Here is a 576,716-nt window from a genome sequence, read left to right as displayed (position 1 = left end):
GTGAAATTATGCGATTACCAAAAACATCAGCAAGCAGTGGCATTGAAACGCGAGCTGTATGCGCGGTTGCACCATCTTGTTGAAAATAACCGTTCAGTATTTCAGTCAACACAAGTTCTCCTATGAATGGGTACAGAATATCACTGCAGTATCGTTGTGCGTTTATTGTTTCGTTGAAAAATATGGGACCCACAATCCGACGTCTAGAAATTGCAATCCAAACTCCTGTTTTCACAGAATGAAGTGATTCCTCATGAATACACAATGGATTTGCAGTACTCCACATACGAGAATTTTGCGAGTTCATGTACCCGGATAAATGAAACCACGCCTCATCAGTGAAAAACGTTTCATTAAGAATGTCCCTTCCATTTTGTTGAACGAAATTTTGGAACCATTGACAATAATGCAGTCTCTTGCCATGATCAGAATTTTTCAGTTCTTGCACGACTGTCACTTCGTATAGAAAAAGTTCTAATTTTTTCCTTACGGCTGTATGGGCCGTTCCGACACTAACATCGATTTCCTGGGCGAATTTTCTTACTGGCTTGTTCCGACTCATGGACATTTTATCGGAAATATCGAGTAGTTTATCCTCAGACAAAATGCTAGGACGACCACTTCTCGGTGCATCTGTGGCTTAACCCGTACTTCTAAATTTGTTAGTCAAATCTCGCACACTATCGCGATGTGGGAGTGTTGTCTCCGGGAAAACTGAATTAAATTTTTGAAGAACTGAAACTGTGTATTTACCGCCAGCGTTGAACAATTGTTCGACTAAAAACACACGTTGTTCAATGGTTAGCATTTTAACAGTGACAAAAACGAACAAAGGAACTAAACTTGAACGTTCACGTCAACACATAACGACACACACCAACGATACTACTGACGCTGGCTGAGGTAAACGAAACAGTGGGATGTTGGGAAGTAGCCCAGGCAGGCGAACAATCATACGGCACGCGCGGCTAACTACCATACGGCACTGCGAAGAGATTTTTTGATCACCCTGTAGAAACAAACAGGTGAAGATACAGGAATTAATCAACTGAAGAGCGTATTTCTTCTTTTTTTTCATGCAGATGTATCAAAACATTATCGTTGCCAAAAAATAACTCGGTAATTTACCTTTGGCGTTGTGTATATCCCATTCAGTTTACATTTAGCTTACATTATAAAAAGATAAGAACGGAAAAATAATATGATTCAACACTGTAGATAACTTATTTTATCGAAAAAAATCAGAATGTGTTCTGATAACACAGAATCAGTCTGCTCACCTCATCACTGCAAAAAATGAGAGAAGCTGGAAAATAAACGATTTAAACTATCTAGGTGCCATGTCGGAAAACTGATTGATCCTAAATGCCAGTAAGAAATTTATTGTTTCAAGTGTCATTAATAATGAGACATTACGTTGTACTGGTATTTAGACAATACAAGCATAGGAATACAGCTGTTTGTTTTAACTAGTACAGATGTAAAAGCATTAACAATTTTTTCCATCTTTTAAATTTTTTGCAATAGAATAAAAAATTAAATTCAAGAAAAGAATCTCTCAGTTTTGACTCCAGTTTCTTACTTGCACCGTTTCATTCTAGGGATCAGATATTGCAAAGTTTACTGGAACGTCCTGTTCTGGAAGAAATGGTAATGTCGTCACGAAGGCTTTATGTTTTGCAATAGATAAACATGACTGGTTTTTCGGATGAAATATGGCATGGTATAAGTCAGCCAACGTCTTTCTTCTTTTGAATAAATTGACAATTTCCCGTTCTTATGTTTCAGAGTAAGAATTTTAATAGGTTTTTTGAGAGAGTGTGTATGAGACATCTCAATTATACTGCTTTTGGAGACGCTACGCACCACCATTTACAACAATGTTTCAGCAGCATCTTTAAAATCAAAGTAAAGAATTCAGTCCAATGGAATTACCTGGAATGGTTTCACAGCTTTAGATGACTCTACAATCTTGTATAAATCTACCGTAATAAAGGCCTTGCTTAACCTCTCTTTCGTTCTCTGAAATTGCAAAATCTCTGTCGCAGCTTAACAAGCTGTGCTCATTCACCAAAAACTTGTGTTATACACTGAAGAGCCAAAGAAACTGGTAGACCCGCCCAATATCGTGTAGGGCCCCCGCGCGCACACGGAAGTGCCGCAACACGACGTGGCATGAACTCGACTAATGTCTGAAGTAGTACTGGAGGGAACTGACGCAATGAATCCTACAGGACTGTCCATAAATACGTAAGAGTACGAGGGGTGCAGATCTCTTCTGAACAATACGTTGCAAGGCATCCCAGATATGCTCAATAATGTTCATGTCTGGGAGTTTGGTGGCCAGCCGAAGTGTTGAAACTCAGAAGAGTGTTCCTGGAGCCACTCCGTAGCAATTCTGGACGTGTGGGGTGTCGCAATGTTCTGCTGGAATTGCTCCAGTCCTTCGGAATGCACAATGGACATGAATGGATGCAGGTGATCAGACAGGATGCTTACGTACATGTCACCTGTCAAGAGTCATATCTAGACGTATCAGGGCCCTGTATCAGTCCTACTGCACACGCCCCATACCATTACAGAGCCTCCACCAGATTGAACAGCCCCTGCTGACACGCAGGGTCCATGGATTCATGAGGTTGTCTCCAAACCCATATACGTCCATCCGATCGATACAGTTTGAAACGAGACTCGTCCGGCCATGCAACATGTTTCCATTCTTCAACAGAGTATTGTCGGTGTTGACGGGCTCAGGTGAGGCGTAATGCTTTGTGTCGTGCAGTCATCAAGGGTACACGAGTGGGCCTTCGGCTCTGAAAGCCCATATCGATGATGGTTCGTTGAATGGTTCGCACGTTGCCACTTGTTGATGGCCCAGTACTGAAATCTGCAGCAATTTGCGGAAGAGTTGCACTTCTGTCAAGTTGAACGATTCTGGTCAGTCGTCGTTGGTCCCGTTCTTGCAGAATCTTTTTCCGGCCACAACGATGTCGGAGATTTGATGTTTTACCGGATTCGTGATATTCACGGTACACTCCTGAAACGGTCGTACAGGAAAATCTCCACTACCTCGGAGATGCTGTGTCCCATCACTCGTGCGCCGACTATAACACCACATTCAAACTCACTTAAATCTTGATAAACTGCCATTGTAGCAGCAGTGACCGATCTAACAACTGCGCCGAACTCTTGTTGTCTTACACTCCTGGAAATTGAAATAAGAACACCGTGAATTCATTGTCCCAGGAAGGGGAAACTTTATTGACACATTCCTGGGGTCAGATACATCACATGATCACACTGACAGAACCACAGGCACATAGACACAGGCAACAGAGCATGCACAATGTCGACACTAGTATAGTGGCTCTGAGCACTATGGGACTCAACATCTTAGGTCATAAGTCCCCTAGAACTTAGAACTACTTAAACCTAACTAACCTAAGGACATCACACACACCCATGCACGAGGCAGGATTCGAACCTGCGACCGTAGCAGTCCCGCGGTTCCGGACTGCAGCGCCAGAACCGCTAGACCACCGCGACCGGCGCTAGTATAGTGTATATCCACCTTTCGCAGCAATGCAGGCTGCTATTCTCCCATGGAGACGATCGTAGAGATGCTGGATGTAGTCCTGTGGAACGGCTTGCCATGCCATTTCCACCTGGCACCTCAGTTGGACCAGCGTTCGTGCTGGACGTGCAGACCGCGTGAGACGACGCTTCATCCAGTCCCAAACATGCTCAATGGGGGACAGATCCGGAGATCTTGCTGGCCAGGGTAGTTGACTTACACCTTCTAGAGCACGTTGGGTGGCACGGGATACATGCGGACGTGCACTGTCCTGTTGGAACAGCAAGTTCCCTTGCCGGTCTAGGAATGGTAGAACGATGGGTTCGATGACGGTTTGGATGTACCGTGCACTATTCAGTGTCCCCTCGACGATCACCAGTGGTGTACGGCCAGTGTAGGAGATCGCTCCCCACACCATGATGCCGGGTGTTGGCCCTGTGTGCCTCGGTCGTATGCAGTCCTGATTGTGGCGCTCACCTGCACGGCGCCAAACACGCATACGACCATCATTGGCACCAAGGCAGAAGCGACTCTCATCGCTGAAGACGACACGTCTCCATTCGTCCCTCCATTCACGCTTGTCGCGACACCACTGGAGGCGGGCTGCACGATGTTGGGGCGTGAGCGGAAGACGGCCTAACGGTGTGCGGGACCGTAGCCCAGCTTCATGGAGACGGTTGCGAATGGTCCTCGCCGATACCCCAGGAGCAACAGTGTCCCTAATTTGCTGGGAAGTGGCGGTGCGCTCCCCTACGGCACTGCGTAGGATCCTACGGTCTTGGCGTGCATCCGTGCGTCGCTGCGGTCCGGTCCCAGGTCGACGGGCACGTGCACCTTCCGCCGACCACTGGCGACAACATCGGTGTACTGTGGAGACCTCACGCCCCACGTGTTGAGCATTTCGGCGGTACGTCCACCCGGCCTCCCGCATGCCCACTATACGCCCTCGCTCAAAGTCCGTCAACTGCACATACGGTTCACGTCCACGCTGTCGCGGCATGCTACCAGTGTTAAAGACTGCGATGGAGCTCCGTATGCCACGGCAAACTGGCTGACACTGACGGCGGCGGTGCACAAATGCTGCGCAGCTAGCGCCATTCGACGGCCAACACCGCGGTTCCTGGTGTGTCCGCTGTGCCGTGCGTGTGATCATTGCTTGTACAGCCCTCTCGCAGTGTCCGGAGCAAGTATGGTGGGTCTGACACACCGTTGTCAATGTGTTCTTTTTTCCATTTCCAGGAGTGTATATGGGCGTCGCCGACTGCAGCGCCATATTCTGCCTGTTAACATATCTCTGTATTTGAATGCGCATGCCAGTACCTTAAAAATCCCTAGGAAATTTACATTTACCAGTATGAGATCATAACTGCAGTCCCACATTAGCACCTGACTGCAATAAAAATGTTGCTGCGACTCGGCATCTCTAACTAAACAACTGAACACCAAAACCTTAATTCAAGCAGTTAATGATATTCGTAACTTCAGACAACGATTTAAAAACTGCACGCTATGCATACTGACTTAAAATAAATCGAGTACACTTTCATATCAGTTCACTCTGTAAAGTAAGCCATAAATTAGCGAATTAACACGAAAAAAGGACTACTATTTTACAATTAATTTTTAGTTACTTCTGTTTTTAAAAAAATGTCAGCAGGTGGGTTGTGTAAAGTATCCGGACAGCCCTATGTAGTGCGGAATTGGCCAGTAGAGGTCACGAGAAATGGACCCGCCAGGATAAAAGGAGGCAGAATGTATTGTGTTGCCAGTAGAGAACCGTAACAGCAGAACAGGTCAGTCGGGAGAGCTCAACGGTTCGAACATGCGCTGGTCACTGGATGTCACCTGACAAGGGAGCCTCCCCATCGCATCCCCCTCAGATTTAGTTATAAGTTGACACAGTGGACAGGCCTTGAAAAACCGAACACAGATAAATCGAGAAAGCAGGAAGAAGTTGTGTGGAACAATGAAAAAAAAAAGGAAAATAAACAAACTGAGTAGTCCATACGCAAGATACACAACATCATGAAGACCATGAGCCGCGGAGCGCCGTGGTCCCGTGGTTAGCGTGAGCAGCTGCGGAACGAGAGGTCCTTGATTCAAATCTACTCTCCACTGAAAAGTTTAACTTTTTATTTTCAGACAATTATCAAAGTTCAGCCACTCACACATAATCAACTTCGCTCTCCAAAATTCCAGGACATGTTCAGATTTGCTTGGACATATGCAGGATTTGACGGTCTACACATGGAAAAATTTGGAAACGTTAAAAACATATGTTTTGACAGAGCACAAGGAAAACTGTGCGGCTGTGAAACTGTTGCATTCATTTGTTGCAGTTTATGTGACAAACTTTTATGTTTTCATCACTTTTTTGGGAGTGATTATCACATCCACAAGAAAACCTAAATCGGGCAAGGTAGAAGAATGTTTTTACCCATTCGCCAAGTGTACAAGTTAGGTGGGTCGACAACATATTCCTGTCATGTGACGCACATGCCGTCACCAGTGTCGTATAGATTATATCAGACGTGTTTTCCTGTGGAGGAATCGGTTGACCTATGACCTGGCGATCAAATTTTTTCGGTTCCCATTGGAGAGGCACGTCCTGTCGTTTACTAATCACACGGTTTTGCGGTACGGTCACAAAACACAGACACTAAACTTATTACAATGAACAGAGACGTCAATGAACGAACGGACAGATCATAACTTTGCGAAAATAAACATTTCGTTCTAGAGAAGAATTGAACCAAGGGCCTCTCGTTCCGCAGCTGCTCACGCTAACCACGGAACCACAGCGATCATGAGCTCAGGCAAACCTTGATGTTGCCTATATTACGCATGGACTATCCAGTTTGTATATTTTGCTTATTTTTTTCATAGTTCCACACAACTTCTTCCTGTTTTCTCGATTGATCTGTGTTCAGTTTTTCAAGGCCTATCCACTGTGCCAACTTATAACTAAATCTGATTGGGGTGCGATGGGGAGGTTCCCTTGTGAGTAATAAATCCATCAGGGACATTCCATCAGGCTACCGAAGTGGACTGTTGGTGATATAACTGTAATGTGGAAACGCGAAGGAACAACCACAGCGAAATCAAGACAAGACATGATTCATGTACAGACGGACACGTATTGTAAGAGGTTCACCAACCTCCTGGAGCAACTGTAATCTGGATGTATTGCTCACTTGCTAGAACAATTCACAGGCGCTGCCTGAGACATAAAATATCTTTGCCCCTGTTAAAAGAGAGCTGCAATAGAGTCGCAGGTCAGAGCAGTCTCTGCGGCAGTTGCAGTCGCTCGCTGCTACAGCGTAGTTGTAGTCTGTCGCTGGTACAGAGCAGTTTATAGTTAGTAGTTCTTAAAGTCACAGTGCAGAACAAATTGTAAAATTTTATATATGGAACTGAATAATAATTGTCATCGGCCGCAGAGCTAAATGATACCATGGAATGAGATGATGGTGAACTAATGAATAATTGTTAATATAATGAAAAATCAACAGTGTAATTAAGTCAGCCATCTATTGTAAGGTAAATTTTATTATTTTTATTGGCATGCGCGTAGTTAAGTCACTTGTCTGAGATGTTAATATGAATTTGTTTCGATCTTTTCTTTTGTGATTCGTCAGCACAAGTTGACACATATTGCAATTTTGTCATATGATGACATGTTGGAGACCGTGGCTGTTTTTGAAGACAAATGTTGATGGTGTTAGGACAGCAACCAGCCACAAATTTACTTTGAGTTCCTTTATTCAAAGGAAACCGTTACCGGTTTCGAATCGTTGCGATTCATCATCAGACGGTTTACACGCTTTCTTTCTGACATTTGGTGTGTTTTTATAGATTAATTGTCCTAAAATAAAAACACACCAAATGTCAGAAAGAAAGCGTGTAAACCGTCTGATGATGAATCGCAACGATTCGAAACCGGTAACGGTTTCCTTTGAATAAAGGAACTCAAAGTAAATTTGTGGCTGGTTGCTGTCCTAACACCATCAACATTTGACACATATTTCTAATATCTTCAGTTTTCCCGTGTAATGGATTGTAGATCTTTATCAATAACGTAAAAAATTTTCAGATTATAATTGTTTCTACCAGGCAAAAAAGGTGTAATCTTGCCGTATAAATAAAAAATATATAAAATGATGTCTAACCTTCCTTAACAGAAAATAAAAATAAAAATTAATAAATAATTAAAATTAAAAAAATAATTAAATTTGGATAGATAAATTCTGACTATGAAAACTGATAAATCTTAGCTGATGAAAAACTGATAAATTTTGACGTAAGCAGCGCTACGCCATGGCCCTATGAAATCAATCTGAATCTGTCCGTGAGAAATAAACTGAAAAATTCTTACCTCGTGATGGTGTCGTCGGTTGACGCTGTCTTATATGTGCTCATAAATAGCACAGCTTACTGCAATGCTGGCCTATCTACTAATACTGAGTAACATTTGTCTGAGATCTGAATTACGAGAAAAACTGACTTTACTTAGTGGCACAGCTGCACAGCTGGTCGTCTCATTACTAAAGAACGCATGACTATGATCTATCAAAAATTCTGGAATATTTTTATTTAGATAAATGACTGGATCGGGACTGGCAATGACTTAAGGGGAAATTATACTTTTATAGTTGACTGATAAAAACAAATATATTCTGAAAATTTTTGACATTTTTGATAAAGATTTACAATCCATTACACGGGAAAATTGAATATATTACAAATCTGGGTCAACTGATGCTGAGGAATCACAAAAGAAAAGATCGAAACAAATTCATATTAACATCTCAGACAAGTGACTTGACTACGCGCATGCCAATAAAAATAATAAAATTTACCTTACAATAGATGGTTGACTTAATTACACTGTTGATTTTTCATTATATTAACAATTATTCATTTCTTCACCATCATCTCATTCCATGGTATCATTTAGCTCTGCGGCTGATACCAATTATTATTCAGTTCCATATAACAAAAATTTACAATTTGTTCTGCACTGTGACTTTAAGAACTACTAACTATAAACTGCGTTGTACCAGCGACAGACTACAACTACACTGTAGCAACGAGCGACTGCAACTGCTGCAGAGACTGCTCTGACCTGCGACTCTATTGCAGCTCTCTTTTAACAGGGGCAAAGATATTTTATGTCTCAGGCAGCGCCTGTGAATTGTTCTAGCAAGTGAGCAATACATCGAGATTACACTTGCTCCAGCAGGGTGGTGAACCCCTTACAGTATCATCGAACATTGCAGAGGGTGACAAAAATAATAATAATAATAATAAACAGCAAGAAATTAGCGGAAGGAATCACTCGTGAGTTCCAAGAGTTACCAAGACTCCCAATGACTGTGCGTAGGGAGCTAAAAAGATTGGGGTACATTAGTCGGGCAGCTCCTCATGATCCACATTTTTCTGCAGTCAGCGCGAAGCGACGCTCGAGGAGGTGCAAAGAGCTACTTCACTGGACAACAGATAACTAGAAACGAATGATTTGGAGTGTTGGTCACGCTATACCCTGTCGCTATCCGATGGGTTTGGGTTTGGCGAATACTTGGAGAACGTTACCTTCCATCATGCATAGTACCAAAAGTGAAATATGGATCTTCAGAAAACGCTAAGTGCGGATGTATACCAATACATTTTACAATATTTTGTACTGTGTTCAGTAGAGGAATGAAGAAGAAATGAAGAAGATAGATGTAGAAGATGGATACAATAAAGTAATAAAGACAATGTACAGAGGACTCAATTGTGGAATTAGAACACCACTGGAGAACTCTGAATGCTTCGAAATAAGACAAGGACTTAAGCAAGGAAGTATTCTATCCCCTGCACTTTTTAATGTTGTGATGGAGGGAATGAATAGGGCAATTAAAGATATAATAAATGAAAAAGACAAAAAGATGATTTTTGCAGATGATATGGTACTATGGGGTTATAAAGAGGTAGATGCACAGTTACAACTTGATGTGTGGAAGGAAATAATGAAAAGATATGGATTAAAAAGAAATAGCGATAAGAGTGAAGTAATGGTATTTGGAAGAGAGAAAGGGATCAATGGAAATATTACCTTGAATGGAGAACCCCTCAAAGTGGTTGAAAGCTTCACTTATTTAGGGTGTGAAATATCTAAGGATGGAAGAATAACCAACGAAATTAATAGGAGATTACAGAAGGGAGGCAATTTCTACCAAACAATAAAACACCTGATTTGGAATAAGGAAGTTTCAGAAAAAGCAAAACTCCTTATGTATAAGAATTATTACTTCCCTATTGTCACCTATGGTGGAGAAACATGGACAATGACAGAAAGGGACTGGAGCAGACTGCAATGAAATTTCTCACGGCAGTTAAGGGAAAAACAAGAATGGACAGAGTAAGGAATGTAGAGATTAGAAAGGACCTTAAACAAGAAAGTATGAGAGAAGAAATTGAAAATAAGAGATTAAGATGGTATGGGCATGTTAAGAGGATGCATGGGCAGAGGCTCCCCAAAATTATGGAGGAACTAAAGATGGATGGAAAAAGACCTAGAGGGCGCCCAAAAACATGGTGGAAAATGAGAGTGAGAATATCTTTGGAAAGGAGAGGTGTGACCTGGCAGCAAGTGGAGGAAGAGCAGTGGTGGGAGGACCAAGCCAAATAGAGAGGACTTGTCAGCACCCAGACCCAGCAGTAGCTGGAGCGGTATCCGGATATAGATAGACAGTAGAGGAACAGTTCGGAGACGACGACTGTCTGTATCAGCATCACAATGGAGCCTGTCATGTAGCAGAATGTCTGAGACAATGGTTTGAGGACAGTAACACTGCTCAATGGACTTGTCTACCCAGAGTCTCATCCTGAACCCAATGGAACAGCTTTTGGATGAGTTTGAACGTCGATTTCGCTCCTGGCCGCAGCATCCAACATCACTACCTTTTATGATTTCGGCTGTTAAGGTTGAATGGGCTGCCATTCATCTGCAGACATTCGGACACCCCATTGAAAGTACTCCCAGAAGTCATAAAGGCGAAGGGTGGACATACTCCATTTTAAGGTCCACAAATAGGTGTCTTGATAGTTTCTATCAGACAGTGTAACGCCTCTTTTTCCACCACTGAATCCAACTTAGTTTTCCGGGCATTCCATTCCGCAAAATAGCATGTCATTCTCAATGGAGAGAAGTCTTCCGAAGTAAGAGTGATTTCAGGTGTACCGCAGGGGAGTGTCGTAGGACCCTTGCTACTCACAATATACAGGGTTATTACAAATGATTGAAGCGATTTCACAGCTCTACAATAACTTTATTATTTGAGATATTTTCACAATGCTTTGCACACACATACAAAAACTCAAAAAGTTTTTTTAGGCATTCACAAATGTTCGATATGTGCCCCTTTAGTGATTCGTCAGACATCAAGCCGATAATCAAGTTCCTCCCACACTCGGCGCAGCATGTACCCATCAATGAGTTCGAAAGCATCGTTGATGCGAGCTCGCAGTTCTGGCACGTTTCTTGGTAGAGGAGATTTAAACACTGAATCTTTCACGTAACCCCACAGAAAGAAATCGCATGGGGTTAAGTCGGGAGAGCGTGGAGGCCATGACATGAATTGCTGATCATGTTCTCCACCACGACCGATCCACCGGTTTTCCAATCTCTTGTTTAAGAAATGCCGAACATCATGATGGAAGTACGGTGGAGCACCATCCTGTTGAAAGATGAAGTCGGCGCTGTCGGTCTCCAGTTGTGGCATGAGCCAATTTTCCAGCATGTCCAGATACATGTGTCCTGTAACATTTTTTTTCGCAGAAGAAAAAGGGGCCATAAACTTTAAACCGTGAGATCGCACAAAACACGTTAACTTTTGGTGAATTGCGAATTTGTTGCACGAATGCGTGAGGATTCTCTACTGCCCAGATTCACACATTGTGTCTGTTCACTTCACCATTAAGAAAAAATGTTGCTTCATCACTGAAAACAAGTTTCGCACTGACCGCATCCTCTTCCATGAGCTGTTGCAACCCCGCCGAAAATTCAAAGCGTTTGACTTTGTCATCGGGTGTCAGGGCTTGTAGCAATTGTAAACGGTAAGGCTTCTGCTTTAGCCTTTTCCGTAAGATTTTCCAAACCGTCGGCTGTGGTACGTTTAGCTTCCTGCTTGCTTTATTCGTCGACTTCCGCGGGATACGCGTGAAACTTGCCCGCACGCGTTTAACCGTTTCTTCGCTCACTGCAGGCCGACCCGTTGATTTCCCCTTACAGAGGCATCCAGAAGCTTTAAACTGCGCATACCATCGCCGAATGGAGTTAGCAATTGGTGGATCTTTGTTGAACTTCGTCCTGAAGTGTCGTTGCACTGTTATGACTGACTGATGTGAGTGCATTTCAAGCACGATATACGCTTTCTCGGCTCCTGTCGCCATTTTGTCTCACTGCGCTCTCGAGCGCTCTGGCGGCAGAAACCTGAAGTGCGGCTTCAGCCGAACAAAACTTTATGAGTTTTTCTACGTATCTGTAGTGTGTCGTGACCATATGTCAATGAATGGAGCTACAGTGAATTTATGAAATCGCTTCAATCATTTGTAATAGCCCTGTATATAAATGACCTTGTGGATAACATCGGAAGTTCACTGAGGCTTTTTGCGGATGATGCTGAAGTATATCGAGAGATGGTAACAATGGAAAATTGAACTGAAATGCAGGAGGATCTGACGCATGGTGCAGAGAATGGCAATTGGATCTCAATGTAGACAAGTGTAATGTGCTGCGAGTACATAGAAAGAAAGATCCTTTATCGTTTAGCTACAATAAAGCAGGTCAGCAATTGGAAGCAGTTAATTCCATAAATTATCTGGGAGTAGGCATTAGGAGTGATTTAAAATGGAATGACCACATCAAATTAATCGTCGGTAAAGCAGATGCCAGACTGAGATTCATTGGAAGAATCCTAAGGAAATGCAATCCGAAAACAAAGGAAATAGGTTTCAGTACACTTGTTCGCCCACTGCTTGAATACTGCTCACCGGTGTGGGATCCGTACCAGATAGGGTTGATAGAAGAGATAGAGAAGACCCAATGGAGAGCAGCGCGCTTCGTTACAGGATCATTTAGTAATCGCGAAAGCGTTACGGAGATGATAGATAAACTCCAGTGGAAGACTCTGCAAGAGAGACGCTCAGTAGCTCGGTACGGGCTTTTGTTGAAGTTTCGAGAACATAACTTCACCGAGAAGTCAAGCAGTATATTGCTCCCTCCTACGTACATCTCGCAAAGAGACCATGAGGATAAAATCAGAGAGATTAGAGCCCACACAGAGGCATACCGACAATCTTTCTTTCCACGAACAATACGAGACTGAAATAGAAGGGAGAACCGATAGAGGTACTCAAGGTACCCTCCGCTACACACCGTCAGGTGGCTTGCGGAGTATGGATGTAGATGTAGAAAATGTGATTCTGAGTGGCGGCTCGGATCTTCTTGCCAGTAGACATGCAACGCTTTGTTTGTTTCACAAAATATTAATTAGAGGCTCTTTTTCCCAGTTATCGCCTTCCTCCCATTACTCAGCAACAGGTTCATTACCTTCCACTGAGCCACGTAATGTAATACTTCAGGAGAGGGGGGATAAAACATGTATGTAATGGGACAGTTACAAAATTGTACGGCATTGTTTGCAAAAAATACAGCCAGTGCTATCATACTTTGCGGTAACTCTCTGCTTTCACAAAGAATATTCATTGCCCAAAAAATTCAGTCAGAACGATCTACAATGTCGTTGTTAAACTGTCTCGAAATTAAAGTTCTGCCACGACTGTAGATACATCCCTTAATGGGATATGTAGTTAACAACATGGACTAATTGTAAAGCAACTGCCGCGTTCACTTCGTGGACACTAGGTACAAAAACGATCTGCAGTCGTTGCTTTATCAATCATACAGAAACGTGTGCACTACTTCATAGGCTTCTGAAAGATTTAAGCGAGATACCTCGGATTTCCGAATCTAAGTTGAAAAGCTTCGTTGTCATAAAAACCTTTCTTACTATACGGGTTTCCTCGCTGTACTTTACAGTCTTGTACACTAACATTTTGTGTATTTTGTAATCCATTCGAGTTGTTTTATTTTTGTTTTTATACGTATTTTATTGTTTATAAATTTTCTTATAAGGTTTCTCCCATCCGGTGAATTAAATTGCAGTTAATAAATAAAGTCAGATAAAGTAAGCTGCTAAGAGATGGAGTTAGAAGAGAAGTACTCCGAATAAAAATTATTTGTAAAAAATTATGAAAGATAAGCAAAGAACGGGAAGCTATACACCATCTGAAGTGACCAAACTTTCCAGCTAAAACATACATTTCTCGTAAACCTGAGGTCATCAGGACTAACTGTATTTTTCTGTTTGTACGAGGTCGGCCGTCACGTGCAGAGGTGGCGCAAAATGGAAATGAGCGTTTGGCGTCATTGGCCGGGAGGCCCCTTGCGGGGCAGGTCCGGCCGGCCTCCTTGGTGCAGGTCTTATTACATTCGGTGCCACATTGGGTGACCTGCGCACCGGATGGGGATGAAATGATGATGAAGACAGCACAACACCCAGTCCCTGAGCGGAGAAAATCCCCTACCCAGCCGGGAATCGAACCCAGGCCCGCAGGACGGCAAACCATCACGCTGACCACTCTTTTTTCTTTTTCTTTTTTAATCTCATTTTGTTCGACATTGTTCGTTGCATTTGTTCGGAGCAGACGTCTCATGACACCCGTTGAGATCGATTAACTCAGTTTTTTTATTACAGAGGGCAGCTAACCCTCTGACCGAACACGCTGAGCTACCGTGCCGGCGCCACTCAGGTATCGGGGCGGACAGAGTTGGGTTGATTTGCGTATAAATTACTACGAACGTCAGAGTGAACGGAAGCCAAGATAGACACGGAGGCAACCGCCGGCCGGAGTGGCCGAGCGGTTCTAGGTGCTACAGTCTCTAACCGCGCGACCGCTACGGTCAGGTTCGAATCCTGCCTCGAGCATGGATGTGTGTGATGTCGTTAGGTTAGTTAGGTTTAAGTAGTTCTACGTTATTTTGCAGCTATGTCAACTGGGCTGAAAAATGTGTAATGCTATGACTCCCTTTTCACACACACACACACACACACACACACACACACACACACAGACACACAAAATCACAGACGCCTCAGAAAGATTCAGAACAACCGACAGGAACACCTTCAACTGTTCCACTGTCAGCCATCTTGTTCTTACACCTTCAACTGTTCCACTATCCACCATGTTTGTTTTTACAGCTGGTAAACAGTGAATCAATGACAGTGACAGTGACAGTGGCAACTCAATATATAGTGTTTGAGAGTGATGAAGATGAAGAAAAAGAAAATGTAAGGGAAACATTACGTAAACAGATACACACACACACACACACACACACACACACACACACACACACAGACACACACACACAAAATCAAATAATTTCAGGCACAGAAATAACAGTTGTTCAAATCGTCATTTTGGCTTAAACAATTTTTACTACTTTAAGGTATAAGTGGTTGCAGAGGACAAACTCTGGAACAAAACAGCCACTGTAGAAACACAACACATCAGAAAAACCACTCCATGTGGTAGAAATGTATGAACTCATAATTTATGTGTTTTTTCAAATATCTGTAATTAAGATTTAAAAACTAATAGTTACATGTATACAAACAGTAAAGAACATTGTTTATCTATAACAGACGAAAAATAAAAGCCCACTGAAGATGCTGCAACTGCAGTGAAACATGTTTGGGTTATAAAAACAAAAATTGTGTTTTGCTAAAGGCGGACCCTATCCAAAAACATACGTATTCTATGACTGCATTTGCGCTTTGGTGCACCCCATACAATTCATGAAGGTCCCAATTCTTCGAGTGGACGTTTTTGTGACGTTGAAATGTACACCTACCTTCCCCCTCTTGTAGCGTAGAGACTTATCATTTCTCTTTTCAGCAGATGCGTTTGGGTCCACAGATGAAGTACGGTTGAACACACCCACAGTACAGAAAATGCACTTTGTTGAGTCTTCCACAGTCGGTCTGCAGTTGTAAAACTGAATGAGACCTCACCAAACCGTAACGAGTTTTCTTCTGTCAAATAGTTCAAATGGCTCTGAGCACTATGGGACTTAACATCTGAGGTCATCAGTCCCCTAGACTTAGAACTACTTAAACCTAACTAACCTAAGGACATCACACACATCCACGCCCGAGGAAGGATTCGAACCTGCGACTGTAGCAGCAGCGCGGTTCCGGACTGAAGCGCCTAGAACCGCTCGGCGGCATCGTCCGGCTTTCTTCTGTCACAAATAGTAAACCACTGCTAACATTTAAGTTAAGCAAGCAGGAGTAGGTGTCTTTGGGGGGTTTGGGGAAGGATGCTGGGCAGCCATGTTTACTTTGTGCTAGGAGCTGACACTGGAATCTGTGCACAAGTGTCCAGGAACAGTCCTTTTCAGCCGCTCGATAAGGGTTGCTTGAGGAAGCTACAGACTAAAAAAACCCAAGAAACCAAACTTATACAGTGATCAGTAAAACCATAGTAGTTCCCATCGCACTTGGCAATGCCTAATGTATGGTTTAGCACAACCACAGACAATCATATTTAGAAAAGTGTAGGGATTCTTTAATGAATAAAATGCCGGTACCCAGATTTCAAGTGTTAGTAAGTGCATTAGACAAGTTCTATTTTTTGCAACTCTGATTAAAAAACAATTGAAAAATACGCTCCAAGAAAAAAAAAGTAAGAGGCACCGCGAAGGAATTAGCCGAATGGGGCCGAAATCTGTACATGTGTTTTACATGTACAGACAAACAAATGATTACGATTTCAGAAAAATTGGATGATTAATTCAAGAGAAAGAGCTTCAGAAACTGAGCAAGTCAATAACGCATTGTTCCTTCTTGACGGTCGTCGGTGCTCAGTTCGAAACTGGACTCATCACTGATATGAAGACAATTCTACTCCAGTCAGGGAGATTCCAGGCCTCGATGACCAATGAAGACGTGTCTGGAAACGCCCAGACAACGGTGGGATACCAACCTGACCGTCACCCGCCATATGGTCCGACAATCAGGAGTGATGTTCAGGGGTGCTGTTTCTTTTCTTAGCAGGACCGCTTTTCTTATCATCCGCGGCACTCTTACAGCATAGCGGTACGTCGACGATATTCTATGCCTCATTTTGTTGCCGTTCATGGCAAGACATCCTCGGCTTCATTTCAGCAAGATTATGCCCGCCCGTACATGCCGAGAGCCTTGAGCCTAGGTCAGCAAGGTCGCCGAATATTTCCCTAAATGAGAACATTTGGAGCATTTTGAGCAGTTCCCTCCAACCAGATAGGGATTTTGACGATCTGTTGCGCCAGTAGGGAAGAATTTGGCTTTATTTCCCTCAGGAGAACATTCAACAACATTATCAATCAATTCAAGCCAAATAAATGCTTGCATAAGGGCCAGAAGTGGACCAGTTCGTATTCGTTCAAATAGTTCAAATGGCTCTGAGCACTATGGGACTTAAAATCTGAGGGTCATCAGTCCCCTAGAACTTAGAACTACTTAAACTTAACTAACCTAATGACATCACGCATATCCATGTCCGAGGCAGGATTCAAACCTGCGACCGTAGCGATCGCGCGACTCCCGACTCAAGCGCCTAGAACCGCTCGGCCGCATCGGCCGGCCAATTCGTTATTGATTTGCTTAATTTGTGAAGCTCTTTCTCTTGAATTAATCATTGAATTTTTCCTGAAACTGTAATCATTTGGCCGGCCGGGGTGGTGGAGCGGTTCTAGGCGCTACAGTCTGGAACCGCGAGACCGCTACGGTAGCTGGTTCGAATCCTGCCTCGGGCATGGATGTGTGTGATGTCCTTAGGTTAGTTAGGTTTAAGTAGTTCTAAGTTCTAGGGGACTGATGACCTCAGAAGTTAAGTCCCATAGTGCTCAGAGCCATTTTTTTAATCATTTGATTATCTGTACGTGTACAGTATAGCTATCAGTTTTCGTCCCATTCGGATAATTCCTTCGTGGTGCGTCGATTTTTTTTCTTAGTATGTATATTTGTTGATACTATAAGAACAAGCATATTAAAATGGATCTATATGTGACCAGACGTACTGGTTGATTATTTAGCTATTGCGTGGCTGAAGGCGGCATTCATACACAAAATAATCACAGTCACGAGTATTTAGATCCTAAATGGTAAGGTTAATTTGCTTAATTTCTGATCTGAATCCTCTTAAAGTCGCTATATAGTATTATCGACCAGGGACGATAGCGTCTGAACTCACTCTCCATGCAAATGAACAGTTTCAAAGACTGGGAGCTGCCCTATATAATCCGCTTGATGTCTTTCCAATGCTGCTGGTTAAAGCTATCTGGATTGGTGAGTTATTTACCAAGTTTCCAGAACGGTGGAAATTACTGACTTGTTCTAGATATCGACATGCTGATCACTGAACCAGATTTTTGTGTAAGTGGTAAAAGAAGATGTCTTCGGCTAAGTACAATGTCACAAAGCATGATATAATTATATCTGCTTAAGATGTGGCGTAGGCTAATTGCAGAATAGGTCTCTGTTCTTACAATAAGTGGAACTGGTTACAGTCCTCATCACAGCTATGAAACGTCCCCTTAGAAAAATTTATGAATTACTGTACTGATAAACCCCTTACGTTGTTTGATTTTCAAACAGCTGAGCAAAACTGAACGTACTCAGACATTTCACTCTTTACTTATTCTGATCATCGCTAAACTGACATACAATATTTCTAGCGCAACGTAATCTGACTTTCAATAATTCCTACTAAAGAATGGCCCTGACTAAGAATAACCTATACCTTTCATGAATCACTTACCTCACAAAAAATCTTCGTTACTCGAACTACAGCAATACAGCGAGCGCCACTACTGCCAGCTAAATAAAAGATTCTAACTACTGAAGGCACTAACTACTGATAGGCATAGTTAGCAACTGAAAGATTTTGGTAGAGAACAAACAATGTATTTACCTTAATATATATATATATATATATATATATATATATATATATATATATATATATATATATATATATATATCAGTTCATGATATCCAGTATTACAAATTTACTCTTTCTGGCGGACACACGTCCAGATCATCCGCTCTCAAAACTCCGCCATCTCTCCCCCCACATCCAACACTGCTGGCGGCTCACCTCCAACTGCGCAACGCTACGCGCTGTTAACATCCAACTGCCCAACACCAGAATATTTCAACAATGCAAACCAGTCACAGACTGCCCACAGCGCAGTCAGTGATTTTCATACAGAGCGCTACGTGGCGTTACCAACATAAAAACCTAAAACAGCCTACTTACACATGACATAATTTTATCTGCTTAAGATGTGGCGTAGGCTAGCTCTCTGTTCTTACAATAAGCGGAACTGGTTACAGTCCTCATCACAGCAGGAATCGAGGCTTAATTTTCATTCTCCATGGGTTTGCAGTCCCAGCTAAGGTGGTCGTTCCGAAAAACGTATTCCTGTATATCCAGTCCCGTAGTTGTGTTGGTTTGAAGCCGTTATTACAACGTCTAACTTCAAGGCCTTCGACAGCTACCTAAATGAACCTCCAATACGCATAGTTAGTAAATTGTGGCATTATTGGAACCAACTGCAAACTGGCAACCATTCTTTCTTGCGTGAATAAGCGAACATTCTCGTATTTAGCACCCTCAGAGAGCAATTGTTAAAAGCACTAGTGTGGTCCTTCCCACGGACGAGGATGCTGGCAAACACGGATACCTCCCCACTTACCCACGGATGCTGCAAACCTGTTTTAATAATTACCTCCGTTTCGTCGGCAGTTCCTAGTACTGTTTGTGCGCAACGGCCTACACGTACATGAAACCGTGTAACTTTTTCCTCGTTGGTCTCTAAGAACGCTGAAGACATAACAAAAAATAAATTCACGTTGCTCTTGAGATCGACACCTTCGCGGACAAATGTAGGTAGCGGCTATTTCTTTCATATTAAAGACATTCAGAAGTAGGATTTTTTAAACCAAAATATAAATATAATGAAAGTATGTACAGAAGGAAATACCTCGGAGGGAGCAAACTGACGTCGAAGGAAGACATCATGGCCGAAACAAAGTTGCTTTGAAGGGATCTTTTTTGTAACGTCAGTTAATTAGTTTATTAGTTACGTAGAGCGTATGAACGACCTTTTCTATCGAATCGATATCGAACCAGTCAGTTTACAGGATATGTTTTCATTATTAGCGTTAAAAGTAATGAACATATTATTAGTTTTAGTCCTACTCATGTAGCTACTTTTTATAAACGTTACAAAAATATATAAGCTAGAAATATAAAAGTTATATAAGTTAGAAAACATAAACAAAAAATACTGAGCAAAGCTATGAGTAAAACGAGACTTAAACTGGGTATTATCAAGGAAGAAACGTGTCCATACAGGATTCACAGACTTCCAGTGTTATACATATGGACTGTACACGTTTAACCCTTTTAGTAAAGTTTTTGCATGTGATTACGTGTCGCCTCTTGAACATTAGACATCTCCTTTGACGTTTGTGTGAGCGACGTGAGACTGAATGCATATTTGTGACTGTTGGTTATCTTCATACAATATCAAATTACTCGCTGCTATTTATTATTGCTTTCAAAAAATTGGTAAAAGTAACAGTATTGTCGTTGAAATTATTATTGTAATTATTATTTTCATTGTTATTACTGTTATGTTATTGTTTACGATTATCCGTTATTGCGTCACATCACGTCCTAGTATCACACTGAATAATGTCGTATGCCGTCTACTAAAGCGCAAGGCGCAACCTCGTAAAGATTAGGCCCACTGAGCGATGCCGGATGCTCCGAAAATCCCATTTACTGTGTCTCCATGAATAACGATGATATTAAAAGTTCCGGTTATTTACATTTCAGGTTAATTCTGTGTCCATCCTTGTCGAAAACTTCAATCATGGAGTCGTAGCATGACACATGCTGTTTCAAGGCTTTGAGCAATCGTTTTTCAGTGAACAACAAAGTAAGATAAGAAAGTCTGGTTTGCTACTGTGTATTTAGAAGATAAGTTTTGATTCTGTTGAACGCCGAAAATGATCTTTCTGTCGAAGTACTGGTTGCATGAATGGTTAAAATTAATTTAATTAGTTCCTTCACTGAGTTCCTTCACTGAGACGACAGGAAGTGAGATTGACTTCGTCTAAGCACTGGTTGGTTCCGGAATTGTTCTAAAGAACATATCACAGATAGTTACGTCCTTAGTCGAGGGATATCAAAATGTCCACTGAAGGACTCATTCAAGAAGTTAAATGCACGCTCGGGGAAGGTATCTGTTTATTGGCTATACTTTTAATAATTCATATGTGAAATAAACTCTAAACTACTCAAGTCAGCATAAGTGTCATTAAGTGAGGCGAGGCAGTATCAACAGTTTCACAAAACAAAGCACGGCACGACGTTTATGCTCAGTCACGCCACTCCATTGCTTCTTTCTTGGAGGCTCACTATCGATTTCTTCTGGCTCGGTTTTAGATCACACTTCTTCAAATGTGCAGTGAAGTTCCTGTAAATTGGCCTTAAACTCACCAAGTCTCGTCAAGTAAGAGTCGACATCAAAGAGTTTAGTTTGCAGTATTCTGAAAAGAGCTGCTGAATTTGGAACTATACACGAAGAAAGATTAAGCAAGAAACTGAAACTAAATTGCTTGGCTGTCAAGTAAAAGCCTTTGGTACGTGCTCATGTTTCGCCATCCTACGCACAAGGATCATCTTTCATATACCTGAAAAGCCCTTCTAGTTCAGTCTTACAGCTCGCCACTAGCTCGATTAATCTGCTGTTATACAACCATCTGTTGCTGGATACTGAAGGAAAATGTCGTTTGACTGTTTCATCCAAAGCGATGGATCTCTTAGACGATTTGGAGGAAAAGGGGGTTAAACCAGAAATTGTCTGAAAAAATATTTTGCACTCCCGTATATGTTCAACAGACTGTTTCAGTACTAATGTCAGTTTATGAGGAAAGCAGTATACGAAGAGAGATGAGTGATACTTGCCTTTCACAAGCTTTTTTACACCATAACGTTGCCCAACCATGACACCGCAGCCGTCATATGCCTGAGCTACCAGTTTTCTATCACAATCAAATGCACTTATGCAGCCAAACAGATTTTCAACGAAACTAGCAGCTCACAATATGTCTATTTTTATTCTCTTGTTCGTTATGCTTCAGAAGATTTAATACGAAAGCATTGTTCAAACAAAAATCTATTCTTGTACTGCCTAATTTATGAGTGTCCACGCAGATGAAATACGGTCCTTGGAATTATCCTGGCGTTTCCTTAAGTTGTTGAAATTGTCCACAACAGATCGGAAGAAAACAAAACACATGGCCAGCAGTACAATTTTTGGATGCCTGTACAGCCACATAAACAACTGCAAAAGGAGTACCTAGATTCTTGAAAATGTCGTGACATGCAGGGCGATTCAGAAGGAATATCACGTAATTTATGAGGTGATTCCACATGTGAAAATAAACCTAAAAAGTCCTATAAACATGTGTCCCATTTTCGATGATTACGGAAGTGGAGCGGCTTGAAGACTACGCACATCCATGGATGATTATGAAGACAAGTGTGAATATTAATTACCGAAATGCCGTGTAGACGCTGTGTTGGACGGATTAATGGTGGAACAGATGACTGATCCATCCTACGAGAGGTGTTCAAAAAGTCCTCCACCCATCTCAATGCTCTTGTCAATTTGTTGAAGGGTGTGTTCTATTGCACATTGAATATCATCTCGGAGGGTTTTAATGCGGGCAAAAGCGCCCGTGATGCGAGTGACAAGTTCTTCACGTGTACTTACCTTCGCAGCCTACACATCTCCCTTCAACCAGCCCCATAAACATAAGTCTACTAGGGTTAGGTCAGTTGAACTGGCAGGCCAGTTAACTGGTCCGCCACAACCAATCCACCGTTGAGGAAATGTGTTATTCAAATACTTGTCTGGTACAGTGAATCGGTGATCCATCATGTTGCAGGTGCTTTTGTCGTCGTTGCTGTAATGTAAGTCCTGCCAAAAATGCAGATAGGTCTCCTATCAGGAAATGTGCATATGCTGTGGCTGTCATGCAATTTGGCAGAAAGACAGGCCGTATCACCAGGTCATCAGTCATATCACACTGGACGTTCACTGAGAACCTAATTTGGATCTTTGTTTCCTATTACCGAGTGGTTAGCACACTGGACTCGCATCTGGGGGGATGACGATTCAAACCTGTGTCCGGTCGTCAGGACATAGGTATCCTGTGATTTCCATAAATCACTTAAGGTAAATGGCAGGATGGTTCCTTTGAAAGACCATGGCCGCATTCCTTCTCCGTCCTTCCGTAATCCGAGCTTATGCCCCGTCTCTAATGACCTTGTTGTCGACGTGACGTTAAACACTAATTTCTTCCTCCTTCGTTACCCTAGTGTCATCTGGGCTCTCCAGCCCGCATGTATGAGAACTGCAGGTGTTCACAATACCACTTCATAATATTATGAAGGACTGGCTAGTAAGCAGATATACACAATTACCCAAGTTATGTTTTCCCAAACTTGTTAGTCTTCAGTACAGAACTTCTCTCTCAGCTGTAGACAAAGGAACCAGATGTATATTACCATCATTTTTCTATCTTATAGTGTAGCTCCGTAAAACTGTTAGTCAGGAATTAACTTTTATTGTTAGCCTCAGATAGCATAAAGGTAACCTGTATCAAAAAGCAAATGAATTCTTATTGATCACATAAGTGGGGCAGAGCTAAGAGAGAACGAGACCAGGCTGCACTGTTGCTAGATTTAAAACGACATCATTCATAACATCACCAAGCAACGTTACCAGATTTCCCCCTACTCTTTCCCCTCTCCTACGACACACAATGGAAATTGTCCTATTGTATAACATAGTGAGAAATTAAAAACCTGACAGTAAATTTTAAAAATGGTGAGAAATTCAAAGTAGTCCAATTTTGCTAAGTGCAAAATGGCAGGAAATTCAAAAATATAATATGGCAGATCTATCCCAACTGTTCTAAGAGTAAAACCAGATGTTGGAAACCTGAGGCCAGCCTCTTCGATGTTAGAATCCAAGCTGGTGTTATAAGGTGGTGAATTTGGCTGTATGAAGCCAGCCTCTATGACATCAGAATTCAAGATGGTGATAATGGTTGACAGACCTGGGCACATGACGGCAGCATCTACGTTATCAAAATCCAAAATGGCCACCCTGAACAAAAAATGGCTCAAATGGCTCTGAGCACTATGAGACTTAACATCTATGGTCATCAGTCCCCTAGAACTTAGAACTACTTAAACCTAACTAACCTAAGGACATCACACAACACCCAGTCATCACCAGGCAGAGAAAATCCCTGACCCCGCCGGGAATCGAAACTGGTCCAACCTGAACATACAAGGTCAGCCTGCACAATTGCCAAGTTACTTTTTCTAAGTACAGAATTCAAAATGGCGCATCTGGGGATACAGGACCAGCCTGCATGGTCGTTACATCACTTATGCTAAGGTTATGATCCAAGATGGCCACTTGTGAATATCAGAGTTGGCTGCTGCATTTTCCCTTGATGTCACTGTGAAACCGAGCTGTTTGTCTTAAGTATAAAATTCAAGAGCTCATTTTAAAATGACGATAATGCAATTTTCCTAGGTTCAAAATGGCAGCCAAACAATTTCCCCACCTCTATGACATTACAGTTCACTGACAGCTTGTCTGTTTAAACAATTGTCCCCCCCCCCCCCCCCCCCCCACTGCACATGCCAATTTGCCAATTGCGAGAGTCCAGTTGCCACAAGTTTAAGATGGTGACACGTTAGACATCTGCTGTGTGTGTGTGTGTGTGTGTGTGTGATAATACACTACTGGAAATTGAAATAAGAACACCGTGAATTCATTGTCCCAGGAAGGGGAAACTTTATTGACACATTCCTGGGGTCAGATACATCACATGATCACACTGACAGAACCACAGGCACATAGACACAGGCAACAGAGCATGCACAATGTCGGCACTAGTACAGTGTATATCCACCTTTCGCAGTAATGCAGGCTGCTATTCTCCCATGGAGACGATCGTAGAGATGCTGGATGTAGTCCTGTGGAACGGCTTGCCATGCCATTTCCACCTGGCGCCTCAGTTGGACCAGCGTTCGTGCTGGACGTGCAGACCGCGTGAGACGACGCTTCATCCAGTCCCAAACATGCTCAATGGGGGACAGATCCGGAGATCTTGCTGGCCAGGGTAGTTGACTTACACCTTTTAGAGCACGTTGGGTGGCACGGGATACATGCGGACGTGCATTGTCCTGTTGGAACAGCAAGTTCCCTTGCCGGTCTAGGAATGGTAGAACGATGGGTTCGACGACGGTTTGGATGTACCGTGCACTATTCAGTGTCCCCTCGACGATCACCAGTGGTGTACGGCCAGTGTAGGAGATCGCTCCCCACACCATGATGCCGGGTGTTGGCCCTGTGTGCCTCGGTCGTATGCAGTCCTGATTGTGGCGCTCACCTGCACGGCGCCAAACACGCATACGACCATCATTGGCACCAAGGCAGAAGCGACTCTCATCGCTGAAGACGACACGTCTCCATTCGTCCCTCCATTCACGCCTGTCGCGACACCACTGGAGGCGGGCTGCACGATGTTGGGGCGTGAGCGGAAGACGGCCTAACGGTGTGCGGGACCGTAGCCCAGCTTCATGGAGACGGTTGCGAATGGTCCTCGCCGATACCCCAGGAGCAACAGTGTCCCTAATTTGCTGGGAAGTGGCGGTGCGGTCCCCTACGGCACTGCGTAGGATCCTACGGTCTTGGCGTGCATCCGTGCGTCGCTGCGGTCCGGTCCCAGGTCGACGGGCACGTGCACCTTCCGCCGACCACTGGCGACAACATCGATGTACTGTGGAGACCTCACGCCCCACGTGTTGAGCGATTCGGCGGTACGTCCATCCGGCCTCCCGCATGCCCACTATACGCCCTCGCTCAAAGTCCGTCAACTGCTCATACGGTTCACGTCCACGCTGTCGCGGCATGCTACCAGTGTTAAAGACTGCGATGGAGCTCCGTATGCCACGGCAAACTGGCTGACACTGACGGCGGCGGTGCACAAATGCTGCGCAGCTAACGCCATTCGACGGCCAACACCGCGGTTCCTGGTGTGTCCGCTGTGCCGTGCGTGTGATCATTGCTTGTACAGCCCTCTCGCAGTGTCCGGAGCAAGTATGGTGGGTCTGACACACCGGTGTCAATGTGTTCTTTTTTCCATTTCCAGGAGTGTATTTTCTATGTGCCAGTAATGCATTTATGACACTTCACCACCATAATTTGTGAACGTGGTTTCATCAGAGAAACACTTTATAAGGTGTCCAGAGTGAATCGCACATAGCCCATTCACAGAAATTAACTCTCCAATTGAAATCTTTTCCATGCAGCGCCTGTGTCGGAGACAGGTGGTACAGATGAAACCTGTGACCATGTACTATACACCACACAGATATAAGGCTGATATGAGTACCATTGACTGAATCTATGCGTTGTAAGCTGGCACAGAATCGTGGTGTATTGCAGCTAAAACAAACTCCTCCACCTCCTCACTTTTTGTTGGTCTTCGTCTATTACTGCTGTGCCTTCTCAAAAAGTACTTGTATCCCAAAGTTGTTGTTGAACAGCACATAAGAATGTAATGGCTGCTGGAGTTCTTCCACCAGTATATCTCACAGCACATACCATGGCTGCTTCATTGGCATTGTGTTGGCATTTGCCGAGCATCAGCAACATGCCTACATTCTTGCTGGATGTCTATACCATGTTTACCTGATTTCATTATCCGCAGTACACTGAACCCCGTTTGTGGTCTGAACCAATGTGTATACGGCGGTGTAAGGTGATGGTTGGCATTTTAACCGAGCATGGCACCTAGCAGCACACTGAGGAAGCTCGTCGCTCCGTGACACTGGTGACGTCACATGCCCGTCTGCAGATCGGTTTGAGGGTTGCAATGCATTGTGCATTCAGGAAGGTAGGCACACATTGAAAAACGTCACTTAAATCAACATTCCGCCAGCAGAGCAGCCATCTGTGCACAGCCAAATATTATGTACAGCATATTGCATCCCACCCTAACACTATGAAGGCTTTTAGCTCCCAAACAAAACATGCTATAAATGTGACTTAACTGATTTCTACACAGATGGTTTAAATACATAAGCTACATGACAGAAAAAACTAATGTTCTGTTCATTGCTGTAACTCTCCGGAACATAACTCAATAAAATGTTTTCATAGCCCTATAGAAAGAGTAAAATTTCTTATGTGAACCCATCTCAATAAATATTTCTATTGCATATCATTTGTAAGTTACAGAGGCATACACTTTATTTGAAACACACCGTACATGTCCCTTAAGACGCCCTAACACGCTAGTACTTTTTGTAGCTACAATCCCAGTAAAATTTGAAGGGTGTGCATTGACATTTCCGTTCGTTAATGTTTTTTGCAATGAAAATTTTCAGAAAAAGCTGGAAAGTGGAAAAATGTGACGTTAATTACAATATATTCTGCCATGTGCTTATAATACGATAGCTGTTTTCCCCTCGCTTTATTTTCAAGTGGAATAGTACCAAAATCAACGAATATTGCACAGAAATCAATTAATTTTGTATCTAGTTCAGCGGATTTTGCGTCAAATCTGCTCCTCTACTGCCAAACCTGTAAATGCAGAACCAAACGTACTTACTCACGCGGTTTTATTCTGCAAATAACACATTATGCAACGACATCACAGAACATTTACATCTAAGGGTTCACACATCACTGTGTTTTTACATTGCACATGGTGCACCATACATTTAAATAGGATTTCTAAAACGTTTCTGATGAATGCAGGTGTGGTTCCTTCAACAAGGGCACGTATGTGGGAAATCTTTTGCTGGCCAAGGTTTCAGACGGTCATAGTAGCTAGTGTTGTGAGAGGAGGGGTGAAATGGCCATGCGTGTTGTCTTGGAGAAATGTTGCAAATCTGCTAGCTTGTGGAACATTGAAACACGTCCAACTGTAGTTACACTTTGAAATATTTCTGAACCTATAGTTGCTCAAGAGTGTGCGCACTGCAAGGTCAGAACACAATGCTTGGAGCAGTTTTTACAATTTTGCTTTATATACTGATGTATGTAGAAATTTATCAGAATTCTACCGTAACATGGGGCATTTTGTTACAATTTTTCTGTTACATGGAGCATTGTTTCCGCAATTTTATTGTAAAAGGAGGCATTTTGTTACAGTTTTGCTGCAACATAAGGCATTTTGTTATAATTTTTGTTGTAAAAACATCTACATGTACATGTATACTCCGCTATCCACCAAACGGTGTGTGGCGGAGGGTACAGTTCGCGCCAGAGTCATATTTACCCCCATCTGTTCCACTCGCGGATCGCGCGAGGGAAAAACGACTGTCTGAACGCCTCAGTACGAGTTCTAATTTCCCGTATCTTTGAATGGCGATCATTACGGGATTTGAAAGTTGGTGGTAATAGTATATGCTCTACATCCTCGGCGAAGACAGGATTTCGGAATTTAGTGGGTAGCCCCTTCCGTTTAGCGCGCCGTCTATCTGCAAGTGTGTCCCACTTCAAACTTTCTATGAGATTTTGTAACGCTCTCGCGATGGCTAAATGTACCAGTGACAAATCTTACCGCTCTTCTTTGGACCTTCTCAATCTCTTGAATCAGACCCAACTGGTAAGGGTCCCATACGGACGAACAATACTCTAAGACTGGACGAACTAACGTATTGTAAGCTATTTCCTTTGTTGAAGGACTGCATCGCTTCAGGATTCTACAAATAAACCTCAATCTAGATTTTTGCCTTATCCGTTACTTCTGTAATCTGATCATTCCATTTGAGACCATTTAGAATAGTCACACCCAGATACTTGACGGATGTTACCGCTTCCAAAGACTGGGCATTTATTTTGCACTCACACATTAATGGTGATTTTCGCCTTGTTACACGCAGTAGGTTACACTTACTAATATTGAGAGATAACTGCCAGTCATTACGCCACACATTTATTTTCTGCGAATCCTCATTGATTTGCTCATAACTTTCGTGTGATACTACTCTCCTGCAGACTACAGCATCATCGGCAAACAGTCTAATGCAGCTGTCGATACCATCAACCAGATCGTTTATGTAAATCGTAAAAAGCAGCGGACCTATTACGCTGCCCTGGGGCACACCTGAAGTTACGCTTGTTCCTGTTGAAGTCACCCCGTTCAGGACGACATACTGCTCCCTGTCTGTTAGAATACTTTCTATCCAACCGCATGTCATCGGATAGAGTGCTTGTTCTGCAACGTTCGCAGAAGAGCTTTTGTGAAGTTTGAAAGGTAGGAGGCGAGGTACTGGCAGAATTGAAGCTGTGAGGGCGGGTCGTGAGTCGTGCTTGGGTAGAGCACTTGCCCGCGCTAGGCAAAGGTCCCGAGTTCGAGTCTCGGTCCGGCACACAGTTTTAATCTGCCAGGAAGTTTCTTAAGACTTAAACTGACTGTTGAAAACATGTAGTTCAGCTTCAGATTGTCAAGGCTGTTTACTGTTTACTCGCAAAAGTCTAGGAACATTTGGAACTAAGTTATCTTTACAACAGATGATATTTTTGCGAATAGGGAATGGATCATGCTCCACGAAAGTAAAGATTTGCAAAAGCGAGATTAGAGTTTAACGTCCTGTTGACAAATCTAAACAAGAGACAACATATTAGTGCAACTGCAGTCTCGCTGGGTCTAAGACCACATGAGTATGGAATGCAAGCGGCACGGCTTATCAGAAATCAAATATAAGCGTGTGTCACCATATAATGCTGTCTACAACTTGATAAGATAAAGAAACTCACGGCAGTGTTTGAATACAGTGTCAGGCAACTTTCCTGAGAAATAAGTCCTGACAACCTTTGCGACTGTCAGAGACACCCAGTACGTAAGTAGTGCAACAAATAAACAATAAATGGAAATTGCAGTTAAGACTCTGGACTCGTATTCGAGAGGAAATCCCCCTCCAGCCATTTAGGTTTAGCTTTATAGTGATTTCTTTAAATCGTTTAAGGGGGACATGTGAGAAAATACACGCATACGTACAGGCTGATGTAACTTTTACTGTTTGATAGGTTTTTCACTTTTTTGACAAATAATTTAATAAGGACGTTGCTGGAAACTTTTGGAACACATACTATCACGTGGGGAATATTCTCTCAAAGATTACTTTACTTATGACTTTCAAAATGTAATCTTACTAATTAGTATCAATCTTAGAGCCCGCGCAACATTTTTTTTTAAATTTATGTGTGTGATACATAGCAGTTTTTCTTCCACAAAAATTTAAACAAATTTCACAGAATTGCACTTTAAAAAAATTTATACCACAGGAAGTTGTGTTATAGTATGTACAAAGTCTGTAGCAAATTTCACCTTTTCAACTGCAACGCTCAGCAGGAAATGTTCCTTACACTCTGAAAAATGAAAGTCGCAGGAAATGCAGAAAACAAATTCTATCAGCATTTATGCCAGGAACAAGTACCTTAGCGTTGGCTGAACCCATACATTTGGTCCTTTTGGTCTTCGTGTAACTCTTTTCTTGTAGTCAGATCCTCCTGGTGTCACCTTTTGGCAATATGCTTCTCTGACATTTCAAAAGGCAATACGCGCATAATCAATCTTCCTCAGTAGGTTTTTGGTGAAGCAGCCTGCATCAAATCCTAGTTTCATAAGGATCCTGATTCTTCCAGTGTTACCATCATTGAACACCAGACAAGAGTCGTATGAGAAAATTTTAGAAGTAGTAGATGAACAGCTTGTTGCCTTTGGGCATCTGTTCTAAATGAGGTTATTTAAGCTTTCGTTCGGGTTTTGTGCTGTACCATGTGTGAATTTCTTAGATAAAATCGTAATTAATCGCATCGTAAATGGGCTGAAAGCCTTCTGTACTCTACAGATATTTTCTCTGGTGGCAGCAAATAATAAAATATTCCAGAATGAGATTTTCACTCTGCAGTGAGTGTGCGCTGATATGAAACTTCCTGGCAGATTAAAACTGTGTGCTGGACCTAGACTCGAACTCGGGACCTTTGCCTTTCGCGGGCAAGTGCTCTACCATCTTTTTTTGTTTTTAATCTCATTTCGTTCGCTTTCGTCCGTTGCATCTGCTCGGGGCGGACGTCGTAAGACACCCGTTTCTAAGTTTGTCGTTGATCGGTTAGCTCAGTTTTTTTTATTACAGAAGGCAGGTAACCCTCCGATCGAACACGTTGAGCTACCGTGCCGGCATCATCTGAGCTACCCAAGCACGACTGACGACCCGTCCTCACAGCTACAATTCTGCCAGTACCTCGTCTCCTACCTTCCAAACTTCTGCTCTACTGCGAACCTTGCACAACTAACGCTCCTGGAAGAAAGGCTATTGCGGAGACATAGCTTAGCCACAGCCTGGGGGTGGTTTCCAGAATGAGATTTTCAGTCTGCAGCGGAGTGTGTACTGATATGAAACTCCCTGGCAGATTAAAACTGTGGTCCGCACCGAATTCGATTCTCGGTCCGGCACACAGTTTTAATCTGCCAGGAAGTTTCAATAAAATATTGCAAACAAAGACCAAGTGGTGTAGAAAAGCGGGCATGGCACTGATATTGGTTGAAATCGCATGGCTTTTATATAATTTGTGGCATAATTAAGCTCTGAAAGTTGGATACAATATTTCTAACATTCTACAGGAGTGTTGTTTTTGTGGTCTTCAGTCCTGAGACTGGTTTGATGCAGCTCTCCATGCTACTCTATCCTGTGCAAGCTTCTTCATCTCCCAGTACCCACTGCAACCTACATCCTTTTCAATCTGCTTAGTGTATTCATCTCTTGGTCTCCCTCTACGATTTTTACCCTCCACGCTGCCCTCCAGTACTAAATTGGTGATCCCTTGATGCCTCAGAACATGTCCTACCAATCGATCCCTTCTTCTAGTCAAGTTGTTACACAAACTTCTCTTCTGCACAATCCTATTCAATACCTCCTCATTAGTTATGTGATCTACCCATCTAATCTTCAGCATTCTTCTGTAGCACCTCATTTCGAAAGCTTCTATTCTCTTCTTGTTCAAACTATTAATCGTCCATGTTTCACTTCCATACATAGCTAGACTCCATACAAATACTTTCAGAAATGACTTCCTGACACTTAAATCTATATTCGATGTTCACAAATTTCTCTTCTTCAGAAACGGTTTCCTTGCCATTGCCAGTCTACATTTTATATCCTCTCTACTCCGACCATCGTCAATTATTTTGCTCCCCAAATAGCAAAACTCCTTTACTACTTTAAGTGTCTCATTTCCTAATCTAATTCCCTCAGCATCACCCGACTTAATTAGACTACATTCCATTATCCTCGTTTTGATTCTGTTGATGTTCATCTTATATTCTCCTTTCAAGACGCTATCCATTCCGTTCAACTGCTCTTCTAAGTCCTTTGCGGTCTCTGACTGAATTACAATGTCATCGTCAAACCTCAAAGTTTTTATTACTTCTCCATGGATTTTAATACCTACTCCGAATTTTTCCGTTGTTTCCTTCATTGCTTGCTCAATATAAAGATTGAATAACATCGGGGATAGACTACAACCCTGTCTCACTCCCTTCCCAACCACTGCTTCCCTTTCATGTCCCTCGACTCTTATAACTGCCATCTGGTTTCTGTACAAATTGTAAATAGCTTTTCGCTCCCTGTATTTTACCCCTGCAACCTTCAGAATTTGAAAGAGAGTATTCCAGTCAACATTGTCAAACGCTTTTTCTAAGTCTACAAATGCTAGAAACGTAGGTTTGCCTTTCCTTAATCTAGCTTCAAAGACAAGTCGTAAGGTCAGTATTGCCTCACGTGTTCTAATATTTCTACGGAATCCAAACTGATCTTCCCCGAGGTCGGCTTCTACTAGTTTTTCCATTCGTCTGTAAAGAATTCGCGTTAGTATTTTGCAGCTGTGGCTTATTAAACTGATTGTTCGGTAATTTTCACATCTGTCAACACCAGCTTTCTTTGGGATTGGAATTATTATATTCTTCATGAAGTCTGAGGGTATTTCGCCTGTCTCATACATCTTGCTCACCTGATGGTAGAGTTTTGTCAGGACTGGCTCTCCCAAGGCCGTCAGTAGTTCTAATGGAATGTTGTCTACTCCCGGGGCCTTGTTTCGACTCAGATCTTTCAGTGCTCTGTCAAACTCTTCACGCAGTATCATATCTCCCATTTCATCTTCATCTACATCCTCTTCCATTTCGATAATATTGTCCTCAAGTACATCGCCCTTGTATAGACCCTCTATATACTCCTTCCATCTTTCTGCTTTCCCTTCTTTGCTTAGAACTGGGTTTCCATCTGAGCTCTTGATATTCATACAAGTGGTTCTCTTTGCTCCAAAGGTCACTTTAATTTTCCTATAGGCAGTATCTATCTTACCCCTAGTGAGATAAGCCTCTACATCCTTACATTTGTCCTGTAGCCATCCCTGCTTAGCCATTTTTCACTTCCTGTCGATTTCATTTTTGAGACGTTTGTATTTCTTTTTGCCTGCTTCATTTACTGCATTTTTATATTTTATCCTTTCATCAATTAAATTCAATATTTCTTCTGTTACCCAAGGATTTCTAGTAGCCCTCATCTTTTTACCTACTTGATCCTCTGCTGCCTTCACTACTTCATCCCTCAGAGTTACCCATTCGTCTTCTACTGCATTTCTTTCCCCAATTATTGTCAATTGTTGCCTTATGTTCTCCCTGAAACTCTGTACAACCTCTGGTTTAGTCAGTTTATCCAGGTCCCATCTCCTTAAATCCACCTTTTTGCAGTTTCTCCAGTTTTAATCTACAGTTCATAACCAATAGATTGTGGTCAGAGTCCACATCCGCCCCTGGAATTTAAAAACTGGTTCCTAAATCTCTGTCTTACCATTACATAATCTATCTGAAACCTGTCAGTATCTCCAGGCTTCTTCCATGTATACAGCCTTCTTTTATGACTCTTGAACCAAGTGTTAGCTACGATTAAGTTGTGCTCTGTGAAAAATTCTACCAGGCGGCTTCCTCTTTCATTTCATAGCCCCAATCCATTTTCACCTACTACGTTTCCTTCTCTCCCTTTTCCTACTACCGAATTCCAGTCACCCATCACTATTAAATTTTCGTTTCCCTTCACTATCTGAATAATTTCTTTGATTTCATCATACATTTCTTCAATTTCTTCGTCATCCGCAGAGCTAGTTGGCATATAAACCTGTACTACTGTAGTAGGCGTGGGCTTCGTGTCTATCTTGGCCACAATAATGCGTTCACTATGCTGTTTGTAGTAGCTTACCCGCACTCCTATTTTCCTATTCATTATTAAAGCTACTCCTGCATTACCCCTATTTGGTTTTGTATTTATGATCCTGTATTCGCCTGACCAAAAGTCTTGTTCCTCCTGCCACCGAACTTCACTAATTCCAACTATATCTAACTTTAACCAGCCATTTCCCTTTTTAAATTTCCTAACCTACCTGCCCGATTAAGGGATCTGACATTCCACGCTTCGATCCGTAGAACGCCAGTTTTCTTTCTCCTGATAACGACGTCCTCTTGAGTAGTCCCCGCCCGGAGATCTGAATGGGGGACTATTTTACCTCCGGAATATTTTAGCCAAGAGGACGACATCATCATTTAACCATACAGTAAAGCTGCATGCCCTCGGGAGAAATTACGGCTGTAGTTTCACCTTGCTTTCGGCCGTTCGCAGTACCAGCACAGCAAGGCCGTTTTGGTTAGTGTTACAAGGCCAGAACAGTCAATCATCCAGACTGTTGCCCCTGCAACTACTGAAAAGGCTGCTGCCCCTCTTCAGGAACCACGTGTTTGCCTGGCCTCTCAACAGATACCCCTCCGTTGTGGTTGCACCTACGTACGGTACGGCTATCTGTATCGCTGAGGCACGCAAGCCTGCCCACCAACGGCAAGGTCCATTGTTCACGGGGGGTCCACAGGAGTATCGGTGGTAAAATAAAGAATTTCAACACATTTAACAAATTTTAGATACATCCCCCCTTAGGCGAATGTAGGACGCTTCCTATTAAAAGGATGATTGCTTCTCTTCTTGTCCTTCTTTTGATTTTCCTTACTATTAATATGTACTAAAATACTTTCCAGCCGTGCGGTTAAAGGCACTACAGTCTGGAACCGCGTGACCGCTACGGTCGCAGTTTCGAATCCTGCCTCGGGCATGGATGTGTGTGATGTCCTTAGGTTAGTTAGGTTTAAGTAGTTCTAAGTTCTAGGGGACTGATGACCACAGTAGTTAAGTCCCATAGTGTCAGAGCCATTTGAACCAATACTTTCCAAAAGACATCTATAATCGTTTAATAATCTGTACGCTTACACATAACTGAGTGAAACAGACCTGCAAGGATAAACTCCACTGTCTCCGACACTCGCAGAAACGCGAAGGCTTGTTTACTTTTGCTTACCTTCTGTTTATTATTTCGTATGCTGTTATACACGGTGTCTCTGGCTAGAGGTATACAAACACATTTGTTTATATTTCAGTACCTATTAAGATTTGTAACTATATTCGTCCAACATTATAAACAGAAGCTCATTTCGGTACATTTCATTGTGGGCACAGTTAGTAGCTCGTCAGATATCGAAATGGTATTTCACTTCTCGCCGTAGTATTCTCGCCAGTATTGCTTCAGAAGCAATACTGGTGCTGTAGCCTCTACTTTGACGTAGGTCTACCTGATATATCCTCATGTACTGAAATCCAGTGAGTCAGGTCGGGAGGCCAATGGGACTCCCCTCATCACCCCTCCCTTCCGATCCAACGCTCAGGAAACGTATCAAGGAGAAATGTTGTAACATCCTCTTCACCATCCTGCTGGAAAATGAAGCCGGGTGGCACATGTGGAACTGCACAGTTCGCCAACATGTGGAGATAGGTGCGCACCATCACCGGCGTCCATGCACCATGCGACTCATGGTGAGGATCACACCTTAGAGAATGTGTCAGGCGATTGCATATTTACCCAACAACCTAAAATGTCGAGGTCTTTCGATACAAGGATTTGTTTGTGTATACTTCTAGCCTGGACACCTTGTATTTTGTTGCGACTGTATTCTCACAAAGAATATGCTTAGCCCAGAAAACGACGATCAGAATGACATGGGGTCCCACCTGGCGAAATTTGTGCAGGCCGTTGTTCAGTTATCTCAGAATTCTATCCCTGCCATCCACTCCACCATGGGATTTGATGTTAGCAATATTGACTCATTCAGAAGTAACTGGAACATTCATTGAGGAAACAATAGACGGAAAAACGATTTGCTCTTGGATGACAATTCCGTAACTATTATACAGAAAGAAGTGCACCATTCAGCATGTTTCATTTTCAGTAGGCTTCTAGCAGAATAGAATAAAAGATTGCGTGATGAACCTCAAGTATTCAAATCTAAGTTGAAAGATTTTGTGGCATACCTCTTCTGTTCTGTACATGTGTTCCTTGTAATAGTGTAAAAATTTTTCTGAATGTGTTATTTATTCGTGTACTCTCTCACAGATTTTTTTTTCATATGGTATCAGTTTTTTTCTGAAAAATATTCTAATCGATTTCTGCAAATAGTGTCCTGATTTGTTGCACGATTAAATCCCTTTGCTTCCTGTGGTCCTATGGAACCTGATAGAAAAATAAGGTAAAACTAGCAACGACTGTGCATCTGTTATTGTACTACAACTTATAATAAATATATACAGGAACAAACGCCAAGAAAGCTAACTAACTCACGGTCAGCAAAACGAAGTTTTTGTGTCGTTACTGTCGCTACTTCACAAGCAAGTCCTCTCTGCTACCCACCTTCTCCGCACTATATAATAAAAGAAAACATACAAAACAGTGTGCATAACCACTGAAGAAACATAACCGAAATGACACTGATTGCCGCGAGCAGAGCTTTCGTCTTTATCAATAATACTAAAAGTAGCTCACTAAAAAATCGTCATCGTCTTCACTATCTCATCGCAGCAAAATCTAAGAAATCTGCTACATTCAGGGCCGGTTTTAGGCCGCCGTTTGGGCCGCCTAGCTGAAAGGGACGCCAGAGACGCAACTGTTAAGATTTCAATACAGGACGTGTGACAATCAGCAGTGGCCGCTTGCCGCGTCCCTGGCGTCCAAGTGCAAGATTTGTATAACGTACATGTAGAAAATTGCACGGGTGAGAAGGTACGAGGCAAAAGCGGCGAGAGGCGGAGGAGAGGGAGGGGGGTTGAGATGGTTGGCAAATGATACAGCACTGGCCATTAAAATTGCTACACCAAGAAGAAATGCAGATGATAAACGGGTATTCATTGGACAAATATATTATACTAGAACTGACATGTGATTACATTTTCACGCAATTTGGGTGCATAGATCCTGAGAAATCTGTAACCAGAACAACCACCTCTGGCCATAATAACGGCCTTGATACACCTGGGCATTGAGTCAAACGTGTACGTGTACGTGTGCAGGTACAGCTGCCCATGCAGCTTCAACACGATACCACAGTTCATCAAGAATAGTGACTGGTGTATTGTGACGAGCCAGTTGCTTGGCCACCATTGACCAGACGTTTTCAATTGGTGAGAGATTTGGTGAATGTGCTGGCCAGGGCAGCAGTCGAACATTTTCTGTATCCAGAAAGGCCCGTACAGGACCTGCAACATGCGGTCGTGCATTATCCTGCTGAAATGTAGGGTTTCGTAGGGATCGAATGAAGGGTAGAGCCACGGGTCGTAACACATCTGAAATGTAACGTCCACTGTTCAAAGTGCTGTCAATGCGAACAAGAGGTGACCGAGACGTGTAACCAATGGCACCCCGCACCGTCACGCCGGGTGATACGCCAGTATGGCGATGACGAATACACGCTTCCGATGTGCGTTCACCGCAATGTTGCCAAACGAGGATGCGACCATCATGATGCTGTAAACAGAACCTGGATTCGTCCGCAAAAATGACGTTTTGCCATTCGTGCACCCAGGTTCGTCGTTGAGTACACCATCGCGGGCGCTCCTGTCTGTGATGCAGCGTCAAGGGTAACCGCAGCCACGGTCTCCGAGCTGATAGTCCATGCTGCTGCAAAGGTCGTCGAACTGTTCGTGTAGATGATTGTTGTCTTGCAAACGTCCCCATCTATTGACTCAGGGATCGAGACGTGGCTGCACGATCCGTTACAGCCATGCGGATAAGATGCCTGTCATCTCGACTGCTAGTGATACGAGGCCGTTGGGATCCAGCACGGCGTTCCGTATTACCCTCCTGAACCCACCGATTTTATATTCTGCTAACAGTCATTGGATCTCGACCAACGCGAGCAGCAATGTCGCGATACGATAAACCGCAATCGCGATAGGCTACAATCCGACCTTTATCAAAGTCGGAAACGTGATGGTTCGCATTTCTCCTCCTTACACGAGGCATCACAACAACGTTTCACCAGGTAACGTTGGTCAACTGCTGTTTGTGTATGAGAAATCGGTTGGAAGCTTTCCTCGTGTCAGCAGGTTGTAGGTGTGGTCACCGGCGCCAACCTTGTGTGAATGCTCTGAAAAGATAATCATTTGCATATCACAGCATCTTCTTCCTGTCGGTTAAATTTAGCGTCTGTAGCACGTCATCTTCGCGGCGTAGCAATTTTAATGGCCAGTAGTGTATCTCACTTGTGTGGAAAAATGTTGTTGAACCGGCCCTGGCTAAAGTACTCCTTGATATTTGTGTTCAGTTATAAGATACGAAGTAGCCATTAAAAATCTGACGGTAGAATGCTTTTAGAACTACGGTAGAGGACTGCTCACTTTCTTACTAGTTCCAAATTTCACTCGGACGCTGCAAATTTCTCTGTTAGCAGTTCAGACACAACATGAGATACGAGGCGGAGAGCAATGTACGATTATCATTCCGGAAAGTAACTGATATCTGACAACTCGTCCAAGTACCATTTTATTTATCAGCGCTCACCTCGTTATCTTCTCATAGCCTCATGGTATGTTGCTGTGATTTCCCTCAGTGCGGCCTGCGAAAAATTTTGGACAGGAGTCAGGCAATGGTATTGTCCGAACGCAAGCGCCAGTATTGTTGAGCAAAAGAGCCTAACTTGCCAGTCAAAATTTATTCTTGAGACAACATTTAATAGGTTCATAGAAATAAATATGTTCAAATGTGAGCCGGCCGCAGTGGCCGTGCGGTTAAAGGCGCTGCAATCTGGAACCGCAAGACCGCTACGGTCGCAGGTTCGAATCCTGCCTCGGGCGTGGATGTTTGTGATGTCCTTAGGTTAGTTAGGTTTAACTAGTTCTAAGTTCTAGGGGACTAATGACCTCAGCAGTTGAGTCCCATAGTGCTCAGAGCCATTTGAACCATTTTTTTTTCAAATGTGTGTGAGTTCTTAAGGGACCAAAATTCAGAGGTCATCGGTCCCTAGACTTACACACTACTGAAACTGTCTTAAACAAACCTATGCTAAGAACAACACACACACCCATGCCCGAGGGAGAACTCGAACTTCCGGCGCGAGAGTCATAGAAATAAGTGTACAAAATTTCATAATTGCAGCCTTCATAGATTCTAAGAAAAAGCTACATAAACTTCAGAAAACATAATTTCAGGAAATGCAATTAAAGTTCAACCAAACGCTTTTTTTTCTTATGTCACTCGTTTCTACTTTCTTTCCTCTACCAGATCTTCAACTGACTTTTCAGCTGCAGAGAGGCGCTGTAAATCTATTTTTCTCAAGATATCTAGAGTGAAATTTCGTATTTTAAAACCCATTCTCTCTAATACCTTCATCCTCTCTACGTTCTCATAACTAAATACAAGAACTGCATCATAAGTTCCAATTCTGACACCTCTAGGAGGTGAAAATGTTGCAAAACAAGAATTATTTCTTCATAAACAAAGCAAATGCTTTGTTATTGTTTGTAAGACACGATACAGTCACAGATGATCTATAAAAGCAAACAGTATATTTCACAGCCTTCTTGATGTATCCTGTGCAAGTTTGCTTGAAAGTAACCCCACAGAATAATAGTTTACTGAGCTAGTACTGAAGTGTTGCATCATGAAGTGGGCGTGGCAGGAAAGAAGCGTCACACATTTATTTTTCAGGTGCTTCGCATGCAATTTCATCTCTGAAACTTTGGGAAGACATGGAAAAGAGCTACCGTGGTACAACAACCGAGTTAGAAAACTGCTACGGAAGCAAAGGGAACTTCACAGCAAATATAAACATAGCCAAAACCTTGCAGACAAACAAAAATTGCACGAAGCGAAATGTAGTGTGAGGAGGGCTATGCGAGAGGTGTTCAATAAATTCGAAAGGGAAGTTCTATATTCTAACTAGGCAGAAAATCCTAAGAAATATTGGTCTTATGTCAAAGCGGTGGGTCGATCAAAACAAAATGTCCAGACACTCTGTGACCAAAATGGTACTGAAACAGAGGATGACAGACTAAAGGCCGAATTACTACATGTCTTTTTCGAAAGCTGTTTCACAGAGGAAGACTGCAATGTAGTTCCTTCTCTAGATTGTCGCACAGATGACAAAATGGTAGATATCGAAATAGATGACAGAGGGATAGAAAAACAATTAAAAAGAGGAAAGGCCGCTGGACCTGATGGGATACCAGTTCGATTTTACACAGAGTACGCGAAGGAACTTGTCCCCCTTCTTGCAGCGGTGTACCGTAGGTCTCTAGAAGAGCGTAGCGTTCCAAGGTCATCCTCGTTTTCAAGAAGGGACGTCGAACAGATGTGCAGAACTATAGACCTATATCTCTAACGTCGATCAGTTGTAGAATTTTGGAACACGTATTATGTTCGAGTATAATGACTTTTCTGGGGACTAGAAATCTACTCTGTAGGAGTCAGCATGGTTTTCGAAAAAGGCGATCGTGTGAAACCCAGGTCGCGCTATTCGTCCACGAGGCTCAGAGGGCCATAGACACGGGTTCCCAGGTAGATGCTGTGTTTCTTGACTTCCGCAAGGCGTTTGATACAGTTCCCCTCAGTCGTTTAATGAACAAAGTAAGAGCATATGGACTATCAGACCAGTTGTGTGATTGGATTGAAGAGTTCCTAGATAACAGAACGCAGCATGTCATTCTCAATGGAGAGAAGTATTCCGAAGTAAGAGTTGGCCCGCCGGTGTGGCCGTGCGGTTCTAAGCGCATCAGTTTGGAACCGCGTGACCGCTACGGTCGCAGGTTCGAATCCTGCCTCGGGCATGGATGTGTGTGATGTCCATAGGTTAGTTAGGTTTAAGTAGTTCTAAGTTCTAGGGGACTGATGACCTCAGTAGTTAAGTCCCATAGTGCTCAGATCCATTTGAAGTAAGAGTTATTTCAGGTGTGCCGCAGGGGAGTGTCGCAGGACCGTTGCTATTCACAATATACATAAATGACCTTGTGGATAACATCGGAAGTTCACTGAGGCTTTTTGCGGAGGATACTTTAGTATATCGAGAGGTTGTAACAATGGAAAATTGTACTGAAATGCGGAAGGATCAGCAACGAATTGACGCATGGTGCACGGAATGGCAACTGAATCTCAATGTAGACAAGTGTAATGTGCCTTGAACACATAGAAAGAAAGATCCTTTATCATTTAGCTACAAAATAGCAGGTCAGCAACTGGAAGCAGTTAATTCCGTAAATTATCTGGGAGTAGGCATTAGGAGTGATTTAAAATGGAATAATCATATAAAGTTGATCGTCGGTAAAGCAGATGCCTGACTGAGATTCATTGGAAGGAAATGCAGTCCGAAAACAAAGGAAGTAGGTTACAGTACACTCGTTCGCCCACTGTTTGAATACTGCTCACCGGTGTGGGATCCGTACAAGATAGGGTTAATAGAAGAGATAGAGAAGATCCAACGGAGTGCAGCGCGCTTCGTTACAGGATCATTTAGTAATCGCGAAAGCGTTACGGAGATGATAGATAAACTCCAGTGGAAGGCTCTGCAGGAGAGACGCTCAGTAGCTCAGTACGGGCTTTTGTTGAAGTTTCGAGAACATACCTTCATCGAGGAGTCAAGCAGTATATTGCTCCCTCCTACATATATCTCGCGAAGAGACCACGAGGATAAAATCAGAGAGATTAGAGCCCACACAGAGGCATACCGACGATCTTTGTTTCCACGAACAATACGAGACTGGAATAGAAGGGAGAACCAATAGAGGTACTCATGGTACTCTCCGCCACACACCGTCAGGTGGCTTGCGGAGTGTGGATGTAGATGTAGATCTCATTGCTCGTGAGTTAAGGTAATAAATAAAAAAATTAATTGAAAATTGAAATTTTCGGTCAATTTCATGAACGTCCCCCTTAGCGCAGGTGTTGGAAAACAGATTTGGCAGTTTCTACAAGGAAAATGACGCATTTCTTGGCAGACGGAGAGGCCTAGTTTTACTCGGGCTGAAGGCTAGCTGCGGCAAGTTGAGGCGGTCAGCGTGTCCCTGGGAGACTGAGCAGTCCAGCTCTTCACTTCCTCATAGCCGCTGACGTCATGTTGTCGATAGGCGGTCGCTGGGTGCGTGCGAACTGCGAAAGGCCGCACGGGCTCCAGCACGGATTCTCCTGCCAACCTTCTGCGGAAATGTGGGGCTCTGTGCTCAGCAAGGGCGGCGGCTACTAGGACGTTCAGAACGTCAAGGAAAAAGATTGCTTGGTGTTAATCGGAATATTAGCTGTGCAGCAGGACCTGCGACGAAGGAGTGTTCTGGAAAAACGTCCCTTAAGTTTTACTGGAGTTGTAAAGATCCATGAACTTAGGAAACAGCCTATTATAATCGAAATGCTGTAGAGTAATCGACCACAATGAGCTGCAAATCTGGTTCGAAAAAGCAAAAAAAGGGATCCCAACACTATAGTGAATGAAACCTTCCGCACTACGCGACACTGGATCAATTACTTGAAGCCACGAGCATATCCCGAGTGAGAAACCACCATATTATTAAAAAAACTGTTAAATTTTATGTTGTGCATATCATGGAAAAAGTAAACCATGGCAGGTAATTGACATCCCAACAAGACTCAAACACACACAACGTATATGCAGTTATTCAACATGCTGCCAACGCAAACACACGGTGTGTCACTCAGTACCTCCAGGGAGACTAAACAACAACGGCTAAAGCAAAGAGCATTTTACAGAAGAATGTAACAGTTGTGATAAAAGTGATCTTTTCTATCAAAGCTGCTGTAACTCCAATAGTTAATAGTACTGACTTGTTTTCTTTGTGTCGGTTGCCTGTTACCGTACTGTACCATTTCATTCTAAATGTGAGTTTTGTCTAGCATTCTACTGCACCATTTATATAACTCATTCATGTTACATTGTTAACATTTATCAGACGGAAACTTTCGTATTTACGTAAATATTTCTTACTTTGTAAAACTGTCGAAACATCTGTACCATGTACAGTGCTTGGATACGTAAAGAAAGGCAAGATCTCACTAACAAAGAAAAATATTTTTTTTCATGCCCATCAATAAATTCCTGTCTTTTATGTTCTCAACTGTTTATTCCCGTTTAGTGCCCGCGTGCTGTACTACGTTTGCTTTGTTCTTCGTCAGTTAACGACAGCGAACTAAAGGAATAGTTTCCTTCGTCCGTAGTTCACATTTTAGCAACCTATGTCCCCTTAACTCCATGTGAAACACGTTTACTTGTTCTCTTATTTTCTAAGCCTGTCGACCTCCTTTGTACTTGTTTTTGCATATTCACGTACGTTACTGACGCTTTTCTCCCACGTATCTGTTTTAATTTCCTTCGAATATGCTAGACCAATACTTTTCTTTAGAAGAACTGTTTTATTAGCTCCTTGCTCATTTTACAGAAAGCGTAGCGTATACGCTTTACAGTAGGGCTACTCGAGGCAAGTTGCATTATTATTGTGTTGCTGTTATAATTAATTCTTCGTAAGATAAAGATCTTCTCCGACAGGTGCATCTTTAGGTCTAAAAAGTATTTCTGTTTTGCAGATCACATGCTGTGTCTATCAAATTTAGCAATGAAAATGTCTAGCAGTAGCGTAAAATATACGACGTAATTTATGGAAAGGTTCTTCCTTGTGAACGAGTGCTTTGAACAAGACGTAAGGCGCTAATAATCACTCTCACTGCAGCAATACTTAAAGAATAGAAGTTCTGAACGTGTTTACGTTAGAAAACATTCAAAAAACTTCGAAGAAGGCGAACCATTGTAGGTGTTTTAATTCTGCAAGCACGAAAGTAGAAGGTATACTGTCACTCCGGTACTGGTAATTTTGTTGCCACTCTGGCAGAACTTCTGACTGATTTTTCTCTGTCTTTCTCCATGACGATGAACAACAAAGGAATTTACCCTCTGCAGTGTTGTCAGAAGTGTTACAGTTTTGTTACAAATCCAGCTATTACGTACTTCATTCCTATTTCGCCGCTGCAGGAGTACATACAGATTACAGTAGTACATTCGCCATCACTTTTCATCAGATTCGATTTTTCTACCGCAACCGACATCTAGCGGTGCAATCCAGAACTGTTTTCAGGCGCACGGCTCCGCGAAGTATCCGCAAGGAATTGAAGTCACTCCACAAAAGCAATCGATTGAGGTGGCCTTCAGCCTGAGCCTGACAGTTTCTTTTAATGATTCTAGAATGTACTTGCTAAATAGATCGCCAATCGTTTGGCCTTTACTTTGAATTTTTATTAATTTCCGTAAAAGAATGTACGGCAGTCCTTTTTCCAGCTTGCTTCGTAGAAAAGCTCGAAGCACGTCTGTCTATCGCATATACAGATGTATGCACAGGCCAATGACGTCACTGTACTGGTAAAACACTACACTCCACAGCTTTCCAAAATAGGTGTCCCGTAACCTCGGGGTGTAACGAGAGTAGTAAATTCAGAATGTAAAACAAATGAAAAACTTATGATAAAATAATGCAAGACATTCTTCTCTACGTTCAGTGTAACCGTAGATCACGCACCGGTATGTAACGAGTGATTAGTATGTTGAATTCCACTATTTGGTGCATGTAGCTGCCACTAGATGTCTCGCTTCTACTGCTGTACCCTAGCGCTCTCGGTTTATGTCTTAACAAGCTCTGCGAGCGGTGGTAGTAGGAGATGGTACACTTTTCCTTCAGTCTTCTTCGTGACATGTGTCATTATTTTACTCCTTTCAGAGTGATATAATTTACAAAAGTCATCAGAAATTGATAAATTTATTGTCACATAGGGACATTTTGCAATATATGAAATATCAGATGCAGAGCAACAGTCAAGCAATGTGTATGAAATTTCAATACTACAGAACAAGTGCCGCCAACTCAGCTTACTTAGAGCTAACCCCGGCTTCTTTTTAGTACCATATAGCTTGAAATCGTGTGATTTAGCTGGGGTCCGGAAGTATGACTTTTTTCACAGTCATTTGGCTGTTTTCCTGGCATTAAAAACATGTTGATTAAATGACAATTATTTACATTGAACTAAGATCAAAACTCACTTCATTATTCCCTGGAAATATATTATTGGATTGTATTAAAAAGAACAACAAAACATATGTTGTTTCTTTCGCCTGCGCTACCACTAATAGTCTGTTCTTACGTATTTAGTAGTACTACCGATAGCAGAAGGAGCTACGTACTTAATATTTGTATCCCATACTTCTGTTGACCTCTATATATGTACACTCCTAACGGAAACATGGAAATGGACGTACATTACATTTGCAACCTGTACCTCAGTTGAACTACGCGAAGAGGCAATAAGACGACACATATACAATTTGTACCCCGTACTTCACTATGGAGTAGTTTTTTCCTCGCCTTTGATGCTAATAGTATCGACTGAAAGCTATAGTTTTGATCACAGCAGTGACAATAGTTTCCCACTCTTTAGTTGAGCTCTGTAGCTATACACAACATTTGTATACTGCTCTCCAGTTGACATAGGGTGACCAGACGTCCGGGTGACCAGACGTCCGGATTAATCCGGACATGTCCTCTTTTTTAGCTCTTTGTCCGGGATCCGGGCGAATTTTTACAGTGTCCGGATTTTTCGCAAAGTTGAGCGCAATACAGTTACATTTACAATTCGTCCAGTTCTATTGCTCTTTTCTTAAATACTGTAACTGTAGGCACAGCCTTCGTGATAAACACGCACGAAGGCGGTGTTAGTGGATGGCACCATGACCGTCGATGTTATCGTTGATCGACCTATAAGCGAATGAGAATATCGGTAATTTCCAAGAAAGATTGCCTATCGAAGTCGCGGTGCCCAAACGATACATATCGAGCGTGCGATCGTAAATCGATCATGCTACTCTGGTGGCGGGTGATTGTCGTTTTTATCTGTTTTCCGTCGTTCCCTTAGTTGCTGTAAATTACATACCTCCGCGAATTATTTGTGAGTTCCTAGGAAATCCCAGACGGTTTATATCGTTAGTGAGTGGTATGTCTGGTGTTCTTGACGTTCATTCGGCGGATTCTCTCCATGGAAAAATCCAATTCCATGTTTATCCAGCGTAGAAAATTCTTCAAATTTTTGTCGCAAATATGGAGTACTACCGAACGACGAAAGAAGGGACTGTGTAGTCTGTGGTGGTGCAAAGTGTGTAAAACTTCGTAAGAACAGTTTCGAAGCTGAAATACCGTTTACAGTTTCATTGCTGACAATGCAGAAAACGAATGAGTATCACGAAGAATACGTGGTTTCACTCTTCCAAATTATCCATCCAGACCGCCGCAACGGACTTTCACATGATGACAACACCGACGACGAATAAGGTATGTCGTTTCCTTTGCAATTACAACTGTTTTTGCAACGCTCTTCCTTTGTCGTTGCTGTAGCGACCACCCTAAACATACTCATAACGCCCGCCACCGGAGCCGCATGATCGATTTACGATCGCACGTTCGATATGTATCGTTTGGACCCAGTGACTTCGATAGGCAATCATTCATAGAAATTACATCGATTATTTAAAATTTTTGTTTCGTATCTTCGCTTTGCATTGGCTTGGCTTCCTGTAGTGCACTTGTGATTTGTGAGTGTAATTTTTAACCGAGTGTGTTATGTAAAGTATTTAGCTATGCCCAAACGAAAGTGTACATTTTCGTATGCCCTTTCCTGCAAATATCGGGCTTTCAAGAAAGGGAGAAATGAATTTGAAGTGGAATGTAAGATATGTGGAGCTGGAATAAAGGTAAGAATAAAGGTAAGAAATAACTCGACAGATTAACTGTCTTGGTTTTATTTCATTGTTTCATAGTCATTCAATTTATTTGTATATGGAAGGTTAAAGTGTAGTTTACATGTCGTCAGCTGCTGCTGGAATTGTAGATGTTTGTAGTGGTGCGTTGAATGAAGAGAGGTGAATGGTCTTACGTTTTTCGATTTGTAAACAGTTCGTGTTGTTGACATAATAAAACAATTGACGCCACACTGTCACCACAATCAATCTTTTTAATTTTTTTATATTGCTCAGTTAACCACCACCTGACCATCAGAAACAATTGACAACTAGTTTTAATTCCCAGCAGAAACACGCAATATTATTGGCTGCCTGAACGCTATAAAACGAAATGCATGTTGCTTTGTCATTGAAGTGTTAAATTTCTGGCACCGGTGGCCAAGATCTTGAACATCACATTGCCACTCAGAAGCATAAAAAAACCTTTAGGCTTATTTCAACAACAACAATATACTTCTGCTATATGCCACGGAGTTCTTGCTAGAGAAGGAGCATTAGGTTTCCATAATGTTAGGCATCATTTTGGCCACAGATCAATGGACTCTACGCCAAAATTAAATGAAGCAATTTATTTTGACTCAGATGTTGGTAAAAAGATTTTCTCAGGCAGAACAAAAGCCCAAAGTATTGTAAATAATGTGATGGCTCTGCATGCCTTGACTGTAACAATGGAAGATTTTAGTGGCATATCTTGTTTTGGTGTCTCTACTGATGGAAGTAACCATGGAAATATACAAATGTTTCCAATTGTTATACAATATTTTGACTACAAAGAGGGTGGTTTAGAAACAAAAGTAATCGAATGTAAATAAGTTATACACAACTGCAACCAGTCACTTTTTTTGAATAATAATGCTTTATTACACGAACCGGTTTTCGAACCTTTTCAGGTTCATCTTCAGATGGTTCATGTAATAAAGCACCATTATTCAAAAAAGTGACTGCTTGCAGCTGTGTATAACTTATTTACATTCAATATACAGTCACAGTTCTAAAATATCCATAATGGATAAGCATAATAAAAAGTAATCGAGCTAAAATCTACTCCAAATGAAACATCTGAGACAGTTGCAGAGTACATTAGAGAAACTTTACAGCATTTGGGTATTGTTAGTAAGCGTGTGTCATTTACTTGTGATAATGCAAACACAAACTTTGGTGGTATTAACCGCAAGGAAGGCAATAATATATACAGCAGATTAAAGACATCTCTGAAAAATGAGCATTTAATTGGAGTGGGATGTCCAGCTCACATTTTACACAATACAATTCAGCATGGAGCTGATTGTCTTTCTATTAATTTAGAATGTATTGTTGTAAAAATACATAATTATTTTTCTATTTACACAGTTAGAATAGAACAGTTGCGATCTTTCTGTGATTTTGTTGAAGTTAATTACCAACAAGTCCTGTCTCATGTGAAGACTAGGTGGCTGTCTCTTTTTCCATCCATTGAAAGGGTACTGGAAATGTATGCTGCTCTTAAAGCTTACTTTCTCTCTGAAAGCAAACCACCAAAGGTTTTGTTTCAATTTTTTGAGAACAGGTTGAGTGAAGCTTACTTATGGTATTTGGATTCATTGATGTCTTTGTTCATTACAAGTATTCTGGAATTAGAAAAGGAGGACAACTCTGTGGTTGATGTCATTGAAATTTTAGAGTCAGTATGTAAGATGCTTGAAAACCGATTAAGTGAAAAATTCAATTGCCTTAAGGTCAAGCATATCCTGAAAATTGCAACAGAGGAAAGCTTCGAGAAAGAAGTCAAACTTTTTATGAAGGAAGCTATTTTACTTTATCAAGCATGCCATGAATATTTGAAACGGTGGGTCTGTATGTATGAGGACTTCTCATGTTTTAGATGGATGTCACTTAAAAATGATTTTTGCTACAATGATGTTGAGAAAATCCTTGTGTATTTGCAGGAGAAATGTAAGGCCTTTGAAATTGGAGATGCAAAATGTTTTGATCAGATCTGCAATTTCAGGCAATTTCTAAAAAGGAATATTGATGATCCAGAATTTAGGACTTTATCTTGTAGTAAAAAATGGGCAAAGTTTTTTTGTGACAGTAAGTCAGTTGACTGTTACTCAAGGTTGCTGAAACTTACTGAATACTTTTTCAGTATTTCAGGGCATAATGCTAATGCCGAAAAAATATTTTCTCTAAATACCACACAGTCAACTGATGAGAGGAAAAAATTAAACCTTGAATCAGTGAAAGGTCTGTTGATGGTCCAATGTAATTTAAAAGAATTTTCATGTCATTTTACAATCATCTGGTAAGTAAGCCTAAACTTCTGCAAAAATTGGTTCCTCCGAGAAGTATCAAGAATTGTTAAGAAATGTATATATGTTATATCTATAAATAATAAACTCATTCATTAAAACTGAACATATGTTTGATGAGGAATACTGCAGATGAGGATACCACCCGTCAGCTTTGGACAAGTCACCTGAAAGTAGCCAATCAGGAGTGCCGTTTAGGCAGCCACATTTGTTTAATCTTAAAACTACGTGTATTCAAGTTCTAAGGCCTCCAATTTTTTTTCTTGGGGCTGGAAAGAGATAGAAACATGCGCATTGTTTTAAAATGAGGCCGCGTTCATTGTCAATACGTCCCAGAGATGGCAGCACCGTATGGCAGATGGAATTTTACCGCCAGCGGCGAGAATGAGAACTGTTTTAAATACTTAAAATGGCGACGTTTTCCTTACTTGAACAGCGTGCAATCATTCGTTTTCTGAATTTGCGTGGCGTGAAACCAATTGAAATTCATCGGCAGTTGAAGGAGACATGTGGTGATGCAGTTATGGACAAAACAAACTTGGGCTCGCACAAGCCGGTCTGACGACATGATCGAGAAAGTGGAGAGAATTGTTTTGGGGGATCGCCGAATGACTGTTGAACAGATCGCCTCCAGAGTTGGCATTTCTGTGGGTTCTGTGCACACAATCCTGCATGACGACCTGAAAATGCGAAAAGTGTCATCCAGGTGGGTGCCAGGAATGCTGATGAATGACCACACGTCTGCCCGTGTGGCATGTTGCCAAGCAATGTTGACGCACAATGACAGCATGATGGGACTTTCTTTTCGTCGGTTGTGACAATGGATGAGACGTGGATGCCATTTTTCAATCCAGAAACAAAGCGCCAGTCAGCTCAATGGAAGCACACAGATTCACCGCCACCAAAAAAATTTCGGGTAACCGCCAGTGCTGAAAAAATGATGGTGTCCATGTTCTGGGACAGCGAGGGCGTAATCCTTAACCATTGCGATCCAAAGGGCACTACGCTAACAGGTGCATCCTACGAAAATGTTTTGAAGAACAAATTCCTTCCTGCACTGCAACAAAAACGTCCGGGAAGGGCTGCGCGTGTGCTGTTTCACCAAGACAACGCACCCGCACATCGAGCTAACGTTACGCAACAGTTTCTTCGTGATAACGACTTTGAAGTGATTCCTCATGCTCCCTACTCACCTGACCTGGCTCCTAGTGACCTTTGGCTTTTTCCAACAATGAAAGAAATTCTCCGTGGCCGCACATTCACCAGCCGTGCTGCTATTGCCTCAGCGATTTTCCAGTGGTCAAAACAGACTCCTAAAGAAGCCTTCGCCGCTGCCATGGAATCATGGCGTCAGCGCTGTGAAAAATGTGTACGTCTGCAGGGCGATTACGTCGAGAAGTAACGCCAGTTTCATCGATTTCGGGTGAGTAGTTAATTAGGAAAAAAATCGGAGGCCTTAGAACTTCAATGCACCTCGTAAATATAAAAACAATTGATGCCACACTGTCACCTCAATCAGTGTTTTTAATTTAAAATAAAAAAAAATATTGCTCTGGGAATCACCACCTGACCTTCAGTAACAATTAACTACTAGTTTATCAGTAATTCCCAGCAGTCACGTGACTTGTCCAAAGCTGATGAGTGGTGTCCTCATCTGCAGTTGACTCGTTTGATGTGTCCTCTTTTTTCTTCCTTTGTCCTCCTTTTTGAAGCTGTTTGCCCTCTTTTTTAAACAATTGCATCTGGTCACCCTAAGTTGACACATATAGGTAAATCTCATTAATGCTGCATATGTCGGTATTTTCGACTAGGTAGTGTCAGTGTAAAGGTCAACTGAAGGACGGGATACAAATTTTAGTTGTGTCGGGCGTTTCGCCTTTAATGTTGCTAGTACAGATTCGAAAAAGTCATACTGGGAAACGAAAGAAGGACGACAGCTCCGAAATTTCTATTCCGTACTGGAGTACACGAAAACATACGTAATGATGTAATTCAACAATGAAATACGTCAAAACAGTCAAATGCAGTAAAAGAAAAAAAATGGAAAACTGAACTTACCACACGGGAACTTCTTAAAAGAACCAAACCTCGCCTAGAAAGACATCAACAAAAATCACATAGCCACATACACAAGAAACAAAACACTACAAAAACACACACACACACTCGTGCACAGACACACACATTCACACCCCCACCCCCCATCCTAATGTGAAATTAGCTAACATATTTCGGACTATGCATCTGACCAAGACGTTTACAAAACTTCTAAACGGGCAATATGTTTGGGGAATACTACGCCCCCATGAATAATTGTCTAAGTGACTTTGAAGTGGGGGGGAAATCCAGCGTTCCCCCTTCCCTACAAGAGACTTCACAGCTGACCAATAACCCTCTATGCCATTTGTGCAAGCCCCGAGCCCCTTGTGATTAACTACGAGATGCTGATAACCCCTTTCCCCTAAATCCCTATATGAAGAAAAACCATCTGAAATTACAATGTAACACTCTGCAACGTGATCTTCAATTAAGCTGACCAAAAGTTCCTTCCTTCGATTGGGTACTACTTTAAACACTGCATCGTCACACTCTTGACCTGAAACTACAGCACCCCCAACCAATAATCACACCAGATGTCCCCCCCCCCCCTCCGTTGTACTTCCTTTTGCCAAAATCAGAATGGGACTCGTCAATTTCGACCATAACACCCCCCCCCCCCCCCAACGGCCCCCTATATTTCATGTATTCCCCACAAACTACCCTGCAAAAGAGTACCAATCCACAACTGTACACTTACTCACATGACATTCAAGGACACACAGCCACACAGGATATCTCAAACACCAACAGTACGTGATTTTCATAATGTCTCTCAAGGCGAGCTTAGATTTTTCGAACCACGTCCCTCATCAACGGATCGATCTTTGGTGCAGCGCCATACAAATAAGTCGTGAGTACGGCGATGAGATATACTTGACAGGCTCATATGTTCGCCGCACTCACGACATCGAGCATACTCGGCAACGAGACCACACGTTTGTAAAAAACAAATCGTGGCCAACATGTCTACGTCCATAGCCTCTCTCAAATCATCCAGGTTCATCGGAACAGATAAACCCATACCTACAAACGAAAAGATACTAAAAATTGTACTACAATACGAAACCAATAGTCCAGATTACCTCAATATCACTAAGAATGAAATTAAGAACCGAATGAATTGCAAACAACAAATTATTTAAACAAATGCACACGAAGAATATTTTGAGCAATGTGTGGCGACCTCTTTTAAAATCACATTCAATTATTTTAGTGTAAAATGATAGCGCTTATCTGGAATACAGAACTGTTTTTTTATCTCTAGCTGAAAGTGAAGACATTATTATCTATGAGTAATGTGTGATGTGATTGATCAAAGCACATGGGTTGTGTCCCCTGCTATACGCTTATCATAGAAATAAAATCTCAGATTATTATATCTGCATTCGAAGTACTACAGCATCCAGAAATCATTTCTCTAATGAGATGCAAAGGCCACATCTAAACCTTTATTCTTTTGTGGTTTCCTCGCCAGATATTACAGCCATTAAACTGAAATGCCGTACATGCATATAAGTTGCAAAATCTAGTGGGACAGTGTTTGTCTCAAGTTTTTTTATACTGTATTACATACATTACGTGAGTAAGTCTGAGTAAATTATTTTTCAAAAACTTGATTCTGAAGTAAAAACAATTGTATGAAAATAATGTCAGTGTTGATTACATTTTGCCTTACCTGTGTGTAAATTGGATCAAATTGTTCTTCATATCGTTCGAGTTATCTAGTGCAATAGAACTACGCAATAATACACTTTTTTATTTCAGCTTTTTTCATAGACACATTTAATTTATTTTAGAGAGTTGGCGACACTGTACAGAACACAATCTGTTTATTAAGCGCCATAATGCACCAGCAAGAACACAATAGTGAGGCTGTATAATGAAGAGTTAGGAATGGGATTCACATGCTGTGGTGATGAAGGATGTTCTCTGGTGGAGAGTATGACATCGGGAAGAAAACTAAAATGCAAGCAGGTGGTACTGAATAAATTTCTGTGCCATAAACATAAACATTTAGAAGAAAAAAGTTTCAACTATTTGAAAGAAATTCTGAGACAGAAAAGTCAGCAGAATTCTTTGTTCACTAAGAAATTTAAGAGCTCTGGTAAAGCTCAAGAAGATGGTTATCTTGTTGCTGAGATTGCTGCAAAAAAAAAAAAAAAAAAAAAAAAAAAAAAAAAAAAAAAAAAAAAAAAAAACAACTACCTGATGTGCAGTTCAGTGTCTGTATAGAAAGTAATCATTCTAGCTTACTGTGCTACAGTGAAAACAATGTTTGACACTTAGTATGAATGTAATGGGAAAAAAATTCGCTTGGCTGATAATACAGTTGGAAAACATATTCAGGATATATCTGAAAACATTGAAACAAATTTAATGTTTGCAATTCAGTTCGATGAATCCATCAATGTAAGTGGCCTCTCTCAGGTTGTTTCTTTCACGTGTTGTTTCTTGATGAAGGAAACACAGTTGAGCAGTATCTCTGTTGTAAGGAAATTTCCTTTATTGCCAAAGGTAAAGACTTTTTATAGTAATAAATGGATACACGGAGACAATTGATTGTGAAAGAACTGTGACGGCTTATGCACAGATGGTGCCCTTTCAATGACAGGTTCCATTAAAGAATTAATCATAATGGTGTAGTTATTTGTGCAAGAAAACGAAACAGAGTTTGTGGATGAATTTGAAGGCGAGCTCTGGAGCACAAAGCTAGTTTGCCTTTCTCATTTATTTCATACAATCAGGAATACAAATGATAGTCGAAAGGAGAATGGTGCAAATCTCCTTATCTTCACATACAAAATTTCAACCTTTGAGATAAAATCGAGGTATGGTTGGAAAAAACAAAAGACAACAATTTTGAAATATTTCCATTGACATCCAAATGTGCAGTTAGTTACAAAATGCAGCCACTGATTCACGACCATTTAGTGAAATTGGAAGAGAGTTGGACAGATATTCTCAACACTAGATACAAAGCACTATGACTTAATAAGAAATCGTTTTGCTCTTTTCAGCACTTGTGAACCTGAACATGCTGAAGAGGAAGAACTGGCAGTCTTGAAGAACAACTCACTTGAAAACTTAGGTATTTATGCAACTTCAGGGTTTATATTGAGCAAGATTACCCACACCTAAGTAAAAGAGCATTCATTGCTTTTCTGCAGTTTTCTACAACGTTCGTGTGACAGTTCGTTTTCTATTATAACTAATATAAAAACAGTGAAATCAGACCTAGTAATAGAAAGATTAGCAGTGCTCATCAAGCCGACATGAGTCATTGAATTCTTAACGGTATTGAAAAGTTTTTTATCTGTGTAAAAAGGTATTTAATGTGCTGTACAATGATCAGTCAGAACATTATGACCACGAACCTAATAATCGGCATGTCCATCTTCAGCATGAATGACAGTGGCGACGCGTCCTTTCATGGAAGAAATGAGGCCATGGGAACTGCCACCACATCAGCACGTACAAGTCATGTAATTCCCGTTAATTCCGGGGAGGGAGGTGATGAACGCTGACGCACATTCAGTAACATTCCAGATATGTTTGTTCGGGTTCAGATCTGTCGTGCTGAGGGGGCAGCACATCAAACTGGAACTCACCACTGTGTTCCTCGAACCACTCCATCACACTCTCAGCCTTGTGACATGGCGCAATATCGTGCTGAAAACTGACATTTCCATCAAGAAACATAATCGTCGTGGAGGGGGGGGGGGATGTGGTCTCCAGCCACTGTACTCCTTGGCTGTCGTGGTGCCTTGCACAAGTTCCATTGGGCCCATGGATCCTGACATGTATGTTTCCCAGAGCATAATTGAGCCACTGCCAGCTTGTTTCCATCCCACAGTACAGGTGTCAAGGAAATGTTTTCTTGGAAGACAACGGATTCACGCCCTTCCATTGGCATAATGAAGACGGTATTGGGACTCATCACACGATGGAACTATCTGCCACTGCAACAACGTCCAGTGCCGATGATCATCTGCCCATTTCAGTCGTAGTTACCGATGTCGCAGTGTTAACATTGGCGCACGTATGGGTCATCAGCTGCAGAGGCTCGGCGTTAAGAGTGTTCGATGCACTGTGTGTTCAGACACACTTGCACTCTGCACAGCATTAAAGTCTGATGTTAGTTCTGCCACAGATTGCTGCCTGTCCTGTTTTACCATTCTGTCTAGCCTAGCCTACAGCTTCCAACATCTGTAATGAGGGGTGGCTGCCCAACCCGATGATGTCTGGACGTGGTTTCACTTTGGTTTCACCACATGTTGAAACACTCACCACACCATTCCTCAAACACCAGACAAGTCGTGCAGTTTCTGAAAGCTCGTGCCGAGCCTCTGGGCCATCACAATCTGCCCTCAGTCATTCTCAGATAGATACGCACCTTCCCCATTCTACACACAGACAGCACGCTCACTGATACTACATGAACCATATGTGTGTGTGTCTGACTAGCAGTCATTTCTCACCAGGTGATGATAGTATCACCTGGACAGGTTCTTATCGATAGTAAGTTGGTGGTCATAATGTTCTGGCTAATCAGTGGATAATTATACTGTACTTTAAGTGAAATATAAAAATTAATACAATATTTCTTTAAAATATCATTTGCTAGAATAGGGCCCCTTTTATTAATGATAGTGAAAGGACATCCTGTGAAACTGTATGTATTAGAAGGGTATCACCATGAGAACAAGTTTGGAAAACTCAGCACTACAGTGTACATGTAGAGTTGAACTAAATGAAAGCTCAACCTCAGACCATGAAGGTCAGTGATATTCACTCTTCAATGCAACAAATTTTTCTCAACCAAGGACGACTTCGTGGGAACTTTATACAAGTCAGCATTTTTGCTGTTCAGGAAATATTTCACTTCGAAAATCATCTCTTTGTCACTTGAATCTGTTATTGGGCGCAAGTAAACTATACCATTCCATGAAGGGGAGCAAGTACATAAATTTGCAAGTATAACTTGTTACATTGACGCTATATACACAACCAATGGGTGCTAAAATTATTATACAGAGTGAGGACGTTAAAACTTTGGAGTCATACAGAAATTTATTCAGATAACATACAGAATAGGTTGACATGTAATTTTGTAGCAAACAACCTCAAGTTTCATTTATGTAGTGCATCAGTAAGCTATTCCACCACCTGGAGGGCCAGTGTAGTGCAGAGTTAAAACGGCTACTTTCACTGGTATGGAGTGTGCCCACTCTATGTTTTGATTCCATGAAATGAGCTCTGCAAAAACTGTTCAGCGTAAATGTGGCACCGAATACGCTAAAGAACCTCCAAGCAGGCCTGCAATTTAGTCTTGGCGCAAGAACTTTGCTGATACAGGTTATTCACTGCGACACGATAAATCACCAGATCGCCCATGTGTTGATGATTATGTCGAGCAGATTAGAGAGAGCTTTGCCCACAGTACACAAAAATTAACGCACCATGTATCTAGTGAGACTGGCATTCCACAAAAGACAATTGGGGAGTACTGTGTAGACGTTACCCTTGAAACCGTACAGATTCACAATGGCACAGTTCATTAATGATGCAGATAAGGTTGCTCGTGGGTAATTCTGTGCAGAAATGTTGCATCGAGAACCGATAGAGGTACTCAAGGTACCCTCCGCCACACACCGTCACGTTGCTTGTGGAGTATGGATGTAGATGTAGAGGTAGATGTAGATCACATAGAGGACGACGAGACATCTTCAGCGATGAGTCAACATTTCATGTCAGTGGCATGGTGGACACCCAGAACAGCAGAATATGAGGCAGCGAAAATCCACATGAAACCCTGGACCTCGTTCGTGACAACCCCGAAGTTAATGTGTTTTGTTCCCTCAGCAGATTGAAAGTGTATGCCCCTTTCTTCTTCACGAAGAAACTGTCGCTGGTATTCTGTATCTCGATATGCTCGAAAACTTTTTAATTCCACAGATCGATGAAAATGACCAAGATGGGATGGTTTACTACCAGCAAGACGATGCACCACCTCATTTCTACACGCAGGTTCTAGGTTTCCTCGATAATCACTTCCCATATCGGTAGACTGGCCGTGAAGGGGCCAGTTGCGTGACCATCTCGCTCCCCAAACTTTACACTACTGTTTTCTTTCTCTGGGGTTTCATTAAACATTGTGTGTATGTTCCTCCCCGACCAAACAGTTTAGCCGACCTAAAAATCCAATCTATGCTGAGGTTGCACAAGTTACGCCTGATTTGCTGCAAAGAGTGTGGGAAGAATTGATTACTGGTGGGATGTTTGCCGCAACACAGATGGTATTACATCATTACACACACACACACACACACACACACACACACACACACTCACTCACACTCACACAAACACATACACGCACACACGCACACACACACACTCTCATATACACATGCATACATGTATATATATGTGTGTGTGTTGTATGAATATGTACATATGTATGTATGTTTGTGTACATGTAGATATATACGTGTGTGTGTGTGTGTGTGTCTGTCTGTGTGTATGTATGCATATGAATGTGTATAAGAAGTCTGTTCAAAAAATTCCGGAGCGTTCGTAATATCGCGGCAATCGCATGTCAGAGCGAAATGCAGTTGGCATCCCTGCACACGCCTGTGTTTCATGTGGAAGTTTCGTTGTTGTAAGTCTGTTAGTAATTGTTCAGTGCTGTACTGAGGAGAACATTGTGTCGCACAGTTTACGAATGTATCTGCATTAAATTTTGCGTGAAACTCGATAAAACCTTTACAGAGGCACACCAAACGATGCATGAAGCCTACAGTGATGAGTGCTTAAGCTGCACTCGGTGTTTCAAATAGTTCACATGGTTTAAAAATGGGTTCACATGGTTTAAAAATGGGCGGAAGGAAGTTAAAAGGTGTCTCTCTTCAGGACGCACTTCGACGTCTACCGACGACACTTATGTTAGAAACGTCAACGAAATTGTGCATGTCAATCGAAGACTGGGTGTCCGAGAGATTACAGAAAAATGTAATATTTCAGTTGTATCATGTCATGAAATCCTGATACAGGATCTTGGAATGCACCGTATTACAGTCAAGTTTGTTCCATGGCTCACAAGCCAAGACCAGGAAGACCTTCGTCTCACAGATATTTTTGACTGTGCAAATGAGAATGACATGTTACTTAAGACAATCATAACTAGTGGTAAGACTTGGGTCTACGGTTATAATGTTGAGGCCAAGATTCATTCTTCACAGTTGGTCGGGAAAGGTTCTCCAAGACTAAAAAGTGCTCGTCAGGTCAAATGTCAAACCCATGCTGATAGTTGTCATTGACTTTGAAGGATTCGTGCCACAGGGACAAACTGTTAATCAACGGTACTATTGGGACGTGTTGCGACACCTGAGAGGAAATGTGAGAAGGATACAAACTCAAAAGTGCATCACGATAACTCACCCGCACAGTCAACGATATTGGTCCATGACTATCGCACAAAAAACGAAATCACTGTGTTGCCACATCATTCCTACTCTCCATACCTAGGCCCTGCGGATTTTACTTACAAAGTTGAAAATGCCCACTGGAAGGATAGACGAGATAAAAGAAAATTCGCAGATGGCGCTTCGCTCGATCCAGCGAAGGGCGTACCCAGACTGCTTCCGGAAATGGAAACGGCGTTGGGGGTGGGGTATCAATTGTGGAGCAGAGTTCATCGAAGGAGACAATACATAGTAAGTAAAAAGTAAGGGCAGGAAAATTTTGTGGACAGAGTTCCGGAATTTTTTGCATAGGCATCGTATATACAACCTCTGACAATAAAATTCGGTGAATGAAGTCAGAACGGTCGATCAGGCAACACTGACGACTCACAACGCTGCACCTGCGTAGCGGCCGGTATTGACAACCTGCCCCCACCGTAGTTCAGTTGAACATTGTGTGTGTTCCATGTCAGATCTGTTGGACAAAGTGCTTGTTTAATGTTTTGATTCTGAACTGAGAACAGGACAACGAACGAGCAAAGGATCAATTTCAAGTTCTGTTTTAAGCTTGGCAAGACACCAAAAGAAACGCATGCAATGCTGGCACGTGTTTATGGGGATCAAGCACTGTCTATGAACTGTGTGTACGAGTGGTTTGTCCGTTTTCGAGGAGGCCGGAAAAGTGTTTCTGACCATTCCCGTAGTGCTCGACCGGCGACGCCGTCAGTGACGACAACATTGAGAAAGTGAAGACAGTAATGACGAACGACCGTCGATTAACAGTGCGCATGACAGCGGATGAACTGTAGATGAACCGCGAATCCGTGTAACAAATCCTTACCCAGGAGTAGGGAAGAGGAAAACGTGTTGACGTCTTGTGCCACATCACTTGACTGACAATCAGAAGCAGGCACTTCAGAGGCTTCATAGGATTTTGTTGAAACGGTGGATGCAACACCCAATTTCTTGAACCTTCTTGTCACTGACCATGAAAGCTGGTGCCTCAGGTACGACCCTGAAACGAAACGGCAAAGTATGGAATGGTGACCTCCGATACCATCTCGTTGGAAAAAGATCAGAGCCGAAAAATCACGCATCAAAACGATGCTCATCACCTTTTCCGACAGCCAAGGCATTATCCACAAGGAATTTCTACCTGAGGGAACGACGTTGAACGTTGCACAGTATATTGAAATTTTGACCCGTTTCATGAAACGTCTACACAGGATATGACCACAGTATGTACAACTAGGTTCCTCGTGTTTTGTTCACGACAACGCTCGCCCACACACAGCCAGTATCGTCAAACAGTTCCTGGCAAAAAATGGGGTGGTGCAACTTGAATATCCACCATACTCGCCGGACCTCAATCCTCCAGACTTATTCCTATTCCCTCGACTCAAACTCGCTTTGAAAGGAAGGACATTTCACGATATTCCTGATATCCAATGAAACGTGACACAACTTTTGAACACCATCCCAAAGGAAGACTTCGTGCAAAGTTTTCAGGACATATATTGCAGAGCTCAGCGGTGCATAGTTATGGCAGGTGACTATTTTAAAGGACAGTAAAGTAACTGTAGTTCACAGTTCGTCTATATTAATGTTACAGGACCATTCACTGAACTTTATTGTCAGAGGCTGTATTATGTATGTATATATATGTTTTATGTATGCATATGTATATATATTTGTATATATGTATAAACATAAAACGTTTTTGAAGATTATTATAAATTTATTGTAATATTTAATCTTTATTCAGAGAATGTCCAATAATTACATTGACACACACACACACACACACACACACACACACACACACACACGCATGCAAATGCACACATATACACACAATTTCAACATGGTACTGAGACTGTGATCTGTGATGATGTACAAGAAAACAGAACACGAGGATCAAGTGTATTCTCTAAATGGTGATTATTAAAATAAATTTCCAGCAGTCTTCTAAAAAGTAAGAGAAATGAATGATAACCTACACAACTCTCTAATAGCCCATAAAGGCACATTGCCATGACCAAATGAATACACAGTTAGCGAGCTTTGTCGTCACTGTGACATCGCTCCATGTCCAGTTTTCGTTAACGGAGTGCACGTTTTCTCATATTGGAAGTGGAATAAACAAGAATGCAACAACCATTTTGTTTACATTGAATGTGCTTAGTACAGTTTTCATCTGAGCTTTCTCCAGACATCACTCTTACCCCAGCAGAGCACATTTGCAATTGTATACACTGCATCTCTTAATTTTCGTCTTACAACATCCACAGTCTCACAAAGCACAGTTTCATTAGAGGCCATGTGATTCAGACAGTAGGTCATTTCGCGCTATTAGTACTACTTTACAACTGCATGATCATACACTTACCTTCTGTACTAAGTCACGACTATGCTTCAGTATGAGGGAGCGAGTTGAAGAGTTGGAAGCGGCTGCAGTGCCACCATTCTCAAACGCATATTTGCTGAACTATAGCAAGAAGGAAGGAAGGAAGCCGACATAGCGCTGACATGAAAGTGGCACCTTGATTTTTAATGTACGCAAACCTCAACATTAGAATCATACTCACTCCGTTTCTTATCTCTAGTGTGAGCAATCACTGAATGCAGCAGGTGGTGAGCTTTGTCGTTTTCATTACCTCTTGCAAGAGGTTGTGAATTGATAAGTGACTAATTTCATTTTTCCGCATTATTGACTCAGTTGCGGTATGCCTGTCTTCAAGTATCAGGGAATCCATACTCTTGCCGTTCTTGGTTCTTCACAGAGAGATTGTCTGCCACTTTGATCTTTGTCATTGAGACTTAATTCACTGTAAGCCACTGCTTCACCTAATCACTGTGTCATATGATGATGCATTGTTGCCACCAACTCAGATATTTCTATAAAGCTAGCTCTTATGACTATAAAGCCACTCGGTTTTACTATAAGCCAGCAGTTATTTGTGTATATGCAATTGTTATCGATATAAAATCACATGTTTTCGCTAAAAATGTTTAGAAATTATCAAAAAGTACCAAAAGAAACAAAAAGTATCGAGAAATATCGGAAGGGTCGAAATCTATTGGGAGTATTGTAGGAACGGAAGATGCTAGATTCACCTCGGTAACACTTGTCTGTGATGTCACTATGACGTGTTCACTCCCAGTTCGACTGTAGGGGACGTCTACCGACTTTTGTGGTCGTATCAAATTGTAAGAAGTTGGGGAAGCCATATTTGACAGGCTTGAAACTACAACATATGTCCTATGAATATAGGGTGATTCAAATACTGAGGATGTCTCACAAATTCATTGCTGCTGGAGCAATTTGTTATAATTAATTATAAGGTAAAAACATAATGGCAGTTGAAGTGTTCATGATATTTAAATGTAAAACCGAGTTGCAAGGCTCTACAGTGGCATAGTGGATACAGTATTGGTGTGTGAAAGGGAACCTAACTGTTGCGATGATTTATGTTCTGTTACATCTAAAGTTCTTTTTTATCCTCTTTGTTTTTTAAAAAGATTGTAAGACCTTACTAATTCAAGGAAAGTATGCTCTGTAATATTTGGTGTTATGTACATACAGCAGCATTCTCTCCCAGGAGTGAGCTGTAATTGTCAATAATTTATAAATTATGCACGAAACATGTAGATGCTGGCAAATGTTCGAAATGAATAGATCATATGGTAAAACAAAGTAAGTGCTACTCAAAATAAAAAGCATAGAAAGACTTACATATTGGAAAAAAATTTAAAACCTAACTAAGACTCAGCTGTCTCTGAAGTATAAAAGGAAAGTTACAATCTAGTTATTTTTGGATACCATACTCTGGAAACCAGCTTAAGGTGCATGGTAGAGGGTATGTCCCATTATTAGAGTTTCTTCCTGTTCCATTCACATATAGTGTGTGGGAAGAAGGTTTGTTTGAATGAATTTGTGCATATAGTAATTATTCTAATCTTATTCCCATGATCCCCATGTGAGTGATATGTAGGGGGTTGTAGTATATTCCTAGAGTAATCATTTCAAGCCAGTTTTGAAACTTCGTTAATAGACTTTCTCATTATAGTTTACATCTATCTTCAAGAGTTCTTTCAATATTTCTGTGATACTCTTCCATGGATTAAACATACCTGTGGCTGTTTGTGCTGCCCTTCTCTATGTATTCAATATCCCCTATTAGTCCTATGTGGTACGGGTTCCAAACACTGAGCAATATTCTAGAACCAGTGGCATGAGTGATTTGTTAACGATCTCCTTTGTAGACTGATTGCACTTCCCCACTACTCTACCAATAAACAGAAGTCTACCATCTACGTTACCCATGACTGAACCTATATGACCATTCCTTTTCATATCCCTACAAAGTGTTACACCTGGGTATTTGTATGAGTTGGCCAATTCCAACGTTCTCTCGTTGATATTATAGTCATAGGATACTACGTTTTTTATTTCAGAAGTGCAAAATTTTACATTTCTGAACATTTAGAGCAAGTTGCAAATCTCTGTAACATGTTGAAATCTTATCAAAATCTGACTGAATATTTATGAAGCTTCTTTCAAATAGTACTTCATTACAGATAACTGTGTCATCTGGAAGAAGTTGATTTTACAATTAATATTGTCTTCAAGGTCATTAATACATAACATGAACAACAGGGGTCCCAACACACTTCCTGCAGCATATCTACATCTGACAATGACTCCCTGTCCAAGATAACATGTTGTGTCCTCTCTACCAAAGAGTCCTCAGTTCAGTCACAAGTTTCACTTGGTTCCCCATATGATCATACTATTGAAAATAAATGTAGGTGCAGTACTGAGCCAAATGCTTTTTGGAAATCAAGAAATACTGCATCTACCCAGTTGCCTTGATCCAAATCTTTCACTATGTCATGTGAGAAAAGTGCATGATGGGTTTCACATGATTAATGTTTTCGAAATCCATGCTGGTTGGCATTGAGGAGGTCATTTCGTTCATGATACATCATTATCTTTGAGCTCAGGACATTTTCTAAGATTCACATCAAATGGATGTCAATTATATTGGATAGTAGTTTTGTGGTCACTTCTACTACCGTTCTTGTAGACAGGTATGACCTGTGCCTTTTTCCAAGAACTGGGAACGGTTTTCTGTTTGAGGGATTTACTATAGATTATAGTTAGAAGTGGGGATAACTCACCCACAAATTCAGTATAGAATCTGACAGAGATTCCATTGGGGCCTGGAGCTTTGTTCAATTTTAACGATTTCAGCTGTTTCTCAACACCACTGACACTAAAAGTTATTTCCTTCATCTTTTCAGTGGTACAATGATTAAATTGGGGCAATTCTCCTGTGTTTTTCTTTGTAAAGGGACATTTTATGGAGTTAAGCATTTAAATTTGTGCTTTGCTACCCTCAAGTTCAGTTCCTGCTTCATTCCCTAGGGATTAGACACTAACTTTGGGGTCACTAACAGCCTTTACATATGACCAGAATTTCATTCCATGTAAAAATATCATAGACATATGCAGACATCTGGTATTCTCAAACAGGTACAGGAGTGTACTTGCAGCTGTTTTTCTTCTGTTGTTTCAGTTGCTTTCAAAAGCGCAAGGGAAGAAGTTCATTTTTGTCTCAGTGAATGGTAATTTTTTGCACGAATTCGAATATACTTCATCAACAACTGCACTGCTTATTGTTAAGTACTTTTCGTAATACCTGATTGTGGTATGAAAATAACGAGTATGAAATTGCCAGATACTTAATTTCAAAGGAAGGACAGGCAAGAGTAGCTTACAAAATTGCAATCAATGCACCAATTAAAGATATGATTTGCTGTTTTAATTTGTAAGCAAGAATGGCTATCAGAGTCACAATGATATTCTATATTTAAAATCTTTTTACATTTTCAAGAGAGTGTTATGGTAATAGGGCCTATGACATTTATTATTCTGGTGTGCAAGGCACATACAGTTTCATGTGGAAGTAAACAAGATTACGTTATTTATATGGTTCTCAAATGAATAAACAGATCAGTTAAAACGAAATCAATTAACAGGTCAAATCGAATAAGATGATGGAACATGTGACTCATTCACTAGTACACAGCCAATAAATACATATCAGTTTTTTAATACTAATGAGGCATATGTAATGATTGGGTATTTGCAGACCACTTCACAAAAACACATTAATTCTTGGAAATAATTAGGTATTGAAAACATCAACCAGCCACATTGTTTCAAACTGGCAAACTGCTGTTACAAAAACGTTCCGAATGTAGTGACATGTATCAGCATGAACTATAACTGAAATCATGAGACTGTACGCTCACCGTGGTGATACATCTCTGTAAACGCAAGATGGATGACATTTTGCCACGCCAAGTGGCCGCACAGTTAGAGACACCATGACACGGACTGCGCGGCCTCTACCAATGGAGTTTCGAGTCCTCCCTCCGGCATGGGTGCGTGTGTGTTGTTCTTAGCATAAGTTAGTTTAAGTAATTTGTAAGTCTAGGGACCGATGACCTCAGCAGTTTGGTCCCTTAGGAATTAACACACATTTGAACATTTGATGACATTTCCGCGGAATGCGCACTATGCTGACTATACATGAGTGTATGCCTTATAAAAACGAATTAGGCACTTCCAAAAAGTTATTGACGTTGTTACTGGAAGCGATGACATCATTTTCATCAAGAGATTTTACGTGCAAACATTCATGACTCTCTTCAGCTTCAAAACGTAATTATAAAGGACATTACTAGCAGCAGACTCGATAAGACCACGAAAGTCGATAGACTTCCCCGACGGCCGAGGCTGCGCATGTACACATCATAGTGATGTCATGGAGACTTAACGTCTCCCTACAAGAACATGTCATATATCTCTAAGACATGGCATAGTATCAAAAGAATGTTGTATCAGAAAGTATCAGAGGAATTGAAAAATATCAGCAGTATTGAAATTACCCTCAGAAAATATTGAAAACTGGGAAAGTACCGAAATAGAATATCAAAAGAATTGGGAGTAGTTATAAATGAAGTTTAGCATCTCACTCTAGATTTTAAACGCTATTTATTTCTTATTCAATGTACAACTGTAGAACCTTTCGTCCTTAAACGTCGTAGTTAATTTTGTCACAAACGCCCAAAATTCATCTGTTGCATGAAGTTACACAGCTCACAGGTAGCAAACTGTTCTTGCAAATGCGATTAAGTCCAAACAGCGAAATATGATGCGCTTGGAGATTGCACTAACAATTCTTCAAATGTAGATCTGCAGACTTTAGCGTGTTTCGACTTGCTGACGATGCAGGAATGTAGGTTTTATAAAAACGAAGTAGGCACCAGCAGAAAGTTGTTGATGTTGTTACTGGTAACTATGATATCATTGGCCGGCCGAGGTGGTCGAGCGGTTCTAAGCGCTACAGTCTGAAGCCGCGCGACCGCTACGGTCGCAGGTTCGAATCCTGCCTTGGGCATGGATGGGTTTCATGTCCTTAGGTTAGTTAGATTTAAGTAGTTCTAAGTTCTACGATACTGATGACCTCAGAAGTCCCATAGTGCTCAGAGACATTTGAACCATTATGATATCATTGTCATCGAGGGATTTTTTGTCATCGAGGGATTTTGCGTGCAAACATAAAACTATCTTCAACTTCAAAATGCAATTATGAAGGACATTACTAGCAGTAGTCTCAGTACTTTTATTTTCGGTTCCAGAGTGTTCATTTATCTTAAGAGAATTTTCTTTCTCTACCTCTCACAACTGCACAATTAACCACAAAATAGCACAGGCTTAATGGAATAATATGACATCTCAATCTGTAAACTGTTGGTGAAGACGAGGAGCTGCTACTGATAATTCAGTAGTCTAAGTACTAGTATTTATATGTTTTAGGATATAATTATATAAAAAAGGGCGAAACATCTGTAAAGTAGGCTCTGGCTCTGAGCACTATGGGTCTGTAAAGTAGGATAAAGTCAGTGATGATAATAATAAAACTCTTCAATGGATTTGTTTCGATTCTGCTTTTAATAGTTGAATGTGCACTGGTGTAATAAGTAATCATGGTGGATTTAAGGATCCTAAACAGACACTTGCCTTCCAGCTTTCGTCAAGAGAATATGTGAGTTCAGTAAAATGACCACTTCACGTGTCATTAAGTTCTATTGCCCAAGTCGGGTGAAGCAAGAATGTACCTATACGATTGTGATGATCTCAATACACAGTATTAAAAAAAATGTAACAGATTGATTTAAAAATGGAAACTTTCCAATTTCGACAACTCTGACTGGGTGTCAATAGAAATTTTGAAACTTTGCTTTGATGTAAATATGAATAAGGGATTTATTGCAGGAATGCATCGAAAATTACCAGCGATTGCTATGATAAAAGTAGATTATTGCTTCAAATTGTCAATTATAGCTCGTTTGTAGGCAACAAACGACTTTGTGAGCTACGTCTCTAATTATGATCCTCAATCAGGTGTATTAAGCTTGACACACATTTAACTTTTTAGCAATCTGATGCTCGTAGAAATAATTAAGAAAATCAATGGAACTACAACTTTAATTTATCTGGTACTTGGTACATGGTATTCTGAGGGTCAGTGGATGGTTGCAGGAGAGAAAAAAGAATATGAAGGAAAAGTGTTCAAAGTGATTCCATTGTATATCATACATCACAATCACAAGAAACACAAAGCCTTGTTAATACTGCCTGTTGAAACATGGAACTTTGCCACTCCTGTTACATAATAAATAATTTGAGATTAGTACACAGTAACAATAATGCTCACCATCATCTGACTGAAGTAACATTCGCGCACACAAAGTTGACACTCAGCGCGCTAGTTGATGGGAACGACTGTAAATGGGAAATGCCTTCACGGTCGCTCCCATCAGTCACCGCGCCACGTGTCGACTTTGTGCGTATGGTACAGAAATAGTGTTTTTGGTATTTTCATTCTAAAGAGAAACTGGCTTCCCATTTAATTGGCTGTTTACAAACCAAAACAGTCAACAGTATCATTGCTTAAGTGGGAAATGCTACATAAAATTTGTCTACTTTATCAAGAAATTAAAGCTACAATTTATAATAAATGTAGGTAATGAAGGCTTGCTACAGTCAAGTACTGTTGACAAAATTCGTAAGCGTAAACTATATAATATGGCTTTCTATGTGCACTGTAGATATAGTGAGGAATGTTCAGAGTTTCAACCACATCAAGGTTGTGACTGTATGGAATGGTTCTGTAAACAGTTTTACTTGATTGCCGAGTGCGAAAAAAAACTATTTATTTTGAAATAAAGAGATAACTATTGGCCTCATAGAGGAATTAGTGTCTGAAGCAGTAGAAATTTGCCACATCTGATACGTAACACAGAGTTATTTGCCATTTTACTAGCAGATTTTGAAGAGCTGCACATGTAAGATGTAATTTAAATTACAGATCGAATTTCACCATGCCAGAAGTGTTTCACAATCTGACAAAACATGATGCTCATTTTATAGCAATGAACCTTTACGAACAAGTTGTACTAAGTAAGCAGAATCAATCCAGGCGAACATGGAGGAGAATAAAACATTTACCAAAAGTCTTTGAGTATAATATCATTATCACTTAAAATTTTGGTTTATTGCCATTCTTTTTTTGTACCTGATACCATTCTGGTTGCAAAATGCGCCATATACGGATGAAAGGACCAGATGGGAACTATATTTGTGGCCACTGAAGAACATGTGGACGCTGTTCCCCTCATATTTATTACGGCAGTGTATAGGACTATACTGGTTTCATGGCGCAAAATGATTACAGAGCAGCACACATACATTAGACATGACGAAACTCGGTCTACTAGTCCCCTGCAACGTTCACCACAAGTTTCCAATGATAGGCGAGACAGTGAATACCATCTACCACACCATTTGTTCAACCACATATGGATCGGGTTATCTTTTGCTGTACAGCATTGGCAATATCCTCTCGTGTCAAAAACTGCCTACCATGCGGTGGTTCATTTACCTTTTGTATGAGATCAAAGCCACAGGGCGAAAGGTCAGGAGAGAATGGTGGGTGTCCAATTCTTCCCATCCCCAGCATAGCAGTTGCTGCAATAAAATCACTGCTTTGTATGGTTTGCTGCAGTATGATTGCACTATCCACAAGATCTGGATATTTCTCCTAAATGTCACATCATACCTGTTGCACAAGTAAGTTTCATTATTACTCTGTGCTCACTATTCTGCTAGATGGAATGGAGTATTCCACAATGACACCCCTGATATCATATGTGAGATCATCATCATTGTCATAGGAGAAGAATTCTGTTGGAACTTTTGCCGCCTTGTCAATCTGGCATGCCACTCTTCTGGAGACTGACATTTGAGTTCTGACTCGTATGCCCTGGCCCCGAATTGATCAGTGGCTATTATTTATAACTGAAGGTGGTTACTGTGATGTTGTAAACATGCTGGGTGGTCTGCTATATTGGATATTGCATCCACCATTGAACTTCTGTCAGTTTATGCAGTACCCCAGGCGATGTGATTTTACACAGCTGCAGCTCTGTCTGCAATATCCTGTGGATGGTGCGTTTCTCAGTGTAATTTACCCTCTCTAAATCCAGTGGCATCCATTGTCCGTCTTCCTCCAGGTGCTGTTCGATGATGGAACATTCCACTTTGGTACCTAAACTAACAGATCGTTCTGAGTATTGCTGATCACCTGTTGCCACATGTCCTTGCAGAAAGTTTCTAGCTCACCAGGCTATTGTACAGTATGGAAAGGCATTATTCTCAAAGGCTTCCACCAATTCACTGTGACATTCTCTAGCATTTTGCCCTCAGAGACCGGCTATTTTGTCAGTACACACTATGACTGCATAACTTCCTTGTGACCAATAGCAATTTGTGGCCCGTTCACATATCTGCAAGAAAAACATTGTTGCAATGACTTTTGCCACAACGCTTGTGTTTCTTCAACTTTTGGACATGATTATTAGAAAAACGTGTCACATATTTAAAGTCTGATGAGCTGAAAATTACAAGAAAGTATTTACCCAACAGCAAACAGTTTAATTTCTTGAGCTAGGAAGGTGTGTTTCCATATGAATGTGTAACTGACAACTGCGGTTCATTGAATGAACAGTTTCTGTCTGGCGTGTTTCAAAGCTTACTGGCAAGTGAAACAACTATCAATGAATTTAAATACCAAAGAGATTACAAGCTGCGCTGTTTATTTAAAAGCAAGACTTTAGGAGATTATTCCGCCTTTCATGCTCCAGTTGTGTTCTTTTAATTGTCGCAGTGTGTGGCTTTTTGTGTGTGCTACTTTTAAACAGTTTCAACAGTTTTTTATCTCCATTTTACGGTCACCCCGTTTTTTGTCTATTGCCTTCCATGATGATCCCCCTTTTTTATATCTATGTTCACCATATTCTCTCCTTTGTTCTTTTTAAATGTTTGTTCTATGTCTTTCGGCTCAAGAGCAGCGCATATGCTGCTGCCAGCCCGCCCCGATGGGGAAAAAGAAGAAGAAGAAAAAAAAACCAACTTATATTCGAAAACTGATTTCTTGCTGTTGGCAGATGTCTGCAAAAATTTCCTTGCACTCTATTTCAGAATGTACAAAATGAATCCAACCTATTATGTGACTTAGTGTGAGGTGCTTTTCTGATGTCTATTACGGCAGATTATTATTATTATTATGTACAAAATGAATCCAAACTATTATGTGACTTGGTGTGAGGTGCTTTTCTGATGTCTATTAGTGTGAGGTGCTTTTCTGATGTCTATTACGGCAGCTTATTATTATTATTATTATTATTATTATATTGCATTTTGTTAGTTGTTGATTGATCGTTGCGGACGTCGTATGACATCCGTTAAAATTCATTTTGTTGATCCTTCCACTCAGTTTTTTTTTATTACAGAGGCCAACCATCTCTCTGAACACGCTGAGCTACCGTGCCAGCTATTATGGAAATAGACTAGTTACAATTTGTAGCATGTGATGTGGTAGCTGAATAATGATGCAACACCTACCACACTCTAGTACTACATGGCTGTCTGCAAAAGTGGTGGACAGTTTTGATTTAATGAGTGTGGGAGATGATTCAGACATAAGTTACACATTAGAAATAGGTTACACATTAGAAGCAGACATTGAGTCCAATAATTATACATGAAGTTCACTCTGATCTACCATTATACTGAGAGGAAATGGTACCATCAGCATTTGCTACATAAATTTAAAGCACTGTCTAAGTAACAATCTCATTCTAAGCAGAATCCACTGGATATTATTCTCTGAAGATCTTAGGATAAAAGGATATATCAATTTAGAGAAACATATTAATGTAAAAAACGATTTTGAAACTTTTTTGTCAGTCTTATGAATAACAGTGTTTTTGGCAAAACTATGTAGCATGTGCCAAAATGAGTGCTGTAAGGCTAGTAACATGTTGTGAAGATAGATATAGCGAAAATAGGAATGACTGCTACCCACCACATAGAGAAGTATTGAGGGACATGTAAAAAGCAGACTAAGTCACAGGACAAAATTGGTCCTCAGGTGTAGAAAAACACACAAAAACACACACAATCATACAAGCACAAGTCACACATACATAGCAACTGTTATCTGATTAAATACTGTACGTTTATAACTTATTTCTACAATTAAAAGTGTGAATATTTTTTTTTCTTCCAGGAGATACTATGAGAGTGAATAGTAGCAGTTTTGCAGTAGGTAGGCTGTCATAGACGCTTTAAAGTTTTGTAGTTCAGGAAGAGATTTTATATGTCTTGGTGTCTATTGTATAGTTTTGGTCCTGAATGAGATACACCTTTTTAGCATAATGCAGTGTTATAGTACTAACATGTATGTCACTGTCTGACATGGTTCTGTAATCACTGACACTTTTGTTTTGAGGAAAACAGCTTTCTTCACTCAGTATACTATTTTTGACATATATAACTGTTTCCCATGTATAAATGTAGGGAAGGGATAAGATCTTTAGATCTTCAAAGAAAGGTTTGCTTGGTTTTCTGCTGTTTGCTTGTTTCATTATTCTTATAATTGCCTTTTGTTTCCTGAAAACTGTTTTGGTCTGGTGTACATGTCCCCAGAAAAGATACCATTTTTCATTATTGAATGTACACAATCAAAGTATACAGCCCTAACTGCGCATGGAATAGTATTGTTGCAAAGAATCCTTACTACATAGCTCATTTTTGCTAGTTTTGAATTTAAAGATGTGATATGAGAGCTCCATTTAAGATTTTCCTGGATATGAATCTCAATTATTTCAGTGACAGCACTAATGTTTTGGTTATGTATGTATATTATTGTTTGTGCTGCATTTTTATTTTGATCTGTTTGGAAATTCATGAGTACTGTTTTTTGGGGATTTAATATTAGCCCATTTCTGGTAAAACCATGCTGACACTTATTTTGTAGTTTCTTTCACAGATGTAGTAAGATCGTCTACTTTATTTCCTTCAGTCAATAGACTGGCATCATCTCCAAACAGTACTAGTTCTCTTTTTTTTTTTTTTTTTTTTGCTTTTTTTAAAAGGGCCTAGAATAGAGCCCTGTGGAACACCAAACATAGTCCACATGGTTTTGAAAGATGTACCTGGAGCTCATTTCCTTCCATCCACGTACTTTCAGTGCTTGACTAGAATATTTCAAATATGATTTAATCCACTCGTATGGCCTCTTACGTAACACTGTTCTAGCTTTCTCAGGAGCACAGAATGATCAGTCACAACAAAACGTTTTGTTAGGTCAAAGAATAAACCTGATATATTTCTATGGTTGTCCTCTGCATTTAAGATATGATTTACTAGGTTGAAAGTGGCTGTTTAAGTTGACTGCTGTGGTCTGAAGTGATGTTGACATCCAGAAATAGTATTATTCTTGTTGAAGAATGTTGTGAGTAGTGAAAGGTTTTCTAAAAGTAGTGACCTTGAATAGAGCCCTGTGGAACACCATGACATAGTCCACATGGTTCTGAAAGGTGTACCTGGAGTTAATTTCCTTCCATGTATGTAATTTCAGTTGCAATCAGAGGGATAGTCCAGTCTGTCAGAAGTGACACAGGCCTGTAGTTACCGTAATTTGCTATGAGAAGACACCATTTGATAAAGATGAATTGCATATGTCTAATATAGGAGGGAGTATATTGTCTTACTGTTATTTTTATGATGTAATCCAGAATATCATCTGTACCAGCTGAATAATTACTCTTCAGTGAATTAATAGTATTTAGGAGTTCAGCTGTGCCTGCTGAACTGAGGAACATGGATACATTATTTATTTCAATAGATGAAAGTTCTTTCAATATTTGATTACCAAATGTTCTGTCTGCTAATTTTCCAGCAACAGTTGCACAATTAGAACAGAAGTTGTTTGCCACTGCTGTAGGATCAGTGAAATTTTTCCATTGTGCAATATCACTGTATTTTTGTGAGCTGTCTTCTTCCCCGTAAGATCCTGTGCAGCCTTCCTCATGGACTTAGTTTTATTGGATAACTTCATAATGTATTTGCCATTTTCCATAGTTTTAGCCTCTTCTATGACACATTTCAAAAATAACTTGTATTTTTTGTACTAACTAAGAAATTCTGGTCTGTTGTCAGCTTTTGAGAGCAGAAAATGTTCCCACTTCCTTTTACAAGATACTATAATGCCTGATGTAATCCAGTTTTTTTAATCTGTCTGTGCTTCTGGAAATCACTTTTCTTTTTGGAAAAGCTGTATCAATGTTAATATTGAAAATGTTCAAAAAATTTGCCACCTTATTATTCGTAATAGAGGTATCATATACTTCTCTCTAAGATTGTTCACTGTTTAGATACTGGAAGTGTTCCGTAATTTTCTGACTATAACTACTTTTATGGGTAATATTTTGCACACTGATTGAAATGTGATTTACATGTATGATCAATAATTGCAAAGATGATCACTGTAGCTGATACCAAAGGTTTCTTTTGTTATATGTGTTGGAGGGCCTACATCAGACACAGATTGTAGGCTTTAATAATACTTAAGAACTTTTCTCTGAGGACTATGGCTCAGAAAATGAGTATTAAAATCTCCACACAATACCACTGTTTTTCCAATTATCTTGAATTTGCACAAAGCACGATTTAGGTATTTTGAGGAAAAAAAAAAAAAATAAAGAAAGAACCGCCTATATTGCTTCAGATCTGTACACACATACAACAATGGTTGTTTCAGACACTAACTCAACAGCTGAGATTTCAAAGTCTCTTTCACAACCTAGTTTGCATACAGAGTCTATAACGTTATAATCTACATTTTCAGACAATGTTATGAAAAGGATAGATTGCTGCTCACCATATAGTGGAGACATTGAGTCACAGACAGGCACAACATAAAGACTGCTAAACAAATAAGCTTTCTGCCAAAAGGTCCTCTTTTGAATTGGACACAATGCACATAGACATTTATGCAAATGCAACTCACACACACATGAACACCAGACTACGAGCAGTGACGCATGATCAAAGAAGCAATGTTGATGGTGTGTGTAAGGTGAAGGCTAGGATGGGGAGTGGGAGGGATAGCAGGGTTGGGGTGAGGGACAGTAAAGTGCTACTTGTGGTAGCAATCAGGGATGAGGTGAGGAGAGCCTAGGGCAACTAGGTGCAGTCAGGTGGAGGTTAGATACAGTGTGCATGTGTGTGTGTGTGTGTGTGTGTGGGGGGGGGGGGAAAGCATAGTTGCAGGGAGCAGTAAAAGGAGAGAAGTGAAAAGACTGTGGATACGATGATGAAATAGAAGGCTGTGTATTTCTGGAGTCGCAACAGGAAAATGTACCAGTTCCACCTGCTTTTATTTCTTCATTTGTTGTCCTCGGTGTCAACCTATTGGCTGAAATATGGGCTTGTAATTTGGTCACTGACTACTGTAAATAATGTAGATGACAGATGCACAGTTGTGTTTCACTGTCTCTCACTTTCACTTTTCACAAACCCCCCCCCCATATAGACATTTATTGGCCAGTGCACTACTACATCTACGAGCAGTAAAACCTAATCACAAAGTTGACAGTGCTTGAAGAATAACCATTGTTTAACATTTATTCCACAGTTAATTTGAAGCATTTTTGGTGTTCTAATCAGCACGGGTTAGTCGTCTGAAACTCAGCCATGGACTCACTGTCTCGTGACTAAAAATCAGGCCCTTATATATCATCACAATAATATGTACTGAAACTACACATTGTTCAAAGTTAAATGTACAGAAATTACAATTAAAACTTAACTCATTAAATTAACTGAATACATCAAAAAATTGGTTCTTTTTAACAGTTTCTTCTACTACAAAGGTAAAGCCAAATTATTTGTCTAAATAATGAAATTAACAAACGTAAGTATGCAAACAATACTTTTGACAAAGCTGGAAATTACTTTGGAATTAATTAAGGGCTGGTTTTGCTAACATGTTTTCAAATAGAACCAAATATATACTTAAAGAGTGCTATTGTTTCATCTCCCAAATGTTTAGAATTGGTACAGAACTTATATTTGTTTGTAAGTCAACAATAGAATTTAAGTTATGGATTTCAACATATTATGAACGATACTAACTACAAATAGTCAAAATAAATTAGAAGATCAATTACATACACAAAATTAAACACAAAATTAGATCTTGTGTAAAATTCTTTTAAAACTGAGGGCGAGCCTTTCTCTTATATGAAAATGCAGATTATATTCACGTATGGTAATGGTAAATAATTAAAAATAACAAAACAAATTTAAGGAGGCAGGTGGCAAAACAAAGGGGAATTAAAATTATCCCAGCTTGCTTCGTCACTAAAGGTGATAGGTGAGTGAAGGACAATGATTAATAAAGTTTGATCCTGGGAGGAATATGAGCACATAGGTTATATTTCAGGGAGGGTTTCCACGTGGGCAATTCAGAAAAGCTGGTGTTGGTAGGAAGGAACTAGATGGCACAGGTTGCAAAGCAGTCATTGAAATAAAGAACACTGTATTGGGCAGCAAGCTCAGGAAATGGGTGGTCCACCAGTTTCTTGGCCATAGTTTGTCGGTGGTCAGTCATGCGGACAGATAGCTTGTTGGTTGTCACAAACATGTAGAATGGAGCACAGTGGTCGCAGCTTAGCTTTTAGCTCACATGACTGGTTTTGACAGATAACCCTGCCTTTGATGGGATAGGTAATTCTTGTGGTTGGACTGGAGTAGGAGGTGGTGGGAGGGTCTATGGCACAGCTTTTGCACCTAGGTCTATTAATGGAGTATGAGCCATGAGGCAAGGGATTGGGAGTAGTGGTCGAGTGGGGGTGGATGAGGATATTGTATAGGTTTGCTGGGCAGCAGAATACCACTGTGGGAAGAGTGGGCAGGATAGTTGGTAGGATACTCCTCATTTCAGGGCATGACGAGAGGTAATCGAAACCCTGATGGAGAATGTGGTTCAGTTGCTACAGTCCTGGTTGGTACTGAGACATGAGGGGAATGCTCCTCTGTGGCCAGGCAATGGGACAGGAGGTGGTGGGTAGCTAGACATGGGGGATTACGATGTTTTCATCCATTGCCCATGGTGTGGGCTATGTACAGCCATTAACTTTGAGTATGGCTCACTAACATCAATAGTAGGTGGCTATACACCATCGCTCTTTAGCCCAACAACACAACATAATGATGTACTAAAGCCTTATATTAGCAGTAAGACATTAGTGAATAAATTAATAAAAGATGTACTGACGTGGGATCAGTTGGTCGAAATTGTGAAGGACAATAATGCTGATAGAAACAGATTGATTTTATGTTTTATATAAACCCTTTTTACTTATATTTTAGAGAAGCGCAACATACACAAATTGTGGCACAAACAAATAACTCACTGAATAACTGAACAATGCCTATCATGAGTGCAAATTTTGATATGCAGATGTGCTGCATGTGTTAAATCACAATATACAAATCCCAGTACATGAAAATAACATTTGCAGCATACATACCACCTGTAGCATTACTAGCTCCAAATTAAATACCTCACCAACACTCCAGATGCAAGACGACAGATGAAAGATCACAAGTACTGCCCCACACATTTATTTAAGGGATTGGTTGCATGACCATTCCTCCATTCAATGCAGATACTTTCATCCTGACCAGCATTCATAATTTTAATAACAATTTTGTAATTGATGTATCTTTACCTAAACATACTATTAATAATTTGATAATCAAGTCTTTGAATGGGCTAATGACCAAAATGATTTTACACGAAATAAATGCCCACGTTAGTCTTTGTAGTACTGAAGATTAGAATATGTTATCACTTCCACTTTTTTCACATATACACACACCCACAGTAGTTTCTGTACTTGCACAATTTGGCGCAACTGGATTCTTGTGTCAGAGGCAGTCCACACTCATCAGTATACAGACAAGCAGTGCTGTGCCACCCATCACCAGTCCCAATGCCTGAGTGCTCAATAATTTTTACCCATCACTCCCCAGTGATCAGGCTATAGAAATCCTTCCCTGGTTCACCATGTATTCACTGTGTTTCGATCTCAAGTGAGCCTTATCAAGACAACAATATAAATGCTTAAATATATATTAAAACAGCTGGATGTTCCAGCACTACATTACACCATATTCAAGTCCCCTGACTGAAGTGTAGGAAGAACCTCACATCTATTCCAGTCAAAATCAGCACCAGCATTTGGTGACTGGTATCCATAGATTTTTGACCCAATGATCCCTTCAATCATCACTTGCCAACAACTTCTATGACTGTTTTGTATCTCTGAGCTCTCCATGATATTATCTTCCAAGATAATGCAAGACTACATGTTGTCCCCACTGACCTGACCTACCTAGATTCAGAGGGCAGTCAACTGTTTCCTTGGCCACTATGTTCTCCACATCTATAACCCACTAAAAAAATCTGACCATGGGTTACCAAGAGATTGAAACATCATGCCACCACTTGCCAGCTACTACAAAATTGATGAACTCTGGCACAGAACTGAAGCAGCATGAAGTAGTGTATTTGTAACTACCATCCACGCTCAGCTCAAGTTGATGCCCAGGTGAGCTACAGCAGTTGTTGCTGCCTGTGTGGCTGTACTGTACACTAAAGCTCACATCCTGTATACTAAAAATCACCTATAATTTACACGTGTATTCTTCCTATTATGCTGCATATGTAAAACCAAGAAAGGTGCAGTGGTTAGCACTCTGGATTTCCATTTGGAAGGACAATGCTTCAAATCCCAGTCCGGCCATCAAGATTTAGGTTTCCCATGATTTCCATAAATGGCTCCAATAAAAAGTGGAATGATTTCTTTGAAAAAGGCACAGCCTGTTTTCTTCCAAATCCTTTAATAATCTAAGCTCCTACTCCATCTCTTATTCCTGTGCTTTTGACAGGACGATAAGCTGTAATTGTCCTTCTTCTGCTTTTTTGTACATGTAAAATAAGTACAGTTTTGCTAAATGCTACCCTTCTTGATCTTGCAATTTTAATGGCCAGCAGTGCAATTCTGTGAATGTTCTGGAATCACAAGAACATAAAAAGATCCTGAAAATAATGTAAACTTTGTCAAAATACATTTTTGAACTTGGTACCTGAAAACAGATTCAAAAGACTGCAATTAAAATTTTGTTATGCGTTACAATTTAGAAATTTAGTATTATCAGTTTCAGTAATGTTTGATATGAGACCTGAATTTCTCCTAGTGTATACAATGTTCAAATAACTTGGTTTGCATAAGCCAGGTGTCTACCATATTCCTTGCAGTTGTGGCATGTTGTATATTGATCAGACTATCAGGCCTCTGGAGGACCATTGTACTGAGCATAAGCATCACATATGCTTACAACAGATGAGCAAATCTGCCATGGCAGAACGTTGTCTTGGCAATGGCCATTCTGTGGAATATAATTATGGCAAATTGAAAAAGAGAGAGTGGGAGGGAGAGACAGAATTCCATGCAGAATTTAAACATCTCTATTTATCATGTTGTTGTTGTTGTTGTGGTCTTCAGTCCTGAGACTGGTTTGATGCAGCTCTCCATGCTTCTCTATTCTGTGCAAGCTCCTTCATCTCCCAGTACCTACTACAGCCTACATCCTTCTGAATCTGCTTAGTGTATCCATCTCTTGGTCTCCCTCTACGATTTTTACCCTCCACGCTGCCCTCCAATGCTAAATTTGTGATCCCTTGATGCCTCAGAACATGGCCTACCAACCGATCCCTTCTTCTAGTCAAGTTGTGCCACAAACTTCTCTTCTCCCCAATCCTATTCAATACCTCCTTATTAGTTATGTGATCTACCCACCTAATCAACATTCTTCAGTAGCACCACATTTTGAAAGCTTCTATTCTCTTCTTGTCCAAACTATTTATTATCCATGTTTCACTTCCACTATTTATCATGTTGCTTGCTAATTTAATTTCAACAGTTTCCTTAATAACACTATCCCAAAAACTGGAAGTGCATGCCAGAATATATATACTTGCATATAGTTATAATAGAGGGAAACATTCCACGTAGGAAAAATATATCTAAAAACAAAGATGATGTGACTTACCAAATGAAAATTCTGGCAGGTCGACAGACACAAAAACGAACACAAACATACACACAAAATTCAAGCTTTCGCAACAAACTGTTGCCTCATCAGGAAAGAGGGAAGGAGAGGGAAAGACGAAAGGATGTGGGTTTTAAGGGAGAGGGTAAGGAGGCATTCCAGTCCCAGGAGCAGAAAGACTTACCTTAGGGGAAAAAAGGACGGGTATACACTCACACACACACACATATCCATCCACACATATACAGACACAAGCAGACGTCTGCTTGTGTCTGTATATGTGTGGATGGATATGTGTGTGTGTGTGCGCGAGTGTATACCCGTCCTTTTTTCCCCTAAGGTAAGTCTTTCTGCTCCTGGGACTGGAATGCCTCCTTACCCTCTCCCTTAAAACCCACATCCTTTCGTCCTTCCCTCTCCTTCCCTCTTTCCTGATGAGGCAACAGTTTGTTGCGAAAGCTTGAATTTTGTGTGTATGTTTGTGTTCGTTTTTGTGTCTGTCGACCTGCCAGCACTTTCATTTGGTAAGTCACATCATCTTTTTTTTTAGATATATACTTGCATATATATATACATGCATATGATAAACCCCTTCCTTCAAAATATCTCTCCTTCATACCTCCTCTATGTTACCACAGATGACATGTCACTGATCTCACTTGTACTAAGATTGCAGTACATGCGAGGTGCCTATTTGCTTACACCACCCTGAGTGGAATGCAAAATAAATGTTCACCAACCAGCAGTCTTCTATAGTTGTCCCTTGCACAGAAAATAGCACATAGGTCATAAATCTGTTATCTTGGGGCTGTAAGAAATTCTTAGCGAGGAACTGTTGTTTTAGAAATAATTAAATTTCCAATCAGTTTGTTTATATTGGATGCCAGTCACTTTTTGTTGGAAAACATGAGAAAGTGTACAATTACGTTCTACTTTAGAGTCTCAAATAATTTTTGTTCTTCAACAAATTAATGAACTCAGTATTTCCATAATTACAGCTCTCACATTTACAAACTAGACATTGCTAATAAAGTCTTGACATCAACTGCAGCAGACAACATGTCTGTCCTCTGAGGCTGCTGAACCAGCTCTGATCTTACAGTGGAACCACTTGGCCTGCCATCCAAGCCAGGCGCAATTCGAAGATCACCGAAGTGCTTCATGTGCCTTTTTGTTTAGCAGTTGTTTATTATTCTGCTGGTTATTAATACTTGTGAACTAATAGAATGGTAGCACACTATTGAGTGATGCTTCAGTTTGAAATGCAAGTGAAGGTGCTGTTTAGTTTGTCTAATATTAATAACAGGAGATTTGGTGCACAACTTCCAAATGCAGCAGCCAATCACATAGAAGAACCCCAATCTAGGTGGTCTTTCCCATGATACCCATACTGAATAAACCATCTGCATTGGTACCTCACACCACATTATGCCATCTTGCCACTTCTGTCTTCTCAACTGCTCTAAGAAGAGCTTTTTGTACCTGAATATGATGGCTGAAAAGCCAGAAATGTTACATAATGACACAGAGATTCTGGCATGCACTTCCAGCTTTTGGGATAGTGTTATTAAGGAAACTGTTGAAATTAAATTAGCAAGCAACATCATAAATAGAGATGTTTAAATTCTGCATGAAATCCATCTCTCCCCTGTCAAAAAACAGAGGGACAGAGTTAATGTTACCTCACCCGTTGATTATTAATTTCACTATTGATAACTTCTGACATGAGTCTTATTTGGTTTATGTTGGTGCTAGTGTTTATAATGTGTGTGACTGTTATCTTTCCAGAGTTTCTCTGAAAATTGACGGTTTAAATTTCCTTGCACAGTGCTTAGTTTCTGCAGTTATGCCTTGAAAATGGCAAGGTGCACTCCTGTTGAAATAACAGCAGTTGTTGATGATATCACCTGGCTGCATTCCCATAGGTTATTTGGAAATGTTCAATTTATTGTAAAACACATTCATAAACTATTGAATTGGAGAAGGCTAGAGTTGGAGAGAGACCACTCCAGTCACCACAGCTAATGGAGTATCTCAGTGTGTCAACTGACTAGAAAATATTCAACTCTTGTACTGATTAACATTGTGAGAGTTGAATTCAGAATGGGCGAATGTAGCAAGATTTTAACTAGTACAGGAACTTAGCTTTTCAAATGGCACCATATCAATGGTATACCACGATTGTCTTCATTTAAGGAACTGAAGTGGGCAACAATGTGTTGATGACAGGACTCAGTGGTGACTGTTACATATTGTAGTTGCAGGTAGGTGGGCCACAGAGCAATGAAAACCACTCACTGAGTCAGTGATGGGTAGTAAAAAATGTTAAACACCCCCATTATTTCCAGCCTCCTCCTTACTAGGAGACATTAAACTCCGTGTGCTGTAACGGTGTAAAGTCAGCATTGGGATGCCAGTCGGGAATGACAGGGAAGAGAAGGCTGTGAGAAGAGGTCAGCCAATTGCACACTGACTGACCGACCTCCCTCCAGGATGACAATGCTGCAGCAGCGACCCCTAGGTGAAGACAACATAAGCACCACACCTGACTGGTGGCAGCACTTCAATAGCAACTTCAATGTTAGCCACTTCATTAGCTGACACATTACAGCCTCTTCATTAGCTATCTCTGTATAGCACAGTTAGAGATCAGCAAGCACTGCAATTTGGCTGACAGACTATTGTTAGTAGCAGTCACTAGGACCAGAAGTGTTACTAGTGTTTGTCCACTCTGAAGAAGACTGATTATTTTGTGTGTCACCATTTGCTTGCGACACATCTGTGTAGTTGCACTTGTGAATGATCCTGTATGAAGAACTACAAGAATTCTCAGAACAAAGTTAAGTAATTGTTGTGATAAAACTCATTAATATGAGTCCTTTGATTGTTTGTCTAGTGAACTGAGTATACAGGATTCGTAGACACAACATGTGCAATGCTCACTGAGCATCACATATCACAGAGATTAGAATGAACATAGAAACTCCACAATTTGATGGAAGAAGCATGGAGAAAGGACCCATAAACTAACAGGTCATGTCATGATATACACAGCCTCAAAAATGAGAATTGAAGTACCCAGAAGACATGTACAAACCAACAGGCATGTAAATGATTAGAGCAGCAATACTCTTGTGACAAGTGGAATGGCCACCAGAATGCATTAGCATTGTTCACTTTCAGCATTGTTACCAGGCCTGGTAGGGTATATAAGGGCCATGAACAGTCAGATGTTGGGTGATCACTGTTAGGGACAAGGAGATGGCACATTCTTGTGTGAAATGGTGTTATGGGCACCTGAAAGAGTTTGAAAGGGACCTTATTTTGAGTCTCCATTTGCTTGGCTAGTTGAATTGTATAATATCCAGATTTGTGCATCATTTGCACATGACAATGGCTTGTTGTTGGACCTCATGGGAATGTGAAGGCAGACATATTTATTGTCAAGATTGCTGCCAACCATGCCTGACCCCCACAAGAGAGGACTGCCATATCATGCACTAAGCTCATTGTAACCATTTCACACCTTGGCCTACCATCCAAGAAAAGTAATGGACTCCCTGCAACATTCTGTGTCATCCCACAACATTGATCAGAGACTAGTGGCATCTGGATTAGGAAATTACCCTCTCACATGTCGGCTGCTATTAAGACAACACAAATGGCTGTGTTTGGAGTGGTGCAGTGACCAGGGTGCATGGACTTTTGTGTTAGCAGAAGAGCCAACACCGTGTTACGAATGGAGACCAAAATGCACGCGTTTTAGCTCACGCAGGCTGGCGTGTGGAGGGAAGAACTATACTGACGTGAGGTCTGGAACATGACAAGGAATGAGAATTCAGAAAGCGGACATAATTAGTTTGATACTTAAATTTAATCCATTAAAGATGAACTTCGCTCTTGACAGTACATGATTCACAATATTATCTGTTCAGAATACATTCTTGAAGCTAGTTCTTATAGTAACTGAATATGGTGCCTTGCTAAGTCATAGCAAATGATGTAGCTGAAGGCTATGCCAAACTGTTGTCTCTGCAAATGAGAGCGTATGTAGACAGTGAACCAACACTAGCAAAGTCGGCTGTACAACTGGAGCAAGTGCTAGGGAGTCTCTCTAGACTAGACCTGCCGTGTGACGGCACTCGGTCTGCAATCACTGATAGTGGCGACACTCGGGTCCGACGTATACTAACGGACTGCGACCAATTTAAAGGCTACCACCTAGCAAGTGTGGTGTCTGGCGGTGACACCACATGGACTACTAATGAATGGTGTCACATTATATTCAACAATGAACTGTGGATCTGCACTGCCCTGGATGACCATTGTCAGTGACTATGGTGGTGACCAGTGGAGAAATCCCATTCTTACAATATTTCTGAGAGGCACAGTGATGTTACTTCTGGTATAATGGTGTGGGGAGCCATTGGGTTTGATTCCAGGTCATGGCTGGTAGCAGTTTAGGGAACTTTGACAACACAACTGTATGTTACAGACATTCTGCATCCTCTTGTGTTATTACTCATGCAACAGTATTGTGGTGCCATTTTTCACCAGAACAATAGTCATCCACACATGAGATGTGTCTGTATTAACCATCTGTGTGATGTTGAGGTACTCTTGTAGCCAGCAAGATCCCTAGACCTATCCCACATAGAATATGGCATGCGTGGATGTGTGGAAGCAGCTCGGACGTCAACTAACTCCTAGTACCAGTATCTGGGATGTCAAGGATCAGTCACAGTAGTTGTGGGCTGGCTTGCCTCAGGAGAGGATACAATGGATTTATGATGCCTTCCCAATCAAATCAGTGCAAGCATCCAGGCCAGAAGGGCCACAATGTCATAATGATTCATAGGTTTATACTGCCAAGTTCCTTATAAATTTGACTTGATTATGTAATCTCTGGAGTAACAACACATGCTGTCTCAACCTGTGAAGTTTTGTTTGTTTCCTTCTTCCATTTTGGGTGCTTCACTTTTTTTTATACTGGTTAAATGTGGTCAACTGGAACCTCAATGACAAGTATGCCTGACCTCCAGTTTCCCTTCAGCCTAACATAGGGCAACTGTCACATCCATATGCACCACAAATCTCGATATTGCAAATTTGACCAACCAGTCAAGTGGAGACCTACAATGAGGCCCCTTTAACACCCTGTCAGGTGCTAATAATGCTGTCTCTCATGAGTACATGGCATTTTGGTGTCTTCCACAGGATTGTGCACAGCTGGTACCAACAATATTGTAAGAAAAAAGGCACAAAATTGTTTAGCAAGCTTGAAAAATTCTTAGAAATTAATAAATCTCAGAACACAATGCTACCTCATTGATATGTCCTAATACACAACAAGGAGATATGAAAAATGAACATTAAAATGAAACACGTGTGCTCTGTTTGGAAAATGCAAACTAGTGGATATAGGTAAACTGGAGACATGCTTACATATCAGACATGGAATGCATTTAATTTTCAAAGACAAAATATTGTGTGTAATGAGGTAAGCAAATTTATCACACAAAAAAATGAAGTAAACAAAATTCACAATCACAAAAGTAATAGTGATGCTTCTTTACAGTAAAGTATAGCAAGTTAACCCATGGCAGGTGGTTGTGTTACACTGAGAAATAAAGCTAAACGAACTTATGAAAATGTTTGGTATATAATGAACAAAGAAGAGCTGTTAGGGCATATATCTAAATGAAATTAAGCCGCATTTCTTCATAGTGAGTGAATTGGATTGTAAGGAAGATGAATCATATGGAAACAGGGTAAACAAATACAAGCTCATAAAGTCATTCTGTAGAAAGGCACATAAAGGTGATGAGACTAAATTACAATAGTTTTTAACAAAATAAACTACTCCAAAAGAGTATGGAAGTTCCTTGACTAACCTTAAAGCTCAGAAAAATACATATCAAATAAGCAACTCCAGTTTTGTTAGTAAAACACCTGGGAAATAATGTATAAAGATTGTTGAAATCAGCAATATTGTGAACACAACAGCCTAACATTAAAAAAAATAATGAAATAATAAGTGATCCAAAATAAATGTGTCAGAAACTTTTATTACAGTTCATTACAAGTGGCACAAGTTAAGTACAGGTCTGAGCACTCAGTTTCAATGTTAAAAACACTAGCCAGTTTTTTTCATCCATGACATTACTGAGAGGAACTTCCCAGCAATCGTCTCAAAACTTCAAGCTTAAGTGTCTTGTAACTGGAATTTCATTCCATCTAAGCTGCTAAAGGAATACAGAAGGGAATTAATGAATCCATTGAAACATCTAATAAATACCTCCCTCTGCCATGAAGAATTGCCTGACCTCTTGAAACCCATTGAAATTGTACAAGTGTATAAGAAGGGAATAAATATGGATGCAAAAGCTATAGCCCAATATTATTAATGTCAGAACTTGGAAAACTGCTAGAGAAAGTAATATTAAATCCAGCTGAAGCATATTTCATCAAAAATAATATCTTAAACAATCTACAGCAAGGGTTGTGGAAAAGGAAAATTTACCACAGTAGCAGCAGAAACTTTTCTACATGAAATATTAAGCTATATGGAAGACATATCCTCTGTCTGCTGTTGTAGTGATATGCAAACTGCTGCCAACAGTAATAGTATCAGTTACAATATTCTGTCAACTTATCTTGTCATGGCAGAAATCTATCCAGCATGCTCCGTGAGAAAAATCGCGACATAGCAGTGACTAGTGTAGTGAAATTGGGAGCGGGATGTAAAAATGATGTAGACATTAACTCTCAGACGAAATTAATGCAAGAAAATTACTTTATCGTCTGTATAATGGGTTCAAACTATGTGGCAAAAAATGAAGCAGAGGTTTGCGTGAAAACGCTGCAGAATTTTTTACAAGCTAATAAATGCAGAAACACAGTAGTTGCCACACTTCCTCATAGGCATGATCTGATTTATAGTTAGTGTGTAAACAAAGAAATTCGGAAAACAAACATTAAAATAAGGAAACTGTGTTCTCAATACGCTAAGTGCAATGTACTGGATATAAGAAAGCTACATCGAAATCTGCACACGAAGCATGCAATGCATTTGAACTATGAAGGGAAAAGGTTTGTTTGTGATTGTGTTACTGAAATAATTAAAGAAAGACTTGTAAGGGATAGAACAATCTATCAGCTTCCTGAACATCCTTCCAACAACAGTGAGGAAAACAAAATAAACAAGAAAGAAGAACGAAAATACAACACTGCTGACGTTCCTAATTTAATGCTGTAAATATGATTCCCAATTACCAAATCATGAATACGCCAGAACTATAAATTTATCACCGTAATGTGCAATCCCTGCATAACAAGATCGATGAAATTAACATACTACTAACACATGAACTTAATGATATCTCAGTATTATGCATTTCTGAGCACTGGCTTAACCCAGAATTAATCCAGAATACAAAAATAAACAAATTTGTCTTGGCTGCTTACTACTGCAGGAAAAACAGCAAGCAGGAACGGGTAGCAATTTACACAAAGGATAATGTAGATTTTATTACACTACCTGACTTAACTAGGGCAAATGTTGAAAAAGATTATGAAATTGCAGCTATAAAAATTACTCAGTTCAACCTGGTTATTGCTACAATTTACCGATCACCATCCGGGAATTTTGAACTTTTCTTAAACAAACTGGAGTAATTGCTGAATAAAGTAAATAAAATGGATTGTGAATTGATAATCTGTGGTGACTTCAATATTGACTTCCTCACGAATAGTGGAAATAGGGAGTCCTACAATTTAAAGGCTGAAGTAAAAGCAGCTACTCGAGTATCAGAAACTTGCCAAACAGCTCTTGATCAGTTTCTAGTCAAGAAGAGTTTACACAACACCTCACTAAAAATTTTCAATGCAGGTTTTAGTGATCATCTTGCTCAAATATTAAGCGTAAAAGTACAAGGCAGTATTATTAACAACATGTCTTTCAGAACAGCATATCGAAGTTATAATCAGCATAATGTAAACTACTTCAACAACTTATTACAGAAAGAAAAATGGCTAGGGGTGTACAAAATGAATGATATAAATGAAAAATTCAACACTTTCACTGATGCATTAACCCATTTCTTTGAACTTGCATTCCCACTGAAAACATTAACCATACAGGGTGTAGTCGTAGATATTCCTAATTACTATAATCACACTATTTCACTCCCATTTACGGAGCTTGTTAGCACTTGATGTTAGGTTGGCACCATTAAAATGCATTGTGGTAATCGCTGCTGCTTGCTGGATCGCGGCTGTGTCTCGATGCTGATGCTGGCTCTAAATCTGGTTGTCTAGGGTTAAAAACATGAGGTCCCGTGTTTTTTTATGTGCTTTTGATGATAAAGAACGAGCGAAACCAACAAATATGTAAACTTCAAATATTTATTACTTTGGTGGCCATCTTAATTCCACTGTCCACCAAAGACCATGACACAACACAAAGTAGTACTTCCTTTACATGTTCTTTGCATTGTTTATCCACCTCAAACAATAACACACAAACACACTTTACCAAAGTGACATTCCGACTGCGCCCCCGACCTTTTTTTTTTTTTTTTTTTTTTTTTTTTCCCCCTTTATTGAATTTCAATTCCCCCCGAAGGGGGCGGGCTGGCAGCAGCTTAGGACGCCGCTCTGCAGCCTACAGATTTTCTGACAAAGAGCAGGAGAATAAATAATAATAAAAAACAGGCGATAAAATCGGGGACTTAGTGAGTAACAAGGTGAAAAGAAAACGGGGAAATTAAAACAAACAACAGAGGGATGATGAAGCGAATAAAAATACATACAGAGCAGACAGGGAAAACAATAGACAATTAAAAAAACACGGCGACAGTCTGGATTCTGTTCGCAAAGGATATAAAATTCACACCCAGCGACAGCATGGTTTCTGTTCGCAACACGGGAAAGACAAACAACACTGAATAGTCACTAGAACACTGCACGAAAAAGTCGGCAAAGGTGACACCACAGTCGAGAGCAGGTGGGGGGAAACTGGACAGAAGATGGGAAAACAAAAAGGGGGGAAAGGAGAGTAAAAGCGAAGGTGGGGGAACCGGGAAAGGAGCTGATGGAGGATGAGGACCCATAAGAGGGGTGGGGGGCAGACGTGACAGGGAGGGGGGTAGGCAGAGGAGGGGAATACAAAAGGACTGGGGGGGGGGAAGGGAGGTAGGGAGAGGTGTAGTGGGGAGGAAACAGGACGGAAGGGGGGGGGGGAAGAGGGAGCCCAGGGAAAGGGCAGAGGAAAGGAGGGGGAGGGACCCCCGACCCTTCTTGCTGCTGGTATTTATAACATTGTCAAAGAACTACTAAAAAAAGATATAGTTTATAAGTCACATGTACATCTGTTATCATAATTTGTGCAGAAAAGATATTAATTTAAATTGAGTGACATAATTTAACATGTTATTAAAATGACAGACAGATTTGTTGATTTGACAGAATAATTCTTTGTTACAAAAAGGCCGTTTTTTAGAAGTTTGTCAATTGAGTTCTCTAATTTGCATAAATAAGTAAATAACATGAATTATTAAGAATTACATTGGTTTTCGTCTAAAATAGGATTGATTACATGAATACTGAGTGAAAACACTCCTAGTGAACAAATAGGTTTCACTGGGTGATTTTTATTTAAGGAGATCCAAAATACCTAAGTTGGCCACTATTTTTCGTACTTCATATTAATTATTTAAGATGAACTTAGTGTTTTTACATGATGACATTTGCTGTATCAGTGATCAAGTGATATTAACTTTTGTGTGGGTCAGTTATTCAGTATAATTTAATGGGTTGACTGTTTATGGAGACATGTTATGCAATCATCGCTAACATACACAATAACTTTTCTATAATCATAAATACTCGTTAAACTGGTTGAATTTCGAGGGTATCGCATATTTCGGTAAAGTAAGGCCTTTAATAGGTTCCGTTACAGGGGGAACTCTAGAACAAACAGCTGGAACACAAAGGGAATAAGGGTTTCATGCCAGCAGAAAAGACTACTTCATGAAATATGTAACTCAACAAATTCCTCACCTGTAGTACGCGCATACTATAAAAAATACTCCAAAATATTAAGAAAAGTAATAAAAGCAACAAAAATAATGCATAATGATGAAATCATTTACAATTCAGCTAATAAATCAAAGGCTATGTGGAGTGTTATAAAAAAAAAAGAATGTGGAGAATACAGACAACCTTGTAAAAAATACAACACTATCACATAAAAATTAAAAAGTAACAAACCCCTTAGAAGTAGCCAACACATTTAATAACTTTTTCACAGGTGTTGCTGATAATACGTTACAATCAAACTCTAAGAGCACCCAGGCAAATGAATATAAAATAAGTGCATGTAGGGGAGCAATGTACGAGGTGCATTCCAGTTCTAAGGCCTCCGATTTTTTTTCTAATTAACAACTCACCCAAAATCGATGAAACTGGCGTTACTTCTCGACGTAATCGCCCTGTAGACGTACACATTTTTCACAGCGCTGACGCCATGATTCCATGGCAGCGGCGAAGGCTTCTTTAGGAGTTTGTTTTGACCACTGGAAGATCGCTGAGGCAATAGCAGCACAGCTGGTGAATGTGCGGGCACGGAGAGTGTCTTTCATTGTTGGAAAAAGCCAAAAGTCACTAGGAGCCAGGTCAGATGAGTAGGGAGCATGAGGAATCACTTCAAAGTTGTTATCACGAAGAAACTGTTGCGTAACGTTAGCTCAATGTGCGGGTGCGTTGTCTTGGTGAAACAGCACACGCGCAGCCCTTCCTGGACGTTTTTGTTGCAGTGCAGGAAGGAATTTGTTCTTCAAAACATTTTCGTAGGATGCACCTGTTACCGTAGTGCCCTTTGGAACGCAATGGGTAAGGATTACGCCCTCGCTGTCCCAGAACATGGACACCATCATTTTTTCAGCGCTGGCGGTTACCCGAAATTTTTTTGGTGGCGGTGAATCTGTGTGCTTCCATTGAGCTGACTGGCGCTTTGTTTCTGGATTGAAAAATGACATCCACGTCTCATCCATTGTCACAACCGACGAAAAGAAAGTCCCATTCATGCTGTCATTGTGCGTCAACATTGCTTGGCAACATGCCACACGGGCAGCCATGTAGTCGTCCGCCAGCATTCGTGGCACCCACCTGGATGACACTTTTCGCATTTTCAGGTCGTCATGCAGGATTGTGTGCACAGAACCCACAGAAATGCCAACTCTGGAGGTGATCTGTTCAACAGTCATTCGGCGATCCCCCAAAACAATTCTCTCCACTTTCTCGATCATGTCGTCAGACCGGCTTTTGCGAGCCGGAGGTTGTTTCAGTTTGTTTGTCACCACATGTATCCTTCAACTGTCAATGAATTTCAATTGGTTTAATATCACGCAAATTCAGAAAATGAATGATTGCACGCTGTTCAAGTAAGGAAAACGTCGCCATTTTAAGTATTTAAAACAGTTCTCATTCTCGCCGCTGGTGGTAAAATTCCATCTGCCATATGGTGCTGCCATCTCTGGGACGTATTGACAATGAATGCGGCCTCATTTTAAAACAATGCGTATGTTTCTATCTATTTCCAGTCCGGAGAAAAAAAATCGGGGGCCTTAGAACTTGAATGCACCTTGTACATCAGTTCTGTTTGACAAGATGAAGTAACTAAAGCAATAAAAGGGCTAAAAAATTCCAGATCGGCAGGTATTGATGGTATACCTGCAACAATATTAAATAAGAGCGCATCAAACCTAATTGAAGTACTCACACACTTATGCGACTGCTCACTTCAGACAGGCACTTTCCCCGATGTGTTGAAAACATCAAAAGTTATTCCTATATATAAAAAAGGGGATAAAGACAATGTAAATAACTACAGACCCATCACAATTTCCTCCTGCATCTCTAAAGTACTGGAAAAAGTTATGTCTGAGAAACTTATGAAATTTATAAATAAAAACAGCATCCTATGTAATGAACAATATGGATTCAGAAATAAGAAGTCAACGACAACTGCTGTCTATGAGTGCATCAATTCCATTCTAAACCTGATGGACAAAAAACAGGAAACAATAGGAGTCTTTATTGACTTGTCAAAAGCTTTTGACATGGCTAGAAAGATATGGTATTCGAGGTCTGTCCAACAAGTGGATCAGTTCCTTCCTGACTAATCGTATGCAGGCAGTGTGCATCAAGCACACAAATATTGAACTAAAAACGGTATCTAATCACTTATCTGACTATAAACAAATTAAATGTGGTGTACCCCAAGGATCAGTATTGGGACCCGTTCTGTTTCTTCTGTACACAAATGATCTAAGCTTAAATGTTGATGCACACAAAACAATCATATTTGCAGATGACACCATGATTCTACTAAAAGGAGATGATGATGAACAGTTACAGCAGACAGTAAACACAGTCATGAAACAACTTAGCAGCTGGGCACAGAGTAATCAGCTTGTAATAAACAGTAAGAAAACCATTGCTCTAAAATTCCACAATGTTCCTAACAAGGACATGTTTATCCCATCAGTCTCTATCAATGACGAACCAGTTGGTAACAATTCTGAAACCAAATTCTTAGGACTTTGGCTGCAGAGTAACATCAGGTGGAATAAGCATATTGAATATCTCAACGCAGAACTGAGCAAAACATGTTACTTTCTTTGTTCATTAAAATCATGCTGTAGTGAGAAAACAGTATTGAATGCATATCATGCGTACTTTCATTCTCTTCTTAGTTATGGGGTCACCTTCTGGGGAAACTCTAAAACAGCTAATAGCACTTCTACAAAAAACGGCCATTAGAATCTTGTTTGGGTGCAAGCCTAGAGACTCTTGTAAACCCCTGTTTAAGAAATCTGGTATTCCTCCATTACCATGTGTATACATTATGGAAACCCTTTTGTTCTTTAAATGAAATGTAATAGATAAGGACCGGAGACTGCAAAAAAACTGTGATATACATGAGCACTTTACCAGACAAAACAGAAACTTACATATGACTCAAATCAGCACAGCACTGTGCCAAAAAGGTACTTTTCACATGGGAGTTAAGCTTTATAACAAACTTCCTGAAAACATACAAGCTACCACAGTGGTCAATACATTTGGAAAATCTCTAAAGTCATATTTACAGCATCACTGCTTTTACTCCATTGAAGAATATTTAAATTTATGAAATGTGTTATATAAATACTTACGTGTGAAGTGTATTATTGTAACCTTAGATATGTATGCCTTGAAATGACTTTCAGCCTGTACATTTATAACTTAACTTGTCCAATGTCTTATGCATAAGCTGCTATGTCGACAACAGGACCAATAAAAAATACAATACAATACAATCTTACAGCAAATACGCTACTTGTAAACAAAGAGAATGCAATGGCAATGCAATTCCTGCTTAGCTATAATTAAATATAAATGTTAATCCATTTACACCTCCAATGGCAATTAGTTGCACAAAAAACCCTTATGTTTGTTTAATATATGGATGATCATCTGTTGTAGAAGGATCATACAGATCATATTTGTGAAAAAGTCAGTACCATACAAATATGTATTTACTGAAAAGGGTCTCAGCCTTCCTGAACCATGACACCTCAAGGTAAATTTATTTTGGTTTGGTACATCTACATCTTCAGTATAGTGCTGAGATCTGAGGTGGGGTACCAGGAGCCTATACAGAAAGGCTTTCTAGATTGCAGAAAAAGGCAGCAAATGAGAGAAATTTACAGAAAATATAAAATACTTACCATCTTCTCTATGTACATCCTGCAGGCAATTGGGTTTGTGAAACTAAATCCAGAACATGATGTAATGAACAGCAGTATACATAACTACAAGTCATAGGGAAGGGAAAACGTTGACAGAATTACAAGTAATAAAAAAAGGTTGCAAGATACACTCCATGTACAACAGGAACAAAATTTTACAGCACACTACCATCTGATATTAACATTATTAATTTAAACACCTTAAGGAATAAACTAAAGTTTTTATTAATAGAGAAATGCTGTTATTCCATAGAAGTTTTCAATTGTCATGTCTCCTTGTAAAACTGATAGTGTATACAGCCATAAATTTGTTTTTGTAGCAAAACACTGATAATTTTTGATCTTCATTTTTTATACCAGTGTATGCATTTATCTTTCTCTGGTCAGAAGTACAAGCAGTAAAATCTTGTACTTTTATATATTAAACTAAACTCCATGTGAACAGGCCTTGAAGGCCCAATGGTACCAACTGACCCGTCATCCTCAGCTGACAGTCCTTACTGGATTCAGATGTGGAGAGGCATATGGTCAGCACACATCTCTTCAAGCTCTTGTCAGTTTTCATGACTTGGAGCCATTACTTCGCAGTCAAGTAGCTCCTCAATTGGCTCACTAAGACTGAGTGCACCCTGCCTGCCAACAGCCCTCAGCAGACAGAACGGACCCATCCGAGTGCTAGCCCCGCTCGACAGCATTTAACTTCAGTGAGCTGATGAGAGCTGATGTTGTCACTGTGGCAAGGTCATTACTTTAATGTATCTGTGAAATAAATGTTTGACAATGTCTGAAAACTGACTGCTGTATGGACAGCAATTGACTAAATAAAAATAAATAATAAATAAAAATAAATCACTCAATTTCTGATGCTGCTCATGTCCCTACATACCTTACCAGGTGTGGTAACAACACTAAACACAAACAATACTAGTACACTCTGGTGGCCATCCTACGTGTCACAGAGAATTAAACTCTAATCATTTACATACCCACAGATGGTGTGTTTGTGCACAAAATTACTTTGACATCCGAGCATGTCTTCTAGGAGCTTCACTTTTTTTGTCAGGCGGTGTACATGTATAGAAGAGTTTTTCAGCTCATGTATCAATGAAATTACTTTACTGACTAAATAAATATTATTTGGGATAACCTGCAATAAAGTAGACATTACAAAAGGTGCCATCAAAAAATTTAGGAAGTGCTGTTCTAATGAAAATGTATTAATTTTACTTTCACTTTTCATTGACTCATCTTTTGAGGAAGCCCACCCAGCAGCAGACCATTTCAGAATGAACAATGAAATAAGGGATGGTTTGTGTAATGCGTAATTTGAGACAAAATAACTTGTACAGACAGGAATTCTGGAGACTTTATATGTGATTCTACCTTCAATGTAAAATTTCAGTCTTATGTCCTATGTTAAGAACTACCCATTGATATCTGTTGTGTATATCTTACAAAAAAAGACACAAAAATATTGAGTACTTTAACAATGAAGGGAGGAAGGAAAGAAGATTAGGATTTTACACCCTGTTGGAAATGATTTCATTAGAGGCAGAGAGAAAACTCATACTTTTCTCTTTTATTTTTTGAAAAGAAAAAAGGATGGGGAAGGAAATTGGCCATGCCCTTTCAAAGGAACTATCCCAACATTCTCCTGGAGTAATTTAGGGAAATTACAAAAGACTTGAATCTGGAGGACCAGATGCAGATTTGAATTTCTGTCCTGAATGTGAGTCCAGTGTGCTAACAACTGTCACTTTGCTCAGTAATAAGAGCTTCTTCTTTCTTTTTCTTTTACTTTTTGCTGAGTTTAGTAATGTGTTGCAGGAATAGCCCTTTTCATCATCCACCAGAAACCACTTAACATGTTGGCACCTCTTTTGCTTAGTACCATTGCTTCTTCAGTGTATCATCACTGTAAAAGTACATATTGTTCTCATTACTAACATCACCACATTTTATTGGGAACAAGTCAGGTGTGACTGAAGAAAGTGTATTTTAGTAACGTGATACATTGTAACATTCCATCCAAGGACATGTGATTGTCTACAAATTCTTGAATTTTCCTAGAAAATCATGTGAATCATCCTTAAGGCATTTCTATGTTCTGCTCTCTTTGTTCCTTAGAACTAATTTTAACTGAATATGTCTTTTCTATGATTTTCAGACCAACAAACATACTTGCTTCCTTCGCAATCTTGCCATCATGAGATTGAAGTGGATGGGTGCAAGACAAAAACATAACCATATTTGGTGAGGAAGCAAGCACTAGTGACATCCCAACCAGCAACAAGTTATATAATGGTGAGGCCACGGTGACATGGCAGTCATTTGCTACTTGACATTGGCTGAGGAGAGCTCAGTCAAAAGCTCATGGGATTTTAACCCTTGATGCAGCTGGAAACCTGAAAAGCTTTTATTAATACTTGCTTCCAGTTTTTGAACCTGAATTTGGGAAACTTTTGATGTTAGTTAATTCATAGCTGTTTAAATTTAAAGCATTTACAAAATCTTCATAAGTCACAATTTTATATCTAATATCAGAAGCAGAACTGTGCTTCACACTATTAGTGTTTTATCCATAACCTATTTCATTCCAGAAGTTAATAACAGTTTCCCCAGTTAATATTTTTGTGAATAGTATTTCTCCCTAACATTACTATCCTTCTTGCATAGGAAACAACAGTTCTGGCTCTAGCCAGATTGGGCTCATAATACTACGGCAATAACTAACTTGCGATGGATATCTTACACAGTCTACTCCTACAATTATGTGTATCTTATACTGATTGCCACCCACAAAGGAGTTGATCCACATGTTGATGGAAATTATGGACTAGCCAGTCTAACATCAGGATCAGTAAGATGATGGAAAGGCTAACAGCTAACCTACAATATGCAACATACAACACAACACCATGGCTTAGGGAAACACATCATGGATTTACAGAAACACATTCTTCTGACTCACATCTTGTAGGATTTGCCCAGGACAAAGCAAACACATTATAAGGAAAAATGGGTGGGGTAGAGAGGGGCAGCTAGAGTGCATCACTCTAGGTTTTATCAGAGTCATTTGACTGCTGCTCACAGTATGGCTTCAGTTGCCTGAGACTGCAGTCATGTGTGTGTGGGCTGCATTTGCTTGAGAGAGAGCAAGAGAGAGAGAGAGAGAGAGAGAGAGAGAGAGAGAGAGAGAGAGAGAGTGTGTGTGTGTGTGTGTGTGTGTGTGTGTCATTTATTTTTGACAAAGGCCTTATTGGCTGAAAGCTTTATTTTTGACAGTATATTTGTTTTATGTTTTTCAATACCTCCCTCACGTCACATGGCGTATGCTCTGCCTACTTATATTGAAAAAAACGTGTGTACAGGGTTTACATCAGACTGGATTAAAAAGCGTTCACATATGAAACTTCAATAAACAGAGCTACATGCAATGAAAAAATGAACTAGTAAGGTGATGTACATAGATATACGAAGATACAATTCCTAATTTTTACAGTACAAGATATGAAAATGTATTACTGGATATTTAATGGCATTGTCCCATTTCAAAACTGTGAAAGGACCTACTCATTTAGAATCATGGCATATATGTATCAAATTCTAAAGCACAAATCTATTACAAAACATAATTATATTGTTGTATGAAGAAAATACAAAAATGCAGTAAATGAAGCAGACAAAAAGGAAGACAAACGTCTCAAAAATGAGATCGACAGGAAGTGCAAAATGGCTAAGCAGCGATGGCTAGAGGACAAATGTAAGGATGTAGAAGCATATATCATGAGGGGTAAGATAGATACTGCCTACAGGAAAATTAGAGAGACCTTTGGAGAAAAGAGAACCACTTGCATGAATATCAAGAGCTCAGATGGAAACCCAGTTCTAAGCAACAAAGGGAAACAGAAAGGTGGAAGGAGTGTATAGAGGGTCTATACATGTTCTTGAGGACAATATTATGGAAATGGAAGAGGATGCAGATGAAGATGAAATGGGAGATATGATACTGTGTGAAGAGTTTGACAGAGCACTGAAAGACCTAAGTCAAAACAAGGCCCCGGGAGTAGACAACATTCCATTAGAACTACTGATAGCCTTGGGAGAGCCAGCCCTGACAAAACTCTGCCATCTGGTGAGCAAGATGTATGAGACAGGTGAAATACCCTCAGACTTCAAAAAGAATATAATAATACCAATCCCAAAGAAAGTAGGGGTTGACAGATGTGAAAATTGCCGAACTATCAGTTTAATAAGACACAACTGCAAAATACTAACACAAATTCTTTACAAATAACTGGAAAAACTGGTAGAAGCTGACTTCGGTGAAGATCAGTTTGGATTCTGTAGAAATGTTGGAACACATGCGGCAATACTGACCCTACAACTTAACTTAGAAAATAGATTAAGGAAAGGCAAACCTACATTTCTAGCATTTGTAGACTTAGAGAAAGCTTTTGATAATATTGACTGGAATGCTCTCTTTCAAATTCTGAAGGTGGCTGGGGTAAAATACAGGGAGCAAAAGGCTATATACAATTTATACAGAAACCAGATGGCTGTTATAAGAGTCGAGGGGCATGAAAGGGAAGCAACAGTTGGGAAGGGAGTGAGACAGGATTGTAGCCTATCCCCAGTGGTATTCAATCTGTGTATTGAGCAAGCAGTAAAGGAAACAAAAGAAATTTGGAGTAGGAATTAAAATCCATGGAGAAGAAATAAAAACTTTGAGGTTCACTGATGACATTGTACTTCTGTCAAAGACAGCAAAGGAGCTGGAAGAGCAGCTGAACGGAATGGACAGTGTCTTGAAAGGTGGATATAAGATGAACATCAACAAGAGCAAAATGAGGATAATGGAATGTAGTCGAATGCTAAGGGAATTAGATTAGGAAATCAGACACTTAAAGTAGTAAATGAGTTTTGCTATTTGGGGAGCAAAATAACTGATGATGGTCGAAGTAGACAGGGAATAAAATGTAGACTGACAATGGGAAGATAAGCGTTTCTGAAGAAGAGAAATTTGTTAACATCGAGTATAGATTTTAAGTGTCAGGAAATCGTTTCTGAAAGTATTTGTATGGAATGTAGCCATGTATGGAAGTGAAACATGGGCAATAAGTAGTTTAGACAAGAAGAGAATAGAAGCTTTCGAAATATGGTGCTACAGAAGAATGATGAATGCTGAATGCTGAATGGGTAGATCACATAACTAATGGGGAGGTATTGAACAGAATTGGGGAGAAGACAAATTTGTGGCTCAACTTGACTAGAAGAAGGAATCGCTTGGTAGGACATATTCTGAGGCATCAAGGGATCAGCAGTTTAGTATTGGAGTGCAGCGTGGAGGGTAAAAATCGTAGAGGGAGACCAAGAGATGAATACTCTAAACAGATTCAGAAGGGTGTAAGTTGCAGTAAGTACTGGGAGATGAAGAAGCTTGCACAGGATAGAGTAGCATGGAGAGCTGCATCAAAGCAGTCTATGGACCGAAGACCACAAAAACAACAGTACTTGATATTTTAATAATTTGCTTTGCTTACTAGCAGCTCCTCTTATTTTTACATGTACAATGGACATTCCACAAAATTCTTACTATACTGGATTTTGTCTCTAAATTGTTCAGATATACCACAAATCAGGCTACCTGTATCAATCAGATAGTTACCTTTCCACTGATCAATCTTAATTTTAATGTAAGGACACTCAAAATCTAAATCATCTTCTCTGTAGTCAGACACTTCATGCAAAAGATCATTCTCAATATCATCAAATGCTACATGCACACTATATTCACAGATTTTTACCAACTCTACTGGTACTGTAGCATTACTTTGGTTACTCATGTTGTCAAGTAAAGAATCAACACAATGACTGGATTCCATGGCACAACTAACATTACTCACTACAGAAGGACCACAAAATACATTACTGGCAAGATTCCACTTCCTGCTTAGAACCTCTTTCACTTGATACCACCAATTTGGATACAAATTCTGACAAAGAATGGATAACTTATTCCGAATGCACATTTATCTATGTTATTATCAATCTGGTCCCAAACAAACTTCAGAAAGCTTTCCTCTTTAGTCTTTGGCTCACAGATAACTCCTCTTTACTGTTTGAATCACCACTCTGCATGACATTAATGAAAAACTGTTTTGACCGGACTGGTATTCCATGACTCTCACTTACGGCATCATATACATCACTTACCTTACCTGTATTGTCAACATCATTCACAAATAACTCTGAAACTTCATTATTTTTGAACTCCACAAATACTTGATACTCAACATCATCATATTCCTCCAAAATTACTTTATCAGCAACATCACTAACAATACAAGTTTCATTTCCATTACCAACCTCAGTTATTTCACAGCTCTCATTCACATCTAAACCAAATCCTGTACAGTCATAACTTGCGTTACATAAATCAATAACACTGTTTTCCAACCAAGAGCAGAAATCATTAGTACATACTACACCAAAATTCTCACTACACTCACATTCTGGGTTGTGAAAGCACCTACATAGTATCCCAAAATTTTTGATCAAAATATAAATGAGAAATCTGATATTTCTTCTGTTCAATTTCAGACACCTGTGCCATATCATTAACACTGTAATTATTGTCTAATTGCAATGTAACTTGGGGGTCATGTGCTTGTTGTGTTTCCTTTCCCCAAAACTGTGGACCTTCATTGAGGCAAACTGCCATTTCATGGGTAGTTACTCTTATGATTGTTTCTTCTATTAAAATGCCCATGATTATCCCTATTATTCCTATCCTGCTGATGTTCAAAACTTCTCTTTCTATTGACACTTTGATCCTGCTAGAAGTTACTGTTATCTATGTTTCCGTAATTACTCCAATTGTGATTGTGTCACTCTGATTACTATGGTACATACTTCTTTCTACTGCCCTATTCAGCCTGTCAACATACTGTAAAAATTGTTCAAGACAGTCTTCAGGTCCGTGTATTAAATCTCACTGCAATCTTTCTGGTAATCTTCTTTGAAGTGCATCAATCAAGGTCATTTCATCAAATGGTTTGTCAAGATGTGTCAATTTTTTAAGCTGGTTCTTACAAAACTCTTTCAGAGTACCATTCCTATTCTTGTAATTAGGAATATTCAAAATTTCACTTTTGATTCTCCCCTGTTCACCTTCTGACCAAAATTTATTTAAAAAACTTTTTTCAAAATTTTGATATGTAACCCACTGACTTAAATTTAAATTTACCCATGACAGGGCTTAGCCTTCAAGACATCTTTTAACAAATTTAATTTTTTGATTGTCATTCATGACTGATACAAAACTATCTCTACAGTGGTGCAGAAAATCCAATAAATGTAAATTATCTGGTGGAAAAGTTTTGATAGGAGTGTTGGACCATGCAATACCATTGTTTGTACACAGACTTTGGTTCTCATAAATTCCCTGAACTGCTACAATTTTTTGTTCTAAAACAGTTAGATTAGTCTGCATATTGTTTTCAACATTAAAATTTTTTTGGTTTAAACTGGTGATATTTTGTTCCATTTTTTCCTCTATGGCCTTCTGTTCAACTCTGATGTCATCAACATTGTTTGATTGCTTCGCTGACTCGACTACCAACTCATTTTTCAAAGCAATAAATTTATTTCCTAAAACATCAGCTTTTCCGTTCACACGTTTTAGCCCCTCTGACAACCCATTTTTTAGCTCTGAGACTTGATTACTAAGTTGGTCCATTTGATCTTATACTTTGTCTAATTTACTATTGTTATCTGTCTTCAATCCTCTATTTTTGCCAAAATTAACTGCAGAATATCAGTTTTTACTGTTTGTTTGCTGACAACAATTTCACTTGGCTCAGATGTGTCCTGACTGGATCCTACAGCTTTCATTTCTACCTCACTACTACCATTGACTCTATTCATTTTGTTAACAAGCACACAAGTCCACAAACAAATTAACTTCACAAATAGTTTGTACTTATCTTTCCTTTTTGATGTCCATGGTTATAGTTGTAAGGACCTCTTTCATTCAATCTGGTCTGTCATTGTTGATAGATCGGTACTGTTGGTATGATTTGCTTTGTTGGGCAGCCCTCGGTCTTCTTTCCTTGTGTGACCAGAAACCCATTCATACATAAACTGCAAATGACACAAATCACCCTCCCTTCTGCAACAGACAAAACTTCATTATTAGTCAATTGATTCCAGCTGAGCCCCTGTTTGTAATCTACCCCTCCCTCCTTTGTTGTCACAACTGTCTTTATGGTTAAGTCTTTCCATAAGATTCGAGAGTAGTAAGATTTACAATGAACTTTTTACTTATCTTCTTTTCTCATGCAGTTGACTCCAGTTCTTCATGTCTAGGGGGCTGATTCTTGAAGCTGAAAATTTCACATTTTAGATTCTCATGTTCCAATTGATGTAAATCTGATAAATTTGAAGAATACCTGTGCAGCTTTTTGGTTTTTCTAATGTTTATTTGTATCACATTTTGCTACATCACACTGTCTTTTGAATTTTCACATTACAAAATCCAGAATTAGATTGTTAATCTAAAATACAAAAACATGTTGGATCACATCAGATGCATGCCAACTACTGTTTCACTCTGCTGTAATAACAATCTTCCAAAGGGTTTACAATTTTTCTTGACAAATGAATTTCTATTGGATTATTATTTTATAAATGAATCCAGAAATAGACATTATAAACAGTACTAGATTGCGTAATTAATAACAGAAATTTTAAGTGTGCCAAATATTCCATAATTTCAAATGTTTCTAAAAAAAATATTTTAACTGTACATATAGAGCTAGTACATATCAATTGTAACAATGAAAATAAATTAATACAAGTTCATAGTTTTTAGCTTGAAATATAGCGTATTGTGTATAAAATTATATGAAATTTTTCTGAAAAACAGCTGAGATAATACTGACTTATCTAAAATTCCAAAAATATTTCTGGTTTTGTCTGCTTCTGTTGAGGAAATGTAATGCTAGAGGAGGATGTCCCTTTACAACTGCAATTGGATTAGGGCAGATTTCCTTTTGAAGGTAAAGGGAGAAGGCACTGGTACAGTTACCCAAGAGAGATCTTAAATACCTGACCTGAGACACTACAGTGTTTCAGGAAAAGACTGACAGTGATTGTACTGAGGGATTAAATGATAGTCAATGATTGTGTACAGGATGAATCACCTAAAACAAGCACCACACATATTGCAGAAATGGAAAGTGCTATTGATGTGCAATTTTCACAGAATGGGTTGGCATTCAGAGGCCCATATTGTTAGTCAAACAACAACTAGTAATAACACATAGAAGGTGTATTTTTTGTGCAAACACACACTTTTTAAAATGGAGCAATGCCTACTGACATTAACAAACTAAAAGTAGTGTGAATTTTTCTTTGCTGAGAACAATGTTACAGGAAGATCATACTTCGATATGCTTGAGAACTTTCTTTTCCCACAGTTGGAGACTGATTCGAATGACTTCATTTACTAACAGAATGTGGCCTCCACAGTGGCACCTGGAAATGTGGGAGTTTTTAAATCAAAGGATTACTGAATGATGGATCATTCACACTGGATCAAATGATATAGCATCACATTACTGGCCTCCAAGGTCGCCAGACCTGACTGTATGTGATTATTTCTTGTAGGGGCCTATAAAAGTTTCTGTTCATGTGCCACCATTACCAACAACAATGAGTGAACTGAGACTTTGCATAACAGCGTCTGTGGAAGCTATAACTAAAGACACGTTCACTGCAGTGTGGGAACAATTTGAATACCACATTGACATATGCCGTGCATCTCAAGGGGTCATACTGAACACCTATGAAAAGATACGAAAAAAAAAGCTTTTTGAGTTTCTCTTTCATCAAAAAGCAAAATTCATTGTGTATGTTTATTAATTTCAAAAACTACAGATGTGCCAAATTGGATGATTTTTTGATACACCCTGTATATCTGAACCATTATTACAATCAGATTTCTGTGTAAAAATTTTGTTAATGTAAGCTTTATCATTTGTTTACATTTGTTACAGATATTTTTGAATAGAAACTACATTTCATCATAATTTTATTATACTTCATTATTATTTAGTTCCAAGTACTTCAATTTCATGAATTCAGTCAACTAATTTCAATAGAAGCTTTCGAAATGTGGTGCTACAGAAGAATGCTGAAGATTAGATGGGTAGATCACATAACTAATGAGGAGATATTGAATAGAATTGGGGAGAAGAGGAGTTTGTGGCACAACTTGACAAGAAGAAGGGACCGGTTGGTAGGACATGTTCTGAGGCATCAAGGGATCACTAAATTAGCATTGGAGGGCAGCATGGAGGGTAAAAATCGTAGAGGGAGACCAAGAGATGAATACACTAAACAGATTCAGGATGTAGGCTGCAGTACATACTGGGAGATGAAGAAGCTTGAACAGGATAGAGTAGCACGGAGAGCTGCATCAGACCAGTCTCAGGACTGAAGACAACAACAACAACAATTTCAATACAATGTGTGCTCCTTAAAAAAGTTATGTAAGCCCACATATACATCAAGAGTTAGTATTAGATGTTAATATATGATCTGCATCACACACACTCTTGTTGATGTGTCATCCCCTTCTGTTACTTTTAAAATGTTCTCATAAAATCAACTGTTCACCATAAGAAGATAACTGTGTTACACCTGAAGCATATCTATACATATATCTGAGAAGAATCATGACAATATTATGAAAAGGATAGGTTGCTACTCACCATATACAGGAGATGTTGGTTGAGTCTCAGACAGGCACAACAAAAAGACTGCTAAACATGTGAGCTTTTGGCCAGAAGGCCTTCTTCTAAAGCAGACAGCACACACCTATTCACTCAGTCAAGTATGACACTCACTCACTCACACACACACACACACACACACACACACACACACACACAAACAACCACTATCTCTGGCTCTTGGTGTGATCATGGTGGTGGGGGAAAGGAGGAAGCTTGGTGGGGAGGTGGACAGATAGTGGGAGATAGTAAAGTGCTGCTTGTTGGAGCATGCATGCATTATGGGGACAGGGTAGGGCAGGTAGGTGCTCTCAGGAGATTAGTTTGAGGATTGAGGGGGAGGGCAGGAAAGGTGAGAAGTCGAAGAGCAGAAAAAAGTGCTTGGGTACACTGGTGGATAGAAGGCTGTGTAGTGCTAGAGTGGGTGTAGGGAATTGGTAGGTTGGTGAAGGACAGTAACTAACAAAAATTGTGGCCAGAGGGTTTGTGAAAACAAAGGACATATTACAGGGAGAGTTTCCATCTGTGCAATTCAGAAAAAGTGGTATTGGTAAGAAGGATCCAGATGGTGCAGGCTGTGAAGAAATCACTGAAGTGAAGAATGTTGATTTGTAATGAAGTAAGAGAAATTTTATTTATGAATGTAAATTGTACCGCAAATTACAATATGTACATTTTTTTGCTTTTCAGCATAGTCACCATGAACATTTAAACATTTGTCTAGTCGTGGCAGCAGCTTTTGTATCCCAGCATCAAAAAACTCTGCACCTGACAGTTAAACCAGTTAGTAACAGTAGCTTTCAATATCTCATCATTTTCCAAGCGCTTTACAACAAGAAATTCCTTTAGTTTTGGAAACAGGTGAAAGTCTGATGGTGTTAAGTCAGTGCCATATGGTGGATGATCCAGTAATACGACAACATGAGACCGAGCAATGTCATGAAGCAGAATGCCATCACCAGAGAGCAGTCCCTGCCTGCAATTTTGAATAGTGTGCCTAAGCTTTAATAATGTTTCACATTATCTCTCAGGTTTTATTGTCATTCCTCTTGGCAAAAAGTCTAACAGAAGAATGCCTTTCTGGTCCCAAAAAACCATGATCATGTTTTTTCCATGTTGAAGGTTATTGTTTGAATTTTAATGGTTTCATTAGGCAGTGTGAAATACTACTGATCTTGAAACTTGTGGAAATTTCTGATGTACCTCATCAATAGTGGAGTGCCTGTTTTGGTGAATTGCCTCATCAACTTTTGGTGCCAAGTCTTCAGTCGTGACAGTAGACCATCCAAATCATTCTTCATCATCAATATTTGTTCTTCCTCTCTTCCATCGAACAACCCCCAACATGTACACATGGTTCCATCATTCATTACACCTACACCATAAATTTCAACAAGCTGCTGGTCAATTTCAGCAGGACAAACTTGTTTTGCATTTAAGAACAGAATAACCAAGCGCACTTCACAGTTGGTGGGATTACTGATTGACATGGTGGCAAATGAAGCAGTGTAACCATACAACCAACACCAGCAGTGACATGAAATGTAATGGTGGTATAATAAGAGACTGACCAAGAGTGGCTGACTATAAATGGACATTATGTGACAAGACGCAAGGACACAATGCACTATAGGATCTTACTTTAAAAATGACCCTTGTAGAACACAGCATAGTGGTTGCAGCTTAGCTTGTAGATCACAAGACTGCTTTCACAGGTTGCCTTGCCTTTGATGGGACAGGTGATGCTTGTGACCAGACTGGGGTAGTTGGTGGTGGGAGTATATATGGGATAGGTCTTGTATCTAGGTCTAATAAAGGAATATGAGCTATGAGGCAAGGGTTGGGAGCAAGGGTGGAGTGAGGATGGGGAAAATATAGTGTAGGTTTGGTGGGTGATGGAGTACCACTGTGGAGGCAGCATGAGGGATAGTGGGTAGGACATTTCTCAATTCAGGGCACAACAATAGGTAGTCAAAAACCTGACAGAGAATGAGATTCAGTTGCTTCAGTCCTGGGTAGTACTCAGTCATGAGGGGAATGCTGCTCTGTTACCAGATGGTGGGAGTCTGGGAGATGGTAGGTGACTGGAGAGACAAGACATGAGAGATCTGTTTATGTACAAGGCTGAGAGGGTAAGCTGGCAGGAGTGGCTGAGTGGTTCTAGGCAATTCAGTCTGGAACCGCGTGACCGCTATGGTCGCAGGTTCGAATCCTGCCTCGGGCATGGATGTGTGTGATGTCCTTAGGTTAGTTAGGTTAAGTAGTTCTAAGTTCTAGGGGACTGATGACCTCAGAGGTTAAGTCCCATAGTGCTCAGAGCCATTTGAACCATTTGACAGGGTAATTTCAACCTGTGATGGTCAGTGGGGCCTCTGGTATGTTTGGAAAGGGACTACTCATCACTACAGATGTGACATCCACAGGTGGCTAGACTGTATGGAAGGGTCTTCTTTGTGTGGAATAGATGGCAGCTGTAAAGGGGAGGTATTGCTGGTGGTTGGCAGGTTTGATATGGACAGAGGTACTGATGTGGAGGTCAACATTGAGGAAAGTGGCTTATTGGTTTGAAGAGGACCAGATGAAGCTAATGGGGGACAAGGTGTTGAGGCTCTGGAGGAATGGGGATAGGTTGTCCTCAGCCTCAATCCACATCATGAAGATGACATCAATGAATGTAAACCATGTGAGGGTTTGGGATTGTGGGTGGTTAGGAAGGATTTCTCTAGAAGGCCCATGAGTAGGTTGGCATAGGATGGTGTCATGTGGGTGCCCATTGCTGTTCCACAGATCTGTTTGTAGGTGATATCTTCAAAAGTAAAGTAACTGTGGGTGATGGTACAGTTGGTCATGGTGACCAGGAAGGAGGTTGTAGGTTTTGAGTCAGTTGGGCAGTGGGATAGGTAGTATTTAATAGCGGCAAGGGCATGGGTATTAAGGATGGTAGTGTAAAGGGATGAGGCATTAATAGTGATGAGCAGGGCACTCTGTGGTAAAATAACAGGAACTGTAGAGACACAGTGGAGGAAATAGTTGGTTTCTTTTATATAAGATGTCCTCCCTGCCTTAGCCTCCTCCTTACTGTCACCACCCAGACTGCTTCTCTGATCATGTGGAGCTGCTCGCAGTCCAACCTCAGAGGCCAGAGACATGTTTAGCAATATTTTTGTTGTGCCTGTCTGGGACTCAACATCTCCTCTACATGGTGAGTGCAGTCTATTCTTTTCATGATACTGTCATTATTCCATCCTGGATTTTCCACTGTTTGATTTTGCCTAACAGTTTTTCTTCCATCCTGCAACCCACTACTGTTTTCCTTTGTTACTATTTCTTAAGGCATTACCTCACTCAGTGTCTGTTCTTTTCATTCTCTTCTTTGTTTCCTATGTTTTACCTGTCTTCTTCCAAACTGCACCACACACTCTGACTTACAAGCCACACTGTATTACCTGTCTCATCTGTGCAAAGTACATGACTACATGACCATACTGATTGTTGGTGTAGGACCTCATGTCCCACATTATTCCCACTGATGTAATAAATTGTAGAACCATGAGTTGATCACTCTTCCTGTCTCAATATCACGTATTTTCACATTTTATTTTCTATCTCCTCCTGTGTCACACACACTCTTGCACCTCATCCCTCCAACCCTCTACATCCTACCCCATCACACTTTGTCCTCTCTTATTCCAGTGTGCACATACTGACCTCATCTAGTCCAGTCACATCTACTGTCCTCCTTCTTCATACATATTCACCCATCAACCTGCAGCCCACTTTATCATCTTTTTATTTATTCTCTTTGATCTAATTGTGTTGTAACGTCAATTTCAGTTTGTTTTCACTTTTTACTATCGGCTATCCTACCTCTGGTTTTATTTTGTTTCCCCAGGCTTCATTTGTCTCCTCCTTTTTGCGAGATTTTTCTCTCATATTTTTATGTAATTTATGTATTTTTACACCTTTTTATTCTCCACCATGGATCCCTATTCTTTCATCTGCACTGACATGGAAGATTTTCCTCATTCCTAGCCAGAATCCACTCCAACATACTGTTCCTGTGTTGCCAGGCTCATGGAATCCCCCCAAATGGCATTACGATCAAATTACCCATCTCCAGCTGCAACCCCTCCTTCTACAATGACTTCTATCTGTTCAGATTCCACCGGCCCTTAGCCCGCACCAAGCTGGTCCTGCAAAACCATATAAGTTAAGCCCAAACCTCCTTCCAGAACCTCCTCTCCATCCATGAAATTACCCTGCACCTAATATCTCATTTTGAAATTCTTTACCTCCAGAAACTAGAGCAGTGTGTGTAATGTCAACTCAAAGAACTCTCCAACCAGTTTGCCTCCTGCATCCACTATCCATCATCTCTAAACAGCCTCCAGACCTCCCCCACAGCCACTCAAAACTGACAAACCCTGCCTCACAGACCTACTACTTCTACTGCATCCTTAGGAACTCCCTCCTGCCACCATGTAAAATCCAGAATCTAAACAGACCCAAAACATGGTCATGAACCTCTCCTCCAAAAGCCCTAGTCCCACAGAAGTAACAGTCCTTTGCAAAGGCCTTACTTTCTGCCCCACTTCCAAATTCAGTCATGATAGACTTGTTAAAGACCTTTTATTGTTCTTCCAGTCCCTACAGTGGAAACACTTCTATGTCACAAACCCTACCAATAATACTCAACATAAAACCAATGTTCAACCCTGGATGGCACAGTTTGCTCCTTCATCTCTCCATCCAACTCCAGTCCATCCCCACTGCACCCAAATCACCCCTGCTGACATTCTAGACTGTCTTAACATCAAACCTTGCCTCATAATTGTTCCCCAAATTGCTCAACATAGAAGCTAACCTTACAGCTGCAGGAAGCACGACAATCCACGATGTAAAAACTGATCCTGACATTATAATTCTACATGTTAACAAATGCACACCTACTGTCGTGTTTAACTACATGGATTACCTGACAAAAGGACTCCACCAGCTGTCAGATTCATCCACGAACAAACCTCTGAGACAGTGGCCCCATTCCAAAAATCCAACAGGATGTTTAGTCTCCTCAAATCCTTATGCTCTTCTCCCCAGAACCTCTCCCCTAAGTCTCTCTCTCTCTCTCTCTCTCTCTCTCTCTCTCTCTCTCTCTCTCTCTCTCTCCTCACATCTATCACTTTCCACACTCTTATCTTCTGCATGCTTCCAAAAGTTCATGAGCCCCACTGAGAGAATCTCTGCCTTTATAGACCAACACCTTCAGCCTATTACTCATAACCTACCCTCCTGTGTAAAAAACACCAAGCATTTCTCCATCGACTCTCCACAGTTCATGTTACTTTACCACTTGGTGCCCTGCTCATCACTATTAATGCCTCATCTCTTTACACTAACATTATTAAAGCCCAAAGCGTTGTCACTACTGAACAGTACTTTTCCTGCTACCCAACTGGCTCCAAACCTACAACCTCCTTCCTGGTCACCATGACCAACTGTATTCTCACCCACAGTTACTTCACTTTTGAAGGCAAATCTGTGGAACAGCAATGGGCACCCACATGACACAACCCTATGCCGACCTATTCATGGGCCATGTAAGGGATTCCTTCCTAACCACCCACAATCCCGAACCTTCACCTGGTTCACACTCACTGATGATATCTTTGCAATGTGGATTGAGGCTGAGGAGACCCTATCCCAATTCCTCCAGATCCTGAACACCTTCTCTCCCATTAGCTTCACCTGGTCCTCCTCAACCAAAGCCACCTTTCTTAATGTTGACCTCCACCTTAAAGATGTCTACATGAGTACTTCTGTCAATATCAAACTTGCTAACCACCAGCAAACCTCCACTTTGACAGCTGCCAACCATTCCATACAAAGAAGACCCTTCCATACAGTGGAACCACCTATGGCCGTCACATCTGTAGTGACACGTAGCCCATTTCCAAATATACCAGGGGTCTCTTATGTCTTTCATTGAATATTTTATGTGAAGAATCTGCGTGGGATAAATTTTGTAAATTTAATAGCCAGTACAACTCAACTAGTGGGTCACATAGGTAAATAGATGTTGTCAATGATACAGAACTAACAGTAATGAATTTGATTGTCTGTTAGAATTTGATTAATTTTATCTGAAATGTGTCATTTTCATATAGAAATTTGTTAGAATAAGAATCCACAATCTTCAATAAAAAAAAATGGAATTACGTTTTGGCATACTTGAACAGCCTGACTATCTTAAATGTGTGGTTTTCATATAGAATTTTATATTATAACTTAGTATTAGCATTAAGTGAGGAACTTACTGATGGAAAGAAAGGACTGAGATTCAGGAGGATCAAAAAGAAATGGGAAGTAAGATTTAAGCTAGAAGGTAGATGGCCTTTATATTAAATGAAAGGACATGTGGGTCAATATCTGTATCCAGAGAAGCATACTGGAATGCACTTTTCTATGCCACTGGCACAAAGTGGTTATAGGTGTGTGTTAAGTCATCAGGGGATTCACATTCTTTGTCAATTTTGTAGAGTGATGCTTACAAGGACCCAAGTTGATCAATGTATTTCTTGATGTTTTGTTTTCTGTATTATGATCCTCCTCTACTACTACAGCATACACTTTAATTAAATTTCCTTCTACTATTCTTAACTAACATCTTACTTAAATGTGATGAAACTGGTTATGCAGAATCACCTATGACATATTACTTCAGATATGAAAAATATCTTGGTAATAACACCTATGTTACACAAAATCTTTTGTTAGTAACTATACAGTCCAGCCATGGTCCATTCACAGATTACAGATGGCAGCACTAGCAATGGATGGTATATGAAGCATATTGGGGTGGGGACATGGAAAACAGTGGAGTCATTGTCATAATGCGGTAATGGAGCGATGTATCTGACATCGAAAAGGGCATAATCATTGGCTCTTGGGCCAAGTGTGGAAAGATTTACTAAATGCCTAAGTTTGTAAACTGTTCATGGTTGGCAGAATGAGACTATCTGCAACTAGTACCGAGGCAACTGCGATGCGACAAGGATGACAGGGATGAATGATGGCTGCAGAGATTTGTTTGGTTGAATATACATGCAACTGTTGAACAGCTGACCACCCACATGGACCAAGGGGCTATTGACAGTGTCTCCTAAATGATTGTTCAGTGAACATTACTGTATATGGGCCTCCACAGCAGGCACCTGATTCATGCACTTATGCTGACTGCTGTTCATTGACAACAAAGGCTACAATTTGCATGCCAGTACTGCAAATACACATCCACTTAGCACCAAGAGGTGGCCTTTTGAAATGAATCACATTTTGTGCTCCATCAAATGTCTGAAAGCAAGCACCCTGCAACAATTGTCAATAGGAACTGGTTTGGAGGGCAACCTCTGGGTAATCTCATCATTGTGGAAGGCTCAATGGATCAACACAAGTATACATCTATCCTTGGTGACCATATTCACATGTTCAAACAGTTTGTGTTTCCTTGGCAGAATGGCATGTATCGACAGGACACTGCAACATGTCGCACAGCTCGCAGTGTACATGCTTGGTTTGAAGAGCTCCAGGTAGGGTTTATCACACTACCCTGGTCACCGAACTCCCAAGATTTAAACACAATTGAGATTCCATGGGACCACTTTGATTGGGCTGTTTGCACCATGAATCCCCAGTCAAGAAATCTAGCACAGCTGGCCATGGCATTGGAGTTGGTATGGCTCCACATGCCCGTCAGTACCTTATAAAACATCATTGACTCCCTTCCTGCAAATCTTGCAGTGGTCTGCACTGCTAAAGGTTGTTATTCAGGCTGTTAACAAGTTACCACATTAATGAGATGTAGAGTGTAGTATGTTGCTACTACTTGAAAAAGTAAGGCAAGTACCATACAGTTGGCACTGGGATAGTATTCTTTCATGTAGAATTGACTAGCAATAAGATTTTGTTCTCTCAACTGCCTTATAACATTGACTGAACTACAAAAGAATCATTTGAAACATTAGCTTCCATTTGAAATTTTGGAAAGTATGTGTCATTATTTGTTACCACTTTTAAAGGATTCTGATGTAATTACTTGTATCCCCTCTGACAGAATTATATATCATTACTGGTGTCCACCTAATTGCAAGAGAATTATACATCATTCTCTATAACTACTTGAGGTAATTTAACGTCATTGTCTATAATTTTTTGGTATGCACCTTTGAGGAAACTAGAGATGGGCAGACTCATTCATCCTTGGGAACTAGTTCACTGGAGATAGCTCTTTTTTGGGAACCATTCATTCTTACTCGTTTACTATTCATATGTGCATGGTATATGGTTGTTACGAAAAATTGAAAATTAGTAGCATAGGTGACTGAAGATGTAGGGTGCCAAGACGGGGCACTTGCCTCCCCTCTGGAGTAGAGTTTTTATTCATTACAGAATTCTCACACACCTGTAGAAGTAATTTTCATAATTGTGCAAAACCTCTCATTTAGCCAACTGTAGTGTTATGTGGCTGATCACAGTGAAGTAATATAAGGTGTTGCACAAAAAACTAGCCCCGAGTACAGATTGCTTGCCAATTACACATGATTTGTTGACTGCTATGAGCAGAATAGATAAACATGTAATAATTAGGCAGTAAAGAAATAACAGATAAACTAATGCAAACAACAACTTTGAAACAGTAGATGACGATTTGTGGGTGACAGCTAGCAGTCTAGTGCTTGGGGCCAATTTTTCGTGCACCACCCTGTACCACTGAAATAATTTGTAGAAGTTATCATATTGTCTTTACAAAATGTGAAACCAGACACTCGATTATGGAGCGTAGGCTTCCATAACAATGAAAATGGTGTTTTACCTTGGATAAAAAAAAAAGACTAAAAATGGCCACTTGTGTGTGCCGTGCCGACTTCCTTTGCATGTGTAATAACAAAAAAACTTGCCTTTTTGTATGTATGTATTCTGCTGTTTATCCAAATAGTGAAGTAAGCTGATATGCTGTTTTGCTACCCGAAAAGATGTATGTATTACACACCATGCAATTTTTATGTAATTTACATGATTATAAAATACATTTTAATTACTAGTCATGAATGCTGAATAGAATACAAAATGAATCAGAAGTCCAGAGTTTTAAAAAAGATTTGAAACAGATCTAGAATGGGCATGTGCATTGTATGAAATGAACAAAAACTTGATACTGAACTAACTAGGAGCATTCAGCAGTGGAACTGCGGCGAGTGGCTGTGCGAAGAAGTACGAGTCTGGCCGAGGAATACCGAGACTGAGACAGATGGGAACAGGACTGAGGCAGGAATGAGACTGGCTGACCTGCTGTTGCAGGAATGAGACCGATTGTTTCCCATTCCCAGGAGCTACAAGTAGAAAGCCATGACTGAAGTGAACTATGGAAGACCATTCCTTAGAATTTGTTCCTCACTCCTTCCCTTCATCTTGATGAACCGTTCCTTTGGACCCATTAGTTTGCAAATGACCCATCTCTAGAGGAAACAGAAGGTTAACAGTACCCTCTGCTTATTGACTCACTCAATGGATAACACATGGGGCACATTCCATTGCAATGTGCATTAAAAGGAGATTTTCTTGACCTTATTTATGCCACCTGAAGAGATTTCCATGTTGTTACTTGTATCCTCTTTTTGAGGGATTTTCTTGTCGTTGCCTCTATCTCTTTAAGAGGATTTCGTGTTGTTACCTATATCTTTCCTTTAAGAGAATTACATGTTGTTACCTGCATCACCCTCTTGAAGGAATTAACAGTACAGGTCATTACATGTATCTGTATATCCATCGACAACCCCCACACCCCACCTCCCTCTCCCCACCCCTTTCAGTGATTTTCATGTCTGTACCTATATCCCCTTGAGAGAATTTTGCATTATTAACCATGTCCCTCCTGGGAGTGGATTACCTGCCATTATTTATACTCCCTTAAAAGGATTATCTGGGGTTATTTATACCTCGAGTGCAAAGTTTCTGGTGCCCTCTGCCTACAAACTTATTCAATAATGCAACAAATGCAGCACATCAGTGGTTATTTACTCTTCAGCAGATACCTTTCTTGGTATAATTTATGCATTAAAACTTTTGTGCAGTTATGCGTTCTACATTTGTTTACCTTATCAGGCAATTTTATGTTTTCCTACAAAAATATGTCTTCCATAGAGCGAGTGTAATTTGATTTATCATCACATGTTTTGTACATCAATAAACACAATGCAGTAGAATGAAAAGGTTAAAAAAAACCATGTCAGCAATAATAGGAACAAACTAACAAAGAGCTTTAAGTAATATGTGATGGGATAATGAGAACAAGAATTATCTTTGACATATATTTCATACTTTTTCCCTATACACTATTAAGGGGTAGAAAAATTCAACAACATGTTAAACAAGTTGTAAACTCTACATATATGTCTACATCTATACTCTACAAACCATCATGAGGTGCATGGCAGAGGATATGTCCCACTGTACCAGTTGTTAGGGTTTCTTCATGTTGCACTCACATATGGAGCACAGAAAGAATGATTGTTTGAATGCCTCTGTGTAAGCAGTAATTATTTTAATCTTATCCTCATGATCTCTATGTGAGCAATACATATGGTGTTGTACTTTATTCCTAGAGTAATCATTTAAAGCTGGTTCTTTTGTAACTTTGTTAATAGATTTTCTCAGGATGGTTTACATCCATCTTCAAGAGACTTCCTGTTCAGTTCCTTCAGTATCTCTGTGACACTATCCCATGGATTAAACAAACCTGTGATTATTTGTGTTGCCCTTCTCTGTATACTTTCAATATCCCTCGTCAGTCCTATCTGGTATGGGTCCCACACACTTGAGCAGTAATCTAGAACTGGTCACCCGAGTGGTCTGTAAGCAATCTCCAGTGTATACTGATTGCATTTCCCCAGTATTCCACGAATAAACCAATGTCTACCACCTGATTTACCCATGATTGAACCTATGTGATCATTCCACTTCAATCCCCACAAAGAGTTACACCCAGGTATTTGTATGAATTGACTGATTCCAACAGTGACTCATTGATATTATGGTCTTGTATGCTATGTTTTTTGTTTCATGAAGTGCACAATTTTACATTTATGAACATTTAGAGCAAGTTTCCAGTCTTTGCACCACACTGCAATCTTATCAAGATCTGACTGGATATTTATGTAGCTTCTTTCAGGTAGTACTTCATTATAGATAAATGCATCATCTGCAAAAATCCTGATTTTATTATTAATATTATCTGCAGGTCATTAATACACAACATGGACAGCAAAGGTCCCAACACACTTCCCTGTGGCACACCTGAAGTTACTTGTACATCTGATTACGACTCTCCAGCCAAGATAATATGCTGTGTCCTCCCTATCAAAAAGTCCTCAATCCAGTCACAAATTTCACATGATGCCCCATATGATCATACTTTTGACAATAAGTGTAGGTGTGATACTGATTCAAATGCTTTTCAGAAATCAAGAAATACAGCAGCTATCTGGTTGCCTTGAACCAAAGCTTTCAGTAAGTCATGTGAGAAACATGCGAGTTGGGTTTCACATGATAGATGTTCTTGAAATCGTTACTGGTTGGCATTGAGGAGGTCGTTCTGTTTAAGACACCTCATTATGATTGAGCTCAGAATATGTTCTAAGATTCTACAACAAATCAATGTCAAGGATATTGGATGGTAGTTTCGTGGCTCACTTCTACTTCCCTTCTTGTAGATGAGTGTGACCTATGGTTTCCTCCAACTATTGGGCACAATTTTTTGTTTGAGAGATTTATGATACATTGTAATTAGAAGACGGGCTAACTCAGCTGAAAATTCAGTATAGAATCTGACATCGATCCCTTTGGGGCCTGGAGCTTTGTTCAATTTTAATGATTTCTGCTGTTTCTCAACACCACTGACACTAATACTTATTTCATTCATATTTTCTGTGGTACGAGGATTAAATTGGGGCAATTCTCCTGGGTTTTCCTTTGTAAAGGAATATTTGAAAATGGAGTTAAGCATTTCAGCTTTTGCTTTTCCACCCTCAGTTTCAGTTCCTGTCTCATTCACTAGGGACTGGACACTACTTTGGTGCCACTAATAGACTTTACATATGATCAGAAGTTCTTTGGATTCTGTGGAAGATCACTTACTCATGGAAAGGATCATGTGTAGCTCTCTTGAAAGCCAGTTGAATTTAATTCAGTATCTTTATATTTATAGCCCTACTCTTGGTTTTGCACCTATTATGCAGCAATCTCTGTTTCTTTAAAAGTTTCTTTACCTGACTGTATACCATAAAGGTTCCCTTCCATTATGAACTGTTCTGCTAGGTACATATCTGTCCAGTGCAGAGTCAACTATTCTTTTGAATTTGAGCCCCTGCTGCAAGTTTCAAGTTCCTCATTGAGATATGGCACTACTGATTTTTTATCTGGTTTGCTGAACATGTGTATCTTTCTCCTTGGTTTAGTTGTCCTTTTTACTTTGGTAATCATGGTTGCCACAACTACACCATGGTCACTGATATGAGTTTTGATGTGGACATCCTCAAAGAGGTCAGGTCTATTTGTTGCCATTAAATCCTATATACACTCCTGGAAATGGAAAAAAGAACACATTGACACCGGTGTGTCAGACCCACCATACTTGCTCCGGACACTGCGAGAGGGCTGTACAAGCAATGATCACACGCACGGCACAGCGGACACACCAGGAACTGTGGTGTTGGCCGTCGAATGGCGCTAGCTGCGCAGCATTTGTGCACCGCCGCCGTCAGTGTCAGCCAGTTTGCCGTGGCATATGGAGCTCCATCGCAGTCTTTAACACTGGTAGCATGCCGCGACAGCGTGGACGTGAACTGTATGTGCAGTTGACGGACTTTGAGCGAGGGCGTATAGTGGGCATGCGGGAGGCCGGGTGGACGTACCGCCGAATTGCTCAACACGTGGGTGTGAGGTCTCCACAGTACATCGATGTTGTCGCCAGTGGTCGGTGGAAGGTGCACGTGCCCGTCGACCTGGGACCGGACCGCAGCAACGCACGGATGCACGCCAAGACCGTAGGATCCTACGCAGTGCCGTAGGGGACCGCACCGCCACTTCCCAGCAAATTAGGGACACTGTTGCTCCTGGGGTATCAGCGAGGACCATTCGCAACCGTCTCCATGAAGCTGGGCTACGGTCCCGCACACCGTTAGGCCGTCTTCCGCTCACGCCCCAACATCATGCAGCCCGCCTCCAGTGGTGTCGCGACAGGCGTGAATGGAGGGACGAATGGAGACGTGCCGTCTTCAGCGATGAGAGTCGCTTCTGCCTTGGTGCCAATGATGGTCGTATGCGTGTTTGGTGCCGTGCAGGTGAGCGCCACAATCAGGACTGCATACGACCGAGGCACACAGGGCCAACACCCGGCATCATGGTGTGGGGAGCGATCTCCTACACTGGCCGTACACCACTGGTGATCGTCGAGGGGACACTGAATAGTGCACGGTACATCCAAACCGTCATCGAACCCATCGTTCTACCATTCCTAGACCGGCAAGGGAACTTGCTGTTCCAACAGGACAATGCACGTCCGCATGTATCCCGTGCCACCCAACGTGCTCTAGAAGGTGTAAGTCAACTACCCTGGCCAGCAAGATCTCCGGATCTGTCCCCCATTGAGCATGTTTGGGACTGGATGAAGCGTCGTCTCACGCAGTCTGCATGTCCAGCACGAACGCTGGTCCAACTGAGGCGCCAGGTGGAAATGGCATGGCAAGCCGTTCCACAGGACTACATCCAGCATCTCTACGATCGTCTCCATGGGAGAATAGCAGCCTGCATTGCTGCGAAAGGTGGATATACACTGCACTAGTGCCGACATTGTGCATGCTCTGTTGCCTGTGTCTATGTGCCTGTGGTTCTGTCAGTGTGATCATGTGATGTATCTGACCCCAGGAATGTGTCAATAAAGTTTCCCCTTCCTGGGACAATGAATTCACGGTGTTCTTATTTCAATTTCCAGGAGTGTATTTCCACCAGGAGTGAGGTACCTAACTATCTGTTCTAGGTAATTTTCAGAAAAGGCATTTAGTAAAGTTTCACATGACGTCTTATCATGCCCACCTCTCACAAAACTGTAATTTTCCCAATTAATTGTTGGATGATTAAAGTCTCCACTTATGGTTTCAGTATGATTGGGGAACTTACTTAAAGTGAAGCAAGGTTTTCTCTAAACCTCTTGGTTACATCAGGTGATGAGTCTGGTGGGCAATAGAATGATCTAATTATTGTTTTATGCCAACCCCTGATACTGAGTCTTGCCCAAACAGTCTCACACACAGCTTAAATTTCTATTTTGGTGGATTTGAGTTTCATGTCTACTGCAACAAATACACCACCTCCATTTTCCATTTGCCTATCCTTTTGATATACACTTAAATTTTCCCCCAAAATCTCAGTTTGAAGTTTCACCCAGCTTTCTGGACCTAGTATTATATGAGCTTCATTGTTTTTTGTGAGCGCTTCAAACTCTGGCTTTTTGTTGTGAGTAGTTCAGCAGTTTACCATTAGGATTTTAATTCTCTCACCTATGGGAGGCATTTTTTTTTCGACATTACACTAATACTTCTTGGTTTCCTACAGCTATCATTATCTGGATTGGATGGAGAGTCACCTAAACTAAAAAAACTCTTCTATGCACCCCACACACAGTTAGTAGCAGCCCCTGAGGTGTAGTGCACACCTGGCCTATTTTGGGGGATCCTACAGTTCTCAGCCCTATGGGTCTAGTCCAGGAAGACACATCCTAGCTTGTCAGGAAACTTTCGAAGTCTCTGGTTCAGTCCTTCCACTCAACTCAGAACCATAGGGCCATGACCTGTTCTGGGGACAATGCTGCAAATTGTGAGCTTTGTTGAAACTCCACACAAAAGGTTGGCCTTCTCAACTTTCTATGCCAGTTATTGGAAAGAGCCAAGAAAGAATTTGGAACCCAGATGACAGGCATCATTTGTCCTAATGTGCACCAAAATCTGCAGTTGGTTGCACCCTGTTCCCTCAATAGCTGCTGGAACAGCCTCCTCAACATATTAAATGAGGACCCCAGGCATACACATTGAGTTCACTTGGTGCCCTTTCCTGTCCCTTGCTAGCATCTCCCTAAGGAGTACCATCATTCACTGTATGTATGAACTGCTGATGATTAATAGACCCCAACCCTTTTTCGTTTGTCTCCTCCTAACACTGGACAAAACAGGTTTCCCCAAAACAGGCAAAGTTAGTCCCACTAGCTCAGTTTCAGTTTCAGTGAAAGACAGCACCTCAAAATTGTTGGTTATGGAGTCAGTACAACACGCTGCATCCTCCCTCAACCTCATCCACCCTATACAGGACACCTAGATCTACCACTGACATGCCACTCACAGTTAAGTGGTTGGATAATAACAGATCCCGTACTTTCTGCAACAGAGACAATATTGACAAAAGAGGATAGTACCTGAGGCATCTCTAGTACAGGTATCAAAGGTACACAACTCTCAGGAGCTCTTCCAACATACTGATTCACAGAAGCTGGCAATAGTTAGGGCAGCAACTGCTTATGAATGTCAGTCAACTCATCCCATGCTTGAGAACACCATTCACAGGGGGCTGCATTTTGTCTGGTGCAATGTATTTTAAGGCAGTGAAAAAATAACTTTAAATTAAACCCATTGATCATCTTTTAATCTAATTCTTGGCAATGGTGTCAGTGATTTTGCAGATGATATATGCTTTTGTTAATTAAGCACAAAGAGATTTTATTTTATCTGTATTGGGCAGTCATTCTTTCATGGGGTTAAATAACATTTTACCAATAAAAATATAAGGTAGTGTCTGAAAAGTAAACATTTGAAATGTGATGCAGTACATTTCTTGTTTTTCACATGGATATGACAAGCATGCCCTGAAAGCACAAGGTCTTGAGACCTCTTTTTGGGCCCTCTTGGGATGAAGCTGTTGGTACCTGATCTGTAATATAAACAAACATTACTATCCTCTAGCTCACCAGTAATGTATCCGCAAGGGACAGAACTTGTGGTAGAGGGTGGAAAGGCTATCTATCCATCTTTGGGGCTGTCATCTTTGTGCCTTAGGTCTCGACATCATTGTGTCTCTTATTTTCCTCTTTTTGATGTCACTTCTATCCTCTCCTCTTTCCACACTTAGTAGCCCTCTTCATGAGGCCCTTCTATTCTCTCTCAGTTTCATTTACAATTTATTTACTTATTTATTTATTTTTTCCAAATCAGGCAGGATTGCAAGTTTGCTAAGAGAAAATTGTACCTGGTAACACATGATTACAGCATTACACAGCACTTAATGTTATTTTTTCCCCTCAGTATCAAATGACTAATTAGTATCACAATTTGCTGTGAAATGCAGTGCATTGTCAGTTTAATGATGCTAGTGATGTCACATTGATGAGGGGCAGATGAGAAAAGGTCCTACTAATGTACTTCATGACATACTAACATTAGTATTATATCAAATATAATTTTGTGCTTTACTAACAACTACAATCAACACCATTTTTGGTAACCTAATATTTTTTTATAATGAATACCTCTTTGGTACTAAATACAGTACTAACAGAAAAAGATGCCTGTAAATCAGTTCAAATAATTACTGACTAAGTTTGTGTAAAGGAGTACTTTAGAACATAGACCAGAGGTAAACCCTATGAATTTTTAAACATTATGCTGTACTCTAATATATGTGCTATGGAAGAAAATGGGGTAGGAGCACCAAGGAAGGAGGACCTACACCTGTGCTGAGGGAAGGTTAATGTAATACATGTGGGACACTATTCTGTGAAACAAATGTATGACTGTGTAGGAGATACTTTTGAAAGCAAGGTGATGTTGTTAATAGTATCCACAAAGGGTAGAATACTATGTATTTTGAGACTCCAGTGTTATATAAAAGGGGTAACTTAACAGAGTTGTAATAGATTACTCAAAATAATTAAGAAATAATTATTGAAATTAAATAAAGTGTTCACGTTTGTTTGCTTCAAATAATGAAGATTTAGAAGAAAAAGAATATATAAAAAATTGAATAGATAAAAAATCTACTCACCAATCAACAGCAGAACACACACATAAAAGAAGGCTGTAATTGGAAAGCTTTTGGAGCCAGTGGCTCCTTCTTCAGGCAGAAGGGTTGAAAGTGAATAAAGAAGGGCAAAGGAAAAGGACTGGAGAGGTCTAGGAAAAGGGGTAGATTTCGGGAAAGTCACCCAGAACTGCAGGTCAGGGGAGAATTCCATATGGGATGTGAAGGGAAGACTGACTATTGGGGACTGCATCAGATGAGATTGTGTGTATAAGTGTTGAATGTAGAGGAACTTGTGTTAAGAACACATTGTGTGTGTATAAACAATATACTTACTTGCAAATGAAACTGTATGCCTGTTGTCTTGTTGTACTAAGAGAAGTAGTGTGATGGCTAGGACAGAGAAGCAGAAAACCTTGGGTGTGCTGATAAGTAATGCCCCAAAATTTTTTATGTGGAAATCCTTAAAGTTTTTTTAAATAAAACAAATGTAATTAACATTCTACATCTTTATTCTTCATGTTCCCATATTTATTTCTCAACATAGTCACCTGCTGATGAATATATAGGGTGATTCAAAAAGGATACCACAACCTTGAAAATCTGTATTTCATTACGAAACTTGATGGAACAGTTAAAGAGGGAATAACATATTAAAATAGTTAGTAACAGAATCGCTACAGCCTGCTATGCTCTTAGAATTCTGACTGCAGTGTGTGATATGACATGTGTCAGATCTGTATATTTTTCTTATATCCACTCTGTTATTATCTATGGAATAATATTTTGGGGAGTCAACAGTAAAAATATTCAAATAGTTTTCAAATTACAGAAAAGAGCAATTCGTATAATAACCAAGAGTGGCAGTAGGGCTCACTGCCTTGAACATTTCCAAAAGCTGGAAATCCTAACTGTCCCCTGTGAATACATTTTTCAATATATATATATATATATATATATATATATATATATATATATATATATATATATATATATATATATGGTTATAATAGAAGGAAACATTCCACGTAGGAAAAATATACCTAAAAACAAAGATGATGTGACTTACCAAATGAAAGTGCTGGCAGGTCGACAGACACACAAACGAACACAAACATACACACAAAATTCAAGCTTTCGCAACAAACTGTTGCCTCATCAGGAAAGAGGGAAGGAGAGGGAAAGACGAAAGGATGTGGGTTTTAAGGGAGAGGGTAAGGAGTCATTCCAGTCCCGGGAGTGGAAAGACTTACCTTAGGGGGAAAAAAGGACGGGTATACACTCGCACACACACACATATCCATCCACACATATACAGACACAAGCAGACATATTTAAAGACAAAGAGTTTGGGCAGAGATGTCAGTCGAGGCAGAAGTGCAGAGGCAAAGATGTTGTTGAATGACAGGTGAGGTATGAGTGGCGGCAACTTGAAATTAGCGGAGATTGAGGCCTGGTGGATAACGGGAAGAGAGGATATATTGAAGAGCAAGTTCCCATCTGGAAGTATCACTTTGCCACGAAGAAAAATGATCCTAATCCTACCCCTAATGATCCAACTCCCCAAGACACTATCCAAATTCAACCCTGCCTGGAACAGTTCCGTCCTCCGTCACAGCGGGACCCACCTTCTCTTCCTCAAAATCACCCTCTCCAAACCTTCCAGGAATTTCTGACTTTCAGCCTTGCCTCTCAATCCTTCTTAAAAAACCTTAATCCTACTCCCAACATCACCACTGCTGAAGCCCAGGCTATCCGTGATCTGAAGGCTGACCGGTCCATCGTCATTCTTCCGGCGGACAAGGGTTCCACGACCGTGGTACTTGATCGTCGGGAGTATGTGGCTGAGGGATTGCGTCAGCTTTCAGACAACACCACATACAAAGTTTGCCAAGGTAATCCCATTCCTGATGTCCAGGCAGAGCTTCAAGGAATCCTCAGAACCTTAGGCCCCCTACAAAACCTTTCACCTGACTCCATCAACCTCCTGACCCCACCGACACCCCGCACCCCTACCTTCTACCTTCTTCCTAAAATTCACAAACCCAATCATCCCGGCCGCCCCATTGTAGCTGGTTACCAAGCCCCCACAGAACGTATCTCTGCCTACGTAGATCAACACCTTCAACCCATTACATGCAGTCTCCCATCCTTCATCAAAGACACCAACCACTTTCTCGAACGCCTGGAATCCTTACCCAATCCGTTACCCCCAGAAACCATCCTTGTAACCATTGATGCCACTTCCTTATACACAAATATCCCGCACGTCCAGGGCCTCGCTGCGATGGAGCACTTCCTTTCACGCCGATCACCTGCCACCCTACCTAAAACCTCTTTCCTCATTACCTTAGCCAGCTTCACCCTGACCCACAACTTATCCCACTTTTGAAGACCAGACATACCAACAGTTAAAGGGAACAGCCATGGGTACCAGGATGGCCCCCTCATACGCCAACCTATTCATGGGTTGCTTAGAGGAAGCCTTCTTGGTTACTCAGGCCTGCCAACCCAACGTTTGGTACAGATTTATTGATGACATCTTCATGATCTGGACTCACAGTGAAGAAGAACTCCAGAATTTCCTCTCCAACCTCAACTCCTTTGGTTCCATCAGATTCACCTGGTCCTACTCCAAATCCCATGCCACTTTCCTTGATGTTGACCTTCACTTGTCCAATGGCCAGCTTCACACGTCCGTCCACATCAAACCCACCAACAAGCAACAGTACCTCCATTACGACAGCTGCCACCCATTCCACATCAAACGGTCCCTTCCCTACAGCCTAGGTCTTCGTGGCAAACGAATCTGCTCCAGTCCAGAATCCCTGAAGCATTACACCAACAACCTGACAACAGCTTTCGCATCCCGCAACTACCCTCCCGACCTGGTACAGAAGCAAATAACCAGAGCCACTTCCTCATCCTCTCAAACCCAGAACCTCCCACAGAAGAACCACAAAAGTGCCCCACTTGTGACAGGATACTTTCCGGGACTGGATCAGATTCTGAATGTGGCTCTCCAGCAGGGATACGACTTCCTCAAATCCTGCCCTGAAATGAGATCCATCCTTCATGAAATCCTCCCCACTCCACCAAGAGTGTCTTTCCGCCATCCACCTAACCTTCGTAACCTCTTAGTTCATCCCTATGAAATCCCCAAACCACCTTCCCTTCCCTCTGGCTCCTACCCTTGTAACCGCCCCCGGTGTAAAACCTGTCCCATGCACCCTCCCACCACCACCTACTCCAGTCCTGTAACCCGGAAGGTGTACACAATCAAAGGCAGAGCCACGTGTGAAAGCACCCACGTGATCTACCAACTGACCTGCCTACACTGTGATGCATTCTATGTGGGAATGACCAGCAACAAACTGTCCATTCGCATGAATGGACACAGGCAGACAGTGTTTGTTGGTAATGAGGATCACCCTGTGGCTAAACATGCCTTGGTGCATGGCCAGCACATCTTGGCGCAGTGTTACACCGTCCGGGTTATCTGTATACTTCCCACTAACACCAGCCTATCCGAACTCCGGAGATGGGAACTTGCTCTTCAATATATCCTCTCTTCCCGTTATCCACCAGGCCTCAATCTCCGCTAATTTCAAGTTGCCGCCACTCATACCTCACCTGTCATTCAACAACATCTTTGCCTCTGCACTTCTGCCTCGACTGACATCTCTGCCCAAACTCTTTGTCTTTAAATATGTCTGCTTGTGTCTGTATATGTGTGGATGGATATGTGTGTGTGTGCGAGTGTATACCCGTCCTTTTTTCCCCCTAAGGTAAGTCTTTCCGCTCCCGGGACTGGAATGACTCCTTACCCTCTCCCTTAAAACCCACATCCTTTCGTCTTTCCCTCTCCTTCCCTCTTTCCTGATGAGGCAACAGTTTGTTGCGAAAGCTTGAATTTTGTGTGTATGTTTGTGTTTGTTTGTGTGTCTGTCGACCTGCCAGCACTTTCATTTGGTAAGTCACATCATCTTTGTTTTTAGGTATATTTTTCCTACGTGGAATGTTTCCTTCTATTATAACCATATATATATATATATATATATATATATATATATATATATATATATATATATATATATATATATATATATATTGACTGCTATGTTATAAATTCTTTAGTACACAGCTATGAAACTAGAAACCAATACAATCTGCGTCTAGAGAGGAAAAATATAGTTAAAACTCAGCAGAGCTTGTTGTACAATGCTGTTAAATTATATAATAAACTACCCCAAAATATAAAAGATATTGACACAATTGGACAGTTCAAAACAAAATTTTAAAAAATTTTATTAAATAAAAGTTATTACGCAGTAACGGACTATATGAATTAAAACATGTAGTGTAATTAAAGTAGCCTGCATTGTAATACATGAGGAAATAATTATAATATGAAATCCAGAATTGTACAGTACTATAAGAAAATTACATGAGGATATAAAACTAATGTAAGATACTTTAAAAATGTGTGTAAATATTAATTTTATGTGTATAAATTGTAGGTATATTGTATTGTATATGATTTTGATGACGAAATCCACACAATGTAAATTGTTACATGGATTAATAAAGAAATCAGTGAAATTAATCAATATGAAGAGTACTTAACAAAGCTTTTTGCAGTAGAAAATGAGTTCATAAATGTTCAATACTACCCCCTCCAAACATTCAAGTGATATCAACCTGATACTCACCCATTCCACACTCTCTGTAGCATCTCTGGCATGACAGTTTGGACAGCTGCAGTTATTCCTTCTTTCAGTTCTTCAATATTAGCTGGTAGCAGTGGTTGAAGCACCATGTTGTTAACACATCCCCATAGAAAAACATTTCAGGGGTTGAGGTCAGGGCTTCTTGGAGGCCAGTGATGGAGGGTGCTGACATGAGCTGCCTGGTGATTGATCCATTGTTGTGAATACCTTACGTTCAAACAGGCACAAACATGTAAGTGCCAATGGGGTGGTGCCCCATCCTACTGGAATTTGAAATGATGTGCTTCTTTTTTGAACTGTGGGAATAGCCAGTTCTGCAACATTTCTAGATAGGTTTGCCCAATTACAGTTGCATCTCCAAAAATAAAAGGACCAAAAAATTTATTGGGTGAAGTGCCACAGAAAATGATCTCCTTAGGTGAATCATGTTCGTGCTGAATTGTTTCCTGTGGATTCTCAGTGGCCCATATATGGAAATTGTGCTAACTGACTTTCACTGCTGTGTGAAATATTGCTTCATTGTTAAACACTAGCTTCAAAATGAACCTGTCATCTGCTTCCATTTGCTTAAAGACAAACTTGCAGAACTCAATTCTTTTTACCTTATCAGCTTCGGAAAGGTCTTGAACCAATTGCAGATGAAAAGGTTTCATTACTAACCTTTACCTTATGACTCTCCAAATGATCGGTTGCAGAATTTGCAGCTCTCTGCTAGCTCAGAGGGTCAATTTTTTTTGGACTGCAAGCAAATGTTTCCTGTAAGTGGCCAACATTTTCTTCACTCAAGTGTGGCCATCCAAAACTTTTCCATTTGCACAAACACCTCTTCTTTGTGAATGTTTTGTACTAATGTATGATACATCACCTATTAGGAAGCCGAACACCATACTTGGTTTGAAATTCTTGCTGAACAACTGTTGTTCATTCTCTTCTGTCATATTTGATAACACAAAACCTTTTTGTTGTGTAGTTGCCATCATTACATGGACTAAAGAAATGAAGGTTACTTGGGCAACAGCACTCCTAGTGCGCAAATGAGCAACCAAATGAAACTTCAGAGCTTGCTTCAAGTGACGACAGACAGAGCAGAGCTCTCCTATCCTTCTCTGCAGAACTCTCGATTTTCAAAGTTGTGATATTATTGAGGAGGATTACTGGGTTGGTTGCACCAATAATCACACCCATATAGCCATAGTTCATTTATTAACCTTAACACATACAAGGATCACAAAGAACTGAACTGAACATGGCGGAACAGCCAAAGATAATTCTTAGAGTCCAAAGATGAATGCATATTGATGTTGGCGTCATTTCATCGGCGCTACATAGCCGCCCCCCCCCCCCCCCCCCAGTACGGAGTACTCTTGAGAGGCCGGAGGGGAGGGGGGGGTGACTATGGCTTCAGCAGTGGTGGTCCGCGGGAGCCGGACCGTGGACAGCTCAACAGCATCATCGGGGAGCTGTGTGGGTAGATGTCATGAAGGAAGGTTCAGCCACCAAACCTGGAAGTCGCTGAAGCAAGCCGGGAGTCATACTGGGCACCCTGGTCGTGCGGCGACAGGTAGGCCGGTGGTTTGCAGGTGGAACGGAGTGACGACAACGATGTCTCCGGTTGGCGTGGCGAACACACGAAGCATGTCCAGGTCAACGTCGGGCAGGAGGGGAACACATTTCACCAGGTGGCAGGGAATGGCGGAGATTGTGTCGTGTGCACTGGATGAAGAGAAACACGTCGTGTGCACTGGATGAAGAGAAACACACGACGAACAGTGTATAATCGTGCAGTATTATTGAAATGTCATGGATTATGTCCGGGGGGACAGGCAAAAACACCTTGAGCGAGGGCACGTTCAAGACAGGGGGGCGTGAGAAACCTTGACAGGGCAAGGCAGGTGATGGGTCGAAGGGACCGGCGAAGGGCCCGGCGGCGAGGGCGTGATCGTAGGTAAGCTTGACGTGGGGAGCATATGGTAACTCGACGGGGTGTGTGAGACCGGAGTAGAGGGCGAGGTCGGAGGAGAGCTCAACGATTGGAACTGGAAGTCTCCCGACGGAGTGTGAGAGACCGGTGTAGAGGGCGAGGTCTAGTGGTGTACATGTTCCACTTTTAACCCTCCCATGCTTGCCCGGTGGCCAGGCGGGCAGGCCGCCGCGCGTTGTCAACAGAACGGGCAGGCTGCTTCACTCCTAGCCAAGCCAAGCAGAACCCAATCCGGGCAGGCTGCGGGAAACTTGCTTGCCTGCCCATATTACTGCTGAGCTGTGCTACGCAGCCGTTTAGTCTGCGCGCATCATTCTCGTATTATGAACGTTAATTAAAAGTTTTTATTTTACCTGAGCACCAAAAGACAAACCCCATTTGAGGTCAAAAAATATTGGGTTTTACTTGTACATTCTTCCTTTACGCGTATATTTCGAGCTTATTATCTATATAAATGAAAATGAATTGCCAAATGTGTTGATAAGTGTAAAACTCGAGAATAGCTGGACCAGTTCGGCTAATTTTTTTTTTTTTTTTTGCTGTGTTCGTAATTCTCAGGACAAGGTTTTTATGAAATAAAATTTTTGGAAAATCGACCGAAAAATTGGAAAACTTGAGAAAAACTGAAAGTGTGTTTTCATTGTGTCCGTATGTTTGCATTGCATACAATCTTGATGAAATTTTGCACACTATACCTTGAAACCAAGAGGAAGGTCACAGTCTACATAAAATTTCATAGGGTGAATGGCAGAGGTTATCATTATGTTGATGGCGTCGAAGGTGAAAGTTCGAAATGTGTCTCTCCACAAAAACGTAAATTTTGCGACAAAAAAGAAATCGTGTGAAAACTGCAAGGGCGAAATTACGAAGCTAACGGAATTCGACAAATTGTACGTTTTTATTGCGATCTTGATGAAATTTGGCACACTTGATATTCAAAGCAGGATGAAGGGCGCTGTCTGCTTAAAATTCTGAATGGTGCATGGCGGAGGGTACTTTACTTACACACTTCTAGACCAACCTACAGTTTTATTCTGATCTTGAAGAAATTTTGCACACTTGACCATCAAGAGGAACATCACTGTGTACATAATATTTGGGACAGTGCATGGAATAGAGTACCTTACAAGAGATTTTGACATCGTTTGCGGGTTACCATGAAAGCTTGCTCATGTACGCATGTTTCCATGGATAACGTTTTTGAATATTTCCATGTGCATCTTGTGTATGTATATATACATACATTTTTTTAAACAAAATGTCTATGATCTTTTTGAAATCTGAGAGATGTCTGACACATTCACAGTCATCGTGTTTGACAATTCGTGCACAGCAAATGTCGTTTAACAGTTGCAAACCATTTTTGGTTGAGCGAACGTGTTATATCGGCTGCAAAAAACCTTGATGTTAACGAAATGAATTTTCAGATTCAAAATATACCTGGCGAATTGATGACATACAAGACGGTTTATTCCGTTACTAACCAAGATGATGTAGTCAACTATCCTACGGAATTTTTAAATTCGCTGGATTTGCCCGGATTATAGCCTCCCAATCTGGAAGTCGGATCGGCAATCATTATGTTGATGGCGTCGAAGGTGAAAGTTCGAAATGTGTCTCTCCACAAAAACGTAAATTTTGCGACAAAAAAGAAATCGTGTGAAAACTGCAAGGGCGAAATTACGAAGCTAAATGAACGAATTAGTAACCTACAGTTCGTAATCAATGCCCTGAAAATGGATATTACTAAAATTCAAGAAAGAAAAACCGAAGTGAAACGCCACGTTTTCTGCAAGATAGTTCGATAGTTTCCGAAAAGTGGACAAAGGTGAAGTGCACCGGCCGCAAACAAAAAGTACAAGGTCAAGAGAATTGTGAAATAAATGGAAGCTTCGTGCACGACAACGTATTTCAAGTACTTTCCACAACAGATTGTGGAAGTGCAGTGTTTAGTGATAGTGCTCATGAACCATGTGAAAAGGAAAAGGATCTTGTAAATAAGCCAGAACAAAAGAATTCGTTGACGCAGAAAAATAAGAAATCCGACGTAAATTTAGTAAACAAACATCTGCCGACCTTATGTAGTTCCGATGAATTATCGGCTTGTGTGAAAAAGAAAGAGGAAATAAACAGCGCAGTTAGGCCTACATCTTGTAGCTCCAAAACAATTACAAAAATCGAAATATATTCGGACAGCCGAGGGCGAAACATAGCTACTGACTTAAGTAATAAAAGCAATGTGAACTTAACTTCCATGGTGAAACCAGGTGCGAAATTCTGCACAGCAACTGCAATAAGCCACGAAAAAATTCCCACATTAAGCAACAAAGACTTTGCCGTTTTCCTGGCGGGAACAAACGACGTCGCAAGAAACGAAAAGCAAGATCTGTTGTTTTCACTAAAAAGGCGACTGTATGAGCTAAGATGTGCTAACGTCATTGTATTTTGAGTACCACATCGTCATGACCTAGCGGAATGGTCCTGCGCTAACAAAGAAGTGGAAAGTGCAAATAGTGAGATGAAACAGATATGCAGACGATTTGAAAATGTGACTTTCATTGATATAAGCAAACTAGGAAGGAGATTCCATACTAGACATGGTTTCCACTTAAATAGATTAGGAAAAAATTTCGTAATTGCAAAAATAATAGAAATAGTAAATGCCAAAACGAAAGTAAGTTGTGAGACTTCAAACGTAATTCCCCTCAAGGACAAGACCCACAAACTTCTCTGTGAACCTGAAAATGAAGCATCACCACTACAAGACAAGTGTGATGTTCTGACATCGTAAGAAAACTCCCCAAGTGCTAGCAGTTCACAAGGAAGCATATCAATAACAACAGAACCAACACCTGAAGTATCAGAAACAGCTACCCCATCATCAACAACAAGAACAGAAATGACAGCATCAATGACAGCGGGAGCTACACCACCAGCAGCAGGAAGCAACTCACCATATCCCAGTGAACGACCTACAAGGTGCAGAAAACCTGTCCTTTTGGAGGATTTTTGGTACCTCGCCAGGGCAAGGAACGGAGTATGACACCACAAAATGTAAATACAAATGTAACCAGTTCTCATCCTCATCACCTGCAGATTCTAAGCTTAAACATTCAGTGTCTTAGAAATAAATTCCCCTGTCGAGGACACCTTCAACATAATTTGTTTACGCACCAGAAAGCAAAACTATCAATGTTGCATATAAAAAAGTATTACAATAAATGCTACTTAGCAATAAACTTTGACACTGCTTCACTGATCACCACAAAAGTTGACGGATATATATGATTTTTCATAGATAGGCGAAGAGGAGATGAACTGAGGTGGCGGAGTCCAACAGAGAGAGGACGAGGAGAAGGATAGAGGGTGGGACTGATGGGCCAAGGGATGGGGAGGGGGGGGGGAAGGTGAACAGAGAGATAGTGGGAGAGGAATAAATGGATAGAGAGAAAATAGGGGAGGGAAGATGGACTACGAGAGTATGGAATAAATAAATGCCCAGACAACGCCGGGTTTTCAGCTAGTTGTCAAATATAAAAGGATTTTTTCGAGACTTCACAATCTCTTAATACTGGATATTCTCAATTCGAACCACCATCAGATCACATCTCAAACAGGTTTGTGTAGCAAGCAGAACAATCACTGAAAATGGAGCTCCTTTGTACACTAAAAGCTACAGATAACCACCTTGGGGCGTAGATAACGGGGAGGGGGAGGGGGTAGGGATTCCCCCCCCCCCCCCGAGCCCATGAACATAGTGTTTTTTTTTTGTTTTAGTGGAACGCAATGCAGTCTGTGTTGCAGTTTTCAACACTGAAACGGATGGATATTTGTTCTAAAGAAGTGAACCTCCACCCCCCCAAAAAGAAGATTGGTCCCATCCCCAGAAGAATAAATTATCTACGCCCCTGATAACCACTGTACTGCAATGAGAACCAAATTAAGATTTTGGAAGTCTAGATTCTTTAACTTTAGTATGTTTCAGCCAAGTCTGACACCAGTTATACACATATTTAACTACTTTTCCAGAATGTATTTTACTGGTTCTGTGAATTCATTCGAAGTTGGCAAAATCATTCTAAATTGCCAAAATGCATTTTAACAAAATCGAAGCACTTGTTTCGTATCCAGTTCGTCTAATAACTATAGTACTGGGAATATAATGGCGACTCTGAGCCATTTTTCGCGGCGTCTACGTTTGCTCTGCTGACCTTGTAGTCTAGGTCTGCGTCATGAGGGAGCATAGTTCGGACCCTCATGATGCAGACGTAGACAACGAGCGTTTACTTGCATGATTCAAACCTAAACGACGATTGTAGACCCTCATAACACAGACCCAAACGACGAGTTTGAACCCTCATGACGCAGACGTAGACGCTGTGGAGAGTGACTGAGAGTTTCCATTATATTCCTACTACAACACATTCGTGGAAAAGAACGCTCTTCGTTTTAAAAGCATTTGTAGTGTCTAGGTCTTCAGCATCTTGACCCTGCTTGTGGGATTCCCCTTAATATATAAATACAGGAATAAAATTACATTTCGCAATGTTTGTGGAACTCAACAAAATAAATTGTAATTTAAGCTCATAATGTGTATTGTCTTAATCCACAAATGAATATTTTATTTTGCAGAACAAGTTTCAATATAAAATATTTACAAATTTTCCTTCAGTTCCCCTGAAAGTATTATTTAGGCCAAACCAGATACTCCTAAGAATATTTGGCTACTTTTGCAAACACAAGTAACAGAAAATGGTATACAAACAATAATAAATGTCACTTGGGAGGACTGAAATCAAAAAGTTTAGTGTAAAATAAAAAAGAAGTGTATGCATTACAAAATTTCTATCTCAGAAACTGAAGCCCAGAAAGCACAAGAAACGAAACTGCACTCTTAATTAGTAAATTTGCTCTCAAACTCATAGTTTCCTAATCAAAATATCCACGGGTATGCTGCCGGTCTATAGTGTCCAACGGGCACAATATTTCGGCGATCAAACATGTCGCCATCATCAGGTGAACTGACGGACTGAGCTCCTGTGAACGTGCCGGCACGGAGATCCGTACGCTATGGCTGCTCAGAGGGAACTGGGTTCGGTCGCGGCGGCGGCCGATTTAAATACCCTCCGCCCGCGGCGCGCTCCCTCCGCCGTCCGCGCCCAGCGCCACGGTCGCGCGGTGGAACAGATTGCGACGGCGTCTGAGATGACGTCGGTGTGATGGCTCTGTCCGCCGTGGTCGTCACAACTATACGTCTGCTCGATTTACTCTTGATTAACCCGATCGCTGGTTCCCAAGCCTTGCTAAGATTATAGCCACAGTCCCGGTTTATGAGGTCGTCATTGGTGCGAATTTCGATGGCCTCTCTAACAACGCTGTCCCAGTATCTCGACGTCTGTACCAGAATCCTCGTGCGGTCATACTCCATGGCGTGATTTTCCGACAAACAATGTTCAGCGACCGCCGACTTGCTCGGATACATCAGTCGAGTGTGCCTCTGGTGTTCACGGCATCGATCCTCGACGGTACGCATCGTCTGACCAATATACGACTTGCCACATTGACACGGAATCTGGTACACGCCGGCCTTCCTCAAACCGAGGTCATCTTTGGCGCTCCCCACTAGTGCACGAGTTTTATTTGGAGGACAAAACACAGTTCCGACCCGGTGTTTCTTCAGAATGCGGGCGATTTTCCCCGAGAGTGCGCCTGTGTATGGAATAAATGCAGTGCCTACCTCCTCCCTCGTGACTTCATCCATCTCAACAGGTTGTGCTGCAGTGGTTGGGCGGAGAGCACGTTGAATCTGCCACTCTGAGTACCCATTTTTTCGAAATACAGTTCTCAGATGTTCCAATTCCTGGGGTAGACTCTCTGCGTCGGAGATAGTGCGCGCCCTATGTACTAGAGTTTTAAGTACCCCATTCCTCTGTGAAGGGTGGTGGCAGCTGTCTGCATGCAAATACAGATCAGTGTGCGTAGCCTTCCGATACACCCCATGACCTAGGGTGCCGTCAGCCCTTCTCTTGACCAAGACGTCAAGGAAAGGTTAGGAGGGAGGAGGTAGGCACTGCATTTATTCCATACACAGGCGCACTCTCGGGGAAAATCGCCCGCATTCTGAAGAAACACCGGGTCGGAACTGTGTTTTGTCCTCCAAATAAAACTCGTACACTAGTGGGGAGCGCCAAAGATGACCTCGGTTTGAGGAAGGCCGGCGTGTACCAGATTCCGTGTCAATGTGGCAAGTCGTATATTGGTCAGACGATGCGTACCGTCGAGGATCGATGCCGTGAACACCAGAGGCACACTCGACTGATGTATCCGAGCAAGTCGGCGGTCGCTGAACATTGTTTGTCGGAAAATCACGCCATGGAGTATGACCGCACGAGGATTCTGGTACAGACGTCGAGATACTGGGACAGCGTTGTTAGAGAGGCCATCGAAATTCGCACCAATGACGACCTCATAAACCGGGACTGTGGCTATAATCTTAGCAAAGCTTGGGAACCAGCGATCGGGTTAATCAAGAGTAAATCGAGCAGACGTATAGTTGTGACGACCACGGCGGACAGAGCCATCACACCGACGTCATCTCAGACGCCGTCGCAATCTGTTCCACCGCGCGACCGTGGCGCTGGGCGCGGACGGCGGAGGGAGCGCGCCGCGGGCGGAGGGTATTTAAATCGGCCGCCGCCGCGACCGAACCCAGTTCCCTCTGAGCAGCCATAGCGTACGGATCTCCGTGCCGGCACGTTCACAGGAGCTCAGTCCGTCAGTTCACCTGATGATGGCGACATGTTTGATCGCCGAAATATTGTGCCCGTTGGACACTATAGACCGGCAGCATACCCGTGGATATTTTGATTATCAAATACGCCGGGAGAAACTCAAGAATCACATCATAGTTTCCTGTTTAATGTTCTACTTTATTCTTAATGTGTCTGCTGATTAGTGTTTGAATTAATTATGACGAGATTGTTAAGTCTGTCTGCATTAAGACGTGATCGTTTTTTCGCTAATTAGGTTTCCAGCGCAACTAAAAATTCTCTCACTAGAGGCACTAGTGGCTGGTATATTTAATATTTTTCTTGCCACACACGCAAATCGAGGAAGTCGTTGGGAGTTATTTTTCCACCACTGTAGAATATCTCCCTCGTTCACACAGTGTTCTTGGAAGTATCTGCTGACTTCATCATGTAGGAGAGGAGGCTCTTCTGCCCAGTCCTCAAATTTCGCCATTTTGTACGGTCCTGGATTTGTTTCTTGGGTGCTGTGTTTGGGCATTTGTATTGAAACTATACAGGTTCCAAGTAGTATTTGCAGAATAATGTGAAGATGGTACTACACATAGTTGAAATTATAATAGTTTTTAGATAATGTTATCATTTATCGTCCAGTAAAGTCACCAGAAGATCAAAACTAACTGCAGGACGATTTAAATAAGATATATATTTTTGGTGTGAAAATAGGCAGTTGGCAATAAATAATGAAAAGAGCGATGTTATCCGTGTGTGTACTAAACTAAGTCCATTAAACTTCGTTTACAAGATCAACCAGTCAAATCTAAAGGCTGTAGATTCTACTTAATACCTCTGATTACAATTACGACCTACTTAAATAGGAATGGACACACAGAAAAAGTTGTAGGCGTTAAATGGCAAAACACTCTTTTGGAACATTGCTACGCAGTTGGAGAGCCTTTTCTGGTACGATTGATGGAGAAGGTCGAAAGAGTCTAAAGAAGGGCAGCTCGTTTGGTATTATCGTGAAACAGGGGAAAGAGTTTCGCGGAAATTATACAGGAGTTGGGGTGGGAACCATTACAACAATGGTGTTTTTAGACGTGGTGCTATCTATATATGAAATTTCGATCACCAACTTACACCTCCGAATTCGAAGATATATTGTTGAGTCCCATCTACACTGGAAGAAATGATCATCAGAATAAAATACAAAAAAACAGCGCTCAGACGGAGAGATGTAGGTGTTTTATCCCGCGCGAAATTCGAGAATAGGAGACAAATAAGTTGAAAGTGGTTCGATGAACCCCTAACCAAGCATTTGCGTGTGACTTGCAGAGTACCCATGGACATGTAAATGAAGAATATATGCATTATCTTAGGAGCTGACCTTCAGCACACATCTGTCGTGCTACTTGGTAAACATCAATTTTTTTCATCATCGGGAAACTTTCTTAATGTGCGGTAGTTAGGCACCATAAACGTTGCAATTTTATGCAACATACTAACGCACATTTTCTCTTGTAGGAAGGCACCGGCGGCTTGTTTCAAAGGTTTCATGTCCTGAAAATACATTTTATCAACATACATATTTCACAAGTGGTTCTATAATATTCAAATGGAATAAAATTACAAACATCTTCATCGTTATCCCGTACAGTACAGTGAGCTTTTAAGGCATAAAACCACGGTAGGAGTAAATGTAGGGTTGGCTCCTTGTCACCCTCTAGAAAGTTCAACTGTGGCTTCTTTAAACGGCTCAAGAAATGCTATAAGCTGGCCAGTTATATGGTGGTCATAACCCAGCATCTTATCAGAGGCACCTTCGTTATGTAAGACAGCCTTCACTGATTCAATCTGAGAATGGACTGATACAAGCATGTCAAAATAACTATTCCATCGAGTTGAAACCCACTGCTTTAAAGATGAGTTCAGTCTTATACAGAGACCTCTTCTCTTGAAGTAGGAAACCGTAGCCCGCACTGTATTAAGAATGGCTAACATATTTGGAACATTTTCTTTCAAAAACTGTTCGCTCAGAACATGTTTCAAGACTGTGTTTATACTATGAGCCATGGATGGAATACGCTGATATATTTCAAGAGCTTTGGCAATGTTACTGCCCTGGTCTGTGACAAACGTAATTTTGGCAATGTCTTCACGAGAAACACCCATAGTTTCTAAGCAATCTTCCAACTCGTTTCGAATATTCGAGCCAGTTTTTGGGCAGTCAGGAAATGCATAGCACATCAGTACATATTTATTCAAACGCCAGTCTGAATTTATGTAATGCATTGTCACGGACATGTAATGCACCCCTTTGTAATTGTCTGTCCATAGATCAATTGTACTGGCACATATACCAGAACGCATCACATGCACTATATCTGGGAGCATTTTGCTGCGCACTTTATCAGCTAAGGTTTGAACTTTCCTACCTACTGTCACTCGGGAAGCCATAATATTTTTAATATCAACTGAGCCATATTTTTGAACCTATGTCGATCAGTGTCTGCCCTAAATTAGGAAATCCTTCTCCCTCTATACTGCTAAATGGTCTAAGGTCCTTAGCACACATTTCGACGCACTTTTTGGCCACTACATCTTTGTCGTCTTTCAAGATCTGCTTGTCAAATTTCCACACATGTCGTAACATACTCGAAGTTCCTGAATAAGTACTTAAGAGCTTTTTACGTAGTTTGCATTGAGACACACCTACCGATTTATTTGAAGCAGCCTCATAAACACACGAAAACTTTTCCCATGCGGCACTTGTGCTCTGTTTCGTTACCAGCATGTATTCGCCAGTTGTCAATTCTTTTTCAATCTCACTAAAGTTCGACCTATGCATTGTGCTGCCCCCACCATTGCGATAAATGAACTGCGGGCTAACTACCTGGCTACTCTAGTCACGGTAGCTTGACAGCGCAACCTTTTGTCAGGCGCAGCAAGATGAGCGGGTCCCGTGAAGCTTGGCAGGCCTGCGGGAACCCAGGTAGCCCGGGCTTGCGGGGGCCCAAGTTGGCCGCATTACCCACTATGCCTCAGTACATGCGCACCCTTGTGTTTACGTCACGGCAGGCTGACCTGCATGAATGGTTGCAGAGGAGCTAGGGGCAAGAAGGTCTAGTATGATAAAAAAAATATATATTAGGTTAAATATATTTCAATTCTTTCAATTTAAATCTGTGTTTCATACTAGAATGTCATGTTCCCAGTTTGGCACAGCTTTGCCACAGGAGACACGAAAGCGGTCGAAGACGTCCGTCTTCTGGTCGGCTCCTGATCGTTATCAGAAGGAGGCTAGTTTTTGATTACGCAAAGACTTCTATTATTTGGAAAAGAACAACCCGGATTTCTTTACGTAATTAGTATGAATTTTATAGTTACCTAAGGGACCTTTAACAATGAACAGTAAAAAAAAATTGCATTTGCAAATGAAATCATAAATAAATGGGGCAGCTATGAGTTGTATAGAAGACAAGGGGCGGCCTTCTGTAAACGACCAGGATGCCGCAGTATTCTCTGCTGTAGTAAAGGCCGTTTGACATTTATAAAAATAATATGGCATGGAGGTTAAAAAAAGTATAAAGGAAAAGAACAGAATAAGAAATCTGGTAAACACTAAATATATTCAAACCATTCTCACTAGCAAATTAGGGCTTATATTTATACAATATAACTTACATAAATACTTTTCTAACTGTATGGTGCGATCAGATTTCAGCCCGCCCTGTGCTGTCCCCTTGGTTTACGTTTTGTTCACAAATTACAGTCATTACTTTTCTTGCACTGTTCAACACCTTCATAACAATAACTTGCCGATTTACACTTTCGAACATAAATTACTTGGATTTTATTAATTAATAATGTTGTCTGCACGCTGGCAAGACCGTTCACTTTTCTAGCTTAAAGTCGACCTTCTTTTACGTTTTCACATTACAAGCAGGAGTACATTAAAATCTGAAGATCTACAAAAGCTGTTTTTTTTTTTTTTTTTTTACTGTCATCTTTTATTTAGATCGAAGTGGAACGTCAGTTCAGCTTCTGTTAAAATGTATCTTTGACTGCGCAATCGATGTGTTAGCGTCCGCGCTAGATGCGCGTCTTTACAGTCACGTAAATTATATAAAACAAATGTCTTTCAAAGAATAGGTCTCATCTCATAGGTTGATCATTTAATACACAGATAGGTGAACGCCTTTCCAAGGGTACTCACAGCTTTAATACTACGAAAAAATGGTTCAAATGGCTCTGAGCACTATGGGACTCAACATCTTAGGTCATAAGTCCCCTAGAACTTGGAACTACTTAAACCTAACTAACCTAAGGACATCACACACACCCATGCCCGAGGCAGGATTCGAACCTGCGACCGTAGCAGTCCCGCGGTTCCGGACTGCAGCGCCAGAACCGCTAGACCACCGCGGCCGGCTGTCATACTACGGAAATCCCAATAATATTACACAGGCTGCACGGGGAATTTGTACACGTCTAGCGAGATCGGAGGAGAGCTCAACGATTGGAGCTGGAAGTCACTCGATCGAGTGTGTAAGTCCGACGTGGAGGGAGTGGTCGGAGCGTCGTGAGCCACGACAGTGAGTGGCGTGGTCGTGGCCTGAAGGGAGGTAGAAGAAGGCTCGACATGAGCAGGCTTAAGTCTGTTGAGAGAGACTGTAACAGCTGAATCTTTCATTTGGATGTCATAGGTGTTGGCTGAGCGCCGGAGAACTCGGTACGGGCCGGTATATGGAGGTTGGAGGGGAGCACGGACAGTGTCGTCTCAGAGCATGACGTGCTCGCAATTGTCCAGAGATTTCGGGACGTGAACCTTAGGGCGGGAATGGCTGGCAGGCGGAGGGATATGGAGGTTGATGAAGTGGCGTCTGACGCGGTCCACGAAGGAAGGTAAGTCAGACTGAGGGAGAGAAGTGGAAGGGCTCACAAGTTCGCCAGGAAGAACAATGTTCTGGCCGTATACGAACTCGGCTATTGTGCCTTCGAGGTCTTCCTTATACAGGGTGTTACAAAAAGGTACGGCCAAACTTTCAGGAAACATTCCTCACACACAAAGAAAGAAAATATGTTATGTGGACATGGGTCCCGAAACGCTTACTTTCCGTGTTAGAGCTCATTTTATTACTTCTCTTCAAATCACATTAATCATGGAATGGAAACACACAGCAACAGAACATTTGCACTGAAATGAGGATTGACACATTGTTGGATGAACCATTCGCAGAAGTGTACCCGTGGAGGCCAATCAGCTGCTGATAGTGCCTGCACACGCTGTACATGGTACGAAACACAACTGGTTCTCCCGTAGCACTCTCCATACAGTGACGTGGTCAACGTTACCTTGTACAGCAGCAACTTCTCTGACGCTGACATTAGGGTTATCGTCAACTGCACGAAGAATTGCCTCGTCCATTGCAGGTGTCCTCGTCGTTCTAGGTCTTCCCCAGTCGCGAGTCATAGGTTGGAATGTTCCGTGCTCCCTAAGACGCCGATCAATTGCTTCGAACGTCTTCCTGTCAGGACACCTTCGTTCTGGAAATCTGTCTCGATACAAACGTACCGCGGCACAGCTATTGCCCCGTGCTAATCCATACATCAAATGGGCATCTGCCAACTCCGCATTTGTAAACATTGTACTGACTGCAAAACCACATTCGTGATGAACACTAACCTGTTGATGCTACGTACTGATGTGCTTGATGCTACTACAGTAGAGCAATGAGTCGCATGTCAACACAAGCACCGAAGTCAACATTACCTTCCTTCAATCGGGCCAACTGGTGGTGAATCGAAGAAGTACAGTACATACTGACGAAACTAAACTGAGCTCTAACATGGAAATTAAGCGTTTCCGGACACATATCCACATAACATCTTTTCTTTATTTGTGTGTGAGGAATGTTTCCTGAAAGTTTGGCCGTACCTTTTTGTAACACCCTGTAGATTGCACGAATGCCGAGTTGCAGAAGGGGAAGGGCCTCCGTCCATAGAGAGTCATGGCATTGAAGAGCCGCCTTGAAAGTGCGGTGCCAGCTCTCAACTAGCCCGTTACTTTGCGGGTGATATGCTGTGGTATGGATGCGCCGGATGCCGCAAATGTTACAAATTTCGTTGAACAGGGCCGACTCAAATTGTCTGCCCTGGTCAGGACATCCAAAACGCGATACCCATGACTCGACGAAAGCTCGAGCAACAGTTTCTGCCGTGATATTGGGGAGGGGGACAGCCTCTACCCAGTGAGTTGTTCGGTCGATAGACGAGAGAACATAACAAAAGCCGTTAGAGGGGGCGTGAGGGCCGACAATGTCAATATGAATATGCTGGAAAAGCCCAGGAGGGATCTAAAAGGCGCTGAGAGGGGGGTGAAGTGTGCTTGTGTACTTTGCAGTGTTGGCACGCGACGCAGGAGCGTGCCCATTGCTGGCAGTCCTTGTTGACATTTCTCCACACAGAGCACTCCGCTACGAGTTGGGCAGACGTATGAACACCGGGGTGGGCTAAATTATGCAATGCATTGAAGACAGCTTGATGGAGCGTGGTTGGGATGAGGGGGCATAACATGCCCGTATTGTCGTCACACCAGATCTCACCAGAAATGCCAGGGAAGGTGGTGCAGACGAAGTGTAGTGAAGAAGTGGAGTCTGAAATCAGGTTTTGTGTTTCCTCGTCAGTGGGTTGGAGGTTAGGCAGTTCAGAGAGGTCTAACAGCGAACGGACGGCGTCGACTCGTGAAAGGAAATCAGCAACTATATTGTCAGCACCCTTTATGTGTCTGACATCGCTGGTGAGCTGAGATATGAAGTCCATGTATCTGAAATGGCGAGGAGGCGGGTCAGCTGGCGGGTTTGTAATGGCCGCAGCCAGGGGTTTGTGGTCCGTTAAAACATAGAAAGGGCATCCCTCAACATCGGTCTTAAAATGCTTGATCGCTTAGTAGACCGCGAGCAACTCCCTGTCAAATGCGGAATATTTCTGTTGTGCATTGGTGAGCTTGCGCGAGAAGAACTGCAGAGGCGAAGTTCGGCCGTCGATTGTCTGGCTAAGGACAACGCCGATGGCAGTATCGCTCGCATCTGTGATGATGAAAAGCTGTGCATTGGGATGAGGATGCGCGATGGTGCAGGCCTCGGCAAGAAGATTTTTGAGGGCAGAGGGCAGAGGCAGTCATAGCAGGGGTCCATGGAATGGGCCAAGATCCAGAAGTGTTGGAGCCTGAATCTCCACAGCCCGAGGTAGATGTCAGCGATAATAATTAACCGTCCCCAGAAAGCGCCAGAGCTCTTTCAATGACGAAGGTCTGGATAGGTTTAGTATTGTTTGTACTTTCTAGGGGGCGGTGAAATGCCGTCGGCAGAGACCCAAAAACCAAGAAAAGTGACAGCGGGTTGATGTAGCTGCAATTTGTCCTGGTTGGTCTCGATGCCTGCTGCCGCGAGAGTGTTCATAACAGTTTGCACATGTCGAATGTTGTCCTCGACGGAGGAGTTGAACACAAGAATGTCATCAAGATATGCAAAGCAGAATATTAGGTCGAATAGCACTTCGTTGATGAAGCGTTGCCAGGTCTGGGTTGCATTTTTCAGACTGAAGGGCATGAATTGAAACTGAAATAACCCGATCGGGGTGGTGATTGCTGTCTTCTCGATATCTTCAGGTGCCATGGGGATCTGGTGGTAGGCCCGTTTGCTATCAATGACAGAGAACGTGGTCGCACCTGTCAGGGAACTTGTACAGTCAGCAATGTTGGGTATGGGGTAGGTGTCCAGAATTGTTCGTACATTTAGTCGACGGTAGTCTCCGCACATGCACCACGACCCGTCTTTCTTGGGTGTCATATGTATGGGCGTAGACCAGCTACTGGCAGAGGGTTCAATGACGCTGGAGCTCAGTAGATCAGAAATCTGCTTTTCAAGGTCAGAGAGGCGCTCGGGACAAAGTCGACGTGGTTTACTGGAGATCGGGGGACCTGGCGTGAGGCGAAGCTTGTGAACCGTGCTGTTGGTGACGACGGAAATGTTGCCGGCGGCACGAGAGGCGGTTTGTTTACAATGTGTGGCGGGTGGGGCAGGCGAGGTCGTGATGTTCGGAGCCACTCGGCGGATCCGACGGGAGCTGAGGCGGTGAAGTGTTCCAGGAGTCAACGTGACAAGCAGTGGCACCGTGGTTGGGTGAGGTCAGTAGAGCTCGTGAGCCGTTAGTGAGTCCATTGTCCGAGGGCGCGGCCTGTGGCAGCACGGTCGCGGGTGAAACACTTGGCATGAGTGCACTGTTTGTGTCGTCAGTGGCAGTTGCACGGCGGTTTGCAGGAGCCGAAGTTGCATAGTTTGAGGTGCTGTCCATGAGGGCAGGGTAGGAGCCATCAGTTCGGAAACACGCGACACTCGTCGTGCATGCACACGTGTGTCTGGCTGAGTGTCAAACGCTGCTGTGTTAGGAGGGTGTGGCCCTGGGAACTGTCAGTACACGTTATGGCAGTCTTGATAGCGCAGTTGCGAGGGGTAGCGGGAGGTAAACACATGGAGGCTCGATTGCTGGGATTGCAAGCAGATTCGGCGCACTTACTGACCATGCTTTGTCCTTGCTGTAGTGTCTGTAATTCCTTTGCTGCATCGGATAGCTGGAGCTGTGTTTCGTGGAGCCAGAGGGAGAGCTCGAAGTTTTCCCTGCATAGGCGAGTGGCGTGTGCAAGCTCGACACGGCACTTGGGCGTGGTTTCTTGTAATGCCGTCGACAGAGACGAGCTGTATGGATGAGATGAGCTCGGACTGATGTGTCACGGGGGGGAGGGGGGGGGGTTGCTCGACGATCGACGGAGCACAGGGGCAGTGAGTCTTGGGTGGATGATGAAACATGGTGTTTTGCACTAGGTCCGTTGATAGTTTGTGGTGTCGCGAGTCAATGCCTAGTACAGGTTCGTCAATTTCGCACACTAAAAAAGTCTACTCGAGTTTGCAGTTTGTGGAGAGTGAGACGACGTGGGAAGTTGAAACCGAGCATTGTAGTTTAGTTGAATTCACAGCTTGCAGTGGAATATGATGAGGGCGGATGTTCGACAACGCTAAGGATGTAGGCAGCAGCGAAACTTAGGCGCCTGTGTCCACTAGGAAAAGGTATCCCGACGAAATGTCTTTAATGCAAAGTCGTCCACAATTATCTGGTCGTTTCCGGACAGAATGGAGGACTGGTGGGTGCCTGTCATGTTGTGTGCAGGAGGCGGCACCGGACCTACCTGCGATTGGCGTTTGGGAATTATAAGGGTGGTCTGCAGTTCCCTGCCGCCTCACCCAACCGTGTGTGGAAGTAACAGTACAGGTAGCGTGGTTGCATTTCCTGCGGATAGTTCGTTGCCAGTGGTGGTGGTCGAGGTTCGGTGGCCGCAGCAGGTTCGGTTGCAGGAGGGGGCGTGACCGTGGGCAGAGCCGGGTGCGTCCCAGTACCTTGTTTACTGCTTCTCAGAGCGTGCCGAACGGTTGGCACAGTACGGCCCCGGGCCGCGTCCGGCTGCAGGGTGATGAGTCTGAACCTGAGACTTATCAGGTAGGCAGTGGCTGGCAAAATAGAGCAATGATGCATCGTGTAGCTTGTCAGCAATTGTCATTCTTTGCTCGACAGGTTCAGGAGACCTTTGAGCCAGAGCAAAGCGGATGTGAGGAGATAGTTTATCTGACCAGATGGCGAGGAGAGCTGTGTCAGAGAATAGATCGGCGCTGACCAGGGCACGTAGCCGTCTCCATAGCTGGGAAGGTTTGTCATTGCCTAGTTGCTCAACATGGAGCACTTGCGGTATTGCTGCCTCAGTTGAGCGTGCAAGCCGACGTAGAACTGTCTTTTTGGCTAGAGTGTACCGGGTAGATGTGTCCGGGGCGTCGACCTGGTCAGCAATCAAGTCCTCCTGGTCGTGCAGGTGGATGACGAGGCATAGAAACCTGGCTGACTTGTCGAGTTTGTAATGGCTGAACACTTCGTCCACAATTTTGAACCAGGTTGTTGCTCTGTCGAGATTAAATGGTGGCAGCGTCGGTAAGCATTGTAGAATGTTCAGAAGAACAGGTTGAGTTCATTGGGGCACTGCCTGAATCGAGCTGTTGTTGCTGTAGTATTCCAGGAGAGTGTGACTCCAGGGGATGTGGCAATGATGGCTGTTCGGGTGGCAGCGTGAAGGTGACATGTTGTGGTTGAGCGCGATCCATTGCGATGCGGAAGGCCGACATGAGTGAGACACCATAATGTGTTGATTTCGGTTATGGAAGCTTAACACGTTGCGGGTGTGTTCGGATTGACACGTCGAGGAAGACTGATGCAGATGAGGCACCGAGATGTGCTAAGAACGGTAGTGGAAGCTTGACTGGAGCCGGCGCGGGGGCCACAGGTGAGAAAAAGTTCAAAGTTTGAGAATGCATGTTAGTCCGTGGAAAGCTCGACATATGATCAGAGCCGGGGCCACCTGTGTTGCAGGGAGGCTGTGGAGGTGCGGGCTGTCCAGAAGCACAGTGTGGGAAATGATGTCGAACGTGGGACGGAATGTGTGAATCTTCACTGTTAATAGTCACTCCACTCAAAACGGTGTGTGGATAAGGTGAATGTTGTGGCACAAAACACTGAGGGGTAGCAGTGGGAGGTCAGGCACAGATATCAAGTTATTGTTCCTGTTGCAGGCCGAGGTATCGAAGTAGGAAGGCATGTGCTGATGCTGAACTGAGGCAGGCGCGGGCTTGGTCGGATGCTGAGGAGGTAGACCTGTGAACGAAGCAGTTCCGGCCACGTGGCAGGTATCTGTGTGGTACTGCACAGATTGCGACATGGCAAATCGTTGTCCTGGTGGTAGTAGGTTGTCTGATGAACCATTTGCAGAAATCGGCGTTGGTCCTGCACTGCACGGAGATCCATAAGAGGTAACTTCACAGTCGATGAGGGAGGGCACATGTGGCAGGAACAAAGGTGTTTGATAGCCGGAGTCATGCACACTCCTAACCTCACTTATTGTTGCAGGCTCGAAAACGTCGGGTGGAATCATCAAGTGAGAGGCAGCGTGTTGCAGTCCTGGCGGGTGTACATCACCCATACCATGATGCATGTTGATCACAAAATCCGGCGTTAGGTGCTCAGCTGAAGTCATTGTTCTAATGCTGTGTCGATGTAATAAATGCGAAAATAACCGACGCAGAGGTCGCAGACACAGTAAAACGGCAAAAACGAAAGACGTTACAACTCGGGGTCACCAGTTCATTTATTAACCTTAACACATACAAGGATCACAAAGAACTGAACTGAACATGGCGGAACAGCCAAAGATAGTGCTTAGAGTCCAAAGATAAATGCATATCGATGTTAGTGTCGATTTCATTAGCGCCACATTCTATTTGAATCAGCCTGCATTTTTTCCAGTGAGAGAACAGTTTGTTGATGTTGTCACTGTAGATTGTTTGACTTTGTCACAATTGGGCATCTGCTTGCACTGCTTCATCACTATCAAAGTGAACCCCCCAAAAGTGCTCTTTAAGTTTTGGAAACAGAAGAAAATCAGATAGGGCCAAGTTGGGAGTGAATGGAGGATGATTTATGACAGTGAATACAAGGTCTTGGGCTGTTGCAGATGTCACAGCACACGAATGAGTTCTGGAATCATCACGCTGAAGGACAGGCTGATCCATTAGTGGATGAACTCTTAGAATTTGAAACAGGATTAAAGCACTCTATTTCTCATGCACCAGCATAGTTACATTACATTCTACCATGTTACATGCAAAATTTGGAGCACTCTAGCAGCAGAGAGCTGCAAATATGTAGACATGAAGCATACAGATGTACATGTAAATAAAATTTGTTATATTTCAGAAACTTTCAGGGTTTTCACATAAAAAATTTGGAGGCATTACTTTTCAGCATGCCCTCATATATTATTAAAATGAAAATTGTGACTTTTATAAAGTGGTGATAGGTAGAGATTTATGTATAAGGTATTGACTGCACTTATGAAAGTTACTTGTTTACAGGACTTAACAGGTGACTAAATTATAACAAATTAATCTGTCACAACATCATTTAGCTAAGTGGTGGAATATATGATGATACGTATCAATCTTGAAGTGTGATGTGTAGCCCTACATTTATCTTTCCCACAAACTCTCAAAGAATAACATGATATAATAAATTATTATAGGTGTATAGAAGTGTGTATTATAGGTGTATAGAAGAATGGGTAGCTTTGAGGGATGAAGTAGTGAAGGCAGCAGAGGATCAAGTAGGTAAAAAGACGAGGGCTAGTAGAAATCCTTGGATAACAGAAGAAATATTGAATTTAATTGATGAAAGGAGAAAAAATAAAAATGCAGTAAATGAAGCAGGCAAAAAGGAATACAAACGTCTCAAAAATGAGATCGACAGGAAGTGCAAAATGGCTAAGCAGGGATGGCTAGAGGACAAATGTAAGGATGTAGAGGCGTATCTCACTAGGGGTCAGATAGATACTGCCTACAGGAAAATTAAAGAGACTTTTGGAGATAAGAGAACCACTTGTATGAACATCAAGAGCTCAGATGGAAACCCAGTTCTAAGCAAAGAAGGGAAAGCAGAAAGGTGGAAGGAGTATATAGAGGGTCTATACAAGGGCGATGCACTTGAGGACAATATTATGGAAATGGAAGAGGATGTAGATGAAGATGAAATGGGAGATACGATACTGCGTGAAGAGTTTGACAGAGCACTGAAAGCCCTGAGTCGAAACAAGGCCCCCGGAGTAGACAACATTCCTTTGGAACTACTGACGGCCTTGGGAGAGCCAGTCCTGACAAAACTCTACCATCTGGTGAGCAAGATGTATGAAACAGACTTCAAGAAGAATATAATAATTCCAATCCCAAAGAAAGCAGGTGTTGACAGATGTGAAAATTACCGAACAATCAGTTTAATAAGCCACAGCTGCAAAATACTAACACGAATTCTTTACAGACGAATGGAAAAACTAGTAGAAGCCGACCTCGGGGAAGATCAGTTTGGATTCCGTAGAAATACCTGAACACGTGAGGCAATACTGACCTTACGACTTATCTTAGAAGAAAGATTAAGGAAAGGCAAACCTACGTTTCTAGCATTTGTAGACTTAGAGAAAGCTTTTGACAATGTTGACTGGAATACTCTCTTTCAAATTCTAAAGGTTGCAGGGGTAAAATACAGGGAGCGAAAGGCTATTTACAATTTGTACAGAAACCAGATGGCAGTTATAAGAGTCGAGGGACATGAAAGGGAAGCAGTGGTTGGGAAGGGAGTGAGACAGGGTTGTAGCCTCTCCCCGATGTTATTCAATCTGTATATTGAGCAAGCAGTAAAGGAAACAAAAGAAAAATTCGGGGTAGGTATTAAAATCCATGGAGAAGAAATAAAAACTTTGAGGTTCGCCGATGACATTGTAATTCTTTCAGAGACAGCAAAGGACTTGGAAGAGCAGTTGAACGGAATGGATGGTGTCTTGAAGGGAGGATATAAGATGAACATCAACAAAAACAAAACGAGAATAATGGAATGTAGTCGAATTAAGTCGGGCGATGTTGAGGGTATTAGATTAGGAAATGAGACACTTAAAGTAGTAAAGGAGTTTTGCTATTTGGGGAGCAAAATAACTGATGATGGTCGAAGTAGAGAGGATATAAAATGTAGACTGGCAATGGCAAGGAAAGCGTTTCTGAAGAAGAGAAATTTGTTAACATCAAGTATAGATTTAAGTGTCAGGAAGTCATTTCTGAAAGTATTTGTATGGAGTGTAGCCATGTATGGAAGTGAAACATGGACGATAAATAATTTAGACAAGAAGAGAATAGAAGCTTTCGAAATGTGGTGCTACAGAAGAATGCTGAAGATTAGATGGGTAGATCACATAACTAATGAGGAAGTATTGAATAGGATTGGGGAGAAGAGAGGTTTGTGGCACAACTTGACCAGAAGAAGGGATCGGTTGGTAGGACATGTTCTGAGGCATCAAGGGATCACCAATTTAGTATTGGAGGGCAGCGTGGAGGGTAAAAATCGTAGGGGGAGACCAAGAGATGAATACACTAAGCAGATTCAGAAGGATGTAGGTTGCAGTAGGTACTGGGAGATGAAGAAGCTTGCACAGGATAGAGTAGCATGGAGAGCTGCATCAAACCAGTCTCAGGACTGAAGACCACAACAACAACAACATAGAAGGGCACAAATATTGTGCAATTTTATTGTTTATTTTTCATGTGGGGAGTCATATTGATAGCCGATGCATGTCTTCTAGGTAGAATAGCAATCGTAGTAACTTCATGAGAGGAAGTACGTATTTAAGTGTTTGTGCACACTCCACGTACCCAGGTTGAAGCAGCACATTGGTCCTAGAATAAAAGCAATAGCTGAACACCACTAGGATGAACTTGGTGGGAGAGGGGAAGGAAATGGAACAAAAGATTGTATTATAATATGATTCCGAACTGTCAAGCTGGCATTTACTCTCACATTCTAAGTTACTATTTTATTGTTGATGTTCTTGTAGAGTCAACTGTTCATCATTATAAGACAACTGTATTACAATTGTAGAATATATGGCACATTTACTGGAAAAGAGTCTTATTTACTTATGAAAACAAATATTCTGCAGAATATTTATCTTCCAGCAATGACTAAAAAATTCAAGAAAGAAGTCAATAAATTAACACAGTCATGGTTAAGAGTAAAGGCAAGCTAAATAGTATTTAGCATTAAAATCTTAAGACAAAATCCAAACTTTGAGGGTCAAACAAATCCGTGACCATACATGGGGTCCTTTTTTTGTATATGTTCAAATATCCTCTGTTAGTTCTACATGGTATGGGTCCCACACACCTGAGAAAACTGTAGGATAGGTCACATGAATATTTTGTAAACAATCTCTCTTGTGGACTGAGCTAACTAAGTGGAAGTCTGTCATTCCCTTTGCCTATGACTGAGCCTATATGACATACTGTTCCGTATCTGTAGAAACTGTTACACCTAGGTAAATGTATGAGTTTACTGAAACTAATTGCAATTAATTAAAATATTGTCACCGTGGGATACTATGTTATTAGTTTTGTGAAGTTCACAATTTTACATTTCTGAACATTTAAAACTCACTGCCAATTTTTGTACCACTTTGAAATCTTACCAAGATCTGACTGCATATTTACACACCTTTTTCAGACAATATTTCATTATAAATAACTGCCTCATTAATTTAAAGTTTGAGTTTGCTATTAATATTGTCTGCCAGCTCACCAATATACAACATGAATAGTAAGGATCCCAATACACTTCCCCAGTTCATGCCTAAAGTTATTTCTACTTCTATCAAGATATAACTGCATATTTACACATCTTTTTTTCCAGCCAATACTTCATTATAGATAAGTATCTCATTTGGGTAAAGTTTGAGTTTACTATTAATATTGTCTGCTAAGTCATTAACATACAGCATGAATAGTAATGATCCTAACACACTTCCCTGGGGCATGCCTAAAGTTATTTCTACTTCTGCCGATGGCTTTTCCTCAAAGGTGTGTCCTTCCTACCAAGAATTAGTTAAATGCATTTTGGAAATCAAGAAATATTCAAGCTACCTGAGTGCCTTGTCAATAACTCTAAGGATGCCATGTAAGAAAAGCATGAGTTGGGTTTCACATGACCAATGTTTTCAGAGTCCAAGATGGTTAGCATGGAAAAAGTCCTCCTCGTTGAGATAAGTCATTGTACAGGGTTATTCAAAAAGAATACCACAACTTTAGGAATTTAAAACTCTGCAACGACAAAAGGCAGAGCTAAGCACTGTCTGTCAGCTAATTAAGGGAGCTATAAATTTTCATTTAGTTGTACATTTGTTCGCTTGAGGCGCTGTTGACTAGGCGTCAGCGTCAGTTGATGCTAAGATGGCGACCGCTCAACAGAAAGCTTTTTGTGTTATTGAGTACGGCAGAAGTGAATCGACGACAGTTGTTCAGCATGCATTTTGAACGAAGTATGGTGTTAAACCTCCTGATAGGTGGTGTATTAAACGTTGGTATAAACAGTTTACAGAGAATGGGTGTTTGTGCAAAGGGAAAAGTTCTGGACGGCCGAGAACGAGTGATGAAAATGTAGCACGCATCCAGCAAGCATTTGTTCGCAGCCCAGGAAAATCAACTCGCAGAGCTAGCAGAGAGCTGCAAATTCCACAATCAACTGGCTGGCGCCACCTCATTGGCACTTTTCTGTCCGTAACTACCTGAACGTCAACTACCCGAGGTGATGGATCGGCCGCCAGGCAGCCAGTGACAGAGCACTTCATCACTGGCCTCCAAGAAGCCCTGATCTTACCCCCTGCAATTTTTTCTTATGGGGGTATGTTAAGGATATGGTGTTTCAGCCACCTCTCCCAGCCACCATTGATGATTTGAAACGAGAAATAACAGCAGCTATCCAAACTGTTACGCCTGATATGCTACAGAGAGTGTGGAACGAGTTGGAGTATCGGGTTGATATTGCTCGAGTGTCTGGAGGGGGCTATATTGAACATCTCTGAACTTGTTTTTGAGTGAAAAAAAAACCTTTTTAAATACTCTTTGTAATGATGTATAACAGAAGGTTATATTATGTTTCTTTCATTAAATACACATTTTTAAAGTTGTGGTATTCTTTTTGAATCACCCTGTATTTAATCTTAGAATATGCTCTAAGATTCTACAGGAGGTGGATATTAAGGATATTGGACAGTAGATTGGTGAATCACTTCTACTATAATCCTTGCAGAAGAGTCCTACCTGTGCTTTCTTCCACCTATTGGGTATAGTTTTTTTATTCAAGGTTTCTACAGTAGGTTATTGTTAAAGCAGGGGCTGATTCAGCTGCCTGCAAATGCTTTACAGAAATTGATTGGTTCTGGAACCTCGCTTAATTTTAGTGATTTCAACTGTGTCTCAAGGCCACTCACACTAATATCTATTACCTCATCTTTGCAATGATGCAAGAATTAAATGTGGGCAATACTCCTGGGCTTACTTTTGCAAATTTAAAAATTGGTATCATACATGAGTGTCTTTGGTTACTCTAACATCATTCACGTACAACCAGATTTTTTTATTTTTTTTTTATTTTGTGAGAGATATTTCCATAATATTCTGCTATAGTAATTGTTGAAGGCTTCATGTGTTCTTCCAAATTTGAGAAACAGTTCCTCTGTTCCTCAAAGCTTCAATATCTTACTGAGATTGCAAGTATACTGGCCTGTTGTAGATAATTCCTTGGTAGTGATTTTCTTGTCATTCTTTCCTGAAACTGGTTGGTTTAGCAAACTGATTGTTAAATAAATGATACAACACCATGGAGATAAACTTGAAATATTTCCACATTTATTACTCTCAAAAATCACTATGGTGATCAGCTTCTTCCATTGAATTTACATGTATTTCATATAACATAGGCCAGCAGCTACACTTAACAAATTTTGACAGTGGCAACATACTTCATGAACAGTTTCAATAATAAACGTAGTACACATGTGCATATAGTAGACGTCCATAAACTGCAATTTATATGATGACTATCAATTATTAGTTACTTGCAGTGTGAGTCACAAAAATATTTTTACATAGATGTTCACAAGATGATAGCTAAGTGAGGTCTTTAACACAGAGGTGTAGATGAAGTGACTGCAACTCACAGACTGACTGGCGTCATTGACCAGTGATTCTACTTACAGAAGATTGTTTGAAGAATTATTGATTTTGGCTTACTAAATTTTGATTTGTAATGGGAAAAATTTCTTTATTTTTCTTTTGTAGTCCTTAAAGACCTGTTAATGCAATAAATAATGATGATGATGAATGGGAAAAAGATCAAAATATGGAGGATATTGAAATGCAATGAGCCAAGAAGTAAATTTGTTGATCTAAGAATTAGATGACTATATATACCTTCATGGGGGTTCCCCCTTTCCCACCAAATTTGAATGATTTTGATAATTTTCTAGATTGAATGGTTGACAAACTAACGTGTTTCCTTGTACAAGTGGGTGTATCTGTAGACAGAAAAATTAGGGCTACAAAACTAGGTAACTGTATTTTGAAAATATGCAATAGTTAAAAATGGAAGATTCTGGGAAATGAAAACTTTAATTACAAATAATTTTTTTAATATGTAAGATGATTAAAAATGAAATATTTACTAAAAGAAAAGGAACTTAAGGGGTTTCTTATGAGGTATGTCATTACATTCAGAGTTACTTATTGGCTCACTCTAAATTCCATCTCCAAGTGGTTTCTTGATACCGGTATCTTAAATTATGAATATTTTCTCATGGAATTGTTTCCAAATGAGGTAATTAGAGTGTTATCAGCAGTAATCAAGAAATGATGTATTGAGTGATAAATCTTTGTGAATTTCAGGTTAATTAAGAAGGTAATTGTTACCTATATTCATCAAATATGTATCGTTCAGGAAACAAGATAAAATGAAGAAAGAAATTATTGTTATTGGGAGTGGAATCGTTCAGGAAACAAGATAAAATGAAGAAAGAAATTATTGTTATTGGGAGTGGAATAACAGCAAGTGGATGGCTCTAACTTTCTCTGGTACAATATATAACAGTAATGCATCTTTATCTAATTTACTGAACAAATAACAAAAGTTGCCATCCTGTACTTTCCATTTACTGACTGTACAAATATTTCTACTTTTTAGTAGCCCTTTTTACATTAGTAATCATTGTTACCACAACTGCCTCATGGTCACTGATACCAGTGGACACACTGGTATTTGAAAGTGCACACTAAGCAAGATATTCTACTGATGGACAAATGCAGCACTAGTCCTAAAAACTTCAACTTAATGTAAATAATTTATATGAGTGATGCAGTTCCTTGCTTCATCATACATTTTTCTGGATGACTCATTCTGAAAAGGAATATTTCTATCTTGCACGTTTTACATCACATTCACAAAATTACTGTATTATATATTCCTTAGTGTGGCTTATATGTATGCCAGTATGTCCAGATCATTCTTTTCTAGATGGTCCTTGCTCCAGCAGTAACTGTACCATGCTGATAGCATTAGTCAATATAGAGCCAACATTACACTAACTTATCATCTACGTCTACATCTACATCATACTCTGCAAGCCGCCTAAAATGTATGGTGAAGGGTACTTTTTGTACCACTAACTGAGCCCTCTGAACATGTTCCACTCGTGAATAGCGCATGGGAAGAATGATTGTTGGTAAGCCTCTGTTTTGGATCTAATTTCTAGCATTATTTTCTCCTCATTGTCATTATGCAAGACATATGTAGTGGGAAGTAATATATTGTCCAACCCTTCCCAGAAAGTACTCTCTCATTATTTCAATGGTGCACATCAACTCTCTTGCAATTTCAGCCAATGAAGTTTGTTGAGCGTCTTCATAATGCTCCTGTGCTGACTAAATGACCCCTTGATGAAACTTGCTGCTCTTCATTGGATATCCTCTATCTCTTCTATCAGTCCTATCTGGTAGGGATCGAAGATAGATGAACAGTACTCAAGAATGGGTCAAACAAGCGCCTTATAAGGCACTTCCTTCGTGGATGAGTTGCATTTCATTAAGATTCTTCCTACGAATCATGAGTCTTGCATTTGGTTTTCTGACTATTTGTTTTATATGGTCACTCCACTTGAGGTCGCTCCAGATAATTACTCCTAGATATTTTATGCCAGTGGGTTGCCATCAATAGTGTAGCTATAAAGTAGTGGATTTCCTTTCCCATGTGTTTTATTTATTTACACGTCAAGTTCCATAGGACCAAATTGAGGACCAAATCTCCAAGGTCATGGAATGTGTCAGTACATGAAATTACAACATAAAAGTAATAACAGATAAAAATAAATGTTCATGAACCTGAAAAAAGTCAATCCATAAGTTTAAGTAAATGCAATCAACAATACAATAAGAGTCAGCTTAATTTTTCAAGAAAGTCCTCGACAGAATAGAAGGAGTGACCCGTGAGGAAACTCTTCAGTTTCCATTTGAAAGAGTGTGGATTACTGCTAAGATTTTTGAATTCGAGTGGTGGCTTATTGAAAATGGATGCAGCATTATACTGCACACCTTTTTGCATAAGAGTTCAGGAAGACCAATCCAAATGCAGGTTTGATTTCTGCCAAGTATTAACTGAGTGAAAACTGCTTATTCTTGGGAATAAGCTAATATTGTTAACAAGAAATGACAGTAAGGAATATATATATTGAGTGGCCAATGTCAAAATACCCAGACTCGCGAACAAGGGTCAACAAGAGGTTCAGGAACTTAAATCACTTATTGCCCGAACCATCCATTTCTGAGCCAAAAATATGCTTTTAAAATGGGAAGAGTTACCCCAAAATATAATACCATATGACATAAGCAAATGAAAATAAGCAAGTAGACTAATTTTCATGTTGAATGATCACTCACTTCTGGTCCCGAACATGGGCTTTCCATGACCACTTGCCATCTCTCTGAACACCTAGAAATTTGAACTGTTCAGATTCAATAATCATATGTCCATTCTGTGAAATTAAAACGTCAGGTTTTGTTGAATTGTGTGTTAGAAACTGTAGAAACTGAATCTTACTGTGATTTAACATTAGTTTATTTTCTACAAGCCATGAACGTAGGTCATGTACTGCTCTATTTGAAACCAAGCCAATGTTGCACACAACATCCTTTACTACCAAGCTAGTGTCATAGGCAAACAGAAATATTTTAGAGTTAGCCCTAATACTAGAGGGCGTATCATTTATATAAAAAAAGGAACAGGAGAGGCCCCAACACCGATCCCTGGGACACCCCTCCCACTTGACAGTACCCCACATAGACCCCACATCACAGCCATTATCAACATTGTGAATAATGACCTTTTGCTGCCTGTTGCTAAAGTAAGAGGTGAACCAATTGTGAGCTACTCCCTGTATTCTGTAATGGTCCAACTACTGGAGCAATATTTTGTGATTAACACAATCAAATGCCTTAGTTAAATAAAAAAATATGCCAAGTGTTCGAAACCTTTTGTTTAGCACATCCAGTACCTCACAGAGAAAAGAGAATATAGCATTTTCAGTTGTTAAAAAACTTCTAAAGCCAAACTGTACATTTGATAGCAAATCGTGTGGTAGAAAATGATCAATTATCCTTACTTACACAGCCTTTTCAATAACTTTTGCAAACATTGATGGCATAGAAATAGGTCTAAAATTATCTACATTATACCTTTTTCCTTTTTATAGAGCAGCTTTACTGCTGAGTACTTAAATCGCTCAAGAAACTGACCATTCCTAAAGGAAAAAGTACAAATATGGCTAAATACAGGGCTAACATGTGCAGCACAGTACTTTAATATTCTGCTAGACACTCCATCATAACCATAAGAGACCTTAATCTTCAGTGATTTAATTATTGACTCAATGTCCCTCTGGCCTGCATCACAGAGGAGTATTTCAGACATCAGTCTTGGAAAGGCATTTGCCAAGAAAGTTATATGATTTTCTTTAGAAACTAAATTTTTATTTAATTCACCAGCAATGCTCAGAAAATGATTGTTAAATAGTGTACATATATCTGATTTATCAGTAACAGAAATATTTTTACTGCAAACTGACTATATTGCCGATCATCTGCTACTGACCAGACACTTCCTTCACAACTGACCATATGGTTTTAAATTTATCCTGTGAATTAGCTATCCTATTTGCATACCACATACTCTTTGCCTTCCTAATAACATTTTAAGCACCCTACTGTCCTGCTTGTAATGGGCTACTGCAGGTTGATTGTGACTACTTCTAACATTTTGATATAATTCCCACTTTGTTCTACAAGGTATCCTTATCCTACTAGTCAGCCCCCCGGGCTGCCTATTACTGCTAATATCCCATTAAGAATGTTCTAATGGAATGCAACTCTCAAAGAGCATGAGAAATGTGTTAAGGAAAGCATTGTATTTATCATCTATGTTATCGGCACTATAAACATCCTGCCACTCTTGTTCCTTCACAAGGTTTAAAAAACTCTCTGTTGCTGTTGGATTAACTTTCCTATATAGTTTGTAATTAAATATGACATTGGTTTGAGTACAAAAGCCTTTCAGTGTTAAAATAAGTGCATTATGGCGTGAAAGGCCATTCACTCTTTTACTAACAGAATGACCATCTAATAATGAAGAATGAATAAAAATATTGTAAATGGCTTTGCTGCTGTTCCCCTGCACCCCAGCTGCAAAAAACACAGTCTGCATCAGATCATGTGAATTTAGGAGATCTACCAACATCCATTTTCTTGCACCATCATATACAAAATTTATATTGAAGTCACCACATATAACTAGTTTCAGGTTCTTCCTACGAAGTGAATCAAGAACCCTCTCCAGCTTGGGCAGAAATGCTCTGAAGTCAGAGTTGGGGGACCTATAAAGAACAAAAATTAGAAGTTTAGTTTCACTAAATTCAACTGCCCCTGCACAACATTCAGATATCTGTTCAGTACAGTGTCGTGATACATCTATGGACTCAAATGGAATACTGTTTTTTACATACATAGCAGCTCCCCCACCTGGCAAGGAACTCCTTGAGAAACAGCTAGCTAATCTGTATCCTGGTAAAAGAAGCCTCTGAATTGTCAATTTATTTAAGTGGTGCTCTGATATACCAGTAATTTCAGAGACAACATCTATAAGCAGTCCGCTAACTTTATCTCTAATACCTCTTATATTTTGATGAAATATGCTAATTCCTTCTCTACTTGGAAACATTACATCCTCAGAAGGTGAGCTCTTAGATAGAGGGACTTCCTTTAAGCAGGTGTACCTATAAGCTGACTTCAATCTAAAAAAGGTGGCTCTAACACCATCTACTACAGGAATTTTTCCATGAGTGACCCCACCACCACCACCACCACCCACTACACTGTCACCTATAAGCTTTGCCAGCCTCCCCTTCCCATACCTATTGAGGTGCAGGCCATGCCTAGTGAAACCCGATCTACTGATAGGCCCAACTGGCACCTCTGAGATGTGACCCATGCTCTCTGCCATCAGTGCCCTCCCCAGCCCCACATTAACGCTGCATTAAGGTGAGGCCGATCATGATGCTGAAACAGTTGCCGAAATGCACATTAGTGCCACCAGTTTGAGTAGCTATCTTTACCAGGTGACAACCTACATCATATTCCCCATCCCTATCAAGACTGTTCCCTGCTTCACCCATTATCACTACCTGATCCTCCTTCATAAAGACTTCACAATGCTGGTGACCTGGTACTCGCTCCCCAACACTTCCTGCAAATGCTGGCCGACACCTCTACTGTGAGAACTACCTAGCAGCAGAACCTTATTCTTTCTACTAGACTTTGCAACTAACCTAGGCCTCCTAATTGCTGAGGACTGCTTCATGTTCCCTACATCTACAGCTACAAGAGGCTCCTCTCCACTCAACTCTGACCGTTGGTCAAATCTATTGCATATACACAAAGTAAAACTGTCTGAATACCTCTTCTCCTCTTCCTAGCTGCCTTCTTGCCAACTGCCAGTTCCCATTCCCCACCACCCTTCACCCTCCTCACCCTACCTAGTTCCTCCTTTGTGCATTGTAACTGCACCTGAAGGGCACATATCTGCTCCTCTATCAACTTATTTCTACTACAGATTCTGCATTCTCAGGAGAGGATCTCACTAAAATGACCACCGGCTTCCCCACTGCATTCCCACCAATGAAAATACCTTGAACAGATCCCACACTTCTCACAAACCTATGACAGAGCCCACACTTCTCACTCATGGTAAAATTTTACAGTTACTGAAAAAACTATACATCTACATTACCAAAGTCAGTTACACCAGTAGAACTATTTATAGAACTAACAATAATGGTCTTGAAATTCTCTGCCAACTAAGAAAGCAACTACTTGTATTAATACTACTACACCACTGCTAATACCAATACCAACAAAACTTCACAAAATTATTAGATAAAACAAAAAAATTCAAACGGCCACTGGAACACTAAACAATGTTAAACACTGAATGTAAATTTTACTGAAATATTTCACTAGAAACAATAAGAAACATCAGTTGAAAACTAAAGCACAAAATTTACTAAACGACTTCAATGCACTGAAAAAACTAAAAAACACAGTGAGGGAACGATTCCAAAAGTTCATTAAATCGTTATTTCACCACAAACAGCACAAAACACCACTGAAAACTATCAAATTTAATAACTGTATAACAGTGCATAAATAAGTTTGTCAGTACTTAGCTTTATAAACCGCTACAGCTGTGGTGCACACCGCAAAGTGTAAACACACTACGCAATATGTTACATTTATGGTCTTTAGGATAACTTGAGAGTAGCAGTCTGTAGTGTGTATGCATTATTGGATATCTGACATGCTAAATGAAACAGGGCTTCAAAATGGTACTCTAATTTCTGTGGAAAGAAAGAAAAAGAAAATACATTTCTGGTAATTCTTTCATTCAATCCTACTCTATATTCCAGAGAAACCATAACATGAGAGAACATTTAGGCTTGTGATGCTCTGACCCTTGTCTTTTTCTCTGTATCTCTGGACTCTGAGGCTATATCTAGGTCATAATCATTAAGGTCAATGATCTGGTGCACATAGGTAATTTTTATTTGTTTAAAAGTACACAGTATTGAGTTTTATAAAAGTTAAAGAGTGGTACTTTAATTGGTCACTGTTAATAGGCTGCAGTCATGTTCAGCTATTGCTTTGGTAATGTTTTGAATGGCTAAGTTTATATCAATCTTTTATTATGATCACACTGTACACGCTTTGATAGCTCTTTCTCAGAATTCAGAAGACCTCTCCCAACAGGACTTTGTATTCCTTTTTATAGTATTTTGTGAGACTCTAAATTCTGTTATGGTAGTGAAACTCCATTCTTACAGAGTGCCATTATTATCAAACCATTTTGCTCTGGTTATTCCCGTACACGCTTTATGGTCTTCACAATGAAAGGCCCTTACAACAATACAGATCATGCTATCAGGATACTATTTCTCTGGCAGATCTTCATGTGAGAGTCAAATGTGGCTTTCCATGTAGAGAATACTTAGTGAAAACTTAACTAATGGGTAAAGCAAATAGCAGCAGGCTTCGATATACTGGATGTCTCAAACCTTTTGGGTCAAATTGAAACAGGTGGTAATCGGTACACAACCAATTGTACTGAGATGGGTAACCAAAGGATGGAAATGCATATTTATTATGTGATGGACATATACCACATGACAACAATGTAGCTTATAGTAATTGTTCAAAGTGGTGACTGCCGGTCTCAGTGCGTGTGTTGCAACAGCGCATACAGTTCTGCTGCACTCTTGCAAAGATCCCAGGTCTGTTGTACACTGGAACAGGTAGCGAGTGATAAACAGTGTAAACCATTGACCACCAAACAAATATACTGTACACAACTTAGCTCATAGCATGTGTGTCATGTGACAACTGCATGAACCACACCGGCGCATGAATTTCTGCTGTATGGATATCACTATCCCTGGCATCAGTTCTCCATTGCATCACATAGCTTGTGATGTCGTCTGTAGTGAGATGTGTTACTGTGTACATTGCATGATGCATAGACAAAGATGAAATGTTGCTCATTATGAGAGTTAACAGACATGCATTTAATGTATGGTGCACCAGAATGTGGTCGATAATTCAGCAAAAATGTTCAGAGACTGTGTGGCTACCAACTTATGAGAGACAAGGTCATTCACACCACAGATAGCTTACCAAGGTTCCTGTCAAAGAGATGTACAAACACCAGACTTCGAGGAGATTGTGTGGCCAACCACCCAGCAGTAAGCATCTGTCAACTTGCTTGGGAAATGTACACTTCAAAGGATACATTGTGGAGAGCACTGGTGGAAACAGGTATTACACCCCTGTCATAAAGAACTTGTGCAAATAGCTGAACCAATGGGCTGTGAGCCATGAATTCACGTCTGCCAATGGATTATCCATCACAACGCTGTAGTGTTTAACTTTGTACAGTTTGTATTGTTGACAGATGAGGTCTCATTCACCTGTGATGGTGTTTTCAACAGCCGCAACAACCATGACTGAAGTCAGGACAATCCCCACAATACCCTCATTGATGGCCACTAGCAATGATTCTATGTCAATGTATGGGTGGGCTTTGTGCAAGATCACTTATCACCTCATAGGACCCTATTTGTTGCCTTCCCACTTGACTGGTCCATGTTGTGTGGTGTTCCTGCTAGATCTTCTGCCACAGTTCTTGGAGACTGTACCCTTTGTTTTTCATGAAAGAGTGTTGTTTCAACTGACATTACACCAGCCCAAATTGATGTTAATGCCTGTGAACACCTGAACAACATGTATCCTCATTGTTGGATTGGGAGCAGAGATCCTGTCTCATGGCCAGCATGATCGTTGGATCTCACATTTTTGGACTTTTTCCTCTGGCGTTACATCAAGGAATTGGTGTATGAAACCCCATAGAAGTGAATGAAGACCTGATTGTTAAGGTCCAAGCTGCCTGTCTCCTGGTACAAAAGACACTACTCTTCAAGAGAATGCAGCAAAACTTCATGTGCCATTGGCATGTGTGCTTTGAGACTTGCAAGTCATCACTTTGAACAATTACTATGAGCTACATTGTTGTTATGTGGTGCACTCCATGCATGTCCATAACACAACAAATATGCATTTCCAAACACTACTTCCCCTATCTTAATATAATCAGTTGTGTACCCATTATCACCTGCTTAAATTTGACCCAAAAGATTTGGTACACTCAGTATTTGTGGATACTGAAACTTTTCTACAGAGTGTTTCTGTAAGAACATGCAAAAATTTGACAATATATAGAGGATGCTCCACTGAACAATTTGAGGTAGATAACATGGGGTCAGAGAAGCCAGCTTAAGGAGATAATAGGAATAAAATCACGTTACTGTGTACTTTTTTATTTACGTTAGTTATAGTTAACTGCAAATACCATTATTGACACAATGAACATACCATTTATACCATATCTTATGAAATGTGCTGAAACTGATGGTCATCAACCTCAATGCAAGCATGACACTGGCAAACATGATTCTGATGCACCCTGACAAATATCCCTGGTGTGTTTCAAAGCATGTCTCAAGCAGCTACAATTCTAGCAAGTAATTCCAGCTCTGTATCCACTGGAGTCACACACACAAGTGACTTCAGATATATCCATAGGAAGTAATCAAGGCGATTCAAGTCAGGTGACTTTGCAGGCTATGGAATAGGACCTCCCCTTCCAATCCAGCAACCAGGAAATACAGCACTGAGATGGTTGCGGACATTGACATTGCAGTGAAGTGGTCTCATGAACAGCCAAGGGTATGTTTTCCAACACTCAGGTAGAAATCTTTGCATGAACCTCAAGTACAGGTGACCATTCAGATGGCCAGGTAGAAGATATGGCCCAATGAGACTGTTGCCTACAATGCCAGCCCAGATATTCACAGCAAAACATACTTGATGGTGTGACTCTACTACAGCATGAGGGTCTTCCTCATCCCATGGGTTTTCCTCATCCCACACATGGCTATTACTGCTGTTCAGAATACCATCATGATCAAATGAGGCCAAGTCAGTAAACAGCACAATCTGGAGGAAATCAGGTCAATCAACCCCCTTGTTGTAGCAACCATTGACACAATGTTACCGTCATTGCAAAGTCAGTCACAAGCATCGCATGAACTCGTTGTGGGTGATATGGGTGTAGTTATTGCTTGTGCCGTACTCGCCACATGCTAGCATGTGCTGTGCCCATTTCACATGCAGTATGATGAGTACATGCAGTATGATGTCTGCTCCAACTCGTTCCAGCACCTGCTATTCAAAATTGGGTATGCAAGTGGTCCTCATGTTGCAAGTTCCCACTTTTCTTCTTTTCTGTTAACCAGTCTCCTGCATTCGCTGATCAAGAGAAATAAACACTCTTCATGATGGACAATGCCTGTTAGCAAATTATTCCTTGCACAACCTTTCAGCAGTGGGAGCACTGCAATGTACTACCCGATACACAAGGAGCATGTCAGTGAGTTCTAGAAACTGTACCAATATTGTTCCATCTTATTGTACTGCAAGTCTCTGAATAGCACTGAGTAATGAATGGGTCTGTCATAGATTCATAGCACATTCTGCTATGGGACAATGTAAATACAGCACAACAGAGCCAAAATATGGAGAAGTAAACAAAACCTGCATCATGACTTCCTAATAATCAGGCTTGTCCTCCTTGTTTCCTTGCAGGAAATAAAGAATGTACTTGTAAATAAACAGGACAGCATGTGTAAACTTGTACATGTGTTAGTTGTAAATAAGCTGGAAAACAGTAATGGTAGACAGAGCAGTTGACAAATTTACTTCCACATCACCTTAAGCGAGCTTCTCCAATTCCAGGTTCCCTACCTCAAAATGTTCAGTGGAGCATTCTCCATCTCCTGCTGCATTTTTGCATGCTCTTATGGAAACAACTTGTAGAAAATATTTTTATGAAGTACTTGTGAGGACTATACTGCTTAAGTGTGTGGGATCAATATGAAAACACACTGACAAGGAACACTAAGTGTGTACAACTACCGGCTGTACACTAGTTATAGCTTTGACTGATCTGCAGGAGAGTGTAATGGAAATGCAGAAAAATATCAGTGAGCAGGTACTAACAGAAAGGTACTGAATATACTTTGAAAAAGTCTTCATTGTCTTCTTCTTCTTTTTCTTCAGCCTTGTCTTGTCCTGTTCCACTACAGTGTCAATGGGTTGAAGCAATGTTAGTAAAGGTAAGAAGTTAAATAGGAATTGGAGTCAGTGATGGTGGCCCAGGATGGTAACTAGGCCACATACTGTAGTCAGCCAGCCACCAATCAGTGACCTCAAGCTGTGTGGACTTCTACTACTAATGCATCACACCCATCTGTGTAACAAAATAAGGCTGCTCACTTTTGGATAAACTGCAGCTCAGCCCTCTGCCAACTATGACAGCAAGTCATCACTCCCACATAATTCGGTATGACACACTAATGCCACACCTCCTACAAAGTCAGTGAGTTCCACAACTCCTACAAAGTCAGTGAGTTGTAGTAGTATTTAAGCTCACCTGAACCATTCAATCAGCATTTCGCCAGTGTGTGTCAATAGGAGCTGTCACTGTAATCTGCTGGTGCCAGGTCACAAATGAGGAACCTCTGCCTTTCTGCCCCGCCTGGGCAGCCAACAAAGCCAGCTGCTCAGTGCTGCCCAAAGCCATGAGCGGTGTTTGACCACTGCTGTCAGCTCAGTGCCAGCATACCAGATACACCAACTCAGTATCGCCTCCTGAGAAGCACTTGTTCACCATACTCTGCTACTACACCAGACAATTACATGAAGAAGAAAATGTACTGCAATGTCTGTATGAGTTGGGAGTTACAGGGTGGAGTCCAAACTGTATAAATGAGTAAATATGTTATAGAGAAGTTATTGTATCCTCACCAGGATCTTCTTCTGCTTCACAAGTCCATCCCATCTTTGGCAGAGAACCATGCCCAAATGCAGTGAACCCTTCACATTTCCCATAACATTAGTGACAGTTGGTGGTTGGATGCCCTTTCTGACAACACACCTTTTCCTCTGGGACAGAATTCATGAACCCCATCTGTCTGTGTCTAGAGTCAAGCACAGCTTCAAGTGCGAGATTGTTTTCTAAATGGTTGTCATCATGGTGTCTGAAGCAGGGATGTGGTAACCAGCCTTGTATTTATATAGCTGGAAGTGGGAATCTACCCAGATACCACATCCAGGCTGTCCAACACACTGACCCGCACCGTTAATGCACAGGGCAAATCCAGCCTTGGGCTGGTGCACCCCCCCAAACCCTGGAAGAAGTGAATTAACGCCCTCAGCCATCTGGGTGGTTCTGGAAAAAGTACTTGGAAAATTCTGAGAATGGAATGAAAACTACAAATACACTCTTGGAAATGGAAAAAAGAACACATTGACACCAGTGTGTCAGACCCACCATACTTGCTCCAGACACTGCGAGAGGGCTGTACAAGCAATGATCACACGCACGGCACAGCGGACACACCAGGAACCGCGGTGTTGGCCGTCGAATGGCGCTAGCTGCGCAGCATTTGTGCACCGCCGCCGTCAGTGTCAGCCAGTTTGCCGTGGCATACGAAACTCCATCGCAGTCTTTAACACTGGTAGCATGCCGCGACAGCGTGGACGTGAACCGTATGTGCAATTGACGGACTTTGAGCGAGGGCGTATAGTGGGCATGCGGGAGGCCGGGTGGACGTACCGCCAAATTGCTCAACACGTGGGGCGTGAGGTCTCCACAGTACATCGATGTTGTCGCCAGTGGTCGGCGGAAGGTGCACATGCCCGTCGACCTGGGACCGGACCGCAGCGACGCACGGATGCACGCCAAGACCGTAGGATCCTACGCAGTGCCGTAGGGGACCGCACCACCACTTCCCAGCAAATTAGGGACACTGTTGCTCCTGGGGTATCGGCGAGGACCATTCGCAACCGTCTCCATGAAGCTGGGCTACGGTCCCGCACACCATTAGGCCGTCTTCCGCTCACGCCCCAACATCGTGCAGCCCGCCTCCAGTGGTGTCGCGACAGGCGTGAATGGAGGGATGAATGGAGACGTGTCGTCTTCAGCGATGAGAGTCGCTTCTGCCTTGGTGCCAATGATGGTCGTATGCGTGTTTGGCGCCGTGCAGGTGAGCGCCACAATCAGGACTGCATACGACCGAGGCACACAGGGCCAACACCCGGCATCATGGTGTGGGGAGCGATCTCCTACACTGGCCGTACACCACTGGTGATCGTCGAGGGGACACTGCATAGTGCACGGTACATCCAAACCGTCATCGAACCCATCGTTCTACCATTCCTAGACCGGCAAGGGAACTTGCTGTTCCAACAGGACAATGCACGTCCGCATGTATCCCGTGCCACCCAACGTGCTCTAGAAGGTGTAAGTCAACTACCCTGGCCAGCAATATCTCCGGATCTGTCCCCCATTGAGCATGTTTGGGACTGGATGAAGCGTCGTCTCACGTGGTCTGCACGTCCAGCACAAACACTGGTCCAACTGAGGCGCCAGGTGGAAATGGCATGGCAAGCCGTTCCACAGGACTACATCCAGCATCTCTACGATCGTCTCCATGGGAGAATAGCAGCCTGCATTGCTGCGAAAGGTGGATATACACTGTACTAGTGCCGACATTGTGCATGCTCTGTTGCCTGTGTCTATGTGCCTGTGGTTCTGTCAGTGTGATCATGTGATGTATCTGACCCCAGGAATGTGTCAATAAAGTTTCCCCTTCCTGGGACAATGAATTCACGGTGTTCTTATTTCAATTTCCAGGAGTGTATTTGTCAGCCTCCTAGGTTTGGTGCTATAGAGTCCATGAAGAGTATTAGCAGGATACACAGACATATGCAAGCAATTATTCTTTCCACAATACATCTGAGAAAGGAATGGGAAATATTCTAACATATGGCGTACTAAAAAATAATCTGTGCTGGACATTGCACAGTTATTCACAAAGTGAATATGTAAAAGCATATGATAAAGCAGTTAAGAAATTTGCACCAAACAGCAAGAATTAAACCATGTGGCTTGTGTGAAGTGTTGGGCATATACATTTTAAAACTTGGAGCTCGTTTTCTATGTTCAAATATTGTACAGTGTAAGAGATGTTTGAGATGTATAAGTGATGTGACATAACTAAAAAAGTATCAAAGAGCTTTAAAAAAGTGAAACAGAACACACTTTTGTTACAAATCATGCTCAGCTGGGATTGAGCCCATTATGAGCACAAGAAATATTGTATTACATCAAGTAAATAAATCATATTAATAAAAAAATATAGGGACACAGAATTTTACTTATTTATTTGGTTTTGATGTATCAGACAAATGTTTTTGTTTGTTGATTAATGATAAAACATGAGATTTGTAATGACAGATGCAACACTTTCATACAGCAGTTTTCTCCAATCTGGATACATGCAGTCTACTTTGTATCTACATTTTGTCCTGGTTCTCAGAATGAGGACAGTTGGCAGCCAATTATTCACATGTCAGTATTTGTTAAGACGGTTCACTGATGGGTGTTCAGACTCAAAGCATGCTTATTGCAGTTATAAAATCAGCATCACAAGGTATGTTTTGAAGTTCTTTGTTTGCAATTTGAGCCAGTTCCTTTTCAACAACATCTGCCACTTTATCCTGAGAATGTTTTGTAAGCCATGTTGCTATACGTGACAGGAGCCAATTAAAAGGACCTAAGCCTGTCAGCTTCAAATTTATTCCCTCCAGACGTTGTATATCCAGTTCCTGTAGGACCACGTCACAGCCTTTTGGATCATCATCTCTTTTACTAAATGATATATTTAGCAGTACCTGAAAAAAAGAAACATAACTGTCATAAACAGTTACTTCAAATTCTTACCAGCTGCTTTTCTACAAGATACACATGTTCTGATTTTTGTTTGTAATAGAGATTTTATTAACTGTTTTATTGCAAAAGATGCATATTGGTTAACCATTTTCTTTCTGAAATGAGTGTAAGAAGAAAAAATCCTACTATTATGAATTAACCATATTTTAATTTCATGTTTACAGATATGCACGGCATATATGCAGTACAACTGACTTAAATGTCTATTTCTTAAAAATACTACAACATAGAAGTCTGTATTAACAATGTTAGCAACAGTTTACAAGTTTGTTATTTCTACTACATTAGATAGGTGTGTTTTTACTTCAGTTACACCAAATAAGAAAAGTTATGTAATATTTGCATACACAGAGATGTATTTAGCAATAACTGTGTACCTTTTATGGGTATGATGTGAATTTGTATTATTCATTCATTCATTGTGTTTTTAGGGTTCCATCATAAAGGAGAACCTTTAGGGATGTGAATTGAGCCAAGAATATATTTAATAAGTGAAGTAGTTGTTACTAATGTTAAGCTCATATAAATTGCTTGTGCTTACCTGAACTAACTAATCTTAAGCTAATAAAAGTTAACAGAAAAGCCCCCATTTTGAAAAAAAAATACAATATTATGAAAAGGATAGATCGCTACTCACCATATAGAGGAGAGCTTGAGCCACAGACAACCGCAACAAAAAGACTGTTATACATATGAGATCCCAGCCAATAGGCCTTCTTCTAATGTAGAAAATGCACACACATTCATGCAAGCACAATTCACACACACCTGACTACTGTCCCTGGTCACTGAGGCCACAGCAAAAATGATCTGCTAGCACCATGAGTAGACATTAATAACAGCCATACACTAAATGAAACATTCTAGGTACAATTTCTTGGGGTCCAGATGGATAACAATTTAAAACAAAATCAACACTTACAGAAACTAATTAAGAAACTAGAGTGTACACTGTACCTGAAACAAAAGTAAATATAATATCTACAAAGCAGAAATGAATAGCAAGAATATTGTGTAAAGTAGATAATAGCACATTCCGGAGAAACCTTGTTAAGGATCTTGGAATCCTTATGATATTTTTCAGTACATTTACTGATTAATGATTTTTTTCATTGACAATAAAAATCATTTTCAACTGAACTGCAATGTATTCGACTGCACTACAAAGCATGAAAATATTTTTCATGTACACTTTGGCTTCTTGTCTAAGATTCAGAGTGGTGTTATGTACTTCAGTACAAAGCTATTCAACAAGTTTCTGTCTATTTTTTTTCTTTTTTTTTTGGTCATCAGTCTTCTGACTGGTTTGATGCAGCCCAGCAGCCCACCACAAATTCCTCTCCTGTGGTAACCTCTTTATCTCAGAGTAGCACTTGCAACCTACACCCTCAATCATTTGTTGAATGTTCTCCAATCTCTGTCCTCCTCTACAGTTTTTGTCCTTGACAGTTCCCTCTAGTACCATGGAAGTCATCCCCACAGGTCTTAATAGATGTCCTATCATCCTGTCTCTTCTCCTTATCAGTGTTTTCCACATGTTCTGGATGTTCTCCGATTCTGTGCAGAAACTCCTCATTCCTTACCTTATCAGTCCACCTAATTTTCAACATTCATCTGTAGCATCACATCTCAAACGCTTTGATACTCTTCTGTTCCAGTTTTCCTACAGTCCATGTTTCACTACCATAAAATGCTGTACTCCAGAGGTACATTCTCAGAAATTTCTTCCTCGAATTAAGGCTGATATTTGATATTAGTAGACTTCTCTTGGCCACGAATTCCCTTTTCACCATTGCTAGTCTGCTTTTGATGTCCTTCTTGCTCCATCCACCATTGGCTATTTTACTGCCTAGGTAGCAAAATTCCCTAACTTCAGCTACTTCATAACCATCAATCCTGATGTTAAGATTCTCGCTGTTCTCATTTCTGTTACTTCTCATTACCATCATCTTTCTTCAATTTACTCCCAATCCATACTCTGTACTCATTAGACTGTTAATTCCGTTCAGCAGATCGTATAATTCTTCTTCACTTTCACTCAAGTTAGCAATGCCATCAGTGAATTGTATCACTGATATTCTTTCACCTTGAATTTTAATTCCACTCCTGAACCTCTCTTTTATTTCCATCATTGCTTCCTTGATGTACAGATTGAACAGTAGGCGTGAAAGGCTACATTTTTGTCTTACACCCTTTTTAATACCAGCACTTTGTTCTTGGTCATCCACTTTATTACTTCCTCTCAGCTGTTGTACATATTGTATATGACTCATCTCTCCCTACAGCTTACCCCTACTTTTTTCAGAATTTTGAACATCTTGCACCATTTTACATTATCAAACGCTTTTTCCAGGTTGACAAATCCTATGAACGTGGCTTGATTTTTCTTTAGTCTTGCTTCCATTATTAACCACAATGTCAGAATTGCCTCTCTAGTTCTTTACATTTCTTAAAGCCAAACTGATCGTCATCTAGCACATCCTCAATTTTCTTTTCCATTCTTCTTTTTATTATTCATGTAAGCAACTTGGATGCATGAGCTGTTAAGCTGATTCTGCAGTAATTCTCACACTTGTTGGCTCTTGCTGTCTTCAGAACCGTGTGGATGATGTTTCTCCAAAACTATGTTGGTGTATTGTGAGTCTCATACATTGGAATGTTTATCCATCCCTCTGCCTCTCTAAGTGCAACTGAGGGGGTGGAAATATTTTTCAAAACAGCAGCTTTCTTTCTAATTTATATGATCCAGTTTCTCAGACATTAGCATGAATAGCATTAAGCAGTATACTGATAGTTTATTATTAATACTGTATACAGATTAAGCTTCTGTGGTTTGCTTATCTTTTGTTAATGAATATCTTGAAGCAGTCCATGCCCTTGAATGTTGCTGTACATGATTGCAACTGTGGAACACAATGAATGAATGAATGCATGAATGAATGTTGTTTATTTGTTTAGTGATTTTGTGCATTATTTCATCTGTGGAAATCATTGAACTGTTATGCCAGATGATTAAATGGTGAATTTTGACATCAAAGATTTGGCAGATTTGGCAACTCACAGAATGTGGCACAGGTGTAACAATAGAACAATCCTGTTTCTGTACTCAGCATGAAGCTTTACATTTGTCAAAGCTCTGTGTGTGGTCTGTTTGTCATCCTGTGATAATGTCAGATTTTGTGATTCATTACCTCATTCATCACTTGTCTGCTTCTCTTTGTTCCATGTCTTTTGAACATACTTCACTGTGTCTGCAGTACTATAATAATAATAATAATAATAATAATAATAATATTCAAGAGGACCAATCATTTACAACTTTCCAAACATCATAATTTGGCAATAGTTCACCCTCCATTGTCTATGAGGGATGCTGATCTTTCATGTAGTGATTGTAGGTGATGACAATACACAACAGTCAACTGTTTTCTGCAGTACTTTACACATGGCATTTCAGGCAGAAACAGAATGGACCATCATCACATAAATATATGCTCTATCTTCAGTGTTTTCCAAGATACAGCTGTTTGCATGTATAATAGAATGAAAATAGTGCAACTGAGAGTAAATTAATAGTTTTTCAAATGTTGTTTTTTTTCTTGATTTCCATCTAAAATATTACTGAAAAACTCTAAAACAATTTTTAGCAATTTTACAGTTTAAGTAGACAGAAGAGTTTCCAGTGGCTTTAAACAGTATCTTTATATGCTTAGTGGCTTGTGCATGCAACACATAATAAATGATTTATGTATGACGATAGTATCTGTTCCCGAAAGAACAGTTACCACAAATGACCATGAAGCTTTGCTAGAAATGAGATGATAAATGGACACCCTGGCTGTAAACAGGTGTTGATGTACTTCATTGGGGACATGTTGAAAATGTGTGCTCCGACTGGGACTCGAACCTGGGATCTCCTGCTTACATGGCAGATGCTCTATCCATCTGAGCCACCAAGGGCACAGAGGATAGTGTGCCTGCAGGGACTTATCCCTTGCACGCGCCCCCTGAGACCCACATTCCCAACATGTCCACACCACTACATTCATAGTGTGCCTGATAGATGTTTGCCCATCATACTCATTACTTGTGGAAGATTAATCTACCAAGTCCCGTATTAGTTCAGGCATAGTGTGTGCATTTGCACAAGAAGGTCAGTGGCTGGCAAGCCATATTTTAACTATATATGACGGTAGTATCTGTTCCTGAAAGAACAGTTACCGTAGATGACCATGCAGCTTTGCTAGAAATGAAATGATAATTAAATGGACACCATAGCTGCAAACAGGTGTTGATGTACTTCGCTGGGGACATGTTGAAAATGTCTGCCCCGACCGGGACTCGAACCCGGGATCTCCTGCTTACATGGCAGACGCTCTATCCATCTGAGCCACTGAGGGCACAGAGGATGAAAATGATGATGATTAGGACAACACCACACCCAGTCCCTGAGAGGAGAAAATCTCCGACCCAGCCGGGAATCGAACCAGGGCCCTTAGGATTGACATTCTGTCGCGCTGGCCACTCAGCTACCGGGGGCGGACGTTTGAAGTGATGAACCAATGTTTCATTGCCTGTGATGATGTTGAACAGAAAATTGACATGATCAGCCTCGTAATACTTAAGCAATTCTACACAGGTGGTCCTTCATTGTTCTTTATGTCTTCTGTTAGATGGTGGGGAACCCAACGGGCACACATCTTTGAGTACCACAACTGGTGGACGAGTGTTTTAGCACTATCAACAGAGACATCCAGTTGAGCAACAAAATGTTTGATCGTGATCTGTTGATCACCTTGAATGTGAGTGTCCACATGTTCCAGTATTGCAGGAGTCATAGCCGTGTGCAGCTGGCCGGCTCATGGGAGATCAAACAGGTTTGCGTGACCTTGTTGCAGTGATGAAAGACCTCTCAACCAACAATTCAACATGCTTTTGATCACTGCCAGGTCTCTGTAGACATTCTGCAAGTGCTCATGACTATCTGTGATGCTCTGGTTTTCTGCAAAAAGAAACTCAGAAACTCAGTGACAGCTCTCTGCTTGAAGCACACCTTCGTTACAGATGCCATTTTGAAGGCTACATATATTGTCACCACCTATTTGAACTTCATTAAATTGTAGTGACTGAAGCGATGTCCCACAATGAAATCCGCATTACGTCAACCGAAATTGGCCAAGAAAAAAGAGTGTTGCATTCCTCATTGAATGTCCCATGTACAATTCTGATGGGGTACGTTATTGGTAAGTTATTGGCGTTGCTTTGTAAGCAAATAATGAAGCGACAGTTGTTTATTGAACTAATCTCGATTGTTATCTCCTGAGCAACATGAAAAACACAACAAGGCTGTGAGGCAATAATATGTTTTCCCACTCTTGTAATACTTGTTCCCTCTTCAATCACACGTGTTTATAGGATCTTTCTGCAATTATCTTAATTAGTTTTCCGGAGTAATCACATCGTTAAGCACTGAGGATGTTGTTAAAGCTGTTGCTTTGTTGGAAGATGATCTCAGCATGTATTACTTTATTTATTTTATTTATCTCTTGTTCCAGTGATCCATGTTGTGACACTATCACAGGATATGGAACATGTCAATTTTACAAGCTTTTGGCCAGAATTTATGGTAATACATAAAACAAAACAAAAACAGTAAACAGTAACTTAGACCCCACTACAAAAATACATTTTAGAGATAGATAGAGATTACAAAACAAAAACAGTAAACAGTAACTTAGGTCCCACTACAAAAAATAAATTTTAGAGATCAATAAAGATTACAAAATAATAAGTGTTACAATTTACAATACAAGAAATGTTAAACACTGTAGTTCAGGAACTCTTCTATTGTATAAAATGATTCTTGCAATATGAACCGCCTTAAGGTTGTTTTGAAGAAGAGATCATCATCTACCAAACACTTATTTCTTGAAGGGAGGGCATTAAAAATCTTACAGCCACTGAAATGGACTCCTTTCTGTACCATACTTAGATTTGGCTGTTCATAGTTGATATCATGTTTCCTTCTAGTATTGCGACTGTGATATGCACTATTCAGCTTAAAGATGGATTTTTCTTTCCTTATAAAGCACATCAAAGAGAATATATATTGCGCAGTGGATGTAAGTATTTCGCTTCTTAAAAAGATTCCTGCATGTGGCTCTGGGATGGACTCCACACATGATCTTTATGGCTCTTTTTTGTACACACAGTACTCTTTTAGCCAGTGGCTGATTTCCCCAAAATATAATTCCAAATGCCATAATTGCATGAAAGTAACCCTAATACACTGACTTCATGGTTTCCATATTTCTATATGAAGAAACAATGTGCAATGCGTATGTTGCTGAACTTAGTCTTTTGCATAGTCTCAGGATGTGGTTTGACCAATTCAGTTTGCTATCAATATGCAAGCCTAGGTATTTTGAGGAATCAACCCTGGTTATTGTCTGCTCACCTATTTTTACTACTATTTCCTCATCTTTGGATGTTGTGTGGAACTGAATGTAGTTCGTTTTACAGTAATTTAAAGAAAGACCATTAATGTTAAACCAGTTCACCATTTCATTTAAAACCTCATTTGCTGTTACCTCAAGTTAATCTACTGAATTATCAATAAGTAGTGTAGTGTCATAAGTGAAAATGGTGAATCTACAATATTCGGTATAGAGAGAGAGATCATTTACAAATATAATAAAAAGTAGGGGGCCCAGAACTGAGCCCTGCGGCACTCCACATGTGATGGTACCCCATTCTGAAGATAATGGGACACCATCTTGACTGTCTACTACAACTTTTTGTTTCCTGTTTGTCAGATAATTACACCTTCCACCATTTCCAGAACCGCAAAAAGATACAGTGAAACTGGAGGTCATGCAAGGAAGCCAGGATCAGGCCCAGGAGGAGCAACCTCGGCAAGAGATGGTCACTTCTTACACCTTCAAATTCTCTGCAACCGTCGCACCACTGCTGTTGAAGCACAAAGTCGGCTATGCCATATTCGAGGGCTCAGTGTTGGTAAAGAACCGTTTGAAGGAGACTGGAAGGAGCTAATCTTCAGTCCAGAAGACCTGCTACAGGCTCAGAACTCGCCAGAGAGCTGACTACGTTCGTCAAGGGGCTATCGCGGTTGGAGATTGCAACGACGAGAGCAAGTGTTATTCACCAATGAGTCGCAATTTGGCCTGCGATGACCCGACGGTAGAGAAATGTTTTGTAGAAGGCCTGGGAAAGGTATTGTCTTCGCACATTCTCTTCCAGGACACTTTTTCGTGGCGATTCTCTGATGGTGTGGGCAGGAATCAGTATGAATGCAAGGATGGATTTGATCTATGTGGAGTTTGGGGGACTTATTGAATATCGGTATTTGGAGGAATTCCTTTTGCAGCATGTTGCACCTTTCGCTCCATTTATTGGTGATGATTTTACACCAGTGTACGTCAATATGTTGCAATAATTGTAGAAGAGTTCTTGGATGAAGAGAAGATTCATGCTATGGCTTAGCCTGCTCAGAGCCTTGATTTGAATCCTATTTAGCATGCATTGGAACAGCTAGGAAGAAGGGGCCCATCGGCACTATTCAGATATCACACAGGACCTAGGGGAAGAAACCCTGAAAAAATGAGAAACTTTTCCTTAAGAGGTCATCGCAGCATTAATCAGGAGCATACTTGAAATTCTGGATGCTGTGATTGGTGCAAGAAGAGGTAGTACATCTTTTGAAGACGCGAAGAGAGGCCCATGAAGTGTGAAGTGTTGAATCCATTCGTGTTACTTCCACACCTCTAGCTTTATTTGTTTATATTAGGCTTTTTTTCGTTGTTAGACATCTAGATGTATATGTACCACAATATTTTATCATAAAATATCAGATTAGTGTCATAAAAATGACCAGAATTTAAAACAGAGTATTGAAAATATATTTTGCTTCAGACGTGGAAATGATACATTTTTCACACCGGTCAGAGTATGTCTCTTGATAAGCCACAAAAATATCACGTTTTTAGCATTAGGAATTTTTGCAACAAACTTTTCCAGTTTGAATATGTGAGTCTATTCTTGGATCATAAAAATGTTTAGGCCATAGCTAAAATACTTTATGATAAAATATCTAGAAAAAGAAAACACGTAATAAATTTACTATAGAGGTATGTTCTAAAGCTAGTAATAATAGTCACACTTTGACTTTTTTCTATGTCGTTGATAAGTTCTTCAGTAGAGGAAAATACTGTGTGTCAGTTCCATAAGCCCCAATAAACAACATGCTGCATATACAAAAATAATTCATATATTTTATTTTGAATATGATCTAATTATGTCAATGTAACTAACTAGCTGGTCAGTTTCGCATTCGAAAAGAAGAAAAATCCGTTTCGAAGTGCAGCACCCACAACTAAAAGTCTATTATGAATTCACGTATTTCAATATGAAGGAATCATTATACACCACTTCGTAAATTTGCATGGGAGAGTAATCTTCACCACTTCCCTCAACTGCTTGTGGATGATTAGATTAAGATTAGATACTTTGTTTTGCCCATAACAAACAATTTTTTTTGAACTACTGCAACTGCACCAATAACGATTTAAATACTGATGTACTGCGCCAGTTTGGTTTCCTCATGCGTAGCACGTCAGGTTTCAGGATTTTATTCTCATTTTTAAGTGGTTTGGGAAGTTACATTAGTACTGTACGTGAAGTGTGCATGCGTGTTATTCTGCTTCTCTTGCACTGCAGTCGCTTTCTAATTATCTTTAGCTATTGTGCCGCCTCCATTGCACAGAAATTCACACACCAGCACAATCAGTCGAATTGTTTCATCGATCTCAGATCATTCAAGTAGCATTTGCGTGTGACTGATGTTAGCAAGAGAGCCCCGCTATTAAATCTCAAACCTCACATTAATCCCATCATCAGTTTTTGTTTAATTATTATTTCTTAGTATACTTATTATACCCAGCAAAAGACTCTGGTTCTGTCTGTCATGCAAGAACATCTACCCTACCAGTTTTTGATACACTGGGATCCTCTGTCCGGTTTTGGGAATGTCGAATTCACACACTCGAAATGTGACGTTTGTTTGGAAATTGGAATGTTCCACGCGGGTAAAGATAGACTTTACCTGTAATAACTCAAAACATGTGATGTCCTAAGGTGACCTTGACAGAAGTCAACGCTTCCCAGGAGTAGAACGATGAATTCCCTGCAAGGACAGCAGCGAGAGCGAAACGTGTAATTTCTGGGTGCAGTTTGTTCCGGCAGGGTGACAGTAATTAGCAGATCGGAGAGCGCTCGTGTGGCACGTGATCACAGGCTTGCGGCCTGCACGCAGCAGCCAGAATGCTACGCCACTAGCTGAGGCCTGAGTAAAAGCAAGGCTGCGCTCAGGTTCGCTCTAGGAAGAACACACGACGATGCTCACCATGAATCTTTTCGTGGTCATTAACCCTAGCAAAACCAACGTAGTTTCCATAACGCATCCTAAGCGATGGTGGTGGAGGTGGGGGGTACTTCATGCTCACCACAAGGAAATTAAAAAAAAAAACCTTATTAAGAACGTCGTTTTTAAATGGGTACTGATGTATATGTAGGGTCCTGAAAATATGTTTTAGCGCAATCTTAGCAGTACCAACGCAAATTCTGTAATGTGAACATAGAGAGGAGGGGTAACTTTTGGCCACTAAAAAAAATTAAAAAAAGAGAGATTTCGTTAATTGCCATTGAGTTTTATTCACAACATACTGAACCTGAAAATATAAAATTTGACATTTCTTGCGAAAAGTCACATTTGCTGCTACACTTTAAATTTTTGGGTTACGTTTTATCGAAAAATTCAAAACAATTACGGAGTCTGGTATAAGAAATCATTAAAAACAAAAAAGTATAAGTAATGGCTAGATTACAATATTTTCAGAACGTGGGCATAAAGTAAACACGATACTTCGCTTCGCTAAGTTAATTACGAAACATCCGACAAGTATTTAGGTAAGTTTAATTCAAAGCATGTTAATTCGATAAACAGCACGTTTTGTCGTCACATGATTTTAAATGCAATGAGGAGGTAAGAATGGATGCTCTCGAATGTTGTTCTCTTCCTATAAACGTTTTTGGGCGACAGACAGTGACCAAGTAGTTAGAATATTCCTACAACCCTCTGAATGATGCTGACATTTCAACAGTAAGATCCTACGTCGCCTCCGCGAGAAACAAAGCCATATTATTGTTCCGCATCTACATATATTGTTGTAGAAACTGCTCAGACAGGAAGAAGACGTTCAACAGATTTTCTCCAAACTGTAAGATTCCACCAGACACCAGCATTTAGAGAAACTTCTCCGTACTGACTCCTACTCAGCAGATTATCTGTATACGGGTCGAACTCCACAAACAAAATTACGGAGGTTTTTCGCGAATATTTTCTGTTACTTTGATACAAGGGACCTGTGGTATCTGATGACTCATGATACACTGAAGCGCCAAAGAAACTGGTATAGGCATGCATGTTCAAATACAAAGATATGTAAACTTGCAGAATACGGCGCCGCTGCGGTAGGCAACGTCTACATAAGACAACAGGTGTGTGGTGCAGTTGTTAAATCGGTTACTGCTGCTATCATGGCAGGCTATCAAGATTTAATTGAATCTGAACGTGGTGTTATAGTTGGCGCACGAGCGATGGGCCACAGCATCTCTGAGGTAGCGAGGAAGTGAGGTTTTACCGGACGACCATTTCACGAGAGTACCGTGAATATCAGGAATCCGGTAAAACATCAAATCTCTGACATCGCTGCGGGCGGAAAAACATCCTGCAAGACCGCGACCAACGACGACTGCAGAGAATCGTTAAACATGACAGAAGTGCAACCCTTCCACAAACTGCTGCAGATTTCAATGCTGGGCGATCAAACAGTGTCAGCGTGCGAACCATTCAACGAAACATCATTGATATGGGCTTTCGGAACTGAAGGCCCACTCGTGTATACTTGATGACTGCACGACACAAAGCCTTACGCCTCGCCTGGGCCCGTCAACACTGACATTGGACTGTTGATGACTGGAAACATGTTGCATGGTCGGACGAGTCTCGTTTCAAATCGTATTAAGCTGATGGGCGTGTACGGGTATTGAGACAACTTCACGAATCAATGGACCCTGGACGTCAGCAGGGGACTCTTCAAGTTGGTGGAGGCTCTGTAATTGCGTGGGATGTATGCAGCTGGAGTGATATGGGACACCTGATACATCTATATACGACTCTGATTGGTGACTCGTACTTAAGCATTCTGTCTGAACATCTGCATCCATTCATGTCCATTGTGCATTCCGACGCACTTGGGCAATTCCAGCAGGATAATGGGTCACCCCACTCGTTCAGAATTCCAGGAACACTCTTCTGAGTTTAAACACTTCCGCTTGCCACAAAACTCTCCAGACATGAGCATTATTGATCGTATCTGGGCTGCCTTGCAACTTGCTGTTCAGAAGAGATCTCATCCCCCTCGTACTCTTACGGATTTATGGACAGCCCTGCTGGATTCATGGTGTCAGTTCCCTCCAGCACTACTCCAGACATTAGTCGAGTCCATGCCACGTCGTGTTGTGGCACTTCAGCGTGTTCGCAGGGGCCCTACACGATATAAAGCAGGCGTACCAGTTTCTTTGGCTCTTGAGTGTAGAGTAGTAATGTATTCGATTTTTTAACGCAGTTACCCTTGTTTCTTCACACCAGTGGAAAAGCCTACAGCATGTAACCACCAGACCGTACAACACAACACAAACAGTAGTGCAAGAATCTTCGGAGGATGCAAAAGTACTGCCAGATTATTACCGTCACTGTTGGAACACCACAGCGGTTGTCGTGCCGCTCTTTCATTGCATTCCGTGAAACCATACATGAGAAGCACATCAGCCAACTCTTACTTATCCGTAACTCTGTGTACCACTTACGACTGCTGGCAGCAAGAGGATCAAATAAAATCTATCCTTTTAATACGATATCTGATAAAAGTATCTGCACACTGCTACATAATGCGACCATTAAATGTCACGACACGTCAGTATAAAAAGAGGCGGAGAGGAGCTGCCTGAGTCGACTACTGGTGATGTGATTTGTGCGGTGGGAACCCGAACGAACAACTACAGCTTAACCAAGATCAGGCGGACCTACTGTACTGACGGACAAGAAACCTTCGAGCATTGCGGAGGGTAGTCGTGAAAAATCTCATGAAATCAGCGTAAGGAATCATTTGTGGTTTCTAAATTGCAACCAGCGTTCTGGTTAGCAAAAAAAGGCGGTGTGTAGGGAGGAAAAAGAATGGAGTACAATGGTCGAGCAAGTCCTCCTAAGCCACGCATCTCAGAAGTCAGTGCTAAGCAATGTTTTAGGCGGTGTGAAGAGGGACGTCACTGGCTGTGGGTGACTGGGAACGAGTCATCTGGAATGATGAATCACGCTATACCCTGTGGAAATCCCATGAAATGGTTTGGGTTTGGTGAATTCCTGGAGAACGTTACTGCCATCATGTGTAGTGGCAACAGTGAAGTACAGAGGAGGTGGTATTATGGTATGGGGGTGTTTTACGTGGTCCTTTGATCTTATAACTGCAGTCTGGTTTCTGTACAAGTTGTAGATGTACTTTTGCTCTCTGCATTTTAAACTGGCTGCCTCCGCAACTTCAAAGAGTGTATTCACATCAACATTGTCAACAACTTCCTCTAAATCTACAAATGCTAAAAGTGTACATCTGCCTTTCTCCAGCATAACTACTAAGATATGTCTCAGGGCCAGTGTTGCCTCGCAACTGCCCTCATTTCTCCAGAACCCAAATTGAACTTTCGCAAGGTCGACTGCCACAAGTTTTTCCATTCTTGTGTACATCATCTGTGTCAGTGTTTTGCAACCATGACTTATTAAATTGATGGTTCAGTAATATTCACACCTGTCAGCACTTGCCTTTTCAGAAATGGAATTTTTACGTTCTTCTTCAAGTCTGAGGGCATTTCGCCTGTCTGATATAATAGGGGGTACCCAAAACGGAATAATTTTTTTAAATCTATATATTTTCAAATTGTTTACAAACCAACCTTATGCCCTTCAAAATACTCTTCATTACAAGTAATACATTTGTCCCACTGGTGCTTCCACTGTTTGAAACATATTTTGTAGCCATCTTTAGAAATGGCCGACAGCTCCTCCCTCGTTTTTTCTTAACTTCCTCAGTGTTGTCAAATCGGTGTCCGTTCATGCCTCTTGCAATGGTGGAAATAAGAAAAAGTCGCACGGAGCCAGGTCAGGCGAGTAAGGTGCGTGGGGCGGCGGAACCATGTCATTTTTAGCCAAAAACTGTCTAACACACATGGCTCTATGTGCAGATGCATTGTCTTGATAGAAGAACCAGTCTCCTGTTTAACCAAGTTGGATCTTTTTTGGCAAAGAATGTGGCATAATCTTCTTAAAACTTCTGACAGTTGATCAGTTGTCTCAAAATTTCACAGCTGGATGTTCTTCACTTTTTTTTGTCATCATAAAAATTGAAACAAGAACAAAACAGCACTAACAAAAACAATCACTGCAGATGAGCACAACAAGCCAGGACGACAACACAGACAGCACTGAGCTGGCAATGAGTTGCACTATACACGCCTAGCGGCAAAAATGCGTACTACACAACCTCCGCCCACGGCAATGTTATTCTGATTTTCTTTTGGGTATCCTCTCGTACCTTGCGTGGTAGGTGGAGTTGTTTTGTGATGGCTCTAACTATGATCTCAACAAACAAAACAATTAATCTCAGTTAGTTAATTAGTTACCTAATTACATGTTCCATAGATCATTTAAACCATTCTTTTATCGAAATGATGTGGAATGAGCCAGTTTACAGAATATGTATAAATGATTACAGTTAACATTAACGAACACGTTATCATTTTATTCCTACTCATGCAACTACACTTGAAAACATGAATTCTCTTTTTGTTCTTTTTACTGGCTACCATTTTTAAGTAGAAATTCGTCAATTGAATACAGGTTGTCCAGCAGAAATGATTTTAAATTAGATTAAAACTTGCCTCGCTAAGTGTCACACATTTTAAGTGACTTGGCAAATTATGAAAAATTTTTATTTCTACGTATTGAACTTAAGTGTCACCACTGACAGCTGACAGCTTTAACAATGGGTAATATTTTCTTCTCATTTGTGATGCATTATTAATGACGTATTTCTATAGCGAAAATGTGTATTGTGACGGCATAGTTAAAATGCCTAGTCCTTGACGGGGTACCTATATGATGTCTGTGGGTGAACATCACATATTATTCTTACTGCTCGCTTTTGTGCCATCAGTAGTTTCTTTGTAAGTGATGAAGTGATGAGTTACCCCAGAAAATTATTCCATACTAGATTACTGGGTGGAAATATGCAAAATGTGTCAAGAAGGTGATACATTTGTTTCCAAGACTAGCAATGACTTAATTGTTTGAGAAGCTCAGTAATATGCTTCTTCCAGTTCAAGTTTTCATCAATATGTACACCCAAAAATTTGCACATTCTACCCTACTTACTGACTAATGCTAACGTGCCACATCAATTGTTGGTATGACTATTTGCTGTACAGAAGTGGAGGTAATGTGTTTTTTTCAAATTTTAGGAAGTACCTGTTTTCAGAGATTGACTTAATAATTGTTTTGAAAATATTATTTACCAACTGTTCTGTTGCTTTCTGTCTAATGGGATTTATTATAACACTAGTAACGTCTGCAAAAAGTACCTATTTTGCTTGTTGGATGGTAAGTGGAAGATCGTTGACATATATAAGGTATAGAAGTGGATCCTAAGTTGAACCCTGTGGGACCCCCTTTGTGAATTTTCCTCAATCATTAAAATTTTCCACCTTTCCAACATTGTGTGAATAATTCACACAACCTTCTTTGTCAAGTATGACTCAAACCAGCTGTGTGTAAAACCATCAAGTCTATAAAACTTCAGTTTTTATAACAAGAGAAACGCCCCATCGCACCCCTTCAAATTTAGTGGTAAGATTGCCCAATGGATAGCCTGTCAAAAAGTGAACACAAATCAAGCATGAAAACATGAAGAAGGTGTACTGAACTGTGAAAAGAGAAGCAAAATGGAAACAGTCAACGGCCCAAGCTCACGATGTGCAACATCGAGCGGATTTGAATAGTGACGTCATCTTTGTTATGTGGTCACGGTGTTGGACTGCGAAGGGGGAGATCTGTTTGCAAATCTCCATCGTGCCCCATTTTTTTCACAAAATTATGAACTGTCCCTCCGATCATTGACGTGTCTGTTCGCCGTATTCAAGTTCGTGTCTGTGTCGTGGTGTAATGTCCATTTGCAATAACGAGCTGTAAGGAAGGGAGCTAGAGACGTTCGTACCTCCTAGTTGTTCTAGACAAGTACCATATGTTATGACTCTTGCATTCCATTTTGGTAGTTTTGACTCTTGAATTCCTTTGTTTATAACATAGTTCACACTCGTTTATTTGTTGGTTTGATTTGTGTGAGAGGTCTATGTGGCATCTCGCCTGCTCTCGCTATTCATTATATTCACTTGTGACGGTACTATATTCTTACCAAGTGACTCATATTCTATAACCAATGTATAGTATGACAATTGCGTAGACTACAGAGGGAGAACAGACACGTCAATGATCAGACGGAAAGTTTATAATTCAGTGGAAAAAAAATGGGGCACGAGCGAGATTTGAACACGGATCTCCCGCTTTGCCGTCCAACACCGTGGCCACACAATCATGACGACGTGATTCTTGTGAATCGCTCGTTGTTGCGCATCGTGAGCTTGGACCGTTCACTGTTTCACTTTTGTTTCTTTTTTCACAGTTCAGTACATATTGTTCCTGTTTTCATGCTTGAGCTGAGTTCAGTTTTTGACGAGTTACCCATTTGGCCATTTTACCACTAAATCTAAGTGGGGTGCGATGAGAAGTTTCCCTTGCAAAAGAGTATCATGATCTACACAGTCGAAGACCATGGAGAGATCACAGAAGATACCAGCTGGCGATATATTGTTATTTATGGCTTGTACTGTTTGATGAGTGAATGTACAAATAGCGTTCACAAGTAAGCCGCCGGTGTGTCGTGCACTAGAGAGGCTGTGAAAGTGAGGTGTGCAGAGCGCGGGTACTCACTGCGTTCTCGTCGATGTCGGCGAGCAGGCGGCCGGACACGGTGGGCAGGGCGCGCACGTCGGCCACGTACCTCTCGAAGCCCACCGTCAGCTCCTCCAGGCCCAGGCTGGTCGCCACTGACACCGAGCGCAGGTCCCACGGCTCGCCGTCTGTCCAGACACAACCAATTCCTTCATCACCAACCACTGCACCAAACACGCAACGTGTTCCGAAGCTTGGCAAGTTAAAGCTGTGTGCTGGATCGGGAATCGAACCCGGAACCTTACCGTCGGCACAAAGCTCTCACTGAACGAGCTTGCCAGGCAAGACTCACGACCCGCCCCCACAGCTTCACTCCTCCCAGCATATCCTATCCTTAATAATTCCTTTGTTTCCATGTGCCACCTGAGTTTGTACACTACTGGCCGTTAAAATTGCTACACCACGAAGATGACGTGCTACAGACGTAAAATTTAACCGACAGGAAGAAGATGCTGTGAATGCAAGTGATTAGCTTCTCAGAGCATTCACACAAGGTTGGCGACGGTGGCGACACCTACAACGTGCTGACATGAGGGAAGTTTCCAACCGATTTCTCATACATAAACAGCAGTTGACCGACGTTGCCTGGTGAAACGTTGTTGTGATGCCTCGTGTAAGGAGGAGAAATGCGTACGATCACGTTTCCCACTTTGATAGAGGTCGGATTGTAGCCTATCGCGATTGTGGTTTATCGTATCGCGACATTGCTGCTCGCGTAGGTCAAGATCCAATGATTGTTAGCAGAATATAGAATCGGTGGGTTCAGGAGGGTAATACAGAACGCCGTGCCGGATCCCAACGGCCTCATATCACTAGCAGTCGAGATGACAGGCATCTTATCCGCATGGCTGTAACGGATCGTGCAACCACGTCTCGATCCCTGAGTCAACAGATGGGGACGTTTGCAAGACAACTACCACATGCACGAACAGTTCGACGACGTTTGCAGCCGCACGGACTATCAGCTCGGAGACCGTGACTGCTGTTACCCTTGACGCTGCATCACGGACAGGAGCGCCTGTTATGGTGTACTCGACGACGAAACAGGGTGCACGAATGGCAAAACGTCATTTTTTCTGCTGAATCCAAGTTCTGATTACAGCATCATGATGGTCGCATCCGTGTCTGGCGACATCGCGGTGAACGCACGTTGGAAGCATGTATTCGTCATTGCCATACTGGAGTATCACCCGGCGTGATGGTATGGGGTGCCATTGGTAACACGTCTCGGTCACCTCTTGTTCGCATTGACGGCACTTTGAACAGTGGACGTCACATTTCAGACGTGTTACGACCCGTGGCTCTACCCTTCATTCGATCCCTGCGAAACCCTACATTTCAGCTAGATAATGCACGACCGCATATTGCAGGTCCTGTACGGGCCTTTCTGGATACAGAAAATGTTCGACTGCTGCCCTGGCCAGCACATTCCCCAGATCTCTCACCAATTGAAAACGTCTGGTAAATGGTGGCCGAGCAACTGGCTCGTCACAATACGCCAGTCACTACTCTTGATGAACTGTGTTATCATGTTGAAGCTGCATGGGCAGCTGTACCTGTACACGCCATACAAGCTCTGTTTGACTCAATGCCCAGGCGTATCAAGGCCGTTATTATGGCCAGAGGTGGTTGTTCTGGGTACTGATTTCTCAGGATCTATGCACCCAAATTGCGCCTGCAACATGTAAGTTCTAGTATAATATATTTGTCCAAGGAATACCCGTTTATCATCTGCATTTCTTCTTGGTGTAGCAATTTTAATGGCCAGTATTGTATAATCTGACGCATTCGCAAATTGTACACAGGTTGGATCACACACCTTCAAAACCCAGCTGTACCATTATAATATGCTGACGTCACTTTACTCAGACCTCGCCCTTCTTCCTCCCGTTGTTTTTCCATCACCCCGTGTCCCATATGGGCTCCGGGTGGGGTATCAGTGGTACAGCCAACCCACTCTTTATCCAGTTGAAAATAATAATTAAATGAGACGAAAGAAGAAGAAACAGAAAGGTGATTCATTACAATGAATTTAAAACGTTTTAGATGTGAAAATTAAATGGAAGTTTCTATGTACAGGGTGTTCCACAATTCATGTTACACACTTCTAGAGGTTGTAGAGGGAACTTGGTAGAGTCGAGTTTTACATAAGAACCCGTGTGTGGGAACATCATCCAACAACGTTACAGATCGTCAAAGTTATGGGCGCCGGCGCCTGTAAACGTACATATAGAGCACTCCGTCTTCAGGCCACAAGTGGCCCAACGGGACCATCCGATCGCCGTGTTATCCTCAGATGAGGATGCGGATAGGAGGGGCGTGTGGTCAGCACGAGGCTCTCCCGGTCGTTATGATGGTTTTCTTTGATCGGAGCCGCTACTATTCGGTCGAGTAGCTCCTCAATTGGCATCACGAGGCTGAGTGCACTCCGAAAAATGGCAACAGCGCATAGCGGCCCGGATGGTCACCCATCCAAGTGTCGGCCACGCCCGACAGCGCTTAACTGCGGAGACGGGAACCGATGTATCCACTGCGGCAATGCCGTTGCCGTACGTATACAGGGTGGACATAAATAAAACCAACAAACTGCAGGGGCCGATTCCCGACTGGTAATGGAGGGACAGAGGTCCTATGAACATGTTTACAGAAACGCATCGTCGCTACCGTAGATGGCACTGACGAATGAACGCTCCTCTGACCACGTGTCCTGTGTTCCTCGTGCGTAGCACGCTGTGTGATTGATGCAGCGTGCTGTAAGCAGCAGGTCAGGTACTCATGTTAGGAACAAGCAGAGATGGTCGGTCAAGCAGACGGAAGCGGTCAACGAAGAGCACGGCTATACCAAAACAAGTATTCTCACAGACAGCAACCACATCACACATTTCAAGCCATTTTTGGGCGTCTGTGTGAGCATGGAGGCTTCCGGAGAGACGAACGTGCAGGGAGACGGCGCACTGTGCATTCACCAGATTTGGAGGACCGGTTTCTACAGGGTATCGAGACGAACCCTAGTACGAACTCCAGGCAAGTGGCCCGCCAACGTTGTGTAAGCCGAAGTGCGGCATTCTACGATGCGACGTGTGAACGCGTGCACTGCATCCCATGGAGGCCACGTTGAACTTCTGTTGTGACATTGATGCAAATCAGCTCTGTACTGTGTTCTGGGACGATTTGTTGTCATTGCGCCCACACCGTCCATTTCTGGACAAATTTTCGTAAGATCTTTTTTCCTCCGTTTCCAGTCAGAAATCCGTTCTTGCAGTTCGATTTTATAAATGTTCATCCTGCGCACAGGGTCATTCCGTGATGATGTTACAAACTTCCAACGATGGTGTTGAAGGACGACTGTATCAATCTGAGGTAAGCGTCCCTGGTTCGGAAACGAACGAGGCGAAAGTCACAAGGGAAAAGTCATTTTGATACCTCTAACAGCTGAATACATTCAGCGGTACTGTTGTTACTAAAAGTGTGGAATGCAACTTTCAGGGGAGGTAGAATGGCCCAAAACAAGAACAAATATCCAGTAAACGTGTGCTCTAAAATGCATACCTTAGTAGCTATGATCACTTGTTCAGCTTCGCTAAAGTGAAACAAATCTCATTTATTAAAAAGTGCTCATAGTACAGAGCCCATGTCTTCTAGACATTTTTTCTTGTTTTGGTCCATACTACCACCCCTGAAAGTCGCCTACCCTACAGTTTTAGCAACAGCAGTACCGGTACAAATGTTCTCATGTCAGAGGTATCGGAACGGTTTTCGCTTATAATTTTCGACTCGTTCATTTGCGATACAGGGACTCGTACCTCAAATTGATACATTTACTCTTTTACATCATCCCTGGAAGTCTGTGACGTCGTCGTCGAATCACCCCGTACATACACTACTGGCCATTAAAATTGCTACACCAAGAAGAAATGCAGATGATAAACGGGTATTCATTGGACAAATATATTATATTAGAACTGACATGTGATTACATTTTCACGCAATTTGGGTGCATAGATCCTGAGGAATCAGTACCCAGAACAACCACCCCTGGCCGTAATAACTGCCCTGATACACCTGGCCATTGAGTCAAACAGAGCTTGGATGGCGTGTACAGGTACAGCTGCCCATGCAGCTTCAACAAGGTACCACAGTCCATCAAACCACCGATTCCATATTCTGCTAACAGTCATTGGATCACGACCAACGCGAGCAGCAATGTCGCGATTCGATAAACCGCAATCGCGATAGGCTACAATCCGACCTTTATCAAAATCGGAAACGTGATGTTACGCATTTCTCCTGCTTACACGAGGCATCACAACAACGTTTCACCAGGCAACGCCGGTCAACTGCTGTTTGTGTATGAGAAATCGGTTGGGAACTTTTCTCATGTCAGCACGTTGTAGGTGTCGCCACCGGCGCCAACCTTGTGTGAATGCTCTGAAAAGCTAATCATTTGCATATCAGAGCGTCTTCTTCCTGTCGGTTAAATTTCGCGTCTGTAGCACGTTATCTTCATGGTGTAGCAATTTTAATGGCCAGTAGTGTACATACATTTACAGGCGCCGGAGCCTTTGACTTTGTAGCGTTGGATGACGTTTCCGGATATGGGTTCCAATTCAAAATGTTATGTATCCACTCCCCACTTCAAGTCCTCGAAATTTGCAACGGGAACTTCCGAGTACCTTGTATCTACAGTGTGTCCATAATTAACGTTTCAGTTTCAATATGTTGTAGAAAGAGAACCACCGCTGAGAATGACATCAAATTTGAACAGCGTATTATTGATGCAATGAGAAACGTCATGGAACAAAAAAAAAAAAAAAAACGAAAATTTGACCTGACCAATAGTTGGGGCTGTAAGCGTCTGAATATGCACACCAACAAGTCGCGCTTGGCACACGGCTGTTCCTCAGTTTGCGTCCGAGGGTCCTACCATGACTATCCACATGAAGGATAGCGCGCTGCTGGTAAAGCTCTTTTACAAGAACGGCGACTGTACGCCAGGAGCCCTGCAGAAGTTCTGGACACTCAAGGGCATGAAAAAAGTCTGTTTGCTAAGGATATGGAGCAAATGATTGCAAAATTCGAAAAGAGAGATTCTTTTGAAGTGCAGTGTGACAGAAGGAGGAAATCAGTTGATCCGACGTCTATCGAAGGTATGGCCACAGCATTGCAAGAGGGGTGCAGTGGTGGTGTGCAAACATACAGCGCACGGGGAATTGTCCGAACGCTTGGCACGCTTGCGAGCACAATGCATAAACTGCTACGAAGCATTTAGCATTGCTATTCATACAAAACCACCCATGTTCAGGAGTTGCTTCCTTGCCCGTACTGAAGTGGACAATGAATGGCCATGGACATTCTGTGGACAGACGAAGCACATTTTCATCCCCAATATCCATACGCAGAACTGGAGAATACGGGCAACGGAAAATCCGCACGCACATCAACCAGTACTACTTCACTTTGTAAAGGTGATCTTGCGATGCGGGTTGATGACATCGTCTATCATAGGACCGTGTTTTTTCTAGGAGATGAGTTGTGCGGGTCATGTTACCTGTACCGTCACCTGTAAACGCTATGAGAGTGTTTTTCGCACCAACGTCATTACAAACCTTCAACATTTTTCCGTTTCCCCACGTCACCTGATCTTAGTTGGGTTGGGTTGTTTGGGGAAGGAGACCAGACAGCAAGGTCATCAGTCTCATCGGATTAGGTAAGGATGGGGAAGGAAGTCGGCCGTGCCCTTTTAAAGGAACCATCCCGGCATTTGCCTGGAGCGATTTAGGGAAATCACGGAAAACCTAAATCAGGGTGGCCGGAGGAGGGGTTGAACCGTCGTCCTCCTGATCTTAGTCCATGTGACTTCTGGCTGTGGGGTTATCTGGAAGATGTTGTGTTCAGTGCTTCATTATGAACGTAGCTGAGCTGAAGGCATTCATTGCGCAACGCATTCTGAAAGTGACGCCTGAGACACTCCGTTCTGTTGTGGAAAATTCTGTTTCTCGATTTCAGCTTGTGGAAGAAAACGGTGGGCAGCACATTGAACCTGTCTTGCGCCTGTCTCATGACAACTAGAAACCGATGTCATTTTACATTTTATGCGGCTTTTGGCCTGAGGGCAATTAAAAATAGAGTTTGCAGTGGTGGATGGGCTTGCCTAGTATTGTGTGCAACTCAAACCTTAGCCGTCGTATTGCGGTTTATTGTCATTTTAAGCCGACCCCATACACGTTAAGATGCATGCAGCTCTATCTATCGGTACGATTTTCATTAAATTTTTCATGGTACCATAACGTTTCCCCATGCGTCAATAATATGCTGCTCAAATTTGACGGCATTCTGAGCAGATTATATATATTGGTCTTTTTCGTATCCGAACTTTACACACAGAGAAGAGAGATAACAGTACGCAATATTAATTATGTTTGATATTTTACAAACTTTGCTTTTTTATGTGCTTGGCCAAGCCATCTTTGTCCGTTATGTTAATTATGACCGCGCTCTTGCAGATTCACCTTTTATCTTATATATATGGGACTTGATATTTGAGATCAGCACCCGAAGACGTCGATGGTTAGTGCTGGACGACTATCTTTTCAATTTACGGACTCTTTCTTTGCCAAGCCAAGACACTCAAGAAGCTTACAAATAAGTAGTGACACAAAATAAAACATACATGGGTTAATAATAATTATATTCTGAAATAGAAACATAGTTTAAAAATACACTTACATCATGTGATTACGAGTGCCGGTGATTGCAACTCGTGAATAAAATATTGAAATAATATAATGTTAATGGCGGTGTGTCACACACGTCCGATCTGTACAGGACCTATCAAACAAAAAGTAACCTACACTTTCGTCATCTGACGATCGTAATTCTTCCTCTGTTTTCCAGCGGCTACAGGCAATGCTTGGACAGCCGTGGATTTCATCTGTGGTTTTTTAATATATCTTTATTTTTCAACTTATAACTACGACTTTTTCCTAAATAACCGCTCAACGTGCAAATGTGCCTTTAAACAGTGCTTCTCTTTCTGCAGCGTTTTGAAACTGGATCTTTCATTTTGAGCACACAATAAATTGTTTTGTCTTATTGCATTTATATGTTCTTGCCTTTGAGTTTAACCAGATATACAACATGAATAATAAAATGTACGCTCCTGTGGATTACCACTTTCTTCCTCCGCCCCTTTCAGCTGTTCACTGTTTTATGAGTTATGGTGAGGTGGATGGGAATAACTGTTTCGACAGAAGTTGGTAGAAGACGTATGACGTCGAACCTACTTTTTTTTGTTTCTGGTACCTATCAACCATAGCTTTAAATCGTGTGTGCAAAGAGTATCTTCATCGAATGTATCAACAAATGCGAGCCATTTAAAATTTAGTTAGATTGCAATAACATTACAGTGAACTCTAAATCCGTTTGTTATGTCTGCTCTCGTTTACGATTGTGCACATGCGCTGAACACAGTGCACATTCACTATAGTCGACATAATCGTCTTGGGAGATCCAGCAACTGTATAGATATTTAAGATCATTCTCATGTATTCTTCCGTCTCAGTTAGTTAGGTTGCCTGTTTCGATCACTCTGGATTATCTTCAGATCTAAGTAGTTGCGTCAGTAACCTGTCTTTTCTACTCAGAATCACAGTACTCTGAAATGTGTTTCTGAGTAGGCAAGACGGGTTGCTGACGCTACTACTTAAATCTGAAGACAATCATGAGTGAGCGAAACATGTAATCTAATTTAAAATGTGCAACTGAGACGGAACAATAAGTGGAAATTATCTTAAATACACTGCACCTGTTGTCTGCGAATTATAGTTGACTAGGTTGGCTCCGCTGTAAAATCTGTCAGCACTGACGGAGACCATTCAACTTTTGTCGAAACATCTACAACCATGGGCCTCCGTGCCGTGACACATCCTACAGTGGACAATTAATACTATGCACATTGTAATGATTACTACACTCATGCTCAAACTAAGGATAATTGCAGATCGTGGTGCCACACAACGTGGCACTACACAAAACTGGCGCTAGTAGCATAGGCACATAGGGAACACACACGACCCAGATCTGTAAGTCCACGGTATTGGTGATAAGTTGAGAAAACCGTTCCGAAACACATGTGCTGCAAAACGCCACTGTTTCCTGCGCATGTACTCCGACATCAATATGGGATATGATCACCATGCACACGTACACAGGCCGCGCAACGGGTTGGCCTACTGTGGATGAGGTGGTCGAGCAGCTGCTGGGGTATAGCCTCCCATTCTTGCACCAGCGCCTGTCGGAGCTCCTGAAGTGTCGCAGGGATTTGAAGATGTGCAGCGATACGTCGACCGAGAGCATATCAGACGTGTTAGATGGAACATGCAGACCACTCCATTCCCCTGATATCTTCTGTTTCAAGGTACTCCTCCACGATGGCAGCTCGGTAGGACCTTCTGTTATCATCCATCAGGAGAAAGGTGGGACCCACTACACCCCTGAAAAGGCGGACATACTGGTGCAAAATGACGTCCAGATATACCTGACCTGTTACAGTTCCTCTGTCAAAGACATGCAGGGGTGTACTTGCACCAATCATAATCCCACCCCACACCATCAAGCCACGACCTCCATACAGGTCCCTTTCAAGGACATTAAGGGGTTGGCATCTGGTTCCTAGTTCACTCCAGATTAAAACTCGGTGAGAATCACTGTTCAGAGTATACCTGGACTCGTTCGTGAACATAACCTGGGACCACCGTTCCAATGACAATGTACTGTGTACTTGACACCAGTCTTTACGGGCTTTCCTGTGACCAAGAGTCAGTGGAATGCACCTTGCAGGTCTCAGGGCGAATGAACTATGTCTGTTCAGTCGTCTGTAGACTGTTCCAGTGGCTGCGGTGAGGTTCCGAGCAAGGCTGCCTGCAGTACTCCGTGGCCGTCTGCGGGCACTAATAGTGAGATATCGGTCTTCTTGTGGTGTTGTACACTGTGGACGTCCCGCACTGTAGCGTCTGGACACGTTTCCTGTCTGCTGGAATCGTTGCTATAATCGTGAGATCACATTTTGTGGCACACTGAGGGCCCCGCTGATGACCTCGATGTTGAGCGCCCATAAACCCCAACACACACACACACGGAGGGCCCATGCTACGACCTGCTGTGTTTGACCAACCTCCAGTCGCCCTAGTATTCTACCCCTCGTAACGTCATCAATATGTGTTCTTTGAGCCATTTTTAACACACAGTCACCATTGGCACGTCTGAAAATGTCTGCACACTTATTCGCTGCACCAACACACCTCTGCGTATGTGGACTGGTACCAGCGCCAGTGTGCGAAGACCGCAGGTCAAATGCACTGCATGGTCACAGCCCGAGGTGATTTAAACCCACAAACCGCCCACCAGAGCGTTGTTTCACCATGTATCAGCATTATCTTTAATTTATGAGCATGAGTGTATGTTGTTGTTGTGGTCTTCAGTCCTGAGACTGGTTTGATGCAGCTCTCCATGCTACTCTATCCTGCGCAAGCTTCTTCATTTTCCCAGTACCTACTGCAACCTACATCCTTCTGAACCTGCTTAGTGTATTCATCTCTTGGTCTCCCTCTACGATTTTTACCCTCCACGCTGCCCTCAAATACTAAATTGGTGATCCCTTGATGCCTCAGAACATGTCCTACCAACCGATCCCTTCTTCTAGTCAAGTTGTGCCACAAACTTCTCTTCTCCCCAATCTTATTCAATACCTCCTCATTAGTTATGTGATATACCCGTCAAATCTTCAGCATTCTTCTGTAGCACCACATTTCGAAAGCTTCTATTCTCTTCTTGTCCAAACTATTTATCGTCCATGTTTCACTTCCATACATGGCTAAACTCCATACAAATACTTTCAGAAACGACTTTCTGACACTTAAATCTATACTCGATGTTAACAAATTTCTCTTCTTCAGAAACGCATTCCTTGCCATTGCCAGTTTACATTTTATATCCTCTCTACTTCGACCATCATCAGTTATTTTGCTCCCCAAATAGCAAAACTTATTTACTACTTTAAGTGTCTCATTTGTTAATCTAATTCCCTCAGCATCACCCGAATTAATTCGACTACATTCCATTATCCTCGTTTTGCTTTTGTTGATGTTCATCTTACATCCTCCTTTCAAGACACTGTCCATTCCTTTCAAGTGCTCTTCCAAGTCCTTTGCTGTCTCTGACAGAATTACAATGTCATCGGCGAACCTCAAAGTTTTTATTTCTTCTCCATGGACTTTAATACCTACTCCGAATTTTTCTTTTGTTTCCTTCACTGCTTGCTCAATATACAGATTGAATAACATCGGGGAGAGGCTACAACCCTGTCTCACTCCCTTCCCAATCACTGCTGCCCTTTCGTGTCCCTCGACTCTTATAACTGCCATTTGGTTTCCATACAAATTGTAAATAGCCCTTCGCTCCCTGTATTTTACCCCTGCCACCTTTAGAATTTGAAAGAGAGTATTCCAGTCAACATTGTCAAAAGCTTTCTCTATGTCTACAAATGTTAGGTTTGCCATTCCTTAATATAGCTTCTTAGATAAGTCGTAGGGTCGGTATTGCCTCACGTGTTCCAACATTTCTACGGAATCCAAACTGATCTTCACCGAGGTCGGCTTCTACCAGTTTTTCCATTCGTCTGTAAAGAATTCGCGTTAGTATTTTGCAGCCGTGACTTATTAAACTGACAGTTTGGTAATTTTCACATATGCCAACACCTGCTTTCTTTGGAATTGGAATTATTGTATTCCTCTTGAAGTCTGAGGGTATTTCGCCTGTCTCATATATCTTGCTCACCAGATGGTAGGGTTTTGTCAGGACTGGCTCTCCCAAGGCTGTCAACAGTTCTAATGGAATGTGGTCTACTCCTGGGGCCTTGTTGCGACTCAGGTCTTACAGTGCTCTATCACGCAGTATCATATCTCCCACTGCATCTTCATCTACGTCCTCTTCCATTTCCATAACATTGTCTTGAGTGTATATTACTTTTATTTTCGTTTCTAATAGAAAATTGGCAAAATGAATACCCGAGCGATGCCGGGTTTGTCAGGTAGCAGATAAATAAAAATGTGAGTGTATGGAGAAGGTAAGGAGACTGAGCTGCTCACCTGGGGGCCGCCGCCCGCGGTCCAGACGCACGTCTCCGACGCGGTGGACTGTGGTGAGGCGGCGCACCCAGCCGTCGTCGCCGCGGAAGAAGCCGCGCAGCGTGCCCACCCCCAGCGAACGCGAGAACGTCCGCTCCAGCGGCGGGATGCTCACCTGCCGGACAGCCGACACCTCGTTACGTCACCAGTACTCTGCTGCCTAAACAGTACTAGAGTGCAGCGACTTCACAAAGCCATGAGATAGCAATATGCAAACACACAGATGGCGTTACCATCGCGTACACTGATATGTCTGCGTAAGCAGAAGAAACTAAAGATCAAAGTCCGAAAACAATTTATTGGACTGCTCCATTAACCAAAACAAATTCTCCAAGTATAACACCAACACAAAACAGTGAACGTCTTCGAATCACAACTACATACAAGAATAAGATTGAAAACAACTGAAATAATTTCCTCCTAGTCTCCGCAGACACTTCTCCGATATACCAAGCCTAATCCAGAGATCAGCAAGAAGATCCAAGCCGGGCTGCCGGGCCGGCAGCTATCCAAGTCTGCTGGCGGTCGATGAACTGCCGATGTGCGGCCGAGCGCCGGCCTTTATAGCGTTTCGGCGGATGAGTACCTCGGAATTTTTTTTTTCCTTTATTGAATTTCAAATAGTGCGCTGCTCTACAGCCTACAGACTTTTTTAAAAACGTAAGAAGAAAAGAAACAAGAAAAACAGGCGATAAAACGGTGACTTAAAGTGTAAAATGGCGGAAAATTGTGGAAAGTTAAAATAGAAAGCAAAGGGGTTGGCAATGTTAAAAATACACAGGTATCAGACAAGTAACATAGTAGACACACAATTAAAAAAACATGGCGACAGTCTGGTTTCTGTTCGCAAGAGATAAAAAAAAAATCACACCCAGCGACAGTATGATGGCCGTTCACAACAGTTCCCCAAAACACACACAACACGGAACACTCACTGTAAAATACTCACTGTAAAACACTGCACGAAAATGTTGGCACAAAGATGACACCCCCTAGCCAAGGGCAGATGGGGGGGGGGACCTGGAGGAGGGGGAAAACAAGGAGGGAGGAGAGGAAAAAACGAAAAGGGGGGGGGCAACCAAAGGAGGGAGAGGACTCACAAGGGGAGAAAGGGGCAGGGCAGACGCGAGAGGGAATGGGAAAAGGCAGAGGTGGGAAATGCAAAAGGACTCGAGAGAGAGAAGGGGGGCAGAGAGAGGGCAGGTGGGGAAAAAAGAGGATGGAAGGGGGGGAGAGGGAGCCCGGGAAAAGGACAGAGGAAAGGAGGGGGAGTGCCTCGGAACTATTTTCCGTCACGTGGTTTGACATGTGAAATTAGTTCCGGGATCTGCAGCGACCTCTTCCTTATGTTTATGTGGGCTGGTAGTGGCCCCTAGTGGCCGCTGGTGTCTTTGCTGCGGTGTTGTTGTTGTCGTTGTTGCTGTGGCCGTTCATCAATATTGCCTGTCGGTTATGTAGTGCTTCGGAGTGCCAGCGACACGGGCAACCCGCGGCTGCAAGCTGTCAGTTTGGTTGCTGATACTCTAGGCGCCGTGATGCCTGGTGGAGAAGGCCACAGCATACACGAAGTATAGAAGGGCAGTCCGTTGGTGGAGCTGTCATCATTTGTACCCAGCTGATTCATGTGAAAAGCTGCCCGATGTGGTTACAGCCGCACGACGGGAACTCAGACTTTGAACGTGAAGGTGGATTCGTCCGTGAACATAACTGTAGGAATCAGCATGGGTTTCGTAAAAGACGAACGTGTGAAACCCACATCGCGCTATTCGTCCACGAGACTCAGAGGGCCATAGACACGGGTTCACAGGTAGATGTCGTGTTTCTTGACATCCGCAAGGCGTTCGATACAGTTCCCCACAGTTGTTTAATGAACAAAGTAAGAGCATATGGACTATCAGACCAATTGTGTGATTGGATTGAAGAGTTCCTAGATAACAGAACGCAGCATATCATTCTCAATGGAGAGAAGTCTTCCGAAGTAAGAGTGATTTCAGGTGTGCCGCAGGGGAGTGTCGTAGGACCGTTGCTATTCACAATATATATAAATGACCTTGTGGAAAACTTCGGAAGTTCACTGAGGCTTTTTGCGGATGATGCTGTAGTATATCGAGAGGTTGTAACAATGGAAAATTGTACTGAAATGCAGGAGGAGCTGCAGCGAATTGACGCATGGTGCAGGGAATGGCAACTGAATCTCAATGTAGACAAGTGTAATGTGCTGTGAATACATAGAAAGAAAGATCCCTTATCATTTAGCTACAATATAGCAGGTCGGCAACTGGAAGCAGTTAATTCCATAAATTATCTGGGAGTAGGCATTACATCTACATCTACATCCATACTCCGCAAGCCACCTGACGGTGTGTGGCGGAGGGTACCTTGAGTACCTCTATCGGTTCTCCCTTCTATTCCAGTCTCGTATTGTTCGTGGAAAGAAGGATTGTCGGTATGCCTCTGTGTGGGCTCTAATCTCTCTGATTTTATCCTCATGGTCTCTTCGCGAGATATACGTAGGAGGGAGCAATATACTGCTTGACTCTTCGGTGAAGGTATGTTCTCGAAACTTTGACAAAAGCCCGTACCGAGCTACTGAGCGTCTCTCCTGCAGAGTCTTCCACTGGAGTTTATCTATCATCTCCGTAACGCTTTCGCGATTACTAAATGATCCTGTAACGAAGCGCGCTGCTCTCCGTTGGATCTTCTCTATGTCTTGTATCTACCCTATCTGGTACGGATCCCACACTGCTGAGCAGTATTCAAGCAGTGGGCGAACAAGCGTACTGTAACCTACTTCCTTTGTTTTCGGATTGCATTTCCTTAGGATTCTTCCAATGAATCTCAGTCTGGCATCTGCTTTACCGACAATCACCATTATATGATCATTCCATTTTAAATCACTCCTAATGCGTACTCCCAGATAATTTATGGTATTAACTGCTTCCAGTTGCTGACCTGCTATTTTGTTGCTAAATGATAAAGGATCCATCTTTCTGTGTATTCGCAGCACATTACACTTGTCTACATTGAGATTCAGTTGCCATTCCCTGCACCATGCGTCAATTCGCTGCAGATCCTCCTGCATTTCAGTACAATTTTCCATTGTTACAACCTCTCGATACACCACAGCATCATCTGCAAAAAGCCTCAGTGAACTTCCGATGTCATCCACCAGGTCATTTACGTATATTGTGAATAGCAACGGTCCTATGACACTCCCCTGCGGCACACCTGAAATTACTCTTACTTCGGAAGACTTCTCTCCATTGAGAATAACATGCTGCGTCCTGTTATCTAGGAATTCCTCAATCCAATCACACAATTGGTCTGATAGTCCATATGCTCTTACTTTGTTCAATAAACGACTGTGGGGAACTGTATCGAACGCCTTGCGGAAGTCAAGAAACACGGCATCTACCTGTGAACCCGTGTTTATGGCCCTCTGAGTCTCGTGGACGAATAGCGTGAGCTGGGTTTCACATGACCGTCTTTTTCGAAACCCATGCTGATTCCTACAGAGTAGATTTCTAGTCTCCAGAAAAGTCATTATACTCGAACACAATACGTGTTCCAAAATTCTACAACTGATCGACGTTAGAGATATAGGTCTATAGTTCTGCACATCTGTTCGACGTCCCTTCTTGAAAACGGGGATGACCTGTGCCCTTTTCCAATCCTTTGGAACGCTACGCTCTTCTAGAGACCTACAGTACACCGCTGCAAGAAGGGGGGCAAGTTCCTTCGCGTACTCTGTGTAAAATTGAACTGGTATCCCATCAGGTCCAGAGGCCTTTCCTCTTTTGAGCGATTTTAATTGTTTCTCTATCCCTCTGTCGTCTATTTCGATATCTACCATTTTGTCATCTGTGCGACAATCTAGAGAAGGAACTACAGTGCAGTCTTCCTCTGTGAAACATTAGGAGTGTTTTAAAATGGATTGACCATATAAAATTCATCGTCGGTAAAGCAGATGCCAGACTGAGATTCATTGGAAGAATCCTAAGGAAATGCAATCCGAAAACAAAGGAAGTAGGTTACAGTACACTTGTTCGCCCACTGCTAGAATACTGCTCACCAGTGTGGGTTCCGTACCAGATAGGGTTCATAGAAGAGATAGAGAAGATCCAAAAGAGAGCAGCACGCTGCATTACAGGATCATTTAGTAATCGCGAAAGCGTTACGGAGATGATAGATAAACTCCAGTGGAAGACTCTGCAGGAGAGACGCTCAGTCGCTCGGTACGGGCTTATGTTGAAGTTTCGAGAACATACCTTCACCGAGGAGTCAAGCAGTATATTGCTCCCTCCTACGTACATCTCGCGAAGAGACCATGAGGATAAAATCAGAGAGATGAGAGCCCACACAGAGGCATACCGATAATCTTTCTTTCCACGAACAATACGAGACTGGACTAGAAGGGAGAACCGATAGAGGTACTCAAGGTACCCTCCGCCACACACCGTCAGGTGGCTTGCGGAGTATGGATGTAGATGTAGATGTAGATGGTAGTTCTTGCCAGATGCATGGGACGTTCCGTTTTGGAAATCGTTACGGAATTCAGTATCCCGAGATCCACAGTGCCAAGAATGTGCCGAGAATACCGTATTTCAGACGTTACCTCTCAGCACGAACGCCACAGTGGCCGACGGCCTTCACTTAACGACCGAGAGCAGCGGCGTTTGTGTAGAGTTGTCGGTGCTAACAGACAAGCAACACTGCGTGAAATAACAGCAGAAATCAATGTAGGACGATCATATGCATTAGGACAGTGCAGTGAAATATGGCGCTAATGGGCTATGACAGCAGACACCCGACGCGCCTGCACGAGATTGCCTGCAGCGCCTCTCCTGGGCTCATGACCATGTCGGTTGGACCATAGATGAATGGAAAACCTTGGCGTTGGCAGATGAGTCTCGATTTTAGTTGCTAAGAGCTCACGGTAGGGTTCGAGTCTGGCACAGACATCATGAAGCCATGGGCCCAAGTTGTCAACAAGGCAAGCCACTGTGCAAGCTGGTGGTGGCTCCATAATGGTTTGGCGTGTGTTTACATGGAATGGACTGCGTCCTGTAGTCCAGCTGAACCGATCATTGACTGGAAATGGTTATGTGCGGCTACTTAGAGACCATCTGCAGCCAGTCATCGACTTCATGTTCCGAAATAACTATGGAATTGTCGCCTGGCCATAATTTTCCGCGTTAGTTTGGAGAACAATTTGAGTGGATGATTTTGTCACCCAGATCGACTGAGGTCAGTTCGTGCACGAACTCAGGCACAAGCAAAACTTTCGCAGTTATGGACAACTATAGATGAAGCATGGTTCAGTATTTCTGCAAGGGACTTCCAACGACTTGCTGAGTCCACGCCACGTCGGGTTGTTGCACTATGCCTGTCAAAAAGAGGTCCGACATGATATTTGGAGGTATCCCATGACTTTTCTCATCGCGGTGTATAGAGGGAGTAGCACGTCTGCGGATACCAAGACTCGAGCGAGTGTGAGCCAATACCGTTAACCTCACTTGGGCGAAATCGGACGGTGGGATCCCTGGCAACAGAGCAATCGACTGCTTAACTAAGAGACCTGCAATGTCAGGGCCTACCAACTGAACTGCAACCCCGATTTCAGAATGCCGACGTGAGCTAAACAGAGGCATAATAACAGACTGGCCATGGGAATGGGAGAAAACAACAAGACACAAAAGTCAAGAAACAAGGATTAACTCACCCATTGGCTCCCTATTCCACAAAATCCCAAACACTTTCAACATCTAGGCACCTCGCTTCTGCAATATACGATTAAAATTTCACCACGGGTATTCTTTAAACGTTTACACAGGCTGCAAATTATCTTATATCCAGATTAGATTAGTTTTTTGTTCCATAGATCCGTGCTGAGGAGATCCTCGTGGATGTGGAACATGTCAATTTTCTTTAAAGCTGAAATAACAATACTAATAGTATAAGTATATACAATACATCATTTTTTATAGCTGAAATAACAATACTAATAGTATGAGTATATACAGTACGTCACTTGTTTCTATTAAAAAATTCGTCAATGGTGTAGAAGGAGTTGGCCACTAGTAAGTCTTTCAGGCTCCTTTTAAACTGATCTTTATTTGTAACTAATTTTTTTATGTTTGCTGGCAAATTATTGAAGATGAGTGTTCCTGAGTAATGGACCACTTTTTGAACTAAAGTAAGCGCTTTTAAGTCCTTGTGCAGATCATTTTTGTTCCTGGTATTGTATGTATGAACTGAGCTGTTTGTTGGAAAAAGAGATACGGCAATGACAGCCAGATCTTACGAGTTAATAACGGGGGAAGGCTTCACGAGGCAGGCAGGCAGTATTGAGCACCAGAGCACGACAACAGGGTTACATAGAATGTCAAATGCTTCAAGTCACATAGAAGGAAATGTTTTCAGCTGGTGACGCCATAAAGACGCCAACTGCGCTTGAAAAGCCACACTGTTAACTGTAAATATCATTTCGGAGAGGGTGTAAGAGAGGAATAAGGGGCAGAGCCTCTGGAAGAGCCACATATACGTCAAGAAGAGCCTATAGCAGGTTCATCGCACGAATTTACAACAGACGCCTCCCTCCATCCACTCATTTTCTGAAAAGCAGTTCACAATTAGAACCAATGAGATGGCGAAGACTCTTCATAGTTAAGTCAAGTAATGGACTGGCGGTGGCGAAGGCAAAATCGATTAAAACTCAGATGCAGATGCTCCGAAGGCAGAGCCACGGCAGTTGGAGCAGAAAGAGGTAGAGGATAGATAGGACAGGCAGGCCCTAGTGGAACTGGAGAGAGAGAGCAGAAACAGCCCAAGTTAGTAGCCAAGCAGGACTGAGCAGAATTATCTGTAGTGCTTCGGAACAGCGGATGAAGCTCTGTCTGGATAGCAGAGGACTCCTGCGTGTCTTGTGTGTGCATACAGTTAAAACGGATAGGTTCTTTTAACAGATGGAACGTGCTTGGTTACCGCCACCGTCTTTCGTGGATACAGTTCATTTAGATCAAATGTATACTAGGTTGAGGCTATTTTCTAAATAAAATCATAAGTTGTAAAACATTCATAGTGTTTGTCATTCAGTACTAATTCCAATCCTTACCTTTTGCAATAAGGTAATTTTAAAAACATTGTCAGGTCAAGACTCCCTCTCACTTAGACCAACCGACTGTTTCTCCTTCTCCTCAAACCCTGTCACGTTTGGGAGGCGACAGAAAAAGTTTAACTGGTGCCTGGTGTCGGGTAGAAAAACAAAACATTAAATAGGGTGTACTAAGGCTTCTGTAATGATTGTGGCATATAGCAGAAAGATCTCGCAGCTTTCAGCCAGATAGAAATTCACAGTACGACAACAGAGTGTGACTTGGAGTCAAAGCAGGATACAGGGCAATGTAGGGCGACGACAGAGCGAAGTTCCGATAGCCGCCACGGGCGACGCCATCCCCGGGCGAACCGCAAGGAGCAGCGCATCCAGGGATATCAGACCAAGTGTCGAACTTCTGCAGGTCCTACTGGATTTCGCTACGATTTTCTAGTGTTGTGACTTCTCTACATATAACAGCATCATCCACAAACAGCCTCGTAGAGCATCCGTCGTTATCAACTACTTACACTACTGCCCATTAAAATTGCTACAACACGAAGATGACGTGCTACAGACGTGAAATTTAACCGACAGGAAGAAGATGCTGTGATATGCAAATGATTAGCTTTTCAGAGCATTCATACAAGGTTGGCGCCGGTGGTGATGATGATGATGTTTGGTTTGTGGGGCGCTCAACTGCGTGGTTATCAGCGCCCGTACAATTTCCCAACCTTTGCTCAGTCCAATTTCGCCACTTTCTTGGATGATGATGAAATGATGAGGACAACACAAACACCCAGTCATCTCGAGGCAGGTGAAAATCCCTGACCCCGCCGGGAATCGAACCCGGGACCCCGGGCTCGGGAAGCGAGAACGCTACCGCGAGACCACGAGCGGCGGACAAGGCGCCGGTGGTGACACCTACAACGTGCTGACATCAGGAAAGTTTCCAACCGATTTCTCATACACAAACAGCAGTTGACCGGCGTTGCCTGGTAAAACGTTTTTGTGATGCCTCGTGTAAGTAGGAGAAATGCGTACCATCACGTTTCCGAATTTGATAAAGGTCGGATTGTAGCCTATCGCGATTGCGGTTTATCGTATCGCGACATTGCTGCTCGCGTTGGTCGAGATCAAATGACTGTTAGCAGAATATGGAATCGGTGGGTTCAGGAGGGTAATACGGAACGCCGTGCTGGATCCCAAAGGCCTTGTATCACTAGCAGTCGAGATGACAGGCATCTTATCCGCATGGCTGTAACGGATCGTGCAGCTACGTCTCGATCCCTGAGTCAACAGATGGGGACGTTTGCAAAACAACAACCATCTCCACGAACAGTCCGACGACGTTTGCAGCAGCATGGGTTATCAGCTCGGAGACTATGGCTGCGGTTACCTTTGACGCTGCATCACAGACGGGAGCGCTTGCGATGGTATACTCAGCGACGAACCTGGGTGCACGAATGGCAAAACGTCATTTTTTCGGATGAATCCAGGTTCTGTTTACAGCATCATGATGGTCGCATCCGTGTTTGGCGACATCGCGGTGAACGCACATTGGAAGTGTATATTCGTCATCGCCATACTGGCGTATCACCCGGCGTGACGGTATGGGGTGCCATTGGTTACACGTCTCGGTCACCTCTTGTTCGCATTGACGGCACTTTGAACAGTGGACGTTACATTTCAGACGTGTTACGACCCGTGGCTCTACCCTTCATTCGATCCCTGCGAAACCCTACATTTCAGCAGAATAATGCACGAACGCATGTTGCAGGTCCTATACGGGCTTTTTTGGATACACAAAATGTTCGACTGCTGCCGTGGCCAGCACATTCTCCAGATCTCTCACCAACTGTAAACGTCTGGTCAATGGTGGCCGAGCAACTGGCTCGTCACAATACGCCAGTCACTACTCTTGATGAACTGTGGTATCGTGTTGAAGCTGCATGGGCAGCTGTACCTGTACGCGCCATACAAGCTCAGTTTGACTCAATGCCTAGCCGCATCAAGGCCATTATTGCCGCCAGAGGTGGTTGTTCTGGGTACTGATTTCTCAGGATCTGTGCACCCAAACTGCGTGAAAATGTAATCACATGTCAGTTCTAGTATAATATATTTGTCCAATGAATACCTGTTTATCATCTGAATTTCTTCTTGGTGTAGCAATTTTAATGGCCAGTAGTGTATTCATATTGTGAACAGTAACGATCATCTGACGCTCCCTTGGAACAGGCCCGTAGTTACTTTTACATTAAAAATTTTTTCTCTGTTAAAAATGACATTGTGAGTTCTATTTGAAAGTATGTCTTCAATTTAATCACTAAGCTGGTCTGATATTCTGTGCGCTCGCATTTTGTTCTTTAGGCGAGGATGCGGGATTTCATCAAACACCTTCCAGAAGTCAAGGAAGAAGGCATAAATATGGTCTCCAGTATCTACTGCCTTCGGAGTCTCGTGGACGGACCGAACGATCCGTGCTTCATACGATCGCTGTTTTCGGAGCCCATGTTGATTCAAATAGAGGAGATTTTTGGCCTCCAGAAATGTCATAATACAGAAGCATAAAACATCTTCCAAAATTCTACAACTGACGGACGTAGTTTTGGGCCTCTGTTCGACGACCCTTCTTGAGAGTGGGAATAACACACGTATTTTTCCAATCATTTGGATCTCTTCGTTACTGCACTGACTTACGACATACTGCAGTTAGAAGCGCAGCAAATTATTTCTCACTTTCTGTGTAGAATCATAAGTGTATCTCAATAGCTCCATCGCGTTTATTCTGTTGAGCAATTATAGTTCATTTTCTATACCAGGAAACCAAACGCAAATGTGTGTAATTATAGCCCAGCACCCAATTTGATGGGCTATGTCTCTTGGGCTAGAGCTATTTACTTGTTCAGTACCGGCAGGCACCGTCCATTGTACAAAAAGACATATCATGTCTGGGAACCGACAAAGACAACCTATGGTGCGTTTCTTTGAAATCTTGTAACAAATTACAAGGGCGGAATAAAATTAGCGACAAACTGGGAGGAGATAAGAACTTCAAGCAAACACTAACTGCTTCCACTATTGGCGGAATAAGCTGTTACATCTGATCAATGGCACAAAAACAGACGAAAACTGGTGGTCATAAACGTAAGTAATTGTGGTCGTGTTGGCTCTCGCTTTATATCATCATCGCATAAGATAGTCACAACTACTATGCAAGTTTTGCGAACGCTGCCACGTATTAGCGTACGAATCACACTGCAGTTAGTAGACGATTATTAAGTGTATTGGTAATGTATCCACAAAAGGAACGAACATGTGTCTTGTGGACAGAAATGTTTAGGAGGAGAGGTGTGGCTGGCAGATGAGCTCGTAAGCGAAAAAGTTTCTTTGCTCTTGGCTTAACCACAGTTGGGAGAAGAGTTGAGTAATGGCTTCCTAGTGGCTGACATCATCACGTTTCCTCAGATCAGTCTTATTCCACTAGAGCGGACCAGTCGGCCTTGATGTTGCACACAGTGCCGTAGGTCTATCGCTCCTTGCACATTGTTCACTACTGATTCAGACGTCATTTCGCTGTCCTCAAAGAGGAAAGGTACTGTTCACTGTCCCATCTGCGATCTTGGTTATTAAGAAACGAAGTGCTTACACATTGGACTATTGCATGGGAGGAAATTTTCCGTGTGCTTATTAGTGAGACTATGCTGTCAATGGCCTGAGTTAATGTATTAAAAATACTGAAAACACAAATCAGGATCCCGTCTCCAGCCATCCTGATTTAGGTTTTCCGTGATTTCCCTAAATCTTTTCAGGCAAATGCCGGGATGGTTCCTTTGAAAGGGCACGGCCGATTTCCTTCCCAATCCTTCCCTAACCCGAGCTTGCGCTCCGTCTCTAATGACCTCGTTGTCGACGGGACGTTAAACACTAATCACCACCACCACAAATCAGGTTGACCGAACGGTTAATTAACAAGCTTCCTCCAGAATAATAATTCAGTGCATTAATCACTGTTGCGCGTCTCTGACCCTACACTTGATATGACAGTGTCACTATCAGGCTACATCCTTGATTAAAAATGGGGAGAAGGGTGAAAGAACCATTATGAATGGTCATAAAAACTACAGAATCAACCTCGGTCGTTACTGAAGTGATATACCAGGTGCTTACAAGTAAGCTACGTACATCGCAGGACGTTGATACATCGTAGGTATGTTCATTAATCGGAGCGTTCGAGGAGTATGCTGAAAAAATAATAGTTCCACTTTCTGCCACCCAGTGAAAATATGACGCTGTAAGCAATCAGAATACGAAATGTTTCTTGTTTTGAAGTCAGTATGTTGTTTGTCACATGTCCATGTGTGTTGATTTCTTTCGTGAAGTGACTGTTGGTGTAAAACGTTGTAAAGGTTGAAGTTCTGTATACGAAACGCAATGGCTATTGAGAAGGAAGCCCGTGCACTGTTGATAAAGTTGTTTTATTATAACGGCAGGAATATCAGCGGTGCATTGCGTGAATATCTCCGACAGAAACAGTTGCAAAGAAACCAATTGTCAATAAATGGGCTAAACAATACGATCAAGAAAACTGAAGAAACATGTGAATTATGTGGTGCAGCAGGGAGATGGAGGCCGCCCATTACCACGTCAGTTACTGACGAAACTGCTGTAGCTATAGCCTACCATGCAGCAGATTTCTCAAATTCTGTAGTCAGTGCTCGAGCTGTGTAACGGGAATTGTCTCTCCTCTGGACAACAATTAAAGAATTTTTTGCGGCGCATTTTACACTAGTGTCCCTACAAGATTCAGATTGTGCACGACATGACGTCCCAAGATAGGCTACAACGCCATGACTTTGCCGTTCGTTTTTTGGCACGCGTGGAAATGAATACATGTGGGCGGGATATATTCTTTGGACAAACGAGGCACATTTTACACTGCACGATGTCGTGAATGCACAGAACTGTCGCATATGGGTTTTCACTGCGCCACATGTTCGGGCCTGTTAGATGTACAATGATATCTGCACTTTATAAGGACCTCCTTGTGCAATATGTGATTCCAGCTTTGCAAGAACGCAACTGTGCCGACACCACTATTTTCATGCAAGATGGGGCGACACCACATGTTGCTTACCAATAGAAAAATTTGCTTCGAGAAATCTCTAGGCAATTTCAAGAAGTGTGTCCTTCCAGATCCCCTGATATAAATCCAGTAGATTTTTGGTTGTGAGGGGTCTCTGAAAGATGGTATCTGTCAGTGGTGTATTCGGGCTCTTCCTGATCTGAAGGATAGCATACGACAACATATCACTCTTATTGCATCGGATATGCTGCGAGCAACTGTCGACAGTGCTCTGTTATGAATGCAGCATGTTGCTGAGTCGGGAGATCATACTGAACACATTGCTGTAACTTGTGACTATCTCCTAATAAACGTGCCAGAACCATCGCTATCGTATGTTTGATCGTTCCTCCCCTTTTCCTGCAGCCGCACCACATTCCGACTGCTTACAGCACCATTTTTTCACCTGATGGCACTTAGTAGAACTGTTATCTCTTTCGGCATAACCCACCGACTAATGAACGTACCTGAGATGTTTTCGCATCCTGCGACGTATATAGCCCGCAGTGCAGCACTCGCAACACCGTCTGTTTGATTATAATCGCCGCCGGAGTGGCCGTGCGGTTCTAGGCGCACCAGTCTGGAACCGCGTGACCGCTACGGTCGCAGGTTCGAATCCTACCTCGGGCATGGATGTGTGTGATGTCCTTAGGTTAGTTAGGTTTAAGTAGTTCTAAGTTCTAGGGGACTGATGACTACAGCAGTTAAGTCCCATAGTGCTCAGAGCCATTTGAACCATTTTTTTTTAATTATAACCACCGGTATCAGTATGCTGATGTTTTCTCGTCCTGTTTACACTCCAGACATATCCTTCAGAAATATGATGACTAAACTTCTCTTCAAGTACAGTGTCAACGAAACTCTGTTACATTACTCGTACATTGCGCAGTTAGTACAGCCTGAAACAGTTGCGTATGGCAATGCGGAAATAAAACATGGAAATGTATTTGTGACTAAGGAAGCTCAACACTACGATACTTCGCAAAATTCTATGAGAATATAACGCCCAAACTCGTTGTTCGATGGAAAAACAATACTAAATGTCAACAAATTGTGTGTCAACATACGCTGATAGTCTCTAAGAACAGAGACAGTTTTAGCTGAGGAAGTTATAATTCGTGCGTATTTGGGTAAAATGAATGATGTCAAAACAGTAGAACAGGTTTTCCAGAAATCGCACTTAGTCAAGGAGTTTTCTTTGTTACGTGGAACTGATATCCATTCGTTGATAATGGAGATACCCGAAGCGTCAAAATGTGTTTCGCCAGAGATGAAACTCACCTCCGGAGCCGAGTACAGTAGCACACTGCATTATACGACGTAGATGCACCCAGCTCAAACTTCGGGGTTGAAGAAATTTTCATCATTGTTGGATGCTTGCATTGTTTCCAACTCTCATTGGTTGAGTATGGGACTGAGTTTGACTTTGGTGACGAGGAACATCGATTGGACCTAAAGGGAATTCATGTACGCATTCTTTAGATTTAACTTAGAGCAAATAGATAGCATTGCAGTCTTCCGTTCACTGCGTGTTCGTGGAAGACTATCACGTTAGTTGTTCTGAATCCAGGCAATGTTTATGTACTATTGTCCATGGGACTGCTGAATTAGCCAAGTGACCCAGGTGCTGGTTAGCAGATACGTAACACAGAGGATGCCAACACGCCGATTACTCCAGATGTGTTTTATAATTGGTATAAATGAATACGTCATGCAGGGAGGACCTGTATCACATGCATGCAGTTCAGTAAGTAAAAAAAAATGCGTGTGTTCTGCTTATCGCTCACATTTACGCAGTACTGCAAAGGGGACTGTAGTGTAGCACGGCTTTCGGCAGTCGTACTGCAAAAATTGGCACATGCCTCCTCATCAAATGGAATAGTTTGGTGCCATACATAACAGTGATGACGTCGGGCCTAGTACAGGACACCAGAGAAGTAATCTCTTGCAATATTCAGAAAGTAGGCTCATTTGATCGTGACCAGATACGAGTAACAACGAAGTACTATAATCACCAAACAGTTGTTGAATTGATGACAGACCACAGCCGGCGGCGGCAGTGGCCGAGCGGTTCTAGGCGCTTCAGTCTGGAACCGCGCGACCGCTACTAGGGGATTGATGACCTCAGATGTCAAGTCCCATAGTGCTCAGATCCATATGAACCATTTTTGAACCACAGCTGACTGGTCACTGACAAGGTAAGAACAACTTGTGAGCTACTAGTCTGTTCACAGTCCTTTCCTTGGTGTGGGATAATATCACTTCTGATAACTGCATGTTGTAAGTCAAAGAGATTACCATAAACCATCTGCCTTCGGATAGGTGCAAACAACTGTAGGCCTATATCACTGACGTCAATCCGTAGTAGATTTATGGAGCATGTTTTATGCTCAGGCAGTGTGACGAATTCAGAGAACATAACCCTCCTCTATAATACTCAATATCGATTCCGTAACAGCTTGTGAAACACAGCTGTCTTTGTTTGTCCATGAAATGCAGAACTTTCTAGACAGTTAGTTAGTTACGCGTTCCACAGATCATTTGAACGATTCTTTTAGCGAACTGTAGTGGAACGAGTCAGTTTACTGGATACGTACGCATAATTAGTGTTAACATCAATGAACACACTATTATTTTATTTCTAGCCATGCAATTACACTTAACAACAATTTTTTTGTTTACTGGTTGCCAGTTTTTAAGTAGAAATTCGTCAGTGGAATAGGAGTTGTACAGGAGAAGTGAAAAAGACAACTTCATTGATAAAGTGTCCTTGAATTCTGGAAGGCATTCGACAGAATTTCGCACTGTTATTTACTTACTTACTTACTTTCGCTTACGCCATAGTCCCGCAGCGATCGCAGGGTCGGCGTGGTTGCGTGGTTAGAACGGATTTGGCAAGGTTACAGAATGAGATTTTCACTCTGCAGCGGAGTGTGCGCTGATATGAAACTTCCTGGCAGATTAAAACTGTGTGCCCGACCGAGACTCGAACTCGGGACCTTTGCCTTTCGCGGGCAAGTGCTCTACCAACTGAGCTACCGAAGCACGACTCACGCCCGGTACTCACAGACGAGGTACTGGCGGAAGTAAAGCTGTGAGTACCGGGCGTGAGTCGTGCTTCGGTAGCTCAGTTGGTAGAGCACTTGCCCGCGAAAGGCAAAGGTCCCGAGTTCGAGTCTCGGTCGGGCACACAGTTTTAATCTGCCAGGAAGTTTTGGCAAGGTTAGTTTTTACGGATGGCCGGATGCCCTTCCTGCCGCCACCCCATACCCCGCCCCCCTCTCCCAGGGATGGAATCAGTGTACCCCAGCTGTCTGCATCTAGTGTAAATCCTGAAATAATGCGAATTTGTTTCAAATGTCCGCGACGCGTGTAATTGAGGCGGAACGTGGCGACCAGTCCGGTATTAACCTAGCGGGATGTGGAAAACCGCCGAAAAACCACATCCAGGCTGGCCGGCACACCGGCCCTCGTCGTTAATCCGCCGGGCGGATTCGATCCGGAGCCGGCGGGCCTACCTGAGTCCAGGAAGCAGCGCATTAACGCTCTCGGCTACCCAGGTGGGTCAATTTCGCACTGTTGTTTAGTGAAGAAAATATGGGTTTACTGAGTACCGGACTAGATTTGTGACTGGATTCATCACTTTCTAGCAGACACAACAAGCTTTTCTTAGCGAGACGGATGTAAAAGTAATTTCGGATGTATCCCAACGATGTGTGAGAGGGTCGTTACTATTTACAACATACACGGTGAGTCTTATTAACGTTGAAAACACGCGAAACGACATAGATGACTCTCAGACAAGTAATTTAATATAGAACACATGGGGCCGCAAATGTCTGGAAATACTCCAAAAGCGGATGACAGATGTTGTACATGTGACGTCACCAAATGACGTACCTCACTGCACGTGCAGCGGTTGGGATTGTCGATCCCAGACTCGCCGGTAGGGGGCAGTGTTACAAGTCGGTCCGCTAGGATACTCTGTTTTCGTTCTCATATTATCCGATGTGATACGTAGTGCTCGCTGTAGTGGTAATACAAGACTGCAATGAATCGCTTTACATTCACGTAAACTGAGTAGCATAGAGCAGTGATGTGTAGCACTGCCACCTACCAGTGAGAGTACGATCGAGCGGCCCATTGCATTCATCTCCAAGACTCAACGATAGCCAGATTGAGAAAGAGACATTCGCCATTATCTTCAGCCTTAAAAACATTGATGATTACATATATGATAGGAAATTCACATTACTGACAGACCATAAGCCGTTGTTAGCCCTTTTCATGGCTTCAGCATCCATCAAGACTACTCGCCGCCTACAGCGATGGGCACTATTTTTATCAGCTTATAATTATGACATCCAATTCCATTCTACGACACACCATGCTAATGCCGGTCTTCTGCCCCAGTTACCAACAGGTTTGCACCCAGAATTTGAGGAGAACTCAGAAGTATATTTCTACTTCGGCAACGAGGCAGAAGAAGAAGTAGTCAGCCTCCCACTGGACTCGACGCTGGTGGCCAACCATTCCTTTGACGACCAAGTCATCAGGAGACTCCTTCGTTTGGTTCAGCCGAGATGACCCTTCGAGCAAAGACACACCAAGAAGCCGGAAATCCAGGTATACTGGCACAGGAGACATGAACTATCAACCCTCCACGGCGTGCTACTCTTACAGGGTGAGATCCAAAGCACCAGTGTGGTTACTCCGACGTCACTACAGCAGTTCGTGCTGGCCCTAGTCCAAAGAGAGGGGAGGGGGGGCACTAGGGGATGGTCCTTACGAAAAGGTTGGTTCGCCGACACATATACTGGCGGGATCTCGATGCTTCCATAACGCAGATGGCGGCAACTTGCTTCACCCGCTACAGCAAGCAGGCAGGTGGGTTTATATTATGCAGCGGTAGACATTTACTTGGGCTTGCACTGGATCTGTGGTACTAATCGAAGGCACCAATGGCACATGTGGACTGTGTGAATATGTTTCATGTCCACCCCGACGGTGACGGTATCTTCCGGTAGGATAATTATTCATGTCATAAGGCTAGAGTAGTTTGAGGAGCATGACCTGAACCCGATGGAACACATCTGGGACGCTACGGGGCAATAACTCCGAGCCCACAAACTACCGGGCGACAATTTATGGGAAGTGCGTTGCCTGTCGCTTCAGTCCGGAACCGCGTTGCTGCTACGGTCGCAGGTTCGAATCCTGCCTCGGGCATGGATGTGTGTGATGTCCTTAGGTTAGCTAGGTTTAAGTAGTTCTAAGTCTAGGGGACTGATGACCTCAGATGTTAAGTCTCATAGTGCTTAGAGTCATTTGAACCATTTGCGTAGCCTGTGTGTAGCCATCTGGTGCCACATACCTCTGTAAACCTACCAAGGACTCTTTGAATCAATGCCACAAAGGACTGCTGACGTGTTAGTCTCAAAGGTGGGCCAAACCGCTACCAAGCAGGTGGTGAGAATGTTTTGGTTCATTAACCTAATACACATACATACTCCGCAACACAATATGCAGTGGATGGTGGAAGGTACGTCGTAACATCAATATCGATTTTCCGTCCTATACCATTCGCATATCAAATGGCGGAAAATGACTGTATGTATGCGTCTGTACGCGCCCTAGCGGTGCAAGTGCGCGAGAGACACGAAAAACAAACATAGAATGAATTTGAAGCTAAAGGAAGTAAACTTTGGCAAAACTGACATCTTGGTATCATAGTAGATTTGGTTTTTACTGACGAATTCGTTGTTGAGGCTTAACTGACCACATGATCTACGAAGCTTCGTTATTTCGAATACCTCCAACAGGGTCAATTCGAAATTCGAATCTGATGATATGCCAAGAGCGCGAAACGCTTGATTAATCAATAAATATCGCAACAGAGACTGTCTTTTATCTGGAATTACCCAACGCGTTTTCGCGAAAATTTCATCATCTTTCTTCCAAGGATTCCCATTTAAATTCCATGAGCATTTCTGTTACACTGTTGTGTTGGTTATACTGACCTGTCAGGATTCTAGCAGCGCGGTTTTTAATTTTTTCTGTGTCCACTATCACGTCTAAAACACTGGACCAATATTCTAGAATTGGTCACACTAGCGTTTGTATGCGATTTCTTCTACGGAAGCAGTGCATCGTCCCAGAGTCGTTCCTTAATTCTAAGTGTTCCATCGGCCATGAAGGAACGAAAAACCACGGAATACACCAGAAGCCGAGTTTTCGCGATAAGGGGGGTAAATAAACTCACCAATCACCATTATCAAACGGTGTAGATGGGCCGGCGTTCACAGGCATAATGATTTTGGCGATCTTCCCATTTCATATCAGTTATAGTGCGATCCCCCTAAATACTGATGTTATAGTGGAAGTTTAGTGAAAGTAAACCTTCCCTAGTGGATGTACACCACCACTAAAATGATCAGTGACAGCTTACCATAAGTTGAAAAAAAAAAAATCCACTAGTGGAGGTGTACCATCGCTGCTCCCGGGTTATTAACAATGCTACCACGCATCAGCATGAGTGTAACTGTTGTCAGCTCGTTATCGTTATGTTATACAGCAGTGCAGTTATGGTTAACTGCAGTGTAGTTACGGTTTACAGTAGTGCAGCTGTGGTTGACAGTAGTGCAGTTACAGTTCACACCAGTGCAGCTAAGATTGAACCAGTGTTCTAGAACGTCTTAGAGAGGAACAGGGAAATCTCAGTTATAATTCTGTCTTCGTGGACAGAGAAAAGTACGAGTCACTTATCAGCAAGACTAAATGACTAAAATGTGGACGAAAGAGGGACGGCAACGACTAAAAGTTTTTGAAGAGATGTGAAGTGCTGGAAGTGAATGGAGTAACCAAATTAATCCAACCTGTAACTCGAAAAGGTAAGATTAAATACTATGTTTATGGTGAAGAACTGTATGATATTCTGCATGACGCTCATGTAATGACTGGCCAAGGTGGATGTGACCGAATGATGAAACGCTTGAAGTCAAAGATCTGTAATATAACATACAAAGATGTCAAAATTTGTCTTAGTTTGTGTGAGCCTTGTTTACAAAAGCAAAAAGGTCAGAAAAAAGAAATAGTAGTGAGCCAATGCAGTTCAAGGAGCTAAATTCCAGATGTCAAGTTGATCTCATCGACTTCCATTCGTAATGGTTTACCACGACCACCTCACTAAATTCGTTGTTCTCAGGCCACTGAAGTCCAAAACAGCTGAAGAGGTACGCGATAACATTATTGACATTTTTATGTTGTTGGGTACTCCCTCAGTTTTACAGTCTGACAGTGGTAGAGAGTTCGTTAGCAAAATAATGAGCATTAATGGACATTCATTCTGAGGATGACCTTGAAAGTATAATTAATCAAGTGATTGTTAACAGTGAGATAGGGACTGAACCGTCGCAGGATAATGAACACAGTAAATCTCCATTGCAAGAGGATAATATACCAATAGGAACAGAGGTTGAGAACAGAGAAAAGAAAGTATTCCTGATACAATAATGACTACTGCCCGACTGATTTAGACGAGTCAACTCGTGCTATTAAAAACCACAGAACTGAAGCGTACAAGTGCATAGAAGAACAAGCGCAAAGAATGCGGCAGTCTTCAGATTGTTGCTTTCCAACAGTGGAAAAGGGCTGTACTGCGACAGTTGCAGTTCCCGACTTCGATAGAGAAAGAGGAGATGCTAGGTCGATCTTGGGTGTCGTCCTCGAGACAACGGCCGATGGCTTCTATCGAATCGGGACGAGAGCTGGTGTGCTGAGCCAACTATACGCACGGTAATAAATTGTTTGTTTTTAAATATTTATGGAAGGGACGAAACGATGTGCCACAGCGGCTACAACTAAAACATTTCGTTTCAGGTCCCAGTTCAGTAATTGCCCTCTACGAATAATCTCAAAGTTCCAGCAGAGCAAACTGTTGCCCTGAGGACAGTTACGACGTCTCAACCGATGGGAAGCTGCCATGGACTCTTCAAATGCAACTGCCAGTAATAATATCTGACTTTGAGATGCTTTTGCACAAACAAAAATGTATTGTGCAAATCAAAGTGCCGTGGTGCACGTCCTTGCTGCAATAAATGAATTTTACGTAATATGACTGTTTTCAAACTACAGGAGATAAATGCAACTTTCGAAGTACGACTGTTTTGTTACTACAGCCATGGTTCACATTCCTTACCTCTTGGCAGTGAAGGTATACCTTCAGTAGTTATAGTGAACTGTCCCTAGTCAATGTGTATTGTTTGACAGAACTGGAATCAGTAATCCACTTTTACTAAATTGGCCAGTGAAGGTGCACTATCACCAGTGATGGTATACTTTCCCTGAAACTTCCACTTCCACTATAACACTGATATGATGTGTTCATCTAACCCTGGTCTGACCGACACAGCCTCGTATGTTTTCGAGATGAATGGACCTGCTCTGACCGATTTCCGCTGTAGTCAGCTACTGTGTAACAGTCGTAGTTTAGGAAATCATCCTTCGAAACTGTTTATACCACACAGTTTATGCCTCACGACAGTTGGGAATCTTCATAGCCTCTCAAATGTAGGAAATTTTTCAGCCGTCCTTGCAGTCTGTCTATACTTGACTGCCACATTGGCAAATGTAATCATTAAAAAGAATTTTGAGATCTACGGTAGCTAAATAGCCAATATATAATTCTGAGTGATGCGCTGGAGAGTAGTCGTGATGAAAAACCATCTGCTGGAAGTCCACGTCACACATTTGGTTTTACATTCTCAGGATCAAAACGGAATAATAATGTCTTCAGGTGGTGGTATAGCATACTCTGGTATTCCAACATTTGTTTTCGGCTTAAAACATCTTGAGATTCATTGACTGAGAAAGAAGGTCGCACTGTGCCCAGAGCATCACTGAGGCTGAAGTGCTCCTCAGAATCTCTCTGCACGTTATCATTTCAATTGTAACTCATCACACATATAGTCCAATACCATTGCACAAAAAGAGCCAATCACTGGTTAAACCTTTCATTAATAGTCCATTATTAGTAATCGTGTAAGTCCTTTTCCCGCCGACATATCAGTCTTAGTATTTTTTTTGTGCAATTTCGCTGTCGTCAGCAAGTTGTTTTGGCTGCAGCTTTGTATCTGAAGTGTAATGGTGGATCTGTGTTTCATCTAGTCTCATAACGACGCCAGTGTATTTCACTAAACGGTAACGTTTCCAAATACGATTTCCATATGTCCTTCCGCGAGCGTTTCTTGCATGGAGGTACAATAAGGGGAGATGGCGCTACAGACTCACACTGTAAATTGCTTTGAAGCCGGTGCATCCATATTAGATGTCCCAGAACATTAGCAGACTACTGTTCATGATTGCTTCTTGGTCTTAATTTCTGTCTTGTGAATGCAACAGTTGTTTTAAACAGTAAATGTTATAGTAGTTTCGTGACTAACACAGCGTCAGCCGCGCGGAGTGGCCGCGCGGTTTGAGGCGTCATGTCACGGACTGCATGGCTCCTCCCGCCAGAGGTTCGAGTCCTCCTTCGGGCATGGGTATGTGTGTTGTTCTTAGCATAAGTTACTTTAAGTAGTGTGTAAGTCTAGGGACCGATTACCTCAGCAGTTTCGTCCCTTAGGAATTTACACACATTTGACACAGCGTCAGGAAGGAATTTAGAGACGTTTCTCTGATCTTAAACGCATATTTGATCCAAGAATATGACGCATTTGAGCTCGTTAATGTAACTATCATAACGCATATGACGTTTCAGTAATAGATAAGCCCTCCCAGAAAATAAAAACAAGAATTTCTGGGAATCAATCTCTGGAACAAACAACATCTACAGTAACTGTATAGGACACAAAATCAACAAATCAAGAAGTCGTACCATACGTAGGTCCAGCTTCATATACAATTTCCAATTTATTCAAAAAGAAGAATGTCAAAGTCGGTTTTTTCATTAATAATAAACCTCAAATAGAGAGTCGTACACACACCTCTACAAATTAGAATCCTCAAAAAAGTCAAGAATCTATAAAATGAACTGTAATAATTGCCCCAAATTCTTCACTGACCAAATAGGTAAAACTTTTGAGAGAAAGTCTGAGAAACACTTCGGTGTCCTACGACTGAATGACTTACAGAAATCTGTTTTTGCCACCCATCTTGTACAAAATAATCCTGTAGTAGGCAATACAGAAAACAACATTCAGATCTTACACCTTACAGATAAGGGTGGCACAATGACTCTTCTAGAGTAGACTGAGATACATATGCACGAGATCACCTTTCCTGATCTTATTCTGAATTAAGAGTCATCCAACACCTCCTTTCTAAATAATTTCCAAGAAGTATTCTCACCGTTTAAACCAACGTAATATTCCCACAGCTCAAGGTAGCCATATACTTTTAAAAGTTGGTTTACAAAAATATTTTTCCCATCTTGTATGAATGCTGTAGAAATTACTTATACCTTTATCTAAAATTGACTTTTAAATGATATTTGTAGTCTGAGGTATTAAAACATTACTATTTCTAATATAAAATGCAACTATAGAACCCATTTTGAAATTTAGCTTTATCGCAGTAACAGAAAACTTACTGTACTTATGTACTGTTCACTGTGTTTGTACAGAATCTTTGTATGTCTAATCTTAACCATTCAATAGACTGCCTTATTAGAAAGCATTATAAATAATTTTCCTTTCTTTTACTTTTTTTAATTTATTTCACTGCACTAGCAAAGACATTTTACTGCACCCATCTCTCTCACAGCATCGGTAACGTAACATCTTTACCACTGTAACATCTTTGAAAATATTATTAATGTTACTCATGTGAAGCTGGGCTACGTTTCGTAAATATATATCCTGTGTGCTGTCACTAAACAGAGAATGATGTGATGTAAAGACTTTTCCAGTGAACTGAGCAGCACTCACATAGTTCACGCCCACAACTGTGTTAATTTTAAAATTCATAACAAAAACGCAGGACGAGCTCGTCACACAGAATCACACAGCACGTAAGTTTTCATCTCATTCCACGATTTTAATAATTTAAAATCTTTTCATGAGTGTTTTGATAGAGGTCAAAAGAACTAAATCTCTAATAAATTTACCAAATTGTGAACAAAAAATTTTCCATCTATCCTTGTTCGAGAAAGCAAAAACAAATGTGAAACGAAGCCCCAGCAAGGACGCAAGGAAACTTGTAACAATCATTTAAAGATGGACTTGTAAGAAGTCTCAAACCGGTCATGGTTTGATTCAGATACTCCTTTTTCAACCATAGTTGTGGCTAGTTGCTGTTTCAGTTATAAACCTTTTGCAGAAATAGGGCGCAGTTAGCACTGCCCCTTTGTATGAATAATTTGTGACTACTTTGCTTGGAGCCTTGCAATGTTAAACGTTTCCTAGCACCATTTGTAACCGCTGGCAGCTGGAGGTCTGCTTTAGTCGGGACGCGTGTCCTTGACCCCGTTGTGCCGAAGCAGAGAGAGGGCGGATGGAGCCACTATAGCGGGCCCTGATCCGCACCGCCGTGACAAGCCTAGTGCTGTGTGTCGTGGGCAGGCGTGTTTGTGGTCACTGACTGCATTCCTGTCACTCTGCCATGTGGACTGCTGGATAAGGAGCCCTCTCGCAGGGTAAGAGTTCAGGTGAAAGCTGCATTTTTTTAACTTCATACAGGTAAACAATTGCATTAAACATAAAAGAAAACAAGACATTTTTGCTCTTAAATGAGTACTTTGTTAAGCGGTACTGGCCACTTTCAAGCATATGCTCATTTTCAGGTGCACAGATCGATGTGAACATCGTTGTACTTGCATAACAAAAATCACATTCTGTGCTCAGCAGCATTTGGCGTGTTCTTTCTGTTATACACTGTCCGATCCTATTACTACACTACTGGCCATTAAAATTGCTACACCACGAAGATGACGTGCTACAGACGCGAAATTTAACCGACAGGAAGAAGATGCTGTGGTATGCAAATGATTACCTTTTCAGAACATTCACACAAGGTTGGCGCGGTGGCCACACCTACAACCTGCTGACACGAGGAAAGTTTCCAACCGATTTCTCATACACAAACAGCAGTTGACCGGCGTTACCTGGTGAAACGTTGTTGTGATGCCTCGTATAAGGAGGAGAAATGCGAACCATCACGTTTCCGACTTTGATAAAGGTCGGATTGTAGCCCATCGCGGTTGCGGTTTATCGTATCGCGACATTGCTGCTCGTGTTGGTCGATATCCAGTGACTGTTGGCAGAATATGGAATCGGTGGGTTCAGGAGGGTAATACGGAACGCCGTGCAGGATCCCAACGGCCTCGTGTCACTAGCAGTCGAGATAACTGGCATCTTATCCGCATGGCTGTAACGGATCGTGCAGCCACGTCTCGATCCCTGAGTCAACAGATGGGGACTTTTGCAAGACAACTACCACATGCACGAACAGTTCGACGACGTTTGCAGCAGCATGGACTATCAGCTCGGAGACCGTGGCTGCGGTTACCCTTGACGCTGCATCACAGACAGGAGCGCCTGCGATGGTGTACTCAACGACGAACCTGGGTGCACGAATGGCAAAACATCATTTTTTCGGAAGAATCCAGGTTCTGTTTACAGCATCATGATGGTCGCATCCGTGTTTGGCGACATCGCGGTGAACGCACGTTGGAAGCGTGTATTCGTCATCGCCATACTGGCGTATCACCCAGCGTGATGGTATGGGGTGCCATTGGTTACACGTCTCGGTCACCTCTTGTTCGCATTGACAGCACTTTGAACAGTGGACGTTACATTTCATTTGTGTTACGACCCGTGGCTCTACCCTTCATCCGATCCCTGCGAAACTCTAAATTTCAGCAAGATAATGCACGACCGCATGTAGCAGGTCCTGTACGGGCCTTTCTGGATACAGAAAATGTTCGACTGCTGCCGTGGCCAGCACATTCTCCAGATGTCTCACCAATTGTAAACGTCTGGTCAATGGTGACCGAGCAACTGGCTCGTCACAATATGCCAGTCACTACTCTTGATGAACTGTGGTATTGTGTTGAAGTTGCATGGGCAGCTGTACCTGTACACGCCATCTGAGCTCTGTTTGACTCAATGCCCAGGCGCATCAAGGCCGTTATTACGGCCAGAGGTGGTTGTTCTGGGTACTGATTTCTCAGGATCTGTGCACCCAAATTGCGTGAAAATGTAATCACATGTCAGTTCTAGTATAATATATTTGTCCAATGAATACCCGTTTATCATCTGCATTTCTTCTTGGTGTAGCAATTTTAATGGCCAGTAGTGTAGCTTGTGGTGCGTCCACGCTTTGCCTTTATGACAGCTTGAACTCTGTTGGGGATACTTTCATTGATGTGTCTGAATGTCTGTCGGGGAATGGCAACCCATTCTCCCTCAAGAGCTGAAACCAAAGAAGATAGTTATGTTTGACGTTAAGTTTTGGAGCGAAGTCGATATTCTGACTCATCACAAAGGTGTTCCATTGGGTTCAGGTCGGAGCTCTGAGCAGGCCAGTTCATTTCAGGAATGTTGTCTTACACAAACCATTGCCTCACAGATGTTGCCTAATGAAGGGTGCATATGAAGGCGTTTGTGATTTAGATTGCTGGGGTTTCGTTGGCAAGGACGCATATAAGACGACTTGCAAAACATTTTGAAACCTTTTTACAAGTCAAGGACAAAATTATGTCTCCCAGATCTGGTGATAAGCAAAAAGACACCATTTTGCAACATCGGCAGAACGCTGCATCGCATCTCATTTACCTACTGCGAAGAGTATCATTCATTTAATGTATATTATCGCTACTGAAATTGTTAGAAATTAGAAGGAAGGTCAGCGTTGGCCGTAATATTGATGGTTTATTGATAGCAAAATCGATTTTCAATCACATAATGATAATCTTCAGTGCTGTGGTGTACAAATTAAACTCATAGGCACTGGTATCAAGTTATTATTAGTAACCAAAGCTAAGAAACGATCACAATAACTGATCACTGTTCAGTTATTGTGATCGTTTCTTAGCTTTGGTTACTGATAATAACTTGACACCAGTGCCTATGAGTTTAATTTGTACACCACAGCACTGAAGATGATCACTATGTGATTGAAAATCGATTTTGCTATCAATAACCCATCAATTTACAATTTGTACAGATCCAGATGGCAGTTATAAGAGTAGAGGGACATGAAAGGGAAGCAGGAAGTCTTTTCTGAAAGTATTTGTATGAGGTGTAGCCATGTATGGAAGTGAAACATAGACGATAAATAGTTTGGACAAGAAGAGAATAGAAGCTTTCGAAAAGTGGTGCTACAGAAGAATGCTGAAGATTAGATGGGTAGGTCACACAACTAATGAGGAGGTATTGAATAGGATTGGGGAGGAGTTTGTGGCACAACTTGGCTAGAAGAAGGGATCAGTTGGTAGGACATGTTCTGAGGCATCAAGGGATCACCAATTTAGTATTGGAGGGCAGCGTGGAGGGTAAAAATCGTAGAAGGAGACCAAGAGATGAATACACTTAGCAGATTCAGAAGAATGTAGGTTGCAGTAGGTACTGGGAGATGAAAAAGCTTGCACAGGATAGAGTAGCATGGAGAGCTGCATCAAACCAGTCTCAGGACTGAAGACCACAACAACAACAACAACAACTCATCAATATTACGGCCAATGATGACCTCCTCCTAATTTCACGTATATGGTCGTTGTGCACACAGCGCTCCATGGAGTCGCCAATCAGTACTGAAATTGTGTTAATACCATTACGCCCCCCTCCCCCCCCCCCCCTCCCCCATGAACCATGGACCTTGCCGTTGCTGGGGAGGCTTGCGTGCCTCAGCGATACAGATAGCCGTACCGTAGGTGCAACCATAACGGAGGTGTATCTGTTGAGAGGCCAGACAAACGCGTGGTTCCTGAAGAGGGGCAGCAGCCTTTTCAGTAGTTGCAGAGGCAACAGTCTGGATGATTGACTGATCTGGCCTTGTAACACTAACCAAAACAGCCTCGCTGTGCTGGTACTGCGAACGGTTGAAAGCAAGGGGAAACTACAGCCGTTATTTTTCCCGAGGGCATGCAGCTTTACTGTATGGTTAATGATGATGGCGTCCTCTTGGGTAAAATATTCCGGAGGTAAAATAGTCCCCCATTCGGATCTACGGGCGGGGACTACTCAAGAGGACGTCGTTATCAGGAGAAAGAAAACTGGCGTTCTACGGATCGGAGCGTGGAATGTCAGATCCCTTAATCGGGCAGGTAGGTAAGAAAATTTAAAAAGGGAAATGGATATGTTAAAGTTAGATATAGTGGGAATTAGTGAAGTTCGGTGGCAGGAGGAATAAGACTTTTGGTTAGGCGAATACAGGGTTATAAATACAAAGTTAAATAGGTGTAATGCTGGAGTAGGTTTAATAATGAATAAAAAAAAATAGGAATGCGGGTAAGCTACTACAAACAGCATAGTGAACGCATTATTGTGGCCAAGATAGACACGCAGCCTACGCCTACTGCAGTAGTACAAGTTTATATGACAACTAGCTCTGCAGATGACGAAGAAATTGAAGAAATGTATGACGAAATAAAAGAACTTATTCAGATAGTGAAGCGAGCCGAAAATTTAATAGTCATGGGTGACTGGAATTCAGTAGTAGGAAAAGGGAGAGAAGGAGACGTTGTAGGTGAATATGGATTGGGGCTCAGAAATGAAAGAGGAAGCCGCCTGGTAGAATTTTTGCACAGAGCACAACTTAATCATAGCTAACACTTGGTTCAAGACTCATAAAAGAAGGTTGTATACATGGAAGAAGCCTGGAGATACTGACAGATTTCAGATAGATTATATAATGGTAAGACAGAGATATAGGAACCAGGTTTTAATTTGTAAGTCATTTCCAGGGGCAGATGTGGAATCTGACCACAATCTATTGGTTATGAACTGTAGATTAAAACTGAAGAAACTGCAAAAAAGTGGGAATTTAAGGAGATGTGACCTGGATAAACTGACTAAACCAGAGGTTGTACAGAGTTTCAGGGACGGCGTAAGGGAACAAATGGCAGGAATGGGGTAAAGAAATACAGTAGAAAAAGAATGGGTAGCTTTGAGGGATGAAGTAGTGAAGGCAGCAGAATTGATGAAAGGAGAAAATGTAAAAATGCAGTAAATGAATCAGGCAAAAAGGAATACTAGCGTCTCAGAAATGAGATCGACAAGAAGTGCAAAATGGCTAAGCAGGAATGGCTAGAGGATAAATGTAAGGATGTAGAGGCTTATCTGACTAGGGGTAAGGTAGATACTGCCTACAGGAAAATTAAAGAGACCTTTGGAGAAAAGAGAACCACTTGTATGAATATTAAGAGCTTAGATGGAAACCCAGTTCTAAACAAAGAAGGGAAAGCAGAAAGGTGGAAGGAGTATATAGAGGGTCTATACAAGGGCGATGTACTTGAGGACAATATTATGGAAAGGGAAGAGGATATAGATGAAGATGAAATGGGAGATGTGATACTGCGTGAAGAGTTTGACAGAGCACTGAAAGACCTAAGCCGAAACAAGGCCCCGGGAGTAGACAACATTCCATTAGAACTACTGACGGCCTTGGGAGAGCCAGTCCTGAGAAAACTCTACCATCTGGTGAGCAAGATGTATGAGACAGGCGAAATACCCTCAGACTTCAAGAAGAATATTATAATTCCAATCCCAAAGAAAGCAGGTGTTGACAGATGTGAAAATTGCCGAACTATCAGTTTAATAAGTCACAGCTGCAAAATACTAACGCGAATTCTTTACAGACGAATGGAAAAACTAGTAGAAGCCGACCTAGGGGAAGATCAGTTTGGATTCCGTAGAAATATTGGAACACGTGAAGCAATACTGACCCTACGACTGCCGGCCGCGGTGGTCTAGCGGTTCTGGCGCTGCAGTCCGGAACCGCGGGACTGCTACGGTCGCAGGTTCGAATCCTGTCTCGGGCATGGGTGTGCGTGATATCCTTAGGTTAGTTAGGTTTAAGTAGTTCTAAGTTATAGGGGACTTATGACCTAAGATGTTGAGTCCCATACTGCTCAGAGCCATTTGAACCATTTTTTTGACCCTACGACTTATCTTAGAAGCTAGATTAAGAAAAGGCAAACCTACGTTTCTAGCATTTCTAGACTTAGAGAAAGCTTTTGACAATGTTGACTGGAATACTCTCTTTCAAATTCTGAAGGTGGCAGGAGTAAAATACAGGGAGCGAAATGCTATTTACAATTTGTATAGAAACCAAATGGCAGTTATAAGAGTTGAGGGGCATGAAAAGGAAGCAGTGGTTGGGAAGGGAGTGAGACAGGGTTATAGCCTATCCCCGATGTTATTCAATCTGTATATTGAGCAAGCAATGAAGGAAACAACAGAAAAATTCGGAGTGGGTATTAAAATCCATGGAGAAGAAATAAAAACTTTGAGGTTCGCCGATGACATTGTAATTCTGTCAGAGACAGCAAAGGACTTGGAAGAGCAGTTGAACGGAACGGATAGTGTCTTGAAAGAAGGATATAAGATGAACATCAACAAAAGCAAATTGAGGATAATGGAATGCAGTCGAAATAAGTCAGGTGAAGCTGAGGGTATTAGATTAGGAAATGAGACACTTAAAGTAGTAAAGGAATTTTGGTATTTGGGGAGCAAAATAACTGATGATGGTCGAAGTAGAGAGGATATAAAATGTAGACTGGCAATGGGAAGGAAAGCGTTTCTGAAGAAGGGAAATTTGTTAACATCGAGTATAGATTTAAGTGTCAGGAAGTCATTTCTGAAAGTATTTGTATGGAGTGTAGCCATGTATGGAAGTGAAACATGGACGATAAATAGTTTAGACAAGAAGAGAATAGAAGCTTTCGAAATGTGGTGCTACAGAAGAATGCTGAAAATTAGATGGGTAGATCACATAACTAATCAAACCAGTCTCAGGACTGAAGAAGACAACAACAACAACAACAACCATTACGCAACGATGGTAGTTACCTCAACTGACATTTAATGATGCTGACAAGACAATAACTGCGTGTATTGCAGAACCTTTGTTGTTATTATCTTGTGGAATAAAAATATCGTTCATTAATCGATAGCAGAACAGTAAACAAAGAATTTCTCAATTTACTGTGGGGAAAATATAAAAATGAAACTATTCCGTCGAGAGAGTACATGTGGCAGTGAGGTATATTTCATAATAACGGTACCAGCTTAAACACTATTGCTCTGAAGCACAAGAGACTGCTTAAGTTGAGAGACACCAAGAACTATGACGCCGTCGAACATACCTTAAGGTAGTTGTTATGTAAACCATTTCAGTAACACGAAGCTGTGGCCAAAGTTACAAAAATTATCACTCGTGTTTAATTAGAGTGAGTACTACAGTAATTTACACTACAGTTTTAAGTGGATGGACGAAAGTCTGCAGATTAACAGAGCGTGGATGCTACGGTTACATCAAACTGCTGTTGGCCCTCGTAAACAAGAGGAAACAGAACAAAGGCTAGCAGTCGAATTGCGACCCTGTGCGATGTCCGTATCTGGAAACGGAAGCTAAAGCTGCAGCAGATCATGGTCAGTGCTGTTTAACACTGATAGTAGCTACCGATAGCGACAGACTGCAGAAACTGGAAGAAATTCGCCGATCGAAAAGCCGATAATATTTTGTTGGATAAAAATTCTGTAAGCAGTTTACGTAGCCATTACCGAACTTGCTGACTATAGATTGGGAATCGCATCCGGATCCTGGCTTTCAGCGGCTACTGCTCTTGCCGATCCAGGAATCCAAATAATCATACCTGATATGCCCTGACCCAAACACAATTTGACAACTTGAGCGAGTCCAAACCGATACTCTAGTGTTTTCGTAGCAGTGGAACATGTCGATTAACATATTTCATCCTTATACGAGCTTATCTTTAGTGCAGAAAAGGCTATTTCAGTGGATAAACAACGATGAGAGTACATGATGACAGTCTGTTATTATAACAGTACTGTATCTCTTCAGGTGGAAAGAGCAACACAGAATGGCCGGAAGATGTAACACTTGCCATCTTTCAAGCTTTGAGAAAGGTCCAATCATTGCTACTGTAAGAAATCATTATGCCTCGATGTCAAAGACTCAACTGTACCGCAGAACGTTTATCTCTTGTGCGTATTCAGCTATCTGTGCAATTATCGTAGTTCTGTTGTTTTAAAATGCAAAAGCGACGTATGTTCACGCTTGTTCTGCTTCCTGTAAGAGCTTCCAGATGAAAAGGTTCTGCAACTAAATGCTTTAAAAACGCATAATATTTTATGTTAAGTAATGTAATCAGCACCATGCCCCACTAATCCAAAAACTTTTATGTATTTTCGTCCCTTCAATTTGTTCGAAGTGATTGTTTTGGTGACGTCACGATCGAGCGCCATTGTTTCAAAATTTCAACGTGCAGCATTCGAGCCTGCAGTTTACAATGTTAACGAAGTCCGACCATTAACATAAAACGCGGTATTGTGTCAGCAAACTTTTCCGCTCTTCGTCAACGACTTCTGTAACTAATGTTTCAGTTTCATAAAGATGATAGATATTTAATCAAGTCAAGATATTAGACGAAGCAGGAGAATTCAACTCATTAATTCTAAAGTCTACATTTTCATGATTGTATTGTTACACATCCTGCAGAAGCCTGTTTAGGGAACTAGGGATACTAACTACAGCTTCCCAATATATTTATTCCTTAATGAAATTTGTCATTAAAAATATATCACTTTTTCCAACAGCTCAATTCATGGAATCAATACTAGAAATAAGAATAATCTTCACAAGGATTTAAAGTCACTTAGTCTTGTACAAAAAGGTGTGCATTATTCAGGAACACACATTTTCAATAACTTGCCAGCAGCCATAAAAAGCTTAACAACCAATGAAATTCAGTTTAAGAGAAGCCTAAAGGATTTATTGGTGGCCAACTCCTTCTACTCCATTGATGAATTTCTTAGTAAAACCAACTGATTTATATATAAATACAACATAACTTCTGCACAATTTCAGTGCAGTAATGTGTTCACTGAAAATTTGTGTGCGTGTGTGTGTGTGTGTGTGTGGAATTTCTTAGTAAAACCAACTGATTTATATATAAATACAACATAACTTCTGCACAATTTTAGTGCAGTAATGTGTTCACTGAAAATGTGTGTGTGTGTGTGTGTGTGTGTGTTTGTAAGTATAATCTAACTTCTGCACCATTTCAGTGCAGTAATGTGTTCATTGTAAATAAGTATTACAGTAGTTGTATTACATGTTTATTACCTTATAAATAAATAAAAAACTTTTTTATTTTAAATTCAGTGCATTAGTATTTGTAAAATGACTCTTAGTGTTCATTAAAAAATGACGATCATTCCACTTGGGACCTGTGGAATGGTACATTAGCTTATTTGTTTTAGTTGCAAATATTTGTCATGTATTGTTGTTTTTCTGACATGTTCCACATCCTGGAGGACCTCCTCACTATGGATCAATTGGAATGAAAGTAAATCTAATCTAATCTAATCTAATCTTTCTTTTAGTGAACTATTGTTATTTTAATCCTCACTTCCCCTACCTTCTGGAAGTTAGACTGCGCATCCACAAATCTCCTCTCCCTTGATGCTGAGTACGCCCCACTCTCATGACTGAGCGTTAGTAATTCTGAACTCATAATGGTGAACTGTGTGAACTCTACTGATCAGAAAACTGAAACCGTTCCGTTAGTTCCGAACTGTGTGAACTGCACCGGATTGAATGATCAAAACTCTTCCGTTAGTTCACTTAGTTCAGTTCACTCTCCGGTTCTCACCTACCCTCCCTTGGCGCTCACAGTACCCCACCTGTTTTAACACAGTTGCTGTTAGGTCGTACAGGTTGGCAGTAGCTGCATGAGTGACAATGAGAATAACTTAATCTCCTCTGCTTCCCACTAACCAGGTTTCAAAGTAAAGGCCTGTGTTAAAATTGAAAGCGCTCAGTCCTTTCTGAGAAGAAGGAAAGTTCTTAGAAATATGCATGCTTGGTTTGTTTCTAAAGGTCATTCAATATTTGTAGGAAAGAAAATTTTACTTTCTAATCTGTTACTTTAAGGGCTTTTCTAAGTGCTCTTATTTACCAGTACTTTAATATTAAAAATGAACTATGTAGTTAGTTAAGTATGAAGAACTATTTCAAAAGGAATGGTTCCATAAAAAGGACTAATTTGCCCATTTCTAGAAAACACAGAAGAAATTTGAATACAATGGGTAACGCTTAGCAAAGCAAATAGAAAAGAAATGAAGAGTAGTAAGTGGGAAAATGGGTAATAGTACTTTCCTTATGACCAAAACTGAGGAAGAGACAGCAGAAAGAGAGAAAGAAGGAACTATGTTGTCTACGAAGTAAGAATTTAACGAGAGTAAAGTGAGAATGACATCAGGTGCAATCTTACTCATGCGAAGAAAGGTTCCTTCGAGAAAAGAGCTTCGTTGGTATAAAATGTTGACGTTGTATTAGGGAAAACTTTTCTGAAACAGTTCTTTCGAAACATAGCATTCTATGGAAGTGACAGGTAAAACCGGAGAAGAAATGTCAATTGGAGAGATAAACACGAAGTGGAGGTTTGTACGGAATAACAGACAAGAGCAGGAGTCCATGATAGGGACGCGTTAGGTAGGATCTGCTAAGGCATGCGCTGTAAGAGTTATCACTTTGGCTCTGGAAGATGCAAAAAATGCTTTATTTTTAGGGTCGAGCAAAGCTTATGCCCTGGCATTCATAGCACTGCTGAATGTCCTTCCCACATTTTTATAACAAGAACAAATGCTCTAATTTACTGCTCATTGTATGATACTAGTGGCTCTATATGACTCTTTAGCATCCAAATTAAAATTCTTCAATAAAAAGCGAGCTACATCTTCGTTCACTCGTTGTATCATCTCTTCATTGGGACTGTAGTGTATTTGTATTCCGTAATTTTCTATGAAAGTGCATTTCTAGGAGAGTGTTGGGAATATTGTTAAAATATATTGATTTAGCTTTACAAAAATCACTACAGAAAGCATTAAATTACCTTCCTTTTGTGACTGATCGTCTCTCGATTCCATTTCTAGATATGTTCACTTGTCCTCTACTTTTGTAAACATAACCGGCAGAGAAACAAAATAACAGATGTTTCTTGCTGCGTGCTCCTAAGCTACCATTAAGTAGCAATGTTTGTCCAGCAAAAGAGCGAAGCAGCACCGCAATGAGTGTCTGCAATAAAGAGACTTGTGAATATTTTATAAAACGTTAAGTACACCATAAAGCAAGACCCACTTTTATGGTAGTCACAGCCAATCGTACTTGGCAAATGTCGATTACTTCTTTGAGGACCTTTCAGTTTCTTAGCGTACGAGTGAGGTAATAATACAGTATCATCAATAAGTAGAATATTTGCAGAATAAAACGATCATTCTTCAACGAATGGGTTATGTTCTCCTTCTATACTCGCATTCAGTGCCACAATATCGAACTTATTACAGACTATGAATTGTAGTCACGTTGGAGATTCTGATCCATAAGTGTATCATTAATGACATTAAACTTCGAATTGTCTTTTAGACCATCACATTAATCCTGTCTTCCACTGTCCGAAATAATTTGCTGGACGTATGGCAACGCTAGTAGGCCGTATTTAAGAGCCATAAGTTACGAGAACATCACAATGACTTTTTTTGCTTGGCTCTAGTTTTGTGCATACTTTTTTATGTCCCTTTGGTAGATCCCAGTACGTATTCTACATTATTATATGATCTTGCACAGTTTTAACTCGCTCTTGCTATACTTTGATTCACAAAAAGAAAGAGCAGCAGAACAATATAGCCCACGAATCACTTCAGATACGAATGCTTTCAAAAATTCAAGGGTAGTTGTTCAGTATCTCCTAACAGTCCAGGGCTTAAAGATAAATACTGAAAGACACGATGTGATCTATATTGTGATAAGAAGTTAGAGGGCGTGGCATAAGAAGGCATACCAGAGGGAGAATTATTGCTTAACTGCAGTAGCAGACTAATGTTCTCCGTCATGCGACAGCAAACCGGCTGTCGGATTCCTCGCACTCTTCGATGGATTCTCTGAAATGCGGAAGAGACCGTTCAGCCCATCCCTAGAACCCCGAACGAGTACAACAGATGACATGTCAGCGTCACAGCGTCATATCGTTACAGCTCCTTCCTATGAAGTTACTGGGAATTTGTAGGTAACGGACATGAATCACTCCTTTTCTTTTTCCAGATGTCGTTTTGTTCGTTGCTGTTTTCCACGTATCTAGAGACACAGCCTGAATTTTGCTGTTAGTAATTATTCGATGCACGAGGACGAAGGGACATTTATCCGCTAGACGAACAGGTATCATGGAAGGTGTTTGTACTTCGTATGGTATCTAAGATGTTCCTTATACTTGGGTATACTCATTACTACTGAATGTTTTTTGAAACGGAGCAGAGATCAGAATCGTCAAGACACGATTGCTTGTGTTGTCACATGAGAGGATATGCCTTTGCTAGTCAATACTTGCATAAAGTTAGTATAAACGTTAACACTTCAGTTTTACTTGTTTTTGAGAAACGGAAATTATTTCATCTACTTCTTATTTCTGATTTCTAATAAGGGAGTAAGTCCGTTTTGGTAGTTGCATGGTCACTGTGAGTGACTGCCACAGATAGAACACTTGTTCGATTCTCGATGCTATCAGGATGTTTTCATTGGTGGGAGTGCGGGAACTGAGTGCACGCTGCAGTTTAAGGGCTACTGAGGAGCGACTTGCGTAACAACTGACATCTACAAAGTCCCAAGAGTGACAAACTGCTGGGCAAGTTATCTGCTAACTATACATCACTCCATTTTCAATCATCAGTCAACTTTTCGTATCTTGTGCTAATCTTTTGATCTCTTTGCAGCTACTACACTTAACGTATTCCGTAATCCATTCTGGCCGGCCAGTGTGGCCAAGCGGTTCTAAGCGCTTCAGTCTGGAACCGCGCGACCTCTACGGTCGCAGGTTCGAATCCTGCCTCGGACATGGATGTGTGTGATGTCCTTAGGCTAGTTAGGTTTAAGTAGTTCTAAGTTCTAGGGGACTGATGACCTCAGATGTTAAGTCCCATAGTGCTCAGAGCCATTTGAACCATTTGAATCCATTTTGTGCATAGTGATGATACTTTCTCCAACTGCTGCATCAAATTAATCATTCCTGGACGCCGTAGCAGATGTCCCGTTAACCTGTCACTTCATATTGTAATAGTTTTCCATAGACGATTTTTCTTGTCCCTTCGCCCTGCATCCAAATTACAAGTTAGCAGAGATCATTAGCGCGTGATCTTCAGCTCTTGAGATGGACATAGGTTTAATTTTAATATCGACAGTGAGAAAGCTAATATGTAATGTCCGTGGGAATTAGAGGAAGCTGAATACATGTGTGACTCGTAAGCACACTATATCATGAAATAGTACCTGAAGTTGAAGAGCAGCTAAGTCAAGAAAGCCTCAGATAACCTAGCCTAACTCATGTTTACGGGTTCTTCAACAATTAGCAATTCATTTGTCGGTACGATTCATTTCAATAAAGGAAATACCTGAAATGCACCCGCGACCACTAAAAACTGTTACGAACAATATTTTCCAAAGTTTTAATTCATTGCATTATTTCAAAACATGTTTCGACTTCTGTCATCAACAGACCCGAACTTAGAACTTTAGAGACAAAGTCTTGTTATTCTCATCACCTAAATGACGCAATTCATCGAGTAAAACCGAAGGGCTATCTGAAGTTTCCCTAGGAAGTGTTTAGGCCCTCTGCTCCTAATCGATCTAAACGATTTAGGAGACAATCTGAGCAGCCCTCTTAGATTGTTTGCAGATAATGTTGTCATTTACTGGCTATTAAAGACATCAGAAGATAGGAAGCAACTGCAAAATTATTTAGACAAGATGCTCGTATAGATATGGTGACAACTGACCCTAAATAACTCAAAGTGTGAGGTCATCCAAAGAAATACGAAAAGAAATCCATCAAATTTCGATTACGCAATAAGTCATACAAATCACAAAGCTGTCAATTCAACTAAACAACTAGAGATTACAATCACTAACAATTTAAGCTGGAACAATCACATAGATAATATTGTGGGGTAGGCGAACCAAAGACTACGTCTTATTGGCAGAACACCAAGAAGATGCAACAAATCCAGTAAAGAGACTGCCTACACTACGCTTCTCCGTCCTCTGCTAAAATACTGCTGTGCGGTATGGGATCCTTACCCTGTAGGATTGACGGATGACATCGAAGAAGTACAAATAAGTAAAGCTCATTTTTGTATCATCGTGAAAGAGGAGAGAGTGTCTCGGATATGATAAGCGAGTTGGGGTGGAAATCATTAAAGCAAAGCCTTTTGTCTCACTAGCGATATCTTTTCACGAAATTTCAATGGCCAACTTTCTCATCTGAATGCGAAAATATTTTGATAACGCCCAGCTACACAGGGGGAAATCATCATCTTAATAAAATAAGAAAAATCAGAGCTCGCACGGAAAGTTTTAGGTGTTCGTTTCTTCCGCACGCTATTCGAGAGTGGAACCATAGAGAAACAATGTGAATGTGATTCGATGAATCTTCTGGTAGGCACTAAAGTATAGACTGCAGCTCGAAGGGCCTCGATGTCAACGGGACGCTAAATCCAATTTCCCAATGAATTGCACAATAATCAGATCGAGGAGGTGCAGGTGTACGTCGGTGACGTATGTGTGGGTATCACATTTACAACGAATTCATGCCCCTTGGAAACAGAAATTTGTTCACAGAAAACAAATTTATGTTCCAACGGGGCACAAATTCGTTGTAAATGTGATATCCATACACTGTTACGTAAGTTTTAAATATGATGACACGTACGTTATCGACGTTGAAAACGAGGACGCGCCAAATCTGCCTATTATTACAGGTCACGGAAAAAAATATTTTAAACTTCTGAAAATACAAATTTCTGTGTCACTGTGATGCAAAAGTTATGCTAGAGCGGTGCATCCTTAAGACTTCCTGTGACGTCTATAAGATTGAAGTTAAATACGTGGGTAATCCCAAAAGTAAGGTCTCCTATTTTTTTATAAGTACATAGATCTGTTTATTTCTAAAATGGTTTACATCAGTTTACAGCTTGAACATTTAACTATTTTTTGACATAATCACCATTTCTGTCGATGCATTTTTGAAGACGCTGTGGCAGTTATTGTATGCCCATGTCATAACAGCTCGCCGCCATGCTGTCCAGAAAGTTATGAACCTCTTCTTTCACCTCGTCGTCGGAGCTGAATCGCTGGGACCACAGTTAACGCTGTCAGGTACTATGAGACCCTGAAAAAACTCAAACGGGCAATTCAGAACCGGAGAAGAGGAATGTTGTGCAAGGGTGCACACATTCTCCATGACAACGCTCGCACACACATCGCTCGGCAAACCGTTGCTCTCCTGCAACAGTTTCAGTGGAACATAATCACCCACCCACCATATAGTCCTGACTTGGCGCCCGGTGACTATCACCTGTCCCGTAGGTTAATAGAACATTTGGCCGGAAAGCGATTCAGCTCCGACGATGAGGTGAAAGAAGAGGTTCATAACTCACTGAATAGAATGGTGGCGAGCTGGTATGACGTGGGCATACAAAAACTGCCACAGCGTCTACAAAAATGCATCAACAGAAATGGTGATTATGTCGAAAAATAACTAAATGTTTGAGCTGTAAACTGATGTAAACCATTTTAGAAATAAACAGGTCTATGTACTTATAAAAAAATAGGAGACCTTACTTTTGGGATTACCCTCGTATCATTTCCCATTTTTGTTTTGAAATTTTATCATAAGGAAACTATTTACGAGACTTGGAAGCATATTAGACACCAAATTATTTCCAAGAAAAGAGAGAGTTCTTTCGAATTAGAAATCTACACGTTTCATCAAAATTTACAGTGGGGTGTATGGTGGGCTGGATTCGAGTTGACGTGCGTACGTGCTTCCGAATAGCGAAAAATGATTTATGTAAAGTTACACAGACTTGCCGATTACAGAAGCAGTCCTACAAACTGAGATTTCTCTGGGATGCTCGCAAGGACGGCTGGTTGCCTTTTCCTTTCGTACGAAGGTGAAATCTAATCTCGGCTAGCAGGCAGGCTGGCTCAGACACGGACCATGTCCGGTGGCGGTCGGGGCTCTGCGCAATAGGGAAACTTCCTCACCTCGGCGGAGCCCAGACAAGACTTACCAATTCCTTCACATTTCGGCACAAGGCCGTTTCTGGCAGTCTTCTTCGAACCACATGTGCCCGTTTACTTGCATTTACTACTGTATTTAACACCTGAACAGCCGATGTCGCTTATACCCTAGCTGATCTACAGTATCCAGATAGCCCCGTATTTCAGCAGAGGCATGCCAGCCAGTATAAAGGGAGACAGAAAGTATTGTGTTGTCAGTAGAAAAAGAGCAACTGCAGGATAGGTCGGTCAGGACAGCTCAGTGACTTCGAACATGGAGCGGTCAGTGGATGTCATCTAGGTAACAAATCCATCAGGAACATTTCAAGACATCTAAAGCTGTTCAAATCGATGTGAGATGATAGTTAGTTAGTTAGTTGGTTAGTTGGTTGCGTGTTCCATTCATCAATCGCACGGTACAGTGGCCGTTATGATGTGGAACGGGACAAGTGCACAAGAAATGCACAAACAACATTTTTTAATATATATAATATTACAATACAGAGTTAAGGATTAATATTTCTATTATTTACCCCATTACCTTAAATGGCACAAAATGCGTATACTATATTTATAGATTTATTTATTCCTGTTCAAGAATTCATCTATGGTATAGAAGGAGTTGTCGAGCAGATATGATTTCAATTTATTTTTGAAGCTATTACTGCTGTCTGTCAGACATTTCATTTCATCTGGTAATTTGTGGAAAATTTTTATAGCAGCATATTTTACACCTTTCTGTGCCAAAGATAGGTTGAGTAAAGGATAGTGTAAGTCTTTCTTTTTTCTGGTATTATAATCATGAATGTCAGTGTTGTTTTTAAACTGGTCCGTGTCGTTGAGAACAGATTTCATTAGTGAGTAAATGTACTGTGAGGCTGTTGTAAGAATTTCCAACCTTTTAAAAAGATGCCTACAAGATGTGCGACTATGAATCCCGCACGTTATTCTAACCACTTTCTTTTGAGCAGTGAATACTTTTTGTCTAAATGTTGAGTTACCCCAAAATATTATTCCGTGTGACATCACAGAGTGAAAGTATGCAAAGTATGTTAGCTTACTAATTCCCATATCCTCAAAATTGGCAATTACTCTGATTGCAAAAGTTGCTGAACCTAGTCGCTTTAGAAGAACCAAAATATGAATTTTCAGTTAAGATTCTCATCTATGTGTACACCCAAAAACTTAGTATGCTCTACCCTGTGTACAGTCTTCTGTTGATGTGATACGTATTTATTGAAGGAACTGTACTTTTTGCAGCAGAAAATTGGATGTACTGTGTTTTTTCAAAATTTAGAGCAAGCCCAATTGCAGAAAACCAATTAATGACTTTTCCAAAGACCTTATTTGTATCATTTTCAATTGGAGTTCCTTATACTGGATTAATAATGATGCTTGTGTCATCAGTAAACAGTCTCAATTCAACTTCCTGTTTCAGACAGGAAGGGTGGTTGTTCACATATATCAAGAACTGAAGAGGACCCATGACTGAACCCTGTGGAACACTTAATGTAATTTCACCCCAGTTAGATGAAGTGGCAAACTTATTTAAATCACTTGACCCAAATAAGGAAACTTTTTGCTTCCTGTTCTGTAGGTACGACTTAAACGACTCATATGCTATTCCATTTATACCATAGCACTGTAATTTCTGTAACATGTCATGGTTCACACAATCAAGTGCTTTGAATAAGTCACAGAAAATTCCTGTTGGTGACATTTTACTATTTAAAGACTCTATAATGTGCACAGTGAAATTGTACACTACTGGCCATTAAAATTGCTACACCAATAAGAAATGTGGGTATTCATGGACAAATATATAGTACTAGAACTGACATGTGATTACATTTTCATGCAATTTGGGTGCATAGATCCTGAGAAATCAGTACCCAGAACAACCAGCTCTGGCCGTAATAACGGCCTGGGCATTGGGTCAAACAGAGCTTGGATGGCTTGTACAGGTACAGCAGCCCTTGCAGCTTCAACACGATACCGCAGTTCATCAAGAGTAGTGACTGGCGTATTGTGACGAGCCAGTTGCTCGGTCACCATTGACCAGACGTTTTCAATTGGTGAAAGGTCTGGAGAATGTGCTGGCCAGGGCAGCAGTCGACCATTTTCTGCATCCAGAAAGGCCTGTACAGGACCTGCAACATGCGGTCGTACATTACCCTGCTGAAATGTAGGGTTTCGCAGGGATCGAATGAAGGGTAGAGCCACGGGTCGTAACACATATGAAATATAGCGTCCACTGTTAAAAGTACCGTCAGTGCGAACAAGAGGTGACCGAGACGTGTAACTAATGGCACCCCATACCATCACGCCGGGTGATACGCCAGTATGGCGATGACGAATACACGCTTCCAATGTGCGTTCACCGCGATGTCACCAAACACGGATGCGACCATCATGATGCTGTAAACAGAACCTGGATTCATCCGAAAAAATGACGTTTTGCCTTTCGTGCACCCAGGTTCGTCGTTGAGTACAGCATCGCAGACGCTCCTGTCTATGATGTAGCGTCAAGGGTAACCGCAGCCACGGTCTCCGAGCTGATAGTCCATGCTGCTGCAAACGTCATCGAACTGTTCGTGCAGATGGTTGTTGTCTTGCAAACGTCCCCATCTGTTGACTCAGGGATAGAGGCGTGGCTGCACGATCCGTTACAGCCATGCGGATAAGATGCCTGTCATCTCGACTGCTAGTGATACGAGACCGTTGGGATCCAGCACGGCGTTCTGTATTACCCCTCTGAACCCACCGATTTCATATTCTGCTAACAGCCATTGGATCTCGACCAACACGAGCAGTAATGTCGTTATACGATAAACCGCAATCGCGATAGGCTACAATCCCACCTTTATCAAAGTCGGAAACGTGATGGTACGCATTTCTCCTCCTTGCACGAGGCATCACAACAACGTTTCATCAGGCAACGCCGGTCAACTGCTGTTTGTCTATGAGAAATCGGTTGGATACTTTCCTCATGTCAGCACGTTGTAGGTGTCGCCACTGGCGGCAACCTTGTGTGAATGCTCTGAAAAGCTAATCATTTGCATATCACAGCATCTTCTTCCTGTCAGTTATATTTCGCGTCTGTAGCACGTCATCTTCGTGGTGTAGCAATTTTAATGGCCAGTAGTATATATTGCTGTCTCTGTGGAACAGCATTTTTGAAGTGGAAAAACAAAGGAACAACCCTAACTAAACCAAGACCAGACAAACATTGTGTTCTGACTAACAGGAACCGTCGGGTGTTGTGGGGGGTAGGTCTAAAACATGGAATGAAACCAGTGTGAGGGGTGACTCGTGAGTCCAACAGAAACGCCAGCAGTCCATCTAGCACTATGCCTGTGCTTAGGGAGCCACAAAGAATGGGGTACAGAGGACGAGCAGCTCCTCATAAGCCACGCATTTCTGCAGTCCATGTCAAGCGACACTTGGGGTGGATAAAGAGAGACGCTGCTGTAGTCTCGTTGACTCGAGAGGAGCGGTTTGGAGATGAATCACGCCATACCCTGTGGCAGTCCGATGGTAGGGCTTGCGTTTGGCGAATGGCTGGAGAACGTTACCGCCGACCGTGTGTAGTGCCAGCAGTGAAGTACGCAATAGATGGTGTTACGGTGTGGGGTTGTTTTTCGTCGTTATGGTCTGTCCTTTGATTGCGCTTAACAAAACGGAAAATGCGAACATTTACAGCTTTGTGTACTGCTTACAGTACGAGAGCAGTTCGGAGTCGATGATTCCGGAACAAGACAATGGAACCTGTCGTAAAGCAGCATGTTTGTCAACTGCACTCTTTAGGAACTGGGTTTTAAACGGTCCCTAAAACGAACTGTGCGAGAGGGGTTCAATCAATTTGAAAGTAAAGTTCTATGTACTAACTTGGCACAAAATCCTAAGAAATTTTGGTCTTATGTCAAAGCGGTAGGTGGATCAAAACAAAATGTCCAGACACTCTGTGACCAAAATTGTACTGAAACAGAGGATGACAGGCTAAAGGCCGAAATACCAAATGTCTTTTTCCAAAGATGGTAGATACCGAAATAGATGACAAAGGGATATAAAAGCAATAAAAATCGCTCAAAAGAGGAAAGGCCGCTGGACCTGATGGGATACCAGTTTGATTTTACACAGAGTACGCGAAGGAACTTGCCCCCTTTCTTGCAGCGGTGTACCGTAGGTCTCTAGAAGAGCGTAGCGTTCCAAAAGATTGGAAAAGGGTACAGGTCATGCCCGTTTTCAAGAAGGGACGTCGAACAGATGTGCAGAACTATAGACCAATATCTATCAGTTGTAGAATATGTTCGAGCATAATGACTTTTCTGGAGACTAGAAATTTACTCTGTAGGAATCAGCATGGGTTTCGAAAAAGACGATCGTGTGAAACCCAGCTCGCGCTATTCGTCCACGAGACTCAGAGGGCCATAGACACGGGTTCCCAGGTAGATGTCGTTTTTCTTGACTTCCTCAAGGTGTTTGATACAGTTCCCCACAGTCGTTTAATGAAGAAAGTAAGAGCATATGGACTGTCAGACCAATTGTGTGATTGGATTGAAGAGTTCATATATAACAGAACGCAGCATGTCATTCTCAATGGAGAGAAGTCTTCCGAAGTAAGAGTGATTTCAGGTGTGCCGCAGGGGAGTGTCGTAGGACCGTTGCTACTCACAATATATATAAATGACCTTGTGGATAACATCTGAAGTTCACTGAGGCTTTTTGCGGATGATGCTGTGGTATATTGAGAGGTTGTAACAGTGGAAAATTATACTTAAATGCAGGAGGATCTGCAACTAATTGACGCATGGTGCAGGGAATGGGAAAATCTCAATGTAGACAAGTGTAATGTGCTGCGAATACATAGAAAGAAAGATCTTTATCATTTAGCTACAACATAGCAGGTCAGCAACTGGAAGCAGTTAATTCCATAAATTATCTCGGAGTAGGTATTAGGAGTGATTTAAAATGGAATAATCACATACAGTCGATCGTCCGTAAAGCACATGCCAGACTGTGATTCATTGGGATAATCCTAAGTAAATGCAATCCGAAAACAAAGGAAGTAGGTTACAGTACACTTGTTGGCGCACTGCTTGAATATTGCTCACCAGTGTGGGATCCGTACTAGATAGGGTTGATAGACGAGATAGAGAAGATCCAACGGAGAGCGGCGCGCTTCGTTACAGGATCATTTAGTAATCGCGAAAGCGTTACGGAGATGATAGATAAACTCCAGTGGAAGACTCTGCAAGAGAGACGCTCATTAGCTCGGTACTGGCTTTTGTTGAAGTTTCGAGAACATACTTTCACCGAGGAGTCAAGCAGTATATTTCTCCCTCCTACGTATATCTCGCGAAGAGACCATGAGGATAAAATCAGAGAGATTAGAGCCCGCACAGTGGCATACCGACAATCTTTCTTTCCACGAACAATACGAGACTGGAATAGAAGAGAGAACCGATAGTGGTACTCAAGGTATCCTCGACCACACACCGTCAGGTGGCTTGCGGAGTATGGATGTAGATGTAGGTGTAGAACCAGCTCTTTTTGAACTACAGTCAAGAAGGCATAACACGTTCCGACGACAGGTGTAGTTAGCCTCCGGCCTACATGGATCAAATGACTCTGAGCACTATGCGACTTAACATCTGTGGTCATCAGTCCCCTAGAACTTAGAACTACTTAAGCCTAACTAACCTAAGGACATCACACACATCCATGCCCGAGGCAAGATTCGAACCTGCGACCGTAGCGGTCACGCGGTTCCAGACTGAAGCGCCGGCCGGCTCCTACATGGACCAAAAGTTTACGCGACATGTAGGAGTGCTCCTGATTGTGAAGCCTTAGAAGTGTGGAGGCTGCCCGTTTCCGAGGAGCAAACGTTTTAAGCATATTGTTATTCGTTCAACGAGACACCTCTATTACTAAACGTCCTGTTGCTTTCGTAGCCCCTTTCAACTAAATCTCTCTCTCGTTTTCCTAGTCTCATATATCATGTGGCAAACATCGTTGACTCAGGAACAGACCATGTCCAGCTGCACTCTGACGTCTATGCTATAGAAAAGCTTCTGCCGTTTGGCGGAGGCAGACAACTGTATTACAAGTGACTCCCAATGTGTTACAATAATGATTGTGTGTGATTTTGTCCTGTTGACCGTGGAGTTACTACCAGTCAAATAACCTCTAAAGATTGAGCAGTTTAAGCTTGCTTTGCTTGTCATTTCAGTGTTATTACATTAATTAATTAAGTGAACTTCTTGTATTTAATTGAGGATTTAATCTAATATCATTATTTATTTTAGCCGCTCTATGATTCCCACTTAACTTTGTAATTTCCTCGTCTATCCGTAATGTTTGTTAGACGCTTGATCGGAAGTCCAGTGATGAAGCGAGAAGGTAAGGTTAATCACTGCCCCAAGTACTGCAGGAAACTGACGTCCCTGGGTCACGAACAGGGGAGGAAGCTGTCAAAAAATGGTTCAAATGGCTCTAAGCACTATGGAACTCAACATCTGAGGTCGTCAGTCCCCTAGACGTAGAACTACTTAAACCCAACTAAGCTAAGGACATAACACACATCCAACATACTGAAGCGCCTAGAACCGCTCGACAACAGCGGCCGGCGGAGGAAGCTGTCACCCCAGAGCTCAATTTACTAAGGTCAGGCAGCGTCTGGAGAGCTTTGTTACAGAAGGTGGTGGCACACAGTTCCGGATCATCAGTGTCTTGATTTACATTTACGTCCCATACGTTGTTATGGAGGAAGGGTATGTGTCACTCTGGAGACAGCATTAGGACGCTGGTGCGACCTATTCTTGAGTGCTGCTCGAGTGTTTGGTATCCGTGCCACGTCGGATTGAAGGAAGGCATCGAAGCAGTTCAGAGGTTGGCTGCTACATTTGTTATCGGTAAGTACATGCGACACGTGTTAGGAAGTTGCTTTGGGAACTCAGACGGAAATCCCTGGAGCGAAGGCCACGTTCCTTTCGAGAAACACTATTGAGAAAATTTAGAGAATCGAGAGCTGAAGCTGATATGCGAACGATTCTACTGCCGCCAACATACAAGATATGAGAATTAGGGCTCATACGGAGACATAAAGACAATCGTTTTTTCCTCGCTCTATTTGGGACTGGAGCAGGAAAGGTAATGACAAGTAGTGGTACAGGATACCCTCCGCCACGCTCCGTACGGTGGCTTGCGGAGTATCGATGCAGAAACACACACTAACATATCCAATGGCGCTCCAGTTGCACTTCAGGTTGGCGACCTTTTCGTTGTAGGGGCGGATAGGCAACTGTATTACCCTGGGGGGGGGGGGGGGGGGCAAGGCGGGTGCAGGGTATGCAGGCGCTATAAATGGAATGCGCGAGATAAACGAACTTAAGAGACAACCAAATACTTCCCTGCAAAGTCCTGTAAAATCCCGCACGACCGATATTCTTACAAAATTACAGAGCTGCGTACAATATTGGGTTATACAGCCTTTGAAGGTATTTAGTCGAATTTTCTGCAACGCTTTTTTTGTCGGCTGAACAACTATCAACCAGCACAGAATGAAGGAGATAGACGTTAAGAAGCTTATTGAGGTACTGTGCGTGGAATGATCTGTTAGAGGTGCGAAGAACGAACTCGCCTCAGCGTTTGTTGCTGTGACCAGCACGTTCTCAAGATCTCTTACCCCTTGAAAACATCTTGTCATGGGTTGCAGAGATACTAGTACGGTATGAGTCGCCTGTTAATACGATTGACGAACTATGGGAGAGAGTTGAAGCAGCATGGAAAATGTGCTCGTATCTGTCATCCAAGTTTAGTTAGACTCGTCGTTCAGCCGTGATAGAGCCGCTGTTGCTGCCAGAAATGACAGCTGTGTCTACTAAATTTCTCATTATCACCTTCAAATTTAATATCGTTCTTCCTACTACACTGTTACGCACAAGCTTTTTATTTTGATATCAGTGTAGCGTACTGTACCGCCGTAGCTATCGACACTTATATCGACTCTCGGATCGTACAGGCTTTTGTTTGTTTTGGTTAGTGTAGCTCAGTGTCGTTTGGACCGTTAGTGAGAGAGCACTTAGAATTCCTGCTGCTAATAAGCCGAGTACGCCATTCGTTTGTTGTTTATTTTTACGAGCTTCAAACAGGAGGGACTGCAGTAATGGATAGGAACTGTGATTGCCGTGTACAGATGTGAGCTCAGTTGGCGACCTTTCACTCACAGCTCCAGGCTGCGTTGGCTTCCATCACACAGCTTGAGGCTGCTGCCAAGGGGCATCACTGGGGGGATGCCAGAGACGTCGAGCACGTCCCATGTGTCCCCCGTTTGGTCCGCTGCTGTGGCTGCCCCAGATAGTGCCTGCACCGAGGTTGACCCCTCACCTGTGGTCAAGTGGGAGATCATTTCAAAGTCTGGCAGGCAGTGAAACACTTTTCGAGGGGCCGATCGTATGGCCTCCCTGGTTCGTTTGACGAGCAGATTTTGGGCGTTATCTGCTGCTGACGATGACTCTGAGTGGGATGCAGTCGTCCACCCTGTTGCTGAGGAAGCTTCTCGGCCCGCAAGGTCTGGGCGTTCACAGAGGGTGGGTTTACTGGTAGTTGGGAGCTCCAATGTTAGGCGCGTAATGTGGCCCCTTAGGAACATGGCTACTAAGGTGGGGAAGGAAGTCAGTGTGCACTCCGTGTGCATACTGGAGGAGTCATTCCAGATGTGGAAAGGCTGCTTCCGGACGCCATGAAGAGTACAGGGAGCAGCCAGCTGCAGGTGGTGGCTCATGTCGGTACCAATGACGTATGTCGCTTTGGATCGGAGGAGATTCTTTCTGGTTTTGGGCAGCTAGGGGAAATGGTAAAGACTGCCAGTCTTGCTTTGCTAGATTAAGGCGGAGCTCACCATCTGCAGAATCGTCGATAGAATTGACTGTAGTCCTTTGGTGCAGACCCGAATGGAGGGTCTGAATCAGAGGCTCAGGCGGTTCTGCAACCGTGTAGGCTGCACATTCCTTCACTTGCGCCATCGGGTGGTGGCTTTCCGGGTTCCGCTTAATAGGTCAGGAGTCCACTACACACAGGAAGCGGCTACACGGGTAGCGGGGGCTATGTGGAAGGGACAGGGCGGTTTTTTAGATTAGAGGGCCTCAGGGAACCACAGAAAGTGCGTCCGTCTAAAAGGGGGCAGATAAAACACAGTAAGTTAGCTGTAGAAACGATCGGATTCAGAAAATATCGTTCTTGCGAAACACAACTAGCCCTTTATATTCACGAAGTAATTAGTGCTATCGACAGGGGATGTAAAATTGTTTCCATATTTTTAGATTTCCGGACGGCTTTCGACACCATTCCTCACAAGCGTCTTCTAACCAAAGCGCGTGCCCAAGGAATATCGCCTCAGTTGTGCGACTGGATTCGTGACTTCTTGTCAGAAAGGTCATAGTTCATAGTAATAGACGGAAAGTCATCGAGTAAAACAGAAATAACATCTGGTGTTCCCCAAGGAAGTGTTATAGACCCTCTATTGTTCCTGATCTATATTAACGACATAGGAAACAATCTGAGTAGCCGTCTTATATTGTTTGCAGATGATGCTGTCATTTACCGTCTTATAAAGTCATCAGATGACCAAACCGAATTGCAAAATGATTTAGATAAGATATCTATATGGTGGGAAACGTGGCAATTGACCCTGAATAAAGAAATGTGTGAGTTATTCACATGAGTACTAAAAGAAATCTGCTAAATTTCGATTACGCGATAAGTCACACAAATCTGAAGGCTGTAAATTCAACAAAATACTTAGGGATTACAATTACAAATACCCTAAATTGGAACGACCACAAAGATAATGTTGTGGGTAGGGCCAACCAAAGATTTCGATTCATTGGCAGAACATTTAGAATGTGCAACAGATCTACTAAAGAGACTGCTTACACCAGAAAAATCAGGGCTCGCACAGAAAAAATTAAGTGCTCGTTTTTCCTGTGCGCCGTTCGAGAGTGGAACGGTAGAGAGACAGCTTGAAGGTGGTTCACTGAACCCTCTGCCAGGCACTTTATTGTGAATAGCAGAGTACTCACGTAGATGTAGATGTAATATATTACGCTTATTTTGAAGCATACATTACACCTACGACGTGTGCACAGTTACTTTTGAATCACACTTTGACGCTAGGGTAACTAGAGACTGATGTATTCCGTTCTGTGGTACTGATGTCTAATTTGAGGGACTAGCTAATTTATACTTTCTCCTTTAATGTTGCATATCTGAGTAATTTGTAAGAACATAAGAATGTAAGTGATGTTTCCTTGTAGTTGATATTGAATATACAAAGTAAGTGAAAAAACGAAATTATACTTAAGTTGAGCATTATTTGTTACAAAGATTCGCTAGTGAAATACCACAGGCTCAAAACGAGGATGCGCTGTAAATGAAACTTACCATATGAATACAGAAATGAATTGCATTAAAATTCCAAGCATTTATGTAAATGAAAATAATTTGCAAAGTGTAAGTGTTAGATAGACTAAAAAATTTGTTTACTTTTTTATTCACGAAGTTGTTTGGTAAATTATCTTATATCTGTATCTTGCATTAATATTCCTGCTCTGTGTGTATTCTGCCCTCTATAACATTCACGTTGAAATTATAGACGATTATCAACTACGTTTCACAATGCCTAGAGCGCATGCGATATTTTCATGTGAAGCATTTTTTCATTGTATTGTAAACGGGTAGAAGTATTACTATCACCGAAGTACTCGGATATTAAGATACGGCACTACATTTAAAACTGTTTCGGAAATAAAACGAAATGTACTATCAGTATTCGTAAAAATAATGATCAAATAATACAAAATCCTCATTCAGGACACAACTAAAAACGTGTGTCACTCTTTTATTGCCAAAGAAAACATTTGTAGTTGCGCGTAGGCAGAAAGCAAGGGAATAAGATATTTCAGTGCCCTGGCACTGTTCAAGGCTTTTCTGCATTACAGTTGTGTAACAATGAATATGGAATGTATCTTTAAGGTTTCCCGTTTGAATGCTGCATGCAGAGAAACAAGTGCAGTTGTCATAAAACAACAGCTGTGATAACTTTGTTGACGCCAACCACAATAAAGACTTACTTTCACTGTTTGTGGTTCGGGTGCTTCAGCAAGAAAACGTGTTGCTAGCGCAGTTGTCTTAAAGCACATAACCGAAGTTTAGAAGGAAATTTCAACACTGGGCGATATGCGTACTCTCCGCAGCGATTGGCCATTAAGTTTATACTTCTGTTCATAAGGAAATGAGTTGTTGGTTATTGGTTTTCCGATCACAATTCAGGCACGTAAACTCGTATTTCACAATAGACAGCCACACGGCACTCTCTTTGAGAGGTAAAACAATGAACGGTACTTTACAGAGCAGTAATTATTTACACCCCAACAAAGCGAATTGTTTGCCGGATAATGAATGGCTGAAGTGCGGAATGTCGAGCCGTGGAGGGAAACAGACGAAAGTTTTTATACACGTCCTCTGAATAAACTTAAAGAGGGCATAGGGCAAAGTGTTGTTGACCTCTGGTGAACCACAAATCATTCGCTTGTAGAACTATTGTGAAACGAATAATAGTGTAATAAACTGGAATAAAACATCCTTCACCTTTTTCCTTCGCAACGACATTCACATGGAATACACGTATTCACGATCCTTAATCGCTACATCATTTAAAATAGTCATAGACGTTAAGCAGAGGAGACTCTACACCTACACCTACATCTACGTGTATACCCCGCAGGTCACAGTATGGTGCATGGTGGAGGGTACCCTGTCCCACTCGCTAATAAGGGAAGAAAAAAGACTGTCTATATGGCTCCGTAAAAGCCCTAATTTCTCTTATCATATCTTCGCGGCCCTTAAGTGCATTTTACGTTGGCGACAGAGTATTTCTGCAGTCAACTTCAAATGCCAGTTCTCTAAAGTTTCTCAATAGAGTTTCACGAAAAGGAAGTCGTCTTCCCTCCAGGGACCCCTATTTGAGTTCACGAAGCATCTCCGTAATACTCGCGTATTGATCGAACTTATCGGTAACTAATCTAGCAGCACGCCTCTGAACTGCTTCGATGTCTTCCTTTGATCCGACCTGTCGGGGATCCCAGAAACTCGAGCAGTATGCAAGAATGGGTCGCACTAGTGTTCTGCACGCGGTCTCTTTTACAACTGAACCACACTTTTCTAGAATTCTCCCAATAAACCGAAGTCGACTATTTGCCTTTCCTACCACAATCCTCACATGCTTGTTCCATCCCGTATCGCTTTGTAACGTTACTCTCAGATATTTAAACTGCCTCACTGTGTCAAGCTGGACGCTACTAATACTGTATCAGAACATTACTGGTTTGTTTTTCCTACTCATTCGCTTTAACTAATATTTTTCTACATTTAGAGTTAGCTTCCATTCATCACACAGACTAGAAACTTTGTCTAAGTCATCTTATATCCTCCTACAGTCACTCGACGACAACATCTTCCCGTACGAACAACTTAAACTGGGAGTAACACATAGAAAGTGTTGTGGGGAATGCTAACCAAAGGCTGCGTTTTATTGGCAGGACACTTGGAAAATGTAACAGACCTACTAAGGAGACTGCCTACACTACGCTTGTCCGTCCTCTTTTAGAATACTGCTGCGCGGTTTGGGATCCTTACCAGATAGGACTGACAGAGTACATCGCAAAAGTTCAAAGAAGGGCAGCGTTTTGTATTATCGCGAAATATGGCAGAGAGTGTCACAGAAATGATACAGGATTTGGGATGGACATCATTAAAAGAAATGCGTTTTTCGTTGCGACGGAATCTTCTCACGAACTTTCAATCACCAACTTTCTCCTCCGAATGCGAAAATATTTTTTTGACACCGACCTACATAGGGAGGAACGATCACCACTATAAAATAAGGGAAATCAGAGCTGGTACGGAAAGATATGGGTGTTCATTCTTTCCGCGCGCTATACGAGATTGGAATAATAAAGAATTGTGAAGGTGGTTCGATGAACCCTCTGCCAAGCACTTAAATGTGATTTGCAGTGTATCCATGTAGATGTAGATGTAGATGTAGGCCACAGCGTCATCAGCAAACAGCCCTTCCCTGGCGTACTCCTGGCGTTACTCTTGTCTCTGATAAACACTCCCCGTCGAGGACAGCGTATTGGGAACAATTACTTAGGAAGTTTTCGAACCACTCACATATCTGGGAACCTATTCCTTATGCTTGTATCTTTGTTAACAGCCTGCAGTGAGGCATTAGGCTACGCAAAATAGTTCGAATACGAAGCGGATAAATGTTTGGGAGTAGAGGGAAACACAAAAATTACGCCTCCTTACAAAACCCGTGGTCAGGCTAGTATTTATGGACATTAATTACATTGAAACTTCCTGCTAGATTAAAACTGTGTGCCGAGCCGAGACTCGAACTCGGGACCTTTGCCTTTTGCGTGCAAGTGCTCTACCAACTGAGCTACCCAAGCACGACTCACGCCCCGTCCTCACAGCCCCACTTCTGCGAGGAGAGCTTCTGTAAAGTTTGGAAGGTAGGAGAAGAGGTACTGGCAGAAGTAAAGCTGTGAGGACGGGGCGTGAGTCGTGCTTGGGTAGCTCAGTTGGTAGAGCACTTGCCCGCAAAAGGCAAAGGTCCCGAGTTCGAGTCTCGGCCCGGCATACAGTTTTAATCTGCCAGGAAGTTTCATATCAGCGCACACTCCGCTGCAGAGTGAAAATCTCATTGTGGATTAATTACATTGTCTGCTTGACGGTCCGTTATGGATAATAAATCCCCTAACTGCGACTTCTCAGGATTTCCATGTATAAGTAATGGAAGGTATAAAGGTATTTCCGAGTGTCCGGCCGGATTAAAGATACCGTTCTTCTGAACAAGATTTCGAAATAGCAACGGTTATATCAATCTTCACAGAGACTGGCACAGGATATGTCTAAAGACCTTCGCTCTCAGCTCCTAGGAAGCACGGATAGATCAGTCGATATTATCATCGGCAAAATATTAGTCGCCCCTTTTTTATACATCACACCAGTTGCTTTGGAGCGCTACACATAGTATAGAACTGGTACCAGTTGGTCGGCTGAGCGTCCAACGCTTTCGTTAGTTATGGCACTCGATTGTATGGAATCAACTCAGAACAGTAACATGGCCCGACGTGTAGAAGTGACAGAAATGGGCTGTCATGTTTTTGTGCAATGACACAGCGTGAATAAAGTTGCGTGATTGGTTGGTGTATCATTAAAGTGATTCTGGTCGTTTGTGAAGTATGTTAGCGGCAAGAAACAATCAATGTCTTCTCTGCGCGATACTATCGAAGACAGTGCTGACAAAGCAGAGTTACTAAACACAGCCTACCGAAATGCCTTCACAAAAAAAGACGGAATACACTACTGGCCATCAAAATTTCTACACCACGAAGAAATGCAGATGATAAACGGGTATTCATTGGACAAATATATTATATTAGAACTTACATGTGATTACATTTTCAAGCAATATCGGTGCATAGATCCTGAGAAGTCAGTACCCAGAAAACCACCTCTGGCCGAAATAACGGCCTTGATACGCCTGGGCATTGAGTCAAACAGAGCTTGGATGGCGTGTACAGGTACAGCTGCCCATGCAGCTTCAACACGATACCGCAGTTCATCAAGAGTAGTGACTGGCGTATTGTGACGAGCCAGTTGCTCGGCAACCATTGACCAGACGTTTTCAATTGGTGAGATATCTGGAGAATGTGCTGGCCAAGGCAGCAGTCGAACATTTTCTGTATCCAGAAAGGCCCGCACAGGACCTGCAACATGCGGTCGTGCATTATCCTGCTTAAATGTAGGCTTTCGCAGCGATCGAATGAAGGGTAGAGCCACGGTTCGTAACACATCTGAAATGTAACGTCCACTGTTCAAAATGCCGTCAATGCGAACAAGAGGCGACCAAGACGTGTAATCATTGGCCCATACCATCACGCCGGGTGATACGCCAGTATGGCGATTACGAATACACGATTCCAACGTGCGTTCACCGCGATGTCGCCAAACGTGGATGCGACCATCGTGATGCTGTAAACAGAACCTGGATTCATCCGAAAAAATGACGTTTTGCCATTCGTGCACCCAGGTTCGTTGTTGAATACACCATCGCAGGCGCTTCTGTCTGTGATGCAGCGTCAAGGGTAACCGCAGCCATGGTCTCCGAGCTGATAGTCCGTGCTGCTGCAAACGTCGTCGAACTGTTCGTGCAGATGGTTGTTGTCTGGCAAACGTCCCCATCTGTTGACTCAGGGATCGAGACGTGGCTGCACGATCCGTTACAGCCATGCGGCGGATAAGATGCCTGTCATCTCGACTGCTAGTGATACGATGCCGTTGGGATCCAGCACGGCGTTCTGTACTGCCCTCCTGAACCCACCGATTCCATATTCTGCTAACAGTCATTGGTCTCGATCAACGCGAGCAGCAATGTCACGATACGATAAACCGCAATCGCGATAGGCTACAATCCGTCCTTTATCAAAGTCGGAAACGTGATGGTACGCATTTCTCCTCCTTACACGAGGCATCACAACAGCCTTTCACCAGGCAACGCCGGTCAACTGCTGTTCGTGTATGAGAAATCGGTTGTAAACGTTCCTCATGTCAGCACGTTGTAGGTGTCGTCACCGGCGCCTACCTTGTGTGAATGCTCTGAAAAGCCAATCATTTGCATATCACAGCATCTTCTTCCTGTCGGTTAAATTTCGCGTCTGTAGCACATCATCTTTGTGGTGTAGCAATTTTAATGGCTTGTAGTGTAAATATTCAAGAATTCGAATCGAGAACAGCTGCCAACATGAATAACGTAGAAGTAAATATCCTCGGAGTAGTGAAGCAACTTAAAATCACTTAATAAAAGCATGTCTTCTGGTCCAGACTGTATACCAATCAGGTTCCTAACGGAGTATGCTGATACATTAGCTCCTAGCTTAACAATCATATACAACCGTTCGCTCGACGAAAGATCCGTACCCAAAGACTGGAAAGTTGCACAGGTCACAGCAATATTCTAGAAAGGTAGTAGGAGTAATCCACTAAATTACAGGCCCATATCGTTAACGTCGATATGCAGCAGGATTTTGGAACATATATTGTGTTCAAACATTATGAAATACTTCGAAGAAAACTGTCTATTGACACACAGTCAACATGGGTTTAGAAAACATCGTTCCTGTGAAACATAATTAGCTCTTTATTCACATGAAATGTTGAGTGATATTGACAAGGGACTTCAGATCGATTCCGTATTTCTGGATTTCCGGAAGGCTTTTGACACTGTACCACACAAGCGGCTCGTAGTGAAATTGCGTGCTTATGGAATATCGTCTCAGTTATGTGACTGGATTTGTGATTTACTGTCAGAGAGGTCACAGTTCGTAGTAATTGACGGAAAGTCATCAGTAAAACACAAGTGATTTCTGGTGTTTCCCAAGCTAGTGTTCGCTACGGTCGCAGGTTCGAATCCTGCCTGGGGCATGGATGTTTGTGATGTCCTTAGGTTAGTTAGGTTTAACTAGTTCTAAGTTCTAGGGGACTAATGACCTCAGCAGTTGAGTCCCATAGTGCTCAGAGCCATTTTGAGCCAAGCTAGTGTTATAGGCCCTTTGCTGTTCCTTATCTACATAAACGATTTGGGAGATAATCTGAGCAGCCGTCTTCGGTTGTTTGCAGATGAAGCTGTCGTTTATCGACTAATAAAGTCATCATAAGATCGAAACAAACTGCAAAACGATTTTGAAAAGATACCTGAATGGTGCGAAAAGAGGCAGTTTACGCTAAATAACGAGAAGTGTGATATCATCCACATGAGTGCTAAAAGGAATTCGTTAAACTTCGGTTACACTATAAAACAGTCTAATCTAGAAGCCGTAAATTCAACTAAATACCTAGGTATTACAATTAGAAACAACTTAAATTGGAAGGAACACATAGAAAAGGTTGTGGGGAAGGCTAACCAAAGACTGCGTTTTATTGGCAGGACACTTAGAAAATGTAACAGATCTGCTAAGGAGACTGCCTACACTACGCTTGTCAGTCCTGTTTTAGAATACTGCTGCGCGGTGTGGGACCCTTACCAGATAGGACTGACAGAGTACATCGCAAAAGTTCAAAGAAGGGCAGCGTTTTTTATTATCGCGAAATATGGGAGAGAGTGTCACAGAAACGATACTGGATTAGGGCTGGACATCATTAAAAGAAAGGCGTTTTTCGTTGCGACGGAATCTTCTCACGAAATTCCAATCACCAACTTTCTCCTCAGAATGCGAAAATGTTTTGTTGACACTGACCTATATAGGGAGAAACGATCACCACGATAAAATAAGGGAAATCAGAGCTCATACGGAAAGGTATAGGTGTTCGTTCTTTCCGCACGCTATACGAGATTGGAATAATAGAGAAGTGTGAAGGTGGTTCGATGAACCCTCTGACAGGCACTTAAAATGTGATTTGCAGAGTGTCCATATAGATGTAGATGAATGCGGATTCAGTTCGCGGGCTAGTGGTTAGCGTCATTGCCTCTAAATCACGGGCTTCCAGGTTCACGACCGAGTCAGAGACTTTTTTTTTGCTCGGAGACTGGATGTTTGTGCAGACCTCATCATTCATCACATCTTTGTCGACGTGAAGTCGCAGAACGGGCGTCAAATAGAGAGACTTGCACCAGGCGCCCGAACAATGACAGAGTTGCCTCCTGGCCAGTAATGCCATATGATCTTTTTGACACTAACACAAGGATTGGTTTACTACTTGCAGCAAGGTAAGGTGGCGTAAGAGCGTACTAAGCGGCAGAGACTGGAAGCGAGAGTCGTGTCCTGTAAGTGTCTAACAGTTTCAAACTGCTGCTGTCTCTGACTGCAGGTCCATCTCAAGCTGTTTCCTAGCGAGCGCTGCGAAGGAAACTGCATCTGATGGACATCTGGAGTCTGACACCCCACAAAAGGCCGTTGCTTACAGTGGCATAAAAAAACTGCACGTCTTCCGTGAACTAAAGAACACAGAAACTGGTTATTATCTGACTAGAGGCGCGATTTTGCCTCGTTGCAAATGATGCAAAGCGTCGAGTATATCGACGATCCAATGAAGAGTTTAACCCGCCGTGTGGTTTGATGTATTTCAGGCTGGAAATGGGATGTGATGTTTTGCAGGTGTTTTTCGCACTGTGGGGCAAGGGCCTTGCCGCAGTGGATACACCGGTTCCCGTCAGATCACCGACGTTAGGCGCTGTCGGGAGTGGCCGGCACTTGGATGAATGACCATCCTGGCCGCCATGCGCTGTTGCCATTTTCGGGGTGCACTCTGCCTCGCGATGCCAATTGAGGAGCTACTCGACCGAATAGTAGCGGCTCCGATCACAGAAAACTATCATAACGACCGGGAGAGCGGTGTGCTAACCACACGCCCCTCCTATCCGCATCCTCAGCTGAGGATGACACGGCGGTCGGATGGTCCCGATGGAGTGCTTTCGCATTGTGGTTTGGGACCACTTATTCACGTTGCTGTGAGCATGAGCGAGGGTGTGTATTTCAACATTCTTGGTGACCGAATGTCCTTTCTTCTACGTCTTCAAGAGAAGTATTCTGCGGACACTCCCGCCCTCGAAAATGACCACAGCTGCCTTCACACGGCTGCACGCCCACTTTCCTCACTGGACGAATTCTCATGCTTTCTATTCCACGTCAGATGACCCTCTAAATCACGTGATCTTAGTCCGATAGAAATACAAAAGAAACCGAACTAATGTTTTAGTGGGCGGAGCTTTTGTACTACCACGGATTTCCACTAAGGCGCAAAGAGCCCACATTACATATGCAGCAAGGCGAGTGCTATAGCTGAAGAAGGTCAGTACTACTTTCGCGAGAATTTATAGTGAAAAGTGTTTTGTGTGAACATCGGTTTTGCAATGGCTGATTTTCGTGAACGTCCTACAACGGTGAAACTGCGATTTTTGCTCGGAAAATGTGGAACAGAAACTCTTGAACTGTTAAAACTGGCGTACAAGGACGGTGCTGTGAGGAAAACTCAAGTGAGTGGTTTCCCTATTTAAAACTGGTCAAATGTCCGTTGATGAAAGACCTCGTTCTGGTCCTCCTTCCACGTCACGAACGCACGAAAATGTTGAAAATATTCATGAGTCATCAACGAAGATCGATGACGGACCATTGAAGAAATTATGGAGCCGTCAGGAGAGACTTCGAGTTCAGTGCAGCGGACCGTGACAGAAGATTTGGGAATGAAAAGGATGGCTCTCGAATTCGTGACCCGACTGCTGACAGCTGAACAAAAAACAAGGTCCCGTGGAAGAACGTTGTGCTTTCAAGGAAGACACCCGAAATGAACAAAACGTTTTTCAAAAATTATCATGGGTGACGAAAGTTGGTGCTATGCTTACGATCGTGAATCAAAGTAACAATCAAGTCAGAGGAAAACTTTAGTTGCTCCTCGCCCCAAGAAAGCTCGTCAGGTGACATAAAATATTAAAACAATGCTGATTTGTTTTTTTCGACGTGAGAGGAGTTGTCCTTTCAGAGTTTGTTGCAGAGAGTAAGGCTTTCTACTTGAAAGTTTTGAAAAGACTGCGAAACTGTGTGCGGCGGAAGCGACATGATTTGTGGCAATCGGATGACTGGTTTTTCCATCATGACAATGCCCCTGCACACACAGTCCTGGTTGTCTGACAATTCAAATGGTTCAAATGGCTCTGAGCACTATGGGACTTAACATCTATGGTCATCAGTCCCCTAGAACTTAGAACTACTTAAACCTAACTAACCTAAGGACAGCACACAACACCCAGCCATCACGAGGCAGAGAAAATCCCTGACCCCGCCGGGAATCGAACCCGGGAACCCGGGCGTGGGAAGCGAGAACGCTACCGCACGACCACGAGATGCGGGCTGTCTGACAATTCTTGACCAAAAACTGTATGACCCCTGTTCCTCAAACTCCCATACTGACCCGATCTTGTCCCGCGCGGCTTTTTTTGGTTTCCTAGAATGAAAAGAGACATGAAAGGCAAGCGTTTTGCTGATGTTTCTGAGGTGAAGAGAAAACGACGAAAGCGTTGTCACGCGTCACAAAAAATGAGTTTAAATCAAGTTTTGAAAAATGGAATCAAAGATTAGACAAGTGTATTAGTGCAAGCGGAGAGTACTTTGAAGGGGATTGAAGGCTTGTGCATAAAATGTGAATAAATAAGTTAAAAAGTTTCTTTTAGTACCCCCTCATATCTAGGATTGTTTCGAACAGCACGTGAAACATAGCGACCAATATCCCTGAAATTTGGTAGCCCTACGGGGTTTAGTCAAATGATTCAAATGGCTCTGAGCAATATGGGACTTGACATCTGAGGTTGTCAGTCCCCTACAACTTGTTATTGTGGTGGTCTACAGTCCAGAGACTGGTTTGATGCAGCTCTCCATGCTACTCTATCCTGTGCAAGTTTCTTCATCTCCCAGTACCTACTGCAACCTACATCCTTCTGAATCTGTTTAGTGCATTCATCTCTTGGTCTCCCTCTACGATTTTTACCCTCCGTGCTGTCCCCCAATGCTAAATTGGTGATCCCTTGATGCCTCAGAATATGTCCTCCCAATCGATCCCTTCTTATAGTTGTCTTGTGACAGCGAGAGCGAGAGCACCAGCAGCAGCGAGTACTGTTTGTATAAAGCGTTTATTTTGCATTTTGTTTACGACCTTCCACTAAGGAAGGGATTCTATTTGTGTTTATCTGCTCTGCATAGTAACTAACAGTTCTTGATAAAACTTTACGTAGTTTTCGTGTTAGATTTCTTAGTGTTTTCTTGATCGTTTAGAACAGAAAGCGCCCTAAAACCGTCTTTTGTTTGTTTCGCGGCCGCTAGCCACTAGTCACTTGAATCAGCAGTTGTCTTGTGACAGCGAGAGCGAGAGCACCAGCAGCAGCGAGTACTGTTTGTATAAAGCGTTTTTGTACTTATTTGCTGCGCTTAGCTTTTAAATAGTTTTTCTGGGAAAACCTAGCGTAGTTTTCGCGTCTCGTATTTCAGTGAGTGTTTCTTGATTATCAGAGTAGCTCATCAGAAGATAATCTTGGGAATTTGTCATCGTATAGAGTAGGGTAAACATAGTCATGTGTAGGGACTGTGGTTGTTGTGAGCGGACGCAAGGAGAATTGGCCACTCTTCGGGGGCAGGTGGAGGCTTTGTCTGTTAGGCTCATCGAGCTCGAGGCGCAGGCGTCGGCTCGTAGTGGCGTTGGGGCAACTGTGGTGAGACCTATGCCTACTTCGGTGGCCTTGGAGTCACATGGAACCCCTGATGTCGCTGCGTCTTCCGGCAGTGAGCATCTTACCGGTCAGCCATCACTCCAGGGTGAATGGCGGACAGTGGTGGGCTCGCGCGTGCCTGGCCGAAAGGCGAAGGTGGGATCTGGCCGCGTGGCAGCTGCCTTACCCCTTTCCAACAGGTACGGGGTGCTTCCTAGTGGTGATGACATCGTTTCCGAGCCACCACAGGATGCCTCGCCTGTTGGGCCAGTGGCCGATTCTCCGGCAAGGTCCCGACAGTCACAGAGGGCGGGCCTATTAGTTATAGGGAGCTCCAACGTTAGGCGGGTTATGGAGCCCCTCAGGAAAATAGCGGGTAGGTCGGGGAAGAATGCCAGTGTGCACTCGGTGTGCTTGCCGGGGGGTCTCGTCCGTAATGTGGAGGAGGCCCTTCCGGCAGCTATTGAACGCACTGGGTGTGACCGGCTGCAGATAGTAGCACATGTCGGAACGAATGACGCCTGCCGCTTGGGTTCTGAGGCCATCCTTGGTTCCTTCCGGCGGCTGGCTGATTTGGTGAAGACAACCAGCATCGCACGCGGAGTGCAAGCTGAGCTTAATATCTGCAGCATAGTGCCCAGAGTCGATCGCGGTCCTCTGTTTTGGAGCCGTGTGGAGGGTCTAAACCAGAGGCTCAGACGACTCTGCGACTATAATGGTTGCAAATTCATCGACCTCCGTTATTGGGTGGAGAACTGTAGGGCCCCCCTAGACAGGTCAGGCGTGCACTACACACCGGAAGCAGCTACTAGGGTAGCAGAGTACGTGTGGCGTGCACACGGGGGTTTTTTTAGGTTAGAGGGACCCCCCCCCTTGGGCGAAACGATAAAATACCTGACGGCTTACCAGAGAGGACATTATCATCGTTGATAAAGAACGTCCGTCCTCAGAGACCAAAAACAGGAAAAGTTAACGTAATATTGGTAAACTGCAGGAGTATCCAGGGCAAGGTTCCTGAATTAGTATCTCTTATTGAAGGAAATAGTGCGCATATAGTATTAGGAACGGAAAGTTGGTTAAAACCGGAAGTGAACAGTAACGAAATCCTAGACACAGAATGGAATATATACCGCAAGGATAGGATAAACGCCAATGGTGGAGGAGTATTTATAGCAGTAAAGAATTCAATAATATCCAGTGAAGTTATTAGCGAATGCGAATGTGAAATAATCTGGGTTAAGCTAAGTATCAAAGGTGGGTCAGATATGATAGTCGGATGCTTCTATAGACCACCTGCATCAGCAATCGTAGTAGTTGAGCGCCTCAGAGAGAACCTGCAGAACGTCGTGAAGAAGTTTCGTGATCATACTATTGTAATAGGGGGAGACTTCAATCTACCAGGTATAGAATGGGATAGTCACACAATCAGAACTGGATCCAGGGACAGAGACTCTTGTGACATTATCCTGACTGCCTTGTCCGAGAATTACTTCGAGCAGATAGTTAGAGAACCAACTCGTGAAGCTAACGTTTTAGACCTCATAGCAACAAATAGACCGGAACTTTTCGACTCCGTGAATGTAGAAGAGGGTATCAGTGATCATAAGTCAGTGGTTGCATCAATGACTACAAGTGTAATAAGAAATGCCAAGAAAGGAAGGAAAATATATTTGCTTAACAAGAGTGATAGGGCACAAATCGCAGAATATCTGAGTGACCACCATCAAACGTTCATTTCTGAGGAAGAGGATGTGGAACAAAAATGGAAAAAATTCAGAAACATCGTCCAGTACGCCTTAGATAAGTTCGTACCGACTAAGGTCCAAAGCGAGGGGAAAGATCCACCGTGGTATAACAATCATGTACGAAAGGTACTACGGAAACAAAGAAAGCTTCATCATAGGTTTAAGAGTAGTCGAATCATAGCTGATAAGGAAAAGCTGAACGAAGCGAAAAAGAGCGTAAAGAGAGCAATGAGAGAAGCATTCAACGAATTCGAACATAAAACATTGGCAAACAATCTAAACAAGAACCCTAAAAAGTTTTGGTCATATGTAAAATCGGTAAGCGGATCTAAATCCCCTATTCAGTCACTCGTTGACCACGATGGCACCGAAACAGAGGACGACCGAAGAAAGGCAGAAATACTGAATTCAGTGTTCCGAAACTGTTTCACTGCGGAAAATCGTAACACGGTCCCTGACTTCAGCCGTCGCACGGACGCCAAAATGGAAAATATTGAAATAAACGATATCGGAATTGAAAAACAACTGCTATCACTTAGTAGCGGAAAAGCATCCGGACCAGACGAAATACCCTTAAGATTCTACAGTGATTATGCTAAAGAACTTGCCCCCTTTCTATCAGCAATTTATCGTAGATCGCTGGAAGAACGTAAAGTACCTAGCGACTGGAAGAAAGCGCAGGTCGTTCCCATTTTCAAGAAGGGTCATAAATCAGATGCGAATAATTATAGGCCTATTTCGCTTACGTCAATCTGTTGTAGAATAATGGAACATGTTTTGTGTTCTCGTATTATGACGTTCTTAGATAATACAAATCTCCTTCATCATAACCAACATGGATTCCGCAAACAGAGATCATGTGAAACTCAGCTCGCCCTATTTGCCCAAGAAATTCACAGTGCCGTAGACACTGGCGAGCAGATTGATGCCGTATTCCTGGACTTCAGGAAGGCATTTGATACGGTTCCGCACTTACGTTTAGTGAAAAAAATACGAGCTTACGGAATATCGGACCAGGTTTGTGATTGGATTCAGGATTTCCTAGAAGAAAGAACACAACATGTCATTCTTAACGGTTCAAAATCTGCAGATGTAGAGGTAATTTCGGGAGTACCGCAAGGAAGCGTGATAGGACCTTTATTGTTTACAATATACATAAATGACTTAGTTGACAACATCGGTAGCTCCGTGAGGCTATTTGCAGATGACACGGTTGTCTACAAGAAAGTAGCAACATCAGAAGACTCGTACGTACTCCAGGAAGACCTGCAGAGGATTAATGCATGGTGCGACAGCTGGCAGCTTTCCCTAAACGTAGATAAATGTAATATAATGCGCATACATAGGGGCAGAAATCCATTCCAGTACGATTATGCCATAGGTGGTAAATCATTGGAAGCGGTAACGACCGTAAAATACTTAGGAGTTACTATCCGGAGCGATCTGAAGTGGAATGATCACATAAAACAAATAGTGGGAAAAGCAGGCGCCAGGTTGAGATTCATAGGAAGAATTCTAAGAAAATGTGACTCATCGACGAAAGAAGTAGCTTACAAAACGCTTGTTCGTCCGATTCTTGAGTATTGCTCATCAGTATGGGACCCTTACCAGGTTGGATTAATAGAAGAGATAGACATGATCCAGCGAAAAGCAGCGCGATTCGTCATGGGGACATTTAGTCAGCGCGAGAGCGTTACGGAGATGCTGAACAAGCTCCAGTGGCGGACACTTCAAGAAAGGCGTTACGCAATACGGAGAGGTTTATTATCGAAATTACGAGAGAGCACATTCCGGGAAGAGATGGGCAACATATTACTACCGCCCACATATATCTCGCGTAATGATCACAACGAAAAGATCCGAGAAATTAGAGCAAATACGGAGACTTACAAGCAGTCGTTCTTCCCACGCACAATTCGTGAATGGAACAGGGAAGGGGGGATCAGATAGTGGTACAATAAGTACCCTCCGCCACACACCGTAAGGTGGCTCGCGGAGTATAGATGTAGATGTAGATGTAGATGTAGTCAAGTTGTGCCACAAATTTCTCTTTTCCCCAATTCTATTCAGTACCTCCTGATTAGTTATGTGATCTACCCATCTAATCTTCAGCATTCTTGTGTAGCAAAACATTTCAAAAGCTTCTATTCTCTTCTTGTCCAAACTATTTATGGTCCATGTTTCACTTCCATACATGGCTACACTCCATACAAATACTTTCAGCAACGAACTCCTGACACTTAAATCTATACTCGATGTTAACAAATTTCTCTTCTTCAGAAACGCTTTCCTTGCCATTGCCAGTCTACATTTTATATCCTCTCTACTTCGACTATCATCAGTTATTTTGCTCCCCAAATAGCAAAACTCCTTTACTACCTTAAGTGTCTCATTTCCTAATCTAATTCCCTCAGCATAACCCGAGCTAACTGGACTACATTCCATTATCCTCGTTTTGCTTTTGTTGATGTTCATCTTATTCCCTCCTTTCAAGACACTGTCCATTCCGTTCAACTGCTCTTCCAAGTCCTTTGATGTCTCTAACAGAATTACAATGTCATCGGCGAACCTCAAAGTTTTTATTTCTTCTCCATGGATTTTAATACCTACTCCGAATTTTTCTTTTGTTTCCTTCACTGCTGGCTCAATATACAGATTAAATAACATCGGGGATAGGCTACAACCCTGTCTCACTCCCTTCCCAACCACTGCTTCCCTTTCATGTCCCTCGACTCTTATAACTGCCATCTGGTTTCTGTACAAATTGTAAATAGCATTTCGCTCCCTGTATTTTACCCCTGCCACCTTTAGAATTTGAAAAAGAGTATTCCAGTCAACATTGTCAAAAGCTTTCTCTAAGTCTACAAATGCTAGAAACGTAGGTTTGCCTTTCCTTAATCTATTTTCTAAGATAAGTCGTAGCGTCAGTATTTCCTCGCGTGTTCCAACATTTCTACGGAATCCAAACTGTTCTTCCCCGAGGTCGGCTTCTACCAGTTTTTCCATTCGTCTGTACAGAGTTCGTGTTATTATTTTGCAGCCGTGGCTTATTAAACTGATAGTTCGGTAATTCTCACATCTGTCAACCCCTGCTTTGTTTGGGATTGGAATTATTATATTCTTCTTGAAGTCTGAGGGTATTTCGCCTGTCTCATACATCTTGCTCACCAGATGATAGAGCACGATGTATGAGACTGGCGAAATACCCTCAGACTTCAAGAAGAATATAATAATTCCAATCCCAAAGAAAGCAGGGGTTGACGAATTACTTAAACCTAACTAACCTAAGGACATCACACACAACCATGCCCGAGGCAGGATTCGAACCTGCGACCGTAGCAGTCACGAGTTCCGGACTGAAGCGCCCAGAACCGCTCGGTCACTGCGGCCGGCTGGGGTTTAGCCAGCAATGAGTAGCTTCAGCTAGATATGCCATAGCTGAAGAAACTTGTGGTCTCTCCTTGGTGAACTGGGTCCATTATCAAGGCTAGAGACTGTGTTACACGGTATTAGCGTAACGTCTACTGGGGATGGTCTAATTTTTTTGGAAAATGGAAATTTGTAGTAAGGTCTTATGGAACCAAACTGCTGAGGTCACCGGTCCCTAAGCTTACGCACTACTTAACCTAACTTAAACTAACTTACGCTAAGGACAATACACACACACACACACACACACACACACACACACACACAAACGTGCCCGAGGGAGGACTCGAACCTCCGACGGGGGAAGCCGCGCGGACCGTGACAAGGCGCCTCAGACCGCGCGGCTTTTTTTTTTTTTTTTTTTGGTCCAATCTGTTTACACTGTAGAGGAAAATAGAATCGTCAACCTGATAAGAGACCAGGCCGCATTGTACATCTTACAAAAAGGTTAACCTTTTTGATGCCCGGGTGGTACTGAATGTTTATTGCCGGCGAGGAAGCTAGTAGTCTGCTGCATGGACGGGCCAAGGTTCGTAAACAGAGCTAATAGGGGCTGATGCGCAGCAGTAAAGCACCAGATCGGAATGTGTACCGTTTTAAGACACAGCATTGTGAAATTTAAGCGAAAGAACTCGGTAACGTACACACAACGTTTCAGAGTTGGAGATGAGAGCAACCCTTAATTAGTAGAAAAATAAGTGCAAAATGTTAGAGTAGCAGCTGCGGCAGCATTTATACTCTAAGTTCTTTTAAAGATCGTAAGACTAAAAGCTGTTAATAGTTTCGTTAACTACAACCATGCGATATGTTGCACATAACATTGTTTCCAGGCTTAAAGGAAACTATATCAACGTGCTATTTACAACAATATACGAGAGATGCTCAACTAACAACTATCCTTCTGCCTACTGGAATAACGTACAATAGCATCAGTGTCAGAAGGTCCGGTACATACAGTTGTTTTGAACTTGTAATTCTCTGTAATTCATTACGCAAATGGTTTACGAAAGCTATGTAGACATTTAAAAGAAATGAATTAGAAGAAGAGTAAAATAATAGCGAAAGCCGAATTGCCAGCGTCCCAGTACAGAATAGCCTGCCCTCTCCTCCAGATTGATACTATGAAAATCGATATGCTGGTTGCAAATGAAACATATTGTGACAGTGGACGAGTTAGGTTGTATGATGAATCTGCTGAGCATTCAATTTATGTGTCAAAGGGTTAAATTTTCAGCTATCAGTTCGTGATCTAAAAGTTTAGATTACGTCTCTGTGTAATTGAGGGATTTTATTTTTCTTTTACGACACTTGCGGCTTTCAACTTAGGCAACGATTCATGAAGATTAAAAAGTGTAGTTGGGCTATGATTTGTAGTTCAGAATAGCAAATTCCTTAGTAGCTGGCTGACTGCATTGGTACTCAGACTGGATGAAGGAAAGACCGTATCACATTCCGTACAGGTATGCGGAAATATCATTCTGATTTTCAGTGAACCTTCAAACTGTTAACAATTATAAGGAATAAACAGTAAACAAATACGATTAATTAAAAATATGTACGTATATTTGGCAATGTTCATGATGGGAATCAATGAAAAATGGTTGCTTTCAAGATTTGCGAAAACATCGACGACTCTAAAGCGGGATACGTGCCGTTCAAGGGCAGTACTTTTGCATTTAAGCCATCCGAGAACGCTCTGCGTAATAACTCTGAGTTACAGTTTACCATGATCCCCGTACAATGAAATGGAATAACATTCCTGCGAAAGGTAGGTATCTGAGTTCGAATTTTTGTCGAGCACACAGATTTAACTTAAATTTACTATAGGATGTCATTTGTTATTTACACCTTCCCAGTAAGTGATCAAATTATTAAATGTTTTAAAATTCGTTCAAGGGTCTTCAAGCAACAAAAGTGGAGCCACTGATGTTTCACTGAATATTTAATTACATCCCCTGCTCTTGGTCCACTTTTTGTGTTTAAGTTGATTTAAGTGAATTTGCTTGTTTCAGGCTTTTCTAAAGTGAATATTTATAACAAGGATCAGTTTCACAGAGCATGTAAACCTCTCCTCAAGCTGGTGCTTGGTTTGAACACCACAGTCCTTTAGGAGCAGTCCTGTTGAATGTGGTACATGCTTGCCTTCTCTGAACTGTGAGCTGACTTACTGCATCTCTTGAGCTGCGAAATCACTTACCCAGTCTAGTTAACGTGAACTCTGAACAACGGCATTTTTTGTATCAACGAATTATTGCCAAGTGTGAAACAAATGAGAAGAGACAAAAAATACTAGCATTTTTTATCCTGCCCTTATAGTCCACCTCTTGCCAAAATCGCCTTCATTGGCGTTAGCTCTTCGCTAAAGAAGTTGTTTTCTCAAGAAGGTTATCCTTCGTGAAAAGACAGCTCCCTCCTGCAAACTGGTTAGTTGAAATAAGAAACATTACAGTCCTTGCAGATGAATTTGATTTGATGTGAAACAGAATTATATCACCTTCTTAAGGTGAAATCAAACTAATAGAGTATTTGAAATTTACGTCTTACGGATGACGTTTCTTGATGAACATACGAAAAATTATTCTTCTAGAAGAAGTACACAAAGAAAATCAGGCAGTATGTTCTTCAGTGACCCAGCGACCTAATTTTCGACGTTTATCGGTGAACGTAATAGTTACAAGTCTTCAAGAAAAGCATAAAAAAATTCACATTATTTCTTCATTGACCGGCTGCCACGCTCTCAACCTTCTGAAGGTGCATTATGTGTGTTAAAAACTACCTCATGCCAGGATTAAGTACACTATAGGCAACTTTCGCAGGTAAGTCCAAATAACACGACGAACAAATGAGTGAGCTATTATTTACTCTTACAACCGGCCTTCAAGGTCTCGGGGTAACCTCTAGGGAGGGGATGAGGGCTGTGTTTTCGAGTTCCCATTTGAGCATGCCGTACAATTGTGGGTTTTAAATGATGGGTTATTATATCGATCTAGTTGATGGTATTGACAGCAACGTTAGATCGTTTGCCTATGATGCTGTAGTCTACAGGAAAATATCACACGAAAGTTGTGAACACATCAATGAGGATTTGCAGAAAATAAATGCGTGGTGTAATAAATGGCAGTTATCTCTCAATATTAGTAAGTGCAACCTACTGCGTATAACAAGGCGAAAATCCCCGTTAATGTACGAGTACAAAATAAATGCCCAGTCTTTGGAAGCGGTAACATCAGTCAAGTATTTGGGTGTGACTATTCGAAATGATCTCAAATGGAATGATCAGATTACACAAGTAACGGGCAAGGCGATTGCGGTTTATTGGTAGAATCCGAAGCGATGCAGTCATTCAACAAAGGAAATTGCTTACAATACGTTAGTTCGTTCAGTCTTAGAGTATTGTCTGTATGGGACCCTTACCAGTTGGGTCTAATTCAAGAGATTGAGAAGGTCCAAAGAAGAACGGCAAGATTCGTGACTGGTACATTTAGCCATCGCGAGAGCGTTACAAATCTCATAGAAAGTTTGAAGTGGGACACACTTAAAGATAGACGGCGCGCTAAACGGAAGGGGCTGCTCTCTAAATTCAGACGAGAAGAGAACAAAAGCTTTTGAAATGTGGTGTTACAGAAGATTAGATGGGTATATCACGTAACTAATGAGGAGGTAATGAATAGAATTGGAGAGAAGAGGAGTTTGTGGCACAACTTGACTACAAGAAGGGATCGGTTGGTAGTACATGTTCTGAGGCATCAAGGGATCACCAATTTTGTATTGGAGGGCAGCGTGGAGGGTAAAAATCGTAGAGGGAGACCAAGAGATGAATACACTAAACAGATTCAGAAGGATGTAGGCTGCAGTACGTATTGGGAGATGAAGAAGCTTGCACAGGATAGAGTAGCATGGAGAGCTGCATCAAACCAGTCTCAGGACTGAAGACAACAACAACAAACTGACGTCTTTTCGCCGTGCATGACAAAGATAGAGAAACTCAACTGGCAGTGACCATTAATCTTTCTGCTGCTGGCACAGCCCTCCTAAAAGAGGTATCTTTTTGGGAAATTTTAGGGCTTACACAATTCAGTGACAGTTCTAAATGTGTATCTTCCATTCGGAAAAAAATTACGAAATGGCCCTTATTCCACGTCGGCTTTAAGGTGATACACTAGTTTTACCACACCATTCTGCTCCCTACTTTTTAAAAGAGCGGTCGCCCCAAGCGATGTTTCTTCGTTTTCTTTTTATGATGATCATCTCCTTGCAGTGAAACATATGCATCAGATGCGGCGACTGCTAAATTCTCTTCTTCCCTCATAATATCGGCTGGTGAAGTTGTAATTATAAAGCTACTTTATAACAATAATAAAATGGGAGCAAAGTCGGCAAGCCGACTTCGATTCCACATGGCGAATCCCTTCGCGCCAAGCCGTTCATTTGTGTGGATGAGAAGCCGAACGCCAATGCATTGGTGACCAACGTTCGGCCAAATACCAGAACAGAATTGGAGAGCAAAGAAATTCGTGGCACAACCAGACCAGAAGAAGGAATCGGTTGATAGGACACATTTTGAGACAGCCGATTTAGTATTGGAAGGCAGTGTGGTGGTGGTGGTGGTGGTGGTGGAGGAGGAGGATGGGAGGGAAATCGTAGAAGTAGACCAAGTGATGAATACAGTAAGCAGATTCAGAAGGATGTAGGTTACAGTAGTTACTCAGAGACGAAGAGGCTTGCACAGGAGGGAATTGCATGGAGAGCTGCATCACACAAGTCTTTGGACTGAAGACCACAACAAAAAGGCCGGCCGGGGTGGCCGAGCGGTTCTAGGTGCTTCAGTCTGGGACTGCGCTAACGCTACGGTCGCAGGTTCGAATCCTGCCTCGGGCATGGATGTATGTTATGGCCTTAGGTTAGTTAGGTTTAAGTAGTTCTAAGTTCCAGGGGACTGATGACCTGAGAAGTTAAGTCCCATAGTGCTCAGAGCCATTTGAACCACAACAAAAACATAACAAATCAGGCTGAGTAGATGATGCCAGAGTGTCAGTTTCTCTACAAGATTGTTTGGTAAGGGCCTACAGACTTATTGGTTAGTTTACATGCCCATTATAGTACAAAGTCGATTATTAAGGGGGGGGTAGAACGTCAAACGGGCCGACTTGCCGCAGGAGAAGCACCACAGGACATTTTATTTTCTACTGTTTATACTTTTACAAATAAATTCATAAAACTTTGTCGGCATGACCAGGAAAGATTCAGAATTCACACTCATAGCAGTGGAAGTGCAAAAACATAACATAATTTTTTTTTTAGATATGAAATTTCATCATCTTTTCACCTACTGCCGGCCGCGGTGGCCGTGCGGTTCTAGGCACTTCAGTCCGGAACCGCGTGACTGCTATGGTGGCAGGTTCGAATCCTGCCTCGGGCATGGATGTGTGTGATGTCCTTAGTTAGGTTTAAGTAGTTCTAAGTTCTAGGGGACTGATGACCTCAGATGTTGAGTCCCATAGTGCTCAGAGCCATTTGAACCATTTCACTTACTGGTGGCTGCATTTGTTGCTGTAGGTACATTTTTCTTCACAAGTAAGAGAGATTCTTCGATGAATTTTGCTCAGCATACAAACCATATTTACAGGTGTATGAAACTCTAGAATTTTTCAAATCTATTAAAAATTGTGGTAAAAATTGAGATAATTAACTACAAAATTTGATTTTTTTCTAAACATAAAGTTTAAAACGTAACAGCTCATTCATTTTTTCATAAATTAAATAGAGTCTAGAGTTTCAGACACCTGTAAATATGGTTTGTATGCTGTGCAAAATTCATCGAACAGTCTCTCTTACTTATGAAAAGAAGTGTACCTATAGCAACAAATGCAGCCAATAGTGAGTGAAAAAATGATGAAATTTCACATGTAAAAAAAATCATTTTGTTATGCTACGAGTGTGAATCCTGAATCCTTCCTGGTCATGCTGACAAAGTTTTGTGAATTTACTTGTAAAAGTATAGACAGTGGAAATTAAAATGTCCTGTGGTGCCTCTCCTGCTCCAAGTCGGCCCGTTTGATGTCCTACCCCCCTTAACTCATTCTTTCACGGTGTAATTTTGGCTGGCGAGCGGCTGGCGATGCTCACCTGGTCGAGGCCGCGGTCCTCCAGGGACTGTCGCGCTATGATGAGGAACACGTCGACGATGTCGTTGAGGCTCCTGACCGGCAGGTCCTCTGCGTCCTCGCTCTGGTCGTCACTTCGCTTGACGCGCAGCCGCGACAGCGCCGACCGCCAGCCACCGCCCTCCTGGTCGTCCTGCTGGGGAGCAGACCCGGCGAGCACCTCCTTCATCTTGCGCAGCGTCTCGTTCAGCGCGGCACCCAGCGACTGCTCGAACTCCTCGCTGCCCACCTCTGGGCCGAGTTTGCTAGCATTCCTCCCCGGTGCAGGTGTCTGCTCGCCCATCTCTCCTTGGAAGCTTTCCGCATCAGATTCCTGCACACTTTTGTTGTAATTTCCTCCGTCCAGATAAGTAGCAGTGTCTTCTTCCCAGTTTGTGACCCTCTCACCAAAATGGGCGTCTTCGAAATTTGGATCATCAGTGAATTCGTCAACAGGTGATCCGTTCTTGCCAACAGCAATTGGTGGCTGCTGTTCGTCATGCTCATACGTATCTGATGGACTGACAATGAAGTTCCACAGGCTGTCGTCCGTAACTTCGTCACTCCACCCACTGGCAGCGTTTAGTTCCTGAGGAGGAGCGTATTCTCCATCTGGGCTTCCTCGTGAAGTAGGCTGACCGTGTGTCACTGATACAGAGTCGCTGCGTCCAGAGCCGACAGTTTCCTGCCGCGAGGTGGAGTCACTCGGATCGTGGAGGGTGGTAGTGGAATGTCCATCCACGGCAGAGCCGTCGACTTCGTCGTAGCCGTGTAGCACCGGCGAGGCAGCCGAAGTGGCCAGCAGCAGTAGCAGCACGGACACGGGAGTGCTCGACGCCATGGCCACAGGTCTTCTGCAGAAGGCGGCCGAGTGCAGTCGCCAGCACGCTAGAGGCGACTGTGAGCGTCCGCGCCAGCTGGTGCCTGTGGTGGTGACGGCGGCAAGGCCACGCATCTACTGGCGGTGCGTCATCGACCCGGCGCGGCTGCGCGGCCACGCTCGCTCGCTCACCTAGCGTGTGTGTATGTGTGCGGCTATGCTGCGAGCAGACCAGCTCGCGGAAACCCCACGACGACCGCCGCCCGTTCCGGTATCGGCCGCCGCTGTTACCCTATTACACATACAAATCGTTTGAGTCAGCAGTCTGAGAGAGGCCGCTCTGGTTCTGTTTCGATTACACAACGAACAGCGCTGGCTGCTCCGAGGCGTTCTCTAATCCGCGTCCTCGCTAGCGGATACTGCGCGAGTGAACGGCCCGGCCGCGCTGTCTCGTGAGTCAGTGGGCGGACCCGTCGCAGTCGGGTGCACCCTTCCCCGCTTCCGGATGACTAACGACCTGATCGACAAGTGCAGGACACTCGACAGCACCGATTAAAGGTCGGTTCACGTAGGCGCGGAACAAAGGGAAAGAAAGGGGGGGGGGGGAAATCTTTCTGCATACCCCTTCCCCCCATCCCCACCCTCGCAAAAAAAACATCAGTTTCAAAGTTTCGCAGGTAACTTTAGGAGAAGAAAGTATCTTGAAATCTAAACTTACCAAAGTGGTAAGGAATTCCAGAAATTATAAGCTGTATTTAACATAGGAACAACCGCCTTCAGACACTATCGTGATTTTAGTTCAATGCACAATGCGTCCTCGAGGCTCATCTTTAGGGGCTTTGACAGTCTACATTGACTATTTTTCCAGATATAGGTTAATTCTACTCCTGGCGTCCGCCCCCGGTAGCTGAGTGGTCAGCGCGACAGAATGTCAATCCTAAGGCCCGGGTTCGATTCCCGGCTGGGTGGGTGATTTTCTCCGTTCGGGGACTGGGTGTTGTGTTGTCCTAATCATCATCATTTCATCCTCATCGACACGCAAGTCACAGAAGTGGCGTCAAATCGAAAGACTTGCACCGGGCAAACGGTCTACCCGACGTGAGGCTCTAGTCACACGACAATTACATTTTTTCTGCTCCTGGCAAGATTACAATGGTGTTACATTGTGGGCACATTGTGAATCTAAATTTACAAAACCAATAGAAATCGAAAAATAGCTTACGGTTTCCAGTGGTGGATACAGTTTTTCTGAAGCGCAGTATGTGAATCGTGTTCATGTACATACATACAGTTTTCGTTCTTCAGTACATTTTGTAGACACAAGTCACTTGTCACAGAATTTCAAATGAAAAAACGCTGCATTTCTATGAATACAAAAGTGTTATTATTTAATGATGATGGTGATGATGATGGTTGGTTTGTGGGGCGCTCAACTGCGTGGTTATCAGCGCCCGTACAATTATCCAATCTTTGCTCAGTCCAATTTCGCCACTTTCCTGGATGATGATGAAATGATGAGGACAACACAAACACCCAGTCATCGTTATTATTTAAAGAAGAAACAAAGCCATTATATCATTAGTTATACATGATATCATTTTCAAAACAAATAGCCGGCCGTAGTGGCCGTGCGGTTCTAGGCGCTACAGGCTGGAACCGAGCGACCGCTACGGTCGCAGGTTCGAATCCTGCCTCGGGCATGGATGTATGTGATGTCCTTAGATTAGTTAGATTAAATTAGTTCTAAGTTCTAGGCGACTGATGACCTCAGAAGTTAAGTCGCATAGTGCTCAGAACCAACCAAAACAAATATTTGTGAATATGTCAAATGTGGATTATGTTAGCAAATGGTTGCACTATTAAATGAAGCATCTTTACATTTGAAATTTTTTCACTTGTTTTTACAAACTGTGCTGTTCAATGAATAATATATATGTACATAAACTTGTTTACTCATACTGTACTTCAAAAACCATGTATGAAGCACTGAAGACGGTAAGTTATTTTTCGATTTGTATGAGTCTTGTAACCTTATATTCACAATTTACCCCCTTTGTAATATACCACTGTATTATTCCCACGGAATTAACCTAAATCTGGAAAAATAATCGATGTGGGCTGTCAAAGCACCTGAAGATGTGCCCCCAGGACTCGAAACGCATCGTGCATTGAAATAAAATCACAATTGTAGTTGAAGAGGGTTGTTCTTTGTTTTACTGTAGTAATACAGTGACGGAAGAAACACTGTCAGAAATGGATAAAAAATTAAAGATTTTTTAAAAATTTCTTTCGTAAGGACCTGCCCATATGGACAGGCTTGCGGCCTGGTGGTAACATGGTAGCCAGTTAAAAGAGCACATTCACACACTGAGCATTCCTGCTGTCAACTACAAATCCTACACAATTTGGAGCCAACAGGTGGAACAGATGAACTACAGGCAGTCCACCTGTTGACTCCAAACTGTGTAGGAGTTCAGTTCCAAATGGGACTCACCACTGAAGACAATTCTACTCCACTCAATGTTATTCCAGTTTGAAGACGTGTCTGGGCCCAGAGACCGTGGGGACACCAACGTGGCTGGCCCGCCACACTGCCCGACAACCAGGAATGATGGTCTGCGACGCCATTTCTTTTCATAGCAGGGCCCCTCTGTTTGTCATCTGCGGACCTATACAGCGCGGAAGAACGTCAACGATGTTTTACGCACTGTTTTGTTGCCCTTTATGGCATGCCATCCTGGGGTCACATTTCAGCAAGATAATGCCCTCCTGCACACGGCGAGTGCTTCTACTGCTTGTCTCCGTGCTTATCAAACCCTACCTTGACCAGCAAGGTCCCATAATCTCTCCCCAATCGAGAACGTTTGAAGCATTACGGGCAGGACCCACCAAGCAGCTCGGGATTTTGACGATAAAATGCACCACTAGGATAGAATTTTCACGATATCCCTCAGGGAGACATCAAACAAATTTGTCAGCGAATGCTAATGGAATCATTGCTTGCGTAACAGCTAAAGGTCCACCAACGCATTACTAACTTGATGAATTTGTAAAGTTCTTTCTCTTGAATAAATCATCCAGTTTTCCTGAAACTGTAATCATTTGATTGCCTATGCACGTACCTCACAATGATTTCCCTCCCATTCGGATTGTTCCTTCGCGGGGCGTAGCTTTTTTGGCTTAGCGTAATTTATAAACAAAAACACAATATTGCGTATGTTATTTATTTTGCTAAATGCTTTTCGGCTTACAAGGTCAGCAGCAGACTTCAGTCAACTGTCGTCGTCAAAGAGATTACAACATTTGCAAACAATGTTGGGATAGATATCATTCATCTAGACTGAGGCATGAACACACAGAAAATGTTATCCTTTTTATTGCAGAGGTAATGCAATTAAAACGTTAAAAAGGTGAACAGTAAATAAATGTAAAGAGAGCAAGCCAGGAAAAACATTAACACCAAAATCGAAAAACGGAGCCTACGTAACAATTTAAATTAAATTAATAACAAAAAATAATAAAATTAGCACTTGAGAAGAATATTAAAAAATTTCTTGAAGGAGTATTACAAATAGAACGGTATACATGAAGAGAGTAAACGGCAGAATTGTCAATTGTAACAGCGGAATAAATGGGGTACATAGGCAATCATAATAAAATAAATACAAACTGGAAAATAGAGGAATAGAAAAGAACAGGAAGTGTGGGAAGCATCCGGAAAACTGCGAGGATTAAGCGAAGTTTAGAAGTGGGGAAGTACTGAGTTATGTATGGTCGTTTAATATTAAATCATGACTGTGCTACAGATGTTTGTTGATTACCCTGGTTCCAACAATTTGAGTTTTGGGCCATTGTTCGCTTAGAGAAGGACACGGGGCTGTGGGTGGTAGCTTTGGCTCTCGCTCAGTACATGCTCAGCAAATATGGAGTCATAATTCTGCGACCTCCAGCTGCGTTCATTTTCAGCCTTCCTAACTGCTATGTCTCTGCCTGATTACTGATGTAAGACATATTACTATCAGGACAATAAATTTCGTATGCACCACTGCTGGCTAGTAATTGGGTATTATATTTGCTATTGAAAATACGCTGTGCTGTGGTGTGCCTCACGTAGTAGGAAATCCTATATTTGCAGAATTTCAGTGTTTTCGCTACACTGTGTGATACTTGTCCTATTGTCCTAGGTATGGCACTGTACATCACTTGCTGCAGACAGTGGAAGGAGCAGCAGGGGCAGGATACACGAGGGGTAATAATTTTCGACGTCGTTTGCTATGCAAGGATTGTAGCCATTGCTTGAGATACTACATTTTATAATGTCTAATCGCACCTGAAAATCTTTGGACTTCGGAAGAGATATGAGACGATTCACCACTGACTTAAGCATATTTGTGTGTTACTGGGTATTGCGTGCAAGAACATATTGCTCTGTCTGAAGTTGTAGGTTTCCTATAAATTTTGAAACAATGTATTTGTGTTCTGATCTCAATGGTTAGACGTAAGAATTAGAATTATGCAGGAATTAATATTATCACTATTTTGTAAGACTGTAACACTGATTACTAACTTCTTACCCCTTATCTTTTTTTCCAAATACAAGCACTAGCCTGGGACACAATTTGGTTGAGATTGAGACCTATGAAACGAATCTATGAACACCTTCTTCCTCACATAGCCACTTACTACACACAAGCATTATGTTCTGTGCCACGCATTTATGACAGGAAAATTGATATATATCAGCATATCACATATGCTTTGATATCTCATCAAAATGCCTTCTCCGAGTTGTAAGTAGTTCCCGCAGTGGACCACAAACTGCTTCATCATTCATTTGGCAACAGATAAGCCATCTAATCGACGGAACAACACAACAGTAACTAATGATTACTAAATTGCTGGAGGGCATACACAGTGTTACTATTTTTATTATTATTATTATTAGTAGTAGTAGAGGTAGCAGTGCCCAGACATAATGCATTGGCAGAATAAGGTCTTCCAATCTTTGCCAGTTCAGAAGTAATGAGTCCAGTAATGAAGTAATTTACTAACAGTAAGTGTAGCAGCGCATTTTAATTCGGTTCTTTTGTCGGGGGGGGGAGTAAGAGTTGTTAGTGAGAGGAGTGGTGCAGGGGAAGCATTCTTTGTAACAAGTCTCTATACTCAATGTGGATAGTTCGCGTTCTTTTCTGTAGATGAGTTACAAGTAGCGCTAGCAATGCACTGCTAAGTGGTTCATCATTCTAGGAAAAAGAAAAGGTTATTAGAACTGAGAAGAACCATTTGTTCATTATACGATAAAAACCATTATTCTAAACATAAAAGTATTCAAACAAAACTCTTTTTCTTTCTAAAAGTTAGTTATACACTAATGTTGCCGACGTTGGAGGTGGGGGGAACTTTCTCATAGCTGACTGCACTCAGCGGCCTCAGAAAGGCTGAGAAGCACTGGTTTAAGTTATGAAAAAACATGTTGCGCTCTCTTGTAATCTGTCCACATTCTCGCATGTAGTCGAGTTTTTATCGTTACATTAAAACACTTTAATTGTTTATTCGTCTTATTGTTAAAAACTTCTCGTCAAAGGAACATATTTGGATTACAGCCAAAATGGAAACATTGATCATACATTGTTAAAATGGAGTTGGACGGCCCGACATCAAAATCAACAATATGAAACCAAGTGTTTTTTAAACAGCTGTGCAGTAACATTGGTCACTAAGTAAGCTGTAACGTCACAGCTATTTACAGTACAGCCAACCTACTGCAGTTTAATAATGTATGACCAGGTTGTAACTAAAAGCCCAACATGCCTATACAATTGTCCGTCTTGATCGTTATATATATATATATTCACCGTAATGCTTTTCGGCCACAGCCATAATCAGAATCACATTAATTATCTCGGTACACTCTATCTCGCCAGTTCACAGTTCACATGTTCACTTGTACCCTGACTAGTACAGGTGTACACAGGAATTGGGGACATTTGGGGATATACACTGTACCGAGATCTCCATGTGACAAACCCTAAAGCCGTGTGTGTGGGCCGAGGTACAGCGGCGGTCGGGGATGAGGTAGTAATAACCTGTGACGGCAAAGAGCTGAACCCGGATCCACGCCTGGATTCACACTGGACATCGACGGAAATGGAGGTGGCATTACCGTCACGTGGAGATGTGTTCACTCTAGACGAAACGCCAACAAAACGGCACTTCACTTAGGTCAGTACTGAACTGTTAAAGAAAGGTTATGAGAGTCCATCAGCGATGCGGAAGTTGGAATATCATATCCGAAACAAACTAGCAGTGATTAAGTTTAGTAATGGCTGTAGCAAAATTCATAACGGATATTCTTAACAGAGTAGTTATGCCAAACTGCCGAGGACTAAAACTGTACGAAAAGTTTTTTGAATGACGATAATCTGCCACGCTGATTTTCGTAACTTGGATTATAATCACCAGCTGAAAAATGCGCCTTTCGGCCGGCCGCGGTGGCCTGCGGTTCTGGCGCTGCAGTCCGGAACCGCGGGACTGCTACGGTCGCAGGTTCGAATCCTGCCTCGGGCATGGGTGTGTGTGATGTCCTTAGGTTAGTTAGGTTTAAGTAGTTCTAAGTTCTAGGGGACTTATGACCTAAGATGTTGAGTCCCATAGTGCTCAGAGCCATTTGAACCATTTTTTTGCGCCTTTCGGAGCACAAAAAAAGGCGAAAATGTTGCTCTTTGAAAGAGTCTGACAGAAAAGTGGGAAACCAGCTGCTTCAAACCACACTTCACGTTTCTCACCAAAAATGTTGGCAAACGGACATATTCGCGCTCTATTAACAAAGATTATTCTAAATTCCTTTAATCTATTCTCTGTTTGTAGGTAAGCCTTAATCCTCAGCATGCCTTTCACACTGCCACTATCTACCCTGATTAGCCATAACATTATGACCACCGACCCACTATCGATATAAACCCGTCCAAGCAATATCAGCGTCACCTGGCGAGGAGCGATTGCTAATCAGACACACGCACGGTGCGTGTAGTATCAGTGAGAGTGCTGTCCGTGTGTAGAATGGGAAAGGCGCGCGATCTGTCTGAGATTGACCGAGGGGAGGTTGTGATGGCCCGGAGGATCGGCACGAGGATTTTGGAAACTGAACGATATGACGGATGTTGGAGGAGTGTGGTGGTGAGTGGCGAAACAAGGTGAAACCACGTCCAGACTTCGTGGGTTTGGGCGACTATTCCTCATTACAGACGGCTGACGTCGTAGGCTGGGCAGACTGGTAACACAGGACAGGCGGCAAACTGTGACGCAACTACACAACTGGACATTAAAATTGCTACACCAAGAAGAAATGCAGATAATAAACGGGTATTCATTGGACAAATATCTTATACTAGAACTTACATGTGATTACATTTTCAAGCAATTTGGGTGCATAGATCCTGAGAAATCAGTACCCAGAACAACCACCTCTGGCCATAATAACGGCCTTGATACGCCTGGGCATTGAGTCAAACAGAGCTTGGATGGTGTGTACAGGTACAGCTGCCCATGCAGCTTCAACACGATACCACAGTTCATCAAGAGTAGTGACTGGCGTATTGTGACGAGCCAGTTGCTCGGCCACCATTGATCCGATGTTTTCAATTGGTGAGAGATCTGGAGAATGTGCTGGCGGGGGCAGCAGTCGAATATTTTCTGTATCCAGAAAGGCCCGTACAGGACCTGCAACATGCGGTCGTGCATTATCCTGCTGAAATGTAGGGTTTCATAGGGATCGAATGAAGGGTAGAGCCACGGATCCTAACACATCTGAAATGTAACGTACACTGTTCAAAGTGCCGTCAGTGCGAACAACAGGTGACCCAGACGTGTAACCAGTGGCACCCCATACCATAACGCCGGGTGATGCGCCAGTATGGCGATGACGAATACACGCTTCCAATGTGCGCTCACCGCGATGTCGAAAAACATGGATGCGACCATCATGATGCTGTAAACAGAACCTGGATTCATCCGAAAAAATGACGTTTCGCCATTCGTGCACCCACGTTCGTCGTTGAGTACACCATCGCAGGAGCTCCTGTCTGTGATGCAGCGTCAAGGGTAACCGCAGCCATGGTATCCGAGCTGATAGTCCATGCTGCTGCAAACGTCGTCGAACTGTTCGTGCAGATGGTTATTGTCTTGCAAACGTCCCCATCTGCTGACTCAGGGATCGAGACGTGGCTGCACGATCCGTTACAGCCATGCGGATAAGATGCCTGTCATCTCGACTGCTAGTGATTCCAGTCCGTTGGGATCCAGCACGGCGTTCCGTATTACCCTCCTGAACCCACCGATTCCATATTCTGCTAACAGTCATTGGATCTCGACCAACGCGAGCAGCAATGTCGCGATACGATAAGCCGCAATCGCGATAGGCTACAATCCGACCTTTATCAAAGTCGGAATGTGGAAGTACGCATTTCTCCTCCTTACACGAGGCATCACAACAACATTTGCATGGGGGCTTATTAAATAAAAAAAAATGCAAATATTTTTAGTAGCTGTAAGTCCGATTACGCAAGTCTCGTAAACGGCTGGCCCTGACTCGTTTTAGTACGCAATCTGACTGCTTAGAATGACAACAAAGAATGTAAGGAAATTTCTGTTAGCACAATTAATTAATTAAGTCCCCAGCAACTATAAAACCTACGAAACAACAAACACAAGTGTAGCTGTTCTGTATGTGGTAGTAGGACTCAACGCACATCTGGCACGGTTCTTATTCAACAAGACAAGAATTTTTAAATACCAATTATACTGACGTGATAAAAGAAAATTAGAAATACTACAATTGCGCAAGAAAATCAGAATTACACTCTAATACAAGAACACACGCCAGATGCTTTGTTGACTGAACCTGTCATGACACACTATTCAGGACACTGAAAGAATAAAAGAAAAAAGAGTTTATTACCTCCATATACACTCCTGGAAATGGAAAAAAGAACACATTGACACCGGTGTGTCAGACCCACCATACTTGCTCCGGACACTGCGAGAGGGCTGTACAAGCAATGATCACACGCACGGCACAGCGGACACACCAGGAACCGCGGTGTTGGCCGTCGAATGGCGCTAGCTGCGCAGCATTTGTGCACCGCCGCCGTCAGTGTCAGCCAGTTTGCCGTGGCATACGGAGCTCCATCGCAGTCTTTAACACTGGTAGCATGCCGCGACAGCGAGGACGTGAACCGTATGTGCAGTTGACGGACTTTGAGCGAGGGCGTATAGTGGGCATGCGGGAGGCCGGGTGGACGTACCGCCGAATTGCTCAACACGTGGGGCGTGAGGTCTCCACAGTACATCGATGTTGTCGCCAGTGGTCGGCGGAAGGTGCACGTGCCCGTCGACCTGGGACCGGACCGCAGCGACGCACGGATGCACGCCAAGACCGTAGGATCCTACGCAGTGCCGTAGGGGACCGCACCGCCACTTACCAGCAAATTAGGGACACTGTTGCTCCTGGGGTATCGGCGAGGACCATTCGCACCCGTCTTCATGAAGCTGGGCTACGGTCCTGCACACCGTTAGGCCGTCTTCCGCTCACGCCCCAACATCGTGCAGCCCGCCTCCAGTGGTGTCGCGACAGGCGTGAATGGAGGGACGAATGGAGACGTGTCATCTTCAGCGATGAGAGTCGCTTCTGCCTTGGTGCCAATGATGGTCGTATGCGTGTTTGGCGCCGTGCAGGTGAGCGCCACAATCAGGACTGCATACGACTGAGGCACATAGGGCCAACACCCGGCATCATGGTGTGGGGAGCGATCTCCTACACCGGCCGTACACCAGTGGTGATCGTCGAGGGGACACTGAATAGTGCACGGTACATCCAAACCGTCATCGAACCCATCGTTCTACCATTCCTAGACCGGCAAAGGAACTTGCTGTTCCAACAGGACAATGCACGTCCGCATGTATCCCGTGCCGCCCAACGTGCTCTAGAAGGTGTAAGTCAACTACCCTGGCCAGCAAGATCTCTGGATCTGTCCCCCATTGAGCATGTTTGGGACTGGATGAAGCGTCGTCTCACGCGGTCTGCACGTCCAGCACGAACGCTGGTCCAACTGAGGCGCCAGGTGGAAATGGCATGGCAAGCCGTTCCACAGGACTACATCCAGCATCTCTACGATCGTCTCCATGGGAGAATAGCAGCCTGCATTGCTGCGAAAGGTGGATATACACTGTACTAGTGCCGACATTGTGCATGCTCTGTTGCCTGTGTCTATGTGCCTGTGGTTCTGTCAGTGTGATCATGTGATGTATCTGACCCCAGGAATGTGTCAATAAAGTTTCCCGTTCCTGGGACAATGAATTCACGGTGTTCTTATTTCAATTTCCAGGAGTGTATATTGACGAAATGCACTCTGACCATTACAATATCCCCATTAGAACAACATCTGCTATCTCTCCCATCAAACCACTACATAAAACATGGAACAACACTCTCCACTACCACATCTCACTCTGACTTCACGACAAGCAGTGTCCATCACAACTTCTCGGCAAGCACTGCCAGCCGCTACTTTTCAATAATCACTGCCAGTGGAGGCGGCGGAACAATACTCTCTGGCGCGATCTTTGGCGCTGTGGCTCAGTGTAGCCACCTTTCATATGCCCTTCCTCCACAGGCTAGAATTTGATGGTATTTTTGCCAGCACTGGTGGTGAAAATCACCAAATTCGTCAAAAAAATACGGACAAAAATAAAAGATAATATTAATACGTAAATATCATATAACTAGATAAAATTTTGGCTTTGCACTGACCTTACAATAGCCTAATATATAAAATACAGTAAGGAATACAAATTCTTTCATACATATGACTTTACATAATAGTTTACACAAATATCACATGGTTAAACAGTTCAATCGATAGCGTCAGCAATGACGAATATGAGCAGGTAAGAGTCTTATAACTTTTCACAAACAGTAATACACAAAAAATCAGTTTATACAAATATTCACATAAAATGCTTTCATAACAAGTAGTTGACAGTTCCAGCAGTAGCACCCAGCAATGTTGAGTAGGTGCAGACACCATCAGGTGACATCATTTCAGTAGAAGCTGTCCATCAGTGGCACCCAGCATTGTGGAACAGGTGCAGACTCCAACAGGTGACATCATTTCAGTAGAAGCAGTCCATCAGTGGCACCCAGCAATGCTGAGTAGGTGCAGACTCCAACAGGTGACATCATTTCAGTAGAAGCAGTCCATCAGTGGCACCCAGCATTGTGGAACAGGTGCAGACTCCAACAGGTGACATCATTTCAGTAGAAGCAGTCCATCAGTGGCACCCAGCATTGTGGAACAGGTGCAGACTCCATCAGGTGACATCATTTCAGTAGAAGCAGTCCATCAGTGGCACCCAGCAATGTAGAGTAGGTGCAGACACCATCAGGTGACATCATTTCAGTAGAAGCAGTTCATCAGTGGCACCCAGCATTGTGGAACAGGTGCAGACTCCATCAGGTGACATCATTTCAGTAGAAGCAGTCCATCAGTGGCACCCAGCATTGTGGAACAGGTGCAGACTCCAACAGGTGACATCATTTCAGTAGAAGCAGTCCATCAGTGGCACCCAGCAATGTTGAGTAGGTGCAGACACCAACAGGTGACATAATTTCAGTAGAAGCAGTCCATCAGTGGCACCCAGCAATGTTGAGTAGGTGCAGACACCATCAGGTGACATCATTTCAGTAGAAGCAGTCCATCAGTGGCACCCAGCATTGTGGAACAGGTGCAGACTCCAACAGGTGACATCATTTCAGTAGAAGCAGTCCATCAGTGGCACCCAGCAATGTGGAGTAGGTGCAGACTCCAACAGGTGACATCATTTCAGTAGAAGCAGTCCATCAGTGGCACCCAGCAATGTCGAGTAGGTGCAGACAGCAGTCCATAATATTCACTATCACTGATCACACAGTTCATCAGCAGAAATTAAACATGTCCTAGTGGCACCAATCATGTAGAAAAAGTACAAGTAACAGTCCATTATATTCACTATCACTGATCACACTGTTCATCAGCAGAAATTAAACATGTCCTAGTGGCACCAATCATGTAGAAAAAGTACAAGTAACAGTCCATAATATTTACTATCACTGATCACACAGTTCATCAGCAGAAATTAAACATTTCTAAGTGTCACACATCATGTTGAAAAGTGCAGGTAACAGTTCATAATATTCACCATCACTACTCAGACAGTTCAAGCATGAACAATAGTTTGAATACACATACAAATGCTTTTACACTAAACATACAAATCATAACAAACACACAAATGATGTCAGATAATTGTCATATTAACTATTACAAGTACACAAACATCAGTAAACCTATAATATTTATGGGTGTCAGTGCAAGCCACTACAAACAAATAAAATAACATTTAGGAGATAGGTGGGTAGGATTAGGAAAGGAAAACACACAAAACACACTCACTCATCTTTCATCCACATTAAGTACTACTGTGTAATTGAATAGTGTTAACTGTGTAATTGCAATTCTGTCAAAATTTGATGTTCATCATGTGTATCAAGTGGTAGTGGCAGCAATGTATAACAGTCAATAATAGTTAAGTCAACGTCATAGTCATCATGTCAAGACCAATGTTTGCCAAGCCAGATCAAAATGTACGGTTGCTGAACAACTGTCAGTGTGCCAAGCCTCTCCAAAAAAAAAAAAAAAAAAAAGTACATACTGCTTAGTGATTTAACAAAGTGTGTGTAGACAATCTTCCTTCCATTTTAGTGTTCTAGTCTGCTATCTTCATCCTCCTTGTTCCATATAGACCAAAAAAAAAATATGCACCTCACTTACTTTACCTCTTATACACCAAAACTCCAATCAACTTCATATAATCTCAATACCTCAATAATACCTCTTCAATACGTCGATACATATAAACCTTATTGCCAGTATCATTTCACTTCCATAACAACTCTTTCCTCTAGTCAGTCTCCTCGAATAAGTACAGATAAAATCTTAATGCAAACCTCATCATCCCATACAATCCGAAGACACACTGTCAACACACAACCTCTGTGTAATCCATCTGACCAAAATCTTCTACTCATTATGAATTATAAACAAAGAATGCATACATGACCTCTAACAGACTTAGTTCGAATAACTCTCAGCAATTAAGTACGATTACGGAGTGTGAATGATCCTAATTTTTCACAGTGTGGACACCACTTCAAGAATTATGGCAAACAGAAGCAAACATGTGGAGTATTTCTTGTGTCAAGTGTCACTTCCTATTTCAGTTGCTCACGAAAAATGCAGTGTAATAACTGTCAATGGTCTAAACCTAGTTTTGGTATGTCATATCGTTAGCTTCCTTCCTATTAGCATAAATTTATACAGCTTCCATAAAACCTCCAGCTCATGTGACTTCTGTGATGTTTCTTGTACTAAAGTCGCTCGTCGAATTACTGCAGTTCATTTTCTTATGTTAAAATATAAAGCACTGAGCGTAAGCAAAACAAGCAATAGCAAGTAAATATACCAGTAGTGAACAGAATGTCAACAAGTGGATGCAGCACAATTCTTACAACGAGGCTCTGCCAAGCGAACAATCTGTAATTAATACAATAGTGTGACCTAGACTCTATGTTCATACACAGTATATCAGCATTTCTATATACCAAATTAAAGTATAGTTATGACAACAAGCAGAAAAGTGTAAATGTGCAATCCATACGCATAGCAGTAAACATATATCTTACGTACTAAACAGGTCATTAGCATCGTATCAGCGTAAGCAAATAAATGTTCATATGTAATCTTAATAAGTAAACATGAGGGCGCAAGCAGATAAATCACAAAGTATAACTTACATACCTAACCACATCAGCACAATTAATCAGGTGACAATTATAATTTAAATAAATAGGCACAGCAGGCACATAATTAAAAAAAATATGACATCAATGAAAAAGCAGTGCAGCCAAGCGATGCATAATATACACAAGTTACAACTCAGTTCATTAATAATCATTGTCAAAATCAGTTAACGTACGCAAGCACGTCGCTTCACAAGTAAATTCATAGAACATGAAATTAGCACAAAGTATGAATCACGTAATCGCGAGCAGCAAATTACGTCTAAAGTACGTACCTAAGTGGAAATATGTTACCTGAAAAATGAACTCAGTTAATAGTTACCTTTGTTTTTATTTATTAGTTTCTTCTTCGAAATTACATTCTTTCTGAAATTTTCGCGATAGCAAGTCCTCTTTAACGTCGGAGACACACAGAATTTACCTGAAGTTCTTAAATATTTTATACAACCGTATCCTGAAAAATACTGGATGTTAATAACATAATTCATCAAGTCACTATAGCTTTATACTGATTTTATTCGGAGAAAGACTGTGTATTTGTTTACGGCTGTCAGTGCATTCGCACCGAGCGCTCGACCAGCTGTAGGCGCGTGACGTAGAAAGCAATTGTTTGCGGTCAACGACTGCCCTGTGCGGCGCGCAGACTTGACTGTTGCTTTGAGTATATGCCGCCGCCAAAACACAGCGCGGTATCCTTTGTACTCTCCGCATGTTTAAATCTAGCTCTTAGTTTCTCACAAGTATGTCATTCCACAAAAATTTTAACGTTTGATATATGATGTATTCCCTTAGAGCGTCGAGATTTAAGAGTTTCTACTTCAACAGTGTTATCATGAATAAATTTTGCGAATTCTATATGGACCGTTATAAAGCAGAAAAAATTTGCGACACAAGCCTTTTCCTTTGTGAGACAATCGATGAGACTTAATTAACACCTTTTGACCAACTGACAAGATTTTTAAACGACCAGGACGCTTAGCTGATTTCTCTCTTCTAGCAGCCGCAGATGCAATATTTTGTAGAGCCAGGTTGACAACTTCAGAATGCCGCAGTTTCCGTGAAGGCGGAAAAGGAACGATTTCAGAAATGCGATTTGTCGGTGCTTTGTTTTTTAATATCAGTATAGGCGGTAAAGAAGTTGACTCATTAGGAAGTTCATTCAGAATGTTTTGAAAAATATGAAGATACTGATCCCAAGTTCTGTGATTCTGATGACAATAAAGACGACACAATTTATTAATTTCCTTCATCCATCTCTCTGAAGCGTTAGATTGAGGGTGAAAAAGTGAAATGAAGATTGGTTTAATTTTACGACGCCGTAGAGTACGAAGCCAAATTTTAGAACGAAACTGTGATCCATTATCTGATATAACCTTATCAACATGACCAACTTCTTTAAGAAAATGGTTAATGAAAGCATTAGATACTGAACGAGCTGTTGCTTTGCGTAATGGTGTAAAACACACATATTTTGATGTCAACCCCACTGCTACGAAAATGTACGCAAAACCATTAGTAGAACGAACCACTGGACCGAACAAATCAACTGCAGCCATGTCCTTTAATTTTGCTGGAATGATAGGAAACAACGGTGCTCTGTGAGAAATTGTTGGTGGCTTAGCCTTTTGACATAATTTGCATTTGGCAAGAACAGATCGAATACGTTTTTCCATATTACTGAAGTAGCAATTTTCCCGTAATTTATGAAAACATTTTCTGGGACCAAAGTGTGCATAACTGAAATGCGTATACCAAATCAGCTTATTAACCCACTCATCAGGAATACAAACTAACCAAACAGAGTTGTCGACCGATTTTCGTTTAAAAAGAACTTTCCAGATAGATCGCAAAAACGAGGTGTGGCCAAATCGTCCAATCTAACAAAGCGTCTAAGAAAATTACAGACACCAAGGACACTACGAACATCACGTTTTGTGGTAGGAACAGCATAATTACGAATAGCGTCTAGTTTCTCTGGATCCGGAAGAATACCTTCTGTAGAAATAATGTGACCGAGAAATTTCACCTGAGAACGACCAAATTCAGATTTTTCCAAGTTCACTGTAATGCCAACTCTTGCAAAAATACGTAATAATGAATCCAAAATTTTGTTATGCTCACTCCAAGAATGTTTAACAATAAGAATGTCGTCAACATATGAGGTAATATTGTCACGAAGATAAACAGGTAAAATTTCATTTAAGCTACTAATGAATGTTGCTGAAAATACAGTAAGTCCAAACGGTAATTTCCGAAATCACTTTTGGGTAAAATAGTCATATCCGGTTATTTTTTACACGCTCTCTAGATAGATTGATAGTCGAAGAGTTGTTTTGATAGATGCAAAGAATAGTAAAAGAGTAGGCAGCGGTGCAGAAAACTAAAAGGGAAATAGCACCACTACAGCTCGGGGCCCTATGCTCGCTACGGCACATATTCACTTAGTGTAGTGAATCCCCTGAGGACTTAATAGCTGTACATAAATTTCAGTTTGTGACTTAGTGGCAAATTTAGCGGAAGTGCGTACAGAAATTGAGCTAACCATGAACATGGATGTATGTCATTCTTAGAATTGCGAAAGATCTTAAATTTCCGAACAGTTAAGAAGTGTCTATAGTCAAAGTTTTCGCCTCGTGGCGACAAAGACCTACCGCGTCTGTTCCAGTCCGAATGTCGATTATTGTAAAGTTCGCGCACGTGCCGCTCTCTTGTTGCATCCCGTAAATGAAACAAATTATTTTCTTCAAAGCCCTCTGCTATCTGTGATTCTAGATTTCTTCTGCTGTCTTTTCCTACGATTTCGCCTTCAATTTGTTTGACTTGCTTTTTTAATGCCTCAAATTCCCTTTTCACGCGTTCATTAAATTTTCCCTGATTTTCAACATGCTTATTTATATTCTGGTACTCTTCGGTTTCTGTAAATGGTAATGGAGCTGTATCATCAGAATCTCTGTCCCCATTTAAACTAAGATTTGTCAATTTGTCTGAAATCTCCTCAACTCTTTCCGATAAATCACCTATTTGTTCTTTCTGTTTATTTACGTCTTCCGTAAGTGTCGCGACTCGGGTTTCAGTATTAACACATTTGGTAGTTAACTGTTCACATTGTTGTGTTAGGTTATTTATTCTGTCATTTGGTACGGATTCCTCGATTCTCTCAAATATTTCTTCCTTATCTTTTGCACGTTGTAAATTTAACTCTGAAAATTTCTGTAGTATCACACGATCTCTTTCTTCCTGTTCTCTATCCTGTTCCTTTTGTCTGATTTCTACTGCAATTAATCTATTATTGTGAGCATTCAAAATTGGTTGTACTTCTTCTCTGATTTCTTTCTTTAATTCATCTTTCATATTTTCTCTGATTTCTTTCTTTAATTCATCTTTCATATTTTTGAAACATGTCCCTATTCGTGAGTCTAACCGTGTTTCCGAAGTTCCCATCTCTGTTTTTAATTCAGATCCAAACCGTGTTTCCATTGTTCCCATTTGTGATCCCATTGAGTCTAACCGTGCTTCCATTGTTCCCTTTTGTGGGTCTAACCGAGATCCCAAATTTAATATTGCACTCATCAACTGCTCCATGTTAACTGTTTCAAAATTCTTTTCGCCCCTAACATTTCCCGCAAAACCAGCTTCCTTCGTCATAGCTGTAAAGCTATCTGTGTTCGATACTATTTCAGAATCTTCTATCGTTAATCTCGTATTCTGCGAATTTTCTGAATGAGAAAAATTTTGAAATGGTTCCGGACTATTTTCCCGACTTATTACATTGTTTTCCACATCATTATTCATCACACTGTTCTTCTGTGTTGGCGAGTTCGCCATGTTAACAATTTCGTCCTTCCCACTATTCATCATTTTTGCCTTTTTCATTGATCGCGTAATCATTTACAAAACATACAAAACTCGTCACTGTACGAAAATTACACACAATGCCTCCTTATGTCCAACAATACCATTCACTCGAAATGTTTCCCTCAAACACGATTGACGAACAATTGAAATAATTGCACTAAATCGTCAAACGCGTATACAAGACAACAAATCAAATTCTAAAAAAAGAAAATACCATTAGAAGAATGACAATTATCAAATCTACACATGCAAAATAGACTACAATTACTAAACTGCAAATTACTACTACAATACTACTGTCTACTATTTTTACAATCAGAAGATTCCAAGGGACGATCCGAGGTAGCGGTCGCCACGTGCATGGGGGCTTTGTTAAATAAAAAAAATGCAAATATTTTTAGTAGCTGTAAGTCCGATTACGCAAGTCTCGTAAACGGCTGGCCCTGACTCGTTTTAGTACGCAATCTGACTGCTTAGAATGACAACAAAGAATGTAAGGAAATTTCTGTTAGCACAATTAATTAATGAAGTCCCCAGCAACTATAAAACCTACGAAACAATAAACACAAGTGTAGCTGTTCTGTATGTGGTAGTAGGACTCAACGCACATCTGGCACGGTTCTTCTTCAACAAGACAAGAATTTTTAAATACCAATTATACTGACGTGATAAAAGAAAATTAGAAATACTACAATTGCGCAAGAAAATCAGAATTACACTCTAATACAAGAACACACGCCAGATGCTTTGTTGACTGAACCTGTCATGACACACTATTCAGGACACTGAAAGAATAAAAGAAAAAAGAGTTTGTTACCTCCATATATATTGACGAAATGCACTCTGACCATTACAATATCTCCATTAGAACAACATCTGCTATCTCTCCCATCAAACCACTGCATAAAACATGGAACAACACTCTCCACTACCACATCTCACTCTGACTTCACGACAAGCAGTGTCCACCACAACTTCTCGGCAAGCACTGCCTGCCGTTACTTTTCAATAATCACTGCCAGTGGAGGCGGCGGAACAATACTCTCTGGCGCGATCTTTGGCGCTGTGGCTCAGTGTAGCCACCTTTCACGTTTCACCAGGCAACGCCGGTCAAATGCTGTTTGTGTATGAGAAATCGGTTGGAAACTTTCCTGATGTCAGCACGTTGTAGGTGTCGCCACCGGCGCCAACCTTGTGTGAATGCTCTGAAAAGCTAATCACTTTCATATCGCAGCATCTTCTTCCTGTCGGTTAAATTTCGCGTCTGTAGCACGTCATCTTCGTGGTGTAGCAATTTTAACGGCCAGTAGTGTAACTTCAGGCTGTAATGCCGGGTATAGCACAAATGTGTCTAAATACACAGTGCATCGAACACTCCTTAGAATGGGCCTCCTCGGCCGATGACCCATGCATATGCCAATGTTAACACCACGACATTGACAACTACGACTGAAATAGGCACGTGACCATCAGCACTAGGTGTTGGCGCAGTGGCAGAGCATTGCATGGTCTGCTGAATCTTCATCATGCCGATTGGAGGGCGCGAACCTGTACTCCTTGCACCTGTACTGCGGGACAGAGAGAAGCTGATGGTGATTCCATTATGCTCTGCGGAACATTCATGTGGCCGTCCATGGGTCTAGTGGAGCTCCTGCAAGGCACCATGACGGCCAAGGAATATCGTACACTGGTTGCATTTCACGTACACCCCTTCATGACGATCGTGTTTCTCGACGGGAGTGGCATTTTTCAGCAAGACAATGCGCTATGTCACGAGGCAAGGAGTGTGAAGGAGTGAGATCCAATTGATGTGCCGTTCCCTCAGCTCGCCAAATCTGAACCCGATCCATGGACGTGATTGAATGTTGCGTCAGAACTCGTCAGCTCCCTCCCCGGAACTTACGGGAATAAAGTGAATTGTGAGTGCAGATGTGGTACCAACTCCCTCCAGTGACCTACGAATGCCACATTGCTTCCATGACACTAAACGTCGCTTCAGTTATCCGTGCTGTTCGGTGGGCGATCATTATGCTCTGGCTGATCACTGTACGTATTTCTCTCTCCCACTGTCTCCTGTTTTCTTCCATTGATGTACAGTATGTCCCACTGCCGCTGTCTGCTCTCTTACTTACACTGTCTCCTTTTGTCCTTCTTTCCCACTGCCACTGTTTCTACCATACCACAACTCAAAATTTCTGGTGGTCCAACTGATTTTTCCCCTATACCCAGTCTTTAAAACCTCCGTCCAGAATGGGCCCTGCCCACCACCTACGCGTTAAAGTTCGTCGGTGTGGAAGCGTCCAGTCCTCCAGAGACTGCTATTTTTCATTTCGAATGTCTCCTCTCTCTTTCGCTCCCACTGTTTCTATCTACACCAATCTCTCGTTTTTTTTTTTTTTTTTTTTTTTTTTTTTTTTTTTTTTTTTTTTTTTTTTTTACAGCCACCGTTTCTAACTAAGCTTCAGGATCTCCACTCTCTCTTTGGCTCCTACTATGATTGTCTTCAGTCATCTCTCTCACTCTTTCACTACCACGTTCTCTCTCCCATCATCACTGTCTGCTCACTGTTCCACGGTCACTGTCTCTGCTACTCCCTTTCAGCGCAAAGAAATGCAAAAATGTTCAGGTGCCAAAATTTTTGGTGAGGTAGGCGGAATGAGGATTGAGGCAGGTGGCTCCTCAATTTTCTGTCAAAGTCTTTTAAAGAGGATCACATTCGCATATTTTGTGCTGCCACAGGATTATTTTTCCGCTAGTTCTCTTCTTTTCCCCCTACAGCAGAGGGGGCTACTTATTTAAAATGAATTCTATAGGCCAGAAAAGTTTTGACAGTTTATGTACATCCTTGGACATACTTATACACTATGACACATATAAATAATAAATAAGTAAGCATAATACACTGAAGAGTCAAAGAAAGTGGTACACCTGCCTAATATCGTGTAATTTGGCAAGTACTTGGAGCAAGATGTAAGAAACTAGAAGAATTTTCACCATACAGCGGAGTGTGCGCTGATTTGAAACTTCATGGCAAATTAAAACTGAGTGCCAGACAGGGGCTCGAACCTGGAATTTCTTGAAACTGACGAAATTACGGGATGTCGACGGAGAGGGGGGGGGGGGGGGGGGTTGCAGGTACGGTAGTTCCTATATCGCATCCAATTCTGTGATTGTACGGTAATACGCCATACCACAACAGGAAGTTCGTCAGAATGCCGAATAAATATGATTCCAGGATCACGATGTTGGAGTGGTTGCGAGACAGGCAAGTAAACTGCAACGACTCAATGAGGAAGACTTAACTGTTGTCTACAAACGAAGACAAACGAGCCGTGAAAGTATGTGTTGTGGATAAAATCGCTGAGATCAGAAGTCACAAAACAGTCCGTTTCCCGCCCTACTACTGCGATATAAATCCTATAGAATTGGCATGGGCCGAAATAAAACAAGATTTCAGGGAGAACAATGTCACTTGCGACAAGCCCAAGGAAAGCTTACAGAATCTTGTTAATAGTGCTTTCCTTTCAGTTACTGCACAGGACTGGCAGATAAGTTCAGCAGCTGGAGCAAGAGTATTGGGCATGAGATGGAATAATGGCAATGGTCATCGATTAAGTTATCATCAATATCACGCACTCAAGTTATGATGATAATGGTGATGATGATGATGATCTTGAATCAAACACAAATGACAGTGATCTGCAGTGAACATCATTTTGACAGTTGTAATATACCTAATATACAAAGACTTAATGAAAACTTCGATTCCCTGACATCGTGTAGTACAATACCTCACTTTAAAATGATTGGTATTGTGGTGATTCGTGAATATCATAAAAATGACACTAAATTGGAGACTAATTAGCAGACACTATTACAAAACAAAACAAACGACGATGTATTTTAACAAACTGTGACACTCATTGTAGTAATGCGAAAGACTTGAATTAATGAAAATGGTAGGGATAAAATATACGGTATTAATCACCAACTGTAACGATTCAAATAATTGGACTTTTACAAGTGTAGTTTACTCATTCAAGAAGTTATTCTGTCGCTTGCAAATGAAGGCACACATTGTAAAACGTAAATTTAAGATGAAAGCTGTAAAGAACATTCCGTCTTAATGACTTTACTGATTAAACTCGTATTGTTGTAACCAGATACACGCCTAATTATAAAATTCTAGGCATCTGTTACAAATTCTGTCAATCAAAACCTGTTTCGTTTTATCTTCTTAGTTTCAATTATTGTTAGGAATGTGAGTCGTTGTGTAATTAGCGTGTATTAATTAATTTTGTGGAGTTCATTATTGTACTCATATTTAAATGGAATTTTCACATTTAAAAACATTTTTACATTATAAATTTCACATGTTATTCAATTCTGTAATTTTAAACGTATTATTCTGTGTAGTCAGAACATCTTAGCTTTGGAACTTTTAATTGTAAATACGATTAAAATATGTTGTCATTAATAAGTAATAATGGTCCAAGTGACCATCCATTATTTAGAATATATAAATTGGGAAGCAGCGAGGCTGCTGGGACGGGAAGTTTGAGCTCATATCTCGAAGTGTGCTAGTTACTTGAATATTATTTCACTAAGATATAAAGTTGTGAAAAAGTATGTTTCTTGATTTGTGAACAGTCAGTTGTTTTACGAAGACATACTGTACAACTCGGCCTCTTTGCAATGTGTCATGATGGATTTGATCAGCTGTTACGAACGGAAGAATAAATGTTTAAAAACTGGAATCGATCACTTTCACTGTATACCACACACTTCATGATGATCCAGGCAATCTACGAATATTTCAGTTATATGGAGAAAACTTTCGTTTTAACCTTCTACTTATGATTCTAGATAACATCAGACGACATGCACTTTTGATAAGTCAGTTCACCTGTCTTCGAAGTTTTGAGGATTACCTTACCGACGAGTAGATAATAATTAAGTAGAAGTGTTAAACAATACTTTCAGGCAGAGTTAATTACACTTTGTAAATATTACTGCTGTGCTGTGTTTAATAAATGCAATGTGTAAATAGATTCCAAAAATCGGTTTTTGACTTTAGATTCATAGCGTCGTAAGCTATTCATCTACTTTCATTTTTCATTATTTGCGATTTATGAATAATACATACGTTGTAGGTAAGATTCACGAGTATGAATATGTCAACCAATTAGGTTCAAATGGCTCTGAGCACTATGGGACTTAACATCTATGGTCATCAGTCCCCTAGAACTTAGAACTACTTAAACCTAACTAACCTAAGGACAGCACACAACAAATTAGGTGATTTCCGTTCCGACGGAAGTGTCACTTAAGTGGGCAATATTTCCGCGAGCACCGCCTCCGATTTTGTGTTAAGCGCAAAACGCGGGTCGTGTTGGCAGCACGATGCTGCCTTCCCCTCACCGTTATTCTCCCTTCGGCAGCCGTAATGCGGGGGGCACGGCTGTTCCCGACAGCCACCGCGCCAATTATCAACTTATCGTGGACAAACAATACTTAATAACTGACGCTATTTTAAACAACACCTTTAAGCTGTGTATAAATTATTTATTGTTCGACTGCTATTCAGGATTATTCCGCAAACAGGGATCCTGCGAAACTCTCTGTTCCTACATGGAACCCACAGCGCAGTGGACAACGGCGCTCAGGCTGATGCCGTGTTCCTTGACTTCTGTAAGGCATTTGATACCGTCCCACACTGCCGTTTAATGAAAAAAATACGAGCTTACGGAGTATCGGAGCAGACCTGCGATTGGATTCAAGACTTTCTTGCAGACGGAACTCAAACAGTCGCTCTTAAGGGGGGTAGGACGTCAAACGGGCCGACTTCGAGAAGGAGAGGCACCACAGGACATTTTAATTTGCACTGTCTATAATTTTACAAATTAATTCATAAAAATTAGTCAGCATGACCAGGAAGGATTTAGGATTCACACTCATAGCAGTGGAAGTTCAAAAACACGAAAAAAATTTATTTTTTAAATGTGAAATTTTATGATTTTTTTCACTTACTGTTGGCTGTATTTGTTTCTATAGGTACACTTTTCTTCATAAGTAAGAGATTCTTCGATGAATTTTGCACAGCTTACAAACCTTACTTACAGGCGTATGAAACTCTAGAATTTATTTAATCTATGGAAAAATCAATAGACTGTTACGTTTTAAACAGAGAAAACTCGAATTTTATAGTTAATTATCTCAATTTTTACCACAGTTTTTAACAGATTTGGGAAATTCTAGAGTTTCATACACCTGTAAGTATGGTTTGTATGCTGTGCAAAATTCATCGAAGAATCTCTCTTACTTATGAAGAGAAGTGTACCTACATCAACAAATGCAACCAATACCAAGTGAAAAAATGATGAAATTTCACATGTAAAAAAATTGTTTTGTTATATTTTTGAATTTCCTCTGCTATGAGTGTGAATCCTGAATTCTTCCTGGCCATGCTAACAAAGTTTTATGAATTTGTTTGTAAAAGTATAGACAGTGTAAAGTTAAATGTCCTGTGGTGCCACTCCTGCTCCAAGTCGGCCCGTTTCACGTCCTACCCCCCTTAACGGAACTAAATCGTCATATGTAAATGTAATATCCGGAGTACCACAGGGAAATGTGATAGGGCCGTTGCTGTTCACAATATATATATAAATGATCTAGTAGAAAGCGTCGGATGCTCTTTAGGGCTATTCGCAGATGATGCAGTTGTTTATACTAAAGTAGAAACGCCAGAAGCTAGTAAGGAATTGCAGAACGACCTGCAGAGAACTGATAAATGGTGCAGACTCTTTCAGTTGACGCTGAACGTAAATAAATGTAACATTTTGCGCAAACGTAGGAAAAGAAATCCACTACTGCACAGCTACACTATTGATGACAAACAGCTGGAGACAGCGTCTGCTGTAAAATATCTAGGTGTAACTACCCAGAGTGACCTTAAGTAGAATGACCATATAAAACAGATAGTGGGAAAAGCAGACACAAGACTCAGATTCATCGGAAGAATCTTAGGGAAATGTAACTCATCCACGAAGGAAGTGGCTTATAAAGCGCTTGTTCGCCCGATTCTTGAGTATTGTTCATCTGTCTGGGATCCCTATCAGGTAGGGCTGATAGAGGAGATAGAGGTTAGGTTAGATTACATTAGATTAGTTTTTCGTTCCATAGATCCGTGCTGAGGAGATCCTCGTTGATGTAGAACATGTCAATACTTTTTTAAAGCTGAAATAACAATACTAATAGTATGAATGTATACAATACATCATTTGTTTCTATTAAAAAATTCGTCAGTGGAGTAGAAGGAGTTGGCCACTAGTAAGTCTTTCAGGCTCCTTTTAAACTGATCTTTATTTGGAACTAAATTTTTTATGTTTGCTGGCAAATTATTGAAGATGAGTGTTCCTGAGTAGTGGACCCCTTTTTGAACTAAAGTAAGTGCTTTTAAGTCCTTGTGCAGATCATTTTTGTTCTTGGCATTGTATGTATGAACTGAGCTGTCTGTTGGAAAAAGAGATATATTATTTAGGACAAATTTCATTAAGGAGTAAATATACTGAGAGGCAGTAGTTAGTATACCCAGTTCTATCAAGAGGTTTCTACAGGATGTCCGTGAATTTACTCCACAAATAATACGTATTACACGCTTCTAGACTCTGAAAACTTTTGTTTGACTTGAAGAGTTACCCGAAATTATTATACCATATGACATTATGGAATGAAAGTAGGCAAAGTATGCAAGCTTTTTCATTTTTATGTCGCCTATGTCTGCTAACATTCGAATTGCGAATACAGATTTGTTAAGGCGTTTCTGCAGTTCTGTGGTGTGCTCCTCCCAACTGAATTCATTATCAAGTTGTAATCCCAGGAATTTAAGACTGTCAACCTCTTCTATCTGCTCTTCTTCATAATTTATGCATATGCTGGGTGGAAACCTCTTACAGGTTCTGATTTACAGAGAGATCCAACGAAGAGCGGCGCGATTCGCCACGGGATCGTTTAGCTGGCGAGAGAGCGTTACGGAGATGCTGAAGTGAAAACGAACTCCACTGGCAGACGTTACAAGAGAGACGTTGTGCATCACGGAGGGATTTACTATTGAAATTTATGGACAGCACTTTGCAGGAGAATTCAGACAACATAATACTTGCCCCTACATACATCTCGCATATTGACCACGAGGAGAAAATTCGAGAAATTAGAGCCAATACAGAGGCTTACCGACAATCATTCTTCCCACACACTTTTCGCGAGTGGAACAGGATTAGAGGTACCGAAAGTACCCTCCGCCACACACCATTAGTTGGCTTTCGGAGAATGCTGTAGATTTAGATTAGGAACCTTACATTTACAATAATCAGATCTAAGTTTACATCATCTATAACGTCTGGTAGCAGTTAGCGTTACTTCGTCAGGGGGGGAAATCATGTAAATACAAGGTAACTAATTAAAATTGCAAGGCAGAGCCAACATCTCGTGCTACCTTCAGTAGAAGACCGATTGTATGAATTTTTTGTTCTGTGTGTTACACGTTCTACGTTTACGTGGGGGTTTCGGGAGCTGTGTCAAAGTACACCGCGCTTCAGACGTTCGTCGAAAATTGGTGACATTTACAGGAAAGGGGCGGGATGTGAACGAATGTTTTGTATGTTGTGTTCAGAAGATCACATATTCAGTTCAGTATATGACCAAGTTTGTGATGAAGAGGAAAACTGACGGGCACCCTGGAAATGTTTCTTGCTGAGAGTGGAGGGAACAAACGCTTCACAGCGACAAAAATTGCGCGTTTACAGACATTTTACGAGCAATGCGGCATAAAATCGTTATCGTAACAAGCATTAAATTTGGCTGAAGAGGCAATACAAAAAGCGATCCCACGCTATGGTAAGTGTGTGACTTTCCAACAATGGAGACGTTTCTGTATTCAAGCACTGGAAGATACATACTTACGTGTACGAAAGCACCATTGATGATGTAACACACGCGATGTTTTTATTTTTGCGTGTCGTAATTCTCTCTTTGGATGACCGTCGTACGTTTGTTATGATTTTCGCGTCGTCACCGTTCGACATTCTAAATCAAAAACTGTTATTTTGAGCCAAATACTTACTGTGAAAGACAACCAAATAGCATTACAGATTGTTGCATAGTGTTCTGAGAAGGAGAATTTGAGTGTAACTGCGGAATACGGTTAGTTAGAGTGATATCCCGACACCTTAAGCAGCAGATTTCTTGTGTGTCGCTTTATATTTTCATATCTTACAACACCTTCGTCCCTAATCCCATCTTCAGGAGACCAGAATACCTTTGAGTATCTTAAGTCAGGTTCATAACGTGTTATCTATGTTGCTGCAGCTGCCATCTACCGAAAATTAGTAGATTCCTTGTCTGCAACTATCACAGGTGATTTACAATATAAATGTCTTGTTCTCATGTTAAGGACTACGCTGTCACACAGTACTGTTCCGGACTTCACCAAATATTTGGCACTGTTCTTATTATATTTTCGAAATAATTTAATCAACTAGTTACAACAATGAGCCCAATCATAAACAAATTAGGCACTCTCGACAATCATGGATTCTGCCGCCAATTTGCAGACAATTAGTATTATGAACTGAATGTGAGCCTTGATTCAGCGTAACTAGAAAGGCGCAATGGTTCTTATGAAAGGGCATGGTCGATTACCCAAACATCCCCAATCCGACCTGTATTTCGTCTCTAATTAGCGCCACGTTGTTGATTGTCGTTAACTTGTAATCTTTCTTCCTTCTAGAGCTTAAATCGAGGCACACTGCCACGAATTACGATAATATCAAAAGCCTAGTTTACAGTTTTGTTGTGCAAGGAGCATGGTGACATACCAACTAACCAAAAGTAGAACTGAACACTGAAAACTTCGTCATGCATGAGAGACTAACAACAGGCACCTGTTTTCTACGTATCACTAGGTATGTTAGGACTGTGATATCACGTGTCTTGTGCTTTGTATCAGGGGATGTTCCATATCAAGGAACGCGCGAAGGTGTTTTAGAAGAATACGTGTTTAGCTCTGGGTCATTTGTATAGCCAGACGTGTCAGAAAAGAATACAAAAGAGGTAGTGTGTGTGTGTGTGTGTGTGTGCGTAGCTAGACAGAGGTAGGGAGATACGTTGTGACGTAAGTTTGAGATGTTCACGTCTGAATTTAAGGCCTCTGTTCAGGAAATTGGGGCACAGGATATGTTTATAACAGCTGTGCAACTTAACAGCGACACGGAAAATTCATTTGTATCTCTTGCTAGAGCTGGGAGCACGATGACATCGACGTCATGTGATCTGAGGGACGGGATATTAACTAATACTATTAGTGTTATTTTTATTTCAAGTCTCAATCGTTCTGATATCTAATTTTCAGTTTCAGGGTGAAATTATGTGAATATGAATATGTGCTGTGAATATTTTCGATTTCTATTTCATAGCCTTTTGAATACAGTGGATTTAATTATAAGAGGATATAGTTTCAGATCATGAACCAGAAAATATGAATACTGCATATGAAATTGAAATATTCTAATCGTTTAGCTATCAGAGTTATTCACCTTAAAACACTTAGAAGATAAGCACCAGTCGGCCGAGAAACAAAGTTTTTTTGTGCTTATTGTAAAATTTAGGTTTTGGGGCTCGACACGTTTTCAAGCACATGGAACATCAAAACTGGCAATTTCAGAATCTCTTGGGAAAATTTCTGTGGGCGCCCAAAGTCGATTATCACAGATAAAGAGACTTATAAAAATGATAGACAGGACAAAACTGATTGATAACACATATTCTGATGCGAAAAGACAGAAATAGTTTGCAACAGGGGAGCTACAAGTTTTTAAACCACACAGCTGACGTTCCCATTGTTCAGTAATGTTTCTTTGAGCCCATCTAGGAGTTCTTATACAACATAAATTTGTAACGCCAGTAATCAGTGCACCTACATTAGTCTGAACAATCCAGTTTTCATCCACCCGCCGATCATTAAAAGAACATGAAATCCCGGTGATGAATAAAATTTTCATTTTCTAGATTTCGAAAATACTTGGAAGTGCTGAACAGTTCCTTATCACTAGGCTATACTCCACTTTCCTTGATCAAAGCATTTAAAATTCCCTCGAGTGTTTCTTGGACCAAGAACATGTGACACCGTTGAAGGCGATTCAGCAGTCTATCAAAGTGCCTGGCTAAGCCGTCTTTGTGTTACTCAAGTGTGAAGAGAGTTTATGTTTTGTAACTAGTATCATGCTCATGAAAGTAATCTTACGAAGTGCATAAAGTAGCAAAAGTATCAACTCGCATAAAGAAAGTAAACCTTAGTAAATAGGTTCGGCTATTCAGGATCATCATACGGTGTCTCTGTGTGTGTGTGTGTGTGTGTGTGTGTGTGTGTGTGTATGAGTTAGTGTCTCCTGCGTGTTTGTCAGTTTTCCGTCAGCTGTAGTCATGCTTGTGTTGCTCATTTGCACTTACGGAACAAGTGTGTCTTCTCGTAACTGTATCTATTTATCTATTTCACACTGTTTACGGAAAACACAAGTACCATTTTTGCCAAAAGTTTGATAACTATGTACGGTACTTTTTCTAGTAAGAAATCCGATTCCTAAACAAGACTTTTAAAAGAATACTATAATATTATCTGGAATAGGTATAATACGTGCTCATTGTTAAACGTATTTTTTATCAAACAACAACGCTCAAGAAGTGATGTACGAAATCGCACTTCGTTATCGGTCGTCGGTACAGGCTGTGCGTCGCACGTTCAAACAATACGCGCCAACTATGATTAGTCTCGGCGATGCGCCACACTGGTTAAGGCACTCGACTCGTATTTGCGGAAGCGAGGCTGGAGTTCAGTTTTCTCCTGCTTTACTTGATGTCGGTACGGTTTCATGACAACAAAAGGACCGGTAACTACATCTTGCTGCACTACCTGTGTAGAAGTCGTTATCGTTGACATGTCTAACTTTTCTTTGTTCCTTTCTTTGAACTATAATTAGTTCTTCCTTGAGTAATTCGTATGATATCGTTTCAGCCATTGATATCGACTTACCTTGACAGTGGAAGATCGCCGGCCGGTGTGGCTGAGCGGTTCTAGGCGCTTTAGCCTGGAACCGCGCGACCGCTACGGTCGCAGGTTCGAATCCTGCCTCGGGCATGGATGTGTGTGATGTCCTTAGGTTAGTTAGGTTTAAGTAGTTCTACGTTCTAGGGGACTGATGATCTCAGATGTTAAGTCCCATAGTGCTCAGAGCCATTTGAACCATTCTATAATAATAATAATTATTATTATTATTATTTTTTTACATTGGAAGATCAACTAAAATGTTGGAAATAGAAATAATGATGTCCCGAGCCTCTGCTCAAGAACTGATGGAACAGATGGTTACTGCGTCGTGTGCATAACTGTGTTAAATGCATATGCAGTGTAGCATTTTTATTGGTACAAGTGATGCTGGTGTAAAAAATAGTAGCATTACACAGCCTATTTTTCCCGGACAGAAATGACGAAGTCAAAGTGGTGAATCGCCGGGAGGATTACTAACGAAATACTGTCGGAAAAACCGGCGCAAATGATAGTCACGTCTTGAAAAGACTTCAAAGCTGTACAAACATCGGCAACGTGCTTTAAATGTTTAGAAATGTAAATTTGTGCGCTAGAAAAACGCAAAAATATTTCAGTGAAACACAGTTAGAATCAGTCGATTCATACAAATACCGGATGTAATAGTTTGTGTGGATATGAAATAGAATGATTACATTGACTTAGTCGTAGGCAAAGCAGGTGGCAAACTACGAATCATTGCTGGGATACTTTGAAAATGCAGTCAGTCTACAAAGAAAATTGCTTACATAATATGCATCCGTCCCATCCTTGAATATTGCTCAACTGCGTGGAATGCAAACCAAATAAGAATAACAGGGGATATTGGACGTATACGAAGAGAGGAATCACGCATGGTCATAGGTTTGTTTGCCAGGTAGACGCCGAAAAACGGGAACTGATTAACGCTGGAAGATATACTCCAACTATACCGTGAAAGCATACTTTCAGATTTTCAAGGACTGTCATCAACCGAAGAATCTAGGAAAATACTGCAAGCCCCCTATGTATAGCTCCTGTAGGGGTCGCGAAGACAACATTAGACTAATTACAGAGTACACTGAGCGTTTTAAGCAATCATTGGGGTAAAATGGCAAGTACCCTCTACCATGCACCTCACGAGAGTGTTACATGGACGTAAATGTAGATCTAAATCGACAGTACCAAATGTCCGTATGTAGTACAGGGATTGTTCAGAGAGTAAGTTCCGATCGCTCGTGGAATGGAAACCACAGTGAAAATAAAAAATGTTTTAGTTGCAACAGTTAGCTACACCTTCCAGCTACTTCTTCACATAGTCGCCACTCCTACTCAGACATTTGCCGAAGCACCGCATCAACTTTCCAGTACCCTCGTCATAGAAAGCAGCTGCCTGCGCATTCCGCCACTTCTCCACACTGGTCTGGAACTCGGTGTCTGTGCCAAAGTGTTGTCTTCAAAGCCAGTGGTTCATGCGAGCAGAGATGAAAATCAAAGGGGGCATAGTGGGTTATCAAACACCTCCCATTGAAAACGCTGCAGGAGTGTCTTCATTGCCCTGCAGTGTGCGGTCGAGAACTGTCATGAAGAAGGGAATGCATGGCAGTTATGTTGCGTGGGCTGCATGACATCAGGCGAAGTCTCTCAGCAGGCCCTCATACTTGGCGAGAGGCACTAGTTTCTAGGCATCTACATGCTCATTGTGCTTGCAGAACTGAAAGGAGCGACGTGACACGATCAGCAGACATACTAGAGACACTGCCCAGCACATATATGCAAAGCTTCAATGGACCTTTACTGCGGTTTCCACAACACGATCGATAGGAATTTACTTTCTGGCCACCCCTCGTAAAAGCTGTGAATACGATTGGAGTTAATCGAGATTGTGGATAAATACCAATAAATAAATAGCTTCTGTAACCAAGATCACTACCACATGGTAGTGGGTTGTTATTAGACTTTGCGGTATTCGAACACCGGTGTTTGACCACAAATGGGAGCCTACTCTCCTGGTCACCGGAGTTTGCACCAACGTCTTGGCTAAAATCATATGCTAATTAAAAGCTGCAATTATAACATATATTTTGATCAATGAAGCACATCGAGCGAGATTGTGGCACAGTGAACACCCAGGACTCGCAGTAGGAAGAAGCAGGTTCAAATCTTGGGATAGCAATCCTGGCTTAGATTTATCCTGGTTTCTGTGATCCACATGATGCATATACCGAGGTGGTTCCTTTAGAGAAAGAAGGCCGACTTTCCTTTTTCTATTTAAGTTTGAAGTCTGTCTCTAATGACCTCGTCGCTGAGTTAAACTGTACTCTAATTTCGTTATTTACTGAAAGGCTGTGGGTACAGTCCGCGTCTGTTTTAAAGTTTTATTTAAAGATTACACCTCATTATGAATTAATGTTTCTCTTATTAACCCTTGTTAATAACGGAACGCGATAAGTAGGATACGTTAAGTGAATTGATTGTCATTTCAAGTGTTTGAGGCTTTACATTTGTACATTAGGTTGGTGGCAAGTGCGTTCTAATGAGCAAGTTTTTGCATACTAACTTCCATCTTCGTTTCAGTATAAAATTAGAATAATCTAAGTATAGTTACCCAATTACAAGCATATTAGTATTTATTCACAGAATTCTAGACTTCTGGTTGTTTAGGGTTACACTCTGACACGCCATTGTTACAGAACTGTGTATTTAAAAGAAACAACTAAGTATTGCAAATAAAGTGCACGTATTCAGGGAGGTAGCTTTGACATACACAAAACTGGATCTCCACCTAGGTCAACAATGACAACATATCATGTTTAAAAAGTGGTCAGATAATTTTTCATTTGAAGAGTAACATTACACATGGAATTCATTTAATTTTTTTATTCAGTACAATCATTATTTTTCTAGTCACGAGTTTATAAAGTAATATGACGCAATCGACAGTGCTAGCAACCATCTTCAGATCATAAAATGTAGTTAAAGAGTGTAACAAGTCACATGTTGTACAATCAAGTACTGAGTCATCAGAACTTTTCAATGCTTCAGTAATCGATTGTACAATATGTGACGAGTTACACCCTGTAATGATATTTTATGACCTGAAGATGATTGATAGCACAATCAAAACCGGCCATATTATGTTATCAACGTCCGATTTATACAAATAAAGGTAATTTTGAAAACTAATTTTGCGTTTCCACATTCTTGACCACGTCAACCCTTGTGTATTTTTTGAATCACTTCGTAACTTTTCCTTGAGAGGAAAACGTTTTAATTTTTCAATGTACACGAAGACCTCTTCCAGTCAATACATGGAGTTAGTTCATTTTCATCGTACCTCTCGGGATAAAAATATTTTTAGTATACGGATAAGCGTATTTTTGTTTTGTTATTTCTCTGTTTACTGAGCGATTTTCCCAGTTGAAATTGCACGAACAACCGTAAACGGAAACCTGCGCGCGCATACAACGAACGAGTATAAAGTTATAAGCGAAAATTGTTCCGATATCTGACATTGGACCCGTTCAGCTACAAGCCCATTGCTCTCCATATTTTGAGAGGAGTACCATGGACCAAAACAAGAAAAAATGTTCATTAAACATGGGCTCTGCATACCTAACAGCTAAGAGCACTTGTTCATCTTGCTACTGTGAAACAGCTCTATTCCACTGAACAAGTGCACACAGCTCTTAAAGTTTGTATTTTAGAGCCCATATGTACTGGGTCTTTTTTCTTGTTTCAGTACGTACTATCTTCTCCCAAATTATGGAAAGCAAAGAGCACGCAGCAGAAGAGATCCACTGTCAGAGGTTTCAGAACGTTTTTCGCTTATAGCTTTCGACTTGTTGGTTTCCGGATGAGGGTTCTCTTTTTGTCAAAAGTTCGATAATATGGGGTATAAAGTAAATTTGTGAGTGGATAGAGGACCTTTTTGATAGGGAGAACGCAGCATGTCTCGGATGGAGAGTCATCGTCAGATGTAGAAGTAACTTCAGGTATGCCCCAGGGAAATGCTTTGGGACCCTTGCTGTTCACAGTGTGTATTAATGACCTAGGGGACAATATTAATAGTAACCTCAGACTTTTTGCAGATGATGCCGTTATCTATGATGAAGTATTGTCTGAAAGAAGGTGCATAAATATTCAGTCACATCTCGATATGATTTGAAAGTGGCACATAGATTGGCAACTTGCTTTAAATGGTAAGAAATGTAAATCTGTGCACTTCACAAAATGAAAAAGCGTAGTATCCTATGACTTCAATATATCAATGAGTCACAGTTGGAATCGACCAGCTCATACAAATACTTGGGTGTAACGCTTTGTAGGGATATGAAATGGAATGATCACACAGGCTCAGTTGTGTGTAGAGCAGGTGGTAGAATTCGGTTCGTTGGTAGAATACTGGGGAAGATCTACAAAGGCAGTATACAAAAGAGATTGCTTACAAATCACTCGTACAACACCTTGTGGAATATTGCTCAAGTGTTTGGGACACATACCAAATAGGACTAACAGAGGATATTGAATATATATAGAGAAGGACAGCACAAATGGTCAAAGGTTTGTTTGACCCGTGGGAGAGTGTTACCGAGATGCTGAAGAAACTGAACGGGCAGACTGTTGAAGCCAGGCGTAAACTAACCCGAGAATGTCTGCTAACAAAGTTCCAAGAACCGGCTTTACATAGCGACTCCAGGAATATACTACAACCCCCTACGTATCGCTTCCACAGGGATCGTGAAGACAAGATTACAAAAATCACAGTACGCGCAGAGACATTCACATAATCGTCCTTCCGTCGCTCCATGCGTGAATGGAACGGGAAGAAGTCGTAATAACTGGTACATTGAAACGTATCCTATGGCTTGCAGAGTATAGTTGTAAATGTGGATATAGAAATTGGTACATTTACTCTTCTGCTTTAACCCTATAATTATGTCACATCACCAAGGAATCACCCAATATAGCGCAAGTAAACTAACTTCACCTAAAGCCATATTCCCAAAGGCGTTGTGGATCAGGGAGTGAATTACTATTAAAATTTCGAGAGCGTACGTTTGTAGAAGAGTCAGTACATTTATTGCTAGCTCCTACGTATATTTCGCGAAAAGACCGTGAACCGGCGCAAAACTGTAGGCCTATATCTCTGACATCGATCTGTTGTAGAATTTTAAAACATGTTTTTTGCTCGCGTATCATGTCATTTCTGGAAACCCAGAATCTACTCTGTAGAAATCAACATGGATTCCGGAAACAGCGATCGTGTGAGACCCAACTCGCTCTATTTGTTCATGAGACCCAGAAAATATTAGATACAGGCTCCCAGGCAGATGCCATTTTCCTTGACTTCCGGAAGGCCGTTCGATACAGTTCGGTACTGTCGCCTGATAAACAAAGTAAGAGCCTACGGAATATCAGACCAGCTGTGTGGCTGGATTGAAGAGTTTCTAGCAAACAGAACACAGCATGTTGTTCTCAATGGAGAGACGTCTACAGACGTTAAAGTAACCTCTGGCGTGCCACAGGGCAGTGTTCTGGGACCATTGCTTTTCACAATATATATAAATGACCTAGTAGATAGTGTTGGAAGTTCCATGCGGCTTTTCGCGGATGATGCTGTAGTATACAGAGAAGTTGCAGCATTAGAAAATTGCAGCGAAATGCAGGAAGATCTGCAGCGGAGAGGCACTTGGTACAGGAAGTGGCAACTGACCCTTAACATACACAAATGAAAGGTGTTGCGAATATATAGAAAAAAGGATCCTTTATTGTAGGATTATGTGAGAGCGGAACAAACACTGGTAGCAGTTACTTCTGTAAAACATCTGGGAGTATGCGTACGGAACGATTTGAAGTGGAATGATCATATAAAATTAGTTGTTGGTAAGGCGGGTGCCAGGTTGAGATTCATTGGGAGAGTCCTTAGAAAATGTAGTCCATCAACAAAGGAGGTGGCTTACAAAACACTAGTTCGACCTATACTTGAGTATTGCTCATCAGTGTGGGATCCGTACCAGGTCGGGTTGACAGAGGAAATAGAGAAGATCCAAAGAAGAGCGGCGCATTTCGTCACAGGGTTATTTGGTAAGCGTGATAGCGTTACGGAGATGTTTAGCAAACTCAAGTGGCAGACTCTGCAAGAGAGGCGCTCTGCATCGCGGTGTAGCTTGCTGTCCAGGTTTCGAGAGGGTGCGATTCTGGATGAGGTATCCAGTATATTGCTTCCCCCTACTTATACCTCCCGAGGAGATCACGAATGTAAAATTAGAGAGATTCGAGCCCGCACGGAGGCTTTCCAGCAGTCGTTCTTCCCGCGAACCATACGCGACTGAAAAAGGGAAGTGTTACACCCAAGTATTTGTTCAAATGGCTCTGAGCACTATGGGCTTAACATCTGTGGTCATCAGTCCCCTATAACTTAGAACTACTTAAACCTAACTAACCTTAGGACATCACACACATCCATGCCCGAGGCAGGATTCGAACCTGCGACCGTAGCAGTCGCGCGGTTCCGGACTGAGCGCCTAGAACCGCTAGACCAGCGCGGCCGGCCCCAAGTATTTGTGTGAGCTGGTCGATTCCAACTGTGACTCATTGATATATTGTACCCATAGGATACTACTCTTTTTCGTTTTGTGAAGTGCACAGTTTTACATTTCTTACCATTTAAAGCAAGGTGCCAATCTATGCGCCACTTTGAAGTCATATCAAGATGTGACTGAATATTTAAGGACCTTCTTTCAGACAAAACTTCATCATAGATAACGGTAGCATCTGTAAAAAGTCTGTGGTTAATATTAATATTGTCTTCTAGGTCATTAATACACACCGTGAACAGCAAGGATCCCAAAGCATTTCCCTGGGGCATACCTGAAGTTACTTCCACATCTGACAATGACGCTCCATCTGAGACACGCTGCGTTCTCCCTGTCAAAAAGTCCTCAATCCACTCACAAATTTACCTGATACCCCATATTATCGAACTTTTGACAAAAGGAGAACCCTGATCCGGAAACGACCAAGTCGAAAGTTGTAAGCGAAAAACGTTGTGAAACCTCTGACAGTGGATCTCTTCTACTGCATGCCCTTTGCTTTCCATAAATTGGGAGAAGATAGTACGTACTAAAACAAGAAAAAAGATCAGTACATACGGGCTCTAAAATACATACTTTAAGAGCTGTCGGCACTTCTTCAGTAGAATAGAGGAAATGACAGTGGCACGTAAAGTGTCCTCCGCTACACACCGTTGGGTGCCTTGCGGAGTATAAAGGTGGATGTAGATGTAGAGCTCAAGGGTTAGAGAGATTCTAGCTCCCACGTAGGCTTATCAAGAACAAGAAACGGGGAAGTTACGTTGGTAAAGTACCCTCAGCCATACATTTAAAGGTGCATTGCGGATTGTAGACTTGGCAGCAGCAGTACTAGAAGCGCTTCGTGAGTAAATAAGTGACTAACTAGTATGCCTGTTGTGCTTCAGTGATGCCCAAAAATTAAGGTATATCCAAGCGATGAGTGGCACAAACACGGTAGTGCAATAACACGGTGAGTGCGGGCGGCACGAGATACTTGCGCGGCCGTGCGGATGTCGTGTGTGAGCGGCGAGGCGTCGCGCGGCGTTTAGCTCTCTGGCGTGGCAGCCACCCCGGCCAGCGCAAGCGGCCTTGCGCAACACTGTACGTTGCTGTGGGCGGAGCACGCAGCTTCCGCAGCGCAACTCGGCAGAGCGAACCGGAACGCGGCCTGCGGACGCCGGCTGAAACAATGCGCTGCAGCTAGCGCCACGCGAGCCTCCCGTCACGAGCCGGTCATCTCGATTTAGGAGCCCTCAGCAGTGCTGCCGAAAGCAAAATGTGTCAAAGGCTTTGGGACGAAGACTTTGCTACACTACTGGCCATTAAAATTGCTACACCGGGAAGAAATGCAGTTGATAAACGGGTATTCATTGGACAAATATATTATACTAGAACTGACTTGTGATTGCATTTTCACGCAGTTTGGGTGCATAGATCCTGATAAATCAGTACCCAGAACAACCACCTCTGGCCGCAATAACGGCCTTGATACGCCTGGGCAATGAGTCAAACAAAACTTGGATGGCGTGTACAGGTACAGCTGCCCATGCAGCTTCAACACGATACCACAGTAGTGACTGGCGTATTGTGACGAGCCAGTTGCTCGGCCACCATTGACCAGACGTTCTCAGTTGGTGAGAGATCTGGAGAATGTGCTGGCCAGGGCAGCAGTCGAACATTTTCTGTATCCAGAAAGGCCCGCACGGGACCTGCAACATGCAGTCGTGCATTATCCTGCTGAAATGTAGGCTTTCGCAGGGATCGAATGAAGGGTAGAGCCACGGGTCATAACACATATGAAATATAACGTACACTGTTCAAAGTGCCGTCAATGCGAACAAGAGACGTGTAACCAATGTGTGTGTGTGTGTGTGTGTGTGTGTGTGTGTGTGTGTGTGTGTGTGTTGGGACTTATGGGCGCTCAACGTCGAGGTCATCAGCGCCCTGACACACATTAAAGGGAACGAATGTGGACAGACCTAATAAAACTGAAACACACACGCAAAGAAAGCAGGAAAAGAAGGAAAATGCGACATAAGAAATTAGATCGTAAGGAAAGGGAAAACGTAGCAACAAGAATGCCACAGAAAATTATCATTGGCTGGCCACTTACATAAAATATGGGCGAGCTTGTCACACAGCGAGCAAATTAAGATCCTCTCCCTAAAATCTTTGTAAAAACATTTGACATGGCACAGAACTTTAAAACTTTAACCACATTCGCCCGAGTGTTGCCTGAAAAAGATGGCAGGTCCGCTGACAAGTCACCCCATACCATCACGCGTGTGATACGCCAGTATGGCGATGACGAATACACGCTTCCAATGTGCGTTTACCGCGATGTCTCCAAACACGGATGCGACCATCATGATGCTGTAAACAGAACCTGGATTCATCCGAAAAAATGACGTTTTGCCATTCGTGCACCCAGGTTCGTCGTTGAGTACACCATCGCAGGCGCTCCTGTCTGTGACGCAGCGTCAAGGGTAACCGCAGCCACGGTCTCCGAGCTGATAGTCCATGCTGCTACAAACGTCGTCGAACTGTTCGTGCAGATGGTTGTTGTCTTGCAAACGTCCACATCTTTTGACTCAGGGATCTAGAAGTGGCTGCGCGATCCGTTACAGCCATGTGTATAAGATGCCTGTTATCTCGACTGCTAGTGATACGAGGCCGTTGGGATCCAGCACGGCGTTCTGTATTACCCTCCTGAACCCACCGATTCAATATTCTGCTAACAGTCATTGGATCTCGACTAACGCGAGCAGCAATGTCGCGATACGATAAACCGCAATCGCGATAGGCTACAATGCGACCTTTATCCAAGCCGGAAACGTGATGGTACGCATTTCCTTCTTACACGAGGCATCACAACAATGTTTCACCAGGCAACGCCAGCCACTGCTGTTTGCGTATGAGAAATCGGTTGGAAACTTTTGTCATGTCAGCAGGTTGTAGGTGTCGCCACCGGCGCCAACCTTGTGTGATTGCTCGGAAAAGCTAATTATTTGCATATAACAGCATCTCCTTCCTGTCGGTTAAATTTCGCGTCTGTAGCACGTCATCTTCGTGGTGTAGCAATTTTAATGTAGTGCTATTTCGTAATGCCCAACTGCTTTGGATGAGCTTGACCTCATAACTGTTTAGTGTGCTGTTTATTAGTCGCGGGAAAATATTTGCGAATAGCTGTGGGAGTAGCGTTATTTTCCAAATAAATTAACTTTTACACAAGATGAACTGTGTGAAGTGTGGGGAATGTGGGATGAATTTCTCGAATCAGTGAGCATTTGAATCTCACTCAAAACTTAAGCACAAAGCGAAAATAGAGTACAGTTGTGATGTTAGCAAGTGCTTCATGGAAAAAAAGGTGCATGAAAATAGTGGTGAAGAAACGAAGTAATTGGATGTAATTTGTCCACTGTGTAATTACAAACTTCGTGCGCAGGTGTTTCTTAAAGATATGTAGGTGTCTCTTAAAGATCTCATGGCCAGTCATCAGTCCTGCCATGAGTTTAATCTGTCTCCTGTGTAATCCCAGGAATACAGAACTTCTCTTGAAACATAGCTTCGGCATCATTAGCTTGCCATGTTTCTGTTTTTGGATCTTAGTCTGTTATTCCGCGTGCTGCCTCCTAATCCAGCTATCTAGTTTTGTTGTTACCATCGCCTTAGTGACTCTTAAAACAGGTTCTGGTGTAACAAATGGAGTCATCGCACTTGTCCTGGCCAGCCTGACAACTTGCTCAATGCCATTAGTTACTGAGTTAGTAGGGACCCACAGCAGGTTTGCTCCCCCTTAGCCTCACAGGGGCCTCATGGCATTCTGCAACGATCTTTGATCTCATTGTGAGCGCTGATAGAGATTTCAGAGCTGCTTGGTTGTCTGAATGAATGTAGACGCCACCTACGCAAATACTCCTCCGTGCTCTGACAGCTGATATTTACGCCTGGAAGATCGTGGTCAGCTTCCCTGCTCTCTCTGGACTAGGCTGGACCTCGTTTACCCCAGCCACAGGACCTTCGTATGTTTGCGATCCATCACTAAACAGACTTTGTTGTCGTTCATTCTTCCACTGCCTCTTCTTCCAGTTATTATCTTGAAAGGTTTACTGAATCAGTCGAAAGCTACTGTATAGTCAGCTGATATTTCCTCGACCATTCCTATATTTACCACATTCACTGCACTGTGTGGGAATCTCGATTTCCTAAAGGTTTCCAGTTATTTCCAGTGTTTAACCTGTATGCACCTGCTGCTGCCTCTATTGTAGCCCAAAGGTACAGTGGGTAAGTGTCCAGCATGGTGTCCATTTCTACATCTACATCTACATGATTACTCTGCTTGACAGAGGGGTCATCGAACCACAATCACACTATCTCCCTACCATTTCACTCCCGAACAGCGCGTGGGAAAAACGAACACCTAAACCTTTCTGTTCGAGCTCTGATTTCTCTTATTTTATTTTGATGATCATTCCTACCTATGTAGGTTGAGGTCAACAAAATACACTCCTGGAAATTGAAATAAGAACACCGTGAATTCATTGTCCCAGGAAGGGGAAACTTTATTGACACATTCCTGGGGTCAGATACATCACATGATCACACTGACAGAACCACAGGCACATAGACACAGGCAACAGAGCATGCACAATGTCGGCACTAGTACAGTGTATATCCACCTTTCGCAGCAATGCAGGCTGCTATTCTCCCATGGAGACGATCGTAGAGATGCTGGATGTAGTCCTGTGGAACGGCTTGCCATGCCATTTCCACCTGGCGCCTCAGTTGGACCAGCGTTCGTGCTGGACGTGCAGACCGCGTGAGACGACGCTTCATCCAGTCCCAAACATGCTCAATGGGGGACAGATCCGGAGATCTTGCTGGCCAGGGTAGTTGACTTACACCTTCTAGAGCACGTTGGGTGGCACGGGATACATGCGGACGTGCATTGTCCTGTTGGAACAGCAAGTTCCCTTGCCGGTCTAGAAAAGGTAGAACGATGGGTTCGATGACGGTTTGGATGTACCGTGCACTATTCAGTGTCCCCTCGACGATCACCAGTGGTGTACGGCCAGTGTAGGAGATCGCTCCCCACACCATGATGCCGGGTGTTGGCCCTGTGTGCCTCGGTCGTATGCAGTCCTGATTGTGGCGCTCACCTGCACGGCGCCAAACACGCATACGACCATCATTGGCACCAAGGCAGAAGCGACTCTCATCGCTGAAGACGACACGTCTCCATTCGTCCCTCCATTCACGCCTGTCGCGACACCACTGGAGGCGGGCTGCACGATTTTGGGGCGTGAGCGGAAGACGGCCTAACGGTGTGCGGGACCGTAGCCCAGCTTCATGGAGACGGTTGCGAATGGTCCTCGCCGATACCCCAGGAGCAACAGTGTCCCAAATATGCTGGGAAGTGGCGGTGCGGTCCCCTACGGCACTGCGTAGGATCCTACGGTCTTGGCGTGCATCCGTGCGTCGCTGCGGTCCGGTCCCAGGTCGACGGGCACGTGCACCTTCCGCCGACCACTGGCGACAACATCGATGTACTGTGGAGACCTCACGCCCCACGTGTTGAGCAATTCGGCGGTACGTCCACCCGGCCTCCCGCATGCCCACTATACGCCCTCGCTCAAAGTCCGTCAACTGCACATACGGTTCACGTCCACGCTGTCGCGGCATGCTACCAGTGTTAAAGACTGCGATGGAGCTCCGTATGCCACGGCAAACTGGCTGACACTGACGGCGGCGGTGCACAAATGCTGCGCAGCTTGCGCCATTCGACGGCCAACACCGCGGTTCCTGGTGTGTCCGCTGTGCCGTGTGTGTGATCATTGCTTGTACAGCCCTCTCGCAGTGTCCGGAGCAAGTATGGTGGGTCTGACACACCGGTGTCAATGTGTTCTTTTTTCCATTTCCAGGAGTGTATTTTCGCTTGGCAAAAGTAATCTCTAGTATTTAACTCTTCGATGAGTTCGATCAACGTTACCCTATCGTGGGGTTCGTCAGCATTTTCTCATTCAATAGGGTAGCGTCTGCCTTTCGTTTACTCATCGTGGTCTTAATCCATCTACGTATTGTACTCTTAATTCCATGCTCTTTTACAGCTCTAACAATGGATTCGAACGTCGTATTGTAAAAGCTGCTTCGATGTCCTCGGAGATGCAGAAAACAATTTCCTTAAACCTTAGTGCTTTTCCCATCTTCTGTTTCACGTAGTTTGCCTGGCTGATATGCATTTTTGTTTACATGTAGAGGAAACTCAGTTAAATTCCTTATTTCGCACATGTCCGGACTGCTGTTAGTGGGCACTGAGATAGGATGTGTTTAGCCTTCGCATTCCTGACGGCTTTATTTCTTCTGGGGAAAATTTCATGGGGTCTCTGGATGTCTGTGGAGGAACAACAGCACATTTTTCCTGACTAGCCGAAACCAGATAAAGGACGCTAGGGTCTGGAGCGAGGTCGACGTTCTAGATCATCACAAAGGTGTTCCATTGGGCGCAGGTCGGCACTCTGTGGAGACCAGTCCATTTGAGGAACGTTTTATCCACAAACCATTGCCTCGCATATGCTACTTTATGACAGGATGCACTCTCCTGCTGATACAAACTACAGTGCACAATACCATAGAAGATGTTCATAAATTTCCGCATTTAGCGCTATCTTAAACTAACTATGGGGCGCTCACACTAGCCACGAAAAACGGCCCCATAGCGCAATATCGCCTCCTCCGTGTTTGACAGCTGACACCAGACAAGATGGTATTTGCCAAATTCATAATCTTTCCATCGGATTGCCACAGGTATCGCGCGATCCAGAGCTCCATCGGACTGCCACAGGTGTTGCTTGATCAACAGCGCCAGATCACTCCTTTGCTACATCCTTTGTCCAGTGGCTTCGCTCTTAACGCCACCTCAAGCGTCGTTGCGGAAATGTATGGCTTCACTGTGTGACACATACGTCACATGTACTGATTTCCGTCCCATTCCAATAATTCCTTAGTGGTGACTCGTTTTTTTTTCTTTTTTTCTTTTTGTGTATGTCCGCCCTCTGGGATGCTAAGCTTGCATGCTGTTGAGTATAGACCTCCCGAACCCATTGATTCCATACCTGCTTGACAGTCGTAGTGTCCTGACAATTGCGAGAAGCAGTGTCTCAGAACGGTAAACTGCAGTCTCAGTAGGCCACGGCCTGACACTGTCGGACTCCGACATGTGGTGGTAGATGTCTACGCTTCTTACACGAGACGGAACACGATCTTCTCACAAACGAACAACAACTGTAAAATGCGAATTCTCAGTGAAAAAACCATATACAAGGTGAGTCAGAAGGAAAGGCACGTGCTTTTAGGGGTGACAGCCTTAGTGATCAGGGGTGACAGCCTTAGTGATTCTCCAAAAAAAAAATGTATACGAACATGTGTCATGTTCTTAACGTTTCCGAGGAAACTAATGAAAAGTGCGTGGAACAGAACAGATGCATATGATAGTACATGAAACATTGTGATCTACCTTTTTTTTTAGTTGTGTACAGTTCCTTAAAAGATATGTACACCATGTCCACCTTCAACTGCAATGCGTTTTGCAGCTCTCGTAGACAGCTGCTGTGTTGCTGATCTGGACACATTCGTACGGTTCTTTGCTTGAGCACACAAATGTAAAATACGAGCAATAAGTTCCTCCTTTGTGTCCACTCTGCGCTTGTAGACTTCGCTCTTAAGCCAACCCCACAAACAGTAATCTAATGGAGTAAGATCCGGTGACATCGGTGGCCGAGAAACGGCTCCACGGCGGCAGATCCCACTCCCAGGATATGTTTCATTGAGATACTGTGTCACTGACCGTTCGGAATGTGCAGGAGCCCAGTCGCGCTGAAAGTACATACGACGTCGTGTTCTCTTCCAAGTTTTCAGGTAACACACTTTGAAGGAAATCAAGATACCTTACTCCATTAAGATTGTTATCTAAAACAACTAGACCAACGAGTCTGTCAGTAACAAATCGCAACATACATTCACTGAGAAACGTCGGTGAAAATTTGTTTAATGGAGTAGCACGCAAATTTTCATCTGCCCACGAGGGAGAGCTGCGCCTGCTATTTACGCCATTGCAGGTAAATGTTGACTAATCAGTGAACAGAATACATGGAATATAGTGTTCATTGGCAGTGACCCATTGACAGAATTCATTTTGTTTGGGATCGTCTCCTGCATGCAGATATTGCTCAAATACTGTACGCATCACCTGTGTTTGTGGAATACCAACCTGTGCAGCAATCCTTCTAGAGCTGGTAGTTGGGCTGCGTTCTACAGTTCTCAACATCCCTGAAATTTTGTTGGATGGGACATTCAGATACAACACGAACGCTGGGAAAGGTACCATGCTAACGCTATTTGTCAAACACTCTGGCAAATACGCAGCTATCCGGAACTCTGTGATTAAGAAATCGTCGATCATATTCGTGAACAGCGGTTCTGGACTTCTCATTGCAAAATCTGTAGACACAGATCGTGTCAGCATATTCTGCGAGTGTGAAGACCTGTGGCATTTTCACTACACTGACCCATACTGTTTTGACTGTACACGTAACAAACTGTAGTGTACTGGTGGAACTACTGCATTACCGAGACGCGAGGTAAACACCGTGTATAGTTTCAAGACTCGTCACCCCACCATGCGCAAGTGACGTGCACATTGAAATGGAAAATGTTCATTTGAAATTTTTTGTTTAGAATCAACAAAACTATCACTCTTTGAAGCGTATACCTTTCCTTCTGACTCATTCCGTACACAGTGCGGTTGATATAGGAAATCGAATCTTATTTTATTGTGAACAAAGCTCATAAACTTATTTTTACATAAGGTTACGAAGTTCTCTATATTTTTCTTTTATGTTATTTTTTTACTTGCATCACAAGTGCACCTTTGATACTCTATACATCTGGGTGCAACCACAACGGAGGGGTATCTGTTGAGAGGCCAGACAAACGTGTGGTTCCTGAAGAGGGGCAGCAGCCTTTTCAGTAGTTGCAGGGGCAACAGTCTGGATGATTGACTGATCTGCCCTGTAACACTAACCAAAACGGCTATGCTGTTGTGGTACTGCGAACGGCTGAAACCAGGGGGAAACTACAGCCGTAATTTTTCTCGAGGACTTGCGCTTTACTGTATGATTAAATGATGATGTATAATTAAATGATGATGGCGTCCTCTTGGGTAAAATATTCCGGAGGTAAAATAGTCTTCCATTCGGATCTCACGGCGGGGACTACTCAAGAGGACGTCGTTATCAGGAGAAAGAAAACTGGCGTTCTACGGATCGGACCGTGGAATGTCCGATCCCTTAATCGGGCAGGTAGGTCAGAAAATTTAAAAAGGGAAATGGATAGGTTAAAGTTATATATAGAGGGAATTAGTGAAGTTCGGTGGCAGGAGGAACAAGACTTTTGGTCAGGTGAATACAGGGTTATAAATACAAAATCAAATAGTGGTAATGCAGGAGTAGGTTTAATAATGAATAAAAAAATAGGAGTGCGGGTAAGCTACTACAAGCAGCATAGTGAAAGCATTATTGTGGCCAAGATAGACACGAAGCCCACGCCTACTACAGTAGTACAAGTTTGTATGCCAACTAGCTCTGCAGATGATGAAGAAATTGATGAAATGTATGATGAAATAAAAGAAATTATTCAGGTAGTGAAGGGAGACGAAAATTTAATAGTAATGGGTGACAGGAATTCAACAGTAGGAAAAGGAAGAGAAGGAAACGTAGTAGGTGAATATGGATTGGGGCTAAGAAATGAAAGAGGAAGCCGCCTGGTAGAATTTTGCGCACAGCATAACTTAATCATAGCTAATACTTGGTTCAAGAATTATGAAAGAAGGTTGTATACATGGAACAACCTTGGAGATACTAGAAGGTTTCAGATAGATTATATAATGGTAAGACAGAGATTTAGGAACCAGATTTTAAATTGTAAGACATTTCCAGGGGCAGATGTGGACTCTGACCAGAATCTATTGGTTATGTGACCTGTAGATTAAAACTGAAGAAACGGCAAAAAGGTGAGAATTTAAGGAGAAGGGACCTGGATAAATTGAAAGAGCCAGAGGATGTACAGAGTTTCAGGAAGAGCATAGGGGAACAATTGACAGGAATGGGGGAAAGAAATACAGTAGAAGAAGAATGGGTAGCTTTGAGGAATGAAATAGTGAAGGTAGCAGAGGATAAAGTATGTAAAAAGACGAGGGATAGTAGAAATCCTTTGGTAACAGAAGAGATACTGAATTAAATTGATGAAAGGAGAAAATACAGAAATGCAGTAAATGAAGTAGGGAAAAAGGAATACAAACGTCTCAAAAATGAGATCGACAGGAAATGCAAAATGGCTAAGCACGGATGGCTAGAGGACAAATGTAAGGATGTAGAGGCTTATCTCACTAGGGATAAGATAGATACTGCCTACAGGAAAATTAAAGAGACCTTTGGAGAAAAGAGAGCCACATGCATGAATATCAAGAGCTCACATGGAAACCCAGTTCTAAGCAAAGAAGGGAAAGCAGAAAGGCGGAAGGAGTATATAGAGGGTCTATACAGGGGTGATGTTCTTGAGGACAATATTATGGAAATGGAAGAGGAGGTAGATGAAGATAAAATGGGAGATATGATACTGCGTGAAGAGATTGACAGAGCAATGAAAGTCCTAAGTCGAAACAAGGCCCCGGGAGTAGACAACATTCCATTAGAACTACTGACAGTCTTGGGAGAGCCAGTCCTGACAAAACTCTACCATCTGATGAGCAAGATGTATGACACAGGCGAAATTCTCTCAGACTTCAAGAAGATTATAATAATTCCAATCCCAAAGAAAGCAGTTGTTGACAGATGTGAAAATTACCGAACTATCAGTTTAAAAAGTGACAGCTGCAAAATACTAACGCGTGTTCTTTACAGACGAATGGAAAAACTGGTAGAAGCTGACCTCGGAGAAGATCAGTTTGGATTCCGTAGAAATGTTGGAACAGGTGAGGCAATACTGACCTACGACTTATCTTAGAAGAAAGATTAAGGAAAGGCAAACCTACGTTTTTAGCATTTGTAGAGTTAGAGAAAGCTTTTGACAATGTTGATTGGATTACTCTCTTTCAAATTCTGAAGGTGGCAGGGCTAAAATACAGGGAGCAAAAGGCTATTTACAATTTGTACAGAAACCAGATGGTAGTTATAAGAGGTGAGGGACATGAAAGGGAAGCAGCGGTTGGGAAGGGAGTGAGACACGGTTGTAGCTTCTCCCCAATGCTATTCAATCTGTATATTGAGCACGCAGTAAAGGAAACAAAACAAAATTACGGAGTAGGTATTAAAATCCATGGAGAAGAAATAAAAACTTTGAGTTTCGCCGATGACATTATAATTCTGTCAGAGACAGCAAAGGACGTGGAAGAGCAGTTGAACGGAATGGACAGTGTCTTGAAAGGAGGGTATAAGATGAACATAAAACAAAAGCAAAACGAGGATAGTGGAACGTAGTCGAATTAAGTCGGGTGATGCTAAGGGAATTAGATTAGGAAATGAGACACTTAAAGTAGTAAAGGAGTTTTGCTATTTGGGGAGCAAAATAACTGATGATGGTCGAAGTAGAGAGGATATAAAATGTAGACTGGCAATGGCAAGGAAAGCGTTTCTGAAGAAGAGAAATTGTTTAACATCGAGTATTGATTTAAGTGGCAGTAATTCGTTTCTGAAAGTATTTGTATGGAGTGTAGCCATGTATGGAAGTGAAACATGGACGATAAATAGTTTAGACAAGAAGAGAATAGAAGCTTTCGGAGTGTGGTGCTACAGAAGAATGCTGAAGATTAGATGGTTAGATCACATAACTAATGAGGAGGTATAGAATAGAATTGGGGAGAAGAGGAGTTTGTGGAACAACTTGACTAGAAGAAGGGATCGGTTGGTAGGACATGTTCTGAGGCATCAAGGGATCACCAATTTAGTACTGGAGGACAGCGTGGAGGGTAAAAATCGTAGAGGGAGACCAAGAAATGAATACACTAAGCAGATTCAGAAGGATGTAGGTTGCAGTAGGTACTGGGAGATGAGGAAGCTTGCACAGGATAGAGTAGCATGGAGAGCTGCATCAAACCAGTCTCAGGACTGAAGACCACAACAACAACAACATCTACGCGATGATCCATCTCTTCTCACGCACGCTCTTACATCTCAATGGTGATGTCTAGGGACATGTTGCCTCAGTTGCACAATACTCGTTGGTATATTAAATACAAACCCTCATCAAGAAATCTCACGGTGTCAGGTCTGGTGAATGTGGTGGCCGAGGCAAGAGGATCTGATGAAGCATCTTATAACCTGCTCGCGTCCTATCCGTCATTGTGCCAGTTGTTGGTTTAACAACGCTCTGACGCCATGTTGTGGCGTGAGGTTCATTCAGTTTTCTGCTGCCTCTTATAGTCGATTTCTTAGAGCTACAGACATGATTGTCCCATATTCGATTTACTGTCACGGAAAGCGGGGTGCACTCAGCTCTAGTGAGGCCAATTGAGGATCTACTTGATTGAGAAGTAGCGACACCATCACGAAAACAGACAACGGTCGGGAGAGCGGTGTGCTGACCACATGCCCCTCCGAATCCGCATTCGGTACTCCTTTGGGCTGAGGATGACACGGCAGCCGGTCGGTACTGCTGGCCCTTCAAGGCCTTGTCGGACGATGTTTTTGTTTTGTTTATTCTTTACTGCAATTTCTGGTGAATTATGCACTTGCGTATTTTTACTGCTAACAGCTAATGTCAGTCTACATGAAGACATAGAGCCCTTTGCTTTGATCAAGAAAAGATGCCAATTATTCAGAACATTATCTATAAATAACCAGCAAACACAAGAAGTATGGTCAGTTAAAGAGGAGCCTGAGCGAGTTATTGACGGCCAACTCCATCTAGTCCACGAATTTATAATCAGAGTTAGTTGATCGAAACATTATTAACAATATCCGAATTGTGAGTTCTTTGCAGTGGTATATTTGGCATATCTTAAGTACAGGAATGTGATCATTATGAATGAATACTGTTAACTCTTTTCTTATGTAGAATCTTACCTAAAATAACATAGGGAATAGTTGTTAGTTTATTGTAATCAACAGTATTTGATTACATACACTTCAATCACAATTATATTATTAATTAGTAAGTTAAAATCCGTTCCAGCTTTCTTACTTCTCCCACAACAGTGAGGCACACCTCATTTAGGATTTGTTTAACGAACTTTAACATCAGTTCTTCTGTGACATATATGCTTTGCTTTGTATTTTGTCTCTCTGACATATTGCACATTACTGATGCTCTCCTGGGTATGGCTCTATCGAATAATTAATGTAATTGATCTACTGTCGTTGTATCGGACGTGTGAGAAAGTTATAGTAGTAACGTTTATACACTTCCACGGACGTCTCTGAGAAATACAGTACTGGCCATTAAAATTGCTACACCAAGAAGAAATGCAGATGATAAACTGGTATTCATTGGACAAATATATTATACTAGAACTGACATTTGATTATATTTTCACGCAGTTTGGGTGCATAGATCCTGAGAAATCAGTACCCAGAACAACCACCTCTGGCCGTAATAACGCCTTGATACGCCTGGGCATTGAGTCAAACAGAGCTTGGATGGCGTGTACAGGTACAGCTGCCCATGCAGATTCAACACGATACCACAGTTCATCAAGAGTAGTGACTGGCGCATTGTGACGGGCCAATTGCTCGGCCACCATTGACCAGACGTTTTCAGTTCGTGAGAGATCTGGAAATTTGCTGGCCAGGGAAGCAGTCGAACATTTTCTGTATCCAGAAAGGCCCGGACAGGACGTGCAACATGCGGTCGTGCATTATCCTGCTGAAATGTAGGGTTTCGCAGGGATCGAATGAGGGGTAGATCCACGGGTCGTAACACATCTGAAATGTAACGCGCCACTGTTCAAAGTGCCGTCAGTGCGAACAACAGGTGACCGAGACGTGTAGCCAATGGCACCCCATACCATCACGCTGGGTGATACGCCAGTATGGCGATGACGAATACACGCTTCCAATGTGCGTTCACCGCGATGTCGCCAAATACGGATCAGCATCATGATGCTGTACACAGAACCTGGATTCATCCGAAAGAATGACGTTTTACCATTCGTGCACCCAGGTTCGTCGTTGAGTACACCATCGCAGGCGCTCCTGTCTGTGATGCAGCGTCAAGGGTAATCGCAGCCATGGTCTCCGAGCTGATAGTCCATGCTGCTGCAAACGTCGTCGAAGTGTTCGTGCAGATGGTTGTTGTCTTGCAAACGTCCCCATGTGTTGACTCAGGGATCGAGACGTGGCCGCACGATCCGTTACAGCCATGCGGATAAGATGCCTGTCATCTCGACTGCTAGTGATACGAGGCCGTTGGGATCCAGCACGGCGTTCCGTATTACCCTCCTGAAACCACCGATTCCATATTCTGCTAACAGTCATTTGATCTCGACCAACGCGAGCAGAAATGTCGCGATACGATAAACCGCAATCGCGATAGGCTACAATCCGACCTTTATCAAAGTCGGAAACGTGATGGTACGCATTTCTCCTCCTTACACGAGGCATGACAACAACGTTTCACCAGGCTACGCCGGTAAACTGCTGTTTGTGTATGAGAAATCGTTTGGAAACTTTCCTCATGTCAGCACGTTGTAGGTGCCGCCACCGACGCCAACCTTGTGTGAATGTCCTGAAAAGCTAATCACTTGCATATCACAGGATCTTCTTCCTGTCGGTTAAATTTCGCGTCTGTAGTACGTCATCTTCGTGGTGTAGCAATTTTAATGGCCAGTAGTGTACTGTAAGTGTGCGAGAGGAAATCTGAGCAGAAATTTCAACAGTGAACTAGACTGCTGTTTTATGAATAACATTAGTGTGCCGGAAGAGATGCAGCGGAAACAGATGAATGTTGCATGTTTCGCAACGTAGCTCGCTTTTACTGCAAAGGCTGTTATGTGACGATAGCTGCAGTAGTTTCAATAAACGAAAAAATTCATTGTTCGATGAGACCGTGTCAAACCGTAGCTAGTTGAAAATTAAAGAAGCATACTTTTGGTACAGCTGAGAAATGGTAATTAGTAGTTTTTTGCCTGTCTATATGCATGTTTTCATGTCAAGGAACTCTATTAGGAGGTTTACATAACGGATTACATTGAGCAGCATTCATAGACAATGCGGAAGAACAAGTCTGCTGTCGTCGCAGCCGATGACCATGAGCAACGAGTATCGCGCGAATAACCGAGCACTGAGTCATTCAGGCCTTGGATCGTGATCTTCTCGCATGCAAGATTCATAGAAGGCGACGTTGAGTGAACTGAGGACTTCTGTCTGCAATTAATTATCAGTATTATTACAATGAGGATTCTTATATCTGTCGAAAGAGAGAAAGAGAATCAGTTGTGCACAATCAGGTTATTTACATCTGCATGAAGTGTTTCATCCTTTGCTTTACCTTCTGCCACGTGTAGAACTTATACTGAGGTGACAGTAATCATGGGATATCTCCTAATATCGTGTCGGACCTCCTTTTCCTAGGCGGAGTGCACAGCTCAACATGGAATGGATTCAGTAAGTCGTTGGAAATCCCCCGCAGAAACATTGACCCACACTCTCTCTACAGCCGTCCATGATTGCGGAAATGTTACCAGTGCAGGGTTTCGTGCACAACTGACCTATCGATTATGTCCCATAAATGTTTGATATTACTAATGTCGGGCGATCTGGGTGGCCAAATCATTCGCTCGAACTGTGCAGAATGTTATTCAAATTATTCGCTAACAATTGTGGCCCAATGGCTCAAATGACTCTATGGTCATCAGTCCCCTAGAACTTAGAACTACTTAAACCTAACTAACCTGAGGGCACCATACACATCCATGCCCGATGCAGGATTCGAACCTGCGACCGTAGCAGTCGCGCGGTTCCGGGCTGAAGTGACTAGAACCGCTCGGCCACAGCGGCCGGCTGGCTCAATGGCATGGCACATTGTCATCCATAACATGAAGTCCATGAATGGCTGGAAATGGTCTCCAAGTGGCCGAACATTACCACTTTCAATCAATGATCGGTTCAATTGGGTCAGAGGACCTAGTGCATTCCGTGTAAACACAGCCCATAACATTATGGAGTCACCACCACCTTTTACAGTGCCTTGTCGAGAACTTGGGTCGATGGCTTCACCGGGTCTGCACCACATTCGAACCCTACCATCAGCTCTTATCGACTAAAATCGGGGCTCATCTGACCAGGCGACGATTTTTCCAGTCGTATAGTGTCCAACCGATTTGGTCACGTGCCCAGGAGACGCGCTGCAGGCCATGTCGTGCTGTTAGCAAAGGCACCTGCGTCGGTTGTCTCTTACCATAGCCTGTTAACACCAAAATTCTCCGCACTGTTCTAACGGATACGTTCTTCGTATGTCCCATCTTGTTTTCTGCGGTTATTTCACATAATGCTGCTTGTCTGTTAGCACTGACAACTCTTCGCCAACGCTGCTGCTCTCTGTCGTTAAGTGAAGGCCGTCGGCCTTTGCTTTGTCCGTGGTGCGAGGTTATGACTGAAATTTGGTATTCGCGGCACATTCTTGACACTGTGGATCCTGGAATGTTGAATTCCCATTTCCGAAATGTAATGTCCCATGCGTCTAACTTCTACTGCCATTCCGCATTTAAAGTCTGTTAATTCCTGTCGTCTGGCCATAATCACATTTCACGAATCACCTGAGTACAAATGACGGCTCCGCCTATGCACTGCCCTTTTGTACATTGTGTACCTGGTACCTCCGCCATCTGTATATGTGCATGTCACCAACCCTTCACTTTCGTCACCTTAGTGTATTTTCTGCTGATTGTTATCATTCTTGACGTAGCTGTCAATCTTTCGTTACGCCTGTCCCGCGGTGGACAGTTTATGAATGGCAATACGTAGGTTATAATATATCAAGAAACGTTGCACTGGTTTGTTCTACGTAACTGCTGTCTGATCTGAAATTCCATTCTGTATTTTTACGCAAGGTAGAAACAGAGTATATGCGCATAATAACTTGTGAAGGCGTTTGCAACTCGCTGGATCATATTATCTTGCTGTGTTGAATTCTTTTCGTATAGGTGATTTCATATAGCAAAGGGACCCACAAATTTGTTTGCTCCTAACGGTTCGAGGCAGTGATGTGGTTGTACGTGCAACCAGTCATAGTTTTAGTTATCAATAGTGATTCACACAGGAATCAAAGTCTTTTCGGCTGCGATCAATTTTCCACGCACGTGGCCGTTAATAGTGGGGTAAATTCTTCGTTTGGTTCATACTTCGCGCTGTTTCTGCAGGAAGTATGCAAAGTAACTACAAATTATTGGATTATTTTATCAAGCTCAATAATTATGAAAAGTGAACATACATGACATGAACGTATGGCATCGTTGGCCGGGAGGCCCCTACTCGGGGAAGTTCGGCCGCCAAATGCAAATCTAATTTCATTCGACGCCACCTTGGGCCACTTGCGCGCCGGTGATGGGGATGAAATAATGATGCGGACAACACAACACCCAGTCTCCAAGCGGAGAAAATCTCCAACGCGGCCGGGAATCGAACCCGGGCTCGCTTCCATGGGAGGCGAGCACGTTACCAGCCAGCTAAGCAGGCGGACAAGTGAACATAAATACATGATTTCATCACCATCTAAAAATGAAAAGCCATAAACTTGTATGCCGACCTTGGAGGGAATCGATGTGAGTCCTGTGTTTAGCAAGGCAGACAACCGTAATGCAGCCAGACTGTCGGCAAGCTCTCTCATTCAGAACTGTGGTAGTTCTTTCAAGTTTTAGAATATATTTCTATCTTAGTATCTGTTTGTCGAAGCTGGTCTCTGCCACACTATCATCTTTGATTGCTACGATCAGTTGTTGCCTATTGATGTTCTTGTAGCCCAAAACCGGTTAACGAGAAATATAAACAACGGCTGTTTTTGTTTTTCATTCATAGCGACCTTGCTGCCGGAGACGCTTGCTAGTGAGTCACGGATGCGCAGAGTCGGCTATTGGTGTTTACGCTTTCTGTTTGAGCAGCCAACGTCATTAAGCGCAGTCGCTGCACAGTCACGAGATACATGCAGTGCGTCTCGGTCCGGTGACGCAACGTAAATTATGCGGCAGTTCTGCGTTTTAAAGTACAAGCTCCTTCTGGTACCTACACAGAGCTCATAGTTCATGAGAACGGCAAGAAAGCGTTGAAGTACATTTACGTAATTTTAGATAGTCATTTTCGTTGTTTGTTATTACTGTATGTAAAATAGTCGAGCAATCGCTCGAGAATTCTGAAATTTGCGTAATAATATAGGCGACGGGCTTGAGGACAAGTTACGCATATTAACATACGACATTACTTTACCTTAACTACAAGACAAAGTTCGCCTTATCTGAGTGGGCTTAGAGCATAGGTATTCAACTTTACCCATCTGAAAACAGTCTTAGTCGCCTACAAAAGACTTATTACCATGCAATTCAGAGAATCTCTTCCACCCTTGATCCTAGACGGCACAGAAATAACGTTTACCTCTTCTATTAATAACTTGGGGATAATTACGGACCATCATTTAGAGTGGACTGAAAACACAACAGCAGTCTGTAAGAAAGTGTCAGCGTCACTTAATTCACTACATAAATAAAAAAAAGTATCTGAGTTTAAAAAGAAGATTGTACAGTCACTAATACTCCCCATTCTTGACGATGGTGGTACTATTCTCCAAAAACTTTCGTACGAAACCACACACAGGCTAGAACTAGCGATAAATGCCTGTGTGTGATATATTTGTGACGTACACTATTTCGACCACATCACTTCTGCTTACTAATAATTATCACAGCAGTACGCCGTTAAGCGTAAATACTACAAGTACACTACTGGCCATTAAAATTGCTAAACCAAGAAGAAATGCAGATGATAAACGGGTATTCATTGGACAAATATATTATACTAGAACTAACATGTGATTACATTTTCACGCAATTTCGGTGCATAGATCCTGAGAAATCAGTACCCAGAACAACTACCTCTGGCCGTAATAACGGCCTTGATACGCCTGGGCATTGAGTCAAACAGAGCTTGTATGGCGTGTACAGGTACAGCTGCCCATGCAGCTTCAACACGATACCACAGTTCATCAAGAGCAGTGACTGGCGTATTGTGACGAGCCAGTTGCTCGGCCACCATTGACCAGATATTTTCAGTTGGTGAGAGATCTGGAGAATGTGCTGGCCAGGGCAGCAGTCGAACATTTCCTGTATCCAGAAAGGCCCGTACAGGACCTGCAACATGCGGTCGTGCATTATCCTGCTGAAATGTAGGGTTTTGCAGGGATCGAATGAAGGGTGGAGCCACGGGTCGTAACACATTTGAAATGTAACGTCTACTGTTCAAAGTGCCGTCAATGCGAACAAGAGGTGACCGAGACGTGTAACCAATGACACCCCATACCATCACGCCGGGTGATACGCCAGTATGGCGATGATGAATACACGCTACCAATGTGCGTTCACCGCGATGTCGCCACACACGGATGTGACCATCATGATGTTGTAATCAGAACCTGGATTCATCCAAAAAAATGACGTTTTGCCATTCGTGCACCCACGTTCGTCGTTGAGTACACCATCGCATGCGCTCCTGTGTGTGATGCAGCGTCAAGGGTAACCGCAGCCATTGTCTCCGAGCTGATAGTCCATGCTGCTGCAAACGTTGTCGAACTGTTCGTGCAGATGGTTGTTGTCTTGCAAACGTCCCCATCTGTTGACTCGGGTATCGAGAAGTGGCTCCACGATCCGTTAAAGCCATGTGGAGAAGATGCCTGTCATCTCGACTGCTAATGATACGAGGCCGTTGGGATCCAGCACGGCGTTCCATATTACCTTCCTGAACCCACAGAGTACATATTCTGCAAACAGTCATTGGATCTCCACCAACGCGAGCAGCAATGTCGCGATATAATAAACCGCAATCGCAATAGGCTAGAATGCGACCTTTATCAAAGTCGGAAACGTGATGGTACGCATTTCTCCTCCTTAACACGAAGCATCACAACAACGTTTCACCAGGCAACGTCGGTCAACTCCTCTTTGTGTATGAGAAATCGGTTGGAAACTTTCCTCATGTCAGCACGTTGTAGGTGTCGCCACCGGCGCCAACCTTGTGTGAATGCTCTGAAAAGCTAATCATTTGCATATCACAGCATCTTCTTCCTGTCTGTTAAATTTCGCGTCTGTAGCACGTCATCTTCGTGGTGTAGTAGTTTTAATGGCCAGTAGTGTATATAAATGATATACCCTCTAGTATTACAGATAACTCTAAAATATTTTTGTTCGTTGACGATACTAGCTTTGTAGTAAAGAATGTTTTGTGCAACATTGGCTCAGTTTCAAACGGTGCAGTTCATGGCATAAGTTCATGGCTTGCAGATAATAAACTAACGCCAAATCGCAATAAGATTCAGTTTTTTTCAGTTTCTAACACATAATTCAACAAAATCTGACGTTTTAATTTCACAGAATGGGCAAGTGATTAGTGAAACTGAACAGACAGATAGTAAACTGTCGTGGAAAGCCCATGCTCTTGATCTTGTTCAAAGACTTAATGTTATTCGAACGGTATCTGAAGTAAGTGATCGTTTGACATGAAAATTAGTCTACTTCGCTTATTTTCATTCTCTTATGTCGTATGGTATTATATTCTGGTAACTCCTCCCGTTCTAAAAGGATATTTTGGGCCCAGAAACGGGCGGTTCGGGCAATAAATTGTTTAAGTTCGCGAACTTCTTGTCGACCCCTGTCCACTAGTCTGCGTATTTTGACATTAGTCGCTCAATATTTATATTCTGTACCGTCGTTTCTTGCTAATAATATCAGTTTATTCCCAAGAATAAGCAGCATTCACTCAGTTAATACTCGACAGAAATCCAACCTGCATTTGGATCGGACTTCCTTAACCCTTGTGCAGAAAAGTGTGCAGTATACCGCTGCATCCATTTTCAGTAAGCTACCACAAGAATTCAAAAATCTTAGCAGTAATCCACGCTCATTCAAACTGAAACAGATGAGTTTCCTCTTGAGTCACACCTTCTATTCTGTTGAGCAGTTCCTTAATAAATTAAGCTGATTCTTATTTTATATTGTTGACTGCGTTTACTGAAACCTATGGCTTGAATTTTTTTGGGTCATAAACATTTTCTTTTCTGTGTTATTATGTTTATGTTGTAATTTCATGTACTCACACGTTCAATGACCTTGAAAATTTGCTCCTCAGTTTGATACGACGGAACTTGACGCGTAAATAAATAAATAAACTACCGTACTCTATGTCTGCTCTATCGTTTTCGTCACTGCACTCCCTTTTATTTAACTTCAACCGCCACATTATTATTTAAACAACACAGCAGAAGTACTCATTTCAACAAACTAAAATCCTTCCTAGTACCATCGATTAACACAGCCATGTTTTCTAAATCATTAAGAACCCGACTTCGCAGTAATCTTCCTCAAAATATCAGAGACATGAAATTCCTTCGAAACTTAAAAAGACAGTTAATGGTCCACCTTCTATCGCAATAGGCATCTCAATAGCCATCTCTCCCATATACTAGACTGCAGGCCGGCCGTTGTGGCTGAGCGGTTCTAGGCGCTTCGGTCCGGAACCGCGCCGCTGCTGCGGTCGTAGGTTCGAATCCTGCCTCGGGCATGGATGTGTGTGATGTCCTTAGGATAGTTAGGTTTAAGTAGTTCTAAGTCTAGGGAACTGATGACCTCATATGTTAAGTCCCCTAGTGCTCAAAGCCATTTGAACTAGACTACAGCTCACTCTCGTCAGTCCCCCCACCTCCCCCACAACTTTTCCCTCTTCCGTATCTGCAGGATTCTTTGTTTAAATTCTGTTCTTTCCTAACAGGTACTGTCATTGTCAATTCGATGTTCTCCTCTTTCTTCATTCCTTCCGCTTCTATGTAACAAATAGGTATTTAGATTTACTGCGGTAATCTATAACATACTTAATGCTCTTTATTATTATTATTATTACACTACTGGACATTAAAATTGCTACACCACGAAGATGACGTGCTACAGACGCGAAATTTAGCCGACAGGAAGAAGATGCTGTGATATGCAAATGATTAGTTTTTCACAGCATTCACACAAGTTTGACGCCGGTGGCGATACCTACAACGTGCTGACATGAGGAAAGTTTCCAAAATGCGTACCATCACGTTTCCGACTTTGATAAAGGTCGGATTGTAGCCTATCGCGATTGCGGTTTATCGTATCGCGACATTGCTGCTCGCGTTGGTCGAGATCCAATGCCTGTTAGCAGAATATGGAATCGGTGGTTTCAGGAGTGTGATACGGAACGCCGTGCTGAATCCCAACGGCCTCGTATCACTAGCAGTCGAGATGACAGGCATCTTATCCGCATGGCTGTAACGGATCGTGCAGCCACGTCCCGATCCCTGAGTCAACAGATGGGGACGTTTGCAAGACAACAATCATCTGCTCGAAAAGTTCGACGACGTTTGCAGCAGCATGGACTATCAGCTCGGAGACCATGGTTGCGGTTACCCTTGAGGCTGCATCACAGACAGGAGCTCCTGCGATGGTGTACTCAACGACGAACCTGGGTGCACGAATGGCAAAGCGTCATTTTTTTCGGATGAATCCAGGTTGTATTTACAGCATCATGATGGTTGCATCCGTGTTTGGCGACATCGCGGTGAACGCACATTGGAAGCGTGTATTCATCATCGCCATACTGGCGTATCACCCGGCGTGATGGTATGAGGTGCCACTGGTTACAAATCTCGGTCACCTCTTGTTCTCATTGACGACACTTTGAACAGTGGACGTTACATTTCAGATGTGTTACGACCCGTGGCTCTACCCTTCATTCGATCCCTGCGAAACTCTACATTTCAGCAGGATAATGCACGACCGCATGTTGCAGGTCCTGTACGGGCCTTTCTGGATACAGAAATGTTCGACTGCTGCCCTGGCCAGCACATTCTCCAGATCCCTCACCATTTGAGAACGTCTGGTCAATGGAGGCCGAACAACTGGCTCGTCAGCGTACGCCAGTCACTACTCTTGATGAACTGTGGTATCGTGTTGAATCTGCATGGGCAGCTGTACCCGTACACGCCACCCAAGCTCTGGTGGACTCAATGCCCAGGCGTATGAAGGCCGTTATTACGGCCAGAGGTGGTTGTTCTGAGTACTGATTTCTCAGGGTCTATGCACCCAAATTGCGTGAAAATGTAATTACATGTCAATTGTAGTATAATATATTTGTCAAATGAATACCCGTTTATCATCTTCATTTCTTCTTGGTGTAGCAATTGTAATGGCCAGTAGTGTAAGTGTATTGGTAATGTATCCACAAAAGGAACGAACATGTGTCTTGTGGACAGAAATGTTTAGGAGGAGAGGTGTGGCTGGCAGATGAACTCGTAAGCGCAGAAGTTTACTTTACTCTTGGCTTAACCACAGTTGGGAGAAGAGTTGACTATTATTTTCAGTATTATTATTATTGTTAGTTATTATTACCATTTATAGTGTCAATTATTATTATTATTATTATTATTATTATTATTATTCGTGTTAATGTTTCTGTAATGTCTTCGGTATTTGCTGTTTCCGGTAAGAGAGGACCTTAGGACACCCACGTGCTCAGGCTACGTGAGCAATTAACAAATGAATAAATGAATAAAAACCTTTAACTATGACTGAATCCACAGAAATACAATACTGACCACTAAAATTGCAAAACTACGAAGAGGCATGCAAGAATCGTAGAACTGGCATGAAATGTATTTATATGCCTGGATATGCAAATGACAGACATTTAACCGCAACCGTGCAAATGTTGTGCTGTACGAGATTGGAATAATAAAGAATTATTGTGAAGGTGGTTCGATGAACCCTCTGCCAAGCACTTAAATGTGATTTGCAGTGTATCCATGTACATGAAGATGTAGAGGTAGGAAAAATGATGTAAACATTATGTATATTTCCTCATATAAGGAAAGATTGAGTTGCAAGTTTGCTGATCAGAAATCGCAATTGAATGCTGGTTGTTTGTGAAAAGATAATCTTGTGCCCTAGCACATGTTGCAGTTCGACAGCAATATGATCACTGCCTACTGAGACTGTTGTTGGTCATTGCACAACACTGCTGCTCACGTTTATCGGTATGTAACAGCCATCACGCGAATATGGCTCCAGGAGGGTCTTACTCAAGGCCATGCAGGAGCTGAATGCTCCCACGTGACTTTAACCTGAGAGGGCGTATATTTTGTTCACTCAGCTGTGCAGGATCGTACAGCCACGTCACAGAACTTGGATCATGCGGCGTGATTGCAGCAAGACACGTATCCACACGGACAGAGTGGCAACATTTGGAGCACCACAAGCTGTCAACACGGCGACTTTGTTGCTGCTTCAGTTCTCATGACAACCGAGAGAGAGGCGCGCCGACAGTGGAGCACCCCTCGACCATCGCTTTTTCAAACAAGTACCCTTTTGCATACAGCATCAAAATGGACTCATCTGTATGTGGAGCCTCCAATGAGAATGAATTTCGCCAGACTGCTTACGTTATACAGTAATCATATGGGACCAGTATGTGGCGGTGGCGTGGGAGGTGGCGTTGAATACACAACACCATGTCCTCCATTTCTCATAGCTGGACAGCATCCGTTACATTTCTGGCGTATTAAGGCCGGTACCTGGACCCTATCTTCGAGGTCTATGTGACTTTTTTTTTCAGTCCGATTCCTCAGTTTACTGCAAGATGGGTATAAAGGATATCTGTTGTGCAGTGAGAAGAACGTATTGGACAAGAAATCTTGGAGAGATGACGTTCTGAATGATGCGTCCAGGAGTCAGTTGAAGAACGAGTTTAATTTCTGTTCTACGATTTCCAACCAGTAGTAATTTTCATTTGTAGTGCTTGCAGTTCGCAGTAGTCTGCTGTAGATCACTGATGGTAACAGCAGAACACCACATATTCACATGTCTCGTTCGTGTATTATGAGGCTCAACAATATACACCGGAACATAGCGATAACTTAATGCATGTGTGACCTTCCAAATGAAAGTCAGTTCTATACTGCGAAAATTGGTGTTGACAGCAGGTCTGAGAATCCTCTGTCACGATTCTGGGCGACTGATGTTTTCTGTTGCCTTCCTTCAACCTTTTATGATTTTGGATGATTCTGATGAGTATTTGTATGGTGATGTGTCAATTTTGCATTGTTAAGTATCAAAGGAATGGACAGGGTGATATCTGGTGCCGCATAGGCTGCTCTTTTCGAGTAACACTCATGAGGTCGCTGACCTTAACGTCCCTATCTGACCGACATATCACCAGCCACAGAGCCACATGTCACTTCCATGGCCATCGTGAAGCGAATGCTGGATGGATTGAAATCAGCTGTTCTAAAAAGCCTTTTAAATTCTCACTTGCAAGAGCCCAAACAACAATATGCAGACGATTCTGAGGAAACATGATACGAAATGTGTTTTTTGGCCGACTTGTAAGATCAAGGCCCTTTTCAGATCTCTAAAGGGCGGTCTAAGTTTGCGTAAGGCGGTTGTTTACGAATCCCTTCCAGCTGTGGCATGTCATACATTGGTTAGACCAGCAAGACCGTGGACGACCGTTGTACTGAGTGTAAGCATCGCACATACTTACAGCAGGCGACCAAATCTGCTATTACAGAACATTGCCGTGGCACTGGTCTTCCTTTGGAATGTAGCACGGAGATTCTGGCTTGCAGTTCCAGCTTTGACACAGTGTCCTTAACGAAGCAGTTGAGATTAAATTGTCAAGTGATCTTATAAACTGAAATGGAGGTTTTTGTTTAAATTCTACCCGGACTCTTGCTCTCTCCCGTGTCAAACAACAGAGGGACAGAGGTAATGTTACCGATAATTTCTGACAGTGGCCATCACTGGTTGTTTGGTGGCGCTTGTGTTTACGGTGTGTGTGTGGTTTTAAATGTCCTCGCACAACGCTTTCTCTTTATATTTGTGCCTTGAAAATGGCAGGGCGTGCACCTGTTAAAATATCGGCTGTTGTCGAAGTCAGCAGGCTGCAATCGCGTAACTTGTATGAACATTTTATATGCCGGAAGAAACTCAAGTTTCCCAGGCATGTTCAATCATGTTAACGTCAGGAGACACCGATGGACATTCCATTCGGTTGATTTCTGCCTTCAGGTGGAGGTGTTCACGTTGTGGGCAAGCTGTGCTCGTCTGTTATCGTCTTGAAAGACGGACCTATCGGCGAAATGTTGACTGTTTGATTTTACATTAGTCTGGAGTATAATGTCCTGATACTGCAAAGCCCTCAACTCACTCTGGATTGTGTGGAAGGTGTCCACGTTAACACCCGCCCAAAAAATAACCAATCCCACTGGCTGCTGAACTAGGACCTGGCCGCCTCTACGCTCACTACGACGGTCGTCAGGCGTTACCCAAACCTTACTCTATTTGATGAAGAGAACCCGACACTATTAATCTAGATACCTTTACCGGTATTGCGTTGCCTACTTTCGGCCGCACCACAATGCTCAGTAGTTTTGTTCTGTGTTTCATATTAGACGCCTAGAGACCAAATCGATCGTGTGGAGATGGTTTCGTACCATCTGGATCGACACGGACCTCTCAATTGCCTTCGGAAACGCAGTGCTTAATGTTGAAACAGTATTTTTGGGGATTCTACGTGCCATGAGTGTCAATAGTGGTCATCATCTGGTACCGTTGACCATGGGCGACCACTAACAAGCAAGTCTCCGTGTTTTGTGTCTGACGATACTGGCTGAAATATTATTTTATTTTTTTATTTACCCTTCAGATACCTAGTACTCTAAAGTAGGCCGTATTTTTGTCTACAATAATATTTCTACATTCACTATAAGTTCAATAATAACGACTTAACTACTAATTAAACTCTGTCCGAACAGGTCTCGAAAGTCCTAACGGTACTGACCGATCGCCGTGTCATGCTCAGCTTATAGGCGTCACTGGATGCGGATATGGAGGGGCGTGTGGTCAGCACACATCTCTCCCGGCCGTTGTCAGTTTTCGTGAGCGGAGCCGCTACTTCTCAATCAAGTAGCTCCTCAAGTTGCGTGCATCGCGCGTGCCAACAGCGCTCGGCAGACCGGACGGTCGCCGATCCACGTTCTAGCCAAACCCGACAGCGCTCGACTTCGTTGATCTGACGGGAATCGGTGTACCACTGTGGCAAGTCCGTTGGCCAATAATAACGACTATAAAGTTAAAAAAAGACAAAATTATGATTATACGAGAGTGTTTTGATAAGCCTGGTAATTTCCATGATAAAATGCAACATTGTTGTTGGACCTTCATGTTTCGTAAACTTGACTATTCCAAAGATCGTATAAAGAATTTCAATAATGTACAGCATACAGTTCCTTGTTGACAGCCATCTAATTTGGTCAGTGTATCGACTGCGATTGAAAATGAAGGAAACCGGGCTTTGTGCTGTTATTTGGAGGGTTGGACTGTCGCATAATTCAAAACAGAATTGGATGAAGTTCACGCCGACGCAGCACCATCATTGAAGACATTTACTTTTCGATTAATGTATTTAAATGAGCGCGGATAAGCGCCGAAGACGAAGCAGGCTCTGGCCGTCCAGTTGAGCTCATACCAAACAAAACAGTTGACAAAATCCCTGCTATGGTAATGCAAGACCACCGAATAAAAATTCGAGACATTTGAGACTGTAGCCATATCAACTGCGCGAGTGCGTAATACTCTCCACAGAGATTAGCTATGAAGAAAGTGTGTGCGAGGTGGGTGCTGCGATTGCTCACAGTCGACCAAAAGAAGCACATCCGGCGAAACATTTCAACACCAGGTCTGGAAAGACTTTTTACGCCGATTTATGACTGTTGATGGTACCTAGATCCATCATTACATAGCATAGTTACACTGAAACGCCAAAGAAACTGGTGTAGGCGTGCGTATTCAAATACAGATACATGTAAAGCGCCAGAATACGGTGCTGCGGTCAGCAACGCCTATATAAGACAACAAGAGTCTGGCGTAGTTTCGTTAGATCGGTTACTGCTGCTACAATGGCAGGTTATCAAGATTGAAGTGTGTTTGAACATGGTGTTAAAGTCGGCACATGAGCGATGGGGCAGAGCATCCCCGAGGTAGCGATGAAATGAGAATTTTCCCATACGACCAGTTCACGAGTGTACCGTGAATATCAATCATCCAATGAAACACCAAATCTCCGACACCGCTGCGGCCGGAAAAAGATCCTGCAAGAACGGGACCAACGATGATTGAAAAGAATTGTTGAAAGTGACAGAAGTGCAACTCTTCTGCAGATTGTTGCACATTTCAATGCTGGGGCATTAACAAGCGTCAGCGTGCGAACCATTCAACAAAACATCATCGATATAGGCTTTCGGAGCCGAAGGATCACTCATGTACTCTTGAGGACTCCATGACGCTAAGCTTTACGCCTCGCCTGGGCCCGTCAACACCACCTTGGGCTGTTGATGACTTGAAACATGTTGTCTGGTCGGACGAGTCTCGTTTCAATTTGTATCGAGTGGATGGACGTGTACGGGTATGGAAACAACCTTATGAATCCATGGACCCTGCATGTTAGCAGGGGACTGTCCAAGCTGGTGGAGGCTCTGAAATGGTGTGGGGCGCGTGCAGTTGGAGTGATATGGGACCCCTGATACGTCTAGATACGACTCTGACAGGTGACACGTATCTAAGCATCCTGTCTGATCAGCTGCATCAATTCATGTCAATCGTGCATTCCAACGGACTTGGGCAATTGCAGCAGGATAATTCGACACCCCACACGTCTAGAATTGCTACAAAGTGGCTTCAGGAACACTCTTCACAGTTTAAACACTTCCCCTGCCCACAAACTCCCAAGACATGAACATTATTGAGCATATATGGGATGCCTTGCAACGTGCTGTTCAGAAGAGATTTCCACCCCCTCGTACTCTTACGGACTTATGGACAGCTCCGCAGGATTCAACGTGTCAGCACTACTTCAGATATTAGTCGAGTCCATGCCACGTCGTGTTGCGGCACTTCTGCGTGCTCGCGGGGTCCTACGCGATATTAGGCAGGTGTACCAGTTTCTTGGCTCTCAGTGTAAAACGCCAGTCAAAACAATGGAAAAAGGCTGGCGAAAATCCACCGAAGAAGGGAAAGAGCATTTTATTAGCTGGTAAGGTGATGGCCACTTTTATTTGGGATTGCCAAGGAATAATCCTTATAGATTACATGGAAAAAAGGCAAAACCATAACTAGATCCTATTATGCTTCATTGTTTTCGTCTGAAACTTGAGTTTCCTGATGAAAAGACCAAGACTGGCCCACAAAAAGTGTTCTTTCGCCAGTCAATGCACCATCCATCAAATCAATTATAACAATGGTGAAAGGGAATGAACTGGGATTTGAAATGGTTCCTCATCCATCTTATTCACTAGACTTAGCCCCAAGTGACTTCTCCCTGTTCCCTAACTTGCAACTTTGTCTTGCTGGGAAGAAATTTTCATCAAATGAGGAAACGATAGTTTCAGTCAACGAGTATTTTGTAGAGTTTGAAAGAACCTATTTTTTCCGATACGATGCAAAAGCTGGAGGATCGCTGGACGAAGTATATATTCCTTCAAAGGAGACTATGCAAAGAATTAAGGTGAGTTGTTTACGAAACAAGCATTTGTTCTTGCTGTTTATCCAAGATAGGTATTTAATTTCATTTATATCTGTGGATGCCGTTTTTAATTTTCGTTATTCTGTGTTCCATGAGTGACTGATGTTGGATGACTGTGTGGGTGTTTGATATCTAACGCAGCACAGAGCAGAAAATGGCACGGGGCATAAAAAGCACGGGGCGAGAAAGCTGGCTGGGAATTTCAAATCCAACGAACCTCCGCCTCCCTCCCCCCTCAAATTTTTTATACTGACCAACGTCGTCTTAGACACGACAGAGAAAGGAACAGGCCACGAGGACAGAGAAACCGAAAACTGAAGCGAGAGAATCGTTGGTCACTTCAGTCCCAATGAATCTCCCCCCCCCCCCCCCCACTCCCTTTACTTTTTTAAGTGGAGGGATTTTTCTGTGGATGGGGTGGTGATAGATACTACAGAGAAGGAGACATGCTCGCACCCCATTTAAAATCAAACAAATTCAGATGTGGGCACTATACTTAATGTTCCTAAATCACTTCGTTGCTGCACTCATTACTTCTGAACTGGCAGAAGTTGGGCGACTTCAGGCTGTTGATGCTTTGTGTCGAAAAACTGTGTACAGCATTATAGTACTCCTTATGTAGTCATTGCTGTGTCGTGCTGTCAATTAATTCATTTATCTGCTTCGAAGCGAGTAATGAATCAATTTCCGGACTACTGCAGGCACTATCGACAACTCGGAGGAAACATTTCCTTGAGATATTTAGCATTTGTTGAGTATGTCTCAGTTTTATCATTAGCAGTGTACGGGGCAAAGCACAACATATGTGTGTAATGGGCAGACTATGTGCGGAACCTGTAACCTTCACCACATTAATGCTACCGACTGAGAAAAAGCAATTATTGATAACTTAATAACCAATAGTAATGGCCTTCTGAAAATAATTTGGTTTCGTGACTGAAACAGAATCTAATCGTTTAGTTTTCACCCCTCAGGAAATTTCATTTTACCCCTCAGGGGTAATTATCCCCAGGTTGGGAACCACTACCTTAGTTCCTGCCCAAATGAGTGCATCTATGAATCGTAAACCACAGTTTGTAAGGGGACCACTCGTTGTTGCTGTGATGTTATGACTCTGACTGTAAAAACACGTGTTGAACCAGTTAATTTTGTCTTGAGAAATAAAAGGCCATCATTGTAGAGGGCGAACTCAAAAATAATGCCTCCAATTTTTTATGCGAAACTCTTAAAGCTTTTTAAATATAACAAACGTTATTAACACTCTACATCTTTATTCTTGATGTCTGCTTATTTGTAGCCTTGTATCACTAGAGGACTCCGAATTGTAGAATGTAAGATGGCGGTGTGTAACGTAACTACGTTGGTTTGTAGGAAACAGTGTGCTGTAATCGAGTTTAGACTCGGAGAGTTCATCCACACGGAGTACCCTCTCCTTGAGCTTGACGATAGCAGACCACACAGAGCAATGCGACGTCTGCAACAATCTGGCGCCTTGGGTTCACTGTGTAACTCCTCGGTTCAGTTTACAGTGATAAAAGCTATAGAAAGAATAATTTAAAATTAAGAATAGAATTTTTAGATGGGAAAATAGTGTAGAATCAGAGTACGGTAATTGCAGATCAAAATTATAGTATATCAGCAAGTAGTTTAACGTCTAAGTACAGCAAAGCCACGGAAGGCAGTGACGTTAAACTCTTGTGATGAAAAATCTATAAAAAGGCCTGATCGTCATTATCGCCGCCTTTTTTCCTTGATTGTTTCGTTAAAGGGCCGGGAACCCGTGTCAGTCAGCGAGACACGTGTTAAGATTCACGATAAACTGTTAGAATATTACGGAGATTAAAAGTGATGTGTTGTACGATCTCTGACTGTAGGTAGATGTGTTGTACGATCTCTAACTGTTGGTAGCAACGGAGTATTAAGAAGATTTTAGGACTTTAATGCTAGATTGGAACTTTACGGACATATAGACGACAGAAACTCAAATTATCTGCTGATACGAGTGAATTCAGAGGTACCGGTATTCAGATATCAACGTGTGGACTTTTGAAAGTGTCGTGTGCCGTTAGTTGCGAATCTAGACGTAGAGCGCGTGCATATCGGCATTTGCGGACTATTTAGATTTCTCCAGGCTAGGAACCTTTGAAATAGACCATCATGTATCGCCATCTTAATCCTTGAATATAGAGTGAAAGTGAAATACAAGAGTGTTGTACTTATTTCATTTACCTCGTACTAATCAGTGAAGGTTTTACGGAACCAAAGCTATACAGCAGCAAGTCAGCACCATCTAGTGGAGAGGGTAGGCATTAACTAACACGCTAACTGAAGTGAACGTTTATGTGTTTTACGGACTGCTTAATATGAGCTTTTGTGACCCTTTGACGTCCACACTCCCTCCGAAAGGTGGCACAGGCTGTCTTAATCATAAAAGTCGAGAGCTTTTGCCGGGCAAATTACTAAATAAAAGCGATATTTACAAGACTCGCAGTAATAGCAAAACACAAGACCCGCGCCTCATCGGAGAGTCGTCGCTGTCACGTCGGGAAGTGAAGCCGGGAAACCTGCCGACGATACGTATCTACGAGCAGACGTCTATGTGGAGTAGGCTACCTAGAAAGGGAACCACAAGAGAGTTGGAGATGCTTCCACTGTCATCGAACATCCTCCATACAGTCCCGAACAGACCCCATCCGATTATCATCTGTTTCCAAAACTTAAAGAGCACTAACGAGGGCTTCACTTTGATAGTGATAAAGCGGTGCAGGCAGAGGTGAGGTTGTGGCTCCGTCAACGAAGTCAAACACTCTATAGTGACAGTGTAGGCAAACTGATCTCTCACTGGGAGGTATGTGTTCGTCAGAAGCGTCACGATATTGAGAAATAAAGATATAGACATGAAGAATAAAGATGTAGAATGTTAATAACGTTTGTTTTATTAAAAATCTTTAAGATTTTTCACGTAAAGAATTCGGAGGCATTGCTTTTCAGCACGCCCTCGTAAATTACTGAAGCATCTCGCCATTTATGCAAAGAGATCCCGAGCATTGCCGAGGATGTCTCCAAACCTCGGCTTGCATAATGAGAGAGAGCTGGAGAATCCTATCAGTGTTGAATCACGTCGGAATAGGTCCGCGCACGACAGTAAACAATACCAATATGTTCCAAAATCCCGCGCGCGTAAACGCGGTTTTTCAGGTGGTCATATCTCAGAATCTATTGACCACAGAGATAAGGGGTCAAGTATTTTGGATAGCCATTGACCTAGCAACCATTTGTATACCTATCAGAGGTATGGGAATACTGTAGCTATCCTACAGCACAGGCTAAAAATTTAAATGTTACACGCTTCCTCCAGCCCAGGCAAACTCAGCAAGGCGGTTAGTTATTTTCCACTAGGTGTGGTCTAGGGTGGACCTTAGACGTCTAATAAAAGCACCACTTACTATGGGCGATTTCTGCGAAACAACAACGAGATTTGAATACCAATTTTAAGGATGGCCACTTCTATAATTTTTGTTCCTGAAATTTGTCCAAATTTTTCCCAGATATTCTGAAGACGATGTTTTCGGGGGAAAATATAATTTTTTTTTCGTACCATTAGCTGTAAGCGAGATCCAAGTGTTCAAAGTTACGGTACTTATGCAGAAAACCGCAAATCGTTTCTTGGACCATGGACAACAATTATTAGGTGTGTGCAGCGTTTCAGAGTGCTATATGCACTCCCCCAAGTCGCTTTCCGACAACTCTATTGTTTATTGGTTCGTGATCTAGTTGTTTCGTGCGTCACTGAAGCAACAGGTAAGAAAGCTGACATGGAGGAGGGAAGCAAAAGGAAAGAGAGATGGTTAACGAGTGGTGGCACACTTTCAGTTTAGCGCCCTTCTGCCAAGATAGTTAACACAGAACAAATAGGTAACTTTGGCTATTCTGATCTATGACCCAAAAAACTGTCTCTTCAACCGTTTTTTCATCAGAGATTCCTCACAGTCACTCAGTGGCAGATCGGTCCGTTAATTCACAGCCGGCATTGCAGAGGACATCGTGAAGGAACCTCAAATATTCATCCACTTCAGTCCAGATAGCAGTCTTTCTGTGCACATTCATCTCCTGTGCTCCCTGATTGCAGGGTACCTAGGACCTGGACCCACGGTGCGTTGCGATATTCACGTCTACCGTTCTACCGTCGCTCCATGAACACACATGGCCCAGAATCTCAGATCCTTGAGTGTGCAGATTGCGTACTTTCAAAATAATGAGGTATTGTGGCCCTCAACTACGTTTCCACCGACTAAGTGTTGAAATATTATAAGTTTTGGCTGGTTTCGTTGTCTAGGGGGTGGGATACGTAGTTTCCACATTACAAGCCAAATACTGCTGAGTCTACAGAGTACAATATGAATATACACATGAATCGAATGGTCAAAGGCTCCTATCACTCGACATTTGCGAATGTAACGTAGAAATTTATAAATTAAAGATTGCAATTTATAAAATTCTGCAGGTACTATCTTAACGTCTTTAAATGATGGGTACGATAGCAGAAGTACATTTAAGAATGCCCTTTATTACTGTAAAACACTTATTGGTGTCGACAGTCCAGCAATTAAATAAAATATAAGTTGAATAACAGGGAAACAATAGATTCCTACTGCACGTAATTAGTTATAAACAACAACATAGCTCGCGAGATATTCACTTCTAAACGCACACTACGTCTTCGCTGGAGAACCCACGGAAATCTCACAAGTGCACAAGTCGGCACTCCGAAGTATTTCTATCTGCCGGGACCACGCGCAAACCGCTCCACACTCTCCAAGTCTCTCTTGCGACTGTGCGTCCGTCGCGCTACACCGTCCCGGACTCTCTCCGTGTCCTGTGCGACCGTCCCTCGCGCCGCACTGTTCTGGACTCTCTCCTGTCCTCTCTGGAAACGATTCTCCTCCCCGACCTCCACACGTCTCTCCACTCTCCACGCGTCCTTTTTGGAAACGATCGCTGTAAAGGGCTAGAGCGCTCCTACACTGTCTCCAAGCCTACGCACATTCACAAACATAATGAAACACGTGATTCTTCAGTTTCTCCCGGCGTATTTGTTGCTCGAACAGTCCACGGGTATACTGTCGGTTCATACTGTCCAACGGGCACAATATTTCAGCGACCAGACATGTCGCCATCGTCAGGGGCGCTGACGAACTGAGCTCCTTACACACTTCACACAAGGATGAGGGATGGACCCTCTTCTGTGAACGAAGTTCTAGCGCTTTATGCGCTTCTCCTTCTTAAATGGTGTGGTGGTAATAAGGGATGGCATGGTGGGTGTTTGTGCTACTTGACTTTGTGCTGGTTTTTTTTTAATATAAAATAAGATAAAAAGAAAGATGAAAGGATAGTGAGAGGGATAGTGTGAGAGATTGAAAACGAACGGCCTGAGTGACTGGCCGGTGGTAAGGCAGGAGTCTCCACTACACGCTACAGTGGTGTTGGCCTCGCACGGACTTCGTTACTGGGACTGTCGTTGTAGACTTGAGATTTCTTCCAAGTCTTCCTGAGTTTGGTCATCTATCTTCCACCTGTCACACCTCCACTCTTCCTTCATAAATAGGTCGATGATATCTACTAGGTCGTCCCACTGAGAAGCGTGAAGACGGGGTGTGAATTTATCACGGCTAATTCTTTCTTCGTGAGCACTTCCATCAATGCGGCACGATATCTGTACGTGCGATGGAGCGGTCGATGGGGGAGGGGAGGTGTGGGCTGGTCTGGCGGGGTGAAGGGGTATGGTTGGCCTGAATAGGGGTAGGACCCGTTCTTCAGTGTCGCGGCAATGTTCTTCAGGACGACCTGTACGTTGGTCATGTCAGGAAATGGTAGGCAAATCCTCCTCTTCTTCGTTGGCTTCTCGACTTGCGAGGAGTCAGGAGGCGCCTTGGCACCATTGCTTGCGGCTACCACCTGGAAGGGGGCAGCTCAGGCGGCACATCCTCCGTTTCCATGGGCGCCACCTCCTGCATTGCTGCGGGAGGGGGAGCGGCAGTTGTTTGCGTGGCCGCGTCGACCCCCACCGGACGACTCACGGCTGGGGTGGCGGCGGGAACTGGCGGCTTCTTCTTGATAGCCCGCAGCTCATCGCGCAGCTCTTGGAGCTGGCGATGGACTGCTGCGAGCTCTTCCTTCAGTGCGGCCCTTTCGGCCGCAAAGGCGGCTTGGAAGCCAGCCAGAGCTTCATCGGTGGCGGCCTCACGTCGGCGCGGCCCGCACCCCACGCCGGAGCGGGGGGACGGGACGGCCGTCAAGGCGCTTGCCGGCACCGCAGGGTGTGGTGCGGCGAATGAACGGCGTGACTTGCGGAGGTAGCCGCAGCTACGCGAGTTGGCGGCGTGTGGTCCGCCGCAGTTCGCGCAGCTGCAGGCCACCCCACGAGGTTTCGTGCAGCTGCGGGTGTCGTGAGCCGCCGCGCACTTTAAGCACGCGACGGCGCTCTTACACCCGCGCGCGGTGTGCCCCAGCTGCTGACAGTTGTAGCACTGGAGCATCGTCCCGTTCCGCTGCGTTCGCTTGCGCCGCGGCTGCCGTTGGCGGCCGCCGGTGAGACCCATCGCGTTGATGAGGACTTCCAATGCGGCGGCAATCTGCTTCCCAGCCATGGCGTTGCGTGCGCGGAGACGATGTGAGTCGCAGCGAGTCGAGCGGCGGAATCGGGCGGCGCGAACTGTGCTCCTAAGGGTTGGGCGGCCGATTTAAATCCCCTCCCCCACCCCCTCCCCCCCCCGCGGGCCGCTCTCTTCGCCGTCCGCTCAGTTCGTTCGCGCACCTGACGATGGCGACATGTCTGATCGCCGAAATATTGTGCCCATTGGACACTATGAACCGGCAGTATAACCGTGGACTGTTCGAACATCATGAAACACATTCGAAATACTGGATTTATATTTAAATAACTTGAAATTAAATAAACATTCCTACAGCTTGATCATAAACACGCTCTAACATACATTAAATAAACATGTATCAAAGGAATAGAAAGCAAAAGTAGGCCAGTAGCCGAATGTCTCTGTGCTTTCTAAAACACAGTAAATATTTGACCAGTTTCTTCATGAATTGTATATATCGGATATAAACAAAGACATCGATGAATAAATATATTTATAAGCGTGCTCCTACCGTTTTTTCGTGTAACTGTGGAGTACTTACGGCGTGACGCGATCGTTGGTAATCGACCACTTTGACCTACAATAACTCATGTACTATTCAAGTTACATGCCTGTAGTTTATACCAATTTAGGTTTACACTAATAGCTTTCTAAAGACGCGACGATCGACGAAATCGGATGAATCGTTTAGATTTTGGAAATTCGTTACTGGGTCTTACTTGTAGATAATTTACAGTCAGGTACTAAACTTTAAATTATAAAGATATTGAAAATCTGATCACACGATCAGAATCGTCATGCAAATAATGGTAATCTACATGTTTCTTTTTGAGGTATCACCATTCATCTGGCTACTATTAATTTCTATACGAACTGTGAAATATCTGCCATTAAGGTTTCACAAAATCCGCCACCTTTGGCACTCCCGGCGCGTCTCCTTCATCGACACAGCGTCCCCATGGAATTCCCAGCCACGCGGCTGGACCACGCGCTGGGGATACCCCTCGTGCTCAGCTGATGTCCAGCACTACGTGGTTGCTGCCGGGCCGCGGCCCGCGGAGGGGCCCCTGCGCGGTCACACCAACTCCGGACTTAGAATATTTCCAGGGCGCCACAACTCGCCCGTTACCTCACAAGATCCAGACAGGTACTTCAGCAGTGATGTTGTTCCAGTAGTGCAGGGAAAGCTAAATGGTTTAAATGATGAAGTGCTTTTGATGCAGGTTTGGACACTGCGTCAGCAGTGTTGCCGAGGATTTAACGCAGGGCATCACAAGATACGTGCTCGCGGAGCAAGCTGTGAGCAGCAGGGCGCGAGCACGGAGCAGCGCGAGCACGCTACCCCCACTACCGGACCAGAGCGGAGAGTGGGGAAAGTCACGTGGGGTACACAACAGCTGCCGCCAGTCAATGTAAATCCGCGGTCACCTGCAGGGATATCACTCACGAATTATTACTGCGACAAATGAAACAAATAAAGGAGAATGTACACGTGCCACATAATTTTATTAGCTTAGTGTATGCCTCTACATTCGCATTAATTTGTGAACTGTTACACAATAAAAGGTGTCACTGAAGTGTGGGATTCTCGGTTATCTTGTACTTTTTGCCCTTTACAATTGCGTCTATGTTCGGAGTAATTGTTCTTGTGCATTTTAGGCGCAGTGTGCAGTTTAAATTTCGATCAGACAATGCGTTTCTCAGGCGCGTCTTGTTACATTTCATTGCAGAGAACAGTTGTTCACAAACATACGTGGAACCGAACATTGATATTATTGTAGCCGCCAGTTTGTGCAAACGAGGAAATCTATCCTGAGGGAAGTGTCTGTAGAATTCCAAAATGTTTTTCTTGTTCTGCAATTTGTCTCTGTATTCTCTGTCACACTGCAGATCAATAATTTCTTGCTGCAGCTCAGGACGAATCTCTTAAATATTCGCTGAAAATAGAGAGAACAGATCAAAATCACTGTCTAGTGCTGTCAGATCTTGAAAGCGCTGACCAACTAAACTATGTGAATAACGTTCACAGCCTTTGTGAACATCTTGCATGGATGGTAATTTAGGAAAATGAGCTATGTTCCCTGTTTCCAGCTGACTCACCCAAAGTGTCAATTTCATTTTAAAAGTTCGTATTCGATCTATGAAATGAGTAGTAAAATGTTCAAAGCATTCAGATGGCTAGTTAAATCTGCTAAGAACGCGAGATCACATTCAAACGTGCGCGCGCATTTCCCCTCCCTCCCCTCCCTCCCTACTCCGCGACCTTGCACCTGCTCGCGAGCACGTGCCTGAGCAGACGCGAGTACTCTCGCTCAAAACCGGCCAGTTGTTAAGCCCTGATTTAACGGGTTGACTCATGGGCAGAATTTCCTTACTGTCTGTGTTCCATGCTGAGTCAGTTGTTGCCACTCAGCACTAGCCATGCCCTCATACAGAGGGCTTTCCCTGATAGTAGTGCACTCTGGGGTACCTTCTTCTCTGCAGGAACGTTCGTTTCCTCCCTTCTGATTTGGTGCCCGTAAGTGACATATGGACTGCAGAAACTGTGTCAGTCCTGCTGAGGGGTACAGGTGTTGGAATCGCAGCCTTTGTTTGACATTTAGAAAGAACTTGTAGGCTCATCCTCTTTTTTGGGCCTCATATTAGAGCTGCTGATAGAGAAGGGGGATCGTATTATTAATTGTTTTCGATTTTGTGGCCTGCACACCTGTGAGATTCTGAACTTCAAACAGAACATAACTGGTAGCAGCCTGCGAGTCCAGACACTGAATGATAACCCACTACAGCAGTTAAGATAACCTCTTGATACAATCGTATTGTTGGTATTGGCAAATTATAATCGCACCTGACTAAGTTTAATATTTTTTCGATAAATTTCTGCCTAGCTTATCCATTTTTTACACAAATGCTGAAACTGAATGGGTCATCCAGAAAGATGGCTAAATATCTATTCCTTTTTTATGGGAATGTTTAAGTCTTGTCAGTGTATCTGTTAACAGTTGACCTCTTAACTAATTGTATGTACTTTTCTGTCTATCATTATTGGCGCTATGTGTTTAGATGCAAGGTTTCTTGTTAAAGTTACTGCCTTGTTTACCCCTTTCCTAATTCCAAACTGATGAGGACTGATTCCACACAAAAGTCTTCACCGCTACAAACTGCTACGTAGCAATTTATCCAACACTCTGCATAAAATGTCTAGCAGGCAGATTGGCATATAGCACTAAAGTGCCAGAGAGTATTTGTTCTCACTCATCTTTAAAAAAGTCATGTTTGTCCTTTTCACTATTGTTGGTATTAAGCGCTGTTGCGGGCACAAGTTGGTCAGCTGACAGAAGTACGGTCTAATCTGCATATTGTAAGACGTATGCGTTGCCGGCGATAGGCGAGGCATGGCAGAGTCTCTGGCCAGAGAGTAGTATGTAGTTAGTTGTTGCTTGTCGCTAGTCGGCGTCTGTCGGCTTTAGTCTTCAGGCCGTGCTAGTAAGCAGTAGTCTTGAGTAGTCTGCAGTAGCCGACAGTAGTCGGCGCGTGACTGCGCGTGTCGGCAGTCTGCTCTGGTCGGGACTTTGGACGATGAGTATTATTGTAGAAGGTAACGAAGCAGCCTTGCGCATATCTAGTAATGTATATTAACTGTCATTAATTTCTTTAAAAAAACGCCCCCAATAATAATTTTTATAATATAAAGTAATTTTTTAAAGAAAAGCATTCATTTCAATTTAAAGAATATTTCCAATGCATGATCATTCCTTCCAAGAATAAAATATATATACGCCAACATTGCACGAAGCTGTGCCAAAAATTTCTACATAAGAGCAGATATATATTCGCAGTTTTTATTGAGGTAAGAATTTTTCCTTTTTTTTATTCAGAATACAGGGCCGAGGCGCAGCGCTGCTGTCGTCATAAAATTTACCAGGGTTACTGAACTTTTTTTTATTATTTCCGGGTTTAGGAATTGAATTTTGTGGTTACATTAAATGTGAGTGCATTTATGCACGGAGACTAAAAATTGGGAAACAATTTTGTTCAGAGTTTACAACAATATTAAAAAATTCATTTAATTATTATTTCCGGGGGACGTTACACTTGGTTCATGGTTCATCATTTAATTAATATTTCGCGTGGGGAGGTTTTACTTGGTTCTTGGTTTCATTTAAAATATTTCGTGTGGGGAGGTTACAATATGAAGAGTCTACACAACATGCGAGGCAACGCCATCTACAACCTATGGTTTGTTTCTGTTTATTTTCAGTATTTCTCCTTAGACCTCAGACTTTCTCCTCCGCCAACTGACGAACTACTCGAAGACTTATATTCTGTCCTCGCTTATTGAAGTCGACAGTTTAGAGCACTGTTTTGTATGGCTTGTCTCGAGCATCAAGACATAGGTTCAGTAACACAAACTGCTTGCAGCTATCCATTCTTACTTGTCGCAAGCTTGGAAATTTTGGAAATTTATGGTAAGGTTCTACAGGACCAAACTGCTGAGGTCATCGGTCCCAAGGCTTACACACTAATTAATGTAACTTAAACTAACTTACGCTAAGGACAACACACACACCCATGCCCGAAAGAGGACTCGAACTTCCGACGAGGGAAGCCGCGCGAATCCCTTACAAGACGCCATAGACCACGCGGCTCGCAAGCTTAGCTTCTGGTCCTTGCACAGTTCCAGTCTGTGAGCTCCATCGTCCACAGTGCGGTTTTCCTGATAAAATCTTGTTGCTCTTCTAATCTCTGTACTTAATCTTTGGAGGCTGCATTTCATAGAATTCGTCTACTCGATCGAGTATGCATGACTGCAGATATTGCTAGTTATATCGCTACTGGCATTCCTCTGACTAAGTGTTTTGCTTTTCTGTCTATATTATCACGCGTAACTATGGGTTACAGACAGAGAATTGCATTCCCCAACTGGTTCCAGCAAGCCTTCTTCACGTTACAGTGTAGTGTTTAAAATGTATCCCCTTCCCTACGGTCTTATCCGCATCGTTTTAATGTGAAAAGTACGCGTTTGTGGTCACTTCTTGTGACGCCTCCCTTTACTGCCCAGAGTGCGACCACTTCAGCCGCACGTTGTTTAGCTATTGTGCTGTCTACGTTTGATTTTGCTCCGACTCTGCTGCCATACGTGGGCGGATTTCCGTCTCTATTCACAGCCCCCCACATCAAGATAAATTATGGCTTCCTTCACTAGTATGCCTCTTGCATCTTGCACCACACTGTGCCTTGATGGGGACTTCGTGATTGCGTCTATTTCATGGATTAGAGGTTTATACAGTATTATTGGTTACTTGAGTTCGTATTTGTTCCACAACGGCGGAATAGCCAGTTACAGTAGCATCTACATCTTATACAAATATACTCCGCAAGCCACCGTATGGTGCATGGCAGAGGGTACCTTGCACCACGACTAGTCATTTAGTTTCCTGTTGGAAATAGAGCGAGGGAAAGACGAATATCTATATGCCTCCAAATGAGCCCTAATTTCTCTCATCTGGGTGGTCCTTACGCGGAATATACGTTGCGGCCTTAGGTCGTACCACACTCAGCTTCAAACGCCGGGTCTGTCAATTTCCTTAATTGTGTTTCGCGAAAGGAACGTCATCTTCCCTACGGAGATTCCCATTTGAGTGCGCCGCGCGGGGTAGCTGTGCGGTCTAGGGCGCCTTGTCACGGTTCGCGCGGCTTCCACCGGTCGGAGGTTCGAGTCCTCCCTCGGACATGGGCGTAAATTAAAGTTAGATTAAGTAATGTGTCAGTTTAGAGACCGATGAATTCAGTAGTTTGGTCCCATAGGACTTACCACAAATTTCCAATTTTTTTACCCATTTGAGTGCACGAAACATGTCCATAATACTCGTGTGTTGATACAACCTACTGATAACAAGTCTAGAAGCATGCCCTCCAATTGCTTCGATGTCTTCCTTAATTCCGACCTGGTGTGAATCCCAAATACTCCAGTAGTACTCAGGAATGGTTTACACAAGTGTTGTACACGCGCTCCGAAGTCGACCATTCCCCTTCCCAACTACAGTCCTTACGTGCGCGTTCCATTTCATATCGCTTTGCAGCGTTACGCCTAGATATTTATTCGATGTTACTGTGACACCAAGAAACTACTAATGCTGTATTCGAACATTACGAGTTTTTTCGGTAAAAATCTTTCTATAACCAAAATCGCATAAATATTTAATTATTTTCGACAACCGGTTTCGAGAGGATTTGGTGTCATCTTCTGGTCTTTAAAAACTACTGTCACAAATCCTGTTCTTTGTGAGTTGGAACCTGATTGCAAGTTGTCGCATTAGTGGATAAAATGTAGCATGTTTTTTTTCCCTATTCTTCTGCATTGACTTTCATTTTTCTACATACAGAGCATGCTGCCTTACATCAAACGAGCTAGAAATTTTGTCTAAGACGTGTTGTACCGCCTACAGTCACTCAACGAAGACACTTTCCGTACACTAAAGTGTCATCAGTAGACAGTCCGGGATAGCTACTCACTTTGACAGACAGATCATTTATGTCTATAAAGAACAAGAGCAGTCCTATCTCACTTGCCTGGGACGCTCGTAACATATACTTGTTTCTGATGAACTCTCGCCGTCGAGAACAATGTACTAGTTTCTATTACTTAAGAAGTCTCGGAGCCACTCACTTAGCTGGGAATCTGATCCGTATGCCCGGACCTTCTTTCATAGCCTCCAGTGGGGTACCATGTCAAACACTTTCCGGAAATCTAGGAATATGGAGTCTCTCTGTTGCCCTTCATCGATGATTCGCAGGATATGTGTGAGAAGGGTAAGATGAGTTTCAGACGAGCGTTAGTATCTAAATCGGTGATAATATGTGGACAGAAGTTTGTTTTCCGTTTCAAGGGAATTTATTATACTCAAACTCAGAATGTGTTCAAGAATTTTGCAGCAAACTGATGTTAAGTACACTACTGGCCATTAAAATTGCTACACCAAGAAAAAAATGCAGTTGAGAAACGGGTATTCATTGGACAAATACATTATACTAGAACTGACATGTGATTACATTTGCACGCAATTTGGGTGCATAGATCCTGAAAAATCAGTACCCAGAACACCTCTGGCCGTAATAACGGCCTTCATACGCCTGGGCATTGAGTCAAACAGAGCTTGGCTGGCATGTATAGGTACAGCTGCCCATGCAGCTTCAACACGACACCACAGTTCATCAGGAGTAGTGACTGGCGTATTATGACGAGCCAGTTGCTCGGCCACCATTGACCAGACGTTTTCAGTTGGTGAGATATCTGGAAAACGTGCTGGCCAGGGCAGCAGTCGAACATTTTCTGTATCCAGAAAGGCCCGTACAAGACCTGCAACATGCGGTCGTGCATTATCCTACTGAAATGTAGGCTTTCGCAGGGATCGATGAAGGGTAGAGCCACGGGTCGTAACACATCTGAAATGTAACGTCCACTGTTCAAAGTGCCGTCCATGCGAATAAGAAAGAGGTGACCAAGACGTGTAACCAATGGCACGCCATACCGTCACGCCGGGTGATACGCCAGTATGGCGATGACGAATATACGCTTCCAATGTGCGTTTACCGCGATGTCGCCAAACACGGATGCGACCATCATGATGCTGTAAACAGAACCTGGATTCATCAGAAAAAATGAAGTTTTGCCATTCGTACACCCACGTTAGTCGTTGAGTACACCATCGCAGGCGCTCCTGTCTGTGATGCAGCGTCAAGGGTAACCGCAACCATGGTCTCCGAACCGATAGTCCATGCTGCTGCAAACGTCGTCGAACTGTTCGTGCAGATGGTTGTTGTCTTGCAATCGTCCCCATCTGTTGACTCAGGGATCGAGACGTGGCTGCACGATCCGTTACAGCCATGTGGATAAGATGCCTGTCATCTCGACTGCTAGTGATACGAGGCCGTTGGGATCCAGCACGGCGTTCCGTATTACCCTCCGGAACCCACCGATTCCATATTCTGCTAACAGTCATTGGATCTCGACCAACGCGAGCAGCAATGTCGCGATACGATAAACCGCAATCGCGATAGGCTACAATGCGACCTTTATCAAAGTCGGAAACGTGATGGTACGCATTTCTCCTCCTTACACGAGGCGTCACAACAACGTTTCACCAGGCAACGCCGGTCATCTGCTGTTTGTGTATGAGAAATCGGTTGGGAACTTTCCTCATGTCAGCACGTTGTAGGCGTCGCCACCGGCGTCAACCTTGTGTGAATGCTCTGAAAAGCTAATCATTTGCATATCACAGTATCTTCTTCCTATCGGTTAAATTTCGCGTCTGTAGTACGTCATCTTCGTGGTGTAGCAATTTTAATGGCCAGTAGTGTGTATTGGTCCGTAATTTTACATCTCTGTTCTTTGTGTCTTCTTATATATAGGACTCACATACACATCTTTCCATTCGGCTGGTAATTTGCACTGGACGAGAGATTTGTTACAAATGCAAGCTAAATAAGGGGCCAAAGCTGAAGAGTATTCTCTGTAAAACCGAACTTGGATTCCATCCGGACGTCGCGACTCGTTTCCACTCTTTCAGCATAATATGTGATGCTCATTTTACTTAATTCTGTTGTCAGTCTCTGATTCTCCCGTCCTAATTCTTGTAATTTGCATGGGGTAATATCCACTTAGCGATGCGTTTTAGTTCCTCGGCCTTGTCTAACTTTTCATTCCTGCGAGCTCGGTAACCTCCTTGAATACGTCACACATACTGACCACGCTAATTTCTATTTGCTCCCGTTTCACGTTGTCAGCGTGCTGTGGTTGAATATTCGACAGATGTCCCTCTGGAACAAGCCAGTTCGGCGGGCCGCATCCTGTGTTAACAACCATTCTTGCATTAAAGTGACAGAGGCCGGACATTCAAAGCTTGGAACAACTCTTAGAGGCACGTGGGTGGACTGAACCAAAGAGGTGTGCAATCATAGGTTGAAGCCTACACAGTCCACGTTGTTGCCCCTCCCCCTCAGACAGAGTCCACGCTACCGAACTGCACTAAGCGTTCGAGTTCACCTTCACCCCCTTACACAGTTGGCTGGATTTTCTATGGTCAAGCGAGTATTGAGTAACAGGATTCTGTTTTAAAAAAAACCTATGAAAGTCACGAAGCATGTGCAAATCTTATTTGACTAGTTTATAATTAACTAAAATTGCTCCAGATATTCCGTTTGTAGTCTGCCTACTTGTCGTAGGTATATCTGATCACGCTTCATTATTTTCCATAGTTGTTGAGCGGCGAGTTAGGCAAATTAGCTTGAACAAATTAGCCTCATAATTCACTCTAAGACTAAGAAAATAGCTACCCACCACGAACGAATTATCCTAACTGGACGGAAATCGGTAAATGTGATGTACATGTATAGACAATGAAATGGTTACAATTTCAGAAAAACTGGATAATTTACTCAAGAGAAATTGCTTCAGAGGAGTCTCCAGACACGCCTCCGCTGGTCATCGGACTCATTTTGAAGCGGGACTCATCACTGAAGACACTTGTACTCTAGCCAATGCGGTTCCAGGCCGAAGGTCTCTCTGGATATACCCCGGACAGCGACCGACCATGTTCTACGAAACGGCAATTGATCGTCTCGTCTCCCGATGGGATAAATATCTTAACGCATGTGGTGATTACTTTTGAATGGAACCATTCTACAGTCCCACTGTGACGAGTGTTCGGTTTTCATTTGACTGCCACTCATAGTTGCAGGGAAGCGATTATAAAGTACTGCCTCTATTTGCCAGTAACCACTAATTTTTGGATTATTCTCCGAGGAGTAGTAAATTATCGCCGCGTTAAACGAGTAGATATTTCTGTCTTTTTTGTTTTATTTTTGGGTTTCCTTTTTACGCAGTCGCGATTATGTTACATACCGTCTTTCGCGACTGTAATAAAACTCTTATTTAGACCATAGCTTTTCGCTTTGTTTTAAAGCATATTCAGCAGTCACCTGGGAATCCAAAGAGATTCTGGTCGTATGTTAAGTATGCTACGGCAAGACACAATCAATGCCTTCTCTCCGCGATAGCAAAGGAGTTACTATCGAAAACAGTGCTGCCAAAGCAGAGTTACTAAACACAACCTTGCCAAATGCCCTCACAAAAGAAGACGAAGTAAATATTCCAGAATTCGAATCAAGAACAGCTGCCAACATGAATAACGTAGAAGTAGACATCCTCGGAGTAGTGAAGCAACTTAAATCACTTTATGAATGCAAGTCTTCTGGTCCAGACTGTATACCAATTAGGTTCCTTTCAGAGTAAGCTGATGCAAATTAACGTCGATATGCAGCAATATTCTGGAACATATATTGTGTCCGAACATTATAAATTAACTAAAAAAAAAGGTCTACTGACACACAATCAACATGGATTTAGAAAACAACGATCTTGTGAAACACAACTAACTCTTCACTCGCATGAAGTGTTCAGTGTTATTGACAAGGGATTACAGATTGATTCCGTATTTATGGATTTCCGGAAGGCTTTTGTCATTGTAACACCCAAGCGGCTTGTAGTGAAACTGCGTGCTTATGGAATATCGTCTCAGTTATGTGTCTGGATTCGTGATTTCCTGTCAGAGGTCACAGTTCGTAGTAATTGACGGAAAGTCATCGAGTAAAAGAGAAGTGATTTCTGGCGTTCCCCAAGGTAGTGTTGTATGTCCTTTGCTGTTCCTTATCTATATAAACGATTTGGGAGACAATCCGAGCAGCCGCCTTAAGTTGTCTGCAGATGACGCTGTCGTTTATCGACTAGTAACGTCATCAGAAGATAAAACAAATTTCAAAACGATTTAAAAAAGATATCTGCATAGAAAAGTGTGAGCTCATCCACGTGAGTGCTACAAGGATTCCGTTAAACTTCGGTTACACGATAAATCAGTCAAATGTAAATACCGTAAATTCAACTAAATACCTAGGAATTAGAATTACGAACAACTTAAATTGGAAGGAACACAATGAAAAGGTTGTGGTGAAGGCTAACCAAGGACTGCGTTTTATTGGCAGGGTACTAAGAAAATGTAACAGATCTACTAAGGAGGCTGCCTACACTAGCTTGTTCGTCCTCTCTTAGAATATTGCTGCGCGGTGTGGGATCCTAGCCAGATTGGGTTGAAGGAGTACATCGAAAAAGTTCGAAGAAGGGCAGCACGTTTTATATTATCGCGAAATAGGGGAGAGAGGGTCACTGAAATGATACAGGATTTGGGATGGCCATCACAAAAACAAAGCCGTTTTTCATTGCGGAGCAATCTTCTCACGAAATTCCAGTCACCAACTTTCTCCTCCGAATGCGAAAATACTTTGTTGACGCCGACCTTCATAGGGAGAAACCATCACCACGATAAAATAAGGGAAATCAGAGCTCGTACGGAAAGATATAGGTTTTCGTTCTTTCCGCGCGCTATACGAGTTTGGAATAATAGAGAATTGTGAAGGTGATTCGATGAATCCTCTGCCAGACACTCAAATGTGATTTGCAGAGTATCCATGTAAATGTAGATGTATGTATGCCTACCGCTCCAGGACACAAAATTTTCTTTTCTTTCTTTCTTTTCTTTCCTTTCCTTCCCACTGCTACACAGAACTATGAACCAACATAAAAATATTTTCACTTACTCTTCTGAGCTACTATCATCTATCAAAGACATAAGTAGCCGGCCGCAGCAGTATACGACTCAACATAAGGAGGCAGTGCACACAGGATAATCCCTGTGGTTTACTGTTTCTGCACTGAAGAGGCGAGATCTGTGCTACCAAGTACAGTGCAGCCAATAGTTGCAAATTTACACCTCAAAACTAGACTCCTCTGCTCTTAGTACACACTAGGCACACTTTCTTTCCTTGCTTAATTTTCCTGCACTGTTTGATTGTAAATTGAGTTGACTGCCAGAAAAAGATTTCGCTAATCTTTTTAGAAGAGCCGAGAAGTATTTTGCTTACTTGCACTCTTTACTAAGAGTCGCGGCACAGCATTATTTTGGTGATGGTTTTTATCCATAAAGATGGATACAGCTTTTAGAGAGCGGCAGTTAACGCATTGCATCACATCGTGTTCGATGGTATACCATGACCGCAGTGTGTATTTTAGCGTGCTCAAGGGCGGTATGTGCCAATTACTGTTACGTGATCTTCCGCTGTTCTGCGAAAAGCTGCACATGCCTTGTAATTGTCCCTTACCTTGGTCACAAAGGACAGAGAACCTCATATTTTGGAAATTCCGTTTGTTATGCGATAGAAATGACAAGTGTATTTGTGTTACTCGCATCACCCGAATCGGACGGAAACGACAATCGTAAGAAAAAGGTAAATTTTAAGTAATCATTCTAAGCTAACAAAAATTTCATTCATCGATACCGACGAGAACGTAGCGGTTAAAACTTAAGAAGTCACACTCAGCTACGCGAGATGGCGTAAAAATCTGCTTACATGTCAGTTGTGCCTGAGTAGTGGTGTGAATGAGCAAGAATCAGCGATATGCGTAGGTAAGCCTGCGATAGACATGATATAATCTTACGAGCTCACAAATAGTTCTGATCATCACAGCATCACAGACAACGCCCGAAAAGCGTGTGGTCCACTGTAAGGCTAGCTCCAGATTTTTTGATGAAACGGCCATTAACTGGATATCAGACTACCTGAGGTCAGTGTGTAAGCGCCGGTTTGCTGTTTTAAATGAAAGCAGTATGTACAAATACTGCATATATTAAATTTGTAGTGCCAGCCAATTCTAGTTGCTGGCATCTACTCGCACTGTTTATTCTTTATCGTAGCTCCCTTTTATTGTGAAGTACGCCAAATCACTAGTTTATAATTAAAAATAAATCAGCTTCTAGAACTGCATTCACAACAATGACACTCGCAAACACATCATTGTCTGTATTTCACTACTGTGATGAATATATGCAATATTTGAACATGTTGTTGTTGTTGTGGTCTTCAGTCCAGAGACTGGTTTGATGCAGTTCCACGCTGCCCTACAGTACTAAAATGGCTAGGCGCGCAGTCCGGAACCGCGCGACTGCTACGGTCGCAGGTTCGAATCCTGCCTCGGGCATGGATGTGTGTGATGTCCTTAGGTTAGTTAGGTTTAAGTAGTTCTAAGTTCTAGGGGACTGATGACCACAGATGTTAAGTCCCATAGTGCTCAGAGCCATTTGAACCATTTGAACTAAATTGGTGATTCCTTGACGCCTCAGAATGTGCCCTACCAACCGACCCCTTCTTCTAGTCAAGTTGTGCCATGAATTTCTCTGCTCTCTAATTCTATTGAACACCTCCTCATTAGTTATGTGATCTACCCGTCTAATCTTCAGCATTTGTCTGTAGCACCACATTTCGAAAGCTTCTATTCTCTTCTTGTCTAAAGTATTTATGGTCCACGTTTCACTTCCATACATGGCTACACTCCATACAAATACTTTGAGAAACGACTTCCTGACACTTAAATCTATACTCGTTGTTAACAAATTTCACTTCTTCAGAAGCGCTTTCCTTGCCATTGCCAGTCTACATTTTATATCCTCTCTACTTTGACCATCATCAGTTATTTTGCTCCCCAAATAGCAAAACCCATTTACTACATTAAGTGTCTCATTTCCTAATCTAATTCCCTCAGCATCACCCGATTTAATTCGACTGCATTCCATTATCCTTATTTTCCTTTTGTTGATGTTCATCTTATATCCTCCTTTCAAGACACTGTCCATTCCGTTCAGCTGCTCTTCCAGGTCCTTTGGTGTCTCTGACAGAATTACAATGTCATCAGCGAACCTCAAAGTTTTTATTTCTTCTCCATGTACTTTAATTCCTACACCGAATTTTTTTCTGCTTGCTCAATAACAGCGGGGATAGGCTGCAACCCTGTCTCACTCCCTTCCCAAACACTGCTTCCCTTTCATGTCCCTGGACTCTTATAACTGCCATCTCGTTTCTCTACAAATTGTAAATAGCTTTTTGCTCCCAGTATTTTACCCCTGCCACCTTCAGAATTTGAAAGAGAGTATTCCAGTCAGCATTGTCAATAGCTTTCTCTAAGTCTACAAATGCTAGAAACGTAGGTTTGCCTTTCCTTAATCTAGTTTCTAAGATAAGTCGTAGGGTCAGTATTGCCTGACGTCTTCCAGCATTTCTACGGAATCCAAACTGATCTTCCCCGAGGTCGGCTTCTACCAGTTTTTCCATTCGTCTGTAAAGAATTCGTGTTAGTATTTTGCAACCGTGGCTTATTAAACTGATAGTTCGGTAATTTCGCTATCTGTCAACACCTGATTGCTTTGGGACTGGAATTACTATATTCTTCTTGAAGTCTGAGGGTATGTCACGTGTCTCATACATCTTGCTCGCTAGATGGTAGAGTTTTGTTAGGCCTGGCTCTCCCATGGCTGTTAGTAGTTGTAATGGGATGTTGAACAAACTGCTTTCATTTAAAAAAGCAAACCGGCACTTACACTCTGACCTCCAGGTAGTGCGATACCTAGTTTATGGACGTTTCCTCAGAAACTAATTACTTTCCATAACTCAAAATTTCGTATGACTTACATGCGTTCCCGTCCAGGCATCATCTTTCCGTTTTAAGACGAGCGGCGTTCAATAAGCAATGCAACGCATTTTTTTCTGAAAGCAGGTTGGTTGTATTCAGGATTCCAATATATCGCGTTATTCCCCATTCTTTTAATACGTCATGTTATTCCTCAGTCTTGTGGCTAAAACACTCTATTTTTCAACAAAATCTCCGTTCAATGCGGTGGCCTTACGCCACATTAATGGGACGCCCTGTATGCCCGCACATTACCACTATACTGGTCAATGTCGGAGCCAGCGTCTTGCTGCATCAATAACCTCCTCATCATCCACAAATTGCTTTCCGCGGAGTACATCGTTCATTGGGCCAAATAGATGGAAGTCGGAAGGTACGAGATCTGGACTGTAGCGTGGATGAGGAAGAGCAGTCCATTGAAGTTTTGTGAGCTCCTATCGGGTGCGCGGAGTTGTGAGAGGCCTTGCGTCGTCATCGAGAACGAGAAGTTCGTTTCCATTTTTGTGGCAACGAATACGCTGAGACAGTCGCCATGACTTTAGCTGCTGAGAATACGGCTTTGAACTTTTTTTTTTTTTTTGGAGGGGAGGTGGTGTGGCGTCATTCCGTGAATTACCGTTTCGTTTTCAGTTCGAAGTGATAAACCCGTGTTTCTTCGCCTGTAACATTTTTCGGACAAAAAATTGTCTCGATCAGCCTCGTAACGAGCAAGCAATTCCGCACAATTGTCCTTCGTTGCTCATCATGGTCTTCTGTTAGGTGCCGATGTACCCAGCTGACACACACCTTTGAGTACCCCAAGTGGCGCACGACTGTGTCAGCACTACTAACAGAGACTTCCAGTTGAGCAGCGAAATGTTTGATTGTGATCCGTTGATCAACTCGAATGAGACTGTCCACACGTCCCAACATTGCAGAAGTCACAGCTCTATGCGGCCAGCCATCACGCGCGAGATAGGACAGGTTTGTATCATCTTGTTGTGATGATGACAAACGCCTCGCCCTACGACGGCTTTTGTTCCTTGCCAGGTCTCGCCAGTCATTCAGCAAAGTATGGGAACTTCATGAAACTATAGTGGCTGAAGCGGGAATACTCCACAGTATCCCACAACATATTCTGCATTTTTTGAACCGAAGTTGGCCGAGAAAAAAAAAGAGTTGCATTAGTTATTGAACACCTCTCGTACATCGCTCGATTCAGTACTTCACAAACTGGCCGCCGAAGTGTTTTCTTATATCTACCTCATGATACATGGCGGTTCACGCGAATGCCCGTAGTCATCAAGCATTACTGCACATTGTCGAAAGCGCCTCGGAAGCGCCCAGTTTAAAGGGCAATCTACGCAGCCAAGAATGAAGTGTTTTCAAAGACTAGTAGGAACACAGCCGACACAAGCACATAGCTTTCGACAGCATAAAAAAATGCGTTAAACAGAAAATGTGTCAAGTCAGGTGTCCATGAGATTTGACAGCAATTGCGAGAGAAGGAAATGGGGAGGGATGTATTACCTTCATTGTAATGTTAAAAAAAATGAACAGATACATTCAGGTGAATTGCTAAAAATGTTACAGTGTCGTTTGCCTTTGATGGGCAATTGTAAAGGTAAGGTGTGTCAATCAGGTTTCTCGATTCTCCTACTGAAAAGTCGACTCCCAACTAAACCTCCACAGTAAAATATTTCACGTAATATAGCCTCTTAATTAAGCGAATGTTTAATCAAGAAGCAGTGTTGTAAACGTAACTGAAATTAAAAGTTCATCTATTAGTCCTAAGAGAGCTAATTTGGAAAATTTTCATCCAAGAGCCGTTACATCGAAGCGTTCAGTAGCGAGTCAGACGTCGACATAAATAAATCATTGTTATTACTGGGTGTTTTTCAGTTCGCGAAGCATTTATGCAAAGGAATTCATCATTAGACGACGAAACTCAGAAACTGCCAATCCCAAAAAAGGTGCAAAAGTTGAAAACCAAGCTTAATGCTAAATTGCTAATTGTAGGGTACACTGAGGTGATAAACGTCATGGAAGAGCGATATACAGTATACAGATGGCACTAGTGTCGCGGTCCGCAGCTCGTGCTCGTGCGGTAGCGTTCTCGCTTCCCATGCCCGGGTTCGATTCCCGGCGGGGTCAGAGATTTTCTCTGCCTCGTGATGACTGGGTGTTGTGTGATGTCCTTAAGTTAGTTAGGTTTAAATAGTTCTAAGTTCTAGGGGACTGATGACCATAGATGTTAAGTCCCATAGTGCTCAGAGCCATTTGAACCATTTTTTTTTCTTTTTTTTGAACTAGTGTCGCGTACACATGACTTCCGACGTGATTATCCTCCACAACGGGAATTAACAGACTCTGAACGGGAAATGGTTGTTGGGGCTAGACGCATGGGACATTCCATTTCGGAAATCATAAGGGAATTCAATATTCCGATATCCACATGGTCAAAAGTGTGTCTAGAATACCATACTTCACGCATTATCTCTTATCACGGACAACGCGGTGACCTACGGGCTTTACTTAACGAGCGAGAATAGCGGGGTTTGCGTAGAGTTCTCAGTGCTAACACACAAGCAACACTGCCTGAAATAACCGCAGAAATCAATGTGGGACGTACGACGAACATATCCGTTAGGACAGTAAGGCGAAACCGAAGAACCGACGCGAGTGCCTTTGTAACAGCACGACATCTCCTGGGCTCGTGAGCATATCGGTTGGACCTGTGACCTGGTCAGATGAGTCACGGTTACAGTGGGTAACAACTGACGGTAAGGTTCGAGTGTGACGCAGACCTCACGTAGCCACGGACGCAGGTGGTTAACAAGGCACAGTGCAGGCTGGTGGTAGCTCCATAATGGTGTAGGCTGTGTTTACGTGGAGTGGATTGGGTCCTCAGGTCAAACTGAACCGATCATTGACTGGAAATGGTTGTGTTCGGCTGCTTGGAGACCATTTTCAGCCATTCATGGACTTCATGTTCCCAAACAACGACGGAAATGTTATTGATGTGTGCCATCTCCAGTGAAAGTATTGGAAAAAACTCGAACACAAATATTTAAAACAATTAATATGGACGAGAGCTTTTATCTCGATGCTAAATATTATACTGAGTGCGATACTGGCCGCTCAGGCGGCAGATAATTTGAATAATTTGTATTATTATTATATAAAATGTTGACATAAACTTTCGAGTGCAACGAGTGATAACTATGCACCACACTAACAATGAAAATTAATGTAAAGAAGTACTGTGTTCAATTGTCTTCTTTTTATCAGTTCACTCTCTTGTCTGCCGTGTTAGAAGTCGGACATATTGGTTCACTGGTGTTGAATGTAAGCGCGTTAGTAATATTAATTTGACAATATAATAGTTTAATGTCATTGTTCACTTTTATTTGTAGAAGGTGAACCCTGTGTCATGTCTGTTTCCTTTAAATGTCAATATTCTCATGAAATTTGCCGAAGCGAAGAAATCGCCCGCTTATAATATAATAAATATTTTTTCCACAGCCGTCCGACGCAGTGGCCGAAGACGAAGTTTTTAAGATTTTCATTTTCCGTTAATTGGCCGAGATCCAGAGCCACGACTCGGACTAGAGTTAATTGTTAAAAGTGGTAAGAACAATTCTCTCGCGTGTGTGGGCAATTACAAATGATAATCAAAGATATCATGCTTGTTAACAATACTAGCCGAGGCAAAATACAAAAATATTATTTCAATTCTTAACTTAAATGCAATGTGTTTCAAGATTGGCTCGTATTACAGTAACTAACATGAACAAAAAGTTTGCTTATGATTAAACATTATTGACCAACTAGTTGTGAAAAGCATAAAAATGAAATTAAAAAAATAATTTAAATCCAAACCAAAACCAAATCTCAACCGTTTTAAAGAGCTCATCACACAGCAGCTAATTATTATTTTATTAATCTATGTAGTATATATAATTACGCGAGAGATGAAAATGCGCCATGTCTAGGGTGACCAGATGCAATTGTTTAAAAAAGTGGACAAACAGCTACAAAAAGGAGGACAAAGGAAGACAAAAGAGGACACATCAAACGGGTCAACTGCAGATCAGGATACCACCCGTCAGCTTTGGACAAGTCACATGACTGCCGGTAATTACCGGTAAAACTACTAGTTAATTGTTACTGGTGATCAGGTGGTGGTTAACTGAGCAATATAAAAAAATTAAAAACATTGAATGTGGTGACAGTGTGGCGTCAATTGTTTTGTTATGTCAACAACACGGAATTGTTTACAAAGCGAAAAACGTAAGACCATTCACCTCCCTTCATTCGACGCACCGCTACCAACATCTACAATTCAAGCATCAGCTGACGACATGTAAACTGCACTTTAAACTTCCGAATACAAATAAATTGAATGACTATGAAACAACGAAATAAAACCATGACAGTTAATCTGCCGAGTTATTTCTTACCTTTATTGGCTACTGAGACGTACCTTCCAGCTCCACATATCTTACATTCCGCTTCAAAACGAAAATTTTAAATAATCGATATTTGCATTCGCTTATAGGTAGATCAACGATAACGTCGACGATCCTGGTGCCACCTACTGACACCGCCTTCGTGCCTGTTTGTCACGAAGGCCGTGCTAATAGAAAGTATTTAAGAAAAGAGCAATAGAACGGCACGAATTGTAAATTTAACTGTATTATGCTGAACTTTGCGAAAAAGCCGGACACTGTAAAAATCCGCCCTGACCCCGGACAAAGACCTAAAAAAGAGGACATGTGCGGATTAATCCGGATGTCTGGTCACCCTAGCCAAGTCGTTGGGACACAATTGTTCGGATTGGTTTGAAGAACATTCTGGACAATTAGAACAAATGAGTTGTCCACCCAGATCGCCCGACATGAATCCCACGAACATTTATGGGACATAATCGAGAGGTCAGTCAGTGCACAAAGTCCTGAACTGGCGACACTTTCACAATTGTGAACGGCTATAGAGGCAGCATGGCTCAATATTTCTCAGCGGACTTTGAATGCCTTTTTGAATCCATACCACGTCGATTCGCTGCACTATATCGGGCAAAAGGTCAGACACGATATTAAGAGGTATCCCGTGACTTTTGTCACCTCAGTGTACACACTAATGTGCCAGACATTATGCTCAAACCTGTGTTAGTTCATCTTTGGAACGCAATACAGTGTCAGTTATATGAGGCGTGGATTCAGTAATTACTTGGTGGGTATTATGAGGTATGTGGCACCGGACGTCTACTACAGGTCACGCAAATCCCCGTAAATTGCGAACCGCTGGTTTGTGGACACGGAAGTAGCACCTGAGAAAGTCCCAGTCAGGCAAATTTAATGACCAAGACGTCAACGTCACTTGACTGTCATGCTTCCCAAACCACTTTAGCACGATTCTAGCACTGTAACACGGATAGTCGTCCTGCTGAAAGATTCCATCGCCGTCGGGGATCAAGCACGAAGGGATGCAGGTTGTCCGCACATAGCCTGCAGTTGTTATGGTGTCTTCGATTGCGACGACAGGGCCCATGGAAGCTCAGATGAATGTTCCCTGTACCATAATACTGGCTCCGACGGCCTGGGTTCGTGGCGTGGTGCATGTTTGGAGCAGCTGTTTGCCTGGCTGACAGTATATCCTAACACGACCACCGGCTGATCTAACAAGGAACGGGATTCATCCGACCAGGTGACACGTTCCCATTGACCCACAGAACAAACTCGATGGTTCGTGGCCCTGGAATGGTAATTGGAGATGTCTTCGTCTCAACATGCGCACACTTACGGGTCGGTCGTATGCTGCGAAACTCCATGTTCAAGAATGTGCACTGAACAGTTTATTGCTATGAAACTCGTGTGTCTGCGCCAGCATTGTATTCTGTCTCGTATCTGCCACCGATCATCGCCTACTCTGCTTTATAGAGAGGATAAACCTGCGACGTCCACGTCCTGCGATGAAGCGTGGACGCCTAATCCCTTTCTTGCCTTCTCGTGATTTCACCGTCCTTCATCCACTTTATACAGATGTTCACGACAATAAGATGCAAACAGCCGACCAACTTCGCCGTTTCCGAGAAGCTCGTATCCTGGCGCCAGACCATAGTAACAATCTGCACATTGTAAAAGTCGCTTTTATGTGAGGATTTACCCATTTGCGAAATGCCTCATTCCCCATTCGTCTCTGTCCCGCTTGTGTATTAGGTTGGTGCATCAATTCGTAGCGTTTTACCATCAGTTTAATAAACACAACAGGTACGCACAACAGGGAGTTTAGTCATCAATAATACATTCTCCTCCACTATTTACAACAGTCTGCCAACGCTGGGGTAATTTTTCGATTCCGCGGCTGTAAAAATCAATGCGAAGAACTCGTCGAGTCATGTTCTCTCAAGGTTTTTCGATAGAGAACGGAAAATCTGAAAATCTGAGGGCGCAAGATTAGGTGAATAAGGTGTCGTTTTCTGGAATGCGTCTCAGTTCTTGACAATAAATGTCAACAGTGATAGTAACAGCTCAGGGAAGCAATTCCTAGTACACCACACCGTTGCTGCCCCACCAGATGCATAACATTATCTTTTGTGGATGTGCACAGGTCTTTGTGCGGGCGGGGGTGGGGGGGGGGTTGCTGCTTTGATTGGGCTCAGCCATTCCTTTCTTTTCTTTACATTAGTCTAAAGACACCATTCCTCGTCATCCGTAGCGATACAGGACAGATTTGGTCAGTATTGTTCACGAGCCAATTGATGACGAGTAAGCAGAGATGCACATATGGGCATTGTGAATTTTGCTTAGTGCGTACGGTACCCATACACCCAATTTTGAACCTTCCCGTCTGCATTGAAATGCCGCACGATAGTGGAATGATCACAGTTTATCGCATTTGCCAGTTCTCGAGTACAATGATGTGTATCATTGTGGATTAATGCATTTAAACGATCTTCATCAAACACCGAAGGTCTTCCTGAACGTGGAGGGTTACTAATGTCAAAACGACCCTTTTTAAAACGAGAAAACCATTCTCTTACTGTGTTCAATCCAACGGCATTATCCAGAAACGTGGCGCAAATGTGCCTGGCTGCCTCCGCTGTTGTCAGCCCTCTACTGAACTCAAACAAAAGAGTATGTCGCAAATGTTGCGATTTCTCCACTTGGCGCTCCATTTTCTACCGTCCACAGCTCCACTCACTACTTCCAGATTACAGGAGGACAACAAATGGTTCAAATGGCTCTAAGCACTATGGGACTTAGCATCTGAGGTCATCATCCCCTAGACTTAGAACTGCTTAAACCTAACTAACCTAAGGACATAAGGACATCACACACATCCATGCCCGAGGCAGGATTCGAACCTGCGATCGTAGCAGCAGCGCGTTTCCGGACTGAAGCGGCTAGAGCCGCTCGGCCACAGCAGCCGGCAAAGGAAAACACGTAAACTCAAATAGCAACAGTGAAGTACAAATAAAACATGAGAGTCGATAAATAAACCCATAGCAACCGAAATACCAACATGCAAAACAAAAATACTTCGAACTCAGGCACCAAAAAAAAAAAAAACCAATAATGTCTTCGATCACTATTAGTGAATCAAGAAAGTGATACTATGTACCTTATGAACCTCTCACGAGCGTTGCAAGTGCTTTTAGGTGGCGTGAACGGAATTTTGGCAGGCCTACTATGACGGAAGTGTTTAAGTGCGTGTCGTTGCCACAGTGGTGTGCGACTTGTGGCGGTCGGCAGTATTTTCAGGCATAGAGGTTCGTGTGCCACATTGATGCAGCTGCAGACACAGCGGACTTGTGGAATTGACTCCATTACCATTCACTGCACTCAGAAGCAACGTATTGACTACCCCCAAATGTCTCCTCGAAGTCTCGTACCTGATGACGAACAGGCAAGTTCCCATTCTCGAGTCTCGCAGGAAAATGTCTCTCTCTCCTCGCGTTCCGCAAAGATCTCTATGGGCAGCGCTGTGTATCGAGTTGACCAGCTCAAGTTTCACTTCTCGAGAAAAACGATTTTACAACTCCTTTTTGGCCTCTCACGTACCGTAACAAGACAACACAAGAGCGTCAATAAAGATACTCCTGCAAGTTGTGTTCCCGAATGCTAGTGAATGTCTCAGATCCTATAAAACTGTCCTTTTGTGTTCTCTGTCTTCAGCGGCTTTCCCCTCCTACTCCCCCTCCATCTCTTGTGCCTCCTTTCAGTGTCTCTGCGCTCCTCCTGCCCTGTCTTCCCATTTCCTCTCCCGCCCCACGTGTCTCCTGCTTCTTCGTGAACCCACGGTTGCCCCTCCTCTCTTCATCCCGCCGCTTCCTCAGCTGCCCCATGCTCTCCCCTCCTTTTCCATCCTCTCTGACGTATCCCTCGGCAGGTCCCACCTGGTAGTTTTACTCTTCGTCGTGTGTGCTTCAGTGGGTTTTAAGTGTGTTGTTTCGGAGTGTTTTTAATACTGGGGCCAGCTTTTAACCTGTGCATGCGCATTCAGTGTCTTCTCTGTGTTTCAAGAATCGACAGCTGTGTTTTTTAACTTTTTGGTGACTTTTTTAACTGTCCCCCATGAACGTCTACATGTCCATGTCTTTTTCCTTCCATTTTCTCCCCTTACTCTGTTTTATGTTTCCCTTTTTTATCTCCTTATGTATGTATCATTTTATTCTTATTTTAGTTGTCGTGTCTCTCGGCTGAAGAGCGGCGGATTGTGCCGCTGACAGCCCTCCCCTGCCCATATGGGGCAGGGGAATGAAATCACAATAAAGAAAAAAAAATCTCTGTCTTTGAAAAGCACCTTTACATCTGCAAATTTCTACCGACACTCCACCTTGACAACGTGTGTTGGGGCGACGTCGGTCAGTGTTACTCAGGTAAACAAAACAACAGAAGCTAGGGAAAACCGTGAGGCGTCTTTCTTGGCCTCTGGCTCCAGAGGCCCCCGGTGTCTAGGGTGGTAGAATTCGAATTCTCGTCCATTCACTGAATGTCTTTCGGGCGCCTACCTGCCAGTGTCTGGACAGACAGGCGTTCCGTCTCAGAGAGAGGAATCGGTAGTGTTCATTGCAAAGCAAATCCTCCTGTACGTCTCTTAAACGAGGCAGAACAGCTACGGAAATTTGGACCACCGTCCTCCCCTTTGCCACACCAGGTTCCTCACCACCAGGCCACCTGGTAATGTGACTGAGCGGTCGCAGAACCGAGCTCAGTTGTTGAGAAGAAGGCAGCCCAATAAGCAGCAGTAGAAGGGTCTTGCGCTGTCGGAACGCTGAGTGACAACGGCACTGGGTACAGTTCTTGAGAATAAAACAAACAAATCCAAGTCTGTTTGGGTAATCTGTATCACAATCCAAAGTGCAACCCACCTCATTGTCCAAAGAACATGCCCAGGTGGAAAACATGCAACAGCAGGAAGGATATAAAAAAAAGAGCAACGATTCATCACGAAGGAATAATCCGAATGTAAATCAGTAGATGTGATGTACATGTACAGACAAACAAATGATTACAGTTTCAGAAAAACTGAATGATTTATTCGAAAGGGAGAGGTTTACAAATTGAGAAGTGAATAACGCGTTGGCCCATCTCTGGCCCTTATGCAAGCAGCTATTCGGCTTGCCATTGATGGTTATTCTCTTGGCAACCCATGGCGCCATTTTCATGCGACTGACGCAGAATTTTAATAGACATCATCTTTCAGATACAGGTGCACGCCCACCAACTTTCGTTTATGCCACACAGCTCCTTCTTGGTGCTGCGATTCTGCTTTTCCGTCCATGTATTTTGTGTCGTTGCGCTGACTTCTAATCATTTGTGTGTGTGCAAGAATTTAGTACATTTCTTGCCAATTTGTATGCTGATGAGTGCGCCCTTAACCTGTGACTCACGAAATCAAGAGAAAGACTGTGTTAAAGCAAATTCCAGTGGAAACACGGAATTACAAAATGAAATTTTTAGGTTGGCCATTTACTATGATGGCGAGGGAGAGTGTTGCTGCCACGGACAACGGCTCTCTGCCATCGTAGGGTCGCAGGAATGAGTTTTTTCAGAAATTTCTTTACGCCACTTCTTTGTTAGCGAAATGCCTGTTATGCAACTGTGCTTCAACTTTGGACTCCTCAGACTACACCACGAGTGTGATACATACAGCGTTAACGAAACACAACTAGATCATCGCGTGGTCCTTTTCAATACCATGGGCTGCAAATAATAAGCACTCGTCCTTTTACATAAGATCTCTTTCAGGGGATCTGCGAACATGTCTGGTTGTCATGAACTACAGTTGTCTTGCTCGTCAAGACTAGTATGATTCATTAGAACAAACACAGTTTAGGATCAGTCGCACTTAAATCACATCACCATTGCCACATCCACCAGCAAGATAAATATGTAACCGACGAAGAGTAAAATGACACTGTCTTGTCAGCGGCACATAAAATAAGGGACAGTTGGACCTTGTGTCTGTTGCACTCGGCGACTAACGATTCTTCTTGAGCTGACAGTTCTTCAGACTGCATTTTTCTCTGCGTGTAGCACCGACCCCGTAATTAAATCTCATCAGATATGATGATCTGGACCCTAGGGCATACCATTGGCATGCGCGATATTTCACACATGGGCAAGAAAGTTCACTACCAATGAAGGAAAGAATCTCCTCATATGAGACCAGGATCGTTACCATATATATATTAAAATGACTTCACGTGCAGATCACAAAATTATTTTGTGATATAAACAGAAATTGCATTTTAAATTTAGCAGTGACTTGTAAAAACTGTCATGAGCTTTACCTCGTTGTCGACGGGATGTTAACACTAATCTTTCGTCTTCCTTTGGTATGGATTCGTTATGTCGCGTGTGGGATGACACACAGGTATCGATAGGAGTGCTCCAGGGAAGCGCCATAGCATTGCGTTTGTTCTCTGCATACGTGAACGATCAGACGGATAGGATGATCAACAGCCTACGACTGTTTGCTGATGATGGTGAACGGTGCGGGAAAGCGTCGTCGTTGGATGGGTTTAGGGGGATACAGGAAGACTTACATAAAATTTCTGAATGGTGTGATGAATGGTAACTTGTTTAAAATGTAGAAAAACGTAACTTAATGCAGGTAGTAGAAACCTATTCTGCAGTGTTCGAATAGAGTATCTGTAATTCTTTGTCTGATAGTCATGTCGATTAAATATCTAGGCGTAACGTTGCAATGTGGTATGAAATGGAATTAGCACGTGAAGACGGTAGTAGGGACGGCGAATGTTCGATTTCGGTTTATTGCGGAATTCTAGAACTGGAAGAATTTTTTCTTCAGGATACCGTCTGGAGAACAGTCTGTGACACATTCTTGAGTACTGTTCGAGTGTTTGGAAGACCCATCAGGTCGGATTAAGGGGAGACATCAGAGGCGTGCTTCCAGATTTGTTACAGAGAGATTCGATCTCAAGCGACTGTTACGAGAGTCCTCCATGAACTCAAATGGAAATCCCTGGAGCGAAAGAGACTGTTTTCTTCGAAACATTGTTTTTACGACAAATTGTAGAACGATCCGACGGCCACCAACATACATCTCGTGTACGGACCGCGAGTACAAGGTGAGATAAGAGTAGACAACTGTTCGTCGTTCACCCCATTTGCGAGTGTGACAGGAAAGGCAGTGGTGAACAGTGGCACAGGGTTCCCTCCGCCATGCATCGTATGGTGGTGGCTTTCGGATTACGTATATAGATGTAGATGATTACAGACTGACTTGCAGAATCACCAAAAGGAAACACGTTGAATATTTGCAACAAAACCGTTCTGAGATTGTCAATGTGATCAGAAAGCTACATAAGAAACACAGTTATGATTAGTATAACTTGTGCGTCTGACGTATCGAATGCTGAATTAACTTCACCTGTTGAAACATCGGCGTTTGTCGAGGTCGTTACCCTACTGCATCCGCGTAAGTTTTCTGGACATTAATAAAACTTTTTAAATTACTTGCAATGGCTCTTAAACTTCTTCCTAGCATATTTAGTTTTCTTTCTTAGACTCTCAAGAGACTATCGTTGGTAAGTTAAGGCCTAATCTTGATTCCTTCCTTACAAGCCGTAGTATCTACATCTACATCTACATCCATACTCCGCAAGCCATCTGACAGTGTGTGGCGGAGGGTACCTTGAGTACCTCTATCGGTTCTTCCTTCTATTCCAGTCTCGTATTGTTCGTGAAAAGAAAGATTGTCGGTATGCCTCTGTGTGGGCTCTAATCTCTCTGATTTTATCCTCATGGTCTCTTCGCGAGATATACGTAAGAGGGAGCAATATACTGCTTGACTCCTCGGTGAAGGTATGTTCTCGAAACTTCAACAAAAGCCAGTACCGAGCTACTGAGCGTCTCTCTTGGAGAGTCTTCCACTGGAGTTTATCTATCACCTCCGTAACGCTTTCGCGAGCACTGAATGATCATGTAACGAAGCGCGCTGATCTCCGTTGGATCTTCTCTATCTCTTCTATCAACCCTGTCTGGTATGGTCCCACACCGGTGAGCAGTATTCAAGCAGTGGGCGAACAAGTGTACTGTAACCTACTTCTTTTGTTTTCGGACTGCATTTTCTTAGGATTCTTCCAATGAATCTCAGTCTGGCATCTGCTTTACCGACGATTAATTTTATATGGTCATTCCATTTTAAATCACACCTAATGCGTACTCCCAGATAATTTATTGAATTAATTGCTTCCAGTTGCTGACCTGCTATATTGTAGCTAAATGATAAAGGATCTTTCTGCCTCTATTCGGCGGTTGTTGATAATTAACGAATGTAGTATGGTTTGAAGTGACTTATAGCATTACCATTCCAATAGTCAAAATGAATCTTCCAGTCTGCGGTGGAGCGTACGCTGTTTTGAAACTTTATGACAGATTAAATATTACGAAGAAAGCGACGGTATGGCGAACCTATACACGGAACACTTCGAAGCAAAGGCACTAGATATAGCCAAGTTGAAACCAACAAGTTTCTGTCGGTGCGTGGACGACACTTTTCTTGTATGGTCACAAAAAAAAAGCTTGAAGAGTTCCTCCAACATTTAAACTCTATCCGTAGTAATATAAAATCGCGAAGGAACTTCAGATAGAGGACCAACGATATCTCCTCGACGGTTTAGCTAAGAGAAGAACGGGCGGATCCCTGAGTCTCAGCGTATGTAGAAAACCTAGGCACACTGACCTCTGTCTCCACCCCTCGAACCATCACCATCTGTCACAAAGAAATTCGGTACTAAAGACTCTGATCCACAGAGCTTGAACACTTTCATACAAGGAGAGCATCGCCGAAGAATTAACAACACCTACGAATAGTTTTCCGAAGGAATAGTTATTCATATCATTAAACTGAACGGAAAAAGCAGTCAAAATCAAAAACATCCGAGAAAGAGACTGAAACGAGAGACGGAGGAAGAGAAGCCAAAATTCGCTACCTACCTTATGCAGACCCAGGATTCAGAAAGATCGGTGGAGTCCTATGGAAACATGGCATCCAATGTATTTAATTCTCTTCAGATGAGATAGAAGTATATTTTGTAATGTTTGGACGACCTACGAAGTTTTTGAAAGCCGTTTCTTATTGCAATCCATGCGACTGTTTCGTGTCCTACGCGGGACAGACTATGAGAAGAGTCGAGGACAGATGAAAGGAACATCTGCGACACACTCGACCAAAACAACCAAACAAATCAGTTGTCGCCGAGCGCTTCCTCGAATATAAATATGAAATGAAATACGATTATACCAGTATCAAGGTGCAAACGCCAAGTTCCTGGGACAGTATAATTAAGGAGTATATCGAAACAAGATGTCAGAAAACCTATTAAGCAGGAACACAGGTATCAATTAAAATTAGGTTATGGATGTGGAACTCAATTTATTAAGACCTCGCCTACCATCATATCACGAAAGTTGGAAAACACTGAGGGAATTTTCCTCTTCACAGAATATCAGTGCGAAGTCTGAAAAACAGAAGAGTATCAAAGGGCGTAGTGGGCATCGGGAGTCGAACTCGACTATAAAAATGGTTCAGTTGGCTCTGAGCACTATGGGACTTAACGTCTGAGGTCATCAGTCCCCTAGAACTTAGAACTACTTAAACCTAACTAACTTAAGGACATCCACACACATCCATGCCCGAGGCAGGATTCGAACTTGCAACCGTAGCGGTCGCGCGGTTCCAGACTATAGCACCTAGAACCGCTCGGCCACTCCGGCCGGCGAACTCGACTATAAATAGCGGCTCCAGGTCAACAATTGTTCACAATCTGAGTGGAATCCAGTCGGGCTGTACACATAACATCAAAACTAGCAGCATCTGAAGAAGTCTACTCTGTCGATCATAGAAATATTGCGCATGAAATGAGAACAACACCTCCGTAGAACACAAGTAATTCGATTAAAACTGTGTGCTGGATCGGGACTGAAACCCAGAACCTTGCCATTCGCGGACAATGATCTTACCGTCAGTGCTATCCAGGCACGAATTATGATTCTCCTTCACAACTTCATTACTGCTTGTTCCTCTCTCCTGCTTCCATTAGTTTCTCGTAACCCATCACATTGATGAAAATTTTCTCATAAACATAGCTATTTCCGTGTTAAAAATGGTAATACCAAAAGCTGGAGACATAAAAGAGAATAATTGTCCTGATTCATACGTTAGTCCAATACAAAAGATATAGAGAAATAAGTAAGTAGGTGACGAATAATCACGTAGAGAAATTACGTTATCAGAAGAACGTAGCATATCTGGAATTGATTTACGGAGCTTCATATAAGAGGACAATGCTGATTTATAAATTCCCATCCGTTACGAAGAGCGAATATCTGGAGGAAAAAAATTGTGGACAAAATATTTTTTTGATTTGTTACAAAGTACAGTTTTAATTGTCAACCAGCCTAGTTAGTGCACTATTAATCAACTTTTGGCTCAGAACAGCTTGTGAGTAGGCTGTTTATATTTTTATATGGGTAATGCCACGTAGCGCTCTATATGAAAATCACTGGCTGTGCTGTGTGCAGTATGTGGCTAGTTTGCATTGTTGTCTGCCATTGTTGTCATGAACTGCTACAGCTGGATGTGAACAGCGCGTAGCGTTGGGCAGTTGGAGGTGAGCCGCCAGCAGTGGTGGATGTGGGCAGAGAGATGGCGGAGTTTTGATAATTTGTAATACTGGATGTCAATTATGAATATTAAGGTAAATACATTGTTTGTTCTCTATTAATATCTTTCATTTGCTAACCATCCCTATCAGTAGTTAGTGCCTTCAGTAGTTTGAATCTTTTATTTAGCTGGCAGTAGTGGCGCTCGCTGTATTGCAGTAGTTCGAGCAGCGAAGATTTTTGTGAGGTAAGTGATTTGTGAAAGGTATAGTTTAATGTTTGTCAGGGCCATTCTTTTGCAGGGATTTTTGATAGTCAGATTGCGTCGCGCTAAAATTATTGTGTGCCAGGTTAAGCACAGTCATGTACAATGGTTCTAAGTGGACGTTTCACATGTAAAATTGTTTTAAGGGGACGTTTCATATGGCGACCCTGCCAGGATTCGAACCTGGAATCTTCTGATTTTTTTCTTGTAGTTTGTGTATTTAGTGTAGCTTTTGTTTATTGCTAGTGCGTAATTGTAGAGAGAATCTCCTTGGTAGTTGCAGTCTTTCATTGTTGTACAGTAAAACAGTTGTGGCATGCATGTAGCTTTGCGCCAAGTATTTCGCTGCTGCAATTAACTAGATATTATTTTCAGTGCTATGTTAATGTGTTCTCTTATTTTTGCTATTCAAATTGTGCTTTTCTGTGTTATCGTGTGAAATATTGTGACAATAATGGCGTGTGAAAAACGTAACACTCGGCTCCAAAGTAAACTAAGAAATGACAGTGAAGACGAAAGCAGTGTGTTGGCCCCACCATGTAATGAGTTAACTAATGTTCAAAGTAGTAATTTGGAAACTGTGCATAGGGAAATGGAGCGGGCGTCAAACAATGGCGTAGACAGTCAAACAGGTAGTGAACAGGGAAGCATTATCGCTCGATCGGTCGGCAACAGCTCACCTCAGGAATCCGAAATGATAGGACACAATTTTGCAAATACTGTAGATTCAGGTTTTGCGTCCTCACCGTTTTCTCAAATGAGTCAAGACACATTTTCTGCTTGTCAAAATGTGAATGCTGCCGGTGAAAACGCACTGCCAAAAAGCATAGAGAAACATATTCCAGACACTAATACATTATTATTGCAATTAATGCAACAAATGGAACAAAATCAGAGGCAAATGGGACAAAATCTTCAAAAGTTAGACACAATGGAACAGAATCTTCTAAAGTTAGACACAATGGAACAAAATCAGAGACAAACACAGCAAAAGCTTCAAAAGTTAGACACAATGGAACAAAATCTTCGGAAGTTAGACACCACACTTGAACAAACACGTGAAGATTTAACTACTGAGTTACATAACATTGAATCGAAATGTCAAAAGGTCTGTAATGACGTAAAAACACAAATTTGTGAGCATTTTCAGCCTATTTTTTCGCGGCATGAAAACGCATTACAGAATCACGAAGCAGCCATAAAAGAACTGCAAACTATTGTTCATGAAAATCATGAGACCTTGCAAGCTAAAATGGACTCAGTTGCATCTACCGATTCGGTTACGCAACTCGCAAAAACTCAGGAAAACTTAAAGGACACAGTAGAAAGACACATGGGGGAAATTAGTTCATTATCAGAGAAAGTAGCCGAACTTTCGGATCAGGTCACTAACTTATCTACAAAGGTAGATGATGATCTGAATGACACAAGACCCATAACCTTCACTGACACAGAAGAGTATGAACAAATAAGAAAATTCAAACAAAATCAAAATCAAATCAACACACAGTACAAAAGAGAAATGCGAGAAGTACAAGATCAGCTGACACAGGTAATACAAGAATTACGTATTTCAGAGGACACTCGCGCCCCAACACGGGAAGAGGGACATAGAAATACGGAACAGCCACAAAATAATAACACAGGGCATTTCGGAAGTTATGAAAGAAATTGGCAAGGTACACCGAATTTTGAGATGGAACCGCCGAAACGACGTGACAATGACCGACATGCTACTCGCCGACACGATGACTTTGACTATAAGCTGTTCATTACTACACGTAAATTCAAAACATTTAAGAATTCTGCCAACGACATTCATCCACAAGCGTGGCTCCATCAATTCTCTCATTGTTTTCCTCCCAACTGGTCATTGGAGCACAGGTTAGAATTTATGTGTGGCTACTTAGAGAATGAACCAGCTGTAAGAATGCGATCGGTCATTCACGATTGCCACAGTGAAGGAGAATTTTACCATGTCTTCCTCTCAGCATATTGGTCACAAGCTACACAAGATCGCGTAAAACATAGCATCATGATGATGAAACACTTTGAACAATCTGAATTTTCCAGTCTTGTCAAATATTTTGAAGACATGTTGCACAAGAATCAGTACCTATCAAACCCATACAGCCCCTCAGAACTCATCCGCATTTGCTTAATCAAACTGCCTGAACATTTACGACATATTATTTTGGCAGGACGTTGCAAAGACGACATTGAAGCTTTTCAGGGACTGTTACAAGAACTGGAAATTGACACAGACAGTCGTGGGATGCGAAAACAGGAAACCAATCACTACAGGTCACATCCGTCACAATTCCGTGACGACAGAAATAATAACTGGACACGACAAGTCTATTCTTACAACGTAAATCGTGACCAAAACAGACACCACCCATATGACAACCGTTGGCAGAGTAGTAATAATTACAGGGAAAGATCACCTTTCCGCGGTAATGACTATCACAGAGACAATCAGAGAAACAGAAAATATGGGAACCAAAATAACTATTATCAAGGGAGACAGAATAACTTTAGACGCAACGGTCCAGCACGCAGTTACGACTCAGGCAGAAATTCTCCACCACATGACCGACAAGAAAGAAACTATCGAACCTACCGACATGACGACAGACGATATGATCGTAACGACAGACCTGAATTGCATCAGAACTGGCGAGCTTTAAACAGAGCTGGGCCCTCTGGGCAAGACGAATTTGTGGAAGTTAGGCCTCCTAATCCCAATAACGACGCGCGCCAACAAAGAAACAGACAATGACTCGCACCGCAGGCAGCTGCGTGCGCCGGCTGGCTCCGAGAAAAATAACATTGACGCTAACCTTGAGCAAAATTCCCGTATTCTTTACGGACGAATACCACATGATAATTGCATTCAAGCTGAAATTCTGCGTACTAGGAAGAGTAAAGGTGTACACCACATTTCTCATGTAAAACCATTTATTGACAGATAATCTGCTTTTTAACTTAGTCTTTGCAATTTTCACTTCACGCTACTTGTACAATTTGTCACACTGAGAAACTGTTAACATGCAACTATGTTTTAAAGCTAACTAACCATCCAGTCAAGAACCAAGAGAACTTATTTAAACAGAAATTACGAATGCATTGTTATTGCGAGCAGACGGCACAGTGTTGTTATTTATACATTCCTCCTTGTTAGTTGCACGATTACATAACGAATATACGGCTCACATACTTAGAACATATACCAGCACTGCTAATGAAATTTTCATGCAACATTTTGGTTTGCTTGAGAGTGGATTCTGGATTTGAGGTGCTTTCTGTGAAATGCCAGATGACATAGTGGTTAGTTTATGTGACAGCTACACGATTTTATCACGACGCTGCTAATGCGTGACAATTTACAATGTTGCTTTTGCGGTGTATCTGTTTTATATCTGCACAGTTTTTTTTGAATTCTTCTATAAAGTGAGACATGTTTTAGTGGTGACTTTTGTGCTATTGCTACAAGGAGACAGCCTTTTCCGTAGGACAACAATACGTTACAGCACAGTACTTTCCTCATCACGGCAATAAGCGTAATAACTAAGTTATCTATACGCAAAGCATTTCACTTTTGTGTATCATGAGGTAAGTACATTGACTTCTGCAGAACTTAGCTTTCGGAGGACAATAACTACGACACTTCCCAGAGATTATCTTACAGCAAGACGCACATTTAGCGCTACAGGACACGTATTTGAGTGATTAATTTTGTACTTAAAACATTTATTTTTAGAGATTTTTGAATTACAAAGAAAGTTTTTTGTGATACATTTCATTCCATTGCTGTAAGCTATTATACCTGAGGATACAATTACAATAAACCTCAGGGGGGTACACGCCTACTCTGTGTACCATGTGTTTGGCAAGCACAAGGAGCCCTAGCTAATATGGTATTTGCTTATACAATTTAACACATCGGTACCATATTTCTCTAACACATAAATTACACAGCTATCTGATCATTTAACTGAGAGAGACAAACTTGTTTATTTCGTCAGTGACAGATGATTACGTGATTACACCGTTGGATAACTTCACACTTAAGAAATTGTACTTTGTCTGCACTTTGTGAACTGTTCATAATTTTTTTGAAACCATTGTGATACTATGAGAACTTTGAATGATGTATTTGGTAAGGGAGTATGATTTTAAAGTACGTTTGAGGCAGATGACACCTTTGACATGAGCAGAGAATTTTGTTAGGTTTTGAAATTATTGGAGGAAGCTACGACGATTTTGAGATTTGACTGAGGTTTTATGATGTTATTTTTACGACGACGATGTGTATTATGCTGTTGCGGTAAGTTTATGATCCATAAGCTGATGCTATATGAGTTATTTGATTATGCTATGTATCTGTTATGATGAAATATGGAAAAAGTGTCGACGAATAAGGTAAGGAGTAATGAATAGTGGTTAGGGACTCTTGACTTGTGAAAAAGGATGTTGAAAACCAAGAATCGTACTTTGAGAGTTATGAAATATGTGTAAATGCGTAAATGTATCACAATGCAAGCGAAAATTTTTTGGACTCTGTTATGTCAATTGAATTTTGTCTCTACAGATTTGTAACGCAAATTCTTGACCTGTGAAATATTTTTATATGAGACTGTCACTGTAGCGAAAAATGTCGTAAATATTTCCATAAGAAAGTTAAGTGACCACCTGCACGTGCGTCGTCGGCACACAGCTGTGTCAAACACCTGGAGAACAAGCCATTAGGGTGTGCCTTTCATCGCTAATGCGACACGCTCGTTACTGGAAAACATATGATTTTTGTAATGCGTTGTGGGCACACAGCTGTGTCAAACACCTGGAGAATAAGCCATTAGGATGTGCCTTTCATCGCTAATGCGACACCCTCGTTACTTAAAAATTTATTTTTACATCTGCACACCTGATTATGACACGTGTCTTTCTACAAGAGTTGAGAGCCATTAACTTATGAAATGAAATGTCACATGACTACTGAATGACATTTTTATGCTTTGGTTTGTGTAATTGCTTATTTCATTTGATATCTGGTTTCCAGCTGTGTTGCAGCATTGCTTTTATAAAATGAGATGCATTTGCTAATGTGAACTCTTTCTGTCAACAGATCTATTAAATGATAATTTTGTAATCCACATTCTTTAAAAAAGGAGCACTTGGAAAGGAAAGAACAATAAGAAGGAACTAGCAACAGTAAAACAAAATTTTCTTTTCAGGTACATGGTAATATTTTTTTTTACAATCAGTTGTTGTGGTGCACCACTTTAATTACATAGACATTAAGATGTGAATATGCATTTCCCTTGTCTGCATTGTTGTTTCCTGTAATATTTTTTCTGCTTGAGCTATGTCATGTTTAGGTATAAGTTGCTGCTGTTTGCCAGGTATAGTGTTATTGAATTTGACTTTTGCTAATTTCTTAATGCTGCTTGCTTCGCAAATCTGCGTTTTTTTTCATTGCTGTTTATATTAACTGTGTTATGTGATGCTGCATTGCCTCGTCCCTTGGTATATATATCTGAGCTCAGTAGATTTAAGTTAGCTTAAGAGGGGGTAGACTATATAAGAAACTGACTATGGAGAATAGGTAAAGAATGCAATGCGAAGTGATATGAAAAAGATTGGGCCCCAATGAGTATTGTACAATCAGAAATAATTATTTTGAAAGACATATGAATAGAATACAGGAACGAGGTATAGGTAGGATTTTCTTGGAAATAAATGATGAGGTAAGCAATGTGTGAACATATAAATACAGAAAGCATGCTTGGATAGGATTTTTTTGGTGGAAACAAATGTTGAAATAAGACGAAAGATCTATCGAATGAAGTTGTGGGGTGGACTGCAGTACCAAATGTTACACTGAAAACAAACCCTGTCCTTTCCTTTTGTGTTATCCCACTATATGTTTGTGTGCCCTTGTGTATTTGTGTTTTTCCTGTCTTTATGTGTTTAGCTGATGAGAGTTATGCTGTAGAATTTTTCTAATACTCTGTTATTTTCTTTGTAAAGATGTTAGACATTATTTATTCTGTGTTGTTTTCATGCTCATGTGTGAAGTTGACGTTTCAAAAGTGATTCTGATCTTTTATGTATGTACTCATGTCATCATTCCTGTAACACTGATGTATATGTTTATTTCTATTCTTTTGTAAAGCCCCTATTACTAAAAATGTTATCTGTATTGTTATGTTTTTAATGATGTATTTTGTACCTTTGTAATTGTATTCTTACGTCATAAAATTGTAATTGACACCAGTTCATCATATTATTAACTTGTAAGCATTCATTTCACTGCACACGTTTCTGTTGGTCATAGTATATGGACAATATGTGGGAAGTAGGGACTGTTAGTGTTTGCACGTGTGTTAATAATTCAGCAAGGGACTGGATAACAGCATTGCTGGTTCTAAGGACATTTCAAACAAATTTTTTTGTGAGTGGACTAGTGGTGGTTTATGGACTTGCTATATTCTCCGCAAGACTCTTCAATGGTGATTGTGCACCTGCACAGTCGCAACAGATGGCTGCTGGCCATCTCTACAAGGACTACAGTGGGTCTGCACCTCTGGTGGCCCACCAATACCACAATCTCTACCAGGACTACAGTGGGTCTACTCTGTGATGACCTACCTACCAATATTCTTCGAAACGTCGACTGACTCTGCTGTGGGTTTGCTCTGTTGTGGCCCATTACCTGTCAGCATGTCAAGAGTCAGCACTGTCTTACCGTTGGAAGGACAATACTACTTCTTCAAGACTGCATGGAAATCCACTACTTCCGTGTGTATTGTATTTTACTGCTCAGACTTTGAGCAAACAAACTGCAGGTTTACTCTTATGATGAATGATCAGGACTGTCTTTATTGACTGTGAAAAAAAATTTTAGCTGTTGACCAACATTGTATCAATAAGTGTGTGCATTTGATATCTTTGTTATTGTAATTATGAAAAATTTTATCAAATCTTTATTGGCCACTGCCCAAAAATATTTTGTAAAATTTTTTGTGGGGAGCATGGGGGCTATGTGAGTAGGCTGTTTATATTTTTATATGGGTAATGCCACGTAGCGCTCTATATGAAAATCACTGGCTGTGCTGTGTGCAGTATGTGGCTAGTTTGCATTGTTGTCTGCCATTGTTGTCATGAACTGCTACAGCTGGATGTGAACAGCGCGTAGCGTTGGGCAGTTGGAGGTGAGCCGCCAGCAGTGGTGGATGTGGGCAGAGAGATGGCGGAGTTTTGATAATTTGTAATACTGGATGTCAATTATGAATATTAAGGTAAATACATTGTTTGTTCTCTATTAATATCTTTCATTTGCTAACCATCCCTATCAGTAGTTAGTGCCTTCAGTAGTTTGAATCTTTTATTTAGCTGGCAGTAGTGGCGCTCGCTGTATTGCAGTAGTTCGAGCAGCGAAGATTTTTGTGAGGTAAGTGATTTGTGAAAGGTATAGTTTAATGTTTGTCAGGGCCATTCTTTTGCAGGGATTTTTGATAGTCAGATTGCGTCGCGCTAAAATTATTGTGTGCCAGGTTAAGCACAGTCATGTACAATGGTTCTAAGTGGACGTTTCACATGTAAAATTGTTTTAAGGGGACGTTTCAAGCTTAGCTTAAGAGAAATGAAATGGGATGTAGCAGAAAGGTACGAAGTACTGCTTCACCTGTTTTGTCGCTGAAACTGTGTTCTCATAGTGTTCTGCGACGATTTATAACGGGCAGTTCCCCAAACACAAATGCGTGCAGCGTACTTTAGTGGTTTTTATGGAAGGAGGATCACATCTAACATTCTCTTCAGGACACCATTATAACATGCAATCTTCTCGTTGTCAGGTGTTTCTATTTCTTTATTTCGCGATTCAAACCAGCAAATAAGGACACAATCATAATTCTTTCACATATTCCCAGTCTTGTCACATTTCCGGTTTACACTTTGCTATAAGAACTCATTATTGCTTCATTAAACATTTAAATAAAACCAAACAGCATGGGTTGTTCTGAGAGAGACGGTACTCCAAAAATATGACGTAGATCTGCTTCATTCGTTGTTTGCTCCAAGTACCAATTATCAGCAAGCGTCTGTACCTCGCTTGCCACTACTGATCTTGATCGTATTCACACAGGCAAATACTAAGAACAAGTAAACTTTATGCTCCCATTCGTAAAAATAGAGAAAACTGAGGTCGTCGTGAACAGCTGTAGTAGTACTCACAGCTTTTCTCTGTCTTTGCACATACCGTCTCATGCAGTGTGTGGATTTAATTGTAGTGAGCCAGATGTGTTTCAGAAAAACTGTTTCTTTTTCATCTGTGGGTAGTGTAAGTGCAATAAAAAGACAATACATTGACCATGCCAAAACGATAGCGAAACTTCTGGATCAGAGTAAATACACTAGTGTTTTGCATTAAGACAGTCTTCACATTCAAAATAAAACTTTACTCACCGCTCGAATGTAATGAGAATGGACTCATAAATCTTAGGGGGAACTGCGTTACCTTACTGTTAGACTGCGAAGGGTTTAAAGACTTCTGTATTGGCTCAAAATCCAACGTGTACTGACCTCGAAACACTGTACCGAAACTTTTTGGTAGAATAAGACATAATATATACAGATAGATCGAATAGTTATTTGATGATACATTTCACTAAATTCTTCTTTTGTCCTCAAATGCTATCACCGTTTTCATGTGTTATACCTTTTAATTTGTTTATAACTCGAAAGGAACATGAGAAGAAGTTTCAGAACAAACAGTTGATGAACTTGGTACTGCTAGGAAACCCATGGAAAAATGGAGAGGAGCGGTTGGCGTCATTGGCCTGGAAGCCCCTTGCGGTACAGTTCCGGCCGCCTTGGTGCAGGTCTTATGACAGGTTGGGCGACCTGTGCGCCGGGTGGGGATGAAATGCTGAGGAAGACAGCACAGCATCCAGTCCCTGAGCGGAGAAAATCCCTGACACAGCCGAGAATCGAACGCAGGCCCGTAGGACGGCAATCTGACACGCTGACTACTCAGCTATCGGGGCGGACATGTCAACCATGAGCCGTGATCAATAGAAGTCACGCTGAGTAACTTGCCTGGACAGTATAAGAAACGGAGAAATCAGAGGGAGCGAAGTCACACAGAGAAATCGGCAGAGGAAGACGTGGACAGTCATGGCGAATAACGCAGACAGGGGAAAGTTGTCTGGGTGCTCTCGCTAGTGCGCTTCAAGCGAGAACGTAACCAATACCACTTGGAGTCAGAAACTTGGGAAAATTATCATAAATCTGCAGAGATATACTTGTCTTTTGATTACCTCTGTTTCTTTCCTGTTTAAGTGCAAAACTACAACGAACATTCGGAGTACTTAAAGAGATGGAGCTCTTTTCCGTTCGCTGTGCAAAGAAGTAAGCAAGTATTTGTAATGTAAAAAAAAAAGAAAAAGAAAAGAAAAGAAAAAGAAAAAGGGAGAGGAGATAACCTAAGAAACTTTATGGAGCTCTTTTATCTTGCAGTCACAATGCGTTATTGATTTAGCAATGTCAGTCTATTTTTAACTTCGCAGAGAGCAGGAACCTATCCATCTTCAACGTACAAAAGTTAAACTCAGATTACTGTGATATTTAGGTCTTGATGGAAATCACACTCGACGTAGTTTGCTAGTATCGCAGTGATTATTAGCACCAATGAAACATTGTCCAAGTACCTGTTTAGTAGATACAATGTCACGTGACTGGAAGCCGTACATTATCAACCATGAGACATCATAGACTTGTTGTTACCTAGAAGTGCAGAGGCGTCTAAGTAATGATGTATCAAATCATTATTCAGTTACATGCAGAGTACAGAACTGAGAATATCAGCAGTTAATTTCAAATAAAGGAGAAATATTTATTTAATTGATTCATTTACTCACGTATGGTGTTCCATAAATACCATCGTAAAGGATTGAAGAAGAGACTTCAGGGACGTATGACGACTCATATTAAGCATTATGTGACAGAAGCAGCCTCTGCAGACCACTTGTGTAGGGTATATTAATAATAAACTGCCACTGGCGACAATCTACTTACATTAACGATTATGGGAATTGTCCTAGGTTACTTTTACCGTCTATACAAGGTACACGACTCAAAGTTTAGAATTATATGTATAGGCCTTCTGCTACTCTCAATCCACATAAACGATCTAGCAGACCATAATAGTAGTTCCCTTCGATTGTCTACAGATGACGCTGCCGTTTACCGCCTAATAAAGCCGTCAGTGCAAAACAGATTACAAAACGATATAGACAAGAAATCTGCTGGAGAGACTGCCTACACTGTGCTCATTCGTTCTCCTCTGGAGCATTGCTGTGCGGCGTGGAACCCTTACTAGATAGGATTGACGGAGGACACGGAAAATCTCCAAAGAAGGCAGCTCGTTTTGTATTATTACCAAATGGGAGAGAGAGGGTCACGGATATGATAAACGAGTTGTGTTGGCAATCATTAAAACTAAGGCTTTTTCGTTGCGGCGAGATCTTTCCACGAAATTACAGTTATCAGCTACCTCCTTCGAATGCCACAATTCTTTGTTGATTTCCTTCTAGATAGGTAAAGTAAGAGAAATCAGATTTAGTGTTCATTTCTATCAAGTGCTATTCGAGAGTGAAACGGTGGAGAAATGATATCAAAGTTGTTCTACGAATCTTCTGTCAAAGACTTGAAGAGTGAACCACAGAGTAACTGTATGTACATATTTGCAGATAAACATCTATTTTGAAAAAAGCCCACAGCTGTTTCCGTTACACTTGTCAGCTGCTGTTTCGTCTAATCCTTCAACCTAAGCATTTGTGTAATTTTACACAAAACGGTTTTAATTGCTATATATACATTAATAAACGACTAAAATTGTTCACTATCAGTCTGCATTGTACGAGATGTGTAGCTTACTTTCTGAAGTGTATAAGTAATTTTTATTTGATTTTGGGTAAATACATACTACAGAAAAGGTATGAGAGCCTAGAGAATGTACAAATGGAATTGTTTATGTTTATACAAAATCGATTACGAGTGTATTGCGCCTTGATTTTTTTTTTTTTTTTTTTACCTAGTAGCGGGTTGCCTGTCTAATAGCTTCCAGGGCCGACAAAACTTTTGATTTTCAGTATTTCATATACTTATTGACCGAATTTAAAAATTTCAAATGCTCCCAGAATCTAGTCATTACGACGTACAATCTTCCGTTGAAGGTTTGTCGCAATATGTCAAGTATTAAAATTAGACACGTCGTATGTGTCTCGAGGCAGAGTAACTCTCGGTGCGCAAATTCCCCAGAGTAGATTCGTCCAGTATTAGAGAATGAGAACAAGCTTTAAACGTAAGTTTAAGCAGGTTTATAGATGGGGATGGGATTACTTATAATTTTTTTCTCTAAGTGGCGCTTCACACTGTACTGTACGCAACTCATAACTTATAGGACACACTAACAGTTACTACAAGAATTGCTTTTATTCTATAAATATTTTATCCTACAACTAATTTCGGTCTTTCAAATCATCTTCAGGTACTAAAACATCACAACAGAGAATATAGGTTCATATAACGATTTCCTAAAATCTTATATAAATAAAAACCTCGCACTGGATATCTTTAAATGTGGGACATCAGCTGCTCATATAAGATCGACAATGCCACAGTTTTACTACTCTTTGTAACTGCCACCTTAACTTATAACGTTGGAAAGCCATGTCACCTAGCTTCTTGTTATAGGTAATTTATGTTCTTCCACTCATCACAGTAAATCAGAAAGCTCGTGAGGAGTGGCAGGACATAATTCGCCTGTAAGAGCAGGCTAGATGACATATCTTGTTCAGTTGTTGGTGTAGAAGTGAGTATTATTAGTCATAACAAAGAGACAGCCTACATTACACTTGTCCGTCCTCTGGTGGAATATTGCTGCGCGATGTGGGATCCTTACCAGGTAGGATTGACGGAGGACATCGAAAAAGTGCAAAGAAGGGCAGCTCGTTTCGTGTTATCGCGCAATAGGGGTGAGAGTGTCACTGATATGATACGCGAGTTGGGGTGGCAGTCACTGAAACAAAGGCAGTTTTCTTTGCGGTAAGATCTAGTTACGAAATTTCAATCACCAATGCGAAAATATTTTATTGACATCCACCTACGTAGCAAGAAATTATCATAATAATAATATAAGAGAAATCAGAGCGAGAACGGAAAGATTTAGGTGTTCCCTTTTTCCCACGCGCCATTCCAGAGTGGGGTGGTAGAGAAGTAGTATGAAAATGTTTGGATGAACCCTCTGCCACGCACTTAAGTGTGAATTGCAGAGTAACCATGTAGATGTAGATGTAGATGAACTGGCATATGATGGTCAGAGAGACACAAAATTTCCTTAATCGATGTGTTCTGGACGTACAAATCCCGCAAAATATTGAACTACGAACATCATTCTGCAAATGTACCGTACCTGAATCGATGCTTCCTGCAAGAGACCACGGCTCACGATCCGTGCAGTTCCCAGAGACTGAAGCAAGTCTCCGGGCACGAGGCAGATTCTCCGCGCTGTCGCCTGCACAGCACCCCTCCCCCAGTCTGTTGCTGCAACAGACTGAAGTGCCGTTCGCGTACAGTCTACTCAGTACCAGTCAGTTTCAAACCAACTCTCTGCTACCTGTTGCTGCAAATATTGTAAATCTGATATTTCAACATGACAGAGCGACATGTCCGCACGCATCTAATGACCTTCATGGTGTACCCTATGCAGTCACTGCACACGTTCTTTTCCTGTCTTCCGTACAGCAGCTAATCGGCGTGTCAATGCTGTAATGATATGTCGGTAGTCAGTGTAAATACACTATCTTAGCGAAAGTATACGGACCCATATTAGCTGGCATTAACACAGCGTGTGCCCACTCTTCGCCTTTATGAGGGCTTGAACGCTGCTGAGGACAGTTTCAATTAGCTGTGTCAGTGACTGTCTAGGAATGGCAGCCAGTTCTTCCCCAAGAGCCGAAACCATAGAAGGTAGTGATGTTGGATTCTGTGGTCTGGAGCGCAGTCGACGTTTTAACTTATTTCAAAGGCGCTCCAGTGGGTTCAGGCCGGGACCAAGGCCAGTCCATTTTAGGAATGTTATTGTCCACAAACCATTGTTTCACTGATACTGCTTTATGACAGGGTGTATTTTCATGCTGATACAATCATCGTCTCCAACTGTTCTTCCGCTGTACGAAACACGCAATGCCGTAAAATGTGTTCACATCGCTCCGCATTAAACGTTTCTTAAACGTGTAACCGCTCTTTAGAGAGTGAGTATTCAGAAACGAATATTAGATTACATTCTGTAATACGAAATGACCCAAGAGCCAAAACGGTAGTTGTATTTCGAAGTAACAGTTAAAATTTTAAAAAGAGTAGCTATTTGAAATAGAGTAACGCAAAGTAGTACAAAGGGAATCCAAGGAAGACATAACAGAGCTGCATTTTGTTTTGAATATAGTATATAAACCAATGCGCAGCATTGTTAGCTCTCTTGAGTCTTTGTTATCAATGGTGCATGTTCGCAGTCTTCCGCGGTAGTCGGAAGTTGGGGATTATAAGCCTAACTAAATATCATTCTGATAACTGGGCTATACATTGGTGTGGTGGATAATAGATTATTTTGAAATATTGGGACAGAAAATAGTTGGACCTTATCATACTAATATATTTGCCGACCGTTGTCAAGGCGATTCTGCTAATAAACGAGACGTGAGATATAGTGCCCGTGAGAAGTCTAAATATGTGCTGAACAGACATTGAAAGAACTCGAGCTTGTAATTAACATCGTGTCGTGAGAATTAAGAAGCTTAGACATTGTAAAGCAAGAGACATATTTATGATTTATCAGATATTTATGGTAAAGGACAGTTTCATGGGAAATCATATCTTCGGTGATAGGAACGCGAAGGAATGTGGTACGGACTGACTGCTATTATATCGAAACGATACACACTAGGATCAACTCCCTCTTCATTGATTCCCCGTGCTATCTCTCATTAATTTAAGAAGTGAATTGTGTCAATAAAGCAGAATAAATACGAGACTTTCTCTGTGTTTTCTAAATCCCAAAAATCAGCTAATACATAACTACATCTGTGAATATTCATGGGTTATTGAGAAAAGCTGATCAACCTGTTACAAACAGATAATAGGATTTAACGAAGGCATATTGACTACAAAGGTAACTAAATCAAATTATTTGGGAAACAGAAATTAGAAAAAATAGACTGGAACCCGATTGCTGTGTTATTCCCGAGTAATAAATAAAATCACTGTTTTTGGATCCGTCATGGTTGAAAGTGTATGAAATATCTCTGGAAATAGAAAACGAGATCAATTTTCAACTGCTAGTTCACACAATTAGATTCGCAACGTGGTTCAGAGACGTTTTATGCCCGACCCACACAGCACGTAATGGTTCTTAACTAGCTGGGACAATATATACACAAACTTTTGAGATCAGCTCCATTGCCGCGGGGGGAGGGGGGGGGGGGGGGGGACGGTGAAGTGATGTCTGTGCAGTGGCGACGACGGTGGGTGTGCTGGCATAAACGCAATAAGAGGACTGCACCATAACCACGAAAAACACCCCTGTACTGTACCACCACCTCCTCTGTATTTCATTGGTAGCATTACATTTCCAGACATTAGCCAAACGCAAACCCTCCCAACGGATTACCATAGGTTACGTCCGCCTACTGAGCAGGGTGGTAATGTGCTTGCCTCCCGTGCAACGTACACGGGTTCGATTCCCGGCCGAGTTGGAGATTTTCTCCGCTTGTGGGCTGGGTCTCGTGTTTTCCTCATCACCGGGGCGCAAGTCGCCCAATGTGGTGTCGACCAAAATAATGTTGTTGCCCAACAACATAAAGTGTCTGGCAGGTAGCAGATCAAGTTTTAAATCTAGCTTAAAATCATTTCTTTTGGACAACTCCGTCAAAACTGGTAAAAAAAAATTGTACCTTTAAACGTAGTTGCATGTATAGAACTAAAAATTTCATTAGTATTAATATTAGCACTATTCATGTGTGTATATATATCTTGTAATCTGACTTGTTCCACTTCATATCGATAAAGTAATCTTGAAAATGATCTACGGAACATGACATAACTAAACTAAACAAGACTTGCATGGCGACCGAACTTCCCCGAACGGGGCCTCCCGGCCAACGATGCCACACGCTCATTTCCATTTTTAAATTTTTTTTTTACCATAGGTTACAGTGTGATTCCACACCCCAAATCACTCGGTCCCAATCAACCGCTTTCCAGTGGCGTTGCTTTCTACATCACTGAACACTGATTACCAGATATGGACGGTTAGCACGATGTAGATATCAGCCAAAATTGCGAAGTTCAGTTCTTTTTATTCAACAGCTGACCGGTCTCGGGTATCAAAATCCATTGTCATCAATTTCGCAATTTTGGCTGTTTTCTACATCAAACTAGTTAACACATTTTGCTGTCCTGTTATTAACTCATCATGCTGGAAATCCAGAAATTTATGGCTTACGATGAGTTGTCCCACCTGGACTGCGGGCAGCACTTCGAAACTCACGAGTTATTGCTTCTGCTGATTTGATGCGACTCTTTCACGACCAGCCTTGGCATTTTTCGACGGTCCTTGTCCACCAGTACGTGAGGTCTATCTGGTCTTGGTTTAGATTCACTTCAGAATCACATCACCAACAGTCGACACGGGCAGCTTCGAAAGGGTTGGAATGTCGCTAATGGATTTGTTCTTAAGGTGACTGGTCCACGTTCCAGGTCTTTTAGCTTTCATGACCAACCCATTCGGCTGTTACTGCTTCTCCACTGACAATACAATACATCTACATCTCTACATCTACATTTATACTCCGCAAGCCACCCAACGGAGTGTGGCGGAGGGCACTGTACGTGCCACTGTCATTACCTCCCTTTCCTGTTCCACTCGCGTATGGTTCGCGGGAAGAACGACTGCCGGAAAGCCTCCGTGCGCGTTCGAATCTCTCTAATTTTACATTCGTGATCTCCTCAGCAGGTATAAGTAGGGGGAGCAATATATTCGATACCTCATCCAGAAACACATCCTCTCGAAACCTGGACAGCAAGCTACACCGCGATGCAAAGCGCCTCTCTTGAAGAGTCTGCCACTTGAGTTTGCTAAACATCTCCGTAACGCTATCACGCTTACCAAATAACCGTGTGACAAACGCGCCACTCTTCTTTGGATCTTCTCTATCTCCTCTGTCAATCCCACCTGGTACGGATCCCACACTGATGAGCAATACTCAAGTATAGGTCGAACGAGTGTTTGTAAGCCATCTCCTTTGTTGATGGACTACATTTTCTAAGGACTCTCCCAATGAATCTCAACCTGGTACCCGCCTTACCAACAATTAATTTTATATGATCATTCCACTTCAAATCGTTCCGTACGCATACTCCCAGATATTTTACAGAATTAACTGCTATCAGTGTTTGTTCCGATATCATATAATCATACAATAAAGGATACTTCTTTCTATGTATTCGCAATACATTACATTTGTCTATGTTAAGGATCAGTTGCCACTCCCTGCACCAAGTGCCTATCCGCTGCAGATCTTCCTGCATTTCGCTGCAATTTTCTAATGCTGCAACTCGCCTCTTTTTATACTGGAGCGTCCCTGGGTCCGCCTCTCGTGGCATCTAACAGCCATTTACGCCTTACATAGAGGTGTCCGAATACTTTTGATCAGATATTATGTAGTGCTGGACGCAGTACGCGATGCGGGTCAAGACAGATGCTCCTCCTCCTTAGACGTAGTATGACAGGATCTTCGCACAACAACCGGCATTCAAGTACGATTTATAAATGAGAACTCTGCTGTGTAGTGGTTATATTTGCACTGAAATGATCATTTGCATATCCATGTACACATCACAATTCTTGCCAAGCTGACACTTGTTCCAGTCAGCCGCAATTGTAGCGGCCAGCATTGTGGATGTCGAGACCTATCTCGTGCCCAGATATTTATTTCCGTAAAGTCAATATGACCAATATTTGTAGATTTCGGGGCTACGCAAGTTGTTGAAAGTCTTCCTTCATTTTTCGAACTAGTCGTATAGAGAACGCGCGTGTGTCTTTCAAGGTGTCATCGCCGTTTGTGAACAAGTGCGGTAGCCCACAGGAAGGTGGTGATAACTAGACATTCTGTACGTTCTCTTGCTTCATCCAGACATCAATATTACAAGTATTGGACGTCTCTCGCCGTACACCATGGACTCGTGCCTGCACTTTTGTATACGGTGCGCGATTGGTCGGCAGTCTCAGGTGCCGGAAACCAAACATACACACAATCATCCACAGCGAAATCATCAATCCGTCGACGCGTTTCTCGCGAGTTACAGTTCAGAAACAACTTGATGTTCAGATTAACTAACAAGTGATGGACATGGAATGTGATTTGATTGTCTATACTGGTAATGAATCCGTCAAACTGTCGTCTGTGTTTGTCTGTCTGAAAATGCTTCCCCACAACAACTAGACGAATTTTCATGGGTTTTCACAGGAAAACTGAGTATACCTTGGCACACCGCAAAGCCACTATTTTATCAAAATTTGGTGATGGGAAAAAAGATAATGTGGTTTTGAGTTTTATCTAAGCCCGTTGTATATGTTTGTCTGTCTGTCTGCCTGAACACGCTAATCTGTTTCGTGGGATTTTTCACATGTGAGATGAGCATTGCTTCGGGCACCGTATAGGTTTTATTTCATTAAAATTGAATCATTAAAAATATTGTAATTGTAAGTTTCAACCATACTAATATTATAAACGCAAAAGTAACTCTGTCTCTCACGTTTTCACGACTAATCTTCTGAACTTATTTCGATTAAATTTCGTATGGAGATAGCTTGACCCCTGAGGAAGACCATAGGGTAATTCGGAAAGCGTGTAGTACAAGACATTCTTTACAGTGGAATGGAAAAACTGGTAGAAGCCAACCTCGGGGAAGATCAGTTTGAATTCCATAGAAATGTTGGAAACGTGAAGCAATACTGACCCTACGACTTACCTTAGAAAATAGATTAACAAAAGGCAGACCTACGTTTCTAGCATTTGTAGACTTAAAGAAAATTTTTGAAAATGTTGACTGGAATACTCTCTTTCAAATCCTCAAGGTGGCAGGGGTAAAATACAGGGAGCGAAAGGCTATTTACAATTTGTGCGGAAACCAGATGGCAGTTATAAAAGTCGAGGGGCATGAAAGGGAAGAAGTGGTTGGGAAGGGAGTGAGACAGGGTTGTAGCCTCTCCCCGATGTTATACAATTTGTATATTGAGCAAGCAGTAAAGGAAACAAAAGAAAAATTCGGAGTAGAGAAGAAATAAAAACTTTGAGGTTCGCCGATGACATTGTAATTCTGTCAGCAAACGACCTGGAAGAGCAGCTGAACGGAATGGACAGTGTCTTGAAAGGAGGATATAAGATGAACATCAACAAAAGTAAAACGAGGAGAATGGAATGTAGTCGAATTGAATCGGGAGATGCTGCGGGAATTAGATAAGAAAATGAGATCCTTAAAGTAGTAAATGAGTTTTGCTATATGGGGAGCAAAGTAACTGATGATGGTCGAAGTAGAGAGGATATAAAATGTAGACTGGCAATGGCAAGAAAAGCATTTCTGAAGAAGAGAAATTTGTTAACATCGAGTATAGATTTAAGTGTCAGGAAGTCGTTTCTGAAAGTATTTGTATGGAGTGTAGCCATGTATGGAAGTGAAACATGGACGATAAATAGTTTGGACAAGAAGAGAATAGAAGCTTTCGAAATGTGGTGCTACAGAAGAATGTTGAAGAGTAGATGGGTAGATCACATAACTAATGAGGAGGTATTGAATAGAATTGGAGATAAGAGAAATTTGTGGCACAACTTGACTAGAAGAAGGGATCGGTTGGTAGGGCATATTCCGAGGCATCAAGGGATCACCAATTTAGTTTTGGAGGGCAGCTCGGAGGGTAAATATCGTAGAGGGAGACCAAGAGATGCAGTAGGTACTGGGAGATGAAGAAGCTTGCACAGGATAGAGTAGCATGGAGAGCTACGTCAAACCAGTCTCTGGACTGAAGACCACCACAACAACAACAACGTAGTATAAGACAGTTATTGATTTGAAGAATATTAGGAAAAAATATTAGAGAAAAAGATTTACTCTTTGAAAAGCTGTTTATCCGTTTGACTTTTGATCTACATATATTATATCTGTGAATATGTTTTTATTCGTTCAAAGTAGTGAATACAATGCTCATACAATCTTCATTGTGTTTAATCCATACTTTCACACTATTTGTTGCATAGTATACACGTTGTATGGTGTACAGCTACTTCAATAGCACGGTGCATAGATGCACACTCCTACCTATGCCCTCTGTACGCACTGCTCGGCAGAAACGCTGAGCACGCTGACGCATCGTCCGCTGGGACAGCTAGCGGTGGTGGATGGTGGGGGGGGGGGGGGAGGGATAGAGGGGACGCAGATCACATCACGAGCTACGCTTACCCAAACAAGACAGACACATGATGGCAACTGATGTTGTTGCACGTACAGCCAGTTTACTTCCGCACCATCACTCATAATTACGAAACTACTGATATGCGAACGTAGCCACGGGTAACAGCCAGTTGTAAATAAACAGTGAGAGACTCTTGTGCGAGAAGCAAATTATACCCAGTGTGTATTGTTTCAGCACAACAAGCGTCATATCATTGGGAATCAAAATACATAGTTTGTAGTGGTCCGCAGGCTAAGCTTAAGTCTGAATTTCTAATCCGACCTATTGTAATCTCAACAGTTATGAAACATTTATTTCTTGAAGTTAATTATATAGGAAAAATTAACGTACGAGAGTTAAACAGCACAAGTACTTGTGCTATGAAATTAACGCATAACTGGACAACACCTGTGCAAAGACACGTAGTTGCGTAACACGACACGTCAAATTTCACTGGAGTAACGTCGAAAACGCAAATTCAGAGTAATATTTTCTTTAAGTCACAAGTTTTAAATTAATTAATCGTGGCCTGAAAAATTGTATTTTTCTCTTTCAAAGCTATCGCAATTTCGAAGAACCTAATACACACTTACATAGCTGTTTCTCGAGCACTTTAAAACTAATGTTTTCAACACTTTCCTTTGTAATGCTTCAGTGGGTCACTTTTCTCCTGTCAGTAGTTGTACTTGAGGCAGGTACTAGTACAACTCACCTTTAGAAATTCAAACTGTAAGTGTGTTCTGTTTGAAATCGGTCGCTAGTCGCAATACGACAATTATTTATTTCGTACTTTGACCAATTAGTTACCCGTTTTTTCTGTTGTGCGACTTTCCTGTTTTAGCAAAGATCGAGATGGTGAAAAACTCATTATCTCCCCATCTTTACATCATTAACATACGTGTTTTCCCATGAGAAAAACTAGGTTAACTTTTATTAACTGCTAGAATGATAAAATCAGTTCATGATAGTTCGTGGAAAGTGACAGTTAGCATGCCGTTTACTAAAATATTGAAGAAAATGCTACTGAAATTTGTGGCTCTTGTAGTTCTATCTTAAATACACATGATCGAACAAAGGTCTAACTGCCACGTTAAATCTGCATAGTCGCCTACGATTTAATCCTCGTTTATTGCTTAACTTTCAAGGAATCATAAAAAAATCCATCAGATTTTTAAATGTCATCTTGTAAATCCATAATTCAACTTCAAAATTATAAACAACTGTTTTAACCCATAATATTCATTTGTATCAATCACGTAACCACGACGGTAACAAGATTTATTTTAGAGATTACAGTTTGTTATTTCAGTGTTTTTTTAAGATCCTGTCACTATTTCTATGCTGTTCGCATGGCGTGTCATACAAACATCTACGGTCTTCAAACCTCTCCAGAGGCTCTGTCTATCAGTGATTCGTCCCCCCTTGCACTCTGTTGTGGTAGCCACGCATTACTTTGTCATCTTTACAAATTTATGGAAAGACTGATTCTGGATCGCCTATCACCTGCAAATGACCCCTCACTTATACCTCAGAAATCTGGATTTCGTCCAGGTAAAAGCTGTACTGGACAATTCCTAAATGTCACACAGTGTATAGAAGATGGCTTTGAAGCTCGGAAGGTGACAGGATTGGCATTTGTCGACTTATCAGCGGCGTATGATAAGGTCAATCACCAGCTGCTACTAGTTAACCAAAGATTTAGGTCTAACCAAACTCATCGCCTCCCTTCTGCAGAATCGCAGGTTTCTCGTCGACTTTCAGGGGCAGTGTAGTCGATGGAGACTACAAAGAATGGCCTCCCGCAAGGTAGCATTTTGGCTCCAATTCTGTTTAATATACACACGAACCACCAACCTATAGCCCCAAACACCATGAGCTTTTTATATGCTGACGACCTCGCTCTAGCCACACAGAGCACACATTTTGAATCAGTGGAGAACAACCTCACGAATGCCCTTGAAGATCTGTCCAGATACTACAACACAAACCAGCTTAAACCAAACTCTTCAAAGACCCAAGTGTGTGCTTTTCATTTGAGAAACAAGGAAGCCACTCGCAAGTGAAAATAGTATAGTTGGGGGTTGAACTGTGTAACGCCGGAAATGCATATTCTCCTATTTCCATCTATTGTACTATAGGTTTTTCCTTATTTTGTTACCTGAAGATATGACATTTCTGTGTCTTTATATATTGTAATTGTTTTACTATATATATATATATATATATATCGACACATATATATATATATATGTGTCGATGTATAGTTGGTTTGTTATGTAAATATTATTTGTATTTTTACGCTGGGTCTTGCCTAGGGAAAACTATGCTATCGAACGAATACATCGATAGGTTGTGTGGAGACCAGAGTGTTTAGGATCTTTGGTAGTGTTAAAGCTGCCGCATGGAGCGCGGGCAGGGGGGAGTCTGGTTGGAGGTGGGCAGTGGAGCAGGTGTGTTGTGTGAGGCTCCCGCGAGTTGCCGCGCTTTCGGGGTTTGGCAGCATGTAATTGCGCTCGACTTGCTATGAGAGTTTCTGACACGGTGTCGCGGACGGGAAGCATTAGCTGGCGCACATCAAGAGCTCGTTTCGGCTGGAAACCGTGTCGAGAAGAAGGCGCGCCAACATTCAGCTTCTGCAACAGCGGCGGCCGACAATGAGTGACTGTCGCCACCTCCTCGATCGACGACTTCAAACCTTCAATCAACCAACAAGGAAGACTGGTAGCACGTAAAGTTTTAGAACTGTATGGCAGACCTCAGCTTTTCAAACTGTTAAATTTTTCTCACTAAATTACAGCAACGTAGCATGAACCTTCGTTGCTCATTGTCCCAATCGCATTACCAAGCAGGGTCCCTTCCTTTTCCGGAATGAACTCGAGTGTCGTTGAAATTCAAACGCCAGCATTAAAGTAATATCATTCGATTTCACTGCTTTGATTTCGAAGTTCAATTAAGGTATTCATAGCTGGCTACAATATTTAGATTACACAAGCACAAATTAAGAGTGCGAGTTTTGTTACCGTATTTTAGCTTACCTGTGACTGCAGCTCAGCTTGGTACGTACTAAATTTTACTATTGTTAATTGTTCAGAATCATTTAATTCAAGTTCAAAGTTAAATCTCTTATTTCTTAATTGCGTAGATTCAAGTAGCTTTTGAAATGATTGTTGAGGTAGCCCAAGACTAACCGTATTTTACTGAATTTCGATGTGCTTCAGAAACAAAGCTCACTATTAATTTCAGTCACTAAATTAACTTTCAATTTTCCGGTTTTATTAATTCTTTTGCTAAATTAAATCAGAGTGTAGCGAAATTTATTACTTCTGACAAACTTTCAGTTTTCACACTACACGTGTCACCTTCAATTGCCACGCTTCTAGTGTTAATTATATGTGTAATAACCTTTCTTTTTCAGTTACTATAGTAATTGTCCATAGGACTGGCGACCGTAATTTCCCCCAAATCTCAAATATCTAATTACCGCTAGTTAATTGTTAACGTAACGGCCGCACATTTACTTTCTTTATTAACTTTACCCCTTTTCAAAATTAATTTCCACCAGTTTCATTTGCATTTTTCCTTTCATTTAGATGTAACCCTTTTCTCCCTCTTTACCGACAGATTAACTTCGGTGACGATTGCTTTTCCCAAATTTCCATTAGGTACACGCGGTTTAATTTTTCACTGTCATTAAGATCGATAAGTGAGGAGGAGGTTACAACTGGAGCACTACGAGACTCCAAAATACGTAGGAGTGACACTTGATAGATCTCTCACTTTCAAAAAGCACTGCATGAAATGCAAGTCGAAAGTCTCCACCAGGAACAACCTCCTACGGAAACTGGCCGGATCAAAATGGGGTAGTCAACCTGAAACAGTACGAATATCTGCAATGGTACTATGCTATTCTGCAGCAGAGTATGCCTGTCCTGTTTGGTATAATTCAGCTCATGCCAAACAGGTGGATGTAGCTCTCAACGAAAGCTGCAGAATTATAACAGGTTGCTTAAAACCCACTCCAGTCGAATAGCTTTACCACCTCGCAGGAATAGCACCACCAACTGTTCGAAGAGAGATAGCTGCGAACAAGGAAAGAAAGGCAGTGGAACAGGAAATTACTCGTCCTCTGTACGGGCATGAACCGCATCCGCAACGATTGAAGTCAAGGAAGAGTTTCCTTAGGACATCAAAGGAACTTAGAACGATTGCTGAAAAAGGTAGGTTACAACTATTGAGGGCTACGACCTACCTTCCCCCTGGTTGGAAAAAGAGTTGTTGAAGATTTACCTCCAGTCCATGACGGGGAATGGACAACTTGGAAGTCCCTGAATAGACTGAGATCCGGAGTTGGAAGATCAAAAGTTAACCTGGCAAAATGGGGATACACTGACCCAAATTATATTCAGTGTGACTGTGGAGAACAGACAGTCCGGCACATTGTGTCCAGTCTCCTGTACAGAAGATGACCTTCAACAAGCAACAGAAAATGCACTGGAAGTTGCAAAGTTTTGGTCAAAAGTAATTTAATCATAACTGTGTAAAATGTATGTACATGTACCTGTATGTTTCTGATACGAGAATAATAATAATATTCGAGTAGTTCACACACGGAAGCAGAACAACTAGAATGGAGTCCACAGACTACTATGCGTCAAAACCAGCTGTTTCATACGAAACAATAACGAAAATTAAGCAGAATAGGAGCAACATATTTACACTGCAATTCAAAGAGTGCAGTACACATAAGAAGGTCGTAATCAGGAAGATAATCTCCACTTGATAACAGACACCGGTCGAAATTTCACTATTGGGTTTTACAAATAAATACGCTTTACCACCAGATCCACCCGTAAAGTATAAATGAAGAATAATATCATCTAGACTCGCATTTCGCATAGCAAGAACAAAGATTATCGCGCCAAATTTTCCGGAATTCGAAGTTCACTGCCACGGCAATCGGAGCGCTGCTATCCGTCTCCGTTTCCGAATCATAGCATGTGTCTTGCGTTTCTGAATTTTGTTGTTCCGTAACGTGCCTTTCGCGGAATTGCTTACAGCCTTGCCGCTGGGGCTGACTCGCGTGTGCAGCACAGCGTGCGTACGCTAGCTGCTGCTGGCTGCCAAGACGACTGAAACCTATACCAACATCATGGTCCATGTTAGTAGGCCTTTTAACTACCTCGACCGTTTCTCGTACCTTCCTCTTAATGTTAAGTGGTTTCTTAGCTAGCACGAGAACACACACTAACTCTACATGTTTCTCACATTCTTTTTGGTGTTCTTGAATCGGGCGTTTATGATGTGTCCGAGTCGCATGTGACGCTCGTGCTCTGCTCTTTAACACGTGTTGCGATAGGTCGCCTCGTTTCTCCGAGATAAATTACTTCGTGACTCGCAGCTGACTTCATCAACTCCCTACATGTGCTACATGTCTACTTCTACATCTACATGCATACTCCGCAATCCACCATACGGTGCGTGGCGGAGGGTACCTCGTACCACAACTAGTATCTTCTCTCCCTGTTCCACTCACAAACAGAACGAGGGAAAAATGACTGCCTATATGCCTCTGTACGAGCCATAATCTCTCTTATCTTATCTTTGTGGTCTTTCCGCGAAATATAAGTTGGCGGTAGTAAAATTGTACTGCAGTCAGCATCAAATGCTGGTTCTCTAAATTTCCTGAAGCATTTCCGTAACACTCGCGTGATGATCAAACCTACCAGTAACAAATCTAGCAGCCCGCCTCTGAATTGCTTCTATATCCTCCCTCAATCCGACCTGATAGGGATCCCAAACGCTCGAACAGTACTCAAGAATATGTCGTATTAGTGTTTTATAAGCGGTCTCCTTTACAGATGAACCACATCTTCCCAAAATTCTACGAATGAACCGAAGACGACTATCCGCCTTCCCCACAACTGCCACTACATGCTTATCCCACTTCATATCGCTCTGCAGTGTTACGCCCAAATATTTAATCGACGTGACTGTGTCAAGCGCTACACTACTAATGGAGTATTCAAGCATTACGAGATTCTTTTTCCTATTCATCTGCATTAATTTACATTTATCTACACTCCTGCAAATTGAAATAAGAACACCGTGAATTCATTGTCCCAGGAAGGGGAAACTTTATTGACACATTCCTGGGGTCAGATACATCACATGATCACACTGACAGAACCACAGGCACATAGACACAGGCAACAGAGCATGCACAATGTCGGCACTAGTACAGTGTATATCCACCTTTCGCAGCAATGCAGGCTGCTATTCTCCCATGGAGACGATCGTAGAGATGCTGGATGTAGTCCTGTGGAACGGCTTGCCATGCCATTTCCACCTGGCGCCTCAGTTGGACCAGCGTTCGTGCTGGACGTGCAGACCGCGTGAGACGACGCTTCATCCAGTCCCAAACATGCTCAATGGGGGACAGATCCGGATATCTTGCTGGCCAGGGTAGTTGACTTACACCTTCTAGAGCACGTTGGGTGGCACAGGATACATGCGGACGTGCATTGTCCTGTTGGAACAGCAAGTTCCCTTGCCGGTCTAGGAATGGTAGAAAGATGGGTTCGATGACGGTTTGGATGTACCGTGCACAATTCAGTGTCCCCTCGACGATCACCAGTGGTGTAAGGCCAGTGTAGGAGATCGCTCCCCACACCATGATGCCGGGTGTTGGCCCTGTGTGCCTCGGTCGTATGCAGTGCTGATTGTGGCGCTCACCTGCACGGCGCCAAACACGCATACGACCATCATTGGCACCAAGGCAGAAGCGACTCTCATCGCTGAAGACGACACGTCTCCATTCGTCCCTCCATTCACGCCTGTCGCGACACCACTGGAGGCGGGCTGCACGATGTTGGGGCGTGAGCGGAAGACGGCCTAACGGTGTGCGGGACCGTAGCCCAGCTTCATGGAGACGGTTGCGAATGGTCCTCGCCGATACCCCAGGAGCAACAGTGTCCCTAATTTGCTGGGAAGTGGCGGTGCGGTCCCCTACGGCACTGCGTAGGATCCTACGGTCTTGGCGTGCATCCGTGTGTCGCTGCGGTCCGGTCCCAGGTCGACGGGCACGTGCACCTTCTGCCGACCACTGGCGACAACATCGATGTACTGTGGAGACCTCACGCCCCACGTGTTGAGCAATTCGGCGGTACGTCCACCCGGCCTCCCGCATGCCCACTATACGCCCTCGCTCAAAGTCCGTCAACTGCACATACGGTTCACGTCCACGCCGTCGCGGCATGCTACCAGTGTTAAAGACTGCGATGGAGCTCCGTATGCCACGGCAAACTGGCTGACACTGACGGCGGCGGTGCACAAATGCTGCGCAGCTACGCCATTCGACGGCCAACACCGCGGTTCCTGGTGTGTCCGCTGTGCCGTGCGTGTGATCATTGCTTGTACAGCCCTCTCGCAGTGTCCGGAGCAAGTATGGTGGGTCTGACACACCGGTGTCAATGTGTTCCTTTTTCCATTTCCAGGAGTGTATATTTAGAGTTAGCTGCCATTCTTTACATCAATCAAAAATCCTGTCGAAGTCATCTTGTATCCTCCTACAGTCACTCGACGACGACACCTTCCCGTACACCACAACATCATCAGCAAACAGCCTGTATCTTTGTTTGATCCCAGCAGGGCTCTAGATTTAGTGGTGCTACAGTAGACGGATTTAATGCCCAATCGGCAAAGAATTTTCCCTTCACGATTTCCACGCTATGCACCACCACCACCCACGGTAGAAAAGCTCTGTTTTGCATACGCTGACTAAGAGGGTTGATCGAAGCTGCTATACAGACAATGTAAGGTACTGCTAATTGAGATCTACCGATACTACGTAACAAAAGGTCAGCCCGCAGCAGCTCCTCAAATTCATAATTCCAGTGAACAGATTTAAACTTATCTTGTGGTCGTTGGTTTGTCACGACTGCAGGTCCACGGATTCATGTTTCAGGTAATTTTGTGGTCGAAAAACATCCAAAAACTGTTTAGTTATTATGATTAGGCACAGAACAATGACATATTGCTCAACTTCAAAAAGGCGTAGCCAGAGTTGCCACCACGCTATTAAGCAGGATCGAATTATCTGAAACTGTTGGTCTCGCCACTCTGCTAGTAACTGGCCTACCTTACAGAAAACTCTCCAGAAGTGCTCACAACTGACCACATTCAGCTGGGGTTGCTTCTTTTGTTATGGTGGCTTGTGGCACCATTCTTATGGTGTAAGCCAAGGCCTATGTCAGAATTACGACATGTCTTATTATTTCTATAATTTTTAATGGCACTGAAGGATGATTTTCAGTGTAATTCAGTTGGTGATTCAAAAACCGCCCATTATTTTTGCATCAAGTCATGTTTATGCGAGGGAAAGTCAAAAAGTAAAGGGGCGTTTGAGAAAAGGAATATTTATTCTATTGATAGAAAACTAAAACATACATTATTTTTCCAAACAACCTCCCTGCACTTCAACGCACTGTGTCTAACGTTTCACAAGTTTTTTGATTCCGTCGGAAAAAAAGTTTTTCGGTTGCATCTGTAACCACTTTTCCGCCACATCAATGGCTGCATCGGTTGCAATATTCTTCCCCTGAGCGCTTCCTTCAATACTCCTAACATATGGAAATCGTTTCCAGCCAAGTCTGGACTGTATGGCAGGTGTTCCAGCAATTCGGATCCCAGCTCTTTATTGCTTCGGCCGTCCGTTTGGCAGAATGTGATCGAGCGTTATCTTGCTGCAGGATGATACCTTTTCTCAGTTTTCCGCAACGTTTGTTACTGATAGCAGATTTCAGTTTAGTTTGTAACACATCACAATAGTTCTTACTGTTCACAGTTTCGCCTCTTGGGGTGAAATGAACGGCTACCACACTTTCAATGTCCCAGAACAGTGTTAGCGTAATCTTACCAGCTGACGGTTGACGGTTAAATTTCCATCCTTTCCATCCTTTGCGTCTTATGCGGCACTGACAATTCTTTCGGTATCCACATTGCCCACACTTTTCGAAAATTTAGCCTGTCTTATAAGATGGAATACGCTGAACCGTGACACATATAAAGTATTGGCGATTTCGTCCATTGTGATTCGTCTGTTTTCCGTCACCATACCCTTCCAAGTTGTCCTTAGTTATTGAATCCATGGCTTGCCCGATTTTTCCTCGTCACTTAGAGAAATTCTTCCCTTTCGGTATATTGATAATTTTTCCTTTTGGACCGTCTGATAGCAACTGAATGAAACAATTTTAGTGCCATACGCATTTCGCCTTTATTTTCTGCAAGGCATCTTCAGTGGCAGGTTGCGTTGACGATTTCCTGCATATTACGCTCCTGTTGCATTTTTGGTGTTGTTGTTCTTCTTCTAAATGCCAATTTGCGGTTATTTCCCACATTTCACAGCACTATGAACTTAACACATTGCATCGAAACAAGTGTCAAGTTCACAGTGATGTGAAATGTGGGAAAAAACCGCAAATTGGCATTTAGAAAAAGAACAACACCAAAAATGCAACTGGAGCGTAATATGTAGGAAATTGTCCGCGCAACCTGCCACTGAAGATGCCTTGCAGAAATTGAAGACCAAAACGCGTATGGCACTAAAATTGTGTTTTATTCAGTTGCTGTCAGACAGTTCATAAAGTAACAATTATCAGTATACCGTAATATTACACGCAACTGAGGAAGACAGGACTACAAAAGTTGAAGATGTAAATTCTTCCCTGTTTGAAGCGCTCTGTCCATTCTTAAATCTTGCTTCACGATAAACAGCTGTCACCATAATGCGCTTGCACTAGACGAATAATTTTCGCAGGTTTAACACCGTCCGCAAACAAAGAGCGAATCACTGCCCTCATTTCCTCCTTGGTGCAGATCGACAATGGAACTGCCATGTTTCACGGCCTGCCACAATACGACGTCTATCGCGGGAATAAGAGTGACACTTTCGATAGAATTGTTGTAGGCGCAATGTTACTAAGCCCTACGGCGAAAAATTGCAGAAGTCCCTTTACATTTTGATTTCTCCTCGTAATATATTGATTGAAGCAGACTAACATTGAGTAGAAGGACTAAAGAAAAGGACAAATCACTAAAAAATGTGAAAATCAAAATTAAACAGACTGTGGTTCATATATTAAAGACTTTATCATAGATTACAAATCTGGACCTGGGTTTTTTCAGGGCAAAATATCCTGTGAGACAGCGATACATTTTTTCTGTTTTTTAATGTCTATACAAAAAATGCAATTCGTGACTGGCGGATTCATCATCACCCAGCCCAAACAGCTAAGTATGGAAACTTGAAATTTAGAGAATGTGTGGATCGTGTACTGCAGACGTCGTTTAAGAAGGGATTTCTCTAAATTTCAACCCTAAGGGGTTCAATTGGGGAGAAAGGGTCTTTTTGAAAAAATGTTGCTATTAAGGCAACTTTGGAGCTAGACCTACGAAAATTAGTATTTGATTTCTCAGTCATATGTAAAGAAATACGTGTTTCAGCATTTTTGGAAATTTAACCCTAGGTGGGGTAAATTAGTGGGTGAAAGCTTTTTCTAAAAATATGTCGTTGTTAAAGAGCTACTGAAGTGTTTTTAAAGCTACGTCTATGAACATTGGTGTTCGACGTTTCGGTTACAAATAAAAAAATTACGTCTTGCAGTGTTTTTGGAAATTGAACCCCTAAGGGTGTGAAATAGGGTCAGGCTCATTCACTAACTCATCGTCACCCAGCTCAAACCACTAAGGATAGAAATTTGAGAAGTTTGGAGAGGCTGTGGATCTTACACTATAGGCATCGTTTAAAAAGGGATTGTCCGAAATTCCACTCCTAAGGGGATGAAATAGGGTATTAAAGGCTGTCGCTATCAGGGGAATTTTGAAGGTGGAAGTACGGTAAATCGTATTTGGTTTCTCAGTCAAGAAACAAAAAATAATGTTTCAGCATTTTTGGAAATTCAGCCACTAAGGGGGAAAATTCTGGGTGAAAGTTTTTTCGAAAATATGTAATTACTAAAGGACTACTAAAGGATTTTTAAGGCTAGTATTTGACTTCTCGGTTAGAAATAAGAAAAAAGAAAATACGTGGTTCAATGTTTCTGGGAAGTCAATCACTAAGAGATGAAAATTTTTAAGAAAATACTTCGTTACATTAAAAAAAATTTAAAGCTAAATTTATGAAAAATTGGTATTTCACCTCTCGGTTAGACACAAAGATGGGATGAAAATTGCTAAGAAAATATCTCTACAAGAACGCAAAAACTTTGGACTCCGGCTACCAAAATCGCTTTTTGGTCAGAAGTAAGTTCAGAAAAGACTGTGCTTATATGACCTTAATTAGCGCGAAAGCCTTAGAAGGTGTTGCAATTTAAGAACATAAAAATTCGATCAAATAAAAACAAAAAAATCTCTGCAGGCCGTACAGCCTACGCGAGCGATGTAGCGGGCGCTAAGCTATTTAATTAATATTAATTAAAATATCATATTTTGAATGAAAACAGTTACCTGTGTCGAGATATTTCAATCTGTTACATCGTTTGTTTGACTTCATAAAAAGTATCGAAATGTAGGTGGAGCTGTGTTCTGATATCAGGCTTTGATGGATTAGTAGGGGCAAAACCTATTAAGTAACTGTGATTAATACGTGGTCTCAATAAGTGTTTGTACTGCTGGGGATAATTTCTAAAAGCGAAACGAAATACTAAAAATTGAACCACAGGAAGAAAGAACATAATGTAAATACAAGTAATAAGATCGCTATGGAAAAACACGAATATTTTCAAGTAATTTCATGTAGCAGTCGAAAGTGTCTTTCATGTCGCATCAGAATCAGCTTTATTTACGCGAAAAGTTTGTTTATGATGAACAAAATGCCTTCCTTCTGAAGTAAACGAGTATCTGAAGCACAAAAAGAGTGGAGAATCCAACAGGTTATGTCACATGGCCCCCCATGACCCATGGACCTTGCCGTTGGTGGGGAGGCTTGCGTGCCTCAGCGATACAGATGGCCGTACCGTAGGTGCAACCACAACGGAGGGGTATCTGTTGAGAGGCCAGACAAACATGTGGTTCCTGAAGAGGGGCAGCAGCCTTTTCAGTAGTTGCAGGGGCAACAGTCTGGATGATTGACTGATCTGGCCTTGTAACATTAACCAAAACGGCCTTGCTGTGCTGGTACTGCGAACGGCTGAAAGCAAGGGGAAACTACAGCCGTAATTTTTCCCGAGGACATGCAGCAGTACTGTATGATTAAATGATGATGGCGTCCTCTTGGGTAAAATATTCCGGAGGTAAAATAGTCCCCCATTCGGATCTCCGGGCGGGGACTACTCAAGAGGACGTCGTTATCAGGAGAAAGAAAACTGGCGTTCTACGGATCGGAGCGTGGAATGTCAGATCACTTAATCGGGCAGGTAGGTTAGAAAATTTAAAAAGGGAGATGGATAGGTTAAAGTTAGATATAGTGGGAATTAGTGAAGTACGGTGGCAGGAGGAACAAGACTTTTGGTCAGGAGATTACAGGGTTATAAATACAAAATCAAATAGGGGTAATGCAGGAGTAGGTTTAATAATGAATAAAAAAATAGGAGTGCGGGTTAGCTACTACAAACAGCATAGTGAACGCATTATTGTGGCCAAGATAGACACAAAGCCCATGCCTACTACAGTAGTACAAGTTTATATGCCAACTGGCTCTGCAGATGATGAAGAAATAGATGAAATGTATGACGAGATAAAAGAAATTATTCAGGTAGTGAAGGGAGACGAAAATTTAATAGTCATGGGTGACTGGAATTCGTCAGTAGGAAAAGGGAGAGAAGGAAAGATAGTAGGTGAATATGGATTGGGGGGAAGGAATGAAAGAGGAAGCCGCCTTGTAGAATTTTGCACAGAGCGTAACTTAATCATAGCTAACACTTGGTTTAAGAATCATGAAAGGAGGCTGTATACATGGAAGAAGCCTGGAGATACTGACAGGTTTCAGATAGATTATATAATGGTAAGACAGAGATTTAGGAACCAGGTCTTAAATTGTAAGACATTTCCTGGGGCAGATGTAGATTCTGACCACAATCTATTGGTTATGAACTGCAGATTGAAACTGAAGAAACTGCAAAAAGGTGGGAATTTAAAGAGATGGGACCTGGATAAACTGAAAGAACCAGAGGTTGTAGAGAGTTTCAGGGAGAGCATTAGGGAACAATTGACAGGAATGGGGGAAAGAAATACAGTAGAAGAAGAATGGGTAGCTCTGAGGGATGAAGTGGTGAAGGCAGCAGACGATCAAGTAGGTAAAAAGACGCGGGCTAATAGAAATCCTTGGGTAACAGAAGAAATATTGTATTTAATTGATGAAAGGAGAAAATATAAAAATGCAGTAAATGAAGCAGGCAAAAAGGAATACAAACGTCTCAAAAATGAAATCGACAGGAAGTGCAAAATGGCTAAGCAGGGATGGATAGAGGACAAATGTAAGGATGTAGAGGCTTATCTCACTAGGGGTAAGATAGATACTGCCTACAGGAAAATTAAAGAGACCTTTGGAGAGAAGAGAACCACTTGTATGAATATCAAGAGCTCAGATGGCAACCCAGTTCTAAGCAAAGAAGGGAAAGCAGAAAGGTGGAAGGAGTATATAGAGGGTTTATACAAGGGCGATGTACTTGAGGACAATATTATGGAAATGGAAGAGGATGTAGATGAAGATGAAATGGGAGATAAGATACTGCGTGAAGAGTTTGACAGAGTACTGAAAGACCTGAGTCGAAACAAGGCCCCGGGAGTAGACAACATTCCATTAGAACTACTGATGGCCTCGGGAGAGCCAGTCCTGACAAAACTCTACTAACTGGTGAGCACGATGTATGAGACAGGCGAAATACCCTCAGACTTTAAGAAGAATATAATAATTCCAATCCCAAAGAAAGCAGGTGTTGACAGATGTGAAAGTTACCGAACTATCAGTTTAATAAGTCACAGCTGCAAAATACTAACACGAATTCTTTACAGACGAATGGAAAAACTGGTAGAAGCCGACCTCGGGGAAGATCAGTTTGGATTCCGTAGAAATGTTGGAACACGTGAGGCAATACTGACCTTACGACTTATCTTGGAAGAAAGATTAAGAAAAGGCAAACTTACGTTTCTAGCATTTGTAGACTTAGAGAAAGCTTTTGACAATGTTGACTGGAATACTCTCTTTCAAATTCTGAAGGTGGCAGGGGTAAAATACAAGGAGCGAAAGGCTATTTACAATTTGTACCAAAACCAGATGGCAGTTATAAGAATCGAGGGGCATGAAAGGGAAGCAGTGGTTGGGAAAGGAGTGAGACAGGGTTGTAGCCTCTCCCCGATGTTATTCAATCTGTATATTGAGCAAGCAGTAAAGGAAACAAAAGAAAAATTCGGAGTGGGTATTAAAATTCATGGAGAAGAAGTAAAAACTTTGAGGTTCGCTGATGACATTGTAATTCTGTCAGAGACAGCAAAGGACTTGGAGGAGCAGTTGAACGGAATGGACAGTGTCTTGAAAGGAGGATATAAGATGAACATCAACAAAAGCAAAACGAGGATAATGGAATGTAGTCGAATTAAGTCGGGTGATGCTGAGGGAATTAGATTAGGAAATGAGACACTTAAAGTAGTAAAGGAGTTTTGCTATTTAGGGTGTAAAATAACCGATGATGGTCGAAGTAGAGAGGATATAAAATGTAGACTGGCAATGGCAAGGAAAGCGTTTCTCAAGAAGAGAAATTTGTTAACATCGAATATAGATTTAGGTGTCAGGAAGTCGTTTCTGAAAGTATTTGTATGGAGTGTAGCCATGTATGGAAGTGAGACATGGACGATAACTAGTTTGGACAAGAAGAGAATAGAAGCTTTCGAAATGTGGTGCTACAGAAGAATGCTGAAGATAAGGTGGGTAGATCACGTAACTAATGAGGAGGTATTGAATAGGATTGGGGAGAAGAGAAGTTTGTGGCACAACTTGACTAGAAGGAGGGATCGGTTGGTAGGACATGTTCTGAGGCATCGAGGGATCACAAATTTAGCATTGGAGGGCAGCGTGGAGGGTAAAAATCGTAGAGGGAGACCAAGAGATCAATACACTAAGCAGATACAGAAGGATGTAGGTTGCAGTAGGGACTGGGAGATGAAGAATCTTGCACAGGATAGAGTAGCATGGAGAGCTGCATCAAACCAGTCTCAGGACTGAAGACCACAACAACAACATGTCACAGTACCACTTTCAGTACTAGCGGATAGAGCAACGAAATCATCAACGATATCAAATAACAAATAACAAAAGAAGTAGTATACACCCCTTCGTGAAGTCACAGAAACTCTGCACATATACCTGGCAGCACAAAAAATTGCCGTGTTTGAAATATGATTTGCCTGCCACTTTACGCAGAAGCAGTTACATTACAGGGTAAACTTGAAAAATTATGAGTAGATTATTTGGTAATTGTTGATGATATAGTTATCTTAAGAACCAACCTCGAGTCAGCAATCAAAATGGTTAATCGCTTGAAGGATGTAGCTCAGATAATTAATCTATAGGTTTCCTGTGACAAAGTTAAATATGTGATACATCTCGAAGATGGGCCAAAACGGTTGAACAGTGACTGTGAAAGGAATAAAAAGGCATTAAATTTAAATACCTAGATGAAATGATGAAAGGAAAACAGGCTGTAAAAGGAAGTAAAATTATGTTGGAATCTTAAAGTAATTCTATCGTCCGACGAAAAGCTTATGCAGCAATAAGTCACTTGTCATTGGAGCCGTGTTAACACTGTAGCAGGTTTGACGATCCAGAAGCGTTTCATGCCTCACAGACATACACTATGAGCAGAGACCAGCCAGACAGGTGATAGAGGACGACCACAGAATAAAGAGAATGCATTTGGGCATTAGATGGGTTGAAAGACTGTTGTGAATAACTTCCAATGAAGAATTGTGCACGAAGGCAGAAGCAATAATATCATCAATTAGAAAAGGAAGGTTGCTGCTCTTTGGGCACAGATACACTGCTGAACACGAAAATTGCAATGGCAATGTGTCTTACAGTGTATTATATGCTTTATGTGCAAATCATTAGAAGCAATGCCACCCATGTTCCAAATAACAGGAAAGATTACACAGCTGGTTTCTCACTGAGAAATACTATTTGAATGTTGGTTTTTGTAAGAAGACTATGTTATGCCCTGTGTAAGTAGAAAGAACGTTTATCTGCACATGTCGAAATTAGACAGCGGCAAGTCGGTGGTCTATCAAGGTGGCTATTTATCATTCCGTGATTTTTTCTGTTCACGTCGATCAGGATTTACTAGCGTATGGCAATGCAAACTGAACTGCAACTTACAAACATACATACAAGAATTGCATAATTTTTGCAAAATAAATAGAACTGAACGACAAAATCTACAAATTAACATCTAAATTTTCAGTTCATTCTAGGGCTGCCTCCATTCCTTCAAGGAAATCTTTGGATTTGTAGGGTAAACTCGTCCGCTACAGCTTGTTACAGTGTGTTTGATGGTCCGACATTCATTGCCACAATCTTATTGAGAAGATAAACCCTTTCCCTACCAGTGGAGGATTACTGTACAGATGCTGTAACCTGTACGAATCCTGTTAATTGTTTTCCAAGCACGTCATGTTAATTCCATGCCGGCTGGTCTTGTACCATATGAGGGTCTGATATTCCTCATGGACATTATTTTTCCACGTTTCAAACCACTTCTTGCTCGTGTAGAAATTCACTGCTTATAGCAATTCTGCCACTATGGTAGGTGACTGCCTGGATTTTAATCAGCTCGATTTAATTACAGGTACGTCAGACTGGATTAATAGCTAAGGAATTTCGATTAATTTTTTATACTCCTTTAAAAGGGTGAGAGATTGCAGGGCACTCTCACTTCTGATTCGGTGTAGGGAATACGATCTAAGGCGATTTGACTTCATACATTATGATAAAATGGTGGGCAGCAGTTTATGGTCTTGTTTGCATGCTCTAGGGAAAGAAAGATGGTAAGCTTTACCTGCGGCCAAAGGAACAGGGTGCCGACTTAAACGACTGCAGTAAAAGCACGGGATTGGTGGGGCAACAAAGGGCGTTTTTTCTGGAGGATGGTGAGGAGACATTTCCAGACGGCCGTGTGCAGTGGTGGCATTGTGCAAAACACATTGGCTTGGCGCCAGACAAGGGGCAGATGTCTAGGTATACGGCTTAGCGCTGAAAAGTCGCCGACAGCGCATTGTAGGCCTTGTTAGGGAGCAAGCCGCCAAAAGAAATGTAAACGGTCTGCAAATGTCCTTGGGACAGGGAAACTGGCGTCCAGACGTCCAGACTCTGTTTCAAAACATGTTTTGTCAATGCGAATTTATGGCCGCAAACTTTGAAATGGACGCAACAGGGGAGTTAACAAGCTGTTTATGGAGGGCTATGCTTCCACCCTATATTGTGTTAGCAAACGACATGGCAAACGTGTGGGAAAGAGGCCACAAAGTTGAATTTTTTTACGTTTTCTGCCAATTAACTTTAAAGTCTCTGAAATGTCAAATCGGTTTGCAGTGCAAAGACCATTCTCTGACCTTAGAATGTCAGGCTCCAGCTCGTGACTGGCTTGTGCGAAATTGGGGGAAGTCAAAAAATAGAAATGTTCTTTTTGAACCGAGCTGAGAAGGAAACGGGGAGAAAGAAAGAATGCACTCTTGTACAAGTCTCTGGTACTGGCGCTTCGCTAGTAAAGAACTGCAGGGCTCTACCTAAACGGTGAGACTTGTGTCCTATGCTAGTGTGCGACTTAGAGCCTATGCCAGTCACCTTCTGAGGTACTGCTTATATCATCATTGTAACAACGAGTGACGTGTGCATGTACTTATTTGTCTTGAATCGGCTGTCTAAACATTTGACGTATTCCGACACACACAGTCGTGGCCCGGAGTCAAATTGGTCTGGCAGACCAGCAAACGGGTCCACCTGCACACTGGAATCCGTCGGGCTTTCAGAGGCTCTTAGGGAAGTACCTGCGTTCTAAATAAACCGAACGCGAGACCGCGTGCTTGCATTTTTTGGGAACGCGCATTTAATAACAGATTGCCGCCGTCCATGACTTCAGTCGCCGAACGCAACGTGGTGAGCCGCCTTGACCAGTAGGATGGTAAAGTAGACGCTGCTGCGACGTAGGGCTGTAATGTCTATCTCTCAGCACCCTGTTCTTTCGAACCATATTTTTCCTTTCCTTTTTTTTGTTTTTGTTTGTATGGTAGAATACAGATGCTTGGTGGTGGCGTAGTTTGATGCCATAACCTGGATTCACGTGTATGAAGTGCGATAGAGTGAGTAGTGTTCTGGTTAGTGTCGTGTGTCAATCCCCAGCATATCGCTTTGTCCACCATAATCCCATTTTAGTAAGGCTTTTGTTAAATAAATATTTTTTGTATGATGTTTCTTTAATAATTTTATTGTCTTCTCATGTTTAAGATCAATAAATCGATTGTGAATTAGACTACAACTTCTCCCTGAGTTCTGATTAACAGTTCCTTCGCATTTTTTATGGCAATCTAGATCAGAAACGTAAGGAGTAGCTTTTTCACTTGGTGTCCACTGCATGGATCTTTACTTCATTAACAATAACCATCTTTCAAGGGCGTTCTGTCTTCGAAGCCCTTGTGGCGCAATGTGACTTAGAATTGGTAACTAGTAAAAAGGGGTAGATCAGTTGCAACCTGTTATTGTCGTCGTTGCCGTGTTTTGCTGAACATCGATTTTTGTCACGTATGAACTGTTAAGCCATACTAGAGCACAGTATTCGGCAGCAAAACAGACGAGACCTAAGGAAGCATATTGTACTTTGTAGCTCTTGCGCCTATAAGGAACCAGTCAAGCCTCTGTATGATGTTATTGCACGATCTCATCTTTGCTGTGATGTTTTCAATGTGTTTCTTCTATGACAAAGTTGTGTCAAGAGCTACACTTAGATATTTTGGGAAGTCTTGACTTTGGAGGACTTGACCATTAAAGGCACACGTGGCAGTGATCCAAGAGACACACATACACTCCTGGAAATGGAAAAAAGAACACATTGACACCGGTGTGTCAGACCCACCATACTTGCTCCGGACACTGCGAGAGGGCTGTACAAGCAATGATCACACGCACGGCACAGCGGACACACCAGGAACCGCGGTGTTGGCCGTCGAATGGCGCTAGCTGCGCAGCATTTGTGCACCGCCGCCGTCAGTGTCAGCCAGTTTGCCGTGGCATACGGAGCTCCATCGCAGTCTTTAACACTGGTAGCATGCCGCGACAGCGTGGACGTGAACCGTATGTGCAGTTGACGGACTTTGAGCGAGGGCGTATAGTGGGCATGCGGGAGGCCGGGTGGACGTACCGCCGAATTGCTCAACACGTGGGGCGTGAGGTCTCCACAGTACATCGATGTTGTCGCCAGTGGTCGGCGGAAGGTGCACGTGCCCGTCGACCTGGGACCGGACCGCAGCGACGCACGGATGCACGCCAAGACCGTAGGATCCTACGCAGTGCCGTAGGGGACCGCACCGCCACTTCCCAGCAAATTTGGGACACTGTTGCTCCTGGGGTATCGGCGAGGACCATTCGCAACCGTCTCCATGAAGCTGGGCTACGGTCCCGCACACCGTTAGGCCGTCTTCCGCTCACGCCGCAACATCGTGCAGCCCGCCTCCGGTGGTGTCGCGACAGGCGTGAATGGAGGGACGAATGGAGACGTGTCGTCTTCAGCGATGAGAGTCGCTTCTGCCTTGGTGCCAATGATGGTCGTATGCGTATTTGGCGCCGTGCAGGTGAGCGCCACAATCAGGACTGCATACGACCGAGGCACACAGGGCCAACACCCGGCATCATGGTGTGGGGAGCGATCTCCTACACTGGCCGTACACCACTGGTGATCGTCGAGGGGACACTGAATAGTGCACGGTACATCCAAACCGTCATCGAACCCATCGTTCTACCATTCCTAGACCGGCAAGGGAACTTGCTGTTTCAACAGGACAATGCACGTCCTCATGTATCCCGTGCCACCCAACGTGCTCTAGAAGGTGTAAGTCAACTACCCTGGCCAGCAAGATCTCCGGATCTGTCCCCCATTGAGCATGTTTGGGACTGGATGAAGCGTCGTCTCACGCGGTCTGCACGTCCAGCACGAACGCTGGTCCAACTGAGGCGCCAGGTGGAAATGGCATGGCAAGCAGTTCCACAGGACTACATCCAGCATCTCTACGATCGTCTCCATGGGAGAATAGCAGCCTGCATTGCTGCGAAAGGTGGATATACACTGTACTAGTGCCGACATTGTGCATGCTCTGTTGCCTGTGTCTATGTGCCTGTGGTTCTGTCAGTGTGATCATGTGATGTATCTGACCCCAGGAATGTGTCAATAAAGTTTCCCCTTCCTGGGACAATGAATTCACGGTGTTCTTATTTCAATTTCCAGGAGTGTAGATACTGATGACGGCCTATACTCAAGAGGACGTAGAGCTAGTTACGAAGTGCTGGAAGCTAGATATCATCATATCTATGGCTGTGCCATAATGCGAATATGCATTCGAGAGGTTCAGGAGGCCATATTCAAAGCCAAGCATCGACACATTGTTCGCTCAACTATGCCTGATTGTGGAGCCATGCAACTACTTTCAGCCATAAGATGGACTTGCATGCAGTAAGACAAGTATCCACATCGATAGTGCGACGATGTCTGGACTCCACGGACTGTCGGCTGGGCGACTCTTCACACAGCAGCAGAGAGGCATACTGACAGCAGAACGCCCAATATCACTGGACGCCGGAGCAGCACCATATAATCTATTTACACGAATCCCAGATCTTTGTACAGCATCACGAGAGGTGTATCCCTGTGTGGGGGGGTTCCGAGGAGAACGAAAATTGCACGGTGCATTCGTTAGCGTCATATGAGTCAGCACAAGGCCTAATGGTATAAGAAGTCACTGTGTACACAACCTATAACCTCTAGTTCTATCTACAGATGTATATCTTAACAGAGACTGTTAAGCCAGGTTAAGTAAAACTGTTAGATTTCAGTTTTGACAGCACTTGGTCACAACAGTCAAGATTAGGTATTTTGTGTGTAATAAATTTATTAATATTTCATTCTGACAGTGTGTTAATTCTGTAAATATTAGCTGTTCCAGTTTACAACATTGTATTCACCTATTCTGACAAGCTCCTGACAAATGATCTGGGTACTAAGTATTAAATTCAAATGTTTTATGTTTTTATGTTATACTTTCTGACATGTTTCACACCCACGAGAATCATCTCATTTTTTGGATCTATGGAACGAAAACTGAATCTAATCTAGTCTAAAGTTGGTAATATTGACAGCAGCAGATACGTTTCTAGCGTCTTATTCTATCTTAGAGGTGTCTGTGATGATAATTTTCAAGAAGATAGCCGGCCGCTGTGGCAAGCGGTTCTAGGCGCTTCAGTCCGGAACCGCGCTCCTGCTACGGTCGCAGGTTCGAATCCTGCCTCGGTCAAGGATGTGTGTGATGTCCTTAGGTTAGTTAGCTTTAAGTAGTTCTAAGTCTAGGGGACTGATGACCTCAGATGTTAAGTCCCATAGCGCTTGGAGCCATTTGAACCATTTTTCAACAAGATAACTCAAATCTCTACATTCTCGTACTCTTCTGACGTATCTCAATACAGGGGTTGTTCGACTGTTGACTTGACCAGGACAAGTTTCAGAACATTTGTTCATCACTTGTGGAGAAAGCGACACACCGTCACTCCCCAGGCACTAAGATTGATAAATTACGGTACAGAGTGGAAACAGCATTGAATTACATACTATAGGGCGATTGGGCAGAGGCATCTACAGTTATCAGGACAGCACCATACAGAATGCAGTGGCAAGGATCTGTCAGCCTGTAGCGTCGCGGCTATTACACGACTGCAGATTTTTGCAGTAAGTTTGTTACGTGATGGCCGGCTGTTTTGGAAGCCCATAGGAGGTGTTCGGTGGCGGCCGGCATGTGGCCTGCCGTATGCTAAAGCGGACCGTGAGAATTCCCTCTGTGGCGGGTACTAAAATCGTTTATTTATCTCACCTAAGAAACTAAATAACTACGTTAAATATTAGCTGTTTTATTCCAAATTTTGTACATGATCTTTTATTAGTCAGACGAGCTTTGTGTCGAAATTAGATACCGCTACCTATAATAGTTTCAGAGATATAAAAAACCTACACTACTGGCCCTTAAAATTGCTACACCAAGAAGAAATGCAGATGATAAACGGGTAGTCATTGGACAGATATACTAGAACTGACATGTAAATATATTTTCACGCAGTTTGGGTGCATAGATCCCGAGAAATCAGCGCCCAGAACTACCACCTCTGGCCGTAATAACGGCCTTGATACGCCTGGGCATTGAGTCAAACAGAGCTTGGATGGCGTGTAAAGGTACAGCTGCCCATGCAGCTTCAAAACGATACCACAGTTCATCAAGAGTAGTGGCTGGCGTATTGTTACGAGCCAGTTGCTCGGCCATCATTGACCAGACGTTTTCAATTGGTGAGAAATCTGGAGAATGTGCTGGCCAGGGCAGCAGTCGAACATTTTCTGTATACAGAAAGGCCCGTACAGGACCTGCAACATGCGGTCGTGCATTATTCTGCTGAAATTTAGGGTTTCATAGGGATCGAATGAAGGGTAGAGCCACAGGTCGTAACACATCTGAAATTTAGCGTCCACTGTTCAAAGTGCCATCAATGCGAACAAGAGGTGGCCGAGACGTGTAACCAATGGCACCCCATACCATCACGCCGGGTGATACGCCAGTATGGCGATGACGAATGTACGTTCACCGCGATGTCGCCAAACACGGATGCGACCATCATGATGCTGTAAACAGAACCTGAATTCATCCGAAAAAATGACGTTTAGCCATTCGTGCACCCAGGTTCGTCGTTGAGTACACCATCGCAGGCGCTCCTGTCTGTGCTGCAGCGTCAAGGGTAACCGCAGCCATGGTCTCCGAGCTGATAGCCCATGCTGCTCCAAACGTCGTCGAACTGTTCGTGCAGATGGTTGTTGTCTTGCAAACGCCCCCATCTTTTGACCCAGGGATCGAGACGTGGCTGCACGATCCGTTACAGCCATGCGGATAAGATGCCTGTCATCTCCACTGTTAGTGATACGAGGCCGTTGGGATCCAACACGGCGTTCCTTATTACCGTCCTGAACCCACCGATTCCATATTCTGCTAACAGTCATTGGATCTCGACCAACGCGAGCAGCAGTGTCGCGATACGATAAACCGCAATCGCGATAGTCTAAAATCCGACCTTTATCAAAGTCGGAAACGTGATGGTAGGCATTTCTCCTCCTTACACGAGGCATCACAGCAACGTTTCACCAGGCAACGCCGGTCAACTGCTGTTTGTGTATGAGAAATCGGTTGTAAACGTTCCTCATGTCAGCACTTTGTAGGTGTCGCCACCGGCGCCAACCTTGTGTGAATGCTCTGAAAAGCTAATCATTTGCATATCACAGTATCTTCTTCCTGTCGGTTAAATTTCGCGTCTGTAGCACGTCATCTTCGTGGTGTAGCAATTTTAATGGCCAGTAGTGTATTAAAAAAGTACTTAACCAACACTTAAAAAATAAATTCAGATAGTAATAATAACAGTTTATATTTCTTCTGTTATTTGAAAGTAGTAGTAGCACTCTTAGTGTGCTGATTTATGTTACAAAGATTTTCAGTTCTAAACTTTCGATAATTTTTTATTTGTAATGGAAATAACAGTATAAAAGTTAATATTTATATTTTGTGTTAGCGTGAGAGTAAATGAGAGTGAATGTGAGTGTGTATGTGGGACATACGTCAAATTTCAATTCTATATTGTATTACACCTTACATAACTAGCAAGTGTCATGAAAAAACTGTTAATCCCCCTAAGTGGCGGTTGATGTATGTCTATGAGGGATTGCTTTTGTAATAAGGCAGCCAGAAGGGTAGTAAGAGGATAATCAATGCTAAAGTATAATTCAAGCATAGTTTTCTCCTAGTTTTCGTTTCGTTTGGTTCGTTGGAACATTTTGCTAATACTTGAAGCAAGAAATGACGTAGCTGCATCTGCGAATGTTGATTGGAGTAAAGCAGTTTGAGCGTGAATGTGATCATGAAAGATTAATCTGATTGGCTGTTCGTTTTGATCAACCAATGAGAGCCGGCCGCCGGTGGCAGAGCGGTTCTGGAGCTACAGTCTGGAACCGCGCGACCGCTGCGATCGCAGGTTCGATTCCTGCCTCGGGCATGGATGTGTGTGATGTCCTTAGGTTAGTTAGGTTTAAGTAGTTCTAAGTTCTAGGGGACTAATGACCTCAGCAGTTGAGTCCCATAGTTCTCAGAGCCATTTGAACCAACCAATGAGAGTAAAGTCTTCCTCGCGCATTGGGATGAGTTACATGCCCTGAAAGCAACGGCATTCGGTCAGTCGTGGACTAGCTGCCGGACGAGCAGGTCATGTTAAACGTGTCCGAAAAGGTATTTGTAAAATGAAGAAGTGACTGTTATTTCGCGTTCGGTTTATATCGCCGTGCAAGCAGATGCATTTACGGACAGTTTTGTGAAGTTTGGGAGATTTTTGAGTGTTTATTGTAGAGAAAACCGCTTGTGAAACTGTCGGCCTTTGTGATGAATTCTGCGTGGCGTGTTCAGTATGCATTTACAGAACATTTTTGGCGAGCATCTTCATTTGAAGAATCCACTGAAAAGGACCGAGTGTGAAACTCATTTCGCAGCAGAGTATTGAGTACATTAGTCTCGTAATATTTAGGGTTGGACTTTTCTGGCAGTCTAGCGTGTGATATAAGCTGCATGAACTAGTAGTGGATGTGCTATCGACGTAAATGTGGGTCTGTTGACACCAGAACTAAAAGACAATAAAAAACATTAGTATCGATAAGCGGACATTTTCAATGAAGGAATGAAGCATCCATTTTTGCCCGTTAGTACTAGAGATTTACAGGTTTATTTTGTTACCTGAGTTACACGGACTTTGCAGTCGTAAGTATGGACGATGGTTTTCGTCAACGCTGCTTTTAACATCGTCTACATAGTACTATAGAACGCAGAGTAACGGGTGGTGAACGAACGCTATACTGAGGTAGGTGGACGTTATTTTTGCAGCATGCTTCACAAAAGGCTGTCGAACAATTGTATAACCGCTCCGCCTCAAGGCGTTCGAAGGTGCTAGTGAGACATTGTTATCAGGACACACAAACATTTATTGATCAGAGGTACACAGGTGCCTCCCTTCGCAGCTGCCAGCAGTGCAGTGGGCAGAAGCGCACTGGCTACATCAGTACGCACTGACACACGTGCGTCTCGCAGTCTCAGCTGCCACAACCAGGGAGACGCGCTCCCAAAACCTCGCTCTTGGTCGCTTCAGGATGTCGAAACTTCACCTTTCGGACTCTCTTTTCCGCCATGTTACTAGTGAATAGTTATTGTCGCGTTCGACCTGAGCTTTCTTGCGACACTGTGCAGCCACTATTATGACAATATCTTTGTGGTGACTGACAACCAAGTCGCGTGTAATATCTTTGTTTTGGCAAGCTCTTTGCATCCGTGTGTGGCCGCGCGAAACAGTACACACGTGCACAGAGAATCAAGAATGTATATAACTGTATGTGTGTGCTTCCGAGTAATAAAATAGTGCTTATTACATGTTGTACAGTGTGCATCATTGTATTCGGCAATCCTACAGCACTAAAGCCCATACTGGTGACGCCGACGTGGTAGTGAATGTCAACACAGATTTTATTTGCAGCTCTAAAGTGTTTTTTTGTTATGCAGCCGGATAATGTGTGTATCTTCTACGAACGAGCCAGCTCCCCCAATGACAACTTAACCCACATTCATCTTCTCCAGTCTGTCCCTTTGCCTGTTGGTACTGATCCCATCAGCAGTAAAAGTACTACATACCACAACAGGTATTCAGGTCCGCTATCCCAGCCCCTCACAACCCACCATCCACTCCCCAGATCCCTCGACTGCTGTACGAGGATTCACCCTGTCAGGCAGGACCATCTGCCCCCCTCGCTGGCTCGAAGACTTCAGTTACTAATGTAATGTAAGGTATGGTTTCGGTTTAAACGTCCTCTCCCTCCCCCCTGGGTGTTTCCTTGTTTCCTTTAAATGTATGCCCCAACATTTATATTTTGTGCTCCACACTCTAATTGGGGGGGGGGGGGGGCTAATGTGGTGTCTATCGACTAAGTCGCGTGTACTATCTTCGTTTTGGCAAGCTCTTTGCACCAGACTGTGGCCGCGCGAATCAGTACACACGTGCACAGAGAATCAAAAATGTTTGTAACTGTATATGTGTGCTTCCGAGCAATAAAATAGTTCTTATTACATGTGGTATAGTGTACATCTTTGGATTCTGCAATCCTATGACACTAAAATCTATATCTGTCATTCACCATGATGTCAACTTACTACATACCTTGCTTGAGTGCTCAGAGGATCCAGAGTGTCGCAGTAGCTGCTATGTTTACTGCTGCTCCATCAGCGTTTGTCCCTCGCCGGCATTTTGCCTAGCCATTTACCCATTCTGCTCTGCCTCTGGCGTTGGCAGGGAAGAAATTAAACAGTTCTTTTACGTCTGTCTAGATTTTTACTCTGAGGGGCAACAATACTCATATCTGCCATTCATGTTCATTACGACTCCATGCCTAGCCAGGACAGAGCCACTGTTGCTATCGGTGGTGGCAGTTCTGTGTACAAAATTTTGCATTCTGTATATTCCTAAATCGTCTACAGATTTAATCACGTATTCTTCGTGGTGTACTGTATCCATACAATAAGTAAAAGTTCGTTATTTGATATCCTTCCTGGTGGTGCAATTTGAATGGCGAGAAATATACGCTATCTGACCAAAATATCAAGAAACCCTTCACCTTTATGACGGCTTGAGCTCTCTCTTCTGGGGTCAGTTTCAATGAGATGTTTGAATGTCTATGGAGGAATGGCAACCAATTCTTCCTCAACAGCCGAAACCAGCGAAGATAGTGATGGACACTGGGGTCTGCAGTGAAGTCGACGTTTTAACTCACCCCAAAGGTGTTCCATTTGGTGCGCTAGTATTAGTCTTAGTCGTAGGAAAGGGGAATTTTGACAACAATTCAGTAAAGGCGCTGTTGGGCGATGAGGTCTGGGGCCACTGGCAGTGTGTGGTAATAGTCGGCAGCCAGTAGGCCAGGCAGAGTAAAAATGGCGTGGAGCTGCCATGGTGTATTGCACGTACAATTTGTTTGGAGTGGAGCAACAGAAAGGCAGGGAGCTGCAGCATTGCCTTAAGTTATTGCAATGTATGAGGCTAGGCAGTAGGCCAGAGCTGGGAGTGGCGATGTGTAAGCGGCTGAAGTATGGCAATTTACCCCTGCCATAGTTTCTGTCTCTCTCTGACACTACGTCAGAAGCGAGGGGAAAAGCAGTATAAATAGTGAGGAACTTTTAGCTTGAGTGGTGTGCCAGATCAGCCGAGAGTCGGGACAGACCTGTACTGGTCTACGCTTGTAGGGGCCAGTCTGGCAGCGATGTTGTAAATATTCTGTGTAAACCTGTACTTTGTTTCTGTGTACTTGCTCGGGCTGTATTCTGCCTCCGGGGGACGCAACACTTAGGCAGGACGGAACGACAGCGGTTACTTAGAGACTGCATGGTTTGCCTGAAGGAGGGCAGTGACAGCAGTCTGCAGCAGGTCCAGGATGGGCAACGTTCGCTTCTCACCTGGCGTACCGGGGTTCGGGCAAGGTGTACACTGCAGGAGGCGCGGCAGTGCTGCAGCAGCGCCAGAGACGGCGGTGGGTGTTGCCATCCGGCAAGCACCACTAGCAGCAAATTGCGGCACGGCATCAAGGGGGGCGCGGGTTCGAGTCTGGGCCTGTCCTGGGAGCATCGGCGGCCGAGGGCCACGGGCGACCGATACATCCACCTTCATCCCATAGTCAGACAGAGCAGGCCAAACGAGGCGGAGGGCGGTGAGGACCAGGGACTGTAGCAACCTCCGGAATGACAGGCAGCTACGCAGCGCAGGATGCAATGCCTCGGCAGGTGGCGACCGGGCAGAGCGCGGCTGGCTTCCAGCTGAGCGGCCTTGATGACAACAGCAGCAGCGTTGGCGTACCAGAAGTTGCCGAGCCGGCTGGACTCGCGGAACAGTGCGCGGGTGGCGCGCTGACATTGCGCTTCTGTAAACTAGCTGAATAAAGAAATACTTCCGAATACTGCTGTATCACTCTGCACTGCCGCCCCTGACGCTACTGCACTTGCTCGGCCTCCTGACGAAATACAGCGTGGTGGGTCCCAGCTTCAGCTCGGTCATCTGGAGTCCCGGGTTCGACCATTGACGGCCTGCAACACATTGCTTTCAGACCTGGACTCCGGGTACGCCAATCCATTTCAGGAATGTTATTGTGTACAAATCATTGCCCCACATACGCTGCTTTATGACAGGGCACATTGTCATATTGACACAATCATTGAAGTCGAAATGTTCTGCTACTGTACACAGTGCACAGTGTTGTAAAATGTGTCTGAATCGTTCGCATTTAGTGTTTTCTTAAGCACAGTAAGGGAACCACACCCTAAGCCCGAATAGCACAGTCATCCGTAAAATGACCTCCTCTATATGTCATTGGTGGCACTATATGTTACGGCAGTGTTAGCGTTCTCCAGACATTCATCTAGTCCAAACAGATCTGTTGGAATGTCACAAGATGCAGCGTGATTCACCTGTTCACATCACTTGTTTCCAGTCATGCACTGTCCGGTGCCGTCACTCTTTACATCACCTCAAGCATCGCTTGGTTACGGAAATGTATGGCTCCTGGGGAGCTGCTCGACCACAGTCATTGTGCTAGCTGGACTAATAGCATCACTTTGGAGTGATTCCTTCCACTGATTCCATGCGATTTTTTTTACGACGACCCTCTGCAAAGATCGATGGTCCCTGTCCATCATTATGAGGTCAGCCTGATCCACGTTTAGCTGCGGCATTTCCCTCGCGATTCGATTTCATATACCACCAACAGTCACTTAACTCGTCTGAGCGACCCATTAAGCTGATACTGTTTCCCTACCGACAACAATAATATTTCCCGCCTCCTTTTATATCGGTGGATCCGTATCTCGTGACATCTACCGGTCAATTAGGCTACATTTGGGTGTCCAGATAGTTTTGATCAGTTAGAGTACTTAATGGATAACGACGAACTCAGTAAGAGACTCTCGGACTAGGTATATAATTCTGGAAAATAAAACAAGACCAGGATGATCTGAGGAACGCACAAGTGATCTGCAAACATTGGATATTATATAAAACAATAGGGGGAAATTTATAAATGCAGACAGTACAGAACTCTAGTGTTTCACAGTGTAACAAGAACCTAAAATACAAAGAGAGTCTTTGTCACGTGAAAATTTGCCGAGAGGCTCAGGGGATGTTTAACAGGATGTAACAGCCACTAAGAGAACTACAGATACAAAGAAAATTATTTTCTTGTTAATGTGTCTAGACTACATACTTCACAAGACACTATACAGTGCGTGTCAGAGGCCACATTGTACTAATGTACTTCTGATCATTCCGTTTCCCGCTCCTTTTCCGAATGGAGGAGGGCTCAATTTTAATGTAAAAAAAAAAAAACGAAATGTGAAGATGGAAATATCCCTAAAATTGAACTGTAAATAGTAATTTTGAACTAATTTGAGAATCAGAAATTCTAATAGGCACAAGTGCTCTTCCGATGGAAAGGTGTAGCAACAGTAGCCGGAAATTACAAACAACAACGTGAAAAATACATTACACTGAACGTTCCGTCATCCCTCATAAAAAGAGTCACCGAAACTAAATATATGGCCAAAAACAAACGGAATAACAAATGCCTTCTGACTTCTTCTCAACTTGGAGAATGTATAGGACATTCAGATGCAATCATTTGTCTGTGAATATAAATCCGGACCTGTACTGAATGAGCAAGGACTATAACGCAATATTTTCGCTGTTCTGAATTGGCAGACGAACGCCAGCCTGTTCAAGGATGGGCGTTTTTCTGTAATTACCTCTTCTCCTTGTAATCGTAAAAGTATCTGTAGCAGATGTTTTTTTGATATAAGGATGCTTAATGTTCTTGTTTACTGTACAGGGCGACGAAGGATGCGGACAGCTGGTGCTTGAGAGGGTACCCGACTGTTTTTTTAAGATCGGAACCGATGTTGAGTCACGCCACAAATGTTAGCTGAGACGACATTCGCTGTATGCTCGCTGTGACTAATGCGCCCGCCGCTCTCTAGATATGTACGGGGTCACATTTCTTGCATTCCAGAGGTTACTGACTTTATATTCGGTCGCTGAGCTTACGTAAACGGTATTGGGAACATTTCTCTTCCTGTGTCATCCACAGATGTCTCGACACTCATGGACGACGCAGGAACCGAAATTCTGAGCTCCGATTTCAAATGTTCCTTTACCAAGGAGAATGGAAGACTGCTGTCCCAGTTCAGTTCTCGCATCACATCAGAAATAAGTGATACAGTTGTTGGTGTCAGCGCATTGAGAAATAACTGAAGTTATTAAAACTGAACAACTCTTAAGAGCTCAGTGGAATCCTCTCGGATTCTATGCAGAATTTGCAGCTGAGTTCGCTACAGTTTTAATCACTCCGTATGTCTCCCCAACAAAAAACTGTGCCCGGAAATTGGAAGACTCTACAGATAAACATGCACTTACAAGGAAGGTACCAGAAATGATCCATAATAATTCCGTCCACTATCTTTGACATCCAACTGTTTCGAATCTTAACACTCTGTCGTCCGGCGACACCACAGTGGTGTCGTGTGCATGGTATCGCTCAATGGCCGGCGACACCATAGTTGTGTCGTGAACATAGTATCATGCAGTGGTCCGCGACAGCACTTTAGTATCTTTTGCATTCTGTTGGTGTTTTGTTGAGGTACCGGTAACAATGAGTTACACACTTCAACAAGTTTTTTGTTTTTATACGTACTTGTGCCCTTTCATCATGGCAGACGAAAGAGACGATAAGATTATTTACGATGAATGCGCGGAGCAAAACTTGGATGTTGCCACTACATCGCTTACGTCTCATCATGATCCGGTTCACAGACTTTCCGGTCACATAAAGCAACACCAACTAACAGGTCTACGTATTTCCGAAACCAATAAACGAAAACGAAGAAACTGGCATGTAACAAAAACAAAAAAAGAACAACTTAATGTGCAGTTGTGGAGTTGTGTTACGTCTTGGAGACTGTTTTGCTGCATATCGTATGAAAGAGGAATATTAAGTACCAAAGACAATGCAAATAAACAAATAGATGAAACAAACAATTTTTTTATTTATTTACGTATGTATATCTTCGAAATTTCATGAAAGTAAGGGAACAGGGTTGAGAACTTATGAGAACTAACGATCAGATTAGTAAAACGTAATAATTTATAATCTCCCGATAATGTCAAGAACGGCCGGTGACAAGCAAAGTAATCCGAATTAGCGCTGCCGGCGCCAAGCGAATAAATTTGTACGAGACGTGCGGACGGCAAAGCGTTAAAACATATTCTAAACTCAAACATAATACGGTACCTCGAACAGATTGACCACCTCCATACCATCCACGGTGAATTTCGTAGTATCGGTCACGCGAAACTATCTCTCTCCTTTTTTGCACGACGTCCTGAAAGCATGGATCAAGCCGACACAGTATTTCTCGTCTTCCGAAACGCATTTGACTCTGTATTATACCAATGATTATTAACGAAAGTATGATCATATGAGGTATCGAACAAAATTTTTGAATGGCTTGAGGATTTCTTGGTCGGGAGGGCTTAGCGTGTTACCTTGGATGACAGATGTAGAAGTAACTTCAGGCGTGCCCCAGGACAATGCATTGAGTCCCTTGCTGCTCACGTATATTAAAGACCTGACAGACAACGTTAATAGTAACCTTAGATTTTTTTTGCAGCTGTCACAGTTATGTATAATGAATCATTATCTAAAATGTTACGCAGATATTCAGTCGCTCTTGATAACATTTCAAACTGGTGCAAACATTGGCAGCTTGCTTTAAATCTTTAGAAAGGTAAAATTGTATATTTCACAAAACTAACAAAAACATCGCTGAGTCATAGTTGGAGTCAGCCCACTTCTAAAAATACCAGGGTGTAACAGTTTGTAGAGATATTTGCATCTAAATCTATACTCCGCATGCCACTTCTCGGTGTGCGTAAAGTAATGACCTGATAGGCTCAGTGGTAGGTGAAGCAGGTGGTAGACTTCGGTTCATTGATAGGATACTGCGAAAAAGCTATGAGTCTGCAACGAAGATTGCTTAAAAAATTCCCACGTGACCAGTCGTAGAATATGCGCGGACTCATTTATGCAGTCATTCTTCCCGCGATCTATGTGCGAACGGGACAGGAAGAAGCTCTAATAAGTAGTAAAAGACGAAATACCCTCTGTCAAGCACTTCAGAGTGGTTCGCATTTTTTTTTTTTTTTACAAGAGGTGGAGCCCCTCCACGCCCACACCGGCATGATGGCCAACACAAAATGTCTACTGCCATCTCTGCATAAGGGTTAGTATTCACTAAAGTGAGGTGTCGCAGGATGTGGGTACTGCGATGTTTGCGTACGTCTGGTTAGGATTAACCATTAATACGCGCTCATCTGGAGATAGATTGGTCGAAATCTGACGAAGGGTAGTGGTTTGAAGGGCAGAGGAAAAAAAGTGCTGAGGCAAGAGCCAAGGGAAAAAACCCTCTGCGATAGTTAGGTCGGGTGGTAAGAGCAGTAGCGGTTGTCTTGCTGCCTGAGATAGGTCGTGCAAGGATAGGCTTTGTTAGTAGTGGGTATCATGCATGTCGATACCTTCTGCGTTTGTGCTGCTCGGCGGCTGGCGCTGGGTGCTGGTACAGAGTCCTCGTTCAGCGTCAGCAACCTGCAACAGTTAGGTTTGTTATCGATCTTGTGTCCGATAGGTCATATACCGGAGGCACAGTGTGAGGGAATGTTGGCAGATTGTTTGTGCGTCTGTGGGCGAGCTCGTCGGTGTCCCTGCTGTGGCCTGTTGGTCGGCTCTAATAGCAGCTGGTAGTTGCCAGTCAGTGTTGCTGATATGCAGGGGCTTGCCGACGTTTGTCGCTGTTTGCGTATGTTAGTTTACCATAGGTGGCTATGCCCTAGCTATCAGTGTCTTTGGCCGCTTGTGCTTCCACCTGTGGCTGTGATCGTAGTTTCCCAGAGTGAGGATGAAAGGATTGTTCGAGTGTCTCGAGTTCCTGTATAGTCGTGTGGCGTGTTTTTTGAATACTTCCTTGAGGGTATCAAGGCGGTATTCATGATGAAGATCCACGGTGCGTGTGTAGCGTGGAGCGTTGCTAATGATTCGTAGCACCTTGTTCTGTATGATCTGCAGACGGCGCAGTCGTGTAGGAGCTGCATATCCCAAGACGGGAGCTGCGTACGTCATCAGAGGTCTAATCAGTGTCATGTATATGGACCTCGACACCCTCCTATTCAGTGTGCTTTCCCTGTTGAGCATTGGATAGCAAAGTGCAAAGTGTAGATACAATGGTACACGTAGATGCTGCTCTTGGTGTACGTCGTCTTCGTCTTGCGCTCCAGTATCTGGGGGAAACTGAAGCGATTTGCATAGTAAATAGAACAGACACTCCTTAAATTGGTAGACCTTTATTTTTTAGTTATTTCGTAAATTAACAGAATTTCTCCTCTTCATTTCCTCAGGCCACGTACTGAAAAGCGTTCATTGTTTTTGCAGCACACTTTTCTGATGTAAGGCATTAATGCCTACTCTGTAAGTACCTATTTGTAGTTTCGTAACTATGACTTGATCTATTTAAAGCTGAACATTCCCTGTGCAATTGCAGAAAATATACGAATTTATGTAACCGTGGAGGCGTCATGAATTTTAAATTATTAAAAAATTTTCCTATATAATTCCTTGTTTGAAACCCTTTTGCTTTCCTCATTTTTCGAGTGTAAATTGATGTATTGCTAAATGGGTACTCCCTCAGAAAGTACACGGTAAAATAAAAAAGCTACTCATGTTTTAACCCTCAATTCATCACATTGTTTCCACATTATAACAGCCCCAAAATGTTATTAAGGAATAATCAAATTTATTCCACCTATCGTTCAGTCGCTTCACATGTTATGGTCCAGCATGTTCAATAAAGTCATATTCCCAAAAATAACGTGTAAGAAATTTTTCCATTTCTACGTATTCCGAACTCCAGTATTCTATTTTTTTGCTTTTTGTGCCTCTAAATGTCACATGTCATTCCAATGTGGGGATACGCTGCAGATACACATTGTTAAAGATTGATGAAACTACACGAGAAAGCAGTGATTGCCAGTACGACAAGTCTACAAAAATTCATTTAGAAAATGAAATATGCTGACTGTTCCTACACTACATGTATTTGAAACAGTCAGCACGCAAAAATGAATTAGGCAGCTTTGTTGATGAGTAACATATAGAATTATAATATAAATGTAGAAATGGTTATCACATACAACTAACTGACGTGATTCGGCAAATCCCAGTCAGCATAAAAAGACCATAGGGAGAACATCAATATTCAGAAATAAGTTAAAATGTCTTTTAAGATCACTGTGCCCATACAATATTAAATTAAAAAATGTATAAGGTGCTAGGTATTAAACCTTCATAGCAAAATTACGAAGTGCATAAATCAACGTAAGTAACTACATATCATCAGTTTTGTTTCTGTGTGAGAATATTTTCTGCTGTTTTTTCTGTTTTGTGCACTGTGATGAAACCATCACACTGAGGAGAGCAGATAGGAAGGCCTAGCTAAGTATTGAGAATACAGAAATGAAGGAGTGTTTTAAAGGAAGACTGATTTTCTCGTGTGGTGTACTAGTCCTGATTCTCCTCAAATTGGTATTTCCACTTTATATAAAATTGCTTTATATCTCATACAAGCATAACTTTTTGTATAGTTTGATTTTATGTGTAAGGTAATGAGCTATTGATGTTGGTTATTAGTATCTATCTTTTTGAACAAAGTCATTTGTCACCTCATTTGCTCTTTTTCTGCATAAACTTGTGTATAGTATCATTGTAAAAGATGATCCATGGACAAATAAATTACTACTACTACTACTACTACTACTACTATTACTACTAGCTTGCTAATCGACAGCTCCTGCTATAATAAGCATTCGCGTTACATTTGTGCGCCTGCATTCTGACACTTCGGCAACCCATTAAGCAGTACTGTCTTGCATTTTAACTGATGCTAGACGTTAGTAATGGGCTTCTGCTACGCTGATGTTGACGTTACGTTGTTTCAAGTTTGTGCGTGTCAGTCACGCTGATATTGCGTACAAGTATCAGTAACATTCAACGTTATCGAATGCCTCATTGCCACACGCTGCTATGAGGGACAAGCGCATTTCGAATGTTGGTGGCATAGCAGTTGAATTTTTAGTAGTTCGGAAATTTTAAGGATCGTGGCCTTACAATTTTACAATAATATCCTTTTCCCATAGACGTAACGACATAGCACTCTCACGTCGACGACCGAAAGATAACACATGTGCATGATTACACTGTAGTTCACACTTTGATGATTGACAGAACGTTCATAGAACTATTTCCGGACTATTCATAGATCGTTCCATTCCAGAGTAGTACATGGGAAAAATGAACAACCAAATTTTTCCGTGAAACTCTTACTTCTTTTACTTTATTACGATACTCATTTATCTCTGGGTGGATGGAAGCCAGGTAAATATTTTGGCTTGCGGAAGAGAAAGTTGGTGGCTGAAAGTTCCTGAGAATCTCGCCGCAATGGAAACCATCTCTCTTTTAATGATTGCCACTCCAACTTGCTTATCATATCTGCGACATTCACTCACCTATTTCGCGATTATACAAAACGAACTATCATTCCTTGAACTTTTCCGATGTCCTACGTCAATCCAATCTGATGCGGATCTCACGCCGCGCAGCAATACTTCAGAAGAGAACGGACAAGCGTAGTGCAAGCAGTCTGTCTAGAAGACCTGTTGCATCTTCTAAGTGAGCTACCAGTAAAATTCTGTCTTTGGTTTACCTTCCCAACAAAATTTTCTCTGTGGTGATTCCGATTTAACTTGTTCGTAATTGTAATCCCTAGGAAATTTAGCTGATCTATAATCTTTAAATTCGTATTGTTTATCGTAGCCTATGACGGAAATTCAAAGGAATCTTCTTCGTTCTCAACAGGAAGACATCACACTTTTTGTTGTTTGCGGTCAATTGTCACTTTTAGCACCATGGAGATATCTTGCCTAGTTCATTTTGTAATTCGTTTTGATCTTCTGATAACTTTACTAGACGGTAAACGACGGCATCATCTGCCAACAGTCTAGAGAGATCTCCTAAATCGTTTATACACACGAGAAACAACAGAGGGCTTTGGACATGTCCATATATCTCTACAGTTTCACTAGATGACTTCCCTCCGATTTATACGAACCGTGACCTTTCTGACAAGAAATCTTGAATCCAGTTCCACAACTGAGAAGATATTCAGTATACATCCAATTTGATTAGAAGCTTCATGTCAGAAGCGGTGTGCAAAATTTTCTGGAAATCTATAAATATGGAATCTAGTTGAGAACTCCTGTTGATTGTTTGCCAATATATCGTTTTCATCCAGGTATTTCATAATACTGGAACACAGTATATATTCCAAAATCCTGCTGCAAATCAATGTCAATGATATGGGTCTGTAACTCAGCTGATTATTCTATTTTCTGTCTTGTGCATTATTCTGCATCGCTAAAATCGAGGTATTTCATCAGCATACTCCGAAGGAAATGTAATGGATATAAATCTCGAACGGAAGACATATCTTAATTAAGTGACTTAAGTTGTTATGCTACATCGTGGGTACCTACTTCCAAGTACTCGCTTTGGTAGATCTACCTGTTTCCAATTTCAGAATATTTACTGCATCTTCTTTGGTCAAGTAATTTCGAAAAGCTTTGTTTAGTTAATCCTGTAGTGGCACTATCATCGGTAACATTACCGTTGACATGACGCAGTGAAGGTATTGATTGAGTCTTGGTGCAACTATACTTCACATACGAGTAGAATCTCTTTGGATTTTCTGTTAGATTTAGAGGGTTTATTTGTGGAAACTATTAAATTCATCCGACATTGAAGTTCACGCTATTTTTTGAGCATCTGAAGACATCCGCCAATCTTGGAATACTATGATAAATCCGACATGATTTTTTTCCTTACTTCTGCTACAGTGCCTTGACTCGATTTGTTAATCCTGGGGGATCTATTCCATCTCGTGTTAATTTAGTTGGTATACAACTCTCAATTATCGCCAACACTATTTATTTGAATTAAAGACACATTTGGTCGACGTTTTTTCAGTATGGAAGGAATGGAGACTGTTTCTTAGGAAGGTGCCGAACAACTTTTGTCTGCTTTTTTAAACAGATATATTTTGGCTTATTTTTGGTGAACTTGGGTTGGTCACTAATTCCTGTATCCGTCATGACGCTCAGGAGTTTTTGGTGCTAAGATGTCTAATATGTTGCTGCAATCATTTTCACTTGGTGTGGTTTCATAAACTAATTAATCAAAATAATTTTCCGAGAAAAGTAGTGATATAAGCCAAAATTCTTGCAGTACTTGGGAGAATGAAAGGGAAAACGCCACTCTTCTACAAGCCAGACTGCTGATTGACAGATACAAAGTAGAGTTGGCTTCCTCCTCACACTGAGGAAGATCCCCAAGATTGGCGATCTTTTACAGAAGCTGGAAATTTAGCGCGGAGTTCAATGCGAGATGCTTATAACAGTTTCTACAACGAAACTTTGTCTCGAAACCTGGCAGAAAATCCAAAGTGATTCTGGTCGTATGTGAAGTATGTTAGCGGCAAGAACCAATCAATGCCTTCTCTGCACGATAGCAATGGAGATACCATCGTAGACAGTGCTGCCAAAGCAGAATTACTAAACACAGCCTTCCGAAATGCCTACACAAAAGAAGACGAAGTAAATATTCCAGAATTAGAATCGAGAACAGCTGCCAACATGAGTAACGTAGGAGCAAATGTCCTCAGAGTAGTGAAGCTACTCAAATCACTTAATAAAAGCAAGTCTTCTGGTCCAGACTGTATACCAATTAGGTTTCTTTAGGAGTATGTTGACGCATTAGCTCCATACTTAACAATCATACAAAACCGTTCGCTCGACGAAAGATCCGTACCCAAAGACTGGAAAGTTGCACAGGTCACACCAATATTCAAGAAAGGTAGTAGGAGTAATCCACTAAATTACAGGCCCATATCGTTAACGTCGATATGCGGCAGGATTTTAGAACATATATTGTGTTCGAACATAATGAATTACCTTGAAGAAAACGGTCTATTGACACACAGTCAACATGGGTTTAGAAAACATCGTCCTTGTGAAACACAACTAGCTCTTTATTCACATGGAGTGCTGAGTGCTATTGACAAGGGATTTCAGATCGATTCCGTATTTCTGGATTTCTGGAAGGCTTTTGACAATGTGCCACGCTAGCGGCTCGCAGTGAAATTTCGTGTTTATGGAATATCGTCTCAGCTATGTGACTGGTTCTGTGATTTCCTGTCAGAGATGGTCACAGTTCGTTGTAATTGACGGGAAGTCATCGAGTAAAACAGAAGTGATTTCTGGCGTTCCCCAAGGTAATGTTATAGATCCTTTGCTGTTCGTTATCTATATAAACGATTTGGGAGACAATCTGAGCAGCCGTCTTCGGATGTTTGCAGATGGCGCTGTCGTTTATCGACTAATAAAATCATCAGAAGATCAAAACAAACCGCAAAACGATTTAGAAAAAATACCTGAATGGTGCGAAAAGTGGCAGTTGACCCTAAATAACGAAAAGTGTGAGGTCATCCACATGAGTGCTAAAAGAAACTCGTTGAACTTCGGTTACACGATAAATCAGTCTAATCTAAAAGCCGTAAATTCAATTAAATACATAGGTATTACAATTGCGAAGATTTTAAACTGGAAGGAACACATAGAAAATGTTGTGGGGAAGGCTAACCAAAGACTGCGTTTTATTGGCAGGACACTTAGAAAATGTTACACACCTTGTAACCTCCCCACAGAAATATTTATATAAAAATATGAAACAAGAACCAAGTGTAACCTCCGCACAGTAATAATAATTAAATGAATTTTAAATATTGAAACTTCTGAACAAAATTGGGTTCCCATTTATTATCTCCATGCAGAAATGCATTCACATTTAATGTTCCCACAAAATTCTTTTCTCATTTAATGTTAAGTTCGAAACAGAAAAATTCCTAGACACCAAAATAATAAAAAAAAAATTCAGTAACCTGGTAAATTTTATGACGACAGCATCGCCGCGCATCGGCCCTGTATTCTGAATAACAAAGCAAAATTTCTTACCTCAATAAAAACTGCGAATATATTTGCTCTTACCTAAAAGTTTTCGGCACAGCTTCGTGCAATGCTGGCCTATATTTTTGTGATTGTTGAAAGGAATGATAATCCACTGAATAAAATCTTTAAATTGAAATGAATGTTTTTTTTAAATTACTTCATATTATAAAAATTATTATTGGGGCATTTTTTAAAAGAAATTGATGACAGTTAACATACATTACTAGATATGCGCAAGGCTGCTTCTTTACCTTCTACAATAATACCCATCCTCCAGAGTCCCGACCAGAGCAGACTGCAGACACGCGCCGACTACTGCCGACTCACGCAGACTACTGTCGACTACTGCCGACTAGTGGCAAGCAACAACTAACTACATACTGCTCTCTGGTCAGAGACTCTCCTATGCCTTGCCTATTGCAGGCAGCGCATATAGCGCATACCTCTTACAACCTACTAAGGAGATTGCCCTACATTACGCTTGTCCGTCCTCTTTTAGAATACTGTTGCTCGGTGTGGGACCCTTACCAGATATGATACATGATTTGTGATGAAAATCATTAAAAGAAAGGCGTTTTTCGTTGCGACGGAATCTTCTCACGAAATTCCAATCAACAACTTTCTCCTCCGAATGCGAAAACATTTTGTTGACACCGACTTACATAGGGAGGAACGGTCACCAAGATAACATAAGGGAAATTAGAGCTCGTACGGAAAGTTATAGGTGTTCATTCTTCCGGCGCGCCATACGAGATTGGGATAACAGAGAATTGTGAAGGTGGTTCGATGAACCCTCTGCCAGACACTTAAATGTGATTTTCAGAGTATCCATGTAGATGTAGATGTGGATGAGGTGACGGAAGTCGCGGGACAGCGATACGCACATATACAGATGGCAGGTGTCGTGTGCACGAGGTATAAAAAGGAGTGCATTGGCGGAGCTGTCATTGGTACTCACGTGATTCATGTGAAAAGGTTTCCGATGTGATTATGACTGCATGACGGGAATTAACAGACTCTGAACGCAGAATGGCAGTTGGAGCTAGACGCATGGGATTTTCCATTTCGGAAATCATTAGGGAATTCAATATTCCGAGATCCACAATGTCAAGAGTGTGCCGAGAATACCAAATTTCAGGCGTTCCCTCTCATTACGGACAACGCAGTAGCCGACGTCGTTAACTTAAGGAGCATGAACTGTGGTGTTTACGTAGAGTTGTCAGTGCTAACAGACCAGCAACACTGTGTGAAACAACTGCAGAAATCAATGTGAGACGTGCGACGAACGTATCCATTAGGACAGAGCGGCTAAATTACCGTTACTGGGCTATGGCAGTAGACGACCCACGCCAGTGCCTTTTCTAACAGCACAACATCGCCTGCAATTCCTCTCCTGGCACCGTGACCATATTGATTGGACCCTAGACGACTAGAAAACGATGAGTCCCAATTTTAATTGGTAAGAGCTGACGATAGGATTCGAGTGTGGTGCAGACCAAACAAAGCCTTGGACCCAAGTTGTCAAGGCACTGTGCAAGCTGGTGGTGGCTCCATAATGCTGTGTTTACATGGAATGGACTGCGTCCTACAGTCCAACTGAACCGGTCATTGACTGGAAATGGTTATGTTCGGGCTACATGGAGACCATTTGCAGCCATTCATGGACTTCATCTTCCCAAACAACGATGGAATTTGTGTGGATGACACAATTGTTGACAATTGGTTTGAAGAACATTCTGGACAATTCGAGCAAGTGATTGTCCCCCCGAATCACCTGACATGAATTCCACCGAATATTCATAGGACATAATCGAGAGGTAAGTTCATCCACAAAAAACTTCATCGGCAACACTTCCGCAATTATGGACGGCTATAGAGGCAGCATTGCTCAAAATTTATACAGGGGATTTACAACGACTTGCTTAGTCCATGTCATGTCGAATTACTGCACTAATCTGGGGAAAAGAAGGTTCGACGCGATATTAGGGGGTATTACATGACTTTTGTCGTCTCAATGTAAATTCTTGAGCACTTTTCTTCTTCAGAGAAGCATACTTAAACACAAAGTCTGATGCTATAGCATTACTAGCTTGAATGATATCCTAGGTGTATCCATCAGAAATGACACAATTTTACATAGAACACGCCGCGCGGGACTATCCGAGCGGTCTTAGGCGCTGCAGTCATGGACTGAGCGGCTGGTCCCGGCGGAGGTTCGAATTCTCCATCGGGCATGGGTGTGTGTGTTTGTCCTTAGGATAATTTAGGCTAAGTAGTGTGTAAGCTTAGGTACTGATGACCTTAGCAGTGAAGTCCCATAAGATTTCACACACATTTTTTTTTTTTACATAGAACAGGAGGAGAAAGAGAGGCAGAAACATATGACAGGAGCGAAAGGGCAGCTTCGGGAGGCAAGCGTGTACAGAACAGAGTGCCACGAAACACAAAAGAGAAAGTGCTGGTTGAGGTGGGTCATGAATAAGAAAGAATGACTCACGATAAAACATAAAATCAACATGATATACATACAGCTAAAGAAACAGAACATCATTTAAGCGTGAGAGAAAATGGTTCAAGGAAAATAATAAAGAGCATTGATAACAATAAGTATTCATAGCCGAACATGCAGAATGTCTGATTGCCGTACTGAGGATATAAGTTCGGTCCCTTGTACTTTCAAGGCTTTTTCCTTGGTGTGATGACTGAAAAAGGATGTACTCAGCCTCACGAGCAAAACGAAAAAACTACTTGAACGAGAAATAGTGACTCTAGTTTTCAAGCTTTCGTATCTGCGCAGGCGTGACAACGGCACAGACCGTCATTGTCAGCACAAAATATTACTACACTAACTTACGATCGCTCGGTTACAAGCGCGGGGAGCTGAACACGGAAGAGAATGAAACTCGTCGTGCGAGTAATTCTGCAGGGCAGCAGAGAGTCCGAACACCACTTAGAGACAAGCACCGAGCAAACACAACATGAAAAGCGTGAGCGACAGAATAAACTAAGCACGTGGAAAACAGAGCACGGTGTGAGGTGAAGACCAGTCCGAGATAGTTGCTGCCTATGTAAGAACAGTCAGGCCAGACCTATTGTCACTGGCAGGTAAACAGCTGGATCAATGGCTCTGTCCACACAGAGCTTCTTGTATGCTCCCTGTAATGGAATTCTGCCCTATTCCACTGTGATACCTATGTCAGTTCATCTGTCTCCATCTCGAATTCCACTGGCATGGATACTAAATCCCTCCCCTCTGGAAAGGGCACTTTGGGCCGAAAGTGGCCAGGCTTATGCCACGGCCTGCAGCGCAAATCTGCAGAAGACATAACATTTTCTGGTGGTGGCATGGAAGGAAACAATGCTGATGTGCTAATGTATCTGGCTTTGTGAGAGGGACGGAAGATAGTGGAGGTTTATCTGCCGGCATCAGGCACGGACAAGACCTCATCCACTGGCTACTGGGGAAAGGAGATTGCCACGTCAAATTTTATAGCCTTCATATCCGTAGTTCCAGGAGCTGTCTCCGCCGTCACCCTATTCCATAGTCAAAGATAGCATGGCACAGGGTATGGTGGGAGCTGCAACAGGTGAACACGCTACTGGAATTGGAATACCACTGGAACAAAGCCGCAACTGAACTTGATGGTTCCAACAGGTCGCAGACACAAATTATTGTGATCATGGGTCAGATGCTCCCAACCAAAAATCATCACAAACAAATGTCGGATATTGTGTCTACCATGACACTCGGCAGCCACCCCTGCTTCCAGCTGAAAGAACGGGCCTAAACGACAGCACCACAAGGGAAACGTGTTGGGCTTTTGGGGCATGCATCTCAGGGTGCAATAGATGCCAAAGACTCCATTACTGCACTCATGCAAACATTCCGCTAGATTGCATCCGCTAACCGGCATCACCTGGTACATGACAAGAAAACTAGACAGTGCATTGTCACGAGACAAGGCAGATATGGACTTTTTCATTTGGGATGTGAAGGTTTGCACAGATTGTTCCATCTCCAGGTTAGAAGACAGGTGAAATGGGATGGTGGTCTGATACTGGATACCATTCCGAATGTAAAAGTTTTCAAACCCCTGAAACATGAATTTCCGACCATTATCGAAGACAAGGGTCTGCGGAGAGCCCTCAATAGCAAAAATGACTGAGAATAGTTGCTTGGTTGATTGGCTGATTTGAGTGACGGGACTAAACAGCGAGGTGATCGGTCCCATAGGATTAGAGAAAGGTGGGGAAGGAAGGTGGCCGTGTACTGCCAAGGAACCATCACAGCATTTACCTGAAGTGATTCAGGGAAATCATGGGAAACTTAAATCAGGATGACCGGACGCTTGTTTGAATCGTCGTCCTCCCAAACGCGAGTCCAGTGTGCTAACGACTGCGCCACTTTGCTCGGTCCGAGAACAGTTGCAATGAACATTGTGGAGGACTGTTTGACCACATACAGGAAATTCGACACTGCACTGACCACCAAAACCACATGCTTTCCAAAAAAAGGTCCCACGGAGTCAACGTGCACCCTTTCCCAAGAATTCTCTGGAACTGGTCTAGGGGAAAATTGATGTGGCAGCACAGTCTCGTTTTGTGTACAGGCTGCACAAGCCTCCACAACGTATTCAATATCGTGATCAGTCGCCACCCTGTAGACATGACACTACACCGAGGCCTTCATATGGGACATATCCCACAGCGATGCATGTACGCAACAGTAGAATGCCAGAAGGACGACCACTCGACAGATTTGCTCCTCCATGGCCAGCACAAGGATTTACTGGATAATGCTAAGCCGATCCTTCAAAAAAAAAAAAAAAAACACACACTATACAGAATCTGCTCGTAAAGGAGCATGCTTGGGCCATCCTGCCCGGACTGCTGAAAAGATATTCCTGAAAAGCAGGTCATCGTTTGTGACAGCCACCGTCTCCTGCACTGCCAGTGGGAAATCCAGCAATGTTTGCTGCAAAGTGTCGTCCAGTCCGAAAATTAGAGCCTCCTGCAGGTCGATCTCTGGAATGTATCCTGCCGACAATCACAACAGCGCATCTGTATTAACATGCTGGGTAGTGGAGCGGTAAAAAATGTCGTAGCAATAATTACTGGGAACGAGGGCCTACATCTGCAACCAGCAGGCAGTCTCATCTGGTAACTCAGAGTGAGGGCGGAATAAGAAATCCAGGATCATGAGTTTCGTAATGAGTAGGTACTTGGCTCCATACAAAGAGATGAAATTTTTAATGAGTGGTAGTTAGAAGACAGGTGAAATGGGATGGTAATCTGATACTGGATAGCATTCCTTTCCACCTGCGAGTACTTAAATTGCATTTTTGGTGCATACATTATGGGTTGGGTAGTACCATCTGGGTTCCCATGTGACAGAACTGCACCAGTGCATTATTGGAACGTAGTACGGCGGTGCGGGTCTCCCGCATCGTTCCCCTACGCTCTGTCACAGACTATGGGACTTCATCATCATCATTGATGGCTGTAGTTAGTGATTTACCTGGTGCAATGAAAGCTAAACAGGGAACTAAGCAAAAAAACTGCTTAAGTGTCTGAAAAGCCCTTGACAGACAGCAGACGACAGGTAAGTTTATGCCCCTTTTAGCGAAGCCAGTTTCAGGGGATATCAAATGTGTGCAGTCTGGAGAATCAACTTAGTATAACAAGAAATCTCGCTAACAAGGACAGGAAATCCTTCAGATTATTGGGTACTGGCAGGCTGATGATGGCTTTGATGTGCTTGTCCTTCGGGATTAAGTCATCTTTGCTATGCACATGTCACAAAAAATGCACCTTTGGGGGGGAAAAAAGTACATTTTTCTGTTTCACAGTGAAGGCCGTTTACCAGAAGGCATTGGAAAACCACCTGCAGATTTCGTAAGTGTTTCTCTTGCATGGAGCCCATGACCCAGATGTCATCGAGATAGTTTACACAACAGGGAACGCTCTGAATCTGCTGTTCCAAATATCGTTGATAAATTTCTAGTGAATACAAAATTTCAAAGACCAAGCAATTAAATTGGTAGAGCACAAAGTGAGTGTTGAGCACTAAGAAATTCCGAGAAGCCGCTCCCAACATCAACTACAGCTATACATCACACAAGTCAATGCATGAAAAATATCGTCCCTCTTACAACTTTGCCGTAGCTCCTCCAGCAACGGAATTGGATGCCGATCTATGACACTTTGCATGTTGACAATCTGTTAAAAATAGGCACAAAGGCACACAGCGCCATCTGGCTTCTCAATTACCACCAAAGAGATGGCCCCCTGGTTCTAAAAAATAGAGAGAAACGACGCTGATGTACTGCCAACGCTGCAACTCGGCCTGCACCTTGTGGCACTTGGCGAAGGGAATGGGGTGGGGGCGATAAAACTGAGGTATTGCCGACGGCTTAAGGGTGACGTGTGCCTCGAAATTTTCTGCCCAACCCAGGCAGTGTATTCTCAAACAGCTGGCCGTACGACCATAGTTAAGAGTTCAAGCCTTCGAAGGAGACTGCTGAGACACTAAATAAACCGGGTGAACAAAAAGTCAGTATAAATTTGAAAACCGAATAAATCACGGAATAATGTAGATAGAGAGGTACAAATTGGCACACATGCTTGGAATGACATGGGGTTTTATTAGAACCAAAAAATACAAAAGTTTAAAAAATGTCCGACAGATAGCGCTTCATCTGATCACAATAGCAATAATTAGCGTAACAAAGTAAGATAAAGCAAAGATGCTGTTCTTTACAGGAAATGCTCAATATGTCCATCATCATTCCTCAACAATAGCTGTAGTCGAGGAATAATGTTGTGAACAGCACTGTAAAGCATGTCTGGAGTTATGGTGAGGCAGTGGCGTCGGATGTTGTCTTTCAGCATCCCTAGAGATGTCGGTCGATCAAGATACACTTGCGACTTCAGGTAAACCCAAAGCCAATAATCGCACGGACTGAGGGTCTGGAGATCTGGGAGGCCAAGCATGATGAAAGTGGCGGCAGAACACTCGATCATCACCAAACGACGCGCGCTAGAGATCTTTCACGCGTCTAGCAATATGGGGTGGAGCGCCATCCTGCATAAACATCGTACGTTCCAGCAGGTGTTTATCAGCCAGGCTGGGGATGATGCGATTCTCTAACATATCGGCATGCTTCTCACCCGTCATGGTAGCAGTTACAAAACCAAAACACGCATTTCCTCCAAGAAAAAAGGCCCGATAACGGTAGATGTAAATCCAACCCATACCGTGATTTTCTCGTCGTGCAATGGAGTTTCCACGACCGTTCAAGGATTTTCGGTAGCCCAAATTCTGCAGTTGTGGGCGTTGACAGACCTTCGGAGCGTGAAATGAGCTCGTCGGTCCACAACACGCTACTCAACCAATCGTCATCTTCCGCCATCTTTTGAAACGCCCACACCGCAAACGCCCTCCGCTTCACTAAATCGCCAGGTAACAGTTTATGATGCCGATGGATTTTGTACGGATGGCATCGGAGGGTACGCCTAAGTGCCAACCAAACAGTAGTGTATGGAATGCCGGTGCCACGTGCGACAGCACGAGCGCTGACTTCCCCGTGCATAGACGGACCCGCTACAGTCTCCATTTCTTCCTGAACTGTCTCAGCAGCATTACGCCTTGTGCTCGGTCGGTCACTACGGGGTCTATCGTCTAAACAAACCGTGGCTTCGAACTTCGAAATCATTCTCGCCAGAGCTGTATTTGTCAACGGACCTTTACCCATTCGAATCCCCTTTCTATGGTGATAGGATCGTAACACTGAACTAGTACATTCCCCATTCTGATAATACAGCTTCACTAAAAGCGCCTTTTCAGGTAAAGTCAACATGCTGCTACTGCTGGCGCATCTGAGTCTCTCTCTTTTTTTTTTTTTTTCTTTATTGCAATTTTAGCACCTCATACAGGCGGGCTGTCAGCAGCATAGTACGCCGCTCTTCAGCCTTAAGTGGTACAATCATATGACAAAGAGGCGACATAGACAATGCAATGAAAATGGCGGGCAAAAAAAAAGTGGAGACACAAAACACTAAACATGAAGCCGTTCACGCTGGACGATAAAAACACTAACACTTGTTGGCACGGCGCACAGAACACGGAGGACGGCGACGGCACATGTGAACAGTGGAGTTGTAACTGCGAAAGAACGCGAAACACAAAACGAAGCACACACACAAGACACTGATGGCGATGATCTCCGGCGCGCGAATGTTCACTGAGCGTGTGCGAGTCCGGGGACCTGCCAAGAGAGGAGGAGGAGGAAGGGGAGTGGGTGAGGGAGAGGGGAGAGCAGAGATGCCATGGGCAGGGGAGAGTGGGGGAGGGAGGAAGGGGGAGGGGAAGCCCGGAGGAAGAGGGGCGGAGGAAGGGGGATGGGGGAAAAAGGAAAGAGAAGGGAGGGAGGGTGCCTAAAGAAAAGGAAACAGGAAATGGGGGGGAGGATCAAAGTTGATAGGAGGTGTAAATGGAAGGGAGGAGGACATCATCAGGGAGGCGGAGCTGGCGGAAGCCACCTCGGGAGAGGGTAAGGAGGGTGGAGAGATGGAGACTGGGTGGGACGTGGGAATACAGGCGCAGCAGCGGGCGTGGGTGGGAGAGGATCGGGGAGACGAGCGGGTGAGGAGGATCGAGTTTACGGGAGGTGTACAGGATCCGTATCCTTTCAAGGAAAAGGAGAAGGTGGGAGAAGAGGATGAGATCGTAGAGGATCCGCGTGGGGGAGGGGAGACGGATGCGATAGGCGAGGCGGAGAGCACGGCGTTCAAGGATTTGGAGGGATTTGTAAAAGGTAGGGGGGGGGGGGGCGGAGATCCAAGCCGGATGGGCATAACAAAGGATAGGGCGGATGAGGGATTTATAGGTGTGGAGGATGGTGGAGGGGGCCAGACCCCACGTACGGCCGGAGAGGAGTTTGAGGAGACTCAGGCGGGAGCTTGCCTTGGCTTGGATTGTCTGGAGGTGGGGAGTCCAGGAGAGGCGACGGTCGAGGGTGACGCCAAGGTACTTAAGGGTGGGAGTGAGGGCGATAGGACGGCCATAGGTGGTGATAGTCTCTCTCTCGTTACAGCTCCTTTTAAACACGATTGTCATGCGCAGTCACTGACGTTTTGCTGTCCAGCGCCATCTGTCGGACATTTTGTGAACTTTGTTTTTTAGGTTCTAATAAAACCCCATGTCATTCCAAGCATGTGTGTCAATTTTTACCTCTCTATCTACATTATTACGTGGTTTATTAAGTTTTCACATTTATACTGACTTTTTGATCACCCGGTACTTTTTTGGCTATATGGAACCAAAAATAGAAAAGGCGTCTCACGCAATAATATTTTGCGCCAATAGTGAATTAATCACCAACAACAGAAGTTGCAGTTCCGCATTTTTACAACATCGGAGTCAGAGAATTGTCCTCTCACAAGAATACACAGCTTACTATAAGACACAATTTGACATAGTGGCTGTTGCAACGCAGAGCAGCCTGAGAGGCTATATTTATCTAACAAGTTATTAGGCTGATCGTTGTCACTGTGCCTGAACTCGATCAGTCACCATCCACAGCGAACGTAAGCAGAATACGTTGGGGAGACGTTTGTGGGGCGTCGGAGACAGCCTCTGAGTCAAGGGAAAACACTGGGTGCCTTCGACGACCCTCCCGCAGCTCGCCAGCTGTCACAGACCGTTGCCAAATGGCCTACCTTGTGGCGCGTCCCATACATGGCATCTGCATGTGGGCTATCGTGTAGAATATGCTCCAAATGACAATCGGGGCAGGACTGCCGATTTGCCTATTGATCAGAAACAGCTGCGAAAAGAGAGTGATGCTGAGAATCCGAAAAACGCCGCAAGCAGAGATTACAGCGCTGTGACTGGCTCGAAACCGCCAAGCCTGTTACAGGCGAAGATGGGCAGCGCCTTGATGTGACTGCATTCGAACCCTCTACGACGTCAACACACAGTGGCTTAGCGGAAGGAAAAGCCACCTGACTCAAGGTGTCATTAATTAATGCATCAAACTGGAATTTCCCCGTCCTGTGTCTAATTCATAATATAATCATAGAAACTGTCAATAGATTTCCGCACGATCGTGTTCTGCACGGAAGGTGGCATTTCGGTCATTGGAAAACCATAAAACGATGACGTCAGGGCACCTATCGAACGGGGTAGTTTTTGTCGGGTAGTCACACATTCACAGTTGCTGTGTACACAGTGCATTATGGCGCAGAGAAGATGCCTACCAGACTCTCTGCGGTGGAGGGCCAAAGGAAGAATGGAAGCAAGACAGTCGCAAACTCATGTGGCTCGACGGCTTAACGTGAACCGTTCTGTTGTTTTTTCGGATGTGGCGATAGTTTATAGCGACCGAGACTGTATACCAAAGACCAGGGTAGGACCGACCATGTGTGACATAAGAAAGAGAGGACCGTTCTATGGCCTTAGGGGCACATTGGTACCACCTTAGTACTGTGCAGCAACTGACATCTGACGTCGCACCGTCCACTGGACGTGCTGTATCAAGGCAAACGGTGTAGAGAAACCTTCGACGGTGTTGCCTTTATTGTTGTGACCTGCTGTACGTGTGCCTCACAGAAGGGAACGTCTAGAGTGTAGTGGGTAACATGCCACCTGGGCTGTCGAACAGTGGGCCAATATTCTTTTCACAGATGAGCCCCGATTTGGTCTGGAGCGTTATTCTCGACGGATTCGCATCTGAAGCGAATGTGGAACACGATTTCGAGACCCGAACATTGTGGAAAGAGACCGATATCGAGGAGGATCGCTAATGGTGCGGGCAGGGATTGTGTTAACCACTCGAACAACTTTCATGAAATTGTTTGGTTGAATCGGAAAGGTTTACTGTTGTCAGGTATCGTGACGAGGTCTTGGGACCTCATGTATGGTTTTTGCTATGGGGTCTGCGCCCAGGCTCCCTACTGATGGACTACAATGCTCTACCTCATGGGGCACAAGTGGTTAATGTTTTCTTGGAAACGAAAGATATACATGCATGGCTCGGCCTGCTCGCTCTCCCGGTTTCAGTCCCATAGAGCATGTCTGGGGTGCATTCGGGAGACAGGTCGCGCCACGTCAATATCCACCAACCACTCTCCAAAACTTGCGAGCAGCTCTGAAGGAAGAATGGGCGTTATTGCCTCAACATGACATTGAGGACGTTATTCACAGCATGTTCCGTTGTTGTCAGGCCTGTATTGCTGCCAGAGGTGGTCACACCCCATACTGAGCACATTAACCAGTTGTCGGAATATGTGTGCGAATCTGTTCAGTTGGAAGAAACGAAGAACATTTTTTCTACTGTTATACATGTCGCAGTTGTTTACATTCTGTATTCTTTATATTGTTTCTACTTTGCTATCACCAGTTTATACTGTTTTGTGGCAAAATAAACGCAACCTTGCAAAATTTCCGTTTGTTGCTTTAATTTTGGACACCAGTGTAGGAAAAGTAGGTAGGGCAGTGCAATATGAACTGACAGAGGTAATTCTCACAGCTCTCCATAGAATCACCAAAGCTGGCAAGTGGCATTAGAGGTGGCTAAGGAGAAGGCTTCTCTGCAAGTGCCTGGCTCGCCACCAGCACAATGTACATATGGTGCAATTCCTTATTCTGCTGAAGCAGTTCCAGCACCTGCTGCTGCTGTAGCTGTTTTCCTGTTCCTGGAGGGACAACCGCTCCTGCCAGCATTGTAAAAATGCAGAGTCCATGGTGATAACCGTTTAAGAGCATCATGTACATACATAATGTCCTACATGGCTCCTTTTGTATCTGCACATCTGTGACAACACCACATTTATCACAGTCAGCACAAATATGATTACGTTAACTGCCAGTGGCTCGTCTACGCGCCCAGGAAGCTGAACACAAGAAGAGGGAATGAAACTGGAGGGGGGAGCAGATAGTCCGAACACAGCTTAGAGAAGAGCATAAAGCAAACATGAGCAGCAAGAGCATCAGAATAACTGAGCACACGGAAAACAGAACACGTCGCAGGGTGAAGACCAGGTCAGAAGTGATTGTCAAGAACTGCCGGGTCAGGCTTATTGCCACTGACAGCTAAACACCTGGATTGGTGGCTCTACACATACAATGCTTCATGCACCCCCCCCCCCCCCCCCAACGTCAGTGCTCTGCTCTATTCCACTGAAGGAAGGAAGCAAAATGGGTGTAACGTCCTGTCGACATCGAGGTCATTAGAGAAGGAGCATAAGCTTGGTTTGTGTCAAGGATGGGGAAGGAAACTGGCTGTGCTGTTTCAAAGGAACCATCTCGCATTTGCCTGGAGTTTATTCCACTGTGACCCCATGCCAGCTCATCTGCATTCTTCTTTATATCTACTTGTAGAAATACTAAACATGCCAACATTAATTAACAGGAGAGAGATGTGCAGTTCTCGTACCACTCCAGTTCTGCTGTGGCGGCTGTACCGCAGAAACACATGAATGGTGGAACAGCTATCAGTGCCCAGCATTCACTGGCCTGTGTGTCTAGATTTACCATTTATTACACCAAATTTTGGCAATGCTGTGACATGCACCAGCCCACACGAGAGAAGGCAGACAGACAGTGTGAGATGAACAGTGGAACGTGACACGCGTCTCCAATCTTTCTCGCTGCAGGCCAGATGAGTTAACACAACTCCCCACAAATATGTTTACAAAGTTTTGCTTGTTCGTTCATTTAAAACTGTGTTATCCATCTGTGAAAGACCCGATGCTCTGCAGGTTGTGCCTGAAACAGACAATTTGGAGATGTGACCTTTGTTTCACGTGGTTCACACAACATGCGCACCATGCTCATCACTGGAGTGTGTACCCTCCAGGATTGACTATCGAGGCGTACCTCCACTGCAGCATGCCGGCATGGACATTAAAGATAAAGAGTTTGGTTTGTAACATCTAAGCCGGCCGCGGTGGCCGTGCGGTTCTGGCGCTGCAGTCCGGAACCGCGGGACTGCCACGGTCACAGGTTCGAATCCTGCCTCGGGCATGGGTGTGTGTGATGTCCTTATGTTAGTTAGGTTTAAGTAGTTCTAAGTTCTAGGGGACTTATGACCTAAGACGTTGAGTCCCATAGTGCTCAGAGCCATTTGAACCATTTGTAACATCTAAAGAGGTGTGGCAAAATAAATGTATGTCATTGGGAAAACAACCCTCATCAGTTCCTGTCACGTTCTCATCAACAAGCCTCTTCCTTGGTTGGACATAGTTCATTGGTGCGGCAGTAAAGCCTGTTCACTGCACATCTAGGACCATAAGTAGCGATAGCACATGTCCCTGCTTCACTAGTGATCTGAGGCTGACACTTGGTGACGAACGTTCGTTGGTGTGAGTGATGAGGAAGCGCAAGTGGATTGGTGCTTCAGCTCCTGCGTCTGAACAGTGTTTGTAGAGACAAACTATCGACTTTTTCGGGCGAACAGACACTTTTTTTGCTTGTGTGTGTGTGTGTGTGTGTGTGTGTGTGTGTGTGTGTGTGTGTGTGCTCCGCTCGTGAACCTTCTAGTGGTTTTTGCGGTTTTTTGTTCTTATGTGTTGTGTTACTTGCATTGCCTGCTTTCCCCTTGAACGAGAAATTGACTCTAAGCCAAGATGGCGAAATTAGAAGAACTTATAAATGATTAAAGAAGATCTGCCCACGTGCAACCATAGGCTGGAGAGTGAGTTACAGGCATGTTCTGCACATGTGGACTCTGTGGCAGATAATGACACCATTCCTACCCCTCTGTGGTAGCACACACCTCCCACACCCTCTGCCATGGATGCACTAGCTATTTCAAAACTTGGCTGTACAGGTGGCTGCTCTCACAGTGGGCAACAGGCACCATAGTGACAGCTGATCCAGCCACCACCATACTGGTTCATGCAACTGGCCATGCAGCTCCAACTCTTCCACTGACAGCAGAGCAGCAACTGAGCGACCTCTGCTGGTACCACACAAGCTTTGGCAATGAAGTGACAAAGTGTTGTTCTCCATGGACACACTGAAACCCCAGCTGCAGCCGAGCCCAGATGCACCTGGTTGCAATTTGGTATCCATGTGTTTCTTCTCAGCAAAATGGGCAGGCGGTGTGAGGTACCTCATTGACATGTGTTCTCACTGCTCGATATTCCACTGTTCTTTGCTAGGAGACTGCAGGCGGGCTGAGCACTCCGCCTCACTAAGGTGAACAATTTGACCATTAAAACGTATGACACACACAACCACAATTTAGACCTCAGACTGTGTTGAACATTCTCATGGACGTTTATTGTGGCTGACATCAATGAACCAATCCTGGGGGCAGACTTTCTTGGTCATTACAGGCTGCAAACTGACAATGCAAACAGCCAGCACATTGATGTGACAACAAATTTGAAGATAGTGGGACAGTGCTGACAGGCTGCCTTGTACAGCATAAAACCTGTGAAGTGCCCTGGACCTTGGGCTGACATTCTGGAAAAATTTCCTGAACTCACCCACCCAGCTGGCACATCGAAGGACATGAAGCATTCAACGGTGGACCACATAATAACTATGCCCAGCCTACCCTCATTGTGCCACCCTCGTCAACTTGCACCCAATCAACTCATGGTAGCAAAGACTGGTGGCAAGGTGTCGTTCAGCCATCAAGCAGCCCATGGTTGTCTACATTGCATTTAGTTCCAAAACAAGACAGTTTATGGCTCCAGTGTGGAGACTATTGCATTGTTAATTCATGAATGGTACCAGATAGATGTCCTGTACTGTACCATTAAAATTTTGTTTATACTGTTGTGTCTAGACAAGACAGCCTAGACACAATGAGAGGGAGCCGAATATCACGCGCTTAAACTCACGCAGGCTGGCGTGAAGTCTGAAACAGGATACGTAATGAATGCTATAAAGAAAAGTACGTAGCTTCTGGAATACTTAACTTTAATCCACATTTGTAGAACATCGCTCTTGATGATACATTAATAGAATCTCAATCTCAATTGGTAATGGCGCCTTGCTAGGTCGTAGCAACTGTAGCTGAAGGCTATGCTAACTATTGTCTCGGCAAATGAGAGCGTAATTCTCAGTGAACCATGGCTAGCAACGTCGGCTGTACAACTGGGGCGAGTGCTAGGACGTGTCTCTAGACCTGCCGTGTGGCGGCGCTCGGTCTGCAATTACTGACAGTGGTGACACGCGGGTCCGACGTATACTAGCGGACCGCGGCCGATTTAAAAGCTACCATCTAGCAAGTGTGGTGTCTGGCGGTGACACCACACATACCTTGCAGGGCTTTGTCATATTTAGTAAGATAGATTCCTCAAAGGCATACACACAAATACCAGTGGCACCCAAAGACATTCAGAAGACAGCTATCGTCACCCTCTTCGTGCTTTTCGAAAGCCCGTTTATGACGTTCATTCTTTGGAATGCTGCCCAGATCTGGCAGCAGATCCTGGATGGCATCTTGCGAAGCTTCCTATGTTGTTTCGCGTACCTCTACGATGTCCTAATGTTCACAAAGTTGAGCAAGCTCCACTGCAGCCCCCCAACAACTGTCTTTCAGTGACTGAGTGAAGCCAGAATCTTTATCAATCAACTGAAGTGCACATTCAGTGTGATGGAAATCGAGTTCCTTGGCCATTTTATCACCCGCACCAAATTGACACTACTACAAGACAAAGAAGAAGCGAATGTGAACACGCTGCATCCAGTATACTAGTAAATGACTTCCACACTATTTGGCAATTGTCCATACAACTAACCTACATACATAAAAACCTAGAAGATTCATTTACAGATGATAAAAAATATGTAATGATTTAAAGTTACATAATGTATTGGAAAGTCAATCCCCCCAACTTGAAAAAAACATGCATTTATGCAGAATAACACTGTCTTTAGCAGTCTTAGCTAACAATTCACAAATATCAGTCACACCACAGATGTAGTTAACTGATGCTTGAGTACATTACCCAGCATCTATAATCTCTTGTAAGTTGACTGGTCCAGCCAGGTACAGCCATACAGCAGTATAGGGACTGGATCTGCCCTCATCTTTGTTTCCTTCCTAGAGTACGCATCACACGTTCCAACAGATAAGTAACTTCCTATCTAGTATTCACATCAAATACTGAAATATTGTTTTGTGTACTAAATATGCTATTCAATACCTTCTTCACATCATACAAGGTATGTTCTCCCTATTTATTTTTCAAAGTCAGTTATATGGGATTTATGTCCAGTGCGATTAAAAAGTGTTCACATATGAAACATTACTGAACAGAGGAAAATGCAATAAAGAAATGAAATAACAAGGTGATACACACAGATATACTAAGATACTATTCCTCATTGTTACAGTACAAATTATGAACATTGTTCCATTTCAAAATTGCAAAAGGATCTACTCATTTAGTCTCTTGGCATATATGTATGAAATCCTAAAGTACATATTTGTTACAGAGCACAACTATATGGTGTATCATAGATTTTAATTTAGTCAACAGATAAGACAGAACTTTAAAAATCACATCTTACATACTAAATTCCAGACAAACAAAACACAGTTATATAGTTTTATGAGTCTAAAAATAGATTTAAACTCAGCCAATGGCTGAAACAGAACTCTAGAAATCACATCATCTTACATACTAAACTCATGACACTGGAAAAAGAACAAACAAACAAAAATTAGATACTTATGGATCATTTCTATATGCTTTCAGTTTAGTGATATTGCCTAATCCACACAACTTCTTAGATTTAGGATACACAAGACTGTATGCATTAGGATGTGGATTTTCAAGAATTTCGAATGGTCCAATATAAACAGCGAAAAATTTCTTTTTCTCAGATGTCAACACTTCAGATTTCTCTTTGGCTTTCGCCAACACAAGATCTCCTACCTCTAATTTAGAAAATATGCATTAACAATCATGTCTCTGCTTTCTCCTATCCCCCTGCTTTTTCATCATCTTCCTGACACACTCTTCCCTCTCTTGCAGTGACAGAATTTTACATGGAGGAAACTCACTATTCTCAGAAATAAAGTTAGCTGGTCTGTGATTAAACATGATTTCAAATGGTAAAAAATTCTGTTGAAGAATGTTGTAAACTGTTCATAATATCCTCAAAATCACTGACATAATCTATCCATCTGGTATGATTCTTATTACAATAAGTTCTAAACAGTCTTCCGATCTCACTCATATATCTTTCTGCAGGGTTACTCAAAGGATGGTACACCAAGGCTAGAATATGACTTATTTTTGTGCAATCAACAAAATCTTGCTAAGCTTGTGATGTAAAGTGAGAACCATTATCAGATAAAATTGTTTTAGGAATACCCACCTGTTGAAAATATGAGTTCTCAAACTTAGAGATGATTTGCTTACTGGTAGCTTTCTTGAAAGGAACAGCTTTAAGAACTTTGAAAATACATCAACCACCACAAAAACATAATAAAATCCATTCTTAGACTTAGACAAAGGTCCATAAACATCCACAAACATGAGATCAAGGTTACTATTAGCCAGTATGTTTTGCATTTGGTCTCTGCTTGTTTGGTTAATTACCTTCAAATAGTTCAAATGGCTCTGAGCACTATGGGACTTAATATATGAGGTCATCAGTACCCTAGAACTTAGAACTACTTAAACCTAGCTAACCTAAGGACATCACACACATCCATGCCCAAGGCAGGATTCGAACCTGCGACTTTAGCGGTCGCGTGGTTCCAGACTGAAGCGCCTAGGACCGCTCGGCCACCCCGGCCAGCACTTACCTTCACTCCTTGCCATCTGTCACAACTGACAATTTTCTTCTTGACTCTGCTTCCTATGTTATAAAAATAGATGTTTTCCTGAAGATTTTGTGTGCATTTGGTTGATCCACAATGACCAAAACTCTCATATGTATAAGTAATTAAAGTATCAATATACTGTTCCAGCCGACATAGTTTCCAATCCTCTGAGTCACTCTTATGCATCCTGAATAACATACCATTGTGTACCTTATAACATTGTTCTGTCTTTTCTGCTCCTTTCTTACCCAACATGCCCTTAAACAATTTCCAATTCTGATCGTGATTTTGATACCTGTGGATATCTTTGCAAATTTTCAAGGTTTCTTTTTCCTCTTTCACACCTCTCAAGTAGATAATTTTAAACTCTTCCTCTCCTTCTCCAAAAATGCTAGATGATTCACTCGATAAAGGTAGCCTAGACAAAGCATCAGCAACAATATTGTTTGTGCTCTTAATGAATCTGATTTCATAATTGAACTGCTGTAAAAATAAGGTCCAATGAGTAATTCTGTTATGGTACAGATTACACACCTGAAGATAACATAATGCTTTGTGATCAATATAGATGATGACTTTGTGACTTAGTAAATAATTTTTAAATTTGTTGAATGCCCACTGTACAGCCAAAAGTTCTTTCTTAGTTACAGTGTATGTCCTTTGGTTCAAATGGCTCTGAGCACTATGGGACTTAACATCTGAGGTCATCAGTCCCCTAGAACTTAGAACTACTTAAACCTAACTAACCTAAGGACATCACACACATCAATGCAGGAGGCAGGATTCGAACCTGTGACTGTAGCGATCGCGCGGTTCCAGACCGAAGCGCTTAGAACCACTCGGCCACACCAGCCGCCATATGTCTTTTCATGTTTCTGCAATACTCCACTAGCAAATGCAAGAGATCTATGTTCAATATCACCATTAACTTCAACCTCCTGAAATAAATAAGCTCCCACAACAACATCACTACTGTCTGTCATAATACAACTGTCATTTCATCTCATCAAAAGCATCCTGACCCTCCTGATTCCAATCCCAAACGGTATTCTTCAAAAGTTTACACATGCATGGAGCATTCAAAACTTGACTGCTACAAAATTTTCTATAAAATCTCATTAACCCAAAGAAATGACTTAAGCTGTTTGTTGTTGCAAGGAGTAGGAAAACTAGCAATAGAATCAAGTTTCTCTTTATCAGTTGCAATTCCTGTTTCAGATATAACAAGTTCTAAAAATTTAACTTCTTCCACAACAAATTTACACTTACCTATTTTCAAAGCCATGCCTCCTGATTCTGATCTTGAAAACAACATCTCTTAACAGATCTAAATGTCGTTCTGAAGTTTTTTCAGTGACCAGAATGTCATCAACCATCGCAATTAATTTTGAACTCATTTCACTTCCAAAGACAGAATCCAGAGATCTTGTGAATTTAGCTACTGACTGATACATTTAGCCCAAATGGCACCACACAGTACTGAAAACACTTACCTCAATACAAAAGTGCAGAATACTTTCTAGAATTAATTTCAAGTGGGATCTGGTGAAATCCAGAGGCCAAGTCCAAACTACTCAAGTATTTTACTTAATCATATTTGTGTAACAGCTCATCCATGTTCTCAGGATGGTCATTCTCTCTGATAAGAAATTTATTAAGATGTCAGGAGTCCAAAACAATTCTCACTCCACCATTTCTCTTACTTACCACAACTAAGGGATTATCGTACGGACTCCTACTTCTCTCAATTACACCCCATGTTCCCATTTTCTGAATTTCTTTCTCTACATCTTTCCTTTTTGAAAATGGTATTATACAGTTCAAGAAAGAAAGGTTGATGATCTCTAAGGTAAAGTATGTACTGATAGGCTTTCACTTTTCCTGGTTTTTCACTAAACACATTTCTAAACTCCAATAACAAATTCCTAAGTTGTTAGTTTTGGAGGTCATTAAGAGTCATAGCTTCCCTTACTTTAAAATCTACTACATTTTCAAAATCCTGATCCTCAGTCTCATCAAAATCTATATCAACATTAAAGACTTGGAACTCATCTTGGTTCACAATATTTTGCAAATAGTTACAACATTTCCCACAGTTTAAAATACAGAAATCAGTTTTCACATAAGTATTACTTCTAGGTTCTAAAATAAATAATTCTTTAGCATTCCATCCAAAACAAGTCTCAACTTTCACTAACCAATCCATACTGAGAACTATATTTTCTTCCAGACTAGGGATCACTAAGCATCCATGTTCAAAGGTTTTGTCTTCTATACTAGATGTTAAAAGTACCTGAGATTTTACCTATAGCTCCTCTTATCTTTACACCTACAATGGGCATTTCCATAAAATTTTCACAATACTTGATCTTGTCTCTAAATTGTTCAGACATACCACAAATCGGGCTACCTTTATCAGTCAAACAGTTCCCTTCCCACTGATCAATCTTAATCTTAATGTAAGGACATCCAAAATCTGAATCATCATCTCTGTTATTAGACACTTCATGCAAAGATCACGTTCAGTTTCATCAAATTCTACATGTACACTGTCTTTGCAGGGTTTTATCAACTTTGCTGGTATCACAGCATTACTTTGGTTACTCATGTAAGTAAATATTGAAAAAAACATTTGCACTAGTTAGCATACTGTTTTCAACATTTAAAATTTTTTGATCTAAACTATTAAAATTCTATTCCATTTTTTCCTGTATGGCCTTCTGTTGAACTCTGACACCATTAACATTCTTTGTTTGTCACGCAGATTCACTTAATAGCTCATCTTCCAAAACAATAAATTTACTTTCCGAGACAACAACTTTTTCATTCCACTTTTTAATCCATTTGACAACCCTTTATTAGCCCCAAAACCTGATTACTAAGTTGATATATTTGTTATTGTACCCTGTCCATTTTACTGTTGTCTTCAGTTTTCATACCATTTACTTGTTCTTGTAGTGAAGTAAATTTTTCCATTAACTGATCATTAACTGCACTAAATTTGCTATTGTTATTTGTTTTTATTTCAGTTAACTGGCCACCTGTTTAGGTGGGTGGTAAAGCGCTCACTCCCATGCAAGTGGGCCCGGGTTCGATTCCCAGTCGGGTTGGGGATTTTCCCCGCTCGTGGACTGGGTGTTGTGTTGTCCTCGTCATCATTTTATCCTCATCACCAGTGCGCGTCACCCAATGTGGCATCAAATGAAATGAGACTTGCACTTGGCAGCTGAACTTCCTTGGATAGGGGCCTCCCAGCCAACAATACCATACGCTCATTTCGTTTCATTTCAGTTAACTGATCATTAGCCGCACTAAATTTTGTATTGTTATCCGCCTTCATTTCCTGTAATTTTGCCATAATCAACTGTAAAATATCAGTTTTAACTGTTTTTTGCTAACACTACTTTCACTTGGTTCAAACATGTCCTGCCTGCATCTTTCACTTCATCACCACTATCCTTGTCTCCATTCATTTTCCTAGCAAGAAAATATAATAATAATTTCACCAGTAGTTTGTACATATCTTTTTTCTTATTGATGTCCTTGTCATAGTTGTAAAGTCCTCCTTCAATTGATCCAAACTGTCATTGTTAACAGTATCTTGTCATTGTTGTTACAACTTTGCTGGGCAGCTGTTGGTCTTCTTTCTTCGAGTAATTGGAAATCTGTTTATATATATAAAAACTGCAAATGACAAAAATCACTGTCCTTCTTCTTCTGCAACAAACAAAACTTCGTTATCTGTCAAGATGAGCCCCCAGTTGTAATCTTACCCTCCCACACATCACCAGTAAATTTATAGTCACTTCATTAGTTTCAAAAGCTTTGAAAGGCATAAGATACGCAAAAAAGCCTTTTTTACTTACCTTCATTTTCTCCTTGTTGGCTGCAGTATGTCTAGGGGTAGATTCGTGAGATTGAAATTTCTTTAACTTTGTGGGTACCGGTTGACATAATAATGTTTGAAGGTTTGCCTGTCTTACTCTTGAATTTTATTTTCTTGTCACATTCTTTCATTATCACATCGTCTTTAAAATTTCTACTTCAGTAACACCACAAATTACATTGTTATTGCCAGATATAAAAACACATCCATTTCCATCAGAAGAATGCCCACTACTACTCTACTCGTTCTGTGGTACTAACAATATTCCAAAGAGTTTACAAAACAAAACAGGTTACAAACTTTGTTGACAAAAGAAGAATCTTCAAATTATATCATTATTTTACAAATGAGTCTAGAAATAAATTTAACATTAGCATCTGATTGCAAAAATAATAATAGGAATTTCAAGTCTGCCAGATATTTCATAATTCCAAATATTTCTAAGGGTTGGTACATATCAATTGTAACAAATTAATTTATTTTTATTCATTTTAGCCTGAAATATAATGCATTGTACATAAAATCATATGAAATTCATTTAGTTGAACAGCTGATATAACGTTCACTTATACAAGAATCGAAAGTATACCCGGTATCAACTATTTCTATTCAAAAAAAGGTAATGCTAGAGGAGGATGTCCCATCACAGCCTCCTCTACGTGTTGAGTAAATTCAATGCTTATTAACTGATTGTAAGTATCAATGAAGGTTTCATTTGCTTTCTCTGCAAAGAATTCACTTGTTTCTCAGTTAGTATAATATTGTTGTAATCATCAAAGAGTACTTCTCCCCATGGCTAATGCTAATGAGAATGTCATTGATATATATAAAGAACCATATTGGTCACAATATGCTACCATGAGGACCATATAATTTCTTTCTGGTAAGTGCCTTGCTAACAGTTCAGCCATATATGAGTTTGTGTTCCCTCTACTCTTTGGATTCTATCTGCTAGGTATGAGAGGAACCACTTATTAGCTTCACCTCTTATTCCTAATGATTCTAGCTAAGTCAGTAGAATCTTATATTCAGCAGTATCAGAAGGCTTATACAGACTTGATGGGTAAAGTCAAATAATGAAAAGCCAGGATGGAATAACAATGATACAGAAAGGATAATTGTTATTTACCTTATAGAAGAGGCACTGAGTCATTTACAGGTACAATGAAAAGACTGCTGAAATACTGAGATTTTGGACAAAGTCTTTCTCCTGTGGTAGAAAACACTCACACATTCACACAAGCACAGCTCATACACAAATGGCCACTGTCTCAGGGTGCTAGAGCCCAATGGTGACTGTGTCTGATAGAGCAGCAATCTGCTGAGATGGAAGGTGGGGGTAAAGAGGTGACATGAGGTGGGGAGGTGGATGCTAGTGCTGTATAGCGCAGTGTGCAGTAACTTGGTGGGAAGGGGGTAGCACTGTTAGGTGCAGTGGTGGGAGGCTGTGGTGGAGTGGGAGTAGGGAAGGGGACAGGTAGGTGGGAGATAGGGGCTAGTGGAGGTATAGGACGGGTGGGGGGGGGGGGGGGAGTCGAGGATTACGGGAATTAAAGATATGTTGCAGGGAGATTTCCCACCTGCACAGTTCAGGAAAGCCGGTGTTGGTAGAAAGAATCCATATAGCATGGGCTGAGAAGCAGTCAGGGAGACCAGGAAGGAGGAAGTAGGTTTAGAGTGAATTGTGAATTGTAGTTTATTAGTCTCATAACATACATAATCTAAATCATTTGATTAGGTACAAGAGACACGTCAAAATTTTGGTAAAGTTTTACCATATACATACAACACCTGATTTTAACAAATGGTACCATAACAATAATACAATATAAAAATACGTATACAATAAAAAACTAACAATTAATTACAACAACTGATTTTAACAAATGGTATCATAATAATAATACAATTTTGTTACACATACAATAAAAAATTAACAATTAATTACCCCTTGCTCAAATTATCATGTCATCCTCTATGAATTCTTCTACTGAATATTAGCATTTATCCCATAGAATCTGCTGTAGCCTTATTTTTAGACTCTCTGGCTTCATATTAAATATATTTTTGCCCATTAGCTTGTTATATATTGTCATCCCCATAAACTGTGGAGTTTGTGCATATAATTTCAAATGGTTTGTGGGTAACATAAAATTATTTTTATTTCTTGTGTTGTATGTGTGGTTAAAATGATTTTCGTCAAATAATTTTTGTCTGCTGTGTACAAAGATTATAATTTCATAAATGTATATGGAGGGAACTGTTAGGATTTGCAGGTTCCAAAATAATGGGCGACAAGATTCTGTTTGTTGTAAACGACACATGTATCTTATAATTTCTTTTGCAGTTTCAGTATTCGAGATACACTACTTGAATTTCCCCAGAAAATGATACCATACCTAATGACAGATTCAAAATAACTATGAGGTGCATTCAAGTTCTAAGATCTCCAATTTTTTTTCTCCGGACTGGAAAGAGATAGAAACATGCGCATTGTTTTAAAATGAGTCCGCATTCATTGTCAATACGTCCCAGAGATGGCAGCACCGTACGGCAGATGGAATTTTACCGCCAGCGGCGAGAATGAGAACTGTTTTAAATACTTACAATGGCGACGTTTTCCTTACTTGAACAGCGTGCAATCATTCGTTTTCTGAATTTGCGTGGTGTGAAACCAATTGAAATTCATCGACAGTTGAAGGAGACATGTGGTGATGGAGTTATGGATGTGGCAAAAGTGTGTTCATGGGTGCAAGAGTTTAATGAAGGCAGAGCATCGTGTGACAACAAACCGAAACAACCTCAGGCTTGCACAAGCCAGTCTGACGACATGATCGAGAAAGTGGAGACAATTGTTTTGGGGGATCGCCGAATGACTGTTGAACAGATCGCCTCCAGAGTTGGCATTTCTGTGGGTTCTGTGCACACAATCCTGCATAATGACCTGAAAATGCGAAAAGTGTCATCCAGGTGGGTGCCACGAATGCTGATGGATGACCACATGGCTGCCCATGTGGCATGTTGCCAAACAATGTTGACGCGCAACGACAGCATGAATGGGATTTTCTTTTCATCGGTTGTGACGATGGATGAGACGTGGATGCCATTTTTCAATCCAGAAACAAAGTGCCAGTCAGCTCAATGGAAGCACACAGATTCACCGCCACCAAAAAAATTTCGGGTAGCCACCAGTGCTGAAAAAATGATGGTGTCCATGTTCTGGGATAGCGAGGGCGTAATCCTTACCCATTGCGTTCCAAAGGGCACTACGGTAACAGGTGCATCCTACGAAAATGTTTTGAAGAACAAATTCCTTCCTGCACTGCAACAAAAATATCCGGGAAGGGCTGCGCGTGTGCTGTTTCACCAAGACAATGCACCCGCACATCGAGCTAACGTTACGCAACAGTTTCTTCGTGATAAAAACTTTGAAGTGATTCCTCATGCTCCCTACTCACCTGACCTGGCTCCTAGTGACTTTTGGCTTTTTCCAACAATGAAAGACACTCTCCATGGCCGCACATTCACCAGCCATGCTGCTATTGCCTCAGCGATTTTCCAGTGGTCAAAACAGACTCCTAAAGAAGCCTTCGCCGTTGCCATGGAATCATGGCGTCAGCGTTATGAAAAATGTGTACGTCTTCAGGGCAATTACGTCGAGATGTAACGTCAGTTTCATCAATTTTGGGTGAGTAGTTAATTAGAAAAAATATCGGAGGCCTTAGAACTTGAATGTACCTCGTATGATGTGCTATTTTTCGTGAACTCATGTCAGTAGAGTTTGCTAGTATTTGCATTGCAAATGCAAAGCTGCTTAGTTTATTTGATAATGACTCAATATGTGTACTCCAGTTTAAGTTGTTGTCTACATTTAGTCCTAGGAATTTGACTGTGTTAACTTCTTCCATAGGATGATTGTGATGATGTATTTTAAGATGCACACATTTCAAATGTTTGGTTTTGAAATGTACCATACTGGTTTTTGCAATGTTCAGTTTCAAGCCATTTAACTGGAACCAGCTTTCTAGAGTACCCATTGTGCTCACAATGGAGCTCTGAATTTTTTCTGCATCATCTTCAATTAAAACAGAAGTGTCATCCACAAACAGAACTGACAGGGAATTTATATTTATGGGCAAGTCATTTATGTAGAATAGGAACAGGATTGGCCCAAAATGGAGCCTTGAGACACACCTTGTGGTACTGTACTCCATTTAGAATAATAATTCACTGCATTTGATGTGACACTTACCCTTTGCTTTCTGTTGTGCGAGTATGATGTGAGCCATTTCAGAGCTTTGTCCTTAATCCCATATTTGTTTAATTTGTAGATAAGCAAGTCATGGTTCACCGAGTCAAATGCTTTGGAAAGAATGCAGAAGATACCTGCGACTTTACTCCTCTGATCCAATGATTTGCATATCTTCTCAATAGAGTTATTTACTGCATCCAGTGTGTTTTTTCCTTGTTGGAATCCAAATTGGTTACTTACAATAATATCAGTTTTTATGATAAAATTTTTGATCTGATTTGCAGCTACTTTCTTTAACACTTTTGACAGGATTGGGAGAATAGAAATAGGGCGATAGTTTCCTATAGCTTCCCTCGACCATTTCTTGAACAGAGGTCTCACTTCGGCATGTTTTAACACATCAGGAAAGCACCTCTGTTCAAAAGATTGGTTGATTATTTTAGCTAGTCAGTTGGATGTTGGAAAAGATAGTGCTCAATAGTGGCAAAGTCATGGGCATTGGGGATGTTAATGTAGACGTATGTGGCATCAATGATAATGAGCAGGATGCTGGGTGTTAAAGAAACAGGTACTGTGGATATTCAGTGGAGAAAATCATTGGTGTCTTTTATATTTGAGGGAAAGTTATGTGTAATAGGCTTTAGGTGTTGGTCCATTAGAGCAGAGATTCTCTTTGTGGAGGCACAGCAACCAACCACAATGGAGCATCATGGGTGGTGCTTGTGAGTTGTTTTTCTGTGAATGTGTATGTGATTTTTACTGCAGAAGAAGGACTTTATTCAAAAGTTTAGTATTTCAGCAGTCTTTTTCATTGTGCCTTTCTGCAAGTCAGTTTTTCATTTACCGTATATGGTGAGTAGCAATCTATCCTTTCTGTAACTATTGTTATACAGGTCTGAGATACACATCCTTGTGAATTCTGCTATGGCTGATTCTGAACATCTATCACTTCAGCACCCACACCGAGATTCTCTTAGGAGGTAGTACTTACTCAAGTAATTCATTACTTGTCTTTCATAACTGATTCTGTTACTCAAAAGTGCTTCATTTCATCAAGTAATGGGACTTGAAAATAAAGGTTAATCTCAGTCTGTCAGCTGAAGGATGGTGCTATGACTCAAAATTATCTTTGAAAACTAAATTGATATTAAGAAAATGGTGGATAGGGTGCCGTACACCATGAGCTGTGAAATTAGTCGAATTGTCCAGAATGTACTTCAAACCAATCATGACAGTTGTGGCCTGGTGACATGGGACATTGTCATCCATAAAAATTTCATCGTTGTTTTGGAACATGCAGTCCATTAATGGGTGCAAATGTTCTCCAAGTAGTCTGCCTGCTTGGCTGAGTGGTAACATGTTTGTCTACCATGCAGCGGGCCCAGGTTTGGTTCATGGCTAGGTTGGCGATTTTCTCTGCACATGGACTGGGGGTTTTGTTGTCATCATCCTTCATCTTCATCACCGGCATGCAAGTCACCCAATGTGGCATCGACTGAAATAAGACTTGCAACTTGGCAACCGAACTTCCCCAAATGGGGACAATGCCACATGATTATTTCATTTTCATTTCTCCAAGTAGCCAAACATAACCATATCCTGGCAATGATCGGATCATTTGGACCAGAGGACCCAGTCCATTCCACGTCAAGAAAGCCACCGCCAGCTTGCACAATGCCTTGTTGACAACTTGAACCCATGGCTTCATGGGGTCTGCACAATGCTCAAACACTACCATCAGTTCTTACCAACTGAAATCAGGTTTCGTCTGACCTGGCCACAGTTCTCCAGTCATCTAGGGTCAAACTGTTGTGGTTACAAGCTCAGAAGGTGTGCTACAGGTGATGTCATACTGTTAACAAAGGCACTCACATTGGTTGTCTGCTGCCATATAACATTAACACCAAATTTTGCTGCATTGTTCTAATGCATACATTTGTCATAAATTCCACAGTGATGTGGTTATTTCATGCAGTGTTGCTTATCTGTTAATACTGACAACTCTATGCAAATACTGCTGCTGTCGATCATTAAGTGAAGGCTGTCAGCCACTGTCTTGTCCATGGTGAGAGGTAATACCTGAAATTTTGTATTCTTGGCACACTGTTGACACTACGGATCTCAGAATACTGAATTCCCTAATGATTTCTGAAATGAAATGTCCCATACATCTAGCTTCAACTACCATTCTGCATTCAAAGCCTGTTGATTCCCACTGTGCAGCGCTAATCACACAATTTCACATGAATCTGTTGATTACTCTTCCAATGCACTGCCATTTTGTACCTTGTGTATGCAATACCACTGCCACCTGTGTATGTACATCTCACTGTCTAATGATTTTTGTCACCTCATTGTATATGCCACAGTAAAATTCTCTCTGAGTATTATGGAACATGGTGCAATTGCCAATGACATTTGGGTTTTAGACATAACAGTTTGCAGTGATTAAGCTTAAAACCAATAGTCAAACTGTATTTGAACATGGTGCTCAAATGTTGACATCAAAAATTACAGGTCAGATAGATAAAGATTATACAGGAAAAGAACTGTCTCACAGAATCATAAATAATGAACTGATACAGGGTTTTTAGAGAAATTTCAGGAAGAATATTGGGGAGAAATTTATTAAGCAGACAGTCTAGATGAAAATTGTAACTCTTTCTTAAACAAACTCCTTCTTTTAAGTCTTATTGTGCCCAAAACACTCAAGAGTAAAACTGAGCAGAAGCTCAGATAGGTAATGGATTACTCCTGTGAATAAAGTACCTTATCTTAGCAAAAGAAGACAAGCTGTGGTCAAGAGTTGAAACTCCATTTCTATTACTGCTCTAAAATCTTCCTGTTTGTTATTAAAAATGTAAAACACATGCATTATGCCCCAAAAAAAACATCAATAATGCAGAAAGAATAACCAAAGACTCATTCTCAATTCTTAACCACATTCTGACAGGTATCAACCAAATATGTTTTGAGGTAGCTGTTCAAATCCTTTGATATGAGACCATTTTGGTCAGACTGCAAACTTAAAAAATGCAAAGAAAAACCAAAAATGTTTAGTTACAGAAGTGTCTATTCTATACAAAAAAAAAAGATGTGAATTCATAGTGCATATGACCAGACAGCATCTAAGCAAAAGCAGAGCTCTGCATTTTGGCCCTCATGGGCCAATCGGGTTCAACCACCCACCATGGTGTCATTGGATCTGGTATCATGTGGGGCAAGTACAAAAAAGAGTGAGAACTCAGCTGAGAAAATTATGTAAAGACTTCAGTGGCAAAAACTATCAGATGGAAAACTCATAGGTGGTCCAGGTCATCTTACAAAAAGTGAAATTGATTCTTTGACTCAATATTATAGACCAGCAAAAGGAGAAATGTAGGAGATTTGGAGAACATGAGACGAGCTGTTTGGGCATCATGGTTTCACAGAGAGCCGACAGATGAAACCCCACAGCATGGTTTGTGTCCAGAAGGGGAAGATTCGTGGTGCAAGTACTAGTTGAGCAATGCTTCAGGTATACAATATATCCACAAGCATTCCTTACAGCTTGCTGTAATGGAGGCAATTAGGCTTATATATAGGGATCTGGCAAATAAAAATGTACTTAGGAAATGTATGCATGGTCTCTCTCAGAATGGAAATGAAAGCTTCAACAGCTGTATATGGGAGAGAACACCAAAAATTGTATTCGTTGAGCTCACAGTGCTGAAGACTGGTGTAATGGCTGCAATAATAACATTCAATGATGGTGCAATTTCAAGGATCAATGTTATGAAGAAATTGAACATACAGATGGGAAGGAATATGGCTACAGCTCTAACTGCTATTGATAAGTGGCAGGTAACTGAAGCAGAGACAGCTGCAGAAGCTGCTACCAAGGAGTCAAGCATAAAGAAAAGAATGAAGAGAGAGAGTATGGAGGATAAGGAAACAGGAGGAAACTGGAGAATGCAGCTGGAATGTTCTAAATGAGCATAGTGGTAAGTTAATGAATCTGTAAATCTTCTTTTCCAATCTACCGAAAACTTGAATTTTCATCATTCAGGTTCACTTCTCTCCTAAATAACTAAAGTTAAACTTTCAAAAATTGGTACAGACATTGAAAATGACCTCCTCTACTTCCCTTGCCTACTATTTCCTGAAAAATAACATGCTGATGAGGCCGGTGATATTTGAGCTACATTTTTAAATATTTTTGTTGTTGTAAAATAAATTACTTGTCTTTTTCACAAGTCAGCATCAGGGAAGGAAACTGGAGGCATAAGACACTTATGTGAATGTTGTGTGTACTCTGACTCTTTTTCCAAGCTGTGTAGTCAGTGGTTCCAAAGAAAATGGCACAGCAGTGAAATAATGTTCCGTTTTATACTATTATAAATATTGTTGTCAGTACCAAATTATAATAAATAAATCAATGATTTTTTGGGAAATGCTTTGACTAATGATCCTAATTGTGTGTAAGAATTTTGAGCTATCTGTCATTAATAGATCAGTTACACGAGGAGGGTGAAGATAATGCTAAAAATGCAGCCCATTCAGGGGCATGTTAAAACTGATATTTTACAGTTGATTATGGCAAAATTAAAGAAAATGAAGACAGATAACAATACAAAATTTAGTGCAGTTAACAATCAGTTAACTGAAGTAAAAACAGATAACAATAGCAAATTTAGTGCAGTTAATGATCAGTTAAGTGAAATGAGCGTATGGCATTGTTGGCCGGGAGGCCCCTATTCGAAGAAGTTCTGCTACCAAGTGCAAGTCTCATTTCATTCAATGCCACATTGGGCAACTTGCGTGCTGGTGATGAGGATGAAATGCTGATGAAGGCAACACAACACCCAGTCCATAAGAAAGTATGGTCTTTTCCGAATGTAATTCTGACCAAAAAGCAATTCTAATAGCTGCAGTCCAAAATTTCTGTTACTCGAGCCTTTTGTGTTCTTGTAGAGATATTTCCATAGCAACTTTCAGGGGTGGTTCTAGAAGTCAGTCAAGGGGTGAGGCTATGGCAGGCGGGGGGGGGGGGGGGGGGGGGGGAGGAGCTTTGGGGGAATGGAATATCGCTTAACAAAAGGAAAGCTGGGGACCTCCACCGACAAATTGGTAAAATTTGGTGTCGCTTGAAGTAGTTTTTGGTAACTGTTTTGGGGTTCAGGGTAAAAACGTGTCCACAGAATGTGTGTGTCAGGGAAAATAATACCAAGATGTCAGCGATTTTGAAGTTTTTGTCTGGGGTCAGCAATTTAAGTGTTGGTAGACATACCCGGCATATTTAGCTTTCTTGATTATTGTAAGTGGTACTCGTACATTAATATACATCCAGTGTATATTAATAAATAATAAGACGCCCATCTTAAGTTAAATGATATTTATTTGCTTTTGTTAAAATGTGTTTGAAATACATTGCAACCTGTATTGCTACAGAAATATAAAAAAAAAGATTGAATCTGTTGAAGTAATATATTCGCTGATTTCTGAAGTCATTTTATCCAATGTAATATGATACTCCATTGGAGGGGGGAGGGCTATAGCCCCCATAGCCGCCCCCCCCCCCCCATTGCCACCGCCCCTGGCAACTTTCATTTCCTAACAAATATTTCTTAATATCCAACAGAGAAGTGAAATACAAATAACCATAAATTTAGCTGAAATTTATTTTTTAATGTAACGGAATATGTTCTTCAAAATTTTCATCCCGTATCACTAAATTCTGAAATCCAATCGTCACTGAGGATGTAGAGCATATATTATTACTACCAACTTTCAAATCGCATAATGATCATCATTCAAAAATAAGAGAAATAAGAGCTCGTACTGAGGCATTCAGACAGTCGTTTTTCCCTCACGCAATCCACAAGTGGAACAGAGAGGGTGAAATATGACTTTGGCGGGAATTGTGCCCTCCGCCACACACCGCTTGGTGGCAAGCAGAGTATATATGTAGATGTAGATGTAGATATTGCACTCCCTTAGGAGTTAGGTTTCTGGAAACACTGAAACTCGTTGGTTTTTTTTTTTTTTTTTTTAATTTCTAAACGAGAAGGCAAGTACCAGTTTTCATAGACGTAGCCTTAAAAATTCTTTAGTAGTTCTTTAGTAATCATTTATTTTCAAAAAATCTTTCACCCACTATTTTATTCCCTTAATGGGTGAGTTTCCAAAAATGCTCAAACATGTATTTTTTATTTTCTGACTGAGAATCCAAATACCAGTTTTCATAGTTCTAGCTTCAAATTTATTTTTATTTTATTTTGTTTGGTATGCATATTCCATGGATCTGTACATGCGAGTTATTCATCTGGATGTGGAATGTGTCAATACAATTGTACAAATACAATTAATATTACAGAATAGTAATATAATACAATGATATTGATATTAATAAGTATCACTTTTTCTCATTTACAAGCCGTCATTTAACTAGCATAGCAATTCACACCATAACATTATAACTATAACATTAATATTGTATCATCCATCTAATAACTAAGAGACTAAATACATCTATTATTAATGGAGTGCATTATTTCTGGAAAAGATTTCATCTATGGAGTACAGTGGATGGTCAAGTAGGTATTTTTTTAATGTACCTTTGAATAGCTTTTCATTTTCTCTTGTACATTTAATATAATTAGGCAGTGCAATAAAAGTCTTTATAGCAGCATACTTTACTCCCTTCTGTACAAGTGATAAATTTTTCAGTTCGACATGTAGATCATCTTTACCTCTATATTGTAGTTATGGTATGACAATTTGTTTCATACTGAACATAGTCTTTATTAACAACATTCATCAGAGTTAGGGTTGGGTTGGTTGTTTTGGGGGAGGAGACCAGACAGCGAGGTCATCAGTATCATCGGTGTACGGAAGGACGGGGAAGGAAGTCAGCCGTGCCCTTTCAAAGGAACCATCCTGGCATTTGCTTTGAGCAATTTAGGGAAATCACGAAAAACCTAAATCAGGATGGCCAGACATGGTATTGAACCGTCGTCCTCCCGAATGCAAGTCCAGTGTGCTAGCCACTGCGCCACCTCGCTCGGTCCCCCACATTCATCAGAGAGTATATGTACTTTTGAGGCTGGTGAATTACCCCAGAAGATTATTCCATAGCTCATTAATGAGTGAAAGTATCCAAAGTAAGCCGATTTTAAAATGTTGATGTCTCCAAAATGAGTAATGATTGTTAAAGCAAAAGTTGCTGATGAAAGCCTTTTTAGAGTAAGAGACAGATGCTGTTCCCAGTTGAGCCTATTGTCAATGTGAACCCCTAGGAATTTAGTGGAGTGCACCTGTTCTAGTTCATGAGCAATTACTATATTTTCTGGAGTTTATTTTTTGCATGGAACTGTATAAAATTAGTTTTTTAATATTAACTGAAAGAGAATTAATTGAAAACCAAGCTATAACTTCTCTGGGTATATCATTAACATCAGTCTCCAGATCAGCAGTAGACTTACCATTTACTACAATGCTTGTATCGTCAGCAACCATTGTGAATTCACAATTTTTACTAATGGACAGGGGTAAATCATTAACATATATTAAAAACAGCAAGGCTCCAAGGACAGATCCCTGGGGAACTCCATGCTGTATTTTGCCCCATTCAGAATCCACCAGATTATAAGATCCTTTGTTGCAGCCATTTAGATCCACCTTTTGTTTCCTGTCTTCAAGATATGATTTTAGCCAGTTACCTATAGGCTCTTTCATTCCTTAATGATAGGCCTGCCTTCTCCAAGAGTATCTTGTGGTTTACACAATCAAAGGCCTTGGAAAGATCACAGAAGACACTAACTGGTGACTTCTTACTATTAATAGACTCCAAGACATCATTTGTGAGTGAGTATATGACACACTCTGTGGAAACCCCATTCTGAAAACCAAATTGTCTATGGCTAATAATATTAAGTTGATCAAGATGTGCCACAACCCTGTTATACATTGCATTTTCAAGAACCTTTGAAAACATTGTTAAGAGAGAGACAGGATGATAATTTTTGACATCTGTAGCATCGCCAGACTTGAAAAGAGGTCTCGCAATGGCACATTTTATTCTCTTCGGAACAACTCCCTCATAAAGAGATGTGTTGCAAATGAGAGCAAGTACTGCACTTACATCATTACTGCAGGCTTTCAACAGTTTACTAGAGATGTTATCTATACCTGAAGATCCTTTACTTTTCAATGAGTGAATTATATTTTTTTATTTCATTAACAGTTATGGGTGGTACATTTATATCATTAAAACTTTGTGGGAGATTAAGTTTCAGAATATCTGCAGCTTCCCTTAGGTCACCACTGCAGCCTATTTGAGAAGTGACAGTTAGAAAGTGGTTGTTAAATGTGTCTCCTAACTGTTTACTATCAGTTATTTCCAAATTGTTAATTTTTAGGACAGCAGTTTTTACATTGTCAGATGATGCAGTACCTGTTTCCCTCTTTATTACATTCGAAATCGTTCTGATTTTATTATTTGAACAATTAATATCAGATTCTATGCATATACTTAAAGATTTTTTGAAATTCCCTTCATTGCAACATACTTTTGAAAAGCTTTTCATGATCTTTTTCACCCCCATAGGAGTGCCATTTTGGACAGTCGCTTCTTAAATGATCCTACAGTAAAGACCCAGACGTTCTCTAAATTTCAGGTTTCTAGCCTTAGCGGTTTGGGGAGAGCGATGATGAGCCAGTCAGTCGTCCAGTCAGTTTGAACATTTCCTTTTATGTACAGAGATTTTGCACACTTTGCAAGTACAATAAGGCTTCATATCAAATATTTCCACATCTAAATTGCCTGTATTACTTATTAAAACACACCAGCTAATTTACTGGCACTACTCTGTGGCGCCGATGAGATCGACACCAGTATCGATCCGAGCATCATCTTTGAACCTAGCAAAGCATTATCTTTGTGTAGTTCCGCCATCCAGTTCTCTGTAAGCCTTACTTGTGTGAAAAGGTAAATAAATGAACTCCTGATTAAAAGGTGTTGTTTGGTGTATCTCACCCGAGCATCCACCTCACTGGTGACCCTGAGTTGTAATGCATTCCGTTTTTGCCGTTTTACTGTGTCTGCAGCCTCCACGTCGGTTATTTTCGCGTGTATTACATCAACACAACATTCAAACAATGGCTTCGGCCGAACACTTAACGCCGGATTTTGCGATCGACATGCATCGTGTTGCGGGCGATGTACACCCGCCAGGACTGCAACACGATGCCTCTCACTCGTCGATTATGCTGATTTCGCTGGAGGTTTTCGTGCCTGCAACAATAAGTGAGGTAAGGAGTGTGCATGCCTCTGGCTATCAGACGCCTTTGTTCCCGCCACAGGTGCCCTCCCTCATCGACGGTGCAGTTACCTCTTACGGATCTCCGTGCAGTGTGGGATCAATGCCGATTTCTGCAAATGCTCCATTGGATAACCTACCACCGCCAGGACAACAGTTTGCCACGCCGCAATCTGTGCAGTACCACGCGGATTTCTGCCACGTGGCCAGAACTGCTTTGTTCACAGGTCAACCTCCTCACCATCTGACCATGCCCGCGCTTGCCTTGGTTCAGCATCAGCACATGCCTTCCTGCTTCAATATCTCGGCCTGCAACAGGACCAATGGCTTGTTATCTGTGCCTGACCTCCATCTCCATCCCACTGCTACGCCTCAGTGTTTTGTGCCACGACATTAACCTTTTTCCGCACACTGTTTTGAGTGAAATGACTATCAACAGTGAACATTCACACATTTCGCCCAACGTTCGACATCAGTTTTCTCACTGTGCTTTTGGACAGCCCACACTGCCGCAGCCTCCCTGCAACACAAGTGGCACCGACTCTGATTGCAAGTCAAGTTTTCAGCGGACTGGCACGCGTTTTCAAACTTTGAACTTTTTCTCACCTGTCGCCCCCGCACCGGCCCCAGTCGAGCTTCCGCAACTGCATTTAACACATTACGGTGTCTCACCCGAGTCGGCCTTCTGCGTCACAACAGACTGCACTCAACCACAACGCGTCACCTTCACACTGCCACCCGACCAGCCGTTGTCGCCACATACCCTGGAGACACACTCTCCTGGCATACTGCAGCAACATCAGCTTGTTTCAGGCAGTGCCCCGACGAATTCAACTCACCCTGTTCTTCCGAACGTTCTACAACGTTTACCGACGCTGCCGCCGTTCAATCCCAACAGGGCAACAATCTGGTTCAAAATTGTGGACCAAGTGTTCGACCAATTCAAACTTGACGAATCAACCAGATTTCTGTGCCTTATCACCCACCTGCACGGCCAGGAGGACTTGATTGCTGGCCTGGTCGACGCCTCGGACTCAGCTACCCGGTACACTCTAGCCAAAGAGACAGTTCTCAACTGAGACAGCAATACGGCAAGTGCTCCACGTTGAGCAACTAGGCAACGACAACCCTTCACAACTTTGGAGATGGCAACAGGCCATGGTCAGCAACGATCTACTCTCTGACACAGCTCTCCTCGCCATCTGGACAGATAAACTACCTCCCCACATCCACTTCGATCTGGCTCAGAGGTCTCCCGAACCTGTCGAGCAACGAACGACAATTGCCGACAAACTGCACGATGCATCACTGCTCTATTTCGCCAGCCACTGCCTACCTGGCAAGTCTCAGGTTCAGGCTCATCGTCCCGCGGCTGGACGCTGCCGGGGCCGCACTGTACCGACCGTTCCGCTCGCTCTGGGACGCAGCAGCTGGGACGTCACCGGCTCTACCCTCGGTCACGCCCTCTCCTGCAACCGAACCAGCTGCGGCCTCCGAACCTCGGCCACCGCCTCTGGAAACGAACTTTCCGCAGGAAATGCAGCCGCACTACCCATACTGTTACTTCCACACACAGTTTGGTGAGGCAGCACGGAAGTGCAGACCACCCTGCTGCTTCCCAAACGCAAATTGCAGGTAGATCCGGGTGCCGCCTCCTGCGCACAACATGACAGGCACCTCCCAGTGCTCCATTCTGTCTGGGAACAATCGGATAATTACGGACGACTTTATATTAAAGACATTTCGTCGGGATACTTTTTCCTGGTGGACACAGGCGCCAATGTTTCACTGCTGCCTACGTCCTTAGTGTCGTTGAACATCCGCCCTCATCATATTTCACTGGAAGCTGTGAGTTCTACTAAACTACAATGCTCAGGTTCAACCTCCCACGTCATCTCACTCTCTGCAAACTGCAAACTCGAGTGGACTTTTTTAGTGTGCAATATTGAGGAACCTATACTAGGCATTGACTCCTTGCGACACCACAAACTTTCACCAGACCTAGTGCAAAACACCGTGGTTCATCACGTCCCCTGTGCGCCATCGAGCAAACCCCCCCCCCCCCCCACCCGTGACACGTCGGTCTAGGCTCATCTCATCCGTACATGCTCGGCTCTGTCGACGACGTTGCAAGAAACAACGCACAAGTGCCTTGTTGAGCTTGAAAACGTCACTCGCCTACGCAAGGAAAACTTCGAGCGCTCCCTCCGGTTCCACGAAATTCAGCTCCAACTATCCAACACAGCAAAGGAATTACAGATACTGCAGCAAGGACAAAGCAAGGTCATTAAGTGTGCCGAATCTGCTTGTAGTCCCAGCAATCCAGCCTCCGTGTGCTTACCTCCCGCTACCCCTCACAACTGTGCTATCAAGTCTGCTATAACATGTACTAACAGTTCCACAGGACCACACCCCCCTAACACGGCAGCATTTGACACTCAGCTGGATACGAGTGCGCATGCGCAACGAGGGTCACGTGTTTCCGTACTGACAGCTCCTACCCCTCCCCTCGCGGACAGCACCTCAAACTATGCAACTTCGGCTCCTGCGCGCCGCCGTGCGACCGCAACTGATAACACAAACAGTGCACTCGCGCCTAGCGCTTTGCCCGCGACCGTGCTGCCACAGGCCGCGCCCTCGGACAATGGACTCACTAACGCTTCATGAGCTCTACCGTGCTCACCCGACCACGGTGCCACTGCTTGGGGCCGGCGGCCATATTGTCACGTTGACTCCTGGGACACTTCACCGCCTCGGCTCCCGTCAGATCCGCCGAGTGGCTCCGAACACCACGACCTCGCCTCGCCTGCCCCGCCTGCCTCCCGTGCTGCTGGCAACATTTCTGTCGTCACCAACGGCACAGTTCACAAGCTTCGCCTCACGCCAGGCCCCCCGATCTCCAGTAAATCACATCAACTTTGTCCCGAGCGCCTCTCCGACCTTAAAAATCAGATTTCTGAACTCCTAAACTCCGGCGTCATCGACCCCTCTGCCAGCAGCTGGTCTACGCCCATTCATATGACACCCAAGAAAGACAGGTCCTGGCACATGTGCGGAGACTACCATCGACTAAACGCACGAACAATTATGGACACCTACCTCATTCCCAACATTGCCTACTTTACCAGTTCCCTCGCAGGTGCGACCACGTTCTCTGTCATTGATTGCAAACAGGCCTACTACCAGATCCCCATGGCTCCTGAAGACATCGAGACGACAGCAATCACCACCCCAATCGGGTTATTTGTTTCGATTCATGCCCTTCGGGCTAAAAAACGCAACCCAGACCTGGCAACGCTTCATCAACGAAGTGCTATTCGGCCTAAAATTCTGCTTTGCGTATCTTGATGACATTCTTGTGTTCAGCTCCTCCAACGAGGACAACATTCGACATGTGCAAACTCTTATGGACACTCTCGCAGCAGCTGGCATCGAGACCAACCAGGACAAATTGCAGCTACATCAACCCGCTGTCACTTTTCTTGGTTTTCGGGTCTCTGCTGACGGCATTTCACCACCTCCTGACAAAGTACAAACAATACTAAACCTACCCAGACCTTCATCCATCAAAGAGCTCCGGCGCTTTCTGGGGACGGTTAATTATTATCGCCATCATCTACCCAAGGCTGCGGAGATTCAGACTCCACTGACAGACGCCTTCGCAGGCACCAAGACTCCTGGAACTCGGCCCGTTCCATGGACCCTGCTATGACTGACTCTTTCACTACCCTCAAAAATCTTCTTGCCAAGGCCTGCACCATCGCGCATCCTCATCCCAATGCGCAGCTTTTCATCACCACAGGCTCGAGCGATACTGCCATCGGCGCTGTGCTTAGCCAGACAGTCGACGGCCAAACTTCACCTCTGCAGTTCTTCTCGCGCAAGCTCACCAATGCACAATGGAAATATTTCGCGTTTGACAGGGAGTTGTTCGTGGTGTACGAAGCGATCAAGCATTTTAAGACTGACGTTGAGGGACGCCCTCTCTATGTTTTAACAGACCACAAACCCCTGGCTGTGGCCATTTCAAACCCGCCAGCTGACCCACCTCCTCACCGTTTCAGATACATGGACTTCATATCTCAGTTCACCACCGATGTCAGACACATAAAGGGTGCTGACAACATAGTTCCTGATTTCCTTTCACGAGTCGACGCCGTTCATTCGCTGTTAGACCTTTGACCTGCCTAACCTCCAATCCGCTGACGACGACGCACAAAACCTGATTTCAGAGTCTACCTCTTCACTACACTTCGTCCGCACCACCTTCCCTGGCGTTTCTGGTGAGATCTGGCGTGACGACAGTACGGGCACATTACGCCCTCTCATCCCAACCACGCTCCGTCGAGCTGTCTTCAATGCACTGCATAATTTAGCCCACCCTGGTGTTCGCGCGTCTGCCCGCGTTGTATCGGAGTGCTGTGTGTGGAGAAATGTCAACAAGGACTGCCAACAATGGGCACACTCCTGCGTTGTGTGCCAACACTGCAAAGTACACATGCACACTTTACCCACCTCGGCGCCTTTTCGATCCCTTCTGGGCGTTTCCAGCATATTCACATTGACATTGTTGGCCCTCACTCCCCCTCTAACGGCTTTCGTTATGTTCTCTCGTCTATCGACCGAACAACTTGCTGGGTTGAGGCTGTCCCCCTCCCCAATATCACGGCAGAAACTGTTGCTCGAGCTTTCTTCGAGTCATGGGTATCGCGCTTAGAATGTACAGCTATCATCACGACTGACCAGGGCAGACAATTTGAGTTAGCCCTGTTCAACGAGATTTGTAATATTTGTGGCATCCGGTGCATCCATACCACAGGATATCACCCGCAAAGTTCAAATGGCTCTGAGCACTATGGGACTCAACATCTTAGGTCATAAGTCCCCTAGAACTTAGAACTACTTAAACCTAACTAACCTAAGGACATCACACACACCCATGCCCGAGGCAGGATTCGAACCTGCGACCGTAGCAGTCCCGCGGTTCTGGACTGCAGCGCCAGAACCGCTAGACCACCGCGGCCGGCTTCACCCGCAAAGTAACAGGCTAGTTGAGCGCTGGCACTGCACTTTCACGGCGGCACTTCGATGCCACGACTCTCTTTGGACGGAGGCCCCTCCCCTGGTGTTACTTGGCATTCGTGCGATCTATAAGGAAGATCTCAAAGGCAGAATAGCCGAGTTCGCAGAATAGCCGAGTTCGTATACAGCCAGAAAATTGTTCTCCCTGGTGAACTTGTGAGCTCTTCCGCTTCTCTCCCTCAGTCTGACTTACCTTCCTTCGTGGACCACGTCAGACGTCACTTCATCAACCTCCACATCCCTCCGCCCTCTGGCCATTCCCGCTCTAAGTTTCACGTCCCGAAATCTCTGAACAATTGCGAGTACGTCATGCTCCAAGATGACACTGGCCATGCTCCCCTCCAACCCCCATATACCGGCCCGTACCAAGTTCTCCAGTGCTCAGCCATAATCTATGACATCCAGATAAAAGATTCAGCTGTTACAGTCTCTCTCAACAGACTTAAGCCTGCTCATGTCGAGCCCGCTTCTACCCCCCTTCAGGCCACGACCACGCCACTCACTGTTGTGGCTCACGACGCTCCGACCACTACCTCCACGTCGGACTTACTCCCTCAGTCGAGTGACTTCCAGCTCCAATCGTCGAGCTCTTCTCCGACCTCGCCCTCTACTCCGGTCTCACGCACTCTGTCGTGTTATCACATGCTCCCCACATTGAGCTTACCTACGATCACGCCCTCGCCGCCAGGCCCTTCTCCGGTCCCATCGACCTCTCCCCCGTCGCCTGCCTCGCCCTGTCGAGGTTTCTCACGCCCCCACATCTTGAACGTGCCCTCGCTCGAGGTGTTTGTGCCTGCCCCCCCGGACATAATCCATGACGTCTCTATAATACTACGCGATGACACACTGTTTGTCATATATTTCCCTTCATGCGGTGTTCATGACACAACCTTCGCCATTCCCTGCCACCTGGTGAAATGTGTTCCCCTCTCGCCCTACGTCGACCTGGACATGTTTCGCGTGTTCGCCACGCCCACTGGAGCACTGGAGACATTGTTGTCGTCGCTCCGTTCCTCCCGCAAACTGCCGGCCTACCTGTAGCCACACAACCAGCACACCCAGTGCGACGCCTGGCGTGCTTCAACGACTTCCAGGTTCAGTGGCCGGACCTTCCTTCACGTCATCTACCAACACAGTTCCCCAACAACACTGTCGAGCTGACCGTGGTTCGGCTCCCGCGGACCACCCCTGCCGACGCCGACGCCATAGTCACCCCCCCCACCCGGCCTCTCGGAGGTACTCCGTACTGCAGGGGGGGGGGGGGGGCTATGTGGCGCCAATGAAATCGACACCAGGATCGATCTGAGTACCATCTTTGAATTTAGCAAAACATTATCTTTGTGTAGTTCCGCCATCCAGTTCTCTGTAAGCCTTACTTGTGTGAAGAGGTAAATAAATGAACTCCTGATTATATGGTGTTGTTTGGTGTATCTCACCCGAGCATCCACCTCAACTCAATTAACTTGTATGTTAATAAGTGACTATAGCTCCATCTTTGTACCACACATTAAATAATAGTTAGTACTCCTTTCTACCAACCAACGAAACTGGTTCAAGTCCTGGCTGTGACACAAATCATTAAATGATTTCTTGAGATTCCATCATTATTGTGAACAAAAGTATCGTCTAGATATCTGCAAAAACGCCCATGTTTCCAAGGCTCGGACTCCAAGACACATTCCTCAATGTTTTCCATAAACAAAATGGCAATAGTAGGTGACAACAGATTTTCTTTGGCAACTCCATCTGTCTGCTCATAGTACTAGTTACTGAATAACAAGTAAGTGGAAGTCAACAAATGTCAAAACAGGTTCGTTAATTCAACACTCAATCAACTATAAAGAATCAGACAGCGGAATGCGAGTGAAGAGAGACCACAACAAAACTTACTAGAACATCGGGGTCAGTCAGACGTATTTCCTTCAACCGACGTAAGAAATTCACGGAGTTCTTAATGTGATGTTTACACCGACCTTGTAGTGGGATAGAGTAACAAGGTGCTTTGCAACATGATACGTCGGGGCACCAATATTATTCGTAATTGGTCTAAGAGGAACCCCTTCATTATGGACCTTCAGAGTCCCATATAACCTAGGCAGAACAGCGCAATAAAAATTGAGACTCTTAATAGTCTTCTGCGACGAGGAACTTTTCTTAAGAAGACATAGTCTTTCTCTCAACACTTTTTGTGGGGTCAGTACTGATCCTGTGATATGCTGAATCAGACAGTAAAAACACTGCATCTTTTGAACATAATCCTGCCTGTCCAAAACAACTGTAGCATTGCCCTTGTCCACAGGTAAAGCAACAACAGCCAGATCAAGTCAACGTAAAACAGCCCTCTCAGTTGCTATTATATTACTCTCAGGGGGAAGGGGGGGGGGGGATGTGCTCCCATCAATGCATGACATGCCTCCCATCCAGCCTCCTCTGCAACATCAGGAGATAGTTCAAAAACAGCCTGTTCAACAGAACTAATTAAATCAGTCACTGGGAAACGCTTGGACTTTGGTGCAAAATGTAACCTTTCTCTAGCATGCAAAAAGCAGTGTCTTCAAAAGCTTCCTCCATGCGATTTATCACAGAATGTCAAGATACACTATTAGACACCAAACCTTGGGAACATCCAAACTTCTCCAGATGCTGGACAATTTACAGAATAAAATTCCCAGTCAGTCTGCGACGCTGAAGCAACATCCAGCCATTCCCAAGAAAAAACTGAGAAGCAGTCATTAGATGAAGCCAAAACAATTCCTTCTAAAAGGAATCCAACTGTCAACCATTTAATGGATACATTTCAAATAACAGCTAGGCCAGAACTTTGCTTGATGTGACTGGTAGAAAGAGAATTAATGTGGTGCCCAACTTTGGCAAATGTTGGAACAATATTTGATCACAACAGCTCAACAAAAACGACAACTCTCATCGCAGTCTTACCCTACTGCCTGTCAAGTTTATCCAGTCTCTGCTAGCAACAATACATTTCCTCCCTGTAGAGGTAAACAACGTGAGACCTGAGTTTCTGCCAGGGTATACAATATTCAAATAACTTACAGGAAAGAAGCCAGATAACTTAAAACCTCCATCTTCCAATTATATAGTATTTCCTCTCTCTGTAATGCTTACTTTAATGAGGCAGCAACATTATAAGATAAATTACAGAGGGAATACAATTATCCACTATATAAGAGTAGAAGATGACAACGTTTATTAGCATGCTGGTTGTAGGCATTCTGGTCATATAGCTACGCTAAATACATTCCAAGATGTATTGTGAGCTGCTTTTTGCGATGTTGGAATTTGTTTACTTTGCAAATTCTTGGTGTATTTTAGATTGTAAGGTAGACTTTCAGAAGTGCTCTGCATGAATTTAATGTTGCCAATAAGTGAGACGTACGTATTTTAATAAGTTATACAGACACTTTAGGTGCAGAAACATTAAATTTGAAGCACCATTGTGGTTGAAAAGTGTCATAGGAATTTAGGTACGGTATTAGAGACGAGTTTTAGATGTGAGAGTAACATTGGCAATTCATTGTGTCTTTAAAGCTGTAAGTTAGACCTGTAGACCTGTTCAAGTGGTTGTTTTTGCAACAATAATATCCTGTATTTAATGTGTGGTACAAAGATGGAGCTATAGTCACTTATTAACATACAAGTTAATTGAGTTGAGGTGGATGCTCGGGTGAGATACACCAAACAACATCTTGTAATCAGGAGTTCATTTATTTACCTCTTCACACAAGTAAGGCTTACAGAGAACTGGATGGCGGAATTACACAAAGAAAATGTTTTGCTAGATTCAAAGATGATGCTCAGATCGATCCTGGTGTCGATCTCATTGGCACCACATAGACCCCCCCCCCCTGCAGTACGGAGTACTTCCGAGAGGTCGGGGGTGGGGGGTGACTATGGCGTCGGCGTCGGCAGGGGTGGTCCGCGGGAGCCGAACCACGGTCAGCTCGACAGTGTTGTTGGGGAACTGTGTTGGTAGATGACGTGAAGGAAGGTCCGGCCACCGAACCTGAAAGTCGTTGAAGCACGCCAGGCGTCGCACTGGGCGTGCTGGTTGTGTGGCTACAGGTAGGCCGGCAGTTTGCGGGAGGAACGGAGCGACGACAACAATGTCTCCAGTGCTCCAGTGGGCGTGGCGAACACGCGAAACATGCTCAGGTCGACGTAGGGCGAGAGGGGAACACATTTCACCAGGTGGCAGGGAATGGCGAAGGTTGTGTCATGAACACCGCATGAAGGGAAATATATGACAAACAGTGTGTCATCGCGTAGTATTATAGAGACGTCATGGATTATGTTTGGGGGGACAGGCACAAACACCTCGAGCGAGGGCACGTTCAAGATGTGGGGGCGTGAGAAACCTCGACAGGGCGAGGCAGGCGACGGGGGAGAGGTCGATGGGACCGGAGAAGGGACTGGCGGCGAGGGCGTGATCGTAGGTAAGCTCAATGTGGGGAGCATGTGATCACTCGACAGGGTGCGTGAGACCGGAGTAGAGGGACTACCCAAGTCCAATGCCTTCCCCGTCATGCCACAAATTTAATTCATTTCTTCAGATTCCATCTTTATCGTAGATAAATGTGAGATTCAAATGTCTCAAGGAAAATCTAATTATAAGACACTTTTGGTGTTTTGGACTCATGGCAGTGAGAATTTGAACGACTTTTTAAAATGCTTGAATTCAGTCCACCCATATATTAGTTTCACGATGGCTGCCTTCCCTTCCTGGATGTGTTGGTCAGGAGGAGGGCTGGTGGCATATTGGGACATGCCGGTTACAGGAAACCTACGCTCGTTCACTTCTGTCTATGTGCTGATAGTTGTCACCAGCTAGTTAAGCATGAAGAGGTACTTCATACGTAGGTTCACAGGGCCCATGTTATCTTGGTCCCTGAGAGTTTTTTAGTTGAATTAACCTACATTGAGGTCACCTTTTGTCAGAATGCTTATAGTGAAAGACAAATCGGATGTGTATTGTGCTATTGACCTACCATGCACTGGATGAGTGGTGATAATACTGAGGTAGCACTAAAGCATACGACCTCTTTGTATTATGCAGGAAGCATGTCCAACAAAACTGGTCATATTTTTCGGAAATTTGATGTGAAATAGGTTTTTCAACAATCATTCAAGATTAGGATCCTCTTAGGTTTCACAAAGCATGATCTTGGTTTGCATAAGATTGGTATCCGCTCTACCTTGCAGTTTTGGCAGGTCATATATTGGTCAGACTATTAGGACTGTGGAGGATCTATGTACTGATCATAAGCGTCACACATCCTTACAACAGGTCAGCAAATCCGCTACTCCATAACATTGCCTTGGCACTGGTCATCTTGTGCACCAACCGAGGTGGCGCAGTGGTTAGCACACTCGACTCGAATTCGGGAGGATGACAGTTCAATCCCGCATCCGGCCATCCAGATTTAGGTTTTCCGTGATTTCCCTAAATCGCTCCAGGCAAATGCCAGAATGGTTCCTTTGAAAGTGAGACGATGTTGTTTGGTAACTGGTATCTTCTTTCTACAACACAACTGCACTCATGTATTAACAGGGTTCTTTATTTACTTAAACAGGAAGCTACTTAACTTTAAGAGCCCATGTGTTGTGGCACAAGCTCCTCACCAGTAGTTCACGTTATCCTCACTGTTGGTGAAGTCCAAGTCCCGCTATGCGACGAATGACAGACGCTAAACTACAATGCGAGTTAGTGCACCAGTGACTGAGTGACTGTGCTAGTGACTGAGACTGACTGATTGACTGAGACAGAGACTGAGACTATGACTAACTGAGACTTCTGGTCAGCAGTCTAAATACTTGTGGTCGAGAGGGCGTTAATGGCGTGTTTCTTGTGAGTCTGTCTAGGGCCTCTCCCCTGATGGTCGTGCTTGATCCAGCGCCTACTATCGATCTTCTTGCTATATCTTTGCTGACAGGTGTGCTGGAGACAGCTTACGTCAGCACATTCATTCCCCCTGAAATGCCACTCCGTGACGTAGAGGGAGGATATGAACGACAACGGGCAGGGAGGCAAGACATTGGACATACAGATGAGTGAGGAGCCGTAACTGTGGAGGATGGCATGCTCCCTGCCATCTGGCTTCCGAGGCAACAGGAACATCCTCCAGAAAACTGCTGCCAGGGCACATGTCTAGGCTTGAGGGCACGACTGCGACGGCGATGGCGATTGTGACAGCAGATCCAGGTCCATCAGGTTGGTGAGCGGGGACTCCAGGGGCAAGGGCGCATCATCCATCCGCTCCTCCTGGGGTGCCCTGGTGGCACCAGCTGGCAGCTGCGAAGGTCGTGTGGTTCCTTGAGGCCTTGAATCTGGGGGAAGAAATTAAGCAGTATCAAAGGGCAAATGACACACACAACTTTGGTTCTGGTGGCGACACTGCAAACCATCGGGACCTGCAATTAGGTACATGAAAGAACCAATGTGTTTTTGGATCACGCTTCTTTCCCAATGCCCATAGTTGGCACAATCCCTGAAAAGAACAAGATCACACGGCGCAAAGCAATATTTGCAGGCCATTGGCGGCAACAGATGCTGCAGTGGGTGTAGCAAGTATAGCAGCATCCAATGACAGCGGCCATGCAGAAATTCTGCTGGTGATGGTCTGTCTCGTGGTGGGAGTGATATGAGGCAAGAAAGAGTTGGAGTGCTTGTTCCCATGTGTGTGTGGTGTGGGGCTTGGCCATCTGCTGCATAAAAGTGCATATGAAGAGTTCTGCTTCTCCATTGGACTGGGGATGAAATGGAGCACATGTTAGATGACGAGTGTCATTTTGTTCACAAAACTGTTCAAAATCATGTGAAGTGAACTGTGGTCCATTGTCTGATACAAGTACTTCTGGCAGACCTTCGATGCAAAACATGGAGGACAACGCTTGAATGGTGCTACATGATGTGGCAGAACCCATAGGCACCACTAATAGGAACTTGCTAAAAGAGTCCACCACTGTGAGCCAATTAGTGTTCCAAAATGGTCCTGCAAAGTCTATGTGCATTTGTTTCCATGGTGATTGAGTCTTAGGCCAAGCTGCGAATGTCTGTGGTGGAGCGGATTGGTTTTCTGTGCATGCATGGCAGTGTGATGTCATCTTTTCAATGCAGTGTCCATGCCCTGCCAAGTACAGTGTTGTCACACTGCTAATAATTCCCCAATGTCCTTGGTGGAGTAATCGCAACATATCCTTTTGCAATTCTTTGGGAATAAGCAAATGCAATTGTCCCCTGTAATTCTGAATTAGAATCACACCCTGTTGAATTGTAATGTTATGCCAATGTGCAAAATATCAGTGCACGACTGTGTTCTGAATACTGTTCAATGAACAAGGCCAAGACATGCTAATGTAATGCAACAAAATCTTGAGATCTGGGTCTGCTTCCATAGCCTGTGCAATTTGTCTGTAGTACAAGGGAAAAGGTTCCAGAAATTCAGAGTCCTGCACATCGATTTGACAACAAGACGTGGCAGATGCATCAAAACCAGAGTCTGGGCCAAACTAGAATGCGAGTTAGTGCGCCAGTGACTGAGGGACTGTGCTAGTGACTGAGAGTGACTGACTGAGACTGTGGACTGACTGAGACCTCTGGTCAGTGGGGGCAATCTAAATACTTGCAGTCAGGAGGGCATTGGTGGCATGTTGCCTGAGAGTCTGTCTTTGCCCTCTCTCCTGATAGGCGCACTTGATCCATCGACAACTATCAATCTTGTTGCTACATCTTTGCCGACCGGTGTGCTAGCGACAGCTAAAGCTGGCACAGAAGATAGTCATTCAATAGCTGAAATTTAGATCTGCAATAAAAATAAAGATTGCATTTTAAACTGATTGCTGAATTCTGTTCCCTTTTTTGAAATGTCTACAGTCGCTGGGCACAACCGTTCCGATGAAATCAAACTTCATCAAAACTGTGCCTAGCTGGGCATCTGCAACATACTAAAAACATAAGAACCTTAGGTTGAGGCTTGCTAATACCATCAAGTATATCATATTTAATAATCTATGTACTGCAATGAAAGTGACACCAAGGTTCAAGAGTAACTTTAGGAGCGAAAAATTTTTAAAGAGTATCCAAAAATGTGAGGCTGTGATTATGAGAATTGAAATTAGGCAGTTGTTCATAAAAAGAAAGCGACTGGTTATGAGTTGTATACACCTGAAGCTAGCAGATCTTGGAACTCCTTAAATATTTTATTTGGTATTTGGTGTTATAAGAGACAATGTTGACAAAATAGGCAATGAAACAAGACTTATATGTGATAGGGAAATTTTAAAGTTAATGATGCTGAATGGAAGTTTAGTTCTTATTTGAGAGTGGTAAATAGGACAAAAATTAAGTTTAATAAATAAGACGAAGTTATTTTAAGCAAACGTTTTGAATATATTTTGAGTATTAAGATAAGTGGTAAAGCCATTAAAGGTACTGTAGTGATGTGAAATATGGTATTCACATTCTAAAGATTTCAAAGATTAACAAAGTAGGATTGCAGTGGCTGTAATCAAAATTATTAATAGTGATTCTAACAGATCCCCTGTAATAATAGTACCATTAATGATAAAGCAAGTATGGATAGGGTCAGCAGCAAAGTAATAATGTGGTGGCAGTGTTACTAAGATGAGCTAAGGAACTGAGTGGTCATCTACATCTACATCTACGTCATAGTGGGGGAAGCCGAATAAAGAACTACGACTAAAAGGTTTTCGATGACAATAGTATTAAAATGATCGATAAGGACCTAGCCTCCAAAGCACAAAAAAAAAAAAAACTTAATGAAAAGCTGCATATAGAGAAATATGTTCACCTAAAGAAACACGGCATCTTAAGGTCATGAATCCATGCACACCTACATCTAGGACACAGTTTAATATCCATAAGGAAAATATGCCTATGAGACAGTTCATTGATAGAAGAGGTGGTCCTATCAGTAAAGTTGCCAAGAAAAGTATCAATTATTTTAAAGAAACATTTTCACTACAGTACGGTATTCAGTCAAAACTTATTTGTTATTTGGGCAATAAAATTGATAATATACCAATATGAGCAGGCATGAAATTTGTGTCCTTGGACGTAGCAAATTTATACACTAGTACACCAGATAAAAGCATCACTGAAGTTATTAGGAAGAATCTAAACGACCAGAACAGGCTTTCTAGATGTGACATTAATGAGTTCATCGACTTGGCAATCGCCAATCCTGACGTATACTACTTTAAATTTAATGATGAAATATACCTCCAAAACGATGGACTTAGCGTGGGAAGCTACATTTCTGGTCTGCAACCGATTTTTTATCATCTACCTTGTGAATGAGTTTTTCATTGAAAATTCTTTCAAAGATAGTATGCTACTTCAGATATGTTGATGATACACTTTTGTTAGTTGAAGATAATGATGGTGTTATTAATGGAATCATCTCTAAGTTCAACGATTTACACAATAAAATCAAATCTACAAGTGAAGTGGATATCAATGGTTCCATTAATTTTTTAGATCAGGAATGAAAATGGAAAACATAATTTTGGGATCTTCAGGAACAATATTTACGCTGACACTATCATAAATTATCATTCAAACTATCCAAGCCAGAACAAAAATGTCTTTTTTTCAATTTTGCTATTATTTGCCTATTCAATCTCTCACACTTACAATCTGAGCGTGAAATAGAGCTAGATTATTGTAAATACACTGCTAAAGCGAAGGAATATCGCCTACATAGTATAAATAAAATTCATAGTAAAATTAGAACTAAATAGTAAAAAGATGTAAGACCTGGTACTAGCAATATATACATTTGTTTGCCATACTACGGTAAAATTAGTATAAGAGTAGTATCAGTTCTTAAGAACCATTGTTTCATTCTCACTACAATAACCTTGGACATATTTTAACTAATGCTGTTGTCAGAAGAAGTATTTATCACTGATCAGGTGTCTAAAACTATATGTTCAGATCTCTGACGTATGTTCTGTGAGGAAGACAGGAACAAGGCTAGAATTTAGGTTTAGTGAAAGTGTGGCATTCGATAGGCGTGGTATAGTTGAAAAATGTAACTTCACTGCCAACCTAATTGAGAGTGGAGATAATATTCCGTCCTTGCAGTCACAAAAATGGTTCAAATGGCTCTGAGCACTATGGGACTTAACTTCTGAGGTCATCAGTCCCCTAGAACTTACAGCTACTTTAACCTAAGGACATCACAGACACCCATGCCCGAGGCAGGATTCGAACCTGCGACCGTAGCGGTCGCGCGGTTCCAGACTGTAGCGCCTAGAACCGCTCGGCCACAAGGCCGGCCCTTGCAGTCACATGTGAAATTGTTTCATAGAGCGGAAAAAGGCAGATTTATGGACCTCTTCCAGAAAATAGAGATTTTTTACCATCATTCACCTGCTCAATGAGCAATTGTTCAAGAAGAGCATCCATTTTTGGGAGCTTGTCGATGACCACCTTCTTTGGACCAAAAGAAATGACGACCCAGGGGGAAGTAGCATGGTTAACAGTTCTTGCCCTTATATGACAACAGTTAGCAATTCACCACATGAGAACAGAAAAAGGCATTATTACCTGTGGTTGTTGGTCTTCTAATTTTTTGCTGCACTCTCTTGACTGTTAACGTTTTTAGTGTCAATTTGACCCAATGCATTTCAGTTGATCTTCTAGTACTTAAAGTATAGACGAAACTGTATATACATTTTCTTCCCTAACGATAAGACACTGCAGGTCAAATCACGTGTATACATTAATTAAGATGAGCGTATTATTACGGCAGAGTCAATGTAACAATGATCATTAAGTATGATTGGTTAGTCTAGGCTTTTATGGACTATAATTTTTGCAAAATGTTTTACAGAATTTTAAAGTATTTTTCCACATTTATTTAGTGGTTAGTCTACCGCAAACTCTATATTCTGTAAATTTTTAATATCTAATTTGTTTTATGCCAATATTGTTAATTTTAGTAAAGATTACTTGGTTTCAGTTTTTTTAATTTTAATTTCAATGTTATACAAAAATTATACTGAGACTTTTGAGTTGATGTTAGTAATAAAGAGGACGTTGCTCTACGCACACAACATGAGATGCAGGCACTTGTACTGCTCTGTAAACAACAGACTGAGTTAAAATCTGCTCATTAATGTCAAAATCATGTTGTAACATGTGTTGTCAAATCTTGACGAATCTGTATGACTCGATTTAAACGGTATGTCACTACTTTGTCACTACTATTGTACAATGCGGTTTAAATTTTCATTTTTAAGTACTAAAAAAACTAAACTCCACCCAAACAGGCCATGAAGGCCCAACGGTACTGGCCAGTCGTCGTGTCATACTCAGCCCACAAGCGTCACTGTATGCGGATATGGAAGGGTATGTGGTCAGCACACCACTCTCCCAGCTGTATGTCAGTTTACGAGGTCAGAGACGCTACTTCTCAATCAAGTAGCTCCTCAGCTCGCCTCACAAGGACTAAGTGCGCCCTGCTTGCCGACAGCACTCAGCAGACCGGATGGTCGCCCATCCAAGTGCTAGCCCAGCCCGACAGCACTGAAGATAGCTCTTCAATAGCTGAAATCTAGATCTGCAAATAAAAATACAAATTAGATTTCTATCTGATTGCTGAATTCCCATCTCTTTTTTGAAATATACCACAGTTGCTGTGGATAACTGTACCAATAGAATCAAACTTAGTTGAAAACTGGAGAGTCAGTTCACAGTTACATGCTGTTTATACCATAAGAGATGATTTACGCTATACTTTGTTTACACAGACAGAAAAAAATCGAAATACTAAAAAATAATCAATGTAGAATAACAAAATTTGGGAAATACATTGGTCTACGTAATATATTTAAGTGATTAACATTGCAAGAACACAGGCTAATCTCAGTGTGAGATAAGCCATTGCAAATGTGAAATGCTGGTCCATTAATAACCGTTGCAACAGTCAGAATATTGAATGCAAGCATGTTAACGTGCATATATTATGTTGTACAAGTGCCAGATGCCAATTTGTGGGATGGAGTTCCATGTCCGTTGCGCATGGTGGGTCAGCACAGGGAGAGTTAATACTGTTTGTGGATGATGCTGGACTTGTCGTCCAATGATGTCCCACATGCGTTCGATTGGAACAGATCAGGTGATCGAGCAGGCCAAGGCAATATTTCGACACTCTGCATAGCATGTTGGGTTACAACAGCGGTATCTTGGCGAGCGTTATCCGGTTGGAAAAACCCCCTGGAGTGCTGTTTATTAATGGCAGCACAACAGGTCAAAACACCAGACTCACATACAAATCTGCAGTCAGGGTGTGTGTCTAGGCCACAGACAGGTTGTCCTAACTAACACATGACAGCCACTGGTACCAAGGCAGAACTAGCTTTCATCAGAAAACACAGCAGACCTCCACCCTGCCCTCCAATGAAGTCTCGCTTGACGCCACTGAAGTCGCAAACGGTGGTAGTTTGGTCTCAGTGGAATGCGCGCTCTTCTTACAGCCACACATTCTTGTGGCCACCGCTGCCAGTAATCATGTACAGTGGATACGTCCCTGCCGAGTCTTTCTGCAGTATCGCAGAAGGAACACTCAGCTTCTGATAGCTCGGTTACACGGCCTCGTTCAAATTCGGTGTGGTGTTGATAATACCGTCTTTGTGGCCTTAAAGGCATTCTTGACTAACATCAACTCACCACGACCAGTCGCAAGGGTAACTAACGCTCACGACCGTTACAGCGGGTATTTAAAGAAAACCTGATCTGCATTCTCATAGTGGCCTTACTAGCGCCACTCTCACGTGACTGACACAATATTTGAATAGATATCATCTTTCAGATGTAGAAAATCGCCTATCGCCTATCGACTTTCGTTTTTGTCTCACAACTCCTTCTTTGTGCTGCGATCATTCTTCTGCCCGTTTACACATAACGTCGCACAACAAGCTGAGTAGAACCTTGGTGTAGTGCAGATGATACTGAATTGTTGTATGGAGGGTCGTGAGTTCAAAACACACCTGGACTGTACAATTTTAATTTCTATATTCGGTTCGAGTACATTCTAGAAGTATCCACAAACGTCAAGAATCATATTACTGGAATGTCCTGTAGAACATCTAAGCGCCTGTGTTTAGGAATCATTGGTAGCCACTGTACTGGGGTCGATACCCAGCGTCTCCACCAGAATAATGTCACGTAGAGGAAGGTGTAATTAGATGAATGACGAACACTAACTTCACTTAACGAAGGTTTATTCGGCACTTGCACATACAAGAGCGTGGAGCGAACTGCCTCCGGCCAGAACAGATACAGTATATATACAGCTACAGAACATTCCAGTACAATGATTCTTAACATTTGTGGATATTTCTAGAATGTACTCGAACCGAATATAGAAATTAGAATTCTACAGTCCAGGTGAGTTTTGAACTCACGGCCCTCCATGCAACAGGCTCGTATCATAACCACTACACCACGGAGCTACTCAACTTCTTCTTCGACATTCCTCCCTCCGTAAGAGAACAGCGTCTCGGTGTTACGTCCTCCTAGACCGGGAACGAGTTGTCCTCCTGCATACTCCGACTCCTGATGACTGATTCTCGCCCTGGCGGCGACCTTCTTAGACCTTCTTTCGCCGCTACGCTCTTCGTCACCTTTCCGCTTGTTACCTGTCGCTGGAGCTTCGAAACTACCCTGGGGTGCAGGATCCTTGTAGGGCTTCATTCAAAGGACGTGGACCGTATCTCTGATCCTTCGTCGTCTTGTGTCGGGGTCGAAATCTTCAGCTTCAGACAACTGTCTTACAACGACAGGCGACAGGCGACCACAATCTATAATTACCTGAGATGCCTTCAGAAAGTCCCATCCGAGAATGACGTCATGATTACACTCCTGTAAGGTGATGAATTCTAAGGGCTGTGTATGGTCATTTATACCCACACAAATGGTACATCTTCCTGTAGAGAGCACTCCGTCTTCAGGCCACAAGTGGCCCATCGGGACCATCCGACCGCCGTGTCACCCTCAGTTGAGAATAGGGATAGGAGGGGCGTGTGGTCAGCACACCGCTCTCCCGGTCGTTATGATGGTTTTCTTTGACCGGAGCCGCTACTATTCGGTCGAGTAGCTCCTCAATTGGCATCACGAGGCTGAGTGCACCCCTAAAAATGGCAACAACGCATGGCGGCTGGATGGTCACCCACCCAAGTGCCGGCCAAGCCCGACAGCGCTTAACTTTGATGATCTCACGGAACCGGTGTATCCACTGCGGCAAGGCCGTTGCCAGATCTTCCTGTAGGTTTTACATATTTCCCATTAGCCACCTTCAGCAGAGATGTTTTGCTGTCGACGAATACGGTTTTCAGCAACTGGCGACGGTACTTCTCCGAAATTACTGAATACGATGCTCTAGAGTCCACAAGAGCTTAGGCTGGTCGGCCATCAATGAGGATATCGACGTAGTTTTCTATAATTTTTTTTATATATTGAGGGCAGAGGATTTTTCTCTTCGGTGGCCTCACCTACGAGGAAGGTAGTTTTCCAGGTTGCGGCGGCTAGGTGATCGGCTGGAGCTTCTAAATGGCGATGGAGACCTTGATCGGTGTGTTGGGGAGCGTCCTCTCCAGTGGCTAGCTTACGGCGATGGTGACCTACGTCGTCCTGCACCCACATCTTCTTGTTCATCTTCGTAGTCCCGGAGTTGGCGTCGACTAAGATCGGTCTGCTGTCTTCTGGCAGGTATGACATCAAATATCCGCCACCTTTCTCGACAATAGCGCACCACGTCCTGGTCGTCCGCAGTGGAAACATACTGGTTGGTTATCCTGGGTCCTCCAGATGTCAGCATTCCTTGGTGCCCAAACAGGTTCCTCTTGCGGCATTGTAGGAACGTAATTCCGCCTGGGTCTCGACTTTTTCACCATTTTAAAGGGAAATGAAGTACGAGAGTTTGGGTTCAATGTCTGTTCCACTTCCTCCCTTATAGCCTCTTGAAGCGTCTCGGGTTTTTGTTCGCCGTGCAATCCAAGTGCCTTCTGAACATCCTCTCTCACTATCTGACGAAGAACACTTGTGAAATCAGTTGCTTCCCAAATCACAGACATCGATACGACGTTTGGTCACCATCACCGCAAGCTAGCCGCTGGAAAGGACGCTCCCCAACACGCCAATGAAGGTCTCCATCTCCACGCTGGGAGTGGTGGCGCGCTCATGTAACACAAGACGACGAAAGATCAGAGATACGGTCCACGTCCTTGGAATGCAGCCCTACAAGGATCCTGCAACCCAGGGTAGTTTCGAAGCTCCAGCGACAGGCAACAAGCGGAATGGTGACGAAGAGCTTAGCGGCAAAAGAAGTTCTAAGAAGATCACCGCCAGGGCGAGCACCAGTCATCAGGAGTCGGAGTATGCAGGACCGATGACTTGTTCCCGGACTAGGACGACGTGACACCGAGACGCTATTCTCTTAAGAAGGGAGCAATGTCGGCGGAGAAGCTGAGTAGCACTGTGGTGTAGTGGTTATGATACTAGACTGTTGCATGGAGGGCTGTGAGTTCAAAACTCACCTGGACTGTACATTTTTTATTCCTATATCCGGTTCGAGTACATTCTAAAAGTATCCACAAATGTCAAGAACCATAATACTGGAATGTTCTGTAGAACATCTAAGGGTATGTGTTTAGGAATCACTGGTAGCCACCTCTTTCCAAACGGATCAAAGTTTTTCTTGCAAACCAATCCATTAACTACCTTAAATTGTCCTTTCACATCCTCTGACCGATTTAAGGCAAGCATAATTTGAGATATCTTGGCGTCCTTGTTCTGCTCAGCAGAGAGATCCTGGAGTGCAATGAGACAGTCACTATCTTCATCAAAGTCTTGATGGTCTTGTACAGAGACAGTCAGCATCTTGGTGTTTTCTTCTACTTTTGTACACTATGGTAATGTCATACTCTTGAAGACGTAGTGCTCACCTGGCGAATCGTCCTGTTGGATCCTTAAGACCTGTCAACCAACAAAGTGAATGATGGTCTGTAACAACTGTGAATGGCCTTCCATAGAGATACTGTCGAAATTTGCACATGGCCCAGATCACAGCAAGGCATTCTCTTTCTGTAGTTGATTAGTTTCTCTCGGCTTTTGTAAGTGTCCTAGAAGCATAGGCTATAACCTTCTTTTTTCCATCCAAAATTTGCAGCAGAACAGCACCGATCTCATACTCATTGGCATCTGTGTGTAGTTCTGTAGGTGCTCTCTCATCATACAGACCAGCTACAGGGTCAGTCGTCAGAGCTTTCCGCAGCACATCAAAAGGATCTTGTTGAGCACCACCCCAGATAAATTTAGCATCAGCTTTTCACAATTCTTGGAGTGGCCTGGCTTTGATACAAAAGTCTGTGATAAAACGATGGTAATAAGAACATAATCCGAGGAAGCTTCTCACATCTCTAATACTTTTAGGAATAGGAAATTCCGTTATAGCTCTCACCTTTTCTGGGTCTTGCCGCAAACCTTCGTTTGACACAAGGTGTCCAAGTATTTTGATTTCTTTTGCTCCAAAGAGACACTTTCGTGGGTTAAGTTTCAGTCCACATTGCTGGAGACACTTAAGAACGGCCCTCAGTCTTTTTATATGTTCATCAAATGTCTCTGAGAACACTATAATGTCATCTAAAAAACAAAGACACATCGTCCACTTCAGGTGACGTACAAGATTTATCCATCATCCGTTCAAAAGTTGCTGGTGCATTACGTAAACCAAACGGCATTACCTTAAACTCATACAGGCCCTCAGGGGTGATGAATGCAGTTTTCTCACTATCGGCCTCATTTACTTCGATTTGCCAGTATCCAGAGTACATGTCCATGGTTGAGAAAAACGTAGCCCCCTTCAGACAATCTAGTGTATCGTCAATTCATGGAAGAGGGTAAATATCCTTTTTAGTTATCTTATTAAGCTTGTGGCAGCAGCACCGTCCAACGCACGAAGGGCTGAACTACGGCACTGCGACACAGGTAGGGTCAGCTGTACCGTTACGCCGAATTTCGGCAAAGGTGCGTGGCACACCAGACCGCACGGGGACAAAAAAGCAGGCGGACAGTGCGAGGTAGTTCTCCCGCCGCGGACCACGTGCGTCGAGTCAACGTGACTCCGCCGTGAATGCGTACGCGCGGTCGTAAACGCAGTCGCCGTTCCGCAGTGTGCACCGTATTGTTAAAGTGTCTTTCGCTCCTTCGCGGACGTTACGGCGCCTCCGGTCGCGCCAGGAGCAGAACATTCAGCGATGCGGCCTTTTGTCTCGCTCGGTCCACGCGGTCGCGCCACGGCTCGTCACCGGAGTGTATACCCTCCGGGATCGGTGATCGAGCCGTGCCGCCAGTGCAACGCACCTGTATGGACGGACATTAGCGACGAATGGTATTTGTCATTTATTGTAACGGTAGGAAGAATAAATGTGTCCTGTCACGAAACTGCTTTAGTCGTTTTTTGTCACCAAGCCTCTCCCTTGAGCATAGTGCGTGGGCGCGGTGATAAAGGCGGTTCACTGCACGTGAGTGACTGTAAGCACAGATACCACACGTTCCCGCTTCAAGCTTACTATAATCAACACAAAAGCGCCAACTGCCATCCTTCTTCCTGGCGAAGCCCACTGGTGACGACCATGAGCTCTGCGAAGGCTGAATGATGTCATTCTTCATCATTTTCTCTACCTCGTCGCGAATTATTCAACGTTCCGTTGCTGACACATGGTATGCTCTCTGGCTTATTGTTTGATGGTCTCCAGTGCTAATCAGGTGTTTCACCGTCGATTTGTCTAATTTGCTCTGCACCTGTGGATTGAAGCATTCAGAGAATTCTTGAAGAATGGCAAGTAGCTTCTTCTGTTGTTCCTTAGTGAGAGTTGGTGATAGTCGAGCTAGAAGATCTTGTCTCGTAGTGGTAGCGCTATTTTCGCCCACAGAGTCGGCATGGAAGGTTCCTATGATGCTCAGCTGTTCTGCAGTTAGCGGCTCAGCATTTTCTATGCACATGCATCTTGGAAGGATTTGCGGTTCTCGGTGACATTTAACTATCCACAATTCACCGAATCCGTTCTTAAACTAGACGACAGAGCAACTGGAATGAAGTGCCACCTTTCGAGACGACAGCCTACCACCGCAAACTAACGCGTTTACTGGGCGCATTAATAAGACCTTGGCCGACATGCTATCAATGTTCGTCAATGATGAGCAGAAGAAGGACGCCAAGATATCTCAAATTATTGTTGTAGTCTTCAGTCCTGAGACTGGTTTGATGTAGCTCCCCATGCTACTCCATCCTGTGCAAGCTTCTTCTTGTCCCAGTACCTACTGCAACCTACATCCTTCTGAATCTGTTTAGTGTATTCATCTCTTGGTCTCCCTCTACGATTTTTACCCTCCACGCTGCCCTCCAATACTAAATTGGTGATCCCTTGATGCCTCAGAATATGCCCTACGAACCGATCCATTCTTCTAGCCAAGTTGTGCCACAAATTTCTCTTCTCTCCAATTCTATTCAATACCTACTCATTAGTTATGTGATCTACCCATCTAATCTTCAGCATTCTTCTGTAGCACCACATTTCGAAAGCTTCTATTCTCTTCTTGTTTAAACTATTTATCGTCTACGTTTTACTTCCATACATGGCTAAACTCCATACAAATACTTTCAGAAACGTCTTCCTGACACTTAAATCTATACTCGATGTTAACAAATATCTCCTCTTCAGAAACGCTTTCGTTGCCATTGCCACTCTACATTTTATATCCTCTCTACTTCTAACATCATCAGTTATTTTCCTCCCCAAACAGCGAAACTTATTTACTACTTTAAGTGTCTCATTTCCTAATCTAATTCCCTCAGCATCACCCAATTTAATTTGACTAAATTCCATTATCCTCATTTGCTTTTGTTGATGTACATCTTATATCCTCCTTTCAAGACACTGTCCATTCCGTTCAGCTGCTCTTGCAGGTCCTTTGCTGTCTCTGACAGAATTACAATTTCATCGGCGAACCTTAAAGTTTTTATTTCTTCTCCATGGATTTTAATTCCTACTCCAAATTTTTCTTTTGTTTCCTTTACTACTTGCTCAATATGCAGATTGAATAACATCGGGGAGAGGCTACAACCCTGTCTTACTCCCTTCACAACCACTGCTTCCCTTTCATGCCCCTCGACTCTTATATCTGCCATCTGGTTTCTGTAAAAATTGTAAATAGCCTTTCGCTCCCTGTATTTTACCCCCACAACCCTCAGAATTTGAAAGAGAGTGTTCCAGTCAACATTGTCAAAAGTTTTCTCTAAGTCCACAAATGTTAGAAACGTAGGTTTGCCTTTTCCTGGTCTATTTTCTAAGATACGTCGTAGGGTCAGTATTGCCTCACGTGTTCCAGCATTTCTACAGAATTCAAAGTGATCTTCCCCGAGGTCGGCTTCTATCAGTTTTTCCATTCGTCTGCAATGAATTCGTGTTAGTATTTTGCAGCCGTGGCTTATTAAACTGGTAGTTCGTTAATTTTCACCTCTGTCAACCCCTGCTTTCTTTGGGAATGGAATTATTATATTCTTCTTGAAGTCTGATGGTATTTCGCCAGTCTCATACATCTTGCTCACCACACGGTAGAGTTTTGTTAGGCCTCTGTCTCCCAAGGCTGTCAGTAGTTCTAATGGAATGTTGTCTACTCCCGGGGCCTTGTTTCGACTTAGGTCTTTCAGTGCTCTGACAAACTGTTCCCGCAGTATCATATCTCCCATTTCATCTTCATCTACACTCTCTTCCATTTCTATAATATTGTCCTGAAGAACATCGCCCTTGTACAGACCCTCTATATACTCCTTCCACCTTTCTGCTTTCCCTTATGTGCTTAGAACAGGGTTTCCAGCTGAGCTCTTGATATTCATGCAAGTGGTTCTCTTTTCTCCAAAGGTCTCTTTAATTTTCCTGTAGGCAGTATCTATCTTATCCTAGTGATATGCGGCTCTACATCCTTGCATTTGTCCTCTAGCCATCCTTGCTTAGCCATTTTACACTTTCTGTCGATCTCATTTTTGAGACATTTGTATTCCTTTTTGCCTTCTTCATTTACTCCTTTTCTGAATTTTCTCCTTTCATCAATTAAATTCAATATCGCTTCTGTTACCCAAGGATTTCTACTAGCCCTCGTCTTTTTACCTACTTGATCAACTGCTATCTTCACTATTTCATCTCTCAAAGCTACCCATTCTTCTTCTACTGTATTTCTTTCCCCCAGTCTTGTTAATCGTTCCCTAATGCTCTCCCTGAAGCTCTCTACAACCTCTGGTTCTTTCAGTTTACCTAGGTCCCATCTCCTCAAGTTCCCACCTTTTTGCAGTTTCTTCAGTTTTAATCTATAGTTTGTAACCAATAGATTGTGGTCAGAGTCCACATCTGCCCCTGGAAATGTCTTACAATTTAAAACCTGGTTCCTGAATCTCTGTCTTACCATTATATTATCTATCTGATACCTTCTAGTATCTCCAGGATTCTTCCATGTATACAACGTTCTTTCATGATTCTGGAGCCTAGTGTTAGCTATGATTAAGTTACGCTCTGTGCAAAATTCTACCAGGCGGCTTCCTCTTTCATTTCTTCCACCCAATCCATATTCACCTACTACGTTTCGTTCTCTTCCTTTTCCTACTATCGAGTTCCAGTCACCCATGACAATTAAATTTTCGTCTCCCTTCACTATCTGAATAATTTCTTTTATCTCATCATACATTTCATCAATCTCTTCGTCATCTGCAGGGCTAGTTGGCATATAAACTTGTAATACTGTGGTAGGCTTGGGTTTCGTATGTATCTTGGCCACAATAATGCGTTCACTATGCTGTTTGTAGTAGCTTACCCGCACTCCTATTTTTTTATTCATTATTAAACCTACTCCTGCATTACTCCTATTTGACTTTGTATTTATAACCCTATATTCACCTGACCAAAAGTCTTGTTCCTCCTGCCACCGAACTTCACTAGTTCCCACTATATCTAACTTTAACCTATCCATTTCCCTTTTTAAATTTTCTAACCTACCCTCCCGATTAAGGGATCTGACATTCCACACTCCGATCCATAGAACGCCAGTTTTTTTCTCCTGATAACAACGTCCTCGTGAGTAGTCCCCGCCAGGAGATCCGAACGGGGGACTATTTTACCTCCAGAATATTTTACCGAGCGAGGTGGCGCAGTGGTTAGCACACTGGACTCGCATTCGGGAGGACGACGGTTCAATCCCGTCTCCAGCCATCCTGATTTAGGTTTTCCGTGATTTCCCTACATCGCTTCAGGCAAATGCCGGGATGGTTCCTTTGAAAGGGCACGGCCGATTTCCTTCCCCATCCTTCCCTCCCCTGAGCTTGCGCTCCGTCTCTAATGACCTCGTTGTCGACGGGACGTTAAACACTAATATCCTCCTCCTCCTCAGAATATTTTACCAAAGAGGACGCATCATCATTTAACCATACAGTAAAGCTACATGCCCTGGGGTAAAAATTACGGCTGTAGTTTCCCCTTGCTTCCAGCCGTTTGCAGTACCAGCACAGGAAGGCTGTTTTGGTTAGTGTTACAAGGCCAGATCAGTCAATCATCCAGACTGATGCCCCTGCAACTACTGAAAAGGCTGCTGCCCCTCTTCAGGAACCACATGTTTGTCTGGCCTCTCAACAGATACCCCTCCGTTGTGGTTGCACCCACGGTACGGCTATCTGTATCGCTGAGGTAGGCAAGCCTCCCCACCAACGGCAAGGTCCATGGTTCATTGGGGGGGGGGGGGGGGGGGAGGCTCAAATTATGCTTGCCTTAAATCGGTCAGAGGATGTGAAAGGACAATTTAAGGTAGTTAATTGATTGCTTTGCGACAAAAACTTTGATCCGTTCGTTTAGAGGTGGCTACCTTTGATTCCTAAACAAATGCGCTTAGATGTTCTACAGAACATTCCAGTACTATGATTCTTGACATTTGCGGATAGATCTAGAATGTACGCGAACCGAACACAGAAATTAAAATTGCACAGTTCAGGAGACTCACAAGCCTCCACGCAACAGTTTAGTACCATAACCACTACACCACAGTGCTACTCATCATCTCTTGTGGCAATATCATTGTGAAGATAAGTTTCAGGGAAGTTGTTAAAGAATTTGAGTGAGAGACCAGGCACTTAAATTTCCCTGGAGCCAAGTTATTTACTTACTTACTTGTTCTGCTCAACAAAAATTAACCATTTCTTCATATAAACATTTGAGAATGAAGTTCCTAGAATACAGACTGAATGAAGAAGCCACAAGTTTGCGTTGTAAGCAGCATACAGTCATTTTCATTGAACTAGATTTTTCCATGTTGGAAAATCTGCTGTTTGAGCTGAAATTTACCAATTATAATAGATGTAGAGAATGTCAAAGTACCGTAAGACCGCGATAAACCGTCATTTGATAATCCAGTAGACACAACAGTCCGGCATGCTTCAGAAATTTTCCCGTATTTTTAGCTTAGTGCAGTTGTCAGTACAGCCAGATGCATTCGAGAACCACCGAAACCATTCGGCCCGGTGCCTCGTCAATAATAATTATCTGCCTCACTGAGCGATTATATTGCAGAAATTTAGCTATCAAAATACAGTTGACTGATGGTGTGATGTTGCAGATTGTGTTCAACCCACAGGAGGCACCAGAAACTTAGTGACTAAGAAGAAACGCCTACAACTCTCATCCAAAAAAAAAAAAAAAAAGAGGTCAATCCAACAAACAAGTTAGCATTTCTACAATGTTCCAGATGACCCAGAAGAAAAATTCAAATACGCCATCAGTGGTTTATCCCAGTCCGACATCCACGTCCTTGACAATGCCAGATACCTGTGTTATTTCAAAAGACAGTGATTTCAACGAAACAGCACTAAATTCTTGGTAACAACTCTGATTAAACAGCGCTTTTTTTATCTTTTCAAAACAACAGTGCTTACTGCATTTCATAACTGGCGTATAAAAAGTGATATACTGAACTTTTCTAAAACTTTGAGTTTATGCTGGTTTACTAGAGCAGTGTCCGCAGATGGTGGTCTCGCGTTCTCGCTTCCCGAGCATGGAGTCCCAGATTCGATTCCCGGCGGGGTCAGGGATTTTCACCTGCCCCGAGATGACTGGGTATTGTGTCGTCTTCATCATCATCATTGATCGCCACTACGGTCGGAGGAAGCCAACGGCAAACCACCTCCATTAGGACCTTGCCTAGTACGGCAGTGCGGGTCTCCCGCATCGTTCCCCTACGTTCTGTCAAGAAGTATTTCACTAGAGCAGTACAGTAATTGACTTTTAATTCAATTTTGTTTTTACAGAAAAGTAACAGATTTTAATTTTTCTAATACTTTGATCCCTCCTGTTGTTTTTTTTAATAAAATGGCCTTGTTAATCTGGCGTCTTTGATAATTCACCATTAATAGATCACCGAGGATGCTGATTATCAAGGATATACGTATTTGAGTAAGAATGCAAGCACGTATCTTTCTTCTGAGCCAGACTTTTTAGTACAGTTTAGGATAATTCATCAGAGAAAATCTGGTTGCCCTGACGATATGGTTACCTCTTTGAAACATGGAAACTGCTGGATGACCGGTGCGCTTGCTCTCTCTTTAAAAGATCTTCCGGGAAGTACGAACGGAGAGTGCTGTGTGATACGTTGTTCACAGATAGGTAGGTTCAACGTCTCCTCTGGAGTGTCCTACTTACGGTTGCAGCTGGTGTATAAATGGATATTGCGGCACGCTTTAAAGGTTGGGCCGGAGCCTTCACATCGATTCGCAGGGGTGACTGCCCGTTACTTTCGGCCTGTTGTCTGAGCTTGACCAGTTACCCTTAGCTGCTGCTGAAGCTTGAGATGTGACGAGATGTGACGAGAAAGAATGTTAGAAATGTTCTAAAATGTTACTTCTGGTCGCAGTGGTAGAAATGAGTGTGTTGCTTACGTAGTGAAATCCTCAGTCAAGTGACTTGTCAACCGTTCCTCAGAGGTTAAACCGTAAAAGTACGGAAAAGAATGCAAGGACCAAAGCGTTGCAATAGTTTGAACGGATATGAACGGAATGCAGGGAGAAGATACACAAGATGTGAAATTTAATGCATCATTCGCATTGCAAGAAATAGTTGTAGAAGAGAATTGCCTAATAGTAGTAGTTATGCGTGACATGACAGTACAGTACTGTACCTAGGTAGCCACAATTTTGTTGTTATTGTTTTCTTTGGCCACTGTTCTTCCTCAGCTATTGGAATGATTCCTTAGACGAAGTCATGGCTGAACTCCTTACATGTCGTTCTCGAATTGTACCTAGGTAGCCACAATTTTGTTCTTGTTGTTGTTTTCTCTGGCCACTGTTCTTCCTCACCTCTTGGAATGATTCCTTAGACGAAGTCATGGCTGAACTCCACACATGTCCTTCTCGAATCTAAATTACTGCTCCATATCTAATAAGCTGGATGTCGACAGGACCATAAGCACTAAATTTCCTTTCTTCGAAGGTACACTCTCAACCAACTTTCCTTGAAAAGTGGAAAATAGTTTCGGAGACTTCTGCCATATTAACTCTATTGTTAATACATAATTATTGCAAGGCCTGCGAAATTAGCTAAATACTTAAAACAAAATCAATGGACATCCTTCGAGATTAATTCCCTCTTACTCACTAGTTTCAATTTATATCACTGGCGGAACACATGATTTCTTGGTGTAAGCGCTGCCAAAATATTTGCTAATTATTTTGCTCTATATATAAAAAACGTCTTTTTTGTGAGAATTCCAAAAGCTTAAACAGAAAAAGTTGGTATAATCTAATAAAAATCAGGTAAAACTCCTTCTTTCGAATGAAATTTTTACAAGTGCTTGCCGGAAAGTAATGCCTCCAATTTTTTTATTCTGTTATAAACATTGCATATTAATTGATTGACCTTCCCGTTTCGCTGATGCAAGGCGCACCCCACTGTCGCTAGAGGGCTCCGGATTGTAGCGTGTGACATGGCGGTGTGTAGCGTAACTGTGTCGGTGCCTCAGAAACTGAAAGCAAGAATTCGAAGAGCTCTCTATATACGGAGCACCCTCTTCTTCGCCATGAGAATGCCAGACCACACACGAGTGCTGCAACATCTGCAACAATCCAATGCCTCGTGTTCACTATCAGATTATCTGCCATACAGTCAGTCTCTAGTCCGATTTTCGTCTATTTTCAAAACTTAAAGAGCACTTTCGAGGAAGTCACTTTGCTACCCTCAAATACCTTGGCCTCACCCTCGACCGCCACCTCACCTGGACTCCCCATCTCCTTACCATCGAAAACAAAGCTCACAACAGACTCCGCCTATTGAAACTCCTGTCCAGCTGGACATGGGGTCTGCATCCTTCCACCATCCTTCACACCTACAAATCCTTGATCCACCCCATCCTCTGTTATGCCAGTGTAGCTTGGATTTCCGCCCCTCCCCGTTTCTATAAAGCCCTCCTAATCCTCTAACGCCATGTGCTCCGCCTCGCCTTCTGGGTCTGCCTTCTGTCACCCATGTGCATCCTCTACGACCTCATCCCCTTCCCCCACCTTCTCCTTTTCCTTGAACACATCCGCACACTATATATTGTCCGCCACCTTGATCCCCCTCACCCCCTGGTGTCTCCCTTCCTCTCCACCCCCAACCCGTTGCCGCGCCTTTATCGTTGTGTCCCACCCTCTCTCCATCTCCACATCCTCTGTCTCCTTTCCCAATGCAACTTCGTCCATCTACCCCTCCTGGATGATGAGCTTTGCCCTGACATCTACCCTTCCTACCAACTCTAACCCTATCTTCCTGCCTCCTCCTCAGGGCTCCCTCTTCTCCCCCTCCCTTCTCCTGAGTTGATTTCCCCTCCTACTCCCCCTCCCTCTCGTCTGCTCCATTTCACTGTCTCTGCACTCCCTCCTGCCTTTTCTTCCCTCTTCATCTCCTGCCCCACCAGTCTCCTGCCTCTTGGTGTACCCGCTGACACCCCTACTCTCTTCATCCCGCCCCCTCCCCTGCTGCTCCTTGCTCTCCCCTCCTTCTTTTCCATCCTCTCTGGCCTCTCCCTCGGCAGGTCCCACCTGGCAGTTTTATTCTTCATCGTGTGTGCTCCAAGTGGGTTTTAAGTGTGTTGTTCTGGAGTGTTTTTAATACTGTGGCCGACTTTTAACCTGTGCATGTGCATTCAGTGTCTTCTTTGGGTTTAAAAATCGCCAACTGTGTTTTTTAACTTTATGATGACTTTTTTAATTGTCCCCCATGAACGTCTCCATGTCAGTGTATTTTTACCTCCATTATCTGACCTTACTCTGTTTTATGTTCCCCTTTTTTATAGCCTTATACAGGGTGTTACAAAAAGGTACGGCCAAACTTTCAGGAAAAATTCCTCACACACAAAGAAAGAAAATATGTTATGTGGACATGTGTCCAGAAATGCTTACTTTCCATGTTAGAGCTCATTTTATTACTTATTACTTCTCTTCAAATCACATTAATCATGGAATGGAAACACACAGCAACAGAACGTACCAGCGTGACTTCAAACACTTTGTTACAGGAAATGTTAAAAATGTCCTCCGTTAGCGAGGATACACGCATCCACCCTCCGTCGCATGGAATCCCTGATGCGCTGATGCAGCCCTCGAGAATGGCGTATTGTATCACAGCCGTCCACAATACGAGCACGAAGAGTCTCTACATTTGGTACCGAGGTTGCGTAGACAAGAGCTTTCAAATGCCACCATAAATGAAAGTCAAGAGGGTTGATGAGGTCATGAGAGCGTGGAGGCCATGGAATTGGTCCGTCTCTACCAATCCATCGGTCACCGAATCTGTTGTTAAGAAGTGCACGAACACTTCGACTGAAATGTGCAGGAGCTCCATCGTGCATGAATCACATGTTGTGTCGTACTTGTAAAGGCACATGTTCTAGCAGCACAAGTAGAGTATCCCGTATGAAATCATGATAACGTGCTCCATTGAGCGTAGGTGGAAGAAACTAAAATGTGCTCTAACATGGAAATCAAGCGTTTCCGGACACATGCCCACATAACATCTTTTCTTTATTTGTGTGAGGAATGTTTCCTGAAAGTTTGGCTGTACCTTTTTGTAACACCCTGTATATCTAACATTCTATTCTTGTCTTAGTTGTCATATCACTCGGCTGAAGAGCAGCGGATTGTGCCACTGACAGCCCTCCCCTGCCCATAAGGGGCAGGGGAATGAAATCACTTTGATAGTGATGAAGCGGTAGAAGCAGAGGGGAGGTTGTGGCTTCAGCAACAAAAACAAACGTTCTACAGTGACGCTATCAACAACAGGTCTCTCGTTGGAAGAAATGTGTTCGTCGCCAGGGTGACTATGTTGAGAAATAAATATGGAGACAGGAAGAATAAAGACGTAGAAGGTTAATACGGTCTGTTTTATTTAAAAATCTGAGACGTTTTCATGTAAAAGATTCGGAGGCATTACTTTCAGCACACCCTCGTAGAACGCAGTGCAGTCAGACTGAAATAACGGAAGCCATAAGATTGTGTTGCACATTGTTAGCAACGAGTTTGCTTTCATTTTTGCCGAGTTGGATTCCTATGTGTTGGAGAGTCAGCTACCGTTGTTTGAGCTGAAATTTTCCAAGGACTGTGACGTTTCCGATCTAGTATGTTTTGCCATTTTTTATTTTATTCTCACTATAGAAGTCCTTTATTGCACTATGAGACAAGGAAGTGCCGTTATATTCACGCCCACATTTACAATAGCGTCTCCTGAGGCATACAGTGACGCTTATACAGGGCAGTCCGAACAGTCTGCCGGCCGGTGTGGCCGTGCGGTTCTAGGCGCTTCAGTCTGGAACCGCGTGACAGCTACGGTCGCAGGTTCGAATCCTGCCTCGGGCATGGATGTGTGTGATGTCCTTAGGTTAGTTAGGTTTAAGTAGTTCTAAGTTCTAGGGGACTGATGACCGCAGATGTTAAGTCCCATAGTGCTCAGAGCCATTTGAACCATTCGAGCCGAACAGTCTGAAAAGCTTAGAACAGTGATGCAGGCTAGGTTATGCTGAAAAATAATTTTTAAGAAAAAATCGACCTGTTGACCCGTTTCCGAGTTAATTAGCCTTGAAGTTAGCCAATGAGGACGTTGTGCTCGCAAATTCAAGTGGCCCTCCAAAAACAATTAGTGTCAGCTGTTCACATAGCGTAGACCAGGGGTTCCCAACAAAATTTTCTCGAGGACCCCCTCATCGAGCATGATGGGTACCTTGTCAGATCACAGTATGAAATACCTAAAAAAGCCAAATTAAGAGTCTTTTTATACGTTTTCTATTTTTGGTACTTAGAAAAAACATTGACATATTCATTATTGAAAAAATATTGAGCTTAAAACTTTTTCAATTTAGCCATCATTGTTATTGTTAAATTTTTGATTATTGCTCAAAATCTTTGTCTTCAAATCTGGGTGTTTAGTATAACAAACTCATTAAAAAAATAAAAATTGAGTATGAACTGAAAATGGCAGGAAAAAATTAAAACTGAGTGTATTGGTTTTTAAGTATACTACACTTGAGATTGCATTTCCAAGCAATCAGAGTTATATTTTCTAATTTTTCCAGTAAGCTTAACACTGATCTTGAAAGGGTTAGGTTCAAGGGACGCTGATGATTTAAGTTGAATGGACACTAACAACTTCGGTTCGAGAGTCATTGACTTACTTGCTTGAACATCAAAAGCATTACCTTCCTCTTCATTTGTAGGACTTTCTCGTTTTAACGAATCACTTTTTAACCAACGGTCCATTTTTAACTACGCGAACTGTAGCTTCCGCAAAAAAGCAATGCTTTTTACAAACGCTACTGTTTTAATATTGAATATGTAAACAACACGGTCTGTGAAAGCACTGGCAATAAATTAACAATGGCCAATTGTATGAAATGCGAGTTTCTGTGTAAAGTGTCAGTTGTCAGCTGCAAAGAGGCAGCGAGCGCAGTCTAACGGCAACAAGTAGAACTATTTGCCTCTATCTAATTCTAGTTTTGCGCTAGAGTGTGCTAGTGTCAGTTGGCTCTAGGAAGACGCTAGACGCAGAAGTTAGCGTTCGCTAAAGCTCTGCTCATGCAGGAAGCGGCCAAAACAAAGAATCTGTTATCATACGAAATATATTTAATATAATTTTTATTTTAATAGCATCTTGCTGACCCCTCTTTTGGAACCACTGGCGTAGACGATGATGCGCACGAGTCTGCTCAGCATTTGGCTCGGAATACCGTCCCACGTCCAATTTTTGTATCGCACTCTTGTTGGGGCTTAGGAAATCAAACGGCGAACACGTTTGGCGACACCATCTCGGGCGGGTCATTAGAATTCGCGTACAAAACAGCCTGAGTGGCTAACTTCAGTGTTAAAGAACTCGGTAATGGCGCAGTGTATCGAATTTATTTTTAACAATCATTTCTCAGCAAAATATACCCTGTAATATCCTTAAAAATTTTACAGACTGTTGATGACCATCCCTTACAGAGCCTACTATAACCTATACACACAGGGGCTCGAAGTTGTGCGTTTTCGTTGCGCAGCTGAATCGAGTCTGAATCGACACTGCTGCCATTCAAACACGCAACATGTTCCCTTATCACTGGGGTGTTTTGCGGGCCTAAAATGGTATAAGATTTGAATCCCACAGAAAGGGGATTCTCTGAGACAATGCTGCGCAACATTACAAGGATGGATGGGTTCAGGGGAAGTTTGGCTCAGTCTGGCACATAGTCGTCATTGTTGTTGTTGTCGTGTGGTATGGTTGCGTTTTATGTTTTCCAGTTTGTGGACGTCTGAAACTACGAGGGTCACTCCAAAAGAAATGCACACTATTTTTGTAAAAATACAGTTTTCATTCTGCATGTGTGGAAGTTTACGGTGTGTAGATACATCCTTCCCACTTGATGTCAAACTCAGTTCACCCTGTTCCCGTGAGCGGCGCCGTCACAGCATGTCTTCAAGATGGCTGCTACACTTGACGTTCGTCAGGAGCAACGTGCTGTCATAGAATTCCTGTGCTGTGAAAACGAGACATTGGGAAACATCCACAAGAGGTTGCAAAAAGGTATATGGACATGCTGCTGTCGATCGCAGTACAGTTAGTCGGTGGGCAAGCAGGTTACATGATGAAAGCGGGCACGGCAATATTGAGGATTGTCCTCGCAGGGGCAGGCCTCGTACTGCACACATTCCAGACAATGTGGACATCATGCCAAGTGGAACTACCATAAATTCTGATGCATATGTGACGACACTGAAGAAATTTCAAGCTCGACTGAGTCGTGTTCGACCACATCGGCAAAAGCTGGATGTTTTGCTGTTACACGACAATACACGGCCACATGTCAGTCAAAAATCCATGGAAGCGATCACAAAACTCGGATGGACAACACTGAAACACCCGCCTTACAGTCCTGACCTGGCTCCATGTGACTATCATCTCTCTGGGAAACTGAGAGACTCTTTTCGTGGAACAAGGTTTGAAGATGATGACTCCCTTGTGCACGCTGCCAAACAGTGGCTCCAGCAGGTTGGTCCAGAATTTTACTGTGCGGGTATACAGGCGCTGATTTCAAGATGGCGTAAGGCAGTTGAGAGGGATGGAAATTATGTGGAGAATTTAAAATATTGTTCCTAATGGATGTATCTACTCACTGTAAAACTTTCAAACAAGTAGAATAAAAGATGGATTTTTAAAAAAATGCATTTCTTTTGGAGTGACCATCGTACTTTGAAGCTACAAATCAACAACTACTTGTGGGATATTACACAGATCGAATAGAGAAACTGAGACAAATGAGGACATAAAATGTTTGACGGTATAGTTTGGCGTTTCAGTGTGATAAATGAAGATTAGAAAACCACGCTTTGAAAAGTCATTTTCAGCACAAACACAAGAAATTAGCGGAGAGCAGGGAGAGTGGGGCATCTCCCAAATACTACTCGTAGTTCGCATATCAGACTCTCATTTTCCTCCTTGTGGTATCGTCCAAAGACTGTTGTTCCTTAAAATAGTCAATACCTCGCATCGGTACCACAGAGGATAAAATATATCGCTGCATACTACGACGACGAATGAGAGACTCTGGCGAACACGCACCCTCTCTCCCAGTACCGAAACGCCATCGCACCTGGGCCAATATGTAACTGAGCAGAGGAGGTGTCAGTCCAGTTTGTGACCTCCGATCCAGCAGACATCATCATCTATTTAAGATATATAAGTTACTCATGTCTTAGACGGAACTGTCATTCTGAACTTTGTAGTTCTAGAGGAGAATTTAGTAAATATGTGCATCAAGTGATGCTTTATATTCAAAGATAGTTGTAAATATTCGCCACATTCCTGTGGCAATGGATTGTATAAAGTTAAGTAAATCCTTTTATCGTTCTTCTAATAAAGTGAAATAATATTTCGTACGTTGTAGTTCCACTCCGCCATTTCCCAGACCAATCAAAGACCCCACAGTTACACAGGACGATACCTGCCAGTCATCAAGGGTAAGTCATAGCACTGACATAGAAGGAGATAAAGTAAGATAATGCGAAATTAATAACTGTATTGAGCTTCTAATTACATTTAGTTTCTTAGAAATACAGAACAAGAATTATGAAAAGGTATATATACACTACTGGCCATTAAAACTGCTACACCACGAAGATGACGTGACGTGCTACAGACGCGAAATTTAACCGACAGGAAGAAGATGCTGCGATATGCAAGTGATTAGCTTTTCAGAGCATTAATACAAGGGTGGCGCCGGTGGCGACACCTACAACGTGCTGGCATGAGGAAAGTTTCCAACCGATTTCTCATACAGAAACAGCAGTTGACCGGCGTTGCCTGGTGGAACGTTGTTGTGGTGCCTCGTGTAAGGAGGAGAAATGCGAACCATCACGTTTCCGACTTTGATAAAGGTCGGATTGTAGCCTATCGCGATTGCGGTTTATCGTATCGCGAAATTGCTGCTCGCGTTGGTCGAGATCCAATGACTGTTAGCAGAATATGGAATCGGTGGGATCAGGAGGGTAATACGGAACGCCGTGCTGAATCCCAACGGCCTCCTATCACTAGCAGTCGAGATGACAGGCATCTTATCCGCATGGCTGTAACGGATCGTATAGCGACGTCTCGATCGCTCAGTCAACAGATGGGGACGTTTCCAAGACAAGAACCATCTGCATGAACAGTTCGACTACGTTTGCAGCAGCATGGACTATCAGCTCGGAGACCATGGCTGCGGTTACCCTTGACGCTGCATCACAGACAGGAGCGCCTGCGATGGTGTACTTAACGACGAACCTGGGTGCACGAATGGCAAAACGTCATTTTTTCGGATGAATCCAGGTTCTGTTTACAGCATCATGATGGTCGCATCCGTGTTTGGCGACATCGCGGTGAACACACATTGGAAGCGTGTATTCGTCATCGCCATACTGGCGTACTACCCGGCGTGATGGTATGGGGTGCCATTGGCTACACGTCGCGGATGACAGCCAAAGGTATCCTGTTACGATAAGAAATGGCACCCTAGACCACCACCACTCCTGGTTGTCAGGTCGTATGGCGGGCGAAAATCCGGTTGGCACCCTACCAGGGTCTAGTGAAGCAGGGGATACAACCCGTCGGCTTTGACCAATGACGTCATACATTAGTCATAGATAGTAATGTCTTCACTTCGTGGCATAGATAATAAAACAGTTCTGTGTTCCGGATAAGCGCTATCATTGTACATTAAAATAATTGAATGTGAATCTAAAAGCGATCGCTTGGTATTCATTAAATTATTCATCGTGTAATTTAATTAAATTAATTGGTTGTTTCTTATTGAAACGGTACTTAATTTTATTCGTAATGATATTGAAGTAATTTGGAGTATTAGTTTGTTACTGTAGAACAATTTTTAGTGTCTCATTTTCGTTTATAGGAATTGATTTGTCTGATGCAATGAATCTTGACGATTTCGGAGAAGCTATGGGCGAAGACATATTGACCACAATTTGTTTCTTGCAAATGTATGGTCTTATTGCTGAATACGTCCGATGTCGAGAGTGCGGCGAACATATGCGCCTCAGCAGTGTATCATGTCGCCGTACTCACGACTTATTTGTATGGATATGCAGCAGAGACCAGTTGTGGCGATCTACTAGGAGGGGAACGTGGTTCGAGAAATCTAAGCTCGCGCTGAGAGACATAATGAAAATCACTTACTGTTGGTGTTTAAGATACCCTGTGTGGCTCTGTGTGCATGAATGTCGTGTGAGTAAGCGTACGTAGTGGACTGGTACTCGTTTTGTAGGGAAGTTTGTGGGGAATATATGAAATATAGGGGGCCGAAGAGGGGGGGGGGGGGTGTTTTGGTCGAAATTGACGAGTCGCAGTTTGGGAAAAGGAAGTACAACAGGGGGGAACCTCCGGTGGGATTATGGGTGTGGGGGGCAGTTGTTTCAAAAATGGCTTCAAATGGCGCTGAGCGAATTTTGGGAAAAGGAAGTACAACGGGGGGGAACCTCCGGTGGGATTATGGGTGTGGGGGGCAGTAGTTTCAAAATTGGCTTCAAATGGCTCTGAGCACTGTGGAACTTAACATCTGAGGTCATCAGTCCCCTAGAACGTAGAGCTATTTAAACGTGACTAACCTAAGGACATCACACACATCCATGCCCGAGGCAGGATTCGAACCTGCGACCGTAGCGGTCGCGCGGTTCCAGAATGAAGCGCCTAGAACCGCTCGGTCACCGCGGCCGGTGGCAGTAGTTTCAGGTCAGCATTGTGACGATGTAGTGTTCAGAGTAGTACCAAACAGAAGTAAGGACGTATGGTTACGTTAATTGAAGATAAAGTTGCAGAGGGTTCTATTGTTATTTCAGAAGGGTTTTCTTCGTGTAGGGATTTAGGGGATAGGGGTTATCAACATCTTGTAGTAAACAACATCATTGAATTTAGATCATTATCCACAGGCGCCTGCACTAACAGTATAGAGGGGTACTGGTCAGCAGTGAAATCTCTTATAGGGAAAGGGAAACGTCAGATTTCGACACTTCAAAGGCACCTAGAAGAGTATTCGTAATGTTGTTCAAATGGTTCAAATGGCTCTGAGCACTATGGGACTTAACTTCTGAGGTCATCAGTCCCCTACAAATTAGAACTACTTAAACCTAACTAACCTAAGGACATCACACACATCCATGCCCGAGGCAGGATTCGAACCTGCTACCTTAGCGGTCGCGCGGTTCCAGACTATAGCGCCTAGAACCGCTCGGCCACTGCGGCCGGCCGTAAAGTTATGTTCGTTGTGAGTGTGGGTTTGTGATTTTCGTTACTGTCTGTCTAGGCGAGCTTCGGTTATTCCTCGATATTTCCGTGTGGTAAGTTCACTTTTCCATTTGCTTCTTTCACTGTATTTCACTATTTTGACATTTCACTATTTTATTCCACCAATGTGTGTATTTTCATGTTGTGAAGAACGTAATAGAAATTTCTCAGCTGCCGATCTTCTTTCGTTTCCCAGCACTAGTATCAGTACGACATTTTCGAATATGTACTTGCTATATTAAAGGCGAAATCCCCGACACAACTAAAATTTTTATCTCGTCCTTCACTTCGCCTTTACACTGATAATATATATGCCAATTGGCGAGCAAGATGCAAATGTTGCGTATAGCTATATAGCACAAGTAACGAATGGGATACTATTAGCGTTCAAGGCAACAAAAAAACTGTACTCCATAGTGAAGTACGGGATACAAATTGTACATGTGTCGTGTTCTTGTCTTCGTGTAGTTCAATTGAGGTACAGGTTGCAAATGTAACTTACTTCTATTTCCACCTTCTAGTTATCAGTGTACATCTATAGAGGTCAACGGAAGTCTGGTATACATATATCACATACGTAGGTCCTTCTGTCTTCAGCAGTACTGATATGTACGTAAGAAAGGACTGTTAGTAATAGCGGAGACGAAATAAACAACACATCTACAATTTGTATCCCGTGTTCCACTTACGGTTTACTGAAGCGGAGGATACATCGTTCAAGTGAAGAACAGGACAGTAATGCTAGTGAAAACGAAGAAATCGACTTACGACAAACTCGTATTCTGTACTGTACTTAAGCAACACACATCGAATGAGCTTTTAGTTTCTATCGGGTGTTTCATTTACGGTTTACTGAAGCAGGGGATACATAGTTCAAGTGAAAAACTGGACAGCAATGCTAGTTAAAACTAAGAAATCGACGTACGCTGAAGTTGTATCCCGTACTGCACTTAAGCAATACAGTTCTAAAGAGTTTCGAGATACCACTGACATACATGTAACGTGATGTATTCTTTGCTTGTAATATATTTCATTCATTTCTTTCCATTGTATTTTGCGGAGAAATACTAAGATACAAACACGCGATATCGTTTACGAGAAAATACTTCTGGCTCTTATATATGTGAAGTACAGTTTTTCTCTTGCATTCCTTTGTTTCTGAACATTCTTCTCAGCTCTTTCATCTTTGTAATATATGCTCTCTGGCCAATTCTGACGTCATTAGTCAAAGCCGACGGGTTGTATCCCCTGCTAAACTAGACCCCCCTACCACTGTCCAGGCAGTCTCCAGACACATGTTCACTGTACATTGGGACTCAGTTCGATGTGGGACACATCACTGAAGACAATTCTACTTCACTCAATGAGATTCCAGACCGAAATCGTACCTAGAGACGCCCCAGTCAGTTGTGGGATATCAACCTGATTGTCACCTACCATATAACCTGACAACCAGGAGTGATGGTCTGGGGTGCGATTTCATTACCCCTTTGGTTGTCATCCGCGGCACCCTTATAGCCCAATGGTATGTGGACGTTATCTGCATCCCGTTTTGTTGCTCTTGATGGCAAGCTTTCGTAGGCTTACATTTCAGCTAGATAATGCCCGTCCGCACACGTTGAGAGTTTCTACTGCTTGTCTTTATGTTCGCCAAACCATACCTTGGCCAGAAAGGACGCTGGATCTCTCCCCAATGGCGAACGTTTGGGGCATTGAGGTCAGGGCCCTCCAACCATCTCGGGAGTTTGGCGATCTAATGCCCCAGTTGGACAGAATTTGGCACGATATCCCTATTATAGAACTTCCAACAACTCTATCAATCAATGCCAAGCCGAATAACTGCTTGAATGAGGACCAGAGATGGACCAATGCGTTATTGACTTGCTCAGTTCGAGAAACTCCTCTTGAGTAAATCATCCAATTTTTCTGAAATTGTAATCATTTGTTTGTCTCTACATGTACGTCACATCTACCGATTTCCATTCTAATCGGACAATCTCTTCGCAGTGCATCTTTCTTATGTCTTAGAGTGTAATTTATTTAGAAATCTTGAAATTATACATGTGAATCGCAAACGAATCTCAACTGAATCAACAATCAGAAACTTCCAGTTCTTCTTCGCCAAAGCAGTTATAATCCCGTTAGTACGCAGTATCAGTTATCTTTATTACACCAGAACATTCTGGGACTCAGAATTAAAGTTGATGCACTACTCATTTGTATTGATGAAATGAATTCATCTATCCAAAGTGCAATATCTGCCTCTCTGAACATCAAGTGACCACTGGTATAGATATGTTAGACATTTCAGGATTTAAGCTAGCTTTCTACTTCTGCAGAGTAGATATGGATGGAGGAGGAGTTGCCACATTTATTAAAAACTGCCATAAATTCAAGAACATTGACATTAATAAATTCTGTTTAGAGCAGCATCTAGAAGCATGTGCAACATAGGTAGAGTTCCATAACAGATCCTATATAGTAGTAACTATTTACCAAGCACCTAAAGGAAATTATAATCTATTCATAAATCATCTAGAAGCTCTTTTGGGTTATTTAACAGGAAGAAACAAAGCAATTTTGATTGCTGGTGACTTTAATGCAGATTTTCTAATGCAACCTTCCAGTAAACATTTACTGCAGTTAGTAATGTTGTCTTTAAATCTAACTCACACTGTAAACTTTCCAACTAGGATCACTAAATCCTCAAGGACAGCCATTGATAACATTTTTATAGACAAATCAAAGGAACAAACTCATATCATAAAACCTATAGTAAATGGACTATCAGATCATGACATGCAGCTCCTTGTTTTAGATTTAAATTCTAAGCAGATTATCAGGACTGCTAAATTTGAGTACAGGAGAGTGGTCAATCAACAAAAAATTGAATGTTTTAGAAAACTGCTCAAAGATATGAACTGGAAAGATGTTTATAGTGCTCATGATTTGAATGAAAAATATAACACATTCATGAATAATGTCAGTACCATGTTTGAAAACTGTTTTCCTCTAAAAGTTACTCAAATTAAACAGAAGTCTATAAGAAAACCATGGATTACACAAGGAATAAAGATTTCCTGTAAGACAAAAAGGAAAATGTATCTGTTGACCATGAATAGCTCCAATGCTGATGATTTAGCTAAATACAAGGAACACTGTGAAATATTAAAAAAAGTAACAGACATCTAAACAATTGCACTATGAGAAGAAGATAGCAATGTCAGGGAACAAAATAAAAACAGTATGGGATGTAGTGAAAGAGGAGACTGGTAGAACAAGAAAGGAACAGAAGCAAATAGCATTAAGGGTAGATGACACATTAGTAACCGATGGGCATAGTGTGGTAAATCTATTTAACAAGTACATTATATCTGTTACTGATAGAACGGGATTGTCAGGATCAGTAAATAATGCCCTTGAATATCTCAAAATAGCTTCAGGTACATGAATATGTCACTCACTTCACCAAAAGAAATAACTTCCATAGTAAAATCTTTAAAAACAAAGCATTCTAGTGGTTACAATGAAATATCAACAAAGTTAATTAAGGGATGTTATTGTGACTTCAGTACAATTCTAAGTTACTTGTGTAACCAGTCAATTATAACTGGGGCATTTCCTGACTGGCTAAAATATGTAGATGTTAAGCCTCTATTCAAGAAAGGGGATAAAGTGATACCATCAAACAACAGACCGATTTAACTTTTGCCAGCATTCTCAAAAATTTTAGAAAAAGTAGTGTACAGGCAGTTTCTCAACCAGCTGACCACAAATAACATATTATAAAGAACACAGTTTGGATTTCTGAATGGTTCTGATATCGAGAAGACTATTTACACCTACAGTGAAAATATACTTAATTCATTAAATAACAAATTACAAGCAGCAGGTATTTTCTGTGATTTGTCAAAGGCATTTGATTGTGTGAACCACAACATTCTTTTAAATAAATTAGAATTCTATGGTGTCACAGGCAGTGCTGCAAAATGGTTCAAGTCATACCTCGCTAACAGGAAACAAAGGGTGGCAGTGTAAGGGTCTAGTGAATTAAGTCATCAATCATCATCAAAATGGGAAGAAATTACATGTGGTGTCGCACAAGGATCCATCTTAGGACCATTGCTTTTTCTTGTGTACATTAGTGATCTCTCATTAATTACACTGCCAGAAGCAGAGTTCGTTCTGTTTGCAGATGGCACAAGTATTGCAATAAATAGTATGTCGAGTGTAGTTCTAGAAAGATCTGGTAATGATATTTTCATGGATATTAATAAATGGTTTAAAGCCAACTCACTGACGTTAAACTTCAAAAAGACTCACTATATGCAATTCAGAACCTGTAAGAGGTATCCACCCAGCATATGCATAAAGTATGAAGAAGACCAGATAGAAGAGGAAGACAGTCTTAAATTCCTGGAATTACAACTTGATAATAAACTCAGTTGGGAGGAGCACACAACAGAATTGCAGAAACGCCTTAACAAATCTGTGTATGCAATTCGAGTGTTAGCAGACATAGGCGACATAAAAATGAAAAAGGTTGCATACTCTGCCTACTTTCATTCCATAACGTCACATGGTATAATATTTTGGGGTAACTCTTCAAGTCAAATAAAAGTTTTCAGAGTCCAAAAGCGTGTAATACGTATTATTTGTGGAGTACATTCACGGACATCCTGTAAAAACCTCTTGAAAGGGGTATACTAACTACTGCCTCTCAGTATATTTACTCCTTAATTAAATTTGTCCTAAATAATATATCTCTTTTGCCAACAAACAGATCAGTTCATACATACAATACCGGGAACAAAAATGATCTGCACAAGGACTTAAAAGCACTTAATTTAGTTCAAAAAGGGGTCCACTACTCAGGAACACTCATCTTCAATAATTTGCCAGCAAACAAAAAAATTAGTTACAAATAAAGATCAGCTTAAAAGGAGCCTGAAAGACTTACTAGTGGCCAACTCCTTCTACTCCATTGACTAATTTTTTAGTAGAAACAAATGATGTATATATTCATACTATTAGTATTGTTATTTCAGCTTTAAAAAAATGACGTGTTCTATATCCACGAGGATCTCCTCAGCACGGATCTATGGAACGAAAAACTAATCTAATCTAATCTAATCTAGCAAGGTACTAAGGGTGATTGCAAGTCTCACGACTGGTGAAACTGAAATTCTAAAATTTATATTCTGTTTTCTCATGTTGCAGTCAAAGCACTTGTGGAATATGTTCAAAATCACTGGGTGTCCTCCTAAAAAAATTGACAAACCCACTGCCATCTTTCAGTTTCGATGTATCCAGGAGATAGAGAATGGTTCATTGTTGCACTGAATAACTGCCACATCCATTACCTTTTTCCGTTTTTGTTTATTTCGATTTTTAATCACAAATAAAGGCGAAATAGAAAGGTTTGCGTAGGCTAGTTCCAGACATTCCAGCACATCTGCGCCTTGTCGTCTGGAGAAAACTCTTTGTTGCTGGGCTGTCACTGAAGCGATGCGGAGCACTGAATCTGGACAGTCGAGCAAAAAAGACGCTCAACATAGTTCCGGTGTGGATTACACATCGTGAGAGGTAGATGATACTGATATAGTCCAATTACTATCATCTCTAGACAATGAGGGCTGTATGCATGAGGATTATTTTCTCTTTGTTTTTGCCCCTTTCTGCACTAGCAATTAGCACTTCTACGCAATCTATTCTTCTGTCAGACGATTTAATGCAATTACTAATAGGTGGTTAATATTTCATAAATGCATATGCTGCTGGAATGAGCATGTGTTGATGGTACTTTAGAATAAAGTTATAAATTAGATTAGTTATTTAGAGTTTTGAAATATCAAAATAAATTTGAGTTAGACTATCCAAGTGGAGGATGAAGATGATGGTGATACATGAACCTCTGCTTTAGTAAAAAGAATCTGTACAAGTAATGTATGGAGCTCTGAACAAATGGCTGATCGGATTAAGTAACGTGAAAGATAATTTGTGGAACAATACTGGAACTGATGTTTGGTCTTTCTTCTCTTATAATCATTTCATTCCCTTACCCTCCAGGCTAGTAACCATACAATGCCACTCTTTAGCTGGAAGTATTTATATAAAACATACTAGCGCAGTTTTAAAAAACTAAAATGATAAGATAGCTAAATGTTTTTAAAATTATTGAAAATGATAAATAAGAGATTATTGTGGTTTAAAATACTGAATTGGTGATAGTCTTTATCACAAATTACACTAAACCATTGAAACCGAGCAGTATAGGAGAAGGTTTTTTTGTGGGAGAGTGTTTGGAAAAGGCTGTGGGACAGAAAAGATGGGGAAGATGGTCCCAAACCAAACTGTTGTAAAGTGAGTGAGGGGAGGATAGGAACCCTCACATGGAGATATGAAGAAGTGTTTTGCGAAAGCTGGAAGAATAGGTGGACCTTGGGGCGGGTCACATGGCCTGGTAGTGGTAGCTGGTTAAAGTTCTGTTGCAGAGACATTCCGTACTCGTGTTATCGCTTCCTGAGCACAGCAGAGACTTCGGCTGATAAAGTGAAGGTGTATGTCTGTAGGCGGTGCTTTGGAGATGTAGTGAGCTGACCGGTGTGACACTCGCGCGCAGATCTGTGTGACTGCGTTCCCTGTTCAGTGTAATACAAATAATCCCATCCCATTTCTGTTTCCACCTTTGCACTCATCACTTGCTGTTTTCTTGCTTTGCAGAGATTGTCAGAGCTGGCTTACGTATGCTGTGTATTGAGCCGAGGTTACGTTCAGACGTCCATTCGTGCGGTGCAAACTACGAGGATTATAGCGAGGTCGCGGCCAGCACTTGTAGCTTGGTATAATTTTTTCTTTGATACGCTTTTAGGTTTATAGACGCACATTCAGTCGTGTGCAGACTTAGCTTCCGTTGTTCAAAGAGAGACATCTTATTCCATGTCCACGGCACAGTACTGGTATTTCGGTTGCCTGTTCGTGAGGTTAGCGTACAGGTTGTGTTACATTCCCTCTGATTTAACGTTGTTCAATGTGTTGTAGTATGTGTGGAGCATTATTCCGATTTTCATAAATCGTGGACTTGCATACCACGTGTTTGGTACTGCTTATTGTGTTGCTTACTAACCATCAGGAATGTCTTGAAGTATCTCTCAGCCATTTATAAAATCAGTACAATTTTTGAATTGCGAACACGTGCTCGTATGTTCATATCCGAGGCAGTACTTAATATGAGCAAGAACTTTTATACACATTTTGCTTTCAGCGGAATTAATAGTCAAAGCAAAAGCAACTGACTGCCGTCAGTAGAAATATTTTGAATCCTGCGCATGTTTTTACAACCTGTAACATACGTTGACATTACCGTGACCTGTATTTTATGTTCCTTCTGGACAGACGTTAACTTACAATGTGAAGTTGTACAGCCTCTTGCCCCTACACCTTTTACCATCTACAACTCCCTTCCAGTGCCATGGAAGTTGTTCCCTCATGTCTTAGTAGATATCCTATCATTCTCTCCCTTTTTCTTGTCAGTGTTTTCCGTATATTCCTTTGCCCGCCGATTCTGTGGAGAAGTGGTATAAGGAAATATAATATATAAGGAAATATTTATTTTGCACAATGGTTACAAAGTGTTAATAACTAATAAGTCAAAATTCTATATAAAAGAGGAACATTTTACTGAAGTCGTATATTTGATCGACTCATTTAGTTCAAAAAGAAGGGTAGGAGTCTTTCAAAGTATAGGATGTACAATAACAAGCAGTGAAGAAATCTTCTCTTCTTCTACATCCTTTGCCATTAACATCTTTATAAGGACTGTGTCTGAAAGTCTTTACTAATCGTGTATCTGGCGTTTGTTTTTACAGTCAGATCCCTTTCCTTGCGTAAACAGCTTTATATTATCTAAGAAACAGAGTGAAAAGTACGCCATCCGTCAGCAAACAGTGCAAACTCTCTTGTGTGTGTTTTTCACAAGTTTCACTGATTACGTTACTATCTCTAAGGCAGAAATAAGTCCAACCGAGTATTTGCCCAAAATGATATGGCACACAAACAGTTGGAGCACCTGCGAGTCAGTAAAGATAACATTACTGCATCGACTACAAGCATCCAAAGAAGTCTATGTTTTACATTATCATGAAACGAAATATGAAACTCCTTGACAGTTGCCAAGGAATGGCCGACACTTGCTAAGGAACAACTGCCAATTGCTATGGAACAATCGACAAGTGTTACGGAACACCCGACAATGAAAATGAAAGGAAATGTAGAGGGCGGGATGTGTCAACTGCACCGATGCCTTTGCATGAACGCTCTGTATGCATTCGACAGTTCATACAGTACTGTGTTCGACGAACGTTGTTGGGGAACCGATTATTGCGACATTCGTGCAGTATGGCATGATATCTGCGAGACAGCATCTGAGGTTACGATCGTGAACGAGCAGATCGATTGCTCGGAGACGGTCAGAGTGTCACTACTGTGGCCAAAGCAATAGGTGTGGCAAAAGATGTCATCTCGCGATTCAAAAAGGCCGCTGAAGGTGCGAAAGCATGCCGGTGGTCTTAGATGGATCACCACACTGCAAGAGGATCGATACGTAACCCTAATGGCGAAAGAAAATCTCACTCCTAGGCAGATCACTGCATACCTTGCAACCGCTACCGGAACACATTTCTCTGCCAGAAACATTTCGCGGCGATTGAATTAGGGTGATCTGTAGTTTCGGAAGCCTGTTAAATGCATCCCACTTGAACACCGCCATTACATCCACATCCACACTGCAAACCACCGTGAGGTGCATGGCAAAATGAACGTCGATTGTACCAGTTATTAGGGTTTCTTCCTGTTCCATTCACGTATGGAGCGCGGGAAGAATCATTGTTTGAATACCTCTGTGTGTGCAGTAATTATTCTAATCTTATCCTCACGATCCCTATGTGAGCGATACGTGGGGCATTGTAAGATATACCTAGAGTCATCATTTAAAGCCGGTTCTTGAAACTCCGTTAACAGACTTTCTCGGGATAGTTTACGTCTATCTTCAAGAGTCTTCCAGTTCTACATCAACGTCTACATCTACATCTGCGTGATTACTCTGCTATTCACAATAAAGTGCCTGGCAGAGGGCTCAATGAACCACCTTCAAGCTGTCTCTCTACGGTTCCACTCTCGAACGGCGCGCGGGAAAAACGAGCACTTAAATTTTTCTGTGCGAGCCCTGATTTCTATTATTTTATCGTGATGATCATTTCTCCCTATGTAGGTGGGTACCAACAGAATGTTTTCGCAATCGGAAGAGAAAACTGGTGATTGAAATATCATGAGAAGGTCCCGTCGCAAAGAAAAATGCCTTTGTTTTAATGATTGCCACTCCAATTCACGTATCATGTCTGTGACACTATCTCCCCTATTTCGCGATAATACAAAACGAGCTGCCATTCTTTGTACTTTTTCGATGTCATCCTTCATCCCACACCGCACAGCAATACTCCAAAATAGGGCGGGCAAGCGTTGTGTAAGCAGTCTCTTTAGTAGACCTGTTGCACCTTCTAAGTGTTCTGCCAATGAATTGCAGTCTTTGGTTTGTTCTACCGACAATATTATCTATATGATCGTTCCAATTTATGTTATTTGTAATTGTAATCCCTAAGTATTTAGCTGAATTTACAGCCTTCAGATCTGTGTGACTTATCGCGTAATCGAAATTTAGCTGATTTCTTTTAGTACTCATGTGAATAACTTCACACTTTTCCTTATTCAGGGTCAATTGCCACTTTTCGCACCATACAGATATCTTATCGAAATCATTTTGCAAGTCGTTTTGATCCTCTGATGACTTTACAAGACGGTAAATGACAGCATCATCTGCAAACAATCTAAGACGGCTACTCAGATTGTCTCCTACGTCGTTAATATAGATCAGGAACAATAGAGGGCCTATAACACTTCCTTGGGGAACGCCGGATATTACTTCTGTTTTACTCGATGACTTTCCATCTATTGCTACGAACTGTGACATTTCTGACACGAAATCACGAATCTAGTCGCACAACTGAGGCGATACTCCGTAGGCATGCAATTTGGTTAGAAGACTTCTTGTGAGGAACGGTGTCGAAAGCCTTCTGGAAATCTAAAAATATGGAATCAATTTGACACCCCCTGTATATAGCACTTATTACTTCATGAGTATAAAGAGCTAGTTGTGTTTCACAAGGACAATATTTTCTGGAAACGTGCTATGTGTCAATAAATCGTTTTCTTCGAGGTACTTCATAATGTTCGAACACGGTATATGCTCCAAAATCCTACTGTAAATCGACGTTAGTGATACAGGCCTGTAATTTAGCGGATTACTCCTACTTCTCTTTTTGCGTATTGGTGTGACTTGAGCATTTTTCCAGTCTTTAGGTACGGATCTCTCTGTGAGCGAGTGGTTTTACATTTTTACTATTTTATCAGCCTACTCTGAGAGGCACCTGACTGGTACACAATCTGGACCGGAGGCCTTGCCTTTATTAAGTGATTTAAGCTGCTTCGTTACTGCGAAGATATCTACTTCTATGTTTCTCATCTTGGCAGTTGTTCTTGATTGGAATTCAGGAATATTTACTTCGTCTTCTTTGGTGAAGGAGTTTCGGAAAACCGTGTTTAATAACTCTGCTTTAGTGGCACTGTCATCAATGACTCACCGTTGTTATCGCGCAGTGAAGGTACTGACTGCGTCTTGCCACTGGTGTGCTTTATGTATGACCACAATCTCTTTGGGTTTTCTGCTAGATTTCGAGACAGAATTTCGTTGTGGAAATTATTAAAAGCACCTCGCATTGAAGTACGCGCCATATTTCGAGCTTCTGTAAAACTTTGATAATCTTGGGGATTTTGTGTTCTTTTAAATTTGGCATGCTTTTTTCATTGCTTCTGCAACAACGATCTGACCCGTTTTGTGTACCATGAAGGATCAGTACCATCACTTATTAATTTATGTGGTATATATCTCTCAACTGTTGTCGAAACTGCCGGCCGCGGTGGTCTCGCGGTTAAGGCGCTCAGTCCGGAACCGCGCGACTGCTACGGTCGCAGGTTGTAATCCTGCCTCGGGCATGGATGTGTGTGATGTCCTTAGGTTAGTTAGGTTTAAGTAGTTCTAAGTTCTAGGGGACTGATGACCACAGATGTTAAGTCCCATAGTGCTCAGAGCCATTTGAACCATTTGAACCATTGTCGAAACTATCTCTTTGAAAACATTCCAGTTCCTTCAGTGTCTCTGTGACACTGCTACGGGTCAATCAGACCTGTGTCCATTCGTGCTGACCTTCTCTGTATACGTTCAATATCCCCTGTTATATTTTGTATGGATCCCAAACACTCGAGCAGTATTCTAGAACCGGTCGCACGAATGATATGTCAGCAGTCTCCTTTGTAGACTGATTGCACTTTGCCAATATTCTAGCAACAAACCGCTTTACCCACAACCGAACCTATGTGATCATTCATTTCATATACCTACAAAGTGTTACACCCAGGTATTTGTTGAGTTGGCCGATTCCAATTGATTGATATTATAGTCAGAGGACACCAAGTTTTTTCGTTTTGTGAAGTGCACAGTTTAACATTTCTGCACATTTAAAGCAAGTTTACGATCTTCGCACGACTTTGAAATCTTATCAAGATCTGACTGAATATTTATGCAAATTCTTTCAGACAGTACTTCGTCATATATAACTGCATCATCAGCAAAAATCTGAGGTTACTATTCCCATCGTCTGCAGGGTCATTTGCATGCAATATGAAAAGTAACGGTCCCAACACACTTCCCTCAGGGACACCTGAAGTAAGTTCTACATCTGACGATTTCTCTCCATCCAAGACTGCGTCCTCCCTACCAAAAAGTCTTGTATTCACTCAGAAACTTCCCTTGATAACCCAGGTGTCATGTATAGGGAGCATGTTGCTTAGGGTCAGCAAATGTGGTCCAGAGTGATGTTCTCCTACGAATCCTGATTCGTTGTGCAAAATCATTCTGACCACTAGTTAGTGTGTAGATACAGGGGAACACGTTACATATCACAAGAAGTTCATGAAAGCCATCGGTATCTTTGCGCGAGGTACCATTACGGCACATCGGTATTGCAGAGTATTCTTGATCACGGCCGTCTGTTTAGGGGTGCGGTAGGCCCAAGTTTTCAGTTTATGGATGACAGTGCCCACCCACACAGGTACGCTGAAGTGTCGGATTCATTGGAAAGTGAAGATGTTGAACGTATCACATGGCCTGCGTACTCCCCGGACCTAAACCCTATATACTAAAGAGCGTGTCTGGAATGCTCTTGGCGGATGTGTTTCTCAACGAACATCATTTCCCCGAACTATGTAAGAAGAGAAAATCGCCTTGACGAAGAAGTGAGACAATAGCTCCCAATGACTCCTCCACAGTTTGGTAGCCAGCATGAATAACAAGTGCAAAATGTCATTAGTGCCCGAGGAGAGCATATTCTTCACTGAGAGTCAGATATCGACCTCTATGTTGGGAGTGTGATATGTGTCAAACATGAAAGTTATTTATGTCTATTATCCTGCTTTCCCATGTGATGAAATCTGTACCATTTCTCGATACCAATATACCACTGCACTTCTGTTACGAATGTAGTGTGTTTCATGTCATGTCAATGCCTCTGTTTATTCCTGTCCAACAATGCTGTTCCTTAGTAACAGTCAAACAATGTAGTAACCATTGTGCAGCGATGACCAAGTTTATTTGTTTGCACATGAGGCTAGTGTTGCTGATGCAGTTGGGCGTTTCATCGCATGGAATCGTTTAAACTCTACGATATTTCAAGAGTGTGTCTTGTTTCTGTTTACAGGTGACGATAAGGAGGAATTGATTGTGATCAGCAAAGAGTAGGAATTCTATGGATGAGCATAGTGAACTGGGCGTGTTGCCAACAAAAAATGGGAATTGTCATGTGACTTCAGAATAACGCTGTTTGTTTACATTTTGAACCAATTTCAAAACTATACACTTAGGTGACAAAAGTCATGGGATACCTGCTAATATCGTATCGGACCTGCTTTTTCCCAGCGTAGTGCAGCAACTCCACGTGGCGTGGGCGCAAAAAAATATTGGAAGTCCCCTACAAAAATATTGAGCCATGCTGCCTTCGCAGTCATCCATAATCGCGAAAGTATCGCCAGTGCAGGTTTTTTTGCACGAAACGACCTCTGGATTATGTCCATAAATGTTCGATGGGATTCACGTCAGACGATCTGAATGGAAAAATCATTCGTTCGAACTGTCGTGAATGTTCTTCAAACCAATCGTGAACAACTGTGTCCTGGTAACATAGCAGTGTCATCCATAAAAATTCGATCGTTTTTTGGGAACATGAAGTCCATAAATGGTTTCAAATGGCTTCCAAGAGGTTCAGTTGGACCAGAGGACCCAGTTCATTCCATGTAAACACAGCCTACACCATTATAGAGCCACCAACAGCTTGCACAATGCATCGTTGATAACCTGGGTCCATCACTACGTGAGGTCTGTGCCACACTCGAACACTACCATCAGCCTTACCAGCTGAAATCGGGACTCATCTGACCAGGTCATGGTTTTCCAGTCGTCTAGGGCCCAACCGATATGAACACGAGCCAAGGAGAGGCGCTACAGGCAATGACGTGCTGTTAGCAAAGCCACTTGCGTTAGTCGTCTGCTGTCATAGAGCATTAACGCACTGTACTAAGGGATACGCTCGTCGTACGTCTCAGATTTATTTCTGCGGTTATTTCATGCAGCGTTACTTGTCTGTTAGCGCTGCCAACTCTACGTAAACGCTACTATTCACGGTCGTTGAGTTTAGGCCGTCGGCCACTTGTCCATGGTGAGAGATAATGCCTGAAATTTCGTACTCTCGGCGCACTCTTGATACTGTGGATCCCAGAATATTGAATTCCCAAACGATTTCAGAAGTGGAATGCCCGATCCTCCAACTACCATTCCGCGCTCAAAGTCTGTTTATTCCTGCCGTGCGGCCCTAATCACGTCGGAAACCTTTTCGCATGAATCACATGAGTAGAAATGACAGCTCCGCTTTTTTTTTCTTTATTGTTATTTTCAAACCCGTACAAACAGGCAGGCTGGCAGCAGCATGTTACGCCGCTCTTCAGCCATAGAATAGAGAAATAAACAACAGAAAGAATACACATAAGTGACATAACGGTGGGTAATAAAACGGTAGACAAATAAAGACAAACATGGAGCCATTCACACTCGACGAGAATCCACACTACAAACTGTTGACACGACGCACAAACACTGAAGATTGCCATGGCACAGGTGAACGATGGAGTGCGAAGGTGAACACTGACCACTAAACATGACGGCACACACGAGACACTGATGGCGATGATTTCCAGCGCGCGAATGTCCACGTAGCGTGTGCGAGTCCAGGGACCTGCCAAGAGGGGAAGAAGGGTGAGGGGGGGGGAGGGGAAAACAAAGATGCCAATGGCTGAGGAGATTGGGGGAGGAGTAGATGGACAGGGGAGGGGAAGCCCGGGGGAGGAGTGGGGAGAAATGGAAGAGGGAGGGAAGAGGGAGAGAATGGAGGGAGGGTGCCCAAAGGAGCAAACACAGGAAGAGGGAGGGAGGATCAAAGTTGGTAGGAGGGGTAGATGGAGGGGAGGAGGGCATCATCAGGGAGAGGGGGCTGGCGGAAGCCACCTTAGGAGAGGGTAAGGAGGGTGGAGAGATGGAGACCGGGTGGGATGTGGGAATACAGGCGCGGCAGCGGGTGGTGGTGGGAGAGGATGTGGGAGACAAGTGGGTGAGGAGGATCGAGTTTTCTGGAGGTGGACAGGATCTGTATCCGTTCAAGGAAAAGGAGGAGGTGGGGGAACGGAATGAGGTCATACAGGATCCATGTGAGGGAGGGGAGATGGATGCGATAGGCGAGGCGGAGAGCATGGTGTTCAAGGATCTGAAGGGATTGGTAAAAGTTAGGGGGGGTGGAGATCCAGGCAGGATGGGCGTAACAGATGATAGGGCGGATGAGGGATTTATAGGTATGGAGTATGGTGGAGGGGTCCAGACCCCACGTACGGCCGGAAAGGAGCTTGAGGAGACAGAGTCAGGAGCATGCCTTGGCTTGGATTGTCCGGAGATGGGGGTCCAGGAGAGGCGACAGTCGAAGGTGACACCAAGGTACTTAAGGGTGGGGGTGAGGGCGATAGGACGGCCATAGATGGTGAGATAGAAATCAAGGAGGCGGAAGGAAGGGGTGGTTTTGCCTACAATGATCGCCTTGGTTTTGGAGGGATTGACCTTGAGCAACCACTGGTTGCAACAAGCAGTGAACCGGTCAAAATGGGATTGGAGAAGGTGTTGGGAACACTGCAGGGTGGGGGTGAGGGCAAAGAAGGCGGTGTCATTGGCAAACTGGAGAAGGTGGACAGGGGGTGACGGTGGCGGCATGTCCGCTGTATACAAAAGGTACAGAAGGGAGGACAGGATGGAGCCTTGGGGCAGACCAGCGGAGGGAAAAAAGGTGTAGGAATCCGTGTTATGGATGGTGACGTAGGAAGGACGGTGGGAGAGAAAGGAGCCAATCAGGCGGACGTAGTTAATGGGAAGGGCGAAGGTTTGGAGGCGGAGACCGGAATGCCACACCCGGTCATAGGCACGTTTGAGGTCCAGGGAGAGGAAGATTGCGGAGCGATGGCAATTTAGCTGTTCGGAAAGGAGATGAGTGAGGTGGAGGAGAAGGTCATCGGAAGAGCAGGACGGTCGAAAGCCATACTGGGTAACGGGAAGGAGTCAGTGCTAGCGGAGGTGCGGGTGGATGCATCGGGTGAGGATGGATTCCAGGACCTTGCTGAAGACCGAGGTAAGGCTGATGGGACGATAGGAGGAGACAGCAGACGGCGGTTTACCGGGTTTAAGGAACATCAGGATATGGGAAGTTTTCCACAGGTCGGGGTAGTAGCCGGTGGACAGGACTACATTGTAGAGCTTAGCCAGGGTGGAGAGGAAAGAGACAGGAGCTTCACAAAGGTGGCGGTAGGTGACACAATCGTGACCAGGAGCGGTGTTGCGTTTCGTGCGGAGTGTAGCAATGAGATCCTGTGTAGTGATAGGGGCATTGAGTTCTGTGTGTGCAATGTTGTCCAAGTACTGGAAACCAGGTGCGAGGGGAGGGACAGAGTTATCAGTTCGATCACGAACATCCGGGAAAAGGGAGTAATCGAACTGGGGATCGTCGGGGATGGAGAAGACATTGGAAAGGCAGGAGGCGGAGTGATTGGCCTTACTAAGGGTGTCAGGAAAGGGGTGATCATCATGGAGAAGAGGATAGTAGGGGGAGGGTTTAGTTCCGGTAAGGCGACGGAAGGCTGACCAGTACTGGGACGAGATTATAGGTAGGGTAGCATTTAAACAGGTGCATGTCTGTCGCCAGTCCCGGCGTTTCTTAGCCGTGAGCAAGTTTCGGATGTGTTGCTGGAGTTGCCGGTGGTGTCGTAGTGTGTCCGGGTCACGTGTGTGGAGGAAGGCACGGTAGAGACGATTCACGGAGGAGGAGGACGGCCTGTGGGGGTAAGGTAGGACGGTGGGGGTGGATGGCGATGGTAGGGACATGGGCCTCCACGGCCTCAGACAAGGTCTGCTGGAGAAAGGAGGTGGCATGGGTAACATCGTCAGGGTGGTGGTAGATGAAGGGGTGGTCTTCGACCTGGGTGGAGAGGGTATGCTGGTAGGCATTCCAGTTGGCACGGGAATAGTCATGGACGTACTTTGGGGGAGGGTCATTACGAGGGTCAGGGTGGGGGCGACGAAAGTCTGAAATGGTGAGGAGGACAGGGAGATGGTCGCCACCAATGGGGTCCAGGACATCCACTGCTATGTGGCCAAAGAGGTTGGGGGAGGAGAGGATGACATTGGGAGTGGAGTTGGATTCGGGGTGGGTGCGCTGGGTAATGGGGATGAGGTCGCCTTGGAGGGTGGAGAGGAACCGATGCCACCGCCGCAGCTGCGTGGCGGAGCGACTATGGATGTTGAGGTTGGCGGCGATCACGTAGGAGGACAAAGTATGATCAATGTGGGAGAGGAAATCGAATGGAATAGGGGCGTTAGGGCGGACATATATGGTGGCGCAGGTGACAGTAAGGCCGGGGAAGAAGAGACTAAGGATCAGGTGTTTGGTGGGGTCGGGGAGGAGAGGTTGGAGCCGAACCAGGGTCTGGCGGTGGTGGCCAATGGCAACTCCACCACGCACAATCGGGAGGGGATTATCGGAGTGGTGGAGAAGGTAGGGCGAAGTGTGGACGGTGTGGTGGGGTTGGAGGAAGGTTTCATTGAGGAGGAAGGCATCCACGCGGTGGGTGGCAAGGGTGTGCATGAAGAGGTTCTTGTTGGTGGGAAGGGAACAGATGTTGTTGAACAGGATACGGTGCTGTCACGCCATGACAGAGATTTAGACGAGGGTGTCAAGACGGGAGAAGGTGAAATGGGCCTGGTTATGGGAGTAGGTGCCATACATTTTTAGGTGGAAGACGGAACGGGCAGCGAGGGAGACCTGTTGGAGGGTGTGAGGGAGCTGGAAAGGATGGACTTTTGCAGGACAATGGTGAGGAACCTGTTGATGTCCTCAGCAGTGGGGGGGGGGGGGGACGAAGGGAATTGCCAGGAGGGGTGGGGGCGTCCAGAGGACGGACAGGGATGGTGAGTTCAGGAGTCGTCAGAGGGGGTCGGGCTTTACACTTTTGGGAGTAGGTGGGATGGGGGAGATTGCAGGTATTGCATGAGGGAGGGGATTGAAGGTTAGGGCACTGCCGGAGGATGTGCGCTTGCCTACAATGGGGGCAGGTGGAGGCCTACGGCACTCGGCTGTTGGGTGCGCGTTATAGCGCAGACACCTCTGGCAGCGCAGGGACTGAGGAGGGGAATGGGAGGGGTCGACCTGATAGCGCTGGTTGAAGAGGAGGGCACCCTCCTTCAGGAGATGGTCTATGGAGGGGGCGTCTTCGGAGAAAACCCGCATAAGGTGGATGGGGCCGACTGAGTTGAAAATGCAGCGGACCGCCCGCACCTCCAGTGAGGGATGCGCCTTGAGCTCCGCCAACACCTCCTCCTCCGTGATCGTCGGACTAAGCCGAGTGATCACGGCGGTGAGGGTCAGCGGGTGACGCGGGGGTTGGTTTTGGTGGGTAGGAGATGGAGAAGGAGCAGGGGTGAAGGAAGTGTTGGGGCCAAACCGGGTGATGGCGAGGCGGGAGAGGATGTCAGTATGGAGGGCGGGGCTGGGGGAGGGATGTGACCTGAATCCCGTCTGGGAGTGAGGAGGGAGGGGGCACCAGGGAAGTGTTGGCGGAGGAGGAGGGAGAGGTTCTGGGCCTCTAGAAGGGAAGGATCGGGATGGGAGATGAGGTATTTGTATAAAGAGGGGTGGGAGGTGGAGGAGGAGGAGGAGGAGGAGGAGGAGGCAGAGGCGGAGGGAGCAGGGCCAGGTGGGGAGACATCCACGGCATCCTGGGGGGGGGAGGAAGGAGGACGGGGCGGGGCCTTTTTGGAAGCGGAAGAGATGGTGGTGCCACTAGGGCGTTTAACGGCGGCAGAAGGGTGGGTGGTGACATGAGGGACGGGAGCTGTCGGGAGGTGGCGGGAAGTGGCAGGTCCCGGCGTGGACGCAGTAGTCGGCACCGGAGATGGTGACGGTGACGGTGAAGTCGACAGCGACAGCGACGGCGACGGTGGTGGCGGTGGTGGCGGTGATGGCGAAGGCGATGGGGAGAGCTGGGCATGGGCAGTGGCCCAACGGGCCACCACCCTAGCTGGAGCTGCAGTGACAGGCTGGGGGAGTGGGGGGAAAGGATCAGAGGGAAAGGAGCGGAAGGAAGAAGCTGGAGAGGGGGTGACAAAGAGCGAGGGCGAAGGGAGAGTGAGAAGAGGAGGGATGGAAAGAGGGTGGGGGGTGACTGGGCACACCATGTAATGGTGGTGGTGGCGGCGGAGGGCGAAGTGTAGACGATGGCAGTAGTGGTAGTAGTGACAGTGGTGGTGGGGGCTGACATGACGGCAGGGATGAACGAAAAAAGCACAGGACGAAAAGGAGAGGCAAAAACAGGGGACGGGCGAAGACGGACGAAGACCAGAGTCCCACGCTGTTGGCGCTGGCGCTGGCAACAGCTGGCAGGAACGCCGCAGCTGCTGCTGCTGCCGCGGACGCCGGCCGAAGTGGCTGTGCGGTTAAAGGCGCTGCAGTCTGGAACCGCCAGGTTCGAATCCTGCCTCGGGCATGGATGTTTGTGATGTCCTTAAGTTAGTTAGGGGCCGCGGCGGCTGCTGCTGCTGCTGCTGCGGGAGGGCTGGCTGGCTGGCTGGACCGCTGCTGCTGGCCGGGACTGCTGCTGCTGGCCGGGACCGCTGCTGCTGCTGCTCGGCTGGCTGGCTGGCTGGCTGGCTGGCACCTGAAACCCTAACGCTTCGATTAGTGCTGGAATGGCACAATCGAAGGGCGGTATCCTTCCGGATTTCCGCCGGAGATGGCAGCTCCGCTAACACACTATCCTTTTATACCTCGTGTATGTGACACAACCGCCATCTGTAAATGCGCATATCGCTATCTCATGGCTCTGTAACCTCAGTGTAATACACTGCAATACCAAAAATGTGAAGCACCCTTAAGGGTTGAGAGGGTGTGTGATGATATTTCATGCTTACCAAATTCAATCAAATTTACAAAGAACTTGGCAGTATGAGGCCACTTATCAGTGTGACATGGCAAGCCCTGGGATTTGGATGCACGCTCTGATTCGGTTGGAAAGGGTGTCATAGTACCGTTGTATCCTCTCTTCAGGCAAGCTGGCTCACAAATGTTGTGCCTCATTCTTCATATCCTAAATGGGACGAAGCTGGCATCCGAGGTGGTCCCACACATGTTCTATCACAGACGGATTTGGGGATGTTTCTGGCCATGGGAGTATTTCGATATCAAGAAGACAGTTCTTTGAGATGCGCACCATGTGTGGACGAGCATTGTCCTCCTGAAAAATGGCCCCACGATACTGTCACATGAGAGGTAACACATGCGGAGGCAGCATGTCCACAAAGTGCCATTGTGCCATCAGAGCTCCCCCACTCACTACCAGCGGTGACCTGAATCGTACCTCACGGCTTCTGAGACCAAGACACCGAGAATAACGCTGTTGTTCATCTCCAAAACATTGAAATAATGTCGCTGCTATACTCGCCTACGTTGATCACCCAGGGTAGTGCAGAACCGCAGTTCACAGCTGATGCGATGCTGTTAATTGGCAGTCCATGTTTCCACGTCAGATCACCACTGTGATGTTGTGATGTTGACGGTAGCCTATGTGTGGGACGGTAATTCCCTAGTGATTCGGGATGATACAGAATGTTTCAGGGAGTCTATTACTTGTTCTTGGATGGTAGGCGCAGATGTGAAGGGGCTATGATGTGTGTGATGCTCAATATGGCGATCCTCCCTTGTGGGCGTCAGACGTGGTCGACTGGACCTTGATGACGATTAAGCCTGCCCTTACGTTATAGTGAGGTCACGTCACTGCCACATTCAAATGCCCCGCAAATCTCGATATTGTACTATTCGACCAGGCAGGGGCAAGTGGAGACCCACAATGGGGGCCCTTACAAACTGCTAAGTTCTGTTAAGTCTGTATCACCGTGGCCTTCACGGTGATGACTTTGCCCCCCCAGGCACTTTGCCCCCCTGGGCACTTTGCCCCCCCCCCCCCCCGGGCACTTTGTCCCCCCCGGGCACTTTGCCCCCCCCCCTGGGCACTTTGCCCCCCCCGGGCACTTTGCCCCCCCGGGCACCTTGCCCCCCCGGGCACTTTGCGCCCCACGGGCACTTTGCGCCCCCCCGGGCACTTTGCCCCCCCGGGCACTTTGCCCCCCCCGGGCACTTTGCCCCCCCAGGCACTTTGCCCCCCCAGGCACTTTGCCCCCCCCGGGCACTTTGCCCCCCCGGGCACTTTGCCCCCCCGGGCACTTTGCCCCCCCGGGCACTTTGCCCCCCCGGGCACTTTGCCCCCCCGGGCACTTTGCCCCCCCGGGCACTTTGCCCCCCCGGGCACTTTGCCCCCCACCGGGCACTTTGCCCCCACCGGGCACTTTGCCCCCCCCCGGGCACTTTGGCCCCCTGGGCACTTTGCCCCCCCGGGCACTTTGCCCCCCAGGCACTTTGCCCCCCCGGGCACTTTGCCCCCCCCGGGCACTTTGCCCCCCACCCGGGCACTTTGCCCCCCGCCCGGGCACTTTGCCCCCCGCCCGGGCACTTTGCCCGCCCCCGGGCACTTTGCCCCCCCGGGCACTTTGCCCCACCCCCCCGGGCACTTTGCCCCCCCCGGGCACTTTGCCCCCCGGGCACTTTGCCCCCCCGGGCACTTTGCCCCCCCAGGCATTTTGCCCCCCCCCGGGCACTTTGCCCCCCGGGCACTTTGCCCCCCCGGGCACTTTGCCCCCCCTGGGCACTTTGCCCCCCCCCCTGGGCACTTTGCCCCCCCCTGGGCACTTTCCCCCCCCCTGGGCACTTTGCCCCCCCCCCTGGGCACTTTGCCCCCCCTGGGCACTTTGCCCCCCCCTGGGCACTTTGCCCCCCCGGGGCACTTTGCCCCCCCCGGGGCACTTTGCCCCCCCCGGGCACTTTGCCCCCCCCCGGGGCACTTTGCCCCCCCGGGCACTTTGCCCCCCCCGGGGCACTTTGCCCCCCCCCCCCGGGGCACTTTGCCCCCCCTGGGCACTTTGCCCCCCCCGGGGCACTTTGCACCCCCCGGGGCACTTTGCCCCCCCCCCTGGGCACTTTGCCCCCCCCCCCCTGGGCACTTTGCCCCCCCCCCCACCCGGGGCACTTTGCCCCCCCTTAGTGCAGATGGAAAGGAAAGCCTTCTGGTTCAGTGAACCCTATAATACTCCATTTATAGAGTGGGAGCTCCTCAGCATCCTTGCACATTGCCCGACACAGCTCTTGGGCCACATTGGATAGTCAGTCAGATGTTTCAACATCACATTTTCATCAACTGGATCGGATGCGATGGCGTTTTTCCATCAGAATGGCGAGATAGTACCATCATTCCAGTGCTCAAACCTGGCAAACATCCATCAGCTCACCAATGTTCTTCGTAAGCTGTAAGAATGTATGGTACGTCGGCAGTTGGGTTGGGTGCTGGAGTCATGTGGCTTGCTGGCTCCATGTCAGAGCAGCTTCTACCAGGGTCACTCTACCACTGATAATCTAGTTTACCTTGAGTCTGCCTTCCTAACTGCCTTTTCTAGATGCCAACACCTGGTTGCCATCTTTTTTTAATTACCAAAAGCTTACGACACATCCTGGTGACATCATATTCTTGCCACTTTATATGAGTGGGGTCTCCAGGTCCTGCTCCCGATTTTTATCCAAAATTTCCTATCGCTCCACACTTTCCATGCCCAAGTTGGTGCCTCCCATAGTTCCACACCATATCCAGGAGAATGGGATCCCGTAGCTCTATTTTTAGTGGGCATTAATGGTCTAGCAACAGCTGTCGGGCCGTCAGTCTCACCTTCTCTGTATGCCAACGACTTCTGCATTTTGTACTGCTCCTCCAGTACTGGTGTTGCATCCATCCACAAGGCTCTAGCCCATGGCTTCCTGTTTTCAGCTCAGTCATGTGTCGTGCACTTGTTTTGGCATCATACCGTTCATCTGAAACCAGAACTTTACCTTAATGACTATCCACTCACTGCAGTGCAGATATACCTATTCTTAGGACTGGTTTTCGACGCCTGATTGACTTGGCTGCTACACCTTCGTTAGCTTAAATGAAAGTGCCAGCAGCACCTCAATGCCCTCTGCTGCCTGAGCAAATGGGGTGCAGATCGCCCTACGCTGCTGCAGCCCTGTGGAGCCCTTGTTCAATCCCACCTTGACTATGGGAGTCTGGTTTATGGTTCGGCGGCGCCCATAGCGTTGTTTATTCGTCCAGTGTACCACTGTGGCGATAGTGGCAATGCAAGCTTTTAGGGCGAGTCCGGTGACCAGCATCCTGGTTGAGGCCGGAGCCCCTCCATTGAAGGCTGGCGTGTGCAACTGCTCGCCAATTATGTTGCACACATTCGTAGTTCTCCTGAGCATTCAAATTACCATCTCCTTTTCCCACCCATGGTGGCTCATCTTCCGCATCATAGCCCAATGTCAGGCCTTAAGATCGTGGTTCGCATCTATTCTCCTGTCTGGAGTCCTTGCCTTTACCACCTATACTCGAGGTCGTCATGTACACTTCCACAGTGTACACCCAGGCTGAAGCTTCGCCTCGACCTTTCACATGGTCCTAAGGACTCAGTTAACCCTGTGGCTCTTCGCTACCACTTCCTCTCGTTACTTCACATGTACTGGGCCCATGAAGTGGTTTACACTGACCTCTCAATGGCTGCTGGTCACTGTAGGCTTTGCATATGTTAATGGAAGACATATTAAACAGCACTCCATGCCAGATTGCTGCAGCGCTTGTGGTCATTTCTGGTGATCTTGAGTGCATCCGCTCATGCCCTAGCAGGTCGTTTCTTCTCCTACTGACTCCTTGAGCAACCTACAAGTTGTCAACTAGTGCTGCCCCGTCATCCTTAGGTAGTGATCATCTAGGAGTCCATCTATGCCCTGGAATGGTCCAGTCATTCTGTGGTGTTTGTGTTTTACGTTTTATTTGTGAGGGGGTTTTTTATTGTACGATTTAAGGGTGGGCATTTAGCCTTCGCTCAGAGGGGTGGACATTTTAATGTTGCAGAGTGGCTAGATCATGATCTATTATTATCGTGATCAGCCAGCTCAGACCATCTGCTCTATAGTTTTAATGCCTTCTTCAACTTTCTCTTGTGGTGTATGTTTTCCCTTTTTTGTTCATTCCATTCGTTTTCTTTTTAGGTGTGGTTTCCCATTCCTTTTCCCCCTTTTACTTTCTCAAACGAAGCCTTGCTTGCATCAGGAAAGAGGGACTGATGACCATGTAGTTTGGTACATTTATACCCCAAATAAACAAACCAACCAACCAACCCACTGCTCTGTCATGGACGGTGAGACACCATTTACTTCGGTGCCCCTATTTTAATCCACTACGCGCCCGTTTACAACTGTCGTCTGGTATGTCTTCTCTTTTAGCAGATGACGCGAACTCAGCTGATCGAGTCCTGAAGTGTTAGTGAGATGACTTCATTTGAAGCTCTTTTGGGGGGAAAAAAACCCCTTCCGTAGCACTTTTCTAAGATTTCCTTCTGTTTTTAGTTTCCATCCTCCTTAAGTTTAGCTCCCATTGCTGCTATTTAAATTCCTATTTTTACCCTTCACTAAGCCACAGAATGGGCGCTAATGACCACAGCTGTTTTGCGCCCTAAAACCAAAATAAAAAACGACCATAACTGCTCGTACTATCTTTCCTACTACCTCATGTTGCATGAGAAAGCTTCGTTTGACGCTGGCCTTGCAAATTGTACACGGTTGGCGGAGCTATGACATTTTCTCCTTACCACAGAGTGGTCAAACAGTATCCTGTTGCATTAACTCAGCTCATCCTGTTTCTGAACAGGACGCAGAAGGTCTTAGAAATAGCATTCAGTTCCAACTTAAACTGGTACGGTCACATGGACAAACAGGGAGGACGGGGCAGAGACTGAGGAACAGTTAAGATGCAGATAGCTGTCTAAAACCACACTCGAGCTTTTCCATATGACGTCCTTAGCAGACAGGTTCGAAAAAGGTGATTCATGTCGAGGTCTGAGAGTGCTACGTATATGATGCACCACTGTCTGTAATCATTAGACATCTCCATACGATCCAACGCAAGTATGTGTTTAAATGGAGAGACTTGATTCCTAATTGCAGACAGCATTTCTAGCAGAAAGCATAACACTATAGTCTGAAGAGACAGTGTGTTGGTCATAGGATTTTGTACACTACTTACGACCCCAATCTAGCGTTGCATTTTTAAGTGGTTCTCACATAATACACCATCTACTGTATGTGATCATTCTCAGTCAACCGTCATCCTCGTCTATAAGCCTGTGGCTCTATCACAGAAACTCTGTTACACTGTCTGCATGGTATTGACATAGAATGCGTTACAAACAGCGTTTGTTAGCTAGAAAATAACTAGTTGCAGTAAGGAGGAGTTGCATATATTGGCTTAATATCACGCTCCTTAGCCGAATCATTCCAAATTCGGTGATACGGATGTTTTTATTAAGAGCTCACCCCGGCAATGACGTGCACCAGCACTTTCGGTGTGTTAAAACAAACCGCGCAATCCCAGACTACGTGTATTCAGTGTCGCGGTATTTCTGTGTAAGGCCACTTTATTCGGAAATAATACCATATCTAGATTTATAAAGCATGTATAGTTTCTAACATGGATATCAGCTTCGACTCTTCTGTATGCCCATAGAACCAACACCGCTTTTATGTTGGGTGACAGTAACAGTCGTTGTGATAATGTTTTTAATATGCGGTGCTTATGCGAAATGTATGTTGCCAGTGGCCGGCTTCAAATGACGGTTCTCAGTAGTGTTTCTCGAAAAGAATGTCCTCTTCGTTCCAGGGATTCCCATTTCAGCAACCTGGTGAGTACTCAGACCGCCAGGAAAAAAAAATCGTGCTGCGCAGAGTGACACTCTTGATCAGTTTAATTAGCTTGTCAATTTCATAGCAATGATGTACCACCTGGCGGATGCATGCGATGGCTAGGGTACCACGGGTATCATCAGGGAGTGGGAGTGGTAATCAGGTGTTCCTTCGTTGTGGCAAGATCTTTCAACGAAACTCTCTAATTTTACATTCGTGATCACCTCGGGAGGTATAAGTAGGTGGAAGCAATATATTCGATACCTCATCCAGAAACGCACACCCTCGAAACCTGGACAGCACGCTACACCGCGACGCAGAGCGCTTCTTGCAGAGTCTGCCACTTGAGTTTGCTAAACATCTCCGTAACGCTATCACGCTTACCAAATAACCCTGCGACGAAACGCGCCGCTCTTCTTTGGATCTTCTCTATCTCCTTTGTCAACCCGACCTTTTACGGATTCCACACTGTGGAGCAATACTCAAGTATAGGTCGAACGAGCATTTTGTAAGCCACCTCCTTTGTTGATGGACTACATTTTCTAAGGACTCTCCCAATGAATCTCAACCTGGCACCCGCCTTACCAACAATTTTATGTGATCATTCCACTTCAAATCGTTCCGTACGCATACTCCCAGATATTTTACAGAAGTAACTGCTGCCAGTGTTTATTCCGCTATCGTATAATCATAAAATAAAGGATCCTTCTTTCCATGTATACGCAATACATTACGTTTATCTATGATATGGGTCAGTTGCTACTCCCTGCACCAAGTGCCTGTCCGCTACGGATCTTCCTGAATTTCGCTGCAATTTTCTAATGCTGCAACTTCTCTGTATACTACAGCATCATCCGTGAAAAGCCGCATGGAACTTCCGACACTATCCGCTAGGTCATTTATATATATTGTGAAAAGCAATGGTCCCGTAACACTCCCCTGTGGCACGACAGACATTACTTTGTCTGTAAACGTTTCTCCATTGAGAACAACGTGATGTGTTCTGTTTGCTAAAAACTCTTCAATCCAGCCACACAGCTGGTCTGATATTCCGTAGGCTCTTACTTTATCAGGCGACAGTGCGGAACTGTATCGAAAGCCTTCTGGAAGTCAAGGAAAATGGCATCTACTTGGGAGACTGTATCTAATATTTTCTGGGTCTCATGAACAAATAAAGCGAGTTGGGTCTCACACGATCGCTGTTTACGGAATCCATGTTGATTCCCACAGAGTAGCGTCTGAGTTTCCAGAAATGACATGATACGCTGTTCACACTCCTTATACACTGTTCAGCCAGAAAATTATGGCCATCCACCTAGTAGCCGATATGTCCACATTTGGCACGGAAAACAGCAGCGACGCTTCATGGAATGGGGGTAATGAGGAATGGTAGGTCGCTGGAGGGTGCTCGTTGTAACACCTCGGTAATAAGTAGATTGGACTTTATCGTGTTAAGATTCACGATAAACTGTTAGAATATTACGGAGGGTAAAAGTACTCGTAATATAGTCTACGATCTCTGACTGTTGGTAGCAACGGAGTATTAAGGGGATTTTAGGACTTTAGTGCTAGATTGGAACTTTACGGACATATAGACGACAGAAACTCAAGTTATCTGCTGATACGATTGAATTCAGAGGTATCGGTATTCAGATATCAACGTGTGGACTTTTGAAAGTGTCGTGTGCCGTTAGTTGCGAATCTGGACGTAGAGCGCGTGCATATCGGCATTTGCGGACTATTTAAATTCCTCCGGTTAGGAACCTTTTAAATAGATCATCATCCATCATCATCTTAATCCTTGAATATAGAGTGAAAGTGAAATACAGGAGTGTTGTACTTATCTCATTTACCTAGTACTAATCAGTGACGGTTTTACGGAACCAAAGCTATTCAGCAGTAAGTCAGCACCACCTAGCGGAGAGGGTAGGCATTAACTAACACGCTAACTGAAGTGAACGTTTACGTGTTTTACGGACTGCTTAATATGAAATTTTGTGACTCTTTGACGCCCCCACTCCCTCCGAAAGGTGGCGCAGGCTGCCTTAATCATAAAAGGGGAGAGTTTTAGCCGGGCAAAATACTAAATAAAAGCGATATTTACAAGACTCGCAGTAATAGCAAAACACAAGGCTCGCACCTCATCGGAGAGTCGTCGCTGTCACGTCGGAAAGTAAAGCCGGAAAACCTACCGACGATACGTATCTACGAGCAGACGTGGAGTGACTAAGAAGCGAACCACAAGAGAGTTGGGGATGCTTCATTGTACCACATATACTTACACAAGTCATTCAATTCCCATAAATTCCGGGGAGGGGGCAGTGAGCTCTGAAACCACATTCAATCACATCACAGATTTGTTCGATTGTGTTCAGATCTGGTGAGCTGGGGGGCCAGCACATCTATTGGAACTTGCCACTGTGTTACTCGAACCACTCCATCACACTCCTGGCCTTTTGACATGGCGTATTATCTTGTTGAAAAACGCCACTACCGTCGGGGAAAAATTATCGTCATGAAGGGGTGTTCGTGGTCTGCGACACCGGTGTATGATACTCCTTGGCCGTCATGATGCCTTGCACGAGCTCCACTTGATCCATGGATGCCCACATTAATGTTCCGGAGAGCAGAATTGAGCCTCTGCCTGCTTGTCCATGTCGCAAGTGTCAAGGAGCTGTTCCTCTGGAAAACAACGGATTCACCCTCTCCCATCGGCATGATGAAGAAGATGTCAGCTTCCATCAAACCATGCAACGCTCTGCCGCTGCACCAAGTCCAGTGCCAATGGTCACATGCCCATTTCAGTCGTAATCCCCGATGTCGAGATGTTAACGTTGGTACATGTGTGGGTCGTTGGCTGCATAGGCCCATCGTTAGGAGTGTTCTGAGCTCTGATGTGCCCAGCATAAGAGTCTGATGTTACTTCCGCTGCAATTCGCCGCCTGTCCTGTTTTACCAGTCTGCTCAGTCTACGACGTCCGACATCTGCCACCCATCAGCAAAATTTCTGAAAGTGGTTTCACTGTGGTTCACCACGTGTTGAAGATATTCACCACAGCACTCCTTGAACACCGAAGTCGTTTATGCACTTTGCGAAATGGTCATGCGGAGTCTCAGGGCCATCACAATCTGCCCTCGGCCGAATTCAGATAAATCGTGCGTATTCACCATTCTACGCACGGACGGCACGCTCACTGATACTACACGCACCGTGCGTGTGTCTGATTACCCGTCATTCCTCGCCAGGTGACGCTGCCATCGCCTGGACGGGTTTATATCAATAGTAGATCATTGCTCGTAATGTTACGGTTGATTAGTGTATACCGTAGCAGGCCTAATAACAAAACTAAACGCGAACAACACTCATGAACTCTAGTGGCCGTTATACCTGTCACGGAGAAATGCAACTCGCGCTAATTTGCCGTATCTTTCAGCCTTCTGAAAAAGTCCACGGAAACCTGAATTTTCGTGTGTTACAACGGTGCATGTCGAAAACTGTAATAAATTTAACAAAGGTGAATGAGTGCTAGATTTTTTTAGACCCGTTTGTTTTTATTCCTCTTTATGTCCAAAGGAACTTTGAATCGTAATTCAGAATAACACAGGCACTGCAAAATCGTATTTATCCGCCGACACCGGCAAGTGTCGGTGGATAATAATTTGTCCTATACCAATGTCCTTTCTTCAAAACATTTTCTTGGCTTTATCAGCTAATTTTCGGTCCACAGTGTGACGATCTTTTTTGTGGTGTAACGAATATCATGCTCCATTCGTGCGTAATCTAGTTCATTAATGCCTTTATCGCCATGAGTTACACTCTTTTTTTAGCTTCATTCCAAGTCCACAGAAGTTGTTTCTAGGGCTATGAAGTTCAGCTAGTAGGTTGGCGAGAATACCACACCCTCCTCTGTTGATGCGTTTCCTAGCACTTACGTCACGTTACTGCATGGTTAGAGGTTTGCACATCCATTACATAGCAAATTACACGTTCATCCAGCTGTTGCGCTTTGACGGGAATCCGAGCCATTTCACTAATCCTGTGCTCCTTCGACATTTTATCACCCACATTATGAGGAACACATTTGGTTCAGAGCTTTTCTGTAATACCTCTGTTTACACAGAGTTCTCTCACTGTCGCTGTCCTGTACGATGTCAGTTTTGAGGTACCCGAACTGCACTTTTTGGAACTGTAAACATCTTTGCTCAGCAATTCAAATGTAGATTTCTATTTTGAAATACACATAAAATCACCTAAGCTGAGCTTCTGCTTGTGTAGATCCACCATCTTAATATAATTTTACGGTGGAAGCCCGCATAACGAGCATAATTCCGTCCAGAATCTTACTCGTATTGCGAAACACTCGTCAAGAGAAATAATGTATCCCATATAAATTAACGTAAAACACGATAATGCGTTCTATGCAGAAAAAGTACTAAAAGTTTTGTTTTATTCGTGCCATTTATTCAAAGAAAATTATACATGCAGTATTCTGTACTTCATTATTCACGATACTTAACTCTTTTTTACTAAATCTTGTTTCTGCTGAAGCTTCAGTACGTCGTGAAACTGCGATAGACAATTATCGTCAAATAAATTTGTAGCGCATGTAGCCACTGCTTTATTGGGATGATGATTTTCATTGTACGATGTTGCGAGGTGCCGGGGCAAGCAGTGTATTTAACACTAAATTCTTCTAGAATCTCCATATGTAAATGATGCTCTAAGCCCCCCCCCCCCTATTCTAACTCCGACTTTTGCTGTTGCACATGGATTAAAAAATATACGCGAACTGACTGTTATCGACCCTGCAAGTGGAGTAGAAAAGAGTTTGGCACCTGCAATAATTTAATTTGATAAATAAGTTAAATAAAGGAAGGTTTCATTAACGTAGTGAGAAATGATGGGTTGCTCTACCGATTAACAGAATGAAAGTTCTGTCCAAAATAACAATATGATTTATTAAGACTAAACACAAAATAATAAACAAAAACACATGAAACATTTATAATACATCAAATTGGCTCAAATTGGATACTCAAACAAACGCTATGAATGTGAAATTGTCCCTAAACTAGATTGTGAGGTTTAAGACGAAGTGGTATGTGGAGCCAATTCCTTGCCACTCAAATCTTAAGAGAGACACACAGCTAACCCAACATTAATTGCTGCTACTCAAGACAGAACAAAGTTAGAAAAAGAAGAACAGGCGCGCTCTGCTGAGCTCTGATTATCACCTAGCAAAATCCCTATCTGCCGGTGCTGCGGACATACATTACCAAATTGTCTTCTTAACTGCCAGAACACGATCTGGCGTACCGGAGGCGATGGCTGGTTGTTTCGACGTCCTCGACCGAAAGGCGAGAGCCGACTACCTAGAGCGCCCGTACAGGCCGAACACACAACATTCCCGCCCCCACGACAGTGGCCGTGGTTAAACGTTCCAATCAGCAACTCGAAAACCGGCGGAAAATTCCACTCTATTGCCGGAGCACTACCATTCCACCAATGGAGATTCTTGGCGCCAATTTCTGCGCTGATTTTGCTACGTCACGGAGCTATGCCCTGAGCAAGCCAATCACAGTTACTATTTTTCAGAAAGCGTGGGAATTTTCCCACCACAACTGCCTGGGTACACAAGTCATTCCCACACCTCGCTGGTAGCCCGCCAGAAAGTGTTTTTGCTAAGTTTCTGCGAAGTAGCGGAACCTATAGCCCAGCCGCTACTTCAGACCCCTCCGGGCGTGTCTTTTGACAATGTCGGCGTCTGCAAAGCATTCACTCGACTTCCTCACACCCGTCGGCTTAACCCTTTCCAGATCAGCAGTGCCCGCCTGTCACCGGACCACCCGGGTGACGAGAGACGCTGCGTGGGAAGTCCGCGTGTGAAGGAATAGCGACTTTTCACTGCATGCAATTAGAGAGGAAAATCGTAAGATAGAAATATGAGAGGGGGCTTATGCCACCTCTCATAGCCCCTACGCCATTTTAGATTGTAATAGGTGAGCGGTTGGCTCACTTAGGAGCAAGGTAGTGAGTCAATTGCCCAAGAACAATCTCGCAAACTGGCTGCACATGCCGCACTCTATAAAGAAAATCACTGCAACTGAAAAATGCAGCTCATAGAGGGAGGATTATTGATGATGTAGCCAACTTCACCTTCTTAATATGGAACACTAATACTCACATCACACATCCATACCCAGGGAGCCCCTTCCAAACACCGATTCACACAGACATTCATTCTCTAAATATGGCCCGGGCATGTGAGCGAAATATGGAGCAATTTATTCTTTACAATCAGAGTTGGAGTGCTCTGCAATTAAATGCCCAAGATGTTACAACAATTTTAATCATTAAACTAACCTGAACTCACTCACACATGATACTATTTAAGTTAACAATCTCTTTATGAGCTTTCAGAATCTAATTACAACCTCCGATTCATTCTGTCTCCCTGCAGCAAGAATAACCTTTACAAAATGTTCCCTGAACTGATGGTCCATTCACAATGACAGTGGTGGTATCTGCTTCAGTTTATGGGGACTTCAGGCACACTGTTTGCATAGACACAACAATAAATACGAAATACAAAAAAAACATGGTGTGGAGAACAATACAGTAATTTGTAATAAGAATTACCGCGTAAAACACAAACACATACAAGGTATAACATACATTACAAAAACAACACTAGAGAAAGAAATCTAAGAAAAAAAAACAAGGTTCATGGGGCATCAAGTTGTGCGTGCACATTGCACAAAGTTCACGACTGTGCTGAGAATGAGGCACTAAATCACAATGTTAGAAATATTCGAAGCACTTCACAAATTCCACAGTACTGACATCACATAGTGCTAAATGTCGGGTGTTGTTGCTACGTTGTTGCAACGGCAATAGGGTGTGCTGGAGCATCTGCAGTACTCTGTTGAGATTGCACCAAGACCTACGCATATGATCACGGTAGTACGGTAGGAAGACACAGTGATAGGCTCTCCTCACGTCGATTAATTGTCTCTGAGGTCTACTTGTTGGGATACATCACTAGTCTAGGTCTCTTCTCTCGCTGGACAGTACTTTATGTTTCCCAATATTGCAGTTCGACGAGGGATGATGGCACGTGGAGTGACTCCACAAGTGTGTGAGGTCATCCATACAGGATCGAACTAGGAGCGACGATTGCTAAAACTGCTCTCTAATAGAGAGGAGAAGTTAGAAATGAGACCATACATTTGTTAGTGTGGCACGATACTGCTTTGTGTATGCAGATCGGCCAATGCTAGTGAGTTGTAAAAACCCAAACAGGTGAGTATATAGCGTCCCTTTCTGTCCTGAGGCACATGAGGCGCAGGTTCTGACACGATATGTGATCTTCTTCGTGTAGTCACGACAACATGGTCTGCCGCAGGAAATCCCTCCAAACGGCTGCCGCGTCCGGAGAGCTAGCAGGCTGTCGCGTGTGGGTCGCGTGTCAGTGTCAACGGCCAGCCTCACTTTCGCTTGTGGCCCGGCGAGGATCCCGCCTAATCCCTCAGGTATACGGCCCGGTGACTGTCAGCTTGCAGGACCGGACGCTCGCCTTCTTGCAGGTAGCCGAAGACCTCTTGTTTTTCGCGCTGGCTGGCCTCTGCATTGCCACGATACCCGTCATCTGCACAGTTCTGACAAAAATCTTATGCCTAACTTTTTCCCATGACCTTCTATGTTATAATAAATTTACATAATGACACATTGATGGTCTGTCATTTCAGACACTCTTATTTTACTTTTATAGTTATTAATCTATGGCTATCATTATAACAAAATCTTGGTGTATCAAATTTAGACATGGAAATAATTTATCTTGATATTTGTGTAGAGACCGATCTCAGTATTGTACATGGTGTGTGATAACTGATGCTATGTAATGGATGAACAACTAAATGTGCGGGCCCGCACTTATATTACTATTACTTATATAGAGAGACAGTAGACATGCTCAAGAGTTAACTACCAACTGCCAACGGCCCGCATCTCGTGGTCGTGCGGTAGCGTTCTCGCTTCCCACGCCCGGGTTCCCGGGTTCGATTCCCGGCGGGGTCAGGGATTTTCTCTGCCTCATGATGGCTGGGTGTTGTGTGCTGTCCTTAGGTTAGTTAGGTTTAAGTAGTTCTAAGTTCTAGGGGACTGATGACCATAGATGTTAAGTCCCATAGTGCTCAGAGCCATTTTTTGACCAACTGCCAACGATCTACATTCTATGTCTTTTGAATAAATTAGGTGATTATGCAGGTGGAAGTTTTACTGACTTATAAAGAACATGCAACTATTCTACATTCGCTCGCCTGCCGTCCCTCCACTTGGGGTCTGTGGTTTGGTGACCTGAAACATAGCATCCCAACAGGCGCGCGTCAAACACTTGTGGTAGAAAACCGCCACAATATTAAGGATCTAGTTATTGTAAAAATCCTAAAGTTTAATTTATCCTAGTATATGGTACTCTCTCTATTTTTTTTTTACCTTATACAACACTCTTACATAATTCCTGTTACGCTGAGATGTCTCGCTGCTCGCCGCTATTGACGACAGTGATGTGCACGCCGTACGACATGGCCTCCGAGTTCTCACTACGCCTCTCTGAAACTCCAGAGACTGGGTTAGCCATGGCTACACAAGACAATAAATTTATAGTTGCAACTTCTTTTTCTATGTTATGCGGTATTCGCGATCAAAGCACACCTTTCCAGAGGCAATGTAATATGACCAAGCCAGGACTGGTCCCTGTTGAGGATTCCGTCGCCCACCACACACCAGCTACACAGTATGTCACGAATCTCCAAGTATAATTCCTTGGTTATTCATCTGTGACAGTCACAAGCAGCACGCTAAGTCCCCAACCAGCACATTGGCATGGTAGGCTTTATGCCCGCATTTCTACCGTCTAGGCCCTAGGGCACCATTGGAGTCAAACACTCACAGGTTCACCACGACTTGCAAGACAACGATGCTGGCGCATCTCTGTAAAAAACTATACTGCCCTTGTTCATCCTCGAAATCACGCAATATACCACAATCTTGCAGTGCACTGACGCGTGCTTGCAAGCATTGGTATGAACGTCTCACGAACTGGTTGTGGCCGCTATGGAGCGTATCACGACTTCTCAGAACGCTTCTAAGAGCACGTTCTTGTATGCGCCCGTTTGTGCGACATCTCCTCACTCATCATTATCCCTCAACATGGACACCAGACAGGAAAGGACTAAAACATTGCTCATGGAAAGATAGTGTCTCCTACTCCACTGACAATGGAAGTTGCGAACATATACAAAAAAAACTAGCAGCAGTAAATTCTTTTACAAGCCAACGCAGCGTGTTAATACTTTAACAATCTTAATCTATTAATGCAACGGTTATTGTTCCCCGAAGAACGGTTCATATATTTGCCTATTCTACTATGTACATTACTTAAACTACTATTATTCCACGAACTTCTTTGTGTGAGAGATGTGGTGGAGTCCTATGGACTAGCGCCAGTCCCTTGTTAGACTCCCCATTCTCTGACGTGCATTAGGATTTGCAGGTCTAATTTCAGTCTCCTGGTTCTCCTGTTGTCCTTGATTTCGCTCTCTCCAATTACGGTCGCTTTGCCGTTCGTTATTTCTCCTGTCCCCGCTTCCTTGTCTAGCATGACCCTATTCCCTGACGTTCTGGTTTCCGTGTCTCTGGTTTTCATAACCTTGAATAGCGTAACCTTGATTTCCGTAACCCTCGTTTCCTAACTGACGAGTGCGATTATGCGATCTGTTGTCGTCTTCCCTTGCTGGCCCGTGGTATTTGTTATTTTGCGCCTTCCTCCTGTCCTTTGCGTCTTGTTTATCGAAGACTACTTCGAGTTCGCGCAATAGACTCTTGAATGCTTCTATGTCAGATCCACACTTCCCGACAAGTGTCTGTTGATACCTAATAGGCAATTTGGAAAAGCAAAATTTAATGATTTCTCCGTTGCTATATGGACTATCTAAAAACTGATTCTTCTTGAGTAAATCATCAAAAAATTTGGTTGCGTTCCTATGCCCAGACACTTCCAGTTCAGGACAAAATATTATTTCCTCTTTAATCCTGTCTTGCGTTTCCTTTGACCAGTAGGTCCGCAGGAATGCACCAACAAATTCCTGATAAGTCCGACACGTCGCTGCCACACCCCGCATCTTTTCCGCGGCTTGGCCTTCGATGTGTCCACACATGAATTCTAATTTTGCCTGGGTTGGCCATGATGACGGTAATGAATTTGTAAACTGCGTCACCCAGCTCTTCGGATGCATCGACCCTCCATTATCTTTGAACTTCTGGAATTTTAGTATCGACAGGAAGTGATTGTGATCAAAATCCTGCCCGGTCCTCGCACTGGTGTTGTCACTCGTTTCCGGTACTTGCACGTCTGCTGAGTGTCCTGATCTATCTTGCTGATAACTGTGATTTGCTACCTCTGTATTACAGTGGACGTGGCATTCAGCATTCACTCGTCTAAGTGGGCTGCAATTATTGGAGATATTACTCTTTGTTTCTGCGTGTGCATTGTTAGTTCCGCACTCTGTCACTGGGCTAGAGCACGGCGGGCTTTTCCTCGGAGACACAATTCTGTGTACTCCATCATTGGTATCCGAACGCGCAGTGCTCGTGCGCCCGTTTCGCTCTAGTTTTGCTATCCGACTCTCTACTTCTTTCATTCGTTTCGTGATGTTCGTAACCACAATATTACCTTGAGTCTTTAAGACCGCTAGGGATTTTGAGTGTGCTTGTGTCGCACGTCGCAAGCGCCCTGCGAGTTGAGAAGTTACTTTTGCGATTTTCATTGCCCTGTTGCTGCCGTTTTGGCTAGGCCTGCTACTTTTTGTGCTACCATTGACATTTGTTTTGCTCCTCCACATTCTTTCGTTATTGTTAGTAATTCCCCACGAATTTCCCCTATATGCGAAATTATTGCCTCAGTGTCCTTCTTACGCTGTTCGTCAGCTTCTTCCTTCTCCATCTTACGTTGTTTCTCATCTTCTTCCTTTTCCTTCTTACGCTGTTCGTCAGCTTCTTCCTTCTTTTTCTTACGTTGTTTCTCCTCTTCTTCCTTCTCCCTCTTACGTTGTTTCTCATCTTCTTCCTTCTCCTTCTTACGTTGTTCGTCAGCTTCTTCTTTCATTGATCGTAGGAAGCTCAGTATTGGGTTTACGTCATCTTTTTGATCCTCTTCAAACGTGGGTGATGTAACTCTGGACCCCTGGGCGCTAGAGCTCTGACGTGGCCGAGCTAGCCCCTGTCTGCTCTCGTTCGTTTGATTATAAACTTCTGCTACCGTCTCGACCTGTGTGCCTGTCTCTGTTTCATCCTCTACCTCACTATCATAATCACGGCCGCAACGCTGCTCTAAGATTGCGTCCAAATCACCTTCCTCATCAATGAACCTGGCGTCCTGTCCTGCTAAAAATGTGCCCATCTCATCTCCGAACCTATTCCCGTCGGTAAACTGCCCCTTATCCATTATGCTATCCTCTTTTGTTTTAGCTTCGCTCGATAATAGTCGTGCCTTACTTCTCGTTATCATTCATGAAAAACAAATTTGCACAATAAAATTAATCTACTCCATGTATTTTTACACATAGACATAAAATTTCAACAACGCCTCTCCAACGCTGTAATTATATGCACGATTTGTTGTGGTACAGAAACCGCACACAAACCCGACAAAGTGTGATGTGATACGGACACACCATCAAAGGAACACAAAAACAATGAACAAAAGAATATATACACTGAAAACAAAAACTGTAATCATGCGCCGCTTCTTAAAACTAAACGCAGAACTACCAGAAAAAAACTTGGGTATTAATCAATAAAAAAAAATTAAGCAAAAAAAATTCTGAATGTCCCTACTACTAATAATACTTGCTTATCAGCGATTCACAGGAAAGATCCGAGGCTAAGGGTCGCCATTTTATGCGAGGTGCCGGGGCAAGCAGTATGTTTAACACTAAATTCTTCTAGAATCTCCATATGTAAATGATGCTCTAAGCCCCCCCTATTCTAACTCCGACTTTTGCTGTTGCACATGGATTAAAAAATATATGCGAACTGACTGTAATCAACCCTGCAAGTGGAGTAGAAAAGAGTTTGGCACCTGCAATAATTTAATTTGATAAATAAGTTAAATAAAGGAAGGTTTCATTAACGTAGTGAGAAATGATGGGTTGCTCTACCGATTAACAGAATGAAAGTTCTGTCCAAAATAACAATATGATTTATTAAGACTAAACACAAAATAATAAACAAAAACACATGAAACATTTATAATACATCAAATTGGCTCAAATTGGATACTCAAACAAACGCTATGAATGTGAAATTGTCCCTAAACTAGATTGTGAGGTTTAAGACGAAGTGGTATGTGGAGCCAATTCCTTGCCACTCAAATCTTAAGAGAGACACACAACTAACCCAACATTAATTGCTGCTACTCAAGACAGAACAAAGTTAGAAAAAGACGAACAGGCGCGCTCTGCTGAGCTCTGATTATCACCTAGCAAAATCCCTATCTGCCGGTGCTGCGGACACACATTACCAAATTGTCTTCTTAACTGCCAGAACACGATCTGGCGTACCGGAGGCGATGGCTGGTTGCTTCGATGTCCTCGACTGAAAGGCGAGAGCCGACTACCTAGAGCACCCGTACAGGCCGAACACACAACATTCCCGCCCCCACAACAGTGGCCGTGGTTAAACGTTCCAATCAGCAACTCGAAAACCGGCGGAAAATTCCACTCTATTGCCGGAGCACTACCATTCCACCAATGGAGATTCTTGGCGCCAATTTCTGCGCTGATTTTGCTACGTCACGGAGCTATGCCCTGAGCAAGCCAATCACAGTTACTATTTTACAGAAAGCGCGGGAATTTTCCCGTCACAACTGCCTGGGTACACAAGTCATTCCCACGCCTCGCTGGTAGCCCGCCAGAAAGTGTTTTCGCTAAGTTTCTGCGAAGTAACGGAACCTATAGCCCAGCCGCTACTTCAGACCCCTCCGGGCGTGTCTTTTGACAATGTCGGCGTCTGCAAAGCATTCACTCGACTTCCTCACACCCGTCGACTTAACCCTTTCCAGATCAGCAGTGCCCGCCTGTCACCGGACCACCCGGGTGACGAGAGACGCTGCGTGGGAAGTCCGCGTGTGAAGGAATAGCGACTTTTCACTGCATGCAATTAGAGAGGAAAATCGTAAGATAGAAATATGAGAGGGGGCTCATGCCACCTCTCAATGTAACCGATTCCCATGCTTTCAGCATTTCTCTTATTGCCGCAGAATTTTCCTGCTTTGCTGTTGCTGCCTCCACCTCCTCCTCTTCTGAAGAACTCCTCTCTACAACTTAATGCTGTGAGACACAGTGCAACTCCTTAAGGTCTCTGGTGGTCATTTCTTGGCAGTGATCTTCCACGAGTCATTGATAGCATTGTTATCCACTTCTAGTCTCATGCTCTTGGCCAAAGACACAATCTCATTGACTACAGGCTCCACAGGTACTGACTCAGATGACTCAGAGTCACATTAAATAACGCACACTGGCCAAAGCTTCTTTCTAGCAGAAGCAAGAGTTCTCTTGGTAACCCCTTCCCACGCCTTTTCGACATCTTGACGCAGGCAACGATGTTGAAGTGATATTTCCAAAACTCTCTAAGAGTGAGATTGGTGGTACAGTCAACTCAAAGCGACGCTCGAAGAGTGCTTTAGTGAAGAGCTTCTTGTTGATGTTGTGTGGTCTTCAGTCCTGAGACTGGTTTGATGCAGCTCTCCATGCTAATCTATCGTGAGCAAGCTTATTCATCTTCCAGTACCTAATGCAACCTACATACTTCTGAATTTGTTTAATGTATTCATCGCTTGGTCTCCCTCTACAATTTTTACCCTCCACGCTGCCCTCCAATACTGAATTGGTGATCCCTTGATGCCTCAGAACATGTCCTACCAACCGATCCCTTCTAACTATTCAATTTGTGCCACAAACTCCTCTTCTCCCCAATTCTATTCAATACCTCCTCATTAGTTACGTGATCTAGCCATCTAATCTTCAGCATTCTTCTGTAGCGCCACATTTCGAAAGCTTCTATTCTCTTCTTGTCCAAACTATTTATCGTCCAAGTTTCACTTCCATACATGGCTACACTCCATACAAATACTTTCAGAAACGACTTCCTCAGCTTAAATCTATACTCGATGTTAACAAATTTCTCTTCTTCAGAAACGCTTTCTGCCTGTCTACATTTTATATCCTCTCTACTTCGACCATCATCAGTTATTTTGCTCCCCAAATAGCAATACTCATTTACTACTTTAAGTGTCTCATTTCCTAATCTAATACCCTCAGCATCATCCGATTTAATTCGACTACATTCCATTATCCTCGTTTTGCTTTTGTTGATATCCATCTTATACCCTCCTTTCAAGACACTGTCCATTCCGTTCAACTGCTTTTCCAAGTCCGTTGCTGTCTCTGACAGAATTACAAACGAACCTTAAAGTTTTTATTTCTTCTCCATGGATTTTAACACCTACTCTGAATTTTTCTTTTGTTTCCTTTCCTGCTTGCTCAAAATACAGATTGAATAACATCGGGGAGAGGCTGCAACCCTGTCTCACTCCCTTCCCAACCACTGCTTCCCTTTCATGCCCCTCGACTCTTATAACTGCCATCTGGTTTCTGTACAAATTGTAAATAGCCTTTCGCTCCCTGTATTTTACCCCTGCCACCTTCAGAATTTGAAAGAGAGTATTCCAGTCAACATTGTCAAAAGCTTTCTCTAAGTCTACAAATGCTAGAAACATAGGTTTGCCTTTCCTTAATCTATTTTCTAAGATAAGTTAGAAATAAACAGCTGGCCCATTGTCTGGAGTAACGGAACGGTGCTGTGAGGCAGAAATTGAATCTTGATGAAATGAAATTCTTCAAGGAGGTGGTCTTGTAGGCCTGGAGGATGGGCAGGAGTGTTGTCCATAACAAGCAAGACATGGAGTGGCAGATTCATCTCAAGCAAGACCCAAACACTTCATTGATCCAGTCACAAAAAAGATCTTGTGTCATCCAAGGCTTGTTGTTGGACCTCCACATCACATTTAACCTACTCTTCTGGTCTTTACACTTGTCGAAGGCTCGTGGAGTTTCTGAATGGTAAACAAGCAGCGGTTTCATTTTCAAATATTCGCTTGCATTGGCACAGAATATCTGTGTGAGACGATCTTTCACTGGCTTGTGAGCATTTCCCTCTGCTGGTACACTTCGGCATCTTTTTACAGAATAGACCGGTCTCAACAAAATTAAAAACCTGTTGCCGCAGATAACCCTCAGAATCTAGGAGCATCTTGAAGTTGCTGATGAAGTTCTCCGCTGGCTTTGTGTCGGAGACGGCTGCTTCGCCGTGCCTCATAACGCTGTGGATGCTTGTTGTTCTCTTAAACTTCTCAAACCACCTATGTCTTACCGTAAACATATCTTCGGCCGCTGATAATCCTTGCGTCTTCTTAACGAGGTCGGCAAAAATCATTCTCACCTTCTCACAAATAATGTTCTCGTTAATAGTGGCGCCTTGCAATTGCTCTTCATTTATCCATACAAGGAGCAAGCTTTCGACATCGTCCAGGATACGAAACCATTGTTCAGATATTCTTATCAGTCCCTTTGCAGCATCTGTCTCCTTAATCTTGTCCTTGTTCTTGAGGATAGTGCAAATAGTTGATGTAGACCGATTGCATGTGCGTGCTAAATCAGCACTTTCATACCACATACCGTTTTTCAATGATTTTTCGTTTCATTTCTAAGGCATTTTCTATCTCTTATAGTCGTCTTCTTGCGGCTGTTTCTTCGGGGAATTTCTACAAAGGTTATTGAAATTTGCACACAAGGAACACTGTGTGAACACAAGTTTAGAAAAATGTGTGATCACAAACTGCATTAAGATGGTAGCAGAAAGAGCGGAAAACCCAGATTTCAGTACGTCCATGCGACATTGTACGTATGCTGCTGCTGACAATAAAAGTTGTTCATGTTGTTCAACGTTTCTTCCGCCACTTGCGAACAGCCGGTGACATTACACTAAACCGTCGTCACTCGTTAAGCGAGTCATTGTTTTACGATTTGTTTTACTCGTTATACCAACTGCACATTATTGGAGGTGCTCGTTAAGTGAGGTTCCACTGTAAATTGTATTTAGAAGCCCATTATCATGAACATCAATGGGTCTTATTCTAATTGTATGATGAGTAATCCAATTATACTTATTAATAATTTGCAGTACAATGTCTAGCCATTTGTACGATCCTCCAATATCAAATTGCACCCACATACAGATTTTGATTATCTTGTTCAACTGTTCAACAATACTAGCTTTCAATTATGAAAATATCACGTACTGGTTTATTTGATATTGCTCCAATACCACTCTGAAAGGCCTCTTGTAAAATTCACCTCCATGGTCAGTTTGAAGGTTATCAGGATACCAACGTCAGTCCTGGTGGTCTATGAGTAAAGCACTTGAGCGGAAATCAAAAGGTCACAAAATCAAATCCCAGTCAGACACTGGATTTTTCAGCCTGAGTTTTAATTTAGCCTTCACCTGTCAACAATGTGAGAAGTCACCAGAAACGACACATGGTTCAGATTCCACATTAAGCTGTAAGTCATGTTTCCCCAGAATGAGATTTTCACTCTGCAGCGGAGTGTGCGCTGATGTGAAACTTCCTGGCAGATTATAACTGTGTGCCGGAGCGAGGCTCGAACTCGGGACCTTTGCCTTTCGCGGGCAAGTGCTCTACCAACTGAGGGAAAATCTCATTCTGGAAACATCCCCCAGGCTAAGCCACGTCTCCGCAATATCCTTTCTTTCAGGAATGCTAGTTCTGCAAGGTTCGCAGGAGAGCTTCTGTAAAGTTTGGAATGTAGGAGACGAGGTACTGGCAGAAGTAAAGCTGTGAAGACGGGTCGTGAGTCGTGCTTGGGTAGCTCAGTTGGTAGAGCACTTGCCCGCGAAAGGCAAAGGTCCCGAGTTCGAGTCTCGGTCCGGCACACAGTTTTAATCTGCCAGGAAGTTTCCTGTTTACCCATTTGGATAACTGGGGTAGGTGATAATAATAATGAGCGTATGGCATTGATGGCCGGGAGACCCCTCGCGGGGTGGTTCTTTAATGCCACTACGGCGACTTGCGAGTGAATGCGGATGAAATGATGATGATAGACACACAACACCCAGTCATCTCGAGGCAGAGAAAATCCCTGACCCCACCTGAGGTCGAACCCGGGACCCCGTGCGCGGGAAGCGAGAACGCTACCGCAAGACCATGAGCCGCGGGCACTGGGGTAGGTGAGGGACTTGCGTCCAATTGAAAGAATTGCACTAGTTCAGTGAACCACATAAAATTTTTATTATTATTATTAGACGACTGATTCGTTTCAGTTTGCAGCAATTGTTCAGACACCAGTGCAGCTTCCTTTTTTATCTTTACCTTCACGGACAGAGCCCACATAAATTTGGAATATGTATCTATGATCATTAAAATGTACGTGGAAGCTTTATTAATCATGAATATTCTCTCATATCAAAGAGATCAGCCTGCCATAACGCATCCAATGCTAGCATTATGAGATGTCTGATGGGAATGTTTAGCGCACTTGTGGAGCTCATGAACAACCATCTCCGTAATTACTTGTTGACACTTTTGTGGACTGGCAAGACAGCCAATCCACTAGGAGGAAGCCGAAAGGCACGCGTTTAAGCTCACGCAGGCTGGCGTGAGGTCTGGAACAAAACAGGGAAGTGAGACTAGCAAAAATAATACGTAGCTGCCGGAATACTTAACTTTAATCCATAGTTGGTTAACATCGCTCTTGACGGTACATGTTTTACAGCGTCAATAGTAACTGGTAATGGCGCCTTGCTAGGTCGTAGCAAATGATGTAGCTGAAGGCTATGCTAACTATCGTCTCGGCAAATGAGAGCGTAATTTGTCAGTGAACCATCGCTAGCAAAGTCGGCTGTACAACTGGAGCGAGTGCTAGGAAGTGTCTCTAGACCTGCCGTGTGGCGGCACTCGGTCTGCAATCACTGATAGTGGTGACACGCGGGTTCGACGTATACTAACGGACCGCGGCCGATTTAAAAGCTACCACCTAGCAAGTGTGGTGTCTGGCGGTGACACCACAGACACAGCTTTCTTGAAACTCTGAAATGGTTTATATGATTTCGTTCATTTGACCTGTGTTCCCTGTGACAGCTGATGTGAGTAATTGTAGCCGTTCTGTGATTTCATTTGAGTCATTGTAGTGTGTATATTCCAGAGCTAGAGCGTCAGTCTTTTATGCTGAACTTCAATGCCTTTGCCTGTGCTATGTGTAGCTGCTAACAAGGGTTTAATTAAATTTTTGTAGTTGTTATTGTTCGAGCCTTTTATTCGTCCTTTTGAGGTGTTCTCTTTCCTGTGCATATTAGTCATATGTAATATTTCGCCACACACTTTTATCTCTTTCAGGAGATACTTTTTGATGCTCGAAGTTTTTGAGAATAATAGTTCTAGTAAATGAGGTGTTCTTTCACATTCCTTACTCCCAACTTGCATTGAGTTCTCGGTTAAACATATAGTGTAATTACCTATCATATATGGCTTCTTCCTGTCGGCCCTGTATGTTCTGCCTAATACATCGTCATTGTGATGGTTAATGAAATTGGTAATAACACATCTTTCTTCTCCTTCTTCTTTTGTGCCTCTATCCATAGTGTGCGAGATTCTTTTCAGACTTTCAGTTACTGTTTTGAACATTCCGAGAGAAACTTATCTCGTTGCAGGTGCCCTAATTTTAACAACCGTAATTTCCATCAGATAGCTTTCTCCTCTTCAATAACTTAATGTTTTGTCATCGATATGCTGTTGTATACTAAGTTAGTTTTGTAATGGCATACAACTTATATATACTCTGGAACTACTGGTGGTGATGGGATGCAACTTTCGTATATATTCCTCTGATAAAACTAAGAGTAGCAATTAGTATTGCGTTGACTTCTTCTATTCTGTCTTTCAACATCTCACCTTATCAAACTACTGATTCTATAAGTCTTTCCAGTTCCACTATTTTTGCACTGATTGTCTCAATTTTCTGTCAGTGCTTGTGCTTTGCACCCTCGCAATGAGTGTGTGACACACTTGAAAATTTGTCCATAGTCTACAGTATACCGACACAGCTGCTTATTGGAACACCAGCTTTTCAAGTGCAAACACCAGGAACTTTCACTTATATCGAAATCGCTCAATTTCCACGTTTTATCAATATCCAGCACGCCATACTGTATGTGATCCCAGCAACCAGCACATGTGCTACCCAATTTATTGAATGTCGTGTCAATTCCTACATGCACTTGCTGAATATATTTTAAATTCGTACTGTCCTTTTAGAATGCGATAATAAGGTTAGCGTCGCTCCTTACCAACTGCATTGGAATCCTGGACTATGCCTGGCTCAAATAAAAGAATATGCTTTCATATGATGGCTGAAATAAAAATGTTTGTATATGGGATCCTCGTTTTCCACTACGATGTCATCAAATATGAATATACTGTTTGGTTTTTACTTTCTCAGGTGGTGGAATACCGCTCTTTTCCCTGGATGTCTGGTAGGTTACTCCCTTGATACCATGCAAAATTTCCTCTACTGAGTGATATTTGGGTTGGTATAGGGTAAGATCAGCCTTCGTGTGATATGGTCCTAAAACCAAAGCACATAAATTATCAGGAAGTAGTGGGCCATACCTCTTCTCCTGGTTTCCAAAAAAATGGTTCAAATGGCTCTGAGCACTATGGGACTTAACAGCTATGGTCATAAGTCCCCTAGAACTTAGAACTACTTAAACCTAACTAACCTAAGGAAATCACACAACACCCAGTCATCACGAGGCAGAGAAAATCCCTGACCCCGCCGGGAATCGAACCCGGGAACCCGGGCGCGGGGAGCGATAACGCTACCGCACGACCACGAGCTGCGAACCCTGGTTTCCTGTCTCACTGCAGGGCCAGTTGCTAACTGCAAGACTGTCGTGCTGAGGTTGTTTCACTGATTTGGTTATTGTGATAACTAGTCATTTACATTAGTATAAATGGGTTTTATAGAGGAATAAATAACACACGTGTAGGTGTTAAACTGCAGCAAATTAATCCACAATGTCTCATAGAATCAGTGGACATATGGTTGCCACCTTAATCGACACTAGCTCATGCTGTATTGCATAGCTGGTGCATATTAGATTCTTAAAAGTCTGTTCCTGCTGGTGTATGCACTCTCTGTTGTTAAATATTTTAACTTTTCCAGGAAGTCGTTTGCAGAGATTGTATCATAACCTAATGTCACTGACAGAGAGTGAACATATCTGAGGAATGTGGCTGAAATCTGCTTTTCACACCATCATCATCATCGCCATCATCATCATCACTAATTCGAGGGTTTCAAATACAACCACTGGATAGAACACCTGATTCAGTATTATACTGACACTGACAGAAGTACAGCCACTAGTGTTTAAACTGTAGGTTATGCCGAACAGAATTATTTCTGACAGTTGGCTGCTGCTGCAGTGACTTCACCTCGTCTGCAGGAAAAAAAGCTTTATTAGTTAAGCATATTACTTTTTCGTCTACATTCTCATTCATTACTATCAGCTCAAATGCAAAAGATCGTCACGATCAGCCTAATAACGTGCAAGCAATTCCGCAATGATGATCCATTGATGCTCTTTATGGTCTTCTGTTAGGCGCTAAGAAGCCAGTAGACACACACCTCTGAGTACCACAACTGGTGGATGAATGTGTCAGATCTACCTGCAGAGGCCTCCAGTTGTGCAATGAGGTTTTTGATTGTGATCCGTCAATCACCTTGAATGAGAGTTTCCACATGTTCCAACATTGTAGAAGTCACAGCTGCAGCAGCAAGTGGGAGATCAGACTGGTTTGTGCAACCTCGATGCGACGATGACAGACGCCTTACCCAATGATTCACCATGCTTTTGTTCACTGCTCGGTCTCCGTAGACATTCTGCAGGCGCCTATGAATATCTACGATGCTCCGATTTTTCTCCAAAAGAATCCCACTGTCCACTCTCTGCTTGGAACATATCTCCGTTACAGACGCCACTCTGAAGGCTATGTATAGTGCTACCACCTACTGAAAAACTTCATGACTCTATAGGGACTGAAGCGGGAATACTCCACGATATCGCATAACAATTCCGCATTTTTTCAATCGAAATTGACCAAGAAAAAAAAGTGTTGCATTACTTACTGAACACCCGTCTCATCTACATCCCGACTTCTCTATCCTTTGCCGGTTCTGTCACAAGAGAATGAACTATTTAGCGTATGTTGTAAATACAAACTATTCGCAACTTTTTAAAAACCGAATACGCTGACCCCTGCTGCTAGTTCGTCATCATCAAAATGAATAAGGTTATTATTACCTTTGATACTCAGTGCAGAGCCATGGTGCCCATTGTTAATTCATGTATATTACAAGTTAAGACCACTGAAGCATCTATGAATACAGTTATTAATTTGTGACATTGGTATAAAGATAGATATTCTGGAGGTAATTACCCATGTATAGCTTATGAAAGATGTTTATTACATGCGCGAGTGGTTAAATATTGTGACAGGTACTATACAGTTACTTTGGCTTTACAGATTTCAAGATTTTTAAGAGGGGAAAGTATTCTTGGCACCTGTGCTCTGAAGCAACATCCAGTCGCAGCAGTGAATGTTGCCGTGATGTGAATATCGTGCTATGTGGCTGACAAGTGCCCAGGAACAGCTGTAGCACCTCAGAGTCAAAGTGTAAGGCAAAATATTCATACCGTGTGCAGTGCGTGATGTCTGCTCGGCACCACATTGGCATGACATTTAAAGTTATGGTTATTCTTATTTCACCATCACAAGTATGGCTGTGTGCATCTGGCATCGGTCTTATCTATCAATGAACACATCTTACGTTAGTGTGTTATGTTGCCACCATCAGCACATCTCTCCCATACTTAGACACATTTCAGCTGTTGGCACACAGCCTTGTACGTCATAAACTATATGCATGTGTGTTATTGATTTATTGGATTGAAAATAGGAAAAATATTTGTAGGACACCTCCATATCCCATTGTTCTGTGGACGGTGACACGCGGAACACATCCATATCCTGTTGCAATAGAAGCTCTGTTAGTACTATTATAACAAACCCATAAGTATACCATTATAGCCACATAATAATAATAATAATAATAATAATAATTGATGGATGAGGTATACAAGTCCAGCAAGTACAACAAATTGTGTTGGTGGACCCAATCAGGTAATGCATCTTCTTGTCATTCTGTTGCATTAGATTATTTGTCGAATAACTTTACTCTTGTCTTCAGTCATATCGTTCTTCGTTTCCATTTTTGATGCAGAGAGCTGTGATTATATTTCTCTTAATAAGTGTTTAGAACGAACAGAATTTTTTAAGTATTCTTTTCTCAATGCAAACGTCTCATCAACCGAACCCATGAGACCTTGAAGTACATACAGACAGTAAATAAATTAGGTGCTCACACAACTGAATTATAGAAAATAAACGCGTTTGAGGGGTGGGCGGCTGAACTTGCATGCCTATGTTATGTGTTTACAAATATCACATATATTAGTTATAATAACGAGCAATGAGGCTCTTCGCAGTGTAGACATCGTCAACAACCAGCTATTCTCATGATGTCACAACCATAGGCTTTGCCAGCTCACGGTTTCATAGTACAGAAGACCCATGACCAGTGGCGGCAGCTATAAAGCTAGAAAACAGCACTACATGATAATTAATTAGAGCACTCCCATGACACACATGCACATGGATGACATGTGGAGGGCAACAGTGGGTAAGGGGGCATGAGAGGCTGTTGTGTCTCAGTACAGTATAGAGAGAAGACAGGGGGTTACAGATCAGTCTGTAGTTTCCAAGCAGTTACGAGCAAATACAAGAAAACAAACTTCCAGTGAAGGCAGTTTTGTTGTTTGCAGTGGCGTCAAGCACTGTTGCAAGGCATCTACGAGAGGCACAGATTTGAAGACTCGATGGGATGATCACAGCAGGAGACTCAAGGATACTCGGCGGGTCTGATTAATACGGGTTATTTGCAATCAAACTAACTACTACACTGAAGGCTAATTCTAAACATTAGAAAAAGCAAAGGGTGCAACTGGTTGCACAGCAGAAGACAGTGCTTGATGATGATGATGTTTGGTTTGTGGGGCGCTCAACTGCGTGGTTATCAGCGCCCGTACAATTACCCAATCTTTGCTCAGTCCAATTTCGCCACTTTCCGGGATGATGATGAAATGATGAGGACAACACAAACACCCAGTCATCTCGAGGCAGGTGAAAATCCCTGACCCCGCCGGGAATCGAACCCGGGACCCCGTGCTCGGGAAGCGAGAACGCTACCGCGTGACCACGAGCGGCGGACAGAGACAGTGCTTGAGACATGGAATGAGTGCTGACAGGAACACTAAACACTACCATCATTTTAACTACAAACGCTGGGAGCAGCACTCCAAGCGAGAGAAACAGACTTGTCGGAGCTTACTTAGGATGGCAATGAGTAACACGGAGTTGGTGTTCCAATGATCTGAGTGAGAGCTCTCTCTGAATACAAAAACTTGAGTTTTTAAAGGGTTGTGGCCGTACGTTATTTCTCCTTTCCTATAGTCGGACCACCGATCCACCGGCAGTTTTCAGGCTTCAGCCAATCTGGCGAGTGGTTCTGCCCCTCCAGGGGCCGGCGACGGTGGCCGAGCGATTCTAGGCGCTCCAGTCCGGAACCGCGCGACTGCTGCGGTCGGAGGTTCGAATCCTGCCTCAGGCATGGATGTGTGTGATGTCCTTAGGTTAGTTAGGTTTAAGTAGTTCTAAGTCTAGGGGACTGATGACCTCAGATGTTAAGTCCCATAGTGCTCAGAGCCATTTGAACCATTTGAACCCCTCCAGGGCACCTCTGGCCAATCCGACTCAGATTCCTCCCCTTCCCATACTCTGGGGGAGGGTGGGGAATGTATCTGGACTTCACATAAACAACTTCCAAGTCTGGTAGAAACAGTGTTCATCTGAAAGCTAAGCATTACTGCCCTTCTTCTTATGGCCATCAACAACAGTGTTTTACGTCACTTGGCCCCATGCTAAGAGCTTTTGTGAGTGGAGACAGCTACTGAAACACTTAACCAGTGTAAACCTACTGCCTTTGCGGTACTCATGGGAAAGTATCAAACTTTCTGCGTCTGCTAAGATGTGACTTTTTGGGACCATCATCTACTGTGAGCCATACAGCAGTGTCTAAGCGGAGGATAGAGTTATCTGTTACTTCTCTGAAGTGAAAATTCTCCTTTGGAACAGCTCCCCAGAGCGTCTGCAGTTCAAAGGGCTCTAGTGTTACTTTTGACCTCCACTAAGCTAAATGCTACCACTTTTACCTGTTCTCTGCATTGCGTCTCCGATTCCCTATCTTGGAATGCCCTTGTTCGCTTCCAGCAGTCTTAAACTTAACGATGTACAAGTCATAACATCAATCATTATGTGACAGTGGAGGGGTGCATGGTGCATGGAGTTGGGGTGTCCTACACAGAGTAGTTACAAAAATGGTTCAAATGGCTCTGAGCACTATGGGACTTAACTTCTGAGGTCATCAGTCCCCTAGAACTTAGAACTACTTAAACCTAACTAACCTAAGGACACCACACACATCCATGCCCGAGGCAGGATTCGAACCTGCGACCGTAGCGGTCGCGCGGTTCCAGACTGTGAGTAGTTACATGATGATGTCATAGTCTTGGTGCAATTGTCCAAGTGCGATGATGTCAGAATTCCAGGAATGCTGAAACTGATGTAAGTGAAGTACAGGGTGTCCACGAAGTCTGGGTATATAGAAAATTCTAATAAATATTCTACATTCCACAAATATTAATAAATAAATAATAAAATAAATTCTAATAATTCTATTAAATTTTGTTTTCTTGCAGATTCAATGATGGCTCTGTTTAAAGAAGAACGAGTGGAGTTGGCAGTCTCAAGTGGATGAGAAGAATGGTCATATCACAAAAATGCGGAAAAATTTAACCTTCGACACCCTTTTCATCAAACTGCCGGTGGGAAAGTAATTACCAAGTTTAAAGAAACAAGCAGTGTTTGACAAACCCCATTCCAGCTGACCAGAGACTTCAGACGAAACGCAAGAGGTTTACACTCGTCTAAAGAAATTGCTCCATTGGACATCAATGGAATTGGGTGTTCCAAAGTTTCACCTGTACAAGTTACAGATATTGCATCACTTAAATGAAGATGTCTCTGATATATGCATGCAGGTGTGTGAACGGTTTGCAGACAAATTAGGTGAAAGTATAAGTTTCACTAATGGCTGCGTGTTGTTCAGTGATGGAGTTGGGTTTTATGTCAATGGTGAAGTGAACAGACATAATCTTCGATACTAGTCTCAAAGCAATTCACAATGGATGAGTCCACCCAAATGGCAGGGCTGCCAAAAGATGATGGTATGGCGTGGTTTGTGGACCTTTTTTCTTTAAGGAACACGTGATGGGTGAGACTTATCTGAACATGCTGAGAGACAAATTGTTGCCTCACATTGAACGTTTGAGTACGGGGCTTCCAAACTGGTTTCAGAAGGGTGGGGTCCCTGCCCATTTTGTTGCAGCCATCATAGATTGAGTGAATGACAGTTTTCCTCGCTGGATTGGAAGAAGATGTCATGTGGAGTAGTCCCCTCGTTCGCCAGACCTTTGCCCCCTTGATTTTCTTTTCTGGACTTTGCTGAAATTGGAAGTTTAATTGATGAAGATTACAAGTTTAAACTACCTGGCAGAATACATTACAAGTTAGTGTGCTAAAATTGAAGCAATTCAGATGTATTCCATCGAGTTCACCTTAAACTTGCAAAGCGCATCAAATTATGCATTGAAACCACAGAGATCATGTTGAAAATATTATTTATCAGCATTAAAGCGACCATAATGTGCTTTAGTATTATTTATTAGTATTTCCTATGTATCCAGACTTTATGGACAACCTGTATATCAAGCACAATTGCCTAAGCACTGGATGTGGCGTCACCAGTTCCTGGAATTTGGCCCAGAACCGGCAGTGATCCTCTACTGTCGTACTTTTAGCGAATTTTAAGTAACGCTCGTTGTTTTTGTGCGTGGCAGTAGTGACGCCCATGGTGCATCGCTTTCTCAGACCTACGACTTCGGCGTTCCTATAAAGCTTGCGCTCTGTTGTACAAACGGGCTCTCCACAGCTCTTGATTCCGCACCTGCCGTCCCGCCGTCTAAATTTATCTCGCTGGGAGGCGCCGTGGGTGCGTGCAAAACGTTGCGATAATTTTGTCTTGCTGATTCTTTTTGTAAGAGTTCTGGTCCTAGTGTTAAGATTGCACAGCGTTGTGGTACAGTGTCGTAACTGAAGTTACGATGTTTCTTCAATATTACAGAGAATTTTGAAAGTGTTTGTTCTGTTTTATGTGCAGTTTTACAAAGGGAATCATTATTGTTTATGTACTGAGGAATGAGGTAATGTCCTCTCTATAAATAATGCAGCATACTTAGTCGCTCTCCGTCCAATAACCGAAGTATTTACTAACAGATCTAATAAGCGGAAAGATTGTTCGAAATCTTGCGCTGCTGCAACGCAAATTAACTATCAGACACGCAGGGAGTGACGTGGCTTTCACAGGCATAACAGCAATTTACCTCAGAGCCTTGCGACTACGGATCGTAACTTGTTTGTCATAAGCCACTTATTGACATACCCCGCCATTATTTGCGGAGGGATGGATAAGCTACGGACGCTATATAATGAATAGCTTATGAAAGCTGTAGATGGGTGTTTTGCTGATCTGCCAGAATCGCAGTTTAGGGGTGGAATCTGCTCAACGGAAAAGGATAATGTACATGAAAGCTGGCAACGACGAGACGTAAGTGCGTTTTTAACGTAAAACAACTTTCTGTTCTCAGGCTAAGAGCTTTATGCATCGCCCTCGTAGAAAAATGCCAGATTGGACACTTACCTACCGCTGTACACATTGAAACGCTGAATTAATGCATCGTAAGCTGTTCTGGAGAGTGAAAAGCCTATTCCGGATGGCAGTTCACATGCTAACCCCAATTTAGCATCATTATGTTTCATTTTGACCTAAGGCACCATCTGTAACTGAAACACCTAAAAGTTGTTCGCGTGTTTTCAAGTTTTCATTATTTGTAAATTCCGTTTCTGAGACGGACAGTAAAGGAGCATTTGTCTATAATTGTCTGATAAATGGACTATATTCTACACACAGAGAGGGCAATGTGCCAAACCACCGATATTAATATGGTGCCTGCAACCGACCCAATCTTTCCTCACCTCCCTGACTTACATGCTGATGTCTTCCACATGTTAAACTTCACAAGCAGATAATAAGTGGTGAATGGTGTAGTCAACACCATCAACATCAATATCGTGCCCAGTTTTATTATGTCCACTATATGACAGGAGGGGAATTGAAAGTTAGTTGACAACAAGCTCAGTAAAGACGAAGTACAGACATAGTTAACGAGGATGGAAGAAGAAAGCGACATTGGCCTCTTCAGGGAATCGTCAGTGCATTGGACTCTATATAGAAACTAGTTGACCTGCGCAAATAATTCGCACTCTCTCCTGATCACTCACCAATAGCGTGCCTGTGTGGCCGAACAGTTCTAGGCGCTCCAGTCTGGAACCGCGCGACCGCTACGGTCGCAGGTTCGAATCCTGCCTCGGGCATGGATGTGTGTGATGTCCTTAGGTCAGTTAGGTTTAAGTAGTTCTAAGTTCTAGAGGACATATCAGAATCAGGTATTGTCGTTGTCAGATTAATATTATTTTTAAAGCTATTTTACTTTAAAAAACTTTTTTGAAAAGTATGTTAGCAGTTATGATGTAAGCATCGTTTACTTTTCCGTTGTACTGTGTCTTTAGCACAAAAATAAATATCACTAAATGTACAAACGAAAAAACCACGTGTACCTTCCATGTGAAAAAACAGGTTCTCGTAAATCCTGCCTTTTGAAGTATTTAACCTTATGCTTTAGTAATGGAAATAGTGGAGACTATTTTTATTGAGAATTGTTCTCTTATCATTTGGAAACGCGTGGTTAGATCAGAAGGTGTGAGGTTAATGCGGGTTATGAGTAGTTTTATCGGAGTCAGTGAATTTAGCAGTGATGATGTACTCGCCCACATGGGTTACCACTAATCTTACAACATGGATTAATGTCAGATTAGCGTTAAGATATTGGAAATGGAAACGCCGCGTGGCTAGGGCCTCCCGACAAGTAGACCGTTTGCCCGGTGCAAGTCTTTCGATTTGACGCCACTTCTGCGACTTGCGCGTCGATGAGGATGAAATGATGATGATGAGGAGAACACAACACCCAGTCCCCGAGCGGAGAAAATCTCCGACCCAGCTGGGAATCGAACCCGGGCCGTTAGGTATGACATTCCACCGCGCTGATCACTCAGCTACCAGGGGCGGACGTTAAGATGTTAACACAATAAAGCAATTGATGAGGTGGTAAACTTGAAGGATTTAAATAATGCAAAAATTCTATGAGATACAATTTAATGTTGTTTATTTGTTCAAACTGGCCAGAATCAGAATCAGGGTAAACCATTGCCTCTCCAGGTAACAAGCTGGAAACTACATATTCATTAACTACTGTACAATTATCATTTTTAGGACATAGAAACGCCGTTGAATAAAACTGTGAAACATTTTGTTCATTGATTTTTGTGGCATTGAATATGGTGGTAATAAAACTATTGTTATTACAATAATTACGAATTTTTATGCATATTAATGATACTGAGATTAGGAGAATCGTAGTGTGAAGTTGCAAACGCTGTAAAGTAATGAGGAATTAAGTTATAAAAATAAGTATGTAGATTAATGGTACTTAGGTTGGGAGAAGTGCAACGTAACGTTCCAAACGCTGTAAAGCAATGACGAATTAAAAGCTGAATAAAGGAAGTTATAAATTAAGTTATAAAAGTAAACGGTACTTATCTGTGATTGTAGTCGTTGATGTAATTCAGTTTATTTGCGTAGTATAGAACGCTTGCTTAAAGAAAGTAAACAATTCCAAGCGCTGTTGTCCATAATAGTAAAATTGGATTGTCAATAGATGGCGTTACCCAATATCTTTACATCGACGTGTATGGCAAATGGTTCAAATGGCTCTGAGCACTATGGGACTTAACAGCTGTGGTCATCAGTCCCCTAGAACTTAGAACTACTTAAACCTAACTAACCTAAGGACATCACACACATCCATGCCCGAGGCAGGATTCGAACCTGCGACCGTAGCAGTCACGCGGTTCCGGACTGCGCGCCTAGAACCGCGAGACCACCGCGGCCGGCGACGTGTATGAGTTAAATCACGTACAGACTACACTTGGTAAATAACCTAAACAACTGTAATAGCTGCCGGGCATATCAGTTAAACAAGTTGTCAATAGATGCCACCCTCTACACTGGATTTATAAAAATGTCTTCAAAATAAAGTTTTTATCGAAAACAGTAACTATAAATTAATTGTATATTTTTCATCATTAGTGGTGAACAACATCTTGAAAATGGTGTCCCAATCATTAATTTTGACCAACAAATTTGGGAGATAGGGCGTACCTACAAAAAACACAATTGAGAAATAATATACATGATTACAGAAAAGCCGGCTGCGTTGGCCGTGCGGTTCTAGGCGCTGCAGTCCGGAACCGCGGGACTGCTACGGTCGCAGGTTCGAATCCTGCCTCGGGCATGGATGTGTGTGATGTCCTTAGGTTAGTTAGGTTTAAGTAGTTCTAAGGTCTAGGGGACTGATGACCTAAGATGTTAAGTCCCATAGTGCTCAGAGCCATTTGAACCATTACAGAAAACTTAAATCAGAATCCGCGAACTAAGGTTCGATCTTTCTCCCTCTAAAAACGAATTCACTTCACCACCTGATACAACGTCTATGGATACTGATGTGTCATCTGTCATCACATGTTTTCCAGGCGTGTCACACTTGATATTCATAAGATACGTACTTTGTTAGCGACGATCTAACATTTGTACTCGCAGGGAGCACAAAATCACTCTTCCTTTGTTTATGAAGGTAGCTCGGTTCGTATGGAATTTATAATAATTCAACTCTGCCATTCGTTATTTATATAACCATTCTCAATTCAGATCCCTTCTACCCATCCTTTTGCTTTATCCCGAGTTATTTGGTTCATTCCAGCTTTCTTTTAACATTTGTCCGAAGGTTCACCATCGAATACAAACAGATGTTGAGCCCAGAACAGTCAAGTATCTCAACAGCTTTCTTCCCAAGAGAATCCATGACTTTTTGACTCTACTGTGCGGATAGCCATATAGCGTAAGAGTATATTAATTTTTTCTCACGTTGCAATACCATTTTTAGTTCTAACTTTCGTTGCAATATATTCAATTGCTGATGACGTTCTGTTATCTCATTTAGAGTGTGTATTTCTCCACAACCTTGACAAGACATCCTGCACCACAACATAACAGAAAGCAGGATGTTCTATGACATTGCTTACAGCCTGCTTTGAATGTACGTCTCTCTCCCTCTCTCTTCTCTCTCCATCCTCTCTGTCTCTCGTCATATTATGTAGTGATTGTGATGAAATCGTATATTTATTATTTTAATTTCGTTTTATGGCAAAATGAATAAATATAAGTTATGTTGACTTCTCCTAGAGTACTTGGGGAAAACAGATTCCAGAAAAAGTCACTTTCTACCACTGTTTCACTAATTACTGGTATTTTTAATTTTGGCGGCCGACGTTTCCTGTTATCAGCCCATTGCCTAGCGTTCCTGACAAAGAGGTTACTGCATTACTGCACAAACATATGAAAAGTAATTAATTTACAAGCATCAAAAGAATTGGTTGCTATTAATACACATACATAATAATGCACACACAATCAAAGAATACACAGAAACTTTCTGGCTGATTAAAATTGTGTGCCAGACCGTGACTCAAACTCGGGACCTTTGCCTTTTATAGGAAGGTGCACTACCAACTGAGCTATCCAACCACGACTCAGAACCTGTCCTCACAGCTTTACTTCCGCCAGTACGTTATTTCCTGTAAGGAAAAGTCGTGAATCATTCTTGGGTAGCTGAGTCGGTAGAGCACTTGCTCATGAAAGGCAAAGTTCCCGAGTTCGAATCTCTGTCTGGTACACAGTTTTAATCTGCCAGTAAGTTTCATATCAGAGAGCATTTCTTTGCACTATGTAAGTTTCAGCCTGGATTAAAATACACTGCCTGACAAAAACGGAGCACCGAAAATACATGATTAGAGGTCAATTTAACTTCATACATGTACATACTAGCATGACTCGAACTGCAGTTCTCTGTGACAGACAGAACGGCCACCAGAGTGCATTAGTGCTGTTTGCCTACTTGTATCTTAGCAGGACAGCAGGGAAGTTTCTGGTACAGGTAGACATAGGGCGACGAATCACTTCCATTGAGCACCCTCTCCAAAACACCTTGACAGGCGTTGCGAAAAGTTGCAAGACCTCAGTAACCCACAGTCAAGTTATCAATACTGGCTTGTGCTATGATAACACCGCAACTAATAAGCAGTAATCAAAATATCCACTGGTGTACTGCCGGTCTACAGTGTCCAACGGGCAACTGTTAGTGCTGTTGAACAGGTTGCAGCTCGACTTCCGCCTGAATCAGCTGAGGAAATAAGTCGTGAAGCTTGTCGCGCGTTGACGAAATCCAAGCCGATGAAGTCAAATATCACCAGTAAAGAGAGGGCAGCCATTCGTGATCTGAGGAAGCGCTCTGAAATTGTTGTCTTACCGGCTGACAAAGGCAATGCTACAGTTGTTGTCTCCCATAAGGACTACACTGATAAGATGCAGAGCCTGCTAAATGACGATTCCTACCGGAAGGTCAGCGTTGACCCTACAAAGAAGTTGGAGAACAAGACGAGGTCGCTTCTCAAGGACGCAGATTTACCGGAGGGTGACGCTAAGAAATTGTTACCCCAAGGTCCGGTACCGCCTAGACTATATGGACACCCGAAGGTTCACAAAGACGGGGTACCATTACGCCCCATTGTCAGCAACATCAGGGCACCTATATATTGCCGGCCGCGGTGGCCGCGCGGTTCTAGGCGCTGCAGTACGGAAACGCGGGACTGCTACGGTCACAGGTTCGAATCCTGCCTCGGCCATGGATGTGTGTGATGTCCTTAGGTTAGTTAGGTTTAAGTAGTTCTAAGTTCTAGGGGACTGATGACCTAAGATGTTAAGTCCCATAGTGCTCAGAGCCATTTGAACATTTGAACCTACATATTTGTTGGCCAAATACCTGACGGGAATATTAAATCCTTACGTGGGTAAATGCCCTCATCACATCTGTAAATTCCGTGGATTTTGTTAAACGCCTTGATAGCTTCAGGTTGGATGCGGGCATCATGGTGAGTTTACTACATTACGAGAGCATTTACTACATTAAGAATACACAAAAAAATTTCTTAGAAACCTCCATTCCCATTTGGACTGGCTTTAAAAAATGTTTATATTCTATATAAATGTGACGAGCTGGACGTTGCATCCCTAGCTACAGAACAGTCATTTGCTGAGTTTGAAACTGATGGAATGCCTACAATTAATGGACACTCATTTGCCAAAATTGTTAACTTTAAGTTCTGTACAGAAACTGCGCAAGAATGTGTAGGAGAAGAACTATTAGCTTACACACAAGAAGATATGGAGCGCTTTAATAGTAGTGACACGGGGGGGGGGGGGGGGGGGGGGGAACGAGACGTAAAATCAAAATCCCTGAATGCTCTCGTGTAGAACAGCTGCAGGAAGGAACAGAGCTATTTGTTGAAGCCATAAACCAGGTATTTTATAGGAAAAAATAAGATGCGCGAACATAGCATCTCTGTACTTATCAACTTACTGACTGAAGAAAGAAATATCTGATGCAGATGTGGATTTAAGTTATTCAAACTACATTAAAAAAAAAAACAAAGAAAGAGATGTTTCCTGTCTGTAAATGTATATGCAAAATCAATAAAAGTTTTTGTACGAGGATATTTGTTGCTATTCGTTACCCTGTCAAAAATCCTAAATTTATCCTATATACGATGGTCTGCATGTATGTCTTTTGGATCAGGAAAGTGGGTAGTTGTGTGTCCTTGGAAAGTTAGTTGAAACTAGGAAGTTGAAAGCCTAGTGAACTCCATTTCTTACCTCTATGAAGAGCCCTACACACAGTTGAGTTATAAAGGATGGTGAGGGAGGAACTCAACTACTTTAGTAGGCACCCTCGTCATGGGCCATGATAACTTGTTCTATGCATGGTGGCATCGACGCGTATAAGGCGCAAATGGCGTCCTGTGGTAAAATCGTCGATACTGCATTTATCTGGTTGTAAAGTTCCTCTGTGGTAGTTGGCACTGGGCCTCAACACTGCACCTGTCGTTTTACCATATGCCACACATTTTCGATTGTCGACAAATCTGGTGATCTGGCTGGCCAGGGCAAAACGCTGAAATCCTGTGACACCAAGAAGTCATGTGTTTGTGCAGCAACATGTAGTCGTGCATTGCCTTGCTGAAAAATGGCGTCTGGGATGTTGTGCTGTAAGGGTATGGCTATGGGTCGCAAGATGTTATTCATGTAGGTCACACTAGTCACAGTGCCATGGACACACGCCAGCTGTGATTTGTGGTTGTACCCAGTAGCACCCAGCACCATCAGGCCTTGAGTTGGCACTGTATGTCTTGTGCGAATGCAGTCACTGTGGCCGACCGGGGTGGCAGAGCGGTTCTAGGCGCTTCAGTCTGGAACCGCGTGACCGCTACGGTCGCAGGTTCGAATCCTGCCTCGGGCATAGTTGTGTGTGATGTCCTTAGGTTAGTTAGGTTTAAGTAGTTCTAAGTTCTAGGGGACTGATGACCTCAGATGTTAAGTCCCATAGTGCTCAGAGCCATTTGAATCAGTCACTGTGATGCCGCTCCCCCTGTCTGTGGCGAACCAAAACGTGGCCATCATTTTCAAACAAACAGAGCCTGGAATACTATCTGATGCCATTCCTGTCCCCAGTGACGTCGTTCCATACAACATTGGCGTCTAGAATGTTTCTGCACATCCGTCAAAGGTAGGCTGGGAAGTGGACGATATGCACATGAACTTTGCCCTGATAAATGGCGACGGACTGTCACCCCCGATAGTATACGATGTGTTACACTACCTGACTGTTGCGCCAGAGCCGAGGAGGACGCAGATTTGTGCTGCAATGCCATTCCGACCAGGTGTCTTGCCTTCTCGGGGGATGATGTGGGTAGTGCGACCTGGCCCATCTCGTCGTGTACTACGGCCTTCCTTGAACCATTCTGCACACACCCGTTGCACTGCCGAGACACTTCGTCCCATACGAGAAGCAAGTTCCCGGATGGATGCATCACATTCTCACATGCCAATAATGCGCCTTCTTTCAGACTCAATGATTTCTGGGTACGGTTCTCGCATAAATCTGCGAAGCATCCTACACGTCTACTCATGTCACACTGATCCATTACTTTCAGTTTATAGCGATAATGAAAGCCGCAAGCACGTTTTACCGGTAGGTGGTGTTGCACCGCGATATCGATGTTGACCCTGAGTATGAGGGCCAACATGGTTCAAATGCTAATCATTTCTTCAGAACATTTTTTTTTTCTGAACATGCCTGTATATCCATAGAAACATTTATCCCTTAACATTTCTTTAGAAGGCAAATACGAATTTTCATAGATTTAGCTTCAAAAATGTTCTAATGTAACGAAATATTTCCATTAAAAGTTTCATACGCTATTTCACCCCCTTACACACTGAATTTCCAAAAACACTGAAACACGTATTTTTTTCTAATCAAGAAGACGAATACAAGTTTTCTTACATTTAGCTTGAAAATGCTTTCATAATGATCTATTTTCATAAAAATTTTCATCCCCAATTTCACCCCTTTACGGGCTGAATTTCTAAAAAGACTGAAGCACGTATGTTTTATTTCTAACCGAGGAGCCAAATACAGAGTTTCATAGATTTAGCTTTAAAAATGCTCCCATAATTACATATGTCTGTAAAAGCTTTCATCCCCTATTTCATCGCCTTATGGCTTGAATTTTCAAAAACAGTGAAACACGTAAGTTTTTATTTCTCACTGAGAAGTCAGACACCAATTTTCGTAGGCGTAGTTTCAAAAATCCTTTAGTAGTTCTTTAATAATGATTTGTTTTTTTTTTTTAAATCTTTCACCAACTATTTCACCCCCATAGGAGTTAAATTTCCAAAAATACTGAAACACTTATTTCTTTATTACTGACTTAGAAACCAAATATCAATTCTCATAGTTCTAACTTCAAAATTGCATTAATAGCTACATATTTTCAGAAAAAACTTAAATCCCATATTTCGCCCTGTTAGGGGTGGATTTCGAAGAAACCCTTCTTAAGCGAGGCCCGCAGTATGAGATCATCACCCTCTCCAAATTTCAAGTTTCTGTCCTAAGTGATCTGGGATGGGCGATGATGACTCAGTCAGTCCACTCTCAGGCCACTTGGAACACTGCTGCCAGTCTCTGTTTCCGTATCATAACATGGGCCTTCCACTTCTTATACGTTCTTGTTCGGTGAAGAGATCACTGTGAAGGACAAGTAGATGCCACATACTCCTGTAAGACGAGGCAATCAGTACCTGACGGAGTTCGAAAGGGGCCTCACTGTGGGTGTCCATTTGGCCAGTTGGTAGAATTGACCTACATCCAGATTAGTGGGACATTCAGAGGTTACAAATGCCCGAAGTTGGGCTGCATGGGAAAAGGAGTGCAAGCATACTCGTCATTAAGGCTCCGATCGACCACATCTGACCACCAAAAAGTAGGATCGGTCTATCGTGCGCCAAACGCATCGTAATCCCTTCACATCTGTGGCTACCATCCGAGAACAAGTAATGGACCACACGCGACATTCAGTGTCATTCTGCACCATTGGTCATAGACTAGGGAATTACTGTCCCATGTGTAGGCTGCAGGCTTAACACCGCAACACGAACGGCTGTGTCTGGAGTGGTACCTTGAATGGGAAGCATGGACCTATGATGAATGGCACCACACTGTGTACAACAATGAACTGTGATACTCCAGCTGATCGTCATTGGCGAGTATTATGGTGACCTTAGTAAACGTCCCATTTTTCCAATGTTTTGGAAGATCACAGAGGTGGTGTAGTGTGGCTACTAGATGCGCAGATGGTAGGTCACGTTTTGGGAGAGGTGTAGTGGTGAGGGTTATGGGCAGCTGCTGTACAGGAAATACCAAGGGCTGGAGGGCGAGCCCCATTCTAAACTGAAGCCCTCGCTCACATTTTCTGTAAATAATAAATGGGGCCCTCCACCCACACACTGGCATGGTGGCTAATCAAAAAGACCTACTATCCCCTCTGCTTAGGTTAGCATCTAAAAGGAATTTCGCTGAAAATGCTGCGATTTATTTTCGCCTGGCTTGTTAAGCATTTGCAACTTCCAGAGAAGCATCATAAGTGTCGCATTTTGAGTAAAACCTACACATTTCTCTGGTTGACATGTAAGAATTTGCTTCTTTTGCGAAAACACAACGGAGTTTACACAGTCTCACCTCACTAACATGTTGTGCAGATGCAGTTGCAAAAGAATTCTGAAAAAGCGGTTTATTAAGTGAGGAACTGAGAAAAAGTAAGGTCAGTAGTTTATGAAAAAGCACATTCTCGGTGCAAAATAAACGTGTAATGCCTTCACTTATGTTGTTCCAAAACCCATAGCATTTCTCATTTCACCAGTTATCGATGGTCCTTAATAATTGCATTCTTTCATCGAAAAAGTCTGTAGGCAGTGGATTAACACGATAGATAACGAAATTTTGCGTAATAGAATGTTGCAAGATACTCTCCTCTTTGCATGCTATTATTTGCCAAAATCTGGAATGTTGTGGATATTTCACTCTGGCTGTTTCACTGTCGCGGCGCAATCGTAAATGAGTGTGCTGCGTCAGATCCATTTTCTCAAAACTGGTGACAGACAGAGACCTCTAGCCAAGTGTAAAGAAATTTCAACATGTTAGCTAAATTTCTTACGCAGCAACATATTATGTAATATGCGTCAAACGCAAAAATCATAGTGACCTTTATTTTTCGTTACAATTTTTTTCGAATTTCGCTCAGTGTCTTACTTCCACGTCAGTATCACAATAAATATGACCATTAACGAAATGATGCGGACGCCTTCGTGAACCTCACATATAAAGCTATAAATAAAGCAAAAATGATTTTTTTCAGCAAATAGTTTCTGTAAGATCGTTTGAGAGTATGCGCCTCGATTCTGTCGTCACCGACCGCCGGAAGGTTTCAGACACTGTCGGCCTCTCCTTCTGAGCAAACAAATGAACTCGCCCAGCGCTTTGGACGAAAATTGGTCAATGTGCATTGGCCACGATATCTTGCGCAGGCTATACGCGTGGCGCCATGGTTTGGGGAGCCATCAGTTATGACTTCAGATCATGGCTGATACTGATTGAGGGAACTGTGATGCCGCAGTAATACGTCATAGGCGTCGTGCGTCCTTATGTGTTACCGCTCGTGCGACAGTGTCATGATGCCATTTTTCAATAGAACGATGTTTCTCCACACGTGGCACGTGTCTCTATGAACTGTCTACTTGATGGTGAGGTACTCCCATGGCCAACAAGACTGCAGACTTGTTCCCAACAGAACAGGCATGGGACCAGTATGGGCATCAACCCTGTCCCAGTATCAATTTCAAGGATATCAATGACGGCTTACTACAGTTGTGTGCCAGCTTGCCTCAGGAGGCGATACAACGGCTTTATGATACCCTTCCCAATTGAATCAGTGTATGCATCCAGGCCAGAGGGAATTCAACATCATACTGATCACCAGGCTCATACTACCAAGTTCCTTGTAAAATTGACTCGATTTTGTAATCACTAGAATAACTGTACGTACCCTCTCAAATGATGAAATTTCATTTCGTATCCTCTTCTCGCCTGGGTGCTTCACTATTTATTGTTATGCAGGGTATTTGTTGTTGTGGTCGTCAATCCAAGACATTTAATGCAGCGCTCCATTCTACTCTAACCTCTTCATCTACAATTAACTATTGCAGCCTACATTCTTCTGAATCTGCATACTGTACGTATCTCATGGTCTCCTCTACGATTTTTGCCCCCACACTTCCTTCCAATTTTAAATTGGTGATCCCTTGATGTCTCAGAATATGTCCTATTAACAGATTCCTTCATTTGATCAAGTTGTTCCACAAATAACTCCGCCACACACCGTTAGGTGGCTTGCGGAGTATAAATGTAGATGTAAATGTAGATAACTTGTCTCCCCAATTTTATTCACTATCTCCTCGTTAGCTGTTGGATCTCCCATCTAATCTCCAACTTTCTTCTTTATTACCACATTATGAAACTTCAATTCTCTTTTTGTCTACACTGTTTATCGTCCATGTTTCACTTCCATATATGCCTACACTAAAGACAGATACTTTCAGAAAATAATCTCTGAGACTTAAATCTATATTCGATGTTAATAAATTTCTTTTCCCCCCCAAGAACCATGGACCTCGCCGTTGGTAGGGAGGCTTGCGTGACTCAGCGATACAGATAGCCGTACCGTAGGTGCAACCTCAACGGATGGGTATCTGTTGAGAGGCCAGACAAACGCGTGGTTCCTGAAGAGGGGCAGCAGCTTTTTCAGTAGCTGCAGGGGCAACAGTCTGGATGATTGACTGATCTGGCCTTGTAACATTAACCAAAACAGCTTTGCTGTGCGGGTACTCCGAACGGCTGAAAGCAAGGGGAAACTACGGCCGTAATCTTTCCCGAGGGCATGCAGCTTTTCTGTATGATTAAATGATGATGTCGTCCTCTTGGGTAAAATATTCCGGAGGTAAAATAGTTCCCCATTAGGATCTCAGGGCGGGGACTACTCAGGAGGACGTCGTTATCAGGAGAAAGAAAACTGGCGTTCTACGGATCGGAGCGTGGAATGTCAGATCCCTTAATCGGGCAGGTAGGTTAGAAAATTTAAAAAGGAAAATGGATAGGTTAAAGTTAGATATATTCTTCTTAAGTTGCCAATCCTAAGATTGATTTGCAGCAGCTCTCCATTCAGTGCGATTGTCGGCCAGCCTCTTCAATTCCGTGAAACTTCCGCATCCTAGGTCCTGCATTATCTGGCTTATGTACTTTCTTCTAGGTCTGCCTCTTGCCCTTTTGCCCTCCACAAGGCCTTCCGTTATAGTGTGGAGAAGACTTTCATGTCTCAGAATGTGTCCCATCCATATATCTCTCCTCTTCTTGACCGTCTTCCAAAGAACTGGAACTTCCTCCGCTCTCTGCAGGACTTCTTCATTTGTCATCCTGGCCGTCCATGGAATTTTTAACATCCTCCGCAGACACCACATTTCGAATCCTTCAATCCTTCTTCTTTCGTCCTCTCCAAGTGTCCAGGTTTCGCTGCCGTAGAGAAGCACACTCCCAACAAAGGTCTTTATTGACCGCTTCCTTAACGACAGACTTATCATATTTGATGTGAGGAGTCCTTTCCTTTTATAGAATGCAATCTTTGCCTGATTTATTCTCCTTATTACATCTTTCCTACTACGACCATCTGATGTTATTCTGCTTCCCAAGTAGACAAAGTCTTGTATTTCTTTTAGCTTCTCTCCATTCAGCCTTATATTCGTAATTGCTTGATTATTTTGTTTGCTTGCAACTAAGATTTTTGTTTTTGACTTATTAATTTTCATGTTGTACCGTGTAGCAAGAGTGTTTTCCATTTCCTCCAACACTACTTGTAATTCTTCCTCATTTTCCGCTAGGACAGCAATGTCATCCGCAAAACGCAGCATATCAACTATTTTTCCCTGGATCCTGATTCCATTAGCTTGTCCTAACTTTTCTCTGATCTCGTCCATTGCTTTCTGTATGTACATATTAAAGAGGACAGGGGAGAGTGCACATCCCTGTCTCACACCCTGTTTAATTTTTGCTTGTTGTTGATGTTCCCCACATCTCACTATTGCCACCTCTTCTTTGTATATGTTCCATATCGTTCTCCTGTCCTTATACTTAGCTCCAGTTTCCCTCAATATCTGGAATAGCTTTTTCCATTCAACCTTATCAAATGCTTTTTCGAGGTCAATAAATGCTATGTAGGTGTCCTTTCCTTTTTCCATTCTTTTTTCTATTATGAGCCTTAGGGCCATAATGGCTTCTCGCGTACCTCTCCCTCTTCTAAAGCCAAACTGGTCTTCTGTGAGCATGCATTCCACGTTCCCTTCAATTCTTCTGAGGAGGATGGTCGTCAAAATTTTTGATGCATGTGATGTTAGGCTGAGGGTTCTGTATTGTGCACACGATTTTGCTGGCATTTTCTTTGGTAATGGAACAATAATACACTTTTTGAAGTCCTCAGACAGCTCTCCAGTATCATATATTTGGCAGATTAATTTATACAATTTATCTTTTATTTCTGTTCCAGCTGCTTTGATGATTTCTGCAGGCAATGAGTCAATTCCTGGTGCTTTTCCGTGCTTAAGTGCCTGTAGTGCCTGATCAAATTCAGACCTTAGTATGCTGTCTCCTAGCTCATCTTTATCTACTTCGTCCTCACTTTCAATCATGTCATCTTGTACGTTACCTCCATATAATTTCTCTAGGTATTCCTTCCACGTAAGTGCTATATCTTCATGATTATACACCATCTTATTATCCTCTCTTATTAGGGCATTACATCTAATCCTTTGTCCTCCTGAGAAGAAGCGTTTCACTGTTTTGTATGCTAATTCAAGGTTCCCTTTCTTCAGAAGGTCTTCAACTTCTTTGCATCTGTCTTCAAGGAATCTTTCTTTTACTTGCTTCAACTTCCTGTTGATTTTGTTCCTAAGCACTCGGTATGCCGTTTTCCCTTCTTCCGTTTCATTATTTTTGAGCTTCCTTCTTTCCTCAAACATAAGTATTATTTCATCAGTTATCCACTCCTTCCTCTTTTCAGGTTTTTGTTTTCCAATTATCTCTTCAGCTGCTTTTATTAGGCCATCTCTCATATTTTCCCAATGTTGTTCTACATTCTCTATAGGATGCTGTTGAATTAGATCCTTAGCCCTTTCTTGGAACTCCTTCTGCGTCTCACGGTTTCCAAGCTTCCCTATATCCAGTTTTCCATTTCCTATTTTCTTCCTTATGCATTTGAACTTGAGTCGGCATTCCGCAACAACCATGTTGTTAGATATAGTGGGAACATTATAGACGCCAAGATACACACGAAGCCCACGCCTACTACAGTTGTACAAGTTTAGATAGATAATGCCTACAGGAAAATTAAAGAGACCTTTGGAGAAAAGAGAACCACTTGTATGAATATCAAGAGCTCAGATGGAAACCCAGTTCTAAGCAATGAAGGGAAAGCAGAAAGGTGGAAGGAGTATATAGAGGGTATATACAAGGACTATGTACTTGAGGGCAATATTATGGAAATGGAAGAGGATGTAGATGATGCGGGAGCTATGATACTGTGTGAAGAGTTTGATAGAGCACTGAAAGACCTAAGTCGAAACAAGGCCCCGGGAGTAGACAACATTCCATTATAACTACTGACAGCCTCGGGAGAGCCAGTCTTGACATAACTCTAACATCTTGTGAGCAAAATGTATGAGACAAGCGAAATACCCTCAGACTTCAAGAAGAATATAAAAATTCCAATTCCAAAGAAAGCAGGTGTTGACAGATGTGAAAATTAGCGAACTATCAGTTTAATAAGCCACGGCTGCAAAATACTAACGCGAATTCTTTACAGATGAATGGAAAAACTGGTAGAAGCCGACCTCGGCGAAGATCAGTTTGGATTCCGCAGAAATTTTGGAACATGTGAGGCAATACTGACCCTACGACTTATCTTAGACAATAGATTAAGGAAAGGCAAACCTACATTTCTAGCATTTGTAGACTTAGAGAAAGCTTTTGAAAATGTTAACTGGAATACTCTCTTTCAAATTCTGATGGTGGCAGGGATAAAATACAGGAATCGAAAGGCTATTTAAAATTTGTGCAGAAACCAGATGGCAGTTATAAGAATCGAGGGATATGAAAGGGAAGCAGTGGTTGGGAAGGGAGTGAGACAGGGTTGTAGCCTCTCCCCGATGTTATTCAATCTGTATATTCAGCAAGCAGTAAAAGAAACAAAAGAAAAATTCGGAGTAGGTATTAAAATCCACGGAGAAGAAAAAAAAAACTTTAAGGTTCGCCAATGACATTGTAATTCTATCAGAGACAGCAAAGGACTTGGAAGAGCAGTTGAACGGAATGGACAGTGTCTTGAAAGGAGGATACAAGATGAAAATCAACAAAAGCAAAACGAGGATAATGGAATGTAGTCGAATTAAGTCAGGTGATGCTGAGGGAATTAGATTAGGAAATGAGACACTTAAAGTGGTAACGGAGTTTTCCTATTTGGGCAGCAAAATAACTGATGATGGTCGAAGTAGAGAGGATATAAAATGCAGACTGGCAATGGCAAGGAAAGCGTTTCTGAAGAAGAGAAATTTGTTAACATCGAGTATAGGTTTAAGTGTCAGGAAGTCGTTTCTGAAAGTGTTTTTATGGAGTGTAGCCACGTAGGGAAGTGAAACATGGACGATAAATAGCTTGGATAAGAAGAGAAGTGAAGCTTTCTAAATGTGGTGCTACAGAAGAATGCTGAAGGTTAGATGGGTAGATCACATAACTAATGAGGAGGTTTTGAACGGAACTGGGAAGAAGAGGAGTTTGTGGCACAGCTTGACTATAAGACGGGATCGGTTGGTAGGACATGTTGTGAGGCATCAAGGGATCACCAATTTAGTATTGGAGGGCAGCGTGGAGGGTAAAATTCGTAGAGGGAGACCAAGAGATGAATACACTAAACAGATTCAGAAGAACGTAGGTTGCAGTAGGTACTGGGGGATGAAGCAGCTTGCACAGGATAGACTAGAATGGAGAGCTGCATCAAACCAGTCTTAGGACTGAAGACCACAACAACAACGATAGAGACAGGACGTGAATTTCTGTTTAGTTCACTAACAATGTGAAATATATTATCTCTTATAGTAACGAGCTATTGTCGCTTTTAGTTCTTTATTTCACCTGATCTAGCTGTCTGCGTCACCGGTCACTGTAATGCTTCGGAGAACCAAGAAATTTAAGCGGAGCAAGCTGGACGCCGCAACATTACCATCAAGAGGATGTAAATAGCTTAAAAGGCTAGAAGATCCCTCATCTAATAATCTAACATTGTATGTTACAGATTTGACCAACATGAAGATATGTCTCTCGGACGAAACGCTCCAAGAGTTTCCAGACTAGTACAAATTTCGAGCTTCCGCTTTATACAAAAGCCAGCTTGGTCATTTCACTTTGTATCTATCTCGCTTCTTACGAGAACTAATAGCTGATAACTCACACAGTGAAACTTTATCTGCTGGGCAGTCATGCCATAACCTGGGAATCTGATGTTGGTCGTAACAGCATTCTGTAGGTCAAACATTATCGATACTTGTTTGTTCACAGCAGACTTGTCAGTTCACTCCTCTCACCAATATCTAGAAACATTCCCTGAACCGTCAACTGGAAGCTGTGATACCTGTTTCTTTAAAACTATTTATATTTTATAAAAGCTATATCCCATTTCCGAGCACGTGTGCGTAAAATGATACTATTCTTACCAGATGGTTCGTTTGTCCACAGTCTCTGATGTTATTCCAAGTGAATGGTGCAGACCATCAATGTAAAGCACACAGAAAATATGAGCTGCAACTAGAAACGGAAGATTTAGTCATAGCTTCTCTTAGCTGGATCAGAAATCTGTTCTATTTTGGTGGTGGATACAAATTCTTTTTGTTCCTTTAATAGAGCTTTTAGTGCTGGCGCACAAGTTTGCGTAAATTTTTTTTTTTTAATGGCTCTGAGCACTATGGGACTTAACATTTATGGTCATCAGTCCCCTAGAACTTAGAACTACTTAAACCTAACTAACCTAAGGACATCACACAACACCCAGCCATCACGAGGCAGAGAAAATCCCTGACCCCGCCGGGAATCGAACCCGGGAACCCGGGCGTGAGAAGCGAGAACGCTACCGCACGACCACGAGATGCGGGCAAGTTTGCGTAAACTGAGTCCCTCAATTATGTAAGTAGATTTTCCAGTTCCAAGAGTAATCTACGCTCATAAAATTGTGAAGTCTTTGCTGAATTCAGCGAATTTCAGTGCCGTAACTGGCACTACCAACGTAAGTTATGTACTGCTTTTGTGATAAACGTAGTTCCCAGAACGTAACTCTGGAGTACGTCTTCCTACCACATTACAATTGCGTGGCCTTCTACAGTACAGACGAATCAGACAGCTTATTTAACATTACGATAAACCAGAGTTAAGTACTGTTACGGTTTACCGCGACTTAAGAGTAATCGGGCGTGTCGTTTAGGGGCAACTATTCGGAAACAATTACATTAGCAGCTGTGCCTGTTACGCCACCGGATAGGCAGTAGGCCAGTGTGGGAGTGTGATTCATCTCCGTATAATGTTTACATGGATATGATAAACTGAGTCACTGATTAGATAGATGCTTTCTGCATGCTGGCTTTAGGTCACTCCCAGCCTGACGCCAGTGCGACGGCTGGCGTGTGATTTTTTACTTTATCAAGCAGATTCTGGTTCTGTATCATCATTCTGAGTGGATCTCCTCTAAGATCTTTACATCACTGAAAAATCTGTTGAGCTATCAGAATTCGAATCCGTGGCTTCTGCTCAGTAGGCAGTACCCAGTGCTGACCAGTAGACCACGGAAGCGACTGTATAAATATTTTCAGGCACTCCATGTTGTTATATCTATCACGTTGTAATGGAGCAACAAAAGAGATGATTGTAAAAACTTCTAAGACGTTAGGCCGTGTACTCCTTTTCTAACTTCTTTAGTGTTCGTCGTTTCGATCCCACTGCTGGGATACGCTTCAAGAATCCACTGATGTCCATGTGTGACGGAATGCGGTCTAACGACTCAGAAGATTTTTAAAATCAATGTCAATGGTCACGAAGGCCTACACACTTACGTAATATTACAGGTGTTGATCTTTGAGATGATCGACAAGCAATGGATGAACAAAGACAGTCGCACAGAATAGGCGCGACTGCCCTTTATAGCTGTTGCTTGGAAGTAGACGCGAATCCAGGAAAAGGGGCAGGGGAGAGCTATGGGGGAGGGGTGAGAGATCGTGATGATTACGATGTTTCAATCAACTCAGAAAACAGTATCAGAAAATCCTCAGTTTCCAAGAAGGGAATAACCTCCATTATCTTCATCTAATAGGGAATAATGTCACGTTTGATGCTTCTTTCTTAAGAAATCTTCCCTGAGAAGTCGTATTCGGAAAAAGGGTCTGCTGTAAGTCCCATAGCCGGCAACGGCCTTGCCACAGTGGATACACCTATTCCCGTCAGATAACCGAAGTTAAGCGCTGTCGGGCGTGGCCGGCATTTGGGTGGGTGTCAGTGGACCCATCGACTTTTCTGTCTGCTACTTCAAAGATTTTTCTTTTCTTTTTCAAATACATCTGTAACAAAGTATGCATTTCATTCCTTTGGAAAGATGTCGTGAGTGTGCTGACGAGGTTTTTGATCCAATCACGCAGCTGTCTCGTTAGTGCAGTGCACTTCAGTCATTTTACAAACAACTCGCGTAGGGGTTGTATGTGTGTGTTTATGTGTGTGTGTGTGTGTGTGTGTGTATGTGTGTGTGTGTGTGTGTGTGTGTGCGTGTGTACAAAGTGTTGAAGACTCGAAAGAAGTTAATTAATACGTTTCATCTGAGTTTTGTAACGTAATGTGTCATTTGTGCAACCAGTCCTTTATTCTTGGCATATTCCCCAAATGGATGAAATATGCTGAGGTTGAGCCATTGTATAAGAAAGAAGATAAAGAAAAACCGAAAAATTATCGTGCAATTTCAGTTTTGTGGGATTCACGAAAATTATAGAAAATGTTTCTTAACAATGTGACTACAAATAACACAGCGGTATTGTCAGAGCCATATTTTTTATTTCTAAAGGACTAATATATTCATATCGTTATTTTCCTACACAGCGACAATCTACTTAATTCATCAGACAGTGAATTACAGGCTACTGGTATATTGTGTGAGTTGTCCAAGGGGCTTCAATGTGTAAATCACAACACCTTAAGTAAATTACGCTGTTTGATAAAAGAAGTGCAGCACTCAAAAGACATGGTGGAAAGTCAATGTAACTCCGTTCACGTGCACAACTGTATCAGGTATGTAAATGAAGTTGCAGTTCTCAGTGACAGGTAGAATGTCCACCATAGAGCATTGCTGTTGTTCCTGTTTGATGTTGTTACCGGGTCTCGTAGGGCATACAATGGACGTGAATTGCGTCAGATGTTGCGTCATCACTGTGAAGGACACACAGCGCCGCGTACTCCCATGACACAGTGTTATCGCCACCTGACAGAGTTTGAAAGAGGCCTCATTGTGCTGGTCTATTTGGCAAGCTGATCGAATTGTGCGATTTCCGAATTGTTGGGCATTAGTATGTGACAGTGATCCGATGCTGGTCTGC

The 576,716-nt window shown here is 42.7% G+C and overlaps 1 protein-coding gene and 2 non-coding genes across 4 annotated transcripts; 1 reads left to right on the top strand and 2 right to left on the bottom strand.

Moving 5' to 3' along the window:
- Positions 1–166,596: 166,596 nt before the first annotated feature.
- Positions 166,597–415,139, bottom strand: LOC126162884 (uncharacterized). Of its 2 annotated transcripts, none has more exons than XM_049919685.1 (5): positions 415,032–415,139; positions 266,684–267,812; positions 194,520–194,673; positions 183,355–183,503; positions 166,597–167,125 (listed from the first exon to the last, which is right to left on the bottom strand). In XM_049919685.1, the coding sequence occupies exons 2-5, from the start codon at positions 267,653–267,655 to the stop codon at positions 166,844–166,846; spliced, it is 1,557 nt and encodes a 518-aa protein (XP_049775642.1). In that variant the 5' UTR covers positions 267,656–267,812; positions 415,032–415,139; the 3' UTR covers positions 166,597–166,843. The 2 variants fall into 2 exon arrangements, with proteins under 2 accessions (XP_049775642.1, XP_049775641.1); XM_049919684.1 differs by lacking the exon at positions 415,032–415,139 and adding an exon at positions 304,843–304,981.
- Positions 171,510–171,584, bottom strand: Trnat-ugu (transfer RNA threonine (anticodon UGU)). Its single transcript has one exon. It is a non-coding gene; the product is annotated as a tRNA-Thr (tRNA).
- Positions 247,695–247,769, top strand: Trnal-caa (transfer RNA leucine (anticodon CAA)). Its single transcript has one exon. It is a non-coding gene; the product is annotated as a tRNA-Leu (tRNA).
- Positions 415,140–576,716: the final 161,577 nt, after the last annotated feature.

This window comes from Schistocerca cancellata, chromosome 2 (genome assembly GCF_023864275.1).
Source record: "Schistocerca cancellata isolate TAMUIC-IGC-003103 chromosome 2, iqSchCanc2.1, whole genome shotgun sequence".
Classification (NCBI taxonomy): Eukaryota; Metazoa; Arthropoda; class Insecta; order Orthoptera; family Acrididae; genus Schistocerca; species Schistocerca cancellata.
This window is presented reverse-complemented; position numbering and strand designations above follow the sequence as displayed.

Excerpts from the sequence above, each read along its gene's own strand:
- LOC126162884 (XM_049919685.1), bottom strand. The coding sequence starts at position 267,655 with ATGCGTGGCCTTGCCGCCGTCACCACCACAGGCACCAGCTGGCGCGGA. Across the intron at positions 194,674-266,683 it reads AGGACCGCGGCCTCGACCAG|GTGAGCATCCCGCCGCTGGA; the intron begins GTGAGCATCGCC and ends GCTGTCCGGCAG. Across the intron at positions 167,126-183,354 it reads CCGACATCGACGAGAACGCA|GTACTGCTAAATATATCATT; the intron begins GTGAGTACCCGC and ends TCTTTTTTTCAG.